Source organism: Monodelphis domestica, chromosome 3, assembly GCF_027887165.1.
Source record: "Monodelphis domestica isolate mMonDom1 chromosome 3, mMonDom1.pri, whole genome shotgun sequence".
NCBI lineage: Eukaryota > Metazoa > Chordata > Mammalia > Didelphimorphia > Didelphidae > Monodelphis > Monodelphis domestica.
Window position 1 is genome coordinate 482,016,461 of NC_077229.1, and position 576,716 is coordinate 482,593,176.

Genomic DNA, 576,716 nt, shown 5'->3' on the forward strand with positions numbered 1-576,716 from the left:
GCTAGATTAAACTGTATTCTACTCCCCTTTCTGCTGGTTTCTCCAGGTGCCAGGTGCAATGGGTTCTTTTCCTTTCTTATCTCAGGAAGATGGGTCTTTCCTGCTATTTTTCTTTGTTTTCTTGGGATAGGGATAGGATTCTGTTTTACCCTTCCTTTTGTTGGTTCTGCTATTCCAGAATTCAATTGAGCCTTTTATGTGTATGTGTATGTGTGTGAGTGTGTGTGTGTGTGTGTGTGTGTGTGTGTGTGGTTGTTCGGTAGTGGGTTTGGGTGAGCACAGTATTCCTTTCTTAGTTCTCCAACTTGGCTCTTGCTTCACACTTAGTGTTCTAAGGCATATAATTGAAATTCTATTTATAATCAATGAAGAAGAAATGAAAGAAATTATTGGGAGCTATTTGGCCAAACTATATGCCAATAAAACTGATTATTTAATGTAATAGATGATTAAGTTATTTAATTATTATATTTCTGATCCTGTTAACCTGGGCAATTAGTATTTTTGTGAATAACTTTATCTTGGAAAAAGTAATTGAACAAGTCAACAATGAATTCTCAAAGAAAAATCTTCCAGATCAGATCCATTTACAAGTAAGTTTTACCAAACAATAAAAAATAATTAATTCTAATGTTACATAAACTGAATAGGAAAAGAAGGAGTCCTAACAAAGTTGTTCTATGACCCAAATATGGTCTTGATAACCTAAACAAGGGAAAGTCAAAACAGAGAAAGAAAACTATAGATTAATCTTCCTAATGAATACTGATGCAAATTTTTAAATAAACTATTAGCAAGAAAACTATAGGAACATATATCACAAAGACTATATACCAGGGATTCCCAAACTTTTTACACAGGGGGCCAGTTCACCCTCCCTCAAACCCTTGGAGGGCCAGATTATAAAAACCTAACCATAACCTTAACTGGGAAGCAGTATACACAGTGTGGAATCCCCTCCCCTAGATCACTGCTCACCATGCTGTTGTCTTCCATTGTGCAGCCTCAAAATCCTTTTCGAGGTGCCTCCTTCTAAGGCGCCACGCAAAGGATTATATCACTGGAAATAGTACTGTACATGAGCGATGCTGTGCTTTGCAGCTCTGCCACATACAATGCTCCTCTCACTGACCAGCAATGAAAGAGGTGCCCCTTCTGGAAGTGTGGTGGGGGCCCTATACATGGCTTCAGGGGGCTGCATGTGGTCTGAGGGCTGTAGTTTGGGGACCCCTGCTATATACTATGGCCAGACTAGATTTATGCCAGGAATACAGGGCTCATTCAAATATTAGGATAACTATAAACATATACAGGAATGTATGGGTTGTGATTTATATCATTGGTGGGAGATCTCAAATCATTTGTGTATGGGTCTATTGGGAGTTGGCTATTGTGAAATTTATAGCAAAAAATGCAGTGCTTTATTTTAGGCAACTTTTCAAAGTATGAAAAAGGATGTATTTAGCAAGGTGGATTACAAGACAAGTCAGGAAAATATTTTGAATTACTGACATGATTTCACATAAATCCTGCAGAGTGTTCAGTTTCTTCATTATTTCAATTAGCATGTGTTAGTTAAGAGTTGCTGGCCAAATGATTACCCTTAAGGTGAAAGTGACAGAATGGATAAAGGGAAACCTGATTTTTCCTTTCCTAGTTCCTCTTCCCTTCCCTGATACCTTTTCATCTTTAGTAAAATTGAAATGAAGTCCTTAAAATGTAAACACTGAGATGAAGTGGTAACTCACCAAAATGTTAGACCTGAAAGATACCTTAGAGATCATGTAAACCAGTTTCCTTATTTATTTTCCAGGGAAGGTTGCTACTTGAGGTAAGCTACTTGAAAAAGGTCATAAAATTGCTTTTAGTATCAAGAGGACTATCCTTATATTTTTTATTATATTTATATTAAATCTTTATTACCTTTTTGTTAATAATTAAAAAACAACCTTAATTTCTGTAGTCCTCATTCCCTTTGTCAGCCTGCCATTCGTTATCACAAATACTTTTTAAAAGGGGGGAAAAGGCAGTTCAGCAAAAATAATCAACACCTCAATCATGTTTGACAGTATATGCAATATTCTACTTTCATGATCCTCACCTTTGCAATGAAGGGAGGTAGGTGAATTCCAACCTTTTAATTATAATTGTATAATGCTTAGAGTTTTTTTCCCCCCTCTCTCTGTATATGTTGTAGTCATTGTATATGCATTGTTTTTCTATTTAATTTAATCTGCATCAATTCGTATAAAAATCGTTCATGTTTCTATGAATTTTTCGTATCCCGCTACACGTCTCTATTTCAGCTCAGTTCCAGACAAGTGACATCATTCAGGGAGTGGGAAGGAATGCAGTGATTGAGTAATGCGCCCTTTCTTAGTTAGAAATGGGGAGTAACGATCAAGTACTTGTACTTTTCTTTGTTGTCTTCTATTTGACAGTCGCTGACCTGAAAATGGCAAAAAAAAAATTGTCCCTGTGGAAATAAATTATTCTAGAATCCAGCTGTAATAAAGCAACTGCAAACTCCTATTCCCAGGCTTCTATTTTTATCTCTGCGGTGTTTTAACAAGTCCTCTACTTCTCTTGCTTGCTCCGCCCTTTGATTCCCCGGTACAGCCCTGACGCACCGCCTACCAGTCCCGCCCCGCAATGAGTGCTCCTATTTGAGTAGTCCGGAATAAGGTTGGTAAGAGAGTCATTCTCAGCTCTCGAATAGTTCGACCAATCAAAGAGTTCTTCTCGATGGAGGCGGGGCTTCCAGATATCGCTTCCTTCTTCCTCCTCTTCTGCCCCGCCCACTCAAACCACCACAGCCCCTTTTTTCTCCCCTTTGGATTGGGTGCCTGGCTCTCTTTGGTAGAGGCTCTTTATACCCATTGGCCCAGGTTAGGGAGGGAGGGAGGGGCTTTGCAGGTTCGCAACCTCTGGCGCTGCTGGAGTTGCTGCCTCACCACAACGTTGAGTGGGGCGGAGTCTTGTAGCTACCTCCCTACGTGGGGAGGAGGAGGCGGTGGTGGCAACTGGGGCGGTGGGTAGAGGACCCTGTGCTGCTCTGGGCTCCGACCCTCTGCGGGTATTGGTGAGAGGATTTTTCTTTACTTGGATCCTCAGTTTTCGCGATCCTGCGAATTTGGGTGTGGGGGCGGTGCCTCCCCAGGTTAAGGGCCCCCCTCCCTGGCGCCAAAGGATCTAGAGGACTCGGAGAGCCTCCCTCCGGCCCGAGAGAGGATCCCGGCCAGGCTGACACCCACGGGGGCTGCGGCTTCGCTGACATAAGCCAGAGGCCAGGATCTCCTCTGGCCCCCCGGGCCCGGCTCAGGTGGGCCCTTTTTGTCACTTGTGCCCTTGCGTACCCTTCCCTCTCTCTCCCCAATCGTCATGTCGCAGTCTCAGTTCGGGATGGATTTGATCATGTTTTGGGGGCTTAAGCATCTGTGCCCCTCCCCCTACTTCCCCCTCCCTCCGCCCCATCCTGCAATCCCATCCCCACCCCCTGAATCCTTGCTCCTTTGCTGGAGGACCCTACACTCCGCCTCCCCCTCAACCCTCCCACCCCCAACATCTCACAAAGGCTTTGTATTGAATTGCAGAGAACATCCACCAGTCCCTTTCCTCCCCCTCTCTCTTGCCACTTTGGATTTCTTTTCTGGTGTTCTGTCACTACTTGTGTCTTCTTCCACAATAGCATTGATGTGTCCTTGCTAAAACCTGCGTTCACTTTTCCCATTCCCATTTCCAATGTGATACCCCTGGCAATTTTGCATGTATTCTTTGTATATTATTGTTATCCCAACTCCCTTGTTATCCCAATTTCCCTTCGCAACCTTGCATCTTTCTGTCCCTGGAGCTGCATTGTTTTTCACATTCTGTCATCATCTTGTCATCCCATTTCTTCAGTTAGTTTTTCCTTAAGTATGATATTCCTGCACACATTCTGATACCAAATTCAATTTGGTAACTTTAAAATCTGTTCATATTATGGAGTAAGAGTGGTATCAAATGTCAAGTTTTTTATATTGGAAGACAAGCATTAGTAGGTTAATACCTATCTGCTGCAATTTAGTGCAGTTTAAAAAGCTTAACCACACATATGACCTCATGAACGTAGCATTCTGAATCTGCACAAGAATTTTTTAAAAGGGTTATATTGCAAATATAGGTTGTATTTGCTACTATTGACATCTTTTTCAATTGTCTGTCATTTATCCTCTTTGAAGACCAAGTGCATATCACACTGTAGCCTCAAACATTGAGTGTTAGTACTTAGAAATGAAGGAAAGTGGTAAAAATATCATATTTCAAATAGATCTTGGTTATTTTTCAGTATGAAAATTGTCTTTGTGTGCATTGTTCTTTATCTACAAATGGAGTCACATTAACTTGTTTTGTTAACTTAGATTTTAAATTTATCTGCTAAACTCTGTAGATGAAGGATGTTTTAAGTAATTAATTCCTGTTTACATCTTAGTTTCATTGTTTAAATCTTCTTTAATTATCAATTGTCCATTTTGAAATCTGTCTGAATGTATTATGTTCAACATCATAAGACTAATGGGTTGATAGCATTGTCATAACCCCATAGTTATAGTTTCGTGTTCTATCATCCCCTCTTTGGCATTTGCCATCTAAAGAATTACTTATAGTTGATAATTTTCAACAAAATGCTACTTATTTGCTGACATAATTAAAAAGAATTCATGGGAGGAAGTTTTGTCTTTCAAATAAGTGAACAGAAGGATTTCCTTTCTCCAAAACAGGAAAAATTTTTGGCTTCGTATTTTTTTTCTAAGTTAGCTAATTTGAACAAAGAATTAGTTTTTTCAGATTCTGTGTTGTGATTTAATCTTTTAAACTTTGATCTTCTCATAAATTTGGTGCATAAAATAGTTTTATTTTAGGATTACTCAACATGTTACTACATGATTGTAAAAAATCCATTATTTCTCTTCTATGTCTGCCTTCTTGTACACAAAAGGTATAAATTTTAATAAACAATAATTTTAACAATTAATATTTGTCATGAAACGATTGGAATTAGTTTGAGGGGAGTTGTTTGTTTTGAGAATATCTGCCATTTTTCTGCGCCATTTCAAACTGGCATACTTCATTTCACTGAATACTCTGTGTAGGACATCAAATGAAGTCAGTTTAACAGTGGCTTGTGGGAAACAACTGACTAACTCAAGTGTTGTATAGCAAAGCCAGTTTTTGCTTTTATTATTCTTATTTTATATTGAGTCAATGTGGCAGTTATGAATAGAGGGCCTGGCCTCAAATAAAGGAAACCAAGTTTCAAGTATTGTTTCTGACACATACAGCTTTGTGACCTTGGGCAATTCAGTTAACCTCCCAGTGTTCCTGGTGACTCTCTAAGAATATATTTTGCAGATATATTGCAGCTATTTGTTGGTAAAGGGAGTATCTTTGAGAGTAGTTCCTTACTGGGATGATAGCATTGTCATAGGTGCAGAATTCTTCCCATCCCTACAAAAAAAGGACTTCAACATAACAAATTTCATTCACTCTGAGTTAATGTGAATTTCTTGGTTTTGCCAAGATATTTTTCTTCTTCTATGACAAATAATAGAAATTAATTCACTACCATTTATGCCTGCCTAGCCATCTTTTGTTGGAGATGGTAGACTGCAGAGATGTGGGAAAAAACCATTGTTTTGAATTTGTGCTAAATGCATTTTATGCATTTGTAACATTGTTTTGGTAATACATTCAAATAGACTGTAGAATGCTGCTTTGGGCCTTTCAAACATACATTTAACAACATAAACAGTTTGGCCTAACTTCAGAATTACTATAGAAATAATTTTATTTTGCAATTGTCTTTTAATATGACAAATAAAAATGCATCATTGACACATATATGAGTTATAATATTAAATCGAACCCACTTTATACCCATAGTTGTGTTATCCTTTTTTTAATTGTTTGCTTACCTGAGAATTTTTCTGAAGGGCACATATATTTTTTCTTCTTGAGACTACCCAGATTTCTTGGAACTTTATCCAATAACAATGCCAAGTGTCATTCTTAGGCTATCTCTTTTTTGGAAGAAACACAATTGAATTGTGTTGTATAAGATCACCCATATTATGATTTGTTTTTAGCAATTAAGATGATTGACAATACTACATCTCCTATACTGTGGTGATAGTTCTTTTGATCCTGTAGACCTGGTCATACTATTTTGGGAACAAAGAACTACTGACATTTTCTTCAGGCTGAATTAAAGAGGCAAAATGTCTTTAGTTCAAGTGTATCTTAAGCTTTTTAGACAGTTTGGCTCAAAGTTATATATCACAGAGAGAAATTCCCTGCCTTCTTGTTTGTAGGATATACTTTTTTTTAAATGAAAAGAATATCTTATGCTTTCTTTTTCCATTCTAATTCCCACTTTTGGTGGCAGATGCTTCTCCAAATGAAAGATTATGTGATAATTTAGCATTCCTAAGAGGATCTGGCCTCCCTCCCTTCCCTTGCCCCCCCAAAACAAACTCAACCATACATCTTCAAATGAAATATATTAAAGGAGATTTTTAATGAGAACTGAGGCTAGAAGGCAAATAGATGAGGAGAGTTCTGGAATTGCCTTCAAACATACTGTAGAATGCTCCTTCAGACTTTTAAGAATATACAGTAGCTTCAAATAATATCCAGTTAACTCTTAGTTTTCCCTTTTTATAGGAAAGAAGACTCATCTCTGATGAGTTCATTTTCTTGGTTCTCCAAGGTTCGAAGGCATCAATTATGGGTGAAACACGTTATCTTTTAATTCCCTTTCAAGCCTTAAATTTATATATCCTTGAGCATTATAACAGTTCATGGGGTACAGAAAAGAAAAATATGACTCACTCCCATGAAGGATTTTGGGCCTGACTGTTATGACCTTGGCTAAACTCTTAAAGAAGTTTCCTAGAGTCCAGGAGCCATTAGTTCAGAATATACCTTGTGGCAAAAATAAAGAACAAAAATATCATTAAAGTTGTTTATAACTTGAATCTCTGATTTCATTTTTAATTCTCCTGAGCCAGGCCCTAGACACATAAAACCTTACCAAAACATATATTAAAATTTTATATTACATAATTCTAACCAGGCCTTCACTGCAACAAAACAATCCTTTTTATCCTCTCTATTCCATTCACTGTCCCACTCACCATCATGGCTCTTCTAAATTTTTTCATCCTCTCTCAAGCCTTCTATGATTCTCCCATCTGAGGACCTTATCTCATGTTTAACCAAAAAAATGAGGTCATTCAACAAGATTTTCTTCCTCTGATCACATTGTGTTGCTATGTTGGGAAAAAAAGAAAAAACCTAGTTTCATCCAGTCAAACTATTTAGTAATATATTCAGCTGAAAAAAAAAAAGGCTTTGAGTAAATTAAGGACCTAGAAGCTTGGTTTCTCGCAGTCAATATACAATTTGGAGGAAGTGAAAAATAGGATTATAGAGATTGTGACACCTGGTTTAGAGATTGTGACACCTGGTTTTTCTGTGTTGGAGAAGGGAGTCAAGAAACATGCAGGTTAGAGAGAGAAGGAGTAATCTGGTGACATTCCTTAAGTTAAAACCTTTGGGAAAGGAAAGAAGTGACTTAAAATCAGGTGAATTACAAGCAACTTAAACTTAGCTTCCCAAAATGGTGGATAAAAGCAAAATGGAGTTACTCATGTTAATTTTTAATGAACCATTCTTTTGATTCTGGTTGTTTTGATAAATAAGTGAACCCACAGGTTCACTTATTTAAAGCTTTATCTACTAAGGATTTGATAGTATACCTTAAGGCAGTGGTTCTCAACCTTTCTAATGCCGTGACTCTGCAATACAGTTCCTCATGTTGCGGTGACCCCAAACCAAAAAATTATTTTGGTGGCTACTTCAAAACTGTAATTTTGCTACAGTTATGATTCGGAATGTAAATACCTGATATGCATTATGTATTCATTGCTACAAATTGAGAGGTTGAGAACCACTGCCTTAAAGGGGTATCAAAGTGGAAGAGTAAGAGTCAGAAAGAGAACAAGGAGAAATACCTTGTTAAATAGAATCTATGGGCAAACTGAGTCAGGCTAGAGATCAAACTATTTAGAGGGCTCACTAAAGACTAATCCAAGAGAGGGGATTGACACTGTTACTAAAATAACCAAGAACATTTAGTGAATATAAAACACCATGAAACAAAAGCTGAAGCAAAACTCCAAATGATCATCAGTATTAAGTAGTATCAAGCCTCTTTGTAAGTTGGTAACACATTCAAAATGTCCATTTAGATAGCCCATTTCATTTTGAGTCCCAAATGTCCCATGTAGTCTTCTGGTTCTTGGAAACATCCTCCCTTTAATGTTCTGAAATGAGTTTTATTCTCAGGGTAGCTTTGAAGAGGGCTTTTCCTAATAGATCCAATATTTGGCTCCAGTTCTCTTACGGAGATTCCTGGGTAATTCTGCTAGAATCAGCTGGTAATAAGATTCAATACAATGCAGTACAACTTAAATTTGTGGTTCCAATAATTAGTTCATGGTTCTGATCCTATTAACAACAACAGAGCTATAAGATGAACATCAAATTAGTAGCCCGTAATTCATAATTTTCTTAGTTATAGAGGATATAGAATTGACTATAAATTCATAATGAAAACAGTAAGATCTTTCATGCTTGCAGGCTATTTTAGTAACTCAGGTGTTTTATTATTAATTAAGCAGTCTATTCATTAGTATATTTAGTGTTGCAATAACATTCATTTCCTTTTATAGCAAATTTCTATAATTAAGTAATTCTATAATTAGCTGTGAAAATAATCAAGTTTCTCCTTCTAAATGGCGCAGTTCAATTTGATATAAGCCATAATGGGGAAAAAAATCTCCCTTAGCTTTGTTAGATTTCAGGCAAGTATCAAAGTTAGCAGCCAATCATACAGCAAAGTTCCATGTTGTTCATGAGGCCAACTTCAGAATTAACCAGGTGGTAAAATTTTCCGTTAGGAAAGGAAATAGCATAACATGAAACTGAATCATCATATGTCAAGGTCATTTCCTCAACTTTTCCTAAGGACAGACATCTAGTACTAAAGCAGTTGTCACACTACACTCTCTTTGGGCAGCACATGGTGTTTCTCTTAAATGGTGGATTATTGGTTTACTAATAATTCGACAATCATTAAGTCATTTTTTTCCATGTCAGACTCTTCTTTACCCCATTTGGGGTTTTCTTTGCAAAAACATTGGAGTGTCTTGTCATTTTCTTCTCCAGCTCATTTTACAGATGAGGAAACTGAGACAAACAAGGTTTAAGAAATTTGCCCAGGGTCACAAAATTTTCAAGTGTCTGAGGCCAAATTTGAACTCAGAAAGATGAATTTTCCTGATTCTAGGCCCAGTACTCAATCCTATCAAATAATCATACCTGAAATTAATTTAGAAGAATTTCAGTTAACACTCCCATGAGGTCTTATGTCAAATAGGAAATTTTCTCTAATTACATCTTAGGGCTATGTTATTTTTCTCATGTTTTAATAATAAGCAAGTATAAATACTGTTTACTTTAAGAGTAACCACATTCTGAACACATACAGTGAATAGCTAATAGTTGACTATAGTAAGCTTCCAGTCTATATTGCCTATTAACCCTTAAAGCAAGATAAAGTCTTTGAATTTAACGTTTCTTGTTACTAAGTTGACTCAAAGATGTAATGACAAGACAGACTTTCTTTTTAACAGATATGATTTCATAATTTTCTTAAGCAATAGCCAAATAATCTCAAATGAAATTCATTCTTTACAATCAGCTAACTTGTGCAAACCTGGTCCCAAGTTTGGTTTCTCACGGTTAATGCATAATTTTGAGGGAATGAAAACAGGAAATACAACTTTATACAGATTTCAACACTTATCTCTATGCATTTAATTCCCAGATTTATTTATTCAGCTCTACTCTCTCTCCTGAGCCTCCAGTCTCTTAAATTTGAAATTATAGAAATTACCAATGACCTTTTAGACATCTCAAACTCATAATGTCTAAAACAGAACTACAGCAGTGGGGAAAAACTGCCTCGTGTAGGTAAGAAACTACCTTATGCTTTTGTATCCTCAATAGTAAAAGAATAAGGCTTTGACAAAGACTAACAAAAAGCTGGAAAATAAATAATATGAAGGGAAGTAAGACTTTATTGCCATATATTCCATGCTTTTCTCCCCCTAGAGACAGGCATCAGGGATAATTGGTGAATTCAGGTGAAATCAGGAAAAGATTGAAAGGCAAGAATTGGAAGTTACTATGAAAAGATTGTTTTATGTAGAGAGAAAAGAAAAAAAACTGTTGGTGAACTATAAAATTTCATGTTCAAAAGAATTATAAAGATGAGGTTGGGGGTAGCTGGGTGACTCAGTGGATTGAGAGTCAGGCCTAGAAATGGGAGGTCCTAGGTTCAAATCTGGCCTTAGACACTTCCTAGCTGTGTGACCCTGGGCAAATCACTTAACCCCCATTGCCTAGCCCTTACACCTCTTTCTGCCTTAGAACCAATACACAGAATTTGTTCTAAGATGGAAGGTAAGGGTTTTAAAAAATAAATAAATAAAAAATAAAAGATGAGGTCAAAAGATCAGTTTGAGGAGTTAGGATAAACAGTAGGGACATTTTGTGATTAGTTGAGAAAGGAGGAAGGGGATTTTTAAAAACCTGGTAGAGTCAAATTGCTGTCTAGTCTCATTTTTATCTTTAAAATGATAGAATTGAGGGGCAGCTGGGCATCTTAGTGGATTGAGAGTCAGGTCTAGAGATGGGAGGTCCTAGGGTCAAATCTGGTCTCAGACACTTCCTAGCTGTGTGACCCTGGGCAAGTCACTTAACCCTCATTGCCTAGCCCTTACCATTCTTATAAATCTAAAGAGGAAATAGTGATGGGAGCTACTAACTAATAACTGCATTTTGATTTTCTGGAGCACCTAATTAGTAAAGAGCATAAAATTTGAGACAGATATGTATTTTCTCCTTTTTTAGGACAACTATAAGTCCTCTGGAAATCGAAGTAGAGATAGAAGAGAAAACAAAACAATTGATTCAAATAGTCTTCAAAAGGAATATAACAAAAGTATTTCTTATTTAATGATTTAATGTGCTTTGTAAATTTTTTATGAGGAGTACCCGTTTCTTTTCCACTCCAATTAAAGTAATTTCTATAATTTCAAATTTAAGTATAGTGTCAGGTCTGCACATATATCAGCTAAGTATTATAGTGATTGTTAACAGATATTTTTGTGTGATCTTTATTGAAAACTCTCAATCACAACTACTTTGAATTTACATTTCATGGCTAAGTCTGAAGCTAGATTGTTCTCATTTTACTGGCATTGTCTCTTTCCTGAACTATTATGATAAATATAATCTTAATTGGTCTTCCTATCTTTAGTCTCTCCAATTTTAATTCATTCTTCATACAGCTGCCAAGATAATCTTCTTTGTAAAAGGATCTGACAACTGAAAAACCTTCAGTGACTTCTTATTAACTTTAGGATAAAACGCAAACTCCTTAGCCTGGCATTTATGGCCTTAGTCTACCATCCTAGCATTATTTCATATTATTTTCATTCACAGGTTCCGGGTTCAAGTGCATAGGCTGGTATCTGGCAGACAGTCAGTATTTAACAAATGCTTGTTGGTGGATTGAACCAACACTGGTCTACTAGAAATTTCCCAGTCTTATCATTATTTTTTTTTGCATTCATGTATTTGTATAAGGTTTCACCCATACTTGTGATATAGAATTATCCAAGGATTTATTGACATGTACTACTATTAATCAAATTGTGAACAAGAAGAGATATACTAGGAGATAAGCTTAGTTTATCATAAGCTCAGCATGGGCTAAGAGTGTCTAAAATACCCTACTGAGCGCTCAATAGTTTTTATAACTCACATATAGTTTCTACTTACATCAAAGGAAAATAAGATTTAATTGAAATTTGTAGCTGCCAAAAGGAAAAGGGAAAGATCTACATTTCAAAATATGTCAGTAAAATTTATAGTAGGTTAATGAAGAAGGTTTATATGTCAAAAGATAGGAGAAAGGAAAAAATTATAATCAGGTCAAGTTGTGAATTGATTAACAAATAGTGAAAGGAGTTACTTTGGAATTTACAACTAGGTTATTATAAAAATGAATCAGAAATTCTTTTGCCCCTAACTAGTTAATCATCTGTATTAAAGTATTGGAGGTCTCAACTGTCTTCTACATGACAAGGAAAGCCTTATTTAGCTACATGATTTTCTTTAAAATGACTGTACTGAAGCTCCTAGAAAAGAAATTAAAGTCTTATAACACCTAAAATTAACTTTCCTTGTTTCTTTGGTTTAGATCCTTCCTTTAAGACTTGGCACAGATGCCACATACCTTTCATCAAGCATTTCTGATCCTCAGCTCCACAACTAAAAGGATTCTTTTAGTCCATCAGTTTTGCCTTTGCCCCAGTTTCAATGTGTCTTGAGTTGTGCTTATTTTTGAAGTTCCCTTATTAGATTATTATCTCTCCATAAGGGCCAGTATCATTTGAATGAATCTGTGCAACTCCAAGACTAAACACAATGTCTCTTAATATAGTTTAACAAATATCTTAACATGCTTAATAAATGTCTAAATTGAATTAAGTTTCATATATGTTTCAGTTCTTAATTTACCTTCTTTCTTTTTTTTAATTATCACTCCATTCCCTTTAGAACAGTAAAGAAAACAAAATCCTAACAATCAGTTCCCTTACTGGCAATATCCAAATACGAATGTCTCATTCCATATTTTAAGTTCATCACCAATCTGGCAGGAAATCATAGCATGATTCATCTTTAGTCCTCTAGATTCATGGCTTATTATAGCATTAATTGGAGTTCTAAAATCTTTCCAAGTTGTTTTTCTCTACAATATTGTTATCATCTTAATTGTTCTGCATCTGATTGTCAAATAGTTCTTGTCCCTAAAACTTGGATGGTTGGGGCTATCAAACACTAAATTACTGTGGCCATTTATTACTGACCATTGTGTATTTAATCTATTCTGCTAACCCATAACCTGTTTCTTAACTAGTACCAAATTATTTTGATGATTTCCACTTTGTAATATAGTTCAAAATCTGGTTCTAGTAGGCTGCCTTCTTTCACATTTTAAAAATTCATTATCTTGATATTCTTGACCTGTTGTTCTCCCATATGAATTTTGTTATTTTTTCTAGCTTTGAATAATTCTTAGTTGCTATGGCACTGAATAAGAAAGTTAACTTAGTAGAATTTTCATTTTTTATTATATTGGCTCAGCTTACTCATGAGCAATCAATATTTCTCCAATTATTTAGATTAGTCTTTGTGTGAAAAGTGTTTTGTAATTGTGTTCATGTAATTCCTGGGTTTGTCTTGGCAGGCAGATTCCCAAGTAGTTTATATTATTGTAGTTATTTAAAGTGGAATTTCTCTTTCTATGTCTTGCTGCTGGATTTTGTTGGTAACACATAAAAAGACTGATTATTTATATGGGTTAATTGTATATCTTGTAACTTTCCCAAAGTTATTAACTGTTTCAACTAGTTTTTAATTGATTCCTAAGGTTCTCTAATTATATCATCAGATCATCTCCGAAGAGTGATATTTTTGGTTCCTCATTGCCTCTTCTTCTTATTTTGATATCTTTTTTTTATTGCTATAGCTTTAGTATTTCTAATACAATATTGAATAATAGTGGTGATAATGGATATCTTTGCTTCACCCCATTCTGAATGGGAAGGCTTAGAGTTTATCCCCATCGTAGATAATACTTTCTCTTGGTTTTTAGATAGCTAATACTTGAAGTAGTATCTACTTTAGTAGTATATTATTTTAGATAGATAATAGTTATTTAAAGAAAGATTCCACTTATTCCTATATTTTCTAACATTTTAAATTGAAATGGTATTGCATTTTGTCAAAAGCTTTTTCTGCATCTACTGATATAATCAGAGCAGCTAGAAGGTGCAGTGGATAGAGTACTTGGCCTAGACACAGGAGTACTTATCTTCTTGAGTTCAATTCTGTCTTCAGACATTTATTAGCTTTGTGACCCTGGGCAAGTCGCTTAACTCAGCCTCAATTTCCTCATCTATAAAAGGAGCTAGAGAAGGAAATGGCAAATCATTTCAGTATCTGCCAAGTAAGACCTAACTAAGGTCAGGTAGAGTCAGAAATAATCAGTGTTCAGTCATGGTTATGTTTATAGTTTTCCTAATATTGAACCCGTTCTACATTCCTGGTATAAATTTCATAGCATATTATCTTTATGATATATTTTTGTGATCTCAATTGGCCTATAGTTTTTTTCTGTTTTTGTTCTTCTTGGTTTAGGTAACAAAGCCATATTTGTTTAATAAAAGGAATTTGTTGGCACTCTTTCTTTGCATATGGAATGTGATTTTATATGTATTTTATATTTTTAAATTTTTTCATATTATTTTATATGTTTGAAATTATCTAGTTTTTATTTGATGATTATTTCTCTTTTCGTTAAGAATTTTCCCCTAGCCATGACTGTGAAAAGGACTTCCTTTCTTTTCAGCACTTTCTACCAAGACTTATTCATCATTGCTCTAGTCTCAAATTATATTCACAATTGCAATCCCATTTTTCTGTAGGTTGACTCATTTTTAAGACCATGAGATACTGCATTTCCTATCTTCCACACCTCAGAATGTGTGTATTCACACATTTTCCCTTTCTTTTTTGTAGTCATGGGTGGCCATTCTAACTTATAATAACCTTTCTTCTTATGCTTTCAATCCCAGTATTTTCTTCAGGATCTTGCCACACTATTACCAAATTCTACTTCCATATTTAGACTCATTATACAGTTGGTATTCATTATTCTTAGATTCCCTGTTTGGAAATTCACCTACCCACTAAAATTTATTTGTAATGCCAAATCAATACTCATGGTGCTTTTGGGGTCATTTGCAAACATGCCACAGAGGTGGTAAAAAAAGATTTTCTTTTTTGTTATCTATTTAGTACCACATTTCTTGCATTTTAGTATTTTTTTATTGATGATTTCACTATTTAAAATGGCTTCTAAGAGCAGTGCCAAAATGTTGTCTAGTGTTCTTAAATACAAGAAGGCTGTAATATATGTTTTGAAGAAAATATGTGTGTGGGATAAGGTTTGTTTAGCTATCAGTTATAATGCAGTTGGCCTTAAATGTAATGAATCAACAGTATGGTACATCCAGTAAAAAGGAAGAGAAAATTCTTGTACAAGGTAGCATCTTTAATGCATGATAAAGCTATGGGAAAGAGAATATTATCCAGGGTCAGGAAAAGTTAAACTCTTTTTTTGTTTCTTTAATAAAACCCTTACCTTCCATCTTTGAGTCAATACTATGTATTGGCTCCAAGGCAGAAGAGTAGTAAGGGCTAGGTAATGGGGATCAAGTGACTTGCCCAGGGTCACACAGCTAGGAAATGTCTGAGGCCAGATTTGAACCTAGGACCTCCCATCTCTAGGCTTGGCTCTCAGTCCACTGAGCTACCCAGCTGCCCCCTTAAAGTTAACTCTTTTTGACTAGTCTGACTGGCTTACAAGTCTGGCTGGCTCACATTCAGTCTGAAAAATGTTAAACTTGTAAGTGAAACAGTTTCTGCAAATTAGGAGGTTGGAAGAATTTTACCTATAAAGTGTTATATCCACAAACAATTATGTAGAAGATAAACTTGTAGGTGAAACAGTTTCTGGAAATCAGGAGGTTGGAAGAATTTTACCTGTTAAGTGTCATACCCACAAACAATTATGTAGAAGAGCAGGTTTTCATGAGATTCATTTGTTATACAAGGGCATTGGCAGAGAACCAATATCATACAAATGACCTGCAAAGTCCTTAGCTTTGAAACAGTCAAAAATTATGCAATCTTTCTATTGTGTGTCAATTCCTAGGGGTTTAAGTGCAAACCCTTAATGGTGTATAAGGGCCCGAAATCTATAGGCACTTATAAAATCTGAACCATATGCTAGTCCATTGGAGGTAGAATAAAGTGGGAGTGATGCTCAAAATATTCTAGGATTGGTTCTACAATTGCTTCATCCCAGAAGTTGAATGCTCTTTCCTGGACAAAATGCTTACCTTTATGGTTTTAATTTTGGATAAAGCCCTTATCCCTTGTTATAAGGATCTTGAAAATGCCTGCCCCAACAATAGAAGTTCTTTTCATACATACCCTAAACACTATATTACTCATCTAATCCCTAGATCAGGGCATAATAAAAAATAAAGATGCACTAAAAGCAGATAGCTTTTGACAAGAAAACCACCATGATTAATGATTGAAAGTCAGTCACCATAACACAACATTATTAGGTTACCACCATTTCATATAGCATTAAGCAGACTTCTATTAGGCATGTTTGAAAAATGTTTGGCATGAAAATTTTTAAAGATTTTGAAGATGTTATAGAAAACATTAAGCAGAGTATCAAAAACTTAATAGCGAATGCACAGCAGATTCACTACTCACTAAACTGCAAATTGGGCACAGATAGAAAGTGAGAGTAGCAGAGACAGTTGGCAGTTGCATATGTTCTGAAGAGTTGTGCTGTTCTTAAGAGTTAATTTTTTTTTGGATTTACATCAAAAGATTGTCTTATGTACCAAGTTTCCTAGATAGGAGAACCTGAGGCCCTGTTACAGTGTATTTTTCTTTTTCAGTGGCAATTCTTTTTAAAATTTTAATCTATTTAATTAATTAATTTAGAATATTTTTCCATAGTTACATCATTCATGTTTTTTCCCTCTCCTTTTCTCTCCCTCCTCCCATAGCCAACAAGTAATTCCACTGAGTTTTACATTTATCATTGTTCAAAACTATTTCCATATTTTAATATTTGCAGTTGTTATCATTTAGAGTCTGCATCCCCAGTCATATCCCCCCAAGCCATGTGATCAAACAAATGTTTTCCTTCTACATTTCTACTCCCACAGTAATTTCTCTGGATGTGAATAGCATTCTTTTCTCATAAATCCCTCAGAATTGTCCTGAATCATTGCATTGCTGTTAGGAGAGAAGTCCATTATGTTTGATGTGCTACAGTGTATCAGTCTCTGCATACAATGTTCTATTTCTGGAGGTCATTCCAGTTCAGAAGGAATTTTCCCAGTTCATTATTCTGTTCAGCACCATGGTATTCCATCATCATCAGATACCATAATTTGTTCAGCCATTCCCCAATCAATGGACACTCCCTCATTTTCCAATGTTTTGCCACTTACAAGTCTTTTTCCATATCATCTCTTTGGGGTACAAAACCAGCAGTAATATGGCTGAATCAAAGGGCAGACAGTCTTTTAAAGCCCTTTGTTTATAGTTCCAAATTGTCTTCCAGAATGGTTGGATCAATTCACAACTCCACCAGCAATGCATTAGTGTTGTATAATTGAAAATCTGTTACCCTAAAAAGGAACTATATTTCCTGGGAGCCCACCGACTTCCTGTCATTATGTACTTCCTATAGACAGGGGATATTAGGAGGGGATGTGGAGGGTCCAAGCTCTTTACTTCCTGTCTCGAGCTTGGTGTTGGTAAGGTGGGCTTTACTGGCTGATCAACCATGGGCACGTGATCTTTATTTTGTATCCTCTTTATTCCTTGATTTCTAATGATCATTAATAAATCTCCCTTAAATATAACATTTTAATATTTGATATTTAATTTTAATTTTAAAATTTTTGACAACCATGAAGAGAAGAACCTCTCAATTTTTTAAGATAGCCTAGATGAATTTTTTTAAGCCACATTTCTCCTGCCAAGGCTTTTCGCCCACCCCACCCACCCACATACTCTTGCAAACTCCAAGAGAACTCCGAACTCTTTTTGGAGTTGCTGTCTTTTTCTTTCCCTACTTTTTAGCTCTCTGGGTTATTTTTAGCCAGGGGACTCTGCTTGAGCCCATGTTCCTCAGTTCCTCCCTGATGCCTCTGGCCATACTCCTAATCTCTGGCCCTGCTCCTACTCCTGCTCCTGAATTGGCCTCCCCTCACCCCCTGCCCCCGACCCTGACCACTGTTGCTCTTCCTGCTGGAATGCTAATTGCTGCCCCCAAGAAGCTAGGAGTTCTTGGAACCCCTCTCTGAACAACCGGCAAAAACTAGGGTTTATTTTCCTTAGGCAATGATTAGCTTCCAAACTCCCTCTCCACATGGCTTGGGAAACTAGCATTTTACCTCAGGAGGGAAGGGAAGAAGGAAGTTACTCTTCTAAACAGGAAGTAAATTACAAGCATGGCATACTCTTTGAAAGAGCAGTACCATGCCTGTTTCAAACAGCTTCTACCATTCATGAGTGCACTGAAATTTTCACTTATATTGCCTGAGATTCAAGGGAGAAATTCATCACCCTACAACCCTTTATCATTTAGGCCTCCTCAGTCTCTAAGATTCAACCAGTTTGAGATTCCTCAACCCCATGTTCTCCTTTGCTATGGGAAAACCCACAGTTTTGACAAAAGGAATCTTAATGGATAGGGAAAGGAACTTTAAAGAGACTAGAGGTGAAAATGTTAAACCTTTTCAGACTCTATTATTTTATGAAAGTCTATCTTATTGTATTTTTCTGATTGTCTGCTTTAAGATTTAATTTTGTTTTTTGTTTTTATTTTTTGGCAACTTATTTTATTCTAATTGCAAGAGGTTGTTGTTGAGTTGTCTCAGTTGTGTCCAACTCTTCTTGATCCCATTTAAGGTTTTCTATTTTTTTCCCCTTTTAAACATTATTTTATTTGGTCATTTTCAAACATGATTCCTTGGAAACAAAGATGATTTTCTTTTCCTCCCCCCCATCCCTCCCGTAGATGACGTGCGATTCCACTGGGTATCACATGTGTCCTTGATTCGAACCCATTTCTATGTTGTTGGTATTTGCATTAGAGTGTTCATTTAGAGTCTCTCCTCAATCATGTCCCCTCAACCTCTGTAGTCCAGCAGTTTCTTTTTCTCGGTGTTTTTACTCCCACAATTTGTCCTCTGCTTGTGGACAGTGTTTTTTCTCCTAGATACCTGTAGAATGTTCAGGGACATTGTATTGACACTAATGGAGAAGTCCATTACGTTCTATTGTACCACAGTGTTTCAGTCTCTGAGTACAATGTTTTCCTGGTTCTGCTCCTTTCGCTCTGCATCACTTCCTGGAGGTTGTTCCAGTCTCCATGGAATTCCTCCTCCTTATTACTCTTTTTAGCACAATAGTATTACATCACCAACATATACCACAATTTGTTCAGCCATTCCCCTCATTTTCCAATTTTTGGCCACCACAAAGAGCTCAGCTATGAATATTCTTGTACAAGTCTTTTTCCTTATTATCTCTTTAGGGTACAAACCCAGCAGTGCTATGGCTGGATCAAACAGCAGACAGTCTTTTATCGCCCTTTGGACATAGTTCCCAATTACCCTCCAGAATGGTTGGATCAATTCATAACTCCAGCAGCAATGCATTAATGTCCCAACTTTGCCACATCCCCTCCAACATTCATTACTTTCTTTTGCTATCATGTTAGCCAATCTGCTAGGTGTGAGGTGATACCTCAGAGATGTTTTGATTTGAATCTCTCTGATTATAAGAGATTTAGAACACTTTTTCCTGTGCTTATTAATAGTTTTGATTTCTTTGGCTGAAAACTGCCTGTTCATGTCCCTTGCCCATTTTTCAATTGGAGAATGCCTTGATTTTTTGTACAATTGATTTAGGTCTTTATTAATTTGAGTAATTAGACTTTTGTCAGAGTTTGTTGTTATGAAAATTGTTTCCCAATTTGTTGCTTCCCTTCTCATTTTTGTTACATTGGTTTTGTTTGTACAAAACCTTTTAAATTTGATGTAATCAAAATTGTTTATTTTACATTTTGTGACTCTTTCTATGTCTTGCTTGGTTTTAAAGTCTTTCCCTTCCCACAGGTCTGACATGCATACTATTCTGTGTTCACCTAATTTACTTATAGTTTCCTTCTTTATGTTCAAGTCATTCACCCATTCTAAATTAATCGTGGTGTAGGGTATGTGGTGTTGATCCAAACCTAATCTCTCCCTCACTGTCTTCCAGTTTTCCCAGCAGTTTCTGTCAAATAGTGGGGTTTTGTCCCAGAAGCTGGGGTCTTTGGGTTTGTCATATACTATCTTGCTGAGGTCACTTACCCCAAGTCTATTCCACTGATCCTCCTTTCTGTCTCTTAGCCAGTACTAAATTGTTTTGATGACCACTGCTTTGTAATAGAGTTTGAGATCTGGGACTGCAAGGCCACCTTCCTTTGTATTTTTTTTTATCTCCCTGGATATCCTTGATCCTTTGTTCTTCCAAATAAACTTTGTTATGGTTTTTTCTGAGTAGGTAAAACAAATTTTGGAAGTTCAATGGGTATAGCACTAAATAGATAAATAAGTTTGGGTAGGATGGTCATTTTTATTATATTGGCTCGATTTACCCATGAGCAGTTAATGTTTTTCCAATTGCTCAAGTCTAGTTTTAGTTGTGTGGAGAGTGTTTTGTAGTTGTGTTCATATAGTTCCTGTGTTTGTCTCAGAAGATAGATTCTTAAGTATTTTATTTTCTCTAAGGTGATTTTGAATGGCATTTCACTTTCTAATTCTTGCTGCTGACCTGTGTTGGAAATATATAGAAATGCTGATGACTTATGAGGGTTTATTTTGTATCCTGCAACTTTGCTAAAGTTGTTGATTATTTCGACTAGCTTTTTGGTTGATTCTCTAGGATTCTTCCATCATATCATCCTCCTTGCCTATTTTAATGCCTTCAATTTCTTTTTCTTCTCTAATTGCTACTGCTAGTGTTTCTAGTACAATGTTAAATAATAGAGGTGATAATGGGCATCCTTATTTCACTCCTGATCTTATTGGGAATGTATCTAGTTTATCCCCATTGCACATGATATTAGTTAATGGTTTTAGATATATACTGTTTATTATTTTTAGGAATGACCCTTATATTCCTATGCTTTTTTAGTGCTTTTAATAGGAATGGGTGTTGTATTTTGTCAAAGGCCTTTTCTGCATCTATTGAGATAATCATGTGGTTTTTGTTGGTTTGCTTGTTGATATGGTCAATTATGTGGATGGTTTTCCTAATATTGAACCAGCCCTGCATCCTTGGTATAAATCCTACTTGGTCATAGTGAATGACCCTCCTGATCACTTGCTGGAGTCTTTTTGCTAGTATCCTATTTAAGATTTTTGTATCTATATTCATTAGGGAGATTGGTCTATAGTTTTTTTCTTCCATTTTTGACCTGCCTGGCTTTGGAATCAGTACCATGTTTGTGTCATAAAAGGAGTTTGGTAGAACTCCCTCTTTGCTTATTATGTCAAATAGTTTGTATAGTATTGGGATTAGCTGTTCTTTGAATGTTTAATAGGAATTCACTTGTGAATCCATTAGGTCCTGGGGATTTTTTCTTAGGGAGTTCTTTGATGGCCTATTGGATTTCTTTTTCTGATATGGGATTATTTAATAATTCTATTTCTTCTTCTGTTAGTCTAGGTAATTTATATTTTTGTAAATATTCATCCATATCGCCTAGATTGGTTTATTTATTGCCATATAATTGGGCAAAGTAGTTTTTTAATGATTGCCTTAATTTCCTCTTCATTGGAAGTGAGGACCCCCTTTTCATCTTTGATTAGGTTAATTTGCTTTTCTTCTTTCCTTTTTTAAATTAGATTGAACAGTACTTAGTCTATTTTGTTTGTTTTTTTAAAGTACCAGCTTCTAGTCTTATGTATTAGTTCAATAGTTCTATCACTTTCGATTTTATTAATTTCTCCCTTAGTTTTTAGGATCTCTAGTTTGGTTTTCTTCTGGGGGGGGGGTTAATTTGTTTGCTTTCAAGTTTTTTTATTTGCATTTCCAATTCATTGATCTCTGCCCTCCTTAGTTTGTTAATATATGCACTCAGGGATATGAATTTTCCTCTGAGTACTGCTTTGGCTGCATCCCATAAGGTTTGAAAGGATGTCTCACCATTGTCATTTTCCTCAATGAAATTATTAATTGTTTCTATGATTTGTTCCCTAACTAACTGATTTTGGAGAATCATATTATTTAATTTCCATTTAATTTTTGATTTGGCTCTCCATGTACCCTTACTTATCATTTTATTTTATTATTTTTATTGCCTTATGATCTGAAAAGGTTGCATTTATTATTTCTGCTTTTCTGCATTTGTATGCCATGTTTCTGTGACCTAGTGAATGATCAATCTTTGTGAATGTGCCATGTGGTGTTGAGAAGAAGGTGTATTCCTTTTTGTCCCTATTTATTTTTCTCCATATGACTATTAATTCTAATTTTTCTAAGATTACATTAACATCTTTTACCTCTTTCTTATTTATTTTTTTATTCAATTTATCTAAATTTGATAGTGGTTGGTTCAGGTCTTCCACTAATATGGTTTTACTGTCTATTTCCTCTTCAATTCTCCTAGTTTCTCCATTAGAAATTTGGGTGCTATACCATTTGGTACATACATATTCATTAGTGTTACAGACAAAAGAGTGGTTACCATAAACTGTGACCATGAAAATGTGGTTTCAAGACTTTAAATAGCCAAAACTGTAAAGATAATTTTTAGTGTCTTGGTTTTATATTAAAAATAAAATGGTTGCCATGGGAAAAATTCCCAAATATGAAATACCCAAGTCAGCTGGATTTTATGGAGATTTTAAGTAATACAAATAAAGGAATTTTAGGAAAAAGGAGAGAGAATAAGAGAAAAATAGTATGAAGGGCCTAGGCCAACATGGCCTAGGCCTGAGCCTTAGGAGAGAGACTAGTCAGTCTTTTATCAACTCACCACAAGATCTTTCCTAGCAAAACTCTAGTGTTCAGAGATCCAGCTACTCCAAGTAGTCCAAGCTCCAACTCAGCTACCAAAGCTACACCCCTGCAGAGGCCTAAACCCCCCCCTTCCTTTTAAGGAAAATTTTCTCCTATGTCACCTCCCCTAAATTTCTATGTCTACCAATCTCAGTAGACATTTTCCAAAGGACTGACCATTCTTAATTCACACCTGAGTAGACTAAAACTTTTGAGTAACTCACCTGAGTTGACTAATCTTGTCCTTTGCAAGTTGCCATATTAATTTGATCTTCATAGGTACTTAGCACCCCTTTGTATTAGATCTAAAAATAGACCTAGCTTAAGGGTTCTTGCTTCACTTTAAGTATGTGTTCGGGACTTTTCATTGTTCAATCAGGAGTTTACAACTTTATCTTCCCCTAAAATATGTCTAAATATGGGTGGAGTGATGTGAGAGTTCCCACATTCCTGACCAAAGTCCCTTCATTGTTTTAAAATGGGGAATGATCCTAACCAAATGTTCTAAGGTAGAGTCTGAGAATTTTTTAAGATTCACAAGCCTGAGAAATTTTAAGATTCACAATCTCCCCTGATGATCATTGGGAGACTAGTCTCCCCATTGATCATTTAACATAATCATCTTGTAGTCCTAAATGCACTTCAAACTACACATGCATACAATATTCAATTTTCTAAGAGGAAATTAGAGTAGTTAGGGAGGAAATAGAAAAGAAAGAAAGCAAAACCAATGTTTTGCTAGGCGCATTGACAGAAAGCCAAATTAGGGGCAGTCTCTTTTGACATAAATGTTTACATTTACAATTAATGTTAAATCAAACTTCAGTTCAATAAACCACACCCAAAGTTCATTCTTGATCTTGTTGATGTAGTGCAGGTTTTCTGGCATCTTTCTATAGCAGTTCATTCTCTGGATTTAGGAGTTAGAAAGCTTCTTTCTTGAAGATCTTTCTCAAACAAAATCAAAATCTTGGATTTTATATTAAAATACAATCTCAAACAAAAAATCAAAAATCTTGGATTTTAAATTAAATACAACCCCCCCCCCCGAAGTAGGTGTTTAAAAGAAACATCCATTTCAGCTCAGGATGCAATGTTGAGTTATGGGGGTGTATGAGTCAATTATCAAAAGAAGAGAAAAATACAACCAAAAACATAAGGAAAAAAATTCAAAATAGGCCCTTGTATAGGTCCAATTTAAAGTAATTTCTGTGAGATAAATCTATCATGCCAGCATGATAGTCAAATTTTGTACTTGTATGAGTATTTCGCAAAAAAGTGTAGATACAAGGAAGTCCTACGACTTAAAGTATGTCAAGCATCGCAACCTCGAGTCCACATTAGTTTCAACTCCTTCCATATTGGCATAGAAGTTCATCAATTCCACATGGATTGGTTTCATTTTGACTTGTGTGCTCTTTTTGGCACTTTTCAGGTTAAGTCTGTGCTCCTTGTTTTTATCCCTTTTTCTAGAATCAGACACAATCATTAATAATAGTCTCATAATATTTATCAATAAATGGCAGGTTCCCATAGTTTAAAGCTTTTGGGTATGCATTGATATAGCAATATATGTATATATTAAACTTCTATTACTGCAGAAAAATAATATTAATTGTATGTACCTTTAGTACAAGAAATGAGAAAAATAAAGAAAATAATCAAATATTCTAATCAAAAGAAAAGAAAAGCAATAATAAAAATAAGGAAAAAAATCAGGAATTCAATGTATTCTCGAAAAACAGCATCCACTTGTCAATGGATTATTATCTCCAATTCATGTTATAGGATACAGTCAATCAGTCTCAACAGAAGATGCTTTCTTCACATGTGAGTAATGAATCCAAGAGTCCTTTTCTCCAACCTTAATAAATGTTGGAGTAGTTAACATTTGGAATGGTCCTTCCCACGAAGGCTGAGTTGTTCCAGTACGCTTGAAATTCTTAATATACACTATCTCCTGGGGTCAGGTCATGAAGAGAAAAGTCTAGTGGTCTGGCTTGTACTGCAGCTCCGGATTCATGAAATTCACATAGTTTGTGCTGTAATTCCTGTATATAGGAAGATAGTAGTACCTCCCCCTAATAGTGAGGTCTATGCAGGGGGAAAAGGTTTAGCCTGTATAGGCAGATGTCCAAAAAGCATCTCAAATGATGAGATGTGTAGGTCTCCTCTAGGCCTGCTTCTAAGATAAAATAGGGCCAGAGGGAGAATTTCAGGCCATTTTAAATGTATCTCAGTGCATAATTTTCCAATCATAGTTTTAAGTTCTTTGTTCATTCTTTCCATTTGGCCTGAGCTCTGGGGATGATATGGAACATGGAATTTGGGAGTTATTCCCAAGCAAGAATATATCTGATTTAGGACAGAATCAGTAAAATGACTTCCTCTATCTGAATCAATACATTTTGGCAGGCCAAAGTGAGGAATAATTTCTTTTAAAAGTATCTTAGCAACAAAATCTGCTGTGGCTTGGGTCGCAGAAAATGCTTCTGGCCATCTGGTTAGTTGATCTACAATGATTAGACAAAATTTATAACATCCAACCTTTGGCATTGTTATGAAATCTATCTGTAGATGTTCAAAAGCTGTGTAAGCCAGAGGACAGCCACCAAAGGCTTTTCCATGAAATGCATGTTGGTTATATGCTTGACATGTAGAGCAGGCTGAACACACTTAAGAGGCTATAGTAGTTATGCCAGGGGCTATCCATACTCTCTTAACAGAGGCCACGATTCCCTGAGTGCCAAAGTGACCATTCTTATGAATAGATTTGCAAATTTGGTGATAGAAACTGCTAAGGAGCAGGGGTTTTCCTTCAGATGACACCCATACTCCATTGATCTGTTTTGCTTTGAATTTTTGTTTCCATTTTTCCACTTCCTTTTCATTATAGGAAAGTGATAAATTTAAATCATGAGTGGTTGTTAATGTTAAAATTAATTCAGGTCCTTCTATGGCAGCTAGCTTTGCAGCGGCATCTGCTTGATCATTTCCTCTAGAGACAGGGTCAATGCCACCTGTATGGGCAGAGCAATGAATTACAGCTAGGGCTTAAGGAAGCTAGAGAGCAGAAAGAACTTCATTAATAATTTCTGCATTAGCTATAGATTTTCCAGCTGAGGTTAAAAATCCTCTTTGGAGCCATAGCATTCCGACTGAGTGACAAATGCCAAAAGTATATCTAGAATCTGTATAAATTGTTGCCTTTTTATCCTTGGCAATTATACAAGCGTGCTTCAGATAGTAATGAAGCTGACCACTCAGTGGCAAATTCTGAGACTACAGAAGCTCCAGTGTGGTGGACGGACTGGCTAACAACCTTTAGATAATTTAATGCTAAGAATTTAATTGTACTGTTAAGGGTTCTTCAGAAATAATTTTAATTAACTAGTGGTTTCTGAATGGATGAGTTTTCTTTTATATTTATATTTTAAAGAATGTTATGTATTAAAGGTAGAGAAACAAAAGAAATGTTCCTACCAAGGTATTTCTTTGAAGCAGGAAGTCAAAAAAGAGCTCCTGCAAAATTCTTCAGTTTAATTTACTTCCACCACAACAATCTAGATTTCTTGGTGATGTTCTAGACCCAAATAAGTTTTACTTTGTTTAAAAATATACTTGCCAAGGTTTAAAGATTTGCTACATCTGTAAAAATTGTGACAAATATCCATCAGTTCATAGGGATTTTTTTTTGTCATGCAGCCACTTATATGACATATGATACTGGGTTTGTTTGCTATTGTCATTAAATGTGCTATTATACTTTGAGGGATTTTGATACTTTTTGAATGTGCATTACATGTTGTACTATTGTTCTTTATAAAAAATTGTTACTTTGTGAAAAACATTTGCTTGTACTCAGAGTGGATCATGGTGAGGTTTGAAGAGGAAATGGATCTAATTTTTCGAGAGAAACCTTTGTATTCTACATTTCCTTAGCTGACAGTGTCAATGATTGTAAACTATATATTTTTGGTTTTTAAAACTCTTTTATTATTGTTTTTGCTAGCATGTGCAATATATTATTTCAGTTTTATTTTTTCTCTTCATTTTGTATTTGAAGCACATGTCACCAGCATTGGGAAGATTTTCTTTAACTTTTTTGATTTTGCAGTAATATAAGTTTAAAATATATTTGCTATAATGTCAATGCATGTCCCAAAAGCTTGAGACTATAAAAATGATGCCACTGATTGTTTAAAGAAGAATTATGGCACTTTGCTTAATGATTCTGTCTGATTCCAGAACAAGAGAATGATAAAAGAGCCATTGCACAGTGCCAAAGAAGCACAAAGCTAAACTGCATAGTGCCTATCAAGCACAAGGTCAAAGAGACCAACCAATCTCAATGGAATTTATAAAAATTTTGAGCCAAGACAAGAGGACTTGAACTTGTTTGATGTTCAAGGTTGTGGCTGTTTAATATGTGTTTAAAGGAAGGTCTTCCTTGTCCCGCATTCTACCAAATATCCCAAATTTGGCACCTACCTGGCTCATATAATCTAGTCCCTTTTCTGTCTTTCATGGTATGGCAAACTTTCTATAGTCCTGGATACTGATTGGGTAAGTGCATAATTGCTTAAATCATTTTAATTGGGCCCTGATTCAAGGACCTGTTGTGGATTTATTTTTCCTTTACTTAGAATTTTTAAACGTAAGACTTTGATAGTCTATATTCCATTCAGAACTTATTTTTTAATTTGGATTTTTAAAATATTTTTTTCTTTCTCTTGCCAATTGATAGATATACCTCATAACTCAGCCTTGCATTCCTAAGTGATCCCTATGTTTTTCAACATCCTGCTCAGGGGAGAATATATGATGATGATGATGATGATGATGATGATGATGATGATGATGAAGGGCAAAGTTTAAAATTTTTTTGAGAGTAATTTTAGGATAAGAAACATACTACCTCTCCGAATCCATAAAGTGAACTGTTTCAAGAAGTTACCGTTAAGATGCCTGCACAAACCACATGCTGCACCAGAAGATCCAGAGGGAACTTTTGGATGTGGTGATTTGAACTGTGTGGGGTTGAATGCATTTGTTTTTGTATGTATATATACTCTTATGCGGAAGGGGACTGTCTCCTAACTGGCTTTTTGTCAATGCGTCTAGCAATCATTGGTTTTGTTCTCTTTTCCTTTTATTCCCAAATTATTGTAATTTCAAAGTTAGTTATGTTTACAAGATCCATTGGAGAGACTAGTCTTCCACAGGTCTCAGGAGGAATGTATAATTGAAAATCTGTTACCCTAAAAAAGAACTATATTTCCTGGGAGCCCACCGACTTCCTTTCATTAAGTACTTCCTGTAGAGAAGGGATATTAGGCAGAGACTTGGAAGGTCAAAGCTCTTTACTTCCTGTCTCAAGTTTGGTGGTGGTAAGGTGGGCCTTTGAACTGGCTGATCAGCCATGGGCACATGGTCTTTATTTTGTATCCTCTTTATTCCTTGATTTCTAATGATCATTAATAAGTTTCCCTTAAATATAACATTGTAATATTTGAGATTTAATTTTAATCTTTATAGTGTCCCAACTTTGCCATATTCCCTCTAACATTTATTATTTTCCTTTGCTGTCATATTGGCCAATATGCTAGATGGGAAGGTACCTCAGAGTTGTTTTGATTTGCATTTCTCTTAATTATGAGAGATTTAGAACACTTTTTCATGTGCTTCTTGATAGTCTTGATTTCTTTATCTGAAAACTGCCTATTAATGTCCCTTGCTCATTTATCAAATGGGGAATGGCTTGAATTTTTGTACAATTGATTTAGCTCTTTATAAATTTGAGAAATTAGATCTCTATCACAGGTTTTTGACATAAAGAATTTTTCACAATTCCTTCCCTTCTAATTTTGGTTGCGTTGGTTTTGTTTGTACAAAAACTTTTTAATTCAATGTAATCAAAATTATTCATTTTACATTTTGTAATTATTTATAAGTCTTGCTTAGTTTTAAAATCTTTCCTTTCCCAAAGATCTGACATGTATACTATTCTGTGTTCACTTAATTTACTTACAGTTTCCTTCTTTATATTCAAGTCATTCATCCATTCTGAGTTTATCTTGGTGTAGGGTGTGAGATTTTGATCCAAACCTAATCTCTCCCTTACTGTCTTCTAATTTTCCCAGCAGTTTTTATCAAATAGTGGATTTTGGTCCCAAAAGCTGGCTCATTGGGCTTGTCATAGACTGTCTTGCTGAGGTCACTTGCCCCAAGTCTATTCCACTGATGCTCCTTTCTGTCTCTTAGCCAGTACCATATTGTTTTAATGACCACTCCATTATAGTATAGTTTGAGATCTGGTACTGCTAGGCCCCCTTCCTTCACAATTTTTTTTTCATGATTTCCCTGGATAGCTTTTATCTTTTATTCTTCCAAATGAACTTTATTATGGTTTGCTCTAATTCAGTAAAAAAGTTTTTTAATAGTTCAATGGGTATGACACTAAAATGAGTAAGAGTGATTTTAAATGGAATTTCTCTTTCTAATTTTTGCTGCTGAGATGTATTGGAAATATATAGAAATGCTGATATGTGGGTTTATTTTGTATCTTGCAACTTTGCTCAAGTTGCAGATTATTTCGACTAACTTTTTGGTTGATTCTCTAGGATTCTTTAAGTAGATCATCATATCATCTGCAAAGAGTGATTACTTGACCTCCTCATTGCCAATTTTAATACCTTCAATTTCTTTTTCTTCTCTAATTGCTACAGCTCATGTTTCTAGAAACAATGTTAAATAATAGAGGTAATAATGGGCATTCTTGTTTCACTTCTGATCTTATTGGGAAGGCTTCTAGTTTATCCCCATTGCACATGATGTTTGCTGATAGTTTTAGATATATACTGTTTATTATTTTTAGGAAAGGCCCTTCTATTTCTATACTTTCTGGTGTTTTCAATAGGAATGAGTGTTGTATTTTGTCAAAGGCTTTTTCTGCATCTATTGAGATAATCATGTGATTTTTGTTGGTTCACTATTTAATGTGGTCAATTATGTGGATGATTTTCCTAATATTGAACCATCCTTGAATTCCTGGTATGAATCCTATCTGGTCATAGTGGATAACTCTCATGATGACTTTCTGGAGTCTTTTTGCTAGTGCCCTATTTAAGATTTTTGCATCTATATTCATTAAGGAGATTGGTCTATAGTTTTCTTTTTTTGTTTTTGACCTGCCTGGCTTTGGAATCAGTACCATATTTGTGTTGTAAAAGGAATTTTGTAGAACTCCATCTTTGCTTATTCTTTCAAATAGTTTGTATAATATTGGGATTAGTTCTTTGAATGTTTGATAGAATTTATTTGTGAATCCATCTGGCCATGGGGATTTTTTCTTAGGGAGTTCTTTGATGGCTTGTTCAATTTCTTTTTTCTGATATGGGGTTGTTTAGGTAGTCTGTTTCTTCCTCTGTTAGTCAAGGAAATTTATATTTTTGTAAATATTCATCCATACCACCTAGATTGCCATATTTATTGCCATATAGTTGGGCATAATAGTTTTTAATGATTGCCTTAATTTCCTCTTCAATAGAGGTGAGGTCTCTCTTTTCTTCTTGGATACTGTCAATTTGGTTTTCATCTTTCTTTTTTTAATTAGATTGACCAGTACTTTGTCTAATCTATTTGTTTTTTCAAAGTACAAGCTTCTAGTCTTACTTATTAAATCAATAGCTCTTTGACTTTCAATTTTATTAATTTCTCCTTTGATTTTTAGGATCTCTAATTTAGTTTCATCTGAGGATTTTTAATTTGTTCTCTTTCTAGTTTTTTAATTTGCATGCCCAATTCATTGACCTCTGCCCTCCCTAATTTGTTAATAGATGAACTCAAGGATATAAATTTCCCCCTGAGTATTGATTTGGCTGCATCCCATAGATTTTGAAAGGATGTTTCATTATTGTCATTTTCTTCAATGAAATTACTAATTGTTTCTATGATTTATTCTTTAACCGATTCTGGAGAATCATATTGTTTAATTTCCAATTAATTTTTTGTTTGCCTCTCCATGTACCCTTACTAAATATTATTTTCATTGCATTGTGATCTGAGAAGGTTTCATTTATTTTTTCTGTTCTTTTGCACTTGTTTGCAATGTTTTTATGCCTAGTACATGGTCAATCTTTGTGAATGTGCCATGTGCTGCTGAAAAGGTGTATTTCTTTTTGTTCCTATTTATTTTTCTCCACACATCTACTAACTCTAATTTTTCCAAGATTTCATTCACTTCTCTTACATCTTTCTTATTTAATTTTTGGTTTGATAGAGGAAGTTTCCTTTCCCCCACTAGTATAGTTTTTCTATCTATTGCATCCTTGAGCTCCACTAGTTTCTGTTTTATAAATTTGGATGCTATGCCATTTGGTGCATACATGTTGAGTACTGATATTTCCTCATTGTCTATACTTCCTTTTATCAGGATGTAATTACCTTCCCTATCTCTTTTAACTAGATCTATTTTTACTTTGGCTTTGTCAGATATCATGATTGAATCTCCTGACTTCTTTTTATCAGTTGATGCTCAATAGATTTGGCTCCATCTTCTTCCTTTTACCCTATGCATGTCTCCCTTCCTCATGTGTGTTTCTTGTAGACAGCATATGGAAGGGTTTTGGTTTCTGCTATTCACTTGCATTTTATGTGTGAGTTCATTACATTTACATTCAGAGTTATGATCAGCTCTGTATTTCTCATCATTTTGATTTCCACTCCTAGTCCTGGATTTCTTTCTTTCACTATTTCCTTCTACACAATCAGTCCCCCTAATTCCCACCTTTATTTTGCTTCCCTTTCTACCTCCTCTCCCTTCTAATTCCCCTTAATTTCTTTACAGTCTTTTTATACTACCCCTACCCTCTCTCTCCCTTCCCTCCCCACCAGTCCTTTTGTTACCCTTCTACTTCCCTATAGAGTGCAAATCAATTCTCTGCTCCAATGTATTTTATTGTTCTTCCCCCCTTTGAGTCAATTTCAATGCATGTAAGATTTGAGTATTTCCTCTCTCCAACCTCTTTACCCTTTCATTGTATTGATGTTCTCCCCCCTCCTGCCATGAGCTTCTTTGTGAAATATAAACTTGACCCCTTTTATTTCTTTTTCTATTTCTTTTAGTATTAACCTCTTTTTTAGCTCTAGTTGTATATATATGCATATATACACACATATATGTATTTATGCATTCATATATCTATATACATATATATGTCAGCATTTCATCCTATACAGTTTGTCACTGTTGCTTCTAAGTGTAATTCTTCTACCTGCCCTGGTGATAATAACATTTTTAAGTGTTACCCAATGGCCTCTTTTCTTATAGGGATATATATCATTTTAACTTATTGGGTCTCTAAAAAATAGTTGGGTTTTTTTTTGTTTTGTTTCTCTTATCCCCCCCCCCCTTTATTCCTTTAGATGATTCTCTTGAGTTCTGTGCTTGGACATCAAATTTTCTTTTCAGGTCTGGTCTTTGCTTTAGAAATGCTTGGAATTCTTCTATTTTGTTAAATGTCCATACTTTCCCCTTTAAGAATATGGTCAGTTTTGCTGTGTAATTTATTCTTGGTTGTAGACCTAGTTCCCTTGCTTTCTGGAATATCATATTCCATGCCTTTCGGTCCTTCAGTGTAGATGCAGCCAGATCCTGTGTTATCCTCACTGTGGTTCCATGGTATCTAAATGATGTCTTCTTGGCAGCTTGTAATATTTTTTCCTTGGTCTGATAGTTCTTGAATTTGGCTATAACAATCCTGAGTGTTTTCAGTTAGGGATTAAGTACAAGAGGTGATCTGTGGATTCTTTCAATCTCCACTTTTCCCTCTTGTTCTAGAATATCAGGGCAGTTTTTTTGAATAATTTCTTGTAGTATGATGTCCAGGCTTTTTCTTTTGTCATGGTCTTCTGGTAGACCAACGATTCTTAAATTGTCTCTCCTTGAATGATTTTCTAAATCTTCTTTTTTGTGAATGAGATGTTTTATATTTTTCTCAATTTTTTTTCATTCTTTTGGTTTTGTTTTATAGTGCCTTGCTGCCTGGTGAGGTCACTTAATTCTAGTTGTTGTATTCTGGTTCTTAAAGACTGGATTTCATCCCTGGCTTTTTGGTCAACCTTCTCCTTCTGGTCTGATTTTCTTTGGAGGTCATCTTTCATCCTCTTTGCCTCATCTCTCATCTCCTTTGTCTCATCTTTCATCTTTTTTGCCTCATGTTTCATCTCCTTTGCCTCATTTTTAAGGTGGTTGATTTTGGCTTTCAAGACACTGTTTTCTTTTTCCAGATGAGTTATCTTACTTTTTAAGTTCTTTTCCCAGTTGTTTTCTGCCTCTCTTAATTGTGTTTTGAATTGCATTTTGAGTTCTTCCAAAGCCTGTATCCAATTTGCTAGAGTGTCTGTGTTTTTTCTTGATGTTCCTTTATCCTTCTCTGTTCAGTTTGCTCTTCATTTGTTGCTGTCGATTGTAATTTCTTTTTTCTTTTTCTGTTTTTTGCTCATATTTACCCCTTCTTTACTCCCTGCAGTTCCCTGCCCTTTTGATCATTTCATTTGTTTTTGTGGGTTTGGGCTCTTCTGTCAGCCTTCACCCTTGGAGTTCTGTCAGCAAATCTCTCAGGTCATTCTGTGGGGGAGGGGTGTTGGAGCTTGAGTTTCCCTGAGCTCTGGAGGCCTTGATGGGATTAAGTCCAGCTGAGTTGAAGAGCTGGATGTGCCCTGAGTCCAAAACCTCCAGGGGGGGCATTATGGAGTGTCTCCACTGCTACAACTAGGCTACCTGCTCTGAGTTCTGCACTTCTTCAATTAACTGTTTTCCCACCCCCTGTTTGATGCTCTGAGCCTGGCACAGCTTTGCCCATAAGGTACTCCCTCCAGACCAACACCTTTGCCTACCCAGAGGTTCCAGGCACCACTGGAGGCTTAGTGCTCTAGGTAGGGGAAGCGTCCTGGGACCTTCCTTCTTCCTTCCCCTTAGACTGGAATGTTCTTGAATTCCAGCTTTTGGGGGCATACTGTTTACATTGAGTCTAGCAGGATGGTTCCTTGGCTCTGTCTTGTTTTTAGGTTTTATTTTCAGTCCCCTAGGAGCATTTAGTTTGTAATCGGTAAGGAAGGGTTTTCAGAGGTCTGAACTTACACTGCCTCTATGCCCCCATCTTGACTCCACCTCCCTAATTGCCTTTCTAATATCTATTTTACTTTATAGTAAGTATTTTCAAGTAGACATGCTATGGGAAATACTATTCGTTATCCCTATGCACTTTATTTTCTTTATCTTTAAATTGAGAGTATTTGACCAGATGATCTCTGAAATCTTTTCCAAATCTGAATCTATGTGCATCAGCTTATAATATTACTATGTTTACAATTAAATAGTGTAAGTTCTTTTTTTTTAACTGTGAAAATAATAAACCACACTATTCTATTGTGGTAGATAGCTAAAATGACTGATATTGATTGATATTTTTAATGTCTTAGTATTATATAAATTAATTTAAATATTAAAAAATATTTACCTTTACCCCCATTCTTCCATATCAGTGGAGTCAAACACAAATAGAAATGGGGTCCATTAATCCGTACATGAGGATCTCTATAGGCTACACATTGGCTTAATAATGGTATCTGACTTACTGTGTTTTTATTTCTTTTGTTACATCTTTCCCAATTTTGTTAAATATTTCCAAATTCCTTTTTAATCTGATTTTAGCTTCACTTGAGAGCATGTGGCCTGTGGGCTTATGTGCTTGACATCTTTTTCTAGATAAAACATTCTCCTCTTCCTTGCTAAATTATTTAACTATTTCCATTTTTTCATACTTTTTCAGCAATGGGTCAGGAATCTGGCAAACCCACCTGGCCAAAACCAGCTGGAGGCTATCAGACAATAACAGGCAGGAGATATGGAAGAAGACATGCATATGTCAGTTTTAGACCATCTTTAACCAATCAAGAAAGGAGCTCAAGTGAACAGAGTGGTGAATGTGAAGGATTGGAACTAGATGATGTTCAAAAGAAAAAAGCATCATGTGAGTAGTGACATGATTACTTCATTGATTATTAATGGTTAATTTTTAAATATTCTTTGAGATTACATATAAATTACAGTTAATTGTTTTCAGTAATTCTAAATGAACTCAGCTCTAAACATTTTGTCTCAGGACATATTTTACAGTCAGATTTAATATTTTTATTCTGTGTTTAGAAAAGAAAGTAAAATAGGGCAAATGATTAAAATACAGTAAAACTGTCATAACAGTAAATATAATTTGCCCCTCTGAAAGAGTGATAAAACTGTTTCTGTAATTACGCAACCCCTTAAAGTTTTAAGATATAGTTTGGTATGCTGAAAAAGCAAATGAATAGGAGACCCCCGTTTTTTTGAGTAACTAGTCATGTGACCTTGGGAAACTTAATTCACCTCTCAATCTTAATTTACTAATTAGTTAAAATGAGATGTTGGAACAGATCTCTGAAGTTCTTACCAGTTACCAAGTGGTCAGTCTAGGTTGTCTAGTCTAGCCTCCAAACCTCACAGAAATAACTCATCATCTCTCAAGTTATTGTGACTTATGTCATTGTGACTCTTAGCAAGCTAATCACTCAGGTTTTTAGTTGGACTTGTGAGAGACTCCCCCAATAGTAGATGAATTAAGGGGAAGTACTCATTTTGGTAAAATAGTTGAAGAAGCAAGTGAACATTTTAGGTAAGTAACTTGTAGAACCTTATTCAAAGACGTAAGGGGTTACTTGATTGGTATAGTGTTCTCATTATATATTTAGTATTGAATCAAATTTTATTACCTTTATCTAAATCTGTTTTCTTACATTTTCCTATGAAGGCTGCAGTCCACTGGTTCAAGTTCGCCCTGCATTATCAGGTATACCTTTGTTAGAGAATGCTGGAGCTGAAATTCCCATTTGTAGAGCAGCACTGACTCAAGCTGAGAGAAGTTCATCACCATTTTCTGCTATACATCATAGTTTGGAAGGCAATGAGACTGCAAGGAGCAGTTTGAATCTTGATAACAGTTCTGCGCACTCTTCAAGGTATACTTCAAGAAAGTATAATGTTTCATATGTCAAAAACGGAATTGCTTTTGTAAATATTGACTCTTATGAGCCAGACAGCAGTGATGGAGAAGACAGTAGCCAAATTGGTATTTCCACAGTAAAAATGGAAACTGGCAAATTTCAGGAAACATTGGATCATATGCTATGTGACCTGGAAAAGGGGGTAGATTCTCTCAGTGGTTTACAATCTAAATTTTCCACTTATAATTTAAGAGAAGGGTTTGAAGAAATAACCCCAACATCACTAGTGAAATATTCTGGTAGTGATACTGAATTTATACATCACAATAACAGGACACTTGAGAGGTCTTCTGCTGAAGATGAAGCTGTTGCAAAGAAATACCTAAACTATTCCAGTTGTGAGAGACAGAGGAAAAATGTAATTGAAGTTCCAGTCAGAACTCCGGTGGATGTCCATTATGAATTAAATACTAGTGATGGAAAAAAGGACCAGGGAAATTCATCTGAATTGGTAGTGAGGCCCAAAGTTAGAAAACAGACAGGTACAAGCCAGTTGGACAGGAAAAATCTTTTTAATAGTGATGAGGATGAAAAAAACAGTGTTGAAAGGTGGCGAGAGACCTCAGAAGCTGAGGAAATCCATTCAGAAGGTCTTTTGAGAAGCCTTAAAGAAAAAAATAATTCAAGCATGTTCTTTGACCCAAGAGACTATGAAGGTGCACAAAAGAAAATGAAATATAATCAAATTAAACCAGAAAATGTAACCGTACAAGAAAGGCAAGCCATTGTAGATGATAACACCTTTTGGAATAGTTTTGAAGATTATTGCAGATACTACTACACAGGTGAAGATAGGTAAGCTTTTCCTCTCAACTAGAAATAGAATTCTTATTATATAATTGTATTGAATGGAATTATTTTACCAAGCATGAAGTAAAATATCCAGTTATCTCCCAACTACATCAGAGAATGAGTTATTAAAAAGACAAACAGTCCCTGCCCTCAAGGAATTTGAGTCCTAATTGGGAAGACTTAAATAAATAGTAAATCTTAGTTTACTAAAATGTTTGATTCAGTCTAACACATACAAAACAATTGCATGCAGCAGATGCTAGATAACCTTGGCTGAGAAAGCTCTAACAGTTTGGGGAAAGAGGATGGTTGTTACTACCATAAAGCCCCCTTTTAGAAGGTAACCTTTATGTTGAGATTGATAAGTAACTCTTTATCTGTAATGACCATATTCTGAATTTTTCCAGAAAGGAAACAAAACAAATTATTTTCCTTTGTGTTTACCACCCTCAAACCACAGTGGGGGAAAGGAGGTTCAGTCAACTACACATTAATGGGAATTTTCTTTGAGCCTCTGCTGAATTTCATTATTCTTACAGCCTAACTTCTTTTAGGTCAAATTTCTTTTTAGCCTTTGACAATTGGGCCATTGCGTATTTGAATAGTTTTACTGAATGCTGGAATTAACTGCTTTCCTCTTATATAAAGAATTCTCTAATCTGTCTGGAAAAGATAGTAAAAACAAAATATTCCCTTACATTAAACTTGAATCATAGGGGGCACCTGGGTGGCTCAGTGGATTGAGAACCAGGCCTAGAGATGGTTCTAGGTTCAAATGTGGCCTCAGACACTTCACAGCTGTGTGACCTTGGGCAAGTCACTTGACCCCCATTGCCTAACCCTTAACACTCTTCTTCCTTGGAGCCAATATACAGTCTTGACTCTAAGACAGAAGGTAAGGGTTTAAAAAGAAAAACAAAAAACTTGAATCATTAGGTTTGCTTTATTTCATAGTCTAAAATAGTAACCCAAATATTTATTTCTTTGAGATATAGAATGTAAAAAGTGACTTAAAAAAAGTTAAAATTTCATTGCTGTTGTTTTTGAAGGAGTTGAAGTAGACAGGTCATTGTCTAAAATACTAGATGATAGAACCTTAACATTGCAGAACTTACTTAGATGTGTGGAAACCTGCAAAATCAGGCTTTTTATATATACCACAGAATGAGGTATAAAAAATGAGTTATAATATAATTCAGAATTAATATTTACATATGTAAGCCTTTAGTTAACATATTGCATACTTTACTAAAGTTGGCTTATTGTAGAGCATTTTTGTTTTAAAAAATGGAGAACTTAGTTCATTAATCATGAAAATTAGAAATTTTTGCTTAATTTGCCTGCTTAGCTGATTTGCCTTTTCCCCCCACTAACATTTCTGGTTTCTGAGTACTTTTGATTGCATTGGACAGTAGCTAATTTTGTGCTAGAAACAATTAAATGTTCTTGGCAGAACGACAATTTCTGGTTGTGGGATTTTTCCCCCCTCCTAAACCAACAATAATTTCATATTTCCTCTGAATTTTTATCTTCATTGTTCTTTGGTAGAACATAGGATTTTGAAAAAGGGAATGATTCTTTATGTATAATTTTTTTATACTCTTTACAGTGTCATGTCACTCCTCGTTTAAAATTTGTTGATAATATATTAAACTCTTACAGGCTGAGGGATATGTGTGTGTGTGTATGTATATGTATACATACACACACACACAGATATATATATATATGCACATATATATGAGATATATAAGTATGAATAACTCTATCCCTGCTTAAGAAGAGCTTATATTCTAATAGGGAAATCAAAGTCATTGAATTTGATAGGTAATCTCAGGAAAATTGCCAACCAAGAAAAATGTAAACAAGGTACTGTTGCTCTCTTAAAATTATTTTCTAGCATAATATTTTGTTAACAGAACTTCTTTTGCCTTTTGAATATTGAATCTTTAGTGTCATAGGAATTCACAGATTTATAGATTTGTAATTGAAAGGGATCTTTGAGCTCCTGCAGTTTCTTAATAAGTTTCCTTAATATACTTCTTAAATAGTATACCATTATGTGTTGTTAAACACAAGGTTTTATTTTGGAATAGAAAGTCTTGAAGGTAGGAGAATGGTGAGTGGGGAGGCTTCTCCAGTTGAAAGAAGCTCTTATTTTTTTCAGTCTTGTTAGTAATGTATTAGCTCATATAACCTACATTTGACAAGCTGTCTCAAATTCTAAATGAGTCTAATTTTATAGCATTCTGACTTAAGCAGGCATATTGAAACATCAGAAACATTTGATATTTCTTCTAGAAATTTATTTTAAAAATGTAAAAAAAGAAAGGAGTTGTACCTGTAACTGAGTAAGCCATTAGTAAAAACAAATATGTATTTTAGTGGCTTACTTCAGTAGACTTCATAATTTTCTAAAAAGTAATACTATTTCTCTTTTTTATTCCCTTTTTACTTTAACTTCTCATAGTTTTCCTTTTCCCTGCTTTGACTTTGTTGCTGTTTCTTCTCTTAGTGCAGCCTCTTCTGTTTAAAAGTAGTATATTGGTGAAGAGGAAGCATACATTTCTCCATAAGCACTCTGAGAAAATAAATATGAATGATTCAAACTCATTTAACTTTTAAAGTTATTTATTCCTTTTTTGCTTTGTTTCATAAAAATTTTAGTGGTTTAGCTTCTATATTTTTGCAGGCATGTTTATATATAACAGTTATAAGGGAAAGAATGCTGATCTAGAGCATAGCTAAAGTTCAATCAGCTAGTTAGAGATTATAAAAATTATACATATTACCTTCTGATATATTTTATTTAAAAATGTAAAGAAAGTGGGTATTTTCTTTAGATATTTGTATATATCTTAATGAATGCATGATGCTTTTTCTTCTGGTGTAGTACCTCCTAAGCATTCACCTGAATGAAACCACAGTTAGAAATATAATACTCTCAGGGATAAAAACAACTTTATCTGAAATTGCTATGGGCTTTTTGAAGGAACTGAAGCAATTCTTATTAAATTAGAAGTGCAAAAAAGAGTTTTGATAACCTGCACACAATAACCAGGTTTGGAATTGGGCCAGAAAGCTAGAGTTAATGTCCTATTCATATAAAATGAGAACTTCAATAACCATGTGGAGCCAAGACCTTGATTTTTGTAAAGATGATTACTCTGAACTTAATAAACACCAAATAAAATGAGTATTTTTACATATGTAGTAGGACAGAAAAATAATTTTTTATGAAATTTCAAGTTTCTGTTATATATAGCTTACATTTCATTTTATATGTTCAACTTATACCTCTCAGAGCTGTCTTACGTCTGCTCATTTCTGACCTTCCTCTTTTCCAAAGACCTTGATTTAGAAGACCCTTTCAATATAATCTTAGCCTCTATGAACATATGCTCACACAATGTGATAATATGCTGTTTAAAAATAGCAAGCTGCAAAAGGATGACTGGATTTTAAATTCATTCATTGAATTTTAGAATACTAGAGTTGGGAAAGAAGTTTTCTATTCCTAATGCTACCAGAAGTACAAGTTCCCTCTAAAACATTTGTAAAAAATATTTTTGAAAATCTCTTATGAACAAGGCAGTGTTTTATAAATTCTGAGGATATAAAGGTATATAATAAATAATTCCTAACCTCACAGTTTGCTATACCAGTAACATAACATTTTACTTATTTGAAATCCAGCAATCTGACAAACTAAACTATCCAGGAAAAAGCCAGAAACCATAAAATAAGCAAGAAAGGTTCAGTCTAAAGCAGATAATTAACCATGGAAAAATGCATATTAAAATTTTTTATATTATTTTTTTACATAATGAATGTCACAGAGTCCATGTACTTAAAAACTCATGCTCTTTACTAATAATATGTATTTTGGGGGGCAGCTGGGTAGCTGAGTGGATTGAGAACCAGGCCTAGAGATGGGAGGTCCTAGGTTCAAATCTGGCCTCAGACACTTCCCAGCTGTGTGACCATGGGCAAGTCACTTGACCCCCCCATTGCCTAGCCCTTACCACTCTTCTGCCTTGGAGCCAATACACAGTATTGACTCCAAGATGGAAGGTAAGGGTTTAAAAAATAATAATAATATGTATTATTATCCTCACTGAAAATTTATTTTATGTAAAATTCTAACAAGCTTGGTTATCTGTTTCCCCAACATAATTCAGTTGTTCCTCACAATCATTCTGTGTAATAGGTGTATTTTTTATCTACATTTTACATTTAAGGAAACTGAGACATCTTCAGTGATTTTCCTCGTCATACAATTAGTATGTACCTATATGATAGAAATTGGATCTAGAGTTTCCTGGTATTAAATTTAAAATTCTATTATGCCATATTTCAAACCCATAATATAGCAATATTTGCAAATTAGAAAGGAGAAATGGTCTTTGAAAAGTAGAAACCTTGCCCATAGTTAGAATGTATAGCTGCCAGCTATGAATAGACTGGGGGTAAAAGACAGATTCATACATGTCATGGAAATCTGGAACCATGGCAGCAAACATTTACTAAGTGCTTATTACATGTTAGGCACTGTTCTAAGTGTTGAGTACAAAAAGGGAAAAAAATACCCCTTGCCTTCAAAGAGTTCACAATCTAATTTAAGCAGTCAACAATCTAACCAATATATACAAACAAGCTATATACAGAATAAACCAGAAATAATTAAGAGAATGAAGGCACTAGAATTAAGAGGGTTTGGGAAAAGCTTACTGTAGAAAATTATATTTTCATTGGGTCAGGGAAGCCAAGGAAGCTAATAGGTGGAGATGAAGAGGAAGAGCATTCCAGGCACGGAGACATGTTGAGTTTAAGATCTCTACTAGACATGCAGTTCAGAGATGTCTAAAAGGCAATTAGAGATCAAGCTTGGAGGGGGAGGTTAGTAGAGTTGGAGCAGGATAGGTAGATTTGAGAATATTTAGCTTAGAGAAGGTAATTAAATCTGTGGAAGCTTTACCATCCAAGGGAGTAGAGAAAAGGACTTAGGACAGAGCCCTGTGTGGCACTGACAGTTAAAGGGCTTGAACTAGATAAGTAACCAGCATAGGAGACTTGAGAAGAAGCAGCCCAATAGCTAGGACAAGAGTAGTGTCCTGAAAACCTAGAGGGAAAAGAGTATTAATGCTGAGAGGGGATCCAGTAGTGTTAAAACAACCTTTTGACTTCAATAATAAATGAGAACATCATATTTTATACCATAATTTGTTGTTATTCAAGCATTTCAGACTCATGACCCCTTTTGGGGTTTTCCTGGCAGAAGTACTGGAGTGGTGAGCTATTTCCTTCTCCAGCTCATTTTACAGATGACACTAATGTTAACAGGATTTAGTGACTTGCCCAGGGTCACACAGCTAGTGCAGGTCTGAGGTTGGATTTGAACTCAGGAAAATGAGTCTCCCTGATTCTGGGCCGTCCTCTATCCATCCACTATGCCACCTCACTGCCCCATCAGTGTAATTGATGATAATAATAATGACTCTCTGATGCTTTCTGGATGAATGATGTTAGGTAAGTCACTCAACTTCTCATTAGCCTCAATTTTCTTATCTATATACAGTGAGCCCAAAACCTGTGGTATCTGCCTCATAGTGTGAAGTGAAATAATGTTATGTAGAATGTTTTGCAAGCTTAAGAGCATTATGTAAATATCAGTTACTACTTTCCACTAAAGTACTGTTGCAGTGCTTTATTGTGCCATGTAAGTGACATTGGTTTTTTAAGCTTTTGCCAGCTCATTTAGGTCTTACCAAGGTAGAAAAGAGTCAAGTATACTGTCATATGGAGGAAAACTGATAAACTGTCAAAGATAGTGATATAAAGACATCATGTCTGTCAACCTAGTTTCAACTCAGATAAGTAGACTATTAGGTGATGGGTTTTTCCTTCTTGGAAACCGGGAAGCATGGAATGGTCCTAGAAGCAGTGGAAGTAGTGTCCACACCATTTGAATTCATGGCTCCTCTAAAGTTTAAGTTCTTCCCAAAGGCAAGGAATAATATAACAGATTTTAGAAAAAATTCCATCCACAATGACTGAAATGATTTTAAAAAAATTTTAAGGATGGAAACTGAAAATATAGACCAATTCATTCCACATTTTTTACTGTTAAATACCACAGACAAAATGCAAAATGCTATTGGCATTCAAAGCAAACTCCTATCCTATTTTTGCTTCAATAGTGAACATGCACTAAAATCTCCTATGCCTAAAACAACATACTTTCTCTTAGGATATTCACATAGTATCCTTAACAGAGCAGAGTTGGGTTTTTTTTTTGTTTTTTGTTTTTTAATCCTACAACCCTTATACTTAAATGTCGTTTGCCCTTATTATATCCTTTCTAAGTTATATCCCCAAGATGATTCAAGATCAGGACATGACTTTTTCAACTTTGATTCTGTTAAAAGTCCTCCCAGAGAAAATTTCTTAGAACCACAGAATTATTGTTTTTTTAAAAGTATGTGTATTTTACCTCCCTTTGCAATGTTCTTACTAAGTGCCCCTCTCTCAAATACCCTTCTAAATGATTAGTAAACTAAAATTAGCCAATTTCTATTTAGCTATTTATCATTTGTCCTGGATAAGTTTTTATTTGTAAAGCTATTTTAAACTATTTAAATAATTCAATGATTTTGAACATTTTTAGTGAGAAGAGAACCCATTTTCAGGGAAATTTTTCCTTTGAAGACAGTTTAGAAAAAAACAACCCTAAATTCATTTCTCCTTACTCAAATTGATTTGCGATTTCATCTATTCATCATACTTTCCAATAACAAAGGTTATATCCCATCTGTCATACTTATCTTTGTGAACCTTGTGTATAAATTCCCTACAGTAGGACCATCCAAACATGATGAAGGCCTTGCTTGCTTTTTCAAAATAACAGGTACCAGTAAAGCACATGAATTGGCTATCACCTTTCTTTTTTGCCTTATGAGCTTATCTTCTCTAATATTACTCTTTTGATGACATCCTTTACTCTGATTCTTCTTTGTAGCTCTTTGTTGTATGTGGCAGCCTACTCACATCCATTATGTGCTTCTCCATTGCCTTTTTAACTTGGTACTTATTTTTAATTATTCATAAAGTCTTGTGTTTTAATGCTGAATTCATGCTTTTCAAACCTGGGACAAGGAACTTTAAAAAAGGATTGTCAGGGGGCAGCTGGGTAGCTCAGTGAAGTGAGAGACAGGCCTAGAGATGGGAGGTCCTAAGTTCAAATTTAGCCTTAGAAACTTCCCTGGGCAAGTAATTTAACTCTCATTGCCTAGCCCTTAATGCTCTTCTGCCTTGGAACCAGTTGATTCTAAGACAGAAGATAAGGGTTTAAAAAAACATTTTTTAAAGAGTTGTCACTATTGCTTAGGCAGCCTTTTTTTAATGTTCTCTTTATTCTTTTGCATAGAAATAATTTTAGACTATTATTTTCAATCTCCACTCTCTTCCAGTCCTCAATTCTTTTGAATGAACTTTTTAATTAATTAGAACCCTTAAGTTTGAGCTTTCTCATATTGGCTTCAAAGTACCTTTGTATCTTCACCCATTCTCTCTTTCCTCCTTTATCAGAGAAAAGATTGTCCCTTCTTTCCAAACTTTGTTCTTCTGCTTTTGCACTCATCTTCATTTGCTCCTGATCTTTGAAGATCTCACTATTTTTCTGTCTCTGTTCTCTTAAGCCTCACCTTCTTCATGCACTTCTCCTTATATAACAGGCAGACATATTGGGTTTTGTCCACTGGAACTTTCTTTGAATTGATATTTGAGTATTTTCAGAATTTTTGGAAAATACTAGTCATGATCTCCTGTATATTATACTGCTGCTCCTGCTGCTGCTGCTCCTACTATGATGACGACTACTACTACTACTACTACTACTACTACTACTACTACTACTACTACTAACTAGGATTTACGTAGCACTTTAAAGTCTTAAAATTATTCTACATATGTTATCTAAGTTAACTCTAACAACAACCCTGCGAGGTAGGTGCTATTATGATACCCACCTTATAGATGATGAAATTACTAAGGCTTGGAGTAGTTAAGTGAGTTACTTAAGGGTCACCCAGCTAGTGTCTGAAGCAAAATTTGATCTTGGGTCTTACTGACTTCAGGTTCAAGTACTCTGTCCTCTACCATCAAAAGGAAGTACTCTTAATTATGATAAAGGAAGATAAATTTGCCCCCAAAATTGTAATTGATTATCATAAAATTGCCTTGTCTTTCTTTAGAAAAAAAGACTCAGTAACAAATTTTAAGGCTTTTATAAAATTTGGTAATGATTTAATTTTTGTGAGTGGATGGGGTTAGTAATCATAGGCACATCTGAAAGTGAATGACAGTAGTGGCTTACTTAATGATCTCAGGGTTTCTTGTTTGCTTTGGGAGAGGGGTATTGTTTGAGTCATAAGAGAATTTTACATATTATAGCCAAGTATGATCCAAATCCAGCTGGGAGGCCTTCATATATCAGCCATAGTCCTTCCGGATAGCAGTACTTGGTACTATATTCTGGATCCTTTGGGCCTCATACGTTGCAAATTATCCCTGCTATTCTTTCAAAGATCAGGGTCATATTGTTTTATTGGTATCATCCTTTAGATTCATGCTACAAAGGGTAAGAAGAAAATTTAATCTAAATATTTAAAATATTACTATGTTGAATGTGCATTTAATGTTTGAGAAATTACATTTTTAAAAATGTATTTGAAATCAGTTGAAAAATATAAACAAACTAATTGAGATATTATTAAATCATAGACATGAAGAAAAATATAAATGAAAGTCTTGTACAATTCGCTTCATGCTGTTTTCATTTTTAGCATGTTTACTTTCCTCTAAATATATTTATGTTGCTATATTTATGGAAAATACATTCAAATTTGCATGTGATTAGTTAAAATAAATCTTTCTAATTTTGGATTATAACAAACTGCACTCTGTTCTGTATACTATAGTATATGGTTAAAACTTATTAGACATTAGATATGTAATGATGACCAGTTATTTTCTGTCTGTCATAAATTTGCAGTTCAGAATGCAGTGATGGAGAATGGTCTGCTTCTTTGCCTCATTTTTCTGCTAGAGAAAAGGATCAGTCCTCAAGTGATGAAAGCTGGGAGACTCTACCAGGAAAAGAGGAACATGAACCTGAGCTACAGAGTAGTAGTAGTGGTCCTGAAGAGGATAATCTAGAATACTCTTTCCAAACAGGGTATGTTGCTTTGAGCTTCCTTCTCCCTCCCTCCCCCCATATATATGGAGAGTGTGTGTGTGTGTGTGTGTGTGTGTGTGTGTGTGTGTGTGTGTGTGAGATCCAAGGGAATAGGAATTTTATTGGTAATATATATATATATATACTTAATATCAATTATTATTAAGGTTAAAAAAATGTTGCCCCTCCTAAAAACTATCAACAATTATTCAGTTTGGAGAGAGATTAAGTTGAAAACATGGAAGATTTTTAGGCACATGTTTGAATACTTAAGTTTTCTGACCCTAGTAATAATACTAATTCTTAATTTAGAAATGTATATTTTGGTGAAATTATTGTAGTGTATTACTTTTAAAAATGAAATCTGAGTTATATAAATGATAGGGGAGTTTTAGAGATTTCATTTTTATTGAGTTGAATGTATCATTGACAGAAACTTTCCAGGACAACTGGGAAGTTCCCTAAACTGATTAAATCACCAACAAAAATAATAAAAGCCTTGAAGCATCTATTAACACTATCAGTAATATATGCCAAGCTAACACATGAGATCAGGTAGGGTGGAAGTAGACTTAGAGTTGCCTTTCTTGCTTTTGCTGCTACTCCAGCAAGAGAAAAAGGGAGGCATCTGCTAGAGGGACTATACTAACCTCTTGTTTATACTTTGGGTATCCACAATTGAGAGTTGGCATTCTAAACAGGATGGTCTGACAATATCCTTGAATGGATGTACAAGGAAATTACTCTGGGGGTGGAGTGGGGAAGAGAAATATCTGCAATTCTTTGTTATAATAACTTCTTTTTCAGTTTTCTCCCTCTACAGGTAGTAAATTGATATCTTTCTATTGTATTATTTATCTTCCTTCATCCTTATTTTCCTCAACTTATTTACAGAGGTAGCTGCCATTATTTTTTAATGAGACATCAAAGTGCTTCAATTAGGATTATATTAAAATCTATTTGCATTTCCTAAGCAGGTGGAGGAAAGCAGATCAAGCATATATTGAGTGGCATAAGGAGGCCAGCCTTGGATGAAAAGGGTACACAGATAATATAAAACCTCAATAATTCACATAATTTTAAGTAAAAAATAAGTAAAAAATTACCACTAGTGAACTATGGTTTAGATGAATTAGGATACATTTTTTCCTATTTTGCATTTGAATGGCTAGTAGATTTATTACTTAAATAGAAAATTTCAGATATAATTTGGAATAAAAACCTATCTTTTTATATTTGTGACCTTGGGCAAATCACTTAACATATCTCAGCCATGGATTCCTAGTCTTTAAAAATGGGAATAATAATAATAACATTTACCTCACGTGGTTGTTATAGGGTTCAAACAAAGTCATATGTATTCACAAAATATATAAATTAGTTTTAATATATAAAGATGTACTTTTTAAAAGTACAGCTAAATTGTTTTTAACTTTAATCACAAGTTCAGTTCATTGTGTATTAACCTATGAATATGCACAACTATTGTGTAGCTGCTAAGAACCCATCTTTAAGAAAATGCATGGTAAAGGATATCTCCAGAGTCTCAGTGAAGTTTTAAATTTTAATAGCCTTAAACTGCACCAAGACTCTTGGGACAGTCTGTATCCAGTAAGATGTACTTGAAATATAAAACTTCATTTTACTCTCAGCTCATCCTTAAACTCATGATTTTTTTCCTGCTTTAATGCCAATATATCTCTTTTCTGTCTCTGAAAACACAAGTTTCCTTACTACATAAGTACTACTTAAAATAATCTTATTAAAGGTTTGCAACTGCTAATTTTATAAAATGAAAAGAAAGGTATTGTAAAAACTATACTTTTTTGAAGAAATTTGACAAGATGGTTGAATAATATGTATATCAATTTTCTTCTCCTATTTATCATCTCAAAACTACAAGATATGTTTCACAAAGTTAAAAGAACAAAGGAAAGAGGAAAGGAAAAAAATTTAATTTTTTTCCTGTGGAAAAATCAAGTAAATAAGAAAGACTTCTTAATTTAGTGAAGATTGTGAGGTAAAAGAATACAATACTTAACAGAAAATGGAAATAATAACTGTCATGACTACAGTTACACATCCAGAAATGAAAATGAAGCTACTATATAACCTCAGGATTTACCGAATATTTTAATAATTAAAGGAACAGATACAAATTAATGCTAGAGGCTTAAAAAAGAAACTGGCAGTAGAATTGATGGTTTGCATCTGGAGGAATAAGGAAACAACAAACTGAAGCAGCTGCCAGATAATTCATAATTGTACCAAGCACTCATTTTTCCAGATTACCACCAGCAACTCTAGGAGGATTAAATATCTTTTATAATGCTTCTGACCTTTCTTTTTCAATTTTTAGAAATAAGCCATCCATACGGAAGGCTGAAAGGTTTACTACAACAGTGGGAAAAGAATGAAAGACAAATATACTGACACAGCAAAAAATGTTAGCAATCAAAAGACAGTAAAATTAGAATGTGTGAAACCTTCACAAACTGAAGCAACTGAATGACAGAAAAGCTTAGTGAAACAATCTAAGGATCCTTGGCCCGCAGAAAAACATCATGAAACAGAAAAAGACAAGTATACTTCAGTAAATAATAAAAGGAAATAGGTTAAAAAAATTGTAAGTAAAAGACAGACTATGCAGGTTCATAGAATTAATAGGCTACCCACAAAAAGAAACACTAATTTTAATTTCCCAGAAATATAAATGCCAAGCTCCATAGCTTTGTGGTCAAAGAAAAGGTCATGGAAACAACAAAAGTGTAGATGACTGGCTTACCATAGAATACAAATCTGAATAATGCAGGCCTCATAGGTGATAACAAATGAAAGTTTATCCTGTAGCAAATACTCCATGGCTATTCAATTTGTACCTGTATAATCCCAGAGAAAGAACATATGGGGAGAAGATGGATTTTTAATAGAATATCTTCCAGGCTTTCTGTGGAAAACATAGGTAAAAATTGGAATACAAATTCAGCAGACAAAAGGAACTTACAAAGTAAAGAAGTCAAAATAGTTTGAAAGTTTTAAAAAATGAATGTTATACATGCATATATACATGAGGGAAAGGCAAGAATATTTTCCCTCAGTAGTCCCACTTTGTCTGTGGGTTATCAAAAGTAATAGAGAACTATATCTATGGCCTTGGGTGATCCGACAAAAGTGTCAAAGAGGAGAGGGAAGAGGGCCATAAAAAGTGACTTTTACTATTTCCTGAAATCAAGGCACCACAGGTGAAGGCTATTCAAAAAAAGACCAGGAGAGGATAGCTCATTAACCATACACTTATCTGAGTTGAGAAATGGAGGGTGGAGGTAGGGCATGGGTTTTATAAAGCTAGCCACAACAACCTAGAGCTTATTTTTTAATGCAATAATTTGTGTCTGAGCTAGGAAGGGAATTAATGCACAACTGAGACCATGTGTGGCTCATTTCAAGGAACATAGACTTCAGGTAATGAATATAAATTTTTTTTAAAGTACATCTCTGAATTTGATGAAGGAAAAACAGACTTAGCAATTATAATAACCTTGTATATTAATAAGTTAAATTTAACATAAAAAGAAAGTTGTAAAGTGAATTCAAAACCAAAACTCCAAATTCGTTTTAGACAAGAAACTCACTTAAAAATTAAAATTCATATGAAGATAAAATGAAGGATGTGAAGAAAATTTATAGTTCAGTTGAATTAAAACAAGTAAGAGTGGTGATTATTTTGGAAAAATGATAAAAATAATCTCAAGAAGTCAGTGGGAAACTGTTGCAGTTAAAGGCACCCTAGATAGTGAATCACACACACAAATACCCCAATTGTTATATAGTATCTAAGTAATGAAAAGAAGAGCTAACTGAATTTCAAAAGAGCAGATACTAAGAAAGTAATTGTAGGTTGACATTTAATATGACTCTTTCAATCAATTCCATCAGAAACCTAAAGAAGGACCTCAGGAGATGTGCTAGCTATTTGGCAATTATCAAATTAGAATTTTAAGACTGACAAGATCCTTAGGGTCATCTAATGCCAGAAAAAGAGTCCACCCTCCCAAGTGCCTATGTTGTACAGATGAGGAAGCAAAAGTTCAAGGAGATAAGTGACTTGCCCAAAGGTCACACAGGGTAAGCAGCAGAAGCAGAATTTGAAACCAGAGCCCCTACTCCAGAATCATTGCTCTTTCAGTTTTACTACCCTTTCTCCTACTTATTTTCCAGCTTTTCATAGAACCTTTTTTAAAAATTGTATTAGCCTAAAGATAGGGCATAAAAAACCCATAGTCAAAAAAGCAAAACTCTTCAATCCTTTGTAGACCATTATAGATAAAATTTATAGACAATAAAATAAATATAAATAAAATACTAAATTGGGGACATATCAAAAAGCAAGTAGTAAAAACAATTAGTATAGTAAATAGAATGAAAACAATGAGATGGCAAAATTTTTGTATTGAAGCTAAAACAGGCCTTTAAAAAGTATCTAGGAACTTATTAATGAGAAAGATCAATTTGATTATGCATTTTTAAATACAGAAAAGAAAAGATTTCCCCAAAGAAATGCCATATTTTGAAAATCCAGTGAGCATTTATTAGGCATCTTTTCTGCATAAAACAACGGGCTAATTGTTGAAAGATAAAAAGAAAAACAATCCTTTTCCTTAAGGAGCTTTCATTCTATAGAGAGTATGCAGCATTTACACAGATATTTGAAGGAGTCAAGAATACCAGCAACTGGAGGTTATCTGGAAAAACTTTGGTAGGAAATAGTATCTAAATTAAACCATGAAGTAAAAATAAGAATTCTAAGATATGTAGTTCAAGAGGGTACTCTTGGAACATTTCTGGTATTAAGGACACCTTGTACAATTACATGAAATCAGGAAATGGGATACCATATTTGAGAATACAACTAATAGAGTAATTTGACTGGACCATTGAATGTGAAAAGGATAAAATATGCCTGGAAAGGTAGTCTGGAGTCAGAATATTAAGAGCTTAAAATAGCAAGCTTTTATTTTTATCTTGAAGACAAAAATGTCATTGAAACTTCATGAAACATATGATTTCAGAACTTTCATTTGAATAGCTCTTTAAAGATGAACAATATAAGAAAGAGAAGAGGTCATTATTAGGAAGACAGAGAAATTTACAATTAATAAAGAGGAAATAATTGAGTACAGTACTTTCTGCTAATAGTCTTTTTGTGAAAAAAAATGAAGTGAATGAATTTTTTTTCAGTGTTGGCATATTCTGTTTAAAATATATTTTTAAATTTTCATTAAATATTTCCCAATTATATGTAAAAATATTTTAATACTCCTTTAAAAAATTTTTGAGTTCCAAGTTCTTTCCCTCACTCCAATCCCTACTCCACCCTTTGAGAAGGCAAGCTATTAATATGGTATTGATCATACAAGTCAAGTCATGAAAAACAGTTCAATCTTATCCATGTTGCAAAAGAAAACATACTGAAAAAACCCCAAGGGAAATAATTAAATTTTTAAAATTCATAATTTTAATTTATTACTTTAAATTAATTTTAATTTAAATTTTTTTAATTTAAAAAATTTTGCTTCATTTAGTCTGTACTCAGAGTTGATCAGTTCTCTTTTTATGAAGTAAATAATAACTTTCATCATAGATCCTTTGGAATTGTCTTTGATTATGGTCTTGATCAGAGTAGTTGAGCATTGTTACAGTATTGCTGACACCTTATAAAATGTTCTCTTGGTTCTGCTCACTTCACTTTGCAACTATTCATGTATACCTCCCTAGTTTTTATGAAACCATATTGCTTATACCACAATTGTTTACAAGTTTATACCATAACTTGTTCAGCCATTTCCCATTGATGGGTATCTCCTCAATTTCCAATTCTTTTCCACCAGAAAAAGAGCTTTTATAAAAAAGTTTTGTTTCTTTAATTTTCTTGGGACATAAACCTAGCAGCAATATTACTGAGTCAAATAATATGCAGTTTTGTAGCCCATTGGGCATAGCTCCAAATTGTTCTCCAGAATGATAGTCCAATTTACAACACTATCAACAGTGAATTAGTGTCCTAATTTTCCCATACCCCTTCCATCATTTGTAATTTTCCTTTTGCTGTCATGTTAGTCAATCTGATAGATGTAAAGTGGATATCTCAGAGTTTTAAAAATTTATACTTCTCTTGGATGAATTTTTATTGGGAAAAAATAAAATGCTTAAAGCAACAAAAAAGAAAAATTAATAACAATTTCAGAATAAACTGAATGAGCCATAAATTAATTAAAAACATTTCTGGCTCATATTAATCAGATAAAGAACAAATAATATCAATGCTACATAAGCTGTTAGTAAAAATCAATTATCAAGCATTCACTTAGCTCCTACTACATGTCATACATTATTATATTAAGCTCTGAGAATACAAAAATAAAAGTAAAATATATCTCTTAAGGAAGAGACACTGTATACACATAAGGTTGGGTAGAATATATACAAAATGAAAACAAGACATTTTAAGAGAGAAGATACTAGCAGATGAGAGCATTACAAAAAATTTCATCTTGAACAGTGGCACTTAAGTTGAATTTTGAAGGAAACTGGGGCTTCTGGGAGGTGGTTGTGAGAAAAGAGTATTCCAGGCATAGGAAACATAAAGAAGCCTGGTAATGAAATATCATTTCTGAGGAATAGCAATAAAATCAATATGACTGTACTGGTGATGGGAGTAATATATAGGAAGATTGGAAGAGTTGGTAGGGCTCCAGTTATTAGGAATTTTCAATACCAAGAAAAGAGTTTATATTGATACTATAAGGGTACCACTAGAGTTTGAGTAGGGGATTGACATGATTAAGTCTTTGCCCCAAGAAAGTCATTTTAGGAGTTATGTATAAATAATTATTAGTACTGTGTGGATAGATTAGAGTGCAGAGTTTTGAGGTAGAGACTAATTAGTATGTTGTTGCAAGGTAAGAAATTATGTAGCCGGAGATAAAGATACAAAAACAAATAGTCATTTTACAGTCAAGGACTTTGTGTTCTATTTAAAAAGGGGGAAATGGCATACTTTAAAAAGTGCTTTTAATTATGTAAATCACTATAGATATGTAATATGTATAGTAGTATTATGTAATAGTATAGCATAGTAGTGTTAGATAATAATTAATACTAGTTATTTTAGTAATACAGGATTGACTCCATTAGAGTTATATATTTTTTTAATCTACAAAGATTTTTATAATATTTTCCTCTCTAAAGACAAAATTACCAACAAATTTATATTCTGATTCCTCAGTGAACTTCTTGGAGAAATATATTTATGTACACACAAAAAACCCCAACCCCAAATGAGAAAAACTTTATAAGAAAAAGCTAGACTTTATCAGATATGTATATATATATATATATATAATCTGTGCTAGAGATGAGAAAATTTTAAGACATTCAGTAGTGGAACCTTAAGATACTGACAATTGGAAAAATCATGAACTTAATTTTTCTCAGAAGACAGCCAAGATATCAGTGGACCAATTTGCCTGTATGCCCAGTTCTGCTAAATCTGTGAGAATAATCCATAACACGCAATGCAGGCATGTTTTATGCTTGCATTGTTTAAACAAAAAAAAGGAAAGTTTTTGCAAATGATATTTTGCTGTAGACCAGTAGTGTCAAACTGTCATAGAAATGGGGACTACTAAACCACACAGAAGAATCCTTGGCAAGTGGCATTTTGACTTAGTTTTAAAATGTAATATCTGTTTTGTTGTATTTTAAAAAATGTTTTCCAATTACATTTTAATCTGATTCACACCATTCATAGGAGTGTTATGTGTGGGTCACCTGTGATTCACAGGCTGCGTTTTTAACACCTTTGTTGTTTTAACACCTTTACAGTCACATACATACATCAAAAGGTATAGTAGATGCATGAACATACTGCATATTTTTATTATTTACTATAAAAGCATTTCATTGCTGTAGTCTAGAAGAAGGGTGAAAAATGTAGAAGAATCAAAATGGCAGAGTGGTAGGATGCAGTACAAGGAACTCTCCTCCACAAAACTACTTCCCATGGATTTAGAAAATGTACCAGATCAAATACTGGCGGAGAAACCAGAAAAACTTAACATTGAATCATTTGTCCATCCCAGCTTGACATAGGGAGGGGGAGAGAGAGAGAGAGAGAGAGAGAGAGAGAGAGAGAGAGAGAGAGAGAGAGAGAGAGAGAGAGAGAGAGAGAGAGAGAGAGAGAGAGAGAGAGATCCATAGACATTAGGAATATGGTCAGTCCAGAGACACCCCACACAAGAACTATTCTAAAGCCTAGTGAAAAGCTGTATACCAGGGTAAGAGTAGGTATTAGACCCATACTGAGGTATCCCCAGATATGTGGGGAACCATGGCAGGGACAGGTGTCATCTAGCACCTTTGTCTCATTTGCAGCATTTAAATCAGCCTGCAAAAGAATAACCAAGAATGGATGCCAGGCCAAAGGGGAGCCCACAATTTTGCTGCTTTGAATTCTCAGAATTGATAAGGGCTGAATCTCCCAGCAGTCTGTTCTTACTCAGATCCAATTTAGATCTCAAACCTAAGGAGTGGGAGAATGGAGTGAGCAATCTAACTTTTCCCTGGATCTAACCTTTTGGGGAGCATTGAATGCTTACAGTGTCCAAACCTGTCCTTGAGATCTTGTTATAACAACACTAAGCACAAGGAAGCAATAAAAGGCCCAGCTCAGACTTTCCTTCCATGAGTGTAAGATAGATCAGCCCTAACATCAAGTCTAAAGTCAGGAAGTGGCTAAATGAATTAGCAAACAAAAAAAGAATCCCTCTGTAAAGAACTCTTATGGTGGTAGGAAACACAGAAGAAGAAATGACTTCAAAACATCTACAAGCAAAGCCTTGAAGAAAAATGCAGCTGTGACAAAAAAAAAATTATCAAAAATTCCTGAGGGAAAAAAGGAATCAAGATTTTCTTGCATTTAAAAAGTTTTAAAATGTTTTTTTATATATGAAGTGAGAGTCCTTAAGGGAGAAATGGGGAAAGAGGTAATGAGAGCTACAGAAGGAAGAATTGATAACAAATTCCCTGGAAATTAGAATGAATCAATTAGAAACCATTAACTCCTAGGCAACAAATGTTAAAAGGAAATAAAGGAGCTTGTGTGTGTGTGTGTGTGTGTGTGTGTGTGTGTGTGTGTGTGTGTAGTATTAAGATGTCTCGGCAAAAATAACTGACCTAGAAAAAAAAAAGATAAAGGAGAAAAAAAAATTAAGAATGATTGAATTACTTGAATGCCATTTTCAAGAAATCTTAAAACTACCCAGATCTCTTTGAAACAGAGGGCAAAATAGAAATAGAAAGAATCTACCTATCACCACTTGAAAGAAATTCTTACCCCTTTCTATTACACCTAAGAACATAACAGCCCAAATCCAGAGTTTCTAGGTGAAAAACAAATACTGTAAATAGCCAGAAAGAAAGAATTACTCAAGTACTGTAGAGCCATAGTCAAGATTATAACATGAATTAGCAACCACTACTATAAAGGAGCTGAAAACTTAGAATACAATATCCAAGAAGGCAAAAGATATGGCTGACAGCCAAGAATTTTATCCATAAAAACAGTATCATGTTTTAGGAGAGGAAATGGACCTTTAATGATATAGAGGACTCCAAGTATTCCTGAGGAAAAGACCATAGCAATGCAGAAACATTGTAGTACAAACACAAATGAAAAGGATACGAATAAACAATGATAAATAACTAAACAAAGATCAACTGTGCACATTTGGTTTGGGGGAGATAATACATGTATCTTCTTTTGGGCTCTTTCATTATTAGAGATCTTTGATTAAGTCCAATTAGATAAGACCTAAGAGCACTTCTGTGATGTCTTGATGATCTTAAAAGTAAAAAAAGAAGGAAAGAGTAATACACTGAACTGGGGAATGGGGAGGCCAAAAGAAAGGAAAAATTATAATCATTGTTCCCAAATCTATACAACTAGAGATGGGGGAATAGGAGAGCAACTGACACTTAAACCTCATTCTCATCTGAATTGGTTGGGTACAGAAATACATTTCACCCACCAGGGAAATATGAAGAAGGGAAGAAGGGGGAATTAGGAGAATTAATAGAAGAGTAGATTAGGGGAAGGATTAAACCTGAGCAAAACAAACTCTTAAGTCCAGAGCTCTTTTTGAGATAGCAAAAAATGGGAATCTGAAGGGGTACCCATACATTAGGGAATGGAAGACCAAATTATGGTATTGTAGGAGTAAAAATGAATAAATACTCCTGGTATTTAAAATATATATAGGGTTTTTAATACTAAATCAAAAGAGAGGGAAAAGAAAAAAAAGGTTCTTTCAGTCAAGTGAGCAGAGCAAAGAGAGATAAAGACTCACAACTGCAACACTTTACCAAAAGCACAAGCTCTGAAAAAAAGAGCCCCACAGCATGGGTCTCGGCCAAATTTATCTCCTATGCATCCTTACGTAAAATGAGGACATAACTTAAAAGGATGCTGGAAGTAGAGCTCAGTAGAGCTTGCAAATTTTCCATCTGCATAGTATGTAAATGTTACTGTATACCATATGATAGAAAGAGATACCCCACTTAAAATAACCATAAACAGAATTAAATACCTGGGGGTATACCTACCAAAACAAATCCAAGAATTACATTAATATAATTATAAAATACTTTTTTGATAACAAAATCATCAGATTTAAGTAATGGAAGAAATAGTAATTGTTTATGGGTGGTCAGAGCCAATATAATTAAAATTACATTTCTACCTAAACTAATCTAATTATTCAATGCCATTCCAAATAAGTTACCAAAAATTATTTTATTGAGCTGAAAAAATAACAACAAAATTCACAGTAAAGGAAGGAGATCTAGCAGTACCAAATCTTACACTGTATTATAAAATAATAATTGTTAAAACTATTTGGTACTGGCTAAGAAATAGAAAAGTAGATCAATGGAACAGAGTAGACATGCAACAAAAGTAGTAACAGATTTTAGCAATATTGTATTTGACATAGAAAAGATCTCAAGCTTTTGAGATAACTCATTATTTAGTAAAAATTGCTGGTACAAATGGAAAATATTTTGACAGAATCTAGGTATAGATCAATATCTTAAACCATTCACTAAGATATTATCAAAATGGATACATGACATAGGCATATATATCATAAGCAAATTAGAAGAATGGAGAAGCATTTTACCTATCAGATTTATGGGTAGGAGGGGAATTTATGAATAATAAATTGAGATAAAATGAGAGAGAGTGTAAAATGAACAATTTCGATTAAGAAGGTGCAAATAAAACTAATGTAGCCAAGAGTAGCAGGAAAGCAGAAAATTGAGAGGTGGGGTTATAGACAATTTCTGAGAGGTCTCATCTCTGAAATACAGAGAACATTGTCATTTATAAGAACATGAGGTATTCCCCAATTGATAAAAAGTCAAAGTTATATATAACTATATGAAAACATGCTCTAAATCATTATTGATGAGAGAAATGCAAATCCAAACATTTCTGAGATAGCTCACACCTATGAGATTTGCTAAAATAATAAAAAGGCAAAATGACAAATTTTGGAGGGGATGTGGAAAAATGAGATTACTAATACACTATTGGTGGAGCAGTGAAATGGTCCAATTATTTTGGAAAGCAATTTGGAATTATGCTCAGATCATTAGAAAATTATACATACCCTAAAATGGTCGCAGGAAAAAAAAAACCCTATATGTTCCAAAATGTTTATAGCAGCTGTCTTTGTGGTGGAAATTGAAGGGATCTCCATTAATTGGGAAGTGGCTGAGCAAGTTGTGGCATATGATTGTGATGGAATACTACTACTGCACCATAAGAAATGATGACCAAGTTAATTATTTTTTAAAATTTGGAAAGATTAATGAAGAATGAAACAAGTAGAACAAAGAGAACATTCTACAGCTCCAAAATTAATATTTGAAGAGTAACTTGTGGATATCCACCTCCAGAGAAAGAACTAATTAATAGAATTATGCCTTCTATGGTGCAGGGGTAAGGGTTCAGATATCTGGGACTTTTAATGTAAACAACAAATAATTTAAATATAAAATAAAATAAACTTACTTTCTATCTAAAAAAACAAACAAACAAACAAATGTAATAGAAAACTATTGAGCTAAACTCTTAGTGTAATGGCAAACCTCAGTTCCAGAAGGCTAATGATTAAATATACTTCCTGTATGCTGAAGAAGATGAGGGACTCAGAATACAAAATGTGACAAATTTCTTTTTGGATATGGCCAGTAGAAATTTGTTTTGTTTTACTTTACATGTTTATAAGCAGTTTTGTTTTTCTTATGTTCTTAGTTGGATGAGGGGTATTTGGTGGGGGTGGGGGTTTAGAAGGTAGATTTTGACTAGTTAAAACAAATTAATATATATTTTTAAATATTTTAAAGCAATGAAAGCCTAAATGAAGGCTTTGTGGATAGATAGAAATAGATGAATCCAAGAGTTGGTATGGAGGTGAGAAACAATAAGAGCTGGCGTCTGCATTTTAGAGTGGGTGAGAATGAGGCATTACTTATATACCAAGTTGGTTTATGAATTGGGGGGGGGGGCTGAAAGACTAATGATTCCTTGGATGATAATAAGGTGGATCAGAAGAAGGATAGGTTGGGGATACATGAGAAATTACTTATATTTTGGAGATATTGCATATGAGATGCCTGTAATTCAAAATTTCCAATAGAAAGTTGATGATGCTGAATTGGAAATCAGGAGAGAGACTAAGGCTTCAGAGAGACAATAAGTAAAACAAAGTTTGAATTAGCTCAAATACTAACCAAAACAACAACAACACTGAGAAACCAACAAGTGGCATCTTTCCCCCCTAGAACATCATAGAAAGTCAACTCATGGGTACTAGGAAAAGGAATCCTTCAAACAAAGCCAGACTTAGCATGATTAGAATTGGCCAGGGACATAAACAGCTTGCAGTGTTGTGTCCAGAGAAAGCAAGAGCAGAGAACTCTGCTGAGAAAGCCTTCAGGAGTGTCAGTAAGGCAGCAACTAGCTGTCACAACATTCAGACCAGGACAACAACCTAAGCCAAAGACACTATGAAGTCCATAATACCCTTGTCCTGAACTGTCAGAGAGGGTCCCAAAAACTCAAGACTGAATTTCAAAAATCAGAAGGGTTTTAGAGGTCATTCAGTAACCCAGCAGACCCCTACATGAGTGAGACCAAATAAAGTCATCTTTACCACACTGGGTTTCCTGGCTCTGGCAAAAACCCTCCACTTTATGAACTAAACAATATAGACAAGTAAATAAAAGAAAAGAACAACCAGCACCAAAAGTTATTACAAATTAACTCCATAGCAACCTCGGGCAGAGACTTAAAGGAGAGAAAAATGGTTTTTCACAAAGCCTTCTGTCTTCTAGAAAAGATGAAGTAATGACCAAAAATTAAATAAAAACTCTTGTGGGAAGAATTAGAAGGGGAATGATTAGCTTAGAAGAAATTTAGCAAATACTCCCCAAGAAATAGAATCCCTGAAAACCATAATAAGTCAAGAGGATTCCATGAAACTGCCAGAAATATTAGGACAAAATTAAATTATTGGAAAAATAGAAAGATATCTAATATCAATAGGTGATATCAAAAATAAGACAGGTCAAAAGATCATGTAAGAATTATTGTGATTCCCTGAAAGCTATGCTGGGGTTTGAGGGGAAAGGGAAGACTGAATACTTTATTTCTAGGAATTTTAAATAAAAAGTGCTGAGACCAATTAGAACCAGAGGGCAAAGAGAGGATAGAAAGCATCCACTGATCATCTCCTGAAAGGAACTCGGAAAAGAAAAGTACAAGCAAGGTCCTAGCCAGAATCCAGATCTCTGATATCAAAGAAAAACTGTAAACACCCAGAAACACTTAAGGTATCAAGGAACTATATATAGTTAGGATCCCAAAAGACCTGGCAGCTTCTAGTAAAAACACAAGGAGATCATGGAACACAGTATTGCAAAGGCAAAAGAGAGAGGCTTAGATTCAAAGATAACTTCCCACAAAACCAAGTAAATCCAATTAAATAGATGACTTTCAAAAGAACTGAGCTGAGAAGGAACTTTGAAATACAAAGAATCCAGAGAAACCTAGAAAGATGAATTTAGCAATTGGAAGTAGCCATCATCACTGCTGACGTTCGAATAAGGGGAAAAGAAAAAAAAATGTCCCTTCAAAACTCATGCCTCGGGGGCAGCTGGGTAGCTCAGTGGATTGAGAGCCAGCCCTAGAGATGGGAGGTCTTAGGTTCAAATCTGGCCTCAGACACTTCCCAGCTGTGTGACCCTGGGCAAGTCACTTGACCCCCATTGCCTAGCCCTTACCACTCTTCTACCTTGGAGCCAATACACAGTATTGACTCTAAGATGGAAGGTAAGGGTTTCAAAAAAAAACTCATGCCTTGGGGGCAGCTGGGTAGCTCAGTGGATTGAGAATCAGGACCAGAGACAGGAAGTCTTAGGTTCAAACCTGACCTCAGACACTTCCCAGCTGTGTGACCCTGGACAAGTCACTTAACCCTCATTGCCTAGTCCCACTCTTCTGCCATAGAACCAATACCCAGTATTGATTCTAAAATGGAAGGTAAGAGTTAAAAAAAAAAAAAACCAAACCCTTCATGCCTTTTAAATCACATTAAGGGAGATAAATAAGAAAATCAGGTCCTAGGCATTGATGGGTGGTTCTCTGAGGTTCTTTTTAATAGTAAAAGAAGGATTGCACTGATGTAGATGGGAGAAAGAAGGGGGAGTAATATATTCCTTATAAATAGAATACCAGAGAAGGATATATGGTCATGATGAGAGAGTGGGCTTCAGATGAACTTCATTCTTTTCTGAAACAAAGGAGAGCCCGAACACACAATTTATTGTAGAAATAATAGCAGTCTGAACAGAAAACTAAGCATGGATGGTAGGAGGAATGGTAAAGAGGGAAATAGTACAGGGAGGGAATAGTCACAAGTACATAAGACAAAGAAAGTTCTTCACCCTCCCTCTTCTGCTAATGGTGTAAGCCATTGATGGGGAGGGTACGTTAAACAAGTATTTTTTTTTAAAGAGGGCCATTGAAACATTTTGCAGTTCACTTAAGGGAAAAGAAATAGTTAAAAATAAGTTGAGTATTGTGGCCTTATTAAGGCATTGTTTTTATTTTGAATTTTTTAGTTGAATAGAAGTCAATCCCTCTGTTTTATGCCATTCTTAAAATATTTTAAGGCATAATGGATAAAAAACATGAATTGATTTACAATCTTGTATTCCATTGGTGTTATAAATTACCTACACAAAATACCTAATAAGATAAAACTATTTTTCAGAGCAGCATTTCTTTTTTTAGAACTGATATTCTTTTGCTACATTCTGAAGCTGATTCTTAGCCAACTTACTGTTGAATCCATTTCTGTAAGATTTATGTGATTCTTAAGGTATATGCTATGTACAACTAATTTTCCATGGTCATAACTCTTCAAGTTGACTTTTTAATTCTATCTAGTCAGAACTGCTTACAGAGAATTAGAGCAGTGTAATAACCTACTGCAAACTCCTGAGGTCACAGAAATTCATGAAACTTGAAAGGTCTGTCCAGCCAGGTCATATACCTCTACAACTTTACAGAACATAGTCATCTAACTTCTGCTTGAAGATTTACAGTGAGAAGAAAGCAATGAGGCAATCCATTTTACTATTCTAATTATAAAGTTTCATCTTATTTCAAGCCTAGATTTGCCTCTACAAGTTCACCTATTTTTGCTAGTTCTTACTTCTGGGACAACTTGACTCAATAGAAATTCTTATGACAACCCTTAGACAGCTATGATATCTCCATTGAGTCTTCTCAAAGGTAAATATTCCCATGTCCTTCCATGAGTGTTTGGCATGAACTCAAGGCCCTTTACTATTCAGCCTGCTTTACTATGAACACTTCAGTTTTTCAGTGTCCTTAAAATGAGGATGTAATATTCCTCATGAAGTCTAGCTAGCATAAGATACAACAGAACTATCATGTATTTATTCTTAGAAGCTATCCTAGGTATACTAATGTATACTAAGATTGAATTAGCTTTTTTGTTTGCCGTGTCAGCTTCCACTAAACCCCCAGATCTTTTTCATATAAACTGATGAAGTCATGTTTCTCCCATCTTGTACTTGTGAAGTTGATTTTTTTTTTGCACCCAAGTTTATCTCTGTTAAATATCATCTTACTTGATTCAACCCAGAGTCTGTCAAGATCTTTTTGGATACTGACTGTGTCAACAGAATATGTTTGGATCCTTGCTGTCAACCAATAGCTTATTCTTCCCAGCTTTACTCCATAGGCAGATTGATAAGCCTTGATTTTTAAAATGTTTAAAAAAAAGGGACAAAAAAAACCAAGCATTGATCCCTGGATAACTCCACTGCAGACCTATTTCCAAGTTATCTTTAAGCCAACTCATGACTGGGCCTAAATGTTCAGTCTTTTTTGAGGGTTGTTTAGCTCTTATTTCCATATGGATAACATGAGAGATTTTGCCAAATTCTTTGCCAAAAATCTAAACAAACCATAGCTACAAAAATATTTCCCTGATCCAACATTCTAATGACATTGCCAAAAAAGAAATAAATTTAGTGTAGAAGAAGACCAATACTTGATGAAGTTCCAGTGATAAGCACTAGAATATTGCTAGGAATCAAAAGTCAAACTCACTAGATAGTGTATATTTTCAAGATTGTATTTTCTCTTTTTTTTTAGATCCAGGCGATATTTCCCATCTAGTCCTATAATACCTCCCCATTCCACATTGTTTTTCAAAGAACATTCCTGATTCACACATACTATTTCTTTATTCTTTGTAGTTCATCTGAGTACCCTCTATCTCCTTACTTTCTTGGTTGCCAGCTCTCTGCTAACTTTTTTTTTTCTGTCATTTCTACATTCTCCTTTGCTGGGAAAAAAAAAAGAACAAAAATCAAATTAATTGAGCAGCTCTTCTCTCATTAGTTATTCAGTTCATTTGTATAAATATTTAGTAAGCACCCTCCACACTCCAGGCTCTGTGCTGAGCGCTGGAGATATAAAGATAAAAACTTCCTTTAAAGAGCTTACATTTTATTAGGGGTGAAAATATATATACAACCTAAGTAAAGGCAAATTGAATACTAAATAATTTGGACTGAATGGAAATCAAGAAAAGTTTCATGTAGATGGCCTGAGCTGAGTTTTGAGAGACACTAGAGATTCAGGAATTAAGATAAGGAATGACTAGTGATTTAAAGCTTGAGAGAGCCTTGCCAAGGCAAGGAATAGGGAATGTAATATTGTATACAAGAATATCAATTAGATCCATAGCCTAGAGCAAGATTTTGAAGGACTCCAAATGCCAATCAGGAGATGCTCTATTTTATCTTAGAGCTAATGGGAAATCACTGGAGGTTCTTAAATAAGGGCCAGGCAGGTTACTTTAGACAGGTCATTTTGCAGCTGCATGGAAAATAGATTGTGGAGAGGAAGGAGGGACTTGAGGTAAGGAGATCAGTTAAGAGGATATGGTAGTCTTCTAGGCCAGAGGAGGTTGCTCCTTTCCCCCATCCACACATGCCTGAGTACATTTCTCTCATCTTCTACCCTTCTGCCCAGCAACTTCCAGTGGGAGTGTTTCCCCTCACCCCTCTGTAGGGTGACAGAGGGCTCACATGTGGTGTGAGGGCTGCAGTTTGGGCACTTAATTGGCTGAGACAGGGAAGACTGTGAGGGGTGATTGAAGTAGATAAAGATTCAGGAGTTTGTTTCCAAAGTTTTAAAATATAAATAACTGGAAGAGCAGTTAATAGAAATAGCACTAATATCAGAAGAGTTGAGAGCAATTAAGTGACACAGTTTTTAGAAAACCAGGCCTAGAGGACCTGGGTTTAAATCCAACTTCACATGATTCCTAGCTATGTGACTGATCAAGTCACTTAACCCTGTTTGCCTAGCCCTTGTTTCTGTCTTTGAGTTGCTGCTAAGACAGAAAGTAAGGGTCTCTCTCTCTCTATATATATATATGTATATATATATATATATATATGTATGTATGTATGTATATACATATATACATGTATATATGTATCAAAAAAGGGTTGAATTTTGAAGGAAAGATGTTGAATTCTGTTTTGGACATGTTGAGTTTGTGATTCTCTCAGGACATCCAGTTGGAAATATCTAAAAGACAGTTGTTGACTTGGAACAGAAATTTAAGGAAAGAATCAGAAATATTAACTGAAGCAAAAGCTACTTTACTGAGTGACATCTAAGTTTTCAACCATTTAATTGGTATGGGGAATTCCTGATGTAAAAAAATCCTTCTAACAGCAATGAAGAGACAATAAGTGACTTGCAATCGTCACATGGGATTCAAAGATTGACTCCACTGCCCCAGCTTCTCTAAATGATTAATTTGAAATAGTTTTTATTACTATCAAATACTTAAGGTACCTAGAAACAGAAAATGTTCCATAATAATTTAGATTATAAAATGTCTTCTAGAAGACCCTGTGAAAGCCATTTCCAATTCATATGCATTATTTCATATTCAGATAGGTGTTTCTGAAATGTTCAAAAAATTAAATTTCTTTAAACATTTTTCTAGATACCTTTTAAGTAACACAGCTCTTCAGATGTAATAAAAGAGTAAATTTCAACTTAGCCTCAATATGAATTATCATGATATTCAGACTTATAAAGTACAAATTAATCAGGTTTTACTGTACTTCCATTATTCTTTATTCAGACTATTCAGAATGTTTTTAGATATTAAATGACTATAATATAATAATACTCAATATATATATTTTTGAAAAAAAAACATTTGTTTTGTTAGTACTTTGTTCCCACATAATATTTTTGTAGAAACTTCTACCCATTTTTTACCTCATCCAAGTTGTTTTTTATACTTTCAGATTTTTATTCTTAAGCACTTCCAATGTCTTCCTTGATCTGGAATTATAGTTCATGGGATCCTAACTATCCTTCCTATGAACTTTCTGAAATCTACTCTCCTAAAATCTAAAGTATAAATCAATTCTATTCCTTTCTTTTCTATCACAGAATCCAGAATATGTAATTTACTCTGCCCTCACTACCTGTGTCCAGGGTTCTCATCATTTCTACCTCAGCAATCAGTTTTTGTCTATTAAAAATCCTATTCAGAATAGAATTTCCCTTAATTGTTTAGTTTATCTTTTGAAGGATAAAACCCTTTTTCAAATAGAATCAAGAAATTACTAGCCCTTTTGCTTTTGGCAGAGAGAAATTCCAGCCCACAATCCCTAAAATTGAAGTTCTCTAATACCAGTATATAAAATTCCACTTATATTCCAAATGTAATCTTTTCTTCAGGCATCTATTTCCCCTTTTTTAATATTACTTCATATTCTTTTTTCCTTAGGTGCTTAAATTATGTTTTACCAAATTGAAGGGTATCTAAGCACCCCAGTTCCATTTAACCACTTGATTTCAGATTACTTTTTCATAAGAATACTGCAATAAAATGGGTGAATGACTTAAACATAAAGAAGGAAACCATAAGTAAATTGGGTAAACACAGAATAGTATACATGTGAGACCTTTGTGAGGGGAAAGACTTTAAAACCAAGCAAGACATAGAAAGAGTCACAAAATGTAAAATAAATAATTTCAACTACATCAAATTAAAAAGTTTTTGTACAAACAAAACCAATGTAACTAAAATCAGAAGGGAAACAACAAATTGGGAAAAAATCTTCACAAAAACCTCTGACAAAGGTTTAATTACTCAAATTTATAAAGAGCTAAATCAATTGTACAAAAATCTAAGCCATTCTCCAATTGATAAATGGGCAAGGGACATGGATAGGCAGTTTTCAGATAAAGAAATCAAAACTATTAATAAGCACATGAAGAAGTGTTCTAAATCTCTTATAATCAGAGAGATGCATATAAAAACAACTCTGAGGTATCACCTCACACCTAGCAGATTGGCTAACATGATAGCAAAGGAAAGTAATGAATGCTGGAGGGGATGTGGCAAAGTGGGGACATTAATTCATTGCTGGTGGAGTTGTGAACTGATCTAGCCATTCTGGAGGGCAATTTGGAACTATGCCCAAAGGACGATAAAAGAATATCTACCCTTTGATCCAGCCATAGCACTGCTGGGTTTGTACCCCAAAGAGATAATGGACAAAAAGACTTGTACAAAAATATTCATAGCTGCGCTCTTTGTGGTGACCAAAAATTGGAAAACAAGGGGATGCCCTTCAATTGGGGAATGGCTGAACAAATTGTGGTATATGTTGGTGATGGAATACTATTGTGCAAAAAGGAATAATAAAGTGGAGGAATTCCATGGAGACTGGAACGACCTCCAGGAAGTGATGCAGAGTGAAAGGAGCAGAACCAGGAAAACATTGTACACAGAGACTAATACACTGTGGTATAATCGAACGTAATGGACTTCTCCATTAGTAGCGGTGTAATGTCCCTGAACAATCTGCAGGGATCCAGGAGAAAAAACACTATTCATAAGCAGAGGACAAACTGGGAGTAGAAACACTGAGGAAAAGCAACTGCCCAACTACAGCAGTTGAGGGGACATGACAGAGGAGAGACTCTAAACAAACACTCTAATGCAAATACTAACAACATGACAATGGGTGCGAATCAAGAACACATGTGATACCCAGTGGAATCACGCGTCAGCTATGGGGGGTGGGGGGCAGGAAAAGAAAATGATCTTTGTCTTTAATGAATAATGCTTGGAAATTATCAAATAAAATATTATTTAAAAAAAAGAATACTGCAATAACACCAAATCAGTCAGCAGACTGATATACATAAAAACTAACTTGAGAAATAAACATTTGAAGAAAAGATCCATCTCATTTCATTTTTAGTGGACCCGTTTGAAATGGTTTCACAATTGTCTCCAGCTCTGCTCATCAACATTCAAATAGGAAAGGACAGCAGATTGGAATAATTCAGTGTTAAAACATATCAAAGTATATCAAGCAAAAGGATTAAAGGGGTAGAGGAGTCTTGCATGTGGAGGTTAATGTACAGTTGAACAGGTTCACTAAGAGAGAAGGTACAGAAAGGGAGAGAATGTAACCAGAGTAGGAATGATGACGTGGAAAATTGAGAGATGAAGGTACATGGTCATGTTGAGAATGATAAGCAGATTTAAAGATCCTGAGGCTCAGGATCTTAATTTTTTACTAGTGAACAAAATTGTTTATTTCATGTTAAATGGGGCATGGAATGTGAAACAGTACATGTAAAACACCTTTGGAGGAGTTAGGTAGCACTAACTGCCGAAGAGGTTCAAATTCACCTCAAAAAGATTTTTTTTTACAGAGCTTCCCAAACTAATTTAATTTTTGAAAGTGACTGAGTTTCAAGAAACCTAGGTCACTAACATATTTCATGATCTAATTTCAATTTGTAAACACAAATACTTTATGAAATATAATAAGACTTTGGTCAAAAGATTCATGTTTTCAAGGGCTAGTCCTTTCTTATAGTCATTTTCATTGAGTCTTTCAATTTCTTTCCAACACTAAGGGCCCTTTCAAATGAAAAGAACCCATATGTTTACGAACTGGTTTTTATATCACAACAATTATATGCTGAAAACAATAAAATATGATCAGAAAAAGGGATTTAGGTGTTCATGAATATGGAAGTGTAGAATACTTGTTGCCAAGATCAAGGCTAGGGCCATTGCTGAGATAGAGTAGAAGAATAAGTCATGTGAAGCAATTAAAAAAAGAGGAACTAGTAAGTTAGTGTCTTCTAGAGAACACTGGGGGTTCACTCTGTATGTTGAAGTTCCCTAGCATGAGGGTAGGAGATGAGGTGGAGAGAAAGAACATGAAACAATCACTGAAGATGGAAGGAGATTACCTTAGGAGTGGTTAGATTAACAGCTCTCAGCATCTTGATTAGGTGATAAATATGGATTGAATGAATCTCAAATGATTGGACATTACTGAGTGTGGTTCAGGAAGAATCTGGAAGTGATGGGGAGCAAGGATTATTCTCACTCTGATGACAAATATTTCTGAAGAGAGTGAGTGTCTAGGGATGTCTTATTATGAAGAAAAGTCTTGGTGAGTGTCAAAAGATGGAGTGATGTAGGACAAGATGAAAGCAATTTTGTTAACTATGGAGCATGTATTCTGTCAAGCACAATGGAAGGGGGGGGATGGGAAGGCTTGGAGTAGGACATTAAGGGAGTAGGGTTCAAAGGGATGGAAATAAAAGAGCAGGCCATAGAGGATATGGGATGGGATTTATAAAATTTGGAAACCAGAGGTTCATAGTCATATGGTGAATACTTCCTATATCTCTTTTCCCTTTTGTGATTAAGCTTTTTGAGAAGGCTGTCCCTAATCATGCCTCTAACTTTCCTTCTCTCATTCTCTTCTTACCTCTCTATAGTTTGACTTCTGATTCAATGAAAACTGTTTTCTCTGAAGTTAACAATGACCTATTAATATAATGGTCTTTTCTCTATCTTTATCCTTCTTGATTTCTGTGCAGTATTTGATACTGTTAGTTACCCTCTTATTCTTGATATGCTCCCTTCTCAAACTGTCCCATTTACCTTTCTACTTTTCTGACACCTTACCCTCACATACTCTGAGTCTAATGACAATGAACTTACTGTTCCTCAAATATGACACTTCATCTCCCAATGCTGTATTTTCAGTGACTGTTCCCCACTCCTGGAATTCTCTCTCTCCTGGCTTATTTTAAGTCTTGGCTAAAAACCCACTGTATAAAAAGCTTTCCCAGTCTCCCGTATTCTATTATGTTCCCTCTGTTGATTATCTCCAATTCATCATGTATATGCCTTGTTTATACATAGTTGCTTTCATGTTATGGCCCTGTTAATGTATGAGCTCCTTGAGAAGAAGGAGTTTATAAAACCTTTTACTTTCACTAGAATGAAACTAATATTTTTTATGAGAGCAATATGATTAAATATCTTCATGTTTTTGAAATTTTTCATTTAATACTTTGTGATAGTGATTTGAAGTTCTGGGTCTAAGTCTTTTTTATTGCATTCTTGGATTGGTTTTACTTCATATATATCATAATTTCTCTAACTTCTGAATGTTATCATTTTCTCCAGAAATTCATCTTCCTAAAAGATCAGCTCTGCTCAGAAACTCAGCTCCTCCCTGTCCCTAGGGTCCCTCTCCATCTAATTTGGAGAGGGTTAGGGGAGGACATCTGGAGATCCACTCCTACATTTCCCATTTAAGGAAGGGATAGGGCTCAGGTATCCTTCTTCCCTTCTTTCCCTTCCCTCACCCCTCTTTTCAGCTTCTTTTTAGCCATTGTTTTCTCATTAGATTGTGATCTCTTTGAGGGCAGGGGCTATATTTGTAGTCTTTAAATAGTGCTTGGCACAGAGTAGGCACTTAATAAACGTTTATTTCTAGTAACTAAATGTTGGAGTGCATTTCTGGTCATGGTTATAACATCTTTGATGTTTATGTTTTTAAAAAAACCCAGCCGAAACCAAAATTGCAAATAGTCTTTATAGTTATAACAAAACAAATTTATGATATTTTCCCCATTTTAACATTTTACACAGAATAAACAGCTTTATTCAGTGCTCTCTAAAATGTTTTTCAGCTTTCTTCACAATTCATATTACTTAATCGGGGTTTCCAGAGTATTTGTAGAAGATGAGATAGATAGGTAGATGAAGATAGATAGACAGATAGATAGATTTTGACAAATTGGTTTGAATAAATTCATAGAATCACAGAAATGAAACTAAGGAATCTCAGAGGTCATCTAGACCAACCCCCCTCATTTTACAGATGAAATCATTAGCCCTTGGAGGTAAAATGAAATCACCCAAGTTTATGCAGTAGCATAAGAGGTGAAACCTGAGTTCCATCACTACATGGTCAGTGTTCTTTTTTCTGTTCCTCACTCTTAGATGTCATGTGTTTTACTCTGGCATTTTATTATGCTTTGCAAAACATCTGGTATTTTGCAGAATGGACTTCAGAGAAGAATGAAAAAATGAGATTAGGCAATTGTTCAAAAATATTTAAATCTTAGTTGTCATTCTTCATTAATATTGATATTTAAAAATGGTTTGAATTCCAATAAATTCATTAGAAAATTTTATATTTTAAATTGAATTCAAGAAGTCTTAAAGTTTAAACAATTTTAGTCATTCTAGGCTCAGGTGAATTTTAGATTACTCATGTTAACAGTTCAGATGGCTAGTTTATATTAAGGAAGTGTTGCCAAGGAGAGTTCCCCATAGACCTTCTTCAGTGCATGGGTAAAACTGATTTACATTTAGAAAATTACCAGCAAGGGAAAGGAAGAAATTCTGAATTATTGAAAACTCTAAACTTAAAATTATTATTTGTGACTTATCATTCTATGTAAGTAAAATTACATAAAGGCTTATTATTTTGAAGTATAAATAGAATTTTCAACCTAATTGCTTAAAAAGCATTGCTAACTAGAATTTCCAGTAGACACCCACAAACATATTTTAGTGCAAGGGTAAAACTCATTTATATTTGGTAGATTAATTATTCTTTTGTAAATAGATGCTACCAAAGTTTGTAAAAACTTTATTGAGAAAATTAAATATTGCCCTTTGCAGCCTTGTGCACATTATTAATTTACACAAATAAGTCTTTCATGCATAAACCTTATATATAAATATGATAAAAGCAAATGTCAGCTGAACCATCATGGGCAGAATGTGACAAATTCTAAAGTAGTGGACACTGATATTGCTGATGTTTTACTATATTTTCATAGTAGTTATTGATATATGAAGTTTGTTTTATCCAGTATGATAGGATTTTTTCTTTCTGCAGAGGGAAAGAATGTGGAATAGTATTGAAGTAAAAAAAGATTCTTAAGTAAGATCCTTAGCTTGCTATATACAGAAGAGACCTTAGAGAATATCTAGTCTACTACCATTTTGTAAAAAGTAAACTAAGATCTAGGTAGTGGTATCTAGAATCCAGGTCTCTTGAACCCTGTTCAGTCATTTTTCTACTATATCATTACAACTCTCTATAGTTTGTATATAGTCAAGAAGCAGGTAATCATAAAATATGAAAAGCATTAGTTCTTTTTAAAACTTAAAATATCCATTTGCAAACATTAGAATTTTAATAGCATCATTCTTATAATAAGTTTTAAAATTATATCCTTTTTCCCCACAAAAAAAAAATATAAAAGGGACCAGACTTCCTTGGAAGAGGGAGAAATTCCTTGGTTGCAATACCATGAAGAAATTGAAAGTAGTAGTGATGAGGAAAATGACCCTGTCAGCCATTTTGTACACCCAGGATTTTTCATGCTGGATGGGAACAATAACCTGGAGGATGACTCCAGTATGAACGAAGACTTAGATGTGGAATGGAGGTATGTATTACATAGTTATGTGGTATAATATGGTTGATTATTTATCAGGTAAGAAGTACTGATATTAAATTATCAAGGTTAACTTTTGAGACCTAGTTATATTTACTAGCTTCTGATGTATTCAAAAGTATTCAGAATCTGTGATTAATAGACACCCTTGAATTTCTATCTTGATGCCCTGAAGGTATTTTTAAAGGGGGTAGGAGGATTTCAAATTTGCTGGGTAGGGTGACTGCATAAATAGCCATACTAATAAGGGCACAGATCCATCTAAATGTTTTAACATTCCTATACAGATACAGTGATAAGAATATTTAATAGGTTATCTTTTCTAACACTGAGTGGCCACAAGTAAATCTTTGACTCCCTCTTCCTCAACTAAAAAACAGGGATAATACTACTTTCCCCTGATATTTTGTATAAATTCTATTCATTTCCAAACATGATACTGTAGAACACTAATATAAAACAATGATTATATTATTATTTATCTAGCCACAATTGCAATTGCTAAGAAAATACAATATCCTTTATAAAAATTAAAGCTTTTTGTTTCTTTTTAGAAATACAACATATTCCTCATTCCATTAGAATTTTTTTCTTCTTGAGAAAATAAGCTTTTTATTGGTCTTTGAACTAAAAAAATAAAGTATTTGAAAAAAGGGATAATGGCTTATATTTTCATATAATTTTAACTTTGAAGATTTTTTACTTTTAACCTCATTCTAATTCATTCTTTCCCTGGGGAATGGATAATGATTTAGCTACTATTTATTGGCCTTTTGGTAATGTCTTTGCAATTACTAAACCCCAAATAATAACACAAGACCTTTGATACAATTTTTAAAAGCTTCTTGACAAACCGTTAGGTTTTTTGATTCACCATTTCATACCAAGGTTTCTGTGAGGGTTTCAATTGAGAATTTTATCATTGACTCAAGCAACCACTTGAATATTATACATTGCGTCCTTGGCACCTGTTGACTTGCAGTTAGTGAATGATGTTAAACTCTGGCTATATGAGTAGTTTAAGTTTTTAAGATCTTGTCAAAGGAAAATATATATATTGGTGCAAATACTCATTGATCAGGTAAACTCTTCTACCTTTAATTATTGTGTTAAAAAAAAAACATGAAATGTTAGCATGTTGGTCATCATTATACTTTAGTCAGGAAAAAAAAAAGTAAAGAAGGCTTTCTTATCCAAAGATTCCTTCTCTTCTTTTTTCTTTTCTCACTTCAATTCAACAAAAACTTGCTTACACTTTAGAAGAGGACGCATAGATAAATTGTAATTTAGATTTCCTTTCTTGTCTAAAAATAGCAGTTTATTCCTCTCTTTTAGAAAAGACTAAATTCATTTGGAAGTGACTACTTTTAAAAATAAGTTTCGTTTATATTTTTTAGAAATCCTTTTTGAAGTTTATTTTTGTCATATTGAACTTAAACACCCACAACCATTAATACCTTCCTATGTCAAGAGTAGAATTATAAGATTGCATATGAAATCATGGATCTCTATTATCTGCAGATTTTTTTGAGTGCAGTGAGGTCTAAAGTATTTAATTAGATCTGGAAGGCCAAGAGAATCTAAGTGAGTTGCCCAGGGTCACGTAGTTAGTGAGTGGTCAAAGTATGATTCAGATTTTCCCAATCCCAAATCCAATGCCCAATCCACTCTACTGCCATATTTGTTCCAAAGTTGATCTGCTTATCTATGTTTCCTTCTAAATCTCCTGTCTGCTTCTATTTTTTTAATGCTTCATTTACACTTTTTTCTTTCTTTGCTTTTTTGGGGGAAGGGGTTAGGGATATCACTATCAATATCCACTCCCACCCCCTTTTCTATCAATATTTTCCCTATGGAATTAGAAAATCTTTTCTTATAGCAAATAAGCACAGGCAAGCAAGTCAGATTCATATATTGTCATATATGTATATCCTGTTCTTCATCTCTAGCCTATCAACTCTCTGTCAAGAGGTGGAAAGCATGCTTTATTATCATTCCTTTGGAATTATGATCAGTCATTGCTTTGATCAAAGTATTTCACATAAGTATTTACACAAATTGAGCCATTCCTAGTTCTCCTCACTTTACTCTGCATTTTTCATACACATTCTCCCAAGTCTCTCTGAATCCATCTCCTTCAACAGAGATTTATGATCTCTGTCCTTCATTTGAATTTTGCTATTCTATCCTTATAAAAGTAACCAATTGGCAGTTTGGTATGGCACAGAATAAATAAATGAATCTAGGTACTATTGGCATTTTATTGTGTTGACAGTGGTCAGACTATGAGTAGTTACTACTTTTCTAGTTACTTAGATCTGTATTTCTACAAAGAGTGTTATAATTATATTTAGAAAATTTCTGAGTGTGTCTTGGTAGATAATCTCCCAGGTGTTTAATATGTTCAACAAGTTTGCCTTGCATATTCCATAAGCTTCATTTTCTTGTCTTATTGCTATAGCTAATTTTTTAGAACTATAGCAAATAAAAATGATAATGAATATCCTATCCATTTTTTTTACCTGAATGACTTTTAGCATTTTTCCATTAGAGACTATTCTTCCTCTCAGTTTTAGATAGTTTATGTAATGTTGAATTTAATTGTTCTTTGAATGCTTGATAGAATTTACCTGTAAGTCCTTCTGGTCCTAGACATTTTTACTTTAAAAATTCTGTTATGACTCTTCTATCTTTTATATGATTTTCTTTCATTTATAATAATTTCTGCCTGGTGTCTTATGCAAGTTTAACTGTGATTCCCTGATCTACTTGTTTTTGACAGCTAGCAGTAGTTTTTCTTTGACCTAGAAATTCTGGATTTTGACTTTAACATTCTTAGGAGTTTTCATTTGGGATTTCTTTGTAGAAAATACCAGTAGCTGTTTTTGATTTTCATTTTACTCTCTTCATCTCAAAAATCTAGTCAGTTTCTGATATAATTTCTCAGAATGAGATATGTATGGTTTTTGGTTGGTTAAGGTTTTCAGAGATTCCAGTCAGTGATTCGTGTTTTCCAGGTCATTTTTTAATAGGAGATATCTTCCATTTTCTTCACTTTTTTTAATCTTTTGATTTTGTTTTGATATTATTATTCCCAATTCTTTCCACCAGAGCTCTTGCTTCATTTACAATCCCATTTTTCATTTCTTTCAGATATCATTGTAGTCTTTGTGATCAAGCCATCTTTTTTAATCTATACTACTTGTAGTTGATATGGAATTATTCTTTTCTTCTAAATTTGCCTCTTAAATGTTTCTTGACTGAAAATTTTTATGTTGGGCATCTTTTGTTTCCTCGTATCTCTAATTAGAACTTGAACAGTTTTACTGCTGCCTCTTCCAATTCCTAAAATAAATGTATTTTAGAAAATAAAACCTTCCCAGGTTTTCTAGATGTTTGTATTAAAATGCAAAAAGTTTCCACTCAGCTCTGATCTTTTTATCAGTAATGTTTGAAACTCCTTTAATTTAATGACAAAATCCCTTTTTTTTTTCTCCTTCTAAGGTAGTCAGTTTGACTGGCTAAGTTTTCTTGGCTATAAGGCTCAGTACTTTGAATTCTTTCTTACTATTTGAAGATTTTCTTTTTTAACCTGGAAACTCTGGATTTTGGTGATGATCCTGGGAGCTTTCATTTGGGAGTTTCTTCTTTCTTATCTATTACTTCTTAAAAGATGGTATCCAGATTTTTATTTTGTCATTCTTTGGGGGGGAAATCTGATGATTCCTAAATGATCTTTGCTTAACATATTTCCTAGATTAAAAAAAAAAGAATGTACCTTACTTTACTTTTTATTCTTTTTTTAAATTTTATTCTAAAATTTTTATTATCTTATAGAATCATATTTTCTGTATGGTCCATTTTATTTTTCAGGGAGTTTGCTACTTTTGTAAATTTTAGTGCTCTACTAAGCTGCTAAGTACATCCAGTTCTTTCTTCTAGAACTCTCATTTCACTTATATCATATTTAATTCTTGCTTCACTTTTTCCTACAATTATTTTTTCTTGTTTGAGGTTCACTGTTAGATGTTATAGAGTTAACATGGGTTCATAATGTCAAGAGCATCAGATCCATATTTCTTTTTATTAGTGCTCTCTTCCATTTCCTCACTTTTCCAGTCTTCCTGAATTAGAGACTTTTTGTTAGGCTTAGCCTCTTGTCTACTTCTGAATGAAATTTTGGGTACTTGTTTGGTTCTAATCTGTATCATATGGGGCCTTGCTACTGTATCTTCTAGATGCAAAGTGGCTATGTTCCTCTAGGACCACAGGAGTAACTGGTCAGTGACCTGCAAGCTTTGCTCACTTCTCTACTTTGCCAATCTGATGGTTGCAAGGCCCTTGAAAGCAGTGCAGAATTAGAATTACCCAACTTGAAGATTCCAAGTGTCCTGGCTCACCCTTGATCTGTGCTTCCTTGCATCTTTTTACCCTGAAGAGGATATATATATATATATATATATATATATATATATATATATATATATATATACACATACCCTATATTTATTTATACCCTAAGTATATAGCTTCAGTCTCAAGGTTTCTTTGGCCCAGCTACATACTGGAGTGTTGTAATGCCTTTATGTAATGCCTGTTGACTTCTAGCCTTTGAAATTCTTAATTATTGTTTCACATAATACTCTATTTTTATCCTTGCTGAAGTAGTTTTGTAAGATCTAGGTTGTTTCTTTCCCAGTAACTTCATCTTAACCTGAAGTTCTTCAGAAGATAGCTCTTTCTTCTAGTGCCAGGTAATATATTCTGGTTTTATTTCTTTTTACAAGCAATGAAGATTCCTTGCAGAAAGCATTTTTTGGGAAAATATATAGCTTGGTAAATTGAATTATATTCAAATTCTAATACTGTTTTTTTTTTCCTTAAAGAGAAAACTCTAGTAAGTTATTTTTAATCAGTATTGTTGCATTTGCTTGAAAAATCAGTTTGTCCCATCACCTATTGTAAGATGTTTCTACTTAACTGTAGCAAAAATGCTAAGGACAAGAATACTTATAGGAATGATTTTTTTTTCTGTTTGTGAGATATACTGAATTTAATTATTTTTAGATTTGGTATCAATTACTGAAGAGAAATATATAGTGGCACACAGTATATTTCAAACATCATCAATTAAACCATATATATTTTAATTTACAAATTAATGTCATCTATCTGCTCAGTAATCACAGTATAACTACAAAATAAATCTCTCTGGATACCTCATAATATTTCTTTATTAAAATCTTACCTATAGGGTAGCTCATATGATTTATAAATAAAAGTTCAAAGTCATAATTTAAAATGTATAAAACTTCTGACTTAAGAAGCCATTGTTTCTTTTCATTACATTTTCCAAAAAAGCTCAATCAGTTTAACTTACTTTAGAGAAATAATAGAGAAAAAGATTTGCTTGCACAGAGGTCAGGCAGAAAGTTGGCATTTATTCTTTTAAAAATAGAGTTTGAGTTATCTTTATAGAGTAGGAATGTCTTTCCTTCTTAAAGACAAATATAGCTTTTAAGAGGTTCTCAATGGTTATGAAAATGAAGGTATCCACTTGTTTTTTTTTTCCTTTCTTGCCTCTATGATAACTTCCTGCTGATATATAAGAGCTGTATGACTTATGGCTAAGTCACTTGCCCTCTCACTGCTTTAGGCTTTTCTAACATTATAGGTTACAGAATTATTTTCAGTCTGTGTTGGTACAAAAGATTTTGTCACCAGGAGTTTCCTAGACCAGTGAAGTTATAGGTCCAGATCCTGCTACTGCCTCTATTTTCCCTACAAAAGTTATAGAATAATAGTAGAATATTTTAGATTCATAAATAAGAGTTTCCTTCTTTGGATTACTACAAAGTATTTGAGTATATTCAAACAAGAATACTATGAATTCTGACATTTGAATGAACAGTCAAAATTTGATTTATTGTGACCAATAACCTATCAAAAATAAGGAGAGAGATATTTCTTTAGGATACTGCTAATTTGTAGCATGGTTTATATTATGTTGTTCTTTCCATATTAATTTGATAGCATTTCTATTTTATTTAAATTTCTATTTTCCAAGGTGTTTGACAATTCTTTTTAAATAGTACAAGTGTTATTCCCCAATTGATTAATGTTCAAAGTATTTAGGGTTAGTTCAGATCAAAGATATGTATAATGATAGGAAAAAATGCTCTAAATCACTATTAATTAGAGAAATGCTAATTAAAACAACTCTGAGGTATCACCTTATACATATTAGCCTGACTAATATTAAAAAAAAGAAAAATGATAATTCTTGGAGATGTGGGAAAATAAGAATACTAATGCATTCTTGGTGGAACTGTGAACTGATCTAACCATTCTGGAGAACAATTTGGAAATATGCCCAAAGGATTATAAAATTATGCATATTCCTTGACCCAGACATACTAGGCCTGTGTCCCAAAGAGATCAAAGGAAAAAGGAAAAGGATCTATATAAACAAAACTTTTATAGCAGCTTTTTTTTTGTGGCAGCAGAAAATTGGAAACTGAGGAGATGCCCATTAATTGGGGAATGGTTAAAGAAGTTATGGTATGATTATAATGGACTACTATTGTGCTATAAGAAATGACAAGCTCAATGATTTTGGAAAAACCTGGAAAGACTTACATTTCCTGATATAGAACGAAGTGAATGTAAGCAGGAGAACTTTGTACACAGTCTAACAGCAATATTGCATGATGAAAAACTGTGAATGACTCAAGATATTCTCAGCAATAAATGACTTATGATGAAAAATACCATTCACCCTCCAGAGAAAGAACTAATGGATTCTTGAATGCACACCAAAAATATACTTTTTTTAACTTTCTTTTCTTTTTTTGCTTCATTTTTTTCATAAAATGACTAATATAGGAAAATGTTTTACATAATTATACATGTAAATTCTGTATCAGATTGTTTACCAGCTGAGGAAGGAGAAAAGAAAAAAGGCAGAGAATTTGGAACTCAAAAAATGTTTTTAAAAGCAATGTTAGAAATTGTTTTTACATGTAATTAGAGAAAAAATTAGATATTACTAATAGAAAATACTGCAAGTGTTGACTTTAAACATTCACAGTATTTAAACCACAGTGTATAATTATAAATTATTCTGGTAATGTCAAACACATTTTACTTATGGTCTGTCAGAGGGATTTCTTTTAATACTCTTAATGAAATAAAAAAAAAAACCCTGCAAAGTTATCATGTCTTATATATGACAAAGGAGTATTGTTTTGATGTGACTATTTAATGACGTAAGCCAAGGGCAAAAAGTTTTAGAAGTTCATTTAGAATTAGTGTTATCAGATCAATCATTTATAATTATACTCATTGAAGTGAACATGCTTCAAAATGAAGTGGAGTATAGATTTCAAGTTACCATATCTAACTTTTTGATATTTTTTCTTCCAAGTGGTTTAGTTACTAAAGTTGGCTACACCTATTCACTTGATTGATTGAACCAGTTTTGTATTATGCAATTACAGAACAGACATTCTTTTTCATAACTTTTTACTATACTAAAGGGACTTTGTCTGATACTGTGGAATGGATTTAGGGAAAAATTTTTACCAATTTTGTTGCTTCAGAAAAGTACTTTATTAAATTTTTCTGCAGTACAAGAGAATGTCCCTGATCAAGGAGATCTTTTACACAATTCAGTCAGCATCAAGGACATGATTATTAGATTTTTCTGCTGGGAAATTGGGGTTTGGAGGAACACTGGGGAAATGAGCTTTTATCCAGAAAAGAAGGATTTTTAAAAATACAGAAATGTTGATGGTTCAAATGAGTGAGTTGATATAAATGACTTCCAGTCTAAGTGATGATGAATGAAGCAAGTACTTAAAAGACAAGAAAAAGTACTAATTTAAATTGATGAGAAGAATTTTTTTAAAGCTCTATGTAATTGAATTCTTATGAGGTGAAATTGTGGAAGGGGAGATTGAAGTTAAGCACTGGAATTAGAGGAAATACAGCTGATCTTTGTCATATTCTGACTTGAATTCCACATGGGAACAAGGAAACAGAGAGGAATTATGTATGGTAAAGACCAAGAAAAAAAAGATAAAATCATTGATTTTATGATAAAATGATAAAAACATAAAACCTGATGACTATATCTATAAATAATATGAGGAGAGTCATAACATTGATAAACAAATAGTCTGACTTGGCAAGCCTCATTCATTAACAGTCAAAAAAAGTCATTGAGAACTATGAAATTATGTAATGGAAAAAATGCCATTAAGTATTAATTGACTTTATGAGGAAGTAGAAATTTGAAAGAATGATTAATGTTTTAGTATTTGTGGTTTTATTAATCACCGAATATTAAGCATCTTTTATGTTCCAAGCAGTGTACTAGGTACAAGATGCATACAAACACAAGAGTGAAACAGACCCTCAAGGAGCTTATTTTGGTTGCACATGTAACAAATTGAGAAAAAAAATACATATGTGATTACTTTTCCTAGATTACTAATATAAAGGTCCCTATAAATGATCTATGAATAAATCCTATCATCCCATTTCATGTGATAATACAAGCGGAAGGCAATGTTGTGTAATAGAAAAAAACACTTGGCTTATGTTAAGAGGCACAGGTGAGAGTTGTCTCAACCATGGTGTAGCTTTGGTGGCCCCTATTAAGTTAATTCAGTCTTAATAGCCTCTATAAAATGGAAATAATAATACTTATGCTATATACCTCACAGGCTTGTCATGTAAACCTTAAAGTACTATATTATTATATGTTTTTAATTATTATTTATATATTAGTTGATAATCTGGGTTTTTTATGAAAATGTTTTATAACCATTAGTTCCCACAAGAGAAATTGACTTAATGCAACTATATTTTGTAATTTTTCCCATGTTGCACATTTACTTTAAATATATGAAATGTAGTTGAGGTGATATAGTTACCTGTAAAGCTTAGTCTCCTATAACAAATTTGTATATCCTTAAATAAATAAACACCCACTATTGTACACTGTCCTAAGTGTTGGGAATACAAAGATAAAGTGAAATAACTCCTGCCCTCAATGAGCATACATTCTAATGAGAGACCAGCATGTGCATATCTTAGGATCAAATAGTTAGATACGGAAAGGTTGAGTCATTGAGTCCAATTTATTATTTTACAGATGAGGAAACAAACCCAGAAAAGTTAAGTAACTTGCCCAGCTTCATACAGCTAGTAAGTGTCCAAGGCAGGATTTGCACTTCGGTCTTCCTGATTCCATGTCCAGTGTTCTATCACTATCCAAACACCTTGTTTAGTTACAGTATAGTTACAAAGTTGATAATGAGCAACCTTAGCTAATAAGACTTAAAAAGTTAAATTACAAAGTCAATAAGGTACTAGCAGTTAGGGGACAGGGAAAGCAAGAAGTAGCATGGGAATCTATTCTCAAAGGAAAGAAGGGATTCCAAGAAGTGAATATGAGGAGGGAGAACATCCCAGTCCTAGGGGCAACTAGTACAAAGAAACGGAGAGAGAAGATGGAGCAGCATGAGTGCAAATTATGAAGTAGGCTGTTTTGTCTAGACCATAGAAAGCACAGAGGGGAATGATATGAAAGGAGACTAGAAAGGAAGGAAGGGGCTAGGTCAGTGGAGAGCTTTCAGTGCCAAACAAAGGAGTTTATTATATTGTCTCTTCCCCATAATAGAAAACAACTGAAGTTTATTGAGTTAGGTGATTAACATACTCAGACTTTCATTTCAGGGAGATCTCTTTGGTAGCTGTATGGAAGATGCACTGCAGTGAGAAGAGGCATGAGATGGAGCATAATTCAGAGGCTATTGTAGGTAACAGGTGGGTGATTGTGTGAGTAGAGAGAGTGGAATGTATCTGAGATATGTCAGAAGCCACAGGATTTGGTAAAGTAGATTGAGTGAGAATGAGGTGTTTAAGATGATACCAGGTCTGTGAACCTGGGTATCTTGAGATTGTGATGTCCTCAGCGGTAATAGAGAAATTCAAAAGAGAGGCAGTTTTGAAGGTAAAGGTGAATTTTATTTTGAACATGTTGAGTTTGAGAAGCCTATGAGACATATAGTTTGAACTGCATGGTAGACAATTCACATATGGGACAGGAACTCAGAACAGAGACTAGAGATAGATATATAAAGATCTGGTAGTCATCTGTATTGAGATAATAATTGTACCCATGGAAGTTAATGAGATCATTAGTGTAGAGAGAAAAGGATAACCCACAGTTAGTAGGAATTATCTAGATGAAGATCCAGTGCAGGAGATAGATAGGAAAAATAAAGAGAGAACAATGTCAGGAAAATTCAGGGAGCAGATATTCGTGATTAATGACCAATATAAATACCAATACCTAAAATAACTTTTCTGAATATAAATGCAACGAAGCCTTAATACAAAAGAGTCTGTGGTATTTCTTGCTACAAACTTTGTATCTTAGATGTCTTCATAAATACTTGGTAACTTCAGTAACCTTGGATAGTATACAAAAAAGACCAGGCTATGAGGAGTTGCTTCCCATTTCAAAAAAAAAACCTATAGTGGTTTAAGGTTTCCTTACAAAACCAAAGAAAATTCAAGCTAGAAAATTATTTTTGTTTTGAAGTTTTCAATCCTAATCATATGAGAAGGATATTGGGTCAGTCAACAAGTATTTACTAATCATCCACTATGTGCTAAACTCTGTGCCAGAAGTCAGAGATACAAATAAAATTAATGAAATAATCCTTACTTGCAAGAAATTTAATAGGGGAGAAAACAAAGTGTATGTAAAAATGTATATGAAAGAAATATAAATAGAATACATAAAAAGAAGAAGTCATTGAATGTAAAGTTTTTGAGAGGGAAGGCACTAACAATTGAGGGGATCAGGAAAGGCTTTATGTAGAAAATGATGCTTAAGGGGGCAGCTGGCTGGCTCAGTGGATTGAGAGCCAGGCCTAGAGACAGGAGGTCCTAGGTTCAAATCTGGCCTTAGATACTTCCCAGCTGTGTGACCCTGGGCAAGTCACTTAACCCCCTTTGCCTAGCCCTTAACACTCTTCTGCCTTGGAGCCAATATACAATATTGACTCCAAGATGGAAGGTAAGGGTTAAAAAAAAGAAAATGATGCTTAAGGTGTGTCTTAAATGAAGAGAAGGATTCTGTGACTCAGAGGAGAGAAGGTAATATATTCCAAAAGTGGGGAGGGGGGAAGGTAATGGTATGTTATACATGAGAAACAGAGAAAAGACTAGTTAGACTGGATCACAAAGTATAGGAGTATATAAAGTATATAAAAGTAATGTATAAAAAAGTGGTAAAAATCCAGATAGGAGAAAAATTGTGAAGGACTTTAAAAGCTAAACAGAGGAGTTTATATTTGCTCCTAGCAAAATGGGGAGCAACTGGAATAGATTGAATTGAGGGAGTTACATGGTTAGAGCTATATTTCATTCAGACAAATCACCGGCCCTATTCTGGACTGAAGTAGAAAGAAACTTGAGGCACAGGCGAGAAGGTACCAAAGCCTGAATGAAGAGAAGGTATTGGATGTAAAGAAATAGCATATAGGTAGAAATGGCAAAGATTTCACAACTAATGGAATATGTGGGGTGAAGGGTAGTTAAGGATAACACCCAAGTTTTAAAGTTAAAAGAGGGGGGAAAGTGATGCCTTCCTAAGAAATAGGTAAGTTTGTAAAGTTTGTAGAAATGGGGTGCAGGAAAGATAAAGATAATGAGTTCTTTGTCGGACAAGTTGAATTGATTAAGGTTATATTGTCTCTGGGACATCTAGTTTAAAATGTTCAGTCAGAAATTGGAAACATGAGATTAAATCTAAAGAGGAAAACCGTAGATGAATATATAGATCTTAAAGTCACCTACAGAGAAATTATAATTAAACACATGGGAGCTTGTGAGATCATCAAAACAGAGAAAAGAGCCTAGGACAGAGCCTTGGGGAACTCCCACAGTTAGAGATTGTCATCTGAATAATGAACCAGGAGAGGATTCTTAGTTAAGACAAATAGAAAGAGAAGGAGGAGGGAGGGATTGATTAGTCCATTAAAGTTCATTGAGGAAGTAACATCCATAAGGAGATGATTAACATATATTAGATAACAGCTTTGTCATTCACTAACTACTTAACAGATCCAGGGTAGACTATGGAAGGGGACCTGTACCCAGGGCTGGCATTCCAGGGAAGTAAGTAGTTGTGATGCTATGGCATGATGTGAGTTACTTCAGGCCCTAGGTTGAGAGAATCGAGTTCAGAAGCAAATAGCAACTGTTACTCTGACCCCAGGAGCTGATCAGAGTCTCACTTCCAGCCTTTAGCCCAGACTGAAATATGCAGAAAAATAAACATGGCAGGAATCCCAGCCCAAAGTGGAACCTGTGATTCTGTACCTCAAAACCAGCATAACTTCCTAGCTGATAGTGGCTGTGTCAAGCTTCAGTCTGCTATTTCCCAAACCCTAACCCAAACCCAGATTAAAAAAAAAAAAAACTTAACAGTTGAGATAAGAGGGCAAAAATAAGACTTGGGTCTGGTTTCCCATGTGGAAAAGCACTGAAAGCTTGCAAGTCCCAGTCTGAGCTGTTCTTGAAATCCTCGAATAACATTAAACTGAATATCCCCAAGAAGTCATTAAGAGGACCACTCTAGACCTTCTCTCTCCAAATACCTAGAGATTGTCCCTAACATCATGAAGTCAGAATTTAGGAAGTAGGTTGGAAGAATGAGCAAACAAAAAGAAATTCCACCCAAAAAAACCCTAATATGATGGAGATACTCAAGACACAAAACCAAAAAAGGAATGACTCCAAAACCTGTAAAACACAGTTTGAGCACAAATTCAGCTAGAATTCCTAGATAAGATATAAAGCAAGAGTTCAAAAAGTTTAATTGTTTTCATAAATGAAATTTAGAAGAAAAAATGGAAAAGAAATTAGAGCTATAAAGCAAATTGGAACAAAAATGAGCAACTTGAAACAAAGGTACAAAACTTTCTGAAGCAACAAATTCCATGAAAATTAGAGATGGACCAAATCAAAGCTCCATGGAATAAGAAGAAAAATGAAAGTCAAAAGATTTGGAAAAAATAGAATAAAACAGAATGTTTCAAAGCAGAAACAATTGACCTGGAAAATGCTGAGAAAAAAATTTTAGAATCTTTGGACTATCTGAATGTCCAACAAAAAAAAAAAGAGGGAATGAGCTTAGGCATCCTATTTTAAGAAATCTTAAAACTGCCCCAGACCTGTTAGAAATAGAATCCACTGACCTTCTTTTGAAAGTGGGGTGAGGGTAGGGGGAAGAACTCTTAGGATGATTATAGCCAAAATCCAGATATTTTAGGTCAAAGAAAAAATATTCAAGCAACCAGAAAACGTTCAGGTACCAAGGATCCACATTCAGAATCACAAAAGATGTTAGTAGCCACCACAGAGAACAAGTGTATGCTTGGAATATATTCCAGAAGGCAAAGGAATGTTCCTGGCATGTAGTCAAAAACTGAGTATGATACTACAGGAAGAAACATGCATCTTTAGTAAGATAACTTTTGACATTTGAAGATAGGAGTAAAAAGAAACAGAAAGGTAAACATGAATGAACTATTGTTCATATTGTTCATTCATAAAATGTCTGAATAAGAAGCTACTTACATTTAAATATGAGGAGATGTCACCTCTGTATTCTTTCATCATAGAAGTCATAGAGGGAGTTCAATTAGAGAAGACATGGGAGGACTATTATGTCTTGAGAGAACACTGAAAAGAGAGGCAAAGAGGAACTGTTGGAGGGCAGGATGAAGAAGGGAATGGAAAGATAATTGTCTCGCATTATCAGGATACACAGATAAATGTCTAAAAAGGAGGGTTGGGGTGGACAGAAGTAGCTGACATTTTAATTTCACGCTCATCTGAATTGGTCAAAAGAGGGAAGAATGTACAAACAGAACTGGGTACAGAAATATAATTCATTAATCAGGGAAATAGAAGAGAGACAGGTGTGTTAGAAAGCAAGTAAATTAAGAACAAAGTAAGGTTATTCAAAAATGTTCATAGCCCTTTTTGAGACAGAAAATATTTGTAATTTTAGGAGTTGTCTATGAATTGGGTAATGGCTGCACAAGTATATGAATGTGATGGAATATTATTGTACAAAATGATGAAAATAATTGTTTCAGAGAAACCTGAAAAGATTATTTGAACTGATTCAGAATGAAGTAAGCAGAACCAGGAGAACATTTTATACAATGGCAACAACATGGAAATAGTAAACAACTTTGAAAGAATTAGGAATTCTGATTAGAGTACTGATTAATTATAATTCCCAAACTAATGAAGAAACATACTGCCATTTCCTGACAGAGAGATAAAGGACTCCAAGTGCAGAATGAGGCATATATTTTGTGGGGATCTGGCCAGTGTTAAAAATTTTTTTGTTACACATTTGTAACAGTGGTTTTGTTTTTCTATATTCTCAGCTAATGGATAGAGCTTGAGGTAAAGGGAGAGAAGGCAGTTTTTTTGCTGATTGAAAATTGATATATACATATACATGAAAAGATGGTCACAAAGTTGTTATAATGTAAAGTCCTTGAGAGTAGAGATTATTTCATTTCTTTTTTGTAAATGCCCAACACCTAACACAGTACCTACCCCATTATAGCCATTTAATAAATGTTTGTCAATTGATTAAAATGTTTTTATATATGTATCCCCAGTGCCTAGCACAGTACCTGGCATATACTAAGTGCTTGATAAATGCTTGTTGATTAATTATTCTATTCCTTGTCATTGACATATCTTTTGATAAGATAAAATTAAGTCTAGTATACATTGACAATATTTAGCCATCTAGCTGCCTGTAAAAAGCTTATATCTTGAGGGAGAAAAAAATGAAATTGTGCGGTTCTATGGGCTTCTATGATAGATCTTACTGTTTGGGCAGTATTTAAAATATTGTAATCTTATTTTAAATAAATAAAGCAAATAAGATGTTTTTGTTGGGGATTTTTTCATTTAGTTGTACATTGCATCTCCTTCAAGAACATAAGCACAAGTAGCAATCCTTACTTCCTAATTTCTCAGCCCAAGGTAAACCAAAGAGTTAAACCACAAAGATTAATTTCCCCATCTATATTCCCAGTAGTGGGGAAATAATTTAGTTAACAGAAGTTAAGTCATTGCATTGATAATTTTCCACAAATGCTTTCTATATTGTCTACTCTTCTATAAAAATGTTTACATTTTAAGTGCTATTTTAAATTTCTCAGAAACTCAGTAATGCGGTATATTTTTCAAGAACAAAATTATTTTCCAAATCACGTTGTATGTCTTTTAAGGCTCCTGGATGAATTTGGTGATGGGTTAGGAGTTGCCCAAGCAATTTCTTATGTGGATCCTCAGTTCCTTACCTATATGGCATTAGAAGAGCGACTAGCCCAGGCTATGGAGGTATGTTGCTAACTTTTTTATATATACATATGAAGGATGCAAAATGAAAAAATCTGCAAAATCATGTTGTGTCAAACCCCCTAAACTGCATAACTAAATGAGTAAATTATAAAATATCTTTAGCATGTCTTAAAAACAACATAAAACAAAAGGAACAGTGGTGATTGCCAATCTGCAACTACATACAAATTACCCTGCAAAGAAAAATTTCTCTAAAAGAGTTAGAAATAATCTTACCAAGTTTTTGGTACACATACACATATCTACATATGCATATGTATTTATAAACTATATAGACATATACACACATCCATTTGTGGGCGTGCATGAGCTCAAGAAGCAGAAGTAATAGATAAAGACCTGACCTCAGAATTAGAAGTTCCTAGTTCAAATACCATCCTTGACATGTAGTGGATGCAACAGGTCTGGAGGAAGCTATCTGAGACCAGAAGATGCTGGCTTGTACTGGGGGAGGACGTTTCCTGTACCATTGAAATTTCAGCTCTAGTACCTGTCCAACACTGGATCCCTATAAAGTCTAAGTAAATCTGAGCATCTGTGTGCCCACTACTTCTATCATTGTATCTTATTCTACCCTCCTTCCTCTGTCCTCCTTAATCTTTCCCAGCAGTTTACAATTTTTAGTTGTCAGTTTTTTAGGCCTGTCCAAGGATTTATCAGGCAGCAGCATTGCAACAATTTTGGGTTTTTAGTAATCATTTCTTAGGACATGTATTTAAGATTATAACTTATAAGTTTTGAGATTTCTCTCATTGGAATTAGGATACCCAAAACTTCTTCCCACAGGAATAGAAAAAAGAGGGGGCTCACTTTAGCCACATTTGAGAATACAAAAGCCTATATAGACAGAAATTCTTCCTTCAGTGTAGATTGTTAAACACTAAATATATATATATAAAGCTGCTTGGGGAAGGGGATTCCTCTACACTTCAGAAGGAGAGATTGATATCTCCTAGTGGGGGGCACCTAGCTTCACTATTTTTCTATGGGAAGTTGCTAGTCTATGATTACTAATACTAATCAATGTATATTGGGGAATAATGCATAATTTCATCTCACATACCATCTAATCTAATACTCTCTGCTGACTTTACCATGTAATAAAGTTCCTGAGGTGAGGGAAGATGTGTCTTGCTTCCTCATTACTCAGAGGATTGCAACTGCCCAACTGTGTTTCCAATTCCTTCTCTTCCTCAGTTTTTTATATTCCTTGCTGATATCTCCCAAGTTCTAACATAGAGGCTGGGAGGAGAGAACAGTGCCTCTTTCCCAGGGGCTACTACTCCTGGGCACAAGTTCAATTTCCAATGAAAGTCTAAAATACTTTCAGAAGGGTTGCTGATGAGACAATATTTTATAAAAATATAAATGTGCATGTGTGTATATGTATATATCTATATGTATCTATATAGCTATATTTAAATTCTTCCCTTCCATCTTAGAAGCAATACTGTGTATTGGTTCCAAGGCAGAAGAGTGGTAAGGGCTAGGCAATGGGGGTTAAGTGACTTGCCCAGGGTCACACAGCTGGGAAGTGTCTGAGGCAAGATTTGAATATAGGACCTCCCATCTCTAGGCCTGGCTCTCAATCCACTGAGCCACCTCTTATATTTTGAAGAAGAGAAGGTAAGTAAAGCTATAAGTAAAGTAAAGTAAAATTATATTGTGATAATTGCCAGGTGGCACATTATTTGTTATTTGAAGTTGCTTTTGAGTAAACTACCATGACTTTTTCTTTCTCAGACTGCCCTGGCCCATTTAGAGTCTCTTGCAGTAGATGTTGATCAGGCTCATCCACCTGCCAGCAAAGAAAGCATTGACTGTCTCCCACAGACCATCATTACCGAAGATCACACTGGTAGGAAAAGAGTGACCCAGGAAATACTAAAATGATTCATTCACTGTATGTTAAAGTACATGATTGGTCTGCGTGTAAAATGGAACCTTAAACATTAGAAACTTTTGTTGCATTTTACAAAGCCACTATATTTGATCAAATAGTGTTTGACAGTATGAAATGGCATATTGGGACAGAAATTCTTCCTTCAGTGTAGATTGTTAAACACTAAATTGAACACTTATTAAGTACAGGTTTGTTTTCAAGTCCCAGAAGAGTACTGATTGTCAAGATTTGACTAATTATGTCTAGAAGTTGACTATTATGAATTGATCAAAGTTTTGTTTTGAGTTATTCTCTTAAACAATATTTTTTGTTTTCCATTTTATTTAAGTTTAAAAATTATGAAACACATAGTTGAACTAAAAACACTGTTTTTTTCAGCTGTTGGTCAAGAACAATGCTGTGCTATCTGCTGCAGTGAATATACTAAGGATGAAATAATAACAGAGTTACCATGTAGCCATTTCTTTCATAAACCCTGTGTAACTCTTTGGCTGCAAAAGGTAAGTTTTTATTTGACTTTTACTTCCCCTTGTTAATCAAGCATTTATCTAGAAACTATTTTTTCTCTACAAACTAATATTAAGAGAATAGTGCTAAGCATTTCAAAATTTTTGCCTTTTACTTTATTTAGAAAAATATAGTCATCATAAGCCCCTTTTTCTCTCTTACTTCAGAATTCTCCATTCTCCTCTCCTTTGCTTCACCTTCTCAAAGGCCACTTATGTTTTCATCCCTATTTTGCTTCCTTTTTTTGCATCCTTTAATCATTTGTTCTTTCTCTCATTTTCAATGTTTTTTCCATGGCTAACTATGACAATGTAAAATATGCCCATGGCTCCTCCATTCTTTAAAAAAAAAAAAGACTTCACTTGACACTGCCATAACCTCAAGCTGTCATCCTTTTCTCTTCTCCCTTTCAAAATCGGCCTCCTAGGAAATATCATTGCTTCATCATTTCCCATCTCCCTCTCTTCAGGCTCTTGGAATATGGCTTTTGATATCACTACTCAACAGAAGTCTGTCCAAAGTTAGTGATTTCTTAACTACTAAATCCAATCACAGCGCTCCCTGACCTCACTGCAGACTTTGACTATATCAACCGCCCCTCCTCCCAGACACCCGCTTCCTTCTCCTTTCGTTTCTTGTGATACTGACTTCTCTTGGTTCTTTTCTTACCTATCTGGCTATTTCTTCTTCGGGTCTACTGCTGGCTTATCCTCAGCTAGCCCAATAAGTGTCACAAATGCCCTGGACCCTTATAGGGCTTCCCACATGGCAGTATTTAATAAATGTTTGTTCTCCCCTTCCCCCACCTCCTTGGTACCTTCCTCAATTCCCGTAGATTTAATGGTCATCTCTTATGCCGACTCCCTCAAGTACATATATCTGCCCTAATGGCTTTCCTGAACTAGGGAGATAGATGCCTTGTGGACATCTCCCTCTTTGATGGTTCTTTAGGGATTTCAAACTCAGCATGTCCAAAACACAACTCTTTCTCCTCAAACATCCCCCTTTCTATTTTCAGCACTCTTCTGGTTACCAGCCCTGAAGCCTTCTTTGCTTCTTCGTTTTCTGTCTCTCCTCCCCTATCCAGGCAGTTGCCAAATTTTGTCAGTTTTGCCTTTACACCATCCCTTACAATTGCCCCCTTTTCTTCACCATTCTAGCCTCTACATATCCTAATCCAGGTCCTTATCATCTCTTCCTGGGGCTAGTATAACGGCCCACTCTTTGGGCTCATTTGCATGAATCTGAACGTTCCATCCCCTCTTCAGAAATTTCCAAAAACCTCTTATTTACTTATAGGATGTTTAATTATAAGATAAAATGCAAAGTCCTTTACCTGCTTTTTCAATCTTATTTCATATTATTGCCCTTCATACACTCACTCTGTTCCATTTAGACTGACTTTCTAGCTATTCACTGCCTATCTCCATGTCTTTAAGGCACAGGTAGGACTTCCAAGTTGGGAATATTTCTTCCTCTACACCTCTTAGAATTGCATTTTCATTCATAATATAACTCATATGTCACCCTTAAAAAGGAATCCTTTTTTATGATAAGCCCTCAATTGGTAGGCCTTTCTCTTTTTCCCCTCTTGAAATATTACTTTGTATATACTTTATGTTTGCTGATTTTCTACATTTTGTGTCCTGCCCACCTTCCCACAGTGGATTGTGAGCCTTTTGATGAAATAGACTGTTCCATTTTTGTCATTTCACGCTTGGGACTTAATAAATATTATTGAATTGCTTTTTTATTCAGTTTTCATTATTAGAAATTTGTGTCCATATAGCAAGTATACAATGATCATATTAAACCATTTGCTCACAGATAGCCCTGATGACATAGAAGATAAGTATATTTAATAGTAATTCTAAAAATTCACAATTTTTAGTCATAATCTTTTAAATGATTTTAAAAAGCTTTTTGGTCTAATGTGATTGTAAATATCTCAGACAGTAAGTGCTTTAAATAGTCCATTTAAAGTATGTTAAAATAATATTGGAGTATTTCAAGATTATAGTTCAGTATTATATATGAATATAAATATGAAATATGCATATTTCAATAATATATATTCTATATATATGATGGAGAAGAATATGAGATTTGGGGAAATTTTCTTACAAAATAACATTTGCACATTTTCTGTAAATATTTGACAAAATTAATTTTAAAGTGTCTCAGATGACCCCTTTGTCTAGGTTAAATTACACACAGACCTTTTTTAAACATCAGTGTTTTACTTCTTTATATATGTATGCACTTGGGAACATTTAAATTGAAATTGAAAATTAATGATCTGCTTAATTTATCTCTTGTCCCATTTTTCTGAGGAAAAAAAATATTCACGGGCTTACCAAATTATTTTCAAAGTAAATCTAATACCATAACCAACAACTTAATCAAATTGTTATAATTACCAAAAATTACTTAAGAGCTATCTATTCAAATCTATTTTCCAGGTAGTATTCCAGAAATAGCTAAAAGTATATAATATTAATCATAATATTTATTTTCTTGACCATAATAATTTATAAATACAGATTAATGAAATTACTAATAGTAATCAGATTGATTATTTTATTTATTCCTTAGTTTGCTTATTATAAATATGTAAAATTATAATATTATATCATTTATATTGTCCCCATTTAGAACATCTGCTCTATTATAGTAATTGATTTTACCTTTTTGACCATGTAGTTTTCTTATGTAGTTTTCTATCTAAATCCTATGTGCCACACTTGTTATTTTCATTTTAGATTTTTTCAGTAATATTTTTAGCCTTTTTGTCTTTGCTATTAATACCAACCAAGACCCCTGTTTTTTGGATCAGTGGTATTGGCTTGTATCTATTGTCTTTTTTCAATAGAACCTATAAGAGCAGCCTTCTTTTTCAGATAGAGGAAAGCCATAAATTGTTATTTTAAAAGTTTTAAATAATTTTTTTCCTACATCTTGGTCCTTTGAGCAAAAAAGACTACAAGCTTTCCTTTGTCTTTCTTTTACCCCAAGAAAAGAACTCTTCATTTTCACCTTTATTATATTAGAATCTTAGATGAAATAGAACAATGAAAACAGGAAAATTTCAGGCCTCAAACATTGCCCTAATGTGTCCCAAATAAAATGGTGTATGAATATATATATATATATATGTATATATATATTCTCTTTTTATGTGACAATGTTGTAATTTGCCTTTAAATTACCACAATTTTGCCTCAAGTATTAGATATCAGGGATTTTCATTATCCTTGTTCTTCCTGACATTTTTAATATCATCACTGTGACTGTTAAGAAATTAGAATTAAGCAGGAAAGAATTTTATATGTAATATGAAACTTCATATGTAATAAAAGAATATCACAGCCACCCTATGTGCATGTATGTACATACACATGTGTCATGTGTAACCTGTGGTATTATAGCTTAGACAAGGTTGTAACATACCTTTCCTACATAGCACAGCCCTGCAAGTCTACCAGAAAGTGATTTTGCTATGAAGAGATAGATGTTTCTCTCCAGCAGCTTTTCTCATTGGGACAGCCCTGTTGGAAAGGTTGGCTTAGCAAGGGCACAGAATGCCCTGAACCCTGCAACGCCATTCTTTCTCCTTTCCTGCCCTCAGCTTTGCTTGGTCAGTTTGGCAAGGAACCATCTCTACCAGCTCTTAACGTGTGGCCTATGAAAGCTGAGTTGAACTGAATTTAGCTTTGAAAGAGGCTGTTGGTGTAATAACAAGAATAAGCGAGCTCTTTTGTCCAGGGACTTTCATGTGACAAACTTAGTCAATTCTATGGGTTTTTAATTTCCCTAGTATTTGTCATTATACTTGAAATTACTCAGAAGTTCTCCATTTAACCTGGACCTCCTATGCTGAGTTTTTTGTTGTTGTCAGGTTTGTTTTTGTTTTGTTTTTTTATTTTAAAACCTTTACCTTCCATCTTAGAATCAAGACATGTATTGGTTACCAAGCAGAAGAGTAGTAAGGGCTAGACAATGGGAGCTGTGACTTGTCCAGGGTCATTCAGCTAGGAAGTAATTGAACCCCTGGACCTCCCATCTCTGGGCCTCGCTCTCAATCAACTGAACCAACTAGCTGCCTCTAGTGGTGTTTAAAAAAAAAAAGTTATTCATCCAGTTTTTAGCAGCGTTCGATTTGGAATGTTTTTGTTTTCCAAAAAACTTTAAGATACTTTTCTATGATAGTTTTACTATGTCTTTACTGTCTGTTAACTTGGTTTTTTTCTCTTCTTCAGTCAGGAACATGCCCTGTTTGCCGTCACGTGCTTGCACCCATCCTCTCTGAAGCAACTGCTCCCACTTCCTTCCTGTCTGATCATGATTCCCTACTTTCAATCCACACTTCTAGAGGAACTCAGTAAAATTTAACATTTGAAATGAGATCATTTAGTCCATCAAACTAAGCCTATAAAATCTAATTAATTCCAACATGAAAATATATAGATATTAAATATTATATATAATATATTGTTGTTTAGAAAGGAAGTATTAAACTTTCTAAACCATATTTAGGTTTGCAATAAAAACTGTTATTTTCAACCTGAAAGTTGAATCAAATTGAACCAGTTTTCTTCAGTTGAATATATTATTGTTAATTGCAGTTAAAATAAGCAGTAGTTAAATCTATCCAAAATAATTATCATTTATGTGGCACATTATGTATTTACTTTCATGCAACTGCAGTGCAGTTAGAGCTTATTAAAGTTATGCTTATAATCTGTTTTACACAATATAATGAACTTCTTGGGTTTGTCAAAAATAGTGCCACTAAGTGACTTTGATATCTCATATTTGCATCAAATGTGAAGACTCTGTGGTCACAGCAGTAGGAAAGATTTGGTTTCACTGGAAATAAAATACATGATAAAACACTTTTGTATTTTCATCATTTCTTTTCCTTATACTAAAGGAAGTTTTGAATCAGTTTGTTGTGGGGAAAGACCAAAGTTTGTTGTAGAATCTCATCCAAAGAATTGGAGGCTCAAAACTGCATTCTGTCCAAAGGTATGAAAGTATGAAAGTCTTATTCCAAGAAAAGATTTAGTGTAATGGAATGGCCTAGGCTGATGGAATGTCCTAAGCCATGGATGAAGGTGTGCATCTTTATGGAAGGACTGGGGTCTTGTCACCTCCATTCCAGGAAATTCTCCACTTTGTCTTAGAATAGCCCATCGCAGGTGTTTCAGATCATAGCAGGAGGGAAATCCTGGAAAGTGGGTAGAGAGGGAAGAGGAGGGCATAAGTTAAAGCATATTCAGGGAACATGTCTTACATTCCCTTTTAGTGTTCTGCTTTCTATCACTTGTCAACCTAGAAGATGTGGAGGTCTTCTCTTGGAATTCCCTTATCAACTGGGTGGGGAACATTGGGAAGGACAGGCTATTTTATATCATAATATGTTGGAGTAAGGCAAAGATATGATTAATTCCTATTTGGCAGTACAAGGTTTTTAGTACACAGGGGTCCCACTTCTGTCACTGTCCTCCTCCATCGCTCCCTCCCTCTGAAAGCCTGGGACTCTAAAGATCTGGGGGGGAAAGACAAAGGCCACTTCTTCGGTAACTTCCTCAGGCTGAGGTGTGGGATGTTGCCCTGGCCCTAATTGTGTCTATGAAAGGGATTGATGGACTTGATCCAGAGAGTGGAGAGTGGTCACAGAGAGGACAGGGGATGTCACCATCTGAAATCAGTTGAGTCTAAGCAAGAAGTAATAAAATTAGAGCATTTAGGAGACCAGGACCAAAAATCCAAAGAAGGAATTAGTAAAGGAATTAGGAGGGCCCTAAAATGGAAAGCAACCAGGAACCCCATGATGATCTCCATCCTCCAGGCTTGAGGATTTTCTTGCACCTCAGTGACTATGGATTGCAACTGATGTGATCCATCAACATAAAAGGCACGTGTCCCTCCTTGTGCTGCCGTTAGAACGTCAAGAGCTCTTTGCTTCTGGAAGACCCCATGGCCAGGGAATCCCTGCACCCTGATGTCTGAGGCTTTGAATGGGCCATCATTTAGCTCTGTTATCTGGTGATAGGCGAAGCCCTGCCTTCAGGGTGCCTGTTCTATAAGGACACCTGTTCCCCTTAAAAGTGGGCTCAGCATGGCCCAAGCAGGGAAAGGGACAGGATGAGCATCTCAGAGTCCTAATAGTGAGGGAAACATACCCAGGAGCAAGTTCCCGCCCCAAAAGGGGGTAGCCAGCAATGCAGGCTCATCCACTCAGAAAAAGGCTTGAACCAGTAGGTGTCCCTCAGTAAGATTCAAAGAAGGCCAAGGGGGTGCAGACAGGGTGGGATCTGGGGTGCTACTGGATAGATTCTGCAGAATGGGAGCAGATGAGGAGAAAGGCCAAAGGAGGGTGAGGACAAGCATTTGATTTAGGAGTACCATGTTTGAGGTATCCTCTATGTCCCCAGAAGTGTGGGGCCTCCGGCATCCCCAGTCACAGCCTGCAGGCTGACCTTGACAATGTGGACTAGAATCCCCCACTCTTTCTGTTAACAGTCAGACCTCCCTACTGAGTCGCCGAGGCCTTTGCCAAGGGAGATGGCAGGGCTCCAACTTTCCAGGCAGCCTGTACATTGCTAATCTCCCTTAGGAAGATCACCTGGGAGAACATATCTCAGTGAGGATTTGCTTTAAGACGTGGCTCATTTTTTTCTACTTTTCCAGAGGATTCAGGATGCCAGGCTGACTGCAAGTGATTCCGAGCACTTTAGCTATTTGCAGTATAACTTGAGAGGGAAAGCCTGGCCCTTATCGCTCTGAAGGGAGCATGGAAGGCCAAGTCTGGGTATAATTTCCTTCCAAAGGGCTACTGCTACTTCCTGGGACTTCTCGGAACAACTGGGGAAGACTTCAACCCAGCGGGGAAATGTGCCAACACAAACCAAAAGGCAGGAGATCAATTTGCCAGTCCTCACCTGGAAGGGGACCCCTTCTCAGGATTGCTTTTAAAAGATGTAGGAGCTTTAAACCTCCTAATGGGTTTGCTTATGTGCATTTGGCACACTCTGGGAAATCCCTTTGATGGTGCTCCCAAAGTCCCCTGCCTGTAGTCCAGTCCAGTCCTGTCACTAGCTGTGTGGACTGAGCATTGGCCTGCGAGATCAGAGCCACTCATTGCCTTCTGCCTCTCCAAATCCTTCCCAGCCATCTCTCTTCTCTCCTGTGTACCCAGGGGTGATTTCTGGTACAGAGGAGGGCAAGAGTGGAAGAGGAGCCAAAGAGGATCCTCTTGTGGTCGGCCCCTCACTCCTTTCCAGGGGAGCCTGGCTCCAAACTCCAAAGAATTCCAACTGTTTCTCATTCAGGGGCCGTCTTACTCCTCTACAAAGATCTACACTGGAAAGTGGGAGGTAAAGGGCACATCCCGAAGGTTGTGTGCTGCCTGCTTAGGTTCTTTGGCACATTGACACCATTCCTCGCCATGGGGCCTACCTGGGACTTGCAGCAGGAGTTTGGGAGCCACATGAAGTAGAGGTTAGATTGCTGGACCTCAAGTCAAGAAAACCTGATTTCAAATCCTCCTTCTGCCTCATATATGAAATCACAATAGCAATACCCACAGTCTGATCTCCTGGGATTGTCACAAAGTGATTTGTAGACCTGAAAACAAACCCTAAATAAATGCTAACTCCTGTTGAGAACTGCCGGGGGAGAAGACACCAGCTAGAGGGTGGCCTTTAGAACCCTGAGCCCAGGGGGAACAAAGAAATCATCAGGGTTTGATGCAATTCACTTTCCTGGATTATCCCTGAAATTCTGGACATTTTATGTGCCATAAAGTACAAGAGCCCAAGAACAACACAGCTGCCCTTTATAGCCTCTCTGTTCTCTACCTTGGCATTATGGGGCTCATCCAACTGTTCCTATAACTTTTGATCATTTACAGCTCCATTTATAATCCACTCTTCGAAGCAATATAGGACTCATTTATGCAACACACTAAATAGACTCCCATATTCTTTCCCCTAGTCTGCTGATAAAGTATAAAAGCTCATTTTTTATGTTGCAGAAGAAAACTCACCTGAGGATTTAGGAGTGAGTTGGGGGCAGTTAGGAGACTAGGATCCTATAAAAGGAGTCACAGGTATATTACATACAATGAACTAATATCAAAGCAAATTTGATGAGAAGGATTTAGGCTGATTCATTCATTAGACTGATTTTGCAGATATAGGTGCTGAAATGAGAGAAGCTTCCCCATTTCTCTTCTTAGGCCTCTCCTTTAAGAAAAGAAGTAGAATTCGAGATTCACAGATTATTCACTGGGCCCTACCTCCCCCCTTCTGTATTACTTTCAAAAAGGAACTCTGGAAGTCAAGATCATACAATTTCTCTCCAAAGCCTGGTGCTCTAATTCTCTGGAAGAACACCAGAAAATAGTCTCCTCCTCCATGCAGCAGGATTATATAACTGGTTCTGGGAAAATACAGGAACCAATATTAGAAAAGCCCATGACATAAAAGCTTTGTAGACTTCCCATGAGGCTTGGATATAACATATTAACAAAATTATTTTGAGAAGCTATGGCTCAGGACAATGGCAAGCAGTATCTGTTTGTATGATTTGCAAGCTGCTAAAATAACATCACAAAAATTTAATATAAAGAGATCTAAAATCTTGTTTATAGTTTTAAGCTACTTTTGTATTTTTAGTCTGCGATAGCAAAAAAAAAAACAACTCAAAATGAGGAGAGTCTTATGGGATAGAATTAATTCTGTCTTAGAAATGCAAAGTTTGAGATGTCTTTGGGAAATCAGATTCCAGAAGTCCAAAAAAAATTTGTACTGAAAGTCAGGAGAGAGATTAGGGATAGATTTGGGAATCTTCTATGTAGAGATGATAATAACTAAAGAAGTCACTAAGTGAGGATGAAGGCTGAGGATGAGGAGGGCTCAGGACCACCACATGACTGAATATCCAACAAAGGAGAATTAAGAAGTGTTCTCTCCTCACCCCATCCTCTCAAAATTCACCACCTTCTGCAAAAAGCTTTTACCAGTCCCCCAAGTGCTCATGCTTGCCCCTCTGAAGTTACCTTGTCCTTTCCCACATACTTATCCCTGCTGTCTCTGAGACTGGAATTGATTTCACTTTTTCTCTATATCCCAGGGACAGAGCATATAATAAGAACTTAACAGATGCTTATACATTGATTGAGATAGAAAAGCAATTGAGATTTATTTTGATCTGACAGTCAGTCAAAAGTTGATATCATCATGACTATTTGCAATGTAGATTGATATTCACTCTCATTAATGATAAACCTTGTCCTGAATGTATATTGCTCCTTTTGATATTAAGTAATGATAACATAAAATCATCACACTTATCAGGATACTTAATAACCAATCTTTTCTTGCCAAAAATGTCTGTGACCTCTAAAAGCTCTCATATTTGCAATTGTAAATCTCAGAGACAGAATTTTCTAACCTATTTAAAAATCTTCCAGACGAGTAGTCCTTACAGATATAAAGATGTTCTTTATATTTATATTATATATTATATATATACTATATTTATATATAGATGTTCCCTTCTGACTAGTTTATAAGACCAACAGATTGGCATTAGGGAAGTTGGAAAATGACTAGCCAAATTTCAACAAAAAACCTTTGCATGATAACTTTAAAAATGGAATACTACAAGGTAGTAAATGTAGCCATTTATTCCCATTTTCCAAATATGACCTTCATGAGGTATCTTTTTTTGGCTATGATAGAACTTAGTACCAGACCTTTAAATGTCTGTATCACAAAGTATAATACCAAGATTCTAAAGATCAAGGGAGCATGTTAAATTACATTGCTTTCATGAAAAAAAAATATGTTAGGAAAGGTAAGAAGATTTATAGTATAATAGCAAATTTTTTAAATGTTTTTGTCTTTATCTTATTTTTAAAATGTTTTATTTTGCATGTTTTATAGCATATGAGTACAATAGTACGTGTGTAATGTTTAAATGTTATAAAATTATCTTATCAATTATATGTAATTTATATGTTATATAAATAATAATTTTCTACATAGGTAGCATATGCTCAAAATTTTTTTACCAATATGGGTACATGATAAAAAAAAAGTTTTGGGAACCTCTGATCCAGTCCATACACTATGAACCACATGTTTATCTTACCCAATCTCCAACGATATTCCTTGTACTGAAGTGCCAAACCTGAATACCTCTGAGTAAGGAAGGAGTCACGAGAGAACATTTTTGGTTCTTGTCTTCTTTTGAATGAGTACAAGTACTAGACAAGTTCACTTATCTTCCTCTTGGCTCCCAACAAAACCAAAATCAAGTGATCTGGGGCAAGAGTGGACAGTTTTCTTCAATACTGTTCTGATAGCAGCTATAAATGCCATTTCTGGTAAGGCCTTAGCAGAGGGGGTGCTATTTTCTCAAAGTTTTCCATCCTCCAAAGATATCTTTTGTTCAACTACATATAACTAAAATTTCATTCCTTTTGACTGTGAAGAAAAAATATCTGATTTAACAAATTTTGTTAAAATATGATTGAAACTTAAAAATCCAAATTGAATCTATAAGTGATATAATTTCAATCAGTGTAATGTTAGAATAATTTAAAGCAATATGAGGTAGGCTTTTTCTTGGATAAGCATATTATAATTTATTACATTTTTATAACAAGTCATATAACAAAGAGGAAGAAGTGATGGGGTCTGAATGCAGAATTCTTAAACCTTTATTTTTCTATTTTGAGGGTTGTTTTTGGTTTTGGTCTGTGATTTATTTCACAACATGACTAATATGTAAATGTGTTTCCTATACCCTATATCAAATTGCTTGCCATCTAGGAAGGAAAGAAAAGAATTTTAAACTCAAAAAAATTAAAGACAAGTAATTACAATTTGTTTTTGCATGAAATTGGGGAAAGTAAAATATTAAATTTTAAAAATAAAAACATTAACATCAAAGAGAATAGGGCTAAATCCAGTCAGACATTCACATGCATTCAAGTCCATCACTAATACGATGAACTCCTAGATAGGGGAGGTGATCCACCGGGTTGCCAAAGGAGTTGCAAGCTTGCCCAAGTCAAGTAGTAGGATATGGGTCTGAGTGAATGGCCACTGCACTCTTAACCAGGGAGAGTTAGGGAAACCCCGTACTGAAAACCAAACAAACAAAACTGAGCAGAACACTGTTCCAAAAGGTATAATGGGGGCAGAAATGGGGGTTTGGGGGAAGGGAGAAAGGTAAGAAGGTGATTGCTCTAGAATCACTGAATCTCCTAGGAGAAGAGACTACAGAGACTATCTAACCTGTAACTGAACTAGAATCTCCTCCTCGACATTCAGGACAAGTGGTTATCCAGTTCTGCTTGAAAACCTCCAGTCATGATGAATCTTCTCCCTTGAAGACCCAGTCCAATCTGGAGCAAATGCAATCCTGGAGACATTTTTCTGTACATCAAGCCTCTGCAGCTCCCACTCATTGCTCCTATTTCTATATTTTAGACCTAAGCAGAGTAAAGTTTATTGGAAAATGTCTCACATGTCCTGGGGAAAATCTAGATGGGATTATTAAGGAGGTTGTTAGTAAACATCTAGAAAAGAAAAGGGCAATCACAATAAATCCTCATGATTTTATCAAGATTAAGCCATACAAAACTAAGATGATTCCTTTTTTTTTTTGGACAGGATTCATAGAGTGGTAACTAACAAGAACTATAGATCTATTTTAGCTAGATTTTAGCTACGTGTAATTAAAATGTTTCCTGCTATTCTTGTGGAAATTAAAGAGAGATGTAGACTAGTGGGTGCAATTAGAAAGATCATGAACTGGGTAAGTAGTTTTGTACAAAGAGTAATTATTAATAGTTCAATATTGCCTTGGCAGGAGATCTCCAATGCAATGTTCCAGGGATATATGGGAGGCTCTGTGCTATTTTACTGTTAATAATTTGGATAGAGGAACAGGCATTAGGTTTGTCAAAACTGCACATGACAAAAAGCAACAAAACATGACAAATATACTACGTGACAGGATCCCAAAAGACCTTGAAAGAGTAGAGCATTGGGTTGAATATAATAGATGAAATTTAATAGAGATAAATGTAAATTTATATTTTGGATCAAAAAATTGTCTTTACAAAATACAAGATGGGAGGAGATATCATTAGACAACAGCTTATTGTAAAAATATTTGTTGGTTTTGGTAGCCTTCAAGTTCAATAGGAATCAACAAGGTAGGGGGAAAAAAGGGAATGCGATTTTAGCCTTCATCAAGAGTTTCTAAGAGAAATGATAGTCCTACTGGGTACTAGGGCCAGTTCATACCCTATCTGGAGTAGTGAACTTAGGACTGGGCACCAAGTTTTGGGGAAAATATTGACAAGTTTGACAGCTTCTGGAAAAGGACAAGCAGGAAGGGTTTTGAGTCCTTGCCATAAAAAGGTCAGTTGAAATAATTGGAAATGCTTAGCCTGAAAAAAGAAAAGATTTGGTGTAATAGGACCATCAAGGTACTAATAAGGCTCCCTGGTTACCCAGCATTTATAAAGAGTCATATAGACTGGATGTCCTACTGCAGTGTATATATCATTCTGACTATGTGCCTTTCCATATGGATATGAAAAAAGGTTGCAAGCTACCTGCACCAATGCTGTATATTTGCTAAGTATATTTCTTATGTTGAGGCAAACTGATTTTTTGTGTGTGTGTGTGTGGTGTCTCATTTTGTTACAATTTTTAACCTGAACCACCGACTGGCCTTGAGTCAGAGTTGGCCCTGAACATAGGGAGTGGGAGCATGAAAGCTCTTTTTAAATATTTGAAGCAATATGATGTGGAGGAAGGACTAAACTTCTATTTGGCTTCAGAGGCCAGAACTGGGAGCTACAGAGAAAGGTACAGAGAAGTAATTTTAGGCTTGGGTTTGGGGAAAACTTCTTAACAATGAAAGCAGTCCAAAAATAGAACAAATGGCCTTATTAGGTAGTAAATTCCTTAGGAATTTAATTAAGGAAGACCTTAATTTAAGGTCTTCAGAGAGATGTTAAATAATCATTTCTTGGATATGCTGGACTACAAATTCTTTGGGGAAGTATGGGATGAAAATGAGGCTGTTGGGGTAGTGTTCAAATTTAACAGTCTGTTATTCTCATTTCCATTTAACACATTATTTTCTATATTTCTAGATAATCCACATTTCCCCATAAAGGAGAGAAAAAGCCCCTCTCAAGGATCAAAGCTAAATAATATACTATCTGACTTAAATATTTACAAAGCTCTTTGCTCAAAATAGCCCTGTCTAGTTAGTAGTGTAGAAGTTGTTGTTGTTTCTCAGAGTAGAGAATACAAGAGAAGAGAAGAACCCAGAATCACAAAGCTTGTATGTTTTGAAAGTAGGACTTAAACCAAGGAATTCAGAATTCAGAGTTCTCTCCACTACACAATGCTGTTCCAATTACATGGATGAGTAATGGATCTACATCTGTGAGAAAGAATAATGAACTCATGTACCACAACCCAAACCCCCAAGTCAGGAACACAAAAGCACTCTTCTCTTTTCCTTCTCTTTAGTGGGAGACCCCCTAGCCTTCCCCTAACAAGGCCAAACCATTCTGATTTCTCCATTCTCTGAATTATAGTTTTGATATTTAGCCATGTACTGTGATTTAGTATTTCAAATATTGCAAGGTTATATGTCTTATATCTTCATCTGGCTTACAAATTCATTGCAGTGAAAGATTATATAGAATGTGTTTTGTATGCTTCATAACAACCCATATGGTATTAGAGAAACAATAGTAGCTAATAAATAATTTCTAGAAAGAATGAAGGAGCAAAGACATTTATTTTATTGTTCTCTACTGTAGAGAACAATAGGTTCAGTTCAGTTCACATATTACTTGCTCAATGTAATTGTGTAATCTACTCTTAAAACTTTTCAGAACAAAAGATATCCCTTTTCTTTTTGTGCATATTTGTCACTTTTTTCACAGATGCAAGATCCCTGGGCATATTGAGGGTCATATGTAACTCTAGCAAAGCAATCTAGAAGTCATTTGATAATTAAAGAGGATTCTTAGTAGTTTTAGAATTTGAAGAGTTTGAGTTAACTTCTGTCAAGAAAGCTTTTTAAGAGTAAAAATATAATAATAAAATGCCAGTAAATGGAAAAATCCAAAAATACCTTTTGAAGTGAATATTACTCGTGATTTTGTTCCCTGTAGGTTGCTGGGTTGTAGGTGTTGAAAATCCTTCAGTTGATTTCCTTTGTCAGCTTAGATGGTGGGTGGCAAAGGACAGTCTAGTGAATCTTTCTATTGTCTATCATTTAATCAAGAATCCTAGGAAGTTAAATGCAAGAAGCATTGGTTTAGTACTCTCAAATTCCCCTGACACCTGACAGTTTTTTTTTCCATTTTTAAAAAATTTTATTTGGTCAATTTCAAACATTATTCCTTGGTTATAAAAATCATATTCTATGCCTCCCTTCCCTCCCCCAACCCGTCCCATAGCCGATGCTCAATTCCACTGTGTATTACATGTGTCCTTGATCAGAACCTATTTCCATGTTGTTGATGTTTGCATTAGGATGTTCATTTAGAGTCTACATCCCCAGCCCTATTCCCTCAACCCATGTATTCAAGCAGTTGTTTTTCTTCGGTTTCTACTCCCAAAGTTTTTCCTCTGAATGTGGATAGTGGTTTTTCTCATATTCCTCTGAGTTGTTCAGGATCACTGCATTGCCACTAATGGAGAAGTCCATTACATTTGATTGTACCACAGTGTCGGTCTCTGTGTACAATTTTTTCCTGATTCTGCTCCTCTCACTCTGCATCAGTTCCTGGAGGTCGTTCCAGTTCACATGGAATTCCTCCACTTCATTATTCCTTTGAGGATAATAGTATTCCATCACCAACAGATACCACAATTTGTTCAGCCATTCCCCAATTGAAGGGCAGCCCCTCATTTTCCAATTTTTGTCACCACAAAAAGCACAGCTATGAATATTCTTGTACAGGTCTTTTTCCTTATTATCTCTTTGGGGGTACAAATGCAACAGTGCTATGGCTGGATCAAAGGGCAGTCTTTTAGTGCCCTTTGGGCATAGTTCCAAATTGCCCTCCAGAATGGTTGGATCAATTCACAACTCCACCAGCAATGCATTAATGTCTTGACTTTGCGATATCCCCTCCAACATTCATTATTTTCCTGTGCTGTCATGTTAGTCAGTCTGCTAGGTGTGAGGGTGTTTGAATTTGCATTTCTCTGATTATAAGAGATTTAGAACACCTTTTCATGTGCTTATTAATAGTTTTGATTTCTTTGACTGAAAATTGCTTATTCATGTCCCTTGCCCATTTATCAATTGGAGAATGGCTTGATTTTTTTTCTACAATTAATTTAGCTCTTTAGGAATTTGAGTAATTAGACCTTTGTCAGAGGTTTTTGTTATGAAGATTGTTTCCCAATTTGTTGCTTTCCTTCTAATTTTGGTTTTGTTTGTACAAAACCTTTTTAATTTGATGTAATCAAAATTATTTATTTTACATTTTGTGGTTTTTTTCTAACTCTTGCTTAGTTTTTAAAATCTTTTTTTTCCCAAATATCTGAAATGTATACAATTCTGTGTTTACCTAATTTATTTATACTTTCCTTCTTTATATTCAAGTCATTCACCCATTCTGAATTTATCTTGGTGTAGGGTGTGAGATGTTGATCCAAACCTAATCTCTCCCATACTGTCTTCTAATTTCCCCAGCAGTTTTTATCAAATAGTGGATTTTGGTCCCCAAAGCTGGGATCTTTGGGCTTATCATAGACTGTTTTGCTGAGGTCACTTACCCCAAGTCTATTCCACTGATCCTCCTTTCTGTCTCTTATCCAGTACCATATTGTTTTGATGACTACTGCTTTATAGTATAGTTTGAGATCCAGTACTGCAAGGCCACCTTCCTTTGCATTTTTTCACCTGACAGTTTTTGCAGGAGGATGGTTGTCTTCCCCTCATTATATCCCCATCCTGGCAGTCAAGTTGTCATTCTGATTGCTTGAATAAGTGCAATGGTTATCAAGACAGAGCTTTCTTGTCATTGGAAGGCTTATATATGGAAACAGTCAGCACAATCTCCTTTGTATGTAAGGAAGCATTATCTAAGGGCTAAGACCTTTTCTGTTCTGGATCTTCTACTTTAGAGGTCCTTCCTCCAATTCCCCATACTCATTAGTGAATGACTCATATGTAACTAGGCAGTCCCAGCCATGCTTCACTTTATTCCCCACAATCTTCTTGCCAGATACCCTGACTCTACACCCTGAGAACAGAGACCATGGTCACCATGAGAGCCCTCTTATCTTATTTTGATTGGTGAGGTGAGTGCCTCATACTGTATAGAGTATCACAATTATTTTCATATTACTCTCCTCCATCTTCTTCCACTCAGCTCCAACACATGTATCCTCTATCCATCTCTCCCATGCAGCACTCCAGTTCTAGAAGATAATCAAATCAATATGGTATTGCTACTGGAAAAGTTGTGTCAATCTACTTGTCAATGGCACCACTCACTATCCCTGTAACTTTCCAAATTCCCTTCTCCTGCCACCTCCCCTCTATGTTGTCTTCCCCATTAAAATACAATTTTTTGAAATTCTTAGTATTAATATCCCCTACAATTCTTGATATATAACTTAAAAATGTCTTTCATTCATTCAATCCCATTTTATTATTGGCACAGTAATGTACTATATTCATAGTATAACAGAAAAAACAGTAGCTATGGCAATAACAATATTGTGAAGAAAATTTAGCTAGGGGAGTGGGAAGGAGAGAAGCCAGTAAGAAGCTCTCTTATAAATAGCCTAGAAAATTCCTTTCTATCAGTCACTGAAACCAAGGAAACATTTAAATGTTTTAAAAAAAAACAATCAAGAGATGAATTGAAGAGTAAAATAGCCTTTAGCTTCTAGTTCCCTGATTTTACAAAATTAAATCCCCTCAAAAAACTATAAACATGGTCTTACCCCATTCTCTTCTAGATTTTTTTTTACTCTGTCTGGATTAATTTTCTTTGCCTTCACTTCCAACATCTCTGATTCCCAGTCAGCTTTATCAGTATTGAATCATAATTTATTCCACTAAAGATGGTCCAGCAAAAGACAATTGGGTCATCCACTAATGGGTCCACCCTTTCAAAAGACCAAAGAGGAGGGAGGATTTGTTATTATATCTTGAATATTAAAAGTATCCTTTAGTAGGATTGCCATGTGTTTTTGGTGTATTGATGCTGTAATGGCAAGAATACTGAACTTGGGGCAGAATACCTGGGTTTTCATGACACTGGCTCTATTTGGATCAACTCCAGTCATGTCTGACTCTTTGTGACCCCATCTGGGGTTTTCTTGGTAAACATACTAGAGTGGTTTATCATTTCCTTCTCCAACTTATTTTACAGAATATCTGCTCATGCTCAAAAGTCTATATGGATATCATATCAGTCAAGAACTTTGTACATACTCATGAGGACTGAGTTCTTTGACCTATCTCCTGCTACACATTAATGAGTATTTATGTAAAAGTAATTGACACATTTCCGGAGTACCTTGGACAGTGTCTCTGCACATGGAAAAGACTAGAGAGCCTCTTTTAAGGAGAGTTGTGATGGTAGGTAATAGAATAATTGCCTTGGGGGAAACACTGGAACATATGTAGGCATTCTGTAACTGGTTCCAGTCTGCTAACCACATGATTAGGAGAAGTTCATTTGATTGTCTCTATAACCATAACTGTTATGTGGGAGAAAGGGAAGGTGGGGTGCTTTTAAAAGGCTTTAATGGGCTTCTGGCTCTTGTTCATTCCCTTTACTGACATCATTTAAAGTGAAAATATGTTTGAAACATTTTAAAGCCTTGGATCTTTTTTCCCTCTCAGGCTAACATGTAGTTGCATAAAAATGGTCCTCAATCCTTTTACTTTCTCCTTTGTTTTGTCTGTGTTTTTCAATGTTTTACATTTCAGGGGAAGGAACTCCATTTTTGTGAGTTTTGAAAGGTCAGAAAAGCAAGCCTAAGGGATTCAGGAATCAGCGTCTTTGCTGGTTTTTCAGTCTGCCCTGAGTGTCAATGTCCTGGAGCAGACAGTGGCAATGTTTCCATTAAGAGCTGAGGTAAAACTGGACACACCAAGGAAAGGTAGCTTCAGGACCCTCCATGGAACCCAGTGATAAGCCACATTTTGCTAAGGGGGAACATCTTGAAGACATTGGCAAAGAGAGCTATGAGCTCCTTCAGCACACATGCTCTAAGCCATTAGTCTGCTTTCATCTGGATTCTATACAGTTGTGTAAGAGTGTGTCACGGATTTTTGGAGGAATGCATTATAGTATTTTTTTATTGCTCTTTAGTAAATAAATACACAATTACAAGCTAATTAAGTATGGCTGAATAATTATTAACAATTGATCATCAATGAGATTTATTACTATTTATAAACTATTACTGGAAAAAACACTCCTAATAGTTAGCTGTCTCTGGACAGCCACCAATGGGAATGATGTTTGGGATGAAAGCCCCAGAGCATGAACTCAACCATAGGAGCTCAAAAACAATGACCTTGACTCTATGTGTTGTTAGAATGTGTTCAGATGAGGTTAATCTGAAATAAAAGAAAGAACTCATGTTTCAAGAGGCTGAGAAGGGTTGATATATAATTGTGCTGGTTTAATGTTGTCCACACAGTCTTGATTTATTACTCATCCCTTCAAGTGACATGAAATGACATGGTCTATGTTTAGTTTTGCGTATTTAAAAGTCAATGTATATGTGTAATGATTTCACTCTATTCAAAAAAATGAAAGCATATAATTGTAATAAAATAACTATAATTTGTTATGTTTTTTATAAATGCAATTGAAATTAGAGCATTTGCCTGAAGTGTGTTATTAATAGTCAGGGTATATTGAACAAGGCATGGAGGTACATATAAGGACATATAAATGCCAACATTAAAGCAGAGGGAACAGATGGCATGTTTTTCTGTCAACTTTGTGATACTTTAATTTGCAAAATATATTTATTTTTAAGTTGATCATGTCTACTATGTAAAGAAGACTTTAATAGAAATAATATATATTTTATATGATACTCTTTAACATATTTTAATGCATTAAAGGCAACATGATTTGTAATCCAAATAACCATTTTAAATTGGAAGTGGAGAGTAGCTAGCTGTATGATCATTTGTAAAGTTCATTCTTTTTCCCCCCAATAATGCTCTATGCATTTTAAAGGCAGTTCCCTTGCATAGTGACATCTACAATTGTAAATATAGAGAAGAAGGTTGTCAGTATCTATATTTTTTGGAGAGAAATAGGTACTGAAATATTGGATAATGTTTTCATGACTGTGATTCACAAATGAATGTGATTATTCCATGTTGCTGCTTTTAGAAATATTATTTGCTATCTCCTTTGGCTATTTTTCATATCTTTCACTTCCTTTCAGAGACTGTATTTCTTTTTAAATCATTTTGATTAATATAAAACTAGAAAAAGAAAGGAAGGCTAGTGAGAACAATTTAAGGAAAGAAATCTATTTAGGGAACATAATTCCACCTTCAGAAATGCTATTTCTTTGGAAGCCTTATCATACTTTCCTGTGTCTATAAGATGTCTCTCTTGGCCTACTATAGGGGCAGTAAAAGTACAGAAATTGAAAGTTGCAGATTTTATTTATGCCTTGACAGCTGAGGGAGCCTCTTTAAGGGACATTGGTCTAAAATATTGCATTTCAATTTTTCAGTCACATCATCCCAGGGATAAACCAGATAAGAATATAGAAAAGAGGTAGAAGAAATAGGATGATGTTGGTGTGTTTCTGTTTGTTTATGGGGCAGCTAGGTGGTGCACTAGATAGATCACTGGGTTTGGGATCAGGAAGACTTTATGAGTTCAAATCTAGTCTCAGGCACCAGCTGTAGGACCTTAGGCAAGTAACTTAACTTCTATTTGTCTCAGTTGCTCATCTGTAAAATGAGCTTGGGAAATAAATGAGTATCTTTCCAAGAAAAAGAGGAGAAAGAGCAAGAAGCAAGGTCTACAGTGTTGTACTGTATCAATGGCAGTACAGTGGAAAGTATACATAACCTAGAGTTCCAAAATATGAGTTTGAGGCTCAAGTGATTTTGGTCCTGAGTAATTTTTTCAAGTCCCTTAAAATCTCTAGATTTCAGTTTCACCATCTATCAATTGAGGTAGGGTTGGAATAGATGATCTCTAAGATCACTTCCAGCAATAGCTTTAAGGATCTAGTCTTCACATGGTACAATTGTAACTGGACTGGTCAATGGTGAAATTTATCTGAAATAGTTTGATGCATTTTTCCTCCAGAAACTTACTTTTTCACATGTCCTATGACTTCCCCTTTCTGCCAAAGACTTCTCTAAATTCCCATATTGATAGCATCTCTATCCCTATCCCTATGTGTGTAAGGCTTCAAGACAGAAAGTATGGGAAACATTTTATTGGCTGGGGGGGGGAGTATATTATATAAGAGTATAGCCCAAAGGACTTTCTGTGGTATATGGAAATTGATCAAACCCATTTATTCTCCTTTTGCGTTAAAGAGTTCAACATAAACACCCAGAAAAGACTCAACCCCCAAAACAGACTCACAGAGAGTTGGACATGACTGAAAATGATTTAAGAACAATGTGCATTTATATCAACATTGCTGAATACTGGGAAAATAAATTAACTAAATGTGCATTTTTAAAAATAGTAGGCAAGCAAATAGATGTAAAAGAAGCACAAAAAGGGAAAAAAAGATTGAAAATTAGAGAAAAAGATAGACTGAGAAGCAGACTACAGATATTATGAATAAAACTAAAACCTAATGAAATTTATGTCTTTAGTCAACCTAATTTTTAAAAAGAAGACAGAAAATTAAAACAAAATAGCAAATAAACAAGTTGAAATAACAATAAAACCATAAGAAATAAAATAATAATCACAAACTAAAAATAAAAATCAAAAGAAATACCTACACAATATTAAATACTCAAATAACAGAATATCAAAAGAGATTTTAAATAGTCCAGTCTCAAAAAAGTAACTAATACTAGCTGTAAGGAAACTACCAAAGGGGGAAAGGTCCTGATCCACAAGAGAATTCTTCCAGTTTTTAAAAGAACAACTAGTACCAGTACTATTATAAATTATTCTCAAAAACTGAAAAAAGAAAACACTCAGATTCCTTTTGTGAGACAAATATAGTCTTTATACTTAAACCAGAAAAAGATAAATCAACAAAGAACTATAAACCAATACCATTAATGAATATTGATTTTAAAAAATCTTGTTTGTCCAACAGACTACTTCCTCTTATCCTCATTGAATTCTTTCCTTCATAGTGAGAGTAGGTAGAGCTAAGAGATCATTTTCCTTCTGAGTCCATATAGCTCTGTGAACAGGCTTCAGTCTTTCACCTCTGGGCATGTTAATTTCTGTTCTAGATGAAGTTAGTGGAACCTCCATAATCTTCTTGGTTTTGTAAGATCTAAAGGGAATTTCAGCATTCCAAAGCCAGAAGGTTTGCAGTCAACATATCATCAATACTCCAAGGAGCAAAGAATGAATGTCCCTTTAAAGTTGGCATTTGATACCCCGGTTAGTAGTATATAAGATGAGTACTCATCTGACAGAGATGATACTTTTGGAAATGAACATGATGGGACCAGTGCCCAGTAGGAACATGGGTAAATTTTGACTTTTTGGACCTCAGAGACTACTGGTCTCAGTTAAAGATAGTCTGAAACTTTGTCTCTTGTCCTTCAGCTTGTTTAAGCTCTTGTGAGTTTGGAAGGGAAAACTAATGTTATAAAATTACTTTCAATTGCTTTCATTTATTCTCATTTTTCTGTCACTGCTGAAACTGTTGCTTCATTACTAAGGGAAAGTCTCCTCTCCTCATATTTTTTAGGGTCCCCATCCAAACACCATGCAATATTTCCTTGCCTACAGGGAACAGTAAAATCTCCAAATCCCAGCATCTATGCAGGTCTATGTCATTCCTCCCTCCCCACTCCAGTTAAGGGGAGGTGTTAAACTACTACTAAGTTTTTTAAAGACTGTTCTATGGAAAAGGGATTATATTTATTCTGTCTTGTTCCAGAGAGCCAGAACCATTGAGCCAAAGTCTTAGGAAGACTAATTCCTGCCTGAATATAAGAAATTATAACTATTTACAACATACCTTAAGGTTTGCAAAGTGTTTTACATGTGATCCTCATTTGTTTCTCTCAACAATTGTGTGATAATAATGCCAAAGATAACTATAATTATTATTATTATTGCATTTCTATAACACTTTTAATTTAGGAAAGATACTTAAAGAATCTCTAAACATGTAAGTCAGTCCATGGGTTTATACTTTGGTGAAGGTTATTTCTGCCTTTTAGCTCAGTCTATCTGTGGGAACTAATGTCTAACATAATGAAAGTCACATGACTTAAAAAAAATCGATACCATGCCAAAGTTTGCTATATGACAGGCACTGTGTTAAACAACACAGTCCTTGCCTTCAAGGAGCATACTTCATTATATGGGAAGAAGACACATACAGAGGAGGGGGATGGATGACGATTATTCCCACACAGGAGAGGAAGCAGGTGACAAGTCTGAAGAGTGAATCTAGACATGAGTGAGATGAGATTTTGCTGGGTTCCCTCTTAAAATGATGATCCTAGTGAGGAAATCACCAAGCAATGGAGCAAAGCTCCAGTTTGAATTTTCTACAAGCTATCAAAGTGGCACATAAGAGGCTAAAATTCTTGCTTGAAGTTACATGGCCACTATGTATTGAAGTAAATGTTTAGTGGCCATGAAATGTGTTCTAGAATATTGACAGAAATCTTGACGTGCTTGCCATTGTACAGTTTACAAATTTCACTTCTTTTTTTTCTGAAAATAGAGATGTGTCTTTCCATCACTTCTTTCTCTATGATTTTTCAAAGATTTCTGACAGGGCTTTGCCCATCACATCTGCTAGTTCTTTGTGCATCCAATTTGTCTGCATCTGATAAATAAATCCTAGAGAGCAGTTCTTAATATCTTTCTTATCTTTTACTTATCTTCATACAATTCCCCACCAACCACATTTGTTTTGTCAATCTTAGTCCTTAATGGGACTAAGAGGAAGAATAGAATCTATAATTTTTTTCTTTTAATTTAGAACTGAGAGGCTTAAACTTCAATTCTTTTTCGTGAACCTCAAATACCAAGTTCATTAAACAAAGAAAAAACCCTTAACTGCTTTTCTTCCATGAGAATAGGAATTTGTCTTCTCAGATTCTTAGCTCCATTTGACTTTTAAATATATAGTTTTCAAAACTTTCTAGGGCTTGTCTGAGCCTGAGGCTCTAGTCTTTCAGAAGCTACTCAGATTTTTGGTCTGTCATGGCAAACAAAACAAAGGGGAAAAGGTCAGAGTATCAACCTAAAAAAAAAACAGAACTACTAAAGTAGCCAGTAAAACCAAATCTTTAATCAGGAAAGAGATAGTATTCAATATATGACTGCCACACAGAGTCAAGTGCCTAAAAACCACACAGAGTCAAGGGCTCTGGGACTCTGGGAACAGTATCTCTGAGAGGATCACAGCACCAGATGATTCCCCAAAGAACAATAGAACTTGGAGACTTATATACCTTTTGGGGATCTAATGACAGGGAAGTATGATTGATTAGCTTTACTATGGCTACAGGGAAATAAGAAGTCAAAGACAGAATTAACAGGGACAGGCTGATGCTTAAAAATGGATACTAAAAAAAGAGTCCCCATCAAGAGCTGGGCTACCTGGGAGAGGACTCTGATATAATGGAGAAACTTCTAAAACAAAAAGGGTATTTAACAGTTGATTCTATCTACTAGTCCCACCTAAACTGGGATAATTAAGTATTTTAAGGTCTATTGTTCAGTCTGAACCTGGTGAGGCTGGGACTTTCCTTAGGGTGAGTTCTCAGGGGATAGGGACAAACTTAGGATTCCCCAAAACCCAGTTGACAAGAGCAAAAACAATAAGTGAGATGAGGAAAGACTTTGCTATCCTCCTCAATCCTTTATTATGAATTTTCCAATTCTCTCCTCACTTTAGCCTCTTATTTCCACCAATGAGTTTCCCAGGATTTGTTCTGGAGCAAATTTACATGGATAGTAGAGCTTGGTTATTTCTAAATTTCTTGCTAGGACTTTAAAGCATAAATGTCCTTAAATAATGTGAAAAAATAATAATAAATAGGTTTATGAGGTGTAACCACAAAAATGAGGGTTTCAAGACTGTGAATTGCCAAAACTGTAAAAATAAATTTTAGTGTCTTGATTTAAATCAAAAATAAGTGGTCGCCATGGGAAAAATTCCCAAGTATGAAAATACCCAAGTCTGCTGTGTTTTAGGGAGATTTTAATTAATACAAATGAAGGAAGTAAGGAAAGGGAGAGAGAGAGTAGAGAGTAAATAGTATGAAGGGCCTAGGCCAAATGGCCTAGGCCTGAGCCTTAAGAGAGACTAGTCAGTCTTTAATCACTCACCACAAGATCGTCCTAAAGCAAAACTCCAGTCCTTCACTGAAATCCTCAACTCCTGAACTGAGTTCAAAGACCCAGTTCCTCCAACTAATTCCAAACTCCAACTAATTTCAGAGAGCCAGCTGTTCCAAACTAACTCAAAACTTCCTCCCTAAGTTCAGCTCCTTTTAAAGAGAAATTTCTCTTATGTTATCTCCCCTAAATTTTCATATCTACCAATCACAGTAGATGTTTTCCCCAGGACTGTCCATTCTTAGTTCACATCTTCTTTTGTTATCACCTTCTCTGATTAGATTATATGTTCTGAGTATTTCACATCTCTTTGCTAAGCTTGCCCTTAATAAGTTGCTTGACCTTTTAGTGATTAATTTAACCATTATAGGTACTTAGTACCCTTTTGTATTAGATCTAAAAATAGACCTAGCTTAAGGTTTTATCTTCACTATAAATATGAGTTGGGGACTTTTCATTGTTCAGTAAGGAGTTTACAACTTTATCTTCCCCTAAGGCACTGTCATGAGTAGGGTGGACTGATTTTAAAGTTCCCAATACATTCCTGATCAAGTACCTCCATTTGTTACAATAGGGGAATAGCTTAACCAAATCTTCTAAGGTACAGTCTGAGCAGTTTTTAAGATTCACAATCCCCCCTGATGATCATTGGGAGACTAGTCTCCCCATTGATCATTTAACATAATCATCTTGTAGTCCTAAAGCACTTCAAACTACAGATATATACCATATTTCAATTTTCAGCAAGATAGCTTTTTTTTTAATTGTCAAGGAAAATGAATAGGCAATTTACACAGGATGAAATCAAAACTATCAGTAAGCACATGAAAAAATGTTCTAAATCCCTTCTGATTAGAGAAATGCAAATTAAAACAACTCTGAGGTACAACCTTACATTTAGCAGACTGGCCAATATGGAAGCAAAGGAAAATGATAGATGTTGGAGGTAATGTGGCAAAATTGGGACACTAATACTCCTGGTGGAATTGCGAATTGGTCCAACCATTCTGGAAGGCAATTTGGAACTATGCACAAAGGGCTTTAAAAGAATACCTGTCCTTTGACTCAGCCATATCACTGCTAGTGGTACCTCAAAGAGATAATAAGGGAGAGGGGGGGTGGACTTGTACAAAAACATTTATAGTGTGAACTTTAGATTAGTCCACCCTACTTAGTCTAACAAAAACAGCAATGTCTACACCCATACTTTAGGATTAAGTATTTAGGAGGATGGCCTATGACAGACATGAGCTAGCAAATGACAAATCAGAAACAACTGACAGATCCCTGGGCTGTCTTAAGTCAAACTTAAGCTACCTTTGGTACATGTAAGATGCAGGAAAGTGATGTAAAAACTGTCTATATATTTCGTGTCACTTCCTCTCTCCGGCCTCTTTGGTGGCAATCAACATTACAACGGTGGAGAGTCTGGCAGAGCGTGCTGAGCGTTTTGGAATCTTGGGTGGCAGCTGCTATTGTCCGGGTTTAATGGTGAGTTTTCCTTGATACCATACTGGAGGAAGCTGAGTAGCCTAGTTCAGGTGAGGCATCTTTACTGAGCCCTCTTGGAGTTTAGGCTGATTCTTTACATTCCAAACACTGTCCTCTTAGAAACCACTAATCTTCTTCAGAGACCTTGTGGCAGAGGACTTTGAACTCCCCCTGGCACAGGCCAGGCAGGAGAAATCCTATACCCTTTCCCTCTCCCTTTTCCTTAATTCCTTCCCTCTCTATTAATTAAACCACCATAAATTTTGCAAACTGACTTGGGTATTTTATTTGGGATATTCCCTGGTGACCAAGAATTAATTTAGATTAGGTCACAACCCTAAAATTATCCTTACAATAGCCACACTCTTTGTAGTAGCAAAAAATTGGAAAATGGCGGGGGGGTCCATCAATTGAGGAATGGATGAACAAATTGTGGTATATTTTGGTGATGGAATACTATTGTGCTAAAGGGAATCATGAACTGGAGGAATTCCATGTGAACCGGAATGACCTCCAGGAATTGATCCAGAGTGAAAGGAGCAGAACCTGGAGAACATTTTACACAGAGACTGACACATTATGACATAATCAAATGTAATGGACTTTCCTACTAGCAGCAATGCAATGACCCAGGACAGTTAAGAGGAACTTGTGAGAAAGAATACTATATGGAAATGCATTCGAAAAATATGTGATCAATAAAGTAATGTGATAGGAATATGATTGGGGATTTTGACTTTAAATGATCATTCTATTACAAATATTAATAATATGGAAATAGGTTTTGGACAATGATACATGTTTGACCCAGTAGAACTGCTTGTTGGATTTGGGAGGGGGTGAAGAAAGAGTTGGGGGGGAGGTCATGAATTATGTAACCATGGAAAAATATTCTAAATTAAAAAAATTAAAAAAATGTGTCATAAAAAACATGATTTTGTTAAACAAGTTAACAGCTCTGTTTTAAGTACCTAGTAGATGGTGTGGAAATGGACTTAACTCTTTTAGCAGAACTCTTATTTTTCAATCATATGCCTGAGCTGAGGACCAAAGTCTTGCTCTTACCTTCTTTTTATAACTACTTAAGTCACAGCTCTTTGCTTCTGAACTTAGTTCAAAACTCAGATGGCCTACTATGCTTTAAGTTTAGAAATCCAACTCTTCTGTCAAACGATTAATATTTTTATTCCTCAAGGAATGTTTAATGGCCTTGGAAGCTGTGTGAGAATTGTATGAGAAAGAAGAGCCTGTTATCTTTAACCTTGAGCTTAGTTTCTTGACTTTGGCTTCATGAATTTAAAAGAATATACTTATTTACTTTTGAAATTCTTTCCTTTTAAAATTTTGAGTTCCAAATTCTCTCCTTCCTTCTCTTCTCTCTCCTACCTACTGAGGAGGCAAACAAAATATCAATTATACATGTGAAATCATGCAAAGTGTATTTCCATATTAGCCATATCACAAAAATAAATAAGTAAAGTGAGAAGACTCTACCTCAATTTGCACTGAGTTCATCAGTCTCTTTTTGGAGGTAGATTTTTTCATCTCGAGTCTTGGATCATTTTATTGATCAAAGTAGCTAAGATTTTTACAATTGATCATTATTGCAACATTGCTTTTGTTGTACAAAAAGATCTTCTGGTTCTTCTCACTTTACTTTGTATCAATTCGTATAGGACATTTTTTTTTCCTGAAACTACCTTCATTACCATGTTTTATAGAACAAGTATACTCCATCACGGCCGAACAGATGGAAGAAACCAATAAGAAGGTTCAACGGCTGAGAGGGCAACGCAGCAAAGCACTGTGGAGTGCTTAGGTCGTGTTGGAGCACAAAAGACAACATGGCCATCCAATGCAGCTGAGGAAGTCTCCAGGTGTAACAATTTTTCGTGCCAATGGACCCAGGCTTCCAACGCCGAGAGAGTGGGACTGTCTCTGTGCATAGACTTTTCCTCTTAAATCTCCTTCACACACAAGTGTTTTTGTGCACACTCATCTACATCATAGATGAAAGCGCACAAAGACAATCGTCATTCTTGGTTACCGAGAGACTACTACTACTACTACTACTACTCCATCACAATCCTATGCTACAACTTGTTCAGTCATTCCTTAATTTGCCTTTCTTTAATCAACAGTTAGAGCATTTTTTAAATATAGATAGCTTTGATGTCTTCTGAAAACTACCTGCCTACATTTTTTATCATTTCTAAATTGGGGAATGATTTCTTTTCCTATCATGTCAATAAAAATAAATCAATTCCATACATATTTGAAAAATGAGACTTTATCAGAGAAACTAGCTATAAAAATCTTTGTCTTCATTGCCTATGGCATCATTTAACAAAATGTAATTTCCTATCTCTTTTAATCAGGTCTTTTTTGCTTTTGTTTTGTCTGAGATCCTGATTGCTAACCTACCTTTTTTAACTTCAGATGAAGCATAATGGAATCTACTCTAGACCTTTATTGTATCTCTGTATGTGTCCTGTTTCAAATGTGGTCCTATAAACAACATATTGTTGGATTCTGATTTCTAATCCATTTTGTTATATTCTTCCATTTTATGGGTGAGTTTGTCCTATTATTCACAGTTATGGTTTTTTACTGTATTTCCCTTCATCTTATTTCTTTTTGTTTATCCTTCTCTTTTTTGTCTTGTCCCTTCTCAAATGTTTGTTTTGCTTTTGACCACTGCCTCTCATCACACACAAAAAAATCAGCCCAATCTGCAATAAAACAACTGAGGCAGACTCTGAGCCAATAGCTAAAGTAAAGGAATTTGTCCTCCTTTAATCAATAGGATCTCAAATTTTCCTCATGATCTAAGATGCTCTTTCCTTCCAGATTTTTGTAACCCATAATTCAAACCTATTTTTATAACTCATATTTCAAAGATGATACAGCTAATACAGAACAAGATACAAAATCTCATTGGTGGTGTCATGGTCACATTGGTGGTCACAAATGGGTAGATCTCCACCCAAGGCTGAGTAATGGGCAGACAGAACACCACCCCAAAATGGGAAATTGGGCAGGCAGAAAACTATGCAAAATTGGACAACAGAGAGAAAGAACCAAGAGCTGAGGGGCTCCTAAAATAACTGGGGGCATCCCTAGTCACAAGAAGGACAAGACAAGGGTCATCTTTAATGACAGAATGGGCAAGATATATGTCCATCACTGACTAAAGATGGATCATAGTGGGGCAGCTAGGTAGCTCAGTGGATTGAGAGCCAGGACTAGAGACAGGAGGTCCTAGGTTCAAATCTGGCCTCAGACACTTCCCAGCCGTGTGACCCTGGGCAAAGTCACTTGACCCCATTGCCTAGTCCTTACCACTCTTCTGCCTTGGAGCCAATATGCAGTATTGAATCCAAGATGGAAGGTAAGGGTTTAAAAAAAAAAAGATGGATCATAGGACAGGCAATAAAATGATTATTTCCCCAGGATGGATAATTGAGGGAAATGTTAGAGAGTGAAAGTCTGAAGTTCTGGTGGTACTTTCTTTATGCTGGTACTTACTCATAAAGCCACATAAGTAGAAGTCCTTTAACTAGGACATTTTTGTGGCTAAGCAAGTGCTCTCACGTGTCCTAGTCTAATCTAATCCTAGCCTAATCTAAACAGATGCTTAGAGTTCAACTGGTCTGATATATGAAAAAGCTATTTTTTTAAACCTGATGTGAGTTGGATCAATGTGATTAAATTTAGGTAAAGCAAGTAATCTCTTCCTCTATGTGTTCATTATACAAAACTGAATAATACTGATTGGAAACAAAAAATACAAAATAATTTCCCACATTACCTTAAACCTTTTTACCATTCCCTCCTGTATATCTCTTATCTCTTTCAACTTCCTATATTCCTATACCTTTCTGTGCCAAATAGGTATATATTCTTCTCTCTTTGAATCTAAGAGAATGAGGTTTGAGGATGGCCTTGGCATTTGCCCTGAATTTCCACTCCACCATGAAAGATTGTGTTCCTTTTTTATGTGGGTAGAGTTCCCCTTCCTTTTCCACTGCATTCCTCTTTTTTACCCCTTCATTTTTTGACATCATGCTCTGTTTATGTAGACTGCTTTTAATTCCTCTATTTTATTTTTCAAAGTGCATTTTCTTCAGTATTTTTGTGCCTCTTTTGCCAAACTATTAATTGTTTTCTTAATTTTCATGCATTTCTTTCATTTCCTTTCATAATTTTTCCTCTACCACTCATTAGGATAAGAATTTAATTATCATTTTTCTTTGAGACTTTGCTTTTAACTATTTTCACATTGTGTCTGCTTCTCAGTTTATATCTTGATTTTTCTTGCCACCACAGTAGCCTTTTAAGGTCAAGTTGGTGTTTTTTTTTTGTTGTTTTCTCATTTTTCCAACCTATTTCTTGACTTTGAAATTTTTGTTAAATTTGGGCTCTGCTCACCTGGGAGTAGGGATACACTGTACTGAGCATGAGAGTTTTTCATGCTGCTGTTTTCAGAGCTAGTTATGGGGATCTACAAAATTTGAGTCCTTCCTAGTTAGCAGAAAAGATGTGATCACTGCTTTCCTAGTTTGCACTCTGTTTTTGAGCCAGAAATACTCTTGTTCCCCTGCAGCTTTAAGCACTAGTGCTTCTCCTGAACCTGGAACAATGACCTTGCTCTCTTGTAACCAGAAAAGCTAACTCTTCTCTTGGCTTTGGAACTGAAACCATATCCCCTACTTCCTTTTGGCCAACCACAAGCATTTCTTTATTCCCTGGAAAAGCAGCCCAGAACTGCATATGGGCAAAGAGTTGCCAATAAGTACCAGCTATACCCAGTGCCTGCAAAAGGGCCTTTTATAATTTCTTTCTGACCAATTGTCCCACCCCCTTACTGGCTCTAGGCTGAAAACTACCAAAGCTGTTGTATGCCTTCCAGGCCAGTCCCAGGCCTAATGTCATAGACTTCTGCTGACCTCCTAAGTTGTCTTAGCCTGAAAAAAATGTCTCATTCTGATGTTGTTGGCTTTTTTTTGTTATTCCAATCAAAGTTTTATTTGAGAAGTTATTATTATTATTAATTATTAATATATATCATATATAACTATATATATGATATATAATAAATATTATTAATGTTAGAGTGTAATGTTGGGAAAGTTCAGCGGGGTTGCTGCCTGTATTCTGCCATCTTGGCTTCATCTCTCCATGAACATTAAAAAAAAAAATTACAACTGAATCTTAATATACAGTTCCTTTCCTTTAGGATCTTCTATAATTTATTTTATGTACTTAAAAACATTATTCTGAGATGGAGTCTGTAAGTTTTACCAGACTGTTAAAGGTGTTCATGACATACAAAAAATTTAGAACTCATGGACTAGATAAACCCAGGTTTAGAGCTAAAAGAAACTAAAAGAAAGATAACTTAATACAACTGTGTCATTTTATAGATCAAAGAATTGAATTCCAGACATGTGAACTGACTTATCCCAAAGTTATACAAGCATTAAGTAGCAAAACTAAGATTCAAAGTCAAATCCCCAGACTCTAAATCCTATATTCTTTCCTTCACTTCATATATATTTTTTTAGGCAAAATGAGAAGGGCAACCATGAGAAATAGCCAGAGAACTTTGGAAGAAAAGGAAAAAGAATAGTCTGTAAAAGAGGTATTAAAAAATAGGAATTAAAAAATAATGCTGTGGTTTCTTTTGGGGTTTGTGGTGCACAGGGAACCTGGAATGAGTGGCCAGAACAAGAAATGGACCCCTGTGGCTGACTTCACCCACCATGGCCATGCTAATTGTTTTGCGGTCACTGGAGGCAAAGATGAAACAATTCATATCTATGTTATGAAAAAGAAGGTAGAACATGGAGCACTGCTACATCATAACAGCACAATAAATTGCCTGAAATTCTTTGGTAATGGGCACTTAATCAGTGGAGAAGATGATGATTTGTTTTTGGGATGCAAAGAAATGGGATTGTTTGAAGTCTATTAAAGCACATAAGGGACATGTGACTTCTCTTTCTGTTCATCCATCTGGCAAATTAGCACTATCAGTGGGAACAGACAAAATATCATGGACATGGAATCTTATTGAAGGAAGATCTGTATTTATAAAAAATATAAAACAAAATGCTCACATAATAGAATGGTCCCCTGGTGGAGAGAAGTATATAGTTGTCACAATGAATAAGATAGACATCTACCAACTTGAAACTGCATCCATCACAGGTACCATCACCACTGGAAAAAGAATTTCTTCTGTTACATTTATTTCAGATTCCATACTTGCTGTGGCAGGAGACGAAGAAATTGTAAGGTTGTTTGATTATGATCCACTAATATGTCTCTGCGAATTTAAGGCTAATGAAAACAGAGTAAAAGACATTTACAGCTTTGAAGTTGCAGAGCATCATGTTATTGTTACAGCATTGAGTGATGACTTCACTAAAATTTGGAGTCATAACCCAAATAAGAAGACTCCTCCATCCTCTATGTGAAGTAAACACTAAAGCCAGACTCACATGCCTTGGAATGTGACTGGACAAAGTTGCAGACACCAAAGATCAGCTTCCTCCTACTGCAGCCCCTTCTATAAAAGAAGAACAAAAGTTCAAAACCAGCCCCCCAAAATCTGATGATTCAGAAGGAAAACAGCAATAATCCAAGAAATTTGGTTGGTTGAATAGTAAAAAACCAACAAAAGCAGAAAGCCTAATGTCAATCAAGAAAAGAAAATTGGAAGGTTTACTAGAAAAGAAGAAATAGAAAGTACAAATCAGAATAAATCTTTGAAAATTAAAAAAAAATAATGCTGTGTATAGGGTTATATAATTCTATATAGGGTCCTCAGGATTACATTTCTTAGAGTGTTTTGTTGCTGCCATCTCTCTATAGGGAGTATAGTTGGGGTTAAATAACAAGTAGAACTGATGAGTTCTCTTCACTTGTAACAATGGAATCTCATACCACTTAACTTTTCTCAAGATACCAAGTAAAGTATCATCTTCAAAATCATCTTTGCAAAAAAAAAAAAGGTAAAAACAGCTTTGGTGGAATATGTCTCACCTCTTTTCTCTTTGACTCATCAGCTATTCCATTACACTTAAGTACAGATAATTCTGATCTACTCCATCTGCAAAGGGGTCCAGCACTTATGGGAGAACTATTACAAAGGCTTTCACTGCAGTGAAAAGCAAATGAAAAATCACCCACACACTTCCACCAGAACAAAGGTACGTTTAAAAAGAAATAATTGTCAGATGCTGTACTAGTTATAGACCTGTGATATGACAAAAATGATGAGATTTATTTGTTGAGGCACTAGAGCCTTGTGATTCTAGTGTCTGTCTTCCATGTTTGTTTCTGCTTCTCTCTATTTGTGTACATATGCATACACATATCTTTTATTTATGCATAAATATATCTAACATCTGCCTAAATACACACAAACACACCTAATAAGTCTTAGTCTTTAATTTATTTGGTCTCTCTGTATTTTATGACACTCTCAAAAACATTTCTGGATGCATTTCCCAATACTTCCCTCTCTTGGTTCCCTACCTGCTTCTTTCTCAGTCTCCTTTTCTGGACTCGTGAATGAAAGTCTCTCAAAAGTCTTTCTAGGTTCCCCCTTCTATTTTTTACATTTTCTATTTTTGGCAATCTCATCAGTTCCATGGATTCAATTATCATCTCTACACAATTCTTAAATCACAAACTGATTAGTGAATATCCACCAGGATGCACAATCAGTGTTTCAAACTCAACATGCCCAAAACAGAACTAGTTATCTTACCCACTAAAGCTATGGATTTCTGATTCTGATTTTCCTATTTCTGCCAAAGGGTTCTCAGAGCCATTCTTAATTATTCTCAGTCATTCACCCAACAAATACCCAGTCATTTGCCAATTCTAGTCAATTCTATCTCCTCAGAATTTTGCATTCGTTCCTTCTCTCCACTCAATCAACTGCTAATATACTCTGAGCCATGATTGCCTCTCACATGAGGCAATAGACTCTTACTTGGACTCCTTGTTTCTAGGGGCCTCCCTCTCCAATCCATTCTTCACCCCAAATATTCAAATAGATCCTTCATGTCATTCAGAGGGAGATATCACTTTCCCCAAACAATTAGATTACGTATACCATAAGTCTGCCCCAGAGAGTATACTCAATAATCTGGGACTTTTCTTCTTTTCTCTTACCAATACTGGGACAATACTGGAACTGATTAGTTATCTTTTGCCATGGGACCTATTCATCATGGGGCCACCTCAGTTCATACATTTATATAATAATATCATTTACAGTATCTGATCTTTTTTCACAGTTTATTTTTAATGTATTAGCACAAGCTCATATCTGCCTTTCCATTGCTCTCTGAATGATACTGTTTCCATTGTCCAAATACTATAATGTTTCATGATTTGTAATCAAATAATATCACTGGTACAAAATTGGAACTAAAAAGATAGACCTTTATTTCAGGGAGAAATTTAGGATAATTAAAATGGCTATATAATTTTCTAAAGCTCTAGTCTGCTTTTCTCTTATTTAATTCTGAACCCAACTCATTGTCCACTTGTAATGTCTGTCCAAGATATGTATACTGATGGATGAGCTCTGTAGGATGTCTGTTTAACTATATTAAAAACTGAAGACATTCTTCATTCACTTGACTTTTCTTGTGTGTATGTGACTAAGCTACGCTTTTTACAGTGATTGTGAGTCCTGTCCAGTGGACCCTGCAATATTTTGTGACTTGTTGCAACTGATAAAATGTCATCCACATACAGAAGCATTTGTTGACTGTGGATAATTCCTCTTCAAGTTGACTTTGTACTTTCTTCTGCATGACAGTTATGTTCTTTTAGTAAGATTAGTAAGTCCTTTTTTAATGCCTCATTTGATATTTTTTAAACCCTTACCATCTTAGAATTAAAAATAAGTATTGGTTGCAAGGTAGAAGAGTAGTGAAGACTAGACAATTGGGAATAAGTGATTTTCCCAGGGGCACCCAGCTAGGAAGTGTCTGAACCATTGAACCATCTAGCTGTCTCTTCTCACTTGATATTAATGATCAAAAGGTTACACATTGTTATATCCTTCAAAGAATCATATCCAATTCTGACACATGCATAGGAGACATTTTGTTGGAAAAGAACCTTAAAGGTAGCCTTTTGCTTTTTTTGAATCAAAATTTTTGAGTCAATAAACAGTAAGCCTAGGGGAATTTAGCATTCTTCAATTCTTTTTCAGTTCTATAATAGGTAATATATGTTATACTGTAGGATATTTACTTGTGAAGTTTACTGATTCCTCCCAAACAATACCTTTGCCAAGGATGCTCATTGTGTATATTCTCGTGAAAAAATTATATTTGGATGAAAAAGTAGCCTTATAGAAAATTTTGATTTTCTTTTGTTCACTTTTCAGTTTCATCATTAGATGTCCTCTGGATATCTTTCTTTAGTTAGGTTTTTTGTCAAACTTTAATTTGATTTCATCTTGCTCTGCTTTTCTCTGTATTATGAAGTGATATTATTGCTCATAACTTTCCACCAACCTTTAATATAAGATTTTGTAAATAAGTTAATGTGCTAAAACTGATATTGGCCCTTGGTTGCCTTATCTCTCTATTTAGCAAGTAAGGAAAATGTGTGCTAAGACACTTTTTAGAATATTTTGATCTCATAACAATTGATTTACATCAAACTTCAATATAAGATATTACTAATCTATGTTGCAGTCCTTTAATTCATACTCTGGAGATTTTTTCCCTTTGTTAATTTATTTCTATGAGTCAATTTTTGTTTTAAAGATATTGCATATATTTTCCTCATTTTTTCTTCTAATTTTGAACTAACTTTGATATAAATATGCTAAGCACTGGGGATACAAAGAAGGAGAAAATATAGTTCCTATTATTAAGGAAATCACAGTATAATGGAGGAGGCAATGTTCAAAAGCTAGACATAAACAAAATAAACCCAGGTTAATTTGGAGATAATTCACAGAGGGAAGGAATTAGAATTTAGAGACATCAGGAAGAACCTTCAATAGAAAATGAGATTACCTGGGATCTAAAGCCAGGAGAATTCCACTGGGGAACAACCAATGAAAATGCCTGGTGACAGGAGATGGAATGTCTTGTGTGAGAAACAGTGAAGAGGCCAGTGTCACTGGCTTGCAGAGTACTTGGCCATGGAAGCAGGATATAAGGTGTAAGAAGACTGGAAAGTTTGGGGCTAGGGGCTAGGTTATGAATGATTCTAAAAGAGAATTTTATATTTAGAAGAAAGGGAATTTACTAAATGTTGAATACATTTCTGGCATTGTGAAGTAAGCACTGGGGGATCAAGGAGCTTATATTATAATGGGTGAACACCATACATAAAGGGGAGCAGAAAAGGAGGAGGAGACATAGCATGATATGGAGATATATGTATGGTATAGAGCTATGGTGACAAACCTATGGCACAAATGCCAGAGGTAGCACTCAGAGCACTCTCTGTGGGCATGCACACTGTTGCCCCAGGACAGAGTTCTTCAAAGTTCAGTGCTAGAAAGCCAGAGGAACCCAGGACTGGGCTGCTCCCCTACCCCTCACCTAAAGACATTTCTCACAATACCTGCCCTTTTAAAAGGTTCACCATCACTGGTATAAAGGCTTGGTTCTTATCCATACAAGATGGAAGCTTGCCTATGAGAGCCCAGAGTCCCAGGGAGGGAATCCAAGGTTCCAGTATTATGGAAGGAGTATGAAAAAAGGGATAAAGGCTTGAGTGGAGACACTATGGTGTGGAAATGACTGGAAAGAGGCTTTAAATGACACAAAGGGTTTATCTTTTATCCTAGACTAAGAAGGAGCTTTTTGTATCAGGAGACTGACATGTGCTTTAGGAATAATATTTGGCAGCTGTGTGGAGCAGACATTGTAAAGAGGAGTGACTTGAGGCAAGGAGGCTGATTATGAGGCCATCATCTCTCCAGGTGGTGAGGGTTTGAACTAGGGCTGTGGCAGTGTGAATAGAACAAAACTGAAAACAACCTTTATTACAAATATAATATTTGTGTCATGAAGCTCTGCTACAAAAACTACAGGTAGTGCTACCTGTAGTAGCTCTGTAAGAGCTAAATAGAATGTTGAGAAAATCAGCTTCTTTAGGCAAATTTGAATCGATGGTTGAGAAATGTCTGAAGTGTTTCTCCCTGTGGAATGAAAGAAAAGGTGCATGTTTTTTTCTGTGACTCGTAAGAAGTGAAGATAGAGAGAAAGAAAAGGTGATGGTCAAATTAGATTATAAATGTAAGAAAACTGCTTTGCAAACCTTAAAGCACTATATAGGTGTTAGCTATTATTAATTGGTGAAACCCGCATTCGAACTGTTGTTATATATCATGAAGAGAATTCCAAGAAGAGTTTGTGAGGAGCTGACAAGAACAGTGTATTTCAGGAAAAAAATATTTCCTAGAATTACTGATGAGAAGGCAAAGAAAAATGGAATAAAAAATATCTTAGCTTTTTTCCTAAGAGACTAAATTTAAATGTGTTGCCTCAACTAGAAAAACAGGGGAGAGAGTCAAATTAGTGGTCTCTAGGTTCTTTCCATGCCTAAATCAATGATGCTTTGAATTCATATTGAGGAGAAATATGAAGAAGATTCAATTTTTTGTATTTGAAGTTCTGTTACTTAGGAAATTTTTTCAACTAGGTCCCAGAGGACAAAACTAGGAAAAATGGGTCAGAAAGACACATTTAGAAAGAAAGAAAATACATACTTCTTCAAATATGATCCCCCCCATAACATTCTAGTCAGACTGTATCTGTCATCCCCTGGTCTTATCTTGACCTTGTTTTGCTTATAGGCTTGCTATCTCTCATGGCTGGTATAATCTCTCTCCATTCCTTTTCTTGTTGAAGTTCTTCTGACTTTGACTTTAAAAAGGCAGTTCAGATGCCACCTCTGCCATTAAGCCCTCATCAGGCTCCTGAGTTAAAGGGTCTCTTCCCCCTTCCTTAATGTCTCCAGTTGCTCTCTTTGTTTTTGTTTTTTAAATTTTATTTATTCAATGAACAGTATTCCTTGGTTACAAGAATCATATTATTCCCCGCCCTCCCCTGCCCCCACCCTTCTCATAGTTGACGCACAATTCCACTGCGTATTACATGTGTCCTTGATCAGAACCTATTTCCATGTTGTTAATGTTTGCACTAGGATGATCATTTAGAGTCTACATCCCCAATCATATCCCCATCGACCCATGTAATCAAACAAGTTGGTTTTCTTCTGTGTTTCTATTCCCACAGTTTTTCCTCTGAATGTGCATAGTGTTCTTTCTCTTCAATCCCTCCAGGTTGTTCAGGATTACTGCGTTGCCACTAAAGGAAAAGTCCATTACATTTGATTGTACCACAGTGTACAATGTTCTCCTGGTTCTCCTCTTTCACTCTGCATCAATTCCTGGAGGTCATTCCAGTTCACATGGAATTGCTCCAGTTTATTATTCCTTTGAGCACAATAGTATTCCATCACCAACATATACCACAATTTGTTTAGCCATTCCCCAATTGAAGGGCGTCCCCTCATTTTCCAATTTTTACCACCACAAAGAGAACAGCTATGAATATTCTGAGAATGGAACTTCCAGCTAAGAAAAGCAGGAGGAGCACTTGAGGATTTAGCTTCTTCTTCCCTTTTGAACTGAGAAGAGGAAGGATCAATTTCTATTGACCATATCTAGCTACTAATCCCTCATTTCATCAGAAAAGATTCAGACTAACCATCTGTCTCATAGTGATTGGAAAGAGATTTTTTTCCCTTTGGGGAAGGCAATAGCCTATCCTTCAAAAGACTCCTTCAAATACAATCATCTTGAACCTACAAAGATACTAAGATCATCTGAGACTTAGTCCCTAGACTTAAGCTTCAATCCCCTGAAGAAACTATAGGAGGAAAATAGTTCAGGGACTTTCTGTCCCTCTTTCCTAACCTATTATACCTCCCCCCTATCTCTCTCTGCTATTATATCTATCTCTATATTTGTATCTGTATCTATATATACACACATGTATATATGTATGTATAAAATACATATGTATATCTATAAATATCCCCCATCCTCCATTGACTACTACATAAAGTTCAGACTCCTTAATGTCATTCAAGGTCTTTCGCATTCTAGCCCCAATATATTTTTTCAACTTTATGTCTCACTACTTTCTAACACTCTAGTCAATCTGGTTACTGACTAGGTCTCTAATAAATACTACAACTTCCTCCCTCTTCCATTTTGCTACTGAAATTCTCTTCATACTGTAAGAGGGAAAAGACAGATAAGAGAGTTTGCAGAAGTTTGAAAACCAAGGTTGGCTCATGCATTGAACACAAAAGGAAAAGGTTCCAAAGAGTGCCAGGAACCTATTTAAGGATACAAACAGAGTTCTGGAGGGGAAGTGTTCCTGTCTTTTGGTAAGCTTAGAGAGAGCACTCCCTGCCAGGGGAAAAAAATGGACTTTCTGTTGGAATTCATTGATCCTGATTCTGAGATTTCTTCTATCAACTATTCTGTCTCCAATATAGAGATTTTATCCACCCAGTTTTCATCTGTTCCCACTGACCTTGTTCCTGTGTTCTAGTTGCCTACTTGACATCATATTTATTGAGAAGAAGCCAACCTGAGACAAGAGATCTGTCTGTCAGCAAGTGAAGCTGCAGCCATTTTGGCTGGACCCTTTAGGGTGATTTTGCCATTCACCTTCACCCTCCCAAACCAACCTGAACTATAACTCATCTAACAACAATATTTGGGGGGCCAATAGTTAGGATAGTCAGGAAACTAGATAGGGTTTTGGGATTCAAGGCAGTCAGAGTAGAGGTAAGCAGCAGCAAGACAAGAAGAAAAGATTCTTAAGGATCTCTTATATTGGTGGGAGGAAAACTAGAGAAATAGTGTTTAGGGAAATCTTCCTTTGCCCTCCTTCCTTTCCCTGTGGTAAAATATTGAAATAAACCCTTTTTGTAAAAAAAAAAAAAACAGTAGTCAGATTGCAGTGTACCATTGAATCAGGTCTGAGGCTGGACCTATAGCCTGATACAGACAGAGTAGAGCACTTGATCAAACTACCATCTGTCCAAGTCAAGTAATCTACTTATTTCAATACCAAAGTATTACAAAAGATGGGAATAGTCAATTGGGGGAGGGGGGGATTGTAGAAAAGATAGATATACACACTATAGTATTAAGGGTAAAATAGAATTGGGGTTTTAATTAAGAGTTTAATAAATTAGTGACAGAAGTGGGAATTCTGTCAAACTGTCAGACTGCCCAGGTTGGAAACTTGAACCAAATTCCTGATGGAATTCTGTGGTGCTATTAGGAGTTGGAGTTTTCCAACTGTCACTCTGTCTCTGGGGCTAAGTAAGGTCCTAGAGGCTGCTTTTCCTGACTCTTTGGCTATTCCCTTTGAAAACCTTGGGAATACCAGATTTATAGTATGGGAAGAGATTGACAAGAAAAAAGCAAGAAGATCCTTTGTCTTTATCTCTGTAAGACAGCAGAATGAAGACAAGGATTTGGCCTTGCAGGCTGGGAAGCCATTTCTGGTTGACCAGGTTCAACTTTGACTGGACTGACAGTATAACAGTGACTGAAGAACTTTTGGAGACAGTGTTGGTTTTTTTTAAGAAATAAATATAAGATACCCACTGAAAAGAGCCAAAGATCCATGTCACACAAGTGAGTGGTTTAACCAGGAATCAAAGTCTTGAGATTTTGAAGTACTCTTTCTACTTTACTTTTATTACATATTTTTCAAAAGCAAAGGAAAATCAAGGCTTTTCTGTTGACCAAAAGCCATTCAGCCATGAATAAATAGATTTAATTGATGGGAGGAAGATTGGTAAGTCAGAATCATGGGTTACTTCCCTCAGAGGCTAATAGCATTTTTCATTTTTATTGTTCTCACTTGGCAGGATAAAGGTGGCATTTCCTTCCCACTGAGGGGAGAGAATGTCTGAAAGGGGAAGGTAGCAAAGAGTGGTTCTGCCCAAAGGAATAGATCATCCAATTGGGAATAGCTAAAATTCTGGCTACCTGTAATCATTCAGCCACTCTAAAGAATATATTTTTTAAACTGAAAATGATCTGTGGATTCATTTAGGTTTGATACATTCTATATTCAGAATTTCTGGACAGTTTTATTGCATTATTTCCTGAATGACATGATGACATAAAGTTTATTTGTTTTTTCAATCTGTCATTATCAATCTAGGAGACCTATGATCCTTATGTCATCTATTAACTCATCATCCTGTATTCAAGATCAATGTGTTTTGAGTAGAAGTCATTGAAGAGCCAGCTCCCAAACCCCTTCTTTCCCCTCCCTGACCTCTAGCCCCAGGAGTTCCTGTTCGCCCCCCCCCACCCCAGGAATTCCTCTGCACTCCTACCACAAAAGTGTATAAAAAGCCTGCAAGCCCCAGACATTTTTAGAGCTGTGCCCAAACTGCAGTTTGTGAATAAATCCCTCTTGTGTGTTACATTGTTGGTTATTGTTTCATCTTTGGGATCATAACCGGGCACTTCATCCTGTGTTCATTTAACATTACTGTTTCTTGATTCTATTCTGGATTGTCATTCTTATCAGTATACAAATAAATTGTGATACAAGTATATTCCCAATTTGTTATTCTTTCTTTCACTTCTTTGGAGACAATTGCCACTATGAATTCAAGTTTTTCTTTTCCACTTAATTGGGGTGGGGGACAGGTCATTTTGCCATTTGTTCCTATCTCAACATGTACTTGGTCAGTCACTAAGCATTTGTTATATAGTGATATAGAGCACTTGCTATATATCATGCACTTTGCTAAGTACTCCTATAAATCATCATCCAAACTCCATTCAACACTTCCTGTCAATCTGCTTCCTCATTCCCATCCCCCTTAACTCTCCCAAACCAAAGTTTTATTCTAACTTTGACCAGCCCTTCCACTATGCCCTCTGGGATGCCTGTTCCATAGACCATCAACTTCCCTTCATCTTAAATGTATTCCTCTGTCATTCCTTCTGGCTGCTAACTCTTACTGAAAACTGGCTTTCCCCTAATGACCCAGCCTCCCTGACTTTCCCTTCCATTACCCTTCCATTTTGAGACAGCAGCATCAGGAAGGGGAAAAAGAGGTGGGACAAGAAAAGAAGCTAGTTTGTCCCATGTTTTTACCCCTGACTATAAGATGTTCTTCCTGCCCCTAAATGCTTTCTACTTGCTACCTGTGGATGATGCCCATCTGAATGCCATGGGCTGGGCACCATTTGTCAAGTTATTTACAGGTCACAAAATGGGATAAGAGAAATGTGTTTGGGACCAGGAAGGTCAAAGACAGACTTACAGACAGACACAAGGCCTCATGCTGATCAGTAACAAAGGTTAATGATTTCCGGTAGTATTTTATAGAGAAAGTGATGTAGGCTAAGTGATTAGGTAAGCCTTTTGCAGGGACAATGTTTAGTAATGATTTACAATCTCAGTACAATGACTTAGTTTACCTCACCAAAACTTAGAATTTTCTGTAGTATAATAAATCACAGGTAAATATGTAACCATCTAGCCAAGCTTCTTACAAAATTCCTGAATCAATAATTTCTTGGAATAACATTCAGTTTCTGTAGGAAGGAGTGGAAAGGAACGGTTTGGGGCCTCATATGATGCCTAGGCTATGTTGTTTGGCTTTATTTAAGTTATGTAGAGTCATCTTTTTCTGTTTCTGGAAGGGTCCAATAATGAGTGGTCAGGAAAATAGCAGGTACAATTAAAATGACCCAAGAACCTGTATCAGAATCTTTGGTTGCCAAGAGAGACCACTGACCATTAATTTATTGATCATTGCTAGCTAATTAATAATTTCATTTTCAATACCCGGAGCTTTCTGAATTCAGGAGAAATGAATAAATTAATGAAAAAGCATCTATCTATCATGGAGATCTGGTGTATGCCCAGTAATTCATCAAACAAACTTCACTGTTCTGGACAAATAGAGTAGCATCTGTTCACTGGAGATGGGATGGAGGTGGACCAATATCAAAATAGGTCAGGTAGACCACTGGATAAAATATGAAGTAAGATCTGGTCTGGGGCTGAACAAGCTGAATTTTTTTTTTTTTTAAAAACCCTTACCTTCCGTCTTGGAGTCAATACTGTATATTGGCTCCAAGGCAGAAGAGTGGTAAGGGCTAGGCAATGGGGGTCAAGTGACTTGCCCAGGGTCACACAGCTGGGAAGTGTCTGAGGCCGGATTTGAACCTAGGACCTCCCATCTCTAGGCCTGACTCTCAATCCACTGAGCTACCCAGCTGCCCCCACAAGCTGAATTTTTACTCGCTCTCATGGAGGATATTTCAGCCAAAGAGGGGTTGGGGGGAAAGTTTCAAAGCTGAGTGGATGAACTACCTCATGAATTAAGGACATGATTTCTGGAGCTCCAACCCTAGCTTTCCTGGTGGAAAGAAATAGAGCAGTGACAGGACAATTGACAAGATTGTGTAGGTGGAAATCTGAATGGGATGTGAAATGAAAGTAAGGAAGGGTATTCAGTATGCATGGAATGAAAGTCTTCAAATTATGATAATCTTAAAGGTCTAGTGTCCTTATTGGCTGAAGTATAGATTTCAAGAGCCTCAATTAGTGAACTGATAAGAGCCAGCTGTCTTCATTGAGTCAGAGAGATTAAAGAAGTGAAAATATGTTATTTTAATTGATCAAAGAATTTAGCCATATAACACTTCTACCATCTCTTACAAGAGATATAAAGTTTTACTTTTTTAAAAAAGGAAACTAAAAACAAAAACACTTAATTCCCTTGAAATCCTAAAAGCTATTGGTAGGGTATTTATCCTGGCATGAGTCTTTTACATCCCAATTCTTCACAGCTTTATTCTTTTAGCAACATTGGAGTCACATTTTGGATAACTTGCCCTGAATTTCCCCTGTTAGCTTTTACACCATCACTTTTTGCTAGCAATTTAACAGCTCAGCAAAAGCTTTCAAGACACATTAAATGTGTTGTATTATCCCTCTCTTCCTGTGGATATCACTTCATCGAGTGGTACAGTCCCTAGTAATTTCTTCTTCCAGGAGACTAAAGGGCTGACAAATAGAAGTTATTTTTCCTCACCATCTGTATATATCTGAACCATTATAGCCAGGACCTTAGGGACTTTAAAGGACAGTTAGATTAATCCCCACCTGCATTAGATATCTCCTAGTTCAAAAGTATTATATTAATAGAAAATACAAAAAAATACATTTTCCACTAAAAAGAAGCATACTTCAAGTTCAAATAATTTAAGGGAAACAGGGTATTATTTTTCTGGGCTTGTGATTAGGGATTACTTAGAGATGTACAGACAAACTCAATGTATACCTTAGTAATCTCCAAAGTCTAGTTTCCAGCTTTTTTTGTGCTTTTTCATTGTCAAGATCATGCTGGGGGAAATGCTTTTAGACACAAAAAAGAAAAACCTTTTTAAAGCTGGTTTGGCAATTTGTCACCCTATGAAGTGTCAGAATTAGAATTAAAAGGTGACCCCTGGCATTGCCTTCTAAATGGGATTTTGAATGGAGTAAAACCTAGGTACTAACAATTGAGGAAAATAACATTAGCCTTATTTATTTCAAAAAACTGTAAAACTTACCTTAGGCAGTTTTGATTTTCTGTCTAATAACTAACAGCAAATTAAAAGGATAAGGAAATGTGGTTCTTTAATACTTATCAGCACTTTAAGATAGACGAAAACAACAGCCAAATAAAACTGATACAATATTCAAACATTCCTTTTATGAAATGGTCTCCAGGTCTCTTGGCATCCGAGCTGTCTTATATTTGAAAACTCTGATGCTTATTACCTTTGTAATTTTTGGCAAATGACGTAACCTACTTGGACTTTCGTTTCCTCATTTTTGTAAAATGAGAGACTAAATGGCCTCTGGAGTCCTGTATAGCTCTAAATCTATGATTTTATGATTCTAAGATATAGGCTGAGTACGAATATGTCACAAAGCAGCAAGCCAGAGGGGAATGAGTATCTATGGCTGAATAAAAAACCCAACTGATAAGCAGATAAACTAATGAAAGCACCATAAAGACAGAAGGAAAAAAGAATAAATACTTCAAAGAGGAATTGAAATTCAAATAAGAGGACAGACAATGAAGTGAAACTATTACATGAAAATGAGGATTCTTCATAGATTATGGAGTAATGATAAGAAGATGCAACATAATTAAACAAAGTGGTAAAACCTTTAAAAGAAAAAACAATCAGGTATTAGCTTAGGTTCAAAGTTCTTAATGTAGAAAGTCAAAACACAAAGACTGGGAAACCTGTTGGAGAATCTTATAGGACCAGAACTGGCCAGAAGGTCAAAGGCAATGATAAATAAAAGGGGAAGAAGGAGCAGGAGAAGAAAAGGCCAATTCAATTCACTGAGCACTTATTAAATTCCTGCTGCATTCAGGGAATACAGAGAAAAACATGAAAAAAATCCTTTTCTCAAACAAATGCATTCTCCAAAGGGCATGAGAAGGGGAATTACAGGTACATACAGAAGGAAATATAAGATATCTGAAAAATAAATATAAAGGAATTTTGAGGGTGGACTCTAGAAACTGGGGTTATGAAGTGAGATCCACTTGTAGGAAGAAGCACTCAATTTGAGCCTTGAAAGGAGTTTCTGAGAGATGGAGGTGATGAGGTTGGGGGTGGGAGAACATTCTATTCATTTTCCTGTACAATAGAATGTCATATGTGAAGAATAAAAAATATTCGAGTTTGGCTGAAATATAGAGAGTGTAAGGGGGAGTAATGATTTGTAATTAGCCTGGACAAATAGATTGCTGTGAGATTTTGATGGGCTTCTAATGTAAAGCAGAGAAATTTGAATTTTATCCTAGATGCCTACCTATCTATACCTACTGCAGCTCCTTGGGCAAGGAAATAATGCATCTCTCATCTGTCCATTCAGTTTGGCAGCAATGGAGAGAATGAACTGGAAATGGGAGAGGCTTGAGGAAAAGAGACTGCTTAGGAAATTATTTCTATAGCTCAGGTGAGAGGTGATAAAGGCCTGAATTAGGATGGCTGCAATATTTGTGAATGCAAGAGATGTTGTGGTAATAGAATCAATGAGACGTGGTAGCCAAGAGTGCATGTGGGATGAGAGAAAGTCCAGGATAATTTCGAGTTCAGGAGCCTAGGTGTCAGAAAGAATCATTATTACCCTTGACAGAAATAGGGAAGTGAAGAGGTGAGTATTTAGGGAGAAAACAATCGTTTCTGATTTTCAAAATCTTACCTTCTGCCAGAAGCCTTTGCCAATTTCCCTTAATACAGTAAGAAAGGTAGGAGACAAATTAGGAAAATAAATAAGCATGATAGAAGAAAATCATGAAAAAAAGTCATCAGTGGAAGATGGCAGTGTAAAAATGTGCTTGCTCTCTAAATTCCCCACAAACAAGCAAAAATAATACCTGAGAGTCAACTCTAAAAGTGGCAGAAACAGAAAAGAATTGGACATGAACCAGAGCAACTAAGGACAACTTGGTTAACATTTAAGTCAATTAGTATTTTTTTTAAAGCAAATAGAAACTATTATAAATAAAATGTAACTGCAAATTGGTCTGAAAGCAGATATCTTCTCCAAAAAAAATCTGTTAAAATAAATGAAAAGAAAGCATTAGAACCTATCTAATTAGCATAGAAGTGACTCCTAGTTTCTCAGAGCTTGTCAAAATGACTGATGTCATAATATATAAAATAGTATTTTGATCCAATTATGTTCTGCTCATTTGTAGTTTTTTCCCTTTAACATTATACACTCAACAAATATCCATTTGTATTTTATTCATTTCTGTATTTGTTTATTGGCTATAAAACTAATAACTTATGAATAGCATGAAAGGGAATAATTTATCCAGCTTTATGTAGTATATTTTTGTAATAACTTCTGACTGCTAACTTATTCCACTGAATGTGGGGGGAATGCCTTGTATTTTTCTATTTATTTCCTTAATTTTTACATATATAGATGAAATGGGGCTACTACTATGAAAATCTCTATAAAGAGAGATACCCAAAAAAGGACAAAGTTAAGCAAGATTCAAACTCAGATTGTAAACATTTTGCTTGAAGATAATTCATAGGAAAAATACATACATACCACAATTAACTTAGAATGAAACTATAGGGATGAAACATTACTGTTTGGATGTCTGAGCAATAAAAAAAAGCCCAAAACTTAAAAAAAAAAAAGCAACCAAGGACAAGGAAGGTCTTTGGCCATAGTCTTGCCTGATTGAAACTTAAAGTACAAATACGCCTAAAGAAAAACCACAAAATCAATAGGTGGCAAGTTTGGTGGCAGATACTAACAGTCAACAATCAATCAATAAGCTATGAGTGCAGATGGGTGTCCTGCAGCCTCAGTTCTGGAGATTCTCACCCAACCACAGCTAGGTGTTAGGTTCTGCCTAGTCAGGATTGCCCTTCTGTAATGATTGAAAGCTTTATTGACTATTCTAATTCATTCCATTTCTTTTTCTGCTTTTATTGCTGTAGCTAGCATTGTTAGTACAATATTAAATAATAGTGGTGATAACGGGCATCCTTGCTTTACGGCAATCTTATTGGGAAAGTTTTTAATCTTCACCATTACAGATAATACATGATAAGGGTTTTAGATAGATTCCATTTATCACTTTAAGAAAGTTTCCATTTATTCCAATGTTTTATAATGTTTTTATAAGGAATGTATGATGTATTTTTCAAGGTTTTTTCTACATTTTTTTTTAAATAATCATATGGTTTCTCTTAGGTTTGTTCTTGATATGTTCAAATATGCTAATGGATTTCCTAATATTGAACCATCTATGCATTCCTGGTATAAAACATATCTGATCATGGTGTATGATTCTGGTGCTATAATGCTATAATCACCTTACTAGTATTTTATTTAAAAATTTTAAAAAATTTTGCATTAATTTTTATCAGGGATATTGGTCTATAGTTTTCTTTCTGTGTTTTATCTCTTCTTGGTTTATGTACTGATACCTAACAAATGATATATTTGTGTCATAAAATGAGTTTGGAAGGATTCCCTCTTCCCCTATTTTCCCAAATAGTTTATGTAGTATTGGAGTTAGTTGTTTGAATGTTTGGTAGAATTCCCTTATGAATACATCTGGCCCTAAGGCCTTTTTCTTACAGAGTTCATGGATGATTTGTTCAATTTCTTTCTCTCTGATGGGATTAATTATTCTATTTCCCCTTTTGTTAATATGGGTAATTTGTAGTTTTATTTATCATATATTTATTCTTAACCATTTAAATATTAACTATTTATATATATTATTTATATTCATCTATTTCTCTTAGATTGTCAGATGTTGGCATATGTTTGGGCAAAGTAAATTTCAATAATCCTTTAATTTCTTTCTTCTTCTTGGTTGTGATTTTGCTTTTTTCATTTTTGATACTGGTAATTTGATATTCTTACTTTTCTTTAATCAAGTTAACCAAGGGTTTATCAATTTTACTTGCTTTTTCATAAAGCCAACATCTTCTCTTTTTATTATTTCAATTGTTTTCTTACTTTCAATTTTATTAATCTCTCCCTTTATTTTCAGGATTTCCAATTTGGACTTAATTGTGTATTTTTAATTTGTTCTTTTAGTTTTTTTTAGTTGCATACCCAATTAATTGATCTGCTCTTTCTCTGTTTTATTAATGTAAGCATTTAGAAATATCAGTCCCCCCCAAGTACAGCTTTGATCATAACCCATAAATTTTGATATATCTATTCATTGTCATTTTCTTCTATAATATTGAAAAATTAATATTATATCAAATATAATATTCTAAATTTAATATTAAGAATTTGTTTGGAAATATAATATTAGTTAAAAAAAGATTATTGTGGTCACCGTTTATAAAAATAAATAACCCTTAAGTCACAAGGATGATAATAGCGTTAAACAATTGAATTTTAATATATAAAAAAGAAATATGGAGGGAATGAAATAGAAAAAGTATTTCTTAGGCTACCACCCTAATCGTACCAGCCCAACAGAGTGTCTTCTGCCCCAACCACTAACGCCGAATTGCAGACAAGCTCCCAGGCAAAAATCTCCATAGAAAAGGCCCCAGCCTCTTCTACAGTCTCATTTTATAGCCTGCCTTCTCCACATCATGTCCTTTCCCTCTATGTTAGTCTACCTCATCTCAGGAACCAATCAAAATCTTTCTGACCCAGACTTGTAACCCTATGTTCTGGTCATGTTCCTAGGGCTGTCTCGGATGAGCAGAAAGTTTACAATACTGGGAGGAAGGGGTTCCCTTTACACACTTCATTGAGATTGTTTTTGTTTCTATGATTTGTCCTTTGATCCATTCAATCTTTAGGCTAAGATTCGTTTCCAATTAAGTTTGTCTTTCTTTTTTTTTCAGACTTTATTTTTTTTAATTTGAAATAATTTATTTAGTCAATTAAGAACATTATTCCTTGGTTACAATAATCACATTATTTCCCTCCCTCCCCTCCACCCACTCTTCCAGTAGCCGACCCGCAATTTCATTGGGTATTATATATGTCCTTGATCAGAACCTATTTCCATGTTGTTGGTGTTTGCATTAGGATATTCATTTAGAGTCTACATCCCCAGCCATATCTCCTTGACCCATGTATTCAAGCAGTTGTTTTTCTCTTCCCAAGTTTTTCCTCTGAATGTGGATAGTGGTTTTTCTCGTAGATTCCTCCAAGTTGTTCAGGATCACTGCATTGCCACTAATGGAGGAGTCTATTACATTCAATTGTACCACAGTATATCAGTCTCTGTGTACAATGTTCTCTTGGTTCTGCTCCTCTCAGTCTGCATCAATTCCTGGAGGTTGTTCCAGGCCCCATGGAATTCCTCCACTTTATTATTCCTTTGAGCACAATAATATTCCATCACTAACATATACCACAATTTGTTCAGCCATTCCCGAATTGAAGGGCATCCCCTCACTTTCCAATTTTTTTACCAACAAAAAGAGTGCAACTATGAATATTCTTCTACAATTCTTTTTCCTTATTATCTCTTTGGGGTACAAACCCAGCAGTGTTATGGATGTATCAAAGGGCAGACAGTCTTTTAGCACCCTTTGGGCATAGTTCCAAATTGCCATTCAGAATGGCTGGATCAATTCACAACTCCACCAGCAATGCATTAATGTCCCAACTTTGCCACATCCTCTCCAGCATTCATTAATTTCCTTTACTTTCATGTTAGCCAATCTGCTAGGTGTGAGGTGGTACCTCAGAGTTGTTTGGATTTGCATTTCTCTGATTATAAGAGATTTAGAGCACTTTTTCATGTGGTTATTAATAGTTTTGATTTCTTTGACTGAAAATTGCCTATTCATGTCCCTGGCCCATTTATCAATTGGAGAATAACTTGATTATTTTGTACAATTGGTTTGGTTCTTTATAAATTTGAGTAATTAGACCTTTATCAGAGGTTTTTGTTATGAAGATTGTTTCCCAATTTGTTGCTTCCCTTCTAATTTTGGATGCATTAGTTTGTTGGTACAAAAACTTTTTTATTTGATATAATCAAAATGATTGATTTTACATTTTGTGATTTTCTCTAGCACTTGCTTGGTTTTAAAGTCTTTCCTTTCTGTGAATCTTGAAATTTCTCAGACTTGTGAATGTTAAAAAAATTCCCCATTGGGGAATTCTCCATTGGGACAATTCCCTATTGGGAACATTTCCCATTTGGACAGTGAGAACTCTACTTAAATCAAAAATATGAAGACCTCTACTCCACCCGTACTTAAGCCTACTTTAGGGGAGAAAACTCCTTTTGAACAATGAAAAATACTTACACCCATACTTAAGCCATGCCTATTTTTAGAATTAATACAAAGGGGTGCTAAGTACCTATAAAGGTCAGGCAACTTGTGAACTTACAAGGAGCAAAGAGGAAAAAACTTACTCAGAGATTCTAGCCTACTCAGGTGTGGATTACTAAATTAGTCTACTAAATTAGTGGATTAGTCTACTCATGTGTGAATTCAGAATGGGCTGTCCTTTGGAAAACATCTACTGTGATTGGTAGATGGAAGAACTTAGGGGAGGTGACATAAGAGAAAACCCCCTATATAAGAAAAGGACAGGCTGTTGAAAAGAGATATAGAGACTCTAAAACAGTCCCTAAGGAGGCTGTTAGAAGGAGAGTGCTCTAAGGAGGAGGCTCTGAAGAAACAGGCCCTAAGGAGTCTCTTGGGAGAGGCTCTTGAGGACAGTCAGAAGAATCCCTCTCTGGAGAAGGATGGCTGGCTGAACTGGTGTCTATATCCTTGCTTAGACAGATCTTGTGGTGAGTGATAAGACTGACTGATCTCTCTCTCTCTTAAGACTCAGGTCTAGGCCATGTTGGCTTAAGGCCCTTCATACTTATTCCTTTCTTACTCTTTCTCTCTTTCTTTAATTCCTCATTGTATTATTAATTAAAATTCTCTATAAAACCCAGTTGACTTGGTTATATTCATTATTGGGAATATTTCCCTGGCGACCACCTTATATTTGGTTTTAAAACAAGACACTGTAGTGAAAACATATTTTCTGCAGTCACAATTTACTCACCCACTCTTATATCTACTACAATTTTTATCTTCCACTATTTTACTCTCTACAGTTTACAACCTCAACCATTTTAACTCTTACAGTTTATGGCATTCACTCTTTTAAACGCCACATTTCCCAAAGATCTGACATGTATACTATTCTATGTTCACCTAATTTGCTTATAGTTTCCTTCTTTATATTCAAGTCATTCACCCATTCTGAGTTTATCTTGGTGTGTAGGGTGTGAGATGTTGATCCAAACCTAATCTCTCCCATACTGTCTTCCAATTTTCCCAGAAGTTTTTATCAAATAGTGAGTTTTGGTCCCAAAAATTGGGATCTTTGGGCTTATCATAGACTATCTTGCTGAAGTCATTTACCCCAAGTCTATTCCACTGATCCTCCTTTCTGTCTCTTAGCCAGTACCAAATTATTTTGATGATCACCGCTTTATAGTATAGTTTGAGATCTGGGACTCCAAGGCCCCCTTCCTTTGTATTTTTTTTTCATGAGTTCCCTGGATATCCTTGATCCTTTGTCCTTCCAAATGAACTTTGTTATATTTTTTTTTCTAATTCAGTAAAAATTTTTTTGGAAGTTCAATGGGTATGGCACTAAATAGATCAGTTTGGGTATGATTGTCATTTTTATTAGTATTATTAGCTTGTCCTACCTATGAGCAATCAATGTTTTTCCAATTGTTTAGATCTAGTTTTAATTGTGTTGGGGAGTGTTTTGTAGTTGTATTCATATAGTTCCTGTGTTTTTCTCGGCAGATAGATTCCCAAGTGTTTTATATTGTCTAGGGTGATTTTAAATGGAATTTCACTTTCTAATTCTTGCTGCTGAGATGTCTTGGAGATATATAGAAATGCTGATGACTTATTTGGGTTCATTTTGTATCCTGCAACTTTGCTAAAGTTGTTGATTATTTTGACTGGCTTTTTGGTTGATTCTCTAGGACTCTTTAAGTAGACCATCATATCATCTTCAAAAAGTGATAGCTTGGTCTCCTCATTGCCTATTTTAATACCTTCAATTTCTTTTTCTTCTCTAATTGCTACTGCTAGTGTTTCTAGTACAATGTTAAATAATAGAGGTGATAATGAGCATCCTTGTTTCACTCTTTATCTTATTGGGAAGGCTTCTAGTTTATCCCCATTGCAGATGATGTTTGCTGATGGTTTTAGATTAATACTGTTTATTATTTTAACTAAAGACCCTTCTATTCCTATACTTGCTAGTGTTTTCAGTAGGAATGGGTGTTGCATTTTGTCAAAGACTTTTTCTGTATCTAGTGAGATAAACATGTGATTTTTGTCAGTTTGCTTGTTAATATGGTCAATTATGTGGATGGTTTTCCTAATATTAAACCATCCTTGCATTCCTGGTATGAATCCTACCTGGTCATAGTGAATAACCCTTGTGATGACTTGCTGGAGTCTTTTTGCTAGTATCCTATTTAAGATTTTTGCATCTATATTCAGTAGGGAGATTGGTCTATAGTTTTCTTTCTCTATTTTTGACCTGCCTGACTTTGGAATCAGTACCATATTTGTGTCATAAAATGAATTTGGTAGAACTCCTTCTTTGCTTATTCTGTGAGATAGTTTGTATAGTATTGGGATTAGCTGTTCTTTGAATGTTTGATAGAATTCATTTGTGAATCCATCAGGCCCTGGGGATTTTTTTCTTAGGGAGTTCTTTGATGGCTTGTTCAATTTCTTTTTCTGATATGGGGTTGTTTAGGTAGTCTATTTCTTCCTCTGTTAGTCTAGACAATTTATATTTTTGTAAATATTCATCCATATCACCTAGATTGCCATATTTATTGCCATATAATTGGGCGCAGAATAATATTTAATGATTGCCTTAATTTCCTCTTCATTAGAGGTGAGGTCTCCCTTTTCATCTTGGACACTATCAATTTGTTTTTCTTCTTTCCTTTTTTTAGATTAAATGGACCAGTACTTTGTCTATTTTATTTGTTTTTTCAAAGTACCAGCTTCTAGTCTTATTTATTAAATCAATAGTTCTTTGACTTTCAATTTTATTAATTTCTCCTTTGATTTTTAGGATATCTAATTTAGTCTTCATCTGAGGATTTTTAATTTGTTTACTTTCTAGTTTTTTATTTTGTATTCCCAATTCAGTGACCTCTGCCCTCCCTAATTTATTAATATATAAACTCAAGGATATAAATTTCCCCCTGAGTACTGCTTTGGCTGCATCCCATAGGTTTTAAAAGGATGCCTCATTATTGTCATTTTCTTCAATGAAGTTATTAATTGTTTCTATGAATTGTTCTTTAACTAACCAGTTTTAAAGGATCATATTGTTTAAATTCCAATTAATTTTTTATTTACCTCTCCATGTACCCTTACTAATTATTATTAAATGTGTTTCTTTAGATAGCATATTGTGAGATTTAGGTTTCTAATGCACTGTGCTATTCTTTTCCATTTTATGAATGAATTTATCCCATTCACATTCATAGTTATGATTACTCATTTGTGTTTCCCCATATCTTATTCCCCTGCCCCTGTTTATTCTTCTCTCTCTCTCCTTTTAGCCTTTTTTGTTCACAGATATCTTGTATATGATGGCTGCCTCCCTCAATTTATCCTATTTTTTGTCTATCCTTTCCCCTTTTTTTCCTCTATTCTCCTACTTCTCTGTAGGATAGGGTAGATTTGTTTCTATAGCTGACTGAATGTGGTTGTTATTCTCACTTTGACCTAAGTCTGATGTGATGAGAGCAAGGTTAAAGCAGTTTGTCACCCCATCCCCATCTTCTTCTCCATTGTGTTTACCTCTTATGCACCTCTTACTGAGAGATAGTTTAATCCATTCTGTCTCTCTTTTTCGCCTCCCCAGATGTTCCACTTTCTCATCCCTTGGTGGTTGTTTTTTTTGGGGGGGGGGGTGATATCAACCCATATTATTTAGCTTCCCTCCTTCTTTCTATGTATACTCCTTTTCATTGCTCTAATACTGATAAAATTCTTAAATATTTTAGGTATCTTGAATAATTTAAATACTTTAAATATCTTAAGTATCATAGATATCTTAATTATTTTAATTAATACCTTCCCAGGTATGAATGTACTCATTTTTCCCATTGCCTCCATTTATTTTATTTTTATTAATATTTCTTTTTATTTGGTCAATTTCAAACATTATTCCTTGGTTAAAAGCATCATATTCTTTCCCTCCCCTCCCACCAGTAGCCAGTGTGCAATTCCACTGGATTTTACATGTGTCCTTGATCAGAATCTATTTCCATGCTGTTGATGTTTGCACTAGGATGTTTATTTAGAGTCTACATCCCCAGCCAGTAATCAAGCAGTTGTTTTTCTTCTGTGTTTCTACTCCCAGTTTTTCCTCTGAATGTGGATAGTGTTCTTTCTCATAGATCCCTCTGGGTTGTTCTGGAACACTGCATTGCCACTAATGGCAATTACATTTTATTGTACCACAGTGTATCAGTCTCTGTATAATGTTCTCCTGGTTCTGCTCCTTTCCTTCTGCATCACTTCCTGGAGGTCATTCCAGTCCCCATGGCATTCTTCCACTTTATTATTCTTTTGAGCACAATAGTATTCCATCACCAACATTGAATGTACTAAATTTAACTTTATTACAACCCTTAAGTTTTCAGTTTACCTTTTAATTCCTTTCTTGAGTGTTGAATTTGTTCATCAAATTTTCTTTTCAGTGCCTTTTTTTTTTGTCCAGGAAAGTTTGAAATACCTTTATTTCGGCCTTTGCTCCTGGCTAGGTGCAGTGACTTCAGGCAAAATGATAAATGAGACACAACTTTCATATTCAAGCCACAGCACAGGTTTCACAGGAAAAACTGCTCCGCCATGGCTGAGGCTTGGCTTTATTTCATACCTTCATGGTCACATATCTACTTGCCACACAGTTTCATTTTCAACATACATCTTTCCATAGATCCTAATAACAGATGCAAAGCCTAAGGACATAGTCAACAAAAACACTGTTGCTAAGTGTGGGGTCAGAGAGTAGAATCAACATGACTCAGATTTAGGTTGGGGAAATCTGAGCACAGATTTGCCAGAAAAATTTTGTTTGCCTAGAAAAGAGGGTCCTATCTAAGTGGATACATGAGAATCCTTAGGTTTAATTTTGTGAGTGGAATCTCCTGGTGATATTTGGGGGGCAGGAGGGCAGAGTGGGACATCTGTATTAACCCTGCAACCATGTTGCTCTCATCTATTTTTCCTGGGGTAAAGTAAGAGCAATTCCAATAATAAAAGGATTTTAGTGAGAGAAGTCACACAGAGAGGGGTTGAGTGGGTGTCTCCATCCTTCTTAGGAGCCACTTTGTGAACTCCTGGTTTCCATGAGTGATCATGTCAAAACATCGTGGCTTGATGGCCTCTGGCCATCATTAAACATCAATTTTTACCCATGGGGGATTATGTTCAGCTTTGCTAGGTATTTAACTTTTGGTCATGGTCCTAAACCTTTGCCTATAGGAATATCATATTCCATGTATTCTGGTCCTTTAATATAGAATTTGATAGGTCTTGTGTGATCCTGACTGTAGTTCCATGATATTTGATTTGTTTCCTTCTGGATGCTTATAGTACTTTTTGCTTGGCCTGGAAGTTCTGGAATTTGACTAAAATAGTCCTGGAGTATTTTATTTTGGGGTCTCTTTCAGGAAGTGATCAATGGATTCTCCCAATTTTTATTTGCCCCTATTGTTTGAGCATATCATAAACATATTCCATGTTTATCCAATAGCAAGATCCCAGAAATCCAAATCTCCTTCTCAAACACATTTTCTTAACTAGCTCTTTACTTCCTACTTGGGAGCAACAAGATATTTGCCTTCTTCCTAGATTTTGTAATAGTAATGTCTTTTAGCTTCTTTTTGGCAGCATCATTTATGCCCACAAGTTTTGCAGAGTTTCCTCAATGTGCTCTACTCAGTTTCCCTTGGTCATACTTGTGCTTTCATGACTGATGGTGTGAATCTGTCATAACTCTCAAATATAAATTTGCTACAACTCTTCCTGTTGCCACCCACATTGCTTTCTACAGAACAGTTGTCTCTAAAAAAGCATAGATTGAGATCTAGGGAAATAGAAGATTCTCCCAGCGAATGTATTTGGGTGGACATGATTCAAGCTGGCATCTTGTTAGTTCAGGTTTGATTTTGAATTAAAATTAGGCACTTATAGATCTATGAACAAAAGGAATAGATTTAGCCCTACCATAAAAATTACAATCAACAAGGATAACAGAAGCACTTAGCTCCTGTAGGTATAGCTTCCCTTATCTCAATAGAGAAATATAACTGGTTGGTAGGGTAGTGTGTGGTGACTCTTGCATGTTCTTAGAATAATATCACCATATCTGAAGGGCCTTGACTTCATCTGGATGAACTTCTTTATGCTTTTATGTGATCAGGAAGTCATATCAATATGAACAGAGATTATCAGGAAGCTATGTTAGGGGATACCCATTATTGACCTTGTTCTCCAACTCCCCAACCTACAGGCAATAAAAGCCCTAGAGTTGTAGACTTTTGAGGGAAAAAATGGGACTAATTCAGGCTTTTGGGGGTGATGATAGAGAACTCCTTACAGAAATTGATTCTATCATGCAGCAAGGTCCTAAGAATCTTCTAGAGGACTTCCTACCATGTTAATATCTATAGTTTTTATTGGACAACCCTCTTGACATAGGCAGTATGCCTATGAAGGAAAAGAAAGCCCCATACTCCCTCTCCAAAAAATCACCATAAAGAAAAAGGAAAAAAAAAAGAGAACAAAAGCCTTTTTTCCCCTGCCCCCTTCAAGAGGACCACATCTCACCAATATGGTTCATGTGAAATGATAACAAATATTTGCTGTTCACAGTGAGTGTGAACAAATTGGAGACCATGAGCTGCCATAGACATAGAACAGATGAAGACACTTCCAGCACAGTTAACAATTCATCATGCATCAGAGTCATTTGTAATAAAGTGGCAAAGAGACTGTAAGCCTCTTGTTTGCAACCTGTCTTAGGATCTATGTTGATACTAAAGCTTTCATTACTTCCAGCTCATCCACCAAAACATCCCTGTTCTTGAAAGTTACATAAAGATAAAAGATATCAAATATTTGTTTCCTTAAAGCCCCCTGTAGAGGCTGCCCCCTTCTTTCACAAGGGCTAAATAAGGACTCTATTCCTCTTTCCAGGACTCAGAATAACTACAAATCAGGTAATGGGGTCCCACTTCTTTCATTTATCCTATTTTTAGTGACAGTTTCTCTTTGCCTGTTTTGTTAGAAAGCAAGATACACCCAAACAGTGTATCTCTTGGTCCCCTCAGTCCTTTCTGGGAAGAAGTTGTTCTAACCATCTCAGAAAAAAAGACACCTAAGCATTGAAGATGACCTGAGTTACTCCTTCACAGTGTTTGGAGACCTCTTCTAGAGCAAGGACCTCTGGCTGGATTCAGGGAGTTCTTTTACTTTAGTTATTATTAATAAAACTTTTAAAATATAATACTTAGTGATTGAATATTAATTTTAATCTTTACCTTTTAGATAGCCCCAGGGAAGGATAGTGAAAATATCCTGGACTCCTGACCCATCTCAGCCACAGGAATAGAGAAAAAAGCATTGGGGAATTTAATAACCTGGCTCTGACCTGCTTGATCTCTGACATAGATGAGGTCAGGAATAACTGTGGGCCGCGTGATGACTTGGCCCACTGTTAAGTTGTCAGGTACCACCTGCCTTCCTCATAAGCAACACAGAGTTGTTTTAAAGGAGCTTTATACTTTAAGCAATAACCAAAAATACAATCTTTCTTTCTCCCTAAATGAGAAAATGTTTAATACCTAAAAATCTATATCTATAAAATGAAGAAGAAAAAATATGACATCACTTTGTGACTTTTTTATCATTTTGGTTGTAAAAGATTACTCTTTTACAAAAATGAATAACATGGAAATAGCTATTGTGATAATACATGTATAACCCAGTGGAATTGCTTGTCAAATGGAAGAGGGGAGGGAAAAACATGAATCATATAATATCAGAAAACTTATGTTTAGATTTGTTACTGGAATAAAATAAAATTTTAAAAAATTTAAATATCTAGGGGGCAGCTCAGTGGATTGAGAGTCAGGCCTAGAGGCAGGAGGTCCTAGATTCAAATCTGGCCTCAAATAGTTCCTAGTTGTGTGACCCTGGACAAGTCACTTAACCCCCATTGCCTGGCCTTTACCATTCTTCTGCCTTGGCAGAAAGGGTTTTTAAAAAAAACCAACCAACCTATATCTACAAGTTAGCCATGATGGACTACTATATTGCCATTAGAACCTTATTGATGACTTTGGGTTCATGCCTTCTACCTATGGATCAGCAAAATCTCCAGAGCATGGGATGAGGGACATTCTACTGTCAGAGAATCTCATTCATAAAGGATTTATGCTAGTCTCTTAGAGTGGCCTTTCCCTGCTTTTAGGGGGTCCTTTTTGTCTTTTGAACAAAGTGATTACATTCCTTTACTGCTTCTTCTGCCTATTTCCTGGCCTGATTTGAACTGTGTGAAATTAGAATCTGTTACCCTCAAAACTATGACAGCCAGCAAAAACAATGATTCCCAGGAGCCCACTCACTTCCTCTCATTATGTGCTGACATAGACAGGAGATACATTGGGGATTTCCATGTTTGGTCCTCTTTCCTTCCTGTTGGTGGTTTTGGTGGAGCGGGGATTTTTGAGCAGGGAGAAAACTTAATTATGTGGTTCTGTTTTGTCAGATAATAAATTTTATAAATATAATACTTGAAGTGTTGGATATTAATTTATCTCTTACAGATGCCAAAGGGACTCAATATTAGTGCCCCACACCTAGTGATATTGATAACCTACCTGACTTAACTCAACACTGATTAATAAACTCCCACCAAGTTATATCCTCCCTATTCCACTGATCCTGCTGGCACAATTTCCCAGGCAACCCTTTCTAACACGTTTACTTATTCCCCACAATCTTAGGTAGAGGTAGGCAAATTTGAATATTCTTTGCTCCTCATTACTCACTTCAAAGCTGACCCTCTACCACCATCACTTTTCCCCTTTGAGATTTACTCAAATCATATTTACCACTATATCAGAAATTGTGTGGCTGCTGTTTACCAACCTCAGGACAATTCTCTTTCTTTAACGAGTTCAGTGCTCCTATAACTAATCTTGCCCAGCCAAATTTCCACTTCTATGTCCTTCTCCTACCTCCATCACTCAACCTCTTTTCCTTAAAGTTTCATGCTATTCATTTCTGCCACCCAGTCAGAATCTTTGTAGTTGCTGTCTATAGATCCCAGCTTATTCTTTTTCCTTCTTCAATGATTTTAGTCCATGGCTCACAATTTTCTCTCATTTTCCAACTCCTGACTTCCTACTAGGGGATTATAACATGCATATTGATTCTCCCTCAAATCCCTTAATCTCTCTGTTCCTCAGTCAACTCACTTTACATAATTTATTCTCCCCCTCATCTCAGAAACAAAGAAAAAAGTCAAATCTTCACCTTGCCATAATGCACAGATGTACTACCTCCATATTCAAAAATTCTTAAATCTCTTTATCTAACCATAATTTATTGATTTTTCACTTCTCCCTCTACCTTCCCATATATAACTCTAGTCTTCATCCACAGTGTGACCTCCAATCCTTTGACCTCCTCAATTATCTCCTAGGCCATCTCCCCTGCATGGGCTACTCTCTTTTCCCTATCTTGATCCATTGGTGAACTGCCCTCCAGCCCTCTTAACTAGCCCTTTTAAAATCTAGCCAATTATGCCCTAAAAAGTCTCAGTCTTGGATCACTCTCACCATTCCTAGACTTCCTTCCTAAGTATGTATTGATGAACAAAGGTACAGAAAATCATATCACCCCTCTGCTTGGGTCCACTACAAATCTATGTTACACAACCTCAACTGAGATCTCACTACTCTAGGCAATCCTCATATGCCTTATTTATTTATTCTATCCTACTCTTAACTGAGGTACTTTCAAACCTTTTCACCTCTCTTCATTCTTTCCATGGTATATTTCCTATATTTCCCTATAGGTACCTTTCCCCATAACCATCCTCTCAGCTGAGAACCTTGTGTCATATTTTACAGAAAAAAAAATGAGGACATTAGTTATGAATTTCCTCTTCTCCCCCATTCATTATCTCCTATCCTTGAGATTCCTTCTGCCATTATGTTCTTTAACCTTACCTCACATGAAGAGATAGCCTTATTCCTTACTCAAGTGATCTCATTCTATCTCACCTCTTTCAACAAACTGTCCCTTCTGTCATCTCCCATTTTATTGTTTATTTTCAATCTTTCCCCATCTACTTGCTCATTTCCTATATACAGGTCCATTTATTCCCCATGCTGAAAAAGCCCTCACTTTGTAACAGTAAAAATTAAAGTAGGAAGAGGCACAAAGTTTTAAGCACAATCAATGTATTAGTAAAGTTCAAATTTATCAATAAGTACATCTTCCCCAGCAAAGTCCCACCTGGAAATCAGTGGGGCAACTCTCTTTTTTTCCTTCAAAAAACTATTTTTGAAGAGTACAGAAAATAAGGAAGGCTACCATCATAGATGAAAGAAAGTATTATTGGATGGAAATTGGGAATAAAGGCTAGCAACAACCTTCTCCTTCCCTCTCCTGACTAAGAAATATCAATTGCTTGAGTTCAGCTGCATGTATAAGGGCAGAGATAGCAAACTCATCCTTGATATATAGACATCTGAAACTAACCATGTTCAAAATAGAACTTGTCTTTTCCCCTAAGGCAATTAATAAATCTTTATTGATTGATTGCTCCATATATCTCCTCCCTTTTATGACTGGACTTCTTGAGAAGTCTATCAACAATGAGTTTCTCTACTTCCTTTTCTTTTCAGTCTCTTCACTCTCTACTCTCTGGCTCCTAATCACATCATTTAGCCTATACTTCTTTCTTCTAAGTTACTAACAACTTTCTAATTGCCTAAACTAATGACTTTTTCTTAACTATCATTATTGGCCTCTCTTGACACTTTTGATCATTCTCTTTTCCTTGTTATTTTTTTCTTTTTAGGTTTTAATGATACTACTCAATCTTGGTTCTCCTCTTACATGTCAGATCATTCCTACTTAGTGTCTTTTTTCTGGATCTTCATCCAGGTCATGACTGCTAATTGCTGGCATCCCCTAGGACTTTGTCCTCAGCCCTTTTCTCTATTCTCTTTCATTTCACTTTCTGACCTTGTCAGCTCCTGTGCATTCAATTCTCATCTCTATGATGATGATTCTCAAATCTGCCTATCCAGCCTTACATTTCCAACTGTCTATTTGACAACTGGAACTGTATAGGTTCCATAGACATCTTAATTTTAGTGCATCTAAAACAGAATTAATTATATTTTCCCTAAAATTCTCCCTTTTCCCTAAATTCCCTATTTTTTAGAGAGAATTATCACTCACCAAGTCATCCAAGTTCCCAACCTAGGTATCATCCTTGACTCCTCTTATTTACTCCAATATCCAGTCTGTTGCTAAGACCTGTTGTTTATCCCTTCATAACATCTCCAATATATACCCCTCTCTTTCCTCCAACACTGTCACCATCTTGGTGCATGGCTTCATTCACTTCATGCCTTAGTTATTACAACAACCTACTATTTAGTCTTCCTTCCTCAAGTCTCTCCCATCTCCAATCCATCCAGTGCTCAGCTGTCAAAGTGATCTTTCTGACCATGTTATCCTTACTCAACAATCTCCAATGATTCACTATCATTTCGAGTCCTTCGCAACATGGACCCCCAGCTTTCTGATCTTACACTCTATGCCATCATTGTATTCTGTGAGTCAGTGACACTGGCCCCCTTGATGTTCCTTGAACAAGATTCTACATCTCCAGATTTTGAGTATTTTCCCTATGCCTGGTATTTTTTCCCTTCTCAGCTTTACCTGCTGCTTTTTCTGGATTTGTTCAAGTCCCAGATAAAATCCCATCTTTTACAAATCTTTCCTAATCCCTTTGAATTCTAGTGCCCTCTCTCTGTTGATTATTTCTAATTTGCCCTGTATTTATCTTATTTGTAACTAATTGTCTGCATTTTATCTCACCCATTAGACCATGAGGTCCTTGAAAGTAATCTTTCTTTCTATCCCATTTCATGGTACATTGCTTTGCACATAGTAGGTGCTTAATAATATCTATTTACTAACTGAATCACCTCAGAGGTAATCTAATCCAATTTCTTCTACAAAAGGTCAAGAACACTGAAATAACCTAATTACTAATAGTCCTTGAAATTGGGTCACTTATATGTAGAAAGGGGATGAAAGGATCAAGGAAGCAACTTTGCAGTTACTTCAGTGCCTGAATGCATGTATCAGACCTTGCTGTTGTAATGAAAAACTTAATTGGGTGTTTAAAATGGCTTCCTGGTCAGCTTCTGTGATTTTTTTCTCTCTATTCCTTTAACTCATTTCTATCCTTTCTGCTCCTTTTGCCCCCAAATCATCAAGTATTCCTTCATGATTCTCGCAGAAAGAGGATCTAAATTCATCAGTATAAGGATATTTATTCATTTTTAATTCCCTATTTTTACCAGGAAATTTGTTTCTAAACTGAGTCCTCTTACACCCCCCCCTCCCTATTTCTATTGTCCCTTTTGCTTCCACTGAGATTCTTGGTTTCCGGAGTGATGCACTGCTGATAGAATCAGACAGCCCATCCACCAGTGTAGTCATTAATAGCTTCATTAATAGCTTCTTTGATGTTTCTTCCTAAGAGGCACCATAATAACTTGTGCTGTTTCTAGCTCTTAATTTTGAACTGCAGGATCATCTTCTTTGCCCTTCTTACTACCTTTTCCCCAGAGTAATCAGCTATTACAGTTTTATCTATTCACAGAAAAATATCACCTCTCTCATCTCTCAGAAGATCATAAAATCTCATTAATTCCATAAACCTACTGTTCAGTGATATTCTTCAGGCAACTGGCAGGAGACCAATGAACCTCGAGCCCCAAATTGCCTGCACTGGAACACTGTACCCTTGTAGTATTTAACCATTCTTCTGAGACTTCATGCTGGCTGCTGCCAAATATTATACTCTTCCTCCAGCTTTGGGGGATGAAAAATGTGTTTTCATGGTATTAAGCAAGCACAAGCTATTTACTGTAGATTACTAAGCTATTAGGAAAACTTGTCCAAGCTGCTGATGACTTCCTTTCCTCAACATTATGTTATCACTTGGGCTTAGTCGCATTTCTAAGCAGAACATTTAATAGCAGCACTTCTCCAGGAATATACGTGCCCAGAAATAAGGTGGTTTAGGAAGAGGAATTTACATGAATAAATGCAAACTAGTTTCCATCATGTTTGCTTCTGACTGAAAGGAACTTAGCTTTAAGGAAAGGGACCTGGAGATAGAAGATAGAGATAGATGGAGATAGAAGCAAGGAAGGAGTCAATCTGAAAAGATACTGGGCATCTCAGTATGTGTGTGTGTAAACATGTATGCCTGGATATCACTTGGAGACCCATTTTAAATTAATGAAGTAGGAAAGATTAGAAATGATTTTAATTTTTATCATTTTAAGGGTTAGAAATTTTTATATTGAAGCAGAAATATTGATTTGAATATATCCCTATTTTTGTCTTTTCTTTACTTTTTGGAAAACCTTATAATGAATGGACTTGTATGTCAACTGAAAAACAAATGAATGGTGCCAGTAAGTTTTCTATCAGAGCTCTAATACTCCAAAGTAGAAGCATTATGACCTGTACTAGGATAGCGTATCAGAGCAGGTAAACCAATAAAACACAGACATGCTCATGGAAAATCACAGAGGTCTTTTGGCTAAAGTATTCCTTCCCTGCACTCAGGTGGGCCATTATTTTCTTTGTATATCCCTGAAAGCTGTAAGGAGCCACACTCCCACACTGTAGCACTCCAATTTCCAAGAGGATATGACATCATAACTCAGGAGAAGGAAGGGTCAAAAGTTAATATGGAAATACTGACAGGTTTGCAAGGGATACTAAGCCTGGCAATAGGAGAAGATTTTGTGGCAGGAGTTGGGTAGGAAAGCCTAAGATTAAATACTTTTCCATGAGCCAATCTGTGAAATGAGGAGGATGTGCTCTGTGCACAGAAAATCTAGCTATTGTTATTTTAACAAGATTTTATTTCTCTTGAGCCAGATAGGCGAGTACTTTCCTGTCCTGTGTCAGAGGTTGAAGGGAACTAAAGAATTGTTTTTGGATATTATTTTACCTATTGATTCGCTAAAGAGTAGGAAAGCATTGATTTGAAACTACTCTCAATGTTTTACCTTTCAATATAGAAGAAAGCTGAGAGGCTTCCAAGGATTAATTAAATTTTCTTATCTTAACCTTTTACTTGTTACCAAATGCTATATAGCATGCTTCTTGTGTACCTTTTGTCTTGTTAATGACATACTAATTAACTGTCAAAACCCTAGAAAATATACTGTTGAACATCTAAAGGTTGTCTTTGCCGTAGGCCAGGCCTGGGGAGACGCGCCATAATAAAAGTTTGGATCTCCAGCTCAGAATTATGGCCCAGAGATTTCTTAATTTCAAACGGTAATAGTAGTAGCAAGTCATCTCAGTATTTCTATCATCTTAATTTTACAGATAAGGAAACTGAGGCTCGTGACTTGCCTAAGTCACCAATTTGTAGCCTCACCAAGTTTTCTTCCTCTGGACATAATGAAATACTCAAAAGAGAAGCAAGTCACTCTCTGCAATGACCCCTTTACACAGAAAAACTAAATGAACAAATATGTATATTCTTATTTTATAAGGAACTGTGAGATATAGTTCTGATTAAATTCAGTGCCCAAAAGGCCTTATTTCTCTAAATGAATTTCTGTATTCTTTCAGAATTAGATAATAAGAACTGGGCAATTGGAAATCTTGTGCCTTTGAAATACATTTCCCAAGAGCCCACTGACTTCCTTTCATTATGTGCTGACATAGACAGCGGGATAAATTTGGTGAGGTACCTGGTCTTGCTCTCTTTGCTTCCTGCTCTGACTGTGATGGAGTGGGCTTTTTGAACAGGTAAATTAGCCATGGGCCCGTGGTTTTATTTTGTTACTTCAAGTGCTTATTAATTAATCTTATAAAATATAATATTTAAAATGATTGTAGATTAATTTTAATTTTTACTGAACCATATAAACAGTCATCACTGCTTCTCATTTAAAATGCTATGAACCGATATCTTAACCAGGTGAGGAAATCCTTGGATTGATCAATCCATTATAGGCATTAACTCTTTAATCAACTTATGCACAGCTATGAGGCAGACAGTTGTCTGTCTCTTCTCCTCTCCCTCAACTTGAGGTGGACCTTGTGAACTTTGGGGATTCAAAGGACTTTTCCTCTTCCTCTTTGCCATCCTTGCAATGTCCCTGGATCAGCTGGCAGTGATGTCTGAACCAGAAGCCAAAGATAGATGGGAAGCTGATTAAGGATCCTATAAAAAACCCAACAGAAATGCTATGCTATATCTGAGGAGAATATCTTGAAGAATATGACACAAGGACTCCAGGGGGGGTTGGTTACCCCTTTGCCATATATGAAGTCCAAGTTTGAGTCCATTTTTCCTTGGACTCTGAATGTACTTGGGTAAGAGTTCATAGACTTTTAGGGAAATATTTTGTACTAACTCTTTTTATTTTATAACCTTAGTAAAGATTCCTTCCTAAAAGTCTGAAACTCTTGGTGTAAAGCACATCGGTAGAGGCTTATGAGAGGTAATACTAGAAAAACTCCAGCTCCTTAGAGAAGTTCCTAAACCTTGAAGGTGCAGTTGGCTCAGCTCTGGTGACCAAGAGACTGGCAATATGAGTGAGGGTTGAGATAGTATATATTATATTTATGTTATCAATTTATCCTTAGTTGCTAGGAATTTCAGAACTAAATTCAGTGTCCTATTGCAGTAACTACTTCATCTCCAATGCCTGGCATCTATTCTTTAGTTCCCAAGATCTCACAGAATCCAAGAACCAGAAGGGATATTAGTTATTTTTTTTTCATTTCATCCTTTTCTTTTCCAAATGAAAGATTTCACCCAGTCCCAGAGAGATGAAGAATATCCAAGTCCAGGTTGTTCATCTTCCTCTGATCTGCCACTGTTCTCTTTGTCTATTCTCTGGCCCCATGTGTCCCACTTTAACATTCTTTTTTTAGATTTTTATTTAATTTTTATTAAAAAAATATAATATATAATATAAAAATATAAATATAAAATATAATATTAAAAATATAATGTCCAGCTTTACATATTTACTACTTGATGACCTCCAGTTGTTTTTGGGAGTGGGGGAATTTAAGTTCTAGAAACAAAACAGTTCCTTTCCCTATTCCTCTCTTAGTACCAGCAGCATAGACAAACTGAATGCCTGCCTATTTTGTATACACACAGATAGCCCTGGGGTAAGTGCTACTTCCATGGCACTTCTTTGTAAACTGAGGCACATTTCTTTTTCAACTGATGAGAAGGGGGTGAAACATGAAGATGGAGAAAAGGGGGATTTGTGGCCATGTGGAAAACATCTTCCCTCATTTTCTTTTGGTTTTTATTTTCTGCAAGGTACCTCTTGGGTTTCTATATGTAGCAGAAACCTGGTAATGAACTGAGTTTAATTTGAGAAAAAAGAAAATTGGTGCTTTCCAGGCTGGCTAGCTCCATTTGACTGATTAAAATAAAAAAGAATAGTGAAAGGTCTTCTATTCTCTCCATCTGTACACTTCTCCTACCATCTCCAGCTCTATTCTTTGTCCTCTTAGCTCAACAAGAAATCTAACAGAGTTGCACTGGTGGGATGAGGTGTGATAGGGGCATGGAACTACTTTCTGATGGGTTGGATCCCAAGAAACCATCTGTCTTGAGTCCATCGGACTATATGCCTGTATTGAACTGAACAAAATCCTCCCTTTCATCCCGGCGAATTCATCCAAGTTTGCTTATCAGAGCCCCAACTGTTCTGCATTACATAATCTTCACCATGCAGCATTTCAAGGGCCCGTGCTAATTCTGAGGAAGAGCATATTGAGGGTAGGTGTCCGAGACAAGAGAGGGCAGGGAACACTCTCCAGCAAATTAGAACAAAAGGCTTGTGGGAGATCTTGGAAGGGAAAAGCAACCCAACTAAAATGAATCATAGATCTTGAGAGATTTCCTTGGCTTTTACTCCAAGTAAGCTGGAAACATGGAACCTTTCAGAGAGAAGGAAAGAAACGTCACATCGAAAAACATGCATATTTGGTAGAATCAACTTCCGCTTTGGTCTGGGAAGAGAATGTTACCTTTGGAAATGTCTTGACTTCCCAGTGACATTTTTTTTTTCTATTATTCCATTGGCATTTGTATTGCTGTAGTCAATCATTGGCCTCTCACAGTGCCATATTTCATTGACAATGGCACATCCCATTTTACTTAAATATCCTATGATGTCATGTGTCAAAACAGCAAGACTGCAGAAGTAAATTTTGTGTTTTTCCATCTTCTTTCCTTCCTGAGATGGGAAAACTTCAAAAGCTTTGGATAATTGGCTTAGTGTGTACAAACTGTATTTAGAATCAGAGGCCACAGAGCTCAAATAAAGGGACAATTTTGAATAACTCATGAGGCCATGCGTTGGTCATAACCTTTCTGAGACTTGTTTTCCTCCTTTATAAAATCAGGAAGGCACTGTCTTCCCTATAGTTGTTTGGAGGCTCTACTGAGAAAGTGTAAACAGAGCATCATACAATGATGGGTTATATATCTTTACAGCTTTCCTTCCCATCATACTCTTGTTCCACCTGTTCCCTTTATAAAAGTAAAAACTGATCTTATGATGCAGAGTTCTGGCATCCAGGGCCCTTGTTTGAAAGCCGGAATACTTTATTATTTAATCAAATTCTGGTAGCCAGCACCCTGGCTTGGTGGCCTGTTGTGAGGCTTTGGATTTAAGTAAGTCATTTAAAAAATATAAATATAAACCAGCTTATCTCTCTAAAGATCGTTTTACTTTGTCCTCTGTACATAACTGTTCTTTCCGATGGGATCATCTGTGTTTTATGAAGTCAGCTACTGGAAGGGAGCCAATATTGGGATGCTGATAATGAGTATTTAAATAATGCCGTTGATCTGCTGGAGATTTATTTCTGTTAGAAAGCAGCCCTTTCCTCTTTGCCATGGGTGCCTGCAGCCTCAAGTAAATGAAAATCTGTGCCAGCGCTCAAACTGGATGATTCTGAAGCAGCAGTCCCAGAGAGGCGAGAAGGAACAACAGAGAACTGAGGCATTCACGCTCAGGAAAAAGTAAGGTGCAGTCAGAAAGGCTGAGCAGATGACTTATAGATTGTGTTGGATGCACAAGAGCGGCCACATGGTTAGCTTCACAAAAAACATATGTGCCGTTGAAAGCTCACGTAGGGAGGCAAGTTTAATGTGGGGGAGAGCGAGAGGGTGGAATGATCTCTCTTACTGGAATGCCATCTGAAAGGCAAGAATGAACTGCATACCAGAAATCTGGTGAAATAACAGAAGGCACTTTTAGAAAGGTTGTTGAAAGAGCTCCCCCCCCCCCACTTGTTTGGCTCTGTGAAAGAGACAAGCAAGAGGAAGTGGCTTTAGTTGCTTTAAGTTGGCAGATTTCAATGATCTTCCAACACGTCATCAGGCTTTTCTACTGTTTTGTTAATCCTGTGCTCATCCTGAATCTGAAATCCAAAGTGACAAAATTTTGGCAAAATGGCTTTTTTTTATATAGATGAAAAAATGAATAGCTCTACAAGCAGAAAACACATTCTTGTCAGAATTCAAACTTTTTTATAGTAAATTCAAAACGAATAATTTTTCAATGCATTGTTGCATCCCTGAGACAAATTATCACAGGAATCTCCCTTTCCCTTTCGTTTCTTCTTAGCGTGTATGTTTCCAGATACACTGAGAGAAATGAAATCAAAGTGTAAAGATTAAATGGGACAGACTCAGTTTGCTACAAATAGTTTACATTTATTATAAGAATACAGTAAAAGGATCTATAGACCCATTAGTGGTGATTGGTCCATTTGAAGCAAAAAAAGACTACTAAGAAATGACAGTTTATAAAAACAATGAATTTCCATTTTAAAGAGAGAAAATCAGGAAAATAAAATACTGTTTTAGCAGAAATTCAAAGAGTATTTCTTATGAATGTAAAAACTGACAAATAAATAAGTGATAAATACAGATCTGTGTTACAATGATAAAGGACAACTAATGACTGCTTTACATCCTTAAGTATCATTCATTTTTATATTGCTTAAAGAGCCAAATGAACCTAATAAGACATTGTCTTTTCACACTTGCTGGAAGAAGCACCTAATTCCAGTGTTCTATATTATCTGTTTCACAAATATATTATTTTTAAACAACAACAAAAAGCATTAAAGGTGCTTTCCCTGATCTTAAGTTCATGGAAACACACTTTTGTCACAAAGTGGAGAAAAATACATGGAACTTTTAGCTACATTTAAAAGTCATAAGCCATGGTGGCACGTGCTATCCTCAAGGCTGAGGGTGGACAAAGGCAGATGGCATATGTGCTGACAACCACATCCCTTAGGCCTTCTATGTTCCATAGAGAAATAAGTAAATAAAACAGAATAGAAAAACCTTTCTGGCACACTCAGTATTAATGAGCCCATCCTGGAATTATCCCACCTCTTTTCTGAGGGGAGTGGAATAGCCTGGCTGCATTCTGTACTTTTACACTTCAATGACTGAATCTGAAATGGCACCCTCTCTTTCTGATTGCACAACTTCATGCCTCAGCTCTGATTTAGTCTTCTGATGCATTTAATGTATATTACCAAGTAAATCGAACAGAATCGATCATTTTAATAGCTCAAGTGTAAGGATTTTGTCAAATTTCATTGCATAATTTGAATATACAAAAATGTCTAGTTTTGGCCAACTAAGGATGTGAGCCAGTGAGCATCCTGGGTGTGATTATGGAAAACAAAACCAGTTCTGCTGGAAATAGTCTTTTGGCTGCCCTTGCTGTAAGGTAATCAAAAATATGGTGGGGCCAGAATGTTATTATGTGAGGATAGAAAATGGCATTATGAGGAAAATAATAATGGTTAAGTTCAGTGGCTTAGGCCACCTTTGCTACTGCTACTTCATACAGCAGTCTGAGATTTCTTGACACCAGATAGGTAGGTTTACATTGAATCCAGTAACATTATTTAAAATTTACTTCCCAATCAGTGTTCTTCAACCCACCCACACCCACTCCCTCCTGCATCCAGGGATTCGTTTGTAGTGTTTATTACAAAGACTTGTGGAAAATACAGGCTCTAAATTAAATCTCTGGTTCTCCTGCCCCTGGATAGCTAGGATCACTTATAGAAGTGTTTGAGTACACATTAATGCCTTATTTGCCTGCTTAGAGAATTAGGTTTTTTCTTTAAAAAAAGATTTTTCAAAAGACTCAAAAATGGAATCCCTGAGGGTATTTAATAAAAAAAATACTACTAATTAATGTTTGGGGGGCCTTGAATAGTTTTCTCTTAGAAAAATAGACAATGCTAATATAACATAATATTATTCTGTCTAGCCATTTGAATTGTGAATTCTTTGTATAGTTTTTCCCATTTAAGTGCTGTTCAACTACTATTTCCTTCTAACAATTCTTTTATGTATGTCTTGAAAACAAGGTTTGTATGGCATGACTGGACAAATAGCCCAGTTTTTGCCATAATGCTTCCACTTGGAAGTATGAAGATATTTTGGTTATCTGTCAAACTCCTTGAAGCTGCCCTCCAGTCTCCATCCCATCACCCCGGCTCTCCCCTCTACCTTCCTTTACTATTAGAGAATAGAAGTGCTGGTTTGCCAGTTTTTTCCTACCGAGAAGCTACTTTGGATGAAATGATGCATTTTGCCCCTTTTAACTTAGTTGTTGCTTATGACATTTTGCTTCCTTGAGGAGCAGGAATATTTGGTTTGGAGAACTCAGTCACAATATTTTAACTGAGTAATATTTCAACATAGCACTTCTTCATTTGCCGTTCTAAGTAAGCTTGCTTACTTTGAGGGTAAAGCCTTATATGTTTTATCACTCATGATGTCACAGACAAGTCTTCAGAGTTCTGGTAAATGACTGCAGAGATGCCATTGGACATTTACTAACCAGAAAAAGGATGCAAGGAAAAAAGATGAAGACATCATTGAAAAGACTGAATGAGAGAGGGATGTGGCACTGGGAATAAATGTTGTATAATGATCTAAGGCAACCGTCTTTTATTTTTAGGGATTTTGAATGTTAGTCTGTTTACAACCTATTCCTGACTAGCTTTCTGGCCAAGAGGTTCCCAGACCACCCCTCCTCCCTCACCCCCCAATCTAAGGTGATCTCTGTTTCCCCATTTGTTTTTTACTTATCGTATGCTCCCTTGTATGTTTGTACCTCTTTGTGTTCAGTTCATGCCCTCTTTCCCCAATGAGATTATAAACTCCATAAGTCTTGGGCCTGAGTCTTGTATTCCTCAGTGCCCTCAATTGCAATTCCCACTGAACCTTGCACCTAATGGATGCTGTATGCATAATAATTCAATCTGATTCTACACACATTTAAATGCCTATTATATGCAAGGTAGTATATTGAGTACTGGGAATACAGGGACTGATAAATTGATGGACTGCAGCTGCTATTCGGAGAGGGACCTTCAGAGGACCAGAGAAAAACTTCACAATAGGCACTGTATAAGATTAGCCCTTCTTGCTCATTAAGGCAGGAGATGTTAAAAATGATCATTATCTAAAGGTCAAGATAAAAACCAGAAAGACAAACCAGAGAAACCAGGACCGAGCGTAGGGCCTCTCATATAGTAGATTTTCTTTAGAGCATATAGTATAGTATATAGTTTCATAGAGTATCCTTTATTATATCAATGTCATTATTGTTAACTTAAAATGTTTCATTTCATTACCTAATACTTGTAGAACAAATTTGTTTAGGGGAATTTAGAACTCAAGACTCAAATTCTTCAAATGGCCCTCAGAATTTTGTTTGAGTTCTTTTTTGTGTGCAAAGAAGACTCTTGAAGGAAAATCTGGTTTCAGATATGCATCTCAAAGCTTTGGCTTCTACAAGTTTTTTTTTTGTTTGTTTGTTTAAAGAAGAAAATTCAGAGTTGATTCCTTATCAGGGACAAGTAAAGATAGTTGAAAGTCTTCTTAACTTCAGTATGAACCAAAGATAGAAAAACCTTAGCCTCATGGACAGAGGGCTGGACTTGGAATCCAGGAATCTTTAAAATTCCACCTTTGACCCTTATTGGTAACTGGACAAATCTCTTAACTTCTTTGTGCTTCAGAAAACTGCCTAAGATTTATAAGTCATATGTATTGTGATCCTCACGATTATAGATCCTTCATAATACATGTATGACTAAAAATAATCTACCTCTCCTGTTGAACAAGTCAGCAATTCCAGTTTTTTTCTCAAAAGTTTCCTCTTCCAGGATAATTTTTTAAATAGCTTACCTTTATTTTATCTATGAGGCGAATGGATCTAAACTACAAATTAATATGGGGAGCCTTAATGGGAAAAAAGACAAGGAGATAATTTCAATCCAATAGATTGAATAGTTTATCTCAATGCCTTATGGAAAGTAGAAAGGAAATCAGATCTGAATTACTCTGATGTCTCTTATTAAAAATCATTAACATTTTAAAATGGAAATTTTAAAGAAATAAGTGAAGGATAGACCTACCAAGGTTCTGGGTGTTCATATAGCTATGAAGACAAAAGATAAGAGAGAATAATCCAGAACGGGAGACCCCTCCAAACAACTCTTTTGAATTCTTTTTTTCCTTTTCATCACTGCATTTATTGACTCAATATTAAACCTTTTGTCATTCCCTAGGTTCTTGTCCTTACCCTCAATTTCTACACAAACTTCCTTTTTCATTAGTCTTTCTCTTCCTTGCTACATCATGACAGTCTAAGATGATTCTAAACGTCTGCTGCAAATTATTAGCATAAAGCAGAGAACTACATAATGCTGTCACATTGTTTGCTGGCGGCTGGGCAGCTCATATGGTTGACATTGCATTTTTGAGAGCAGGGTATGACAGAATAAGATATAAGTCTGGAACACAAATTGGTTAACAATAGCCAAATGGTGTTAATGGATGGTTTAATGCGGATATGATGGAAGACTCAGAAGAATTCCTTAGATCTGGGAGTGACAGGATTGAACCGATATGGGGAAAACCCATGATGCCATTCCATGAAAGTGATCTCATGAGTTTCTGCATAAACAGTACTTCTGCAATTTGGACACCATATTATTCTAGTCACAGATGAAAATCCTCCAGTTGATCACAACATGGTGGCAACTGACCTATTTTGCTTCCTTTGGTCCCAGTGGTCAATGATGTTGCTTTCCTGTGGGTTTCTACTGATATTTTCTCTATTTTTGTTCTCCTTAAACTTTTCATGATACCTGTACAACTATATCATCTTAGAATGAAATAACTGGTTTTTTTCTGCCTTTAAAGATGGTTTCCACTCTCACCCCTCTTTCTATTCTATACTGCCAACTAAGCCTATTTACTTCTCTGTGATTTCAAATGACTACAAATATATTACAGAATGCTTACTCTTCACATTAGGATGAAAGCAAAAGTTTGGTTTACAAGGGAATACAATATTTCCTTTAGCTGATTTAGACCTGTGGTATATTATTTTGAGGTTTTTTTTTTATCTCTAATTACAATTTTTTAATGAAAAATTTGTGGGTTGTCAATATTTCCTTCACGAAGACACTGCATTGGGAAGTTTTTAAATATTTCTTTTGCAGAAATTATTTTAGTATCCCAAAGAATCTAATATTCAGATAATAGGCTAAACTAATTAAAACTGAGAGAAAGAAAGAAAGTTAAGACTGTTAAATAAAACAACTCTGGTGTGTTTTAGCAACATGTAATTGATAATAAAAGAAGTGACAACTTTATTTTAATAGCAAACTTTCATGTTGAGTCAAAAGTATAATAGAAATCCATTTTTATATTGAAAATATCTTACTTTACTTAATAAGATATCAATCTTTGTTCCTTTGTTGTCCTATTTCACAACATATTATGCTCTGCAAGAGGGTTGTGAATTCTTAAAGATTAAAGTCTATACTTTCATGATCCAGACACTACTTACTGCTGCCACCAATTTATTTGTAAGAAATATTTAAATTAGTGCAGTGGTGAGGTGTAGATGTGGAATGGAACAAACAATACTCTTCCTGAAATATTTTCAATCAATCTTATTGTGATGGGAATGTGGTCATAAATAGTTCACACAAAGTCTTAGTAATTTACTTAGAACATCTAAAAATTCACAAGAACTAATCTTAAATAGGTGAGCTACACTTCAAAATAACAATGATATATGATCTGGAAATGGATTGTTTCCTTATCATTTTTTTGTGTGCTCATCCAGCTATCAGATCCTTGGGGTGAGGCATGAATCATAAATGCTTTTCTTCTTTCTTGCTAGGCAGTCTAACAATAGTGTTCTTAAGTAATATTTACTTAATAAATAATAAAGTAATAAAGTGACACCATAATATAGTGGAGTTAGCCAAAACTACATATAAAACTATTTTGGAAGACTGAAACAGTTTATGTATGGTTCATAGGGTAAAAAAAACCCTTATAGTTTAAAGGAAACTCAAAACAATTTCAATTTCTAAACACTGCTTTAGCTCTTCCAAGTGAATAAAAATGACTGTTAAATTACAAAATTCAGAGTACAGAAAATGCAACATTTCTCTTTCAGCTCAAGGTCTGTAAACCTGGCATTTTAATATTATTCTATCTGTTGTGAAATTGTAATAAACTTGGGAAATGTCTTACCCAGGCTATGGATTTTTACCAAATAATTATATTTGGTGAATTTACAAAAAGGCAAACAAATGAGATCTTCATTAGAGGACTTTGGGGAAAGCTGATAAAAGTCTTTATTTTTGAAAGTTCAACTAAAACCTGGTATTTCCTGCCTGACCTCCCCTGAATGGAAAGGTTTATGTTGGTTTGGGGATATAACCATGGACTCCACAGAATCCCTAATCCATTTTATTTTTTGCATGCTACTAGTATTTGTAACTCCAGGAATTCTTTGGTTGATAAATTATCAGTTACTTAAAAATTTTCAATAAAAAGCTCTTCCAAGATGTCTAAATGAAAGAATGCAAGTCAGAGAATACTTGATTGTGTTGTACATCCAGTAATTAGGAGTAAATCCAAGGAGTTATATAAAGAAAGATCTGTACAAAAAATGTTTATATCCAACCCTTAGTTAATCCATTAAATATACAAAGATTTTGTATTACAATGAACAAATAATACCCAAAGGAAATGGAAAAGCAGATCATAATGACATCTGAAAGGTTCTTTAATGCTATAACTGCTTTTCTCATCGAGCAAATAAATCAGTGTTTTTTGCTCTTTTGCAGACTCCCTTTTCCATAAACTTGCAAACTATGAACAGAATTTATATTCATGCTTTTGATGTGGATTAGCCTCTTAAAGCACATAATTCCAAAAATTAGCAGTGAAAGAGAGACTAACTTATGTCTCAAATACAATGAAATTTATGGCACAAAAATGTTTTAAAGTTTTTTTTTTTTAATGCACATACCTATATTAAATTTTGCATTCTTAACAACTGATTTAATCCTGAAAGTCTCCTGAACAGTTACTGATCTTGAATGGAAAAGCTGTCTGCTTTAGAATGAAGAGCAAATGTAATCTAAATGTCAAAAACTTTCTCATGTTTTGAAAAGACTGTTAAATTTAAATAGAGTTGGGTTGTGAATTGCAAATTTTAACAGCTTGGATGAGAGAACTTTCATGTTTTCTACCAGTATCTAAGGATTATACTCCCAATGGTGATCATAAAATTAAAACCAAAATAAAATATCCCCTACATAAGAGAATATAATTAAGATTTGCAAAATAATGGGAGTGTCTCTTTCACAGAAAAAGAATAAAAGAAGAGATTCCTTTGTGGAATTATGACCAGAAAAAGAAATGCTACCAGTCGATGAGAAAATTGCCACATTCTTTACTACTTCCACATCAAGAACTGAGGTAGGAACCTCTGATTGGTTTAAATGAGGAAAGAGGTGGAGGCCTTGGACATGAGGCAGAGTCCTTCCACCTGTGGGACCCATGACAAGTCACTACACAGAGCCTCTTTTTTCAGCTATAAAATGAGGGGGGGGCGGATTGGGCTTGATTTACAAGATGCCTCCTGACTAAAATCTGGGATCCTAAGAAGCACTGTTGGTGCTTTTCTTCATTTGTGTATTAACTAGCACAGGTATATGTGATGGCAATAGAATGCTCAATTTATTTACATCATTTGATTGAACTGAAAAGAAAAACTGATTAAAAGGACACTTCCTTCATATACCACATACAAATCATTTAGGGAAAATTGTTTTCATTTTAGCTGAGTGTAGCAATCAATATGTATGAAACATATTTTCATAAGAAATCTGATAAATACGGGGCATCTTCTCTTCAGCGTCATTTCTTTCACTCTTTAAAATTCTGTGCTTGGTTCTCGTGCAATAAAAGTCACCAAGAAGTTACAAAGGGCAGAGGAAAGTAGATCCAAAATACCTAGAATTTTAGCTTGTTTATCTAAAACAAAGCAACATTGCAAGGAATAGATATGGGCATTTTCAAAGGCTTACCTTTGCCACCATTTAGTCCTGATCACAATTACTGCCATTTCCCATTTCTCCTCAAACACAAGCTGGAGCGACACACACACACACTCACACACACACACAGCCCGAGGAGTAGCTGCAGTCATACAGCTATGTTGTATGACTGTATGTATAACTGGATGAAGCTAGTGGCAAAGGAGCAACTGAAACCCACACGTGTGTACACTTGTGTATATATCCCGAGCATCTCAGAAACATGCTTTGCTACCTGCCGGCTAAGTTTAGCTGTGAGTATGAGCAGCAACATGGGATGGGGCAGAGAAGAATGTGCCCAGAAATGCTTTTCTCTTCGGAATGCGATTCTGCTTTTTGTGCCCTCAGACTCTACTGTGCACCTCAGCCAATCTCTGTGTACGGTGAGGACTAAAATGATGACATCCCAACAGCTGGAGCAGCAGGCTGAATGGAACCAAGCTCTGGGGTGCTTCTATCAAGGCTGAAGAGACTAAGAAGAAAAGAATCTCTAATGTTTGTGGACGTGTGTTTTGTGGTTTCTTTAGAAATTAACTTCTTGCTCACTCTTTATGGAATCCAGGAGGTATTGACACATTTTTGTGGCCCCTTAATTGTAACACTGAGAAGGGTCGGGTAGGAAAAAATTAGAAAGATCCTACTAAGAAACCAATTTTGTATTTCCTTTCATTTGCACCTTCATCACTACTCCTAGGATGCTTTGAATCTCTTTTACTCCTCCTGCTGGTAGCACCTTTTCCGGGATTCATTCAAAGCAGCAGCTAAACCTCTGGCTTAAGCTCTCAAAGGAAACTCTGTTTCTGATGATCTGACCAAAGAGAAATAGGGTGAGAGGGAATAAGGAAAACGTTAACCCTACTGATGAGATGAGCATGAGGTGACCCAGTATACTATTTTTAAAAAGTCCAAATATTCTCAAATGCAAAATGTAGTATTGTTTTTTAAAGAGGAAAATTGAGTATGTTTCAAACCTTGTCAACGGATGTGATGCAAGCTATTAAGAAAATAAAAGTTTGGGAAAATATTCTAAAAATAGAATCTTGCCTCAGTCATGAAATGAGCAAGGTTAGGCTGGAATGTGTATCTGCCAACTCGGCATCACCAAGGAGGATTATAGCACCAATGTATTAGGTCTCTATGACTTAAGGCAACAAACCACAAATGGAGCAAACTATGAATGAGCAATATCGATTGTAGTTAATCCATGTCAAACAGAGAGGATCCAGGGCCCTTTACGTGTGTAGGCTGGGCTTTCTATGGAGGAAGGCTCGGTACAGCAGAAGAGCTGTGGTCGGCTAAGCAGCACTTGGCAGAACAGTCTATTTCTTGAATGCATATGCCTTGGACATTTTCAAATTGGCACATTAAAAACCCCAATTAATTTAAAAAAGTAACCCTAGACTATTGCAGGTAATGTAGTATAAACTCATCGTTTATGAGGGAAAAATATTACTTTGCTGGAAAACAGAGTCCTGTAGGTGGTATCTGGCATGACTTCATCCCTATGACACTTTCTTCTTGATGGCAGCTAGCTCTTTCTGAAGTTCAATGAAGCTGGGGCGGTTTTCAGGTTTGTAGTCCCAACACTTCAGCATTATTTTATAAATTTCTTCAGGACACCTCTGAGGAGCTGCCATCCGGTATCCTGGAGTCCCAAAAGAAGAAGGAAAGGTCATTAGAGTATTAGTAGAAAGGCAGCGCTATTGTTCTTGGCCCTTCCTTAACACTCTGGTGCAACTTTTTAACTTTAATTGTTTAGGTAGTCAGTTTAACAGAAAGTTTTACAAATGGCATGTAAAGCCATACGGAATTCTCTTTTCACATGAACTCCAATTCTGCTGCTCAGCAAGTACTTTAATATCTCATTACAGGAGCCATATTTTGCTTACCTTAGGAGCTGAAATACTTTGTGAGAATATTGTAATGTAGTTGTCCTAAACTAAAACACAATTTTCATTAAAAGACATTTGCAGACTGTTTCAACCATACTCTAACATCAAAAGCTAGCAAAATTTATAAGCTTCTCCTAAACTCGTTTGGGGAATAGGTTGTGAGATTGTATCTCGTCTTGCATTTGATGGATACTGTAAGAACCAAAAAAACTCAGAAAAGGAATCGTTGCCCTAAATCACTTAGTTCTACCAATTCATCTGTATACTATCTACTACTTTTGAATTTTTGTCCCTCAGTCCCTCTTTCTATCAGTGTTCAGACTCTAAAAACCAACGTTGGATTGAGAGCCAGGCCTAGAGACGGGAGGTCCTAGGTTCAAATCTGGCCTCAGACACTTCCCAGTTGTGTGACCCTGGGGAAGTCATGTGACCCCCATTGCCTAGCCCTTACCACTCTTCTGCCTTGGAGCCAATACACAGTATTAACCCCAAGATGGAAGGTAAGGGTTTTAAAAAATTAAAAAATTTTAAAAAATTAAAAAAAAAAAGTTGGACTATTCCAACCATCTGCCTCATGCACTTATACTGAGAATTCTGCTGACAGGAACTAAAACTAAACTGATTGGGCCTACTACAAATTTATTTCATCTACTTGCTCTCACTTTAACAAGACAATCCTTTTGCTATCCCTAACAGATTATTTATCCCACTCCCCCATCCCTACCCAGTTATTCTACACACCACACTTATCAAATTATCAAAGATGACAAAAATGGGAAATGATAACTGCTAGGTCTGTGGGAGGGCAGGCACAGGAACATATTGTTGGTGGAACTGTAAAATGGTCCAATCATTGTAGAAAGCAATTTGGAATTTTTCCCTAATATACATACAAATTTTGGGGATTCAGCAAGACTAGTCTAACATGCTAAAATATCATAGAAAAAGGAAAGGAGCCAGCCCATATGAAAAGAAATGTTTACAGCACCTTATTTTGAAATGGCAAAGAACTAAAAGCTAAGGGAATGTCCATAAATTGCAGACTGGCTGAACAAATTATGATTTAAGAATGTCATGGAATATTATAATGCTGTAAATGATAAAAGGGACAGTTTCATAGAATCATGGGAAGACTTGTATGACTCATGTAAAATGTTGAGCAGAACCAGGAGAGCATTGTCATTTGCAAAAAGCATTTGTTTCCTATTTATGCTTATTATATCCTTGACTTCATTGTCTTGTTATAATAGTGAGGTGAAAGGAAGTGGAGGCATTGACTCTAGATGGCTTTTTCTAGGAGTTTGAGAATTGCACGGGGTGAGAGTTTAAGGAGACGTTGGCAAGAGGAGGGCAGAATTAGGCTTGCAATCTTCTGGAGGAGATGGGAAGGGATAAAATCAAGGGCATATGTGGAGGATGTGGCTTTGGCTAATGTATTATCAGGGCCTGGGAGAAAAGAAGGAAGGAGGAAATAAGCATTTAGTATATGTGTCAAGCACTGTGCTAAGTGCAGGGGGCGGTGAAGGAGAAGTTGCAAATACTGGCAAAAAGCCCTCAAGCAATCAGTCAACACAGACATCTGTTGAGCACCTAGGTGCTAGCACCATGTGCTCAGGATACAAAGAGAGGCAAAAGATGGTCTTCCCTCAAGGAGTTCATAATCTTCTTCTAAGGGGGGTCGGGGGGAAAATGAAACTTAAACATGAAATAAAAACCTGAGGGGTGGTGTAAGGAAGGAAATAGACTGGCTGATGATTTTAAGGGCTTCTCAGCTGAAGAGAAGAGGGAGGACATAAAGAATGAGATTAGTTTTCTGAGTAAAATAAGAGGAAAGGTCTGAGACAGGGAAAAGTAGAATAGGCTTGAGCAGAGAAAACAATTGGAAAAGTTCTTGTGGAGAATGAAATAAAGAATTAAAAATGAGAGGTTATATAACATGAATTTATAAATTATTTCTCCTTGACTTATTCTTAAGTCATTGTTCTTGGTACCTCACATTTGTTTTAATATTTCCTGTGTCTTAGAGCCACTGCATTTTTGGTTTGATTCTCATTTTCAGGATATCTGCTACTTTGCCAGGATTTTCTTCCTGTTCTGAACTATTTGTCTTCTAGCTCGTACCTCTAGAGCCCTTATTTTGCTTATAATTTAGTTTTTTATCTTTTGCTTCACTTCTTTCAGTCCATTTTGGAGTCTTGTGGCCAATCCATTCTTGCTTTTTTTGGTCTGAGGGAGGCTCTGATCTAAATTTCACTCTCTTTCTCTGACTTTACCTCTAGATCCATAAACTGTGTTTAGCATCTTCTTTTGTTTACTGACATTTCTTAGCTGTACTTTCTGTTTTGAGAATTATAATGGGCTCTTCCTCCTGCTGCTGCACTCCTGGATGGGATAGTTGGATCTTCTTTGGCTTTTAGCTCCATTTTTTGGACTCTTGTCTTGGACTCTTTTGGACTCTTGGCTTCCAAACCTTGTTCCTCCTTGGCCCTTCTGCCAACCCCACAGTATGTTTATGCTCAGAATCAGGATATAGTAAAGTGTTATAGATTTCTGATCCCACTGAACCAACCAGGCAGAGGGCTGTAGGTTTCTGGTCAGTTTACTTGTGCCTGTGCTGGCTTCCCTGATGAGGCCTATCTCCCCAAATATGCATATATATTGTTGTGTGCAAGTCCCAAAATGTTTGTACACTCTCTTGTCAAATAGTATAGCAAAATGCGTTTGTTCATAATAACTTTTCTACATTTCTGTTTTGTTATAGTTTATTAGTTGGATTTGTGCTATCAAACACCCCAGAATGGGCTTCTTAGAGCTAAAAAGGGCCTCAGAGATCATCTAATTTAAACTTCTAAAGAAAGCACCCAAAGTCATTGAGGTAATAAAAGCCAGAGCCAAGCCTGGAACCTACCTAAGTCTCTCTGCTCTAAACCCACTGCTTCTTCTGAATTACACCATGGTATTACCTCACTCATTTATTTTGTCTGATACTTATACACAATGAAAAATCATGATGTTCTACCTGACAGAAACAGCTCAAAGATAGTCAGTCACTTGTACATTTACTTTACAAATTGTTTCCGAAGATTATAACTCAAGTTTGATATTAACCTTGTTCCACTTGTTCCCGGGCATGTTGGTTGGTCATTCCAGGATATGGACAGACTCCTAAACTGAAGGTCTCCCAGAGAAGGATACCAAAGCTCCAGGCATCACTTTCAGAACTGTACCTTCCTGGTAGGAAAAAAAGAAGAAAGACAAAAACAAAGGTGAACAGTCAGGTGGTTTAAAGGCAGAGGACACTTTTTTAATGTACAAATTTGTACTACTGCATTTAAAAATTACCCAAAGCACAAAATTATCAACATCTCTGCTTCCATTCCAAAGGTTCATTTTAGTCTTTAGATAGCTGGCATACACAAGTCTTTTCCCTTCAGGAAAAATCTCAACATGTGAACTTGTTCTTTAAGTGATATTTAAACAGGATGAATATTTCCTATAGAAATATGTAAATTTAGAAACCAGTGCTTGTGAGGAGATTTACAAACTGGATTTCAAATATTTTGGGTTTTTTTTGTAGGGTTAGATTCAATTTTCGTTTCCCAACAAAATTATGAACAATAAACTTAAAGCAATTCTTCTTCTTATCATTTTTTATTCTGTGCTATTTGCATTTTCTTTTAAGCATCTTTTTTCTCTCGCTGATTCATTCATTTGCCATAATGCAATTTCTTCTCTGTTTTGAATAGAGTGGAAATAATCAGAAGTGATTGATACAAACACCTTCTTTAAACTTTTCTTGTTTTGCAAAAATAGTTTGATGCAACTGCTTCAATTCAAATTCAAACAGAAGTAACTGAATTTGGAGACAGATATGTAATCCAAAAGTGAAAAAAATTATTGGCAACAATTTAACAAATTCATATCTTAATCTCTAAAGTACTAAGAATCTCAAAGATTTTGCTAAATTACTCAGGTTTTTATTTTAATTTGTAATTGAGGGCTAAAAACAGTGGTAGCTTGGCTCCACTAAGTAGAAGTTCCTTAAATTGTTTTATTTTCTATTTCATGCTTTTCTGACCTGTTTACTGTCATTCTAATATATATATTTTTAAACCCTTACCTTTAGTCCTGGAATCAATACTATGTATTGGTTCCAAGGCAGAAGAGTGGTAAGGGATAGGCAATGGGGGTTAAGTGACTTGCCCAGGGTCACACAGCTTGGAAGTGTCTGAGGTCAGATTTGAACTTAGGACCTCCCATGGCTCTCAATCCATTGAGCTATCCATTCTAATATTTATAAATTTAATCCTTATTTTTGCCTGTAATAACACTTAGCCATTCTTTCTTTTCCCTAAAGGCAGTAAAATAATACTAGAAGTATGTATGATTGGTGTTAAGAGTTCTAACATTTAGTAAGATTTGTGCACACTTACTGAATATTATTTCCAGCTGTGTTAAATTAGCTTTCCTTCTTAGTAGATAGTAATTACAGACAATCATGATACTGCTGGTTGTAAGAATAGTTTTCTTATCTGTACATCAACTCTCTTCAGAGTTTGGCATCCTTTTCATTAAAGTCATTCAAAGAATGTAAGTTAAAAGTAATTAGCTTCCGAAGTACATATTATTCTGTTAATGATCTCCTTTATCCTGACCCCTCAACCTTCCCAACTACACAAGAATAATATCTTGAGTTATGATCAAAAGGCATGTAGTCAGGTAAAAAACAGGTATACATGAGAAACAGAGTATTCAATATCACTATGTTCATACTCCAGTTGCCATTTCAAAAAGAAACTATTCTCTGGCAAATTTTGACATCGATCTGTATCATTTCCATGGCTTCAATACAGACACTGACCTAGCTTAAGAACATTTATAGATTTGTGATTCCCAAACAGACAGCACAGATCATGGCAGTGGATACAAACCTAGAGACTCTTGTTAAGAACCTGTTTGAAGAATTTATGAAGGCAAAAGGGCTAGTTCGGATAAAGGATAAGGGAAATGGTTGGGCAGATACTGCATCCAAGGAGGAAGAATTTTGTAAAAAGAAAAGTCAGAAACAGTCACATAAACTCAAGCAGGAGTTAGTGAGAGATACAGAGAAACACAATTTCAATTCCCTGCAGCAAAATGACTGGAACAGAAAATCAAAGCACAAATTTACTGTTACCAATGAGGTTACTCTTAATGGAGATATACTTTGGAAACATTCACAGACTTGCATAAGATCCCATGAAACACAGTTAATTCTTCAAATAGTTATATGGCACAAATCTCCTTAGAGAAAACATCTAATCTGAATCCTGAAGCTGAAACTTTCCATCCTTCAGTGACTGATTTAGACAATACAAAATTTAATGGAAATGAAGCTTATATTACATTTGAAAATAATAATCATATTCAAAGTAATGGAAGTGAAATAACAGTTAAATTTGAAAAGAGGAATGGAATATCAGACTTAGTAACTGAAAGAACACCCAAGGATTCAAATGACAGACTTGAAACCAACATTTTGAGTGGCGGGGGGGGGGGGTGGGGAGGGAGGGGGCCCTGACCAAGTAACATTATATGTTATATATATAACCTTAATCATAGATTTGATTTAAATTCATTGTTAATGAAGTAGAGGATATAGTACAATCAACCTCAAATGAAAATCTCATAAGAAATGTTTTAAATAAAGAAGATTTACCTGATTCAACCATACAGCTGGCAGAGGGTAGCAAAGAAACGAGCAGTGACTCAGTAGCAATACACACCTTAGCTACACAGCCAGAAACATATGTATGGAGTAATGTGGGGAAGAATGAAGGCACACATCCTAGTGAACCAGGGGAAAATGCAGATGTACTAAACTCATTCCCAGAACAAAACATCATAGAGGGAAAGATTTTTATCTCTATACAGTCAAAAGAGTGTGGAGATGAACAAAAACTTCAGGCTGATGATAGAGTAGAACCTATGAATTTTAGCAACAGCATTGCATATCTGCCAGAAGAAACTAACCCCATACCATCGAATATACCACCTCAAAACAAAAATTTAAAGCTTATCAATGAGAAACAACCAGAAACTGATTTGGGAAACATAAAACCTGGTGACATAGGCTTAGATCAACACATAATGCCACAGTTAACAACATCTGACATAGGTTGTACAGATACAGATTTTGAATGGGAGGATATCAAGGAATATATTAAAGAACTGGAGGAGGAAAGATAAGGATATACAATTTCACATCTATTCTCTAACTTCAAACACATGACAAATAACATTCAAGCAGTAAGAGCGAAACCAAGATTAGTGTGAATTCCCTAGGGTAACATACAATCCAAAAACCTTGTGAGAAGGAAGACTAGTCTTAGGTAGAAAAAGAAATATTCTGACAAAAGAACAACTAAGTAATTCAATAACAATAAGAAAAAACTCCTAAGCTTTTAGTAGCAAACTCCAACTTCATAACTATGACAGATACAAACACCAAGAATACTATTGAAGCATCTATTCACATTGGATGAATTTGTTATCAAAGTAAGTTATAGATGAGGACTGAAACAGGTTATTTATATCTCTCAACCTTCATCCTACAACAATCTCTACCAGGGGAAGGAAGAGAGGGAGGGTATACCATGAAGATATTACATCATACTTTCAGATATCTCACAAGAAACAACAATGTGATCATGTCATCAATGAAGATAGATGCAAATAACACCTGATAAAAAAAGAAGCCCTGGTCATAAGAAGCAGCATGAATAGTCCTAGAAAAATCAATAACAGTACCTATGAAAGGAAAGCACACATGAGAGTATGAATCAACAGAAAGTACAGACAAGAGAGCATTACACATGTTAAAATGATAGATTATGAATGGAAACTATGAATATGAAAGGACAGCACTGCAAAAGCAAATAAAACAGTTCCAGAAAGAAATGTAGTCAATAACACAAAGAAAAACATGAATTTAAAAGATTAACTCTAAAGAAAAGTCTCTATATAATCTATACAAAGCCTCTGCCAACCATAGTAACAGCAAAGAAAGTAACAAAGTTATTTCAAATGAAAACATAACTCCATGACCAAACGAATTACATTATATCCAAATAATATCTCCAATACATAACTAAAGACATCAAATAATGAATCTCCTTGTGAAAAATTCTAACATCAGAAAGATAAGAAAACTTCAAATTCATATTAACAAAAATGCTAAGAACTTATACATTATGCATACACCCACTCATGAAGATGAACACATATAATGCTTACTTCTACACATGAAGAATAACTAATGAATGCTGACAAGCACTCATGAAGAATTCATAGCTTACTTCAATGCACAATGAAAAATTTCAATCTTACATACATGCACATGTAAAAACTTTACATGCATGCATGTTCCTGATTGTTCCAGTATGTTCCTGATGGGTAAGTATACAACATATGCATAGTTGCAAAACACAAAATTTACACTGATATATACATTTCTGTGGAAAATTCAAACAAATAAATTTCTTATCTGCATGAGTTTGCACAGAAATCAAGAACAATATATTTGTACATATGTAAATCTGTATAGATATACCTTATGTACATATGTGAATACTAATGTACTAACTAATTAATTTATTAATGTTCTAATAACTAAACTATAGGGACAGTTTAGAAAATTGTTCAAAGTCTTAGGGAACTAGGGACAGACATAAAAACTACTTAAGTATAGAAGTTAGATTACATAATGATTTGAGGTTAGCAATTGTTAGTAATAGAAAATTTACTTAGTTGAATTTATAGACACTAGGAGATAAGACAGTTACATATTCAAAATACTGTTGAAATTGTTGGAATTGTTTAAAACTATTACATGAGTTGTTATTATGTTCAAAAAACCCATGTTCATGTAAAATCTCTATTACCTAAACCATTTTCCTATATCCAAACTTAGCACAGAATTAGATAGAGAGAATAGCTAAAACAGATTAGGATTTGTTATTTTGGGAGGGTAAAGGAATATTTAATATAATACAGGGTTAAGAATTAGATAGTTATAAATACAACAAAATATATATCTAAAAGGTAAGTATCATGAAAAATGCTGGTTGCATTTTTTCCAAGACAAAAAGGGAGGATTTGTGGAAGAGAGAAATTGGGAAGCATGAAAAAGGCAAAAGCAGAGGCTGATGACCTGTCAGTCAAAAGAAGGTTCTATTTGGAATGTTACCGGGAAGAGCAGTTGGAAGGAAAGGAACAGATCAACTGAAGGATTATGTCTTTTAACCTGGAAGACAGACAGGAGGTGGTCCTGGTGACTCTGAAGGCAGAAGAAAGGACAATATCTCTCTGGTTTACTCTGTTGATGATAATGACTGAACCTCCAGATCTATCAGACATTTCTCTCAATTTGAACTCTATCCCAATATCCTCCAACCTAAGGCTCATTGTAGTGTTAGGGAAATCCCCAACCCTCTTACCTCCATTCTCTATCTTTTCCTGTCTTCCCCAAATAAACCCTTACTTAAGATAAAATGTCTTTTGATTTCTCTTTCCTATTTATCTTTTTATGATTCTCTGGAGTTTTGTATTTGAGAGTCAAATTTTTCATTCAGTTCTGGTCTTTTCATCAGGAATGTTTGAAAGTCTTCTATTTCATTGAATGATCATTTTTCCTCCCTGAAGGGTTATACTCAATTTTGCTGAGGAATTGTATTCCAGACCCTCTAATTCTTAAATGTAGAAGTTGCTAAAACTTGTGTTACCTTAACTGTGGCTCCAGGATATCTTCATTGTTTCTTCTTGGCTGCTTACAATATTTTCTCCTTGACCTGGGAGTTTTGAGATTTGGCTATAATATAACTGGGAACTATCCTTGTGGGATCTCTTTAAGGAGGTAATTGGTGAATTCCTTCCATTTCTATTTTATTGTCTGGTTCTAGAATATCAGGGCAGTTTTCTTTGACAATTTCTTGAAAAATGATGTCTAAACAAACTCCTTTTTTGATCATGGCTTTCAGGTAGTCCAATAATTCTTTCTCCCCTGATTTTATTTTTCAGGTAGGGTGTTTTTCCTATGATATATTTCACATTTCCTTCTATTTGTTCATTCTTTTGACTTTGATTGTTTCTTGCTCTCTCATGGAGTCAGTAACTTCCACTTGCCCAATTATAATTTTTAAGACAAAATTTTCTTCGGTGACCTTTTATACCTCCTTTTCCATTTTGGCCAATTTTACTTTGAAAAGAGTTCTTTTCCTCAATGAATTATTGTACCACGTTTTCCAAAGGGTCAATTCTGTTTTTCCAAGAAGCATTTTTCTTCCATGCATTTTTGTATACCTTTTTCCATTTGGCCGATTCTACTTTTTAAAAGGGTTCCTCCTATCTATGAGAAAAACCACTATCTACATTCAGAGGAAACATTATGGGAGTAAAAACACTGAAGAAAAACAATTGCTTAAATACATGGATTGAAGGGATATGGTTGGGAATGTAGACTAAATGAACATCCTAGTGCAAACATCAACAATATGGAAAGAGGTTCTGATCAAGGACACAAGCAATACCCAATGAAATTGCGCATGGCTGGGGGAATGGTAGGTGGAGGGTAGGGAGGGAAATAATGTGATTATTATAACCAAGGAATAATGTTTAAACTAACTAAATAAACTAATTCAAATGGGAAAAAAGGGGGTTCCTCCTTTCTTTGGATTTTTGTGCTTCTTTACCACTTGGTCTCTTCTGTTTTTTTAAGATATTCACTTCTTCAGCATTTTTTTGTGCCTTTTTGTTTTACCAAACTGTTGATTACTTTTTTCATGAGTTTCCTGACCCTTTCTTATTTCTTTTCCCAATTTTTCTTCTACCTCTCTTATTTGATTAAAAAAAATTTTTTTGAGCTCCTCATTATTTTGGTGGGGGGGGGGGGAAGGGTTTGAGAACAACTGATATTAAGTATTGACTTTGCTATCTTCTTCTGTGTTTGAGTCTAACCTAACACCAAAATAACCTTCTATGCCAAGTTTCTTTTTTTGTTGTTGTTTTCTTGACTTTTTCTTTTCATTTAGTTTAAAAAACTGTTAAAATTGAACTCTATAACTGGGGTTAAGGGAGTACTGTTCCAAAATCCAGGTTCTTTGTGCTTCCTTCAGAGCTAGCACTGGGGATCTATCTGCTTTCAGTTCTTCCAAGGTGATATGATGTAAAGAGAGATGTGTCTGTGAGTGCTTATGGTCATGAGTGCTAGACTGGTCATGTTGGCCTTTTAAGTAGGTTTGAGCTGAAAAATTATTTCACTGTGTCTTTTTGTGAGTTATGCTGCTCCAGAATTCATTTTGATGTGCTTTTTTGGAAGGTAACTTTGTAGAAACCAGATGAGCCTCTGTACCTTCTCCATCTTGGGTCTATCCTCCATTGGGTTCATTCTTGAGTAAGAGAAAAGCATCACAGGTCAGAGTGAAGTTTCTGGGGCAGATTTGGGGAAGGTAGTTTACATCCTAGTTGCTAGCATTGTTTCTAAAAGGACCTGAGATTTTGGTACATAGTTTTCATAAGGAACAAATTCACTTCAAATAAAATAAACTGGAACTAACTAAATAAATAAAACTGCATCCATTTTCTTATTTATTCATTTTCAGGACCCAGAAATTGCTAGGACTTCACTGTAACAAAACACTAAAAATAACACACTTGAATTTCCAAGTATATTTTATCAAGTATAAAGTTCTCTGTCACTGTTTCTTACCTAAGTCAACTGAAGTATTCTCTTAAGAAAAAGAAAGGAAAGCAATGGTAGTCATTTAAAAAAACTATAAATCAAGGAAAAGATTTGAGAATTCAAATAATATAAAATAGACAATCCTGCAATATTAACACAGGTAGTATTCAGAATAGATTCTAGAATATTTTTTAATCTTCTTCATCTGTGAGTACCAGTGGGCAGGTATTGGGCCAACTTAACTTTAAATCCATTTCATGTTCATAGCTTTTCCTAATTTAATTGTAGGAATAATATATTCTTTTCAAACTGAAGTCAATTTCAAAAAATAGTTTTTGTTATTCTATACTTGAAAATTTCAATTAACATGAACATTTCTATATGTAAATAGGAAAGAAAAATGAGGTTTGTACATGAAGCCACGAATCTCCATAAGAACAGCTTGCTTATCTAAAAAAGTGCATAATAAATTCAATGTTAGTTTTAAAGTTGACCATTTTGTTTGTGTCCCTCTAAACTGCCTGCTGTTTTCTGTGTTGTTTGTTTAAAAAGCTTCTATGGCCCACTTTTCTTTGTAACGATGGGGCTAACTGAATAATCAAATCAATCACCCCAACCTAATTAATGTAACTAACATAATATTATACCTCCTAATACCTTACCTTAAAAACACTTCTACTGAATCAATCGATCAATCAATCAAAGGGAAAAAATCTAGTTTACCAATTTGGGAAAGGATAGAGTATTGTCAAACCATGGGAAAAAATGAAATGATAGTAGCCAAGAAGATAATTGAAGGATCTTGTGAATTTCAGAAAGTTGCAAGATCAGACTTACTGGTCACCAAGGGGGTGCAGCAGGGTCTTGATCTACTTTTGGGGCCGTGTTTCTAGAGTAGCGATGGCTTAAGGCAACATTTCTATAAAGAGCTAAGGGAAAATTAGGACACTAAGGAAAGGCAGCTAACTTTAGGACTCCAAGGAACTCTAACCATGGGGGCTTAGATCAAAGGGCCAGATCATCCAGATTTCAGCCTATACTTGGCAGACCAGCTCAGTAGTGGAAGCAATTCCAGTTAAGACCTTAAGAGGGAGTTACTTGGGGAGGAAAAAAGTCTTGTCTCCTCTCCTACTCCTTGACTAGAGGATGACCCTGTAAATTATGAAAGATCAGAAGATGCTAGACTTCTCATGGGAGTCTCAGCAGTATCCCTGGAGCAGCAGTGGCTTGGTGGCAATGTCTATATTAGCAACTTGAGTATGAACTACACACGCTAAAGAAAGACAGTTTCAGGAGAAAGAATGAGCCCAGTATAAAGCTCTGTCATGTCTACAGAGAACTCCATGAATACTCCACAAAGTGAGAAAAGGAGTTATGGTTTTTCCTTTGGCTACATGAACTCTCCAAATATGAGTCCACTGTTTACCACCCTCAGTATGTATTTGGGGATATATCCTAGGCTTCTGAGACAAAGGAACAAAGAACAATTATTCTTACTAGACCATATTATTAAATACCCGTAACTAAAAGTTAATGAATTTTGGGTGGTAATTACAATTTATGGTAATGATATAAAATTGTATTCAATGAGTGAAGCACACCTGTGAACTAACTTCTAACTTCTCAGGATTATTCCTAGAATCCTTAACAGAGGGGAAAAAAAAACTTCCTAATGTAAATGGGAATTTGGGATAATATTCCCAGAGCATATGTGCTATATTTTCTTTTATTCTTTTTTTCTGACATCATTATTATGTCCTCAAATTTAAGATATTTGTTTATGAAATTTAAGAAATTAATTAATGAAATTTAAAAAAAGGAATGTTAATGTTATATATTATAATATATAAAATTATGGTATGATTGCTATACTGTACTTTAATGTTATAATAATTACCATGTAAAATAAAACATGCTATGTTAAAATAATAATTATTGGAGATATGGATAGAAAAGAGTCCCCACTTCTAAGAAACTGAAACTCTACAGGTTTTAGCTGTAAGTCAGATGGAACAGTTCCATCACACACTGGAGTTCAGTGGCAAAGCAGAGAGTAATGTTTCTTCTTTAATGTTATTTCTACTGAGGAGTCATATTGATTTCTACAGTCAAACTATTTGACAAAGGATTTTGGTGGCAAGAACTTTCTTTTCTGGGTCTTCAATCACTGTGTCCACAGGAGTAGTAGGTTTTATCTCTACTGTTGGTTTTCAGGGACTTTAGCAAAGAGGGATGAACAGAAATAATCTGTGGAATTCTGCCTCTATTGAATGCCATTTTGTGGCAGTTGGTATTGTAGCAGTGAGGAAGGTAAATCCCTTTTTCAAGATGATGCGCTGCTAAATCAAGCAAAACAAATCCACACATTGGCCATGTCTAAACATAATGTGCATAATGGTGCTATGAGTATTATGCTTCACCATCAATTCCTCTTGAGTCATGGGTTGGTCACTGTAGTGATCAGAATTCATAAACTATTCAAGGTATGCTATACTCATTCACCAACCTTAGGTTTGCATGCTGCTTCTTAATTGCTTTCCCATATTTAAATACAATTTTGAATTTCTCTTTAGAGCACAGTCTGGTCTTTTCTTCTTTTTATCCCTGATCTTGTTATGACATATTACTCCCAACCCACAGAAAGTGTGGGTTGTATTTCCTTTTGAAATGATGCATAAAATTTTAAGTAAAAAAAATCCCTCATATCTGAAAAAGTAATTTTTATCTTCCTTTTTCTATTATATCTATCTATCTAGACATATATATATATATATATACACACATCTACATATATCATATATAAATATATATCCTAAGATTGAATGACACACAGACTGTGGGTACACCAGACAATCCAGTAAGGCTGTATATTATGGAATAGCTGTTGCTAATTTATATTTGCAAGGGGAATTTCCTCAATGGAAAATCAGAGATCCAATAGTGTAGAAAATCACATTCTTTGCCCCCTCCCACCAAAAGATGTTAAGAAACTTATCTAAAATTTTCATGATAAAGGACTAAAGATTTATGAAGATTAATTTTAGGAAGCTAATTTTAGAAGTAGTTATTGAGTCAAATATAGTAAAATCTAAACTATTCTTTTGCAGGGGCCTAGTACCAGAGTTGCTGTATTATAATTACTGCATATATTTCAACTATTTGAGTTAGCACAGATATACCTCTTTTTGAGAAGGGGGAAAATATTCTCTGTGCTTTTAAAATAGAAAGCAAAGTCATAGTTTATTGAAAGGCAATCATAAATGAATCAATATCAGTGAACTGAGAAAAAATATTTTTTGTGAAGAAATCTGATAATGCCTGTATGCTTAGTTTACATATGTGTATATATACATACACACACACACACACACATAGAAATAAAAGTATTAAGGCATGAAAGTTTAAACATCATTGGGATGAAACATATGCTGAAGTAATTAAAAATTGGGCTAAACTTCAGGTTTGATCTATGTTGTGAATAATTTCATGCTGTATGTGGCTCATTTTATAATACTAAAAGATAAGAGAGAACATATTCTTACCATAATTGAGAGCCTCTGGAGCAGTCCATTTGATGGGAATTTGCTTTAAGCCAGAAGATGAATACACTCCACCATCTTCTTGACGAGACATTCCAAAATCACTGATCTTCAAAACATTATTTTCCCCTACGAGGCAGTTTCTTGCAGCAAGGTCCCTAAGTTAAAAGGAGACAGAAAAAACATCTATTAATACAAATTGAAAGCATTTTCATGCTTATCAGGGCCATAATTTATATTTTTAGAGTTTCTTCTACAAATCTACAAAATAGATATAGCACAGGTCCTTCCATTGTTCAAGAGGCTTTGGTGGCTGCCTATAACAAATCGTAAACTTGGAATAAACTCTTGGTATTTAAAGCCCTTCACAATTCAGATCCATCTTTCAAAACTGATCATATTTTAGTCTTCTTCACACATTACTACCATCCAGCTAAACTGGTAAACTTATTGTTGGGGTAGGTCATTCCATCTTGTATCTGTGTACACTGGTGCCATGATTCTTTTCACCTTCTACTTTTGGAATCCCTAGCTTCCTTTAAGATTCTGCTTAAGTGTCTATCCTTCAAGAATCATCTTGTTAGCACCCATTATCATCAGAAATTACTGTGCATTTACTTTCTGTTTTGCATATAACATTGTGGTTAGAGGGACAGTCTTGGAGTCAAAATGAATTCCAGTCCCACCTTTGACAGGCAAGCCATTTAATTTCCCAATGTCCCACCCAGGAAAATCTCTAAGATTATAAATTGCAGAAGAAGTTTACATTGGTAGAGTTTGTTTTTTTTTTTCCTTTCTGAGGAGCTCTATACATGGATAAATCACTAGTTTGAATGGAAGTTTCGTTTTTGTCTTTGTTTCCCCAATGTCAGGCATAGTGACAATGTCACTACTTAACTTAATAAAATGTCACTACTTACTTAATAAAAAATACTTGTGGAATTGAATGGCATTAAAAAAAAAATCCTTACCTTCTGTCTTAGAATCTGTGTATTGGTTCCAAGGCAGAAGAGCAGTAAAGGGCTAGGCAATGGGGGTTAAGTAACTTGCCCAAGGTCACACAGCTGGGAAGTGTCTGAGGCTATTTTTTGGACCTAGGACTTCCCATGTGTCAACCTGACTTTCAATTCACTGAGCCACCTCACTGCCTTCATTAAATGGAATTTATAAAGTCTGTTACTTAATAGTCTGGAATGACTATCCTTTCTGTTATAGACAAAAATCACCCATCAGTATTGTAATCTCCATGTTCCCACAAACATGTATATTTCAATTTAAATGACAAAAACAAACACTTAAGGATATAAAACTAGATAAGAAGCATATATATGGCAAAACTGGTTTAGACTCCACCATTGGATTTATTTTTCCTAATAGACTAATAAGCAGCTCCAGTAAGGAAAGAAATGGTTAGAATTTAAAGAGTAATAACGGATTAGAGAAAACTATAAATTCTTTTCATGTTTCTATGATACTGGTTACAGTAGAACGCTAGAGTTATCTTCTGGAATGAGGTCATTACTTTCTTTTTCCTCTGGCACTTTTTTTTTTCTGTTAAGAGCTATCACGTCACCTCTAATTAACTGGGTAACTTTCATTACTTATATTCTATAATCTAAAAATTAAAATGTCTCAGGACCACTAGGAAATAATTTCTCATTTAGAGAACTCCCACTTGGTTATTGTCACTATTTTTTGAGATAACTATTGCATGATTAGTCAAAGCTGACATTTTTCCTTAGGTACTGAATATGCTTTAGTCTTATATTGAGAAATTCACAACACAAACCTAGCATGATTAAGTCTAATTTTTATAGACCTCCTCTTTGTTGTTGTGATCCAAAGACCAGCTCCTTTATCAGTGAGAATAGAGCTGAACTTTAGAAACTTTATCTAGGAAAAAATTAATTTATATATTATCTAAGTCTATATCTATATCTAAGTCTATATATTATCGACTACTTTCTTTACTATAGACAGGAAGCAGTGAACATGGCTTGTACCAAATAATATCACAAAATTTAAGTGGATTAAATTTTAACAGATGTTAGAGTCCTTTCCAAATGATCTGAGTACAATAAGAAAAATGATTAATTATTTTGAACTTGACAAAATCATCATATCTATTAATAGGTAAAAAAAAAACAGAAAAAGATTATATATAAAAACAATCTGCTAAATTAATACATGATAGGAGAAATAAAAACATATACATATAAATAAATATATATGATTATATATGTGAATCTTTATCAATTATCATCTCTTTGCAGATGATATTTATACTTATTTGTCCAGCCCTAACATCTTGCTTCTGACCTCCAGACACTTGCATTTCCAAATGTCTATTAGGTATCTCAAACTAGATGTCCCCAAAAATAGTTTAAGTCCTTTTGTACAAAATGAACTCATTATACCTTCCCCACAAATCTTCTCCTTTTGTCAAATTCCCTATTACTATTAAGGGTAATCCTAACCTCCCAATCACCTAAACTGGCAATCTAGGTGTCAACCTCAATTCACTCTCTATCCCCGATATCTAGTCAGTTGCCAAATCTTTTCATTTGTACCTTTTATAATATCTCTCATACGTGACTCCTTTTCCTCTTTAACCTTCCTATAAATCTGGTGCTGGCCCTCATCACATGGCCAATGGTGATGTTATCCCTCAAGTTTATCCTCACTCCAGTCCATTCTCCACTCAGCAGACAAATTGATCTTAAAGCACAAGTCTAACCATGCTACCTCTTATTAAATAAATTTCAGGGATTCCCTATTACTTCCAAAAATAAATACAATCTTGTTTAGTTTTTAAATTCCTACATAATCTGTCCCCTTCTTACTTTCTAGTCTTCTTAAACCTTACTCCTTTCTAAGTATGCTGCAATGCAAAGATGTTGGAGAAAAAACAATACTTATAAGGAAACATAATAGCTAACTTAAATTATCTGAAGGTTATTCTTGTGGAAGAGTAACTTGTGGAAGATTTGTTCTTTTTGTTTCCAAAGGACAGAATCAGGAGAATGGATGAAAAGTCAAAGTGGCAAATCAAGGCTTGGTGTCAGGAAAAGTTGCCTAACAATTAGAGCAGTCCCAGAATGCAATGTGTGGCTGCCTCAGGAGGTGGTGGTTTCCTCCTCATTAGAGATCTTCTAGCAGAGGCTGGGTGACCACTTCATGGGTATGCTTCAGTTCAGATTTTCTTTTCAGATACACATTGGGTCAAAATACCACTGAAGTTTCTTCTAATGCCAAAAGTCTGATTCAGGGATATGTAGAATGAGGTCTCACATATTCTTTTAATTCCTAAGAATATCAACTCAGCTTTTAAAAGTAGTTAACATCAACATTTAGATAGCCAAATTTTATAGCATATAGAAAGACTTAGAGTCATGATCTTATAATCATAGATCTAAGAGAGGGAAAGAACTATAGAAGTTATCTAATTCAACTTCTCAGCTTATAGATGAGGAAACCAAGACGTAAAGAAATTAAGTGATTTGACTCTGGTAGTAAGTCAAAGAATCAGAATCTGAATGTAGATCTTGTTTCTCCAAATGTAGGCCCTTCTACTATACCACACAGAGATTTTACATATGCCGAGGCATTCTTTAAAATAATAACAATAACCTAAAAATATAAAAAACATATCAACCACAAAGCTAAAGTAAAGACCAAAGTAAATGGCTCATACCTCAGTTCTAAATTCCATTAGAAAATATTTGTTGATATTTTTCAGGTGTTTAACTATTGTGCTTAATTTGTATTCTACATCTGTTTTTTCAGATACATATGCCTCTCAGTAGATGTTCTATTGTTCTCAGTAGGATAACAATATGTAGGGCATGTAGAAAATGCATGTAGGACACATTACTAAATGAGATTCTAAATCTCAGTGGGTCTATCCCTGCATTCAAATTTTAAATAAATATTGATCAAGTAATAAATAAAAACCATATCCCAAAAGCATACGGGGAAGCAAATGAAAAAATAGTCACAATAAATACTCATAGCTCTCCCTAAGATATAGCAAAGTCTCAACTGTTATTTTTCAACAACAAAATATTATTTCCTTCTCAAGGACCATACACTAAATAAAGGTGAAGAATTTTCTGAAGATACAAATAAAAACATAATAAAGATCTGACTCTAAAGCTATTTTCATTTTAAATTAAATTTTATTTTTTTGTTAGCAAAAATATACTTTCTAATCTTCTCTTTGCCCAACTGAAAAAAAGGAAACAAAACTCTTATTATAAAACATGTATAATCAAGCAAGACAAATTTTACTTTGGTCATGTCCAAAAAAAAGTATGTGTCCCATTTTGCACTCTGTGTCTTTCATTATTATATCAGGGAGCAGATGGCATGTTTCATCATTTTTTAGAATAGTTGGTCAGATACTAAGCACTAAGTCTTTCAAAATTGTTAGACCTTATAATATTATATATTATGTTCATTATAAATTGTTGTCCTTATTCCTCTCACCACTTCTCTTAATCTCTTTCCTGTCTACTTCCCTTTTGAGTGGAATGAATTTTTGCACCTGTGTATATACTTATATTCTTCTCTCCTTGAACCAATAAAAATTAGGATAAGATTCAAGTGTCGTTCACTCCCTGCCATTGCCTCTTCCATTGTATGAATACGTCCTTGTCCATTTTATAGACAATCTTTTGCCCTTCCTTGCTATATCATTGCCCCTATTCTTCCTCTCCATTCTTCGCTCTCCCAGTGCATTCCCTCTACCATTTTTTTTTTGAGATTATCTAAACAAAATAGAATCATGCCCAATACTCTAATTAGAGTCCTTAAAACCTCTGGTGATGACACACTTTGGGAGGGTTACATGTATATATCATTATATAAAAGTGTAAACAGTTTGACCTTGTTTGCTGTCTTATGAGTTCTCATTCATGTTTACCTTTTTTATGCTTTTCCTGAATCCTGTTTGAATGTTAGATTTTTTATTTAGCTCTACTCCTTTCATCAGGAATGCTTGAAAGTTCTTTATTTCATTAAATATCTATTTTTATGCTACTCAGTTTTTTAGGATATGTTATTCTTGGTTGTAATCCTAGATACAGTAGCTTCTGGAATAATACTTCAAATCTTCTGTCCTTTCATTCTTATGGCTACTCAATTTTGTCTGATACTGACTGTGGCTCTTTAGCACTTGGATATTTTCTTTCTGGCTACTTGTATATAAAATTTTCTGCTTGACCTAGGACCTCTAGATTCTTGCCATAATATTTGGAGGATGTTTATTTTGTAGTTTCTTTCTGAGGGTGACAGGTGGCATCATTTAATTTCTATTTTGCTCACTAGTTCTAAGATAATTGAGCTATCTTCCTTTTTTGAAATTTGATATCTAGGCTCCATTTTTCATGACTTTCAGGTACTTCAATCATTCTCAAATTACTTCTTCTTGATCTATTTTCCAGATTAGTTGTGTTTTTAAAAAATAAAATAGTTCACATTTTCTTATTTTTTCCTGTTTTTCAGTCTTGGTTTTAAAAAATATATTTCCTGATATCTCACAAAGTCATTAGTTTCTAATTGGCCAATTCAAATTTTTAAAAGAGTTATTTTATTCAGTAAGATTTTGTATCTTGTTAAATCTCTTTTCATATTTTTTTTTGCATAGCTTCCATTCTTTCCTGATCTTTCCTTTACTGCTCTTATTTTGAATTAATTGATTGATTTTTATTGCTTCATGGTCAAGTTCTTTATGCCTTCCTCATTCTTATAGCCTACTTCTTGATTTTGGACTTTATGTCAGTGTTGGGCTCTGCTCACTCCTGTGCTCTGAGAGAGGAATGCCTGGCCTGAGCTTTTGTCTGTTTATATTTTTCTATTGTTTTCATAGCTCATTCTGGGGCATGTAAGTTTTTAGTACTCCCCCAATGGTGTGATTCAGGGGGAGGTATGTTCACTGACCTCCTGATCTGAGCTTCACAAGTTCCTGATACAGATTTGTGCCTGTTGGTTGAATTTTAGTAGTCTGCTTCTGGTCTCAGTCTGTTAACCTTCTATGAGGTACTGCAGATTCTGGTGAACTCTTCTGCACTAGCTACTCCACTACAAGCTAGAAAGTGCATAAGGCTAGAAATGAATTGTTGCTGTGCTGCTAGGATCACATGCTATATTTCTATAACTTGTCTTGCTTAGTACTTGGCTAGGCCCAGTTCTTGGTAGGGATAGCTCCTCTCTGTCCTGGGTCCATGACCCAGAGCTGGGTAAAGAGTGATAGAGCTCCTTAAATGGTACCTGTTCCTAATCTCAATGCTAGTTCAATGGTCTCCTATGATCTCCTTTTGCCCCAGTCATTTCCTGCCCTAGTGCTCTATGTTGGGTCCCTTTTTCTATCCCTGGGTGGGGAAATAATGACTGCCCCTTCTGCTATGGCTGCCAAGCTATACCCCTGGTCAACTCGCACCCCAGTATTCTCTGTGGCTGAGTTTCTAAGCTTCCCTGGGCCAGAAAAATGAACTCTGTGACTTTTTCTTGGTTTTCCTCATAGGAATTTAATATGGTGCATTTTTCTAGATTGGTATGGAGGAGTTATATTGGGTGAGCCAAGCAAAAATGCTTCCTCTCACTCCTTAGTGTTGACTCTTCTCTTCCCCTTCATAATTTGTTATAGTATGAGTATTCTGTAATGTTTATAAAGTATAATGAACAATACTTAAATGATGAACATCCCCTTAGTATCCAATTCTTTGCCATTAGAAATAGGACATAATTTTTTTTGTACATCTTTAGATTTTTTTTTTTTGCTTAAGACTAATTCTTCCCTTATTCTACCCTCTTAATCTCCCCTTCTCTCTCTTCTCCAAAGCTATTTTTGGTATTGGATCTCTGTTCCCAAAGGACTTCTGTTGAAAATTAAAAACATTATAGAGAAAAAATAACTTTAAATACTTTATAACTATGATCAATGACCCCCAAAACAAAGATGACATGACACTCACCTCTTGACAAAGATATGAGTGCACAAGATGCAGAAAGACACACAGATATTCAGACATGTGCGAACTTGTTTTGACATACTATGTAGATAAGTATTGGGGGGGTGTTATTTTTAAAAATTTGCACAGGTGGGGGGAGGGTGAGTATGAGTGATAGAATAATTTTAAAAACTTGTTACCTGGAAAATAGAAATAATAAAATAAAACAAGATAAACAACCTTTCCCATTAATCTGGGAGAATGCAAAGTACATTTATTTTTTATTATTTAAATAATTTGTTCATTATTTAAATAGCTATACTACAAAGTACAACTATTTAAGGACAACTGGAATAATTCCAAAGTCTGTTCTTAAATAAAAATTGCTCTTAGAGACAGAAAAAGTGAAGATATACTGCTTATTAAACTAAGTTTTACTATAATGAATAAGCACATTGTAATTACAGCTGTTGTACTTATTTTTAGAACACAAAATGCCCTAGAGATGACATAGTTAGGAAATCCTTTTAAGGTGCTTTTCTCCTATAGGGCATTACTAGATTAATATTTTCTCAGAAGCATAGGGGAGAAAACCAAATTTTTTATGTGATCCTCACTGCTGCAAAGATCAATCATTACAATCATAACCACTAGATGCACATTTACATGATCCTTTAAAGTTTTTAGGGCATTTTTAGGGCATTTTCCTCAGAGCAAGGGAATTTTTTTATCTTAACTTAATCAAGTACTTGGAATGCTCCACCCTTTTAACTTAATCAGTCAGGAACTTGTGAATCCTTTTGAAAAGAGTTCACGCCCTCAGAGGATGGAAGGTGGATCCCACAGACAATGCCCCATGGGCAGTGCTGGGCAAATTGAGAAACTTTGATTGGTTCCTGAGATGTGATAGACCAGCACACACCAGAGACAGGAAGTAACATGGAGAAAACTGCTTATAAAAGCCAGCAGGGAGCATTCTGAGTCACTTCTGCTTCTGCTTCGCTGGTGACTCTTGCTAAGGAAGGACTTCTGCATTGGTGTCTCTGTGTTGGAATCTTCTGCATGGTACTTCTGCATTGGAGGATTTCTGTGTTGGAGGACTTCTGCTTTGGAGGCTAAGGCTCTCCTGCTTCTATGGCCAGAGATTGGAACTTTATCGGGTACCATGCTAGATTTCTTTGGAACAGACTTAGAGTGGTAGGCTAGACAAGTCCCCTATCACCTTCCTACATTTCCCTCTTTACTATCTCTAACTTGCTGTAATAAAGCTTCTAAAGCTGATAATAGCCTCATGATTTGAGTTAATTTTATAAACTGTGACCACAATAATTTTTTTTAATTCTTATATTTGTCAAACCCATTTTTAATCATGATACCTGTGAAGTAAGTCAGTTAACAAACATTATTATGTACCCACAACGTATTAAGAACTGAGGATACAAAGAAAAAAAAAAGTAGTCCTTGGTCTGAAGACCTCATAGTCTAATGGGGAAGACAACATGCTAACAACTATGTGTGAACAAGTCAGGAGGCAGAGATGAAGAGGGAAAGAGTTCCAGGTATAGAGGTCAGCCAGTAAAAATGCTGGAAGTTGGGATATAGTCTCTTATGCAACAGCAAGGAGGCCAGTCAGAGTAGAAAGGAGAGGTAGGGCACATCATAAGGATCTTTTTATAGAAGAGTTAGGCTTAGTAAGGTTTGATTTGCCAACTATCAAACAACTAAAAGAGGATGAATCAGAATTTGAAACCAGCCTTCCAGGCTTCAACTTCCATACTATCTCCACTATAACCAATCAACATTTATTGTTATTAAGCACCTTCAAATTGCTCCAAGCACCATGCTCCTTTAGGGGCCAATTTCTCCATTTTATAGGTACTGTAAAAAGTGTATTCAAACTAAAACACTGTTCTCTCCCCCATATAATTAGAATTAAAGTACATTATATTATGCAGATGCTCTGTTGCATGAATAACTTGTAAGTTTATTTAGACTATGATGCTTTCAAATCTTCTGTGGCCTGAATGTGAGTTGGAAATCTTTTCTATTTGCTTGATTCCTTATATATAGCCTAAGAATGACTTATTTTGTCCTGTAACTGTAACTTCATTAAGAGAATTTAAAAATACTTTTCAGTATTTGCATGGAGGTAAGAGTCAGTGTCTGCTTTATACATACGACTATTTCTAGGCTTCTCATATTTAATGAAATTTTATTATTCTCATTTCAACCTCTAATATAGTTTTCTTCTTTATGTATATGTGGAGTGATATCCCAGGCGGCTTCATAATAAATTTTCTTTGTTCCAATGATTGTGCTCAGTGTACTTAATCCACATAGAAGAAGAGATAAGTTCCATATATAGGCTTATTTTATTATAATCCATTTTTCTCTTAAAACAAATATCTTGAATTCAATTTCTTTTCTGTCTCCCTTTATTTCATTGCTACAGTTGGAAAGTTTACTCTATCATTGTCCACTTTTAATAATTCAGGATTATGTTTGATAAGACTTCATTTCTTTGGTATTATATTAAGAATAATTTCATATGTACAGCTGTTTTTCTCTCTTTGCAGTTCAGTATGATAAAGATTAGTGGTTAGATGTGTGAATATGCTGTGCTTTAAATGTTTACCTAACATATTACAAGTCAGCTTTGCTAAACAGGTCATTATACATTCTGTTGTAAATCCTGTAATTTTTTAATGTAATCTACACAAGTTTTACATTTATGGAAGAGTCTTTTGTTCGGCAAATATTAAATTTGCATACATACATAAGAACATCTAATTCACAATTCCACACAAACAAGAATAGTACAAAGATTTGGTATAAAAATAATGATGATTTTGCTTTTATGGTTTTTAAACCCAACGTATCCTAAAAAGTATAATGAAAGCTGAAGACAATGTGACAGCTTAGCAGCATCAAATAACCGAGGCAACAGACATAAAAACTAATGGATGTCATTATATTTCTGTGAAATTACACAGAGAAGTGAGAGAGGGAGGGTATGATTAACCACGTGGGAACTAGATTTAAAATATCTTTGATGAAATCTAGGTTAGACAGGCATTTTGATGATGATGATGATGATGATGATAATGATGATGATGATAAAAATATGATTTGATTTCATTTGATTATTAAACTTTTGAAGGAACTGTGCTATTTAACATATTTTTATTCCTCACACCTAACCTCCTACATGGCAGTTTTTCATTTAAAGTTATATAATTGAATCAGATGGAACATTATACTTGGTCATTATAATTGGTTTAGGTCATTTTATGTAAAAGCAAAGTAAATAGAAGTCATACACCTAAATGAGCTCCTACAAGGCCTTTCCTTTCGTTTTGTTTGCTATACAAATGAACATTTTTCTTTATAATTGTTTAAGGCAGACTTTTTCAGGAATGATATTGATAATGAGTTGAGAGCTAAACAGGAACCTTAAATATCATATAGCACAACACCTTTTATTTTAAAGATAAGGAAACTGAAAACCGAAGAGAAGTTAGGTGTAATGTAATGTGCCCAAGGAGACAAAGGTAGAAACAGAATTAAATTCAAACTTAAGTTTTCTGACTCAATATTTCGTGGTTTCTTGGGTTTTTTTTAAACTATATCATATGGGTAATAAGCTTATAAAGATGGTGTAGTAAATTTAAAAAATCTTGATTGGTTCTTTTAAGGTTTTAGATATTAGGTCTATTGTATAAAAATATGATATCTTTATATAAGTAGATAATAAGGAATGGAAAATAGCCTAAGAAATACTAAATATCATTTTAAGTACTCTGTTATATTCTTAACAAGTACTTAATAAAAATGGATAGTTTAATTCAATTACATTTAACTTAACAAGTAACTACCTAACTATATCTGTAATTAGCACTGTGGGAGATAAAAAAGAAATACAATTAATACCTTATTCATCCAAAAGTCCCCTAGCTGGTATGATGACTATGAAAGAAGCAAAAAGAGCCTCCAAGCAGCCAAAACAGATGCCACAACGTCAGTCAAAGCTCAAGAACTTTAGTCAAAAGACTGTCTGAGACACTTACTCAGAGCCTTTTATTTTAGACATAAATCAAATGACTGAAGATTAGAAGCAGCAAATTAGAAAGCAGAAAGCAGCAGCTACTAGAAGCAAGGAAAGAAATAACCCTGAGTAGAGATAGACAGATAGGTAAAAGCATAATAATAGAAAATATAGGAAAACTAAAACTGAAAAGCATACAGAAGAACTCAAATGTACAGTAGCCATGAGTTATTTAAGGTATGGGAAAACAGACTAACATACTTCAACAGGCCCAGAAGACAATATTTCACTCAGTATAGTAATAATGATAACAATAATTATAAGTAAACCATTCTGTGATAAACAATGTTATCATATAGACAAATATAATAAGGTATATAAAATGTACTCAAATAGCCTTCCTTGAAGAGAAGCAGGTAAGTACGTGATTTGTTTTAGGAAGACTTCCATCTAAAATGAATAAAGTTTTAGTACTTATGGTTAAGCTTGACTTGCAAAATGAGACTGGTGTGTGTGTGTGTGTATGTGTGTGTGTGTGTGTGTGTGTGTGTGTGTGTGTGTGTGTGTGTACCTAGTTCTTGAGCTGAAAGAACTTCTAATATTTTTAAGAGTTCAAGTACATGAAACAATTAGAGAACAATCAAAATTATTGAAAAGTTGAATATAATCAAATGTCAGAAGGTCTGGTACAGTGAATAATTGCTAAAAGCTGTCAGGAAGAGAAAAAAAATACTATCAGCTAAACTTATTAGGGAAAGCTTTACTGAAGAGATGGGCCCTGAAGAAATGATATGATTTACCAAAAAGAAGGGAACATTATGTGTATTCTGTTTTAAGTTTTGTAATTCTTTGATGTAATTCATGCAAGATTAGGGAAAAGAAGGGGTATACAGACCTCTATTCCAACTCTAGATATGAGGAAGAGAATTAAAATCATAAAAAAGGAATATGTTTGTGAAGGTGTTATGCCTGGGAGCAGAGGAAGGTAAGATTAGGAAGGAAGGGTGAGTACCGAACACCTCATCTATCTGTCAGTAGAATTGGAGGAAGAACATTCTCAAGGCAGGGGAGTCAAGTCTGAGGCTATTTCAGTAGTCTAGAATGAAGGATTCATTAGGCCCTATACTGAAGTAGTAGCAAAAGATAAAAAGAAGAAAGGACAGAGATATGATTGCTTGCCAGAAGTCAAGGATAGCTGCTCTTTGATACATCTGAGACTTAAAAAGAATCCATTGATGACTATAATAAAGGACTTATGTTCAAAGATGTCATAAAAAAGTTCTTAAATACAATGTTTTTCTATTAACTGTGATTCTGAGTCAATGAATATTTATTCAACATCTACTATGTTCTAGGCACATGGAAAGAGGATGGATAAATGTAAGAGATGTTATTGAGATGGAATTAATAAGACTTGACAACTGTTTACTCAACTCATAAATTGTGTAAGAATGATTTAAGGATGACTCAGTCGGCTATGCTGGATAAATGGAAGGAGAGTGATGTCATTTATATGCAAGATAAAATGCTTACCATAGTCAATGAAGGGATACTGTGAGAGGTCAAAGTTAAAGAAATGAGTGGTATCATTAGTGGTATCAAAATCAAAAGGAAACATTCCTCTGGAACATACTTACTTATAAAACCACAAATTAGCATTATCTGTGTTTTAATCTATTTTTGTTTCTTTTGTTAAACATTTCCCAATTACATTTTAATCTGGTTTGGGCCACTATAGGAAATTATTTGGGCAGCTTATGGAGCAAATTTGGTACTTTTGCAAGTCCAGATCAGGGGTTTTTAACCTTTTTGGGTGTCAAATACTTTGGCAGTTTGATGACTTCTATGGACTCTCAAAGTGTTTTTAAACACATACAATAAAATACAAAGGGCTTTTTTTTTTTACAAAGATTACAAAGGAAACCAATTATACTGAAATAACATTTATCAAATTATTTTGTGACCCGCTGGAATTTATCCACAGACCAGGTCTATTAGATGCTCTTGTTTATAAGAAATACTGTATAACTTCATAAATTTAACATGCGATCACTCAAAAGATAAACTGACTATTCAAATAAGAAAAAAAAAGGATAAAAATACATAATGTCCATATGTAGCTGAATGGAAAAGTTGTAAAACTAATTTGTTTGTATATATGTTCACATATGTGTGCTTATGTATCTTTCATAGATACTAAAAATAGATAATGATTTCTTTCCAATAACAACAAAATGCCCAGTTCTATCAGTTATTAACAATTTAAGGAAATAACTCAGAAATAAGAAAAAAAATATTCTATTTCAATGGTATGTGAAATAAAGTTAAGCACAAAGGATCACAACATTCAATTGCAGGTATAGCATATTTTCAATGTTCAGTAAACTTGCAATATAGACGGCTAAATAATCAATGGGTTACCAATCAATATCAATTGAAGATGATGATGAAGTAAAGCAAAAGAGATTCAGATAGCGGATTAGACATTAGGAAATTATGCAACTATATAAAATGAATACAGGATAAATTGGAGATAATCAACTGTAAACTAGAGCATTGGGATAGCATTAATATGGATAAAAAAAGACTTTTTATAGACTGTGGGACTTCAGCGGAGACTTAAGACTTGAAAGAAGGCACCAAGTTCATAGTTGTGAACTTCAGTGACTGAAAATAGTGTAATGCTGTATGGAAATAGGGAAATTCAGAAAAAAAGATGTGTTTGAAGGAAAAACAGTTTTCAGAGAGCAAGTTAATTATTTTTGGAAGTGCTTTAACTCTTTTAAACTAAGAGGAATTCAAGGCTCTACTGATTTCAAAATGAACATTAATGAAATAAGTAAAATTACAAATCAAGACTTTCAGAAATCAGCCCTCTCTACCTTTATATTCCAGAGAGACTATCTGGTCAATGAAGCTTTTGCTTTTAATTTATCCCTTCCAAAAGCATTGTTGTAATGCTTTTTAACAGATAATCAAATGAATCAAATGGGAAGAATAGAACAAGTGCCTGGGAGGTGAATTAATTGAACTTCAACTCCCAATAAAATATTCTTTCTATAAGTAAATGGATTTACTTCAAAATGCTAATTTAATTTTTAATCTTAAAGATATGTTTTGTTCCTGGCCTTTTTGTTCCTTCTTTATTTCATTCATTCTTCATTTATGGCAAAATTTCCAGTCTTTTAACAAGCTTTGAAAAAGGTCATTATGACTATAGAATGGCAAGGACTAGAAGAATATATCAGGTGGGATTCCTTTCCCCTAAGCTCCTATTCAGCTTGATCTATCAATCTAGTCAAGTTCCAACCCAAACACAGGAAACAGAGGTTTTTGTTTGGCTGTCTGGCATGAAGAATTTAGAGAGAGTGAAACTTTTGATGATTTTTCAAAACTAATAGAAAGAATATCTGCTCTCAAAAAATCTTTGATGATTTTTTAACACCAACACAATTTGCCTACTTTTTCTCATTTCTGACTGGTAACAATTTATTCACCAAGTGGTCATTATGACTCTGATCCACTACAAATGGTTCTTTAGCTGCTGATCTGTTACTCTTTTGACCACCGTCTCTAGAAAGTGTCTATTCTAGAGGTCCTAAGATCAGTGAGTGGAACATCTAAAGAATAGTAACAATCAAATGAATAAGAGAGGATTTTCAATTTGTATGATAACGTTGAATAATGTGCTTGAGAGGTGTTAATGGTCAAAGAGAGAAGAAACTTTATAATACGGTCTAGCATCAATTTTAGAAAGATAAGCTTGCTAGGTACTATTTTAATTTTAATTTTCCACTAGCATATGTAATTACATACTGCAATAATTTACCAAAGGAGGTTATTAAGGCACAAACATAGGAGGCATTTAAGTACTAAACTGTTCTGAATTTAGCAAGAAACAAAGAGGACTGACAGATGAGAACCCTAATAAGTTCCTAAACTCTGTCATTTGTAATTCTTCACTGTTTTTCTCTTGGCAATTTGGAAAGCAAATAATTAGCATGAAGTTTTGAGCTTAAAGTCAAACTGAATCCCACTGGCAACTGTAAAGTTCTACCTGACAATTTAAATTTTAGGTATTAGGAACTAGAACATAATGCCTTTTTTTTTCCAATGTATCAACTGAAAATAAAAGAAATAAATGACAGTCTAATTCGCTAAGAACTATTTCAGCAGTGTGTATGAGAAAGAGACAGACAGAGAGATAGAGATAGAGATAGAGATAGAGATAGAGATAGAGATAGAGATAGAGATAGAGATAGAGATAGAGATAGAGACAGAGAGGAGTAGGGCGAGAGAGAGGGAGAGAATGGGAAGACTTTTTTTTCCCCCTTTCCTCCAGCTACCTACCAAGCAGGTTTTAAAGGTTGCATTTGTATTTCAGTTCAGTAGTCCATACTACATAATACTGTAAACTCAATAGTTGTAATGAAAATCCACTTTTATAAAGGGCCCTGAGGTGTGTGGAATGTATTCTGGAACCAAGTACATTCTTCTTCTTCTTCTTTTTGATTCTGCATTTGCAGTTTGGACCCACAAATGTCAGAAGTCTTACTCCTGGGACAGGTTTCTTATTCATATTTTTTTCTTTTTTATCACCATTACCTCTGCTATAATACCTGAAAAGGTTTTTGAGATAGATGGTCCTACTTCATTGCATGCTAAGTTTGTGTGATATCTCCTGTATGCCTAGCATATAGTAGATGTTAAACATTGGTTGAATTGAATGGAATTTTTTAAAAATTGCTTAATTCTCATACTCTATTAAATATTTTTACTTGAATTAATTAATAACAATGTATACTCAAGAGAAGGCCCTATATTTAAACAACAGGCTCTAGTAATTTGCAGTTTTCCTCTGCAGTATTCCCCTGAATAGCAAATGATGCTATTCCTCTTTTTGGGGGAAGAAATCTGGTGCAGTAGAAAAAAGAACTCATCAGAGAAGCAGGAGACTTGAATTCTACTCCTAGCTCTGGCACTATCTTGATGATCATGAATAAGTCATCTTACTCTCTGAATCTTAATTTCTTCATCCATTAAATGAGAAGCTAAGACTAAATGACCTTAAAGTTGCTTTCCAGTTCAGTTACTTTGCAGGTCTGGATTTAATTACAGCTAGATTTCTCAAAAACATTCTATGTGCTTAGATAAGCTAAATATTTTTCTTATAATTGTATTTATACTATTAATTTGCTTTGTTGCTATTCTGTGACTCTTTGTGACCCCATAATCCTGTCAATGGCGTTTTCTTGGCAAAGGTTCTTGAGTGGTTTACCGTTTCCTTGTCTGGCAAATTGAGGCAAACAGAACTTAAATGACTTGCCCAGAGTCACACAACTAGTAAGCATCTCTGGCTGGATTTGAACTCAGTTCTTTGTGACTAGGCCTAGTACTCTATCTACCGAGTCACCTAAGCTGCCTCTATTAATTTGTCTTTCTCCATAGAAGGCACAAAAGAAAACTTCAGATCAGTATGATTTTGGATTGTTGTACAGGCAGTACTTAATAAAGACTTGCAAAATGAATTCTGAATTCAAGAAATCATAAAACGTTAGTGCCTCGGAGATCAAATCAAACTCTTAACACAAACATCAAGTCTAGTGCCTGGTAGGTACTTAATTTTTTGAATTAAGCTCCCTTATTTATAGGAAATTAAAGATATAAACAACATCCCAAAATTACATAGGTTTTGTAAAACCCATGTTTTCTGACTTTTAAGTTCAGCATTATTTCTAATATACCAAGAATGACAGAAAGAAAATGGTTTCAATATTTTTATAAAATGAAGGCAAAAGAATACAGAAACCACTAAATAATATAATTTAATTTTACACATTTCCTTAAGATGTCTTGAATAATTGGGAATCTAAATTTCCACAACCCCCAAAATGAAAACACAACTGAAATTATCCAGTTTAAACTATTTATTAGCAGAGTTGTGGTGGCTGGAATAAAATAAAATATAAACTAGAATTAAGAAATTATACAAGTAAGACAAGTCACAAAATAAACTCTTTCTAGGTACTTATTCTCACAAGAAATCTACCAAAGTTAATAGTACTGTAGCTCACAGGCAGTCATTAGGGAAATGCTTGACATGATTGACATCAGAAAAAGAATTAGAAACTCATTTCCAGTGATCAAATAAAACCAAAATCAAATAAAATGTACATGATAACCGAAAAAACACAAACAAGATGGATGATTCATGAAAGTTATAGAGAAAGCAACGTAGATCAAAGAAAATGGAATATAGAACACCAAAAATCCAAGTCTTTGTCTATTGCTAATCACAGCTAATCTGCATTTCAAAGCATTTTCAAAAAAATATCACTCATAAAACATTAAACTGTCAACAAACTTTAAGATGTAACAAATGTCTCTTGGAAGTTAATGAAACCTAGATTCAATGTATAAAGCTTCCAGTAAATTAAAAAATGGGAAATTCAAGGATCCTGAATGGCTTTGGAAGCTTATAAAATGATATCCCCTGCTACATCACAACAGGTTCAATGTGAACTCAGGTAGCTTAGCACTAATCATAATATATTTTGTTATTCCTAGCTGCTGGAAGGCCCATGTGAATGAATGTGATGAGTATGCTTCTAGCCAAAATGAATTAATTATTTAGGAGCTGATGATCACATTTATTCTATTTAGATTTTTTGGTTCTTCCCCCAACTCTTCTCTTTTTATCATTTTCCTTATGGTCAATCACTGGGGTGCTTTTAGCAAAACATAAGCATTCCCACAGAAAAGGTCTAGCACTGACAAGTGATTCAATTCAATTCAATCTGATTCAAATGAAGAACACATAAGCAACATATAGGTGTAAAGTACTGTGGGTAAGAAGATAAACAGAATATGAATGCTACAAGAAGGTTACAGTTTTCTAGGGAGATATGACATGTCCAAGTTGACTTACTGTGAATAATATTTATTTGGACAAATTTAATTCAATTCAACAAGCATTTATTAAACTAAATTTATTTTATAAATTTATATATTTATATATATTATATATGTTATAAATTTATTTATAAATTATAAATAAAAAATTAAAAAATTAAAAATTATCAGGCACTGTCCCAGTACCCATCCTGAAGAAGCTTTCATTCTATTGGGAGAAAACAATTCTATAAATCAGTAAATGCAAAATGTATACCAAGACATTCTGTCTATGTCAACAAACCAATATACATAACTTATTGTTACAGTTCATATTCCAGAGGATGAACTAGTAACATAATTATAGAATTAATGTAAACACAAATTTTTTCTATTGTATCCTATAATCAAGAAATAGTTGTTCAGATGCTGCTTTAATACTTATAGAAATGGATGACTTACTACTTCTTCCAGTAAATGAATCTATTTCTGACAGTGGGAAGTTCTTCCTGAGATTAAACTTGCTTCTGAAAATTTTACCCACATAGACTGACTTCTGGCCTTTTACACCATGAAATTTATAAAATGAGTTTTTAAGAATTCAGATTTCAGTTTTCCTTGCTCTATCAATAAACTAACAAGTATTTATTCCATTATTCTCATGCATAAGGCTCAAAAAAAGAATTCTTTGAAAATTGTTAAAGAAACGAGTAGATAATTATCTAGCTGAAATAAGGAGAACAAAGAGTATAATCCGAGTTTGTTTTTTTTTTAATAGCTTGCATTTAATATTACTTAATTGAAGAATCCATCATCTGCCCCGGAAAATAACCCTGTAAGATGGGTATTGTTATATTTAAAAATGAGGAAATGAAGGCTCAGAGATATTAAGTGATTTGCCTAAGGTCCCACAGCTAGTAGGTGACTGTGTCACATCCAAACACATTCAAATTCTTTTGATTCCAAGTTTAGAGCTCTTTTCTCTAGATGATGTCACTTATTGATTTTAACTGAATCACAACCACTAAAAAAAAAAGAAACAATGGAAGATGCATAATTACTTTGCAGATAAGGAAACTGAGACAGTTGTGATCAGAGGTGTGCCTGAACATCTGGCTCTACAAATATTCCAGTTGATTAACTGTTTTCCAAGTCTTCTAATCTGGGCATTGGATTTGACTTGGGTTCTGTCCTTTTACTATCTGTTCGACCTGTGAAGAATTGATTACTATTACTGAAAAACTTGCAGGCAAATGCAAAAGAATGGAAGTTTGAAGACCTGTCAATCAAGAAGATTCCAAAGAAGAATGTGGCCAGGAAGAAGGCAGTTTGAATAAGCTGGTACAAAAACTAATTTTCTCACTTCTTCCTTGAGAGTCTGAGGAAGAAGCTAGCAGAGAAGATTTACTCTGAATTTTTGGTTTCTCCTTGAAAGATTTGGGGCACAGCTCTTAGGGTCTTTTCAAGTCATTAACAATATCCCCCTAAAGACAATTCAACCTTTACTTTCTTTATATTGAATTTCTTATAGATTAGGGAAACCATAAATCCCCTCTACCCTATCTCAACTCCCTACCTTTTCTTCCTTCAAAATAAATCCTTTTTTTCCAATTTTTTATTTAAAGTGAAATTAGTCTGTTGAAAGTTGCTGTCAACTTACCAATGCTGAATAGCTGTTAAGACCAACAGAACAACAGGAAGTGGGGGGTGGGGGGAAAAGGAGTGAGAATTCAGTCTCTCCTTTAGCCTTATTTCTTGGTGTTACCATTCCAGCCTTTTCCTTCACCTTAAATATCTTAGTAAAAGAGCCTCCAATACAGACCTTGGATACATCATTTAACCTGAACTTCGTTTTTCTTCTTTGTTAAATGAAAGGGCTTGAGTAGAATGTTCTCTTAAGAAATTTCCTTTAATTTATGGTCCTGACCTCTGCCCTGATGCAGCCTGTTCAGTGTTCTTAATTCCAATTTCCCAAAATGGAAGTTGTCTAGAACCTGGGTAATCTATGGTAAAAATAAGTAATACAACAAACGGAAGTTTGTTTCTTTTACAATCCAAATTACATGAAAATGAAAACAAAGGTATATAATTAATGTTGATAGCTAAATTTTTTCTTTGGGTCTCAGTTGGTCTGATTCTTCAAAACTGTAATCAACACTAAAATGGGAAACTTTGTTCACAAGTATAACATGCAAAACCATATCTATTAAAGAATGAATTAGCTAACAGGAAATAAGACATGGATATTAGATACTATACTTGATCTTAGCCAAAAGGCCGAGAAGAGATGGATATTAGAAATTCAGAGCATATGTCAAAAAAATTCTTTTGCTTTATTTGTAAAACATGTAAAAGATTTGAAGGACTCTAAGATTAATTAAAATTAGGCTCTTAGAAGAGAATTTGCTCTAGTGTTTTCTAGGACCCTAATGTTCATTTATTTAATATTTTATTTAGTCTGTTTGTAAAAGGTTGTGGCAGATTGCCATGTGAAATATATAGGTATAAAATAGGGCAGAGACGACCAGAAGCAAACCACATCTGTGTACTAACACTATCTTTAAGTTTCCTGATAGCTAAGGCAAAAGGGGTTATGAAGTTTTTGCTTCAAGTAGGAGATATTAAAACAAACAAAACTACCACAGAATACTACTCAAATGGATAACTCATATGAAGGGCAGAAAGCATCACATATTTTAACTCACAGAAGGATTTCTTTAGAAAGGAATGTAAATATGAAATTTTCTTTTTTTGATAACATAATAAGGCAAGAATGGGACATAGAAAATCTTAAGGCTAGTTAACATGCCCTGTATCAGATTGCTTTTCAAATTTCAGGTATGCTAAATGAGGCGAGGTATTGAATTACAGTCAAGTCATGAAGAGATATCAACTCTTGCAATTAATGGCATTATAAGTGACTATAGTTATCAGTGTGAAAGTACAAATATTTCTGAAAAACTTTCTCACTGTAACAATCTCCTCTAGGTCTATTCTATAGTGAAATAGAAAGTAATTCAGAAGAGGCAATTAATTATAGCATGAGTAAAAGGCTAATTCAGTTTTATGTCTGAAAAATCTCTTATTTTATTTTTATTAGAGCCAATTAAATTGTTTTTTAATCCAGTTTCTGAATTTTCTGACTTCTAATGTTTTATTTCTTATGATATGTCTCCTCTATTTCCACCTCTAGAATAAAGATGACTCAATATACCAAATTGACTGGTATAAAGGAAGAGAGCCTTGCTGTAGTTCTGAATTTTGAATGTGAGTGAAAACTCCCATCAACTTTCTAGTTCCTATTTCTGTTTCTCAATATACATGTGAAAAAGCATGTAAGAAATAAAATGCTCTTCTTAAAAATATCTGGAACTTCCATGAAAAATATTTCACAGAAAGAAAACATCTTTGACAAATGACCACATATTTCTGTTCAGTGAAGCTATTTTAAAACTATACTCTTTTGCTAAGAGACAGAAAGGAGGATCAGTAGAATAGACTGGGGGCAAGTGACCTCAGCAAGACAGTATATGACAAACCCAAAGATCCCAGCTTTTGGGACAAAAATCCACTATTTCATAAAAACTGCTGGGAAAATTGGAGGACAGTGTGGAAAAGATTAGATTTAGATCAACACCTCACACCCTACACCAAGATAAATTCAAAATGGGTGAATGACTTGAACATAAAGAAGGAAACTATAAGAAAATTAGGCGAACACAGAATAGCATACATGTCAGACCTTTGGGAAGGGAAAAACTTCAAAACCAAGCAAGAATTAGAAAGAGTTACAAAATGCAAAATAAATAATCTGGAATACATCAAATTAAAAAGGTTTTGTACAAACAAAACCAATGTAACCAAAATCAGAAGGGTAGCAACAAATTGGGAAACAATCTTCATAAAAACCTCTGACAAAGGTTTAATTACTCAAATTTACAAAGAACTAAATCAATTGTACAAAAAATCAAGCCATCCTCCAATTGATAAATGGGCAAGGGACATGAACAGGCAGTTCTCAGCCAAAGGAATAAAAACTATTAATAAGCACATGAAAAAGTGCTCTACATCCCTTATAATCAGAGAGATGCAAATCAAAACAACTCTGAGGTATCACCTCACACCTAGCAGATTGGCTAACATGACAGCTATGGAAAGTAATGAATGCTGGAGGGGATGTGGCAAAGTGGGGATACTAATTCATTGCTGGTGGAGTTGTGAATTGATCCAGCCATTCTGGAGGGCAATTTGGAACTATGCCCAAAGGGCGATAAAAGACTGTCTGCCCTTTGATCCAGCCATAGCACTGCTGGGTTTGTACCCCAAAGAGATAATAAGGAAAAAGACTTGTACAAGAATATTCATAGCTGAGCTCTTTGTGGTGGCCAAAAATTGGAAAATTGTAAATTCCCTTCAATTGGGGAATGGCTGAACAAATTGTGGTATATGTCGGTGATGGAATACTATTATGCTAAAAGGAATAATGAACTGGAGGAACTCCATGGAGACTGGAACAACCTCCAGGAAGTGATGCAGAGCGAAAGGAGCAGAACCAGGAAAACATTGTACACAGAGACTGACACACTGTGGTACAATCGAAGGTGATGGACTTCTCCATTAGTGGCAATGCAATGTCCCTGAACAATCTGCAGGGATCTAAAAAATACTATCCACAAGCAGAGGATAAACTGTGGGGGTAAAAACACTGATGAAAAGCAACTGCTTGACTACAGGGGTTGAGGGGATATGACTGAGGAGAGACTCTAAATGAACACTATAATGCAAATTCCAACAACAGGGAAATAGGTTCGAGTCAAGAACACATGTGATAACCAGTGGAATCGTGCGTCGGCTATGGGAGAGGGAAAGGTGGTGGGAGTGGGGGTGGGGAGGAAAAAGAAAATGATCTTTGTTTCCAGTGAATAATGTTTGGAAATGACCAAATAAAATAATGTTTAAAATTAAAAAAAAAAAAACTATACTCTTTCAAAGAAGATCTAAAAAAAGTGAACTGCTATTTCTTGTACAAAAAGGAGTTTTGCAAAATGCAAAATGACATTCTGATTATATTATGAATTACTTAAGTATAATCAAATAGCATTGGCTTCTGTTGTAATGAGTTTCAAAGAAAAGCTTTTCATTCTCAAAGGCAAGCAATATAAAGTCTGCCACGTGTTCTTCATCAAAGTAAAATATTTAAAATGTCAGAAATAGGTGGTAGATTATATTATAAAATAAATAATACAATAAAATCTGTACAAAGGCCTCATTTCTAAAGTTCTCAATAAATTCACTTATCTAGTGGATATAGATAGAGGATACTAATATTGACAACAAAACAAAACGTTATAATTTAAAAATAAATAAAAGCTTCCTGGCATATGAACAGAGAGATTTAACTTTCTCTTATATTTCCTACCTTGAGAACTATATATGGGACATATAAACAAGAACATATGTAAGTTATCATTTTCTATGGAATTTTATGGATTTTGAAAATGATATTTACAGATCTTGGTAAATTTCAGTAGGGGGTGATTGGTAGTTCTATTTTCTATTATCTTTTTTATTTGTAGCACTTTATTGTATTAAAACACTATGGCCCTAAGGGAAAAGGCGATAAGAAGAGAGTTACTGTGATGGGTTGGCTAATTTGACTTTGCCAAGAAGATTTTGTCATGGTACTCTATAATTGGGACTAGGATGTGAGGATTCTAAAGTATTTTCTGAAATTAAACTCTAGTCTGTGGCACTTGTGCCCCACACTAGAATGAGAATCTTAAGTAAAGCCTCTATATTTCTAATGGATTATAGTATGTCATCTTGGATGATATGGCACTGATTATGGAAACCCTAGAAAGAGAATTCTTTTTAAATCATTATGGCTGAAAAATAGACATTTTTGGCTTTGACACGTATTGTATGAAAGACCTTTTATTCTCTTTGAAACCATTTTCTCATCAGTAAAGTACAGGTAAAATCACCTGCAACACCTACCTCAAAGGTTTCTTGTAAGTATCAAGACACAAAACATGCCCAATATTATTATAGTAGAAATTTGTGAAGTAGATCAAATATTAGTTTAGAAATATGGTCCCTCCCAGTCAATCCATCCCCACAACCACCTTTTTTTATGCCACTTGTACTGGTTTCTCAGTCACTGCAGTTGTGTGGCTTTTTAAAATTGTAAATGAAGTTCTGATATATAAAAAAAATTTTTTTTACTCTCAGTCCCCTACTTCAATGAATTAAATGTTTAGGTTGCTGGTATTAATAATAATAATTGTTATTTATATAACACTTTAAGTTTGCATAAAGCTTAATAAATATCACTTAATTTTATTCTCACAACTCTGAGAGGTAGGTGTGATTATGATTCCATTTTACAGTTGAGGAAACTGAAGTAGACAGATAATTGACTTGTTCAGGGTCACACAGCTGGTAAGTGAGCCTAGAATTGAATTTAACTCTTTCTGAGTTTCTATTCTCTCTCCACTGTGCCAATCAGCTGTAATTCACATTTATGTTAGACTTCCAAGATTTGCAAAGCATTTTTCTCATAATAAGTCTATGAGATGGGCATCAATGTCTCCATTTTGCAGATGAGATTGACAATTGGAGAGGTTAGGAGCAAGTATACCAAGAAAGTGTGACAAATCAAGGTTTCAAACCCATGTTTTCTACTGCATCGTGGAAGACAGCCAACTCTGACTAGCCTTCATGATAATTAGCCTCCATAAATGTGGGTAAAAACTTTGTTCTACCTTCTTTTCTCCTTCAGTTTCCACAAACCTTGAATTTATATTTTATATTCTCAATTTTAATTTCTATGGACTTTGAATTTATATTTCCTTTAATTATACAATATTGAGTTTTATTTTTATGTTGTTACCTGGGACTCCAATACTGGCTTACTTTGCAGTGAGTGACCATGACAATTATATAACATTGGACTGCTTACTGGTAGGTACCCCGGGCCCTTTATTTAGTGTTTTTTACTGACCTTACTGTTATGGCTGCCAGGGGGTTATTTGTATTTTGACAAAGCATTTAATAAAGTCTCATGTTATCCTTGGGAAAATGATAGAAAGAAATGGGTTAAGTAATAGTTCAATTATATGGATTTAGAATTTGTTGAATGACTAGACACAAGAAATAATGGCTTTAATGGCTTCGTGTCCATTTGGGAGAGTCTGTATTACTTAACATTTTTGTTAATGGTGTGTAAAAATTAAGGTAGGCTCCAAAATAAACAAGTGGAAGAAACTCGGTTTTATTGTTCTGGGGAAATGGTTTAGGGCTTTTTTTAGACATCAAACCTCTCACCAAAACAAAATCCCTATCTTTTAAAACAATAATATTCTTAATGTAATACCATACATCTGGGAGTAATAGTATACCACAATCTACAACAAATTAAAATTGAATATAACCCAAAGGTCAGGGTCAAAGGAACCAATAGTATTTTTATCATGATTCTGTGGTAAGAATCAAAGTCTAAAAAAAGCTTTTTTAAAAAGTCTTTGTAATTTATATAAGCCTAACTCTCATTTCATCTGATCTTTTTGGCCCAGTTGATCTTTTTAAGTTTTAATGTTCAAAAGATATAATTGGATTGTATTATTTATTACACAGTAAGGTGCTCATTCATCCTCTTTAGTTACAAAGAATTAAAATAATAAGGTAATAAATTCACATTTTGTATGTGGAAAAATGGTTCAGTGTATGAATAACTTAATTATGGTTAGACAACCTATGAGTAATACTGATGGTTAGTGTATTCTTCATAAAACCTATTAACTCAATGTCACTTCTGAAATGCTATTTTAGTAACTGAATATATGATGATTGATTACATAGTAGAAAAGCAAATAACAAAATGATAGATATTTGAAAATGTGAAGGGCAAATACATCCTAACTATTTTCTGTCATGATCAAATAAGAATTATGAGAAAAGTGTTTATCAAAAACATTAACCAAGGCACTTATTTTCAGGTTAATGCAAATATCAACTAAACATCATCCTTATTCATTATATTGATACTTAAGGAGGCATTCTTATTTAACTGCCTAGAAAAAGAAAACTCAAGAGAAACTAAGTGGCTCAGTGGATTGAGAGTTAGGCCTAGAGATGGAAGGTTCAGGGTTCAAATGTGATCTCAGACACCTCCTAGCTGTGTGACCTTGGGCAAGTCATTTAACTTCCACTCTCTAGCCCTTATTGTACTTCTGCTTTGGAACAAAAAAGATAGTATTGATCCTAATATGGAAGGTAAGTATTTTGAGAGAAAAAAAGAAAAAGAAAACTCTTAGATGTTTTTCCCAAGTTGATGTATGAAAGTGGACTAAGTAGGTAAGTACAAAACTAAATTAGTCCCCAAAGTTAAAAAAAAAATCAGAGCTAGATTATTATTATATCTTAACACACTCTCTCTGTCTCTGTCTCTCCAAACCCACTGGATTTTAAGTAACAATTAAAAAATAGATAGTATGAGAATGCAAGCAGTTATCTTTGTTTAATAATGAAAAAACAAGTGTATTTTCCTTATCAATGCCTGGATAACTTGGCTCAATTGTTTTAAGATTTGTGGTAACAATTATAGTAGAGATGAGAAAATATTTATTATGGTATGAGTCTAATTAAATCTTGGCTCTATTGTGAACTATCTATGTGAATTTGAGCAAGTGATTTAATCACTCTTCATTTTTCATCTGTAAATAAGGAAAATAGAACATGATCAATAAAGGCCTTCTAAGCTATTGTTTTATAAATATCCTTGCTCTATCATTCATGCTCTCTTCAATCAGGAAATGGAAGTTGGAACCAGAGCTAACTTCATATTACTTCCTTTCTCATACTTTATAATCCATTCAAATTGGGCTCCTTGCTGCCTCCTAAATTTAACATAATACTTTTCAACTCTATGCCTTCATAGGCTGTTCTACTTGTATGTAGTGCACTCCCTCTTTACTTCTGCCTTTGAGTCCTTACCTTCCTCCAAAGATCATTTTAGGTATCATTTCCTCTTTGAAATCTTTCCTGATTCTCCTTACCTTACCTCTACTATTGTAATTGACCAAACCTCCTCAAATAACCTTGTATTATATAATCTTGTATGTATATGTTATACATTCTAGATTTGAATATAAGCTTCTTGAGGTCAAGAACTATGTCACTTTGGTCCTTATATTTCCAATACTGTATTTTGTATATTAATAAATATTTGTTGAACTAAAGAGTGCCATTTCAGAGAGGATGTGAATAAAATGATCAAACATGCAAAGGTTTAGAGAAATAAGGCCTACTAAAGAAATCAGAATACTAAGGTAAGGAGAAAGGAGTTAAGGAAGAAAAAATGACAAAGCAAGATAGAACACAACCTAGAATGGCTAAATAAACTCTATTAATTCTTAGGGTTCTCTCTGATCAGTAGGCCACACACATGGCTACAAAAAGAATAATTTCAAATGTAGTAGGGTAGACAACAGGGCAAAACAGAAAGATGTAATTCTTTTCCATCTATCAAAAAAGAAATAGCTCCTTCAAGAAACTTCTCATTTCCTTTGGGGAATACATCAGATATAATGCTGTATAAATATAAGGTAATTTGAGGACCAAGAGAGCACTAGAGCTAAAGCCAAACTTTAGTCTAGATTTATGCATAGTAGCAATGAGATAAGCAAAAACTGACAAGGAGTCCAAAGCATGCACTACAGAAGAATGAATCTTCACAAGGATTCTCTTTGTTCATTCTTAACAGGACATCTAGAAAGAATTAATTTATTGATTAATACTTTAAACCTGATCTAAGTTAGCTGAGTGACCTTATTTATACCTGTAATGCCCCTTAAATTTATATAATTTGTAACCTCAGAATTTCCAATCAGTTATACATAGTGTACTGTACTTCAGTTAACTTGATGAGTGAGATATATTTAAATAAAGTTAGAAGAAAATTCTTTAGGGAAGAAATCTTTCTTTTTAGGAACCCTACAATATGAAGTAGAAAGTTAATTAAAGTAAACAACAATGAGGAGTACTTCAGAAGCTACTTTTAACACTTACTTTGTCATCAAAATTCTGGGATGAAAACAATGATGACAGATTGAAGGCCTGACACAATAGAAGCTAGAAAGTTACTAAGCTTTCCCATCCTGTATGTCTCCCTGGGCTGGTAATGAATGGTCATCTCTCTAGGTGATCAATAATTCTAATTTCAACTGAACTGAAATTCATTAGACATCTCTTATGAATTAGAATCTCTTAATTATGAATCTCTTATGAATTAGAATCTCTTAATGAAGTGAAATTCATTAGACATCTCTTATGCGCTAGGCACTGGGGATACAAAGCTTATAATCTAGGGAAGATATATAAATGTGCACAAATGACCATAACTGTGATATAGATAGAAAAGAGATCCAGACAAAATCATCCAGGGAAATGTGATGAGGTAGTGTTCAGTTTCAGCAGGGAAGATCAGGGAAGAGTTCATGTAGGAGTAATCAATGAGTTGGGTCTTAAAGGAAGAAAAAGTTTGTATAAGACAGCAATGAAGACAGGTTGGCTGTAGGATGAAATGAGGGAATGACTACTAGTCAAATTTTGAGGGATTTTACAAGTACAGGAATTTACAAGTGAAGTAGTATGAAATAAAATTTGTAAAGATAGGAAGGAATTCAACCCAAATGAAGGAGTCTATAGTGCCTTGTATGAAGCAAACTAGGGAAGTCACTATAGGGCAAATGTGTGAAGACGAACCACAGACAGGAAGACCACTGAGAAAGTTATTATGAGACCAGATGAGGCTATGAAATAAGGAAGGTAGTAATTGGAGAGGAACTGAAGAGACAGATGCAACAAACACTATAGAGAAAGAATAAGGTTTAAAAACTGATTGTACATGAGAAGGAAGAGAAGAGTAAAAGGCAGTATAAAATTTTTAAGTTTAGGTAGATGGTGGTACCACTGGGAAAAATGGAGAAATTGGGAAGCTTAGAAGGAAGGACAAAAACTTCACTTTTGTTGTAAAGATGAGGAAGAAGAAAAGGTCAAGGAGGAGTGAAAGAACTAGAGAGGTGGAATGGATAAGATATTATATGATCAGAGGAGAATTTAAAAGTTCTATCTTTCTTAAGTGGTAGAATAGTATTTTGACATATAATAATGTGACCACAGCTGTGGGTGGCATGGTTCAATTCCTTCTAGCTGACACGTGTGCTAGCATTGTGCCGGGTACAAAGACAAATCTATTATGATTGGAGCCATAGGACCTGCAGTTAAAGTACTGGTTCTACCAATTTCTACAAATAGGCAAGTCACATAACTTCTCTGGTCTGTTTCATCATTCTTAAGATGAAGTGAGTTGAAATAGGTGAACTAAGATGTCTCTTCTAGATCTAAATCTATCAAAAAAGAAATAGCTCCTTCAAGAAACTTCCCATTTCCTTTGGGGAATACATCAGATATAATGCTGTTTAAATATAAGGTAATTTGAGGACCAAGAGAGCACCAATGAGTAGGAAAAAAAAAACGGAAAATTTCTTGGGGTTGAAAGAGGCAAAGGTGAGAAGGAATCGTATTTCTGGCATGGAAAGGGCATAGGATGCCTTACTTAGGGAATAACTATTAGTTCTGTTTAGCTGGAATATAAAATGAATGAAAGACAATACTATGAAATATGCCTTAAAAGTTAGTTGAAGTTAGAACATGATGAACTTTAAATGCTATACTGAATTTTCCTTTTATCCTAGAGACTATTAATAGAAAAGATTTTTTGAGCAGGGAAAATACAGCTGAGTCTACATTTTAGGAAGATTGTTTTAGTAGTTTTAGAGAGGACAGACTGGAAAGAGGAGTTAAGTAGGAAGTTCAACTAATAGGCTATTGCAATTGTTCAGACTTAAAGGAGTTGAGTAATGAGGACCTGATAAATTTAGAGAGAAGAGTAGAGAAATGAGAGATGTGAAGGTTGAATAACTGCATGTGAAGGAGATAGTGAAGAGGCAAGAATGATTTCAAGATGGTGTATAGAAGTGAATGGAAGGTAGTAGGGAAATTTGGAAGAGTGGATATATATATATATATATACATATATATATTCTTTTTCTGGCACAGAACTATAGATTTAGACATTTCTTTAGAGAGGAAAAATACATTTAAAATGTTATTATGGCTATAATAAATTTATACACTAGAACAGATAAAGAATTAGTAGCGTCTACAAAAGTCTTTTAAAAAGAAATAAAATTGGAGTTTAAACTTGGTTTGCTTCTAGAAGCTCTGACATAATGACACAAAACAAATCTTTTGTAACAAATATAGAAAATTCATTCATCTTCTCTTCTCTGACCTTTTAAAAGGCAAGATCATATATTATTTCTAATTCATTTCACTTTAGTCTCTCCTGTAAACTGTGAATTATTTTTATTCACACTAGAAGAGATAGAAAATAACATCATGCTCAGACTCATTTTTCTTTACTCAAACAATGTTTTTCTCTTTACTTACAAAAAAGTAATATCCCCAAAGACAAAATGTATAGCTAATGTTTTCATGTGTAATAACTGATACTACATCAGTAACAATTATCTTGAAATATTATGGCAGCCTATAATAAAAAAAAAGGTATATCAGAATGCAAAGCCTCATTTACTTTCTTGGCATCTATTGAGTGTCAACATTTTAAGGAACTCATTTGATATTTATTCAGGCTTTAATACATCATATACTTCTTTTTAGCAAACTCAAATATAATAATATCTCAATATTCAAAATGACAAAATTACCAAATTCTGTTAAAGAAACATAAATAATATTTGATGGGACATTCTATATTTGATAAATTATAGTAAGGGAAAGTAAATTTTATGGATTAGCTTTAAGGGGAGGAGAATTTGGATACAAGTCCTGAGGGGAAAGATTCTGGAAGGAAGAAGAGGATCTTGTGGTTTCACTTTTTAACTCTCACTCCTGTTTCAACTGAGCTGGAAGGAGGATCTTTGCTCTGACAATTTTCCCTTGGAAATCCTAATCTTGTGGAAAGACTAGTGATTTCTGGGTTTTAGAATTTGCCTTGGATTATAGTGCTTTTACCTGAGGTACAGAGACCATCTGCCTGAGATCCATCTGTCAGAAATCCACTTGGTGATGGTAAATCCCAGGGTTTGGTCATCTGGGACTCTGGGTATACCTAGGAACAACCCCAGGCTTTAGGTAAGGGCTCAATACATCTGTGAGCCCTTCCTTTTCATCCTTTTTTGATAATCCATACTAATTAGGTTAGCTTATAGTCAGATGGCTGGGTTTTCTGGGTCTTAGAGATAAGGAGTTTAGAGTAGCTTGAGTGAACTCTTAAGAAGAAATAATTCACTGTGAGGTAAAAGAGGTTGGGTGGAGATTAGATCTATAGTTTTAGGAATCTACTTATCATTTCCCCTTTACTCCTATTATGAAAAATAAACTTTGTTTCTAAAGCCCAAGGGGTTTTGTGCTTTTATGGCCCTGAAGAGGTCCCTAGGAGGGTGGTTATCATCTCCTATCCATCTGGGAAGGATTTTTATTTCAGAACTAACATAAGCATATTCACCTTGAGAAGGAAGAAATTCATGAAGAAACAGGGTCATTCAAAACTATTAATCAATGACATGAATCAAATGATTCAGTTAAAAGAAATATCTAAAGTCATTAGTAATGCAATGCTTTTCTCTGTTCATTCTGCTTAGGTAAAAGAAAACAATTTGTACAATAACCTTAGAAAAATTTCTGCCTCTCTAGAATATAGTAAGGCTTGGAATAAATACACTAGATATTTTAGTGCAATACTGTCATTAACAAGTAATTTGGAAGGGCATGGGATCATGAGATCATGTAAGACTACTGCACCCTCCAAACTGCCCCATAAATATTCAGAAATAATTCTACTGAATCAGTGCTAAAAGTGACAAAAAAAAAAAAAGAAGAAGAGTCATGAGTGAGGCAGAACAGCAAGGGATAATTTAAAAGGTCTCTGACATCTCAGGTCTTGGCATCCCTGGGAGGTGGAGGGGAGGAAGGGGAGGGATAAATACCTGGAATAAACTCCCTGGAATCATCAAGTTTCAATCCCTGGGGGCAGGGTAGGTAGCCTCATCTTGTCTGCTTAACCTGGGAGTCTGCATCCCAGTGGAGTACCCACAGGAAACTGGAATCCTTGACTGTCATGCCAGGGAGATATGAGCTATATGCTTGTAGTTGGGGGGGAGGGGAAGCTGGAGCACAGATTGGGATTAGAGCCAGAGGAAGCGGAGACTACAACTGACCCCAGAATATGGAAACTCGAAGAACTAAATAGGACCCAGGAAATAAAACCCCAAATCCTGAAATCCAAGGCATCACCCCCCCACCTTACCCCTAAGCCCTAAATATACCCTGGAAATGGCTCAACTAAAATATAAAACTAAGAGTTAAACGTATTGATTTAGTTACTAAATTAGGAGGAGGGGCTGGAGGAGGGGAGATGAGTAAACCAAAGAGAAAGAATGCAACTATAAAAAGCTATTACAGGGATAGAAAAGATCCAAGTTCAAAGTCATAGAATAGTGAAGTTAAAATATCTTCTTCCAAATCAGCAAAGAAAACCACCATATGGTCACAAGCCTAAAAAAGAGTTTTTGGAAGAGCTTAAAAAAGATTTCAAAAACTAAATGAGAGACATTGAGGAAAAACTAGAAAAAAAATAAGACCAATGCAAGAAAAATCAAGAAGATTATGAAAGATCACCCAACTGGCAAGTGTGAAAGAGAGAAATTGGGAAGCATGCAAGAGGAAGAAGCAGTGGCTGAGTGGTGACCTGTCAGTCAAACGAGAGGTTCCATTTTGGAATGTTACTAGGAAAACAGTTAGAGGCAAAGCCAATAGCTGACTGAACTCTGGGGGACTCCTGGTTGCCTTGCAAGGAAGAAGCTGATTTCTCTCTTGGACTTTGGAGAATCAAGCTGGAGGTGGCCTGGTGACTTTGAAGGCAGAAGAAAGGACAATAGTCCAGATATCTCTCTGACTTTCTCTGTTCATGATAGTGACTGAAATCCAGACCTATCAGACATTTCTCTCAACATCCCCCAACCTAAAACTCACAGTAGTATTAGGGAAATCCTCATCCCTCTTACCTGCATTCTCTATCTTTTCCTGTCTTCTCCAAATAAACCCCTTACTTAAGATAAAGAAGAGAGACTATTTCATTTGAAACATCATAGCTCAGAGCCCTGAGTGATTTAGAAAGAAGAAGAAGGGGGTGGGGAGAGCTGAATAGGCTGAAGAAGAGGGAGGCTGGAAGAGGGAAGAAATGGGAGGAAGGGAGGGTAGGCAAAAGAAGATAATTGCCTGATTTGTTAGTGATCAATTAACAACCAAATATAGTCCCTTATTATTATCTATTACACAAGAGACCCAAAAATCTCATGGAAGAAAATAATTCATTCTTAATCAGAAATGGACAAGGAGAAACTAATAACTTCCTAAGAAAACAAGAAATAACAAAACAAAATCAAAAGAATGAAATAATAGAAGAAAATATGAAATCATTACAAAAACGCTTTGACTTGGAAAATAGATTTAAGGAGAGATAATAAAAAGAATTATAGAACTATCAGGAAGTTATGATTTTTAAAAGTGTTTAGACACCATATTCCAAGTATTTCAAATAATTCAACAATTTCAGCAATTCAGGGGGAGGGGGACAGAACTCAGTAGAAAATTCAATCTAAAAGAATTATTAGAAAGTAAGCATGAAAAACCAATTATAAGGGATCCAACAAGATCAAAGTGCTTCTTTTAAAGATTTTATTTATAACCCTTATGGATAATATCACTTCTTGGGTAGTTTTAAAGAGCATATATAGATTTAAAAAACTTGAAGAAAGTTGAATATAATGGAATAAGCCAAAAATAACAATAAAATATGGCAGGAAGAGGTAAAATAGAATAATTATCTTATATAAAAGAGGCATGAATGAAAGAACTTTCACAGAGAAGAGGAGGAAGGGGTGGAAGGCTGGTAGTACTGGAACGCTATTGTCATCAGATCTGGGTTAAAAAGAAAATATCACATGCAACTGGAAAGGTAAAAGTCTTTAACATTTGGAAAAACAGGATGGTGAGGGGATAGGATAAGGGAGAGGGCGGGAGTATCCTTAAAGGATTAAGGGACTAAGAGAAGGGAGTGTAGATTAATAGAAAAGAGGGCAAGGGATAAGAAAAGGGAAAGATTCCTAGAAGGAAGTACATTATCAAAAAATAAGATGGTCAGGTGAGGGGATAGGACAGGTTAAGGGAGGTAATTTTAGAAGGAAATTTATATCAAGAAATGATAGGGCAGGATAGGGAAATAAGGGAAGGACTTTTGGAAGAGGAGACAGAATAAGAACTAAGAAATAAGGGGGAAAGGACAAGGGAAGAACCCTTCTAATGGTGTTTTTAGATTTGTTTTAGAACTAGGAAGGCAAGGGGGGAGGATAAGAGAGGGATTCTAGGAAGGGGTACAAATTGGAGACGTAGACAGAAGAAATGGTATGTCTGAGGAGGAAAAGTAGAGGAAGAAAAGAAAATAGTGAGGAAAAATAGAATGGAGGTAAATATACAACTAGTAATTATAACTTTGAATGTTAATGGAATGAATTCCCCTATAAAACAGAAATGGATTACAGGAAAGATAAAAAACAAAACCCCAACAATATGCTGTTTACAATAGACACATTTAAAAATTAAAGATACACAGAGTAAAAGTAAAGGACTGGAACACATACACTATGCCTTAACTGTGAAAGAATAAAATAAAGAAAACCTGCAAACAGAGGCAATGGATAGAGGTTTGCAGAGCTGTCCATCAAGAAGCATTCCAAAGAAGAATGTGACCAGGAGGAGGCAGTTAAAAGAAACATCCAAACTGCTGGAAAATCTCCCTCTTTCTCCTGGCACCTGAAGGAGGAAGGACTGAAGATCCTTTCCTTGTTGGTTACTGATTTTCTCTCTACCTTATCAAGAAGTGACTGAAAGATCCTCAAATTTGTTAGCCACATCCCTCATTCAGGACTATAATTTTATTTCTCAATTTAGAATTATTTAAGATTAGGGAAACCCTAAACCCTCTCTCCTCTCCAATTTCCTTTCCTTTCCCTTCCTTAAAATAAACCCTTGTTCCATCAACTTACAGAGTGAGTTATCTATCAGATACATCAGGCAACTTACTCAGAACTAAATCCCAGGTTGTCACCAACTGAGGAGATTAACTAAAGTGGGAGGGAGACAAAAGGGAGAAAGGAGGTAGATCTTGATCATCATTATCTCATTGGTCTGTAGGTTTGCCCAGCAATCTTACATTACCATAGCCCATCTAAATAAACAACTACCTAATACAAACTAATAAAAAAATTCAGAGGAGCAATTGTGATCTCATAAAGTTAAAACTAAAATAGATATAATCAAAAATGATAAAAAGAGAAACTATATTACATGAAAAAGTACCACAGATAATGGAGCATTGTCAATATTAAACCTATATGTATCAAAATTTATAACATCCCAATTTTTAGAGGAAAAGCTAGATGAATTACAGATGGAAATAGACAATAAAACAGTAATTGTGTGGGATGCCAACTTTCTCCTCTCAGAATTAGATAAATTGAACCAAAAAAAGTCAAGGAGATGAGTAGAATCTTAGAAAAGCTAAATATGATAATTCTCTGGAGAGAACTGAATGGGAATAGAACAAAGCATATTTTCTTCTCAGTTGGCACATGGTATCTTTACAAATATTGATTGTATTAGGGCACAAAAATATTACAATTAAATGTAGAAAAGCAGAAATATTAAATGTATCAATTTCTGACAATAATGTAATAAAAATTATATATAATAAAGGCCCATGGATAAACAAAGTAAAAATTGATTGGAAACTAAATAACTTAATCTTAAAGAATAAGTGGATTAACAAACAAATCACAGCAATAATAAATAATTTCATGAAAATGAATGATAATAATGAGAAAACATACCCAAACTTGTGAGATACAGCAATAGCAGTAATTAATAGAAAATTTATATCTCAAAATGCTTATATTAATAAAATATTAAAGGATCAGATCAATGAATTGGGAATATAATTTTTAAAACTGGAAAAAGAACAAATTAAAAATTCCCAACCAAATATGAAACAAGAAATGTTAAAAATTAATGGTGAGCTCAATAAAACTAAATTTAAGAAAACCATTAAACTAATTAAAAATCTAGAACCTGGTTTTATGAAAAAAATCAACAAAATGAATACACCGTGGGTTAATATAATTTTTAAAAAGAGAAAAGAATCATAGGGCTAATGAAGATGAGATCAAAAAATTATTAAGAGTTATTTTGCTTAATTATGTTAAGCAAATTTAATAATTATATTAACAAATTTAACAATTAAGTGAAATGGAAGAATACTTATAAAAATACAAATTGCCTAGATTCTCAGAGGAGGAAACAGAACATCTAAATAAGACTATTTTAGAAAAAGAAATGCCATAAACTAATTTCTTTTTATTTTTTTAAAAAAAGTATCAGGACCAGATGGATTTGCAAGTGAATTCGGTCAAACATTTAAAGAGGTAAGAAGAAGCTTTATTCTTGATCATTCTTCTAACAAATTGTAGAGCTCACAAACTGAATTAGAACTTATGAAGTCATGTGGTTCAATGTAATTATCTTACAGCTGAACAAACCAGCTCCCAGCCTAAAGCCAAATTATTAGTAAATACCAGAATTGGGTTACAGCCCACCTTTCCTGTTCCCCCAAGTTCAGATCAGTGAGGTGCCACCCTGATGCCTGTCTAATCTTCCTTCTGGTCTAATTGAAAGATCTGGAATCATAGGACTTGAGATTAATTCATGGTACTATGATTTCTGCTAAGGTGCTTCATTCCTTGACTATTTCTTCAATTGTATGATGAAGATGATGTTCTAAATTCTAAGAGCTCTCTGTTTGCACTGGGACTATGAAAAGATGTAATTGCTTTACTTCCTAATCACCAAGTTACAAGTTCTGTAGTGAACTTTCATCAATATTTACATAAAATGCATATTTTTATTCTTCAACTCAGGATCAAGATAATAGACATAAAATAAGAGCATTTTTAAAAAGTTTTGATAACCGGAGCTTCCCTTCATTCTGAAAGTCAATGAGAGATCTGGCAAAAAGATTGCAGAATCTGCCTAGCCGAGTTCAAACATGAAAGTGACTCAGAGAAGCCTAAAAATAAAAGTGACACTTTAGGGCCAAATATCTTGAGAAACAAGGATAAGAATTTCATTATTGTACTTTAATTCCCTCACATGCCACTGTTGCAAATTCTTGACTAGATTTGATGATACGATACATGACAGTCAACCAATTCACATAGTAGTACAAAGTTTTCAGAAAACAAAAGATTCATTTCTCTTACTTGGAAGCTGGTTCTTTTTTATTCTCTGAGAGTAAGTAAGCAGCAAGCTGAGGATAGGGATAGTGAGTAGTCTAAGAGAAGGGTACCTATAGGTTTCTTCTGATCTCAGGTGAACCCCAGACTTACTATACTACCTTTAAAATTCACCTGAATTATAATTTCTAACCAGAGCTCAGTTCAGGAGAGTACAGATTATATTAGATTTGGAATTTGGAAGAACTGGGATTGGATTTCACCTAAGATATATACTATTATGTGAGTTTGACTAAATCACTTTAACTTTACTTATGAGATGGGCATGTTACTTTATGCACCTCTTACTTCACAGAACTTTTGTTGAGGATCAAATGAAAATACATAAATACAGTTTTAAAGTTAGAAGCTCTTTAGGAACTCAGTTTCCAAAATGAATGTACTGACTTCTGGACTAAAATGGGGGCACAGTAGAAGCAAGGGAATTCCTCTCCTCACAAATTACTGATATGAAGCACATCAAAAGGACAAAAACCAAAATCAGTCAAGTGAAGGGACTCATCCGTAGGGCGCAGCCTTGAAGGTAGGCAGGTTTGGGGCATTTTCACACTACAAGGAGATAAAATTACTCCTACCAAAATGTGAGCTGTTCACCTTTCCCCCCTCCCCCTATGGCCCCAGAACCAGAATCGGAGTGAGCTCAGGGCAATCATTAGTTTCTTGGGGGCTAGCTGAGGATACCACAGACTTACCCCAGAGAGCAGTGAGACTTGGGACCCCAGAAGGCTGAGGAACATGGAGATTGGGTGCAGAGATAGGGCAGAGAGGGGCTACACACACAAGATGCAGCAGAGACTGAAAAATAGCCTCAGGGCAAAAACCACTTTGTAGCTCCATACACAGAGAGCCTGCCCTCCTCACTCAGACTTCTGACTGGGAAAGGAAGAAAAAAACTAACAAGGCAATGGCAACTAACACCCAAGAACTATAATCCACAAACTACCAAAAAACCAAAACAAAACAAAAACAAAAACAAAAACAAAACAAGAAAAAACCTCTGACTCTGGATAATTTTGATGGAGGGCAACTCCAGATTACAGAGGAGAAAGGAGAGGATGACAAACAAGCAAACACATCCAAAACTTCCCCCCCAAATGGAAATTGGTCACAAACTCTCGAGGATCTCAGATTTGAGATGATGAACCAAGTGAGAAAGATAGAAGAAACTTGGCAAGAAAAGTGAGAAATACTTCAAAAAGAAAATAACAGTTTAAAAGACAGAATCTTCCACTTGGAAAAAGAAGTCCAGAAATCAAATGAAATGATAAGCAAGTTGAAGATCAGAATTCTGGCTGGAAGATATGAAAAGCAGGATAGATCAAACCAAAAATGAAAATCAAAAAAAATCATAGCTGAAAATCAGTCTTTAAAAACTAGAATTGGGCAAGTAGAAACTAATCATCTCAGAAGACAATAAGAATGAATAAAGCAAAGTCAAAAGAATGACAAATTAGAAAGAAACATGAAATATCTAATTGAGAAGGTGGTTGACTTGGAAAACAGGTTCAGGAGAGACAATTGGAGAATCATGGGCCTACCTAAAAACCTGGAAATAAACAGAAACCTTGACATCATACTACAAGAAATTATCCAAGAAAACTGCCCTTATATTCTTGAACAAGAGGACAAAATAGACATTGAAAGAATGCATAGATCATTCTCTACATTAAGTACTCAAAAGACAACACCCTGGAACATAATTGCCAAATTCAAGAGCTTCCAAGCAAAAATATTGCAAGAAGCCAGAAAGAGACAATTCAGATATCAAGGAACGCCAATCAGGATTGCACAGGATCTGGCAGCCTCCACACTAAAGAACCTCAAGGCTTGGAATATGATATTCAGAAAGGCAAGAGAATTGGGCCTCCATCAAAACTGATTATATACTTCCAGGGGGAAGTATGGGCATTTAACAAAAAAGATTTCCAAGTATTTGTAAAGAAAAGACCAGAACTAAATAGAAAATTTGATGTCCAAATACAAAACTCTACGATGGATGAACTAGTAGGTATTGCTATTGCTTCTATGAGGTCAGGTCAGTTCCAAGGCAACTAAACAAGATATTTAGTTCAGTCTTCTAAAATAGTACAATTATGTCTAGTTAGCCAGTATCCACTCACATCTTGAACCTAAATAACTTTATTCCTCTGCTTCAGGATCAGGATATAGAAGTAGGTTTCTATACAAATAAGGAGTAAAGGGAAACAGTGACCCTTAAATTTCATTCTTATCTGAACTGGTCAAAGGAGCGGGGAAGATACACATGCATATTAAAAGTTGAGTAAAGAAATTCATTTCACTCAACAGGGAAATAGTAAGGAAAGGAAAAAGGATATAGGTGTTAGAGGGAAGAGAGACTAAAGGAATAATTAGTTATAAGCAAAACAAACAATGGATGTATGTAATATAGCAATCTTTTTGATCCACAAATTGGAGAATAGCCAAACAAGTTATGATATGTGATGAAATAAAATTGTATGTAAGAAATGAGGTTTTCTCCAAATAAAAAGGCCTCAATCTCCTTGTATCTTTATCAGAATAATCAATGTTTCTAGTAGCATATCTGGTGCTTTGAAAAGACACTGGCCTCTAGCTTTTGAAGTTGTTAAATATGCTATTTTTCTTACTTTCAATCAATGAGTCAGTCAATAAGCATTTCATAAAGGATCTACTATGTGTTGAACATCATGGTAAGAATATAGAATATAAATACAAAAGCAAGATAGTCTCTGTTCTCAAGAAGCTTACTAGTAGAACACAATATGTTTACAGATAAATAAATACAGGCTACCCACAAAAATAATAATGATGGAAGGTACTAACAATTAAGGCACAGAATGAATACTTCCTAGGAAGTGGACACAAACTGGGTATTGGAGAGACCTAGAGGTATCAAGAGGGAAATCTGAAGAAGATTCATCCAGCATGAAGAACAACTTGTGAAAAGGCATAAAGATGGAAAATGGCCTATCACGTATCATGAATCGCAAAAAAGCTGGTTAGGCTAGAGAAGACAGTATGGGACAGTGGAAAAAAAGCATAATCAGATTAAAGTCATTGTAAAGGGATTTAAATGTCAAAAATGAATTTTTATTTTAGCCAAAAAGAGAATGAAATGTGAGGCTCTTAAACTTCTTGAGCAAGGAAAGAATTTGGGAAGACTTGGACTTGTAATGAAGGTTCTTATCTAAGCTACCTGATCTGAGTCTTTGTTGATCAAGTCTCTACTTAAATCTTAGATCTGCTTTTTATTGATGTGATTTATGTGGCCCCTTCACCTATAGTAATGATAGTGAACCTTTCAGAGACAGAATGATGGACTCTGCCCTAACCTGCCCCCCAGAGCAAGTGCCATGCCCACCCCCTACCAGAAATTTTGTGCCATGCCCCTCCCCCCCACCAAGTGCCAGGGATGTGCCCCGCCCCTCCCTTTTCCCCACACAGGGGAGGGAGAAAGTGCTCCCATTGGGCTGCTGAGTGAGGCGCAGGTGAAGTGAGGAATGTATTCAGCAAGTATAGAGAGCTCTCTGCTCACCTCCAACTCTGCAGCCTCTGAGCCACCCACTTTACCCACTATGCACTCCCACTGAGCTACTACTGGTCAGTGGGTGGGAGGATATGAAAAAAATGTCAGGCCTGGTAGAGAGGGGGAGGAGCATATCTCCACTCGAGGCCCTCTGCCTTTCTGGTAACAAACTAGAGGGAAGTGGCGGTGAGGGGCACATGCCATCTTTGGCACCCATGCCATAGGTTGTCATCACTGACCTATAGTATGCTCTTTATTCAACACTGCGGCTCCTGGCCTGGACCCCACACTACCTTAGTCCAATTATTCTGCCATAAAAAGAGAAATGCTAACTTGAAAATGTATTAATCACTGATAACTACTGGGGATCTTAAAGGGAGATAAAATTTATATTATATATATATATATATGTGTGTATATATATATATACACATATATATTATTGAAATATTCAGTAAATTGTGAACAATTAGTTTAAGAAGTGCATATTCCAGAAAGTTCTCAAGGAGAGTCTTTGAATCTCAGAGAAGAGAGACATTAATGTAGTGGAATGGGGAACCATGTATTCATCACTATCTATAGACAATCTGCCTCGTGGAAAAACAGTGTACTTCAATTTCTAGAAACATCACCTTAGTATTCTTCTCCTCTATTAAGTTCACTTTAAAATGCTTAAAAACAATCCAAAATCCATAAAGAGGTTCTTCTTTGTCCTTACTGTGTTTCAGTGAACCTTAGATGAATTTCTCTTCCCTGGTGGTTCAAAATTTATATATTAAATTGCTGAAAAAGATAATATCATAAGTACTTTTTTCTTTTTTTAAAAAAAGAAAACTTTATTTCTATTATAAGTCAAGCTAAGGTCAATAAGGAATTTTTAAAAGTATGACCATACGTTAAATATACTTTGTGCTTTTTCTGCTGCTAATATTAAGTTCTTTGAATTAACTCACTTTTAAAAAAAACTCATATTTCATTAAGAATAGAATTTAGTAGCTCAGAAGGATACTGAATGTAAAATATGAATGAAATTTAAATTACATTTGCCCAAGGAAGAGATAGCAGGATTGGTTTAAATTGATATTTGAATGCTGTGGTTCTGTCTTTTTTATCCCATTGTTCCCAGAGATTATCATACTCATTCTTCATATTAGTTTTTCATCTGTTCCTGCCACCACCAACATCACATACAATAACTGGGAGTGTTATTCTGCAGCTTCTGGATATACAAGTATGTATTCTGGTCTTACCTGCAAACCTGAAAGTGACTGATAATCTCCCTGAGTTAATTTCACAGCATAGGCAGGAAGAGAGTCTAAGGCTAACAATACAAGCTAGAAGAAGAAATTGAATAGCAGTTCTAAGCACACCAGAATGGAGATCAGTATGGTATGGTATGTATATCTGTGTGTGGAGCCTTTGTAATGCACAGTGTATATCATACTTTTATGTGTTTTTTATATCTGGTGAACTTTAGAACATGCATATTATTTATTTGCATTGGAGCAGACCTTGAACAAGTCAGTTAACACTGCCGGACATCAGCAATACATTTGGAGTGGTTAAAAAGTGAAGAACTGCAAAATTTCTCATTTTTATGTCATACAGAAAAGATGGAAAATTTTCACTTTTAAAAATATTTAGAATCTGCTTTAAAACTAAAGGTGAAAAAATTGTGGATATCAATTTTTTTTTTAAAAGAAGCTTTAGGAAAGGAGGCACATCAATAAAGCTATGGATTGTAATAAGTTAAATTCAGGAAGGGGAGGCAAGAAAACAAAACTAATTTAAAATGCAATGGTTACTGTTAATACAACATTGCCAAGGTTCAAATACATACACCTTCTTTCTGTTACCAATTTATCATCAAACTTCTTTCTTAAAGAATATACAGGGGGCAGCTGGGTAGCTCAGTGGATTGAGAACCAGGCCTAGAGACGGGAGGTCCTAGGTTCAAATCTGGCCTCAGCCACTTCCTAGCTGTGTGACCCTGGGCAAGTCACTTGACCCCCATTGCCTAGCCCTTACCACTCTTCTGCCTTGGAGCCAATACACAGTATTGACTCCAAGACAGAGAAGGTAAGGGTTTAAAAAAAAAAAAAAGAATATACCAATCAAAGAGTGATATGGCAAACTATGAAGGTGTAGGGTTCCGTGTATCAACAATTACATTTACTCTCTTGTGGTTTGGGGGTTGGAGGCTGTTATTTCATAGGATGCCTGGCGCCGAGTATGCTGTTTCAAAACCAAATTTACTAATTAAATATAATAATATCTAAAATAAAGACTATTCTTTGAGCAAAACTCATCTGTTAAAATTTTCTTAAGTCCTTTGAACTTAAGGGTATTTCCTTTCAGATGGAATTTTATAAAATTTCATGGCAAATAATTTTAAACTTTATATAAATTTTAAAAATATAAAATTTTTATTATTAGAAGTTTTTTCTAGTTCAGGATCTGGTCATGTTTTCACCATCGGAGTTCCTACTTCTCTCCAATCTAGAGCATTCCATAAGATTCCAAATTCATTTGTGGTTGTCAATGTGTTTTATCTATAGTTACTGACAACTAATCACTCCTGCTTGGAATTCACTGTTTGTTAACTGCTGGTATAACTTTACAGTTATAATCACTGTAAAATAGTCTATATTGTTTGTTTTCATTGGCATTATTGCTTTTCTGAGTAAACTATTTAAGTATTTAAATCACAAGATAAACAAAATGGAGATAAAGACATTTGGAGAAGTGGTGTATATTACTATATAAAGAAACATGTAAAAGACTTTTAATTCTAGAAATAGATCCTGAATAAAGGTATTTTAAGTAATTTTAAAGATAAATGTTTGCAGAAAAATAAGAGTCTAGCTGGAGAAAAGCCAGAGAAGGTACCTTAAGTAGGAAGCCCTGGATATGTCTAAAAATATGAAATGAAAAAGTATGCTTCACTTAAAAAGCATATTGTTCAAAAGATTCCTTAAGAGGGGGATATCTGAAGAGAGTGGCAAAGCTGTAAAATACCAGAGGTCATGAGCTCTGGGTGTTCTGAGCTGGAGTTCCCAGGGGGTAGGAGACAGACAGATGGCAGTGCATTTTTTTTTAATTTGAGCGACCTCACGATGGCTCTGACTGAAGCTCCTGGGAACACAGGCCAATGCACTAGATCTGAGAATTTTTGTCCATTACAGGTGACTGATGGAGACAGCTTTCTTTAAAAGGTTTTATAACTTAAAACTTAGACGTGATAAAAGTTCTATGTGGGGGAAAGTGAAATTTCCGACTTTAATACCAAGAAGCATTGCCTCTTGGGAATTTTAAAACTGATACCTTTCTTTTTTGTTTCTTTGTAGCAAAGTAAGAGTAGAGGTTGAGATGCCTGATTTTGTTCAATAGTGTCCCCACCCCTCCAGGCTTAAAATTAAATTCTATTTTATAATCATAAAATATACTCTACATAATAGTGAGCAATACTTACAGGTCACACAAAATAAAGCAAGAGATCAACATCTCAGTGGGTCAGGGTTTGAGCACTGAGTGACTTGTTCATATCTGAAAACTCGGGCATAGGCCTGAAAGGAAAGACTTCGAGAGCAAGGGGACTCAGGCATGTTCACTCTGCATTTGTACTGAGGGATTCTGGAATTAGAGCAGCAAAAGTCCTGCTTGTAGCTGCCCATATAAACAAGTTGGCAGCTCAGGGCTTGGAGCGCCACCTAGAGGTTTACCCTGATGTCACCCCAAAATAGCTATTTTCACCAAACCTGCCAAAAAAACCCAAGTATTCTTGCAAGTGAGACAACTATAACAAAAATGATTTTAAATATCTTCATAAAGTATGAAAGGATCAGGATGAAAACCTGAAATATTTGCTTCATTGTTTTAATAAAAAGGACATAATACTGTTAGGACATTATTAGGAAATAAATATTTTAGGAAAATCCTTTGGTTGCTGATAGGAGGATGGACTTGAAGGGGTAGAAACTTGAAGTAGGGAGATCAATTTTTAAACAACTTAAAAATTTTATTAGTTGTTTTTTTTAAGCACTAGTTTATATTTGACCAAGACACAATCTCAGTTTGCTTATAATTCCTAAAAAACAGGGATCTTGTGATTTTTAATTATGGTATTTTTTTCCTACCAGGTCTAGCATAACACATTGTATGAGTTGGCACTTATAAATGGGTCTTGAATGAATCAATTATTTAAATTAAAAATTCCTATATAGATGTGAAAATTATGAATATCAACAGTTTTTTTCCATTTATATATTTCAAAGAAATCAATTAACAGACAATAAATAGATGTATATTCAATGAAAAATCAAGTTCAGCCTAGAACACTTTTTCAATGTATTAAAAACAGATTTTCTCTCTAAGGAATACAAAGTGTAATCACTGAGAGAAACTGAAATAACTAAGATTATAACAGAGTTCTATTCTAAAATATTAAAACTAGCATGGGAGAAGTAAAATATAAGTAACATTTTATAATTTCACAAATATTAATGCACGATTCTAAATCTGATTATGATCCTAAAACATTCTTTTCAAAGAACAGTATAAAATAAAATGGTAAATCATATGTAGATTTAGTCTTAATGAATTCCTTAAAGAATTTTTGTACAATGGCAATATTGGTCTGGCATACAAGGTTGCCACTATTTTATAATGGAGGATGAGAAAAGGATGTCAGTGGAGAAATCTTTCCTTTAATTCCAGTTTGTTCATTTTTAATTCCATGTGATTTTAAATTTTTTTTTGTAAACCTCAAACTCTGGTAATTGTTGTAAACAGAACTTGAGTTTTGGTGAAAGAATTAAGAGTGTTCTTTTTATGGCCAAAAATATAAATTTAGATTAAATTATCTAATTCTATGATGCCTTCTATGGCTATCTGACTGAATTTAGTTGCAAGTGTTTTATATCATTATTTACAGCACAGAGAATTATGAATAGGCCATCATAAAATAAAGTTTTCTTTAATTCCATTAAAAATGAATATTTTATTGTCTTTTTAATTCTTAAGTGAATTCATAAATAAACACTGAATTTGTACTTTTATAGTAAATTTATAATCTTCTTTAAAGTCTTCGGAAATTAGGAAAAAACAGGATGATAAAATATCAATTTGGTGATAACACAAAGACTTGTAGCTGACTACTTTGGGTATATTTCAAGGTCTCTAAATCATCTGTAATTTTACCAAAACAAATCCTCATTTATTAATTCCTTACCTTAATGGAGGTAAGTTTAAAAAACATACCAGAGTTTGGGGTTTATAAAAAAATTAAAAATCACACGGGATTAAAAATGAACAAAGATGACAATACTAATTTAATTCCAGAAAGCCTGGAAACTTTAAATCAAAGAGCTAATCTTCTGAAATAATTTAGTTGTCCCCTTAAGGAAATAATTATCCTAATTTTGTAACATTATTCTCCTTTATTCTATAGTTATTAAGAGGGGAAAATATAACTTATAAAATAATTGTTTTCCTTACCTGTGTATACAGTTTTTACTTTCAAGATATGCCATACCAGAAGCAGCATCTAATGCAAATTTCACTAACTGTTTGAGTTTTAGTTCATCTTTCTTCTTTCTCAAATAAGAGAGAAAATCACCTCCTAAAGAAATTGACAGACAATTAGACATGACAGTGAGATACTCTTTTATTGCCCATTAAGGATACCTGACAGAGCAAAATGGATTATACTACCAGCCATGATTTTCCACCCATTTGCTTGAGACTAGGATTTTTTTAAAGGCATCACATATAATCTGAAAGCACCCTCCCCTTATACATTGTCCTAAATGTGGCTTTAAGCATTTCATACTGAAAGGTGCAAGAAGTGTAGAAACACTTAATGAAATGTCTTTTTCTCAGTTGTATATGTTTATCCCAACTTGCCCAACAGAATTTCTAAAAATTCAATGCTCTCAAACATTAACATTGTTAAGAACATTGCAGGCCAATTAAACAAAAATTAAGGGCAGTGGTGTTAAATGCAAAAAGAAATGAGGGCCATTAAACTGTATATAAGTATACCTGCTGGCTGCAAACTGACTTAGAAAACCACATCATTAACACTGTTATACTGTATTTTTATTTATTTTGTTAAATATTTTCCAATTACATTTTATTCTGCTTCCATGGCACCCAGGAGTAGACCATTTGATACCTCTATTTTAAATATTAGTCTGTGATTAATGAAAACAAAAAACCAAAAAAATCAACTGCCTTATAATTCATCTTCTCAAATACATGACTTTCAAATGTTAACTATGAGGAATGAAGTACAGTTTGGTTGCCTAAAGACACATCAATGACCAAGAGTATAGCAGGATATGAACTCATCTTCTGACTCAAAATTCTAGGCTCTTCTTAGCGAACTAGATCCAGTTGTCCTTCATGTTAACTGAAACATCTTCTTGCAATGAGGGCTTTAGACACTGCCCTTTTAGAGATCAGGCTCTGAAAGACCAGAAATTCCTCATCTTGCCCCAAACCAGACTTTCCCACCATGCCATTGCATGGGCATCCCTTTTAGGTTTGGTTATCCCCCATTAGATAAACGCCTTTTATATCCCTAACACTCAGCACAGTGGTTGGCACATTGTGTCTATCTAATAAGTGTTCTATGTGAAAGCTGAGAACCAATCCAGTCTTGGAGAATGTCATTTTGGGATTTGAGGATAGCAGTTCAAGAGTTGGAAACACGTAATTGGGAGGGAACTTCTCTCTCTTGCCTCTTGACTATGCCATTGGAGAGACAGAACCAGTGAGAGGTTTTTGGCTTCCTTCAGAAGTGACAAAACACACCAAAAACAAATGGAGATGGTGAGATAGTCAAAAGGGAACTATGTTGAGTAGTCTATAAAGCAAAAAAAGTTCTCATAGTTGTGATGAAAAGCAGCTTTAAACAGTGGACTCTAGAAAGGTGTAGGGATCTACATCAAAGGAAACTCTACAAATGAAAGATTATAGTACCAGGAATTATGAATTAACCTTTTATCCAAATGTAGAAAACATGAGTTTATATATATATATATATATATATATATATATATATATATATATATATATATATATACCTCACTACCACTATACTTTTTATTTCAGCATTTTCCTAAGTTATATTGGAACTATATACTTTACTTCACTCTGGTCTCTGGCCATCTTCTCCACAACTTTGCCAGTCATAACACCTTAGTTATTGTCATTGTCTTGAGTGGTGACTACTTTGCATGAACCACTATTTCAGGAAATCCCAGCTACCATGCTTTATTTCATTTCCTTTTCTCTAGAACATCTCCAAAGCCTTGCCAATTACCTTACTGCCACACATATACCTTCTTTCCCTTTCCAGTTCTATAGCTAGGAATCAAACCAAATCTAATATTATTTATGAAATGTGGTTAAATTATTCTCTTGTGCCCTTTTTCACCACCTAAGCAACTTTCAGGGCCAAAGGAAGTTTACTTACCTGGCTATTACCCCCCTAAGTGTGTTGTCTCTCCTATTAGAATGTAAGCAACAACTGTTTTCATTTTTGTATTTGTATTCTCAGTTGTTGGCACATGGAGTACTGCCCCCAAACCCAGAAATTAAAGGGTTTGTTTTAAACCAAATGTTCTCATTATACCGCCTTAATAAATGCCTTTTCTGACTGCCTGCCCTTTGACCCAGCCATATCACTGCTGGGTTTATATCCCCAAAAAATAATAAGGAAAAAAGCTTGTACAAAAATATTTATAGCCACACTTTTTGTGGTGGCAAAAAATTGGAAAATGAGGGGATGCCCTTCAATTGAGGAATGGCTGAACAAACTGTGGTATCTGTTGGTGATGGAATACTATTGTGCTGAAAGGAATAATGAACTGGACAAATTCCATATGAACAGGAACGACTTCCAGAAATTGATGCAGAGTGAAAGGAGCAGAACCAGAGCATTACACACAGAGACGAATACAATGTGGCAAATCAAATATAATAGACTGCTTTACAAGCAATCTAAACTCAGAGAAAGAATTGTAGGAGTAGAGATACAGAAGAAAAACAACTGCTTGATCACATGATTTGATGGGGATGATTGGGGATGTAGGCTAAACAATCAGCCCAGTGCAAATACAAATAATATGGAAATGGGTCTTGATCAATGACACATGTAAAACCCAGTGGAATTGCTGGTTGGCTACAGAGGGGGGAGGGGTGGAAGAAGAAGGAAAGAACATGATTCATGTAACTGTGAAAAAATATTCTAAATTAATTAATTAAATATACACTTAAAATAAAATAATAATAAATAAATACCTTTTCTGAAATGTAATGTAAACAACTGACCAACCGTTAGTAGGAAGCACACAGGGTGGTGATGGGGACAATTTGTGAGCTACAGAATTAGAAACATAGTTCTTCAGGGTTAGTGTTAGAATACTGGGAATAAAAATAAGCCATTTTCCAAGCCCCTAATCTGCCAGTAGGAGTGCAAATTGGAGGAATATCCCAGTATGGATAGTTATTTGACAACAATTTTTTATCCTTTTTTTTATGGATCATATAAACCCTCTCATCCACTTAAGTCCTTAGGAAGATAAGATTAATCTAAGTATACTGGAGTGGGGGGAAACCATTACATTCATAAAAGCAACCTCCCCAAACCAAATCCTTCTATAAGGAAGAGACAGGCTTAGTTGCCACCTCCCATTTCTGAAGGCAAATGTGTCTGACCAAGCTCCCAGGATAGAGATTAAATAAAATCCATTTAGGAAAGCAAATAGATCCAATAAACCTTTCCATGGGCCAAATGGGCCAAATTCAGCCTATTTTTATGGTGTGGACAAGGATATCACAGTCTATTTCTAACTAGAAGGAGATGGGACAATGCAGTCCAGATTCCAATATTAGGTCCAGGAATCATACTCTGATGGCATGGAAGACAATGAAGCTGCAAAAACTATGCTGATGAGGATACTCAGATGTTGTGGATGCCTTCTCTCCTTTGTATATAATCAGTAACTGCTAGGGAAGCTAAGCCAAGAGGAGAGTGTTCTCAACCTCTGTGTTGTCCTACCTCTAGGGACCACTCTTTTGCCAGATCCCACTGTGTGAGCTAGTAATTTTCCCCTGCTTTGCAAAGCTGACATCTTCTGAAGAATGCCACTCCATGGAGGTCACAGAAGCTACATGGAGAGCTCATCTTAAATTGTCTGAGATTTCAAACCCAAAGGGCACCACCATCACCTCTCCTCAGTAGGAAGAATGTCTTACAATAGCTCCAGCTGATGATGTTGCTATCCATCTCATGAGAAGATAGGGCCATGACAGACCCAATTTGGCACTGCCCAGATGTCTCAAATTCAGATGGAAGCATGGAATGAGCATGATCCAATACCACATCTTCATTGAAGACCACTGCAGATCCTCCAAGGAGTAGGACCACATGGCCCAAGCCCCTATCTGTAGCTGAATATTTTTTTGATCATCACCAGTCAGCAGAAGACCAGGCAAGGAGAGGAGGGAGGGGTACAGAAGTTCAGGCCAAAGGCTCCAGGTATGTGACCAGGAGAGGCAAAAGGGGGCCTGCTCATTCTATAAAAATGCTGCCAAGACCTGGAAATCATTCAGTGCCTACAAGGTCAAACAGGGAAAATACCTCTTCCTGGCCTTTCTCCTTGACAGCTGTCCTAAAATAATGACACCTAGTTACAGTTAATGGTTCCACATTGGAGTCATTCTCCTCTTACTGCCTTAGTTATTATTAGATTATCCAAGAAACTCTTCCTAAGTGAGCTTTATCCAAACCTGATATTGATATGAGACCCTGAGAATTTTCTCACATCTGGATATAATTAGGAATGCCCTCTCTGACATCTGGGACCCATTACCTGTTCTCAACTGAGTCTGAACCTCAACTTAGAAGGTGAAATTCTTCCCCAATACATCTTCATGATCCTGCAACTGGGGTCAGTTTCTTGCATGTGGGGAAAAACTTCTGACTTTATTTGGTGGAGTATATGTTTATAATATGTTTTCCTATCTGCTATATCATATAACAATAAAGCTCATGATTGTATCATTTCCCCAAGTACCAATTTTCTAGAAATCCAAAACACAGGTATTGCTTTAACCAGAGCCAGGAAGGCTAAATAAAGCAGATTCAAACTCATATATGCTTCAAAATAATGCTATCAGGTGTACCTGAACAGAACAGGAAATGGACTAAAAATATGATCTTATAAATGAAGAATTTGTGTGGAATGTTTGGGATTGACAAGTAAACTACATTAGGAGGTAAATTGTAGGTTGATTCATTTTGAGAAGAGAGTCAAATTAACTTCAAGTCTAAATAATATAAACTATAAAAGACCATACAAATTGTGGCTACATGGATAAACCAAAAGAAAAGAGATTTTTTTCATTTATATATATTTTAATATATGTATGAAGAGCTCTACCTCTTATCCATTAGTTGGATTTAAAGTGATGAAAATTATAACTCTTAAGAACATTAGACAACATTATATTCAGCATGGCCAATGCAGAAAAAATAAATAAATGAATGAATGAATATATATATATATATATATATATATATATATAGAGAGAGAGAGAGAGAGAGAGAGAGAGAGAGAGAGAGAGGCAGCAAACTATCTTTAAAAAACTCAAAATATTTTTAAAATCAAAAGTAGGGCATAGCAAAACATGGCATGAAATTGAATAATTTAATTGTTTTAAACCAAGGCAAAAGAGCAGGAAGGAATAGAAAATTGGAGTTAAGTGACAAGCCCAGGGTCACACAGCTCAGATGGTGCTCTAGTGAAGCACACCTTTGAGTTAAGTGCCAACCAGAGAGAGATAATCGACAAAAGCAATACTAAATCAGAATGTAAATAAGGCAAGGATAGACGAGTTGCAATCTATATCAAAGGAGGGAACTATTGAGTAAAAGAGGTAACAGATCCATAAGTATCAAGAAAAAATGTGATTCAAGATAAACAAATGTCCTACAAACTAATGTTTCTCATTATGTCTAGATAGATGATAAAAACAAAATAATCCCTTTATTTATCCTTCCACAAGGAAAACCTAAGAAACATACCCCATTTGGTTGAAATTTTCTTTTGTCATCTAGTTTTATCAGAGAGTGGAAAGGTCTGTGAACTTTAAAAAACATTGATAAAGATTTCAATATGGCTGTTTACCTTTGTAATCCTATGTAATTTATTTTATGCAATTATAAGTATTTTTCTAAGATGGCACCCATTGACTTCGACAGAATGCCAAAAGATTCTGGCACTCAAAAAAGGTTAAGAAAAACCAATTTATTGTGAGAATATCAAGAATACTACAATTTAATTCATTTATATTTATTGGTCAAGAATTCCACACTAAGGGTCAACAGCCAATGATTTATAGATGTTATAAAAACAGTGTGATTTGTAGCATCCTCTGCCCTTTTCCCAAAATTCTGCCATAGTAAAGAAAAAGAAAGTTAATGCAAAGGATCATTTTACAGTTAGTTCGTCAATGTGAATTTATTTATTGCTTCATTATATGCCAGGGAATACAAAGAAAGGTTAAGAACAGGGTTCCTTTCCCTGAGGAGTTCACATTCCAACTAGGAGACACAACAGGCAAACAACTATACAAAAACAAAATATATGCAGTACATAAAGGATTCTATCTTTGGAGGAAGATACTAGTAGGGATGGATTGAGGGGTTGAATGGATTAAGAAGTTAAATTATGCCAGGAAAAACTTCTTGAGAAAAGTGAGTGTTACAGAGTCTTGAAGAAAGCTGAGGAAACCAGAAGGTTGAAGTATCAGACAGAGAGAGAGCATTTCAGACATGGGGCCAGCATTAAAAAGGCACAGATTTAGGAGATGGAGGAAAAGCAATAAAGTAGGTATTAGTAGATCATAAAATGTATGACAGGGAGCAAAACATAAGAAAACTATAAAGATAGGAATGTGAAAATTTCTGAGGGCTTTAAATTCCAAAGAAATAATTTTATATTTTATCCTCAATATGATAAGAGAGCTGATGGAATTTACTGAGTGGGAAATGGAAGTGATGTTGGACTTGGTCTTTAGAAAAATCATTTTGGTAGCTGGGAGGAGGACAGATGGGAACTAGGAGAGCCAAGGAAAGAAGACCAATCAGTGAGCCAGGATGGTGGCTGTATGAGAAAAAAAAAAGGGAGCAAATCTGAGAGAGGCTATAAAGATAGAAAAGTCAAAACTTGGTAAAAAAAAAAAATTAGGTACCAAAAAAAGAGTTGAAGATGACAGCAAGGTTGTGAGCTTAGTTGACTGAGAGGATGGTGATGGCCTTTATATTCATATGTAAGTCTGGAAGAGGGGAAAGTCTGAGTGAAAAGATTTATTTCTATTTTGACATGCTGGGTTTGGTATCCTGTATACATGTGGTATACCACATGGTATCCAGTTTAAGATATCCAAAAGGAAGTTACTGAGTTGAGACTGGAGCTCAGGAGAGATGTTAGAGCTAGAGACAAATATAGATCTAGGAATCATCTGAGGAGAAATAATTATTGAATCCACTAGAACTCATGAGATCAAGGAGTAGAATGGTATAGAGGGAAGAGGAACCAGAACAGTAGTGAGTGTGATCTAAATGAAGATATAGCAAAGCAGACTAAGAAAGGAAGGGTCAGATAGGTAGGAAGGAAACCAAGGGAAAATATGATCACAAAAACCTAGATATGATAGTATTCAGGAGAAGAGGATGATCAATAGTGTCAGTGTTTACAGAGAGGTTAAAAAGATGCCAATTAAGAAAAGCTCATTAGATTTGGCAATTAAAGAGATCATTGGTGACATTAAAGGGAACAGTTTTTGTTGAATGATAAAACCAGGAGAAGATTGTAGAGAGTTTAAAAAAAAGTTTAAGAAGAAATGGAAACAACAATTGTGGTCGGCTTGCTCAAGGAATTTAGCTAGCGAGGAAATGAGAAATAGGGGATGATAACTGTCAGGAATGGTAGGATTAAATTAGGGTTTGAAGGTAGAAGAGACACAAGCATGTTTTTAGGCATCAAGAAAAAAACCAACAGATGAAGAGTAGGGATTAAACGGGGAAATCTGCAAAAGACAGAAAAGGATCATGGATATATGTAGACGAGTTTACCTTGGCAAGGAAAAGGGACTTCATAAGAGAGGAGTGAAGGAGATTGTGAGTAAGACATCTGAGTCATAAAAGAGATATGGGGTGAATAACAGAGAGTTCTTGGTGAATGGTCTTAATTTTTTCAGTAAAATATGAAGTTGGGGCAGCTGGGTGGCTCAGTGGATTGATTTTGAGAGTCAGGCCTAGAGATGGGAGGTCTTAGGTTCAAATCTGACCTCAGACACTTCCTAGCTATGTGACCCTGGGCAAGTCACTTAACCCCTATGGCCAAGCCCTTACCACTCTTCTGCCTTAGAACCAAGACACAGTATTGACTCCAAGATGGAAGGTAAGGGTTAATAAACAAATAAATAAATAAAAATAAGAAGTTTTGGCTTCAGCTGAATGAGTTGCAAGATAAGACACATAGGAGGCTTGAGGAAGGGATAAAAAGGTTTGAAATATCTGTTGTGGCAAAACAAATTAACTGCAGAGGTATAAAGGACTGCCTTGCTGTAGTAGTAAGGGTCCAGTTGGAATTATGTAATCTAAATTGTGCTTTTCTTTAGCTCCGTTTAGTAGCTCATGAATGGGAATGAAGATGTCAGATGGGGGGAGTTTAGCAAGCCATGCTTACTGATGGGACAAGGAAGCAAGGGATTTGAAACAGAGGGTTATGCTGATTTTGCTCATGTCAACCCTTTGGTTTGTTGAGACAAAAAAGGCTGGAGTACAGCTAATGCAGGGGGGATGGCCTAAGAAAGAACTGTGGTTTGGAGATATGAGATGTATTGGTGAATAAAAAGAACAGGGGTAGGGCCTGGTAAACATAAAGAAAGATGGAAAGACTTAAGTAATTTTCAAGTTCATAGAAAGATTAATGTAGAATTTGTGGTTGATGGCAAGAACAAGAGAAGACAATCTCTATGTCTAACTGGTAAAGTCAATGAGAATTCAAAACTGTGTAGTTTGAAGAACTAGGAAGTTAGGATATTCAAAGGAACATTATAATATATGCTTAAATCTTTTAATATGAGGGTTGTAGTTGAGGAGGAGAGAAAAATTGTGAATCAAATACAAAATCACTGAGAAAGGAAGGAAATGGGAGTTGATAGATAATGGCTCCCAGGGTCTGAATTGGTATTACATTTTGAATAGTGTGAACCTCAAAAAAGAAATTGCCTACTAATGATGGTAGAGGAAAAGTGTGTAACTCATAATGGGAAGCAAATGAGATGTGAAATTAAAGCCTTTATTCAAATTCATTTTATTAAAAGGTCAAGTTAAGACTTCCGGTTAAGATGGCAGCTTAGAGAAAGCTGAAGTTCAGATCTCCGGAAAACCCTTCCCGACCGATCTCAAACTAGAAGCTCCTAAGGCGCCGAAATTCAAAACGATCAACAGCACAGACCCTGGGAACCCTCCTCCTGGACCTGGACCCGGTTCAAAAGGTACGGCTCCCCTTAAAAGCCAGAACCCGAGATCCCTCGGACCTCAGGGGTAGGAGCGCAGAGTCCAAGGCTCCCGGAAGCGGCAGCCGCGCCGGGCTCAGAGAGCAGGGTCTGAGGAACAACAACCCTCAGGGTCTTCTACCCAAGTCCCAGTCCGGGTGAAAGTTACTGCCTGGGGCTTCCGCTGCAGAGAGCCTGTCGGTCCGGGTGAAAGTTACTGCCTGGGGCCTCCGCTGCAGAGAGCTGGTCAAAACAACAGCAACCCTCAGGGCGGGCAAGACAGCCTCACGGGCTGGATCCTGCTATCCAAGTCTCAGTGAAAGTCTGTGCTCTCGGAGCTTGGGGAAGTGGCAGCCCATCCCCCCGCAGGCCGACGAAACAGCCTCACGGCCAGCGATTCTGAAGGCAACTTCCGGAAATCGAGCCAGGGGGAGAGTGTGGCCTCGTGGTCCGACCCTTCCATTCCAGTTCCAGTGAGGCATATTCAGTTTAACCCAGGGAACGCTCATAGAACCAACATCTGCCCAGGACTAAAGCCTCTGATCACCAGACAAAGACAAGAAAAGCCAATCCTCCACATTCAGAGATGACAAATTCCACAGAAGCACAGAAGCCCCAAAATACCAAGAAAAATAAGAAGAAAGGGGCGACTCTGGACACATTCTATGGAGCCAAAATACAAAATACAGAGCAGATAGAAGAAGATATACAAGAAAATTCTCCAAAATCTTCCAAAGGAAATAGAAACTCTCCACAAACCCATGAAGAATTTGAATCAGAAAGGACCAAAAAGATGGAAGCCCTCTGGGAGGAAAAGTGGGAAATGATGCAAAAGAAATTCACGCATCTACAAAACCAGTTTGACCAAACTGTAAAAGAAAACCAGGCTTTAAAGCAAGAACTAATAAAGCAAAGCCAAAACACCAAGAAATTAGAAGAGAACATAAAATATCTCACCGACAAGGTGATAGATCTGGAAAACAGGGGGAGAAGAGAAAATTTAAGAATAATTGGACTCCCAGAAAAGCCAGAAATAAACACCAAACTGGACATGGTGATACAAGATATAATCAAAGAAAATTGCCCAGAGATTCTAGAACAAGGGGGCAATACATCCACTGACAGAGCTCACAGAACACCTTCTACACTAAACCCCCAAAAGACAACTCCCAGGAATGTAATTGCCAAATTCCAAAGCTATCAAACAAAAGAAAAAATCCTACAGGAAGCCAGAAAAAGACAATTTAGATATAAAGGAATGCCAATCAGGGTCACACAAGACCTTGCAAGTTCTACGCTGAATGATCGTAAGGCATGGAACATGATCTTCAGAAAGGCAAGAGAGCTGGGTCTCCAACCAAGAATCAGCTACCCAGCAAAACTGACTATATACTTCCAAGGGAAAGTATGGGCATTCAACAAAATAGAAGACTTCCAACTTTTTGCAAAGAAAAGACCAGAGCTCTGTGGAAAGTTTGATACCGAAAATCAAAGAGCAAGGAATACCTGAAAAGGTAAATATTAAGGAAAGGGGAAAAATGTTATCTTCTTTTACTCAAACTCTCTTCTATAAGGACTACATTTATACCAACCTATGTATACTAATATGTGGGGAAAATGTAATGTATAAATAGGGGGTAAAGAAAGACCAAATAGAATAATGGTTCTCACACAAAGATTCACAGGGGAAGGGGAGGGGAAGAAAACTCCTATAAGAAGGAGAGGAAGAGAGGGGGGGGGGGTCTACTTAAACCTCAATCTCAGGGAAATCAACTCTGAGAGGGAAAAACATCCAGATCCATTGGGATCTTGAATTCTATCTTACCCAACAAGGGTAAGGAGAAGGGAAAACCAAGGGGGGGAGGGGGAGAGGGAGAACAAAAAGGGAGGGAAAGAGAGGGGGGAGGGGGAGGGAACAAAAAGGGAGGGACTAAAAAGGGAAACATCAAGGGAGGGGACAAGGGGGACTGATTCAAAGTAAATCACTGGACTAAAAGGTAGAGCCGAAGAAGAAAAGGTTAGAATTAGGGAAGGCAATCAAAATGCCAGGGAGTCCACAAATGACAATCATAACTTTGAACGTGAATGGGATGAACTCACCCATAAAACGTAGACGAATAGCAGAATGGATTAGAATCCAAAACCCTACCATATGTTGTCTTCAAGAAACACACATGAGGCGGGTTGACACCCACAAGGTCAGAATTAAAGGATGGAGTAAGACCTTCTGGGCCTCAACTGATAGAAAGAAGGCAGGAGTGGTAATCATGATATCTGATAAAGCCAATGCAAAAATAGACCTGATCAAAAGGGATAGGGAAGGTAATTATATTTTGTTAAAAGGGACTCTAGACAATGAGGAAATATCATTAATCAACATGTATGCACCAAATAATATAGCACCCAAATTTCTAATGGAGAAACTAGGAGAATTGAAGGAAGAAATAGACAATAAAACCATACTAGTGGGAGACTTAAACCAACCATTATCAAATTTAGATAAATCAAATCAAAAAATAAATAAGAAAGAGGTAAAAGAAGTGAATGAAATCTTAGAAAAATTAGAATTAATAGACATATGGAGAAAAATAAATAGGGATAAAAAGGAATACACCTTCTTCTCAGCACCACATGGCACATTCACAAAAATTGACCATACATTAGGTCACAGAAACATAGCACACAAATGCAAAAAAGCAGAAATAATGAATGCAGCCTTCTCAGATCACAAGGCAATAAAAATAATGATTAGTAATGGTACATGGAAAACCAAATCTAAAACCAATTGGAAATTAAACAATATGATACTCCAAAACCGTTTAGCTAAAGAAGAAATCATAGAAACAATTAATAATTTCATCAAGGAAAATGACAATGGCGAAACATCCTTTCAAACCTTTTGGGATGCAGCCAAAGCGGTAATCAGAGGCAAATTCATATCCCTGAAAGCTCATATTAACAAACAAGGGAGAGCAGAGATCAATCAATTGGAAATGCAATTGAAAAAACTCGAAAGCGATCAAATTAAAAACCCCCAGCAGAAAACCAAATTAGAAATCCTAAAAATTAAGGGAGAAATTAATAAAATCGAAAGTGATAGAACTATTGATTTAATAAATAAGACAAGAAGCTGGTACTTTGAAAAAACAAACAAAATAGACAAAGTACTGGTCAATCTAATTAAAAAAAGGAAGGAAGAAAAGCAAATTCACAGCATTAAAGATGAAAAGGGGGACAGCACCTCCAATGAGGAGGAAATTAAGGCAATCATTAGAAATTACTTTGCCCAATTATATGGCAATAAATACACCAATTTAGGAGAAATGGATGAATATATACAAAAATACAAACTGCCTAGACTAACAGAAGAGGAAATAGAATTCTTAAATAATCCCATATCAGAAATTGAAATCCATCAAGCCATCAAAGAACTTCCTAAGAAAAAATCCCCAGGGCCTGATGGATTCACCTGTGAATTCTATCAAACATTCAGAGAACAGTTAACCCCAATACTATACAAACTATTTGACATAATAAGCAAAGAGGGAGTTCTACCAAACTCCTTTTACGACACAAACATGGTACTGATTCCAAAACCAGGCAGGTCAAAAACAGAGAAAGAAAACTATAGACCAATCTCCCTAATGAATATAGATGCAAAAATTTTAAATAGGATACTAGCAAAAAGACTCCAGCAAGTGATCAGAAGGATCATTCACCATGATCAAGTAGGATTCATACCAGGGATGCAGGGCTGGTTCAACATTAGGAAAACCATCCACATAATTGACCACATCAACAAGCAAACTAGCAAGAACCACATGATTATCTCAATAGATGCAGAAAAAGCCTTTGATAAAATACAACACCCATTCCTATTAAAAACACTAGAAAGCATAGGAATAGAAGGGTCATTCCTAAAAATAATAAACAGTATATATCTAAAACCAACAGCTAATATCATCTGCAATGGGGATAAACTAGATGCATTCCCAATAAGATCAGGAGTGAAACAAGGATGCCCATTATCACCTCTACTATTTGACATTGTACTAGAAACACTAGCAGTAGCAATTAGAGAAGATAAAGAAATTGAAGGCATCAGAATAGGCAAGGAGGAGACCAAGTTATCACTCTTTGCGGATGACATGATGGTCTACTTAAAGAATCCTAGAGATTCAACCAAAAAGCTAATTGAAATAATCAACAACTTTAGCAAAGTTGCAGGATACAAAATAAACCCACATAAATCATCAGCTTTTCTATATATCTCCAACACAGCTCAGCAGCAAGAACTAGAAAGAGAAATCCCATTCAAAATCACCTTAGACAAAATAAAATACCTAGGAATCTATCTCCCAAGACAAACACAGGAACTATATGAACACAACTACAAAACACTCGCCACACAACTAAAACTAGACTTGAACAATTGGAAAAACATTAACTGCTCATGGATAGGACGAGCCAATATAATAAAAATGACCATCCTACCCAAACTTATTTATCTATTTAGTGCCATACCCATTGAACTACCAAAATACTTCTTCACTGATTTAGAAAAAACCATAACAAAGTTCATTTGGAAGAACAAAAGATCAAGGATATCCAGGGAAATAATGAAAAAAAACACATATGATGGGGGCCTTGCAGTCCCAGACCTCAAACTATATTACAAAGCAGCAGTCATCAAAACAATTTGGTACTGGCTAAGAAACAGAAAGGAAGATCAGTGGAATAGACTGGGGGAAAACGACCTCAGCAAGACAGTATACGATAAACCCAAAGATCCCAGCTTCTGGGACAAAAATCCACTATTCGATAAAAACTGCTGGGAAAATTGGAAGACAGTGTGGGAGAGACTAGGAATAGATCAACACCTCACACCCTACACCAAGATAAATTCAAAATGGGTGAGTGACTTAAACATAAAGAAGGAAACCATAAGTAAATTGGGTAAACACAGAATAGTATACATGTCAGACCTTTGGGAGGGGAAAGGCTTTAAAACCAAGCAAGATATAGAAAGAATCACAAAATGTAAAATAAATAATTTTGACTACATCAAACTAAAAAGCTTTTGTACAAACAAAACCAATATAACTAAAATCAGAAGGGAAACAACAAATTGGGAAAAAATCTTCATAGAAACCTCTGACAAAGGTTTAATTACTCATATTTATAATGAGCTAAATCAATTGTACAAAAAATCAAGCCATTCTCCAATTGATAAATGGGCAAGGGAAATGGATAGGCAGTTCTCAGATAAAGAAATCAAAACTATTAACAAGCACATGAAGAAGTGTTCTACATCTCTTATAATCAGAGAGATGCAAATCAAAACAACTCTGAGGTATCACCTCACACCTAGCAGATTGGCTAACATAACAGCAAAGAAAAGTAATGAATGCTGGAGGGGATGTGGCAAAGTAGGGACATTAATTCATTGCTGGTGGAGTTGTGAACTGATCCAACCATTCTGGAGGGCAATTTGGAACTATGCCCAAAGGGCGACAAAAGAATATCTACCCTTTGACCCAGCCATAGCACTGCTGGGTCTGTACCCCAAAGAGATAATGGACAAAAAGACTTGTACAAAACTATTCATAGCTGCGCTCTTTGTGGTGGCCCAAAACTGGAAAACGAGGGGATGCCCATCAATTGGGGAATGGCTGAACAAACTGTGGTATATGTTGGTGATGGAATACTATTGTGCTCAAAGGAATAATAAAGTGGAGAAGTTCCATGGAGACTGGAACAACCTCCAGGAAGTGATGCAGAGCGAGAGGAGCAGAACCAGGAGAACATTGTACACAGAGACTAATACACTGTGGTATCATCGAACGTAATGGACTTCTCCATTAGTGGCGGTGTAATGTCCCTGAACAACTTTCAGGGATCCAGGAGAAAAAAAACACCATTCATAAGCAAAGGATAAACTATGGGAGTGGAAACACCGAGAAAAAGCAACTGCCTGAATACAGAGGTTGAGGGGACATGACAGAGGATAGACTTTAAATGAACACTCTAATGCAAATACTATCAACAAAGCAATGGGTTCAAATCAAGAAAACATCTAATGCCCAGTGGACTTACGCGTCGGCTATGGGGGGTGGGGGGGAGGAAAAGAAAATGATCTATGTCTTTAACGAATAATGCTTGGAAATGATCAAATAAAATATATTTAAAAAAAAAAAAAGGTCAAGTTAAAATGTATTTGTTTGAATGGTAACCAAACTTTTAAAAAATTCTCAGTTTACAGAGGGTTAGGGCATTCTATTCTTTCATCAAGTCGGCTTTACCTCTTGCAATAATCATCTAGATTTGAGATGACTGATTATCCTTACACTAAACATACATTCAATCATCAGAACTACCAGAGTCATCATCATCATCACCACCACCACCACTATCACCAAACTAAGGACCAAACCCCAGAAACTGTGAATATATGTGTCAAGACTAACAGACCTACTTGGTTATTATATGTTTGATCATTTTAATATTGCTATTATGAAAGCTAAATTATTCAATCCTTTCATACTTCATATTCTCCTTGACTAAAAGAAAAGGAGGTTTATTTGATATTGCTTCGTGATTTTATTTTTAATAAAAAGTAGATTTGTCAACAAGGTGGTAGTTGTCTCTCCCATAAATCTTGGTGTTCTAGTGAAAGTTGTACAGTTTAAATCATGAATTATCGTCTATATGCTTCCTGCCTCATACCTCTACTTTTCCTCTTACCTTCTCAGTATCCCCAATGGCAAAAAAGAGTAAGAGTAGGTAAAGGTTATAGTTGTGGTCATTTAGCTCTGAAAATTTTAAAAATATCAGGGATAGCAACAGTGTCAGATTCCTGCACAGTTTTGTTTCATTTTTTTGTGTGTGGTTTGGTTTTTTGCCATTCATTCTGAAACCCTGCAGCAAAAGAAAAACCTACAGATGACACAGTTGGAGGCCAGTAGTCTAGCTGTAATTACTATAGAGAACTAAACTCTAAAAGAATTTGTCATCAGAAAAAATGGGATCTGCTTTTTCTAAAATAGTAAACAGAGAGAGACACACAAAAAGCACTGTGGTAAGAAATTAGAAGTTATTTGGGTGCCTAGCAACAGCTGTCTGTTTTATCTTTACTTTCAGGTTATTGAAATTTCTACCCTATTGTTATTACAATTTAGACTTGTACCAATATGTCTTAGTAATCTGTGTGTTGAACTGGCACCACCACTCATGAATTCTGAAATGAGGTAATTACTTAGATGGAAAAGCTGAATGGGATTTTTTCCAATTTTGAATATTTTTCATTTATATGTTTCATATACATATATATATAAACAATTTCCTGAACATGTGGCGGATATGGCACTTTCATCTTTTAGTCTTATGTAAGTTCTTTCATGTACTTTTCACTGAGACATCATAAGGATATGAATTTCCTTAAAATATACAAAGTAAATATTTAGTTGATTACTTATGTAATGCTAATTTATATATAATATATATGTATAATATATAAAATATATAATGCTAATTCAATGCTAATTTATCAGTTATCTATATCTTCAACATCTATACATACAGATTTTCTCTGTATTTTACAGAGCCAGAGAAGAAAAGAATTGTTCTCAGAGTTTGACTGGATGAGTAGGCATGTGAATTTTTACGTGTAATGATGACACTATGAGCAGCTAGATAGTGCAGGGAATTCAGTGATGGATCTGAAGTCAGGAAGACGAGTTCAGTCTAGCCTCAGGTGCTCACTGTGTGACTCTGGGCAAGTCACTTAATTCGTTTACCTTAGGTGGACATAAAATGGACAAAACAACTGCACCTTCCTATCAGGGTTGCTGTGATCATCAAATCGGATAATAATTGTTAAGTCTTGTCACATTTGTCACTGTTTTGTCACATAGTAAACACTATTAAAATGTTAATGATTTTTATTATCTACACATAAGCTTCAAAGCAATTTCTATTAAGCAGACATTTTATTCATGAGTCTTCTCATATAGACTTCTTACTTTCATTTTATGACATGGATAAAAAACAAATTATAAAAATATAATTATCAAAGAAATAGTCTTTATTTTCACATTTCACTTTTGAGTATACTAAGAATTTACTTTTAGCATAATCATTTCAGTTATGGTAGATCACCTAAAAAGTTTCATGAAGGAAAAAAGAAAAACCTTTTAATTAAAAAGATCTTGGCAACATTCTCCAAAACATATGACATGGATAGATATGGGATGGGTAATGCTAGTAGACTATTCTACTGTTAATTCTCTACTTCTGCCTTAATTTACTCTCTACTTTTACAGCTACCACCCCAGCTCAAGGCATCATTACTTTCTGACTAAACCAATAGTATAATTAATCTAACTTCCTTTTTTCCCTTTAAATCCTTACCTTCTGTCTAAGAATCAGTACTGTATATTGCTTCCAAGGCAGAAGAGTGGTAAGGACTAGGCAAATGAGGCTAAGTGTCTTGCCCAAGGTCACATAGCTAAGAATTCTCTGAGGCCATCCTGTTTCTAGGGATTGGCTCTCCGTGATCATATTATATCCTTCTATCCTACTCCAAATCTGCCAATACTCTGTTTACACTTGTCTCTTTAAACACGAAGTGGACAATCTGTCATTTCCCAAGCAGACCCTGTGTTTTCTTGGCTCCATGTTTTTGATAATACTGCTCTCTTTAGACCACATTTAGAGATTTTTAGTCACGGACACACATGGACAATCATAATGTTGTTACTTTCTATATGTATATGGCCCATTTCCAAAAGAAATTTTCAATTCCTCCACACAGATCTACTCTAATGATTTATTGAGTCATGGAGATAGTCCCTGTAAACTTTGGGATTTTGAGAGCTTTGCCAATGATGTGTTAGCTCTAGAATTATTATATCATATCAATTATATCAATACAAAGGTTTCAATATGAATAGCAATTTACTAAACCTGTTTTCTGTAAATCCAATTAGTAAAACAAGTAAGGAGATTGGACATTTGCTGATGAATTTTTTGATCGTAGCCATTTATAATACAAATACAAATAGCTGTCAATTCTTTTCTGGGCGTTTTCCACTTCTGGTTTATTTATTTTTTATTTTTATTTATTTTATTTTATAGATGATTTGAAATATTTTTTCATGGTTATAAGATCCATGCTTTTTCCCTTCCCTCCCCCCATTTCCCTCCTGTATCTGACACGCGATTCCACTGGGTTTAACATGTGTCATTGATCAAGACCTATTTCCATATTATTAATATTTGCACTAGGGTGCATGGGTCTGAAGTCTACTTTTAGAGTCTACTTCCCCAGTCATATCCCCATCAACCCATGTAATCAAGCAGTTGTTTTTCTTCTGTGTTTCTGCTTTCCACTTCTGAAGTGATAGTGGCATGGTAATAGAAAAAGGACCATTATGCTTTAAGAGTTCCATAGCTTTTAGATTTGGATATTGGTACTCTAAATGTTAAATTTTTGTTTCATGATCAAAAACTGACATAATGCTAGAATTGAATATTAATCTTGAAATTTTTTTAGGCTTTTAAAATATTTGTTATTTACTTATTTTTAATATTCCTTTTTCCCCCCCAATTTTGATTTCCATATTCTCTCCTATTCCTCCCCACTGTTCAACCACTCACTGAGAAGGCAAAACCTGTATGATATTGATCATATTTATTGATATTTCTTCTGAAAACAGCCTGTTCATATCATTTGAACATTTATCAGTTGGAGAATGGCTCCTTCATTCTCTAAAATTAAGAAATGAGGCTTTTATCAGAGAAACTTGATGTAAAAAATTTTATATTATTTTATTGTCTATTATAGCTTTTTGTAAAATGACACTCTTTTAATTAGGTCTTACTTTGCTTTTGTTTTTTCTAAGATCATGATTGTCACCTCTGCCCTCTTCACTTCGGCTAAAGCACTTTGCTCTAGGCTTCATTTCAACTCTATGTTTGTCTTTGTGTCCCAAGAGTGCTTCATGTGTATAATACATTATTGGATTCTGCTTTCCAATCCATTAGTTACAATCATTCATTATGTATTTCCTCCATTTAATTTTTCTCTATGTATTTTTTCCTCTCCTTTTTTTAATCCTGTCCCTACGCAAAAATCTGTTTTGCTTCTAAACTCTGTCTACTTTGATCCATCCAAAACTGTCTCTCCTGTCTCTCATCCCTTTATCCTTCTATCTCCCTATTGGGTAAGATCGATTTCTATACTCAGATGAGTTTAACAATATAGGAATATATTTTTACCACTTTAAACCAATTCCATTGAAAGTGAGGTTCAAGAATTGCCCACCATTCCCTTCTATTTTTCCCACCATTATAAAAGTCCTTTGTATGTCTCCTTTATGTGAGAAAATTTACCCCATTCTACCAATCCCTTCCTCTTTCTCCTAGTGTATCCCTCTTTCTCACTCCTATATTGGGGGAGGGGAGTTGAAGAGGAATCATTCAAATCATTGACCTACATTGGTGCCTCAATTTATGCAGACTACTAACTGTGTTAACAATTATAAATTTCTTAGGTGTTGCCATCTACCTATATAGGAATATAAGCAATTTAAGTCCACTGAGTTCCTTATGATTTTGCTCTTTCATGTATACCTTTTTATATTTGAATTGAGTTTGAAAGTAAAATTTCTATTCAGCTTTCATCTTTTCACCAACAATTCTTGGAAGTCTTCTATTTCATTAAATATCCATTTTTCTCCACAAAGGATTATTCTCAGTTATGTTAGGCAAACGATTCTTGGTTGTAATCCTAGCTACTTTGCCTTCTACAATATTGTATTCCAAGTCCTTGGATCCTTTAACATAGAAGCTTCTAAACTTATGTGATTTTGACTGTGGTTCCATGACATCTGAATTGTTTATTTTGGATTACTTAAACAATATTTTCTTCTTGATCTGGGAGCTCTGAAATTCGGTATAAAATTTTTGGAAATTTTCATCTTGGGATCTCTTTTAGAAGGTAATGGATATGGTAAGTTCCCTCCCCTCTCTCTTTTCCTCACTTTTTTGTATTCCCCACACCACTCCCCATCTTGGTTTTCCCTTCTCACTTTCCCTGTAGGGTAAAACAGAATTCAATACCCTAATGGATCTAGATGCTCTTCCCTCTCAGAACTGATTTCACTGAGAGTAAGGTTTAAGTATTACCTATTAGCACTCTCTTCCTCTCGTTCTTATAATAGTATTCTTCCCTTTCCCTTCCCATGTGCCTCTTTGTGTGATATAGATTATTCTATTTATCCTATTCCATCAAGTTTCTCTTGGTGCCATCTTCTATTACCTCCTCTCTTTTCCTTTTTTTTTGCATATCATCTTATATCACTTATTACCCCAATCTCTACCTGTGAATGATTCTTCTAATTACTATAATAGTGAATATAATTTTTGAGTTACAAATAACATTTTTTCAGATATTAATATGAACAATTTGATCTTATTGAAACCCTTAAAGAAGATAATTTTCATAAAAACCATTTTTCCCCTTATCCCTCTTTTTCTTATTTACCTTTTCATGTTTCTCTTGAATTTTGTGTTTGGATATCTAGCTTTCCACTTAGTGGTGGTCTTTTCTTTACAAATACTTGGAAATTTTCTATTTTGCTGAATGCCCATACTTTCCCCTGGAAGTATATAGTCAGTTTTGATGGGTAGGTGATCCTTGATTGAAGACCCAATTCTCTTGCCTTGGCTTCCAATTGCCTAATTCTGGTCTTTAAGGACTGGTTTCCTGCTATAATCTTTTGATTTTCCTTTTTCGTTTGGTCTACCCTGCTTTTTGTGGCTTCCAACTGTGTCTCCAATTGGGAGTCCCTGTCCTTTAAACTATTATTTTCTTTTTGAACTATTTCCCACTTTTCTTGTCAAAATCCTTCCATCTTTTTGATGACCTCCGATTTAAATTCTTCAAGAGCTTGTGGCTAATTTCCAAATTGGGGGTGGGAGGGTTTGGATGCATTTATTTGTATGTCCTCTTCTGCTATTTCCTCTGTAGTCTGGATTTTTCCTCCATACAAATTATCCAGGGTCAATGACTTTTTGTTTTTTTTTTTTGGTGTTGGGAAGTTGTTTTTCCTGGGTGTTGCTTGCCATCACTAAGATGGTTTTTCCTTCCCTTTCCAGACAGAAGTCTGAGTGAGGAGGGCAGGCTCTCTATGCATGGAGCTAAGGAGCATGGTTTTTGCCTGAGGCCACCTCTCCAGTCTCTGCAGCTTCTACTGTTTACTGAGCTATCTCCATGTGGGAGCCCAAGGTCTGTGCTCTTCAGCCTGCTGGGGTCTCAGGTCTAGCTGCTCTCTGGAGTATGTCTTTGGTAGTCTTAGTCAGCTGCCAAAGACCTAGAGGTGCTCCTCACTTGTTCTAGAAGTGTCCCTCGCTCACTCACTGATTCTAGCACCCTGGCTCTTGTAAAAATGGAGATTTTGAACCCCAGACTTCAATCTCCAGAAGTCCTTGGTATTTCCCAGAATTCCCTATAATCTCACCCGAGTCCCCAGGTTGGCAAGATCACAATTGGTATTTAACTGGCAGTAATGCCTCCCTCTTTCTCTTCAATTGATGTAGCAAATATCAGTGTTAAGCTAAGCGCGGGGATTATGAGTGAACAAATCAGCCATGGGCACGGTTTTTATTTTGTATCCTTGATTTCTATTAATCCTTAATAAACCGCAAAAAATATAATATTTTTATTATTAGAAATATAATTTAATTTTTACACTCTAACTCTGGTTCTGTAGGTGGGATGGGGGAGAGCTGATCAGCTTGCATTTTGGTAGAAGCTATTTCACCCCCTTATAGTGTGGAAATGCCCAAATCCCACCTCCCTTCAATGCTCTACCCTACTGTAGAGTCCCTTCATTCATATGAATTTGGTTTTTTTGGCCTTTTGAGGTAGTCTATATTGGTAGGTGGTGAGGAGAGGAAGAGTCCTAGGTCTACACTGCTGCCATGTTTCTCTTTTAGGAGGTAATGGGTGGATTCTTTCAATTTCTACTTTACCCTTTAGATCTAAGATATTGGGGCAATATAATTTCTTGAAACATGATATCTGTCTTTAATCATGACTTTCAGTTAGTCCAATAATTCTCAGATGATCTCTATTAGATGTTTGCCAACAGGATATTTCATATTTTCTTCTAATTTTTCATTATTAATTCTTTTGACTTTTTGACTTAGAATCTACTTGTCTAATTCAAATTTTTAGGGAATTATTTGTTTTCTTTAGTGAGTTTTTGAGTCTCTTTTCCATTTAGCCGATTCTGCTTTTAAAAGAAATCATTTCCTAAGTGAATTTTTGTACCTCTTTTATCATTAGGCCAATTCAGCTTTTTAATAGATAATTTCTTTAGCTTTTCATTTCTTTTCTTAATTTCCCCCCTAAAACTTATCACTTTCTTTGGCTCTTAGAGGAATTCTTGTTAGCCTTAGGTTGAGTCTTTGCTGTTTTCACCTTCTTTTCTTCTTTTAAATCTACGTATCGGTCTTCCCTGCCACAAAAGTGTATTTTTGTGGATAAGTTCTTTTTGATTGTTTTTGTCTTGGTCTATTTCTTCACTTTGAACTTTATGTTAAAGTTGGACTCTCTTCACTTTGGTAGGATCACTGAGTCAAGCTTCAGGATTTTTCTTGCTTCTGTTTGCAGAGCAAGTTCTGGGGGCCTGCAAGTTTTCAGTACTTCCAAGGTAGTTATTACCTTGGGAGAGCTACAGTCACTGTTTTTCTGGTCTTTTCTCTGGTCTTTACCCAGGAATGGTTCCTGCTTCCCTGTAGCCATTAGTACTGCTCCTCTTAGCTCTGGAATTGTGATCAGATCTCCTGTTCTCATGACTAATCATCAGTTCTCTTCTCTAACTCAGAACTGATCCAGGGCTGCTTATGAGCAATAGAGTTACCAGTCAGTGCTAACTGTCTCCAGTGCCAGCAGAGGGTTCACTGTAATCTCTTTTTTGACTAGTTGTCTAACCCCTTATTGTCTCTGGGTTGGGAGCTGTTGTTAACAGAGTCATCACTAAGACCCACTATTGGTGTTTCTGCCTCATTCTGGGCCTATGCCAACCGCAATGTCACAGACCTCTTCTATGAACCTCCTAAGTTGTCTCAGATTGGGAAAAATGTATTATTTTTACCTTTCATTGGGTCTATAACTACAAAATTTGGTGAGGTTTCTTTTAAAATTGTTTGTAGGGAAATATTGCAAATTAAAACTCTGAGGTACTACCTCATGCCTAGCAGACTGGATAATATGACAGAAAAAGAAAATGATAAAATGTTGAGGGGATGTGGGAAAATTGGGATGGTAATACAATGTTGGTAGTCTTGAACGACCATTCTAGAGCACAATTTGGAACTATGCTCAAAGGGTTATGAAACTGTGCATACCCTTGACCCAGCAATGCCACTATAAGATCTGTATCCTAAATAGATCAATGGAAAAGGGAATATTATTCAGAAAAATTATACAGAAATATTTATAACAGCTCTTTTTGTGATGGGCAAAGAATTAAAAATTGTAGTAATGGCTGAAAAAATTATGGAATATTATTGTAATGGAATATAGTAGGACCTCATTTTATTCTCAGCAATATAAAGATCCAAGGCAATTCCAAAGGACTTGGAGAAAAAAATGCTGTCTCCTATGAGGGAATCTGAATGATGCCTGACTATTTTTCACTTTATAGAATTCATGATTTCTTTTGATTTTTTTATATGTACCATCTTCTATGACAATGGAGAAATATGTTCAACATACATGAATAATACATGAATAACCTATATCAAATTGCATACCATCTCAGAGAGTTGTTAGGGATGGAGGGAGGGAGAGAATTTGCAACTCAAGAAATTATTTAAATTAATATTAAAAATGTTTTTATATGTAATTGGGGAAAGAATAAAATATTTTAAAAAGAAAGGCAATTAATTGGCACAATAGGTCCAAAATCTTGCTCAAGTTATAAACTCTCTGACAATTAGAAGAAACTAAATAGAAATCAATATCTCTATGAAGGGATATGAAACGTGAAAACGAAGTCAAGAATGAAAAAAAGTACTGTATTTTATAGCAAAAACTGACCTAAGAAACAAATTAAGGGGGAGGACCTTAAGAATTATTAGGCTATGGTGTAGGACGTGACTACAAAAAGAGCCTAGACATATTTTATGAAATCTTAAAACTATCCATATCTTTTAGAGCCAATAACAAGCTAAAAAAGAACCCATAAGCAGTAATAAAGTAAGGACTCAAGTACCAAGGAATCATATAAAGGGTTCTATACAATTTAGCAACCACCACTATAAAGAAATCAAGAACCCAAATACAATATACCACAAGACAGAGGATATGGGCACATAGCCAAGAATAACATGCTGAAAAACTCATTAGAATGGGGGCAAAAAGTGACATTAAATGAAACAAAGAATTTCCAAGCATTCTTGATTAGACCAGAGCTCCACTGAAACTTAGAAGTTTAAACATTGGTATGAAGAGAAACATAAAAAGGTAAACATAGATAAAGGACTAAAAATGGGATAAACAGCTGCATTCAAATATAGGGAGTTGATAATGTGTGTTCCTTCTGAATCATTTCATCACTAGGATTCATAGAGGGAGCCTAATTACACAAGGCCTGGGAGTGGTCTGTTGAATCCTGATCTTAAGAAAAGAATGGAAAGAGGGAAAAGAATGGTTAGGGAAATTTCTCTTATATAATCAGACTTTACAAGGGGACATTTATAAAACAAGGATGAATACACACACACACATACACACACACACAAATTTTGTAATAGAAATGTATTTAACTTGATAAGGGGGAATTAGAGAGAGGATAAAGTAATGGAGGGATTAGTTACAAGGAAAGAAAACTCTAAAGATGTAAAAAAATATATTCTTTTTGAAGGTGTAAAGGATGAGGATCTGAGGAATCCCCTGAAATGAGAGGAATAGTTAAATAAGTTATTACACATAAATGTGATGGAATGCAATTGTATTGAATTCTTATCAGTATAATAACCAATTAGAATTCTAGAGGACTAATGATGAAATAAGCTACTCTGTTAGTAAGAGAGGTGATGAACTCAAAATATAAAATGAGACAAATATATTTTGAAAGTGGTCAGTGTGGAATACTATTACCTCTGGTTTTAAGGCTTCAAGAGCCTTTTTCAATGCTATTTTCCTCCTATGGTATCCACTTATCACCCAGCTCTCACCTGTGGCTCTAAGAAGATGTACCATGCACAGTGAATACAATGTGGTGGCCATCTCAGAAAGCTGGCTAAACAGACGGAGAGTAACCAATTGGCCTCAAACATGTCAGTGAGTTAGAGGGTTGTCTATCCCAGTCATATGACAACTTCCTGGTGAAAATGGCAGATAGGAACAATTTGTTTCAAAGGACATGAAGGAAGTAGAAGGAGTTACACTTAAAACTTAGTTAGACATCAAAGAAACCAACATCATGAACTGCATCCTGAGCAATCACCAGCCAACTTGCCACTGAACTTCTATGACAATGGAAGAGAGAGTGAGGCCAAACTTGTGCCAATCACTTACAATCAATATTGCTTTTCCGGTATTCTCAATGGTAGGGGTTGGGGGTGGAGAACGGAGTAGTAGTAGAAGGCAGATCTTAGCTGACTATAACAGAGTATTTTTTTTTAAACAAAAATAAAAGAAGTAGTCACTGGAGTGCATTGAATAAGTGAGTGGCATAGTTGGTCCTGTGCTCAAAGAAAATCACTTTGGTAGTTCCATGGAGACAATTATTACAGTGGAAAATGAATAAGAGAGAAAAACCATTTAGGAAACTTCTACAATACTCCAAACACAAGGTACTCAGAGCTTGAAATAAGGTTATTTCTACATGAATGATGTGGTTACAATTGGTAGAAGTGTTAAAGGTGTAAAAATGACCGAATCTAACAACATAAGATATATTGGAGTGAGGATATGTGAAAAAATGAGAATGAGTGAGGTTATGAACTTAAAGACTAGAAAGATGGTGGTAACCAGTTGGAAATAAAGAAATTCAGAAGAGTTTTTGTGGAAAAAGTAAAGTGTTTTGTTTTTGATATGTGAAAGTCTGAAATGTTAATGGGACATCCAGATTTAAGTATCCAATAAGCAACTGGTAATATTGTATTGGAATTCATATTGAGTTTCTCTCTAAAAACTGCAGCTAGATATAATCAGATTTGTAAATCAGATGGATAAAGATAATATTTAAAACTATGGGGACTAATGATGGTCACTAAGTGAAAACACAGAGAGAGAAAAGTCCAGAACAATAACTCCTAGATTGAGAGAGTGCTACAAGGAAGATCAATCAACATTGAAGACTTAGAAAGGATGGTCTGAAAGGCAGGAAAGGAACCAAATGAAAGGTCTGCCACAAAAAACTAAAAAGGAACATTATTTAAGTAAGGAGGATGAGATCAAGGGCATACACAGAAAGGTGGTAAGGAGGAGGACTACTCATTATCAGATATTTGAATAAAAAGTAAAGAGTTGAGGACTTCACAGGATTTCAAAAGATAAAGAAAAATTTTAGATGAATGACCTCTATTTTCTCAGTAAAGGATGAAGTGAGGTTGTTAGATGAAAAGGTATAGGGAGGGGGACTTGTGAGAGTTTTGTGAAGAGAAGAGATTTTATTATCAGTGCATCATCAAGCAACATCTCAGTTATAACATCTTAAAACGACACATGATTTCAATATATGGGAGATGGCTTGAAGAAGGACAGGCTTTAAGGCAGCATTTTGTTCTATTGAATTATATGCTTTTTTCAATAGTCAACAAAGGAAAAACGTTTTGTTCTTCTTCAGTCAATTGTATAAAGATGTGATTTACTGTAAAGCAGAATTTGCTAAAATCTGTCTGCTTTTTTCTGAGACTTCTGATGCCCTCAATATAATACACACATACATACACACATGCACATAGGCACATGCACACAGTATGTTCTTTATTTGTATAAGGGAAAAGTATGTGATGGATGATTACTAATGTTTTTAAATATCTTTTTTGCTAGATTACCATGGAAAAATACGTGGACATATTAATTGGATACCACACACCAAAATAATGTGGTACCACACATGGGATAGGGAGTCACAAAAATACTACATTTGGAATTAGAGGACCTAGTTTTGAATCCTGGCTTTGCTACATTTACTTGTGTGACTCTTGACCCTAGTTCTTCTCTAAAATGAGAGGGCTTTTTAGATTCCTTAATATATGATCTTATAGCCTATATCTTTAGAAAGAGAATAAGAATAAAGAATGTCATCAAAGAAGTGTTTAGCAGCAGGGAAGACTGACAGTTTACATGGGAAGAAAGAGGTAAAATCAATATGCTCTATTGCTATTCTTGTGAAGTGAAAAGAAATTAAGACTATTCATTGATATATTGGGTAGATTTCCTATTGTGAACTTATGGGAGATGAGAGTCAAGACTCACCTGGCATGGGCAGGCCTGAATGAGCTTTGATAGTCATCTCTGAAAGGAATATGTTAATGAAACCATAGATGCATTTGAATATATGTGTCAAAGCAAGGTTTCTACAAATATACATTATACAAACTGCAAGTTCTCCCTCTTTATGCCTATATTAAAATCTCCTTAGTCCTTAACTAGAATAATGCTTATTCTGCAGAGTGTTTGTCATTTCCAACTTCTTTCCATTTCAATTTGATCTACTTGACATGCCTCTCCAAATGACCTGAATACAAAGTCCTGTTCCTTATCCTTTATGTCATTTTGCTTTTTTGTCCCACAAGACACAACCATTTTTGTCCTACAATGTAAATTAAACTCTTGTCCTGCTATCCACTACATTCTATTTTAAAAGGCCTAAAATATTACTTTCTCTTGTAAAATTCATTCTTCTCTTCTTAATCCTTTATTCAACTCATCTCAACATGAGACAACATTTTACTTTTCCAAATACCTCAGTAAAATCTACTTTCTCCACAAAGCCTTTGGTAATTAATTCAAATTTATTACCATTATTCCATGACATCTATCTTAACTTTTGCATGTATAATATACAATATGTATGTGAATGATAATTTGTGCTTTTTCATATATACTGTATTAATTATATTGTTATATTGTGCTCCATTTACTTAGGTTTATGTATTTTAGTCCACAATTTTTCTCAACTAGATTGCAAAATGAGTTAGGCCATGGGCCATATGTTACTTAAAACTATACAAATGTGCATTTTAGCTAGCAAAGGAACAAGTTAATTGAAAACAATGATAATAATGACATAGAAGTCCTAGAGTTACAAATTATACAATAATAACAAAGGACATATTAAGAGGTTCCATTAAAATGGAAATTAACATAAAAGTATGAAGAATTTATACAACAATTCTCAGATAACATGAGAAAATATATAGGGTATCAATTATGGTATACTGTATACTAGTATACTCTCCTAATGGCTCAGCAGAAACATTATTAGGCCTAGAATCAGGAAGACTTAAGTTTAAATTCATTTTCAGAAAATTACTAGCTGTGTCTCTGGGAAAGTCCTTAGTTTCCTCATCTGTCAAATGAGCTGGATAAGGATATAGAAAAAAATGAAGGGGGAAAAAACATTAGATCATACACGCCTTGCAGGCCAAGACTGAGTTCCTCTTTTTTTTTTCCATAGAGCTATAGAATGTTTGGCATACAATACACATTTAATAAATGTTTACTGACAATTATAATCCAATTTGTTATTTTAATACCACCACTAGATATAGATATGAATGTGTGTATATACAAATATTAAGAGCTTCCATGATGAATATTAATAAAAATATTATTGCAGAGGTACAGTGAAATTCAAGTGCATTTATTAGCCTAAATAACCTAGACCATTAATAAGCATGATCCACAGCAGAAATAACCAAAAATACAAAATTTTTAGTCAATATATTTTTAAGAGGACTTGAGAGGTAGAAATATATAAATGGAAATGAGGTCATTAATAGATGGAATTCTTAGCTACAATTGTGAAAACCTAAATGTAACTAATGTAAATTTAGCATGAATATTTTAATATATTCTTTGATCATAAGAGTATAATTAATAAAGCTAATAAATGGAATCATTTCATTCAATGTGAAACCACACATGATTAACATGCATCCCTGTATATGTCCCTGAAATAAATACTTGTTGACACTCTAACACTCTAATCATTGTAAAGTATAAGGATGTTTTGAGCAAGAATATTAAAGCTTACTATATCATACAACTATAAACTATGGATATTTAACAAGGAAAACACAAGAGAAAAATTTATCATATGGCCTGAAAATAAATAAAAATATGAGCTGAGACATGTCTCATAAAGAAGGAAATAGAAAAAAAAATACCTGAAATAAGCTCCATGATGATGTAAATGGGTTGCCTTTGTGTGCAAACTCCTATAAGCTTGACAATATTAGGATGGTCATATTGTTTGAGTATTCTGTATAAAAGAGGAAGTTACATGGGCATTTATAAGTTACATTAAAATATGCATTCAAAACTAATTATTTGCTATAAACAAGGTACTATCCAATAGCAAAAACAGCAATGGTCTTAAGATTAGATAATCTGAATTTGAACCCCTGTTCTGCCATTTAATAGCTATGTGACTTTGAACAAATTAATTAACCTTACTAGACCTCGAGTTCCTCATTTGTTAAAGGATAGGACTAGATGACCATAGAGGTCCCTTCCAACTTTATTTTAATAATTTTTTGTAGATGGATGAGTTAAAATTCAAATCCAAATTTCTCTTGGCACTATGATACATTCATGCATTCTCAACATTTACCCAGTTAGTAAACACTTTAAAATTATTACCAAGATGACTGTCACATTAAATATGATTAGTTGCGTTGTGCAAAAAATTGTTTTCCAAAAGAGAAAAGACAATGATATGAACACAACCATCTTTCTTTAAGTTCAAAAAAATTTTACAGAACATGTGCTTTCACGAAATTTGACTCTGGAACAGATAATTATATATGAGTAAAACTCAAAATTGTGCATTTATCTTGGGTTACAAGATAACAATGAACTTAAAATGTAATACTTTTTAAAATTACAATTTGATACCACAAATTATGAAATTAAAACTACATGGATTAGTGGTTAGAGCCAGCTTCAAAGCCAGAAAATACTGGGTTCAAGTCCAAATTCTGACACATCCTGCCTATGAGACTCTGAGCAAGTCATTTTATTTCTTAGTGCTCTAGACAATTCTCTTAGAACAGAAGTGCAAGAAAAGGGGCAAGCTTCTATTGGTAGAGTGAGCGCCTCTCTAGGCAATTCATCCTCCTTCTGTCAGACACAATGGGAACACTCCAGTAAGCAATGGGGCCTGATTTTAATAGATCAAAAAGTCAGCAGAGAATGGCGACAATGGTAATAATAATACCATCACTGAAAAAGAATTTCAACATAGGAAACTGAGATCATTTGATGTGAAAGAAAAGTATATGTTCTACTTGCTACTCACATGAAAAATTAAGAGTTGTGATTAGTAAAATGTGAAGCCAATAAATAGTCTGTCTCACTTTGGAATGAGGAAACATGCTCAAACTGAAGATAAAATTATCTTAGATATAAAAAGGTATTTTTTGACAAGGATTATTACAAACAATGGTGTTTTCAATGGAAGAAAGATATCCATGTGAACAGGATTACTTAAGTAGGAGTGAGGATAGATTACATTAATTCTATAAGTTCTTTTTATTTTTATTATTCCATTTTTATTCTACTATCATTGCCAATAAGTTCTACCATTTTCCAAAAGAGAAAAGACAATGGTATGAACACAACCATCTTTCTTTAAGGCCAAAAAAATTTTAAATAAATATATATTTGTGTGTGTGTATGTATATCTTTACTAACATAAGAATAGAGCTAAGACATACTTTAAGACTGATAATATTATGACTCTAGGTGGAAAGAGATTTGAATAATTGAAGAGATAGTTATGGGAAATACTCTGTGAATAATTTGTAACTAGTCATTCATTCTATAACAGGAGTTATTAATCATTTTTTTGTATCACAGACCCCTTCCAAAATGTGTTTAAGAGAATAAATTAAAATAGATAATATTATAAAAGGAAACTAATTATATTGAAATATAGTTATCAAAATATTTTAGAAAAAAAGGTTCACAGTTAAAAACTGCTCTTTAAGATTTTTTTTAAAACTTTACATTGCTTAATTTTAATATAAATCTCAGCTGGTAAGTAGCAAACTTTCTTAGTAAGTAAAGAAATTCCATTAATTGGCCAGCTTAAATGTACATGAAATAATCTCTCAGAATATGTAAAATACTTGGATACATTAAAGGCTAAAACATTTTATTAAATTATTTATGCTAAAATAACACACTTATCAATTGTAAGGCAGAAAATAAGTTAAATATTTTTGTAATTAAGTCTGCAGCTAACACTATGCCAAGGAATAACAATAAATGTCAGTTAATGAGATAACAGGCTGTCAAATTTTCTAATCCATGATGATGTTTATTAATTTTTACTCTCCACTGGAAAATATAAATTTCTAACATGGTATGTCATTAGACAAAATTTCACAACCTTCTTCTACAGACCACATTTACTATTCACATTTATTACTTTTTATATCCTATAGATGACCTCATTCATTTAAAATTTTTTTCTTTTATTACTACAAACTTAATTCATTCAGTATTTCATTTAAATTTATTGTTACATTAAAATATCCAGGTATCTTCCTCTCCTCCTTCCCCTCTCCCCATTAAAGAAGGTACCATTTGACAAAAAGATATTTGCATATATAAAACTATGTCTTGTTTATTTCTATTTATTGGTTCTTTCCTTGGAAGTGAATGTACACATCATTTTTCATAATTTCATAAGGTACAACAGTATTCCATCACAATCATATACCACAATTTGTTTAGCTATTTCCCACTTGATGGGCATCCTTCAATTTCCAGTTCTTTGCTAAATATTTAAGGACATATAGGTTCTTTTCCTCTATCCCAGATAACCTTAGGAAATAAACCTGATATTGGTATTACTGGATCAAAAGGTCTTCAGTTTTAAAATTCTTTGGGTATAATTCCAGATTGCTCTCCAAAATGGATGGATCAGTTTACAGTTGCACTAACTAACCACATCCCCTCCAATATTTGTCATTTGACCCTTTTATCATGTCAGATGAACTGACAGATGTGAGATGGTATCTCAGAGTTGTTTTGATTTGCATTTCTCTAATCAACAATGAGTTAGAGCATTTTTTTCCATATAGTTATGTAGAATTTTGATTTCTTCATCCAAAATCTGTCCATATCTTTTGACCATTTATCAGTGTTGGGAATGGTTCATATTCTTATAAATTTGACAAAATTTTCTATATATTTTAGATATGAGACCTCTGAGAAACTGTCTACAAAATTTCCCCCCTAACACTGTTTTCCTTCTAATATTGTCTAAATTCGTTTTATTTATAAAAATATTTTTTATTTAATATATTTAAAATTATCCATTTTATGTCCCACATTGCTTTCTGTCTCTTGATTATTCATAAATTTTTCTCCTTTCCATGAATCCAGTAAGTACTAATGTTCCCTAGTCTTCTAATTTGCTTTGATAACTCCCTTTATACCAATATCATGTTTCTGTTCTGAACTTATTTTGGAAAATGGTATAAGATATTTATCTATATCAGATTTAGCAATCCTGCTTTACATTTTCCCCAACAATTTTTACTACATATTAGATTTTAGCCCCCAAAACTTGGGTCTTTATATTTTTGTCAAACACAAAGTTATGATCTTTTTAACTGTTTCCTGTATATCTGTTCTGTTCTACTGATCTACTTCTCTATTTCTTAGTAATTATCAGAAAATTTAAATAATTACTGCTTTATAATACAGTTTAAAATCTTTTTCATTAAAAAACTAAAAAAATTAATATTTTATTAATTACTTTGATATTCTTGAACATTTGTTTTTCCAAATAAATTTGGTAATTTTTTTTCTAGTTCATTTTTTGATAATGGATTGTGAAAAGTTGCTCTTGGCCACATATGGGTCAAAGAATGGAAATGAAACAAATTATCACAAGAAAAACATGTCTATTAGTATGTTTAAGGAAATGTAAACATGCAAAGAAAATTTAAAGTAACATCAATAAATTAATTTAAAAAGCATTTATTAAGCACTTGGTATACCCCGGGTACTCTGCTATACTAGGGATGAAAAAAAAAAAGTTTCTGGTAGAAGTTTATATCCTAATGAAAGAAAAAAACATGTAAAATAACTAGATGCATACAAGAAAAATACAGAAGAGAGGGGACATAATCTCAGAGGAGAAGGCACTCTCAACTGGAGACCAAGAAAGGCTTCCTCTATAAGCTGATTTTTGAGCCAGATCCAGAAAGAAATTAAGGAAAGTAAATGTGAGATGAGAGTGAAGATCATTTCAGGCATGTAGAAATGCACAGGTAGTGCGAGGGAAGGAAGAAGAAGATTAAATTTTATATTTAAGAACAAAAGATAGCTCAGTGTACCTGGATCACAGAATACAGGAAGGAATAAATTATAAGAACACTAGAAAAACAGAAAGGGATCATGTGATGAAACCCTTTAAATACCAAGTAAAGTATTAACATTTAAGTATGATGATATCATAAATCATAAATGTATAGACACCTAGGAAGCACGCACATTTAGTGTGATATGTCTGAACATGTATATACTTTAAGGAGTATCTTTAAAAGTCTGGCAGGATTGTTAGAAAAATTGTTTGACAGGTACTTATTCAAAAGATTCCATTTGAGGGATCTTAAGGCTTGGTTGTTTTTTATAAATCTTCTCAGGAAATCTTTCAGGGGACCAAAATAAAATCTCAAACTCTCCACTATGCAATAAATGAATTGCTTACATAAGTGGAATTCATATACCTAGCATAAATCTACCAAGTTTTGCATTAAAGACAGGCAACTCAGATTAACATCTAAAGTAAGAGATGTTATATATGGATCATTAAAATTAATTTAAAGTGGAATAGATAATAATAATAGCTAATACTTATATAACACTCTAAGGTTTGCAAAGCATGTTATAAATACTGTTTCATTTTATCCTCACAATAATCCTGGGAGTTGGTGCTAATATTAACCTCATTTTGCAGATGAGGAAACTGAAGTACACAGGTTAAGTGACTTGCTCAGGGTCACAAGTAAGTGTTTGAGGGAGGATTTGAACTCAGGTCTGTCCTGACTCCAGGTCCACTGTGCCACCTAGCTGCCCTGTAACAGAAAGAATCAAATATCATAAAGTCCTGCAGACATGTTTTTGAGAGGGAGAAAATATGTTACTATGACATAACTGGTTTTTAATTGTACTTAATGTTGACTGTGCTACCAACTGGGCAGTTTCAACATTTTACATGCTAAAAGATTACAAGATGGGATATGCAATTTTACTTAAGAATAGAAATAACTGAAAATCATTAGTAAGGGGAACTGGGAAGGATGGAATTGAAATGTTTTAAAAATAAGGAGAACTATGAGGTAGAAAAAGAGAATATGGCTTCTTAGAAATGGGAGATACAAAGATATGAAAAGAGAAGGGCCCAAATTCTAATGAGGAAGATATAAACATAATAAGCATAGTGATTTAGATATGTGTGCACATGTATAGTTCTACATAGTGACATATAAATGAGACTGTTACTGTTTTATTCACTTAACATGAACTTGGAAAGTCCGTACTGGATACTACATAATAATAGTTGATTTGTTTGACTATAATTGTCTGATTGTTCTATAGTTCACATCAAACATTTTTGTATAAGAAATAACAGATTCTAAAACTGTAACTTACTAGATTTCACAAACCATTGGCACGTTAGCAAATCACAATTCAAAGTGTCTTAAACTTTACATCATAATGAATTAATCAACATACCATCAATACAAATTTTGGTTTACTTTAGAGAACTCACTTGGCCTCTTGTAAAAATTTAATTTTCAGTTCCTGAGGAAGATCTTCTTTACAAGTTTTTACAGCAACAGGAGTTTTATCCTTTAATGTTCCCTTATATACCTCACCAAAATTACCCTGAAAATGAAAATATAATCACTATTAAGAGTAAACTAATGTGATATCTTTGAAAAATATAAGAAAATAATGTAATGTTTATTATTATCATGAAAAAAGGTTTAAAGTTAGATTTAATCATATATATAGGTGGGAAAAACATTGTAATTGGAAGTGAAAAGTATTAGGTAGGAAAAGTAAAATAAGCTAGAGGAAAAGGAGGAGATAAAAGGGCTTTTCACAAGAAGTGTAATTCTTGAAAAAGAGACTTAAGTTTCACTCCATCTTAAACTTCAAGCTCTGATCTTATTTGGAAAAAAAGGACTCTTTAAATACAAACTACATATTAGTTTCACCTAAATTTTCTATTGGTTTCAAATTGATGACGTAGCAGAATGATAATGAAAACAATTAGTTATTTCAATATTTCCAATTGTCTCAAGGGTCTATTTTTGAAAGGTTAGAACTTTGCATAACATAAGGCCATGGCACCTATTTAATAAATATTTGTTATTGTAAAGATTTAAGATAAAATTCTTATTGTCCATGTCAAAACTTTAACTTCTTCCCCCAAACTTATCATAACCCTATATTATTATATAAATATTGGGAAACATCATATATATGTAAATATTAAATATATTAATGACCTGAATCAAGAGTTCTAAAATGTGTGAAAAGACTCTCACTTGGAAGTTTCTATTTTATCACTAGATTTCACATGTATACATATACATATGTAACACACACATATATATAAACATAAACACATATACAATTAATAAAAGAAAAATATGAAGACAATTTCAGAATGCAGGGATAAATTTTGAGGAGGTGTTCTTTCCCCCCCCTCTCTCTACTTAACCTAAAGGCCATGAAATTAATTTTTACAAATCCATGACTCTTTTTCAATATAATTATATTCCTTTATAAATCAAACACCTCCCCAAAATTTATCTCTTGCCCAGGCTTCCCCTGTTCCAAACTTTCCTATTTCTATTACCATCCTCCTAGTTACTGAGGCTCACCACTTGGGTGTCATTCTCAACTTCCTACTTTCCTATCTCTCATATCCAATCTGTTGCAGTGTCAATTCTACCTTCCTAGCAGCTCTTGTTGCCACCATTTGGATGCAGGCCCTCATCACATGTCAGGACTGTTGCAATAGCCTACTTGGACCTAAAGTCTCTTTCTAAGGTAGTCCATCCTCCATATTTTCCTGAAGTTAAGATCCAATCATATTATACCACTCCTATTGGACTATTTAATAAACTATTAATGGCTTCTTCTTAATCCATGATCAATTATAAAATCTGTTTGAATTTTAAATATCTTCATAACCTAACCTCTTCCTATCTTTCAAGTCCTCTTATCCATTTCCTGCTCTCCATATGTTTTGATGCTGTAACACTGGAATATTTCCCATTTCTCATACAAGATATTACATTTCTAGACTCGGCATTTTCATTGATTTTCTGTCATGCCTGGAAATCTCTCTCTACTTATCTTATGGTTTCATTCTAGTCTTAGATAAAATCTCATCTTCTACAAGAAACCCTTGCAAAACCCTCTTATTTTTAGTGCCCTCTTTATCTTAGTTATCTTCAATTTCATTTCTATTTTTACCTCAAAAATAGCATTTAAAAACTTTAACAAGAGTAAATATAAGAATTAATACAAGATTTTTCTTTAATTGAATAAAAAACTTCACTAACTACTGAATATCTTTGTTTTTAAAACCTATATTATGTTGATTATTTTTCTTTTTTATCTTATTTTCTTTATTACTTTATATCTTGATCTCTTTTTGATTTAGCAACAAAATATACTTTTTTTCCATTTTGAAGATAATGAATGTTTACTTCCAAACAGAATGATTAAGACAGAAAAAGCAAGCATTATTACTACTATTCTTTAGTTTAGTGTTCTTCAGATTTTTCCATACTTAAAGATTAAATCAATAGCATGACATCAATAACAGATGAGGTTATTTGTATGTACAGTAGAAATTTTATGTTTTAATTTTACAAACTTTTCAAATAGCTTATAGTTTGTGAAAATATTTTGACTATAATTGTATCAGTAAATTTTGACAAGCATTTAATTAGCACCCACTTTAAGCCAGGCATGATTTGTAACTTCATAAAATTTATACCTGAAAAATTAGCTAATTTACTACATGGTATTCATCTCTTTACCTTACATATTATAGTATAAATACAAGAAATTAAGCATTTATTGAAGACATTTTTTGCCTTTCATAAATGTTCAGATTTCAAATTGTCATGAACTTCACATCATGGAACCAAGATTAATCAAATCATTGTTAGGAAACATTGCTAATATAGATATAAATCAATATTTTAAACTAATATTTAAACATTGTAATAGAAGTATAAACAAAAGAATATTTAATTTGCATTCTTTTTTGTCCATTCTCACTGGTTTATCTTACATTACTTTTTCTTATACACCTTACTGAGTCATACATAATGCATTGGTGTTGGGGAACAAAAATAGGTTGTCTTTTATTTTATACAATTTCTATGCTCTGACTATGAGATTATCTAAATAATTTTAATAACAAGACGCAGTAAAACAATGCATTCTGGTTTTCTGGTTTGTGGATTTTTTTTAAGAATGCAAACTTTTTTTTTTTAAGTAATAAAATCTTTTCTCCAGTATTTCCTCTCCCTAAACCAGAGAAAGCATCATCAGGGAAACAAATATGTATGAATAGATAGTCTTTTGATTCCATTTCTCCATTCATTTTCTGGAGGTGAACATTCACAAATTATTCCTCAAATATTAAATCTGTAGCTGTGTTCTTGGTTCTATTTATTTCACTTTTCATTATTTTATGTAGTTCTTTGCAAGTTTAAAAAAAATTAATCTGTTCATCATTTCTTATGGTGAAGTTAGTATTTCATCACAATCATACATAACAAGTTGTTTAGCCATTCCCCAGTTGATGGATATCCTCTTAGTTTCAAATTCTTTGCTACCACACAGATAACTGCTCTAAGTATTTTGGAACATATAGGTTCTTTTCCTTTTTCCCTGATCGTCTAGGTAAATAGATTCAGCAATGGCATAGCTAAGTCTAAGGATATACACAGTTTTATAGTTCGTAGAGTAAAATCCAAATTGCTCTTGAAAATGGTTGGATCATTTCACAGCTCCATAACAGTGAATTCATGTCCCTACTTTTCCACGTTCCTTCCAACACTTGTCATTTTAGGGAATCTAATGGGTATGAGATGACACCTAAGAATTGATTTGGTTTATGTTTTCCTAATTGGTAGTGAATTAGAGCATTTTTTCCTATTCCCATATATGGTTTTAATTTCTTCATCCAAAAACTTTCTGTTCATATCTTTTGAAATTTATCAATTTGAATTGGACAGCTCTCTTATTCCATAAAATTAACAAAGTTTTCTATATATTTTAGATGAGTCCTCTCCTCCTGAGAGACTGTCTATGAACATTTTCCCCAAATTTCAGCTTTCCTTCCATGCTTAGCAAAATCTTTTCAATTTAATGCATTCAAAATTATCCATAAAACAATGTAATGATTCATATACTTACACATTCATACACTTTTTGTTAAAGTGTTCAGATTGTGAATTAATTAATGGAAAATCCCACTAAGAAAATTCCCTCTATGAGAAGAACAACCATTATTCTGGAACTTAGAGTCTTAAGAGTTACCGGGAACACCAAAAACTTTCACTGGGGTCACAAAGGCTATGTATCGGATATAAAGCTTAAAACTATGTCTGTGTGACTTTGAAGACTGACCCTTTATTTGGGGGGGTGGGGAGGATTTATTTATATATTTTTTGGAATTAATTTATTTTGTCAATTCAGAACATTATTCCTTGGTTACAAGAATTATATTATTTCCCTCTCTCCCCTTCCCCCATCCTTCCCACAGCCAACACAATTTCATTGGGCATTACATGTGTCCTGATCAGAACCTATTTCTATGTTGTTGGTGTTTGCATTAGGATGTTCATTTAGAAGGACTGATCCTTTAGATACTCATTGCACCATGCCACTTTTTTTCTTATTCATATAGTAGACATGTACATTGTACACAAAAACTGCCTCTTATCTTGAGATGATTTACCTTTATCCAATTTGGTGACATAATGATCCAATATAGAATTTTTAAAAATAAAAGTATAAAAATTCCTTTTTTCCTGTTTCTGGCATATAAACTAGAAAGAGAACATAAAAACTACCATTTGTTTAAAGATACCATACTTCTACATAAAATCTTTCATTATTTCCTTGCTTTTATAAGTCAAATAATTCGAAGATTTTATATATATGTATACATACATATATATAGATATACATATATTTCTTATTTTTTAATAAGATGTTTTAGTTACTTATGTTTCTTCAAAAAATTATGTGGGGTGGACGGGGGGGGGGGGGGGAAGGGAGGGGTAGCTGGGTAGCTCAGTGGATTGAGAACCAGGCTTAGAGATGGCAGGGCCTAGGTTCAAATCTGGCCTCAGCCACTTCCTAGCTGTGTGACCCTGGGCAACTCACTTGACCCCCATTGCCTAGCCTTTACCACACTTCTGCCTTGGCTCCAAGACGGAAGGTAAGGGTTAAAAAAAAAATTATGTGGGGAGAGGGGGGTCAGCTGGGTGGCTCAGTGGACTGAGAGTCAGGCCTAGAGACAGGAAGTCCTGGATTCAAATCTGGCCTCAGACACTTTCCAGTTGTGTGACTGTGTGGCAAGTCACTTAATGCCTTGGAGCCAATACACAATATTGACTCCAAGCCGGAAAGTAAGGGTTTAAAAAAAAAATATGTAGGGTATTTTTTAAACAATTGAGAAACTTTAAATTCTTCCTCAGACTCAATAGTTGATTCAATAGGCAAATAGTAAAAGTGTACTACACACACACACACACACACACACACACACACACACACAGATCATTAGGTGTGGCATTGTGCTTGTATAGATCAGTTTAAAAGAGACTATGCTATATATTAGGACATAAGAAAAAGAGTTTTGAAGGAAATGGGAGAATCTTAAGACTTAAAAATCAATATATAACCCAAAATTGAACTGAATTTTTCAAAGTGAACTCAATTACTTACCTTGCCTATTAATTCTCCCAATGTGACATCTTCATGACTGAGAATCCACTTCTTATCCTATATCAAAAACAAAACAAAAGTTACTTAACTGATTTTGGAGTATATTTCCTAGAATATCAACCCTAATAGGGTATACCTTTGGAGGATATAAATTAGATTTAAGAAATAATGTTGCACAACAGGATATTAAAAATCTATACTATTTCAATTTTTGATCAACTGGTTAAAGCACATGCCAAATTGCTTTAGCATGCAGAATTTGTTTTCTCTAACTTAGCAAACGTTATGATAAATAATGCTTATAATTTAAAAAACAATTTTTTTCTAAAAGCAGATGAGAGAATACAAAAATTCCAATTCTTATTTGATGTCTTATATTTATTCTTCTACTAAAACCACTAAACTAAGAATCATTTTTATTACAGATGTAGTAGACAAGTATTGTTAAGTTTCATGTCTTAACATAAAGTAGTATGATAAAAAACAATTTGTATCAATCTGTTAAAACTGATGATGCAAACAGGTCACTATAAAATAGCATTCCCAATAAATTATTTCAAAAGAAATAATTAGGATTTTTGCTTCTGGGAGCTGAGATGGGTAGAAAAAAAGGAATTTCCCAAATTCTTCCAAACCTACCTCTAAACAACTACAAAAAAAAGAAAAAAACACCACAAAATGAATCCTGGAATAGCAGAACCAACAACAGGAAAGAGTGAAAGTGTTCCATGAAAGGACAGAAGAAAATATCTATCTCACTGAGGTAACAGGTTTAAAATCAAGAACCTTCAGTTGATGAAATGATCTAGTACAAATATAAGTGAAGGAATCCCTCAATGAAAAAAGTGTTCCAGTGGAAGTGGCCTGGTACAAGCAAGTTAAGTGGAGGCTAGGGAACAGAATCCAATTAAATCCAATGTGGCACCTAGAAGAAGCTGAGGACAGTTTTTGCTCCACCCTAGGAACAGAGATGACCTACAAAACAGAAAGCCACAGGAAAAAAAAGCAAAAGACAAAGAAAACAGCAAACCTTAGAAAGTTACTTTAGTGCCAGAGAAGATCAAAATATAAACTCAGAAGAAGAAACAATGCCCAAACAGAAATATGTGAAGCCTCAAAGGTAAGTTTAAAAGGTTGTCAAGCTCAAAAACAACTCATTGAAGAGCATAAAAAAAAAAGAATCAAATAAAAAAGGTATATGAGAAATTGTGAAAAGAAATGAAGAAAGAGTCAGTGCTTGGTCAAATATATTTAAAAATTCAATGAAGAAAGCAAATCTTCCAAAACAAAAATTGGCCAAATGGAAAAGGAAATAAAAAAGCTCTATGAATAGAATTCCCTAAAAATTACAAGTGGGCTAATGACTCCACAAAATGTCAAGAAACAATAAAACAAATTTTAAAAGTTTTTAAAATAGCAGAAAACATTCTCTCACTGGAAAAACAAATCACCTAGAAAATAGTTACAGGGAAGCCAATCTAAAAAAAACTAGACTATCTGTATGCCATGATCAACAAAAGTCTAGACACCATATTACAAGAAATTATAAGGGGAAATTGCCCTGATATTCTTGAATGAGAGCAGAAAGAAGACATTGAAAGAATCCATCAATTACCTTCTGAAAGAGATGCCAAATTAAAAACTCAAAGGATTATTATAGCTAAATTACAGGACTACCAGGCCAAGGACAAAAATGCTACAAGGATCACACAAAAAAATTCAAATAGCATGAAGCTATATATAACAAGGATTACATAGATCTAGTAGCATCTACATTAAAGGAGTAAAAGGCCTAGAACAGGATATTCCATAATAGAAAGGATTTAGCATCACAACCAAAAATCATCTAACTAATGAAACTGAGCATAATATTCCAAGGAAAGAAATGAACATTTAATGTAATATAGGACCTTCAGGCATTTCTGATGAAGAGGACAGAACTGAGAAGAAAATTCAGTGATCAAATTCAACCCTTAAGAGAAGCAGGCAAGCATAATAGAGAAAACTAAGGGCACTTGAAGGGGTTAAATTACTTACACTCCAGATTGGGAAGATGATTACTAGGAATCTTAAGATAGCTATACTTAAGATACTTAAGAACTTTATCACTAATTGGGCAGAGAGGAGTGTGTATATATATATGGCTCTTCATGCTCTCAAGGACCACAGCATACCAATACTGTTCCTACAATTTGTTTGTAGGCAAATGGAAATTAAGTGATTTGCTCAGGGTCACATAGCTAATAATTGTCTGAAACCAGATTTGAATTTAAGTCTTTCTGACTCAAGGCCCAAAGAGTTACCCACTGATTCAGAACAGGGAACATCATGAATGAGCAATACTGATGACCAGAATGTGAAGAGTGTGAGGGAGAACAATATGAAATCAGTCTAAAAATTCAGGCAGAGCTAGATTGTAAAATCTTTTTTTTTATTTTTAAATTTAGAATATTTGTCTATAGTTACATGATTGTTCTCCCCCCCTTCCTGCCCCCCTCCCAGAGATGACAAGTAGTTGCACTGTGTTATAAATGTATCACTGTTCAAAACCTATTTCCATGTTATTCATATTTGCAGTAGAGCAATCTTTTGTTTGCTGAAAGGAAAAGGAAAAAAACAAATACAGAGAAAAGTCACTTGAAGAAAAATACAGGCAAAAGTGTTGTCTGGTGGCTGTAGCACATTGTTTCCCAACAGCTAGTGTACAAGATACTTTTTTTTTTTTAAGATCTGAAAGTTTATTACTGGAAAATTCTAAAGAATTGTTTTAGAACTGCTGCTTAATGTCATATGTCTTACAAAAATATGGACTTCTTAGGATTTCTTGATTTATTTTAGAAGTAAAGGTGATCTTGATATGAAGCAGTAATCAGAAGCCTGAGGAGTGAACTAGAGAAGCCAAGAGGACAGTATACAGAAGAAAGTAGAGCTGAGATGTTAGAAGAGAAGCTATGAGAAAGCAATAGAAGACAATAGAACTGAAAAGGTAAGCCCAAAGGAGAAGCTGGCTCGATGAAGGATGCAAGGGCTAATCTAATTAGAGAAACACTAGTATACTGGAATCAAAGTGGCAAGATCAGCATCCAATGCGGGGCTGGAAAAAGGCTAATACTGCTCTTGTTTGCAATCTTCAGCTGAAAGAGGAAAACATGTCAAAGGCTTACTTTTCATTGACCTTAAGAGCATCGCAGATATCAACAAAAACAAGAGGCTACCATTTATTTAAAAAGTGTCATGCACTAATGCACTGCTGTAAGAGCTATGAACTGCTCTAACTGTTCTGGAGAGCCCAAAGGGCTATAAAACTGTGCATACTCTTTGATCCAGCAATACCATTACTAGGTCTGTATCCCAAAGAGATAGAAAAAAAGAGAGAAAAGTATCTATTATCCAAAAATGTTTATAAGCAGCTCTTTTTATGGAGGCATAGAAATAGAAACTGAGGAGATGCACACCAATTGGAGAATGGCTGGACAAGTTGTGGTGTATGACTGTGATAGAATACTATTGGACTTTAAAGAAATGATAAACAGAGAAGTTTTAGAAAAACTTGAAAGGCTTACATGAACTAATGTAAAGTGGAGTAAACAAAACCAAGGGAAAATTGTAAACAGTAATAGTTGTATCATACAATGATCAACTATGTATGACTCAGCTATTCTTAGCAATACAATGATCCAAGATAATTCCAAAGAACTCATGTCAAAAAATGCTATTTACCATCAGAGAAAGAACTGAATCATAATCAGAAAGATGGAATCATAATATTTTTCACTTTATTTTTTCCATGGTTTGGGGGGTGGGGGTGTTCTTCCATAACATATCCAAAATGGAAAGATGTTTTACATGATGACACATGTAAGTATATAGATTAAATTGCATATTGTCTCAGGGATGGGGTATGTGAGAAAATGAGAGAATTTGGAACTCAAAACTTTAGAAAACAAATTTTAAAAATTGTTTTCATATGTAATTGGGAAAAATGTATATTTTTAAAAAATAGTTTCATGATAACTTTTTTTTTTTAACCCATACCTTCCATCTTGGAAGGCAGAAGAGTGGTAAGGGCTAGACAATGGGGGTCAAGTGAGTTGCCCAGGGTCACACAGCTAGGAAGTGGCTGAGGCTAGATTTGAACCTAGGACCTCCCATCTCTAGGCCTAGTTCTCAATCCACTGAGCTACCCAGCTGCCCCCAGTTTCATGATAACTTAAGACCTAAAAGAGGAGTAGACACAAGGTTAGCTAAATGCATATAACACTTCCTAAGAAAAGCAGAGAAACAGCTTTGTAGAACTGGTGGGGCTAAAAAGAGGAACAAATAGTCCCGAGTGCAGAATCATCAGGTGCCATAGACAAAAGTCTCACTCACTCACAGTTTCTATAATTTTGTGGGCATTTCCAACCTCATTGTATTGACACTGTGTGCACTAGTTGGAAAGAGTGATTCCAGGTGAATTGTTGTTTTAATTATGCCCACTTTTGTCTTCTATTTAATAAATATTGTACTATCACTATTCCTGCTTTTCCCTTCTCAGTAAATATGATTCAGAATTAAAGGCATCAAAAAAATTCCAAACTATTAACAACTATATCAAAGAATGTTCCAAATCAATAATTTTAAGAGAAATGCAAATCAAAATAAACAAGAAATTGCACCTACACACTTCAGATTGGCAAAGAAGATGAAAAATAAGAATATTCAATGTAAAAAACTTTATGGGAAGGAATAAATACTAAGAGTACACTGTTGATACTATGAATTTGTTCAACCATTTTGGAAAGAAAGTTTGAAATATTCAAATAAAATTACTAAAATGTAAATATTCTCTGAATCACAAATTCCCTTGAACAGTTTAAACCTGTAAATATTAACTAGTTAATTAGCTTCATTAAGGAATAAGACCTAAGTAGAACTGAGGATTTTAGGCTACAAAAAGTTTTGAATTTCACCCCAGCTCCTTTAACCAGCAAGAGAATTTTCAGGGGGTCTGGGGTAAAGAATTCCCAGCCCCCCTTAGAAGAGGCAGGTAGGAATATTAGTCACTCTCTAAATTTCCCTTGTTGGAGAAAGGTGTCTAGCCAGTTGGCTCTTTGAATCTTGGAAGATTTTGGAGACAGCTGCTCTGGAAAAACATCTTGATAGCTGAGAAGATCAGAGAGTGGTTTCCATAGACAGTGAAAGAAGCTCGTACTCTTTCCTGAATCATTACAGAGGGAAGTAGAGAGCAAGAGAGTTAGCAGCATCTGTGGACCTGTCACAGTGAATCCTCTGAGACTGGAAGGAGTCAGAGCTACATTGAATCTTACAAGCTAAGATAGATATCTATATACAGACAGATAGAATAGTTGTTAGCCCTGAATTTTCAGGGAAGAAGACACCCCTTATGGGAAAACTTGGGTTCTGGGTTTTAGATAGATATCTTAGATTTAGGGTAATCAATAATCAATATTCATATTTCCTTTCACTATCCCTGCTCCTTTTGATAACTTAAATAAATAGGTGTTTTTTAATAGTTTGTCTCCTGATATTCTTATCAACTGCCATCAACTAAAGCTCTCTGTCAGCAATAACTATAACATCAAATCAATAACAACTGAAATTCAACTGCCTCAAACGATATCAAGATCAGCAGTAGTCTGTCAATATCTATTGACATCTACCAATCCAAGATCAATATTCCCCATAACATACCCCACGGAGGTCAAAGCAGCAAATCCCTATATACACAAAAATATGTATTGGAGTCCTTTTCATGATAAGATAGAATTGAAAACAAAAGTAAGTGTTGTAATATTTATAGGGAAAATGGGTGTACTGATGAACAGGGGATACAGAAGGTTTTGTGACAGGGAATGGAGGAATTGAAGGGAGAGAGGGAATATGGCTGCCGATGAGGTAAAAGGAGAGAGATGCTGCCTGCCAAGAGACTATTTTGAAAAATGGGGTTCCCAAGAAATGGGCCACTTATGATAGCATGAGGGGATGTCTTCTCTATAGATTGATATTGCAGATACCCCAGAGCAGGTAAGCATGGACTCTCCTGAGGGACAAGCTTCCCCCCAGACTTAGTCGCCCAGCAGGGGTCCAATAAGGACAGTTTATAGTTGAATGGCTGTCCTGAGGTTCAGCTCCCTATATGTCCCCTGAAATGTTAGTCCTCTTATCGCACTGCAATATTCAAATAAGGATAAATTTTAATAACAAGTTTAGATTGGGGACTTATCAGGGAAGAGGGAAGAGGGATTTCCCTAGATGAGGTTTGAGTCTCTCTCAGCTTTTGAGCTGAGGCCAGGCCTCAGAGGCTGGTGAAGGGTTTCTGTTATTCCTGTCTATGCTAATCTGTGCTAGTTTTCTTAAGTGCAAAGTCTTAGCAGTAGACAGTGAGAGGAAGAAAAGTTCTGACCTTCAGAGCTGGTTGGGCCTGTCTCTTCAGACTGATGCCCCTAAAGACCAGCCTAACAGTTCAAACTGCGTCCCTTAAGTCCTTTTGTCGATGACACAATCGCAGGAATCCAGGGAGAGCAAACAGTTGGGAAAATCAGGAAAATAGAGGCACTTCTATCCAGAGACCAAGAGAGCCTCCTCCCAGTTCCAGGGTCAGGAAGGAAGTGCTAGACACAAGACCAACTGCCACTCCCAGTTGCCCTTTTCCCCACCAAATGTCAGTCTTGTCAATATCTTCTCTCTAACACTCCAACTGCTGTTTGTTCTAACTCAGTAGCAGAAAGTCCAGAACTTGCTTCAGTTTTCCTTTCCACAGTGTCCATTAATTGGGGAATAGCTAAACAACTTGTGGTGCTTGATTGTAATGGAATATACTTTACTTTAAGAAATGATGCATGTAATGAATACAGAGAAGCCTGGAATGATATATGTGAACTGAAACAAAGTGAATTAAGCAGAGATATGTGAACCAAAGCAAAGTGAATTAAGCAGAGCTAACAAAACAGTATAAATAACTAAGACAATGTAAAGCAAAAGAAACCACACACACATACCAAAAAGCCAGAAGTGAATATTGCAAAATATGAGAAAAACAAACAAAAATCCAAGAATATAACTGGACAGATGTGAGAAAATAACCAAACCCCATGCCTTTACAGAGGTGGGAAGTTTCACAAGTGTTATACATTGCATATATTTTTTGACATTTTCAAAGTATTAATCACAAATTCTGATTTTTATACTTTTAGTCTTGTCTTTAAAAATATTACTTGTATATCTGTCATATGACATAGCTAACTTCACTGTATCATTAGAAAAGGACAAATCTAATCAGACCTTACTAATGACAGAGTGAAGACTGAACAATTTGGAATCTATGTTGAATTACAGAATTTCAATCCAAATTAATTTTTCTTTAAGTATTTAGAAATTATTGCAAAATAATGCTAAAATGTTGACTTTTAGGCAAAACTGGTACACCCAAGAACATTATAGGAAAAGTATATGCTATGCTGAAGCTAAAATAAATTACTCTCAGCAATGGCCTTTTGATATGTAATCCAAAGTCTCAATCTTAGGAGAAATTAAAAGGTCAGTCCATTCAACTGCCACTTAAAGTGTAGCTCCCTGGAACAAGATGCCAATAAATGATCCTACTGTCCCTACTTAAAAAACTCCAGTGATAGAAAATTCATGACTTTCAAAATTAATCCATTAGGTATTTTAGGACAGCTCTAATCATACTCATATTGAACTAAAATCTGCCTCCCTAAAACTTTCTTGTTTTTTTAAACACATTCTATCTTCCTATCAATTTTAAGACAGAAAATTAAGTGATTTGTACAGGGTCACATGGCTAGGAAGTGTCTGAGGTCTGATTTGAACAAGGTCTTCCCTGATTTTATGTCTGGTGTTCTATCCACTGAAGTACCTAGCTACCTCCCCCACAAGTTTCAAGTTTTATTTTTTTGAGAGAATTATCTTGAATATCCTTTTCCATAAATCAAGTATAAAAATATTAAACACAATGATAGCCATATTATTCAACATTAAAAATGCATTCTGGACTTCCAGGTAAACATGATGGCAGTCTAGACGCAGGACTCTTCCTCACCTCAGCAACCACTGATATAGACTACCTCAAAAGAACAAAAAAAAAAATTCATGAGAACGAAGGGACTCGACAATAGGGCTCAGAATTGAACGTACATGGGATTTGGGCATTTCCACACTATAAAGGGGTAAAAAGCTCCCATCAAAACATGAGCTGATTTACCCTCCCCTACCCCACCTACAGAGTCAGAGTCTGGGCCAGCACTTGCCAGAATCAGTGAGTGAGTGAGAGGCACCTCTAGAGCGAGTAAGGGGCACCTCTAGGTCCTAGGCAGCTGACTAAGACCACCAAAGCCCTACCCCTGAAAGCAGCTAGACCTGAGACCCCAGCAGGCTGAAGAGCACAGACCTTGGGTGTTCATGGGAAGATAGCACAGAGAAGGGCAGAGAACAGCAGAACCTGCGGAAATTCGAGAGCTTGCCTCAGGCAAAATCCTAGCTCCTTAACTCCACACACAGAGGCTGCCCATCTCACTCAGATTTCTAAGTAAAAAGGAAAAAAAAACCTCCACAGTGAAGGCAAATAATGCCCAAGAACAACAACCTCCCTCCAAGAGAAAAAAAAAGGGGTTGACCCTGGAAAATTTTTACAGAGGAAAAACCTAGGCTACAGAGGAAATAGAAGAGGAAATTCAAATAAATGCACCAACCCCCCCCCCAAACATGAAAATTGTCCACAAGCTCTTGAAGAATTTAAATTGGACCTTATCAAAAAGATGGAAGCCTTCTGGAAAGAAAAATGGGAAATAGTTCAAAGAGAAAATAACAGTTTGAAGGACAAGAACTCCCAATTGGAAAAACAGCTGAAAGCCACAAAAAGCAGGATAGAACAAACTGAAAAGGAAAACTAGTCTTTAAAATCCAGGATTAAGTAACTGGAAGATAATGATCTTGCAAAACAACAAGAATTAATAAAGGAAAGTGAAAAGACTGACAAATTAGAAGAAAACATAAAATATCTCACTGAGAAAATGACATGTCAGGAAAACAGAGTAAGGAGAGACAATTTGAGAATCATTGGTCTACCTGAAAATCCAGAAATAAACAGAAATCTTTCCATCATACTGCAAGAAATCATCCAAGAAAATTGCCCTGATATTCTTGAACAAGGGGGGGAAATAGACATTAAAAGAGTTCATAGAACACCCTCTTCCCTAAATCTTCAAAAGACAACTCCTAGGAATTTAATTACCAAATTCAAGAACTTTCAAGCTAAGGAGAAAATTCTACAAGAAGCCAAAAAGAGACAACTCAGATACCAAGGAGCACCTATCAGGATCACACAAGACCTGGCAGCTTCCACAATAAAGGACCGTAAGTCTTAGAATAGAATATTCAGAAAGGCAAGAGAACTGGATCTTCAAGCAAGGATCACCTATCCATCAAAACTGACAATATACTTCCAGGGGAAAGTATGGGCATTCAACAAAATAGGAGATTTCTAAGTATTTGTAAAGAAAAGACCAGAACTAAGTGGAAAGTTTAATATCCAAACACAAAGATCAAGAGAAACATGAAAAAGTAAATAAGAGAGGGAAAGGGGAAAAAGTTTTTTTATTCAAACTTTCTTCTTTAACGGCTACAGTAAGATGAAATTATATACATATTAATATATGGGAAAAATGTTATTTGTAACTCTCAAAACTTATATTCACTATTATAGTAACTAGAAGAATCATTCACAGGAAGAGATTGTAGTAATAAGTGCTATAAGATGATATGCAAAAAAAGAAAAAGGGGGGTTAATTGAAGATAGCACCAAGAAATACTTGAAGAAATAAAATAAATAGGATAATCTTTATCATACAAAGAAATGCATGGGAAGGGGAGGGGAAGAATACTCTTATCAGAAGGAGAGGAAGAGAGTGCTAAAAGGTAATACTTAAACCTTATGCTCAGTGAAATCAATTCTGAGAGGGAAGAACATCTAGATATAGTGTGGAATAGAGGGAAAGTGAGAAGGGGAAACTAAGAGGGGTAGAGTGGGAGGGAGTACAAAAAGGGAGGGAAAGAGAGGTGGGAGGGAACTTAACAGACCCTAAAAAAATAAGAAGGAAAAAAAGGGAGGGGCTAGCAGGGAAAGCATATCAAGGGAGGGGATTAGGGGGATGGATAAAAAGTAAACCACTGGTATGAAAGGATATAGCAAAAGAAGAAAGGTCAGAACTAGGAGAGGATATCAAAATGCTGGGGAATATACAAGTGGCAATCATAACTTTACCTGAGGCAGGTAGATACTCAAAAGGTTAGAATTAAAGGTTGGAGCAAAACCTATAGGGCCTCAACTGATAAAAAAGAAGGCAGGAGTTGCAATCATGATATCTGACAAAGCCAAAGTAAAAATATATCTGATTAAAAGGGATAGGGAAAATAAATAAATCCTGATATAAGGGAATATAGAAAATGAGAAAATATCAGTAATCAACATGTATGCACCAAATGGTATAGCATCTAAATGTCTAAAAGAGAAACTAGTGAAATTGAAGGAGGAAATAGATAGTAAAACTATACTAGTGGGAGACCTAAACCTACCACAATTAAATTTAGACAAATTAAATAAATTAATAAATTAAAAAGAGGAAAAAGATTTGAATGAAATTTTAGAAAAATTAGAGTTAATAGATATATGAAGAAAAATGAATAGGGACAAAAAAGAATACACCTTTTTAGCAGCACATGGTACATTCACAAAGACTGACCATGTACTAGATCATAAAACATGGCAAACAAATGCAGAAAAGCACAAATAAAAAATGCAATAAAAATAATGATCAGTAAGGGTACATGGAAAGCCAATTGGAAATTAAATAATATGATTCTCCAAAATCTCTTAGAGAACAAATCATAGAAACAATTAATAATTTCATTGAAGAAAAGGACAATGATGAGACATCCTTTCAAAATCTATGGGATGCAGCCAAAGCAGGATTCAAGGGAAAATTTATATCCTTGAGTTCATATATTAACAAATTAGGGAAGGCAGAGGTCAATGAATTGGACATGCAAATCAAAAAACATGAAAGTGAACAAATTAAAAATCCCCAGAAGAAAACTAAATTAGAGATCCTAAAAATTAAGGGAGAAATTAATAAAATAAAAAGTGAAAGAACTATTGAACTAATTAATAAGACTAGAACCTGGTATTTTGAAAAAACAAACAAAATAGACAAAGTACTGGTCAGTCTAATTAAAAAAAGCAAAGAAGAAAACCTAATTAACAGCATTAAAAATAAAAAGGGAGACCTCACCTCCAATGAAGAGGAAATTAAGGCAATCATTAAAAACTATTTTGCCCAATTATATGGCAACAAATATGCCAATCTAAGTGATATGGATGAATATTTACGAAACTACAAATTGCCTAGATTAACAGAAGAAATAGAATTCGTAAATAATCCCATATCAGAAAAAGAAATTGAAAAAGCCATCAAAGAACTCCCTAAGAAAAAATCCACAGGGCCTGATGGATTCACAAATGAATTCTATCAAACATTCAAAGAATAGCTAATCCCAATACTATACAAACTATCTGACATAATAAGCAAAGAGGGAGTTCTGTCAAATTCCTTTTATGACACAAATATGGTACTGATTCGAAAGCTAGGCAGGTAAAAAACAGAGAAAGAAAACTATAGACCAATCTCCTGAATGAACATAGATAGAAAATTTTGAATAGAATACTAGCAAAAAGACTCCAGCAAGTGATCACAAGGGTTAATCACTATGATCAGGTGGGATTTATACCAGGAATACAAGGATGGTTCAATATTAGGAAAACCATCCACATAATTGACTATATCAATAACCAAATCAACAAAAATCATATGATTATCTCAATAGATGCAGAAAAAGCCTTTGATAAAATACAACACTCATTCCTATTGAAATCACTAGAAAGTATAGGAATGGAAGGGTCTTTCCTAAAAACAATAAACAGTATCTATTTAAAACCATCAGCCAACATCATCTACAATGGGGATAAACTAGATGCATTCCCAATAAGATCAGGAGTGAAACAAGGATGCCTACTATCACCTCTACTATTCATCATTGTACTAGAAACACTAGCAGTAGCAATTAGAGAAGAAAAAGAAATTGAAGGTATTAAAATAGGCAATGAGGAGACCAAGCTATCACTCTTTGCGGATGATATGATGATCTACTTAAAGAATCCTAGAGAATCAACTAAAAAGCTAGTGGAAATAATCAACAACTTTAGCAAAGTTGCAGGATACAAAATACACCCACATAAGTCATTGATTATGAAGATTAAAATTATTACCCCTGCCTAATTTTTAGATTTAATCACAAAAAGTATAAATATCCTACTTAAAAGTTGAGTATGGAGATCTGCTCATTTTTAGATCCAATCACCAAAAGTGTAAACATCTCACTTAATCATTAAGTGGGAGGTCTGTGACCCACATGTACAATAGTGGGTGATCAGAATTAAACTAACTGCACCTGGGCAGTCTTAAAACAAAGCTTCAACTGTGATTGGTAGACATAAAATTAGGGGAAGACACAGGAAGTGATGCAAAAGAAGTGTCTTTAAAAGGAGCTTTCATTTCTTGTGAGATACAATTCTTCATTCTTTGGAAGTGGAGCCTGGAGACAATTCTTCATTCTTTGGAGTTGAAGCTGGACCTGAGACTCTATTCCTGGTGAGTCTGTTTTAAAATCTCTTCTTTTGAACTGACACGTGGTGACTGAAAAGCTGACTCTTACTGTTGGATTTTCTGAAAAAACTAATCGCAGGAGAGACTTAACTTATCCTCTCTCTGATTTTCTTATTTCACTTTTTCTACATTTTGTAAATAAATCTCTTTGGAATAAATGAAATTCCAGGCAACCACACTCTTAAATAATCCAGTCCAACCCTTTTAAAATTAACCCCTTTTCTCCCTTACACTGGATCATCACTTACATTCTATCTCTTATGTGGGCTCTGTTCCAGGTCTCCTTTCCACATTTCTGGTGACTTCTTGAAGCTGCAATTATTACCTCTAAATGAGATGAATCCTAGCTCCATCAAGCCCTAGTTTCCCGCCAAAATTTTTATGAGATTGAAATGAAAGTCAAAAATCACAGGTCTGAATGCATCACTTCTCTTAAGGAGCTAAAATGGCTCTTTCTTTCCATGAGTTCAAAGTAAAAATCCCTTTCTATGGAGTTTAATGGACTTCATGATTTGGTTTCAAATTACTTTTCCAAGTTTTACTACATACTACTCTCCCTCATGTACCAGCCACAAATTTATCTATTTACTATCCCTGCATCTGAAATTCCATCTCCCATTTCTAAGCCTTTACATAGGCTGATTCCCTAACAAATTCCTTCACTTCTTCCTTGTAAAATCCTTACCTTCTTTGAAAGTGCAGTTCAAGTGCTATCTCCTACAGCAATGACGGTAAACCTTTTAGAGGCTAGAGTGCCCAAACTGCAACCCTCATGTCTCATGTGAGCCACATGTCCCCCTGCCTTACCCCAGATAGGGAAGGGAGGAAGCACTTCCATTGGCTGAAGTGAGGAATGTCCTCAGACAAGGGTGTAAAGGGGAGGGGAGCAGCCCCCTCCAGCATGCATGCCATAGATTTGCAACAGGAAGCATTTTATGTGATTTTTCGCTCCCAAGTTGTTGACTTTCTTCTAGAAATTACTTTCTTTGTCTTTATTGATCTACATCAGTCAAACAATCAATAAATGTTTACTAAGTGCAATATAGAGTGCAAGTTCCTTGGAGCCAGGAACTATATCTATTTTTATCAATGTCAATCATTATAACTGGAATATTAGGCAATTAATAAACATCTAGTGAATGAATATCAACAAGTTGCTGTTATATGAGGAATATAAATATTAGTATAGTTATTTTCAGTATAAATTGATAAATTATATATCTATCAGAGAAAATAATCAGGTCATTGGCATTCAGGCAATAATCAATAGAAATATCATCTTAACGACTCTTAAAAACAGGTGTCCTAACTGAAGTAATAATAGTATTGATTACTAAAATTTTAAATTTGTTCTGAAGTTGACATTTATATCTGTGATGTGAAGTTACTATATAAAAGAGAAACATCAAGCATTCTTATTTTTTTAAAAATAGAACATACCTTAACAACAGGATTCAGCAGGACTACACCTGATTTCTTAGTAATGACTTGTTTTGTTGTATAATGATGTTCTATAAGTTGAGGAATAGCTGGAAACCCAGTTCCTTCAAATCGATATAGATTCTGAGAGGAAGAAGAGAAATTATATTTCAGAAAACTAAATGGAAAAGAAATAAGAGAATCATAGAATTTAAGATTGACTAGGAACTTAAGAAATTGACTGTTACAACTTTCAGTATATAAAGAAAATTAAATCTACAATGATTAAGTAAATTGTTTAAGGTATCATAGATAGTAGGTAATAAAGCTGATATTGTAAGTCTTTGAATACTTGGCAGTTTAGATATAATAAAGTAACAATGGTGATGTATGTTAATTTTATAAGCTAGAAATATTTAATGCATTAGTTATTTGTCTTTCACTGAATGCATCACAGACTTCTGGCATATCAATGCAGAAGATGTAAATATTATGTCCACCTGTTAGCTGTTTCCAAATTCCAAATTGTTATTTAAGCAATTAATCAACAAGCAACTGTCCCAAATCAAGGGGAAGATTAAAAAATCCAGCCTCTATAAGTGGAACTAGCATTAAACAGAGAAGTCAAAAGTTGAATGACAGGTGACTTAATTTTTAAAAAGCTGAAATGCCATATATCAAGAGGAAGAAAACTGAATAAAAATCCTGAGCACAAGCAGCTAAGCCAACAAATTTTAAAACTAAAAGGAAATCCTCAAAGAAAATATAAATCTCTCTTAACAAAGATTATTAGACAAAGGTGAGCAAACCAATGCATAATGGATTATGGAATTCCATAGACTTCCTTGAGAGCACGAAACAAGAAATTCTAGAGTGATTAAAAAGAGAAATGAAATTCACAACAGAAATTAGTAATTAATGTATAAAGATTTAGAGCTTTCAATGCAGAAAAAAATCTTTAAAAAGTGAATTCACAGTGGAGTTTTTCTAAGGAAGCAAAATGTAAAATAACATAAAATATAAAAATAATGAAATGATGGAAAACCTGGAAGAAGAGAAAACTATAATGTTAAAAGAAGACAATCTCTATGAGTCAAAGACATTATCCTTGAAAGCAGGATTCACAAAGACAACTTAATACATTTCCAAAAAGAATATGACAAATAAAAAACATAAGGCCCAGAAATTTGAGAGAAAATAAAAAAACAACACAAAGTACTAATCAAAAGAATCCAAAGATCTTCCTTCAAGAAAAAAAAAGCTAGTTCAAACTTCAATGAATTTGAAGCGATTAAATTAAAAAATTCCAATTATACCAAATTCTGTGAAAATCAAACAAAAACTTTCCAATAAAAGGAAAAGAAATTTCAAATACATTAATTTTCCTTGACCACTAGAAAAAACAAAAGGACATGAAATAATATATTCTATATAGTTATGGATCTCTACTTACAAATCAAAATGACCTATCCAGCAACAACATCACAAACAACTGAAACACAAGAAAGGTAAGTATAATTACCAAAGAAAGATTAAGTTATAAATAAATTAACTCATGTTTAGAGATCATTTTTAAAAGAAAAAATTGACTAATATGTGGGTCAAAAACCTGAGTTAAAAATCTTCAATAAAAAAACATTTTCAAAAGCTAAATCCCACCAAAAGGGAAATATGCAGCTGAGACCGTTAAGCCAGTTAATCATTTTTCTTTCATTTTTAGCTTCATTGATTTTGCATATACAAAAACTTTTAAGTTAATGTAACCACAATTGTTCAACTTACTTTTTCTATTTGTCCCTATCCCTTGTTTGTCAATAATTCTGCTACCCACAGATAATAGCTGGCATTTATGTAGTACTTTAAAGTTTGAAAAATTGTATACAAATATGATCTCATTTTGTCCTCATAATAATTCTAGAAGATAGATGCTATTATCTTCATTTTATAGTTGAGAATGACAGAAGTTAAATTACTTGTTCAGGGCCTCTTAGATGATAAATATCGGAGTCTATTTAAATTAGTGTCTTTGTAACTCCAGGTCTAACATGCACAGAGGCATCTCTACCTCCCTGGTATCTTTTCCATACTGTTTTACTTGAAACTACAATTCCCATGTTTCTCTAAATGCATTGTATTATCATTTATCATGCACTAATATTCTACTAATTTGGTTGTCATAATTTGTACATTTACTGAACATATATTTTTGCCTGTTTTTATCATGACAAATAATTTTCTTGTTGGTGTCTAAATCTGTTTTAACAGTACCAAGAACTGACTTCATAGATGCATAGATCCTTTACACTTTGCATGTGTGTCATGATAAACAGACTTATATTCTTTAGCTATTTTAAATGAAAATTCTTCCATCTTTTGTTTCTTGATTTTTCAATGATTTATGTGGACTTATTTTATATCCTGTAAATTTGCTGAGTATGACTTTCTATGGTTTTCTAAGTATAGCATCAGTCTATCATCAAGGGGAAAAAAGCCTATAATTTTGTTTTTCCTTCATTTATGCTCATTCCCACAATTTCTTTTTCTAATCTAATCGCAAAAGGTAGCATTTACAGAACTATATAAAATAAAAATTGTAGCAATACATATCCTTGGTTTTCTCTGATCTTATTGTAAAGTCCTTTAGGTCTTCCTCATTACATATAATGTTGTTTCATCTCACACAACTTATATTAAGGAAAACTCCATTTATTCCCATTATAACTAGGTTGTTACCTAAAAGTAGAATAAGCATCCTCAAAAGAGTCTAAGATTTTCAAGTAAAGTCTAGATTAAACTTGCTAAGGTATGGGTTGGAATAGATGGTCTGGGAGATCACTTCTAATTCTGTGATTATATGTGATCCAAATGATCAATCTAATAGTATACTATAGGAAAAATATACTAGGATTCAAAATTCAAGATCTTATGTAACTTATGAATAAAACTCTGGAAAATATTTGAAAATTTAATGGATAACATCTCCATTTCTTGTTCAATATATAAATCAAATGAACATTTGAGTGGGAAGGGTTATTAAATTTTAAACGATTTGTACCTGGTTCTTCCAGGTTCCCTGTGTAACAAAATAGGAGGAATAAACATTTTCTCTGATGTCTATGACCTCTCAAACATTTCCAAAATAGAAATTATACATCAAAGATAATGTAAAGTCAGTTGTTTCCATGGCTTAGGGGACACCTAGAATTCAAAAGAAGGTTTAAAAAATCCTACTGTTCTTGAGTTCACTCCTCACCCTTGTTAGCAGATCCATGGACTTGCAATATCCACTTCTTCCCCTCCTTTCCCCTGGATCCTTTTTCCAGTTCCCTAGAGACTCTAGCTTCATAATACAGAGGTTTATTCTGGCTGTGACAGACCCCCAACAAGGCCACAGCCTTTTAGAAACAAAATCCTGTAGGGGGTTACAAATTTATAACACCAGAGACAAAACTCTGGCCTGCCTATACTGGGGACACAACACTGTGGCACCCTTAGGGCCTAGACCTTAAGTCTCTTCCCATATGGAGCAATATAAGCCTCTGCCCCAAGTCACTCTTTTGGATGGTCAGAACTGGAACCAACTGGACACCCTGTGTTTCTGCTTAGGCTTAGTTGAGTGTTAGATAGCCTTTGCCACTAATCTTGCCCTCCCCTGGTGACTTGTTCCGTCTTCTCTAATTCTCAGTTCTCTGGGCCTCTACCACCAGTTCTACCATGGTAGCACTCTGGGATTGTTAACTACCACACCGACAATTCAAAACTTATACCAATAATGTAAAGGTGGTTCAACATTAGGAAAATAACAAATCATATTAAAAACCAAAACGCCCAAACCACATGATCTTATCAATAGATGCAGAAAAAGCTACTGACATTCATTTTTTTTACTAAAAACTCCTAAAAGGTATATACAAAGATAATTTCATATCATAAAAGCATCTAAAAATGAAGCATCCCATGCAGTGGAGACATACTGTATCTTTTTCCAATAAATACAGGAGTGAAGCAAGGACACATATTCGCTACACTGTTATTTGATAGAGTTCTGGAAATAACAGCAATAGCAATAAGATGAGAATGACATTAAAGACATAAAGATGGATAAAAAAGAAATAAAACTATCCCTTTTGCTAAAGATAAGACAACTTACTAGGAAAATCCTAAGAAATCAGCAAAAATACTTATTGAGACAATTTCAGCAAAGTGACATGTAATAATCAATGTTAAAAGGATTGTGGAAGGATAGGCACACTAATAAATTGTTCATGGAACTATAAAATGGTATGATCAATTTGGAAAGCAATTTATAATTATGTAAATAAAAGTACCTATAATGTCCATACTCTTTCAGCTAGAGACTACATCACTAGACTTATATACTCCAAGGAAGCCTTCCTCCAAAATGTTTATAGCAACCTTTCTCATGTCTGTGAATTGAACACAAAGTAGATTCCCAGCAATTGGGGAATAGAACTGTGGTATGTGAATGAAATGAAAAATTTTAATGTGCTTTAAGAAATAATGTGTGTGGCAAATACAGAGAATCATGGAAAGCTCTAGAGCCAAGGAAATAACATACACTATAAGTACCACAATGTGTTTGGAAAGAGCAAACCAAAAAATGAAAAGTAAATTAACAAAAATATAAGGACCAAGTGGGACTAAAATGAAGAAGATAGGAGAGACCACTGCCAAGCCATCTAGTTATGGATGCAGGAGGACTACAGATTGCACATATTTTGGGACTTTTCAATGTAGTGATGAGTTGTATTGACTTTTTTCCTGTAAAAAGTACTATTTTTCATATGGCATGGTTCTCTGTAAAAGTGAGGGACCTGAGTTTGATGTTAGACATGGCTATTTAATATTAAAGTAACTGAAGAAAGTCAAATTCCTCAACTATAAGATAACAGACTTGAAAGTAAATAAAAAAGGTAAATGATGTAAGAAATACACAAATAAGAATTTAAAATATACTTGAGTTAACTCTCCAAATAACCCTTTTCCCATAGTAATCTATCACATGTATATCATTTTTATGTTAAAGAAATCTTCAGCATCTGTCACCTACCTACCAAAAAGAAGAGAAAGTTTAGTTAGGTATTTAAGACCGTCTATAATTTGATTACAATCCACATTTCCAATTGTGTTCCAAATTATTCTCCTTGACATATTATGCATTCTAACCAAACTGAACTATTCACAAACTGCCTTCTCCTCCCTTTCTGTATAATTCACAAGCCATAACTCATGTTCAAACATACATAATCTACATGAAAGAGGAACTCCTTAATTATTACTGATTAAATAAAGTCTTCAAAAGAGCCAGTTTCAAATGTTGATGCTTCCCAAAGCCTTCTCTCATTCCCTTTACCAGACATTTTCTCTTCTCATTTTGAGATTTCCTATCCTCTCAGTCATGTTGATCAGCATTTGTGTTGAGGCACTATATCAGTAAAAGCTTTGACCTGAGTTCAAATCCATGCTTTGAAATTTAAGTAACAGCCTCTGTTTCTTCAGCTGTATAATGAGGATCATCTTCAAACTAGCAATTTCGTACACTTACTTTGAGAAAAGTGCTTAATAAATATCAATTTTAACTACCAGAAGCCAAATATTAAACTGCTATTGTATTACCAGGGTGTACTATAAAACTTCACATATAGAGTTCATTTGAAAACTGCTTAATAGAATTTTGCTAATTATTTGAATAGCCTAACTTGCTAAGAAACATATTTGTTTAATGGAATTTAGCTGTCTAACAAGATCAACTATACAAGCTAATAATGTTGATAATTAGCTAGATGAAAACCAGAGAATTTCATAAAAATGCAAGGCTACATCTTCAGTAGAAATCTTAACAAAATTGCAATGACAAAGGGCATAAAGATTAAAAATCAAATTTTTCAAACATAGATTTCCAAGATGCTTCATTTTCATCAAACTAAGTGAATATTATAAGGTCTCTTGATAACAAAACTGGGTTATTAGAAGGCAATATCCTATAGTGAAAAGAAAGATTGGTTTGTATTCTGAGGACCTGAGTTTGATGTTAGACATGGCTATTTAATATTAAAGTAACTGAAGAAAGTAAAATTCCTCAACTATAAGATAACAAATTTCAAAGTAAATTAAAAAAGGTAAATGATGTAAGAAATACACGAATAAGAATTTAAAATATGGTATAATGATAATTAAATGGAAAGAAAACTGAACAGCCTTCTCAGGGGTGACAGAATAAAAAGATGTAGAAAATATCTCAATACCAAAACCCCTAAAAACTTAAGAAAAATACCACATAAAAACACCTATATTGTTGTTGTTCAGTCATGTCTGATTCTATGTGATTCCATCTGGGGTTTTCCTGACAAAGATAATAGAGAGGTGTGACATTTCTTTCTCCAATCATTTTACAAATGAAGAAACTGAATCAAACAGGGTTAAGTGGCTTGCTAATAATACAAAGCTAATATGGCCATATTTGAATACCTGCAAACCTGCACACTGTGTCACCTAGGTGCCCTGATAAGTAAATTAAAAGAAGAAAATTCAAGGAAAGGAAATTCAGAGAAGGAAAAAAAAACAGTAATAGAAAGAAGTAGGTCATTAAGTAGCTGTAGTATTTCCTCTTATCAGAAAGTATAAAGCTAAGGACTGAAAGCAGAGGGCTGAAATCCATGCTACCATTTCCTGGCTGGTGGTCCCAACCTATACCTGACAATTGAATAAGATTTGACAGCATTGTGACTCAAGAAGTTAGAGAATCAAAATAAATTTGGAAATAACAGGTGATAGAGCCTTTGAAACCATCAGTAGCAAAATCATCCCCTAAGTATTGGTATAATCAAGGATCTTCAACTCCCAGTAAGGGAAATTGAAAAGTTAAAATTTCAATCAACCATTGTTATTGCTAACTGAATAATAGTTTGTTCAATTAATTGACCTAATTTAAATCTTTACTGTCTAAAACTTTAGTAGTTTCATCAGTGGCAATGGTTATTACTGAATATTAAAATATTCACAATTAGGTATGATGGAAAATTAGGTAATAAAGGAAATGAAATTACAGGCAAAAAAAAAGAAAAGTTAAAATTTCATGGGGATAAGAAATAGTAAAGAGTTTGAGGAAAATATATTGCATAATAAAACTCCTAACACAATTAAAAATGCTGTAGATATGGCATGGATATAAAATATTAATGAAATCTTAGAACATCATTTTAATTACTCTGAAAAAGAATTAAAATTGACTCAAAATGATTATTCTATGTGTGTCTGATATTTGCTAAAATTAATTTATGAATTCAATATTGTTTCCTGATGTTAATATAGGAATTCATCAGAAACTTTCACTATAATATTTCTTGATATTAAAATAAATAAACTATAACACCAACATACATCAGCAAACTGTATAATAAAGTGTCTTCGTTGTCCATCTGAAAAGACAGACAGGACATATTCACCAGGTTTCCCGTGACTCTCTCGAACCAAGAAGTCTCCTTGATGTTTTAAGAGTTCCTGTGCTTCTATTCTGGGAATTGCACCATGGTACCAGTCCTGCTCTACCAGTGGCTTCTCACTTGATGATATGACATCAGTTAACTTGAATAAACATTAAAGAGAAAAATAAATTAGATGAAATAATGTTATAAGCTTTTTTCATTATATTAAGTAGCAAACCTTATTTGTATTTTCATTGATGGCCTAAAATTTCCATGATAAATATATTATAATTTTCAGAATGAGAACAATTGATTTGCATATTATTTTTATATAAACAAAATACCTGAGTTGTAAAGAATCTCAGAGGTCATTTATTTCAAACCCCTCATTTTTACAGATGAGGAAACTGAGACCAAAAAAGATTTTAAGTGGTTGGTCCAGTCACAAAGTCCTATAAAAAGTAGTAGAGCTGAGATCTAAACTCAGATACAGACTCTAAAACCTGTATTCTTTCTACTGTACGATGTTGCCTCCATTTGTTAACAAACATTTTCAAAAATGGTCATATTCATGTTTTTAGAAAGATAATTAAAAGAAATCTGATATTTTAAAATATTCAGCTCATTAAGAAAAACAGTACATGGAAGAGTAATACCCTTACAACTGATTTTATTCAGCTGTTTCTATAAAAGAATTACAAAATTAGATTTCTAACTTGTAAATACAAAAATGTAGATCAAAGATATTCATCATAAAAATCATCTTAATTCTACTTCAAAATAAAATTCTATTAGTTGTTTTCATATATTCAATTTGTTGCATTGTATATTATCTACATATTCCAAGCTTAAGTCTTTCTAGAAACTACAAATCCCAGGTTTTATCTACAATTGCTTTTAGAGATGTCATTCCTATGTCTTGTCATGCATGGCTTCACCACTATTTTCATTTCTATCAAGATTTCTTCTGTGGTCAATTTTACAATTTGTTTCCATTCTTACAAAGCCGTTCCATATAAAAAGTCCTGTTTAAGCCCAAAGGCTTTATCAATGAAAAATCTCAAAGGTAACTATTAGACAAAACTTCAGAAATCAGTATCAATGGTAAGAAAGTTCTGGAGCCCAAAACCCCCGATAAAAAAGTAAAACATCTATGCGCTTATAGAGATACATACTAACATCCTACTGAGATAGCCAAAGGTTGACACCACTTTCTTGACATATCTCTAAATGCTGATAAATAGAACCTTACATTTTCTTACACAAAGTGAAAGGATTTTAAATTTTCATATATATAATGGAAGGCATGTTGCATAGTAGATACAGAACTAGCCTTGAAGTCAAGAAATCTAGGGTTTAAATGCCACCTCTAACAAATACTATGTAATTCCACCTGGAATTGACTTACCTAAGTCATTTAATCATTGTTCCAGGTAACTATAAGACTATAACTTGCAGAGAAAGTGTCTACCTAAGTTCGTAGATGGAATTTCCTCATCTAAGAGTTCCCTGTGTCACTGAAATCATGGATCAATATCTATGCCCTATCCCTATTTACATATATTCATATAGATATATAGGTATATTTATGGAGGTGAAAAAGTTCCACATTAACTATTAAGTGACAACACAAATCACATCCCCTCAGTATTCCAAAACAAATCTCAAAAACTAGGCTAGAGAAGATTTGGAGGTTCGCATGAATAGATGGAACCTTGACATTTGGAAGTTATTGATAGATATGAAATAGTTTTGATCATACCTTTCATTTCCATTCCCACTGTACTGAGCCATTTTCCCCCTAAGTGTTAAGAAATATTCCCAATATAGATGAGACAGTTTAGAAAAATACTTTCAGGTACTTATGTCTAATACACAGAGAATAAATATATGTAATAAATAATTATTATAATTATAATTAAATTCTACAATGTATCTAATGAGTGAAAGTTAAAACTACTTTAAATCATTTTTGTTCATTTAAAATTGAGAAGCATCATGGAAAATTTGAATCATGGAACTGATAAGACAAAATGTGCCTAGAAGACAGCACAGTACAGTGGAAAGAACATTTGATTAGAAAACTTGAATTCAATTCCTAGTTGACTTTAGGCAAGTTAACTTGCCTCTGAGCCTCAGTTTCCTCACCTTTAAAATGAGGGTAATACTTATTTCCTCATGTAATCATTTCTTCACAAAATTCTTATTAAAATAAAAAGATATAATAGAGTAAAAATCCTTTTAAAACTACAGTGTGGCTGAATAAAAGAATTTTCTTCATAATACAGAAAGTTAGTTAAACCTGCTTCTGTTTTATTCACCACTTCTTTTTTAAATTATTATTTTATTGTTTTCTCAATTACATGTAAAAACGATTTTTAACATTTGTTGTTTTTTTTTTAATTTTGAGTTCCAAATTTCCTCCTTTTCTCCCTCAACTCCCCATAATCTTTAAAAGGCAAGCAATTTGATATAGGTTATACATGGCACCACTTCGGATACCCAAAATCAATTAGGATGATTCCCCAAGGGATCAACATTTTCCATCTGAAATGAAAAGTGAAACAAAAACTTATATTCATTAGTTACAGCAATATTCTATACAGTGTATTATGGAGAACATACTGGAAACTGTACTAAGTAGTTTATGAAATCTTTGATTCTCTTAGCTCTGTGGAAGATCTTTTAAGGATAGGAAATAGAGTTCATGTTTTCCACAAAGTTCTTCTAAAATAACATTTATCTATTTGGCTTTTAATGAGGTTTTCAAAAAAAGATATTAAGCTAAGCTTAGGTACATTTAATTAATGGTTTTGGCCATTTCTTACTGTATAGGAAAGGTACATGATTTTAAAAATCCTAAAAACTTCCCTCAATAAAGATTCCACAGAAGATGAAAGTTTGGTGCTCTCTACTCTAAATAATATTTACTGAGTATGCATATGGCTAGATATTGAGGAACCTGGGGCATTTTAAGAATAAAAAAGTTCTAGAACATTTTTATACATTTGTAATTAATTTTAACTAGATTTACATCTCTGAACATGAAAGGATTCAACTGAGATTTTAATATCTTTCTCTAACTTGATTTTATGGTTCATGATATTTAAGATTTTTTCATGTAAAAAAATTATCCATCTAAACTTCATTAATTTTCCCTTTAAAATGATGAAGAATTAAAAATCATTTTCTACAAATGAACAAAAAGGAACTGATAATCACTTTATTTTAGGATGAATGGTGTTATTTTTTTTTTCAATTAAACTAAATTACTTAATTTTAAAAAATAATAACAAACAATATTAAACACAATCTAACTTTTTTTTGCAAACACATATTAAAGTAATTTTAATGACTAAAATGTCATAACAGCTCAATAATTCCTTCTATCTATATCATGCTAAGTTGTTTGTCCATTTATTCTCTTTTCCTTTTCTATTGTTATAGTTAGTATTTGCTTTATTCTCTTGGCTGTCCTTTTAATCCATCAATTTGTTAACATATTCACCAAGTACATTTTAAAATACAAAATTGGGCAAAAAAGTATTCCTTCTCTAATACAATTTTGATAAACATACTATATGTACTTAAGGAACAACCAATTGCCTAGAAAAGGATGGAACATTGAGGTTTTTACAGATATTACCTGAGAAACCTGTGATATAAAGTATGCTACTTTTCCCAAGTTTCACTTAAATCCAATCCTATTCCAAAAATGATTTTTTTTAAAAAACCATAAAAGATTCAATGCTCAGACAATGATTCATTATCATTATTCATTATCAAGAACACAGTCAACAAAAATTATTAAAACAAGTAATTCTTTTTTCTCCCTCTTTGGTAAAGGAATACAATGTGGTGCAGTGGAAAGAGCATTGGACTTGGAGCCAGAGAATATGGGTTTGCCTATTTTTCTGCATACTACCTATGACATCCTGGGCAAGACACTTAACCTCTCTAGGCTTCAATTTCCTTACCTGTAAAATGAGGGAGCTGGTCTACATGACCTCTAAGGTCCCTTCCAGCTCTAAATCTATGTTCCTATGAAAAATGTCATAAAAAAGGAAATCAACATAAGCAGTAACGTCCTAGGCTCAGACATGTAGTTGCCTTTGCCATTCTGATCATACTCTAGGAAGGGTAGGAAGAAGTGGTATGGCAGAATGGAAAATGCACAGGTTTTTCTCTCAGAGGGCTCATTCAAATTCTGATTCTGCTACTTACTATCTCTAATATTGGGCATGTTACTTCAATTATTTCCTCATCTTTAAAAATAGGAGGGAGATGGTGGTGGTAAATCTAGATGATCTCTTCCTACTCTACAAATAATGATCCTAAGCCTGCGTAGATGATAAGAAAGGATATTCTAAACAGAGCGAGATATTGAATAAGAAACTTGACTATGACATCTGGTAGCAATTGGACACCTATTAGTAATTTCAGAGTTTGCTTAGATGCATGCGTACATCTTTAATCACGGTTGCTACAAAATTTTCTTGTAGGACAAGGATCTTGTTATCATATTTTAAGAGGGCCAATAACAAACTGTAAAATATTCAAAATGGATGACCAGGATGTTAAAAGGGTCCAATCCAAAACAATGATTAATGGATAAGGGAAATATGGTTGTTGAATCAAGAGAAGAAAAGATTTAGAGGAAATTATAATGTCATATATTTCAAGAGCTTCGAAATAAAAAAAAGAATGAAATTTATTCTATCTTTCTAAAGGGCAAAAGGGGGACAATTAGGTCAAAGGATCATAGATTCAGAGTAGGAAGGTATCGAAAGACATCTAGTCCAATACCCTTATTTTACAGATGAGGAAACTGAGGTCTAGAGAGGCCAAACAAACTTGTCTAGGGTCACACAGATAGTAAGCCAGAGCCCAGAGTCTAGCCCAAGTCTTCTGAATCCACATTCAGGGTACTTTCCATTGAATAAAATGGGAAAGTAACAGATTTAAATTTAAGATAAAGAAGAATTTTCTATTAGAAAATTTCTGCTCAAAAACAAAATTCATGAATTTTCCACCATAGGGAATATTCCTAAACCAAGAAGGAAGCTTGATTAGATGGTTTCTAAACTTTACTTTCAACTCCATTCTTGCATATAGCAAATAAATTATATTTGTCACTTTGGGAACACATAACCACTTGTTTTGTTAATTAGTTTCTCTTAGAAAGAAGACTAAATGTCTATTATCTCAATAAATTAGCCTCTTTTCTAGCTACAGCTAAAGGTACAAAGGTGTTGTGCATCCTGGGCTGAAGGTTATATGGATTGATATAAAGGAGAGGGTTCTACCTTTATTCTTGCAAATTCAGATTTGCTTCTCTATGACCATTATAGAAATATATTTTTTGCAATATTCATCTCAATAGAATTCTATATATTTTGATGCTATAATAGACACGTATAAGAAATATTATTCAGGATGCTCAGTCCAGAGTGCTCTTAGGATGTCCACAAGTACCCAAATGTTTATTATCACATATAAAAGAAAACTAAGTTGGAAGAAAACTTTTCTTTTGGACAAAATAGCTGATATTTTGCTAATGACAGAAAAATATCCTACATTGACATTTAAATAAAAGAAGTTTCTCTCTTCTAAAAACTCTTCTAGTCTTCTGACTAGTTATTTTTTAACTAAGGCTCACTGTCACAAGACAAGGCTGGACAAAGTAGGCAACTAAAGATCCTGGTGAACACCAGGGAACAAATGAGAAGCAATAGTGGACAGCACCCAAATTTCTATTTAGGGGATAGGCCAGTGCAGGGAGCAAGAGAGGTGGAATGAGGAAGTATACCATCATTTTATTAGAATTTATGGTGGATCACCAAAAATGTAATAATGAAAAAAATACATTTAATCTTCGTCACAGTTTAATTTAAAAAATGTAAGTTTTCTTTTAAAGGACAACAAATTGCAAAAAAGTTAAAATCTTTAAAATAAAGATCTAAATTTTATAGAACAGTATGGAAAAGAATTCAAGTAAAATTCCCTATGTAATTTAACCAAAGAATCAAATTTCAGTGCTTACACTTAAATAATCATTACTTTTCACTGAATCAATTATTTCTTGGCAGATCATGAAATTCTAAAATAAGGGGGGAAATCACTTTACTTTTAAAAGTTAACTCCATGTAGAATTATTAGGAAGAAGTTGGAAGGATCTAATTATCAAGCATAAAATGGTATTGCAACTCTAGGAATATAAAGGAACTCCAAGTTTAAGAAGAGACTTGCAAATCCAGACATATGTAAGAATAAAGAAACCAGTTTGGGAAGGGTATAATATTGCAAAACCAAACTATTTGGTTTAATAATTATGTGTATTAAAATGTAAAATAGTTAATAAAATTCAATTATTCTAATGTGTGAAAAATTAAAATATGGACCTAAAATTTTTTAATGATCCAATTTCAGAAACAGTAAAAATCAGAAGAGGAGGCAAATTGTAGGGCTATGAGGATCTTTCTAAACAAAGTGTCCTTGACAAGAATAATAACTAAAAAAAATAATTAAAAGCCTCATTATATTCCTATTGTCAACTAGTTCTGTTTTTTAATTGGTGACTATCAAGTAGTTAATTAGTATAAGACATTAATTTTTCCTATATAAGTATAATAAATGAAAATGAAAGCTCCTAAGTTAAAAAATTATGTCTAACAGAAATATTAACTAAACTTCTATCATCTTTGTTGCCAAATGTTCTTCCCTGTTGCAGATATTACCCCCTCTTTTAGTCTTTATATGATAATATAATGATTATTTAGTGTATGCCAAGAAGCAAAATTCAAATGCAAGAAATGCTCTAATCTAGGTAATCTTCTTATAAACTTAAAAAAAAAAAAACCAACAAGATAGATCACTTCTAAGTCAAGAACAAAAATTACCTTAGATTAGGCAAACTTCACCTTTCTTTGGTTGCCTGTCCTGCAGTATTCTTGTGGGATGAGACACTCTCTAGTGAAATGTGCTTTCTTTACCTTTCATTGCTTGTCTAATAATTCTGCTGTCAGCAGCATCTTCTGTTTTCCTCTGTCTTCTCTCTTTTTTTTTACTTCTTTTCTTCCCTTATTTATATATCTTTGTTCTATAATTCTTAGCATTTCCCCTCCACTTGCTTTTCTCATTTCCCTACTGTTATTTCAATTACCACTTGCCACACTTTTAATTTCTTACTCTTCAGCACTCTCCTACCATTTTGACTATTCTACATCTACCATCTCCTTTCTTCTGATATATATTTCTCTCTTCTTTTTGTTATCCTATAACAATGTCTAAAAGGTGGCAAAATTAATTACCAAAATTCACCACTTTGGGGAAAGAAAGCACTTTTACAATTCCATAATTACATACAAGTCTATTTCTTAGAATATTATTTTAACTCCATTAAGTCAGTACAACATTGACTCTCAGTAGAAGAAAAAATAAGGACCAATTTGGGATTTCCTAATCAAAGGATATTATCAAACTGATGTGATCTCTGTCATTTACTTTTAAGATCCAGTCATCATAATAAAAAGATAGCTTTGCTCCTTCAAAGTGAGATAATATTCTGTTAGCCATCCTTTGTTTAATCTAATAAACTTGAATATGTGTTATATTGCTAATAAAATAAAACTTACTTCTGATGGTATAAAAACTAGACCAATTTTTTCTAAGGATGGCTATACAAGAAAATATTGGATATAGCAGTGATTCATATGATACAAGAAACTTAACTTTTTATCCTCCCTTGTTTCTCATTCTTTGGATCTTAGAGCCTAGGCAAAAAATGTAAATAAAGACCTTGAGAATAATAAAAGACAGCTAACATTTTAAAAAATACATAATAATTAACCTGAACTTAATAACATGCCTTTTTAGAGGAAGTACAAGGTTTCTCTGCTACTTTCGATGGAGAGCACTAAAAAATACAAGAGGTTTCTTATGTTATACAAAATAATAACTCCATTTCCCTATACTAGAGTGGAAACTAAATATTATAATACTGCAAATATTATATGCAACATATCAATACATAACCTAAGCAAATATTGAAACTGCATTTATAAAAGTAAACAAAAATATCTTAATTAAGGGATTACTGTTTCATATCAGAAAAACATACCTTTTCTTTTCCTCTACATTATTACATTAAATTGTAAGGCAACAAAAACATAAGGTAAATAACATTCATGTCAATAATGTATAAAATGAAAGTGCTAATTATAAGGTATTATCTCACTGGTGTTATCTAATTATTTTTCTAGTATCTACAGGGCATATGATGGGTTTGTCAAAAAATGTAGGCTCACTAAAGCATTTTTCAAAGGGCACTCCCAACTCAGCATTTAAAATATGTCTCCTAAACCAAGAACCAATTGGCATTATAAGGCAAATAATTTCACCCTTCTGGGTTTCAATTTCTTCATCCATAACGACATAGGGTAGAAGTTGTACCATATAATATAACAAGCAGGCCAATAAAAAATTCTCTACAAAAAACAACAACAACAACCCTGTAAAACAAACAACAAAATGTCTGTCTACTTAAATAACGCAAGAAAGCATTATGTCATATGATGATCTGAAACAGATTTTATTAAATATAATATGTTTAATTTGAAATAAACTCTCAATGTTGTCTGCAAGGGATGCTTATTAAATTGTTTCTGCTTCAAACTCTGAGTGCTCTTTGAAAAATTAGGTTTGTGGGGACTTTTCTAGGTTTCTTGTGGTCTGTTAGCTGAATCAGGGAAATAAATATTTCCCTAAATTCTCAAAGGCATAAGAACTATTTTCTTTTTACAAAATGTTTTATGCCTAATAGAGATTTTGTAGACATAAAATAAAAATAATAATGGGAAACTTACTAAAGGAAATGGATATTTTAATAGTTATATATGATCTTTGAGAAATGTAATTTAATCAGATTGAGGAAAGGCAATGCCTAAAACTGATTTTACTGAAATAATTGTCAGTGTATATACTAAAGATTATTTTAAGAAACATGGTTGGGGTAAAAGTGCTAGAAGAGTAAAGTTATGTTTTCATAACATTAACTCACTAACATTGCAAATAAATAGCAGGATATATACTGTGACTGTGAAAGCATGTTAACTCAGTATATAATTAACATAATAAATGTTCTGAATTTCCAATTTATCTTCATTTCCCACTCAGCTGACCTCTTTTGGACATGCCCACAAGAACCTCAATTACCTGCAAGACCAAATTAGACATGGTGCTCACACCAACCTAGGATCCTCTGCCCTGAAAAAAGTGACCCTTAAGTATATTATTTATTTTATATTTACAAACTCTAGACCTAGCTTTCTGTACTCTTGGCTTTGGAAAATCAAATTATTGTACAACTAAGTCACAAATGGGTACTTCCTTTAATTGACTAAATATAGTTGCTAAGTTTAAAAAGGTCTATAGGGAATTATTCTTCTGAAAAGCAAGGAAAAAAATATGGATTTTGACAGACATTTCTTAAAGAATAATTTTTTGCAAGAAAGCTTCTGTGATATAGAAAATGGAATGGTGGCTTCAGAGTAAGGATGGCCTAGGTTCAAATTTCTAACTCTTGTGTGACTTCATTTACCTGTCAATGCCCCAAGACACACTCCCTAGAACTATAGTTACAATAGTTAATTGTCATTTGCAGAATTTTTACACTTCTCTGAAAAAGAAAATCAATGGTCAAGAACCACTGTTCCATCCCCAGTGATCTTGCTTTTTTGAAAGTATTGGTTTCATTTTTGTCTTTCAATCCCATACTAGATAGTCACCATTTATGTCACTTCTACTTCTACAATTCCCATAAAAATGATTCCTTTTATTGGAACTGACACCACTGCCAATGAAAGATAAATATGTTGAAGATTTTTTTTCCTCTTAACTAGCAGCCATCTGAACCAATTGTTTTACTAAATATTTTTTAATTTCATGTATATTTTCTATTTTTAAATAGTTCTCAAATAATTTGAAATAGTTCTTTTAAAAATTATTTCACAAATTTAAAAAATCTTCAAATAAACAAAACAACAGTAGATAATCCAGGATTTAGTAATCTTTTCAGTGGGGTTTTGTAATCCTTTGCTATGACGGGATTTACCTAATATGCTCAAGCAAAAAACTGTGCTCTATTGCTTCTCTGGGACAAGCATCAATAAATAAAAGAAGTGAATTCAAAAGGTTGGTGAGCTATTAAGTTAATTAGCCAACAAAGATATGAACATTTTAATTTCTACTTTCTATAAAATTATTCTATTTCCCTTAAATGAAAAAGTTTAATGTATATGTGTATGACACATAACATATGTGCATACTGACATACTTATAATGATGTTTACTTGGTAGAAAAATACAGAAATACCACTAAAAGTATTCAAAAGATTAGCAATTTTTAATGTATATAGTATATTTGTTCTGCAATACAAAAGAAACTATATTAAAGCTTTATTGTGGATAGTTGAAATGAGTAATTAACTTCACAGAATTAGAAAACAGATAAAAAAATTAAAAAACATATAAAGAGGGATAAGAATATTAATTCCCTAAGTCAATGAGCTGCTACAAATAAAAAGAGTAAACTAATGTTGTGGATACTTTTTTACTAGCTATATTTGTATGATATATGTACATATCAATAAGGTTCCATGTATTTTTGTAACAGAAATAATATTAAAAATTACTAATACTTAGATAGATAAATACTTGGTCAAGTAATAATTGCTACTCTAAAATGATTTAGCACAAAATAAAACTGATCTTACTACTGGACAAATTAGGGCCTCGTGTACATTTCAATGCAAAGGTAAGCTAATCTCCTTAAGTATAATTTACAAATGAAACATATTTACTGAGATCTTCCCTTGATGCTTCATTGAGGCATCCAAAATCTAAAAATTATCTTATTTCTAGGATAACAAAAATATTTACAAAAACATCAATAGTTAATCCTACTTACTGATGGAGAGCCCAGCACAGATTTGGGAGACCGAATCATCCCAGCAATGGAATGTCGAATTGAATCAAATTTAGATAATTTCTCCTTTTTCTCCTAGATTGAGGGGAAAAAACTTGTCAGAACATACAAATTTTGACAAAAATATTGTTATAATATCCTTAAATTCTAAGTTAGGAAGGAAAATCCATGACAATGAATGATAAAGTTACCAAAATATTCAAAACCAACATTTCTCCAAACTAGTTTTCACTTTGGGGATTGAAATTTATTAATTGAAGTATAATCAATTTCAGGGCTAGGGGTTGGAGGTGAAGAGAACTTGAGAATTCTCAGGATAGAAGGGCATTACAAAAGGGCAGTTTTAGGCTTGGTGTCTAAATGAAAAGAAAAGTAATATTAGTAATAAAACATAGAAGTAACAGGTCTTTTCTTAGATTTAAATATCCCTAATCCAGTATTGCAAGGATGACAAACCAAAGTTAACTAATGATGTCACAAAAAGCCAAACAACTTCAGAGATGCAGGGCTTTCTTCTTCAATTCTTTATTCTGACAACATTTTAAGAGAAATGAGGAAATTATCAAAAGAAATGCAAATTTAAGAAGTCTCAAAAGGAAGCGGGTAATGTGCTTTTGTTCTCACTTCTCAAGAATGACTTATGTAATATTAGTACTAATTGTCCTTTAAAAGTGTAATAAAGTACTTCTTGTAAATCCACCAAGCCTTCTTTTTCTGAAATTGGATTATTAAAGATCTCTGTGTTATGTTATTTTATTTATTTATGTTAATTTAAAAGCCATTGAAGCTTTCTAGGAGAATTTTGGCAACATGGAAAAAAAATAATTTTAAAAGAATGAAATAGTGTAGTTTTTCTTCTGCATAATCCCATAAATATTATTGTCCATTATTATGCTCTCCTGAAATCAAATGACCTGCTGAGGAATTAGTGATACTCTAAGATTTGATTTTTCTGCTGTGAGTGAATTTCAAAGTTTGCTATATATCTAAATGCTAAGAATATTTCATTAAGTGAGGAAAGAAACAAATCATACTGAAAATGATAAACAAAATATTTTGAAAAACAAGTTCAAGATAAAGAAAGAACCTCCAATTTGGTAAAAGTATGATGTAAATATTGGCTGATGTGAGAACATGTTTCAAATCTCACTGCTTCCTAGCTCTATGGAAGATTTTTATAATGAGAATAGGATGAATCTATTTGTAAAATAGATAACAGAATGGATTAGAAGACTCAAACAATATGTTTTCTTTTTTTTTCTTTTTAAACTCTTACCTTCTGTTTTAAAATCATTACTAAATACCAGTTCTAAAGCAGAATATCAGTATGGGCAATTGGGGTTAAATGATTTGCCCAGGGTCACAAAGCCATAAAGTATGTTAGGGCTATATTTGAACCCAGGTCCTCCCAACTCCAGGGCTGGCTGCTCCTCAAACAAAAAACAATAAGGTAGAGCTGGAGCAAAATCCATATATCCCTTACTTCTCTTGAGTCTTATAGAATTCCTCACTTCCTTCAAGATTCAACTCAGCTACTATATAATTAGAAACTCTCATATTCCCCTATCTAGCCATAGGCTCATAATTCTTTCTTCCTATACTTCTTCCCTAATAAACCACTCCTTTGACCTCATTGATACATCCATTCTCTCTATGTCCCAATATTTTCTCAGCCATTTAACCAACTCTGACTTCACTTTCTTCAACTCTCCATTCCAAATGAATGGTTAGTCATTTCAATTTGTTGGTATCTATACCAGTGTTGGTATCTACAGCTGCCAGACTTGCCTGTGGGCATCAGCGAGAGGCTCATGAAGATCCATTTGCCTCTCAGCAAAGACCGGTATGCCACAATCATCAGTGCATATGCCCCAACACTGACCAGCACAGAGGAGACCATTAAGCAGTTCTACTCTGACCTGAGTGCCTTCCTGCACTCAGTGCCCACAAATGACAAGCTGATACTGCTGGGAGACTTCAACACCCGCGTTGGCCAGGATCATGAAAGATGGAAAGGAGTGCTCGGCAAACACGGTGTGGGCAAAATAAACAACGGCCTACTGCTACTCAGCAAATGCTCAGAGTTTGAACTCACCATCATGAACACTGTGTTTAGAATGGTGAACAAATATAAAACAACGTGGATGCACCCAAGATCAAAACAGTGGCATCTCATTGACTACATCATTGTACGCTGGCGAGACATCCAGGATGTAAAGATCACCAGAGCCATGAGAGGAGCTGAATGCTGGACAGACCACCGATTGGTTGGAGCGACTCTTCAAATGTGCATTGCGCCTCGCCATCCAAAATGCACCCAGACAGTTCGCACATTTTACAACGTGAGTCGTCTTAGAGATCCATCTTATTTGCAAACATTCCAGTCCTGCCTAGACAACAAGGTGTCTGCCAAGGGACCACTCACTGGAAGCTCAACCGAGAAATGGAACCAGTTCAGAGACTCAGTGAAGGAAACATCAAAGGCAGTCCTAGGCCCAAAACAATGCAACCACCAGGACTGGTTTGACGAGAACAACACTGCTATTGAAGACCTACTGAGCAAGAAGAACAAAGCCTTTATGGAGTGGCAAAATAACCCAAACTCTGCTCCTAAAAAGGACAGATTCAAGTCTCTCCAAGCCATGGCGCAGCGTGAGATCAGGAAGATGCAAGACTGATGGTGGGAAAAAAAGGCAGAAGCAATCCAGTGGTTTGCTGATATGAAAAACTACAAACAATTTTTCAGTGCCCTCAAGACTGTCTATGGGCCATTAAAACCCACCACCACTCCCTTGCTATCCTCTGAAGGTGACACTCTCATAAAAGATAAAAAAGGCATCAGCAACAGGTAGAAAGAACACTTCAGTCAGCTTCTCAACCGACCCTCTTCAGTCGACCAAAGCGTCCTTGACCAGATCACCCAAAACCGCATCTTTGAACAACTTGACATCCCTCCTTCAATAGAGGAAGTCCAAAAAGCCATTCAACAAATGAGTGCAGGCAAGGCACCCGGTAAAGACGGGATCCCAACCGAGGTACATAGTGCTGACCAGCATATGGGAAGAGGAAGACATGCCCCCAGAACTCAGAGATGCCTCCATCGTAGCCCTATACAAGAACAAAGGCTCACGAGCAGCCTGTGACAACTACAGAGGCATCTCACTACTCTCCACTGCCGGAAAGATCCTCGCCCGTGTTATACTCAACAGACTCCTGTCATCTGTTTCAGAGCAGAACCTGCCTGAATCACAATGTGGCTTCCGACAAGATTGCAGCACCATTGACATGGTCTTCACGGTGAGGCAAATGCAGGAAAAATGCCTTGGGCAGAACCTGAGTCTCTACATTGTCTTCATAGACCTGACAAAGGCGTTCGACACAGTGAACAGGGACGCATTGTGGGTGATCCTCAGCAAGCTCGGTTGCCCAGCAAAATTCATCAAACTGATCCAGCTCTTTCATGTCGACATGACAGGGATCCTATCTGGTGGAGAGACTTCTGATCGCTTTAACATCTCCAATGGCGTGAAACAAGGCTGTGTCCTCGCTCCAGTACTATTCAACTTATTTTTCACCCAAGTATTACGACATGCTGTGATGGATCTAGACCTGGGCATCTACATCAAATACCGACTGGATGGCTCACTATTCGACCTTCACCGCCTGACTGCAAAAACAAAGACAACAGAGACTCATCCTGGAAGCTCTCTTTGCAGATGACTGTGCTCTCATGGCCCACCAAGAAAATCATCTCCAAACCATTGTGGACAGGTTCTCCACCGCAACAAAACTGTTTGGCCTCACTATCAGCCTCATCAAAACAGAGGTGTTGTTTCAACCTGCACCAGGGAGGCCAACGAACCAGCCGTGCATTACAATCAACTGCACGCAGCTTTCTAACATCAACACTTTCAAGTATCTGGGCAGCACCATCGCCAATGACGGGTCCCTAGACCACGAGATGAATGCCAGAATCCAAAAGGCCAGCCAGGCACTTGGGCAGCTGTGCTGCAAAGTCCTCCAACACAGCGGTGTAAGCACTGCAACGAAGCTCAAAGTGTATAACGCAGTGGTCCTCAGCTTGCTCCTGTACGGTTGCGAGACATGGACACTGTACCGGAAGCACATGAAACAGCTGGAGCAATTCCACCAACGCTCTCTCCGGTCAATCATGAGGATCCAATGGCAGGACCGAATCACCAATCAGGAAGTCCTCGACAGAGCCAACTCCACCAGCATCGAAGTCATGGTCCTCAAAACCCAGCTACAATGGTCTGGACACGTCATCCGCATGGACCCACAGCGAATACCAAGACAGGTATTCTATGGTGAACTGTCAGCTGGACTCAGGAAACAAGGCCGACCAAAGAAAAGATTCAAAGATCAGCTAAAGTCCAACTTGAAGTGGGCTGGCATCACACCAAAGCAACTAGAACTCGCTGCCTCTCACAGAAGCAGCTGGCGAACCCACATTAACTGTGCCGCCGCCACCTTTGAAAATGAGCGACATCAACGTCTTGCCGCTGCGCGTGAAAGCTGACACCAGGCCACAACTGCACCTCCCATAACAACTGGCGTCCCATGCCCCATGTGCCACAAACTGTGCGCCTCAGCCTTTGGACTCCAAAGCCATATGAGGGTACACCATAGATGAAACTGCACAAAGACAATAGTCATTCTCGATCACCGAGAGACTACCACTATGAATCCCTTGCTGCCTTGTCCTACTGCAGTTCTTCTCCTGCCAAAAATAAGCATCAGATTGATCTCACTACCTGTTCTAGAGGAAGTTCCAGTCCTGCTGCCTGGATTCATTACAAATTCATGTCAACCAAACTCCAATGGATCCTCAGTGCAGCAAGGCATTCCTTTTATTTCTCTCTTATTGATTCCTTATCTCTCACTCCACCCAGAAACCAACCCAAACTTTCAGTTCCCTCCTTACATCTCTCACATCATCTTTTCCCTCCCTCTCAGATGAGTACCAGGTCTCTTACTTTACAGAGAAAACTGAGGGAATTCAATTTGAGTTCTTTTTTTCTCCCATTTTCATTTCTGAATTCCTTAACATCATCTCCCACTGTCTCCACCTTTCCTTAGTCCCTGACAGAGGCAGTCCTTCTCCTGAACAAAGCCAAACATTTGTCATATATATTTGATCCCATCTCGTACCATCTCATCTCATGTATCTTCAATCATCATGTTTCTCTTTCAAATAATCAGTTTCTACCTATAAACTTGTTGTTTCCTTTTGTTTTGTAATATAGTCAGTATAAAGTTATTGATGAGATCATAAACACAATGGGGGAAAAGAGCTTTAGCACAAGTGTGCATTTCAAATTTTATCAGAGAACTGAAAAGAATAAACCAAAGGTGACCTTGCACCAACATATTAGGTGTAGTTCTATATATCTCACTTCTGACTTTCATAAGAGTTAAATATTAAAAGGCTAACATTTCTAAAAAGAATAAACAAAGCATAAACCTAACAAGCCCTATAAAACATAACTGTCAATCCAATGATGCACATGTAAAATACAGTGCCAAAATGTTTATTATAAAAATGATTACACATTAATATATTAGGAATTAATTTATATTTTCAGTACCAAATACATTATAATTTCCTTCAGAAACAGAAAAATAGTAGTGACAACAATAGTGGAACCCACTGTGAGATTGTAAAAAACCTGTAATAAAAGGCTATGATTGTTATCTCAGACATGGAGTCTGAAAAGTAAAGACATGATGGTGGTTTGCTGAGATTCTTGATGACATTTATTAGAAGAGTGTAAAGCTATCGATCTTTCCTATTAAATGAAAATCTTAGCCATAATACCTTAGCAGTCTGAACATGAGATGGCCTAAGTGACTTTGGAGACATAAGCAAAGTAGATAGTAACAAAGACCACCCAACCAAGTATCACTGAGAGCGGCTGAGCAACCTCATTCTAGAGACAAGACAAGACTGAAAGATGGCGAGTAAAAATTCCTCATCTAGTGAGAAGCAAGTCTAATGAGAACAACAGGAAACAGAAAATATCAGGTGTCCGATAGAACTAAGGTATGAGTCACTCATATGGTAGGAGCAATATTCTATTCTCTTTCTCCATGTTGGTTAGACTAGCTTTTTCCTTTAAAAAGTACTGAAACCATCCTTGACATTTGATTGGCTCAAGAGACTAAAAGTTTAAACTTTTTATATTACTTCCTGGTCATCTAAGGAAAAAACAACTATATCTGCCAGACTACAATGGACAACTCAGGCCCAACAGCTTTGCTCAACAGAATAATTCTCTATCAAAATGATGAACATGTTTTGCAAGCATTTGTCTCCATGTTTTCTATTTCATTTGATTTCTTCAATTGAATTTTTGTAGAAGACTTTGTTTTTTATTTCTCAAAGAATTTTGAATGAGTAGAACCTTGAAAAATAACTTCTAAAAGAGCATTTTGCTCTCCCCAAATTATGCTTATTCATAAACAAAAAATAATAAAGGTCAATGACATTACATATATTGCCGAAATCTCTCCATTCCATGGGAAATATGTGACCCACTGGGAACCAACATTATATGGGAGAGCCTGCCCATTTCTTAATATAACACTATGCCCTCAATTTATCTGGCAATGACACTCATAGTGATTTCCTATAGAATAGAGAATAAGAATAAATAGAAGTTTTTTATTTCTTGAGAACCATTTTTTGTTGTTACAAAATCTGAAGGGTTCAACCCATACCATTTATATTATCCCCCTTCAAATATCTTATCCTTCAATGACTTCACAAGTGTGTCACTTCCAACATGAACCAATCCAGGTATTTTTTCTGTCTTTGTTCTCTTTAGCGTCATGTCTACTTTCTCAACAAACATATTTATCAAATGCTATGGTAGCTAAAGTCCAAGTATGGCAGCTCCACCATTTCTGATGGATAAAAGTGTGTGTTACACAGATTTTTTACAAACCCTTTTTTTTGTTTTTTGCCCACTTTCAATTTTCACCATTAAAGGTCTAAATTAGAATTCTTGATGGATATCTATCTGAGACTGCTAGACAAGCTTTCTTTTATCCAGTCTTACTCTCCACTGTTTAGATAAGATTTATCAGTAACATTGTTCTTAATTATCACATGTAACTGAATTATAAAGCCATGTAACTGAACATTCCTAGTTCAGACCCTGTATTTATACCCTACTACATAAACTACTCTGTAAAACTGTAAGGAATTCTACAACTATTAATTATTCCCTATGGCCCATAATATTATCTTATAAAATGTATTTCAAGTTTTAAATCTCTACATTTTTATACTAACTTTATTATTATTTTCAAATTTTGCCTACATAAGCTATACAGCAATAATATCATGTTAGATACTTCTTAAAATAGAAGGGAAATTATATACTAATTCTTTTTTAGATTAAAACTAAAAACAGTCATGATACAAAATTAAATGTAAAACTTTCTTATAAACATTGGCAAAATTTGATATTAATGAGGAAAGTAAAATTCTCAACAACTTCAGCAGTCTGCATTGTGACTAATAAAAATAACAAGTCCAAAAACGTGGAACAATAAATTGCCTCTAATTGCTTTTCCTAACAGAAATCTCTCCTACTCTAGAACATGTTAAATATTGTTGCCAAAGTGAAAGCCAAGACCTTATCATATCATTAACCAACACTTTTTGATCCCTATTACCTCCAAGATTAAAAATAAAAATCTGTTTAGTTTTTAAAGTCCTTCATAATCTAGTGCCAACCTACTTTCCTAATCCCCTATAATCCAATAAAATTTACCACCTCTCCAGTCCTCAAACATGACACTCCACCTCTCATATCTGTGATTTTCCAAAGACTGTACTTCATGAATGGAATACATTCCTCATTGACATACCTGCATCATCATATGGAGTCGTTCTTGATCCCCCCCCCCCGCCAATTTCTAGTGCTCTCTCACTTTTAAATTATATAGGACTTTATTATTTAGTATTTATTTCTATTTATTCTCTTTATATTGCTTTTTTATGTATTGATTGTCCCATCACCTTCATTATTTTGGAAGCTCTTTGCCAGTAGGGATAATTTTGTTCAATATTAGAATCTTGAAAACAAAAAATCTTTTCACTCAAGATATTTATATAATTATTTTATCGCATTTTTAAAAAATGAGGATTCTGGCATTTAGTATCACAGAGCAGTAACTTTTTTTCAGTAATTACAAATTATAATTATATAATATAGAACACTTTTTTTTTTTAACCCTTACCTTCCGCAGAAGGTCAGTAAGGGCTAGGCAATGGGGATTAAGTGACTTAACCAGGGCCACACAGGTAGGAAGTGTCTGAGTTCAGATTTGAACCCAGGACCTCCCATCTCTAGGCCTGGCTCTCAATCCACTGAGATACCCAGTTGCCCTGCCCCCTATGCATAAACATTTAAAAAATTTTGAAGTCCTTTATAGTTTGTTAAAAAGGATTTACTTTGAAAAAACACCTTTCCCTCAAAAACACAACAATAATAATATTTATGCAAAATACAGATTTTACTTATCCTTTAAACATTTTAAATCAATGATACAATTTATAAATTACATGCATAATATCAACAGAGAAATTATGGTTCCCTCAAAAAGAGCAGGGTTAGAAAAACAAAACATAAAAAATATCTCTTACAATTCACCCACAATACCAATAAAGCTGACAGTCTAAATGAAATGAATATTTACAGAAAGATAAAATGCCTATGTTAATAGAATAGAATTTAAATAACCCAATCATAGAAAAAAGATTGAACATGTCATAAGTGAACTCACCAAGAAAAAATAGGCCAGGACAATATGTATGTATAAGTAAGTTCTACCAAGCATTAGTAGTTCAATATCAAAGTTTTGGGTTTTTTTTAAAAATAGAAATAGAAAGGCATCTACCAAATTCCTTCTATGATGTAAAAAAGGTATTTACACTTAACCTGATTGTAAAAATACAAAGAAAACTGTAGATGAAGATCCCTAATAAAAATTTATGCAAAAATTAAAAAAACAACTTATGGTCATACTGCTTTTATACAAGGAATGCACAGCTCGTTCAATATTAAGAAAACTATGAACACAGTTGACCATATTCATAGAAAGAACAAATAATATTATGTCAATAGATACAGAAAGTGCTTTTGACAAACTATAACAATCATTCCTGTTGAGAAAGAGAGAGGGAAGGAGGGGGAAATGGGGACAGAAAAAAAGAGAAAGCAGAAGAGAAAATGAATCTTTCCTTAACAAAAGTACAATCTAAAATACAAAAGCCAGAATATGAGAGCCCTTCTCAATGTTAATGAGTAAAGATATGACAAGAAAGGAGGCTCTAAGATGGCAGAGTAGTAAAAAAGCATTATAGCAAGGTATTCTCTCCAACACTCCTCAAACAGATCATGGAAATGTCCCACATTGAATGCCATTAGAGAATACTAAGAAAAAGTCACGGTGATTTTTCCATCCAGGACTGGCACAGGACATAATATAGATGGGCCAGAATGCAGAGCAACCTAGTATCAAGAGAAAGGCTGTGATACTGAGAAAGAGCAAGAATACATGTGAACTTTGCTTTGCTCCTTACTACCCAGTCTGAGAGAGTCACAGTTCCATAAAGGAATGATAAGAGGACATGTAGCAGTCTCAGACCTTACCAATAAATCCTGGGACCAGAACCCTTTTTCCCCTTTCCTACTGATACCAAATCCGCCTCCCCTTCCCCCTTCCCCTAGCACATGCCCAAGTCTGGGTAAAGAACTGCCACAACAATAAAACCTGGCAGAACATCAATATCAGGATTTCTCTGTCAGACCCAGATAAATGACCTCCCACATCACTGACCAGCACGCCCGGGAATTTCCCACCTCCAGAGACCGAGGTTCCCAACCCCCTTAGGGTTATCCAATCATCTGGACACAAGTTGCCCACTTTGACCAATAGGGCCAATCCAGGTTACTTTATCTCACCACCCTATAAAAGACTGTCCCTTTCTCTGCCCAAGGGAGACCCCTGGCCATCTGCAGGTTTGCAGGCTCCCCCCTTGCTCTCCCTTCCTCCCCCCCCCCACTTTTTCCCACAATAAAGCTTCGTTGCATTACTCACTCTCTCTGTCTCATTAGCCTAGGATCAGACCCTCTGTCAGTCAGATCTGACATATGGTGCTAAAACCCACAAACCAGTAAGGTTTGACTCGACCACCACCCTCGGGCCAGGCCAAGTCACCCCTAGTTGCCAGCCAAACCCAGTTCAAACTTAAGGCTCTCTGAGTCACTCTCTCTCTCCTTCCCACTCTCTCCTCTCTCTTTCTCCTGTCAGGATCTCTAAAGCTCCCTGTCTCTCTGTCTCTCTGTCTCTCTGTCTCTCTGTCTCTCTGTCTCTCTGTCTCTCTCTCTCTCTCTCTCTCTCTCTCTCTCTCTCTCTCTCGCCCCAGCAGAACATGAAGAACATGAAACTCTCCCTCTCCCCCCCCCGCCCCCAACCTGTGTCAGTCGGACTGACAAACGGTGTTCTCTCAGTGATTCTACCACCCCAACCCAAGGTGGGCTGAGTCACTCTTCCCCCAACCCCCCTTTCTCTCGCTCTCTCTTGCTCTCTCTCTCTCGCTCTCTAACCTGTGTCAGTTGGACTGACAAACGGTGTACTCTCAGTGATTCTGACCCCTGCTCCACAGCTCTTCTCTCCCCTCTATGCCACTAGGCCTAGCCTCTACACTGCTAGGCCCACTCTCTATTCTTTTAGGCCCACTTCTCACCAAACTACACCTTCCAAACAAATGACTCCTGCCATCTTCCTTTAAGACAGCAGGCCATCTTTCTCTGTCTCTCTCTCTCGTTCTCTCTCTCTCTCTCTCTGTCTCTCTCTCTCTCTCTCTGTCTCTCTCTCTGTCTCTCTCTCTGTCTCTCTCTCTCTCTCACCTGTCTCTCATCTGTCTCTCATCTGTCAGGCTCTTTGAAACTTTCTCATCCTCTATCTCCCACTCCTGGCTAGCCCAGTGGAGCATGGAGATTTCTCTCACATTTTTCCCTCCCTCTCCCCTATTACCAGATCTCCAGTCTCCAGCAAGCATCACAACACAAGGTGAGTTTGACTACCATATCCTCTCTCACACTCACTGATCCTGTCACCTGATTTTTCAAAAGTTCAACAGCTTAGGCCTCCAGAAATCTGAGCATTCAGTCAGTCACACCTCTCGGCTTTTTCAGAAAAAGCTCGGGCAGTCCACCTCCTCCCCTGCCTCCTCCCAGCTCAGTAAGCCCTTCAGCCCCACCTTCTGTCTCTATAACTCTGCTAATGCCATTTCTCATTCTCCCCTTCCCCTATCTCAGGGGCACTTGCTTTGCACATGTCTCACTTATCTCCTCTGACTTTGCCTCTATTCTGAAAAAAAAAAAAACTTTCTTAATCCTTAACTGTTAAAACTGAATTTCATGAGACATCAAGAAACAATAAAACAAAATCAAATAATCAAAAGAAAAAAAAACAAAAGAAAATATTAAATATCTCATTGGGAAAACAACAGATCTAAGAAAACAGACCTAGAAGGGAGAATAAAAGAATTATTGACCTACCCGAAAGTTATAATAAAAAAAAAACCCTAGAAATTCAATTAACAGAAATTATCAAAAGGAAAACTGCTCTGATATTCTGGAACAAGAGGGGGTAATAGAAATTGAAAGAGTTTGTCGATCATCTCTTAAAAGAGATCTCCAAATGAACCAGGACTACCAGGACAAGGAGAAAATACTGCAAGCAGTCAGAAAGATTAAATTAAGCTATTGTGGAGTTACAATCAGGATTACACAAGACTTAGCAGATATGCTTGGACCAGATATGCTTGGAATATGATATTCCAAAAGGCAATGGAGACAGACTACAACCAAAAATGATCAACTCAGAGAAAAATAGTGTAATATTTCAGGGGGAAGAATAAATATTTAATGAAATAGAAGACTTTAAAGTAAAGAAAGATGAAAAGATTATTAGTTGAAAAGGAAAAAATCAGAGCTGAATAGAAAATCTAATGTTCAAATAAAAGAAGCATAAAAAGATAAAGAAGAAGGAAAACTTAAGAGATTCAATGTGATAAACTTGTTTACATTCCTACATGGGACGATGATATTGATAATTCTTAAGAAATTTATTACTGTTGGGTCAATAAGGAGTATAGACAGAACACTGGAGTAAAATGAATACAATAGGATGAGTCTGAATACATATCAAAATAAAAGTTAGCTGTCAGTCACAATTATTCTACAGTATTGCTGTTACTATGTCTGTCTTAGCTATTTTCAGCAATACAATGATCCAAGATAATCCCATCAGACTGGTGATAAAAATGCCATCCACCTCCAGAGAAAGTACTAATGGAATCTGAATGTATAGTGAAATAATACAGTTTTTCACTTTATTTTCTTCATTTTTTAAATAGGTGTCATTAACACCTTTTTTAATGGAAATGTTTTGCATTATAACCTATATCAAATTGTTTACTATCTCAGGGAGAGGGGATGAGAGAAAATTTGGAACTCAAAATATTAGGAAAGGTATGCTAAAAATTGTTTTTATATGTAATTGGGGGAAAAGCATTACTGAAGAAAAATAAAATAAAATTAGAAAAGAAGTAAAGAAGTGGAAAAAATCTGTGTAGCACATTTGTAAGGTAAAGGTTCATTTCTAAGATAAATAGGAAACTGAGACAAATTTTAATAAAATACTCCATTCTCCAGTTTGTACATGGTAAAAGACTATAAACAGGATGTTTATCAAGCTATCATTAACCATATAAAAATTATCTAGTCACTTATCACTAAAACCATCATTAGAGAAAGGTAATTTAAAATAACTTTGAGAGTCCACTTCATACTTGTCATATTGACAAAGCTGACCAAAAAGCACAATGATACATGCTGGAGAGGCTATGATAAAATAGGTATATTAATAAATACACTGTTGTTGAAACTAAACTGGTCTGGAATTTCCTTATACCAATCAAATCATGGTATCTAATTTTATATTAAGTTTTATTTTGCAAAATGTCTAAAGTCTAGTAATAGTTACTTTAATGAACACTAATTGACATATTGACCCCTCTTAGACCTTCTTTAGTTGTTATAAGAGCAGATCCCTCCCTACTCACTTACCATTGATGTCACTGATCTAGCATCTTCTTCATAATTAAACACGGGAGGTGGCTCTTTTCCATCATTCTCTTGTACTTTTTGTTCAAGGAGTTCTTTCTGGGCGGCAAACTTGGCCTCAGTGCATCTTAATTGCTGAATTGACTGTTTTAGCTCTTCTAGTGCCTGTTTTTGGCTCAGCAGAAGCACAATACTAAGAGAGAGCAAATGAAACATAAATGATTTCAAAACAATTTTGCTGAAAGGTATAGCCATGCCATAGAAGACACTGGAGTCACAGTCTGATATTTTGTATATTTTTAAATTTTAACTGTTTGTTTCTTTGTCAGAAGACTTACACAGAATACATAATATGAAGTTAAATATAAATCAGGTAATCAGGAGAAATTAATATTAAATTTACCAAAATATGAGAAAATAATTATAAATTATAGATATTTAAATCAGTAGAGAAGTATTAAGAGCTTATTATGCATTAGGCTCTGGCTATGCACACACAAAGATATAAAGCAATCTACTTACAGGGAGCACACATCGTAAGGGAAGAGACTAAGAAGAGATATATATGAGGGTATACAAAATAAATATAAAGAGAATTAATGAAAATACAAACTACTTAAATACTATTCAAGGTAGTTTTAGAGGGCACTAACAAGAATGAAAAGCTTCAGATACAAGACTGATGTCCTGAAGGCAGTCATGTGGAAGATAGTGGGCATTCTTTCTAGCAAGGGGAATAAGGCGATACAAAGACACAGAGATAGGAGACAAACTGTCTTCTCTGAGAAAGATAGGTCAGTCTGACTGAATCATAGAGTAAGGAAGGAGGAAGAATGTACCCTGAAAATGGAAAGATAGACTAAGGTCAGGTAGCAAAGGACATTAAAATCTAAATAGAGGGGGTTTATATTAAATCCCAGAAGTAACAGGAAGTCGCTGATATTTGAAGAGTAGGAAAATAACATGTTTATATCTGTGCTTAAGAAAAATCATTGTGACGGAGATAGACCAATTAGGAAGTTATTGAAATAATCTAGGCAACAGGGATTAGGCAAGGTGGTACTTGTGTGAAAGAGTTGCATTCAAATTATTTTAAGAAAGCAGAAATCTAAAAATTGATGAGATAAGTGAGATGAAGGAAAGAGGAATCCAGAATTCATATAATAAACACAGAAAAGAGGAAAATGCTGGGAAACTAGGAAAAGAGGTGAGACTGAAGGGAAAGATGATAAATTTTCTTTTGGACATGTTGAGGTTCAGTCTCTTGGATATTCAGTGTGAAATGTCCAATAGGTAATTGGTGTGGCAAGACTGAAGTATAGTGGAGAACCCTGGGCTGGATGTAGAGATCTGAAAGTCATTTGCATTAACATAATAATTAAACCCATGAAAGCACTGATTAAATAAAAAATAAGATTATCTGGGAGGCAAATGAAGTCCCCTTAAATATCTAAACTAATCTGAAGCTCCTGTACATACATTCAGTCCATAAATTCTTCCCACCATCATCATGTATCTTTACCTGAACTATCCATCCCTGAAATCTATGATCCCATACCTCTTCTCCTTGGAAATGTCATCGACAATTAGTACTTCTACTTCCTTTCTTATACCTGTCTTAAATCCATGAATTATGAATTCTGACATCATCATTCAAATGAAATTTCTTTCTCCAAAATTACTTATGACATCTTAATTGCCAAAATTTTTTTAACCCTTACCTTCTGTCTCATTGATGCTAAGTATCAATTCTAAGGCAAAAGAGCAGTAATGTTATTGAGGAAATTGAGCAATTGAGGTTAAGTGAACTGCCCAAGATCACACAGCTAGGAATATTATGAGGTCGTATTTGAACCCAGGACACTCTGATCTCTAGGCCTAATTCTCTATCTAATGAATTGCCAAATATAACAGTCTTTTCTCAATCTTCATACTTCTCGACTCATTTGGAGGCTTTGATATTATAAATTCTTTTCTCAGATATTCTTTCCCCTCAAAGTTTTTGTGACACTGCTCTCTCCCGGTTCTCCTCCTACCTGTCTCAATACTCTTTCATCTCACTTGTAGGATCTTTCTTTAGTACACTTCTAATGCTGGAGCCTCCCAAATCTCTGTCCTTGACCCTTTTCTCTTTTCCCTCTATATTATATTGCTTGATCTCAGCAGCTCCCAAGAATTCAATTATTATATCTTCATCAATGACCACAGACCTACTGATCCAGCAATAACTTCTCTCCTCACCTCCATTCTCAAATCATCAACTGCCTAATTAGACATCTCAAACTGGTTGTCTTTCCCCTAAAGCTTCCTTTCTTCCCAACTTCCCTATTACTGTTATCTTTAATGGCCTCACCATCACTTACCCCATATATGTCTTGCCATTTCTAGCTTCACAATATATCTATTGTATATGTACCCCTATTTCCAATCACACATCCAACTGTGTGTAGGCCCTCCTCACCTCACATCTAGATTACTGCATTAGTCTTCTGGTTGGTTTCCCTGCTATAAATCTCTCTAACCCAGTACATCCTTCATTCAATTGACAAAGTGTCTTCCAAAAGCATAGGCCCAAATAAGATAACCCTCCCCATCCTAAATAAACATTAATGACTCCCTGTTACCTATAGAAGTAAATATAAAATCCTCTCCTATCTTCCCAGTCCTCTTACACTTTATTTCCCTCTACATATTCTATACAGACTGTTACACTACTCTTCCAAAAGATATTCTTCTCAACATGTGTCTTTTCACTGACTGTTCCCCACCTCCAAAATGGGAGAACCCTTTTCACTTCTACCCTCAAATATTCCCTTAAGATTCAGTTCAAATTCTACCTTCTGCAAAAAGCCTTCCTTTTCACCTTCCCCTCACTAACCTCCCAATTCACTCTTCATTACTTGTATGTATATAACTTGTTTGCATGTTATCTAATCCCCAAAGCTTACCTATATTACAAATCTTTCTATTTTTCTTAGGATAAGATAACCACAATCCCAGTGACACAGATTTGTAACCTTTGTATTATTCTCTTCAAGCCCTCAAATTCACTTACCCTATGAACCCAAACAATTACCAAATCCTATTATCTGTATCATAATGTCTCACATTTTCACTTTTCACAACCAAATTATTCAAAATAGCTCCTAATTGTTCTTCTGCCTAATTTTTCTCCCTTACATCATTCTCATCCAAAGGGGTTTTCCTAAAAGTCCCCTCTCCCCACCCCCTTTCCCATAGCTGACAAAGAAGAACAAGAAGGAAAGAAGTCATCCCTCAATTGATAAATAGGCAAAAGATATGGATAGAATGTTTACATGAAGAAATCAAAACCTTTTATAGGTATATGAAAAATGCTCCAAATCACTACTGATTAGAGAGTAATTCAAAAGAAAATAATTCTGAGATATCACCTCACTTGCTAAAATGACAAATGTTGGAGGGGATGTGGGAAAATGGGAACACTAATATGCTATTGGTGGAGATATAAACTGATCCCACCATTTTGGAGAACAACTTGGAATTATACCCAGAGAGCTGTAAACAAGGGAAGGCGTGAATCCCTGAGGACATTTTCCTTAGAAAGATAATTGAAGGAAAATGTGAGAAGTATGCTGACATGTGAAAGTGATAATTCAGAGATAGAAAGCACATGGACAAGAGTGGTCTTAGGAAAGAGAAAGAGAAAGACAGTAGTGAGAACTTCAAGGTTGCAGGAAACAAGAGGAGGGACCATGTGCTCACCCCAGGCTTTATTATGGATCATGAGGATGAATGAATACATAACAAAGCATAGTTGATTCTCATTGGTAGCAAGATAATGACAAGATCTGAGTAGGTGGGGATACACCTGACATGCATTTTTCAGAGGAATGAGGTTTGACAAGGTAAGGGCAAAGCTTTTGTGGCTTAGGCCCAGGAATTCTCTTGCCCTTAGAACTGCCTATACATTGATCATTACCTGCTCTGATCAAGTATTTAATACATCAACCATACTTCCATGCCTGGTATGCTACATTTAAAATCATTCAGCAAACACCCCTCCCCTCCAAATACCTAAAAGAGCTTTTGTTTATGTGGATTTTATTTATTCATCTATATATATTAGAAATTAAAATAGCTTAGTATTATTGTGGGGAGCACAAAAAGTAGGATACAAATAAAACAATTGAACAAATATTATGAAACATTTTGACATCATGGACCTCCTGAAAGGGTTATGGGAATCTCCAGGGGTCCTTGGACTGTATTTTGAAATTCCCTAATCTAGCAAATTCACCTTTATAAAAGCCCTTATTTACAAATTGATGGTATTTTAATGCTAAGATAATTACACTTCTTTCTTTTAAATTATTTTTTTACTTACTCAGACTTCTTTTCACAGGTCTTAGAAGATTCTTCAATACTCTTTTCTAGTTCCAGGACAACTTCCTCTTTGTTTAAAAGCATCTGCTGTGTCTGGATCAAGTCTTCTTCAACAGTTTTCAACCTGGAATGAATATTTGCTACCTAATCAATTAATGCATGAATTATAAACACAGTATACAGTGATTAAAAAATATATAGATAGATATATTTTTGAATATCTGGAATATCTGAATGTGTACTGGGAAATTTCTATTTCTACCTATTCACTGAATATAGCTTTTCTACATAGGTTTATAGATACTTTGATATAAGATAAACATCATAAGAATAGTTTATGGTAGCAAAAAATAATTAATATTTGAAAAATTTTATATTACCAAATTGGAAAACACTACCATTTGCAAAGTTGAAATTTTTGTTATTAACCTTCTAACACAGTATTAAAGAATGCTAGTTTCTATATACTTTGTAGGCCTAGTGAAGTCTGAGAAAATGAAATGGGATATATAGTAATGGCCAGAGAAAGTAAAAGATTACCAAAATAGTCCCTGCTGGAAAATGTCTTCATGTATTCCACCAATTGGATATTAATTCTGATTAACTAACTCCTCCAGTTTGACTATTACCCTTGCTAAAGTTATATCTACCAAAAGGGCAACATGGAGAAGGGGTAAAAAAGGATGAAGAAAAAATGGGTTAGCTGCCTAGCATAGGGAGAAAAAAATGGAATGGAATCTATTTTCATTGTCTCCATCTTCATTTTCATCCTTAGAATTCAGATTTATTTACTCTAGAAAACCTCTAAAACTTTTATCGAAAATATGATAGGCCTTCACTATAATTACTGAACACAGTACTCCACATTCAGTAGATATTCAATAAATGTTGACATTAACAGCTAAGGAAAAATGCTGAGTTGAAATGGAATGTCTCCTCATTCTCATAGTCATTGACTACAGGGTCAGAAGGGACTTTAGAGTGCACTTTTTCCACCCATTTTATTTTACAAAGAAGGAAAAAGCATCCAGATTCCAGATAGATTTAAGATAGAGTCCAGGCCTCTTCATCACACACATACTGCTCAGCCTTCTTTCATCCGTGTTAACAGTTTTCCCTGCCTGCCCTTTCCAGAATCAGATAAAGGGTTCAAAGCTCTAATGCTGGTGGCACTTACCACCAAGTGATCAGTGACAGCTACTTGACCTCCCTCCCACCACCAAAACAGAGCTCAAAATCTTGACAGCTACAACCTTCATCCTTCTCTTCTATCTTCAGGGAAAGCAAAAAAATTAGATCTAGAGTCTCAGCTACACAATTCCCCTTGTCAGGCTACAACTCTCCCAGTTCTTCACAAGCCTGGATGTTACTACAACTACTACTACAAGTGATTAATAAATGCTTTTTGATTAAGTGATTGATTGCTGTTAATATCCTTTAAAATTAGCCAAACTGTATTAAAGTCCTGCTCCCATGTCCAAATCACAATTCTTATTACATTAGGGTTTTTTTATGAAATTTAGAGGAAAGGATTAAAAATTACATATGCACCAAGGTACAAGAGAATGGTTATATTTCAAAATAAATCAAGTTTACTTTTGTAGAATCATTTACATTCTGCTATAAAGAAATACAGTGAATAATGTGTATGTCCCTCATTAACTAGATAACCTGCATATAGTTAAATTTTTCTTCTTTTCTGTACAAGGATATTATTTTCAGGAAGCCAAATAAATTACAAAGTATAAAATTATACTGTCCCAGAGATGATGATGTATACAGCACACAGGCTAAAGCTAGGCTAACACACAATTAATATAGAACAGCAATGGTTACTGACAGAGTCAAGATGTATCAAGGTCAAAACAGACACTGCTTTGGGCCTCTACCAGGCCACTTTGGGCCACTCTTTGGGCCACTAGTCTTCAGAACCTGGCAAAAAACTACATCAAAAGGGAATTTCATGAGAACCCGGTAAAGGAAGAAAAGGATTTCCAGAAACAAAGAGATTTCTACTTGATCTTAAGGAGAATTAATTTTAATATTACATTAATATCAGTTTATAATTTTCCTTTTTTCTTTTAAAAAAGACATTTTGATTGTACAAACCTCTCTCTCCCACTTCCTAGGCAATCAAAGGAATGTCTTCTATTCCTGATCTCAAGACAATTTGAGATCTCCTGGCCCTAAAAATAGCACCAGCTTGGGCTATTTGGGGTTACCAACAGTGACTAGCTAGAGATGCCCTTGTCTCTTAATTAAGGCTGAAGAATCTTGAATCATAAAAGTGAAAGTGACTGGAATGAAGCTTGCTTAGATATCCAGAGGCAGTTGAAACCTCATGACCACCTCCAACATGAGGTGTGTCCTGATCCTCCCAAATACTCTCCTCTACCAAATTATCTTTCATTTACTTTTTACATATTTTGTATATGTTTATGCAAACACATTGTCTCCTCTGAAAGACTGTAATCTCTCTTAAGATTAGGATTTAGCAAATAATGAGTGCTTGTTCATTGATTGGTTGAAGGCATTGGAGATGATTAGCCTGGGGAAGAGATTTGTGTGGAATATAGCAGATGTTTGGATTTATTCCCTAGGGCCCCAAAGTTCAGGATTAGAAGCAGTGGGTGTAAATCACAAAAAAGGACAGATAGTTAGGTTTGATATAAGCTAGTCAAGGAACCAAGTATGTACTAATCACCTACTATGTTCCAAGAACTGTATTAAGTGCTATAAATACAAGTACAAAGAATTGTCAGGGTGATACTGTTTCTGATGACTTTGTGTTATTCAGAATTGCCTCAATTTCTAGATCTTGACCATGAACATCAGGATTAACCTGATAAAACAGAGATGGCAAACCGATGGCCTGGTACCAAAGATGGCATGTGGCCACCCTCTATGCCCCCCAGAGTTCAGCAGAGGGACTTGGGCTCTCCCCTGACCTTCTCCACCATGCCTGATGACAATTTTTTAACATGCCTTGCTCTTCTGCCCAGCAGCCCAATGGGAGCTCACAGTGGGTAAGGTAGGCAGCTCATAGGTGACAGAACTGGAGGAGAGAAGAGTGCTTGGGTTACTCCCCTCCTCCTCTCCACACTCACTAAGGATATTTCTCACTTCCACCACCCCAGTGAGAGCACTTTCTCCCTCCCTTGTATAGGGTAAAGGGTGGGGGGAGGCAGGGCATGTCTGGCACTCATGGGAGGAGGGGCATGGCATTTGGTCTCTGGGGGGTGGGGACCAGCACTCCATCTCTAAGAGGTTCACCATCACTATGATAAAACAATATATATGCCCTGGAGGTAAACTTGCAAATGTTCCTACACATGAACTATTCAGGCCAGGCCTGGGTAGTCCCCAAGTCTGGCAAGATAACTCCAAGGTTGTTTCCTGTTATCAATATCCAGAGTAGAAAGTCCTATCTCCTACATTCCAACATCTCTCCCTTGTTGTCCCAACTGAGAGACTCCCTCACCTCTTTCTTAGAATGCTATAAAACCTGTAACCTCCTCCTCCCAAGGCTTGATCTTCTTCCAACACTACCAAATGTCTTTTCTTCTCTTATAAAGAAAATAAACAATTTTGCTAAACATTGTTACTCTGGTTTTAGGGCAATCAATTATAACACTGTGGCTCTCTGATTTTAAAGGCTTACATAATATAACAAATTATAGAAGAGTAAATGCAACATGAATATAAGGTGAAATCAGAAAAAAATATCCACAAAGACTGGTCCTCAATTTTGCATGAATCTCTATTTGGCCAGGTTGACCAAAATTATACCCATTTCTCTTAGGAAGGCCACCCATAAGTTTTTTGTTTGTTTGTTTGTTTGTTTTTTAAAAATCCTTACCTTCCATCTTGGAATCAATACTGTGTATTGGCTCCAAGGCAGAAGAGTGGTAAGGGCTAGGCAATGGGGGTCAAGTGACTTGCCCAGGGTCACACAGCTGAGAAGTGTCTGAAGGGCAGATTTGAACCTAGGACCTCCTGTCTCTAAGCCTGGATCTCAATCCACTGAGCTACCTAGCTACCCAGCTTCCCCCCACCCATAAGTTTTTATAACCACTGCACCTAGAACAATCAATCGACAAGTGCAACAAGAACTGTCCTAGGCACTAGAGATGCAAAGAGGGAAAAAAATTAGTTTACATTCTTCTGGGGGAGATAAAATGTATTTATGTAAATTTATGCAAATATGTATAAAATAAGCACAAGGTAATACAATAGTGGGGAGGAATTAGCAGATGGGGGGGATCAACAATGGTCTCAATTACAATCTCATTATATCTTCTCTTAGCATCCTTAGTTTTCTTGTCACTTAGCTAGTTTACAAGAAAACTAAGGATGCTGAGAGGAGATGAAGGAGCATATTCTAAGCATAGAAATAGCCGTTACAGAGGCACAGTTAAGAGACAAAGTCTCAAGTGTGAGGGCAACAAAAACAAAGGGAACTCTTTAATTGTCAAGCACTACCATATGAAGTAAATCTACAGATTATGATCTTGACCTCAAGCGCTTGCTAGCTGTGTGACTGAGCAAGTCACTTAAACCCAACTGTCTAGCCTTTATCCAGCTTCTGCCTTGGAACTGATACTTAATATTGATTCTAGGATAAAAGAGTTTCACAAAAAAATCTAGAGATGAGCCCAATAAAAAATTCAAGCTTAATGAAATAAATAAAAAGATGAGAACATGTCCATTAGCAGTAATGGTGCAATAAAATGATATCTAGATCCATATATTCATCCATGAATTAAGTTTTCTTTGTAATATTTCTTTATAGTCAATAAAGAGACAGATTAACTTTTTAAAAGATATAGTACTCTGAATTTCAAATATATAAATTTATTATTAACTACTTAATGAAAATACTGACAGAATATTAAGAAAGATCTGTTCCCCACTGTCTACATTACCTCATTGAACACAACTGAAATGTCTGAAATTTATTTCTCATCCTACCTTCACCTTAGAGAATCCCTTGCTTCTTCTAAATCACAATTTAATAATTTAGTTGCCACCTCTTTCATGGGGGTCTTCCTGATCCTTTAAGCCTTTGGCATACTCACTCCCTTGAAATTACTTTAGATTTATTTGTATATTAATTTATACTTACTACTTTATATTTACTTGCATCTTCACCAAAAAAAAAAAAAGAGAGAGAGATAAGTTCCTTGAGAGTATAGCAGCATCTTTGCCTTTTTTTTTTGTTTCATTGCCCCAAAAATTTAACATGATTCCTTTGCACATATTGGGCACAAAATCAATGTTTGTTAAATTAAATTGACTATACTAGAACTTTTTAAGTATATTTTTTTAAACTTAATTTATAAAACTTAGTAGTGAATCTGACTTAACAGAAAATAAGAGACAGAATTTTGTAAAAGAATGAACATTTGACCAAGAGTTTGAAGGTTTAAGTTTTAGTCAGCTTTAGTTGCTGATAAAAAGCACATTATCACTCAGAGGTCCTTTTCTTCATCTATAAAATGAAAGTGTTAAACTGGTAATCTTAGAATCCCCTAACAGCTCAAACAATATATCTTTCTGGAAAACAATAATACTAATCCCTTACCATAGAAAACTGTTGTTGAAGACAATTATAATGTAGGTAAAAAATTTGAGAATATCATGCTCTTTTTCTTCATTTAAAAATTAAAAAAGTAAAACAATATATCATTCCTCACAAAAGGGTACATATTGACATTAAGAATATTAAAGTTAGAGGAAAACTGAAAAATGACTATTAAAAAATATCTTATTTAAGTGAAATAAATGATTAATAGGAGAATGGATAACCAAATGTTTATCCTCAAGCTGAACTTTGATATACAGCATCACCAAAATTAATGATGATGATAGTGATAGAAGTTGTTTAAAATAAAAAATTGATCATGAATATTTTATTTCATAACATCTTATATAAAAATAAGCATTTAAAAATTTAATAAACCAATTAATTCTAACATAAAAGTTAAGACTACCTTCTTAATCTATGAATATTTTGTATTTTCTACTTACATTATTTGCAAACTCTCCGCTGTTAAATTATTCCACATGATCTCATTGGCCTTAAGATTTTCATTTTCTTCAAGTAAAGAAGCATCAAATTCAATTTCTTGCTCCTCAATACCTGGTGATCTGATAAAAACATGCAAATTAGTTGTGATTCATATGCATAAACTATTCATCATATACCAAGGAAAAATATACATCATAGCAAATCATTAGCATTCTCCCTCTTCCTGCTTATATATGCACATGTTACATATACTCCTATCCAGTAGAATCCAAGATCCATAAAAGATGATCAATTTTTATCTTTTAGTCTTAAAACCCAGCACAGTGGCTTAAATATACTATACATATTAGTTGAACTGAATTGCTTTGAGATGAAAAAGTGATTTCTAAAATAACCAAAAGTCAACAAATTAAAATGAAATTTTTGTCTTAGTATGTTTTTATATTTTTTCAACTGTTATATTTCATCATCCTTTTAGTATAAATGCTGAAAAAAGAACAAAAGTCTCATACCTGTAAACATCTATGAAATTATTATATTCCGTGCTAGGATCAATCTGTTCAACTGATGTCTCAATCTCTTTATGGACATTGACTATCTCCTCTGTAACAAGACTGGTAATCTGGCTGTATTCATCAAATATACTTTTTCTAAAAACAAAAATATAAATTATTAATATTTTTCAATTTTTAAAAACACCAAAATTAAAGAAAATATTAGATTGACTATATTAGTTATATCTCAAAGGCTATTTATGAAACTACCTATGTCAAAGACCCAAAGAATCAAGTAAAAGAACTTTACAAGTGAAAAGTATGAAATAGAATTTGAAATCTTCAGTCAAGGACATCAAAATGATTAAAAATCACTACCGATTATAAATGCAAGTTAATAGAAGGAAAAAATAGCATTGACTATAAAATAGTCAGAGGAGGCCTTGAAGAATGGACAGAGAAAAGAGAGGAAGGGTTTACTAGGCAACAGAAAGAGCAAACACTTAAGAATAATATGCAGCATTACTGGGAAGACAGGGAAGACACTGACCAAGACTTGAGTAGGGTATGCCTTTTAGAAAATAGTAAGAAAGGAAATGTATTAGAAGATCAAATCTAGATTTCCCTTACCACTATATCCCATGTTTCTCTTCTTCCCATGAATTTGAGTGAAACTTAATGTCTATAGTATATCTTATAATCAATGAGGAAATTTTGGTGACCTGGTACTAAGTTTGGAGATAGAGAAACAGTGACTGAAGAAGTGAAAGTGGGGGAGGAGGAAGGGCAGAGACAGGCAGTCCTAGGTTCAAATATGACCTCAGATATTTCCTAGCTGTGGGACCCTGGGCAAGTCACTTGATTCCCATTGCCTAGCCCTTACCACTCTTCTGCCTTAGAACAGGTAAGGGTTGTTTGTTTTTGTTTTTTTAAGAGAGAAGTATTAGATGGGGAAACTTGTTTACTTATTTAATTTTAAGTGACACTAGGACTCCTCAAAGAGGAGCTATATTATTAAAATAAATAAGAAATTTGAAACTATAAGGAAGCTGAAAGACCAAGCTTAGTGCATTGAAGAAAGGAATGGTCTAACAGAAGGCATACTAGCTTATAACTCAGGACTCAGTCCTAAAGCAGTTCTGCCACCAAGTGCTTCTGTGGTTTTAGGCAAATCATTTCACCTCTCTAGGTTTCAGTTTCTTTATCTATAAAATTAGGGGCTTAGAAACTGGAAAATGAGGGGAATGCCCATCAATTGGGGAATGGCTGAGCAAATTGTGGTATATGTTGGTGATGGAATATTATTGTGCTAAAAGGAATAATAAAGTGGAGGAATTCCATGGAGACTGGAACAACCTCCAGGAAGTGATGCAGAGCGAAAGGAGCAGAACCAGGAAAACATTGTGGTATAATCGAACGTAATGGCCTTCTCCATTAGTGGCGGTGTAATGTCCCTGAACAATTTGCAGGGATCTAGGAGAAAAAAACACTATTCATAAGCAAAGGATAAACTATGGGAGTGGAAACACCGAGGAAAAGCAACTGCCTGAATACAGCGGTTGAGGGGACATGACAGAGGAGAGACTCTAAATGAACACTCTAATGCAAATATTATCAACAAAGCAATGGGTTCAAATCAAGAAAACATGTAATGCCCAGTGGATTTACGCGTCGGCTATGGGGGGTGGGGGGGAGAAAAGAAAATGATCTATGTCCTTAATGAATAATGCTTGGAAATGATCAAATAAAATATATTTTAAAAAAAATTAGGGGCTTAGATCATACTCTTTGCTCTTTTTTGGGTCACTCACTCTTTGGGCCTATGTACCTCAATTTTTTTAAGTCAATGGGCCCCAAGTTAAGAACACAAATCCCTTTTAGTTTTATCTTATACCATTCTATTATTGCCTGGTGTTATTATGTAAACAAATCAACTAAAGTAGGATAGGACAATGGAAAGTGCCCTGGGATCTGGAGCCAGAGGACATGGGTTCAAACCCTGGCTCTGCTCCTAATGACAATGTGACCTTGGGAAAACTATTTCACCTCTGAGACTCTGGCTCCTCACCTTTAAAAAAAAAAGTAGATTGGACTAGATGGCCTTCTAAGTTCTTTCTAGATCTCAATCCATGAGCAAACTTTGCTATGACTGCTAAGCCACCAGGTAGTAACTCTTTAGGAAATATCTATACACCATTCATACCATAAAACAGGCCATTAATGTAAGTAAGAAAAGAGAAATAAAAGCAAAATTTAGGCAGGAAATATATGGGATAAAAAAAAATGATACTTCTCCTTAAATATCCAAAAGGAGAATTGGTAATAATCGACATTTGTAAAGTAGTAGGCAACAGAGCACAAGGGATAAACTGTGGAAAACATGGGCTTAAATCACCGACTCTGATACCTACTAGCTGTGTAACTACAAAAAAGTCACTTAATCCTTTAGTACATTTGTCACTGTCTTTGACTATGATGTACAGTTGAACTGCCAGTCTATATTAGCAGAAAATATTTCTATAGTGGAAGGTCTCCATACAGATGAAATACTACGTTTGGTTCCCTGATGCCCTCTACTCCACAATACACACTCAGATGGAGGGGGCAGTTATGTGGCTCAGTGGATAGAGTCATTCCTGAAGACAATTAGTCCTGTATTCAAATCTGACCTAGTATGCTACCCTGGACAAGTCACTTAACTCCAACTCCCTAACCCTTACTGCTCTTCTGCCTTGAAACCAATACTTAATATAGATTCTAAGACAGAAGGCAAGGATTTTTTTTTAAATACATATGTAGACATACAAAATATATATAGATATATAAAAACACACACAAGTATGTGAATTCATATGTAAAACTTTAAATTTTAAAGAGTTTTGCATACATAATTTCATTTAGGAATCACAATGATCCTAGGAGAGATGCACTATAGTATCATTCCTACTTTACATATTAGAAAAATAGAGGCACAGGGAACTTGCTTATTGTCACATAACTATCAGATGCTGAATTGAAACACAGGTCTTCCAGACTCCAGGTACACATTCATCATGCTACACTGCTTCATTCAGGGTGCTTATTAACTTTTTTAAAAAGCTAATTAAAGTGTTTTTTAAATTTATTTTTCCACTAGTTTTAAAACTGTAATACATAATGTTATCCAACAACCTCTTAATGGGAAATTACCAGAAAGTAGAATTTCTGATATCCTACTATTCAAATTATCAACCTAATTATTTACTCTGATGCCAAAGTTAACTAGAACTGGCAGTAGAGTAAGTGTCTTAAGAACAGAGGTGCCATATTCACTACTAACTGGGGAATTTTTAATAAAAGAAAAAGAAAAATTCCATTAAACACAAATAATTTTATTTTTGGTTTTATAAGTCAACATAAGACTGCAGGGATCCATTTCTATCTGAATTTAACCCCACTGGTGTTGTTTTATGGGTGAAAAGTTTCTGAGAGGAATGAAAAGAAACAAAAAATTTTCAAAAAGAAGAGTAACGAGCATGTGCAAATCCTTTCAATTACTTAAAAAGCTAAAAGTAGGAAATTAAGGTAATTTTCAGATTTTTAGGAACCCTACTACCTTTGACTGAACCCATACCAACCTTTGACTAGTGGGTGAAGAGAGGTAATAGACTATTGATTAGTAGATATTTAGGTAAAAATATGAAATGAAGTGGAATCTCACTATTTTATTCCCTTCCACACTATTTATTTGTGTTAAGGCAAAGCATAATAACATAAAGAATGGGACACATAAATATATATCTTCTGCAACTGTTAGTACCTCATCTCAGATGAAGGCAGATTTCCCATGGGGTTCGGTGACCCCTGAGCAATTCTGTGTCTGTGATTCTTCAGCTTACTCTGCCCTTCATCAAAAATGGTATGGAACTTATGGTTTGGCACAGAGATTTTTCTGGGCTGCTATGCCCATTTTTGGAATGATGGAAGCAATAGATTCTATTAGAAACAGTTCTGTTGAAGTTGAGAAATTGGCTGAAGATATGGTTCAAGCTATCTCCTGACTTCTAAAGCTATCCTTCAAGAGGAGATTGATTCCTTAGCAAAGATCATCATACAAAACTGGCTATCTCTTGATATGCTTACACTTTGGGGGGTTCTTGTGCCATGATTAATCAATCTTGTTGTTCTTACATAAATAGATCAAGTAGAATTGTTACAAATGTCCATGAGCTTCAAAGGATTTTGAATGACACCAGCAAATTGCTTTCAAGGACCATGGGACATCTGATGGTGTGTGGTGGAACCTCTCATGACTATAGGGACCAGGTTTGTTGGCAACTAAGGCCAAATGGTCCTTTTTCATGCTGGTAATTTTTGTCCTTTTCAGAATTTGCCTTAGTCATTATATTAAAGTTTATGCCTACATTCTATTAGGAGAAAAAAATTATGTACACTAGTATTAAGGATCATGGCCATGCTAACAAGACAATAGCTTGCATTTTTAAATGATCGATCTGGTTTGGGTTTTTTTTTATGCCCATGTTTGACTGCCATATTGTTTAACGGAGTTTGAAATAAGATTTTTTTTATTTTTTTCTTTCTTTCTCATTTGAATTTTTTTTAAACTTCAAAGGATCAGCTCACAATGTCTAACAGCTCTGACAACATTACATCTCCCAGGCTTAAGATTGTCACTGGTTATTTGATGTTTGGGTCTGATTTCAGAAAAAAGGACTGCTAGTAAGCCACTGATCAGTGCTGATGAGCATAGGATCATGAATGTCAATAACCCCTACGGGGGTGGTAAATGTCAATGCCAAAGTAGGGGAGTTATCTCAGGGGACTTGGAGAAGCAGCTATTCAGTAAATTCAGGTTGGATTTCTCTGTTTCAGTCTGTAAGATATGTAAACTAAAATATATCCCTATTTGGCTCTAACTCTGGCTTGCTATTCCTATTAATAGAGTAGAAATCAGACTAGGGGATTACATCCCCCTTTTGTCAGACTTCTGTCCCTTTTTTCTTTGGGCATGACAACTGTCTTTAGTCATGTAAAATAGTGGGTAGCTGCAATATTGCTGTACGGGTCCTATATGCTGATAGTATATAAACTACCTCCATGAGAGGTATGAATATGTATCAGAGACTTGTTATGATTTTAATTTATACATATATATATACACTTCTATTTATACATTTTGTATATTTAATTAAATTTCCTCTTGTTTTTCAGAGAAGTGATCCATATGTTATTTAAGGCCTTCTTAGATCAATAACCTGATCTTAGATCAACAACCCTGAGGAGGGATTGTGAAATTATCCTTAAAGTTCATAGTCTAAACTTTTAGGAAAAGATATCACCAATAATCTGGACCAGGATAGTAGATCTATCTCCTGGAGAAGATGCTATAAGGACCATCATGACTCCAAATAGACTAAAAAGATGATAGCAGTAGAGGATATTCCCAGAAATCAAACACTACATTATGATATAATGAACTGAACTGGGGGGGGGGGGGGGGGGGGAAGCCTTGAGCCCTCCATTCACTTTTATTCCTCCCATGATTTGTTATTTTATCCTGATTATAAAACTCATGTCATAAAAAGGAATTCCCACTAATGACTCCTCGTCAATGTCAATATCAATCATTTCTTTAATTATGGTAAAAAATATGTAAATTGTAATTACACTCTCCATGATATGGACAATATCTTTTATGCTCTTATGCACCTGGTAAGACAATCCTAAAATGTATAGACTCCATATATGGGATGATTCATTGGGGAGTCAATGGAATCAAAAGTGGAGAGACAACATGCTGGCCTCCCAAAGAATCAGAGAGGGGAACTGTGTGAAGTTAACATAAAAAATATAGCCTCATGCACATGTGCATTAAGGGAAGACACCATTAAGTCATGTGATCAGGACACTACATGGCCACCTGGCGGTCAGACTCATGAGCCAGACTGTCCAATCAGCGTAACCCCAGGAGAAATGACAGCATTAGCCTTATAAGAGTTGAGCTGAGCATTTTTTCTTCCTGGTGGGATCAGAGTTTTCCTGGCTCTCTCTGATCAGTCTCTGGTTTTATCTGGCCCACTGCACTTGTAGCTGGCACTGTGCTGGCCCTTGCTGTCACCTGAACTGGAAACCAAGAACTGAAGAAATGCAATGTGGTTTGGTGACTTTTGATAGTGAGACTGACCAGGTGATATTTCATTTTCTCTTTCTGGTTCTCTATCTTGCTTTTCTTCCTAGACCAGAGCTGCTCCCTCTCTCCTTGGCCAGCACTTCTGGTCTTATTTTTATCTGGCAGAGTGATCTCTAGAAGCAGGTGCTTGCCCTGGCTCTGGGTCTGGACTGCTGAAGCAGCAGCTCCACTGAGAATCTGGAGGCAAAAAGGCACGGTGCAGCTTGAAAATTTTTAATTAGACTACTCTTGTTTTCTCTTTCTCATTTTTACTACTAAATGGCTATAATTCAATATATGATCTCCAATAATAATTTTAAACATTACAGGAGGCTGCTAATTCTAAAGTTATCTTCAGGTTCATAACAACCCTGACATTAGGAAAAAGCACAGGAGAAAGTTGGGGAAAGGCAGGGAACAGAACAAATAAGAATTATACAACTAGATAGGAATTCCGATGGGAAGTTCCTCAAAAATGATTTAGGCTACTGAGGGTTCTTAGAAGCAGCTTAGAATAGTGAGTACAAAGAGCTGGCCTTGGAGTCAGGAACACCTGCTACATACACTACATACACTACTAGCTGCAGGGCCATGGGAAGCTGACATGAGATCTCAGTGTCCCAAGCAATTCTGTAATTAATTGACATAAATAGAGAAAGTGGAAGATAACAGATTTAATGAGGTATCATGTGAATGAAGTACAAAGACTTATCTAAACCTGTTGATGCCTTAACAAAGTGTGCACAATGAACCAGAAGGAGAATTTGGCACTGCCTCTCTGACAACTGACCAAACTCCAGCTGGCTCTTAAAAGAAAAGCCTTTTAACCTAGAAAGAGTTTGAGGTACATTTAAGATGTATCCAGGAAGAGGCAAAGAGACTTACTTTTTATGGAGGCACAGGCACAGAGAAACAGAATGTCAGTAAGGAAGCAGTTTCCAGGCACAAGAACTCTGGCAACAGAAAAGAAAACCAACCACGGATTCTAAAAGATAATTAGTCTTGCTAATCGAAGCACAACTGCAGTAAAGCAGATCCACGTAACCTGGATGAAGGTATTGCGAAGAAATATGAGATTCCACAAGGAGAGCAAGGACATTAGGTAACTGAGACAATGAAGGAAGGAGCTGTGTCGACCACATGTATTCCCCATTTATTCCTTTCTATGAGAATAATCCGTTCTCAGTCATCACACAAATGTTGTGTATATTTGTGAGAGAGTATGTCCTAGGTTCATGGTGGGGAGTTTATCATCCTGACTCTGCCATAAATGCCTTTGTTTGAAGGTAATTATGTCTACCAGTTGACTATTAAAAGTAATCCCCCTGATGGGGGGATAATGAAGTATAGTTTCAGGGACCTTGGAATCTATTAGAATAGTCACTCTATTCAAGGACCCAACCTGAAAATCTGTGATAGCTGAGTTGAATAGATTGCCCAGGGAAGTTAATACATAAGAAAAGTATGGGTGGTTCTTGGATTTTTATAATGGCAAACATCATCTTCTCTCTGGGGAATACAAATAAATAAATACTGCTTGCTATAGAATGCATGTACACATGCATAAATATAGTTAAATATTTTTCCAGTTTGTTATTATTTTTTATAATTAAAATTAATTCTAGTGCCTTCTCTCTCATTTCCTATTTATTCTGTACACAGATTACTTTGTATATATTTGTTTGCATGTTATCTCTTCCATTAGACTGCAAACTCCTTGAGGGCAGAGACAGACCTTTTTGTATCCCCAAAGCTTAGCACCAGGTCTGGCATAATTATAGAGGTGCTTTATAAATGTTTGGTTAATTGATTAATAGAACATCTCAAGACTATCTTTCTGATACTTCTCCTGAATTCATTGGGAAGATTCATGCCCATATCATTTGACTATGATCTTGCAAGTTTTTATTGTTTCTTGTTTTCACCATGAACCAACTCTGAATTTCTTTTGGAGACAATAATGTGCATGAATTCCCTCTTTTCTTCCTTTACCTGTTTGCTATAACACTGCATATTTGAAGAAGTTTTGGCTGCCAAATATAAGAATTTAAATGGGCAGAAGAAACTGATAAAACCCCTTCATGTTAAAACTCCTTTGGAAGTCTCTCTTTTTTCTTATGCTACTTCTAATGGTCCTAATTTGCCTCCACAATTAGCATTTCTATAAGACAAGTCTACTCATACCACTATTCCAACTCAGAAAGTTTCATTAGCTCCCAATTGTTTCAAAGATAGAATACAAGTTCTTCTGTGTGGTATTTGAAGACATTCATAATCTAGAACTTTCCAGGGTGAGTATATAATACAAAATACTTTCTCTCATGCTTTTCAATCCAGTCAAACTGGTTGGCTTGCTATTATCTGAACATGATTTTCCTTTATCTCTCTCCATGACTTTCCCCAGGGTGCCCCCAAGTCTATAAATGTTTCCCTCAACCTGACCCCATGGAACCCTGTCAAAGTTCAATTCAGCTGCCACTCCTTCAAATGACCTTCTTGTCTCCCTCAGTTGCTGTTCACACTACCACCACCTTATCATAGTACTTTTCTTGTATAAAGCTTTACTTATCTACAAACATGTTGTATCCTCCCAGTCTAGAACATAAGTACCTTGAGAACAAGGGCTATCTTATATGCTCAGGGCCAAGTAGAGATAGTATAATATAGCAGTAAACTAGCTAGGGCAAAAAGTGATTTATTGCTTTGATTATAGGTTGGCAAAATTATTCAAAGAAGGGGGAGGCTGACAGGCAGCATTTTTTATGAAAAAAATAATATTACTTAACTAGAAATGAAGTTAGTTATCTGGGTTTAGTCCATTAATTGTCTGACCTTTAGAAAGTCATTTCAACTCTCTGGAGCTCAATTTCTTCAATTGTAAAATAAGAAATGTGGTTGGGATTATATCTAAGTTGCCTTCCAGTTCTGACATTCTGATTATAAATCACTTCCCTTAGAAGGATAAGGGACCTAAGAGAGGACAACAAAGGAGCAAAGGGGCTCTGGTTTCTGATTATGAAATCTTTTATCTCTACTGAGTCTCTCCTTACACATAAACACTTCAACAGAATTTAAGCTTCTAGAGGTTTTGTTTTTGTTTTTGTCTGGTATCAGTGTCTACCACATAATAGATGCTTAATAAATGATTGTTGAATTAATGCACGAATATCCAACAGCTTCCAAAATACCCCTTAGTCAAGATCAATATATCAGAAAACCACCTATTTGGAAATGTCCCAAACAAAATCCTTTCAGCAGGCAAGCCAAGCCAACAGCTTCCTTTTGTTCAAAAGATAACAAAGGATGGAAGTGACCTATTACTAGAATACTGACTGGTTGATGAGGTAGGGCTCAAGTGCTATAGTGTGGAGGTAGAAGAGCTAGATTCAGGAAATAAGTAATCCATGGAACAGAGTTTCTCTCTCCCTATTTTCTTGTATTTTTTTCATTCAAATAAGTACTATATACAATATGTGTAAGGCACAATGCTACAAACCAAAAGAAATGCAAAGCAAAATATGGTTATCCTCCACAAGGAATTCATAAACTACCAAGTTATCTTCATGTGTCCCTTCCCTTTGCAGTATTTTCTCTCATGTTCTTAACTTCTTCCCTGTCAGAGTATAATTATACTTTGTGCTAGCAGGAATTATTTGAGTTATTTTATTTGAATCCAGCGTCTAATACATAATAAGTGCTTGTTGACTGATTTCTACAAGCCTTGAATAATTATTCTAGTCCAAAAATGGCTCATTACTTTGCAGCCTGACACTGAAGTTTGTAAAAATGGAGACTTGAATCCAGGGCTTCAATCCCCAGAAGTCCTTGCTCCACTTCCCCAGAATGCTTTGTAATATCACTGAATTCTCACCTGGGACAAGATCAAGATGGGGTATTTAACCTGATTGGAAAGGCTTCTGGGTGCTCTTTTTTTTTTCTTTCCTGTTTCCGTTTGCAAGCAGATGCGGCTCTTTTCATAATATAGGTGAGGTTGTGTCTAGGCCTCTCTGGACCTAGACACGTGCTTTCTTATTCTATAATTTTCTTTAATCCTTAACCTTTAATAAGCCTCTAAAAATATAATACTCCTTGCAGAGAGAAACTAATTTCTACCTCTATCAGTTTCCCCCTAAATTTGAATCTTTTCAGTTTGGTGACCACAAAGAGATAACGAAATATCTCAATCTTCGGATTCTTTTCTCTACTTTAGTTCAGCTTTAATAGCTATTGCCTAGAATTTTTTTTAAGCATGTTTCTCTGGTCAAGGTTTTTTTTACCCTCTCAAAGCTGCTGCTCATTCCAGCCATTAGATAGCTCACCCCACCCGGCTCGAATGCTTCTCCCTGCCTGCCTGCAACCATCCACTCCAGACAGGTTTGCTGTTTGACCCAGATTGCAGCTCACCTGCCCACCCCGGCTGCCCACTCTGGCTCCCAGCCCTGCTGCTTATCTGCATTCCTGTCCTGGCCCTGCCCACCCCGGTGTTCTCTCTCGCTCACCTGGCCCACCTGATTCAACCTAGATTGCAATCACCTGGTGACCTGCCTGCCCAACAAAGTCTAGCCTTGGAGCAGATCCACTCATCACTCAAGACTCATTTCTATTAGCTGGTAAAAAATGGGGGTATTGACCACGCGGGTGGATGGTAGGAGGGGAGAGAGACAAGAGGGAAAGAAGAAAGGTTTTTTGAAGCAGGAACTTAAAAGCATGGCTATTTTACAAGGATATCTTTTAATTGCATTGATCCTTTTATTGACTTCACCTGTGTGTCAGGGAGGAGATTCAGATCCCTACAACCATTTAGCTAACTATGGAGAAAAAACTCTGAGGCTCAGTGAACTGAGAGCCAGGCCTAGAGATGGGAGGTCCTCAGTTAAAGTCTGGCCTGAGACACTTCATGGCCATGTGGCCCTAAGCAGATTGCTTGAACCTCATTGCTTACCCCTTATCAATTTGCCTTCAGACAATAGACATTTAAATGGATATGTAACAATTAAAAAAGTGGTTGGTATAAACTGTTACAGATAAAAGAGTGTTTGCCTTAAACTGTGACCACGGAAATATGGTTTCAAGACATTGTCTTGAGTTAAATCAAATATAAAGTGGTCACTAGGGAAAAATTCTCAATTATGAAATATACCCAAGTCAGCTGGGTTTTATGGAGATTTTAATTAATACAAATAAGGAATTAATGAAAGAGAGAGAGTAAGAGGAAACAATGAGAAAAGGGCTAGGCCACCCCAGGCCAGCCTAGGCCCAAGTCCTAAGAGAGAGATAAGTCAGTCTTTTATCCACTCACCACAAGCTTTGTCCCAAGCATAATTCTAGTGTTCAGAGAGACCCACCAGTTCAGCTTTGGCAAGTTGAACTAAGTTCGGCCACAAAGCCCTTCAAGGCAGTTCTGGCAAGCTGTCTCTCTCCAATTCAGCTTTGGCAAGCTGATAATCTCCTAGAGACCTCTTTTGAGCTCCTTTTAAAGAGAATTTTCTCCTATGTCACCTCTCCTAAGTTCTCACATCTACCAATCATAGTAGACGTTTTTTCCAAAGGACTGACCATTCTTAATTCACACCTTCTTTAGTTCTCAACTTCTCTGGGTAGACTAAAACTTCTGAGTGAGTTCACACCTCCTTGCCCCTTGCAAGTTTGCAAGTTGTTTGACCTTCATAGGTACTTAGCACCTTTTTGTATTAGATCTAAAAATAGACTTAGCTTAAGGGATTTTTGCCTCACTATAAGTATGACTTAAGTACTTTTCATTGTTCAGTAAGGAGTTTACAACTTTATCTTCCCCTAAAGTATGCTTAAGTATGGGTGAAGTAGAGTTCCCACATTCCTGATCAAGTACCTTCATTGTTTAAATGGGGAATGGTCTTAACCAAATCTTCTGAAGTAGGGTCTGAGAATTTTTAAGATTCACATATAATAACCCAAAGAACTTTAAAGACTGGAGGTTACATATTTTAAGGCATTTCAGACTCTAATGGTTTATTTAAAAAAAAATCTCTATATTCCATTGCATTTTACTGTTTGCTTTGTTTAAGGTTTAACTTTGTGATTTTAAATTCCTATATTGCTGCATTCAATATTATTCTGTTACACTGAATCATTTTAATGTACTGGGTTAACTACTGTTAAATTCTGTTGCTTTTTCCCTATAACCATATTGAGATCATTGTAATTAAGCCCATATATAAAAAACAGCCTTTCTATTTTTGCTTTTGTAAATTGTCACATAGGGGATAGATGGACTTCATCAGAACTGGTTACAATTGCTATAACAACCTTTGGAAAATTTAATATGCTAAACATCTCAAATGATTTTAAGGGTTTTTTAAACATGATTCTTGGAATTTTTTTTTTAACAATCTCCCCTACCACAAGGTGTAAGGCCCATTCTAGTAGCTGAAGTAAAATAGAATTATAACCCCAACCTTCCCACATTTCTAAATATGTGAATGGAAGTTGGGCAGTTAATCTCAGGGCATTTGTACCCCTAAAAAGCCTCCAAAAAAGGAGCACCTCTCATTTATAACTCTTCAGCTCACTACTTTACTTCCACCAGAATGATATTTCTTGATTATGTTCTTAACCCAAGATGAGCTTTACTTTGTTTAAAAATATGTTTATTACCAAGGTTGAAAGATTGCTACATTTGTAAAAATTGTGACAAATATCCATCAATTCATAGGGTTTTTTAAAATGCCATACAGCAACTTATATGAAATATGATTGTGTGTTTGTTTGCTATTGTAATTAATTGGGCTATTGAGAATTTTGGGGATATTGATAACTACAAATTTATACTGCTGTTCTTTAACAATGAAAAATGTTACCTTGTTCAATTCATTTGTTTGTACTCACAATGGATCATGGCCAGATATGAAGAGGAAATGGATATCATTTTTGGTGAGAAAGCCTTGTATTCTATATTTCCTTAGCTGACACAGAGTGTCAATGATTATAAGCTATATTTTTGAATGTTTAAAGCTTTTTTATTATTATATTTTTCTTGCATGTGCAATATACTACTTCAGTTTTTTTTTTTATTTTTCTCTCCTTTTTATATTTGAAGCACATGTCACCAGCATTACGATTTTCTTTAACTTTTTGATTTTGCAATACTATAAGTTTAAGATACATTGCTAATGCATGCCCCAAAAGCTCATGACTATAAAAATGATGCCACTAATTGTTTAAAGAAATTATGGGACTTTGCTTAATGATTCTGTCTGATTCCAGGACAAGATATACACAAAAGAGACATTGCACAGTGCCAAAGAAGCACAAAGCTAAACAGCATAGTGCCAATCGAGCATAAGGTCAAAGAGACCAACCAATCCTGGTGGGATTGATGAAATTTTGAGCCTAGACAAAGAAGACTTGAAGAACGTGTTTGGGGTTCGAGATTCGCTGTTTAACATGTGTTAAAGGCAGCTCTTCCTTGTTCCATATTTTACCAACTATCTCAATCTTGGCTCCTATAATCTGGTCCCTTTTCTCTCTTTCATAGTGTGGTAACTTTCTATAGTCCTGGCTACTGACTGGGTAAATGCATCATTGCTTAGATCATTTTAATTGAACCCTGATTCAAGGAACTGTTATAGATTTATTTTTCCTTTACTTAGAAATTTTACACATAAGACTTTGATTGTCTATATTTTCATCCAGTATTTTCTTTCTTTATTTGGATTTTTCTGATATCTTTTTAATTTCTCTTACCAATTGATTCATATACCTCATACCTCAGCTATGCATCCCTAAGTGATCCTATATTTTTCAATCACCCTCTTAACGGGGGAATATAAAAAAATATCATTATTTAAATTGCAAAGTTTAAATTCCTTTTGAGAAAAATTTTAGGTAAAGAAAGATGCTACCTCTCTGAATCCAGAAACTGAACTGTTGGAGAAGACACCATGAAGAAACCTCCAGACCACAAGCTGTACAAGAATGAACTTTGGGTGTAGTTGATTGAACATTTATTTGTATCTATACTTTCATGCCAAAGGGGACTGCCCCCTAACTGATTTTTTGTCAATGCGTCCAGCAATTATTGGTTTTGTTTTGTTATTCTCTTATCCTCAAATTATTGTAATCTTTAAATTGATTATGTTTTTTATGATCCTTTGGGGAAGTCCTTCTTCCCAGAGGATCAAACGGGGGATATAAAAATGGAGACTTGAATCCAGGACTTCAATCCCCAGAAGACCTTGCTCCACTTTCCCAGAATGCTTTGTAATATCACTGAATTCTCACCTGGGCTGAGATCGAGATGGGGTATTTAATCTGATTGGAAAGGCTTCTGAGAGCTCTTATTTTTCTTTCCTGTTTCTGTTTGCAAGCAGACGCAGCTCTTTTCATAATGTAGGTGAGGTTGTGTCTAGGCCTCTCTGGACCTAGACACGTGCTTTCTTATTCTGTAATTTTCTTTAATCCTCAACCTTTAATAAACCTCTAAAAATATAATACTCCTTGCAGAGAGAAACTAATTTCTACCTCTATCAGTTTCCCCCCTAAATTTTAATCTTTACAAGTTAAGAACGCTAACAAATCATTTTTACAGTTCTCTTTAGCAGAGAAGCTGCTTTAACTGTTAGTTTTGTTCACTCTGTTATGTCTCCTATCATCTTAGATGATATATTATATGAATGAGTGGGATCCAAGATTCCTGATCTTATTCATTTAACTCCAGAGCTGGTTCTGTCATGTCCAGCTGAACCCAGGGAATTCACTGTAGAAAGCCAGTTAACTTCTTTTACAGACTTTGAGAGCAGGACAGATAATCTTACAAATTATCAAGCCTTTATTATACAAAACAGTAAACTCAGGCCCACAAAGGTAAAGTGATTTGCCCAAGTTACTCAAGTAGTGGAAGAGCCAAGACTAGAGTTTCATATTACCTGACTCTATAGCCTGTGTTCTTTCCATTATACCACACCATAATTCTGGACCTTCCTTCTACACTCCTGTTCCATTCCCACAAGATATCTAGTAGCTGAAATAAATGTTTTTAATCAACTCTATTCAATGGGACTGAGGTTATTCTTTCTGCAAATACTAAATTTCATACAAGGGAAAAAATAAAGTCCCTTAAGAAGACTTTCTGGCACAAGATTCAGAAATTAAGCAAAGTCAAACTAGTGAACCTTCAAGGAACTTCTTCTGAAGATTTCTGTAGTTTTACTTTTTAAGAGCTTCCTAATCTTTTCAGGATTGGCAGCTAATCAAATGTATTTAATTGCTAATTGACTAGAAATGGAATTTTTATTGTTGCTTCCATTGTTTTGGGCTACCTATAGCAAATAAGAGATATAGAAAATGGCACACTGATTCTGTGCATTGTTGGCCTGGGCAAACTGGGAGGAAGAAGTATTAGATTTAGGAAATAATCATAGTTTATAAAGATGATTACAAAAATAATAATAGTAATGAGCATATGAAACTATACAGTTTACAAAGCACTTTATAAAATTTACCTCATTTTATCCTCACAACGAACCTGAGAGAGAATTGCTATTATTATTTCCATTTTCCAGATGAAGAAACTAAGGTAGGCAGAGGTTAAATGGTTTGACCAAGTTCACCAGGTTATTAAGTATCTATGGTTGTATTTAAATTCAGACCTTCCTCATTCAAGATCCACTGCTCTAGACACTGTTCCATTAAACTGCCTCTAGAAAAGGAATACATTTAGAAAAATGAAGGTAAAGAGAAGGAAATATATAAAATCAACATGGGTAATGTCTTACTTTGATATGGAGAATCCAAATCAATCCAATTAAGCATTAATTAATCTCCTACTATATGCCAAGCAGGGGGACAAAGAAAAAAATATATATATATATGATTCCTTTCTTCCAAGAGTTCAAACTCTACTAGATGCATATGAGATGTACACAAATGCATAACGCAGCGGTTCTCAACCTCTCAATTTGTAGCAATGAGAATACATAATGCATATCAGGTATTTACATTCCAAATCATAACTGTAGCAAAATTACAGTTTTGAAGTAGCCACCAAAATAATTTTTTGGATTGGGGTCACTGCAACATGAGGAACTGTATTGCGGGGTCATGGCATTAGAAAGGTTGAGAACCACTGGAATAATATGATTAAAATAAATTCAAAATAATTGTAGGGAGGAGGTAGCGCTAATAACTGAAAGAAATCAAGAAAGGTCTTCTGAAGAAGGTGGTACTTAGGCTGAGTTTCAAGGAAGTCATGTGTTCCAAAAGGCAGAAATGAGAAAGAAGAAGTCTCTAGAAGAGCTGTTCAACCACAGGCAAAGAGGTAGGAGATCATGAAGAGGGAATACCAAGAAGGTCAATATGGCAAGAGAACCTAATGCATCAGAGGGAGGATGTGAGGTCCATCTGCATTTCCCCAAATCAGGCTACAAAGAGATTTAAAACACAAACAAAACAGTTTATGTTTAATCCTAGAAATATTTATTTATAAGGATTAGGTTTTCATTGCTGTTTATTCATAGAGAACCAAAAGATTTCTGAGTAGGCGAATGGCCAGGTCAGACTTGTGCTTCAGAAGAATCAGTTTGGATACTGTGTAGAAGATGCATCCCAGAGAGGAAAAAGATTCTATGAGAATACAAATTAAGAGGTGTTATAACACAGGCTAAAGGGTAAGCATGCGAGGGCTCTGGCCATGTGAACTGAGAGAATTAGATTGATGCAAGATATTATCCAGGTGTTTGTGTGTGTGTATATATATATATATATATATATATATATATATATATATATATATATATATATATATATATATATATATATATATATATATATATTTATGTATAAATATAAATAAATAAATATACATACAAAATCAAAAGTCTCTCCAAATAACTGGACATCAGCAGTGAATAAGAGAGAAGAGTGAGGGTAAATAACAGATTACAACAAGTTAAGTAAAAGAACAGTAGTAATCTGCATGGAAATAAAAAAGTTAAGAGAAAAGATGTATGAATGTATACATATATGTAAGTGTGTGAGTATATGTAGATAGATAGAGACATAGAAAAACACACATAAGTTTTTGTGGAGTTTTAAGATTTTACACCTTTAAACTACACTGAGACTTTGGAGATATTCTCTGATATGTATGAGTAAGAATGAAAGTTATCAGATTAGAAATGACATAATTAAATCCTTAAGAACTGATAAGATCACTAAGAGAGTAGTTATAGATATAAAAAGAAAACTACAGTGATATGCACATTATGTGGGGAAAAACAAAATAGTAAAAATTTACTGACTCATATTCACAACTTTTTACACATCGAACAGCTTTTAAAATGCAACATTTTGCTGCAATTCCTTCTTTTAGATGCTCTGGCATTAACTTCTCAAGATTTTAAAACATTTTCTTTAAAGTTGTCTTAATGAAACCACATATTACATTAGGCTATTAAATGTATCACTGACAAACAGTCCATTTTTCCAAGACAATTCCATACATTTTCTATGAGGTTTAAATCAGATTAGTTGCCATGTAACGGAAATAAGTTTATCTTCACCTTTTGGATAACTTCTTAACTTTTCCAGATATAACAACAGTATATGGAGATAGTCCATCTCCATTTAGGTATTTCTATAACTCCATAACAATTCTACCTCTCTGTATAATAATATAAAAATCAGAGTTTATCATTCCTTCAATGGGGGCATGGAAATTTTAAAATACCAGAAGCTTCAAAATTCCCAAAATACTTCTGGGATGGATATTTTACAGTCTTGGTAAAGGGGCCCAAAGCATAAAGATTTACCTGGAGTTGTTCTGATAGCAATTTTGATTCTAGTTTTAATTAAAAAGTAAGTAAAAGTTGACTTTCCAAGTTTCATTATTTTAGTTTTTGTATTGCCTTGCCCACGGAAAAGATTTTTTTCTTCATAATAATGAGTAGAAAGGTATTTAAAACTGGAATATTCACTGTTCTTCTGAATTCAAAAAGACTATATTTCTCTGCTGAAAAATCGATAACAAACTCTGTATCTGGCCAGGTCCCTCTGAAAGTCTTTGCTTATTACTGACCAGGATTTTTGCAGTATTAGTTTGCTGGTTCATATGAGCTTTTGCTTTTCTTTGTTTTCATCTAAATTCTTCTTTTCCTTTTGGTGAGACTAATCTCTTTCTCTAGTTGACATGAATTATACTTGAAATGCTTTACCCACATCAGAAAGATTCTGTTGTATCTCTAAAATCATTGATATGTTATTTAGGAGCTACAATTGCAGGTTTCTTTAGAATAATTTACATTTTTTAAAATGAGAGAATTAAAAGCATAACAAAAGAACAGAAAGAAACATGTGCATGGCACAAAATCAATCCCTAAAAAAAGTGAGAAAACTGTTCAGGTTGCTCAACATCAGTTTTTTTGAGTAAACTTATCAGAAAAAGAAAATGAGTGACTAGTGTTTTCACAAATTAAAACTATATCAAAATTACTGATTTCTTTCAATTGATACAAACACTACTATGGCACAGAGGTTTAGGAAGCACCCAAACACAAGGGACAGGATGTGAATGATAAATTTGCGAAGGATTCTGAGAAAAAAAGTGACAGATGGAAAGAGAACCACATCCAGAAAGGAATCCAGAAAAAAGGTATTGGTGCCAAAAGTATCAAATGCATGCAGAGGAGTCAAGAAGGATGTAGTCTGAGAAAAAACTATTTGTTCTAGAAATAAAAAGGTCACATGTAACTTCTGAGAGGAGTTTCTACTAAGAGGCAGGAAAGAAACCAAATTGCAAGGGGTTAAAGTAGAAGAGGTGAGAAAGTTGAGGTCACTAATATATAAACAGCTTTTTCTAGGTGTTTGGCTATGAAAGGAGAAAAGATATAAGACAATATCTTAAGAAGATAGGGTAGAGAAAATATATATATATATATATTTTTTTTTTTTTTAATGGATGGTGTGTTTGTGTACTGGGAGGGAAAGAACCAGTAGATAAGGAAAGGCTGAAAATTGGTGAAGGGGACAGTGAATAACTGAAGAGATAAACTCTAAGAAAGAGACACTGAGAAGTTAAGAGCACAGGTAGGTGGCTTTGGCAAAGAGAAAAATCAGTTATATTCTCTAATAATACAGAAAAGGAGAGAATGGGAAAACATTAAGATGATTTGACATACTGAAATGAGAAGAGCACTTGATGGATGATTTGGATTGTTTCAGTGAAATAGGAAGTAAGATCTGCTAAGAGGGAGGGAAAATGGGACAAAGTAAATGATTTAAGAAGAGAAGAGGTTGGTACAGATATCAAGGAAATTAAAATAAAAAGTGAATTAGGGTAGAGTAAAAGCAGTATTAAAGGCCCAGTTGAGATTATAGAGCATAAATCTGTAGTGGTCTCAATCAGCAAAACTATATGACTTCTACCATTAGCATTCAGCAGTATGCAAACAGGAACAGAAAAGGTTTTATGATTTACTAAAGATAATAGAGGGAAAAGAGACTATAAAAGAGAATAATTAAGTGAGCAATATAAAAGTAAAAAATTTTAGATGACATATATTAAAATATTAATAGGGATAGAAAACAGAAAAATTACTTTAAAAGATCAATTCTAATTAAGAAGCTTATCTTACAATGCGTTTATCATTTCTTCTTGCATTTTTTGTAATGAGTCCAGGAGCTGAGGAAGTGTAGTATCATAGTACTGATGCTGATGAAGCTGTGCCCCTTTCAAAGCCAATACATATTGATTATGTAACATATGAAGTTTCATTGTAGCTTTGTCATAACGATCTTTTGCTTTCTCTGTTTCCTTTCCTGAAGAGAGTAGAGAAAGGTTAGCAAAATTAATTATCATATCATAAAAATATTTATCATTACTTCATAGTAATAGGGTCTAGATCAAGTTATATTCGGTGTTATTTGATATATTTCACAAATCAACCAACAACTGTTAATTAATCAGTAAGCCCATGCTCTCAGGTCTGTCCTAGACAATTTAAGAAATAAGAAAAAAAAATAAATGAATTAAGATACCATACTGATGAGTATTTATTTGTCATGTTGAATAGGTCACAACCTCCCTGGACCTCAGTTTCCTTATCTGTAAAAAATGAAAAGATTGTGCTATATAGCTGCCTAATACCCTTTTGGCACTAGATCCATTATCCTTTCATCACCAGCAGCAGCAAATTCGAATAACATGACAAGGAGATGATATTTATAGGAATAAATGAGAACAAGATAACAAAGATAATTAATATTTTTAAAAGCACTATAAGGCTTGCAAACTATTTCCTCACAAAAATCCTCTAAAATAAGTAATGCAAGTACTGATAAATTAGGAACTTAAACTAAGAAATGTTAAGTGCTCCCATAGCTAGTCATTCAGTCAGTATCAGAACTGGGATTTGAACATAGGAATCGTGATATTCCTCTTTCTATAGTCTGCCTCATTACCTTAATATATGCTACCTGTCATCAAGGAAATTATAGTTTAATTGAAAAAAAAAGGTCATATGAAAGTAAAGCAAGCAGTACAAAACAATATTTAATTAAATGCTGAATTATATAAAATAGGCTGTAAGTAATGAAGAAAGAGTCAGAACAAGAGCAAAAACCATACAATTTTAGTGCTGGGAGAGATCCTAGAAATTACCTACCTAACTCTTTCATCTTAAAGATAAAGAAACTAATGTATATATGAAATTAACTAACTTGTCAAAGGCCCCAATGGGATTTTAGTGGAAAAGCTAAAATACAAAGTATCTTAACTCTTACTTTATTATTCTTTCCATTACACCATGAATGGTTGGAGAAGCTATCATGAAGGATGTAGGATTTGAGTTGGGCCTTGAAGAATGAGTAGAAAAAACTAGGATAGGTATTAGAGATATGTAGGAAAAAAAGTATGTAGATGAGAAGAACAATGACTATAAAAACCAGAATAATTAGAGTTAAGTCTACAAGCTAGTATAGAAAGTAGCTTGCTGAAAATGGGAGCTTCTTGGCAGGGAATTGTGAGAATATCTGAAGGGCTAGATACAGACAGATCAGAGTGAGCCTTGAAAGAACAGTTTAGAACTGATATATAGAAATAGACTAGAAATATATAGAAATAGAAATAGAGATAGAATAGAAAACAGACAAGGAATGGCATAGTAAAAGTAATAAATATCTAAATAAATAAACCAACAAATAAATAAACAAATGAATAAATAAATGAATGAATGAATGAATAAATAAATAAAATATTTTGAAATTCTTGGTAGTTTATTCACAAGAAGTTGCCAAATCTGTTGACTAACCAATTAAAAAAATCATTAAAAAAAGCCTAACAAAATGGACTTTTTGTTGTCTTATTTTTGTTTTTTCAATGAACAAACTTTTGAAAATTAATCTATCCCTATAATGATCATCTCTTCAATAAATTTTTGAAAATTAAAATTAAAGCCTTGATACATCGATGCATAGTTCATTTAAAAAAAAATCCTTACATTTTCAGGTCCAAAAATATGTAAGTCTTTCTTCACTTCATCACCTCTCAGTAGCCTGTTCTCTTTTCATTCTTTTGGACTCTAGGTTTATCATTAAGTTAATTAAAGTTTCAATCCTTTAAATTGGCTTTTCTCAATAATGCTGTTTCCTTTGTATAAATCATTCTCTGATTTCTTCTTAATTTGATCATCATCAATACATAGAAGTCTTACATTTCCTTTGAAATCATCTATTTCACCATTTCTTATGGCATATTATTCCATTCCATTCACATTCAAAATCTGCTTAGCCATTCCCCAACAGAAAGATACTCCCTTGGTTTCCAATTTTTGCTACTATGAAAAGAGCTAATTTTTTTTTCTATATATAGAACCTTTCCTATTTCTCTGATTTAATTTGAGGTACAAGTCTAGTAGTGGTATATCTGGGGTCAGAGTATGCAGAGTTTGGTAACTTTCTGGGCCTTCCAAATAGGCTTGCTTCAATTCACAAGTCCACACACTGTGCTCTAGTTTGTTTGTGTTTTTTTTTTCCCATAGACCCTCCAATATTTGTTTTCTTCTTTGTCATCTGTGTCAGCCTGATAGGTATAAAGTATTTATTTTATTATTTTTATTATTTTATATTATATTAATTTATATTTCTCTAATTATTAGTGATTTAGAGCATTTTTCATAGGAATGTTAATAGCAAGGATAATTGTCCTTTCAAAACTGATTTTTCATATCTCTCACTTATCTGCTGATCCTTAGTTTAGTCATCTAAATTAGTTCCTTATGTAATTTGGATTTAAAAACTTTATCAAAGAAACTTGGTGAAAAGATTATTCCAAGCAACCTGTTTCCCTTTTAATTTTAATTAACTTAGCTTTATGGTTCAAAACTTTAAAAATTTTATATAATCAAAATTATCCATTTTGTCTTCTGTGGTCCATTCTATTACTTGTTTGGTCATGAACTCCTCTCCTACCTATAGATCAAAAAAGTAATTTTTTTCCTTGCTCCTCTTATTTATAATAAGAACCTTCATACTTTGGTCATGTATCTATTTGGAGCTAAATTAGTTAAAAGTCATCTACTCTTAATTACTTCACAACTTCTATCCAAATTTCACAGCAGTTTTTGTCAAATAGTGAGTGCTCAATCCAGGAAGTTGGATTTGGAAATTAATCAAACATCATGCTACTATTTTTTGTTTGCTTCTCCATGTTTTATACCTAACTTACTGTACTGAACCACTTTTTTTTTTTTAATGGTACCAAAAAAGTTTCAAAAACTGCGACTTTGTAGTGTAGGTAGAGGTCTGATATTGATCATTATTACTTTTTGAGATTCCTGACCATTTTCCCCATATGAATTTAATTATTTTCATTTAATTCTATGAAATGTTCTTTTAGGATTACATTAATAGACAGATGATTAAGTAAATTCATTTTAGGATTGTCATTTTAAGTATATTAGCTGAACTTACCCATGAGCAACTACTGTTTCCTTATTTGACTCTTTATTTTGGGAAAGATTATGTTATACTTAGATTCACATGGTCTCTAAATGGATCTCAGCAAACTCCCAAATATTTTAGAGTTTTAATACTTATAGTAAATGGAATTTTATAATGAAGATTAAAAAAACACAGAAAAGGACTGATCAGAACTTCTGAACATAGAAAATAAAATGCCAACATAAATAAATTCAAATTGCCTCTAGAAAAAAAAATCCAAGACTAGAAACTCAAAAATGCATGGTTGTTTAAACTGATAATTCATTTCAGAAACAAGTTCTGCAAGCCATCAGGAGAAAGACCTTCAAATACAAGGAGAGGAGAAGACATTCAAATAATGCAAACATATTCTGAAAACATAGGAGGGAAATGGATAATGTGTTCTAAAGAACAAAGAAACTCAAAATGCAGCAAATCTGTACTTAATCAGACAGAAAAAAAGATGGACAGACAGAAATGTAGAAGTAAATAAATGCAGCCTGCAATGACAACAACAGCAAGAGGGTGACAACAAAGAAACCAATAAGATACATTTCTACAATGTACACCAGAAGGTGGGGGTGAAGGCAGAAATTTGATGAAGAAGCAGAATGAAGAAGAATGAAGAAGCAGACAGGTGGCATTATGGGCAGAACCTGGGGATACACAACTTATAGGTGAATTAATGTTTTTTTTTATGGAACAACACTACAACATGGGAGGAAGGGAGAGAAGAAAGGGCATAGAGAGTATTGTGTGATGTGTTGGGACCAAATCAGAGGCTAACAGTGAGAACATGAATATTATGATAGCCTGTACAGACTACTAAGTGAGAAAGAAGAGGGGAAGCCTGAAAAGGGGAGGAAAGGAAGGAGCCCTAATTTTTGACATAAGAAGACATGTCTCTAATGAGCACGGATGGAAAGAGATAGTTGATAAAAGGACATCAAGAACTTATACTGGATGAAGCCTGGGGGATTTAGTGCTTGAAGTCTACTTAGTCTGCACCAGGCGGGGAGGAGCTAGATTCCCTGGGGACAACTGGCACCTGGAGAAAAAGGAGGGCATGAACACAAGGAGGAGATTTTGAGGCAAATGTGAGGAAAATAGTAACCACAGGATGGAATGGATTAGCTACATAATTAGAAATGTGGCAGAGGGAGGGGACCTCGCATGGGGTAGTACCTTCCCTAACATCTGCAATAACTGGCTTTGTTCTGGGAATGAGGTATAATGAAAGAAGAGGATGCATGGGGAAAGCTTTACAAAGCAGTGGCAGAAAACAAGAAAGGGGAGAACTTAGAATAGATACAGTAGAAGTTTTGGATACATGAAGAATACAGAGGAAAGAGAAAGATCAGATAATTACAGGGGTCATGAATCAGAGAATTACGGATTCCACTAGATAGAAAGAGAGGATGGATAATGAAGAGACTAAAAGAAATCCTTTTTTTAAAAAAGACACAAAAAAAGAAATTTTAAAGTTAAAATTTTTTTAATTAAAAAAATTAATTAAAATATTTTGAGTACATGGCCAGATAAAAGCAAGAGAAAAAGGAGCTTAAACAAAACTAGAAAAAGTAAATTGATAATAGGTAGGGGAAGAAAGCAAGTGGTAAAGGACCACCTTAAAAAAAAAAGATCATGGTTAATTAACTGAAGGAATATATACTACATTTACAACAGAAAAGGAAAAGAATATACTTTTTTAAAAAACAATTTTAGAAAGAAATGGAGGAAAATATAAACCTAACTCATAACTTTAAATGTAAATTTATTAAACAATCCAATAAAATGAAAAAGTGACAGACTGGATAAAAAACCAAATACTCTATGATCTGATGCTTACAAGAAATATATTTAAAAAACAAAAGCATACACAAAATAAAATTGAGGTGATGAAAAAAATGTACGATGCATCAAGGGAGTCAAAAAACAAAAAACAAAAACTAGGAATTTCCACATGCTAAATGACAACATAAAAATAAATATCCCAAAATAAAAAATAGATAAAATTATTCTATAAGGAACCAAAGGCAACAAACCAATATCAATAATAAATTTATTCATTCCAAATGCTTTAATACACAAATTCATAAAGAATAATGATCTGAAATTCAGGAAAACATAGATAGTAACAAAATGAAGGCTCCAATCAGTTTTGGATAAGTCTTAATGGGAAAATGAAAACCTGAATACATTTCTGGAGAAAACAGAGTTAAAAGACTTAAGGGGTCTTCTAAATTGGACAAGGTGAAATCGTAACAAAACTGGAAGAAATTTTTTAAAATCAGAACAAATTACTTTATGATTGTGTTTTGAAAAACTCGGATAAAAAGAACAAAATACAGTTTTCCAAACAAATGCATAATGCTCCATTTTGCACTTATAAACTAGGAAGAATGGCTTAAATCTTTTAACATTAGGTAAGAATATTTGCATAATACTGCACCACCAAGAATTATGTATGGTTTTGAAAAGGTTAAGATATTTAATAAGTTGTAAAAATGACTATATTTTACCTATTGCCCCATTCTATTTCAGTTTGTGCTCTGCTCTCAAGTGAATTGTGAAAAGTAAAAATAAGATTGCTTAAGAAGATCATTTTCAAATAGCAAGAATAAGAAACATTAAAATCAACATTTTAATTCATTTACTCCTACGTACCTTTAGACAAAGCTTCTTTATATTTCTCTTTGGCATAATTCATTTCTTTTATTAATTGCCTATAGCTTGCTTTTAATTTATCCAATTCTGTCTTTGTGACCTATAAGAGAAGCAAATGTAAAAAAAGGTATTGGGACAAATAACAACACAAAACTAATTCTTTTGTTTTTAATACAATTTTCAAATTTTGTAATTCAAAAATACTAATTTAATTACTGTAAGGCACTCTTGATTATGAAATTCCCTCTACCAATGCATACCAATAAATGCTTTGCAATTCATAATATTAAAAGAATTTCCTGTGGTACTGTTAATTTATCCACGGTCATGGAACCAATATAGAAGAAGCAAGACTTGAGCCCAAGTCTGACTTGATTTGGAAGTAAGCTTTCTTTACACCTCATTGACTCTCAACTAATTTTTTAGCCCTAAAAATTGGACATCAAATTTTAATTACAATTTATTCATTAGGAGCTCTTTTTAATATTCAATTATAAACTATCCTGGTAGTCAACCAATTTAAATAATTTCAAGCTTCAATAACTTGAGATTTTCACTGATAAATTCAATAAAAGTATAAAAAAAATCACAAATTCCTTTCTACAATATGAAATTTAATGACTACTTTTCAGTTTCCAGTTGTAGATAGTATTTTTACAATTAAAGCAAATTAATTCAATAAATAATTCACTTTGATTATAGAAAACAAATCTTCATCTCACACTAAAATCAAATAGCCTGATTCTTCTAAGAAAAACAAATAATTGAAAAAATTACAAAAAAAAGACAAAAAAATCCAGCAAGGAAAAAAGGTAATTCAAGAAGATATACCTTGAACATGTCTGTCTCAATTTGCTGGTGAACACCTATATAACTCTTCTTTACTTGCTGTTTGTCTTTGATCATCATAGTAAGCCTATGTAGTGGTCCAGAGTTAAGGTCTTCTGCATGTGTCTTCATTATTCTGCTAAGCTGTTCTGTTTGCTGAATCATTAGTAGCCAAGTCTAAACAAAAATCATAAAGGAAAAAGAAATATATCAGAGGTTTCATCTAATTTAACAGGATAAGCAAGACTTTTTAATATAGACAAGATTTGCAGTATAAAAATTTCAGCTTTCTAATATTCTGCTAGTAATATTAATGGTCTATATTGAACACCTCTGGCTTCAAAGGCAAATTATTTAAACACTATGAATTCAAAAAGGAACTATAAGAGAGGAATAATTAAAAAACAACCAAAACAAAAATATATACACGTGTGTGTGTGTGTGTATATGTATACACACACACACACACACACGTATACATGTTGTGGGTGTGTTTTTTCTAGTTGTTTATGAATATACACACATATTAATATATACATATATGTACATGTGTGTATCTATAGTTCAAAATTCATAGGTGCTGCTAGCTCCCTATTATATACCACAAATTTCTTCAATAATTATAAATAAAAGAAATAAAAGAAAGAGAGTCAACTGGAAATCTAAAGAATCCTTCTACCCTTGGTTAAAAGGATATGTACTGGGTCTGGACCTGTGATCTATTTCTATAATAAAATGAGAACAGAATAGATGAGGAAATGTCTCCTATTCAATACATGTTAGCACCCTGTCTGCAACTCATTTCTTAGCTGGCTAGAGGAATGAGGAGTTAAGTGGCATGTCCAGTGTCTCTCAGTCAGTATATGTCAGAGATAAGATTTGAAACAGATCTTCCTGGCTCCAAGGCCAACTTTATTAGCTGCTCTTATAGTATAGATTGTAAATAGACATAAAAAGAAAAGGGAAAATGCCAATCAACGTAACTAAACAATAAAACAAAAATTATGAGGATTTTCTTCTTTCAGAAAACTAGTTTTAAAACCTAATAATAATTATTTGTGTTGCCCAAGTACTTTCCTTATAATCCCATTGGGGTTAGAAAGGTATGGTTAGTGATGGTGATGCAAATGTTATTATCCCCATTTTAAGAGTTGAGGAAAAAGAAGCACTGAGATATCAAAAGCCTTGCCCATAACAAAGTCCCCTATGAACTCATCTTCTGTATCCAAGTCAAGAATTGCCCAATATAATATACTAATTTATAATATCTCTAAATGAATTAAATACAAGTAGCATTAATGGTAACTAGGTTAAAATTCAATCTTTTCCATATTTGACATTTATTTAGGTCAAACCAGACCATCTCTAAGATACTTCCTACTTTAAATTTATGATTTTTGATCCCATGAAACATCTAATATGTGCCCTGCATAAAGAATATAGTGAATATATTAGAAAGTAGCTCTAGGATGCATACATTTATTAAATGTGATACTGTAAGTTTTTAAAGCTAAAAAAATGGAGTTAAGAGTACTTGGTTCCAACTTACACTTGTGTCATTTTACTATAACTTAGATCAAACCAGAAGGAATTTGATATTTGATTTTGAAATTAATATCCTGGACAGAAATCTGGCCAGATATCCAGAGAAAAATAATTCATTACCAAGCCATTGAATTCCTGGCCTTTACCACATTTAATCAGAATCACTGGTGTGATAAGCCAAGTTCTCAAAAGTAGACCATTAAGGAGGAATAACTTGCCTGAAAAGATGACCTGGGTTTTCTTAATTTTTTTTTTATTTTGAACCTAATAAAATAAATAAAATAGACATTTCTATATGCAAAGTAGAACTGAAAAAAAGACTACATGAAATTGTGTATCTCTATTATATATAGTTTGCTTATACTTCTACATATATGATAAATTAAAATATGATTTTCAAGGCTGTCCTGTTTGTCCGAGCTTCTTTCTGTTCTCTTCTATGCATCTTTAAATTGCTTCAATGATTTCCTCATCTGTCCTTTCTCTTTCTGTATTTGGCAACTTTCTTACTAGCTTCCCTTAATTCTTTCTTCCACACATGCATTTACAACATCTAAAAAAGAAAAAGGAAAAAGGAAACACTAGTAAAAAATATATACACCATCAAAATTTCCACATTGATTAGGTCCAAAAACATAGGTTTCAAAATATACATTAGCCCTCTGTCAAGAAATGCTTTAGTATGCAATATCTCTGGGTCCTCTATCCTTGCCCTGAACATGATCCTTAAAGATTTTTTTCCTTTTCTTTTATAATGTGGTTTTATTATTGAGTAAGTTGTTATCTGGTTTCTACTCACTTCACTAAACATGGATTCATAAAAAGCCATCCTGGTTACCTTGAAACTATCCATTTCATGATTTCTTACAACACAATAATATTCCTGTACATTCATATTCTACAACTTCTTTAACCATTGCTTAAGATAGCCCTTTAGTTTCCAGTACATCTTTACACTGAAAGGAGCTACCAAAAAAATTTATTTACATGAGTCATTTCTATTTGGTTTAAATAAACTATTATCTTTATTTAATCTTATATAGATTTCCCCACACTTCCCTCCCAAGGAGTTATTTTGATAACATTTTTAAGTGGAAGAGGAAGAAGAGAAAAATGTTGAGCAAAGTCAATAAACATAATTGAAAAAATTCTGACATTATATATAGCATTCCACACCTTTGGACTCTTACTTTTGCAAAGGAACAAGAGGTTGTGTTCTAGTATTTCTCTTTGGGATCAGCCTATTCTTCATAATTTCACAATATGAGTTTCCATTGTTTTATTGTTGTTCTTTCCATTTACGTTGTTGTCCTGTTAAGTTTGTACTCCTGGATCTATTTTATCCACTTTGCATCTGCGTTTTTAATTCTTTCATTTTTCAATGCTTCCTCTATATTCCTTAGGCTTGTTGCTTTATACAACATAATATTTCATTGTCTTCCACATAATCCAAATAGGTTAACTATTCCCCAATCAATAGATATAACATCTCCTTGGTTTTTAAGTCTTTGGAATTATGAAACAGCTGCTATTAATATTTTCAAGTATGCATAACCTTTTCTTTTTTAGTAAGTTCTTGAGGTATATGTCTAGCAAAGGAATATCTAGGTCAAAGGATATGGGCATTTTCTTCCTTTCATTTGCTTAATTCCAAAATGCTTCAAAAATGATTCTGCCAATTCAAAACTCCAAAACAATGCACTGAATGTATCTATCAACAACCTCTCTGACATTGACTATTCCCATCTTTTGCCATTCTTTGAAAGCTGCTGAGTGTGAAATAAAAACATCAAGGTTATTTTAATTTGCTTTCTCTTCTTATAAGTGATTTAGAACATTTCTTAATATGGTTGTTAATAGTTCCAAGTCTTTTGAGAACTATTTGTTTATTTGCTTTGATCACATTTAATGGAAAACTGTTTTTGGTCTTTATGTGTGGGTAGGTGTGGGTAGGTGTTTGTGTAGGAAGGGAGAGAGAAAAAGAGAGGAGGGAGGGAAAGAGGGAGGGAGGGAGGGAAGAAGAGAGAAACATAGTCATAGAGTTAACAAGTTCTCTATATTACCTTAGATATCAAACTCTTACCTGAAAAATTCAACACAAGGAACTGCTTTTTCAATTAACCACTTCCCTCTTTATTTTAGGTTGGGTAGGGTAAAACTTTTCAATTTCATATACTCAAAATTATCTATTTTATCTGTGGTAATTATCTCTATTTCTTGTTTGGTTAAGAATCCATTCCTTCACAGAACTATGAAAGGCACACGATAAGCTTCTTTTTAAATTATTATCTGGTATAATCTTCTATATGGGGATCATGTATCAGTTTTGTATTTATTGTACAATATTGTATATGATGTTGATTTCACCTAATTTCAGCCAGATTGCTTTCCAGTTTTCTAAGCATTTTTTAGAAAATATGGATTTTTTTCTTAGGTAATTTATAATTTCCAGTGGGGTATAAGGAGTGTTCAGAGGAAACTAGCACCTCTGCTGTGAGGGTTTGCAGAGGTCTTTTCAGGCTGTTTTCCTCTTTTGTTATCTACCTGTCACCTAGCTGTCACCTGTGGCTCCAAGAAGCTATACTATATCTAGTGGCCATAACCCAGAAAATCATCTTACGTGCTAGCTAATTCAGGAGGAGAGAAACCAACAGGTCTTAAACCTATTGGTATGTCTACCCTGGGGAGGTGAAAACTTCCCCTGTAGAAAGCAATGAATAAGAACAATCTTTTGCAACAGTCATGACGGCAGAAGAAGCATGTGCTGGGGAATATTCTGTACTTATGTATAGAAATACAAAATTACTCTTCTTCCTGACATACCAAGAGAAGCAATTTGTAGTTCTGCCTGGGACAATACCTTATTTAAGGTCCTCTGATCTAAAAATAAAATTCAATAAGTCACAGATTGATCATATAGAAGATGTAGGATCCTAGCATTTAAAATGGAAAGTTAGAGATTTCCGGGTAAACATGGCGGCAGTCTAGACACAAGACTCGTCCTCTCCTCAGCACCCACCAATATGAACTACCTCAAAAGACTAAAAAAACCAAATTCATGAGAACAAAGGGACTCTAAAGTAGGACACAGCATTGAAGGTACATGGGATTTGGGCAGTGCCACACTATAAGGGGGGTGAAAAAGCTCCCACCAAAGCACAAGCTGATCTACCCTTCCCAACACCACCTACGGAGCCAAAGTCAGAGCCAGCTCATGCCAGAACCAGTGAGTGAGCGATGGGCACCTCTAGAGTAAGGGGAAACCTCTAGGTCCTTGGGGATGACTAAGACCACTAAAAACCTACCCCTGAGAGTAGCTAGATGTGAAACCCCAGCAGGCTGAAGAGCACAGAACATGGGCTGTCACAGGAAGAGAGCACAGAGAAGGGCAGAGAACAGCAGAACCTGCAGAAATTCGAGAGCTTGCATCAGGCCTAGCTCCCTAGCTCCTTAACTCCATACACAGAGAGCCTGCCCATCTCACTCAGATTTCTGACTAAAAAGGGAAGGAAAAACCTCCACAGAGATGGCAAATAATGCTCAGGAACAGCAATCTCCCTCCAAGAAAAACAAGAAGGGATTGACCCTGGAAAATTTTTATGGAGGAAAAACCCAGGCTTCAGAGGAAATAGAAGAGGAAATTCAAATAAATGCACCAAAACCTACCCCCCCCAAATGGAAATTGTCCACAAGCTCTTGAAGAATTTAAATTGGACCTTATCAAAAAGATGGAAGCCTTCTGGAATGAAAAGTGGGAAATAGTTCAAAGAGAAAAAATAACAGTTTAAAGGACAAGAACTCCCAATTGGAAAAATAGCTGAAAGCCACAAAAAGCAAAATACAACAAACTGAAAAGGAAAACTAGTCTTTAAAATCCAGAATTAGGCAATTGGAAGACAATGAGGTTGCAAAACAGCAAGAATTAATGAAGCAAAGTCAAAAAACTGACAAAATAGAAGAAAAAATAAAATATTTCACTGACAAGGTGACAGATCAGGAAAACAGATCACAGAGAGACAATTTGAGAATCACTCACTGGTCAACCTGAAAAACCAGAAATAAACCGAAATCTTGACATCATACTACAAGAAATCATTCAATTAAACTGCCTTGATATTCTTGAACAAGGGGGAAAAATACACATTGAAAGAGTTCATAGAACACCCTCTAAACTAAATCCTCAAAACACAACTCCTAGGAATGTAATTGCCAAATTCAAGAGCTTTCAAACTAAGGAGAAAATTCTATAAGAAACCAAAAAGTGACAATTCAGATAACAAGGAGCACCAATCAGGATCACACAAGGCCTGGCAGCTTCTACACTAAAGGACCTCAAGGCTTGGAACATGATATTCAGAAAGGCAAGAGAATTGGGTCTTCAACCAAGGATCACCTATCCATCAAAACTGACTATATACTTCCATGGGAAAGTATGGGCACTTAACAAAGTAGAAGATTTCCAAGTATTTGTAAAGAAAAGACCAGAACCAAGTGGAAAATGTGTTATCCAAACACAAAGATCAAGAGAAACATGAAATGGTAAATGAGAAAGAGAGAGAAAAGGGGAAAAATGTTTTTTTTTTATTTGAACTTTCTTCTTTAAGGGCTACTATTAAATCAAATTATACATATATATACATATATTAATATATGGGTAAATGTTATTTGTAACTCTCAAAAATTATATTCACTATTATAGTAATTTGAAGAATCATTCACAGGAAGAGAGTGGGGCAATAAGTGCTATAAGATGATATGCAAAAAAAAAGAAGAAAAAGGGAGGGGAGAAATCGAGGATGCAACAAGAGATACTTGAAGAAATAAAATAAATAGGAAAATCTTTATCACACAGAGATACGCATGGGAAGAGAAGGGGAAGAATACTCTTATAAGAAGGAGAGGAAGAAAGTGCTAATAGGTAATGCTTAAACCTTACTCTCAGTGAAATCAATTCTGAGAAGGAAGGACATCTAGATTTATTGGGGTCTTGAATTCTATCTTATCCTACAGGGAAAGTGAGAAGGGAAAACTAAGGGGGAAGGGAGAGGGAGTACAAAAAGGGAGGGAAAAAGAGGGCAGAGGGAACTTAACAGACCCTAAAACAATAAGAAAGGAATAAAAAGGGAGGGGCTAGTAAGGGAAGCATATCAATGGAGGGGATTACAGGGATGGATTAAGAGTAAACCACTGGTTTAAAAGGATATAGCAAAAGAAGAAAGGACAGAACTAGCAGAGAATATCAAAATGCTGGGGAATACACAAGTGACAATCATAACTTTGAATGTAAATGGGATGAACTCACCAATATAACAAATGCAAATAGGAGAGTGGATTAGAATCCAAAATCCTAGCATATGCTGTCTACAAGAAACAAACCTGAGGTGGGGAGAAACTCACAAGATTAGAATTAAAGGATAAAGCAAAACCTGTTGGGCCTCAACTGATAGAAAGAAAGCAGGAGTTGCAATCATGATATCTGACAAAGCCAAAGTAAAAATATATCTGATTAAAAGGGATAGGGAGGTAAATACAACCTGAAAAAAGGGAGGATAGACAATGAGGAAATATTAGTAATCAACATGTATGCACCAAATGGTATAGCATCCAAATTTCTAAAGAAGAAACAAGTGGAATTTGTAAACCTTAAAATTTCTTAGACTTATAAATGTTGGAAATTTCACCATTGGGAAATTTCATACTTGGAAAATTTCTTACTGATAGTCTATTGGAATGTGAACCCCATTGGCATGGGAGGTTCCTTCTCCTCCCTACTTAAGATTATTTTAGGACAGAAACCTTTTGCTGAACAATGGAAAGGGCTTTGACCTATGCTTAAGCATAGAACAGGAAGTTCTTTGAGTCATGATTGATTTTAGAATTGATACAATAGAGATACTTGGAATGACCAAACCAGGTCTTGGAACTTCCAATCTCCACCCAGCTCAGGGTAACAGGATTAAGGAAGGGCTGCAGCAAGGGATCAAGATTTAATTATTTGAGAATATGACCTTCAACAGACATGGGCAAAGCCACAGACCTCTGGGAGGTCCTGGGTTAAGGTAGAGCCACCATTGGCACAGGGAAGACATGGACAGTGATTGGTAGATGTGAGAACTGAGGGGAGGGAACTTGGATGGTTTCCTTAAAGATAGCAGGGGCTGAGGACTGGGAGGGGGTTGGAGAGGTTTTGCTCTGAGAGGTTGTGCTCTGAGAAGCTTGCTCTGAAGAAAGCTGGAGGTGGAGGCTCCTGAGACTGTTTCTCCATTTTGGTCACGTGAGTGATAGGGACTGATCTCTTTTCTTTGCCTCAGCTATCTAAGGGCTTGGGCCTTTTGGCCCAGCCTAAACAAAAGGGGTATTTAAGCCCTATTCCCTTCTCTCCCCTTTCTCTCTCTCTCTCTCTCTCTCTCTCTCTCTCTCTCTCTCTCTCTCTCTCTCTCTCTCTCTCTCTCTCTCTCTCTCCCTCTCTCTCTCTCTCTCTCTCACCTTTCTTCCTCCTGTTTGTAATTAAACTCCATAAAAGGTTGACTGCTGACTTGAGTTTTCATTAAGCAATTACATAGCTGAATTCCTTGGTGACCTTAAATTAATTTATATCAGTCTTTAAGTGATTTCCTTGTCACAAATTGAAGGAGGAAATAGATAGTAAAATTATACTAGTGGGAGACCTGAACCTACCACTATAAAATTTAGACAAATCAAATAAAAAAATAAATAAGAGGAAAAAAATTGTGAATGAAATTTTAGAAAAAATAAAGTTAATAGATATATGAAAAAAATAAATAAGGACAAAACAGAATATACCTTCTTTTCAGCAACACATGGTACATTCACAAAGATTGACTAGGACATAAAAACATGGCAAACAAATGCAGGAAAGAAGAAATAAAAAAGCAATCTTTTCAGATCATAACACAATAAAAATAATGATGCATAAAGGTACATGGAGAGCCAAATCAAAAATTAATTGGAAATTAAATAATATGATTCTCCAAAATCTGTTAGTAAACAAATAATAGAAACAATTAATAATTTCATTGAAGAAAAGGACAACACTGAGATATCTTTTCAGAATCTATAGGATCCAGCCAAAGCAGTACTCAGGGGAAAATTTATATACTTGAATTCATATATTAATAAATTAGGGAGGGCAGAGGACAATGAATTGGACATGCAAATCAAAAAACTTGAAAGAGAACAAATTAAAAATCCCCAGAAGAAAACTAAATTATAGATCCTAAAAATTAAGGGAAAACATAATAAAATCAAAAGTAAAAGAACTATTGAACTAATTAATAAGATTAGAACCTGGTATTTTGAAAAAACAAACAAAATAGACAAAGTACTGGTCAATCTAATTTTAAAAAGGAAAGAAGAAAACCAAATTAACAGTATCATAGATAAAAAGAGAGACCTCACCTCCAATGAAGAGGAAATTAAGGCAATCATTAAAAACTATTTTGCCCAATTATATGGCAATAAATATGCCAATCTAAGTGATACGGATGAATATTTATAAAACTACAAATTGCCTAGATTAACAGAAGAAATACAATTCGTAAATAATCCCATAACAGAAAAAGAAATTGAACAAGCCATCAAAGAACTCCCTAAGAAAAAAATCCCCAGGGCCTGATGGATTCACAAGCTAATTCAAACATTCAAAGAACAGTTAATCCCAATATTATACAAACTATCTGACATAATAAGCAAAGAGGGAGTTCTATCAAATTCCTTTTATGACACAAATATGGTACTGATCCCAAAGCCAGGCAGGTCAAAAACAGAGAAAGAAAACTATAGACCAATCTCCTGAATGAACATAGATGCAAAAATCATAAATAGGATACTAGCAAAAAGACTCCAGCAAGTCATCAGAAGGGTTAATCACTATGATCAGGTGGGATTTATACCAGGAATGCAAGGATGGTTCAATATCAGGAAAACCATCCACATAATTGACCATATCAACAAGTAAACCGACAAAAATCATATGATTATCTCAATAAAGGCAGAAAAAGCCTTTGATAAAATACAACACTCATTCCTATTGAAAACACCAGAAAGTATAGGAATAGAAGGGTCTTTCCTAAAAATAATAAACAGTATATGTCTAAAACCATCAACAAACATCATCTGCAATGGGGATAAGTTAGATGCATTCCCAAGATCAGGAGTGAAACAAGGATGCCCATTATCACCTCTATTATTTAACATTGTACTAGAAACACTAGTAGTAGCAATTAGAGAAGAAAAAGAAATTGAAGGTATTAAAATAGGCAATGAGGAGACCAAGCTATCACTCTTTGCGGATGATATGATGATCTACTTAAAGAATCCTAGAGAATCAACTAAAAAGCTAGTGGAAATAACCAAAAACTTTAGCAAAATTGCAGGATACAAAATAAACCAACATAAGTCATCAGTATTTCTATATATATCCAACCCATCTCAGCAGCTGGAATTAGAAAGACAAATTCCATTCAAAATCACCCTAGGCAACATAAAATACTTAGGAATCTATCTGTCGAGACAAATACAGGAACTATATGAACACAACTACAAAACATTTTCCACACAATTAAAACTAGATCTAAACAATTGTTAAAACATTAACTGAAAATGACCTATGTCTTTAACGAATAATGCTTGGAAATGATCAAATAAAATATATTAAAAAAAAAAAAGTACTCAATAAATATGTTGAATTGAAATGAAAAAAAAAACATTAACTGCTCATGGGTAGTACTAGCTAACATAATAAAAGTGACCATCCTACCCAAACTTATTTACTTATTTAGTGCCATACCCATTGAACTACGAAAAAACTTCTATAATGAATTAGAAAAAAACCATAACAAAGTTCATTTGGAAGAACAAAAGATCAAGGATATCCAGCAAAATAATTTTTTTAAAATGCGAAGGAAAGTGGCCTTGCAGTCCCAGATCTCAAACTATACTATAAAGCAGTGGTCATCAAAACAATATGGTACTGGCTAAGAGACAGAAAGGAGGTTCAGTGGAATAGACTTGGGGTAAGTGACCTCAGCAAGACAGTCTATAACAAGCCCAAAGATCCCAGCTTTGGGGACAAAAATCCACTATTTGATAAAAATTGCTGGGAAAATTGGAAGACAGTATGGGAGAGATTAGGTTTGGATCAACACCTCACATCCTACACCAAGATTAACTCAGAATGGGTGAATGACTTGAACATAAAGAGGGAAACTATAAGTAAATTATTTGAACACAGAATACATACAATACACAGACATACATGTCAGACCTTGATATTAAAACCAAGCAAGACTTAGAAAAAGTCACCACATGTAAAATCAATCATTTTGATCACATCAAATTAAAAAGGTTTCGTATAAGCAAAACCAATGTAACCAAAATTAGAAGGGAAGTAACAAATTGGGAAACAATGTTCATAACAAAAACCTCTGACAAAGGTCTAATTACTCAAATTTACAAAGAACTAAACCAATTATACAAAAAATCAAGTCATTCTCCAATTGATAATGGGCAAGGAACATGAATAGGCAATTTTCAGTCAAGGAAATCAAAACTATTAATAAGCACATGAAAAAGTGTTCTAAATCTCTTATAATCAGAGAAATGCACCTCATACCTAGCAGATTGGCTAACATGACAGCAATAGAAAGTAAAGGATGCTGGAGGGGATATGGCAAAATTGGGACATTAATTCATTTTTGGTGGAATTGTGAATTCATCCAACCATTCTGGAGGGCAATTTGAAACTATGCCCAAAGGGCGCTAAAAGACTGTCTGTCCTTTGACCCAGCCATAGCACTGCTGGGTTTGTACCCCAAAGAAATAATAAGGAAAAAGACTTGTACAAGAATATTCATAGCTGTGCTCTTTGTGGTGGCAAAAAATTGGAAAATGAGGGGATGACCTTCAATTGGGGAATGGCTGAACAAATTGTGGTATATGTTGCTGATGGAATACTATTGTGCTCAAAGGAATAATAAACTAGAGGAATTCCATGGGGTCTGGAAAGACCTCCAGGAAATGATGCAGAGTGAGAGGAGCAGAGCCAGGAGAACATTGTATACAGAGACTGATACACTGTGGCACAATCAAATGTAATAGATTTCTCCATTAGTGGCAATGCAGTGATCATGAACAACCAGGAGGGATCTATGAGAAAGAACACTATCCACATTCAGAGGAAAAACTGTGGGAGTAAAAACACTGAAGAAAAACAACTGCTTGATTACATGGGTCGAGGGGGATATGATTGGGGATGTAGACCCTAAATGAACATCCCAGTGCAAACATCAACAGCATGGAAATAGGTTCTGATCAAGGACACATGTAATACCCAGTGGAATTGTGTGTCGGCTACAGGAAGGGCGGGGGCAGGGGAGGGAAGAATAGAATATGATTTTTGTTACCAACGAATAATGTTTGAAACTGACCCAAAAAAAAAAGGCAAAAAATAAATAAATAAAATAAAATGAAAAGTTACTTTTAAACTGCTTGGTCATACATTAAGAAGTCAATATCATCCACTACATCCTGAATCACCACCAGTCATCTTAATTTTTGTCTTGCCACTGAACTTTGATGACTCTGGAAGAGTGAGCAGGGCCAACAACTTTGTGCAAATGCTTCATTTAAATCCAACTGATGCTGGAGTGAAAAGTGAAGTCATTTTGGTCCTCTTCTAGTAGAAAGAATAACCACCATAATTTCCAGTTAATTGAACACTGGGTTACTGTAAATATTTGGTTCTTCTTTGTCTAGTCTGTTCCACTGATATACTTGTATTTTTTAACTAGTACCCAATAGTGCTAATAATTTTTGCTTAAGACTAATTATTATATATCTGGAATTCTTCTTGGCCCTTCAATTCCTATATTTTTTGTCATTTCCCTACATATCACACATATTTTGTGCCTCCAAATAAAAATAATAAGAATAGTTAATATTTGTATAATGTTCTGATGTTTATAAAGCAATTTATATATCTTGTCTCAGTTGATTTTCACAAAAATTTGGTATAGTAGGTATTATTATTACTTATTTTATAAATACAGAAAATTAGGCTGCAAGGTTGACTTGCCTACGGTCACACAGGCAGGAAGTAAGTACCTGATTCAGAATCCAAACTCTGGTCTTCCTGACTCCAAGTCTGTGTCACTTAGGTACAAATGAACTTTGCTATTTATATTCTCTAGCTCTAGTCACATTCCCTGGTTGGGTGGTTGGGGCAGAAATAAACATTAAGTAGTGCCTATGATATGCCAGGCCCTGGGTTAAGCACTTTTTATAGATATTATTGCATTTGAGCTTCACAACCCGTCTGCAAGGTAGGTGCTATTATTATGCCATTTTTATAGTTAAAGAAGTGCTGTTTAAAAAAAAAAAAAAGAGGTTCAATTACTTGCTCAGAGGCATGGAACTGGTATGTGTCTAAAGCCAGATTTGAACTCTGGTTTTCCTGAATATATTGCTGTGCCACAGTTGTTGTTGGCAGTTTAACTGGCATAGCATTAAATGTATAAGTTAACATTTAATACATTGTTATTTTTATAATATTGATCCAACCTACCCATGAGCACTGAATATTCCTCCAGCTATTTTAAGTTGTCTTTTATTTCTTTAAAAAATTCACAAACATTGAGTGGCTTTGGTAAACTGATATTCTAATATATCGTGCATTTTGCACTTATATTTAATGAGATGACTATATGATTGGTTCTTAGATTTTGTTATTATTAAATTAAAATGCTATTGATCTTTGTGGCTTTCTTTTGTAGTCTTCAATTTCAATTTCTTTGCTAATTCAATAGCAACAGTAAATTTTCATGTCATGAGCAAATAGAGATAGTTTTGCACAATTTTTGTGCACCTTTTAGCATTTCTTTCTCTAGTCATTATTTCAGCTAACATTTCTATAAAAATATAAAAATAACAGCAAGGAAAGGCTTATTCTCAGATATTACTGGGAAATTTTCATTTGAGGACAGTACTCCAAAAATTTTGGAAAATTATCTTCATTATTGCCTTTCACATATTTTTTTATGATTATCTCTGACATACTCATTATTTGGGAATTTAAAAAAATTAAATCTCCATTTAGACCTATGAATTTTTTGCTATATGAACAAATTATTATGTTATCATCTCTAAATGTGTAACTTCTGCTTATTACACTAATTTACAATCTCCTTATGCCCTGAAAAATAATCAGGTTTTTTATTTTCTTGTAAAAATGCCATTTGGTACTAAAAAACACACATATATTTTAGTGGTTCCATTCAGAAGTTGTCATGAGATTTTTTACTCCAAATTCTCTAAGTTTGTTCACTTCTACATTGTCTCATTTGTTTACTATTCAATTTGATTTTTCCAAACATAGCAGAGGACTATTAATAACTTTACTATTGTTGTGTAATTTTCTAATGTCTTGTCACAATTTTGAGAATTTTTCTTTTTGGAATTTAAATGTTATGCAAGTTGGAGTATATACATTTATTAACTATGTTAGTTAGCTATCCCTGGTTCAGAGTAATTTCCATACTTACCTCTGTTTAAACTGTGAAGTTTTAAAATTTTTGCTGTCTATTAACATGATTATGACTCCTTTTTTTCAGTTCCTCTGATATATACAAATTTTGTTCAAGCTTCTCAGTTTGATTATTATATCTTTGTTTTAAGATGTGTTTCTCGAAATGAACATCGTGGAATTTTCTTTTCTTAGTGAGTAGATTTGTCATTTTGTTTTTATCAGATTTTTAATCCATTCATATTTAAAGCTATTAGAGTTTAGTTATGCTTTCCTCCACTGCATCTCTAAATTCTTTTAAAAATGGGATTCTTTGGTTGTTCCCCTTCCTCTTTTAAATAAGTTCTTTGTCTTAGAATTAGCACTTGGATCTAGTGTCTTGATTTACTTTGATGCAATATAATTCCAAGAGGCTCTCTTCAAATACCTCCAGAGAAATCTCCCCTCTGATTTGTCAACACTTTCCCTAACATATGATATTAATCTCTTTCTGTTCCTTATGGAATTATGGAAGTACTAATAATTTCTACTTTTAATATATTCTGTTATTCTCATTGTAGATTTTCCCCTTTATTCCCTTTTACCTTGTTTTGCCTTACTCTTAGAAGTATCAAATCATAAGGAACCTAATGAAGATCAAAACAATTATATAAATGGAGGCCAATTCAATCTCCTCCTATCCTTTGTAATTATTTTCTTACAGTATACCATGTAATCTATTCTCTAGGCCTATGTCACTTTGTCTTCTAGGTGTCAGTTAACCCCCAAGAATTATGCTTTCTTTTCTTAAGCCAGAATGTTGTCCATGGAAGAATAACATTCTTCCAAATGAAGTGGTCTCTCTGTTCATTAATTATCAACAGATTAGACCAATTATGAGCTCCTCCATCCACCTTTAGACACACATATCTTCTACAATGGGAGTTTTGTACCATTTGCCTCTTTCATTAATGCTATTTCAATTTCTTTTTTCTAACTTTTCCCTTTCTCCTATAACCCTGCTTTTTGATAAGAGACTAAAGGAGTTTGTTTTTTCCCTTTGTTGTTCAACCACAGATTTGAAAAGCATATAATATACATTCCCCTTAGCCTTTCAAATGCCTTCCCATTTAGCTAATCTTCCATTCTGTAATTTAGTCACTCAAAATAAAATGATTTGCCTATATGAGGCTTTAATCCATGGGGTTTCAAGCCTGCTTCTCCATTATGATTATTCCACTATTTTAAAAATTCTTTAATGTAATTAAAGAAAAAATTCTTAATAGTTCCTCTATTTTTTAACATGATAGGAGTGTCTTTCTTTTTACCTTTTTAAAAAATACATATCTAGGAAAATGACAATGGCGAAACATCCTTTCAAACCTTTTGGGATGCAGCCAAAGCGGTAATCAGAGGCAAATTCATATCCCTGAAAGCTCATATTAACAAACAAGGGAGAGCAGAGATCAATCAATTGGAAATGCAATTGAAAAAACTCGAAAGCGATCAAATTAAAAACCCCCAGCAGAAAACCAAATTTGAAATCCTAAAAATTAAGGGAGAAATTAATAAAATCGAAAGTGATAGAACTATTGATTTAATAAATAAGACAAGAAGCTGGTACTTTGAAAAAACAAACAAAATAGACAAAGTACTGGTCAATTTAATTAAAAAAAGGAAGGAAGAAAAGCAAATTCACAGCATTAAAGATGAAAAGGGGGACAGCACCTCCAATGAGGAGGAAATTAAGGCAATCATTAGAAATTACTTTGCCCAATTATATGGCAATAAATACACCAATTTAGGAGAAATGGATGAATATATACAAAAATACAAACTGCCTAGACTAACAGAAGAGGAAATAGAATTCTTAAATAATCCCATATCAGAAATTGAAATCCATCAAGCCATCAAAGAACTTCCTAAGAAAAAATCCCCAGGGCCTGATGGATTCACCTGTGAATTCTATCAAACACTCAGAGAACAGTTAACCCCAATACTATACAAACTATTTGACATAATAAGCAAAGAGGGAGTTCTACCAAACTCCTTTTACGACACAAACATGGTACTGATTCCAAAACCAGGCAGGTCAAAAACAGAGAAAGAAAACTATAGACCAATCTCCCTAATGAATATAGATGCAAAAATTTTAAATAGGATACTAGCAAAAAGACTCCAGCAAGTGATCAGAAGGATCATTCACCATGATCAAGTAGGATTCATACCAGGGATGCAGGGCTGGTTCAACATTAGGAAAACCATCCACATAATTAACCACATCAACAAGCAAACTAGCAAGAACCACATGATTATCTCAATAGATGCAGAAAAAGCCTTTGATAAAATACAACATCCATTCCTATTAAAAACACTAGAAAGCATAGGAATAGAAGGGTCATTCCTAAAAATAATAAACAGTATATATCTAAAACCAACAGCTAATATCATCTGCAATGGGGATAAACTAGATGCATTCCCAATAAGATCAGGAGTGAAACAAGGATGCCCATTATCACCTCTACTATTTGACATTGTACTAGAAACACTAGCAGTAGCAATTAGAGAAGATAAAGAAATTGAAGGCATCAGAATAGGCAAGGAGGAGACCAAGTTATCACTCTTTGCGGATGACATGATGGTCTACTTAAAGAATCCTAGAGATTCAACCAAAAAGCTAATTGAAATAATCAACAACTTTAGCAAAGTTGCAGGATACAAAATAAACCCACATAAATCATCAGCTTTTCTATATATCTCCAACACAGCTCAGCAGCAAGAACTAGAAAGAGAAATCCCATTCAAAATCACCTTAGACGAAATAAAATACCTAGGAATCTATCTCCCAAGACAAACACAGGAACTATATGAACACAACTACAAAACACTCGCCACACAACTAAAACTAGACTTGAACAATTGGAAAAACATTAACTGCTCATGGATAGGACGAGCCAATATAATAAAAATGACCATCCTACCCAAACTTATTTATCTATTTAGTGCCATACCCATTGAACTACCAAAATACTTCTTCACTGATTTAGAAAAAACCATAACAAAGTTCATTTGGAAGAACAAAAGATCAAGGATATCCAGGGAAATAATGAAAAAAAACACATATGATGGGGGCCTTGCAGTCCCAGACCTCAAGCTATATTACAAAGCAGCAGTCATCAAAACAATTTGGTACTGGCTAAGAAACAGAAAGGAAGATCAGTGGAATAGACTGGGGGAAAACGACCTCAGCAAGACAGTATACGATAAACCCAAAGATCCCAGCTTTTGGGACAAAAATCCACTATTCGATAAAAACTGCTGGGAAAATTGGAAGACAGTGTGGGAGAGACTAGGAATAGATCAACACCTCACACCCTACACCAAGATAAATTCAAAATGGGTGAGTGACTTAAACATAAAGAAGGAAACCATAAGTAAATTGGGTAAACACAGAATAGTATACATGTCAGACCTTTGGGAGGGGAAAGGCTTTAAAACCAAGCAAGATATAGAAAGAATCACAAAATGTAAAATAAATAATTTTGACTACATCAAACTAAAAAGCTTTTGTACAAACAAAACCAATATAACTAAAATCAGAAGGGAAACAACAAATTGGGAAAAAATCTTCATAGAAACCTCTGACAAAGGTTTAATTACTCATATTTATAATGAGCTAAATCAATTGTACAAAAAATCAAGCCATTCTCCAATTGATAAATGGGCAAGGGAAATGGATAGGCAGTTCTCAGATAAAGAAATCAAAACTATTAACAAGCACATGAAGAAGTGTTCTACATCTCTTATAATCAGAGAGATGCAAATCAAAACAACTCTGAGGTATCACCTCACACCTAGCAGATTGGCTAACATAACAGCAAAGGAAAGTAATGAATGCTGGAGGGGATGTGGCAAAGTAGGGACATTAATTCATTGCTGGTGGAGTTGTGAACTGATCCAGCCATTCTGGAGGGCAATTTGGAACTATGCCCAAAGGGCGACAAAAGAATATCTACCCTTTGACCCAGCCATAGCACTGCTGGGTCTGTACCCCAAAGAGATAATGGACACAAAGACTTGTACAAAAATATTCATAGCTGCGCTCTTTGTGGTGGCCCAAAACTGGAAAACGAGGGGATGCCCATCAATTGGGGAATGGCTGAACAAACTGTGGTATATGTTGGTGATGGAATACTATTGTGCTCAAAGGAATAATAAAGTGGAGAAGTTCCATGGAGACTGGAACAACCTCCAGGAAGTGATGCAGAGCGAGAGGAGCAGAACCAGGAGAACATTGTACACAGAGACTAATACACTGTGGTATAATCGAACGTAATGGACTTCTCCATTAGGGGAGGTGTAATGTCCCTGAACAACTTTCAGGGATCCAGGAGAAAAAAAACACCATTCATAAGCAAAGGATAAACTATGGGAGTGGAAACACCGAGAAAAAGCAACTGCCTGAATACAGAGGTTGAGGGGACATGACAGAGGATAGACTTTAAATGAACACTCTAATGCAAATACTATCAACAAAGCAATGGGTTCAAATCAAGAAAACATCTAATGCCCAGTGGACTTACGCGTCGGCTATGGGGGGTGGGGGGGAGGAAAAGAAAATGATCTATGTCTTTAACGAATAATGCTTGGAAATGATCAAATAAAATATATTAAAAAAAAAAATACATATCTAGAAAATGGGTAGTATGTTTCATTATTTGTTCTTTATTTGGTTATTTTATATATTTAAATTTTTTGTGCATTTTCTGTCCTTTGCAGTATTTGAAGTCAAATAATGTGTTCATATAGTTTTCTTTCCTTTTTTTTGTAGGCATGCTTCAAATGCATTTCTTTCATTGAAAATCCATTTTTTTCCTGGTGATTAGGCTCAGCTCTTCCAAATATGTCATTTGGACTTACATCTTGAGTTTCTCTATATTTTAGAGGGTATTATTTGATTCAATTCTACAATTTCTAATGAGTGTAGAAAATCTTGTGTTATTTCCATTTATTTTCCTTTACAACTGAAAATATTTCTTTAGAAAGAATCAGAAATAGAATCTATTGCTTATCACTGAAATTGTTAAATTTAACCTTTAAGTTTTGAATCTTTAAGCAAATAGTTTTTGAGATGATCTGCAGACTCTTTTGAAAAAATGAATATCTTATTCCCAATTACATCTAAAACAGTTTTTAATTTTTTTTCTAATTTTGAGTCCTTCTCTCCCTACTTCCTCCCCTCGTACCTCCCTGAGATAATATGCAATCTAACATAGGTTATACTTACACAATCATGTAAAATATATATCTATAGTAGTGATTTCTTGGAAGAAAACTAAAAAACATGAAAATGAAAGATGGTGTGATTCTGTCTGCATTCAGACTCCATCACTTCTTTCTCTGTAGGCAGATGGCATTTTTCCTTCATGAGTTCCTTGAAGTTGACTTGGATCATTGTAATGCTAAGAATGGCTAAATCATTCACAGCTGATCATAATACAGTATTGCAGTTACTGTATATAATACTCTTCTGGTTTTGCTCACTTTACTCTGCTTCAATTCATGTAAGTCTTTCCAGATTTTTTCTGAAATTATTCTACTTGCCATTTCTTATAGCCCAATAATATTCTATTACAACCATATACCAAAACTTATTCAGCCATTTTCCAATTGATGAGCATTCCCTCAATGTCCAATTCTTTGCATCCTTTTCCCATTTTTTTTTAAATCTCTGGGATACAGACTTAGTAGTATTGACGGATCAAGATAAGTCCTTTAGGAATAGTTCCAAATTGTTCTCCATAATGGAAGAATCAGTTCATAACTCCACCAACAGTGCAGTAGTGTTCCAACTTTCCCATATCCCCTCCAACATTTATCATTTTCCTTTTTCCTAATATTACCCAATCTGATGTGTGAGGTGGTATCTCAGAATTGTTTTAATTTCCATTTCTCTAATCAATAATAATTTAGTGCTTTTTTTTATATGACTATAGACAACTTTGGTCTCTTCATCTGAAAACTGCCTGTTCATATCCTTTGACTATTTGCCAATTGAGAAATGGCCTGAATGGAGCCTTAAAAATTTGATTCACTTATCTATATGTGAAAATGAGAACTTTTATCACCGAGATAATTATAGTAAAAATATTTCCCAGCTTTCTGCTTCCTTTCTAATCTTGGTTTTTTGTGTGTGTGCAAAGGATACCCTTTTATCACCTCTGTTATTTAATATTGTACTAGAAATGCTAGCAATAGCAATTAGAGAAGAAAATGAAATTGAAGGGATTAAAGTAGACAATGAGGAAACTAAACTATCACTATTTGCAGATGATATGATAAAAGATAAAAGAATCCTAGAAAATCAACTAAAAAAGCCAGTGAAAATAATTAACAACTTTAGCAAAGTTGCACAGTAAAAAAATAAAGCCATACAAAGCATCAGTATTTCTACATATTTCCAACAAAACTCAACAACAAGAGCTAGAAAGAGAAACTCCATTTAAAATCACTATAGACAATATAAAATATTTAGGAATCTATCTGCCAAGAATATGAACACACCTACAAAACACTTTTTACACAATTAAAACTAGATCTAAATAATTGGAAAAAATATTAATTGCTCCTGGTTAGGATGAGATAATATCATAAAAATGACAATCCTACCCAAATTAATCATCTACTTATTCAGTGCCATACTTAATCAACTACCAAAAAACTTTTTTATAGAATTAGAAAAAATTATAACAAAATTCATCTGGAAGAATAAAAAATCAAAAATATCAAAGGAAATAATGAAAAAAATGTGAAGGATTGGGGGCTAGTAGTAACAGTTCTTAAACTGCACTATAAAACAGTGGCAATCAAAATAATATCGTACTGGCTAAGAGACAGAAGGGTGGATCAATGGAATGGACATGGGGTAAATGACCTCAGCAAGTTAGTGTTCAATAAACACAAAGACCCCAGCCTTTGGGACAAGAACTCACTATTTGACAGAAACTGCTGAGAAAATTGGAAAACAGTATGGGAAAAATTAGATTTAGATCAACATCTCACACTCTATTCCAAGATAAATTCAAATTGGGTAACTGACTTAAATATAAAGAGGGAAGTCATAAATAAACTAGGTGAACATAGAATAATACATCTGTTGGATCTATGGGAAGAGAAGGAATTTAAGACCAAGCAAAAGATAGAGAACATTACAAAATGTAAAATGAGTGACTTTGATTATATTAAAATACAAAGGTTTTGTACAAACAAAACCAATACAACCAAAATTAGAAGGAAAGCAACAAACTGGGAAAACATATTTATAACAAAACTCTCTGACAAAGGTTTAATTTCCCAAATATATAAGGAACTAAGTCAAATTTACAAAAAAAGTAAGCCATTCTTCAAATAACAAATGGTCAAGGGATATGAACAGGCAGTTTTCAATTAAAGAAATCAAATAAGCACATGAAAAAGTGTACTAATTGCTTCCTGATTAGAGAAATGCAAATTTAAACAGCCCTAAGGTACCACCTCACACCTAGCAGATTGACCAATATGACAGCAAAGGTGGGCACTAATGCACTGCTTGGTAGAGTTGTATACTGATCCAACAATTCTGAAAGGCAAATTGTAATCATGCCCAAAGGGCTTTAAAAGACTGCCTGCCCTTTGATCCAGCCATACACCACTGCTGGGTTTGTACCCCAAATAGATAATAAGAAAAATACTTGTACAAAAGTATTTATTGCCATGCTCTTTGTGGTGGCAAAAAATTGGAAAATGAGGGGGTGTCCATTGATTGGGGAATGGCTGTAAAAAGTGTGGTATCTGATGATGATGGAATACTATTGTGTTGAAAGGAATAATGAAGTGGAGGATTTCTATGTGAACTGGAAAGATCTCTGTATGTTTTGGAGTGGCTCTAAACCCAGGGAGGCTACATTTCCTAGGGCTCTCTAACTTCAGCTTCCTCAGACACATCCCACTTCCTTTGTGAAGAAGAGAGAAGTAAGGGTTTTAGCGCCTTTTCAGGAGAAGAGCCTTTTGCACCAGAGACCCTTTTTGCCCCCCGGAGCTTTGGTCCCTGCATTACCACTGGTGACTTGGCTACCTTCCTCCCCTTCCTTTGCATACCTTTTCCCTCCTTTTTCCCAATACACACCTTCAAAAATTGATGCAGAGCAAAATGAACAGAACCAGGAGAACACTGTATGTAGAAAGTGAAATATTATGACACAATCTAATGTAATGGAGTTCTTTACTAGTAGAAATACAATAACCCAAGACAATCCAGAGGAATTCATGAGAAAAAACACTATCCACATCCAGAGAAAGAACTGTGGGAGTAGAAATGCAGAAGAAAAACATATTGATCACGAGTTTTGATAGAAAAATGACTGGTGCTTTGGCTTTAGAAGAGCACTATTATAAATATGAATAATATGGAAATAGGTTTTGGACAAAGAAACATGTATAACTCAGTGGAGTTGTTTGTCAGCTCCAGGAGGGGGGATGGGAAAAAACATGAATCTTGTAATCATGGAAAAATATTCTAAATTTAAAATAAATAAATAAATAAAATTTAAAAATGAAAAAGAGAGAGACTGGCAAGAATCCTGCCAACAATGAGTAAAAGAGAGAGCCCCTGTGATTAAAAAAGAACAATCTATTTCCTTTTCCTTAATGTAAAAAATGGATCCATCCTTGATCTCCTGAAGAATAACCTCTTCTGGCCACACATTCCAAAATATTCCGTCAGCTTTTCTATGAGCAGTAGACCCCCTACCTTGTAAATCTCTACTAGAATGGAAGAAGCATGAGGTGTTTTGCCACACAAGAGTAACCAAACCCACCTCTTCAATTCAAAGTTTGGCTAGAGAGGGATTGACTTCAAACTGAGGTATACTGTTAAAGGTCAGTTCATCTTTCCAGATCATGTCCTGATCACTGATCAGTGGGGCTCCATCAGTGCTGAGTAGTTCTGAGACTGCATGTAACACCAGAACTCGGTGTTTGGGAGACTCGGAAGGTAAGTATGGGAAAGAAGAGGTATTCCTAAGAAACTGAAGATTCTACAGTCATTATAATGACTTTATTGTTGTAGGCTTGTAAATCCTGGACCAGCACTATGCCAGGAAACTTAATCTTGAATTGTCTTAGGAAGATTCTGAAGACAACCTGACAAGGTAAGGTAGTGGACAACTGAGGTCTCTTCTCAAGCTAAACTGCCAGGCCCTCAGACTGTACTGTAGAAAGTGCAACTTATGGGCTGACCACATTGTTCAAATGCTAAATGTATGTTTGCCTACAAGATTATTTTACAGAGAACTTAGGGCAAGCGCTCACGCAGAGATCAGAGGAAGCAATACAAGGACATTCTCAAGGGCTCTTTTACTTTAGTACCAATTGTGAGCTATGGAAGACAATGGCATAGGACTGTTCTGTACAGCATACCCTCATCAAAAATGGAACCATGTTCTATTAGCAAAGTAGGATTCTAATAGCTCAAAACAAACATGAGATGAACAATGAGACACCTCCATTCAAAATGTTAATTTGGCTATTTGAGCCCAACCTCCCAAGCTCATATTCATCTTCTCAGCCACAATCAGACACACTGTGCAATGAGCTTGCTATCATATCATTTTGACCTCTATGAGTATAAAGTACAACTACCAACCAACCATTTAGTTGAAATACTTTCATGATCAAGGAGAAAGGATTAGGTCACTTCAGGGTTATGGCTATCTGAACCCTTGTGCAGAAATCCATACTTCCCAAATCATGAGAAGAATGGCTAGGAATAATTGGTACTGTTTCCATGCAAAAATAATAAAATCTCTCACATCTATGAAAACGTAAAATAGTACTATCAGTAGGTTTATACAAGTTCTATCTCTATCCTATGACACTGAACTACTGATTTTTAACTTTGCAAACATATTAAAATCAATTTTTTTAAAAACTTAAAACATTTAAAAACTATTACTAAACTTAGGAACATCATAATTAATGGGAAAATGTAAAACTAAAGAAATCTGACATCAGACATAGATTTCACTTCTAATTTATTTTTTAATTGTAAAGCACATTTTAATAGTTCAGGTGCAAACAAGTATCGATTTGGTGCTGGCTGTACCTGATGATATGATCTCAAATTTAAAAACTATTTTCTTTCCTTATTTAGCAACTTTGGAAAGTTCATCAACATACTATTATTGTACAGTCACAGTACAGTTAATCTAGAAGCAAAAGAAATCTCTTTCCTGACTAATGTACTATACTAAAATTATAATCATTCCCTACATCTTTCAAAAAGTCTAGGTATAATGTATAAACATGACAGCACCTGGTAGCATTTGGGCTCAATGAAACAAAGAATTGGATAAAAGACCCATTCATTAAAATGGGATCTTTTTGCCTTTAGAATTATTATTACATTTAAGACATTTCAAATTTTCTGTACTCCCAAATAATAAAACTGTTTTCTTACCTGGGATACATTGCTAACATAATTCAAGTGAGCAGTACTTTCTTTATCAATTTGATTACAGAGATTCTGTAAAGTAGATGCATATTCTTTATCACTTTTTATTCTCAGTGCCATAAACTTCTTGACTGTTTCCAAGAGTCGTAACTCCCAATCTTGCAATTTTAAAAGTGCATCATGTGAATTCTTCAGGTCACTTCCAAACCCCATCTTCATAAAGCACTAATTGCTCCACGGGTTGTAAGAAATACTTTAAATCAGCACATGTCCATATCTGTAAAAGGAGAGAATCTTAAGCTCAAAAGGAACTTGGTTCTTTTGTAGCCATTAACCTGGTTCCAGACAAGAAGCATGCGACTACATTATGGAAAGAGCACTAAACTATGGGCTTGACACTGACTAGAATGGTGAACTTTAGCCCAAGATCTCTATACTTATATTGGTTCATTATTGAAAATCACAAGAAACATAGCAGAGCAATGTTTTTTGGTTACAGTATAACAGTAGCATCTGTATTTGAATCCTGCTTCTGACAGATCCTGGTATTGGAAACAAGAAAAATTATCCAATCCCTCAGAGACCCAGAATTCTTTCCAAGACTATAAATTTCAGAGCTTATAAAATCAAATTTCTAAGATTATGAATATCAAGCTATATGGATTAGAGGAACCTCCTCACATGGAATCATCTACCATAATTAAATCATGGATCCACTGAAAAAAATAAATAAATACCAGCCATGACTATCTCACATGATAGTCATGCCCTGTATAAACTCTAAAGTCTTTTATACATATATAAGATAATATTTTAAAGCAAAGTATAACTGTAATTTCTGATTAATCAAACTTCATGTAAACATTCTCAACAATATCCTCTTTAAGCTAATAAGGGAAAAGATTTGTACCAAAATATTCATAGCAGCACTCTTTATGGTGGGAAAAAAATTGGAGACTGAGGGGATGTCCTTCGATTGGGGAATGGCTGAACAAATTGTGGTATATCTTGGTGATGGAATACTATTGTACTCAAAGGAATAATAAAGTGGAGGAATTCCATGTGAACTGGAACGACCTCAGGAACTGATGCTGAGTGAGAGGAGCAGAACCAGGAAAACATTGTACACAGAGACTGATGATACACTGTGGTATAATCGAACGTAAGAACACCATCCACAATCAGAGGAAGAATTGTGGGAAAAGAAACACAAAAGAAAAATAACTCCTTGATCACATGAGTGGACGGGGATATGATTGGGAATATAGAGTCTGAATGACCACACTAGTGCAAATATCAATAATAGAAATAGTTCTTGATCAATGACACATGTAAAACCCAGTGGAATTGTGCGTCAGCTATGGGAGGGAGGTGGGGATGGGGAAGGGAAAGAATAAGAATCTTGTAACAATGGAAAAATATTCTAAATTAATTAATTAAATAAATAAAATTTTTAGAAAAACAATATCCTCTGTATCCAAGGTTACTCATATTTACTGAAGACCTTCCCAAAAATTTTACTTTGTTTTCTAGTTTTCTAGTGGCTTTTTCAAAACAAGCAAGAAATGGGGGCGGAGTCAAGAAGGCAGAGAGAAAGTTCAAACCTCTGAAAACCCTTCCTTACCAATTACAAATTAAATGCTCCCAGGGGACTGAAAATCAAACCTAACAACAAGACAGAGCCAAGGAATCCTCCTGCTGGACTCAATTCAAAAGGTATGCCCCCCCAAAAGCCAGAATTCAAGAACAATCGGGTTTAAGGGGAAGGAAGAAGGAAGGTCCCAGGACCCTGCACCCACCTAGAGCTCTAAGCCTCCAGCATCAGTGGGAACCTCTGGACGGGCAAAGGCACTGGTCAGGAGGGAATACCTTGCGGCCAGGACCGTGCCAAGCTCAGAGTATCAAACACAGGTGGTGGGGAAGGAGCTAGAGAGGGAGCGCAGAGCTGGCAGCCATGTCACAGCGGCTGAGTACCTTCCTATTGCTCAACCCTTCAAGGAGGTTCTGGCCTCAGGACATATCCAGCCCAAACCAGCTGGACTTAATCCCATCAAAAGTCTTCGGAGGTCAGGGAATCTCAAGCTCTAAGACCCCTCCCCTACAGACTGCTGGACTTTAATCCAATCAAAGCCTCCAGAGGACTGGGAAGCTCAAGCTCCAACACACCTCACCCATAGGCTAGAATGAGAGATCTCCTAACAAAGGTCCAAGACGGGAGATTGACAGAAAACCCCAAAACCAAATAAATAAATAAATAAATAAATAAATAAATAAATAAATAAATAAATAAATAAATAAATAAATAAATAAATAAATAAATAAATAAATAAATAAATAAATAAATGAATAAATAAATAAATAAATAAATAAATAAATGAATGAATGAATAAATAAATAAATAAATAAATAAGTAAATAAGAGAGGAGCAAGAGCACAGACAACTGCAGGGAGTTACGAAGGGGTAAATATAAGCAAACAACAGAAAAAGAAAAAATAAATTACAATCAACAGCTTCTATACAGGCAATGAACAAAAAGCAAATGGAACAGAGAAGGGGGAGGGAACTTCAAGCAATAAAACAAAAAACCAGTGAATTGGATACTGGCTTTGGAAAAACTCCAAATACAATTCAAAACACAATTAAGAGAGGCTGAAAACAACTGGGAAAAGAATTTTAAAACTAAGATAAGTTATCTTGAAAAAGAAAATAGTGTCTTGAAAGCCAAAATCAACCAGCTTGAAAATGAGGCAAAGGAGATGAAAGATGAGGCAAAGAAGACGAAAGATAAGGCAAAGGAGAAGAAAGATGAGGTAAAGAGAAAAGATGGGGGAAAGGAGATGAGAGATGAAGTAAAGAGAATGAAAGATGACATCCAAAGAAAATCAGACCAGAAGGAGAAGGATGACCAAAAAGCCAGAGTTGAAATCCAGTGTTTAAGAATCAGAATACAACAGGAATTAAGTGACTTCAAAAGGCAGGACACTATAAAAAAAAATTAAAAAGAATGAAAAAATTGAAGAAAATATGAAGCACCTCATTCATAAAACAGAAGATTTAGAAAATCGTGCCAGAAGAAACAACTTAAGAATCATTGACATACCAGAAGACCATGACAAAGCCTGGACATCATACTATAGGAAATTATCCAAGAAAACTGCCCCAATATTCTAGAAGAAGAGGGAAGAGTGGAGATTGAAAGAATACACAGATCACCTCCTGTACTTAATCCCCAACTGACAACACCCAGGAATGTAATAGGCAAATTCAAAAACTATCAGACCAAGGAAAAAATATTACAAGCTGCCAAGAAGACGTCATTCAGATACTATGAAACCACAATGAGGATAACACAGGATCTGGCTACATCTACACTGAAGGACCGAAAGGCATGGAATATGATATTCCAGAAAGCAAGGGAACTAGGTCTACAATTTTCTACCATGGACTATCATATTCCATACCTTTCGATCCTTAAGTGTAGATGTAGCCATTTAATAAAATAGAAGAATTCCAAGCATTTATAAAGAAAAGACCAGACCTGAACAGAAAATTTGATGCCCCAAGCACGGAACCCAAGAGGGAACTCATCAAAAGGTAATTAAGAAAGGGGGGGAAACAAAATGAAACAAACAAATTTTTCTTAAGGGACCCAATAAGTTAAATTGATATGTATCCCTATAAGAAAAGAGGATATTTGTAACCCTTAAAAATTGTTATTAAAACTTAGGTAGCTAGAAGAATTATACTAAGAGGGAACAATAAAAAACTCTATAGGATAAAATGCCAAGACATAAATATGTATACAAATGTATGTATGCATAAATATATAAATGTGTATATATGTATATATATACACACAACTAGAGTTTTGAAAAGAGGTTAATATTAAGAGAAATGGGAAAGAAACAAAATGCTGTAAATATATGTCACAAAGAAGCACATGGCAAAAGGAGGAGAACATGAATACACTGGAAGAGTAAAGAGGTTGGAGATATAAAGTACTCAATTCTTACGTGCATTAAAATTGACTCGAAGAGGGAAGAACAATCCAATCCACTAGGGCACAGAATTGATTTGCGCCCTATAGAGAAGTAGAAGGGAAACAAATGGACTGGTGGAGAGGGAAGCAGTACAAGGGAGGGAGAAGGGTGGTGTTAGTTCAAAAAGACTGCAAAGAAAATAAGAGGGGAATAAGAAGAAGAAGAAAAAGAAGGGTTTAAGGCTTAAGGTAGAAAGGGTAGAAAACTAGGGTGGGAATTAGGGGAACTGAATAAAAACAAAACACTGGTGTAGAAGAAAATAGTGAAAGAAGAAAGGGCAGGACTAGGAGTGGAAATCAAAATGCTGGGAAATACACAGCTGTGTTAATCATAACTCTGAATGTGAATGTAATGAATTCACCCATAAAACGCAAGCAAATAACAGAGTGGATTAGAAACCAAAACTTTACCATATGCTGTCAACAAGAAACACACATGAGGGAGGTAGACACGCATAGGGTAAAAATAAGAGGATGGAGCCAAATCTATTGGGCATCAACTGATAAAAACAAGGCAGGAATCTCAATCATGATATCTGACAAAGCCAAAGTAAAAATAGATCTGGTCAAAAGAGACAGGGAAGGTAATTACATCCTGATAAAAGGAAGTATAAACAATGAGAAAATATCAGAACAACATGAATTCACCAAATGACATAGCATCCAAATTTCTAAGAAGAAACTAGTTGAGCTCAAGGATGAAATAGATGAAAAAACTATACTAAGCTGGAGACCTGAACCTTCCTCTCTCAGAACTAGATAAATTAAACCAAAAAATAAATGAGAAAGAGGTAAGAGAAGTGAATGAAATCTTAGAAAAATACATAGGAACAAAAAAGGAATACATTTCCTTTTCAGCAGCATATGGTACATTCATAAAGAAGTACTAGGGCATAAAAACGTTGCAAACAAGTGCAAAAGAGCAGAAATAATAAATTCAACCTTCTGAGACCACAATGAAATGAAAATAATAATAATTAGTAAGGGTACATGGAGAGTTAAATAAAAAATTAATTGGAAATTAAGCAATAAGATTCTCCAAAATTGGTAAAAAACAAATCATAGAAAGAATTAATAATTTCACTGAAGAAAATGACAATGATGAGACATCCTTGTGCAAACACAGAATAGCATACATGTCAGACCTTTGGGAAGGGAAAGACTTCAAAACCAAGCAAGAATTAGAAAGAGTTACAAAATGCAAAATAAATAATCTGGAATACATCAAATTAAAAAGTTTTTGTACAAACAAAACCAATGTAACCGAAATCAGAAGGGTAGCAACAAATTGGGAAACAATCTTCATAAAAACCTCTGACAAACGTTTAATTACTCAAATTTACAAAGAACTAAATCAACTGTACAAAAAATCAAGCCATTCTCCAATTGATAAATTGGCAAGGGACATGAACAGGCAGTTCTCAGACAAAGAAATCAAAACTATTAATAAGCACATGAAAAAGTGCTCTACATCTCTTCTAATCAGAAAGATGCAAATCAAAACAACTCTGAGGTATCACCTCACACCTAGCAGATTGGCTAACATGACAGCTATGGAAAGTAATGAATGCTGGAGGGGATGTGGCAAAGTGGGGACACTAATTCATTGCTGGTGGAGTTGTGAATTGATCCAGCCATTCTGGAGGGCAATTTGGAACTATGCCCAAAGGGTGCTAAAAGACTGTCTGCCCTTTGATCCAGGTATAGCACTGCTGGGTTTGTACCCCAAAGAGATAATAAGGAAAAAGACATGTACAAGAATATTCATAGCTGCACTCTTTGTGGTGGCCAAAAATTGGAAAACGAGGGGATGGCCATCAATTGAGGAATGACTGAACAAATTGTGGCACATGTTGGTGATGGAATACTATTGTGCTAAAAGGAATAATAAAGTGGAGGAATTCCATGGAGACTGGAACAACCTCCAGGAATTGATGCAGAGTGAAAGGAGCAGAACCAGGAAAACATTGTACACAGAGACTGATACATTGTGGTACAATCGAAGGTGATGGACTTCTCCATTAGTGGCAATGCAATGTCCCTGAACAATCTGCAGGGATCTAAAAAATACTATCCACAAACAAAGGATAAACTGTGGGAGTAAAAACACCAATGAAAGCAACTGTTTGACTACAGGGGTTGAGAGACTCTAAATGAACACTCTAATGCAAATACCAACAACAGGGAAATGGGTTCGAGTGAAGAATACATGTGATAACCAGTGGAATCGTGCGTCGGCTATGGGAGAGGGAAAGGTGGTGGGAGAGGGGGAGGGGAGGAAAAGAAAATTATCTTTGTTTCCAGTGAATAATGTTTGGAGATAACCAAATAAAATAATGTTTAAAATTAAAAAAAAAAAACTCTGGGGAGGGAAGGTTGAAGGGGATGAGAATAAGGAATTGGGTGGTGGGAGAGGGGTGGGGTTAGAGCCTGGATGGTGACCTATGAGTTCATCAGCATTGGTATGTGAAGAGTATGACTAGGAGAAGAGTGTCCAGGACAGAGCCTTGGGGGGATCCTCTATAGTTAGTGGGCTCACCTGGATGCAGACCAGTAAAGAAGACTAAGAAAGAATAGTAAAAAAGGTAAGAGGAGAACCAGAAGAAAAAAGTGTTACAAAAAGTAATACATATTTTTTTAATCTAGTTTAAAAAGAACCCTATATAAAAGAAAGTGCTTTGCAGGCTATAGAAAGGTAAAGAATGAAGATTGAGAAAACATAATGATTTGGCAATGAAGGGGCAACTATGTGGCCCAGTGGGTAGAGCCAGACCTAAAGACAGGAGGTCCTGGGTTCAAATGTGACCTAAGTCACTTCTTAGCTGTGTGAATGTGGTAAGTCACTTACCCCCAATTGCCTAGCCCTTTATTCTGCTTTGGAACCAAAATGTAATATTGATTCTAAGATGGAAGGCAAGAATTTTTTTTAATTGACAAGAGATCATTCATAACTTTGGAGAAGTTTCCACTGAATTATGAGATTGGAAGTCAGACTGCAGTTAAGAAAATAGTGAGGAAAAGTAGTGGAAGCACCAATTGTAGATTGCCTTTTCTAGGAATTTGGCCACAAAAGGGTAGAGAGATACAGGATGAGAGTCTTTGGGGATGGACAAATGGAGCTGTTTTGATGATGAGGGAGAGACAGGTGTATCTGTAGGCAACAAAGAAAGCAATCATTAGATGGGGAAAGATTAAAGATTAATTAGTGAGTAGATCTGCTAAAGAGGACAGGATAGAAATGAATCACTTGTGCATGAAGAAAGGTTTACCCTGGCAAGGAGAATGAGTAATAGACAGGTACAAAACCCCATAGTCAGCCTCCTCAGATGAGAAGAGCAGCCAAATATTCCTTTAACTATGTTTCTTGTCTTCTTCTCATGCTGGGTTCAATGTACCCCCATAGTATAAGTGGGAAAAGGACACTTTCTGTGTCTTCCATCTGCCCCAAAGCAAAGATTTCATCATTCCAATGAAATTGCATTCTCTGGTTACCAATACTTCAGTGCCAAATCTAATGGCTTTTGCTCAGTCCCCATTCTTGACCTCTCTGAAGTAGCAATAGCAAACAAGGAGTATTCCAATACCCCCAACTCAACCAATGAGAATTAGTTAAAGTACAACCAACACTGTAGACACTAGCATGATGGATAACTCTTCTCTTTATATTATTGATTTTTTTAAATTTATTGGGTTTGTTTTGTTTGTATGTTTGGGGTTGTTTTGGGGGGGGGGGGCAGAAATGATGACTGGTTTTCCCCCTACTATCTCACTGCTCCTTATGAGCCTCCTTTACTTGATCTGCATCTAGGACAGCCCACTAATCAAGGGTCTCCCCCAAAGCTCTGTCCTGGGCCCTCTTCTCTTCTCCTTCTATACAATTTCACTTGGTGATCTCATTAATTAATGAATATATTTATCATCTCTATGCTGATGATTCTCAGATTTTTTTTTCAGTTTTAACCTCTCTGGTAACCTCCAATCTCTCATCTTCAACTGCCTATATTCAATATGTCTCATAGACATCTTAAACTCAACAAATCCAAAACTAATTTTATTATCTTTTCCCCTAAATACTTCTCTTTTCTCAACTTCCCTATTACTTTAGAGACACCATTCTGTCACTCATTCAAAATCAAAACAGATGTCATCCTCCACTTCTCACTCTCTTTCACCCTCCTGTAATCAACTGGTTAAGTCCTGTTGATTTTACCTTTGTAACATCTCTCAAATATCTCCCTTCTCTCATCCGACATCCTAGGGACTATGCATTCATCTATGACAGTGATGGCAAACCTATAGTATGTGTGCCAAAAAGGACACGATTGCAGTCTCCACAAGAGTTCATTACTAGAAAGCCAGAAGGAGTTGGCTGAGCTGTTCCCCTCCCCCTCCCCATGTGCCTGAAGGCAGTCCTCACTGCCCCCATCCCACTGCCCATCAGTCAATGGGAGTGCTTCCTACCTCCCCTGTATGGAATAAGAGATGCAAGGGGTAGGGGGTGGGGGTGAGGGGGATGGGGCATGGCACTCAATCTAGGAAGGAGCAGGGGCCAGCACTCCATCTCTAAAAAGTTTGCCATCTATGTATGCTGATCTATGTACATCAAGTCTTTTCCCTCTCCTCTCAGTCATCTTTGACAAACTATAGTGACCCCCACCACCTCCAGGAGTAAATATATTTTACACATTCCTACAAACTCTTCAATCTAGTAACATTGGTCTTCTTGCCCCTATTCCTGGAATGCTCTCCCTTGGTGAATAAATTTCCACCTATTAAATGAGGTCCCACAGGTTTCCTTGTATTTATCAACTAATATAACTTTTTAAGTATCTACTATATGATAGGTGCTGAGGATATGAGAACAACGAATGAAATAATCTCTCCTCACTAGCTTACTAATGAGAGGCAAGGACATATCAAAATATTTATAGCATGAATACAAAGTAAGTACAAATATATACAAAGTAGTTAAATATAAGGTAGTTTGGAAGGGAGGACACTAGGAACTGTTTCAGGCAGAAAATGCTTCCTGAATTATATCTTTCAGGAAGGAAGGAGTCTGAGTAGGAGGAGATAATGAATAGCAAAGGCCCAGAAATGAGAGCTAGTATATACCTTCCTTATTTTTCTGGTACTATCCTTTAGAAACATGAACTCTGAGGCAAGTTTGGTTATGTAAACAATTCAGATATACTGTAAAATACTCAAATATTAAAGCTGTCATCACTTGCTAAGTACTAAAATATGCTCTGTCTAAAGGAGGGTATGAGTATGGGAAAGAGGATCTGGCTCAGGAAAGCAGGGTTTGAACAGTCTGCAAACAACAAAAGCCTAACTAAAAAAAGCAGCAAATACATTCATTCCTGTATTTCAATGACCATATAGGTGAGAGAGATCTAAGGCAAGCAAGAGCTGGGACTTCAGTAGCCATCTAATCTAATCCATTCACCAAAGGAATTACCAATATAACATATATCAGATGGCTATCCAGCTTCTGCTTTAGACCTCCAAAGAGGGAGAAACCTTTACCTCTCTAGGCAGTCCATTGCACTTTTGGACTTCCAATCATTATGAAGTTTTTCTGACAAGTTAAAATTTGCCCTTTTCAACTTCTACTAGTTTCTGGCTCTGCCTTCTAGAGCTAAATTTAACAAGTCTAGTGCCTCTTTCAAATGACAGCCCTTCAAATGCTTGAAGACAGCTATCAATCACAATTCCCCTGACTTTTCTTCTACAGGCTAATAAAGTCTAGTTTCTTTAACTAATTCTCATATGAAATGGCCCCAGGGCCCATTGCCACTGAAGGAAACTGCCCTCCTTTGGACAGTCTCCAGCTTGTCCTTTTTTAAACCATGGTCGCTAAAATCCCATTCCAGTGTTTTATCATGATATAAAAGTTGCACTATATTCTTAAAGGTTATGCTAAATTGGATTTTTACCAAACTGGGGAGCTTTGACTATTGGAGTCAAAGTAGACTACAATCTTTCATGTGAAGCCCAGGCCAGCTAAAATCAGGGAAAGTTAACCACAAGACGATTAATTATTTTGACCAAAGCAATTTGTAGAAGGTAAGGAATACAATGGAAAGAGCACTCGCTCTGAAATCAAAGCCCTGAGTTCATATACTATTTCTAAGGCTTATTTCCTGTGTGACCTTGGCCATGTTACTTACTATGCCAGGTTCTTCAACTGTAAAATGGGCCTAGATAATTTTGAGATTTCTTCCAGCTCTAATGTTACTGTCTAGTAAGGCATGAAATTGCAATCTGTACAAACAAAGGAGAAACCACACTGATAAAATAAAAAATCTTTTAAGTATACTTAGAATTATTTTGTAATCCAGTTTCTTTATTTTCTCCTACTTCCAAATTATACTTTAATCTTTATCCTGTTATATATTATTCCTAAATGCAATTAAGTCCCCTGGGGGAAAGTAAAGATTGTCACCTAAAGGAAGAAAATGTATCACATTTGTTTTACTATGACTTTGATAAATAACACAAAAAGTGATGGTAACAAATTTTATAACACCCCTGACCTCTATTGCAATCACATGGCCCTAATATTGACTTATTTCACTACTGTTGTTAATTCAGATCTTCCCTCCCCCTCCCCCACTACATAGATCACTGGCTGTAATACAACTTACCATATATTATTAATAAAACTTTTAACCACTTGATCATGGTTCTGTGCTTATTTTAATATTTAAGTTCAGATACAGATTAAGATAGAAAATAACAAAACCTCTGCTCCAGGGCTTAAGTTTTCAGGTTTGGGTGCATTTTCTTTGTTTATATTTCCTTTTAATTATAAGATATGCTCCCTTTTGCAGAAAGAGGCAGGGGAAGGGAGATGAGAGGATCCAGGTAAAAGGATGCGGTGATAGTAGAAACACACAAACTGGGCCTATAAATCAGATCTGAGGCAACAAAGTCTCAGCTAGCACATCTCTGAGCCGTCCTTTTGGTGTCAGTAAATAGAGTTGAAAAAGGTTAAAGCCATAAATTTATTTTAAGAAAGGGATTTTCGAATGACTTCTTGGCATGGATTTGTCTGAAATGCTAACATTGTTTTCAAGCAAATGGGGCACAAGGTAAAGAGAGGATTTAGTGTGGAACTTTCACAGCCAATATAAACCCAGGGTGTGTCCAAACTGAAATTATTGTGAAGAATTTTTTGAGCCTTTTGGCCTCTCATCCTAGAAAGTCCCTTAATACTCTGTCTTCCTTAAGGTTCAGAGTGGGAATGAATGGAAAGTCACCTATTTTTTAACAATAATACCTAATGAGAAGTGTTCACACAACATTAAAGAAATCCTATAAAGAAGATCAGTATATCTCCATTTTTCAAATGAGATGGTAATAGCTCAGAGAGGAGAAAGGTCTTGGCTGGTGATCTTCTGATGTCAATCTGGGCTCTTTCTACTCTACTACCTCAAGTAATCAACACTCCCAAGACTGGAAGTCAAGAGACCTGGATTTTAGCCCTGAATATGCCACAATTTGCTGTGTGGATAAGTATAATTCCATGGGAAAAGGGATAGATCTGGAATCAGAGGACAATGATTTAAACCCAGATCTGTTATCTTACTACCTTTGGGCAAAGTCTTTCCCTTCATGAACTCACTCATAAAAAAACAAAATAAGATATGGATTAGAAACCAGAATCCAACAATATTCTTTACAAGAGACTTACTAGAAACAGAGATAAACAGCATTAAAAATAAGGAGCTGGAAGAAGAACTATCATGTAAAAATGATTATGAACTCAGTCAAAACAAAAGCAAAAACAAAGCTATTTAAAAGAGAAAATCAGGGAAACCACACATTTTGAAAAGATACCATAGGCAATGAAGTAATATCAATAATAAACATATAAACACCAAATGACAGAGCATTCAAATCCTTAAAGGCACAAACAAAACCAATGTAGCCAAACTTAGAAGAAAATCAGGAAACTGAGGAGAAAACCTAAAGCAAGTTTCTTTAATAAAAACCACATTTTTCAAAACTGAGTCAAGTTTATAAAAATAAGAGTGATTCCTCATTTGGCAAATGGTTAAAGCATTTCAAGCAGTTTCAGAAGAGGAAATCAAATCAAAGCTATTAATACTAATTGAATTAATACCGATTAAAAATGCTTTAAATCACTATTGATTTGAGATAATTCAAAATTAAAACCACTCTGAGGTTCTACCACACTTCTGTCACATTGGCTAACATAGGAAAAAAAGCACTACTAGAGAGAATATGGAAAAATAATGCACTGCTGACAGAGCTATAAACTGATCTAACTATTCTAGAGAATAAGGAACTAGGCCCAAAGGGCTATCACACTGTGTGCCATATCCTTTGATATAGCAAAACACTACTAGGTCCAAAATTCCAAAAAGATCAAAAGGATCTATGTGTACAAAGAATATAGCAGCTCTTTTGATGATGGCAAATAATTGGAAATTGAGGAGATACCCAATGAATTGGAGAATGGCTGAACAAGCTGTAGTATATGATTGTCATAGAATACTATTGTGCTATAGGAAATAATGAGTAGGATACTTTCAGAAAAACCTGAAAGATTTATATGAACTAGTACAGACTGAACTGAGCAGAACCAGGAGAACATCATATATAGTAACAGCAATATTGATTATAATGATATTCAGCTGTGAAAGATATAACTACTCTGATCAAAACAATGATACAAAGTCAATTCCAAAGGACTCATGCTGAAAAATGCTATCCACCTCCTGAGAGATAACTGATAATCTAACTACAAATTGTATAATTTTTTCTACTTTATTTTTCTTGCTATTCTTTTCTTTTGTAACATTGTTGATATGGAGATTTGTTTTGCGTGATTTCTTAGGCATAATTAATATATTGCTTAATTTCTCAAAGGGTGAAGAAGAGGCTGGAAGAGGTTGGAGGAAAAAAAGAATTTGGAAAACAAAAAAAATTATTTTAATGAATATTAAAAATAATAAATTGAAAACAAAAAAATAATTTCCTTTCCCTGAACCTGTTTCCTCATATATAGTCAGAGGGTTGGAACAAAGGATCTCTGTGACACCTCCCAGTTCTAAATCCATTAGCATTCCTTCATAATTTTTTTATTATAGAGCTTAACCACTGGTTTAATGTACATCATTACATATATATATATATATATATATATATACATATACACATATATATGCATATGACCATCAAATTTAAGTCTCTATGATCTTTTCAGTCTCTTCCAATTTGGCATTTTTTGCTTTGCCTTTAATATTTCTATTTCCAAGATCATCTCAACCTATTAACGTGTTAAAAGAATCTGTTATCTAATTACCTACCAAACCTTACTTACTTTTATTTTTTCTACTACTTTCAATAGCACTAAAAAACTTAATTACCATCACATCCTCTCTTTATCCAATCATGTCCATTTCATTTCCAAATATCTTCTATTTTTTACCAAGAACACTCCCCTCAATTCTGAAACCACAGTTCAGGAAAATACAATAGGTTTCTTGATGCCTCACACCTTTCCCCTGAAGCCAATCTGCCTTTATAATTAAATTTCTGGTAATAGACATTAAGGACCTTAACCAATTTTTACTCTGGGATTCTATCAATTACCATTACCTACTATCTTATGCTTTACTTAAGAAAAAAGTTTATCATCTCAGATCGCAACTGACATGCTATCACCTTCAAACCAGTACTTACTATACAAACAATCCCTCCAAAAATTTTCTGTGCAACTTCCCAGGGAACAAGACTAAGATTATTAATAACTCACTTTTACATCAATGAGTACAGAACAATGAGCAATTAAGTGTTTAGTAAATAGATTTCTATTATGCTGATGAAACTGGATATTTAGATGGCTGTGTTCTTGGACATTATTCATGTTTATATATATACATATACATATACATAAATAAGTTCTATTTATTTAAAATTAAGTTGATAAATTTTTCAAGTGCAGTGACAGTTTCCTGCTACTTTTGTTAACATCTCACACCTAGCAATGAAGAACTTGCATTTATTTCATTGTATTTCTTCTTTATATCATTTATTATAAATTCAACTCATATACATTTTTAGGTAGTGTCTGTAAGGAGGATGCTATTTCCAGTTGTTAAGCAAATGGGATAAGATAAGGAGTAAGTATGCATAAAATTCCCATTATCAAATCTAGAATGTAAAGTTTGACTGAATCCTGAATAAAGATAGAGTCAGAAGTTGCTTTAAACTCAATAACAGGATGCTGACATTTTATCTTGAAGTCTGTTTCCAGAGTCACTGATAATAAGATCAAAAAGTCTCTTCCTAGCCTTCCTCTGAAAGTAGTAGGTGCAGGATAAACATGGACTTTGTATTAGAATTGAGAAACTATTAGCTAACCTGCTCTGAACATCTGGTTTTGTAGATTAAATTATCTGTATTAACTGTCAAAATCCTCAAATAATGTTTGTTAACTGTCAAAATCCTATAAAAACAACTGTGAACATCCAAAAGATGTCTTTTCATCACAGACTGGATGTGATGAGATCACCGATTATATACATTCACAAATAAAGTCAGTTCCAGCTCAAATTTTGGCCCAAATTTTTTGTATTATTTTTTACAGCAGAATCTTCTCTACACATGGTAAAAATTTAATAAATATTAATAATAATGACTCCATATAGAAACAAATGTAACCAACAGATTAAAGGGAAAATCATCTCATCAAATTTGTAGCTCTCCTTCTAAATTCTTGTTTGTAAGTTTGACTGTAATCAGTGAAACAAAGATAACATGAATTTGTAGTCTTTAATGTAATACAACAGACTGAAATAAAACCACCAGTCAATATTTTTAAGAACTAAAGTGGTAAAACTAGAGAATACATAGTCTCTAGCATCCTTGGAGAATTATTAGGAAAGAATTCACTGAAAATAAGTTTATTATGAACAGTAGTCTGCTAAAATGGACACTTTCTAAGAGATGATAAGTTTCCAGTCAACCTGACCTATTAGCTGTTCCCTTAACATATATATTTTTATACCCTAGCCCTCATACCTCTCACTTTTATTTCTTAATATACTTTGCATCCTTCAAAACTAAAATCAAAAACCCTTTATTGCAGTGAAGCCTCTAGCAATCCACTAAATTTTAACATTCTTTCTCCTCACAGTATCTTGTATTTACATATTTAAAAATATGCTATATTCCACACAAATTGAATGCAAATCAACTGCAATCAGGAACTGTTCTCTTATTTTCTTTGTATACCTAGCATCCAGAACAATAACTTATCCATGATAAGCATTTGAAAAATGTTTGCTGATTTGAACTAAATTAAGTACATAAAACCAAAAGATGCTGATCATAAATAAAACATATAAAGATATAAAGGAACTTAATTTAGCTGATGAGGCAGGTATGGAAGAAAGAAAAATTGAAGTCAAATAACTAGATCCTAGTCATCCCTCTGCCACTAATGGGATGGTAAAAATACTGGCACATGTTTGCATAACATGCCAAAATTATGGATATTCATTTGATGCACACAGTAAACATGTGTACTTGGAAGTACATAGAACATGTGTTATTATATCAACTTGGAAGATGTCACATTGCTTTAATATTCACTGATTTCTTTTCAAAGCTAAAATTTTTAAATTCCTAAGTGAGAAAAATATGAATTACCAAAAATAGTGTAAAATAATATCTAGTAAGTATTTATGTAGCATTTTAACATTTACAATATGCTTTACAAACATCTAATTTTAGCTTCACAAGAATCCTGGGAGAAAAGATACTATTATCCTCATTTTACATATAAGAAAACTTGCGTCAAACAGCTAGTAAGTGTCTGAGGCTGAATTTGAAACCAGGTCTTCCTAACTCTGGGATTAGTAGTCTTTTCCACTGACCTACTGCATTTATATGGCAGGGCTGATGTTAATAAGAAATACTTTTAAGAAGAGTAATTACATCCTAAAGGGCACTTTTTATAGGAAGCAAGAATGGTGAATGAAATTATTAAATAATTAATAGCAATCTAACCTATATTACATTTCAAACTACACTTAAAATATCAATCATAAGACCTGTTAAAATTCTCCAATGAAGAGAAATAAATGTTAAAATGGCAAATTGACAGAACAGCATTTAAATAAAATTGGATGATTAAGAGTCAGATGACCTAATTAAACTGAAAGTTGGAGATTAATGAAATTTAAGAGATATTAAAATTATATTCAAGAGCTCTATAATAAAAATTATTACTTCAGACTTCTAGGAAAAATCAAAGTATGATTCATTTTAATTTTTTAAATAAGTAGAGGTGATAGTGGCAGAGAATAGAAAGGACATTATATATTAATTAACCTCAATCCTAATAAAATTCTAAAATAAATTACACAAGAAATGAGTGTATATAACAAAGACTTAAATAGTAAATAGCATTCTATTTCTTCTATTAATCTGCACAGTTTATATTTCTGTAAATATTCATCAAATTCACTTCAATTATCAAATTGTTTGGCATATAATTGGGTAAAATAATTCCTATACTTTCTTTAATTTCCTCTTTACTGGTGGTAAATTCATCTTTTCCATTTTTGAAACTGGTAATCTGATTTTCTTCATCCTTTTTCTAAATCAAATTAATCAGTGATTTATCTGTTTTATTGTTATTTTTCCATAAAACTCAGCAGTTTTCTTAAGTTTCAATTTTATTAATCTCACCTTTGATTTTCAAGATTTCCAATTTGGTGATGGAGATTTTTACTTTGTTTTTTCTAACTTTTTAGTTGCATGACCAATTCATTGAACTGTTCTTTCTCTAGTTTATTGATGTAAATATTTAGAGATATAAATTTTCACCTAAATACTTCTTTGGATGTATCCCCTAAATTTTGGTATGTTTATCTCATTGTTGTCATTCTCTTTAATTAAATTACTGATTGTTCTTTATTAATTTAATTAAATTGCTGATTTGTTCTTTGACACAATTCTTTAGAATTAGATAAATTTTAATCTGTCTTTCCATGGCCCTTTATTCATCTACTCCTTCTCAATTCAACGAATATATATGCATATTTCTTGGCATCTGAGTTTTCCTTTCAAAACATATACTAAAATAGTAGCATAGAATACTACTTTATACAACATAATAACAACAAAAAAAAAACCTAGAAAGACTTCTATAAAGTAATGCAAAATAGAGTGATCAGAACCAGGAGAAAATTGTACCCAGTAACAAAAGTAATTTACAATGATCAACAAAAAGTGACTTAAGCAATATAAGGATCTGAAACAACTCCAAGGGACTTTTGATGAAAAAGTCCACAGAAAGAATGGAAGGAGTCTGAATGCAGATTAAAGCATAATAGTCTTTTATTTCCTTTATGATTTTTTTCTCTAGTATAAGCAATATGTGTCTTCTTTCACATTATAACAAATATGGAAATATATATTGCATGACAGCACACGTACAACCTACATATCATCAACTTGCCATCTCAGGGAAAAGGAAGGAGGAGGGAAGGAAAGAACAAAAATGTCAAAATATCAGAAAATTATTATTAAAATTGTATACAAATGTAATTTGTTAAAAATATTTTAAAAGAATATTTCAAAAAAGAAGGTTTGGTTGTCCTCAATTCCATTAAACATTTTTCCCCCAACTATGAAATTACACTTAGTTTTACCACTTAAATTATACTGGGTTGTCAACTCTATTGCTTAACTTTTTGGATTATCATACTGCAAGTTCTCCTCATTTACAATGAATGCGAAGTATTTATCCTCATTGTGGTTCCTTTCTTAGAACCTGAACTTCATTTTCATTGCTCAGAATATTTCTTCTTTGACCCAGAAATTTTGAATTTTAGCTAAGACATTCCAGAAAGTTTTTGTACTGGAATTTCTTTCTGGAGAAAAATCAGTGGATTCTTTCTATTTTCCATTGATATCTAGTTATAAGTAATCTGGGTAGCTTTCATTTATAATTAATTTCTTGAAATATGGTATCTGACAATTCTTTTCAATTCAATTCAATTCAATTACCTCATCTTGAATCGTTTTCCAGGGCAGTTGTTTTTCATACGACTCTTAGATTTTCCTTTTTGTTGTTGTTTTCACTCTTTTGATTTTGTATTAATATTTCTTGCTGTCTCACTGAGTCAGTTTCTATTTGATTCATTCTAATTTTCTCAGCAACCAGTTCTTAAATGTAAGGATAATATTAGAAAATAAGTATTGTTTTATTATTTTAGTGATAAGAAGTAGAGTGGCTGCTTGAGAAAAGACTGGAGTTTGAAACAGAGCTGAGAGAGCATGTTAATTTCAACTGCTGACAGTTATAACCATTTTTCTATGTCAATTACTCTCTCTGGCAGCTGGGAGTTGGTCTCTGGCAGTTGGCAAAGACATACACACTCTGAGACTCTCTCAGAGCTGCCTCTCTCTCTGGCTGAGGGAAATATCTGAAGGAGCTCAGTGTTTTCCTTTCCCAACTTGGGAAACATTATTGAATATCTATTGTGGTTTTTATAGATTGTTTAACTCTGAGAAGATGAAAGAAAAACCTGGTCTTTGGTTTGGACTCTGAGTCTGTTAAGAATTAACAGACTGTCCTAACTTGATTCTTGACTCAATCAGCTAACCTTTGCTATTTTATAATTTGAAGACAAAGTTAAGATTTATAAGGATAATAGCAGTAGTTTTTATTTAGACAGTATAAATTTGCGTTAGATTAGGGAGGATTAGTGTAGCCTGTGAAAAACAGGAGAAGAGGTTCCTTTGGGAGTTTATTTGTGTGGATTCAGAATCCCTTAGAATTAAAAATCCTTTATTTCTCCTTATATATTTCAATAAACATCTTATGTTTATAATAAGAGTCTCTTTAGCATCCTTGCACCTGGCCCTGAAGGGAAGTTCATATTTGAGCTTCACTTCATCACTGAGGATACTTTCAATTACATCTTATCAAAAGTATCCAAACAGTTTGAACCTGATGGGCGAGTTAAACAGTTTTGAAACAGTTTTGGAAGATTTTCCATCTAAATATTTTATTTTATAACTCACCAATTTTATTTTTACATAAGTCAACATTTTCCACTATCTTTACAAAGGTCCATTTTCATGCTATTTTTTTCTTCCTAGCTTTTCCACTTTGTATTTCTTTCAGGTATTCCTAAAGCCCTTATATTTGGTCCATTTTTTTTTCTTCCAAGTTTTTAATTAGAGAAACTTGTGAGGTTGCTATGCTCTTCAGAGTTGAGAACATTTCAAATTATGATTACCTCCTCATGATATTCAGTTTTCCTTGGTTTTCTCATTTCATTCACTTTTAGTATCTATATCAGAAGGCCTGTGGTTGGGTCAATTTCTACAATTTAATGTCCTGAGGAAGGCTGACTGGTCCTTTATATGGTGACTCAGACTAGATTCTTTTTTCAAGAGACCCTATGGCTGTTCTAGTATTGGGATCTTCCTGGAAGATACGTCTTCTGACAGAGCTCCCATACCATGCCTGCTGTGGATGCTGTATAAGGTCCTTCACTATTGCTTCTGGGCACATGGGCTAATCCTTTGCTGGACTCTCATTAGGGACTTCGAAGACTACTTAGGCTAGATTTTGTCTAGGGCCTTTCTCCTGCAGCTGTACTTAGGTCTATCGGACTCCACTTCTATAGCAACAGGCTTCTGGAATTATTCAGGCTTTCAGTTTTGGCCACTGCCAGGCTCAGATGGCTAGGGCCAAGCAGACCCACTCAAAGTCTCCAAGATTGTCCTATATTTCACTCTGCATCTAGCCCAGCTTATCTCCAAAGGATTCTTTCTAAGGATCCCTGGTTGAAAGTCCTCTGCCTCATTAAATATTAATTTTTTTCTCTATAGAATTATATTTCATTTTGTTAGGTAGATTATTCTTTGTTGTAATCCTAGATCTTTTACCTTTAGGAATATCACTATCTAAATCCTTTACTCCTTTATACTATACCTGATAAATCTTGTTTAATCCTGACTGTAGCTTCACTGTATTCAAATTATTTCTTTCTGCTGGTAGCATATCCTCCTTGACCTGGGAGCTCTAAATTTTGGCAAAAATATAATTGAGAGGGGGAAGCTGGGTGGCTCAGTAGATTGAGAGCCAGGCCTAGAGATGGGAGGTCCTGGGTTCAAATATGGCCTCAGACACTTCCCAGCTGTGTGACCCTAGCCAATCACTTAACCCCTATAGCCTATCCCTTACCACTCTTCAGCCTTGGAACCAATACATAGTATTGATTCTAAGACAGAAGGTAAGGGAGTAAAAAATAAAAATTTAAAAAAAATATATTATTGGGAGCTTTCATTTTGTGATTTCTTTGAGGAACTGACCAATAGCTTCATTATTTTCCCTCTTATTCGAATATAACTGGAAAATTATTTTCTTCAGTATTTTGGTGCCTATTTTACCAAGTTGTTCCAAATCACTCTTAATTAGAAAAATGCAAATTTAAAAAACTCTGAGATGCCACCTCATACCTACCAGTTTAACTAATATGACTAAAAAGGAAAATGATAAACGTTGGAGGAGATGTGGGAAAATTGGGACACTAATGAACTGTTGGTGGAACTATGAACTGATACTGCCATTTTGGAGAGTAATTTGGAACTATGGTAAAAGGGCCATAAAACCATGAATATCCTTTGATCCAGGAATACCACACTACTGGGTTTGTATCCCAAGGAGGTCAAAGATAAAGGAAAGAGGGAGCAGCTGGGTGGGTCAGTGGATTGAGAGTCAGGCCTAGAGATGGGAGGTCCTAGGTTCAAATCTGGTCTCAGACATTTCCTAGCTGTGTGACCCTGGGCAAGTCACTTAAACCTCCACTGCCTAGCCCTTACCCCTCTTCTGTCTTGGAACCAATACTAAGCATTGATTCTAAGATGGAAGGAAAGGGTTTAAAAAAAAAGATAAGGGAAAAGAACTTACCTGTACCAAAATATTTTTAGCAGCAATTTTTGTAGGGGCAAAGAATTAAAAACTGAGAGGTTATATATCACTTGGGAAATGGCTGAACAAGTTGTGGTATATGGTTGTTGTAATGGAATACTATTGTGCCATAAGAATAATGAACAAGATAAGTTCAGAAAAACCTGGAAAGATTGATGAACTGATGAGAAGAGAAGTGTGCAGAACAATAACAATGTATACAGTAATAGGAATATTATACAATGATCAACTGCAAAAGACTAAACCATTATCAGCAAAGCAAGTTTCCAAGATAATCCCAAGGAACTCATGAAAAAAAAATGCTATCCACAGTCAAAGAAGGAACTGTTGGAGTCTTATCAGTGTATGCCCTCTTCTACTTTATTTCCTTTATGAGTTTTTTGATAGCATGAAAGCACTGCTATAATCTATATCAGACTATTTACCATCTTTGGGAAGATGCATAAGAGAGGGAGGGAAAAAATATGAATGTCAGAAATGTCAGAAAATGTCAGAAAATTTATTTAAAAATTTCTACATTTAACTGAAAAATTATTTTTTAAAAGAAGGGCTTCTAGAATATTAAGCAGACCCACTGTGATAAATTTTCAGCAGAACAAGGACAAAAGTTACATAGCATAGACAAAAAATTGATGGGTTTCTATTTGCATCTCTGAAGGGGAACTCCAAATAGATGACAACTCTTTTTGGGGTATTTGAGGATATAGGGAAAAGACATGGAATCCTAGACAGAAGTCAAAAATTGGATTTTATTTTTTGACCTAATTCCACCATTTGACCTTGGTCAAGAACTCTGACCTATCTGAGTCTGATTTCTTATGTGTTAAATGACCTGCACTGCCTAATATTTACAAGATTAATAATAATAATAGCTGATATTGATGCAGCCCCTTTTAAGGTTTGCTTACTGTTTAACATATTATTTCATTTAAGCTTCCCATGGTCCCAGAAATAAGTTATACAGGTATTACCATTCTTTTTCTGTAGATGAGAGAGTTTAGTCAGAATTTAAATTACTTGTCACATAGGTAATGTGGGAGGTGGACTTTGAACCAAAGTTTCTCTTGACTCTAAGTTCAGGGCCTCTGCTGCCACTACTAAAGGGTAAAAATACACTGTGCTATTGTTCCTTTTAAGGGTAACTGAGAGTCACACAGTAAGAATGAGCATAATAAGGAACTTTAAAGAACATGAACAAAAAAGTAATAAGAAATGCATGAGTGAAAAAGATGTATTAGCGGTTGTCTCATTTCTAAGCAATAAAAATTTATTTTCCCTAAAAGGAAACAAAGCTGTCCTTCCAACTTGATTAGCCCCTGCATTCACTGAAACAGCTTTCTGGTCACTTAAGGGGATAAAGTCTTACCAAATAGAATCAGGGATCCCCTAATTTGATAGATTTCTGTAAAAAATAAGAATCATCATACTCTTTGCCCAACTGACCAGATGTACTTCCATATGGCAGGAGATGGGGGGAGAAGAGGGGCAAGTCAAGAGAAACTAAACTGTATCCTTGCTTCACATCCTTACTACATTAAAGCAAAGTAAATCCTTTTCTTAATTATTTAATGATTTACAAGTGCCTAATTTTGAATCCACACCAAACCTGAACTAACAAGGTACTGGTGGTCTACCCCAAAGGGCTAGTCACAGTGCAAGAACAATGAACAACAGGTGAACATCCTAAGTCCTGGTATTAATAGTATTATTAATACTAGAGGAAAACTTGGGCTGTCCAACTATTATTAGACATGACTCTTGAACTGTAATCAGCTGTCTGGTAGATTAGCACTTTGGGTGGTCCCCCGTGATGAATTTATAATAGGACATGGAGAAAAACTTCACAAAATGGACAAGTAGGGATGAGTAAAAATATGCATCTTTGGAGAGAATATCCAAATCAATGACAGTATTTGAGTAGTATTAATAAAATGCTGGATAATGTGATGGTGGTATTTAAAACTGAAATAAAATTAACAGGATAGAAGTATATGACCTAAATGAAATAAAAATCATTTGGCTGAATGGTAGTCATAGGAATAATATACAATTTTTAAAATCATAGAATCTAAACATTAAGTAGATAACAAAGGAGAAAATCTGCTACATGGAATATAAAAAATAAAAATTAAAAAAAACATGGATTAAAAAATAAATCAATAAAAAATGTTTTACTATTTCAAACTGAAGCTATAACTTTAGGGATATACTAAGACCAATATAAGTGAGAAAAGGAAAAAAAGCAATCTTACCTGATTACTCTTATTCAGTCAGATCTCAATTAAAATGGTAGATCCATTTAGGGACATCACACTTTAAGATATTTTGGAGAAGTTGCAGAAGAGAATGATCATAGGTCTATCTCAAATGCTGCAAAAAAAAAATTTTTTTTTATGTTAGATTTGGTCAACCTGAAGAAGGAGGCTAATGGCACACATAGAGGTAACAGCTTACTCACTTCAATATGTCAATAGTTCTGTGCCTTAGTAGCTGGCATTCATGACTTGCTGTGGCCAAAACAAATTCATCCCCTGATGGTCAACCTTCTGGTAATGAGCATCTCCAAACATTGCTACAATGGTCCTTGGACAACAGGAAAACAGGACACCATGTTCATACTTTAAAAGTTTTCTAACTTAGTAGGACATTTAAGGGTGAATAATATACTAATATAAATTTTTAATCATGTGAGTAACAAGATAGAAGACTAGACATTTTTCTCCAGTCCTCACAACCTCTCAAACCTCTTCAAAACAGAAATCATGTGCCAAAGAAAAATCAATTTCAGCTGTCTCCACAGACAAGGGCATCCCATATCCAAAAAAGATTAAAACCAAAAATAAAACAGACCAAAAAAAAAAATCAACATCCTTCCCCCACCTCTTAGACTACCAGCAATAAAACTGTACTAGAAAAAGACACAGACTTAAAATAAAGGTCAGTGTTTTGGAGACTTAAAGATTGCAGAAAGTTTGCTGTGGCACAACAGATAGCCAAGCCAGTGCTATAAGTCTTAAAGAACAAAAACCTGGCTAAGGTCACAATCCTAGCACAGAGTGCAAAGATCTGAACCATTAGTATCAGGTAAGGCAGCAAGCCCAAGCCCCACAGCAATCCAGGGCACACCAACCCCATAGCACCAGAGTAGCAGTTGTCTGAACTACTGATGCCAGGGAAGAAAGCTAAGGAACAAAAGGCTTAGAAAGGTCTCCAGGGCTGTAGGGGAGAAGGGTAGCATTCCTCTAGACCTAAGGAAAAGAACCCATGATCTACATGGGGCTAGTGCTGATCACCCCAAAGTCACTTGGAGTGGAGATCTTGTGAACCACATGTGACTTGCCAATGGTGGAAAAAGGCTGAAAAGCTATCAGATTTGACCCCCAAGGAAACCACCATCAGAGGGGTCAATCAGAAAGTATCAACTGCCAAAGATCTCATAAAGAACAAAACTCAAAGACATTGAACATAAACAGATAAACCAACAAAGAAAGCATTAACAATTGAAGAAAATATGGCCTCCATATCAAGTAAATGGATCAACCATCTATGAATAATTACTGCAAATTGAAAGAAAATTATTCAATTCCTGATGAAGAATAGGGCCTTATGGATGGAACTAGAATACACTATTCCTGAGTGGTTCAAAAGAGAAATGAGAATAACAAGAGGTGAATTCATATCTACACAGCAAAAATAATGGGCAGAATAGAAAAACTGGAATCTGCAATGACAAGTCTTACCAAAGAAACAAAAGATAGAACAACAGTTTGGGAATTCAAATACAGCAAAGTCAAGGGCAATCTAGAAGAAGGGAAGCAAAAAATAACACTAAAAGCAAGCTCACTATGCAAACAAAACATACTGATCTCAAAGACAAGATGTGTAGAGAGAGCCTAAGATTATAGGTACCCAGAAGACTTCAGAGTACAAAAAAATTTTAAACCATAACACAGGAAAAAACCGAAAAGAATTATCCAAAATATCTGAACATAAAAATGAAAATAAAAGAGAACTCACAAATCATCTCTAGGTAAAAAAAAAAAAAGTCTTCAAACTGCAAGAACCAGAGTGGTTCAATTCAACAATTCAATTAAAAAATAAATATTTGAAACAGGAGAAAAAGCTTAAGATGCAAAATAAAATTAAAATAATGAAGACTATTATATATAAATGTATATATATAATATACATATATATGCTACTTAAAAGCAGTTTCCATAATTGCAACAAGTTTTTTTTTTTCTGGTTTTCATTTTTTAAAAATATTTTTCCATGTCTACATGACACATTTTCTTTCTCTCCCCTTTCCCCTCCACACCTCCCAGAGTAGTCAAGCAATTCCATTGGGTTATACAAATGTTATAACTTGGTACCTATTTCCATATAATTCATTTTTGCAATAGAACATTTTTGAAATGAAAACCTCAAATCATGTACCTATATAAACAAATAATAAATCATATGTTTTTCTTCTGTGTTTCTATTCCCACAGTTCTTTCTCTCAATGTATATAGCATTCTTTCTCATAAATCCCTCAGGATTATCCTGGATCATTGCATTGCTACTAGTAGGGAAGCCAATTACATTAGATCATTCCATGATGTTTCACTTTCTGTGTACAATGTTCTGCTCATTTAACTCTGCATCAGTTCATGGAGGTCCTTCCAGTTCATATAGAAATCCTCCAGTTCATTATTTCTTTCAGCACAACATTATTCCATCACCATTAGATACCACAATTTGTTTAGTCATTCCCCAATTGAGGGACACTCCCTCGTTTTCCAATTTTTGGCCACCACAAAGAGTGTGCTATGAATATTTTTGTACAGCTCTTTTTTTATTATCTCTTTGTGGTACAAACCTAATAGTGATAAGGCTGGATCAAAGGTCATGATTCTTTTAAAGCCCTTTGCACATAATTCCAAATTGCCTTCCAGAATGGTTGGATCAATTCACAACTTCACCAACAGTGTATTAGTGTCTCAATTTTGACACATCCCCTCCAACATTTAATATTTTCCTTTACTGATATATTAGCCAATTTGCTGGGTGTGAAGTGATACCTCAGAGTTGTTTTGATTTGCATTTCTCTAATCAAGAGGCAATTAGTACACTTTTTCATGTGATTATTGATAGTTTTGATTTCTTCATCTGAAAACTGCCTATTTATATCATTTGACCACTTGTCAAATGGGAAATGGCTAGGTTTCTTGTACATTTGACTATTTCCTTATATATTTGGGAAATTAGACATTTGTCAGAGATTTTTGTTATAAAAATGTTTTCCCGGTTTGTTGCTTCCCTTCTAATTTTGATTGCATTGGTTTTGTTTGTACAAAAAGGCTTTAATATAATCATAATTATTCATTTTACATTTTCTAATGGTCTCTATCTCTTGCTTGGTCTTAAATACCTTCCTTTTCCACTGATCAGATAGGTATACTATTCTATGTTCACCTAATTTATTCATGATTTCATTTTTTATATTTAAGTCATTTACCCATTTTGAATTTATCTTGGTACAGGGCATAAGACGTTGATCTAAACCTAATTTTTCCCATACTGAAACAAGTTTTAAGTAGACTTAAAATAGGCCTATACATATATATATGTATGAATATACATAAACAGTCGTACCTTAAGACATGAGCACCTTAAGTCACAAGCAATTTGAGATATGAGCAGTCATGATCGGGATTTTTTGCTTTAAGTCACAAGCGGATATTTGAATCAAGAGCTTCCACCACCCTCCACTAGACACCTCCAATAGACTAGCCTAGTTCAGTTTCACAAGTTACATGAGGCTGTCTTATTTAGTTCAGTGTTTATCTGGCCATGCAAGCATCTGTATTGAATTGCTTTTGCTTTCTTCTTTATTTTTGTCTTTATTATCAGTTTTGGGGGCAAATTTCTTAACTTTTAACCATGGGTCTTGACAATAGAGGAATTAAAGGAGTTACAGCAGGAACATACAAGGGTTTTATAGGAAATTAGTGGAGAGAAGGCCAAGGTGGATGAGGTAATCAGTACAAGCAAGATTAAGGAAATGTTGAGGATTTGGGGGAAAATTAAATAGTTTATTGAAAAGACACATCCAGAAAAAGTTGCAACAGAACTGTGAAATGACACTTGTTTCATACCTTATTGAAACATTCTGAAAAGGAGGAAGAAACACACTTCCATGGAAAGGTTTTTGTTGAAATGACCTCTCAGTGAAATCGAGGAAAGTGTGGCAAAACAGTCAAAATTCAGTGAAGAAAATAATTAAGTAAAGTTTTAAAAAATAGCAATTAAGTTTACCAATAAAGTTGTTATAAATAAGTAATGTGTAAGATCAATTTTGCATTTAAATGTAGTGTTACAGGTGTAGAGAGTAAGTTATGTTGAGCAATAGCGCATAAAATGAAAACCTTCATCAGTCTTTGCCTAACCTTGAAGGTAAATAACATCTCATAAGCAAGTTTATTTCTTTACATTCTTTCTTATTATCTATAAATATACTTATTTGTTATTTATAAAGTACAATTTCATATTTAAAAGCATATAAAACAAAAAATTCTCATGGTTTTTGGGGGTCGGAACAGATTAATTGCATTTCTATTCATTTAAATGGGGAAATTCAATTTGACGCATGAGCAAATTGAGTTACGAGCTTGGCCATGGAACTGTTAAAAGAGATTTTATTAATTTCTACTTTTATATTTAAGAGGAAAAGAAGTAATAAGTTGTTGGGTTGTTTTTTTTTTTAGTAAGAGACCCCCTGCTGTGCAGGCCAGCAGTTAGAGACTCCTTGCTGTGCCACTTGTCAGTTAATGACAGAAGGGTGTGGTGGAGGGGACTGTAGTTGGTCTGTTGGAGACAGTTGCAAATGGCTTTTTGCCTCTAGATCACCTGGGGAGAGGAGTGTGTGACTTGCTTTCTCTAGGACTGTGAGGAGACTGAGAAATGGATTTAAGGTCTTAATAGCCTTATTTATAATTCATAATTTGGGTAGGTAGGTAAATAGAGAGTGGCTATATTATCAGATAGAGAGAACAGGAGAGTAAGCAAGGGCTTTGGCCTAACAGAAGATTGTGCCCTCTGAGGCAGACAGATGTAGAGTTTTCTAGAAAAATTTAGTTAGGTATAGGATCTTGGGTATAGTTATAATCTATTATAAGACTACATTCACTTTCCTCCTTCCTATTTGCTATCTGTATTTCCTAATAATAAACTAAGTGTTTTGCATTTAATAAGCTGTGCACTGGCTTTTGATCAAACTCCTGCCCCCAAACGTTTAACCCTTCACAGAACAAATTAAACTCGTGTGTCAAGGTACCACTGTATATGGAATTTTTGCCTTTAGAATACTTTTATTCTAATTGGTATATACACTTTGCTATCATATTTACAGTTTAAATTCTCTAAAACTTCAATAATATACCTATATTCTCAACCTACGTAAAATCAAATACAGTACAACACTGATTTCATTTTTATTATCTTCATTTGAAACAGCTACTTATTTAAAAGTGGGAATGGTATTTATTGAATATATTTTTATTTACAACTCATAAAGCTCATAATATAAGCATCAATAAATAGTATTTATTCTAGAACATGATTAACAGTTATAAGACTAGGCAGTACATTAAAATTACATCATTTTAGAACTAAAAAAGATCCTATATGAGGTCTAATGACATTAATTGACTTGCCCATGGACATGACTACTGACAGATTCACAACTAGAACCTGCCTTCAGTGCTCTTTCTTCTATATACTATAATGCTGACTGCCTCAAAACAATCTATTAAAATGCTTTGATACTTAAATGTGTAATAATTAAAATTATGAGGCTATGGGGCCCACTGGGTAGCTCAGTAGATTGAGAGCCAGGCCTAGAGATGGGAGGTCCTAGGTTCAAATCTGGCCTCAGCCACTTCCCAGCTGTGTGACCCTGGGCAAGTCACTTGACCCCCATTGCCTAGCCCTTACCACTCTTCTGCCTTGGAGCCAATACTGAGTATTGATTCCAAGATGGAGCGTAATTATGAGGCTGACAGTAGCTTAACTTTATTAAATCAAAGGAGTAGTAGTAGTAAAGAAAGGGAAAGGTAGGAAAGAGGTAGAGAGATACTTAGCTTTCTGAACTATTGGCCACCATGATGAGCCTGTAGCTAAACTCCAACAAGGGTTCCTTCCACTCCCCACGCAACAGCTCCCACAGACCACCTGGTCACCATTTATAAGCTCTTTTCTCCGCCCACTAGCTCTTACACTTCATATCTCAGGAACTAACCATAGTTTCTTAATTTGCCTGGGCTACCCAGGAGGCCAGTGACTGTGGAATCAGATTCCCATCTCATTGGTTCCTTAGTTCTTCAACTTCCTTTCTCTGAGGGTTTATCTATACCTGAATTTACTCAGTGGTATTTGACCTTCAGGTCACTGAGAGATGACATTAAAAAGGCAACTCTGGAGAGAAATTTGCTTCCAACAAATGGTACAGTCCCTTATTTTAAGAATTAAATAAATGATATATATTCACAAACTACCTCCCACACATATGTCAAAATCAAGCAAGATTCTTTAAAGGATATATCAAGTTAAATAATTTTGTTCACTGACACTCTAATAACAATCTGGATATAAAATAGTAAGATATATGCCTGTCAAAGGAATTTGCCACTGTTTTAGAGATCCAGAAAAGGGTCCAAATGAAATTGGAATTCCATATAAATGGTGAAATTTACCAGATGCTCCTGTTTTGTAGATGACATTGTGCAGACTGTATTCACACAGAATACTAGAAAAAAAAAACCCTAACCACCATAATCAATCCAAAGAATTCAGTCTAACTATACAAACTGGAAAAACCAAGTAGATGAATCACAGATTTAAGGATTTAATATGAGAAGAGATCTGATATCATTACAGGCCAATCTTCTTATTTTAAAGATCAAGAAAATGAGGTCCAAAAGAAATGAAGACTTGGCCAAAAATCACCCAAGAAGAGCTGAGATTGGATCATATACCTTTTTGACTCCAGACTAGTGATCTTTTCATTGTACCTTGAAGAATGCCTATTCTTCTGACTATGCTACATACGTGAATAGACAATAGTATATATACAGGAGAATATATAGAGTATCCCAAAAATAATATAAGCTTTTATAATTTAAAGCTTTTTAAGTCTTGATAGCTTAAAACAGTATTAAAATGTTTGGCATACACACACACAAACACACACACACACACACACACACAAAAGTGTGCCATTATTTTTAATAGTTCCAATCCTTTCCCTAAAATAAAGCTCCATCTGCTTACAAATGCTATAAACTTTAAGTCTTAAAATACTACAGTCACTGAAGAATTGAATCTGAAAATCACAAAAAGGGTAACAAAGAGGCCCATTGGCAAATGTGAATAGGCTGCAATATATTACCAACCAAGACCTGATGTAAAAAGGAATTCTTTATTCCTTTTTTTAGTTAACAGGTGACCTGGAGGTCCTCTTACCATAGAGCTTTGTAGAGATTAATCAGCCCACAGTGACAGGAAATAGAAACCATAGAGACAGGAAGTAAGGTAGGAAAAGGGGCCAAAGTCAGTTAGGGGGAGGGGGAATCCAGTTGCTGACAGTTAGGTGCTGACAATTCCCAGGAAGTTGGCTGCTGGGAGTGTATTGGGTTAGTGGTTGGGAAGTTAGCTGCTGGGAGTGTGTTGGGTTGGTGGTTGGCATTTAGTTGCTGGAATATAAAAGGCAAACATGAGCTTACTGATAGTGCTTTTGGCTTTAGCCTTTAGAGGATTTCTGGGTTTTTGGCTTTTGGTTTGGACTGTTAAGTTTTTTCTTTCTTGAACTTTTTTGGGAGGTGGTTGGTCTTTGTTGACAGACCTAATTGGGGTTGGATTAAACACTGTGTTGGTTTTGATTGGGCTGGATTGGGTTGGAACTTTGTGAGGGTGGTTGTCATTAGTGGTAGTTATAAACAGTTATAAGCAGTTATAGGTAGACATAGGCAAGTTTAGGTAGTAATTATAGGTAGTTATTGGTAATTATAAGATACCTAGTATAAATATTAGGACATTTTCTTTCTCTACCTCTTTTCTATATTTCCCTCCTTTACTATATTCTTTTCTATCTCTATTTTAATAAAACTAAATTGTTAATTATTAAAAGCTGCTAGACATTTTCTTTTCTCTGGTTTAAAGTGATAATATTAATTTACAACTCTACTATATTCTCATTAAAACTTAAATTATTAAAAGCTTCTCTCTTATTTTTATCAAACCCCTATTTTAACCCTTATTGGCAAATATGAATATTTGATATGATATTTGATTTATAATTTGATTTGATAATATGAATATATTACCAACCAAGACCTGGGCAAGAGAAACAGTGTAGAAAACTATCAGAAGGGTGGATGACTAGAGAGAATTGGTTAGACACATGGTAAAAATAAAAGACAAATGGTGGACAGCCTGTATACTAGTGTCCACACAACGTCAAGACAACTAGAGGAACGTTTCTAACATGCTGGGTGGCCCTGTAAAGGCAGACCTTGGGGGGGGGCCATGATAAGTTAGAAGGTAAGGATGGGCTGTGATCTGCATTCTTGGGGGAAGTGCCCACATTGAAGAGATTTAGGTCCACCTACATTAAAAAAATTATGTGAGGATAACAGAACAGATATTAATGATTTCTCAGATGTTACTCCTTAAAATCAACACTAGGATAACACGGAAAGTTAAAAACTGATGTTATATTAAAAAAAGTGATACTATGATTCAAAGAGTCAAAGAAAAAGTTTAAGAGGTAAGAAAGGGTGATAGTAGTATGCTATTTCCATACCACTTTTAAGTGCTTGTGGTCAGATATCAGCATTCTACAGTCTGTGAAATTTACCTAGAAGGGCAGCTAAGTGGCTCAGTAAATAAAGAGCCAAACCTGGAGATGGACAGTCCTGTGTTCAAAACTAGTCTCAGAAACTTCCTGGCTGTGTGACCCAAACAAGTCATTTAACCCCAAGTGCTGCTCTTCTACCTTGGAAGTGAAACTTAATATTGATTTAAGGTGAAAGGTAAGGCCTAAAAAAATTTACCTACAGTTTAGTTCAAGCACCTCTGAAAAGCTGAAGTGAAAGAAAAAAATGTTTGTAATCAGATAAAAAAAATTCTGGTCATACTTTAAGAATTAAAATATATTTAAAGCTACAGTCAACCTCTTACTGTTAATGATAATTATTATTTTCCATTGGCCAAAAACACAAGAAGCATGGAAAATCCTAAATGTCAAATTATTTGAAAGTAATTTTAACCAACTGAATGAGTCTGTGTAACAAATTTACCTAATAATTATTTAGTCAAATAAAGGGATTCTCCAAATTAAGTAAATTTGTGCTACAGAATCTGAAATTGCTTTAGTGATTAAGAAAAAAATTATATATGCTAAAATATCAAAGTTATGAAATTTTCAGATTAGAACTTAACAAGTTAGACATTATTAGGTATACTGGGGAAATAAGATAAGATATATACATATATGTATATTTTTTTATTCAGCTAATTTTTTCCCCAGATAATTTGTTTAAAGTAAGAGACAAGTAGTCACATATTATGGTTTTTTGGTGATAATTGATCAAATACCTGGTAATATTTAAAGTGCAATATAAAAATCTAAAGAAGTAAACATTACATATATAAAATTCTATAATAAAATAGATCACACAAAGGAACAAAATAGTATCCTGCATGTAAACTAGTAGACAATTGTTTCTTACTATATTCATCTCAAGACCTCATTCTGAATACTATTTCAAGTTATATGTTCAACTAAAATGTTCCTCCTTCCATCTAATGAAGTCCTGGGTCATCAACAACTTCATCAATTTTGTATAACTCAGACTAATTTTTAACTAGATAATACAATAACCTGGATTCCATACTATGAGTGTCCCCACTCAGCAGCATGCTGTAGTATACTCAGTTGTCTTCCTAAATCAGATGTTGACTATCTGATCTGATATTGCAGAATATCTATTTTCCAAGGGTAACCTAACATCAACGATAGTGGCAATGTAGTTCTTAACATCCAAGATCACCAAGTATGGTCTTAAGGCCTCTCCTAGTCTTGGAACTGTTGAATTTACCTAAGTCTCAGCTTTTTCTGGCACTCTGCTGGTTTTAACATGTCTATTTAAAATAACAATTAGGGGGCAGCTAGGTAGGTCAGTGTATTGAGAGCCAGGCCTAGAGATGGGAGATCCTGGGTTCAAATTTGACTTCAGACACTTCCCAGCTATGTGACCCTAGGCAAGTCACTTAACCCCCATTGCCTAGCCCATACCACTCTTCTGCCTTGGAACCAATACAAAGTATTGGTTCCAAGGCAGAAGGTAAGGGTTTTTAAAAAATAAATAAATAAAATAACAGTTAGTAGGGGGCTATTGTGGCAGAAAACATGTGCAAGAATCTCATTTGATACTCCTAATTGATGGTAGTGCTTAGTTCCAGTCAAATCTCCTGCCCCTAATCAATGGAACACAGTCCAATCTGACTGTAGTTATAAATCAGGTAAATGTTCATTCTTTTTTTATTTTTTGAGGCTATTACCATTGAGGTGATGGGATAAAATTGAGGTGATGGGATAAAATTTACCCTGCAGGTTTGCTGACTAACAGCTGATTAAGATAATATTTTAGTGCACATTTCAAATTCCTCTACACTTCTTCTACAGTCAATAGACTATCACTCAGGCATGGAGCCAAAACATCATTGTTTATTCTCCACTCAATAGAGATTTTAGCAGACAACTGTCAGGAGTCTACTCATAACTGGAACCAGATGTTAAAAGCTACTGCACCTTTGTATCCAAATTCTCCTTCCATAAAGTCATTTAAATAAATGGCTAGGTCTTTGTGGTGGCCCAAAACTGGAAAACGAGGGGATGCCCATCAATTGGGGAATGGCTGAACAAACTGTGGTATATGTTGGTGATGGAATACTATTGTGCTCAAAGGAATAATAAAGTGGAGAAGTTCCATGGAGACTGGAACAACCTCCAGGAAGTGATGCAGAGCGAGAGGAGCAGAACCAGGAGAACATTGTACACAGAGACTAATACACTGTGGTATAATCGAACGTAATGGACTTCTCCATTAGGGGAGGTGTAATGTCCCTGAACAACTTTCAGGGATCCAGGAGAAAAAAAACACCATTCATAAGCAAAGGATAAACTATGGGAGTGGAAACACTGAGAAAAAGCAACTGCCTGAATACAGAGGTTGAGGGGACATGACAGAGGATAGACTTTAAATGAACACTCTAATGCAAATACTATCAACAAAGCAATGGGTTCAAATCAAGAAAACATCTAATGCCCAGTGGACTTACGCGTCGGCTATGGGGGGTGGGGGGGAGGAAAAGAAAATGATCTATGTCTTTAACGAATAATGCTTGGAAATGATCAAATAAAATATATTTAAAAAAAAAAATAAATGGCTAGGTCTTCTGGTCAAGGGTTACACTTAATTCTGTTTGTCATAACATCACTAAGAGGACAGTGAGGTAGTTGGTCCAGATCAAGTTATGCAAAAAACTTCACTCTATGAACCACCTGACTGATGTTGGCTGGTACAACTAGTGGTAGTAGGTTCAACCCAACTCCATTTTAAAAGGGAGATACAGGGACTCAATCCTGGTTCTTTGAGGAAGGTATAACCATTTCCTGACATCTTTTTTAAATTGTTCTGTCCAATTTGGCCAATATTGCAGTAAAAAGTGGTAAATATTGGATGTGGCAAAACTGGAACACCAATGCATTGTTGGTGGAGTTGTGAACTGATCCAACCATTCTGGAGGGCAATTTGGAACCATATCCAAAAGATTATAAAACTCTGCATACCATTTGATTCATTAATGCCACTACTGGGTCTGTGTCCCAAAGAGATAATAAAAAGGGGGAAGGGACCTACTTGTACAAAAATATTTATAGCTGCTCTTTTTGTAGTGGTGAAGAATTGGAAGTTGACGGGATGTCCATTAATTGAGGAATGCATAAATTGTAGTACATGTTAGTAATGAAATACTACTGTGCTATAAGAAATTATAAGCAAAATGATTTCAGAAAAAGCTGGAAAGCTCCACATGAACTGACGTAGAGTGAAATAAACAGAACTGGGAGAACATTGTACACAATAAAAGCAATATTGAACAATGATTATCTATGAAAATTTGGTTACTCTCAGCAATGCACTGATCTGGGACAATTCTGAAAAAATTATGACGGGGAATGCTATCCACCTCTGGAGAAAGAACTGTTGGTGTCGTCTTTCACATCAGTGTATTTGGTTTTATTTGGGGTTTTGGTTATGTATGAGTGGGCTCTTACAACAATATCAATAGAGAAGAAGTATGTTTTGTGTGACAATTATTTTTTTAATGGAAAAAATATAAATTGTTCTAAGAGTTTGAAAGCACTCTCAGAGATTCCACCATTCTTAAGATGGAATGAGAGCAGGGTAAGAAAAAAAGTATTTACTGGTGTCTATTTTCTGCCAAGGAGTCAAATTAAGTGTCAATTAAGTCTATAGTCATATTAATTATTAAACACTTCACAGAATTTGCAGTTTAGAACCTCATGGGTGTTCCAAGGTAAGACAGGTATTTTCCTTAGCCATTAGTGAGGTCCCCTTACTTTGAATTGGGATTTGTATAGGAAATATCCTCTTCGTCTGGCCATTGGTCAATAAGGTTGCACATTTGGCCTTATTAAAACATAGTGAGCAATTTCATATTGTTCAGCATTTTAGTCAAAGAGCCCGGGATATCAATGATTATGGTAAAATCATATACATAAGCTAGAACATTAATTTTCCTATTATACAAAGCATATTCTAGTCCTGTATATATGTTCCTGTAAATATCAGGGCATGTTATCATTTATAGTATTAAAAATTATGGGACTTTCCTTCCCAGGATCACACATTTAGGTCTGACCTACTTCCCTGCTCTCCAGCATGGGTCACAGAGACAGTGAACTAGGCACATGACCTGGAAAGGATCAGATTAAGGATTCAGGGTTAAGGGAAGGAATAAAAGAGGGGGTTCCAGGAAGTGATCTCTATTTCCTTGTACTCTGCAGCAAAAAGGAGATGGAGGAGAGAACCATGTGGAGAGAGCCAATGTGGCTAGTACAGAAATAGGCTTTTCCCTATATCTGTCTGCCTTCTTTTACTCAAGTAAACAGTAATAAGCTCTATGGAAATTAAGGACCAGAGTTTTAATTTAGCTTTAATACACCTACTGTTGTTGGTCAGTTGTTTCAGACATGTCCAACTCTTTGCAACCCCATTTGGAGTTTTCTAGGCAAAGATAGTGGATTGCTATTTCCTTCTCTAGATCATTTTACAGATGAGGAAACTGAGAAGAAAAGGTTAAGTGACTTGCCCAGGGTCCACTGCTAGTAAGTATCTGAAGCCAGATTTGAATTCAGAAGATGAGTCTTCCTGACTCCAAGCCTTTCACTCTATCCATTGTACCATCTAGCTACCTATTATATTGTATTGTATTCTGTTATTTTTGCATATGAGTATACAGAGATGTATATACATATAAAATATACTGGCTTATTAAAATATATTAAAATGAGAAACCATGTTTGGTATAAAAAATGACTCAGGAATATCTAACATTAGGGAAAAAAAAGTTTCTGTTAAAGAAGGCCTAGTGGAGTATCCAAAATAATGAATTAGAAAACTTATGGCAAGGTACTGAATGACTGACTTCCTGGCTAAAAATAGTTGATCTTTTAAGTAATATTTTCAGAATTAGCAGGTTTATTATAAAATCAAAAAGAAAAGGTAGGTTCCACATACACCAAAATAATCATAGCAGCACTTTTTTGGTAGATAAGAGCTAATAAAAATAAGATTTCCATAAATAAGTAAATGACCAAATCAATTATTATCTTAAGTTGCAGATCTTCCTAGATCTGAATTATTCCTGCTACAATTGTTGAATCTAATAGTCATAGTGGTATTATAAGAGTTGTACCAACTGAACTTGAAATAACTTGAAATACTGCATTTAAGGTTAACCACCATTAGGAGTAATAAAATAAAACCTGCTTGGAATAAAGATTTGGTAAGAAAGTTCAAGAAGGGCAATTTCCAAATGTTATTATGAACTGTCTAAAATTTTTACATTAACTGATTTGTTATCCTCTCAATGTTTATTGAAGCTGGTAAGTCTGAGATCAAGAATCTTCCATCCATTCATCATGATTATTAAGATTTCTTGAAAGAAAAACAGAAATAAGCCTTCTGACAATATGCATCGAGCAGGAAATTAAAACAAAGATATATGCTGGCCAAAAGTCAATTGTGATAGAGGAGATTCAGCACAGGGACCAAGTTGAAGAATGGTTTCTTGTAGATAAGAAGGAATTTCAGATGCTCCTGTTTATAGATGATATTATATTGTTTGCATCAGATCCCAAAACACTGAGATGCTCCTAGAAAAGATCTGTAATCACTCAAGGAAATATAACCAAGCTATCTACATTAGAAAGAGCAAGTAGATGAAGAGTATCTATTGCCCTGATTTCAATATGCATATAGATGGCACTCTATAGAGCTTGTCCAATGGTATGGTTGTCTGGAACAGCAGAGCACAAACTTGAACAAGAAAAAGAGAACAGGTTAGATTGCTTTTTTAGAAATTGCAAAATTCCTTTACCAAGCTTCCCATAAAAGCAAAGGCCTATCTTTTTAAAGCTTAACATTTTACCAGTTGGTTATTTGGCAGCAAGACAGGGTACACTACTGGCTCTAAAGAATTAAAATGAATATTACATAGAGGTCAGTGAAGATCACATGATTAGTGCGAGCATGCTGCAACAACTAACAGAATTTCAAAGAAGAACAAAAATAAAGTATATCATCAAGGAATTATATGAAAGGAAGGCAGGCTGGACACATAACAAATGTAAGGTCAGAAGTGAACATAAATGAAGCTCCACTGATCCTCTGTGGCAAATCTGATAAGTTGCTATCAAGCTGATGTTTACATAACATGTTAAAGTTTGCAAAGTTTGCCTAAAACAAAAAGAACATAAGTCTACCACTTGAGTATTTATCTCAGAGTAACTAAATTCCAATAAATCTGGGTATTTCTCAAGACCCCTACGTTGTAAACTGTAGTTCAGCTCTTCACAAATTGGGTCTTTAAAGAGCAAATCCCTGGACGCACTGACATAACAGAATCCATCTTGGCAATTTTAAAGGGTGCTACTACATGTATCAGGCCCCAGAACCCTACAAGATCTCAGCTGAAGGAAAATTACATGTTATCCAGATTATAATAAGCTCTGGATAGTTAGGTTGTCAAATTAGTCCAACAATGAACTTTTCTTAAATAGATTACATAAACTGGACAATACACCAGTCTCAGAATTGAAGAGAAGAGAGGGTTGAATAACATGTGGAAAACTTCATGTTTCAAGTATCTTAAACTGTTCACTGACACATAAGTCTTTCATACCATTGTTATCAAAATGATACAACATGAATCAAAAGAATCACAAAACAAATTCTTTTTGTGGCTAAAGAGCACTGGAAAGACTGATAACCTAGTTAAGCTGTACTGTATTACAGGTATAATCAACAACACTACAAGTGGCAAAAAGACATCATGAAGGACATGTTGAACAGAAAAAGCAGTGGGATAGTCATGTAAAAAAAAAAGGATAACAAAATCCCAAGTGCTGTATCTCTGAAAATAACTATAGTATGGCTTTCAGCACATCTTCTTATGGAAAAAAAAACATCTTTACGGAAAAAACATGGCTAAGAATTACAGGGAATAATATCAAGATGAAATTTACACAAATAGGAGTATTCACAGCAAAGATATTAGGCAACATCAAAGTACTCTTTAATGTGCCAAAATACTCACTCATTCTGGGGACCCAAAAAGGTCTTCACAACAATGCTTACCTCTTTATTAAAGAATGACTCATTCCAAATAACACAGCTGTCCAAAATAGCTATCTGTGGAAAAGTTAATTGGAATTTATCTTTCTCAACCTCCTTCCCTGTCAGTCCAGTGTTTCTATCTGGTATAATAATAATAACCTGACATTTACGTGGTTATTTAAAGTTTGCAGAACTGGTCAGCTACCAGTGTCTAAAGTGGATTTGAATAAAGTTTTTACATTAGAGCAGCTGCTGGATCTAGATATCTCTCTTGCTGTGAAACTGACCTATATTTCTTTAACTAGTCTTTGGCCACGCCCACGACGCAAGAGACTGGCCAAAAACAGGTTACATTTTTTAAAGCCCTTTAAAGAACAAACTTTAATTGTAGTAGTGACAGTTCAAAATGTATGTCAACTATTGAATTTGTTCTTCTCTGAACATTACAAGGGAAGAGCAATTTTTCACGATACTGAATGAAAAATGAAAAAAAAAATCTGCCAATTTAGGATGCCAAACAAATCAGGATTTCTGAATGGTAGTACATACTTCAAGATCCACTTTTTGTACCCCAAGGAACAAATAAAACTGCAGTATTCATGGAGTCCTACCGGTTTTAAGTAAAGTCTCTCACCTTCACTAACACCTCTCAGACCAAAATCACTTCAATCCCAGGGGAAACAGGCTTAAATCCAGGAGAAAGTACCGAACAGTCAGGAGTTGACCCTTTGGGAGATCTTTAACAGGTCCCAGACCTTTTCATACTCTAAGGGAACTAAGCAATAGGGGGAAGGGCAGCCATTCCAATCCCCCAGGCCTCGGGGTGGCCTCCTCCCATAGTCCCCACACTCGAAGAGCGCTGCCGGGGCCCGGGGGGGGGAGGGGTATCCACGAAAGGGAGGATAGGAAGTATGGGGACTACTGATCAGGTGTAGACCACATACCCCAAGGTTCCAGACACTTAGTGACCCCTTGACCCCGCAGCCAGGGCAGGGCGGGGCGGAGGCGGGGCCATTCTCAGCCACCTCCCCTCCCTTTTTATCTCCTATACATCAGAGAGGGAGTCGCAGGCCCCGAGGCACAAGGGCGTCTAAACGCGTACCCCAACCCCCATCCAAGAAGCCCCTCCGGGAGCCCGAGGTAGGAAGGGCAAACGGCCCCAAGGCTGGGGGGTGGGAGCAGTCGCAGAGCAGGAGGAAGAGGAGGAGCCCCCGCCAAGGCTACCGCCTTAGCTACCGAGCCCTGGGCGCCCCCAAGAGGGCGCGGGGTGTTGCCCCAGCTATGGGTTCGCCCTCCCCTCTCCCCCAGCGTTGCCCGGGGCGACGGCGGGCGCGCGGAAATGCACCTACCTAGAACCTGACAAGCAGGAGCTCCTTAGACCCGGGAGCCGTCAGTCACCCCCCGCGTCACGGGGACCGCTGCAGCCAATGGAAATCGCCGCCCCGACTCGCTTTGACCAATCCTGTGGTACTCCGGTTTCTGGGCTCCCTAAAGCCCAGAGCCAATGGGTGCTGGCGAAGGCGGGAAGCCTCTCCTCTCTCCAGCCCCGGCCTCCGCCTCCGCTTCCCTGGAGGCGGGTGCGGCCCATTGGCGGAGGCCCGGGAAGGGGCGGGTACTGGGTCTCGGTGGGCACTTCCAGAAGGAGGGCTGGAGGGCGTAGGTGGGGCGACCCTCCTGGAAGGTGAGGAGGCAGGCGGGCACTCCCTTTGGCTCAGGGAAATGAGAACCTGACCTTGGCCTCGGTGCTTGCTTCTCTCCAGCCCTCTCAGGGGGCGCTCCTGGGGGCCAAGTTGAGTTTGGAAGGAACCCTGGCGGCCAGCGAGGCCACCCGTTATTTCATCTTATGTTTGAGAAGTCTAAGGCCCAGAGAGGGGAAATGATTTATTCTGAGTCACACAGGTTTAGAGACAAGATTGGAACCCAGATCTCCAAATCCAAGCCCCTTTCCAAGAGGCCACAGGAAACTGCAGGATTCCCAAAGTAGCCTTGGGTTTAGGCTTAGGATGAATGCAAGAGAGGTCGGGCAGGTAGACTGTTCACATCTCATCTTTTCCATCAGTCCCTACCTCCTACCATTCCATAACTGAATCATAGGATTTACACCTGAAAGTAATTTAAAAGGACTTGTAACTGCCCTCTGGTTTTACCTATATGGCCCAGAAAAAAAAAAAGTTACTTACATTTAACTCTTATAGAAAGTAAGTGGCAGAGCAGGGATTCAAACCAAGTTCTTCTGCCTCCAAAGTCTCTCTTTCTGATATACCTTGTCTCTGATGCTGTTGAAGAGAGAATACTAAATTTGAGAACAAGTTGTTTCTGATCCCAAAAGGACTCTCACAGGTGAAAGGATCTAAGCTAGGTCACCTAAACTGTATAGGCAGCAGCATTTGACCTGAGGGAGAAGTAAGGTGGATGGCAGAAATCAGTTAAAACAATTCAACAAAGCAAAATATAAGGTATTATGTGAGACAAAGTCATAATAACATGATCTATCCTAAGACAATTCTAGGCTCCTAGAAGAGTCCTAATTTTAAAAATATTTATGTAGTAAGTTGATCAACATTAAGTTATTAGTTCTAGCAAATCTTTCAAAAAGAGTCTCCTTTCACTTCATTCAGTGCCACTGACTGAAGGTGGGGAAAAAATAACAATTATGAATGGTTATATAATTTTATATAAAATTTAATTTTATATAATTTCAATTGAACTCTCACTATTGCTAGGCCACAGTTGTAACTGCCAAATCAACTTATTCCCTACCTACTCTCAATAGTAGCCCTTCCAAATCTTTTTATCCCCCCTCAAACTTCCTATGACTCCCACTTCCCTTTTCCCAGCTCTCCCCTGAGAATCTTGCTTCTTATTTAAAAAAAAAAAATTATGGCAATTTGCTGAGAGCAATTTGCTCTTTCCTCTCCTTCTTATCTCTTCATTCAAATGCCTTTTACCACTATCTTGTCTTTCAGTCCTTTGCATATTGTAAAGATAGCTCTTGCAAAGGCAAATCCTTCTACTTGCACAAGCAGTCATTTTCCGGCCCACTTATTCTAACAGATTATCTCCCTTTCATTCCATTCTCACTTACCTATAGTCTTCCTTCCTATACTACCTCCTTCCTTACTGCCTACAAACATGCTCCTGTCTCTCCCATCCTCAAAAAAAAATTTTCAGTTAATCCTTCCATCCTGCCAACTACCATCCCCTTTAGCCTTTTGTGGCTTAACTCCTTGAAAAAGTCATCTACCATAGGTGCATTTAGATTTTCCCTCTTTTTCCTTTCTTTTGACTCTCTACAGTCTTTTTTTCTGACCTTACCACTCTACCAAATCTTCTCTTTCCAAAATTACGAATGGTTTCCTAATTGGCAAATCCAGTGGCTTTTCCTCAAATCTCATTCTTTTTGATCTCTCTGCAGCCTTTGATACAATCACCTGATAGTCTTTTCTCTCTAGGTTTTTGTAACACCACTCTTCCCTAGTTCTCCTACACATTTATTTTCTTCTTGTTTTCCCCATTGGACTGCAAGCTCTTGGAGGGCAAGGATTATCGTATCCAGAGCTCTTAGCATAGTACCTAGCCCACAGAAAGTGCCTAATAAATGTGTATTGACTGACTTTATTTTTAAAATCCCTTAACTTTTGTCTTAGAGTTGATATTTATGTATTGGTTCCAAGGCAGAAGAATAGGAAGGGCTAGGCATTAGGGGTTAAGTGATTTACCCAGTCACACAGCTAGGCTCACTTTCAATTAGCCACTCTTTCCTGGACAGCTTATTACTGAATTATAATTATTTTTGTAATGAACTAAAATAGGATATAAATTTTCTACTTTTCTACTTTTTCTAATTGATTTTTTTGTAGCAATTTTGGCCATTTTATATGTTGTGTTTTGTGTTAATAAAGCCTTTGATTGAAAGAGGGCTGGAAATGGAAAGGATTACTATAATTTTCCTATTTATCTCTTTTTATCATTTCTATATTTACTGTAACCTTATCTGAAATCATGATTGGTACCATGATATTTCTTTAGTTCAGCTGAAGCATAATAGATTGTTCCAGCCCCTAAATTTGAACTTTATGTATTTCAAGTGTGTTACTTATTAAAAAAAAAAAATCCAGCCAGGTGGTCAGATTCTGATTGCTAGTTTATTCTGTGATCCTTTTCTGTTTTATGAATGAGTTAATCTCAGTCACATTTATTAATTGTGCATTTCCCTGTATTTTGGTCTCTTGATCTTTCCTCTTTTTACTCCCACCTTCCTGTTTAGAAATTAAAAGTAGGTAATTTTCCCAACATTTTATCTTATAAGTGAAGCAGTCTTTCTTCTCCATTGTAGTTATTTTTATAATGATGATGATTATTAGAACTAATATTTATATACAGCTTACTATTTCCTTACATTATTCTAACTGCCTTATAATTACTATCTCATTTGATCTTACAACCACCCATGGAGATAGTTGCTATTATTATTCCCATTTTATGAATGAAAAAACTGAGTCAAATAGAGGTTGCTACTTGCCTAGGGTCATACAGTTAGGAAGTATTTTAGGCTGAATTTGAATTCAGATCTTCTCAACTCAAGGTTCAGTGTTCTATCCACTGCACCACCTACCCGCCTTTTTTTCCTTCTCCCATGATCCCAGGTTTTTAATCTTTCCTCCTTTCCTTTTAATCCTCCCTTCATGTTCCACCTCCACTACTCCAAATTCCCTTATCTTAGACTCATTTCTAAGCTTTCCTTTTCCCTATTTACTCCAATTTCCCTTTTGAATTCAATATATTTTTATACTGATCACTCTGTTTTTCTGTGAGTAATTGTATTCATTCTTCTTTATCCATTTAGCAGTGAGATTCCTGTTGTGCCCTTTCCTCCCTGCCCCTTCCTCTGGGGTTAGATACCTTTTACCTTATAAATCTCTTATTTTGGCACTAGAGCTTTTGATCCTTCTGGGTTTAGTGTATCTCTCTCAGGATGGATAGTGTAAGTTTTCTGTATTTTTCATCAATTTCCTTTGTGCTTATGTCACAACCCCAGTAGCCTAGCCCTTACCTTGGAACCTATACTTAGCAATAATACTCCCCTAGGAGGTAGGTTTACTATTAATAAAATCATATGAGAAACTCAAGTAGTAAGTAAGATTTGGGGTATAAAAAATTTTAATTGTATTACAGGGAATTGTAAGGACTAAAACTTGCTATAATCACTTTCTGAGCTTCAAAAATGTGAATTAAATTAGGAGGAGATTATGAAAGAAAATAGGAGAGGTTCAGGTTATTTTTAGTATTTGATATATTTCAATATGTCCAATTAGCATCATTCTATATTACCTAGTAAAAGTTCTATTTTTATTATTGTATTGGAAAAAGGAATCCTTTCTTTTTTTTTTTTAATTTAACAGGGAGGTCCTCTTACTATTAGCCAGCTCACACTGACAGGAAGTAGGAACTGGGGAGCCCCCTGCTGAGCGAGCATCAGTTGCAGGCTGGCAGTTGCTGACCAGAAAGTAGGCTGTGGACAGTTAGGGCGGGGAGTTGTGAGGAAGTTGGCTGCTGAGAGTGTGTTGGGTTATATGGTTGGCATTTAGTGGCTGGAATGTAAAAGGTGGGCCTGAGCTTACTGGGAGGGCTTTGGGCTTTAGCCTTTAATGGGGTTTTTGCCTCTGGTGCCTCCAGAAAGCAAGAGGTATGTCTCTGAAGCAAGGATCTTTCAGTTGACTACCGACAGTTTGGGCTGCTATAGAAAACTGATTGAAAGAGTGAGTGAGTGGTAGCTATCTATTATTTTAGGGAGTTAAGGAGTTAGTGAATAATTTATGAATAGAGTAGAGAAGAGTAGGCCTGGTGTGCCAGGCAGAAGAACCTGTCCTGAGAAGACAGTAAGAGATAATTTTAAGAATTTTAGGTAGAATTAGGAATTTGAGGTTATATTAATAGGATTTAAGATTAGTAATCTCTCTTTCCTCTTTTCTATCCTTCCCCTCCTTTACTAAATTCTTTTACTATCTCTAATTTAATTAAACTAAATTGTTAATTTTTAAAAGCTGCTAGAAGTTTTCTTTTCTCTGGCTTAAAGGGATAATATTAATTTATAATTCTACTATATTCTCATAAAACTTAAATTATTAAAAGCTGCTCTCTTATTTTGTCAAAACCCCTATTTTAACCTTTATACTTAATTGGCAACCACAGGAAGACCTCAAACCCACAACCTTCTGATCATTTTCCTTACTTTTTACTGAAACTATCCCTAAGTCAAGTTAATGGCACTTAATTCTGTTACAGCTATTGATCCTTTATATTAAAAAGTGCCACGTACTGGCCTTACAGTACCAGATCTCACACTATAATATAAAGCAGTGGTCATCAAAACAATATGGTACTGGCTAAGAGACAGAAAGGAGGATCAGTGGAACAGACTTGGGCTAAGTGACCTCAGCAAGACAGTCTATAATAAGCTCAAAGATCCCAACTTTGGGGACCAAAATTCAGTATTTGATAAAAACTGCTGGGAAAAATTGGAAGATAGTTAGGGAGAGATTAGGTTTGGATCAACATCTCATACCCTACACTAAGATAAACTCAGAATGGGTGAACGACTTGAACATAAAGAAGGAAACTATAAGTAAATTAGGTGAACAAAGAATAGTATACATGTCAGATCTTTGGAAAAGGAAAGACTTTAAAACCAAGCAAGAGTTATAAAAAATCATAAAATATAAAATAAATAATTTTGATTACATCAAATTAGAAAGGTTTTATACAAAGAAAACCAATGCAACCAAAATTATAAGGGAAGCAACAACTTGGGAAACTATTTTCATAACAAAAATCTCTGTCTAATTACTCAAATTTACAAAAAAATAAACCAATTGTACAAAAAATCAAGCCATTCTCCAATTGATAAATGGGCAAGGAACATGAATAGGCAATTTTCAGTCAAGGAAAGCAAAACTATTAATAAGCACATGAAAAAGTGTTCTAAATGTCTTATAATCAGAGAAATGCAAATCAAAACAACTCTGAAGTATCACCTCACATCTAGCAGGCTGGTTAACATGATAGAAATGGAAAGTAATGAATGCTGGAGGGGATGTGGCAAAGTAGGGACATTAATGCATTGCTGTTGGAGTTGTAAATTGATCCAACCATTCTGGAGGGCAATTTGGAACTATGCCCAAAGGGCACTAAAAGACTGTCTGCCCTTTGATCCAGCCATAGCACTGCTGGGTTTGTACCCCCAAAGAGATAATAAGGAAAAAGACATGTCCAAAAATATTCATAGCTGCGCTCTTTGTGGTGGCAAAAAAATGCAAAATGAGGGGATGCCCTCCAATCGGGGAATGGCTGAACAAATTGTGGTATATGTTGGTGATGGAATACTTTTATGCTCAAAGGAATAATAAACTGGAGGAATTCCATGGGAACTGAAACAACCTCCAGGAAGTGATGCAGAGTGAAAGGAGCAGAACTAGGAGAACATTGTACACAGAGACTGATACATTGTGGTACAATCGAATGTAATAGACTTCTCCATTACTGGCAATGCAATGTTCCTGAAAAACTTGGAGAGATCGAGGAGAAAAAGCACTATCCATATTCAGAGGAAAAACTGTGGGATTAGAAACACCAACGAAAAACAACTGCTTGATTACAAGGGTTGATGGGGATATGATTGGGGATGTAGACTCTGAGTAAACATCCTAGTACAAACATCAACAACATGGAAATAGGTTCTGATCAAGGACATATTTAATACCCAGTGAAATTGAGCATCAGATACAGGAAGGGTGGGGGAGGAGAGGGAGGGAAAGAATATGATTGTTGTAACCAAGGAATAATGTTCTAAATTGACTAAATAATAAAAAAAAAATTTTAATTTTTTTAAAAGTGCCACCTACTGACAGAAAGTAGAACTGCAAACAAAATTAACAATTAGATTAACTATGATTCTGAGTAGTCTAGATCAAGTAGTGATGCTGTTTCTTGTCTATCCAAAATGACTTATTATACACCAGAATATTACACAGTGGCTTTATATAGCACTATTCCTAGCCACACTTATACTGATAGGAGGCCTGGCATTCTACCTATTCCTCCTCAGGAAAAAACCAAAACGATAATTTGTTATATGAACTAAAAGCTGATGTTGGAAAACTAGAAAATAACTCAAGTGACCTTGAGAAGAAACTGAAGGAGAGTTTGGGGGATCTCAAGGCTTATATAAAAAGCATTGAGAAAAATTCAAGGAATCCCCGGAGTAAGAAGAGACATTTATCTCTTAACACTCCCTCATCATTAGATCCTATTCCATGCAATTCTGCTCATACTAAAATCACCTCAACTTTAGTCAATGTTCACCTTTTGCATGCATAAAAGGCAAGTGATTTGAGGAGCAAGATTCAAAGAACATTGTATTTACTCTCTGTCAGAGGAATAGATGAGAGTCACACAAGAAGAGAAGGCATGAATGAGTTGTAATATGCATCTTGGAGCAAGTACCCATATAGTGAAATTGCAGATCCATCAAAATATGAAAATAAGGTGTTAAAACTGACCCAGTGATGAATTATACTTCTATTAAGACCCTAAAAAATAATTAATAGGTTAGATGCAGAACACCGGTCAGCTCTTTCTAAATTGAAACAAACTATCCTGTCTTCCCGTAATCTAGGCATCCCAGATTACAAAAAGCCATTTACTTTATATGTACACGAGTGGAGAGGAGTAGCTTCAGGGATTTTTAACTCAAACTTTAAGACCTGTTCAAATCCAGCTACTTATTAATTAGCCTAGCTAGACCCAGTAGCTTCAGAAGCACCATCATGTCTTAGAGACATAGCTACAACAGTTTTATTATTAACTAAATTTCCTGATTTAGTATTGGGATGCCCACTAACAATAATGTGCCCAAATGAAATTGAAGTATTGTTTCTAAGGCATAGAACACAGGCATTTTCCAACCAAAGACTTGCAAGATATGAAATAACCTTGTTAGGCAATGAAAATATAACCTTAAAACACTGCACAACACTTAACCCTGCCACCTTGCTTCCAGATTTACCAGTTACAGGAGAACCATTACATAATTGTGAGTCGTTAGTGTCCATGGCTGAAGAACCTTGAGATAATCTCCTGGACATTCCTTTAGACAATCCAAATCTAGTCTTATTCATGGATGGTTCTTCTTTTATTAGGGATGGCATACGTTATCCTGGAGCTGCTGTAGTCACAGAATTTGCCACTGTGTTGTCAGCTTCACTGCTCTCAAATATAAGTGCTCATGGTGCAGAACACATAGATTTAAAAAATGCCTGTATAATAGCAAAAGATAAGAAAGCAACAATTTACATGGATTCCAGATACACATTTGGAATATGTCATTCAGTGGGCTGGGAAAAGTATCACAAATGCAGAAATCATTAATGAAGTTCTTTCTGCTTTACAACCACCTGAAGCCCTAACTATTGTATATTGCTCTGCTCATACAGGTGGAACTGACCCTGTTTCTAGAACTTTCTGTCTTACAAGGGCCTCAACTAATTCTAACTTTGACAACTAGTAATGAATCAAATTTATCCCTTTCTTATAATAAAAAGGAAGTGAAAAAATGGAAACAAAAAATTAAAGCAAAACAAATTAATGGAATATGAATGTCATCTGAAGGAAAGGCCCTATTTCCTAGAAGTTTTTTATCACTAAATATGTCAAAATTCATTTAAAAAAAAAAAACAGTCATTTTGGAACCCAAGACATTGTAGACTCTGTTAAAAGAGTACAGATAGCCCCTGGTATAACTACCATAGCCTCTAAAGTGTGTGCAGCCTGCTCTACCTGTCAAGCATATAACCAACATGCCTTTTGTGGAAAAGCTTTTGGCTGATGTTCTTTGACTTATACACCTTTTGAATATCTACAAATCAATTTTATTACAATGCCAAAGGTTAGACATTATAAATTTTGTCTAATCAGAGTAGACCAGCTGACAAGATGACCAGAAGTGTTTCTTACCTCTCAAGCCACAACAGTTTTTGTTGCCAAAGTGCTCTTAAAAGAAATTATAGATCATTTTGGCTTACCAGCACGTATTGATTCAGATAGGGGAACTCATATTATTGATTTGGTTTTATCTCACATTTATTTCTGTTTGGGGATAACTCCTAAATTCCATGTACTATATCATCCCCAGAGCTCATGCCAAGTTGAAAGAATGAATAAAGAACTTAAGACCATGACTGGAAAACTGTGCACTGAGACTCATTTAAAATGTTCTGAGGCTCTTCCTCTAGCCGTATTTTATCTTCAAAGCAGGCCCAGGGAAAATCTACACATCTTACCATTACCCCAAGAAGACAACTAGTCAATAGGACTTCAGTTGGAAGCTGTTCACATCTTACCATTTGAGATGCTTTTTGGAAATCCTCCTATATGTAAAGATCAAAATTTAGGGGAGACTGAGGCAGGGAGGAATTAGTTTCTCTCTGCAAGGAGTATTATATTTTTTGAGGTTTATTAAAGGTTGAGAATTTAAGAATATACAAGTAAGAAAAAACACTTGCCTAGGCCAGAGGCCTAGACAAGACCTCACCTACATTATGGGAAGAGCCATGTCTGCTCCAAAACGGAAGTCCAAGAGAGAACCGCAAAAGCTTTTGCAATCAGGTTAAATACCTTCTCAATCTCTGCCCAGGTAAGATTACAAGGCATTCTGGGGAAGTGGAGGAAGGACTTCTGGGGATTGAAGTCCTGGATTCCAATCCATTTTTACATTCTCCATTTGATCATTGTTGGGGGGCAAAGTTTCCCCAAAAAGGATCATGAGAACATAATCAACTTAAACATTAAAGTAATTTGAGGATAAGAGAAAAAACAAAACAAAACCAATAACTGCTGGACAAATTGACAAAAATCCAGTTAGGGGGTAGCCCCCTTTGGCATGAAAGTATACATACAAATAAATGTTCAATCAACCACACCCAAAGTTCAATTTTTGTGCAGCTTGTGGTCTAGAGGCTTCTTCATAGTGGCTTCTCCAACAGTTCAGTTATAGATTCAGAGAGGTAGCATCTTTACCTGAAATTCTTCTCAAAAAGAATTTAAACTTAGTAATTTAAAATAATAATATTACATTCCCCCCGTTAAGAGAGTGATTAAAAAAACAGAATCACTTAGAGATGCATGGCTGGGGTATATGAATCAACTGGCAAGAGATATTAAAAAGATATCAGAAAAATCCAAATTAAAAAAAAAAAGAAAAAACTCTGGATGAAAATATAGACTATCAAAGTCTTATGTGTAAAAATTCCAAGTAAAAAGAAAAATAAATCTATAACAGGTCCTTCAATCAGGGCCCAATCAAAATGATCGAAGCAATGATACATTTACCCAGTCAGTAGCAAGGACTACAGAAAGTTGCCACACTATGAGAGGCAGAAAAGAAAGGGACAAGATTATAGAAGCCAAGTAGGAGCCAAGTTTGGGGATACTTGTCTGTGAGTATCTTCAGAGTGAGTGTGGACACAAGGAAGGCCTACATCTTAACATAAGTCAAGTGTCGCAACCCCAAGTCTCACACTAGGTTCAAAACCTTTGTATTAGCCAGAAGTGCATCAATCCATCCTGGATTGGCTTTTCTTTGGCTCTGTGCAATGGCTCTTTTGTGTATATCTTGTCCTAGAATCAGACAGAATCAATAAGCAAAGTCTCATAATTTTTTAAATAATTAGTGGCATCGTTTTTATAGTCACAAGCTTTTAGGGCATGCATTAGCAAATGTATCTTAAACTTGTAGTACTGAAAAATCAAAAGGTTAAAGAAAATCTTAATAATGGTGACATGTGCTTCAAATATAAAAAGGAGAGAAAAAAATAAAAAAACCTGAAAAAAGTATATTGCACATGCAAGAAAAATATAATAATAAAAGAGCTTTTAAAAAAATTCAAAAATGTAGCTTATAATCATTGACACACTGTGTCAGCTAAGAAAATATAAAATACAAGGCTTTCTCACCAAAAATGAGATCCATTTCCTCTTAATATCTGGCCATGATCACTGTGAGTAGAAGGCAAATGAATTGAACAAGGTCTTTTGACTTTGCTTTATTAATTCTTGCTGTTTTGCAAGATCATTATCTTCCATTTGCCTAATTCTGGTCTTTAAAGTCTTATTTTCCTTTTTGGTTTGATCTATCCTGCTTTTTGTGGCTTCCAGCTGTTTTTCCAGTTGGGAGTTTGTGTCCTTTAAACTGTTATTTTCTTTTTGAACTATTTCCCTCTTTTCTTGATAGAAGGCTTCCATCTTTTTGATAAGGTCCAATTTAAATTCTTTAAGAGCTTGTGGCCAATTTCCATGTTTTTGAAGGATTTGCTGCATTTATTTGTATTTCCTCTTCTGCTATTTCCTCTGTAATCTGAATTTTTCCTCTGTAAAAATTATCCAGGGTCAACCCCTTCTTCTTGTTTTTCTTGATGTTGAGAAGTTGTTCCTGAGCATTGTTTGCCATCACTATGGTGGTTTTTCCTTCTCTTTCCAGTCAGAAATTTGAGCAAGCAGGACAGGCTTTCTATGTATGGAGCTAAGGAGCTAGGATTTTGCCTGAGGCCACCTCTCCAATTTCTGTAACTTCTACTGTTTGCTGCCCTTCTCTGTGCTATCTCTCTGTGGGCACCCAAGGTCTGCACTCTTCAGCCTGCTGGGGTTTCAGGTCTAGCTGCTCTGATGGGTAGGTCTTTGGTAGTCTTAGTTAGCTGCCAAGGACCTAGAGGTGCCCCTCACTTGCTTAAAAAGTGCCCCTTGAACACAGAATAGTATACATGTCAGACCTTTGGGAGGGGAAAGGCTTTAAAACCAAGCAAGACATAGAAAGAATCACAAAATGTAAAATAAATAATTTTGACTACATCAAACTAAAAAGCTTTTGTACAAACAAAACCAATGTAACTAAAATCAGAAGGGAAACAACAAATTGGGAAAAAATTTTCATGGAAACCTCTGACAAAGGTTTAATTACTCATATTTATAAAGAGCTAAATCAATTGTACAAAAAATCAAGCCATTCTCCAATTGATAAATGGGCAAGGGACATGGATAGGCAGTTCTCAGATAAAGAAATCAAAACTATTAATAAGCACATGAAGAAGTGTTCTAAATCTCTTATAATCAGAGAGATGCAAATTAAAACAACTCTGAGGTATCACCTCACACCTAGCAGACTGGCTAACATGACAGCAAAGGAAAGTAACGAATGCTGGAGGGGATGTGGCAAAGTAGGGACATTAATTCATTGCTGGTGGAGTTGTGAACTGATCCAACCATTCTGGAGGGCAATTTGGAGCTATGCCCAAAGGGCGACAAAAGAATATCTACCCTTTGATCCAGCCATAGCACTGCTGGGTCTGTACCCCAAAGAGATAATGGACAAAAAGACTTGTACAAAAATATTCATAGCTGCGCTCTTTGTGGTGGCCAAAAACTGGAAAACGAGGGGATGCCCATCAATTGGGGAATGGCTGAGCAAATTGTGGTATATGTTGGTGATGGAATACTATTGTGCTAAAAGGAATAATAAAGTGGAGGAGTTCCATGGAGACTGGAATAACCTCCAGGAAGTGATGCAGAGCGAGAGGAGCAGAACCAGGAGAACATTGTACACAGAGACTAATACATTATGGTATAATCGAACGTGATGGACTTCTCCATTAGTGGCTGTGATGTCCCTGAACAATTTGCAGAGATCTAGGAGAAAAAAAACACTATTCATAAGCAAAGGATAAACTATGGGAGTGGAAACACCGAGGAAAAGCAACTGCCTGACTACAGTGGTTGAGGGGACATGACAGAGGAGAGACTCTAAACGAACACTCTAATGCAAATATTATCAACATAGCAATGGGTTCAAATGAAGAAAACATGTAATGCCCAGTGGATTTACGCGTCGGCTATGGGGGGTGGGGGGAGGAAAAGAAAATGATCTTTGTCTTTAATGAATAATGCTTGGAAATGATCAAATAAAATATAATTTTAAAAAAAGTGCCCCTTGCTCACTCAGTGATTCTAGCATGCACTGGCTCTGACTCTGGCACCATAGGTGGAGGGGGTGGGGGTGGGGTTAGATCAGCTTGTGTTTTGGTGGAAGCTTTTTCACCCCCTCATCTGTGGAAATGCCCAAGTCCTACATACCTTCAATGCTGCACCCTACTAGAGTCCCTTCATTCATATGAATTTGGATTTTTTTGGCCTTTTGAAGTAGTCTATATTGTTATGTGGTGAGGAGAGGAAGAGTCCTGCATCTAGATTGCCACCTTTTTACCCAGAAGCTCCCATGGCTCTTAAATTGGGAATAGATAAGAGAATTAATATTTACTGTGACTCACAGTATACATTTTCCGTGGTTCATGAAACAGCAGACATGGAAGAAAGGGGTTTGTTACAACAGCTGGGATGAAAAATTGCATATGGAAACCTTATATCCCAACCCTTAGAAGCAGTATTATTGCCAAGAGAAGCAGCAGTCATACATTGTAGAGCTCATTCTTATGGAAAAGATAGGATATCCCAGGGTAACAACAGAGACAATGTTACAGCAAAATATGCCACTAGATTTGGTCCCATACATGGGCTGAACTTATCTCTACTTGAAAAGCACGATATCACACAAGCTTACAATGAAGAGGAAGTTCAATCATGGAAACAACAACTAGAAGCCAAATTTGTAAATGGAATATGGATAGCGGAAGGAGGGAAGCCCATTCTGCCCAAGATATTGTACCAACATCTCTGCAGTGTCATACACTCCAGAGGACATTATGGGGTGAAGGCATTGTTAGACAAAATCAGAAGATTTGGGGCAGCCCCAGGGATATCCACACATGCAACAAGAGTGTGTCAGGCATATGACCTTTGCAGACGATTCAACCAAGGTCATTTCAAGAGCAAGGCATTAGGGGGGAGACCACTAGCTTACACACCCTTCAAATGCTTACAGATAGATTACATCAACATGCCTAGTGACAGAGGATATAAATATGCATTAGTGGTAGTAGACAGATTAACACAGTAGACAGAGGCATATTTGGCTAAAAAGAATAATACAGCCTTTGTAGTGAAGACACTCCTGAAAGAAATAATTCCCATACATGGCATTCCAAATAGAATCAACTCAGATAGAGGAACTCACTTTACATCCAATATCCTGCAAGAAATCTATCAAAACCTGGGTATAAAAGGGAATCTGCACAACATCTATCGACCAGAAAGTTCAGGGCAGGTCAAGAGGATGAACAGATAATTAAAAACTTTTAAAAATTAAAAAATAATTTAAAAGTGGGAAAATTATGTGCACAAACACACCTAAAGTGGACAGAAGTTCTCCCACTTGCACTGTTCCATCTCAGAACAAAACCCAGAGGAGATTTACATATATCTCTGTATGAGATACTTTTTGGATAACCTCTTTGACATGGACAGATTGCAAAACAATCTTACTACTTACCATGCTAGGAGGAGAATGTCAATTATACACCTATCTGCCAGAGATGCAAGATAGGCTAAAAGAACAGAGAATCTTAGGATTGTTAGTGCAAAGGGTATCACTGGATTTTTCACTACATAACATCAACCTAGGAGATAAGTTGTATGTGAAAAACTTCACCAGAAGCATACCAACAGAACCAAAGTGGAATGGACCATTCCAAGTCACTTTCACCACTCCCACTTCAATCAGACTTAAAGGGAAAGAACCATGGTTCCACACTTCTAATGTAAAACACCACTTTGACCAAACTGCCCCAGATGAAACTGAAACAGAGATTGCCCCAGATCCCGTGCAAGAAACTCAAACTCAAAGAGAAAGTGACCACGAAGAAGATAGCTCTATATGAAGTGATGATGAAATTAAATAGTGCATAAGGACAGACAAACCATAACACAAATGGAATGACATCCTTCTAACTCTCCTTCTCAACCCTCTCTCAACCTAAATCACAGCACAAGAAGAACATAACGTATATTCATATGCATAAAACAAACCAAATAAACTTCAAAAACTTTGACTTACACTCACCCAATCTGAATCACTCACACACACACTCAAACAACGACAGTCATTCTTACACACATGCATGATCCTGTAAGATCCAGTAAAAAGACAGAAAAATCTATAATCAAGGTGAGACAACAATCAAGACCTGAAAATCTTCCATGAAATGTCAAAGACTACAAATATACATAAAGGACACAGCAAAAGAACTGTTAACCAAGAACTGTATAGGAAAAAGAACTTCTATAAAGTGTGTCACGGAAGATGAATCATCGTACACATTAACATCACACCAAGGAAATACGCACACAATTTCTGGAGAAGAAGAAAGGAAAACAGACTCAACAGACAATATGTGAAGAGGAGACATTGGCAACGGTGTGAATATATGCATCCAACAGCACATAGCTAGTACACAAACACAAATAACAAACTGATTTAGGGACCATTGTTATAAATAAGCACAGTCCATGAGAAAATGTATATATTTGTAAATAAGGTCCATGCAGGACTCAAACAGGCAGGAAGACAATACCTTTCTGTCTGCTTGACTCCAAAGCAGAACTTATGTATATATGTAATATGTATATCATGTGTTACAATTGTACAACAAATATACTTGTGCATAATATAAATTTTACTAACAGACTAATAGACTAACTTAGAGTAGGAAGAAACTAACATATCTAACCCTTAACAAATAGGGACAGAGATAGGGTGAGAAAAGGGAAGTTATATGAACTAGATAGTTAAGAATGAATCAAACTTGAAGCATGGAAAATTGTATATAGTTATACATTGTGATAGATAAACCTTTAAATAAGCCTTAGATATATGAGTTGAGAAGAATTTCATGTTAGTCAAAAAAATTCTGTCATTATTATTAGATAGTTACAAAAATTGTTGCATATTGTTAAAGATATTGTTAATCCCCAAACCCAAAATTGTTTCATTGTATCAAACCTTTATACCAACACAATTAACCTAAAATACCTTCCTAAACCCAAATCTTAGCGAAGGAAGATAAGATAAATTTAAGAATAAGGGCATAGGTAAGGTTAAGATTTTTTATTTGGGGAGGGAGTATAAAAGGGATAGCATGTAGATAGACAGAATAGTACATAGGTCAACATAAGGTAAGTAAGATTTAACTCACCACGAAGTGTCAAGATGACAACTTTGCGAAAGCCAAAAGAGGGATTTGTAAGAGAACTGGACTTAATCTGCCAGCAGAACAGTGAGAAGCATCTCTGGCAAGCTGGAGAATTCTGCAGGGATGGGAGAAGGGCAGGAAGGAGAGAGAATTCTGGGGGGAAAGGAGAGGAAGTGAGCTGGTCTGGACAGTTGGAGAGATCCTTCTCCTCACAGAGAAGCTACCAGGAAGGTGGATTGGAAGGATCTCTGAACCAGCACTTATCTCCTCCTGTGAAAGCTTGGCCCAATACCCCAAGAAGACAACTAGGCAATAGGACTTCAATTGGAAGCTATTCGCTAAAAGAAAGATTTCCTCCAGATCCCCTAAAGTCCTGGATTGGTTACAGCTGCCAAGGCATTTGAGAGCCAGGGCTTCTTCACTGACCCCAGGGGGTCAGATCAACAAAGCCTGATCTGTCAAACTTTTGGGAGAAGGAGTTTCAGTTATTCTAGGGACCACCTGCTTCCTCTTCCCTTCTGCCCCATTCCTAAACTCAGCTGCCCTATCCCTTACCTTGTTCCCTTAGAATAAACAATTTAATAAGAACAAGTGACTGACTCCATCACATCTAGAGAGAGGCTTGAAGTTGGGAGGAGGGAAGTGGCATCTCTCTCCCCAGGGAGAGGGAAGCTAACTGTATCAAGCTTGTTTAGCCAAGGTCTCTGAGGGAACAGAAGTTAAGGTTTTGAAAGGCAACCAGAGAGAGCTGAGAGAGAAGGGGTTCATCCATCCCCCCCCCCTCTCTCTCTACTTGTCTCAATTCCATCTTTATCTCACTCTGGTCCTGACCCAGCAGGGAGGGAAGACTCCATTCTCTCCCTGCCCTCATATTACAGTTATATTACACTGGGCAAGTTATTTTTATGTATCAAAGAGAAAAAGAAGGCGATTACCAGATTCCCAAATGAAGACTCTGAGCCGGAACAGCCAAATGAGTCAGATTTGGAGAATATTTTAATGCACTTCTCATTCTTAGTCACTGCAATTTATGTCCTAGCTTTAAAAAAAATATTTGTACATATCATGATACTTTTAATTCCCTCTGTATATTCATGTTTTTATGTCACATTTTATATTTATAATTCATTAAAGAAGGATTTATAAAAAATGACTCATTTTGTGAATGGAAAAGTTTGGAAAACTAGCCTTTTTTGTGTGTATGAATTTCTTCTAGATGACTGTATATGAAGGTATGAAGTTAAGGTGAAGAATTAAGATGAATACCACCTCTTATTTGGCCTTGTCACATGGGGGGGGGGGTGCGGAGCTCTATCTAGGTTGGAAAGGAAAAAGATTTTTTTAAAAATAGTTCTAAATAGTCATGAATCTGTGATCTCATTGGTTTGGAAGTACTTTGCACCAGTGCAGATCACAAGCTATCCAGGCCTCCTCATTCTGTGCTATTCTTGACCATCCTCCCATAAGTTTTCCGAGAGTAATCTATCCAAAATACTAGAGTAACAATTTTTACATTTTCCATGTGTAAGATTAAAATTAATATCCAATAACTCCAAGTATTATATTTTATAAAATTTATTAATAATCACTTGAAGTAGAAGAAATAAAAAAGAACAAAAGTAAAACCTGAGTAAAAAACACCCGAATAAAATTCTCCTGCCTCTCACCTCACCTCATCTCCACAGCTGAGTTTCTGGGAGAAGAGAGAGAGAGAGAGGGCAGAGCTACACAAAAATATATCCTCCCTATGTTAGCACTTAACATAGATAAGTAACTGGGATGCTGGGAAAGAGAGTCCCTGGGGAAAGAATTCTATCTTGGAAATCAAGAAACACTACAAATCTTAGTTTGATTTGCTGTTTTGTTAATTAACTAGAATTAAGAAAGAAATGAAAAAAAAACATCATGACTAAACTTAAAAGTATGCATATATTTCTCCTCCAAAAACTGGTTGTTATGCATTTACCAGCAAATTCCTCTCTCCCTCATATCTAATCTGTTACCAAGCCCTATTGAATCTACTTTTGTAATATTTCTTGTATATATGCTCTTTTCTGACATCGACAACCATACTGGTGCATTCCCTCTTTATCTCACTCTTTGATTACTGCTATAGCTCTCTAATCAGTCTCTCTACTTCAAATCACTCCCTATTACACTCAAATATCAAATTAGCTTTTCTATAGTCTGACCATATCATCCTCCATTCAATAAACACCAAATACCTCCCTATTACCTATAGGTCAAATATAAAATCCCCTGTTTGACTTTTAAAGGCCTTCAGAACTAAGACTCTTCCTATCTTTCCAATCTTCTTATACATTACTCTCCTGAACTTTTTTCCCTGGCCCTATGGTTCCTGAAATGACATACTCCACCTCCTGACTATATTTTTCCTGACTGTCTCCCATGTCTAGAATGTTCTCTCTCCTCATCTCTAAGCTTCCCTTGTCTTATCTAAAAGTTTCACTGTTGTGGAAGAGCTTTGAGGTAAAAACCCTGGCTCTGGACAGGTTGTCTTTTTCAAGAATGGCAGACTCCAATAGCTAGCTTAAAAATAAAAGGGATTTATTTATTCGAATGTAATCAAATTGGATGGCTGAGGGAGGCAGAGTGGGTAGAATGCTGCCTCTTAGAGGAGATATATTCTGGGCTTTATATATCCCTTTTATGCTCCAGGAAAAAATGGAAATTTGGTTTAAATTTCATTTAAACGGTAATGCTTTTTGAATGGTTGAACAAGTTATGGTATATGATTGTATTGGAATATCATTGTGCTATAAGAAATAACAAACAAGATGATCACAAAAACACCTGAAAAGACTTAAATGAAGTGACACAAAGTGAAGTGAGCAGAATCAGGAGAAATTTGCTTACAGTAAAAATAATAATATGTAATGATCACCTGTGAATGACAACTATTTTCAACAAAGCAAGGATCTAGGACAGCTATAAGAGATTCATGATGAAAGAGTATATTCACTTCATAGAAGGAACATACAGAATCTGAATGCAGATGCTAACATATAATTTTTGTTTTATTTCCTCCATTAATTTTTATGTAATGTAAGCAATATTTCTCATTTTACAACATTATGAACAGGGAAATATGTATTATATGTATAATCTATATCATTACCTACCTTCTTGGGAAGTGTGGATGGATGGGAAAGAGGGAAGATAAAAGAACAAGACATAGATTTTGGGGCATAGGTAATGTGAGAATCTGTTTCTCTTGGATAAGCATATTTATTATAACTTTTTACATATTTATAACAAAAAAAGAATTGTTTTCCTAAGGAACATATTAATAGAATAGTAGAAAAAAGTTTCAAGAGTGAAGTATCTACTGGAAAGAATTATTTTATTTTACCTTTTTGTCTAGATAATGAACACAGATGGGGGTGGAGCCAAGATTGCAGAAAAGGTATATAGCTATACTTAATCTCTACCAAATTATCCTCTAAAAAACTATGATAAAATACCTCAAAGTGGATTCTGGAGTAGAATAACCCACAAAAAGACAGGGAGGAATAATTTTTCAACCCCAAACAACTTAGAAAGCTAGAATGAAAAATTTATCACACCAGGGTGAAAGTGTATCCCAAAGCAGCATGGCCTTAGGGGCATCTGAATTAACAGCAAAGGCTTCTGGAGCTTCAAGCCACAAATTCTTAGGTGGACCAGACAACTGCTCAGAAAGAGATGATAAGGGTCCTTTTGCTGACTCTGGTTGCAAGATGCTTGTCACATTGTTTAAACATAGATACAGGTCCCAGACCTGAGTTAGGTTCTCAGAAAGAGGAGGAGCACTCACTAGCACATACCAGCTCTTGGGGCCACAGGGGAATAGGGGTCCCTGGTCACAGTTCCAAGGAAGAAAAGAATACTTGTAGTTACACACAAACTAAAGCACAGGCCAAGAGAATATTAAGTATGTCTCCTTATATCATAGTACCTTGGAAAAACTGAAAGTTTATAGATCACCAGATTTGGTTCTGAAATCAAAAAAAGTCTGGAACAGTGCTCCTTTCACCCAATTGCAGAGAACAATTTTAATAGCTTTTTTTTTAAAATGAAAAGTCTGGAAATGAGCAAACAGAAAAAAAAGGAACTCAACATAGAAAGGTTGTTTTTGGTGACAGAGATCAAAACACAAACTCAAAAGACAATAAAAGTCAACATAGTTATATTCAAAGTCTCTAAGAAAAATATTAATTTCTCTCAATCCCCAAAAGAATTATTAGAGGAACTCAAAAAGGATTTAAAAAATCAAATAAGAGAGGCAGAAGAAAAATTGGGGAAAGAAATGAGAGAGATACAGGAAAATAGATACAGGAGAGATACAAAAAAAATACTGAAGAAATTAATATCTTTTAAAAAAGAGTAAGCCATTTGATAAACGAGGAAGAAGAATCCACTGAAGAAAGGAACTCCTTAAAAAGGAGAATTGGCCAAATGGAAAAGAAGTATAAAAATTCAATGAGAAAAAGAACTCTTTACAGAGTAGAATTAGCTCACTGGAAAAGGAGATATAAAAGCTCATTGAAAAAAAGCATGCCTTAAATTAGAATTGGGCAAGTAAAAGCTAATGACTCCGTGAAACATCAAGAAACAATCAAAGTTAAAAGAATAAAAAATAGAAGAAACTGGGAAATATCTTATTGGACAAACAATTGACCTGGAAATAAATCTAGGAAAGATAACCTAAGAATTATTGGACTATCTGAAAGTCACAATCAAAAAAGGAACTTGGACATCATCTTTCAAGAAATTATCAAGGAAGATTGCCCTGATATTCTAGGAATAGAAATTAAAAGAGTTCACCAATCACCTCCTAGAAGAGATTACAGAAGGATAACTCCCAGGAATATTACCAGAACTCCCAAGTCAAGGAGAAAATATTGCAAGCAGCCAAAATGAAATTATCTCAATTCAAATATCACAAAACCATAGTCAGAATAAGACAAGATTTAGCAGCTTTGACATTAAAGAATTAGAGGGTCAGGTATACAATATTCCAGAGCAAAAAGGTTCTAGGACTTCAACTAAGAATCACTTGCCCTGCAAAACTGAGCATAATCCCTCAGGGGGGAAATGGATCTTCAATGAAATAGAAGACATTCAAAATATGAAAAGACCAGGGCATAATAGAAAATTTGACTCTCAAAAAGCAAGACTTGAGAGAAGGATTAAAAGGTATATAGGAAAGAGAAATGAAAAGACGTTAAATAAAGTTAAAACTATATACCTATCTGAGAAGATGATTCTTGTAACTCCTAAGAACTTTATCATTATTAGTGGTAGTTAGAAAGAGTATACATAGAAAGAGGGAGAAGGGGGGAGGGAAAAATAGAATGGGATAAGTTATCACAAAAAAGAAGCATTAAAGATCTTTTACAGTAGAGGGGAAGATGGGGGTCATAGGGGAGGATAATATGTGAACTTACTCTCATCAGAATTGGCTCAGTGAGGGAAGAACAAACACAATCCATAGGGTATAGAAATTTATCTTACCCTTTAGGAAAACAGAAGGGAAAGGGGATAAAAGAAAGGGAGTGGGGCAGATAGAAAAGAGGGCAAATTCGAGGAAATGGTGGTCAGAAAATAAGCAGGGAGGGTAAAGAATAGAGTAATATATAGTAATCATAATGGGTACAAAAATTTTTACAGGTCTTTCTAATAAAAGCCTCATTTCTCAAATACATAAAGAAATGAATTGAATGTATAAAAATACAAGTCATTCCCCAATTGATAAATGATCAAAGCATATGAATAGGCATTTCTCAGGCAAAGTAATTAAAACTATATTCATACAAAAATGCTTTAAATCATTATTAATTAGATAATTGTAAATTAAAAACAACTCTGAGTGCCACCCCACATCTATCAGATTGACTATTATGACAGAATAGGAAAAAGACAAAAATTGGAGGGGATGTAGGAAAATCAAGACACTAATGCGTCCTTGGAGGAGTCAGGAACTGATTCTGAAGAGCAATTTGAATCTATGCTCAAAAGGCTATAAAACAATATATGCCCTTTGACCCAGCAAAACCATTACTAGGTTTGTATCTCAAAGAGATAAAAAAAAATAAAGATGAAGGGCCAATACGAACAAAAATATTTAAAGCAGCTTTTTTGTAGGAGTAAAGAATTGGAAAGTGGGGAGACACCCATCAACTGGGGAATGGTTGAGTAAGTTGTAGTATATGTTTTTAATAGAATCTTCTTATGCTGTAAGAAATGACAAGCAGAAAGAACTCAGAAAAACCTGGAAAGACTTACACAAACTGAACCAAACTGCAGAAACAGAAGAAAATTGTATGCAGTGATAGTGATACGTTCAATGAACAACTGTAAATAACTTGACTATAGCAATACAATGAAACAGAATAATCCCATGATAAAAAAAATGCCACCTGCTTCCAAAGAAACTGATAGTCTGAATCCAAACTAAACCAAACTTTTTTCACTTTCTTTCTAATTTTGTTTTGTTCAAGTCCTTCCATAAAAAGATTAATATAGAAAAATGTTTTACATGATTGCACATGTAAAATCTACATGAGATTGCTTACCATTTGGCAGGGGAAGAAGGGAAAGAGAGAAAGAGAAGGAGGGAGAGAATTCAAGACTAAAAATTATTTTTTAAATGTTGAAAACTTTTTATATGTAACTGGGAGAAAATAAAATTAAAGAAAAAGATAAAAGATATAGATTCATATGATATATTCATTTGCAAATATGTTATAACACATTAAAAGTTATATATTCCCAATAAACAAACTGCATTAAAAAAGTGTATTGATTTACAAAATTTTTAAAAGGTAATGCTTTGAGAAGTGATCTCATGACAAAGCTTTTTATATATGACAGGGCTGTTAGCCATAATGCCACAAGCTAGACTTAGAATCAATGCAGTAAAACCTAGTTCACTGAGTAGTTAATTAGTTTGACATGTTGTTTGGCCACCAGATGGTGCTCCAACTGCCGCTACCTCTCATTGCTTCTACTTTATCCCTGGGGTGACTAGGCTAGTCAAGGGTTCACTATAGGCATAACTATAATTTAAAATATAGTTCAAATTGAGAGAAAAAGTAAGAAAAGAAATCAAACTTTTCCCTTACCTCAACAGTACCTCAACCCATGACTCCGTTTCCATAAAACATGACACACAAATTTATAGTAGTCAACAATGCACCATTTATAAAGAAAAAAGTCTAGGAGCAAGGCTTCTGAGCAAATTGATTTTAATGATGACTGTTGGCATATCACACAAAGCTAATGGTACATTGGCAGCATCAACAGGTCTGCAGGACACACCCAGTACAGTAGAAGACCCTGAACATCAGATGTGGCAGGGCTTTATAGACAAAAGGAGGAACTTACTAACTTGTTTACTGTCATCTCCAAGAACGGGGTCCCTACTTTCCGAGAACTAGGATCCCATGCACCCTTCTCTTTGAGACAACTCAGAGGAATGGCTCAGGCTGATGCTAGCAAAAGGTCCACATCCTCAGTGGAAGATCTGACAATGATCTGTGGTCACCTTAGAATCCATGGTCATTTTGCATGGTGTGGAAGAGAGAAATTGGGGAGCATGCAAAGAGGCAGAAGCAGTGGTTGAGTGGTGATCTGTCAGTCAAAAGAGAGGTTCTATTTGAAATGTTACCAGGAGGAGCAGTTGGAAGGAAAGGAAGAGACCAACTGAAGGGTTATGTCTTTTAACCTTGGAGACAGAAAGGAGTGGTGGTCTCTGGTGACTTTTGAAGGCAGAAGAAAGAAGGGCAATAATCCAGATATCTCTCTGACTTGCTCTGTTGATGATAGTGACTGAACTTACAGACCTATCAACCATTTCTCTCATTTTGAACTATATTCAAACTACCTCCAATCTAAGACTCACTATAGTATTATGGAAATCCTCAACCCTTTTACCTTCATTCTTTATCCCTTCCTATCTTCCCCAAATAAACCCCTTACTTAAGATAAAGAAGAGAAAGAGTATTTCATGTGAAACATCATAGACTTACCCTGAGTGATTTAGAAGAAGAAGAAGGAAGGGGGAGGGAGGCTGAAGGAAAGAGGGAGGAAGGGATGAAGAAGGGAGGAGGGAAAGACAAAAGAAATAGGATAATTGCCTGAGCTGTTACTTATCAATTACCAATCAATATAGTCCCTTATTATTATTTATTACAATGGTCCTCTCAAAAATGAGTTTCTATATCCATAAGTCGATTACAAGAGCAGGGAGAAAACTTGTTTGCACACAAGAGGAAAGGTTCATTTCACTTCTGTAGGTCTATATGATGGTAGGAGTCTGTATGATTAGAAATGATTACCTTACTACTACTACCACTACTACTACTACTACTACCACCACTACTACTACTACTACCACCACCACCACCACCACCACTACTACTACTACTACTACTACTACTCTGCTACTACCGCTATTACTACTACTACTACTTTACTATTACTATTATTATTACTACGACTGCTACTACTAGTACTAGTACTACTACTTAACTATTGCTATTATTACTATTACTACTACTATGACTTTATTATTGCTACTATTATTACTATTACTACTACTACAAACTATATATTATTGATGTCATAATCAGTTATTCAATCTTTTAATAGTTGAAACTATCTCTTACTATTAAATCAATAATTATAATTTAGCAATTTTCTTCATTTACCAATAATGGTTCCTAATTAATTATAATAGTTCCAAATTAAGAACCAAATTTATCATGTTAATAGCTATGCTACAATCAGGTTGTAAATTCAGAGTAAATTCAAACAATGAAACAAAGTTTCAAAAAGCAGACTGTAATATCATTGCAGTTTAATTTATTTTCCTCCCCTACAACCCTACACACAACTTTTCTCCCAGATGACCTAAGGCAATAGAAAGGAAAAAGATGATGCAGGTAGAAAAAGGAAAAGAAAAAAAATTAAAGCTGTCCTAGACAAATTTCCCAGCTAACCCCACACTACATTTTCATTATTATTACTACACTATTTCTCTATGTCCTCTAGTCAACTCTATCATTGTTTCTTATATTCTGAACCTTATCTATGAAGGAAATCACAATTTCTTACTTTCTGTTCCCCTATTCTTAGCCCCAGGACAACCACAATCTTCACAATCTGTTCTTGTTCCATAATAAGTATAGGAATTTTAATAATAAATTAACAGAGAGAGAGAGAGTAAAGAAAAAAAGGTTCTTCAGTCAAGTAAGCAAAGAAAAAGAGCCAGAGACTCACACCTGCAGCACTTAACCAAAAGCACAAGCTCCAAAAAAAAAAACGAGAGAGAGAGAGAGAGAGAGCCCTGCAGTGTGGGTCTCAGCCAAATTTATCTCTCAGGCATCCTTACATAAAATGAGGATGTAATTTAAAAGGATGCTGGGAATGTAGCTCAGGTGTGGCAAATTTTCCACCTGCACATAAGAAAAGCATAGACTCCTAAAAGAACTTCTCTTTGTTCCTCTCTGAACCTGCAAAAACTGTTCTACATCAATTGGGGAATGACTAAACAAATTCTGAAACATAAATATGATGGAATATTACTCTAAGAATATAATAACATGAACATGAATGTAATATCACTTCATCATAAGAAATGATTAATATGATGAATGCTAGAAGCATGAATTTACATGAGCTGATAGAAAGTGAAGTAAGCAGAGCCAGAAAAAAAAAATACATAACTACAATAATGAAAATGAAAAGAACAAAACAATTGAAAGTAAATGTTATAAAGTTCCAAAGTACAAACTTCTCCACAGGAGAGATATGAAAAGATACCGCTCCCATTCATTTGTAGAAGTGGATTGAACTAAGCAATAAGGAATGCTGTTTATGTAATGGGGCTTTGCTGTTCATGCCCAGATTCCTTTAGGCAGTGATGGTAAACCTATGACACAGGTGCCAAAGATGGCATGCAGAGCACTCTCTGTGGGAAACAAGGCTACAGTCCCCCTCGCCCCCAGAGTTGGTTACTAGAAAGGCAGAGGGACTCGGGCAGAGCTGCTTCCCTCCCGCCTCACCACCACACTTGATGACATTTTTTCAAATTCCCCACTCCCCTTCCCAGCAGTCCAGTGGGAGCACTTCCTCCCTTCTGTAAAAATTTAATTTAGTTTCTCTACTAAAAGTATTATGTTTTTTAGAAATTTATTAAAGATTATTAGAATTAAGAATTAAAGAAAAGCACGTGCAACCTACATCTTGCCTGCCTGGTAGAGAGACGCGTGTACTTAGAAGCGGAAGCAGAAAGAGCAAGTAGGATATACAGTCAGTTTAAATACCCATTTTGTTCTCAGCCCAGGTGGGTATCTCCAGTGAGATTTTAGGGAATTCTAGGAACTACCAAGGACTTCTGGGAATTGAAATCCAGGATTCAAATCTCCATTTTTACACTTCCTATGTGGGATAAGGAGGGAGCAGGGTAAGCCAGGCATGACACTTGGTCTGAGGGGTGGGGGGTGGGGGGGTCTGGCACTCTGTCTCTAAAATGTTCTCCATCACTGCCCTAAGGCATCCACATGGAAAATAATGAAGATCTACTTCTGGGAGAAAATATTCTGCATTCTCCTAACACAGGGGTAGAGGCAGCCTTCTTCCATTGGCTGCTTATCTGAAACCAGCTTTTCTTTTAAAACTATCAAACTGGGACAATTTCCTTCCATTTCCAGATGCATCCAGGGATGAAGTTCCTATTTATGCACAAGGCTGATTCCCACTCCTAACCTTTTATGCTCTGTGGCCTCCAAAATGAGCATGTCATGTTGGTCTTGGCATAGGCATTGTACCCCCAAAACTATAGCTGTGTTTCAGGCAAACTATAAGCAGGGAAATTCCTTTGCTCTCTTCTATCCTTGTGACTCCTAACCCAAAAATATCTGATAATTCCTATAAGACTCTGAGAGAATTATCCTCCTTAGATTGTCCTTTAGATTTGAGATGAACAGAGAGATACCTCCTTGATACCATCAAATAGTATCTCAGACATCCATTTGTCCTCTAAACTATGAGGTTCACCTCCTATGTCTTCAGGCAAACCTACCCAGCCCCATATCTCAGCACATACCACTCTCGGGTCACAGCTTCACAGTGGTACAGAGTCGTCTTCACTGTGAGGGAGGCCAAAATGACCAGCCTTGAACATACAGGAAGGCCTAACAAGCTGGCTAGCCTTGAGAAGTTTGTCAGAACCATAAATATGCCAAAACCCCAGCTGCAGTAGGTACCAGATAAAGGCCAGGAAGACCCCAATAAATATGTCAAACTTCAGGCCAGGAATACCCCAATAATATAGAATTGTCAAAGTTCCAAGAATAGTACATGCAGGCAAAATTCCAAGGATGGTATGTAGAAGATAAGGGGCTGAGAGACCGTACATGCTGAAAAGTATTTAAAGCCCAGCCTGTCAGAAGCAACTTGGAACTCTGATGGTAGAGGTTCCCACTGATGCGCGTATCAGTTTTCCCAATAAAGGCTTTCTCCTTGCTTGATTACATTGTCCGTGGACTTCCTTGGTGGTGGGTGAAAACCCGGACCTTAACAACTGTTGCAAAGAGTATAAAGACCCCAGAATTGATGTCATCTGGGAACAGTTTTCCATGTATGCTGTTCCACCAACGAGGCTATCTTCCACTTATTCTCTCCTCCTGGCCAGATTCAACAGTACCTTCTAAAGTAATAAATTTCTCTTTTTATTTTTAAGCTAAGTTTTGGAGTTTTGCATCCTTGCAAAAGGTACCCTTCCGGAACCCCACTGGTCCACTTTAAGCCCCCCACAACAGGTCTGTTTATTTCTTTTTTTCAGTCTAAGTACAGGTGGTAGAGTCCTTGAACTCAGGATCTTGTCCTTGGAGGCAGGATTTCAGACTAGATATTGTTATCAGCCCAGCAAGAAAGCCCCATGAAGCTAGAGTTCCAGGATGCAAAACTAGGGAGAGCTTTGGACTTGGAACTTGTTGGTATTATGCAATATAGTAAACAAATTTAACTATGAACTGAATCCTCCTCTCCTCCCCAGAAACTGAAGTGCTATAAAGGGGAATTATGCCCTTTGGGTGTTAAGGAGACAGGATTTAAATAATTGTTATCACTTTACTTTTTGAAGTAAATATTACTTAATAAAAAAATTAATCTGACTGTTATGTGGTTAAATAGAACAGGCATGCTAAGGGGCTTTAAAACTGGGGAACATAATTGGTGGGGGGTTTGAAACAATGAAAGTCATCAACCTTCAATCACTGGCCTCCACTCACTGGCCCAGTGGCCCTGCTTTGGGTGTACTACAGTTTGTGATTTTTCCATCCCCAAATGTAATACACAGAACTGAACACAGCATTCCAGATTTGCTCTGGTCAAGGGAAAAGTCTGTAGCCTGAAGTTCATATTATCTTTTGGGGATGTTGTGTCACTTAGCTGACTTAAACTGGCTTAACTTCTAATTTCTGAGATTCATAATTCTGCATGGGATTTGTATTCATCTTTCTGACAATGGCTAGCAAGAAACCATGTTGAGAGGCATTTATCCTCTCTTCTCAGGAACTTTGGCCCTGGGACCATGCTATCCAGATTAGGGACTGCCTCACCTGGTCCACTATTTCAGACAGCCTCCAAGGAAGCTTTCATCCAAACCCCACAATCAAATAGTTTCTAGGTGCTATTTCTCTTATTAGAATATAATTTCCTTGAGGGTTGGGACTCTACCTGGGACTTTTAGTTTTAAATACCCTAGATTTCAAGATGCTAGGGAAATTGACCAAAAAAAAAAACAACCAAATGAGCAATTATTTTAGGCTGCAATCAATTTTTTTCCTGTGTGTATTCCTCCACAAGTCTGTTCCATTGATATGAGTTGCAAACTTGTCACTTCTTCATCACTTGACTATTTGCATACCAGTACTTTATAATTGAATCCTACATATATTGATTTTACATTTAATTTGGGAAAGCTAAAGTTTATATCACTAGAATTCTGCTAACTAGTAGAAATGTTTATATTTCTCTTTCTTGTATTTAAAGAGACCTAGACTAACTAGCCTTTTTTTGTGAAAGTAAAATGCTCATCAATTCCTGGACTTTCAGCCTATGCTTAAATACCAACAAATAATTAACATTCTTTCCTCCCTTTCTAATGAGTTTATTTGTTTTCTTGTCTTTGTTGGGTTAATTTATAATTCCATATGGATTACTCTTGCTTTGGCAAGAATCTAAAGGAAGAATTTTGGACCTTTGAAATGACTGCCTCTGATAGAGGGATATTTTGAGAATGTTTATATGTCCTGTATAAACAAAGACTTTTTGATCAGACCCCATTTGGAGGGATTTATGTACTCAGGGAATAATAGAAATGTTTCCACCCAGGACATCTTAAGGAGGAGTGATGCTTAGTTTGCCCCAAATCCCTGTGACAAGAACTCTATGTAGATAGGAAAGTTCAGTGTAGACCCTTTCCATAAAAAATGGAAGCCAATTTTCTTTGCCTTAGCTCTTTCTTATGCATTGAGAAAAACTCTGTAATGCATCTATTAAGGTTAAGCAAATAAAAATATTCTGTAAGTTTTGTGAAGTGTTCCTTGTTTTTTGAATCTGCAAAACTTGGATTGGGAATAAATATATATATTTTTAGTCTGTGTACATGGTATTTATATGCTCATGCAACTTTGCATTTAAATTATTAAGCAAGATACCTATTCCTTTCAGTCAGTTCCCTAAAAAGCCTTAGCAGGAGAAAGGTGGCTTAAATAATTTTTTATCTTGGCTATCTTTAAAAAAATAAAGAGTTTTTTCTCATCCCTTTTGGTTGCCATCAATGTAAAAATTAAAATTAAATGTCAATAATAAATATATCATTTTTAGGAGATTTATTAATGATCATTAGAAATCAAGGAATTAAGAAGATAGAAAATAAAGACCATATGCCCATGGCTGATCAGCCAGTTCAAATGCCCACCTTACCACCACCAAGGTTGGGACAGGAAGTAAAGAGATGGGACTCTCCATGTCCTCACCTAATATCCCCCCAGGAATATGTAGTTCTTTTTTAGGGCAATAGATTTTCAATTATACACTACCCAGGAGCAATTAATGTTTTTCCAATCGTTTAGATCTAGTTTTAATTGTGTGAAATGTTCTATAGTTGTGTTCATATAATTCCTGTGTTTGTCTTGGCAGATATATTCCTAAAAATTTTATATTGTCTAGAGTGATTTTAAATGGAGTTTCTCTTTCTAACACCTGCTGCTGAGTTGTATTGGAAATATATAGAAATGTGTAACCATCTAGCAGCTACAAGGTATTCTAGAATGAGTTGAGCACCTGAATCGGAAGCTGGGGACTGAGGGAGTATGAGTAGAAGGGTTTAAAGATTTAGGTAGGGAAGACATAAAGAGAGAAAAGAGACACAAAGACACAGGATTCTTCAACATAATGTCCAGCCTGTTGGGTCCTGCTCTTATGGTGAGAGAGCAGGGAGTCAGTCACCTGGAGTCAGTCACCTAGAGTCAAACAGGTGAACTGGATTTTATTGAGTTTCCAAGGAATGGGGGATGAGAGACTGTTAATTAAATGGTTGACATGGCAGAAAAATTAGCATCAGATTGGTAGCTGGGGACTGAGGGAGTATGAGTGGAAGGGTTTAAAATTTTAAGTAGGGAAGACATAAAGAGAGAAAAGAGACACAAAGACACAGGATTCTTCAACATAATGTCCAGCCTGTTGGGTCCTGCTCTTATGGTGAGAGAGCAGGGAGTCAGTCACCTGGAGTCAGTCACCTGGAGTCAAACAGGTGAACTGGATTTTATTGAGTTTCCAAGGAATGGGGGATGAGAGATTGTTAATTAAATAGTTGACATGGCAGAAAAATTAGCATCAGATTGGTAAACAACAACAGATTGGTAATCAAGATAAAAGAGATAAACCTAAGACAATGGAATAGCCAAGGCCTTGCTCAGAAGTTCACTTAAAAGTTCTTCCTTCAGCACACTGGGCCCATCACATTCAAATGCTAAGTGAGTGCCTTTGCTATAACAAAGAAGCTATAGAAATTGCTAGCCAGCCTTCCAGCCTGCAGACTGGGGAAGGGTTTGAATTCCACAAGATTTGAGCCCCAATTCAATTCAAGGATCCAGAAATCAAGCATGTGAAATATTAGAAATATATACATAAGTCAGGTACATGAGCACTTTGCTCATTAGAGTCAGCTTTTGAATACACCTTTAATACTTTCATGACTCATTCATGCCTGGAACCCTTCATATCCCCCCTTTTCATTTAAAAGATGATGATGATGATGATGAGAGTGTAATTGTAAAAAAAAAATCAGAAACTTAAAAAACAGGAAAAAAAATTCCAAATAAAAGAGCAAAATTAATTTTTGTATATAAAATAAAAATAATAAAAAAAGAAATCTTACATGTTTAAGATTCTGAGTAAAAAAAATAAATCTGTAACATGTCCTTGAATCACCAGCAAGCCCAAATTAAAGTGATTTATGTCCCACAAGCCTGTAGGACAATTGCAGCAATCTAGCTCTTTACCCATTGGCAGCCAGGACTACAGAATATTACAAAATTCTAAAAGTGAAGGGACCATGGTTTGAAGTAAAAGAGAAGTATGATTCCCTGGTCTGATTTTACCTTCACTGTCAGGGATAGTGGAGCCAAAATAAAAACCACACTAAGGTACCTGCCAGAAATTTGGCATGAGGGAGTCCTGCTTTTGAAATTATCAAAATGCCACTTCCTCAAACCTCCAAACAAGTCCTTTGTCTTATAGCAGATACTCATCAATCCCACAGGGATTATTGGTCTCCTTGACCTTGTGCTTCCTGGCCATGTGCAGTGGCTCTTTTGTGATACCTTCTTCTGAAATCAGACAGAATTATTAATAAAAGTCCCATAGTACTTAACAATCAATGGCAGGTTTCCATAGCCTCAAGCTTTTAGGTATGCATAGATATTAGGGATAATAGATATTATAATGCATCCTTCAAGATCAAAAACATTAATACTGATTCCATGTATTTCAAGTACTAAAATAGATAGGAAAAAAGGAAAGAAAAGAAAAGAAAACAAATATCTTATTGCAAATATTAAAGAAAAATCAATAATAAAAATAAAAAATTGTAATTTCATAGTTCACTTTCTATATCACAATGTGTTAGTCAAGCAGATGCATAACACAAAGGTTTCTCACTCAAAAATGAGATCTATTTCCCTTTTAACTTGGCCATGATCCACAGTGTGAGTGTACATGATTTTTTCCCCACCAGGTAACCACTTTTTAAAAACAGTAGTACAACAACTAATACAGATTTTAAGAAGTACCCAAATCCCCAAAATCATAAAAGCCTATTTGGTTGTTGAACTACTTCATTCCCTTTTCATTTAAAAGATAGATTTTTAAAAATGCTTAAATGCAATTTCAAGCTGAATGAGTTTTTATAGAAGCCAACAGAAATGTCTACACCCCTACTTAAGTATTAAGTGTTGAGAAGGATGGCCTATGACAGACATATGCTAAAAAATGAAAAATCAGAAACAACTGACAGATGCCCTGGGCTGGCCTAAGTCAAGCTTAAGCTATCATTGGTACATGTGAGATGCAGGAAGTGATGTAAGAAAACGGTCTATATATTTCACATCACTTCCTCTCTCTGGTCTCTTTTCGTGGAGTGGTAACTCTGACTCTTGTGGCGGAGAGGTGCTGAGTGTCTTGGCATCTTGGTGTGGCTGCAGCTATTGTCCGGATTTGGCAATGAGCATCCTTGATACAGTAACTGGGAGAAGCTTAATATCGTAGGTCAAGTGAGGTGTCTTCTCTGAGCTCTCTCAGAATTTAGGCTGATTCCTTTTTCCTTTACCTTCCAAAACACTATCCTCTTAGGAAGCCCCAAATCCTTTGAGGAGGCCTCATGGCAAAGGTCTTTGAACTCCCCCTGGCACAGGCTAGGCCAGAGAAATCCTATACCCTTTTCCTTCTCTTTTCTTCTGCCTTCCTTCCCTCTATATTAATTAAACCACCATAAAATTTCCAAACTGACTTGAGTATTTTATTTGGGATTTGAATTAATCCCTGGTGACCAATTAAATTCATATTCAGTCACAACCCTACAATTTACTTTTACAATCTACAATCTGGTCACTGTGGTGTTGTCCTGTAGGTGGTGGTGGACAGACATCTGCTTCCTCTGCTCTCTGGACTAGCCTTCTCTGGAAGGGCTTGATGATTCTGGTTTTCTTCCATGAATTTCTATTATCTGTAAAAATAGAAGCAGAACCTCGACCCCAAGTGATAGTCTCACTGGGTCTTTTAAAATCTTTATTTGTTGGAAATAGCTTGTTAGAAATTGTCTGATAATATCCTTTTTGTTTTTGAATGTTGACCTTTAAATTTCTTTTACCCTTTTTTCCAATTACTTGTAGAATTTCCTGGGATGCCAGTCTTATGAGAGATGTTCCATAATTTGCCCAATTTTGCCCATCTCTTGCTGGTATAAGCACTGCCTTTAAAATTTTTTAACTGTTTTTAATCCCCAAATGTGTAAAAGTTTTTAAAAGATGTGCAATAATGTGGCATTTTTTTCTCCATTTTGAGCTGTAGCCCATAAAGCATGAGAATAAGTATCTATAATTACATGTATATGTTTCAGTTTTCCAAAAGGAGCATATTGTAATACATCCATTTGCCACAATTGAGCAGGTCTTTAGAAACTCTGCAGTTACTTCCTTGATGTGAAGGAGTGACAGAGGATAGACTATAAAATTTGCACTTCCAAATAATTTCTCTGGCTTGTCTTATAGGAAATTTATATTTAAGAGATTTTGCACTTTGGTGTAAACAAGAGTGAAAACTAGGGGCTACCAGGCCATTCACCTTTGTATTTCCCTCAGACAGAGGTCCAGGAAGATTCATGTGAGAGCAAATGTGTGTTATAACATTTTTATTCTGTCTTTGTAAGATTGCATTCTGTGTGGTACGAAACAACAGAACTAATTCTGCATCTTACACTGGTTTAATTTTTGCAGATTTTAAATAATTAAACAGATTAATAACATACAGTGAGTCATATATGATAATGCAAGTCTGTGCTATGACCTTCAGCATGTGTCTAACTGCAATCAATCCTGCTTTCTGAGGAAAACTATACTGTGTGTGCATTAACATGACATGATTGTCTAATATAGCTTTGGTTTTTCCCTTATTTGATGCAATAGTGAAAGTATTCACAGCATTAGCAATAAGATGTGAAGATATTATTTTTGGAAAAATAATCAGAGTTAAATTTACAATTTGCAGTATTTTATTACCTGGAATATGACTATCAATTTTTCCAGTAAAATTTGAAAAATTTAATTGCGATGGTAGGGATTGTGCAAGTAAAATTTGAATTTTTTCTTGTGTAAGTGGGACATGAATAGTATGAGGATCAGAACCAATCAGCTATTGAGATCTCTTGCTAGTTTAAATAACTACTAACTATCAATTTTAAATAACTAGTAAGTGATTTTGTATATTGATTAGATAAATGCAACAATTCAATAATGTGCTCACTTTGATGCAAAACACCAGTGGGAATGTACCTCATGCTTACAACTGAGGTCACTAAAGGCCGAGAAGGGTCAATTCTAAAAAATCTGGCTTTGGAAAAAGCTGAAATTCTGAAATTTCTGAAATTCCTTCTCAGCCTCAGGTAAAAGCTCCCTAGGTGAGTGCCAGGAGCCATTAAAGCTGTTTGACACGGTCACATGTGGAAACCAGGGGTTGCAAAGTAGTCCCCAGGAAGGATGGAGACATCCACTATGCCCACCCTCTGTCTGACTTCTCTCACTAACATCCCTTATTATTGGAATTGTTCCCCAGGAGAAAATAGATGAGGGCAAAATGCCTACAGGGTTAATACAGATGTTCCACTTTATTCCCCCAGACTATCACCAAAAGATCATATTTATAGAATTAAACCTAAAGATTTCCATGTACCCCCTTAGATGGGACCCCCCTTTTTTCCTATGTTAAACTTCTAATAAAACTGCACTCACATTTTCCATCACCACCACCACCCACTACAAGCCAAGGATGACAGGTATATTAATTACCTCTTACACAGAGATTGGTATGTTATACTTCACTGATTTGTTTTGCTAACTAAAGCCTAGGCAATCTGTCTTGGAAACCTTAGTGAAACATTAGAAAAATGAAAGCCTGATATTAAAAAATACCTAAAACTGGGTTATATTTTTCCTACCCTTTGACCCTGAACTTAGCAGCAGTGTTTTTGTTGATTTTCCCCTAAAAAATCCTGATTGATTATGTAAGTTGATTAAAGTAACAATAATTATTCTTAGCTTATCAGCAATTCTGAGCACCTCACAGGTTAATGAAGAACTGATCTCTAGTTATGTTGCCTATAATGAGAAAACATTTATCTTCTGTAAAAGGATTGTATTTGTTGTCAGAATCTATAGCAACATAGTATGTAGGATAATAATAGAATATTAATTAAATGATTTGTTAAAAGTTAATGTATGACATCTAATTATCTGTAAGAAAACATGTATGTTGAAAAATGAATCTTGGTGCCAAGTACCTGTGTAACCAGAGGGCATAAAAATAAAAACCCAGTCAGCAAAGGTGGAGCAGTTCCTTGTGATGCCTGGCTGCAGGCTGAAACTTCTAACTATCTACCCATCATTCACACCAGTGCCACTCTACCCAGTCAAGAATCCCTGAAGCTGTGGTAAGGGCAGGTCTCATACCCACGGCAGGTGGGGAGAGGGAAGTATCTCCTCTTAAGGTAGTGAATGTTTTCCAGTTCTCCTGTAGATATCTTTAAGAAAGGTCTAAGCCAATTTATATCATCCATTAATTTTTGAAAATCATTCAGAGGTTTTAAGCAATCCCTATGAATCTCTAATTTGGGGGGGCCTAATCTCCTATTCATATACAATTATGCCTAGATATTTATAAGGACGATTAGTTTGAATCTTCTCAGGAGAAATTACTAGTTTTGCTTGTACTAGAGCTACTTGTGTGTCCATGAGCTAGCATAAACTATGCTGGCAGATGGAGCTGCTAGGAGGATATCATCTAAATATTGAGAGATATATTGCTTTTTATATTTTTCCCTTACTGCTTCTAGGACTTGCACAACAAATTTTTGATACAATGTGGAACTATTTTGCATACCATAGGGTAACATACACCATTCATTCTTTTTAAAAGGTGTATTAAAATTTACGGAGGATACAGTAAAGGCAAGTCTCTGACAGTTCTCAGGAAAGAGAGGAATGTGGAAAAAACAATCTTTTATATATATAACAATAAGTTCCCAATCACTTGGAATTGGACTAGGAGAAGGAATGCCTGGTTGTTGTGTTCCCATTGGCCTTCCTCAAATCATGAACCAACCTTCATTTCACTGACTTTCTCAGAACAATAAAAATTGTATTCCAGGGACAGTTTGATTCCTTGATATGTTTTAATTCTAGCTGTTCTCATACTAATTTGTTCATATGATGGAGCTTCTGTCCAGATATTGGCCACACAGGTTTAGAAGTAATCAATGTGATTAGATCAGCAAATTTGGTGGGGGAGCCCATCACAGGCCCTAAAAACTTTCTCTATGCCAAATTGCATGTGGTTAATGTCAAATTAACTTTAAAGCCCTAAAACATGAACCAAAATTAACAAAATAGACAAATAAAGGTATAATTATTGATACAACTAAAAGTTTCTTTGCTTTATGAAAGAAATTACATTAGAAAATAGGATCTTGAGCTATGACATTTTGGCCATCTTCAAAACCAAACCAAACTAGTAGCAACCAAAAAACCCAAACAAATTAAAAAAACAAAAACAAAAACAAAAAACTTAAATGGCTTACCTAAATTTTAAGTTCCCCATGCAATTTAATTTTAAAATTTAAATACACAATCTAATTTTAAAATTTAAATACATAATTTAACTTTAAAATTTTAATAATTTAAATTTAGGGATATAATTATTATATAAAGTACCTATTGTACTTTTTAAAGTTAAAGAACACCAGCATATGTAACAAAATGCATAATTCACTAACAAAAATAATTGTTCTATAATTATTTTGTAGATAAAAATTATCAATAAATTTCTATATTCTCTATTTCACTGTGATTATCTTTTAATTATATGGCCAATAAAAGACATAATGAAACTTATTTGTAACAAAATTAAAACTAGTACAGTAATTTTTTTAAAGGAGATTCAGTAAGTTGGGCTTGATTCAAGCTAGTCTGTTGCTTCAGGTTTGTATCTATAACAAAATGAGAAATTCATAGACTATCTAACAACTAACAAATGGAGATTTACTTAGCCAAAACAGGGAAGGGATATACAACAAGGATATACTATTCATTTAATTCATTAATTTTTTTAAAGAGATCTAATTTCTTCTTTATTAAAAAAAAATCATTTTAAACTAAGATGTTCAACAAACAAGCAGGAAATTTAGTAAAAAAGCTAACTGTATTAACTGACACAAATAAATGCTCCATATGTATTACTGTACATTATTAACATAACTATTTACATGCATATTTACAGTCTTTTTATACATGTTTTATTTTTTATCTATTTTTAGGGAGCTGGAAATAAGTACAGATTCAAGTTTGGTGGGAATTTTACTTACATTACTCATCAATACAGAACCATAGCAAAATGAAAGAAGTATTTGGAAAAAATGACCCTCTTTCAAAATTATAAAGCAGAAGAAAAATGAAACTAGAACTAGTAGGTAAATAAACCGGTTAAAATTTGCAAGTACAAAATTTTCAATAGTACAAAATAAAACTGAAGAAATTATATAAATTAAATCAAAAGACAATATTCCAGTTCTTTTCTGAAGGATAATCAAGTTAGTAATGTGAAAAAATTAAGTCTGTAGATCTAAAAAAAAGAAAAAGCAACAAAAGCAGCAGAAAATATATGCTTGACTGTTTTGGAAATAATTTTTATAACAGAAGCACTATTGTTTGAGCTTTCTCCTATAAAATGCTTTACCTGTAATTTTCTTCCACAAACTAATAATTTTTAAAGACCTTGGTATTCTAAGTAATATTTAGTTTGTGTATGTAACATCAGTTGTTAAGAATGATTCATTTAATTGTGTATAGCTTGTTGGTCCTGCTAGCCTATTGTTCAGAAGCCTAAGGAAGGAGCTATTGACTCCTCATTTTACTTTTGTACTTAGTGCACCCAGAAGTTCAGTCAATAGTCCTGGCCTTAATCCTTTAAACTAAACTAAATCTCAATAATGGTTTAAATACCTCTTAAAGAAATGCCAGTTTAGCCTGTGTCCAGTGGGGGTATTTGGATATTGATTCTACTGTGAAGATGGGATTAACTCTCCCCTAGCTATTTTTAGATTTTAGTCACCAGGAATGTATACACCCCCACTTAATCTTTAAGTGGGAGAGTGGGGGGGAGGAAAAGTCTATGACCCACATGTCCTAGTGAGTGACAGATCAAAAATGACTGACTGCCCCCTGGGCAGTCAAAGCTAAAGCTGTAATTAGTCCACATAAAGTGGAAGGAAGGCACAGGAAGTGACACAAAAAACTGTCTTTAAAAATGGTGGTAACTTCCTGTGACCAGTTTTTTTTCTCCTTTGAACTTGGCCTTGGAGGAACTCCAGCTTGGGATCTCAGACTGCTTCTAGTAAGACTTTTCTTGGATCTTCCCTTAAGACTGCCACTTGGGTGAGTGAAAAGGCTGACTCCTTTTCCTGGCTTTTCTGGATGTGCTAGCCTCCAGAGGCCCCTTGTCTTAGAAGAGGCCTTGTGGCTAGAACCCTTGTTTAATTTACCTCTGGGAACCCTTTTGATGGAGCCTCTGGAGCCCTGCTTGGTTTGGACTAGGCCAGAGTAATTATCTACTCTCTCTCAGTTCCCTTACTTTTACTCTTTCTCCTTTTGTAAATAAAACTACCATAAAAAGTCATTCTGACTTGAGTAATATATTTTCAGCGACCATCTTTTTATATATTTAATCCAACCATTTAATTTTAACCCTTACACCACCAAACCAAGGCAGCTGAGTATCTTGGCAACTATAATTTCAGCCTACATATCATATATTACTTTTAATAAAATATTATCATACTTTGGCTTAGATTTTGATAAGCATCTGAGAAACAATGGCTTTTCTGTAAAACTACTTGCTAAATTAAACTGCTACATTGATTTTTCTGGCCCATTTTTCAGTTCTTGTTTAACTTTAGTTTATTTAAAGTCTTAAAGATTTTTGTTTATTTTATATGTTTCCTAAGGTCCTGAGAAGACCAATGTTAAAGAAGAGTGAATGTCCACATCCAGAGAAAAAAAACAATAAATAGAAACACAAAAGACATAATTTATATATACTTTTTTTTTTGTCAAATGATGCCTACTCTGGTGAGATATTTGAGAATCTTAATGTTTCTAATAACCAAATACATTAATAAGAATAATAAAAAATTTAATTTTATTGACATATTTTATTTTTTACATAACCTAAATTTTCCCCTCATATCTGTTCCCCTTCCCTTTTTCAGAGTCATCCCTTATATATATATATATATATATACATATATATATATATATATATGTAAAACAAAGGATTTTTTTTTTAAGAAAAAGAGAAAATAAAATAACCGATCAATTCATCAAAAAAACCTGACAATCTATGTGTAATGGTGCTTTGCTGTGAGCATGCTCAAATCATCTAAGATGGAAGTAAGTATTTATGTGGAAGATGTGGAAAATTGCTTCTGGAGGAAGACATCCCACATTTCCTTACCACATGGATAGGAACAGATTTTTGACTGCTTAACCAGAGAAGGCTTCATCTTTTAAAACTACCAGTCTAGGACAGTCTTTTTCTCTTTTTGGCAGCATCCAAGGGGTAAAAGTCCTAATAACCCAAAGCAGGAGCACCATGCCAGGTGTCCCTGAGTGGGACTACCTCTCCACACATACCTTTAAGCCTTTGAGAGCCTAAGAAATTGGTTTGGAATTATTTTATCAGTTATATTTGTTCTTTTCAGATCTAGGCACCTGGTATTGTAGCCCAAGATACTTAAGCCAGGGTGACTTTGTTACAGTGAATGGGACCTTTATCCACTGGACCCTGAAGGAAAAAATACAGCACTTTATTAGTTTGAAAGTTTTTAAAGGCAGCTTGTTACAGCTAAGTATCTCATAAAAGAAAGAGGCTGCTCCCTCTCATGTGGTAGACAGGGATGTAGGATGAGAATATGCCCCAGTTCAAAATAGTCCTGGGAATCTTTGGGAGGCATAGCAATGTCCCTTGCTTTGCTTTTTCAGTGCCGTACAGGAAAGAATCTCAAAAAAATCAGTTTTATAACATCTTCTCAGTCACCCAGGCTCACAACCTAGAAGTAATACTCATTTCTCATTCTCCATATGTATTGCATTGTCAAGTCTTTTTCATTCCAGCTTTACATATTTTCTATGCATGTTCTTTTCTCTCACACCTCCACTACCCTGCTCTATACTCTCATCATTTCACACCCAAACTATTATAAAAGGTGGCCTCCTTATCTTGTCTCTCTCTATTCTCCTCAGCAGTCAAAATGATTTTTCCTAAAGCAAAAATCTGACCATGTCATCTCCCAGCTCAATAAATTCCAATGATTCTTGATCATTTTCAAAATATTTCACTCTATTTCTCCACTACTTGGTCTTTTCCTATTACCTTTTATGTTCTAGGTGAAGGGAACAGTATGTCCAACATTAAGAATTTCAAAGGATGGGATATCAAACCACAAAAATCCAGGAGTTCGAATCCAATCTGGGTTCCCTCCTAAAACATTAATGTCCTGAAGAGAAAGGAACAATCTCCAAGAGTGATCTTCCTTAAGGGCTGTGGACCCCTTCACCCTGGATGGACCTCAAACCTCTGGGACTCACTCACCAGGGAATATTCCTCCACAAAGGTCACCCCCCTTCTCCTGTTGTTGAGTTCTTCCTGGAGCCTCCATTATGAAGAGTGATTTTAGGCTGGTCTATCTTTATTCCTGTTCCTGATCATTCCCTCCTATCCCCTCCCCCAGATTGTCAGTTCCTTTTTATTTGTTTTCTTTTTGCCTCATAATGTAAGTTCTGTGAGGGCAAAAGTTGTCTTTCATTTTGCTTTTATTTCTATTTCCATGTTCCTGGTTCATACTGTCAACCTGTACCCTCCCACTGACTTGCAGTCAAACTGAACTGAGTGAGAGAGAGACACACAGAGAATAAGAGGATAAGGCACAGGCTGCTTATTCTTCTCAGCAGAAAGGCATGCATGTGGAACTTCCTTCTTAAGAAAGAAGCCCATGATCTGCATGGGCTTGCTAGTTTTTATTGGTCAAAACCACATAGCTCAGGGGAAGGGGTGTAACAGTCAGTTTCTGGACTTGGGCCTGGGGCCTCTCCAGAAACAGGTCAGGCTGGTTGTTTTGTGATAAAGGCTGCTTTACCTGGAATGTCCCTGGGGCTGCTCAGTCTGGGTTCATTTGGTGGTTGCTGTTTCTCAAGCTTAGCTACAGCTGCGAAATGTTATTATTACAAGGTTTCGAAGAATCAGGGACCCTCAGAAAAAAATGTAAGCTTGAGCAAGTCCAAAAGATTAGTGTAGTCATTATTCATTTCAATTTTACAATATCTAAAGTACTTGTGTCCTTCTTTCCTTCCTTCCTTCGTTCCTTCCTTCCTTCCTTCCTTCCTTCCTTCCTTCCTTCCTTCCTTCCTTCCTTCCTTCCTTCCTTCCTTCCTTCCTTCCTTCTTTCCTTCCTTCCTTCCTTCCTTCCTTCCTTCCTTCCTTCCTTCCTTCCTTCTACATGTATAGTTCTTTCCAGATACAAGAAAGATCAGCAATCCAAGAGCTGGAGTTTGTGGTTCCTCTTCATCTAAAGGTTTTCCCGTTCTGATTGATTTTAGGAGAATGATGAGCCCCCTCCCCCCCATTCCTATCATGACCCTACTGAGGAGAGAAATGACTCTGATCTAGATGACAATGAGGAATGGTGGAGATTGGAGTCAAAAACAACATACTGCTATCAGCTGCAGTCTTAGTGGTCTTCAACTAACTCCCCATAATTCAAAAGCATGGAAAAAGACAAGAGCCAAGGATAGACACCCAGAGAAAAAACAATCCAAAACTTGCTGGTACCCATAAGACTTGCAGGAATGGTGTTTGCTTGAAGATTACCCTCTGTGCTCTTCCAGAAGCAGGGACCCATTCCTGTCCTCAACTGCTCTCTATATTCATTCATTGTGAAATGGAAGAAACAAAAAGGAAACAAAATATGTCATTTCTGCTTCTCTGTCAGTTGCTATCAGAACAATAGTTCTCATTAGAACTCATTTCTTAACATGGTAATTTCTTGAGTTTTGTCCTATACTTTGAAACTGTATTTATTGAAAAAAATAGAAAAATATCCAATCTATACTGAATGAATGTGTAGAGATGAGGAATAAAGGAGGGAAATGCCAGCAGAGAAGAAAACTAAATTATTAAAGGTTTGAAAATCCATTTTGGCTATGCCACACATTTAATAGAATAGAAAGTTTATTAACTTGTCCAGGAAAATACTCCAAATACACATTGAGTAGATATAACCTACTAGAATAAGTAAATAAGACAGAAACAATCATTTTGATACTCAAGATTTGAAAGGAAAACTAAGCCACAGAACTAAGTGAATTCTTGAGAAGCTCCATCCGTGAAAAGTGCCTCTAAAAACTTGGATGTTATTGTCAGCTTGGTTTGAAATGCTTTTCAGGACAACCTAGTAGGTTTTATATATTTAACAATTTGCACATATGTGTGATAAGAGAGAGAACCAACAGGTAGTAGCTTTTGCAAAAGTCTGGTATAAGACTTTGCAGAAGGGCTGATGCATGTAAGGAACTAAAAGAGAGATTCCAAAGTGTGAGGAATGTATAAAAGGAGACTCACAGACACTTGCCAGGGAGAACAGTTCCTCTCTCTTCAGGGATTTGAAGAGATCACTTCCTGCTGTCGGTCTGACCAAGAAGAAGGCTATCTGACTTTCTTTGGAGGCCATTGGTTCCTGTTTTCTGTGATTCAGCCACCCAGCCATCGAGTCACCAAGTGAGATATCCTTTCCACCTTGTCTTCACTGTGGTCAGTCGATTGTTCCTGCTATCCAGTGATATAAGGGATTTTTGTACCACTTAAGAAGAACCCTACCAGAGCCCAGAGAGACCTGTCTGTGAGAGTGAGACCTCAGCCATTTTGGCTCATACCCAAGAGGGTAAATTCCTCAGTTACCTCACCCTATTTGCTACTGATGAACTATAACTCTTCAAATATCTAATTTGAGGACCAGTTAGACCAGGAAGCTAGATAGGGATTTCTAACCACAGAGAGCATAAGTGAGGCAGCATCAAGAACAAGAAGATGGCTCCGTGAGAAGTCCTTAGATTTTGGGAAGAAAGAGGGAAAAGATTAGGGTCACCTATTCCTTAATTAGGGTCACCTGGTCCTCCATCCCTTCCTGAGTTAAAGAAAGTAAGATAAATCAATTTACTGTTTTATATAATCAAGAAGCAGTCAGATTCATCTCAAACCATCATACTTTGGGTTAGGTCTACCATCTGGGCCTACAGCCTAACATCTAAAACCAGGTTCAGCACTGGTCCAAACCTTTTGTCTCAAACAATTAGTATTTCAGTTCACTTTTGAATTATGGTGCTGGAAAAGACTTTTTAGCATCCCTTAGACAGCAAGGAGATCAAATCAGTCAATACTTAAAGGAATTAATTCAGATTCTTCACAGAAAGGTCAATTATTGAAGATGAAGCTTAACTTTTTTGGCACACAATTAGAAGATAAGACAAGAAAAGGAAGGAATTGAATCCTCCCAGGCTTTGCCTGTCTCCTCCCATGAAACTCATTCAAAGTGTAACATTCTTTTCAATCTTTATCCTCTCCTCTAGGTTCCTTCAGACTAGAGATTTAATCAACCATACCCTGAGGGTCCTTTAGACCATATGTTAATTTCCTCTATAGTTTTGTGGTATTTTATCCAATAAAAAAGTGATAATCAGACCAAAAAAATCACAATCCTTCAGAGCCCGCCCCCCACCCCCAGTTGGGAAAATTTCTAATATTCAGGCAGAAGTTGAATTCTTTGCCCCTAATTTAATTTTTTTTTCTGTTTCCAACTGATCTCTCTCCATTCCCCTTTTCTTTGGCATCTAGGTGGCCAAATAGATTAAATACTAGACCTGAAGTTAGGAAATCCTGACTTCAATTCCCGATTCAGACACTTATAGGTCAGTTAAACTCTCCCTCTCTCACTTTCTCCATCAGCAAAATGGGTTTAATTAAAGCATGTGGTTCCTAGGGCTATTGTGAGGATAATGAAGTAATATTTGTAAAGCACTTTGAAAAATCTTTTAGAATGCTAATTATTATTGCTATTATCATCACAGGCTAAATTCTATAAACAGGTATATAAGCCTTCATGTCTAAGAATGGCTTGTTTGTTTGTTTGCTTTTAATGTGGAGTAAAAAATCAGGATACAAGAAATAGCTTTGATAAAAATAAACAAGAAAAGAAGTATCTGCTATTAGACTGGTATGGGCACAGGGAGCTGGGGAAATAATATGTCTTTTGGAGCTGTCCTCAATCCTTTCAGATATAAATAATGATAGTTAAGTCTGTACCATGAAATGATAGATTTATAGTCTGAGTGCTATATTAATATCCACAGGGATATAAAAAACAAACAAACAGGAAGGCTTCCACATATTTGGGTGTATTCATTCTTTATGTAGGGTTTATTGAAAGACATGGACAAGCATCATACTGTTGTTGGGGGCTGGAGATTAGCCCTTGGTCCAGGGAGGGTACCTTTTCAATAATGACAGATCCTGGTGGAAACCCCTTAAAGACAGAGAGATTTATTTAGGTTGAATGGTCTGGAGGCAGCATGCAGGACCAACTGCCTCCCTGAACAGAGAAAAGTTCAGGATTTTTATATCTAAAGGGATGGGGTCTAAGTGACTTGGAAAGGAAGGATAGGGAGAGGGATGAATAATGGGAGCAAACAAGAGGCAATCAAGAGAGAATGGGTAACAGAAGAGGTACCTTTGGGTTTGGGGGCTTAAACATAAGCATACATCCTTTATGACATCTTGATCAGGTTACCTATCTTAAGAAACCTAGGGATGTTTGAGATGTAAACAAGAGGTATCTCCTCATGCTCAGATCCTTATCTTAAGACTAATGTAAATGTATCCAAAGCTTAGAGGCAGAGAATCCTATATTTATTTAACTTCCAGCCCTGCAAAGTGAATTCCTCATGTAATCTTTGACCTTTAGTCTCTAGGAATTTGGGGTGTACTGGGAAGCCCTGATGCCCACCACAATACAAGATGTGAAAACTCATATATAAAATATATATAGAAATATTTATATATATATATATAATATATAGATCTATATATAGAAAAATCTGTACTGGTGTGAAGAATATCTTTATAAAGAGGGTTAAAAATTCTGGAGCTTGAATTGTTGGGTAGGAATATTTATTTTCATGGGAAATGTTTTAGGAACGAGAGTATGGAAATCTACATTCTTTTGAAATTTAAAGTCATTTTATTATTAAAAAATATTTATCATTCTTTAAAACTTCTGTTGCTTGATACTTCCCAAGTTCTCACCCCCAAACTGTTATCATTGTCTTCTAGATATGCGGCCTAAACTCTTGCTGTATCATGTATTCCATTTTGTTCATTTAGACTCCAGGCGCTTAGATTTTAACAGCAGCAACAACCATAGCACTTATATAGCACTTTAAGGCTTAGCATAATGCTTTACAAATATCTCATTTCAACCTCTTAGCCCAGAGTTAGTTTTTTTAGACACAAAGCTATCAAGTACCTTAAGCTGACACTACTAAAGTTTTTTCTGGCTTGACTTGACTTTGTTCTTTCATCTTTTTCTACTACTCACTGGATGTCCGTTTCTGTACGTTAGCCCATTTTATTCCTTTATCTTAGAACTTTCTTCTTTCAAGTGTGTTGGCTTTCAGTTCCCAAATGTCAGCTTCAGAGTTTTTTGCAAAGTCCTTATCGTGTCTTAGAAATCTAAAAGCTGTATGTGGGGAAACAATCATTGCTTTGTATTTCATTGTTGGATGGAAAAATTTAGAAGAAGAATATCAACTTTTAAATAAAGTTAGATGCCTGCAAGGGAGTTATAAATGTAAAAATGAGAGAAATGTAAAATAACTCCTCCAAGTTGCTAAAGCAAAGCTTGTCATTACAAATTCCAATATCAAAAGCTCTCTTGGTTACACTAAAGAATGTCATTATGCATATAGCAATAAAATGAGGAAGTTAGAGGAGAGAACCAATTAGAATAAAATATTGCCAAGGCAGATTCCTATGAGGCATAAAGTAATGCATTATTAATAAACATTCTAAAATAGTCAGCTCTAAGATTTTCCAACTGAAATTTTATTTCTGGAAGCTTTTACCTAGTCAAGGGGCATCAATTCATTCTCAGTTTAGATAGATAATCTCCAGCTCTTTGCTGAGCCATGTATAAACAGCTCTGCCTATATCTAGGCACACAGAAAGATTTGCTTTTGGGACTGATATTTATCAGCAAGAGTCTGCCTCCTTTCTTCCACTTCCTTCATAATGGAAATTGAACTTTTTCTGAGGAAAATATGTCTTCTGATAGACAAGTATGTAAGAATTAATCAAGCTTCCAAATCATGTTATAAAACTGGAAATGCTTTCAGTGCCTCCAGAATATTGAAACTCTCCCTTTTGGGAAGTGTTCAAGAATTATCATTTGTTCAGTAAACCTCCAGTCACTGCAGGCTTTCTGGTGGTAGAGATTGTTATAGAAAGCACATGCTCCTAGACAATTTAATTTTATTTAACTCCATCTTAGTCCAAAAAAAGATCCATATAGATGCTCTCATTTGGGCTTCACACTTTTTATTTTCCAGAGTTGTCAACATGCATCATACTTCCCCTTCTTAACAATATAGAACTAATGATTTTTTTCTCCCTCAATAGTCTTTGCAGAATTATAAATCCTTGAGTTAGCTCAATTACTTGTAGAATTTGGTGCTACTAGGACTACAGGCTTGTTTATGTTGAGAGCCAGTTAGCATTCCATAGAGAAAAATGTGCAGGGTCACAGATGTATGATAGCAATATAAATTCAACATGAGGTAACAGAATAGCATGCCAACTTAAGGTGACTAAGTGAGACAATGACCCTGGTTTCTTAAAGCTTATGCCAATCGAAGGAAAGTGCTATAAAGTTCTACTATACAAGAAGATCTTTGAATATGACCCTGGCCTTAGACCAAGGCAGCTTCCCAAGTCATTGGCCACCTGATGATGAATTTTTGAATCCATAAACAATGAAAAATTTTTAAAAGCTCTTAGTACTGTATTGATCCCCTTCTTTAGCAATGACTAACAAAAAGGCAAGAAAGGAGGCAAAGGTTCTAAGAATCCCACAATTTTTAGATTGTTGGTATGCTTCAATTTGTTTATTGGTACTATAAATATGAGATCCTTTTCCAGTGACCAGGGAGAGGATAAACAAACTGAAATGTTCATCTTCACATTACAGTATTTGCTATAAACCAGAGCAAAGAGGGATGCTGATACTAAATAAAAGGATGGGATATAATTATTCTTTAGAAAGGCAAAGAATTGAGGTAGCAGAATGGGTTTTATCCAATGTTCAATGGAAACAAGAACTATTTCACAGGATAGTTGATCATTTATTATAGTACCAATGAAAGATAATTCTTAAAGGATAATAATTACAGCTTATACACCACCATAGATTAAAAGGGAATTTGGGAGAACACCTGGAATGATGGTTTAAGTATAGTTTGATTGTGCTGGTGAACTAAATCCCCCAAGGTTTCACTCCCTGTCCAGGCAGAGAACTGATATCTGCCTTCTGCTCACTTTCAACTATGTAGATGACAAAGGTAAGCTGAGGACTTTACCAGAGTTGGGCACACCACAGAAATGTAGAATATCAGGTGATTAGGAAATTTTGCAAAACCTAATCTCCTGGGAGTACCACTCTGGTTAAAACCCCAGGTGGAGGGAGATCAATATCTTTCAGGACTTTGTATAACCTGACAACTTTTATTTGGGATAGAAAATTTTGATGGGGTTAGGTAAGTGGTTAAACAGGAGTCCCTATGCTAAATGTCCAGACTGGAAGTGAGTCCCTTGGCTTTGGCCAACAGCCAGGACCAGTCTGAAAACCTTATCTATTCTTCCTTCTCTCTTATGCTGGCTATCCTGAACTAACGTTATCTTTAAAATAAGCTGACACAGAGGAAGATGTTCTTGTCTTCAGAACTGACACACAGTCCACCCTCCAGGGAAAATCCCTCTTGGGCCAACCTGAAATACCCAGAAGTCCATTTAGATCTTGATATGATAAGGATCAGGAACTATTCACAGACAAATTGGGAGTTCAGTACAAATGGGAAATCCTTAGGAAGAACAGCTCCTGAGAGCTGTTTTCAGTCCAAAGCTCAAAACTGAAACCCCTCATCCATTGGTAAATCTCCCAGAAGTCCCCTCTCTTCCATATTCTAACTGCTCTGTCTGTCACTCATTGCTCCTTGCAGTGTTTCATTTCCACTCTGTGTTCAAATCTCCACTCACAACATCAACATAGTTTGCTGGAAATGAAGCTTATTGTTGGTTTGGTGTAAGAGTCATCCCTGAGTCAGCAGTGTATAACCAGACCATTGACCCAACAAAGCAAAGATCACAATTTTTTAAAAGAAGAAATAATAATGAGAAAATTATATAGTGCACATTTGAAACAACTTAATTGAAAAAGCACAACTGGGAAATTGACATTGATATTGACTATAATAATTTTATCCACAAGTTCAACCACTGTAAGTTTAATTGCCTAAAACTTCTCAGCTAATGTTTGAGTCAGCAATATGATTAGACTATATAATGATTATAACTGCTACTGGGCCCAAAAGACTAGGGTACTGAGCTTCCGGGTAAGCATGGCGGCCAGCTAAATGTGGCTTACTCACTCTCCCCGACACACACCGACATACACTGATAAGGATCACCCCAAAAGACCTTAAGAATCTATATCAGAGGAGCAGAGGAGCTGTAGAGCGGGGACCAGCAGTGAAGGTCTGTGGGATAGAGGCTTTACCAGCCTATCAGAGGGGGAAAAGGCTTCCACCCAAACGCAAAAGCGAGCGGATCCAGCCTGCCCCACCCCCACCTATTGGGCCAGAGCCAGGGCCAGCGCAGGCCAAGATGAACGAGCAAGGGGCGCTTCTGAACCAAGGAGAGGGCACTTCTGCGCCCTTGTGAGCTGACTAGGACAGCAGGGGGACTCCCCCCCCCCCCTTCCCCGGAAGGCAGCTAGGCAGAAAAACTCAAGATGTGAGAGAGAGCAGACTTCAGGTGCCCAGAGCCAGCGCGCCCGCCAGAGTCAGGGAGTGAGACAGGAATCCCTCTAGAACGAACAGGGAGCATTTTTAGGATCCTTGGGAATTAACCAGGTCTGCTGGGGACCCACCCCCCAAAAGTAACTAAACCGGAAAACCAGGCGGACAAGAAAGAGCAGACACTGAGCGCCCCCTGGAGGAAGGCACCGAGAAAAGCTACAAAGGACTGAGGAAAACCAAGACCCTGATCATTAACTCCACTAAAAAAACAAACAAAAAAACCCTGCTCAGCAGACTCTGATTTCTGACTAAAGAGGGAACTGAAAACATCCAGAAAAAATGGCTAACTGTGCACAAGAGCCTCAAAATCCCAGCAAGAAATTAAAAAAAAAAGACTGTCACCCTCGAAACTTTCTATGGAGGAAAAACCCAAGCTACAGAGGAAATACTGGATGAAAGTCAAACAAAGGCAAAACTGAAAAAAAAAATGAAAATTGTCCACAAGCCCTGGAAGAGTCTCAAATGGAGCTTATCATCAGAAAGATGGAAGTGGGAAATGTTCCAAAAGACTAAGGTACTATGTCCTCTATGAGGGTACTAAGAGGACCCTCAATTTTGAATTGGCTGAAACCGCAAATATAAGCAAACACCATTATATCTGTATATGCTTTTTCTCTCTCTCTCCCTCCCTATCTCCTTGCCCATTTACTGATTGCTTTGTGAAGATGGGATTAACTCTCCCCTTCCCATTTTTAGATTTAATCATCAGAAGTGTATACATCCCACTTACACTTGAGTGGGGGAGGTCTGTGGCCCATGTGGGTGAGGAATCAGAAACCACTGACTGCCCGCTGGGCAGTCCTAAGTAAAACTATGTACTATATAATTTGTCCACGTAAAAGTAGAGGAAGGCACAGGAAGTGATGCAACGAAGCATCTTTAAAAAAAGTTACAACTTCCTGTGAGGCCATTCTTCATTCTTCGGAGTTCTGAGTTCAAATTGGAGGCTGATGAAGAATCTGCTTACTGGACCTGAGACCTTAGATTTGGTGAGACTGTTCTTAAATCTCTCCCTTTGAATTACTACGTAGGTGAGTGAAAAAGGCTGACTCCTTTTCTGGATTTTCCAAAGGGACTAGCTTCAGGAGAGGCCTCCCCTCTTGAAAGAGGCTTCGTAACTGAAGCTTGCTTTATTCATCCCCAGACCCTTGGCTCAAGGCTGAGACCCTTCTGACTAAGGACTAATTAGCCCTGCCTGAGTTGAGCCAGGGGATGGAGCAAAATACTTAGTATGCTGGGTTAGATATCTTACCCTATCCTCTGTCTGATTTTCTTACTTTCACTCTTTCTCTTTCTGTAAATAAATTACCCTAAAAATCATCTGGAATTAAGTAATTAATTCCTGGTGACCGTACTCTTAAATAATTTAGTTTAACCCCTTATAATTTTTCTTCCTAATAGCTTTGTGGACTCTCAATCTCCCCCTATCATCCCCACCAAAAAAAAAAAACCTTTTAAAAAGTGAAAGTGGAAGCAGAAGAAACCACTGCCTTGGAACATACTTCCACAGTAATCAAATTTCCTACACTTCACAATTTGACCTCTAGCCAGAGCTTCGGGTTGGCTATGGATAACTGAAACCACAGAAAGTGATTCCATGGATAAGGAGACATTGCTGTACTCTCCTGCGTGGTTGATATTTAAAAGGAGGAAGAAAATATATTGCAGTTGTAGGACTGATGAATCATTCTTTTACATTTCACTTTAGCTCTGCACTGTGCACACAAATCTCTCCAGGTCCATGGCTTTTGGCAAACTCTGCCAGAGATTGACTTTTTCCCCATTGGCACTTCAGCTCTAATCAAGGAACGCTAGGTCTCTTGAATTCACAGATACTCATGCAAAGCTTGAAATGTCCATCTCAGAGTCATTATTGGGTCACCTATGATTAGGAAAGAAATATAGAGCTGAAAATACAATGAATCCCAAGGCCCAGGCTCTTCTTGCCTTGATGTACACCCTATTTTGTTGCATTTACCAGCAGCTGCCACAGTGCTAGGGTTGGAGAAAGGAAATCATCTTCCCCTTTACCAAAAATCTGTTGAAAGAGAACTATTTACCATATAGGAGAAATGAAGGAAGGAAGAACCAGAAACTGACTCTTTTACCCTAAGTTCATTTTGGAGCTAAGGGACAGTTAAATAGATAGCGTCATCATTCCAAGGCATCCGAGCCCTTCAGTACTGAGCCAGCATACATAGCTCAGTTACATATAAATTAAAATCATTGAGGATTCTTTGGAAGGTATAACAACTCAGTTAGCCCTATTCAATAACTGCCTGATAATACACATTGGGAGAATCATAAAACAAGAAGATATATGCTTGACGAAGTCATTTACCACTCTAATAGAAGAGATCCCACACAAAATCCAGGTCAAAGAGAGATTCTCTATGCTTGACAACTCTCCACTTTTCATCAACAGTTCTTCTAGGTTTGGACTCTAAGGAATGTGATGTTCCACCCAGAATAAGCTGATTACCAGATATCTCATCATTCCATACAATGCAGCTTTTCAACCTCTCAATTCTCTCAACCTCCAATGTCCTCTGATTAGAGGGCAGACCACTAAACTATTCTCAGACCTTTCCTTTATGAACTGGGCTCTAGACTATGAACATGTAAATTGGGATCTAGACTTTCCAGCTCACTCCCTGCTTTTCATTAGTAATCATGCTTGGTTTGGACTCCACAGAACATGATACTCCTTGTTACACTACCCTCTTTCTAGCTTCAATTTATGTGTTGTCTTCCTCCATTAGATTCTAAGCTCCTTGAAGGTAAGAACTATCTTTCTTTTTCTTATTTGTATACCCAGAGCTTAGCATAATGCCAAGAACATAGTAGGCACTTAATGTTTTGGATCAAATTAATGTGATCCTTCAGTTGCTTTTGTTTTTATGTGGCATTATAGTGATTACATCAAATCCCACAATGCTACAAAACCACCTGGAAGAGATCTACAATCACTCAAGTGAATTTCAATTGTCCATACACACAGTAAAGACCACATAAGTAAAAACTGTCTATTGCTCAGATCAACCCATAATAGGCTAGACATGGTTCAAGGCAAGTTGTTGGCTCAGGTCTGAGATTGGAATGAAATAAAACCCTCATAGACCTTTCAATTAATCATTGAACAAAAGATTTCCTTCATCATATCAGAAGAAAGATATTAAGAACAAGGAAAAGATATTTTTCAAAAATGTAGCATTGATTCAATTTGATAGGAGGAAATAAGTATCTATTAAGTGCTTATTATGTACCAGGCACCGTTATTATTGCAATAAACCTGTAATAAAGATAAACTGAGGCACAAAAAGGCCTGAGCATAATCTATATATTAGTAAGGTAAAATAGAGGTCAATGCTTCCTCACTGATCAGATATATCTCCAACAGTCAGAGTAACTTTTTATAAAGTTGAAAAGGCAGCAGCTTATATAGGGTATCAAAACAGTCCAGAGGTAAAAAAAAATTAACTACGACTGTAATTAGGCTATAATTATTTAGTCTTGCTGGGAGGAGTCTTGCTGAGCCCATGGTGGTAGGGGAAGCACAGAGCTAGTCATTATCCTTTGGAACATTCTTTGGAAAATCTCCAACTTGCCTCTCCCTGTACCAATGGAACCTGGTGCTAATGAAAAACATCATATGAGCAGGTTGAATCATCCTTCATCTATTTTCTTTATCTCCTTCAAGTAGCATAGTGAAATAGAAAACTATCTCCAAAAGGAGATAGTGTAATGGAAAGGACCTAGAGGGATTGGAAATGGGAAAAAAAAAACAGCTAGGAACTTCCCAGGGCCAGTGAAGCACAACCCTTGCAATTATATATATAAACAAGTTTATTGAGGGTAGGGAAATGATATATAAAGTCCTAAATCTATACAACTATAACTCCTCCCACCAATCTATGCTCCCCCTTGTGGGGTTTGCTCTTCTAGTCTTCTCAAATGCTTCCTATTCACTCCCTGAACTTATCTAGACCCCAAAAAGCTATCTGACTACCTATATACTAGATTGTCTTTAAAAGGCTGAGGATGCAGGACTCACAGATGTACTGAGTCCTTACCCAAAACCTGAGGTTGGCTTCCCAGGTAAACTCAAAGTCCCAGGTAACAAAACCCTTGGGTTTACCTTAACCAAGTTTATGATAGGTTTATCTCTGACAGGTTGATCTCTGTTACTTCAGGGAAAGGCAGGTCTCCTCCAAGGCAGCTCTCCAACCCAGGCATTTCCTTAATCTTTCCACAAGATTAGTCTTTCCCCAGGGGATGCCAGAGCAAAGATCCTTCTTACCAGCTGAGAGGAAAGCCAGATCAGGAGAGACTGTTAAACCCAGTAAGTTCCCAAGATCCCCTTCTCCTTCCAAAATCTTCTCCTAGGGTTTGTGTCTAAATTCCCCTCCTTTCCTCTTAAAGACAATTCATGCATTTTTCACTGTCCCTTATCATTTATCCTTACAATAGTTGCCATTGAATTGCATTCATGGTCACTTAACAAATATCATAAGGCCTACATAAAATATCTCTGAATCTAAGCCTTGAAAATTTTTTCATCAAAATGGGGAATGTTCCCAGTCCAATGGGGAAATTTTTAACATTCACAAGTCTGAGAAATTTCAAGGTTTACACTGGGGAGCAGCAGAGTGGAGGGGAGAGCTTGCTGGAGAGGAGACCTTTTTCATTCAGAAATAATTTTTTCCATTCATAAATGATTTCATTCAGACCCTTTCTTTTGATGCTTTTTTATTGCCTTTCTTTATTTTCATTCTCACAATTGGTGACCTACAAAGAGACAGAGGATCTTCAGGTAAGTAGGAACCCCTGCCTTCCCCAATTTCCCAGGCTCCCTACCCTCCTGGCCCACAAAAGGTGAGAAACCACTTTCTAGTGGCTCCTTTCCCAATCTGGCTTCCACCCATCTCCTACTCTTCATCCCTCATCCCCTTCATCTTTCCTCCTTCCCATTCCTCTTCTCTCTCAGCCACCTTTTTCTTTATACTTCCACCTCCTTTATACCCCCTGAAGAGCCAATCTCTTTTCCCTGCCAGCTCCTCCAGTGGACCCCCCCCCCCCAACTGAGACAAGCTCTTTTCCCCACCATCCTCCTTCCCCTCTTCCTCCACTTCCTCCTCCTCCCTGCATTGGTAGTTGCTACTTCAGCCAGTTGTTTTCCTTCCATCTTGTTCCCCCTTTCCCCCAGCTGCTGGCTCTTCTTGAAGCCTCATTTCTGCTGTGTTCCTCTCTTCTCCTTTCTCCGTCAACTTTCCTCCTCCTGTTGCTACTGACACCCTTCCCACTCACCCCAGATCTCCCCCGTGGAGCCCAGATCCGGATCTCCTCTGTACTCCCCATATTTTTTCCCACCTCCTGCCCCTGCCTCTCTCTCTCTCTCTCTCTCTCTCTCTCTCTCTCTCTCTCTCTCTCTCTCTCTCTCTCTCTCTCTCTCTCTCTCTCTCTCTCTCTCTCTCTCTTAATTTCTTCCTCCTTTTGTAATTAAATCACCATAAAATTCCATTCTGACTTGAGTGTTTCATTTAGGATTTAAGAAATTAAATCCTTGGCGACCAATAATTATTACATTCAGTCTCAACCCTAAATTTACCCCTTACAGTCCTCGATGAGCTCAGTCTCTTAGGCTGATGCCAAGATGGTAACAGGCCTCTTATTCAAAGGCAGGTTTATCTGGGTTCTGGCTCTCATACACATAATCAGTCAGGAAACCTCTCAGGAACCAGAAGCTTACAAGTCTCTGGGAGATGACAACTGGAGACAGGGATGAACAGGATCTTAATAGCTGGAACACAGGACCTCTTGGTATCAGGATAGGCAAATTGCCACCCTCAGGCATAGACAACAGCCAACAGGAAGTGAACTCTCAGCTCTCCTCGATGAACAGGAAAAATGGATCCCCAACAGTCTTTTGGTCCTGAGTTTTATCCCTTCCCCAGATTCTGGAATTGCTTCTCCAGTTCCGTGTGTGGGACCAGACCCTCCTGCAAACCTTGCTTTTTTATTTCCTACTTGCAAAATCCTTCCTTCATTATTTCTTTCTCTCACTTCCTATCATTGTCTCTTGCCAGTCTCAGAAGCAAAACTCGCCAGCAAAGACACAGTTTACTCTGCTTTTACTTCTAGGAGAAATGGATTTAGATTATTAATGAAAAACAAACTTCTTGTGTTACATCCTAAAACCTCCAGGTCTGTATGGGAGATAAGGACATTTTGATTTGTTTAATCAAGTAAAACAATTGTGTCCTCTGTTCAGTGAAGAAGTATAGAAGTAATCATTGAGGCAATATTAGCTTTGGCTTTTCTCTCTCTTTCTGCAAAGTATAAAGGCAAAAGTCAGCATAATTGTGTTACCAGTTTTTGAAAGGCTTTCTCTGGCATCTAAGAAATAACCAATCAGATTTCACTACGTAACTATTTTTGCATTAGCTTCAACTGGCCTTTTATGGACTCTTAAGAAAACTGACCTATTTTCATACTGCCCTGTTTCCTTAAGTTTTCTAGCATTTTTTTTTTTAGCTTATATCTTGAATTAGGGAAGGGAGTCATCTAAAGAATGTTGCCCAAATTGAATGAGAGGCATCATTTAAAAAAGAACATATTACCTTATGTATTATTATAAAAAAATAGAACTTGCCTGCCTGAACTTCATTAAGCGTCTGGCATTTAGGACTTTTATTTACATGGTTATTTGTAGCTTCCAAAAATGCTTTCTGATTCAATGTAGTTTTTTTTCTTTTTCAGGTTCATTAAGTTGGACAATCAAAGAGCACCTTCACGGTAAGGTTGTGTTTTGGGTTGCTTTTCTTTTTATCCCTTTGGGTCTTGAACACATAGTCACCCAATGTCTAACCTTGACAAAGATTGAGGGGCAGGCAGAACTAGTCAAAGAAAGCCCCAATATGCCTGAGGCCACCTTTGATGAAAATTTAACAGGAGTTTTGTTAAAAGAAGATAGCTTTTTGAACAAATTTAGACCGAGGCCATCTCTCTGTGACTGACAATTTCTATTTAGGCTATTTATCTGATTATGTCTGCAGTATACAATTGCATTACAATTATGCACAGTTACTCTAGGCAACTACAATCAATCGACAGCTTGATTGTGTTGTGTTTTGCTTTTTCAGAACCTTTTGTTGGTTCAGTGGCTAGAGTGCTAGACCGGGAGAGGGGAAGACCTCTCTTCAAATCTAGCCTTGGACACTGTGTGACTGGACAAATCAGTTTTCTCCTCCGAAAATGGGGAGAATAATAGTACCTACCTCTCAGTGTTGCTGTGAGAATTAATTGAGATAATAGTTGTCAAATATATTATAAATGCTAGCTAGTCCCAACTTTGACTCAATGAAATAGAGGGTGAAATGAGTAATTAGTTATTTTGCTTGGGCACAAACCCAAACAGTAATTTTCAGAAACTTTGTAGAGCTGGTTCTTGTTTAGCTATAGGTTGAACTAAATGAGCTTTCCAGATGTCCCTTCCTGCTTTCTTACTCTACAATAGCTGAGGCAGCTGGTAGCACAATGGATAGAGCCCTGAGCCTAGAATCAGGAAGTTCAAATCCCTCCTCAGACACTTTTATTAGCTGTGTGATCCTGGACAAGTCACTTAATGTCTATCTTACTTTCCTTAATTGCAAAATAGAGGCAATAGCAACTACTTTGTTGGGCTGTTGTGAGAAGCAAATGAGATAATATTTGTAAAAGCCCCTGGCACATTGTAGGTGCCATATTTATTGTTCCCAATGGCTTTTAAAAAGCTAAATATCTAGTATGGATTGTTGTTGTGCTATAAAAATTAATAAATGATAATTTAGAGAAACCTGGAAAGGCTTATGTGAACTAATGTGGAATAAAGTAAGCAGAATTAGGAAAACAATATACATAGTAACTACAACATTTAGATAGAAAAGACGGGAAAACAAGACCAAACCATTATATAATTATAATAACTAAGCTTGACTTGGAAAAGAAAATGCAACTCCATTCATTCTTAGAGATGTGGGAGGGAAGAAAGGTCTATGGGTATGGAATGTTTTAGATTCTATTATACCTTGTTGATTTGTGGGTTAGTTTTGCTACTTTTTTTCTTTTTTATCTTTGTTGTGTGCAGGAGGTGGATAAAAACTTGTGTCCTGCCAGTCAGTGTGAAATAACTTCTCCCCAGAAAAAAAAATAGTCTTAGAGGTTAAAGAAAGAGAGCTATGGGGATCCTGACGTTAAGGACAGGACGACATAGACAAATCCTATCTAAAAGGAGATTTCCATTCTCTTAGAGATTTCCTGCCCCACCAGGATAGTCTAATAAGATTAATTACTTGGAAGACCCCATACTGGAACAAATATGTTCTTTGGCAAACCTGGGATACCAGAGTCAAACACATCATTCCCCAAACCACCTGATATCTTGTTCCTATTACTCAACCTCCCAGATAAGGAAAACAGCTAAGCACACTTCCCTTATAAGTCCCTTTGCCTCTCTAATGTCCCCAGGAACTGTGAAAAATCTTATATAGTACATGCATGTATATTCTTTTGTTGGGATAGAGGGGTTGTGCCCACCTGACAACTGCCCATCAACTGATGCTAATTAAATTTTTGTTTTCAAGCCTTGCCTCTTCATTTCTTGATCTCCAATCAAATGGATCAAAGTGGGTGAAATTACTTTCTGGGAGAATTTTAGATACTCTGAATTGAGGAATTCTCTAACAATTACCAGAGAAGAGTTATTGGGTAAAGGGAAGAGTATATATGGAAATAAATAGAATTTAAAAGCAAAGGACATCCCTTAAAATTTTTAAATAAAACCTTTGACTCAGGTCCCATTAAACCTCATAAGGATTAGGTTCACAAGTTGGAGTTAAATCCAATTTTATCTATCATTATAATTCCAAGTATTTATTAAGCACCTACAGATATAAAGACCAAAAAACCCAGACCCTGCTCTCAGATATTTTACATTCTAATGGAGGAGATATGTAGACATAAGAATTCTTATAAGAATGCTCAAAATATATACATAAACAAAAGAATTTTTGTCATTGACATTTTATTTTATTTTTCAATATGTCATTTTCCCCAATTACATGTAAAAACAATTTTTAGCTTCAGTTTTCTCAAATTTTGGGTTCCAAATTCTCTCCCTTCCTCTTCTCCCCATAAACAATTTGATATAGGTTATACATGTAAAATCATGAAAAATATATTTCCACATAGTCATGAAGTGGAAGTAGACATATGTTTAAAAAAAGAAAAGAAAAGAAAAATAGTATGTTTCAATCTGCATTCAGACTTCATTATTTCTCTGGAGGTCAATTAGCATTTTTCATCCTAAGACCTTTGGAGTTATCTTGGATCATCATTTTATTGGGAATAGTGAAGTTATTCACAGTTGCTCATCATGCAGTATTGCTGTTATTGTATATAATGTTCTTCTGGTTTGCATCAGTTCATGTAAGTCTAATAAAAGATAATTTTTGAGGGGGAATGTGGGAGGAAGGTCAGAAAAGGATTCATGAAGAAGAATCTAGAGCTAAGGTGGAAAGTGCATAGGTTCTTGAGACAAAAGACCTGAGTTCAATTCCTACCTCTTATTCTTGCTACCTATGTAACTGTGGGAAATCTCCTTGGGCTTTGCTTTCCTCATTTGTAAAATGAAAGTCAGACTAAATTAAATCTGAAAGCCCCTCTAGCTCTATATCTATGATGCTAGGACATAGTGTTGAAAGTTAGAGATTCCAAATAGCTCAGATAAGAAAGGAATGCATTTTGATTCATTGCCCCTACTTGAAGTTACTCTAGTAAAATTTCCTAATTTAATCTCAACATAATTTGTATCTAAAGTTCTTTCAAATTATGTAAAAAGAATCTTAAGCTCATGTGCCAAAACTCAAGATATTATAGGTATATTAAGTGTGGAGTAATATTTATTTCCCCCTACTAAAAATGCAAAAGTTTCAGAGGATTTAGAGGAGACAGAGAACAGATACAGAGAGCCAAAATATTCACATAACCCCTTAGGTCCCTCTAGAAGGGAATTGAACTTGAGTTTTTTGGCAGTCGAACCCCAGAATTCCTCTTATATGAGAAACAAGGTCCCTCTTAGTCTTGAGTCCCACCCTAGTTTGGATTGTCTTTAGAAGGTAATGTACTTAGAGAGATGAAAAAGAAGCAATCATTTCCCATTAAATCTGTCCTCTTCAAGTATAATGCTGTGTAGGAACCATGTAAATTATATCCTCTTATTTCTCCAAAAGCATATTATTATATGGCTTTGCTGTTTAAATAAGACATTATACAGGAACTATTTGGATTACCATTTCCTTTTCTTAAGAAGCACACTGCATCATGAATTCACCATCTCTCTAGAAGGTCCAACTCCTGCATTTTTGAGCTTGGGAATGCTTGAACATGCTTTAAAGCACTATCCAGGAAACCTTTTTTCTGACTAGAATCCTAGATTTTAGGCTCATGCTGTATAAGGCATTATAATCATCCTTCTTTCACAACATGGAAGTTGGAGTTCATAAATGCCATCCATGAACTATGCTCTGGGAACAAGTGGTCTATAAAAATCTTCTTCTACCATGGGACATTTATCAGTGTCTCAATAACAACTACCAGTTGCTCTGAGAAAATCTGGGCTCAGATTTCTTTTCTTTGGCATGTAAGCAATCACATATGCTTCTTCTGGAAATTGCTATTAAATGATCTTAATGGGAGAAAGTATAGGTTCTCCATTTATTCTTCTCCCCTTTCCTCCCAACAACAACAACAAAAAATGGTCTCTTCTGGTCTTAAAGCAAGAGAGAAAGAACTAATTGACTTCCTAGTTTTCATTTACAAATCATGGAGAGTTACATCTCTTCTGACAAGACTCTGTCCTCCTACACTTCATTTAATTTTTCAGTAGGAAAAAATCCTAGTCTCTGATACTCCATCAGCAAAGGGACATTTGACATGGTCCTACTCATTGAGAAGTGACCTTTAGATGTCCTTGAAGGGTCTTATCCTATAAACTCATTATGTTGTTTACATAATTTTATCCACAAACATTTTGTCCAGGGATTTCCCAATCCATTCCCTTTAACAAATGTGACCCTTGTCTCTCATTATTTGTAGAGATGAAAGTCTGACATTGATGAGGAGTAGATGGAGTTGTCAAGAGGTAGGGGCTCCTTAAGTTGCAAGTCAAGCTTTGAATTGCTTCAGGTGCTTCTGGCTTGCAGCTTTGAGAGGGAAGATGGAAGAAGCAAACCCCCCTCAGATTGCTGAAGGAAAAGACTGGGAATACATGGGAAGAGCTGGCAGAGTCTATCATGTCCCCCTCAGCTGCTTGCTATACCAGAGACTATAGCGAGCTGCCCCTTGGGAGAGATCAAGGATTCTTGTTTGAGCTGAGTTACCTCGCTCCAAATGAGAGAGTGCCTTCACTCTATTGCCTGGCATATAACCTTCTCTGATTTCTGTTTTGTTATCAGTTTGGATAAATGGGTTTCTTTGCTCTTCATTATGTGCTTACATTGTGGAATTGGTGTTTGGTGGAAAAGGGGTCAAGCCTTGTATATAGAAATTAGGGTCTTCTTTCCCTTCAAATAATGACAAAATGATCTCAAACTATACTATAAAGCAGTGGTCATCAAAACAATATGGTACTGGCTGAGACAGAAAGGAGGATCAGTGGAATAGACTTGGAGTAAATGACCTCAGCAAGACAGTCTATGACAAACCCAAAGAGCCCAGCTTTTGGGACAAAAATCCACTATTCAACAAAAACTGCTAGGAAAACTAGAAGACATTATGGGAGAGATTAGGTTTGGATCAACATCTCACACCCTATGCAAAGATAAACTCAGAATGGGTGAATGACCTGAATATAAAGAAGGAAACTATAAGCAAATTGGTGAACACAGAAGAGTATACATGTCAGATCTTTGGGAAAGGAAAGATTTTAAGACCAAGCAAGAGCTAGAAAAATCACAAAATGCAAAATCAATAATTTTGATTACATCAAATTAAAAAGGTTTTGTACAAAGAAAACCAATGCATCCAAAATTAGGAGGGAAGCAACAAATTGGGAAATAATCTTCATAACAAAAACCTCTGACAAAGGTCTAATTACTCAAATTTATAAAGAACTAAACCAATTGTACAAAAAATCAAGCCATTCTCCAACTGATAAATGGGCAAGGGACATGAACAGGCAGTTCTCAGACAAAGAAATCAAAACTATTAATAAGCACATGAAAAAGTGTTCTAAATCTCTTATAATCAGAGAAATGCAAATCCAAACAACTCTGAGGTATCACCTCACACCTAGCAGATTGGCTAACATGACAGCAAAGGAAAGTAATGAATGCTGGAGGGGATGTGGCAAAGCTGGGACATTAATGCACTGCTGGTGGAGTTGTGAATTGATCCAACCATTCTGGATGGCAATTTGGAACTATTCCCAAAGGGCACTAAAAGACTGTCTGCCCATTGACCCAGCCATAGCACTTCTGGGTTTGTATCCCAAAGAGATAATAAGGAAAAAGACATATACAAGAATATATACATAGCTACTCTTTGTGGTGGCAAAAAATTGGAAAAATGAGGGGATGCCCTTCAATTGGGGAATGGCTGAACAAATTGTGGTATATGTTGGTGATGGAATACTATTGTGCTGAAGGGAATAATAAATTGGAGGAATTTCATGGGGACTGGAACAACCTCCAGGAAGTGATGCAGAGTGAAAGGATCAGAACCAGGAGAACATTGTACACAGAGACTGATACACTGTAGTACAATAAAATCTAATGGACTTCTCCGTTGGTGGCAATGCAGTGATCCTGAACAACTCTGAGGGATCTATGAGAAAGAACACTATCCACACTCAGAGGAAAAATTGTGGGAGTAGAAACACAGAAGAAAAACAATTGCTTGATTACATGGGTTGAGGGGATATGGTTGGGGATGTAGACTAAATGATCATCCTAGTGCAAACATCAACAACATGGAAATAGGTTCTGATCAAGGACACAAGTAATACCCAGTGGAATTACACATCGGCTACAGGAAGGGTGGAGGGAGGGGAGGGAGGGAAAGAATATGATTCTTGTAACCAAAGAATAATATTCTAAATTAACTAAATAAAATTTAAAATTTTTTTAAATTAAAAAAAAATCCAAAAAATGACAAAATGATCAGAAGTTAGACTAAATCTGATCATATCCCTTAGACTAATTAAGGAAGCATATTGATATAATCCTAACCCAGTCCCCCCTCTCTATCTGAAGACAGCTAAAGGATGTCTGAGCCCAATTTCCTGCTTCCTTTCCTGGAAGAAATTAAAGTTTCCCTTGAAGAAGGATGAGAGAGTGGTGAGGAAGAAATTAGAGAGATCTATTCTGCCTCTCTTCAAGCCATATAAGATAGCCCTTACAATATGTGGACCCCTCTCTATATGCAGGTCTCTCTTCCTTCACTAAATGAATTCAATACGGGTGGAAGAAATGGATATCTTCTAGAAGATTAACTGGAAAATTGATTTTTATTCATGTATTATTATGAATTAGTTCAGTGTCTGACTTTCTTCCAAAATTCTAAGCTCATAAAAGGTCTTTATTACCTTAGTAATACTGAAGGAGTTGGAATTTTGATGTAAATTATGGAATAGAAATAGGTAATTTTATATCTCTATGACTGTTGTAGTTACCACCAAGGTCCACAACCTAGGTATTGTCAATGACTCTCTCACCCCACCTCTCAATCTAATTTGTTGCCAAGGCCCGTCAATTTTAGCTTTATAATCTCTCTCTCTCTCTCTCTCTCTCTCTCTCTCTTTCTCTTTCTCTGTCTCTCTCTCTTTCCTGTGATACCACCAGTACCCAGGGGCAGATCTTGAGGAAGCGTCTGTTCAAGAAACATTTATAAAGTGCCTACTACATGCCAAGCACTGTGCTAAATGCTGGGGAAACAAGAAAAAAAAAGAAAGACAATCCTTGCCCTCAAGGAATTTATAATCTAATGGGGGAACAATGTGCCAAAGGAAGATGAAAAGAGGAAAGGAGTCATTAGCTGGAAATGAAAAATGAAGAATTACCTGGAAAGTTCTATACCCCCCCAAAAGGAAGGCTTTGGGAAGAATTTATTGCTCTGCCCCCCAGCAGAGAGGAGAGGCAGTGAAGGGAATTGAGAAGATGTTGAGTATCAAAAACTGAGTCAATTAGCATGGTAATGAGGACTGTCTTTTGCTGTTTATCACTTTCACAGTGCCTGGCACATATTAGGTGCTTTATAACTATTTATAGATTAATAGAACAATTTGAGGAAAAAGGCAAGGCTGGAGGAAATGCCAAAGTGAAGGCATCTGGTGATAGGGGAAGACTTCACAGAGGAAGTAAGAAATGCCAAAAATCTCTACAACCAAGAAAAGACATTTTTCTTCTTCCTCTTCCTCTTCCTCCTGCCCTTTTATGTTCCACATGTTCCCTTCTTCCCTACTATGGTTAAATAGAACTCTCTGGACCATTGTTATAAAGAGTTGGATAGGATTTGATGGTGCAGGCCTGGAAACCATTCTGGATCAATTTATAAATCAGCAGAAATCTGTGTATTACCTCTTTGAAAATTGGTATTTATTTGGACTATAGTTTCAAGAACAGATACCATTTAAGGCACTTCTATGAGCTGCCTCTTCACATTAAATATCTGTGCTGGAGCTGATCAAGTTTTGAATTTTTAAATGATTCTTTTTCAAATAGTTTTCTTCTAAAAGACCATAGGATAAGCAGATAGACAGGACTGAAACAGCTCTTGTGTTGATTGGTTAAAAAGTGCTTGAAAATTTAAGATAATTGGCTTTAATGTTTTCATTTTGGACTTTGGCTTGGTTGACATATTCATGAGATAACAGAAGAGGAAAAGAATTTTTGGTGACCAAATTCCGAAGGGCAATCTAATTGACAAAACCCTTTAAAATTCATACTAATATCCTTCTTAGAGAGAGGTAGGACATTTTCCCTAGTTTCTTCCAAAACACTTCTCAAAGTAGCAAATCAGTAACTATGTCTACATATCTATGACTGAGATGTTATAGTTAACATGTAATAAGAAAATCTGATTATCAATAATCCAACTCATAAAAGTGTTAAGTAATTGTAGACTAAGAAATGTGAAGAGAGTTCAGATTTAATTGCCAAATAAGTCATAAAGATGTAAAGTGATTCACTCACTAAATTATCACTTCTGAGCTTTACTGGTAGTCCTTTTATTTCATTCATAAAGCATTCCTGCAATTTTACAAGAGAGAAAAGTGAACTTTAACTTAGAATTGGTCCCTGTGTCCCACTCCTATATTCCTCATTAGCCCCTGAGATGTCAGTGCAATTATTTATTATCTCATTATTGTTATCTAAAATTAAGCCTACCTAAATCATGAGCTCTCTTCTTCAATGTTCTTAAGAATAAGAATAAAATTACTTATATCCTTTTCAAATATTTTATCCCCAAAGATTCCAGAGTCATAAAGGAATGTCTTCTGGGAAGGGTATAATAGTGAGAGAATAGAGAATAGTAAAATGTGTAAGATAGTTTCCCTTCCAAATCAAAAGACTATTAGATTTTTGGTATGACCGAGTCTGGTCAGGGTTGGGATAGTAACTAATCTATTTTAGGGTTACCACACTTACTAGCCTTTCATAAAATTGTGAAGAAGGTATTTGTCTTTGTAGTCTCCCCTTCTTCCTTCTCTGCATACCACACCTTCTTCACAAACACCTTGTGGTCTCCTCTTCCCAGAGCTCTCTACCTTGGTGCCACACTGATACTCCTTGTAGGCATTCAAGGTCCAGATAAGACCTTTTCTAACTATCTACCCATTGTGTCAGATATTTCTTGGTGAATAGTTATATCAGTGATTCCCAATCTCTTTAGTCTCAAGACCCTTTTATACTCTGAAAAATGTTAGGACCCTCCAAAACAGTTTTTGTGGGATATATCTATCAATACTTACCTTATTAGCTATTAAAGCATCTTGGTATTATTGTGATATACTATTTTTGATCATGCAAGAGTCCCTGAAAAGACCTTGAGGACTCCCTAAGGTCCCTGGACCATACCTTGAGCACATCTGGGCAAGATAATCTGATAAAGCATAATACTTAATGCTAAAGTGTACCTGCATTGCTAGGATGATGGAAATCAAAGCAATGACCCTGGGCAGTCATAATAATAAATATAAAATTTTATTTCATTTTATCCTCACAACAATCTTGAAAGAAAGGTGTATTACCCATATTTTACAAATGAGGAAAATCAGGCATGTAGAGATTAATTAATTTGGCCTGCATCACACCTGCTAGTAAGCATCTACTTAGTTCATCTTGAATCCAGGTTGAGTTCTCTATTCCATGTGCCATCTAGCTCCTCCACAGGATTCATATACACTATAGGTCCAATGAATGAGGTGATTGTGTCATGGAAGTAAAAATGAATAGAAACTCACATGTATACATACATGCATTCAATAATCATAAAAGCTAGGAAGAAGAGCCTGGTGCATTGAAATGAACCTTGGAATTGGATTTAGGGAATCTGCATTCAAATCAACTATTTTATCTCCTGGAGTTTAGTCAATAGCCCAATTGAACAAAGACTTCTTTGTGTTTTAGTTGACTATCTGTAAAATGAGCAGTTTGATGTAGATTGTTAGGCAACTCAAGAATGATTCACACCTGGTGCTCTTCTCATTCTTTTCCATTTTTTTAATAACAGTGCTGAGCAAAAAGCTTAAAGATAAGCATCTGCAGTATGAAATCACCACATCTTTTACTCTGCTAACCAACGAAAGAAGAGCATAAATTCTGTGTTAAAAAACAAAGCAAACTCTTGATTGAAATTCAGACCATGCAGCTTGCCTGTCATTCCAGAAAGGCCTATTTGTAAAATAAGAGGAGAATATAATAATTTTAAGCACTTCAAGTTCCTATGGCCTGTATGTTTGGGAAATTTGTGTGCTCAGATGAATTGCTAAATAAATCTTTTGAGGGCTAGGAGAAGGAAGACTCTCTGGGTATAAAAGTAGAAACACTACAGCTAGATCATTGTAATGGACTTTTTTTCAAGCAAAAGGAGACTACAGGAAGATTAAAAATAATTGAGCAACATTTTATTTTCTTTATGTCAATACAGACTGCTGGAAGTGAGATGCCCTTCATTTGCAAAGAGTATATGCTGGTATTTACAGCTCACAGAAACTTGGTACTTTCACCCAATTTATTTTTATTGACAAGAGCTTTTGATTTACATATTTTAAATGTGATTTTAAAAGATTTTTGGTGATATTTAAATTTTGTGCAGTCACTCAAAGCTTATAAGTTTTCTTCAACCAAATTGTTTGCATGAAAATTCCCAAGACAAAATATTTTAAACCTACTAAAAAGGACTTTGGCTTTTTGCTTTAGTAGGGATCCAAGTGTGAAATATGAAAATTACTGAAAGCATTTAGAATTTTTTGCTGTTGTTTTGAGGGAGGTAAAATTGACCAGCCTTACAGGAAAACCTTAACAAGCTGGCTGGCCTTGGGAGTTTGTCAGAACCATAAACATGCCAAACCCCAGCTGTAGTGGGTACCAGATAAAGGCCAGGAAGACCCCAATAAATATGCCAAACTCCAGCTGCAGGAAGACCCCAATAATATAGAATTGTCAAAGTTCCAAGAATAGTAGGAAGCAGATAAGAGCCATACATGCAGGCAAAATTCCAAGGATGGTATATAGTATATAAGGGGCTGGAAAACTGTGCTTACAGAAAAGTATTTAAAGCCCATCCTGTCAGAAGCAAGTTGGAACTCTGATGATAGAGGTTCCCACTGATGCGCGTATCAGTTCAATAAATGGCCTTTCTCTGCCTGTTTGCATTGTTCGTGGACTTCCATGGTGGTGGGTGAAATCCTGGACCTTAACAGTTTCACTTTGGATGAATATTCTATCAGCTAATAAAAGTTCAGATGTCATCATGAAATCTCTGTGAGGGTGGCTGGGTCTATTCATATATAACGTGGGATTGAAAATGACATGAGATTCAGTGTTTCTCAATATCTGTAGCCTATATACAAGAATCAGCTCAAATGCCAAATCCTCCAGATAGGTTTGTTTGATTTCTCCAAGTGAAAATATCCTTTCCTGTCTCAAATTTTATTAGAAAACTTTAACTAGAGTTCCCTTCGCCCCTGCAACACTTGTGTTAATGCTTATTTGTTTAGCTTCTCAGCTTCTACTAGTAAATTGTAAATTCCTTATGTGTGCTGTTGTTTATTTTATCTCCTTAGCATTTAGCACATTGTCTTGTACATGGGAGTCAAATTAATGTTGACTGATACTCTCCCACTTGATGTAATCTTCCCATCCTTTCTAGCTTTTAAAATCTTCAGCATCCTTTTCAAATACACCTTTTCCATTAAGCTTTCTCTTATCAGCCTACCTGAAGTGATCTCCCCTCTGAACTCTGACAATCTAGGCTGCTTATATGGCATTTATCATTTTCTGTCTTATATTTTTAGTTGTCTAATATCACTTGCTACCCAGCTCTCACCTACAGCCATCTCAGCAGGCTGAGTAAATCAAGTTATGGATAATGAAAAGGACTCAACCCATGGGTGAGTTAGGGAAGGTGTCTGCTCCAGGCATGGGAAGACTTGTGGAAGGGGTAAATGAGAACAATTTGTTCAATGACCTTGAATGCAACAGAAGCAGATGCTGTGGAAAGCTTAGAATTCAAGTTAGACATGACTAAGCTAAGGTCATGCTCTGCATGGAGAGCCATCACCAGTAGTCTTGACTTTTATCTTGTGTCACTTGAGGCATGAACTCTATGGAACTTGAATATTTACCCCCCCCCCAACAGAGAGCAAACTTTTCCCCAAAAGGGAGCTAAAACCCCCTAGAGACCTCCATCCTACTTTTCCAGACCTGAGAGGGGGAGATACAAGGCTTAAAATCAAAATAACCTTTATTAAGAAAGGACATACATATACATGGGAGCAAATTGATCTGATATCAACAAGAACTCTGAGTATAATTGACTAACAGCTACTTTTAGAATTCTTAGTGAAGGGAGGCAGGAAAGGGACTGGGTGGGCAGATCCAGGGAGGGATCTGGGTTGTCATGGGCAGAGAATTCCCAGGAATAGGGTGACAGGTTCTTAGGTACAAGGGGGAACAAAGGCATCTCTTGTACTTATTTTTAGCATGAGATTGCAAAATAAGAGCATGAAGTGACTCCATTTCAAGGTTTCAGCTATACAATGACCCACTGAGTCTTAGGGCCAGATGTCCCATAGTTGAGGCCAACTGATAAACTCAATCAGAGATAAAGAGTTTTAGGATCAGACATGCTTAAACAAAAGCCCAGGACTTTTGGCTATCTCTTCCCAGAGAGACTGTGAGAACGGGTATGGAATGAACCAGTGGCAGGTGGTCTTTGTGGGGTGTCACTTATGGACTTCCTGACCAGCAGGGTCCCACAAGGGAAGGGGCTCACCTTTGTGATGGGACCCGAGGAGAGACAGGAATCAAGAACCAGGGTGGAAATGAAAGACACGGACAAGTCAGTGGTTGGATAGGGCAGGCAACCCCTATGATTTTCCTAAAGGCGGAAAATGAGGATTAATGGAGACTATCCCAAGAGCCTGTTTCCAGAGCTCTCTCCCAACAGCCTCCTTAGAGAGTGTTTTCTTTTCTCAGATTTCTCTTCTCCTTATATAGGGAATTTTCTCCTATGTCACCACCCCTAAGTTCTTCCATCTACCAATCACAGTAGATGTTTTCCAAAGGACAGCCCATTCAGAATTCACACCTGAGTAGACTAATCCTTTTAGTAATCCACACCTGAGTAGGCTAGAATCTCTGAGTAAGTTTTTTCCTCTTTGCTCCTTGTAAGTTCACAAGTTGCTTGACCTTTATAGGTACTTATCTTAAGAACTTTTTGCCTTATTATAAGTATGGGTTTCAGTACTTTTCATTGTTCAGAAAAGAGTTTACAACTTTATCTTCCCCTAGGGCAGACTTAAGTAGGTGAAGTAGAGTTCTCACATTCCTGATCTAAGTAGAGTTCACTGCCCAAATGGGGAATGGTCTTAATCCAATCTTATGAAGTAGGGTCTGGGAATTTTTAAGGTTCACACATATTGTGTACTCTGTTCTTTTGGTTTTATTCTGGGCGCTATATTATGATGCCTAACTCCATCACCCATTCCCAAAGTTTTCTTTGCATTCTTCATACCCTTTGATCTTTATATTATGATATTCTATTTTATTATGTACTACCATTCCTACTTAGATATATAGGGTGCTTCCAGGTTTTTTGCAATTAAAAATAATGCATCAACAACAATATTATTTAAAGACCGAGGATGTTTTTAGGGGAATTGAAAATAAGGTTTTTTAATTCTCCAAACCACCCTAACAAATCTTTTTTGCCTTATCATTCTGTGTGAATGAATGATGTCTTGATGACTACAGACATTATTTTTGAGTGATGCTGCTCTCTTTTCCTATCATGCGCTGTACATTCTGGACAGGCCAAAGTGTTTGTAATAACTATTCTAACACAGATATTTGTATTTACAGGCTCAACATCCTTCAGTTGTAGTCACATAAATTGTTGGCTTTGGTAAAACATTCAGTTGTAAGAAACTAATGCGAACAATCAATCACTGCCAACTACATTGATAATTTGGCTCATTATAAAAATGGATATCAATATCCAATTTATCTAGCTTTGACATGTAACTCTCCTAAGGTGTCAGCTGACTAACTTAGAAATTATATGGATATATTTGCAACTTTAAGCCTTAAAAATGAAATTAACAGTAAAGCAAGCAGAGGGAAATGAAAAGCTTCTAGTTAAATGAGGTATCTTTGTCTATACCAAGACACATTTGCTATTTTTTAAATGAAATTAACAGATTAGTTTCACAAATTCAGGACCAATACAATTTAATTTAGGCCCATGAAGGCACATGTTATATTGGGACATAACTGAAAAACTTGTCTGAGTCTCCTTCCATTGGTTAACTGAAAGGGAAAATGTATTCAGTCACACAGACTCATTATTCTGGAGGAGTCATTCTCAACTCTTCACCCTCTCTCAGCTTCCCATATCCAATTTTATTGCCAAGGTCTGTTTATTTTATATTTGTAGCATCTATAACATGTTCTCTTCTCTGACAATGCTACTACCCTGGTGTAGACCCCTATCACCTCACATCTGGACTATGGTAGTATAGTGCTGATGGGCCTATCTCAAATCTCTTCTCCAATTCAGTCTATCATCCAGAGTTATTTTCCTAAAGGACGAGTGTAACTATGTCACTTCCCTACTCAATAAACTCAAGTCAATAAACTTCAATCTGAGGAGGAAGAGATTAAATTCATAATTTAACTCATCTCCTATATAGCATTAGTCCCACCAAGTTCAACACCAAAACCAAAGTTCTATCCTCTGCTGAACTGACACATGGGCCTTTGTTCCTCACATCTTCTCTACCAAGGCAGCAGGAGCATCTGCCCTGGGTTCCTGGCCTCCAGGATTCTGATGACTCTAGCTCCCTGGTCAGATTGCAGACTGTACTCCCAGTACCTAGAACAGAGAAGAATGAATGAAAGGTCAAAGACCTATGTCGGTTCCTCAGGGCTATAGAGCTTAAAGTGGGGGAGGGAAAAAAGGTTCCCTTCCTTCTTTTTAGTATAGTGTGAGTGAATTGGTCCTCAGACATGAATGCAACAAAAACCCCTGAAGGTGCTGAGTCAGATCTTTTTAAAGAGGCCACAGTTCTGGCTATGTAGCCAAAGGAGAAAGGCTGCTCTTATTAACCATGTGATAGTGCAATTACACCTCTACATGCTGGGGAAAATGTTTGCTTTTACAATATATGGAAGTTAAGGTGGCCTTATGGATAGAAGTCTGGACCTGGATACAGAGCTCAAAATTGACCTCAGATACGAACTAGCTGTTTGACTTTGAGCAAGTCACTTAACCTCTGTTGCCTTAGTTTCCTCATATATACAAGGGGGATAATAATACCACTTACTTCCCAGAGTTGTTGTGAGGATAAAATGGATATTTGTAAAGTACTTTGTAAATTTCAAATGCTATGTAAATGATAGCTATTATTATTGTTGTGAAGTGGTGCACTTCACAAGTGAGTTCAAACACCCAGAATTTCAATTATTGGAACCATGATTTATTAATAAAAGAACAAATAAAAGAATCTACCAGCTGGGACACCTTTCCTTAGTGGAAGGGTGCATCAGACTGGTATTATAGGATAGCTTATGTAAGTTACAAGATACAAAGTTATTTCTTTTTACACATAAGTTCTTAATCAAACAAACCCTATCACTCACACAGGAATGTGGGGTTCCAGATGAAGAGACAATCCTCATTAGGAGCTGTTTATTTTAGTCACTTAGCCCTAGTCAGCCATATGTTATCTTGCTTTCATCCTGACCTCTTTGATAGTCCTGAAATTCCTTTGTCTCCTGCCCCTTTCTAATTCACATCCCCCAAGCTAAGTAGAGACTGGTCTGCTGTCTGCATAAACAGCTTCCTGGGACTTTCTGGGGGAGGGAAGCCAGGTCTGTTCCCTAAAAAATGCTGTAAGGATTGTTTTAAAATCTGTTTTATCTATTTCAATTTTTCTATCTTTGCCCTTTTTGGTGCTACTTCAGTTGCTATCATTTTTTAAAAAATATGCTGTATTTTATTTTAAATATATATTACTTATTTCATTAAGTATTTCCCAATTACATGCAAAAATTTAGTATCTTAAAAAATGTTTTGAGTTCTGAAATCTCTCCATCCCTCCCACTCCTCCTCTTTCCTTGAGAAGGTAAGCATTTTTCTGTTTATTATACATGTGAAATCATGCAAAACATTTCCATAATAGCTATGTAGCAAAAAGAAGAAAGAAATAAGAGAAATAAAGAAAGCAAAAAAAAAGTATGTTGCTATCATTTTTAGAGTAAAAATTCCTCTGTAAAAGCTAATCCAATGATGAGTGATTAAATGAAATTAAGGTGCTAGTCACTTGGCCCTTAAAAATGAAGGAACTGCAGCCAATCGGAATTTGAGTCAATAGCAGACAAAAGAGGCTCCCTAACTCTTTTAGGATAGCAGAGAACCTAGTGTGGGGTAAAATGTAAAGGGCCTGGCCCTCAAAGTTTGGAGTCTGAGCAACTATGATGTTCTGGTAACCAGGTATATAGTAAATTAAAACAACAGAAATCTGAGCAAGAGTATGAAAAAGAAGCCCTTTAATTTCTCCCCTCTTCCTAATCCTTTAGCATTCCATTTAAGAGAGTGTGAATAGCACTTCTGATTTCTTTTATCTACCACCTTCCTTCATCTTTTTCTCTCTGTATTGTCAGGGATGAATATTGTAGCCAGGATCAGCCTTAAACAGAATGGTCAAAGACAATCATTTCCCATTCAAATGGCCCCTCTCCCTAGTGCTGTTTGAATTGCCCCTTTGAACCTTAGGCTCAGCATAGCAAAGTCTAAGCCATGCTTCTCTTTTTACATTTACCAAAATGTACCTATCCTGTTTCCCTAGGATCTTGCTAAATGAAATGACTGGCTATTGTTCTAATCATCTACTATGGAGATATGACATTCTCAGGAAAATTTACATTTTAAAAGCATATTCTCAGAGATAAAATACTGTAAGCTAAAGGAACTGTATCTCCATTGGCAGAATTCCATGCCATGTGACAGGCTTTGACCAAAAAAAATTTTTTTTAAGGGGTTTGGGATGGAAAGGACACTTTTAAATCATACTCTTCAAATCATTCCAAATGGGCATTTTCTCCTTTCCTATGAATGTAGTCACCTCTGACCTAACAAAGATGGCTCCAAAGAGAACTTAATTGTAAAAGAGTAAGGAAAATATCAAGTATAAGAAATAAAAATATCTGGACTAGAATCCTGAGTTGAAAAATCCAACTGGAGGTCATCACCACACCCAGAATGTGGTAAAAGACTTCATTTAGATGTTCAACAGTTTGTTTTATAGGCTTTTGACAGTTAATTAACATAAGAGATTAATAAGACCAAATGTTCAGAATATGTTACTTAAGTTTGGGAAATATTTGCTAAGAGAGTTAATAAATTCCAATAAAAGGCTTAAGACAGCCCCCATTTGCCCTAGACCTTCTGGTGATTTAGCACCAATGAAAACTTCTCATTTGGACTTCAGAAGAATTTGGAAGATTGAGGACTCTTTTAAGTGGCCCAGCCTCTAGAGTGTATGGCTCAAGGTATGTCAGAAGCACTATTCATCATTATAGTATGGAAGCAACAATAACGATAAATATGGAAACAAATCTATCAAGATACATTTTTCAGTCGTTTCTAATTGATAGCCTGGGATAATCAAACTTAATTTATTATATTAACTTTGGAAATGAGATTTAAAGATAGCCAGAAGTGGTTATAAAACTCTGAAAAGCCTATATTGAGTATAAATCCTCATAAGAGTAAATATCATCCTGGACATATCAAGGTTGTCTTCTTGTTATCTCATTAAGATAAATAACTTAAGTTGCACACTCAACATTCCAAATGAATACAACTCTTCTCTTGTTTCGTGAGTTACAGTTTCCCTAGATTACTATAAAGATTTGAAGTTTTATTCCTCTGAAAGAAGCCTTTAATATTGTTAGTTGCTATTAAATTCTAACACAGAGATGATTAATATTCTCCTTAGCTATCATCATAATTAATATGTTATAAGCAATTAATTTAACAACTGGTTCTAATTATTTCTAAAACCATAGTTATAGTTGCCTAACTAAAGGATTATATGTGAAATTATTTGACTTCGAGCCAATAAGAAATGGTCATGCTTGTTGTAAGGTGGCATTTTATTTATTTTGTAGTGTTTGTATTTTTTTGTTAAAGTTTTAAAAAAATATGCCATTAAATTTTTTATTTCACTAGCAATTTATCATTTTCTAAAATGACTATATTGCCCATTAATTTGGGTTTTTTTAAACTATGGGATTTTTTTTGCATTGAAATGGAATTTTAGGGTGTGTGTGTGTGTGTGTGTGTGTGTGTGTGTGTGTTGGTTGAAAGATTTCTTCTACCAAAATTTATAGTTTTAAAGAGTTCCCTGGGACACTAAGAGGAGAAGTAACTTGTGAATGTGAATGTGAACACAATGCATTTTGTTTAAAGTAATTAATTTAATTCATAATTCTATATATATTAAGTTAAATGCCCCAGTTTTATATTTCCCCCTAGTAACTTAGTCTCATTCTTCAGTTATTTATCCTTCCTAGTCAAGGTAAAATCACTTTCAATTCCCCAATCCATTTCCCCTTGGCTACTTTGTAGGTAATCTTCATTATGAGGGAATTCTCTTTTAGAATTTAGAGGAGATTTAAATCACCAGGATGGAAGGCTGGTAGGTCTAAAAGACAGTTTACCTTAATTATTTTCAAGGTATAGTTATAAAGAATACAGAATATATTCATATCGGGTTCTCTCTGCTAAATTGCTGTAGGTAATTAGACTTCTCATAGCAAGGAACCACCATTTCTAGAGGCACTAGCAAAAGCAGCAGAAAAGTGAAGAGCAATCTTCAGGAGGCCAGTTTTCTGGCAGTTTATAGTTCACATTGAAATAAAGTGAGATACTTTATAGCTCATTCAATGGTTAACAAAAGAAAATTTACTTAGCTATAACAGAAGGATATTCAAATGTTTGCTGGAATTGCCTACTGTTTTACCAGTCAATGACCAGAGAGCACCTGGAACTCCTTGTAGCTATTTTGTCTTCCAGTGAACAGGAAATGATGTCAAAATCTGAGTCTTTAGACCCCTGAACCAAGCAAGTCTTGAGGATAGTTTCAATATCCATTAAGGAAAAGCCATGGGAGCAAGGGTTGGAATATTGCTCCTATAACACCTTTTTAATATCCAGTGTTATTCTAACCTGCCTTTGCTATTTTTAAAAAATTAAAAAAAAATTTTAAATCCTTACCTTGTGTCTCAAGAATCACCACTGAATTGGTTCTAAGGACAAAGAACAGTAAGGGCTAGTGTGAATTTTAAAACTATTCCACCCTAATCAGATCATTCTTTAGAAGATTTGATTTAACTATTTCCTGATCAATAACAATAGAGATACTTGGAATAACAGAATCAGGTCTTAGAAACTCTACATTTCTCCTCCCTTCTTAACTTAACAAGATTTGGTCTGCATCAAACTCAAGATTTAATTATCTAAGGAATGGCCTTCAACAGACATGTGCAGAAAAAAGGACAGACCTGGGGCTGTCCTAAGTCAAGCTAAGTCCTCATTGGTACAGATGAGACACAGGAAAGTGATGTAAAACTGTCTATATAAGGCACGTCACTTCATGTCTCTTCCTCTTTCCCTGGAGAGGTGACTCTGGCTAAGAGTGTGTGAGGCATTTCGACATCTTGGAGTGTTGGGTGGTGAGTTTTGCCCTTGAGCTGATTCAGGTTCGGGCATTTTAGCTGAGCTCCTTTGGAGGTCAGGCTGATTCTTTCCTCCTTCACACTCAAAACCTTACTTTCTAGATCTTCTAATCTTCCTGCCAGGTACTAGCCCCTTCCTTCTTCTTTCTTCTTAAATCTTTTCCACTATATCAATTAAATCACCATAAAATTTCCAGCTGAGTTTGGGTGTTTCATTAGGATTTTGTAAATAAAATCCTTGGTGACCAAATATAATTATTAAATTCAGTCTCAAACATAATTTTAACCCTTACACTAGGCAATGGGGGTCAAGTGACTTGCCCAGGGTCACACAGCTAGGAAGTGTCTGCAGCAAGATTTGGAGACAGGACCTCCCATCTATAGACCTGGCTCTTAATACATTGAGACATCCAGCTGCCCCCTATCTTTTTTTTAAAGCTCTCATCAAAGTTACCTTATTATAATAAATAAGGAAATAATAATAGAGCTAGCTGCCTCTAATGAAATTAAGTCACCAAGTCCAGATGAATTATATCTTTAGTTCCTCAAAGAACCTCAAAGAAGATGTGATTGTTGGGTCAATGATACTTGAAATATCATGGGTCATTAGGCATACCTTTGAAAATTTACTATATTGAAGCATAAAAATGTCACAAATTAATTCAGAAAAGAACAAAAGCCACTCTCCAATAGGCAAATGGTCAAAAGGTATAAGCAGGATGTTTGCAAAGGAAGAAATCCAAGCTATCAACAATTATATTTTAAATGCTTCAAATCACTATTAATTAAAGACCTAAATTAAAATGACTTTTTAGTTTCATTTCACATACAGCATATTGACAAAGATGACAAAAAATGAAAGTTGCAATTATTGGGGAGGTTGTTGTAAAATGGGCACACTGTTGATGAAACTGTGGATTGGTATAATAATTTTAGAAAACAATTTGGATCTATGTCCTGTGAATTTTAAAACTATTCCACCCTAATTAGACCACTCTTTAGAAGATCTGATTTAGCTATTCCTTATATCAATGACTTGGATAAAGGATGGTATGCTCATCACATTTGCAAATGAAACAAAGCTCAGAAGCATAGATAACAGTAGCTAATAGTAGATAACAGAGGCAGGATCCAAAAAAGATTTCAATAATCTAAAGCTTTGGGATGAATATGAGGAAGAGGAATTTCAATAGGGATAAATATAATGCTTTACACTTGAGCATAAAAATTGGCTTCATGAGTATAAGATGGAGGAGAAGGATAAACAAGTTTATCCAAAAAGGAAGAGTGAGTTTTAGTGAACTACAAGTTCAGTATGATAAGTCAATAGTGCTATGATGTGGTAGTTCTGCCCCCCTCCCCCCCAAGGCTAAATGCAATTTTTGGTTGCATTAAGAGGGTATAGCTTCCAGGATCATATTCTGCTCTAGTCACACCTAATCTGGAGTACCCCATTTAGTTTTAGGTTCTATGCTTTCAGAAAAACAAGGATAAGAACAAGGACATTCTCTAGAATATCCAGAGAAAGGCCTTGAACACATGTCATGAGGATTAGTTGAAGAAAAGGAGTATGTTTAGCAGGAAAAGGAAAGGTTTAGGAGGGACATGATTGCTATCTTTAAGTATTTGGGAAAGAAATTGTCATATTTTTTAAATCTAGAGAGCAGGATGGTAATAAAGGGTAGAAGCTGAAAAAAGGCATTTTAGACTTGAAGTCAAGAAAAATTTTCTATGAATAAATTGTTCAATTGTATTGAGGTATCATGCTTTGTTCAGCCATTTCCCAATTAATGGGCATTTCCTTAGTTTCCAGGTCTTTGCCACCACAAAAAGACTAGGCAGCCTAGAGAGGAGGTGAATCCTCTTCAGTCTTCAAACAAAGACTAGACAAGCACTTGGATCAAATTCTGTCACTATGATGGAAAAGAAAAATTCTGGCATCAAAATTTGTGGTAGAGGGAGTCTGTTTCCACAGTTCGTGTTTGAAGATGATGAGGACTTAACCATTGTAGAGGCAGTAGAAATGAGGAGGTAAGGATGGTCTGAAATGCTGTCTTTTAGCTGCCAAATCCAATGGTCTTTTTTCAGTCCTCATTCCAATCCTCATTCTCCTTGTCACTTCACCTCCCCCTCTATAAACTGCCTCTAGTGTCAAATACAAAATGCTCTGTTTGTCATTCAAAGCCCTTTATAATTTAGTCCCTTATGCCCTCACCATTATTCTTCAATCTAGTGATACTAGCCAATTGACAGTTCCATGCATAAGACATCCCTAAGCTCCATTAATTTTCTTTGGCTGTCCCTGTAAGCTTGGAATGATCTCCTTTCTTGGTTCCAACTACTGATTTTCTTGCCTTTCTTTAAGAACCAATTAAAGTCTCTACAGAAAGTCTTCTTCAACTCCTCTTAATTTCCTTCTGATAATTACCTATTTATCTTGTATATAGCTTGTTTTGTTTATATTTTTTGAATTTTGCCTCCCCTTTAGATTGTAAACTCTTTGAGGGCAGAGACTGTATTTTGCTTCTTTTTGTACCCCTTAGAGCTTAGCACAGTGCCTGGTATGTGGAAAGTACCTAATAAATGCTTATTGATTTATTTTGATTGATTGAAGGAAGAAAGGAAGAGTATGCTGGACAAGGTGACTGATTATATTTAGGTTTGTGTGGGCTCCTAGCATACACAGTTCTCTTCCATTAATCCCATTAATTTAAAAAATAGCCTTTAGATTATCCCAATAAGAAAGGAAATAGAAGAAAAAGGAATTTGAATATTTAATCGTCTCTAAAACCATATGCTTCAAAATGAGGCACTGTGCTTGGCAAGTTTTTGAGTAATGAATAATCCATAGTATGAATTATTTCAGAAATCTAATTTGCAAAGGCCATTGGCATTGCTTGGGTGCATTTGTAAATCGGGTAGCTGCCCAAGTCATCTTGCTTGACTGAAGCTGTAGTTGTAAAAAGTCTCAAAATGCTAAAATATTAATTGAAAGAAAGCACTTTAAAAATCCTATATGCGGGGTTCATTCAGCTAGACAGGATAAGGTCAGGACACTTTGTCATTTGTAAGAGTGCCTGAGCCTTTTTGCATGATTTCCCCAGAAAACAAATCTGTTGTATTGTAAACGAATGACTCCTTAGTTTGTTTCCTTTAATAAAGCCGATCAGTACATTTTTATTTATTATCCTCTCAGTTTCCATTAACTTTTATGATGTGAAACTGATCTAAAGTTATTTAATCTGCTCACCATGGTTTATTGTCCAGTCTTCTTAAAGCCCAAGCCAGCAGGACTACTTTCACCACTTTTTCTATAAAATGCCCACAGCATCTGTCGGAAAGACCTGTGTGTGGCAGGTCAGCAATCTGTTCTTTGCTGAACAGTTACAGTTTGGGACAACAGGAGGTGGGGTGAATTCCATGCCCTGCTCCATTTTACCTTGCCCCCTGTCCCACAGCTCCTCTCCTGGACCATCTTCCCAGAACAGAGGGTCAGGCTTACTTCTGTGACAGCTGACAAAGATGCTCAAGCAGGGGCATGTAGGTCTTATCAGCTACTACTCAAAGTTTTTGTGGCTCAGAAGGTCAAAGAGGTTCTGTACTTAGTATCTTCATTAAAAATGAGGCTGGAGGAGCTGTAATTCTAATTAAAGTCTCTCATTAACTGTGTGCCCTTTAACCTTTTCTACTTTCACTGGATTTTCTAACTAGTAGCAAGCAGGTTCCTTTCTGAAGTCTGTCCCCAAGGTACAACTCAAGTTTACTTCTACTTTACTATCCATGGAAAATTACTATTTATTTGGGATTTCATTACCAGGAAGCCAACGAGGGACATTTTCCATTCTTGTTTCATTTTCTCTCTACATGTTTTTCTTTTGGTCATGGGATTAATTTGGTCAATTAAATGATCTTTCTTTCCATAAAGCTTACTGCTTAACTGAGGCATCAGAATTTTTTAAACCTAATATTTTATGAATTAGGTTATGTATCATACTTCTTTTATCCTTTTTATTGATTATATTATGACCATCTTGACATTTTGGAATAGCAGTCAAAACAAGTACAGAATACTGAAAAGATTCATACAGCCAAGCACATTACAGACATTAAAACAATACCTTATTCTCCTGGAAAAATTCATATCAAATAGAAGACTTAATAGCACAATCGATGGACTCACTAGACTTTTACCTCTGAGGATGAGTTTCAGTATGAATTCATTTTATTTTAATTTCATTAAAAATAATTTTGGGCCCTTTAAAAATTGACAGCCTTTCTTGAGGAAAGCAAGCACGGGACAGGTTCTGCTATATTTGTTCAATTAAAACTGATGCAACCCTAATGCTCAGGTTGAAATTAATTTTGAGTTTTGCAGTTTATTGATTATCCTATCTCTTTAGGCAAATCTCTATTTTTAATTGAGATTTCACTCATGTCAATCTAAGCATCAAGCATCTGCCATATATAAAGTAATATGCTCAAGGTTATAGGACACAAAGGAAGAAGAGGCAATAATGACTTAGTTGAAAGTATCTGGATCAGGAGACAGAAAACTGGGGATACAAAGAAAGACAAAAAACAGTTCCTAGGGGGGCAGCTAGGTGATTTGGTGGATTGAGAATCAGGCATAGAGATAAGAGGTCCTGGGTTCAAATTTGAACTCATACACTTCCTAGCTGGTGACCTTGAACAAGTTAAGCTAACACTTAACTAAGGGTTAACACTTAACACTTGCCTTGCCCTTACTGCTCTTCTGCCTTGGAAACCAATACACAGTATTGATTCTAAGACAGAAGGTAAAGGTTTAAAAAAAGTTCCTATTTTCAAGGTGCTCACAAGCTACTGGGTTAACACCATGCAAAATACTTTGTAAAAACAAAATATATACAAGATAAGTGGGACATCTTTTTTCATTTGTCCTTTATTTTTTTTGAAGAGGGCCAATGACATTACAGGGTGATATCTTGACTGATGCCTTGAATTGTATTTAAGTAAGGCAGAGTTACACAAAGTCATCAGCCTTATACTCTCTTCCAGGGTCATCGAAATCCAGTGGCAAGACAAAAGTCAGGATGATTGGCAATGGCTCAGGATGCAGTGGATGACCTTGGCATCATCAATATCTAACCAAGGTCTAAGTGCTCCCCTCTTGCCTTCTCCTCCCTTCATGGCCCTGGAACAAATTGTTCTCATTGGCTCCTTCCACCAGAGGAACTCTTCACATCTTAGGATAGATATCCTTCTAAATCACCAATGGATCTGACACCTATTAGTTTCTCTCACCCTGACTTAGCCTAACTGCTGAAATGGTTTAATGGCAAGTGGCAGCTGTGCATGCTACAGCTTCTCGGAACTACAAGTGAGAGATATGTGGCAGATGGACACCAAAGGTGGACAAATAGCCCTGAAATAGTCTTGATAAGCCCTCACACCTGGGGTGCTAGTCCTCCCTGAACATTCCATACAGTCCTATAACTGGGAGAGAATCTCAGAAAGAAGACACTAAGATTAAGAATTGAGAAAATGTTCTTGTAGGTGGTAGAACTTCATCTGAGACTTGAAGAAAGCGAAGGAAGGCTTGAAGTAGAGATAAGGAAGGAAAGTATTCTATAGCCAGTAAAAAAGTAGCAGCAAGGAAATGGAATATTTTACCAGGCTCAGCAAGGTGGCTTTCTATGTTTCTCCATTGATTCAGCTGAGAACCTTGCCTAGCATTTCACTGAAAGAATTTAAGCCATTCAACAACAATTTTATCTTCCCTTCTCCTCTGCCTTCTGCTACTATCCATTTCACCCTTATTTCACACTAAGAGGTGGCCTATCATTTTGAAAAGTTAAACCCTTCTATATGCACAAGTGATAGTATTCCATCATAGCTTCTCCAGAAGGTCGTTCTTATTCTATCAATTATCTTCAGTCTCTTTCTTTCTTTTGGCAGCTGACCTACTGCCTACAAACATGTTCATGTCTTCTTCATCCTTAAAAAAAAACTGACAATCCTTCTATCCCAACTATCTCCCTACATCTTTCTTCCTTTTCATGGGTAAATATACATAGAATGTTATTTATATTCAGTCCTTCCACTTCCTTTCCTTTCCTTTCATTCTACAGACTCCCTACAATCTTGTTTAAGATTGATTTTAGGTCCTTTTTTCTTCTATACAATTTCTCTTAGTGATCTCATCAGCTTCCATGAATTTAATTTTCTTTGCACAAACAGTTCTCAGTTCTATAAATCCAGCCCTAATCTCTCTTCTGATTTCTGATGGTAAACTAACTTCCCCACATACCTTTTACACATCTCTCTTTGGATAGCAGGTAGGTGGTACAGGGGTTATATCATTGGGTTTAAAGTTAGGAAAACTAGAGCTCAAATTTGACCTCAGACACTTAATAGCTATGTGCCCTTGGGCACATCTATTTCTGTTTGCCTTACTTTCTTCAACTCTAAAATAGGGATGATCAATAATTCCTATGTCCCAACATTGATGTGAAAAGCAAAAGCGATATTTGTAAAGCTCTTAGCACAGTGCCTGGCACATTGTGGGCATGTAATTGTTAATTCTTTTCCAGTAGCTCTCTTAAACTCAAGATATCCAAAGATTAACTCATTACCTTTCATTTTACACTTTTCCCTTTTCCTAACTTCTTTCTTCCTTTTGCATATACTACTATCTTTCCAGTCACACAGGCTCACAATCCAGGTATTGCCCTTGACTTTCCACTCTCTCCTCCCCATATCCAATCTTTTGCCAAATTCCATTGATTCTATCTTTGTAACATCTCTTATAGGCCCCCTTCAACTCCTCTGACACTGCTTTGACTCTAGTATAGGACTTTATTTCCTCATGACTGGACTAATACATTAGCCTCTTGGTTGATTGCTGTGCCTCCAGTTTCTCTCCACTCCAGGTTCCTCACTAAACTGCCAAATTGATCTTCCTAAATTTCAGGTCAGACCACAAGACTTCCCTAGTCAATAAATGTTAGTGTCTCCCTATTACCAGAAGGATCTGATTTAAATCCTCTGTTTGGCAGTAGACAGAGCCAAGATGGCAGAGTAGAAGAAGGCATTGTGGCCAAATTCCCTTCCACAAAAATTTCTGTAACCAAATCTAGAAAATGCATCAAACTGAATCTTGATGGGAAAAGATGGAAAAAGTTGCAGTGAATACCTTGTACAGTCTGTGAATATGAGGAGACAGACAGACAGAGAGATCTGTGGATCCTGGGGACTGTGTTTGGACAGGTGCACACCACTAACAAAGTCCTATAGCTCCCAGGCAGAGAAGGTATACCAAGACCAGAGGAGATTCATTCTAGGGCATCCTCAGACCAGTACAAAGGCACTGGGATGTAGATGCATACTGATACCAAGAGACAGCTTTATTGCTCACTGGACCACAGATCCAGGGTGGAGACTTGTACACAGCATACCAAGAAATGAGGAAACTCAGAAAATAGCAGTAGCAGTAGATTGGTTCAGACCAAAGGAGCAGACCGGGATCTCAGTTCCAATATCTAATCCAAGCTGCAAGGGCAACCTGTAGAGTGTAACAGTTCTATCACTGAACCAGGAGAAGTTCCTAGCTGACTTCTAGGAGTTAAGTCCAGTAGGAATCCATTGTTACTTTGACTGAAATCCATAGCTTGCAGAACTCAGACCAGGGAGACAATAAATAGATATCACCTTGGATCAGACTAAATCACTGAAAACTTGCATGTCCCTAAGATCATGAGAAAATGCTCAATGAATTATGAAAGCAGCAACAGGACAAGCATCGAGCTTCCCTTCAGAAGTGCCACAGGATCTAGCCTTGATACAAGTCTGAAGTCAGGAAGTATGCTGGAAAAATGGGTAAACAAAAAAAGAACCATGTCACATTGATAGGGATAAATATAAATACAGAAAAGAGAATGACTCCAAAACATCTACATGGAAACTGTCAGAGAAAAACAAACTCAACTAGAATTCCTAAAAGAGATGGAGCAAGAATTTTTTTGATTTAAAAATGTTTTTATAAATTAGAGTATTTTATGAAAGTTGGAAAAAGTGAGTTATAGCATAAGAATTGGAGAAGGAATTAATAGCTTTGCACAAAACTTTGCCTAAACAACAAAATCCCTGAAAATTAGAATTGATAAAATAGAAATCAATGATTCCATATAACAACAGAAAATACTAAAGAAGACTGAAAAAAATATATAAATATAAGATACCTCAGTGAAAACAACTGACCTGGAAAACAGAGGAGAAAAAAGTTATAATCATTGTACTATCTGAATGCCCATAACCCAAATATGAGGCTAGACATCATATTTTAATCAATTTTAAAACTTCCTAGATCTTTTAGGACAAGAGGGCAAAGTGGAAATATAAAAAATTCACTGGTCATCTCCTGAAAGGAACCCCCAAATCAAAACTCCCAAGAACATTATAGTCAAAATCCAGAGCTTCCAAAATTCAAAGAAAAAATATTATAAGTAGCCATAAAGAAAGAATTCAAGTACCAAGAGGCATAGGTAGGATCACCTATGATTCAGCAGCCACTACTACAAAGGAACAGGGAACTTGTTATATGATATTCCAGAAGGCAAAGAATATAGGTTTACAATCAAGAATGATCTAACCAGAAAAACAGAATAAAATACTATGGGGCAGGGACATGGAAGCTACAGTGAGGGGAATGAACACTATAGGAGGGAAAACGAATGCTTCATGAAATAGAAGACTTGGGAGCATTTCTAATAAAAAGATCAGAGTTACACAGAAACTTTGAAGTTCAAACCTAGGAGTTAAAAGAAATATAAAAAAGCAAACATAAATGAACTAAAAAAGGATAAACTGCTTAAACTTTAGTATGAGGAAATGATATATCTCAGGTATCACCTATGAGCCCTGTCATGAGAGTTAAAAGACAGAATTGAATTAGACAATACCTCGTAGTGATTCTGTTATGTTTTAATGGTCTTAAGAATGTAAGTAGAGGGGCAGATGACTATACTCAGGGAGGGGAGGAGAAAGGAAAGGAAGTTAAATTATCTAATCATAATTATGGTTTGCAAATAGACATATAAGGAAAAGGAAGTGAGAGTAGCAGTTGATACTTCAACCTCACTTTCATCTGAATGACTAAAGTAAAGAAGAATAAAAATACATGTACACAAACAAAGGCATCTATATGTACATATACATACATATATATACACAAACACACACAAATATAGATGTACAGTTGGGTTCAGAAATTCATTTCATTCCACAGGGAAATAAGAGAGAAAGGGGAACAAGAGAATGGGGAATTAAAGTAGGGATTAGTCCTAAGCAAAACAAACTCTAAGAGCTGTGTGATCCTGGGCAAGTCACTTAAACCCCATTGCCTTACCACTCTTCTGCCTTGGAGCCAATACACAGTAAGGGTTAAAAAAAAACTCTAAGGGTGTAGAAAAATTTTGAGGTGACTAAGAATGGGAAACTGAGGGAGTGCCCATAAATTGGGGAAATTGATAAACAATGGATATGAATAGATAAATAAGTATATAAACAAGTTATTGCACAAAAATGTAATACTTGAAACAACAAAATAGAAATACTATATTTCTCATACCAATATAGACGCCTAGCAAAGAAGTGTGTATGTGAAAAAACAGTTCTTTAGTAATAACCTAGTTTTGAGATGAAAAGCTTTCCTTATTGACTCAATTGGATAAACAGTGCAAGGGCAGGGGTGGGTAGGACAGTTATACTGACCTATGGAAGAATTTTTTAAAAGTAGAGTCCTTTTAAACTTGTAATAGTTATGAAAAGTAAGGTAAAGAATGTCAAGCTGTTTCAGTATTCATTTTATTCTGAATCTGAATTTTATCCTACATCTTGGGTAAATGTTTCAATGAACAAAATTAAATTGTACCCAAATATTGCATTTTAAGGTTTAAGTTTAACCAGTCAACATTTAAATGGATTGGAGCTATTAGTACAAAAAGTGATGTGGTTTTTTTTTATTCTAACTCTTCTTCACTACCCACTTCTCCCCAATATTTTTTTGGTTGTACCATGTGGTTCCTCAATTAATACAAATCTAATAACTCTTAATTTTTCTTATGTTTTTATAAACCCTTACCTTCTGTCTTAGAATCAATACTGTATATTGGTTTCAAGGCAGAAGAGCAGTGAGGACTAGACAATGGGAATTAAGTGACTTGCCCGGGGTCACATGACTAGGAAGTGTCTGAGACCAGATTTTCTTATTTTTTTAAACTGTTTCAGTCTATCTGGGTAAGGGCAAAAATTCATTTGTTTTCAGAAATATTTGTTTATATTTAAAACTCAATTCCCTCTCTGCAGTTTGTATGTTCAAAAATGATTAATTGTAGCTAAGTTTAATAACTCCAGGTTAAGAAAATACTATAAGCAACTAAAAAGCAACAGTTTAAATACTGCAGAGATACAATAAAGATAACACAAGATTCTACATTAAAACTGAAGAGCAAGGAATATAGTATTTTGAAGAGCAAAGGAGCTGGTTTGACAATATAATCTAAGCAGCAAATCTGAGTATCCTCATGTGAGAAAAGAAAGTTATTTAAAGAAAAAAAAAGACTTTCAAAAAGAGAACTAAAATATGGTAAATCCTATCACATATAGTTTGTTTATTTACTAGTGGAATTTATTCACGAGTGTCCCAGACTCTCTCCACTCTCCTCACACCACTGAAGGCATCATTCAGGGGACAGACATATTCATACTATAAAAAGGAATTCTTTAATTTACCGGGGGTCCTGGAGGTCCTCTTACCATGGAGTTGTGTAGGTATTAACCACCCCACAGTGACAGGAAGTAGGAACCAGGGAGCCCCCTATTGACAGTGGCTGTGAGTTGCTGACAGTTAGGGGGTCAGTTGCTGACAGTTAGGGCTGGCAGTTGCAGGGAAGTTGGTTGCTGGTGGTGTGGATTGGTGATTAGTTGGTGACTGGTGTTTAGTTTTTGGAATATAAAGGAGAGCCTGAGCTTATTGAGAGAACTTTTGGTTTTAGCCTTTAGAAGGTTTTTTGCCTTTTGGGTTTGGGGCATTTGGTTTGGGCTGTTAGGATTTTTTCCCTTTCTTGAACTTTTTGGAAGGTGGCTGGTTTTCGTTGACAGACCTAATTGAGGTTGGATTAAACAACTGATTGGGTTGGTTTTGATTGGGCTGAATTGGGTTGGAACTTTGTGGGGTGTTTGTTATTAGAGGTAGTTACAGGCAAGTATAGGTAAATCTAGGCATTTTTAGGTATCTAAGTGGTTAATTGTTAAAAGCTACTAGACGTTTTCTTTTCTCTGGCTTAAAGGGATAATATTAATTTACAACTCTACTATATTCTCATTAAAACTTAAAGGATGCCTTTCATGTTCCCAATTTTCAGTTCATTCTCTGGAGGTAACATTCACAATTTATTCTTCAAGTATTAAATCTGTAGCTGCGTATGATGTTCTCCTGGTTTTACTCATTTCACTGTTTATTATCCTGTGTAATTTGTTCCAAGTTTTAAAAAAAAAAATTAGCCTGTTCATCATTTCTTATGACACAGCAATATTCCATCACAATCATATATTATAATTAGTTTAGCCTTTCCCCAGTTTATGAGCATCCCCTCCTTTCCAGTTCTTTGCCACCACAAAGAGAACTGCTACAAATATTTTGGAACATTTAGATTCTTTTCCTCGTTCCCTAATCTCCTTGGAAAAGAGACCTAGTCATGGTATTGCTGAGTTTAAGGGTATACATAGTTTTAAAGCTCTCTGGGCAGAATTACAAATTGTTCTCCAGAATGGTTAGATCATTTAGTTCACAGCTCCCCCAACAGTGTTTTTCCATATTCCCTCCCTAAATTTTGTCATTTAGCCAATTGGATGAGTGTGAGTTGATATCTCAGAATTGTTTCAGTTTGCATTTCTCTAATCATTCATTATTTAGAGCACTCTTTCATATAACTACATATGGCTTTGATTTTTTCATCCAAAAATTGTCATTTCATATCTTTTACTCATTTATTAATTGGGATGGCTCTTATTCTTATACATTTTACAAAGTTCTCTATATTTTAGACATGAAACTTTTGTCTGAGAGACTGTCTATAATTTTTTCCCCTCTAATCTTCTGCTTTTCTTCTTATCTTGGAAATATTTGTTTTATTTCAACTTAATGTGCTCAAAATTGTCTATTTTGTTTTCAAGATGCTCCCCATATCTTCTTGATTCATCACTTCCTCTCCTATCCATAAGTCTGATAGGTAACATGTTCCTTCTTCTAATTTACTTATGACATCTCCTTTAATGTTTAGAATATGTATCCTTTTGGATCTTATCATAGTGAATGTATGTAAAATATTGATTTATACCTTGGTTTCTGCCAAATTATTTTACAGTTGTTCCAAAAATTTTTTAGCAAATAGTGATTTCTTATACCTTAAACCTGAATCTATAATTTTATCAAATACATATTTATTATAATAGATAATATAATTATTTTATTACCATTTGCTATATGTCTGTCTTTTTCTACCATTCCACCTTTCTTTTTCTTAATTAATACCAGATATTTTTGGCAATTACTGTTTTATAATACAGTTTAAAACCTGGTACTGCTAGACCTCTTTCTTCTACATTTCTTCACTAATTCTTTTGATATTCTTGATCTTTTGTTTTTCCAAATTAATTTTATTTTTTTAGCTCAATAAAATAATTTATTGGTAACTTAATTGAGATGGCATTGAATAAGTAGATTAGTTTAGTTATGGTTTTCACTTTAATTATATTTGCACTATCCATACATAAACAATATTTTTTCAATTATTTGTCTGACTTTATTTGTATAAAAAGTGTTTTATTATTATGTTCACATAGTTCTGGGGTTTGTTTTGACAGGTAATTTATTCTATCTCTGGTTATTTTAAATATAGTATCTCTTTCTATATCTTCCTTTAGTAGTCCTGATAATATATAAAAATGTTGATTATATGGATTTATTTTATTTACTGCTACTTTGTTAAAATTATTGACAGCTTCAATTAACTTTTTAGTTGAATCTCTAAGGTTTTCCACATATACCATCATGTTATCTACAAACCGAGAGTTTTATTACCTCTTTCCCCATTCTGATCCATTCAATTTCCTTTTCTTCTCCTATTGCTATTGCTAACCTTTTAAATAGTATATTAAATTATAATGTTGATAATGGGCATCCTTTGTTTCACTCCTGCTCTTACTGGGAAGGCTACTAGCTTATCCCCATTACAATTAATACTTGCTGATAGTTTTAGGTAGTTGCTTCATATCATTTTAGGAAAATATCCATTTATATCTATGCTTTCCAGTGTTTTAATAGGAATGAATGCTATATTTTGCCAAAGGCTTTTTAAAAATCCATTAATGTTGCAATGGCCAACCAGCGACTGTTGCATAAAGGATCTCCTTACTTGAAGAGGAGAAAGAAGTCAGGAGAAAGGGATAACAAATCGAGAGACACAGACAAATTAATTATAATATGGAGCGGCCCATGCCCCTGTAATATCTTCCTTTTTAGGGTATTCTATGAAGGAAGATATGAACAACAAAGAATGCATGGAATAGAGGATTCCTAGATAGGAATAGAGTACAAGCATGAGAATAGGAATCAGAGTTACAGAGAAGAGGCTTCCAAGTGGGAAGAAAGAAGGGGTAAGGGGCGCATTTATTTAGGTGTGTACTGGGAGGTACCTAATGAATACGTAACAACACATAGTGGATTCACATTGGTTTGAATGCTAATTACAGCAGTTCCAGATGTGGATAACTTTAGCCCAGGAAAGACAAAGAAGCCAGGATGTTAAGAATGCCAAGAACAAAGACAGCATGGCCAAGTCAGACCTTAACTGCTCATGTACAGGTTTGACCATGTGTTTGTTAATACAATCCCCATACATCAAACATATTTCTTAGACGTAAACATGTGTGGACTGTTACAAATATAATCATATAGTTTTTATTACTTTTGTTATTAATATAATCATTAATGTTTGATAATTCTCTTTATAGTAAACCATCTCTGCATTCCTAGCATAAATCTTGTTTGGTCACGATATATAATCTTTGTGGTATATTGTTGTAGTCTGCTAGTCAGTATTTTAAGATTTTTGCATCCATATTCATTAATGAAATTGATCTATGATTTTTTTCTTTGTTTTTGCTTTTCCTGGTTTAGGAATCAGAACCATATTTGTTTTGTAAAAGGAGATTGGTAAAACTTCTTCTCTATCTGTTATTTCAAATAATTTTATATTGGAATTAGTTGATTTTTAAATGTTTGCTATAATTCTCTGGTAAATCCAACTGGCCCTGATAGGCTTTAAAATAAATTTGAAATAAAGACCAGAAACTGAAGAAAATTTGATATATAAGAATGAGAAGAGACATAAAAAAGATAACATTATAAAGCATTTAACAAGGTCAACTTGTTTACTTCTCATAATGGGAAAATATGTTTAAATCTTAAGAAAAATATCATTAATTGGGGAGTTTGAAGGAACATTTATAGATAAGAACTTCAAAGTCAAATTGAATATAATAGAATGAGTTAAAAAGAAAATAAAGTTGGGTGGAGGTGGATAAATTGGAATAATTATCTCATAGAAAAGAGGCATGAATGAAATAAATGTTAGAATGAAAAGGAGGAGATTGAGAGATGGTAATGTTAGCAACTAATTCTCATTGGATCTGGGTAAATGAGGGAATTACACACATATACACATATAGATGGATAACATTTTCCTAAACTTGAAGGAGATTAGAGAGCAAGGAATAAAAATTAAAAGAGGGATCTTAGAAAGGCATATTGGTTAAGAAAAAAGAAACCAAGGGGGAATAATAAAGGTCATTTATAGTTAAAAAAAAATAAGAAAGTAAAAGAGGGACAAAGGAGGGACTGATAGGAGGGAAAATAGATTAACAACTAGGAGGGAAACTTAGAAGGGCAGGGAGGAAAAGGGCAGGATGACACAGCTAGGAAGTGTCTGAGGCAAGATTGGAACCTAGGACCTTCTATCTCCAGGCCTGGCTCTCAATGCATTGTGTGCGTTTTGAAATGGCCAAAAATTGCTAAAATATTAATTTGTTTTGTTTAAATGCAATTGTTATAAATACATACATATATATATATATGTGTGTGTGTATATATATATATATATATATATATATATATATATATATATATATATATATATATAGTTGTGCCAAAGGGGACTGCCCCTTGATTTTTTTTTAAAGCACCAAGTATTTGGTTTTCTTTTGTTGTAAAATTTGTTGCCATTTCCCCTTGCATTGATGTATATACCCTTATTTTATTGTGATTATAAATTTATTTATGTTTGTTATGAATCATCCAAAGGGTCACAGGGGAGAATGTGCATTTTGGAATGGCTCTAAACCCTCCCAGGGCTCTCTGCTTCAACTTCCTCAGACACAACCCATTTCCTTTGTAGGTGATGTCTGAGAAAGTATAAAAGAAGAGAGAAGCACAAGTTTTGAGGCCCTTTCCAGAGAAGCACCCTTTTCCCAAGCAGAGTGCCTTTTCCCAAGAGTACCCTTTCCCCAGAACGAGCCTTTTTCCCAGAGCGCCTTTTCTGGAGGAGAGCCTTTTACCCAGAGACCCTTTTTGCCCCTGGGAGCTTTGGTTCCTGCATTGTCACTGGAGATCTAATTTTCTCTAGCTTTCCCAAACCTTTCTTTTCCTAGCCCAAATAAGCCTATCTATCCATCCCTAGAGTCTGCCTTGATTTAAATTAATGCCCTAACCTAGTTATAACAAAGAAGAAAACTTGGTCAATTTCTATACTGGGGCTGGGGTGACCCTGTTTTCTTCCCTCCCTTTCCCTACCTTGCCTTCCAAATTTTCCTTCCACATTTTGATAATTCTATGGAGATAGAAAGGAATTTGTATTTTTCTCAGCATCATATGTACTTTCCCAAAAATTAACCACATATTAAAACACAAAAATTTAATTATTAAATGCAGAAAAACATATATTAAATGTAGCCTTTTCATGAATGGAATCACAGAATAAAAGTTAATTAGAGACTAAATAGCTTATGAGTGGGTTAAAGAACAAGTCATAGAAATATAATTTTATTAAATAAAATTATAATAAGGAGACAAACATAAAATTTATGGGATATAGCAAAAGCAATAATTAGATGAAAATGTATATCTCTAAACACTTATATCAATAAAAGGGTGAATTTACCATTAATAAAGATGAAATCAAATCAATTATTAGGCATTATTTTGCCCAATTATATGCCAACAAATTTGATAATTTATATGAAGTACATGAACATTTAAAAAAATAAATTGCTTAGATTAACAGAGGAGGAAATAGAATATTTAAGTAAACTTACTGTGGAAAAAAAATTAACAGGCTACAAAAGGACTTCTTAAGAAAAAAGCATAAAGACCAGATGGATTTATAAGGGAATTTTACTAAACATTTAAAATTCATCTAATTCCAATATTAAATACATTATTTACAACAATTAGTAAAGAAGTCCTGACAAACTCCTTTATGAAACAACTATGGTACTGAAACCTAAACCAAGAAGGGCAAATTTAGAGAAAGGCCAGTTTCATTCATGAATAGAGATTTTTTAAACCTTTATCTTCTATCTTAGAATCACTATTGTGTATAGGCTTCAAAGCAGAAGAAAGTAAGGGCTAGGTAGTGGGGGATTAAGTGACTTGTCCCGGGTCACACAGTTAGGTCAGATTCAAACCCAGGACTTTTTTTCTCTAGACCTGGCTCAATCCACTGAATAAGCTAATTGCCCCCCAAGACATAGATTTTTGAACATGGCTACTCTAAGAATTTGTTTCTCTTGGATAAGCACATTGATTACATATTTATAACAATTCACATATATTATGTAATTGTCATGTTGTATATTATATTGTGTTACATATAAAAATAAAAAGAAATGGTAACTAAAAAAACACAGGAAACCCTCTAAATCTATAGATAAGGAATGAATGGCAATCTGTCAATGAGTTTCCACAACAAAAATTTGGATATACGAATTCAAATTTAACTAAGCTGTCAACAGACAAAGTCTTTAGCTAGGGCCATCCTCAAAGTCATTCTTGCTAGTAAGGTCTTGCCAGAATCCACTGCCATAACTTTTGAGAACTCTGAGGTAATAAAGGTCACAGTATAACTTCGATGGAAATAAAAAATGAAAACATTTTGCAAATTTGAGAAATTGGAGGGGAGAAGCTACAAAAAAAAGCTGCTGATTAGTCTTATAAGAGCTTTTACTACCCCTACCCCTCATATAATTCCCACACATGATGAATATCAGTCTGTCTATTGGCAAGATACCTTTTACCCTGTAAAAATTCTTAGCTGCTTACATAATTTCATCTCTTAAAAGCCTAATTTGGTAAATCCCTTTCACTTGAAATCATGCTGTTTCCATCTATGGCCTCCTGAACATATACATGATTTAAATATTGAAAACTGTTTTTACATCTAATTGAGAAAAATAAAATATTATTTTAAAAATTTAAAACAAATAGCTAAATGACTTTTTTAGTGTGTCAACTTGAATTAAATGACTGTTATGGACTTGGAGTCAGGAACACCTTATATTAAATCCTGCCTTTGACACTGCTTCTATGACTATATCATATGAAAGTAACATCTACTTTTTTCTCAGCTAGATTATTATTTCTACTTTCTAACTAGTCTTCATTTTTTAAAGTTTTTTCTTTTTCTAATCTATCTTCCATTCTCCTAACCAAGGAATCTTCCTAAAGCACTGTTAGAAACATTGCTGCTCTTCTGCTCAAAAAACTTAATTGTCTCCTCATTCCTTATGCAAGAACAAACTTTTTTTCATTTAATAGAATCCTTTAATTTTTCTCTCAACAATTAATTTAAAAAACATAAATTTCATAACCACCACCAAAAATGAATCTGCAAAGAAATGTATATTCAAAGACTTCCACAATTCCATTTTACCTTTTCATCCTTATCCTATATTTCTTTCCTTAATGTAGTTTATGTTCTAGAAAAACTGTATTGCTCTCATTCACACACTGTGTCCCATAACTAAAATGAAATTCCTGTAGCTACATCTGTTTTTGTAAATTTGATTTATAGCTTTTCTTTTTACATGGCAGTCATTTCTTGTGTCCCTTCCTCCACTCCTCCTCCATAACAAGGAAAAAAAAGTGTTACATAAACTCAAACAACATCTGACAGTATGTAATGTTCTATAGTCATAGTTCCTAATATCTTTTCTGTGGACATGGTTAGTCATTAGGATAGCATATTTTTACTATTATAATAGTTAAAGTAATTGTTGAGGATTGAAATGGTACAGGGGATAAGGAAAGATTTATAACAGAGAATGGAGGAGTTGAAGGGACAGAGGGAATATGAATGCTGGTGAGGTAAAAGGAGAGAGATACCCTCTGTTGAGAGACTATCTTTGAAAAATGGAGTTCCTGAGAAATGGGTCAAGTATTATAGCCTGAGAGGATATATTCCCTATTTATTGATGTTGGAGGTACCCCAGGGCAAGTAAGCATGGACCGCCTGAGGGATAAGCCTCCCCCTCCCCACCTGCATTGCCTGGCAGGGGTCCTAATAGGGACAGCTTATGGTTGAATGACTGTCCTGAGGTTCTGCTCCCTCTATGTTCCCATAAAATGATAATCCTCCTCTTATCTGACTGCAGGTTATTTAACACAAGATGAATTTAATAACAAGTTTGGATTGGGAAGGTTTCAGGGTAGAGGGAAGGGGGATTTGCCCTATACTTTGCCACTGATTGGGTTTATGTCTCTCTCAGCTTTTGAGCTGAAGCCAGGCCTCACAGGCTGGTGGGGGGTTTCTTTGTATTTCTGTCTATGCTAATCTATGCTAGCTTTCCTAAATTCAAAGGGGGTTGAGGGGGCTTAAATCAAACACACTTATGAAAAATCTTAGCCTATTCATCAGTTGCTCACATAGGGTGAATAATAATAATTATTATTATAATTTATCCTTCACTTACTATACTCAATTTATTAATTTATTTTACTACAACTATTACTATATTTATCACACGTAATTACTCATCAGCAACCAAAATTAATTCATTATCAACTCTATGAAATAAATCCACTCCTATAATTATTATTATTATATTAACTCTTTTATCTTTAAGAGGATTACCACCATTAACAGGCTTTATACCTAAATGATTAATTTTACAAGAATTAATTTCATATAATAATATCTTTTTAGCAACCCCCTTTAGCAGTAGACAGCAAGAAGAAGAAAAGGTTCTGATCTTAAGAGCTGGTTGGGCCTGTCTCTTTGGGCTAGGGCCCTAAAGATCAGCCTTACAGTTCAAACTGCTCCCCTTCAATCCTTTTGTTTGATGACATGATCACAGGAATCCAGGTAGAGCACACAGTTGGGAAAAGTCCAGGAATAGAGGTACTTCTCTCCAGAGACGGGGAGAGAGCACACCTTCTAGTCCAAGGGCCAGGAAAGAGTGTGAATACTCTCCAAGTTGCCCCTCCACCAACTGTCATCAATGTCCATCAATCTTCACTCTAATATTCCAACTGCTGTCTGTCTCCTCCACCTCAGTGGCAGAAAATCCAGAGCTTGATTCAGTTTTCCTTTCCACACTATGCTGCATTTTTTGTTTTGTTATACTACATTTTTTTTACATTATTATAGTCATTGTGTCAATTGATGGCACTCATTTTGATTCTAGAGTATTTTTTTTTGGTTCAGATTTTATTGGTTAAGGAAATGGACAGGGAGACCAGAGTTTAAATTCTGCCTCAGAAACAGTTAATGCATGGCCCAGTTAAGGCAAGTCACCTAATCTCTCTGTTCCTTAGTTTTCTAGATTGTAAAATCAGAGGGACTTGGACTGTAGCCTCTAAATTTCCTTCTAGTTTTAAATCTATGATTCAATGTTAGGTTAAGAGATTTGCCCAGAATCAGACAACTAGTTCATGTTAGAGGGGATATTTCAATATAAGTCTTTCCTGATTCTAAATCTATTAACTCTTTTTTACTACAGCTCCCTGATTCCCCCAGGTGAAAGTGATCTCTCTCCCTCAACATTTCCCAAGAGTTGTCCTAATTTCTCTGTACTTTGAATGTTCTTTAAGAGCAGTGTGTTGGAAGCAGCTTTAGAGCCAGGTGTAGAAATAGGAGGTCCAATTCCTAAACAATGAATAAGTGACTGACCCCTGATCATTTTAGGAGTAAGTGTCAAAGACTCCAGTCCTCTCACTTCTGAGTGTACTTCTCTATATCCTTAAGACCTCAGGAGGAGGCAGAGAAGGAAGGAAACTGCTGATTAGTTGCTCTACTGACTGATACATTAGGGAGTAAGGTATATTATTTATGGTAAAAACACAGGTACCTTCCTTGTTTTTCCAAAAGGATTGGCCACGCCACACATAAAGGACCTGACTGGAGAATTGAAGTAAGGCTATTACACAAATGTGTAGACTCACTTTTTTTAATGTTAATCTCTGAACAAAAGCCAAGACAAAAATCTATACTCAAGGAGTTCAAAGCTAGCCTTCTATTCAGATGGAATAAGGATTTATCTTTACTTCCTGAGAGAACTGACAAAAAGGATCAAGTACTTTGGAAAAGAATGTTCCATTGTACTTGACTCTCCTGACAGAGGAACCAGCAAGGCTGGATTTTTTTAGAGGCCACTATTTATTCATTTCTCTCAACTACTTGTGAGTTTACCTATCCTTTAATAGAGAGTCAGGTCTTATTTGGGTATGATTGCCAACTGGCTGGAAGATAAAAGCAGTCATGGCATGGCCTGTCAAGATAACTGGGTTGCTCTTGATCAAATTGAATCTCTATGCCTCTGTTTCTCTATCTGTAAATCCAGTATAATAGCTGTATTGTCCATCTCACAGAATTGTAGTGAGAAAAAAATGAGATCATATTTGTGAAAATGCTTTCATTTTGATTCAATTCAATAAATATTTATTGAGTACTTATTAATGTTGAAGGTCAAATGCCAGACCCTAAAGATTCAAAGGTAGCTATACCAGTCCTACTTTTAAGGATTACAGTACAAGAAGAAGATGTAAAAATGGAACAAAGACAATTATAAATGCAGAAGTACAAGGAAAATGTTATAAGACGAGTTGGAGGAAAAAAGATAGTACTTTCGAGGTAGGGGAGAGAAAAAAGTCAGAGAAAGCTTCACGATGCCTGATTTGGGTTATTAGGGAAAGGAGGAAGTTCAACATATACTGGAAGTAAATTCCAAGTGAAATTTATGGATGAGACTTGGGGTAAAGGACCTCAGCAAGACAGTCTATGATAAGCCCAAAGATTCTAGCTTTTGGGACCAAAAACCACTATTTGGTAAAAACTGCTGGGAAAATTGGTAGACAGTATGGGAGAGATTAGGTTTGGATCAACATCTCACACACTACACCAAGATAAACTCAGAATGGATGAATGACCTGAATATAATGAAGGAAACTATAAGTAAATTAGGTGAACACAGAATAGTATACATGTCAGATCTTAGGGAAAGGAAAGACTTTAAAACCAAGCAAGAGCTAGAAAAAAAAATCACAAAATGCAAAAATCAATAATTTTGATTACATCAAATTAAAAAGGTTTTGTACAAACAAAACAAATGCATCCAAAATTAGAAGGGAAACAACAACTTGGGAAACGATTTTCATAACAAAAACCTCTGACAAAGGTCTAATTACTCAAATTTATAAAGAAGTAAGCCAATTGTACAAAAAATCAAGCCATTCTCCAATTGATAAATGGGCAAGGGACACAAATAGGCAATTTTCAGTTAAAGAAATCAAAACTATTAATAAGCATATGAAAAAGTGTTCTAAATGTCTTATAATCAGAGAAATGCAAATCCAAACAACTCTGAGGTATCACCTCACACCTAGCAGATTGGCTAACATGACAGCAAAGGGAAGTAATGAATGCTGGAGGGGATGTGGCAAAGTTGGGAAATTAATGCATTGTTGGTGGAGTTGTGAATTGATTCAACCATTCTGGAGGGAAATTTGGAACTATGCCAAAGGGCACTAAAAGACCATCTGCCCTCTTGATCCAGTCATAGCACTGCTGGGTTTGTACCCCAAAGAAATAATAAGGAAAAAGACTTGTACAAAAATATTCATAGCTGAGCTCTTTGTGGTAGCAAAAAATTGGAAAATGAGGGGATGTCCTTCAATTGGAGAATGGCTGGACAAATTGTGGTATATGATGGTGATGGAATACTATTGTGCTCAAAGAAATAATAAAGTGGAGGAATTCCATGGGAACTGGAACAAACTCCAGGAATTGATGCAGAGTGAGAGGAGCAGAACCAGGAGAACATTGTACACAGAGACTGACACACTGTGGTACCATCGAATGTAATGAACTTCTCCATTAGTGGTAATGCAGTGATCCTGAACAACTTGGAGGAATCTACGAGAAAAACCACTATCTACTTTCAGAGGAAAAACTGTGGAAGTAGAAACACAGAAGAAAAACAATTGCTTGATACCTGGGTTGAGGGGATATGGTTGGGGATGTAGATTCTAAATGAACATTCTAATGCAAACATCAACAACATAGAAATAGTTTCTGATCAAGGACACAAGTGATACCCAATGAAATTGCATGTTGGCTGCAGGAAGGGTGGGTGGAGGGGAGGGAGGGAAATAATGTGATTATTTTAACCAAGGAATAATGTTCTAAATTGACTAAATAAATTAATCTTTTAAAAAAGAAAAAAATTATGGATGTCTAAGGTTTGATGTACATTTCTCATTAAGTGCTGGACATTGAAGAGTAACCTGATTGAACTTTCCAGGACTGTGTTCTTGGGATAAAGACTGATTTCACCACCAGGTTAACAGAAAGTATGAGAAGCAGAGTCAAGGGGCTGAGTAGAGGAGTAGGGTGAGTAATGGTGCAGTCTTTGTACCAGCAGATGAGAAGACAGAAACAGAGAAAGAAACAGAGGAACAGAGAGAGACAGAGAAATTGTACTGATTTAGATCACTGAACACTCTGAGTGGAAGTTGTTATATTTAAAATAGTTGTCTGCCATAAACTGTGGCAGTTAAAAGAGTTGGGGTTGTAAACTGTAGTGAGTAAAATAGTGGAAGATATAAATTATAGTAGATAAAAGAGTGGGTGAGTAAATTTGTGACGGCAGAAAATATGTTTCACTACAGTGTCTTGGTTTTAAATCAAATATAAGGTGGTCACCAGGGAAATATTCCCAATTATGAATATACCCAAGTCAACTGGGTTTTATAGAGAATTTAATTAATAATACAATGAGGAATTAAAGAAAAGAGAGAAAGAGAGAAAAAGGAAATAAGTATGAAGGGCCTTAAGCCAACATGGCCTAGACCTGAGTCTTAAGAGAGAGAGATCAGTCAGTCAGTCTTTTATCACTCACCACAAGGTCTGTTTAAGCAAGGATTCTAGTGACAGAGTCTCCTCAGAGAGAGTTCCAGCCAGAGTCCTCCTCAAAGAGCCTTCCAGCCAGAGATTGTTTCAAAGGGCCTCTCTCAAGAGCCTCCAGAGGGACAGAGTCCCCTCAGAGGAGCTCCAGCGAGACCTCCTTAGAGACTGTCCTCTAAGAGACTTCCTTCTCAAGAACCTCTCTCAAGAGAGATTCTCCAAAAGGATTGACTTTCTGACAGCCTATTCTGAAAGAGGCTCTAGCAAAGGAGGCAGAGTAGGAATGGTCAGATTAGTAAGAGAACCAAGAAAGAGTGGTATCCCAAAAACTTAGACATGAGAATATCAAGGGGAAAGGGTGATCAACAGTGTCAAAGACTGCAGGGAGATCAAAGAGAAAGAAGATTGAGAAAAAAAAATTAGAGGCTATAAGAAATCACTGATAACTTTGGAGAGAACAGTTTCAGTGGAATGATAAGGTCAGAAGCTTTGTTATAAAGGAACAAAAAGAGAGTTGAAAGAGAAAGTGGAGGCCTCTTTTGTAGATAATGGCCTTTTTGAAGAGTTTAGAGATAAAGGGGTTGTAATGATCAAATGAGTTTATTAAGAATAGGGAAGACAAAGATATGTTTAAAAATGGTAACCTGGAATCAGAAAGATACTGAAAATAAGTGACAGAGTGAGGATGACATAAGACAATATACTAGAAGAAATAGAATAGAATAGGATCAGTGGAGCAGGTAGATGGGCTATCCCAAGGAGAAAGAACTTCATGTGGGATAGGGGTGTAGAAGGAAATTGAGCCAGAAGACATCTGAATGATAGGAAATGAGGAAGAGTAGAGAAGAGAGAAATCTTGGTGAATGCCCTGAAATTTTTATATGAATAGTGAAAAGATGGTCATGTCTCAGTAATTTCTAGATTAAAAGAATGGTAAAGGAAAATATGTAAAATAAAGGAAAGTTTGTTGCCTATGGCACAGGCATTCCAGAAGTCACAATAGAATGTGTGGGTAGGGTCTGGTTGGGATTTTGGTATGGGAAGGTTGAAAGGGATTGGAATAAGGATACAGTATGAGGGATAGGGGTTTGGATGATGACCTACAGAGATCTAGCATCATTGGGATATTTAAGCTATGACCAACTGTGAATACATAAACCATTAAGTCAAAAGCACCTCTCTTCTTCTAAGAGGAGGCTATAGAGCAGGTAGAAGAGAGGACAGAAATAAATGGAAGTCAGGTCCATGCAGCAGGAGACAAGGCAAATAAGACAAATCTCATAGGATGAGATCAAAGTTGAGCTGGTACAGAGAGAAGTCTGACCCTGACCCTGTGTCACCTTTCCTCTGCTGTGGTGAAAAATCACCTTTAAAGATTGTTATAATATTAATTTATGGTCACCAAGGAATTTACTTATGAAATTCCTAAAAAGAAACACTAAAGTCAGAATGGAGTTTATGGTGGTTTAATCACACTGGGAGTAAGGAAACAGGATAGGGAATAAAAGATAGAAGAGGAAAGGGAAAAGCGTTAACCCAACCTTCTGGCCGAGCCAGAGGGAGATTAGGCCCTAAGGCCAAGGTAGAAAGGAAAATCAGTCCTTGACTCACGTGACCGATCTGAAGGAAAGCTGTCTGTGGGCCTCCTCTCTGCTCCAGTTCCTAGCACGAACTTGAACTCATGTCTAACTCTGTCCACAGGAAGTGAGTGAATTCCAGAGGCTGTTCCCTACCTCACTTCCTGTGCCTCACAAGTGCCAATGGTGGCGTAAGCTTGGCTTAGGACAGCCCAGGTGGGCAGTTAGTTATTTCTGATTTGTCATTGACTAGCACATGCCTGTGTAGTGTGGGTGTGCACCATTTTGGGTGCTAGACCAAGCAAGATGGAGATTTTAAAATTCACACCTCTTTCTTATCACCTTGAGTTATCTGGCCTACAACATTAATGAAGACAAGATATTGGTGCATAAATTATAATGACCAATGAATCAACATTCAATCAACAAGCATTTATTAAATTTCTATGCCTGTGTTCCTGAAGTAGGAGTTGGGATATAAGTTCATGGAATGATTATATTTGCTTGTCTTCATTATCTTATATATTATATTATATATTATATATATATTGGCTTTATTTGGTAGATGAGTATTTTTTTTCAAATAATTTTATTTAAACAGCAAAATGCTTGGTTTGAAGACAACTCTAATGAAAAGTGATTTCTTAATAGTAATCTCTGCTGAAAGAGAGGTCATTCTTTAAGTAACAGCTAATTTATATATATATATATAATACATATATATATATATATTTATATATACATATGTGTATTCCCTGGTTTTACAACAAATGAAAAATATTGATTATCTAATCAAACAAGATCTGTGAAAATTTTGGTGTGTTTTGATGATTGTGGTAGAGGCATGGAGAGAGAGAAAGAGGATTTGTAAGCCAAGATGTAAGAACCAAGACTGGGGACCTGCCTGTCAATGAAGAAGAAGGTTCAAAATGGAATGTTCCCAGAATGTTCTCTATTTCATGGTATTGATAACAATGAGAGAAAAGTAATCAAAATACCAGAATATAATAATAAAAGCTGATTGAGCAAGCCACTTCATGGAGAAAAACGATATTTTCACAGAGGTAATTTCATTTTTTTTCTGTTCTCCATATCCATTTGAGGCTGGTCAAAATATGCCACCAGCATTTGGTTTAAAAGAACCATGTCAGGGAGGAGTCAAAATTGTGATGTAGAGGCAGCGAAAGTTCAAACCTCTGAGAACCCTTCCTCGCCAATTAAAAACCAAATGCTCCTAGGGGACTGAAAAACAACCCTAACAACAGGACAGAGCCAAGGAACCCTCCTGCTGGACTCAACTTAAAAAGGACACCTCCCAAAAGCCTCAATTCGAGAACACTTTGGTTTAAGGGGAAGGAAGAAGGAAGGTCCCAGGACCCCTCTCCCACCTACAGTACTGAGCCTCCAGTAGTGGCTATAATCTCTGTGTGGGCAAGGGCACTAGGCTGGAGGGAGCACCTTATGGGCAAAGCTATGCCAGGCTCAGGGCTTTGAACACAGGCATTGGGGGAAGCAGCTGGAGAAGAAGTACAGAGCTGGCAATCTAGTTGCAGCCAAGACACTGTATATTGCGCACCCCCCCCCCCCCCCCAGGTTTTGGCCTCAGGGCACAGTCAGCTCTGCAAGTTAAACTCAGCTGGGCTTAATCTTATCAAGGCTTCAGAGGGAAGGCTCACACTCCAACACTCCTCCCCAACAGATTTCTCTGAGAGCTTTGCTGACTAAGCTTCAAGGGTGAAGGTTAACAGAAAAACCCAAACCCACAGATCCAGCACATAATGAGAGGAGCAAGACTACAGGCAACTACACAGGGAAAAGAAGGGGAAAATATGAACAAACAACAGAAAAAGAAAAAAGAAATTACATTCAACAGCTTCTATACAGGCAATAAACAAAGAGCAAATGTACCAGAGGAATATAAAGGAACACCAAGCAAAAACACAGAAACTCCAGTGAATTGGACACAGGCTTTGGAAGAACTCAAAATACAATTCAAAACATAATTAAGAAAAGTTGAAGACGACTGGGAAAAGAACTCAAAAAACAAGATAAGTCATCTGGAAACAGAAAATAGTGTCTTGAACCCAAAATTAATCAGATTGAAAATGAGGCAAAGGGCTTGAAAGATGAGAAGGAGAAGGATGACTAAAAATCCAGGGATGAAATTCAGTCTTTAAAAACCAAAATACAACAATTAGAAGCAAGTGACTTCACAAGGCAGCAGGAAACTATAAAACAAAATCAAAAGAATAAAAAAAATGAGGAAAATATGAAACACCTCATTCACAGAACAGAAGATTTAGAAAATTGTTCCAGAAGAGACAACTGAAGAATCATTGATCTACCAGAAGACCATGACTAAAGAAAAAGCCTGGACAACATCCTACAGGAAATTATCCAAGAAAACTGCCCCAACATTCTAGAACAAGAGGGAAAAGTGGAGATTGAAAGAATCCACAGATCGCCTCCTGTGCTTAATTCCCAACTGACAACACTGAGGAATGTTGTAGCCAAATTTAAGAACTACAAGACCAAGGAAAAAATATTATAAGCTGCTAAGAAGAAGTCACTCAGATACCATGGAAGCACAGTGAGGATATCACAGGATCTGGCTTCATCTACACTGAAGGACCGAAAGGCATGGAATATGATATTCTGGAAAGCCAGGGAACTAAGTCTACAACCAAGAATCAACTCCCCTGCAAAATTGACTATATTCTTGCAGGAGACAGTATGGTCATTTAATAAAATAGAAGAATTCCAAGCATTTGTAAAGAAAAGACCATATCTGAAGATAAAATTTGATGCCCAAACACAGAACCAAAGAAAATCATCAAAAGGTAATTAAGAAAGGGTGAAAAAACAAAAACTAAAAAACAAAACAAAAAAAGAAAAACAGCTTTTTTTAAGGGACTCAATAAGTTAAAATGATATGTATCCTTATAAGAAAAGAGGATATTGGTAACTCTTAAAAATCATTGTTATTACCTGGGTAGCTAGAAGAATTATACTTAGAGGCAACAGTGACAAACTCTATAGGATGAAATGCCAAGACATAAATATGTATACAGATGTATGTATGCATAAATATATATGTATACATATATATATATATATAACACAACTAGAGTTTTTTTAAAAAAAGAGGTTAACACTAAGAAATGAGAAAAGAAACAAAATGGGGTAAATTCATATGTCACAAAGAAGCACATGGTGGGAGGTGGTGAGAACATCAATACACTGGAAGGGTGAAGGGGTTGGAAATAGGAAATACTGAACTTTCACATGCATTGAAATTGACTCAAAGTAGGAAGAACAATTAAATACATTGGGGCAAAGAATTAATTTGTGCCCTATAGGGAAATAGAAGGGAAACAAATGAACTGGTGAGGAGGGAAACAATACAAAGGAGGGAGACAGAGGGTGGGGGGGTAGTTTTAAAAAGACTAAAGAAAATAAGAGGGAAATAAGAAGGGAGGGGAGTAGAAAGGGAAGCAAAATAAGGGTGAGAATTAGGGGGACTAATTAAAAACAAAACACTGGTATAGAAGGAAATAGTGAAAGAAGAAAGGGCAGGACTAGGAGTGGAAATCAAAATGCTGGAAAATACAAAGTTGCTAATCATAACTATGAATGTGAATGGAATGAACTCACCCATAAAATGCAAATGAATAGCAGAGTGGATTAGAAACCAAAACCCTACCAGATGCTATCTACAAGAAACACACATGAGGAAAGTAAACACACATAGGGTGAAAGTAAGAGGATGGAGACAAATCTATTGGGCATCAACTGAGAAAAAGGAGGCCGGAATTGCAATCATGATATCTGACAAAGCCAAAGTAAAAATAAATCTAGTCAAAAGAGATAGGGAAGGTAATTACATCCTGATAAAAGGCAGTATACACAATGAGGAAATATCAGCACTCAACATATATGCACCAAATGTCATAGCATCCAAATTTCTAAAGGAGAAACTAGTGGAGCTCAAGGATGAAATACATGGAAAAACTATACTAGCTGGAGACTTGAACCTTCCTCTCTCAGAACTAGATAAATCAAAACAAAAAATAAATAAGAAAGAAGTAAGGGAAGTGAATGAAATCTTATAAAAATTAGAATTAGTAGATATGTGGAGAAAAATACATAGGGACAAAAAGCAATACACCTTCTTTTCAGCAGCACATAGTACATTCACAAAGATTGACCATGAAATAGGGTATGAAAACATTGCAAACAAGTGCAAAAGAGCAGAAATAATAAATGCAGCCTTCTCAGATCACAATGCAATAAAAAGAATAATTAGTAAGGGTACATGGAGAGGCAAATCAAAAATTAATTGGAAATTAAGCAATATGATTCTCCAAAATTGGTTAAAGAACAAATCATAGAAAGACTTAATTTCATTGAAGAAAATTACGATGATGAGTCATCCTTTGAAAATCTATGGGTTGCAGCCAAAGCAGTACTCAGGGGGAAATTTATATCTTTGAGTTCATATATTAACAAACTAGGGAGAGCAGAGGTCAATGAATTGGGCATTCAAATTAAAAAACTAGAAAGTGATCAAATTAAAAATCCTCAGAGGAAGACTAAATTAGAGATCTTAAAAATCAAATGAAAAATTAATAAAATTGAAAGTCAAAGAACTATTGATTTAATAAATAAGACTAGAAGCTAGTACTTTGAAAAAACAAATAAAATAGACAAAGTACTGGTCAATCTCATTTAAAAAAAGGAAGGAAGAAAACCAAATTGACAGTATCCAAGATGAAAAGGGAGACCTCACCTCTTATGAAGAGGAAATTAAGTTAATCATTAAAATTATTATGCCAAATTATATGGCAACAAACATGACAATCTAGGTGATATGGATGAATATTTACAAAAATATAAATTGCCTAGACTAACAGAGGAAGAAATAGAATATCTAAACAACCCCATATCAGAAAAAGAAATTGAACAAACCATCAAAGAACTCCCTAAGAAAAAATACCCAGGTCCAGGTGAATTCACAAATAAATTCTATCAAACATTCAAAGAACAACTAATCCCAATATTATACAAACTATTTGATAAAATAAGCAAAGAAGGAGTTCAACCAAATTAATTTTATGACACAAATATGATACAGATCCCAAAGCCAGGCAGGTAAAAAACAGAGAAAGAAAACTATAGACTAATCTCCTGAATGAACATTGCAGCTCCCGGCCTGCGAGAGGCTGCAAGGGTGAGAAAGAGAGGATAGAGATAGAGTAGAAGTTTTGATCCCGCGAAGGGCGTGAACGAGCCGACTTTAGAGATGTGAATAACCGAGTCAGTAGACAAATATTATTTGTATGAGCCACAGCTAAGCTCCGACCACTGAGTGTAATTATTCAGGCTAAAACCACCTAATGATCTCAACTTAACACCATACTGGTCAGAGGATAATGCTAGCTCAGATGGAAAGGAGATCAGAAACTAAAGGAGGTAGATAATGCTAGGTAGCATTAGGAGAAAGAGAGGAAGTAAGGCAGGCCTGGCCTAAAGACCAGGCCTTAGTGAGAAAGATAGAGAAGAGAGAGAGAGACAGGGGAGAAGATGTTCCTTATCAAACCTGGGGATGCTCTTCAAGTGGGCGGAGCTTACTGGGGCTCGTTTATTTATAGTCTTGACAGCTCAATACATATTGAACAGTTATATGATACCTCAATACATATGGATGAGTTACCTGGGGTATTCCCATTGGATAATGCAACTTATGACAAGGTGAAGGTGGGGTTATTATCCCCGGGAGAGTGAGTCAAAGGAAAGCCAGGTTTCGCGCCTAAACTTCAGCCACGCTGGCAATAAAATTTATTGCCATGCACAGGATGGCCATGTGCTCACTCACATTCCTTGTCTCCCCATAATGTCTATGGGCTGGATTGCTACAAACATTGATGCAAAAATCTTAAATAGGATACTAGCAAAAAGACTCCAGCAAGTCATCATGATGGTTATTCACTATGACCAGGTAGGATTCATACCAGGAATCAAGTATGGTTCAATATTAGGAAAACTATCCACATAATTGACCATATTAATAAACAAGCTGACAAAAATCACGTGATTATCTCAATAGATGCAGAAAAAGCCTTTGACAAAATACAATACTCATTCCTATTGAAAACACTAGAAAGAATAGGAATAGAAGAACCTTTCATAAAAATAATAAACAGTATCTATCTGAAACCATCAGCAAACATCATCTGCAATGGGGATAAACTAGAAGCCTCCCCAATAAGATCAGGAGTGAAACAAGGATGCCCATTATCACCTCTATTATTTAACATTGTACTAGAAACACTCGCTGTAGCAATTAGAGAAGAAAAAGAAATTGAAAGTATTAAAATAGGCAATGAGGAGACCAAGTTATCGATCACTCTTTGCAGATGATGTGATGGTCTACTTAAGGAGTCCTAGAGAATCAAACAAAAAGTTTGTCGAAATTATCAACAACTTTAGCAAAGTTGCAGGATACAAAATAAACCCACATAACTCATCAGCATTTCTATATATCTCCAACACATCTCAGCAGCAAAAATTAGAAAGAGAAATTCCATTTAAAATCAACCCGAGACAATATAAAATACTTAGGAATCTATCTGCCAAGAAAAACCCAGGAACTTTATGATCACAAATACAAAACACTCTCCCCACAATACAACTAGATCTAAACAATTGGGAAAACATTGATTGCTCATAGGTAGGATGAGCTAACATAATAAAAATTATAATCCTACCCAAATTAATTTACTTATTTAGTGCCATACCCATTGAACTACCAAAAAACTTTTTTACTTAATTAGAACAAAATATAAGAAAGTTCATTTGGAAGAACAAAAGATCAAGGATATCCAGGGAAATCATGAAAAAAAAAATGTAAAGGAAGGTGGTCTTGCAGTACCAGATCTCAAAATATACTATTACACAGTGGTCATCAAAACAATATAGTACCGACTAAGAGACAGAAAGGAGGATCAGTGGAATAGACTTGGGGTAAGTGACCTCAACAAGACAGTCTATGATAAGCCCAAAGATCTCAGCTTTGGGGACCAAAATTCACTATTTGATAAAAACTTCTTGGAAAATTGGAAGACAGTATGGGAGAGATTAGTTTTGGAGCAACATCTCACACCCTACATCAAGATAAACTCAGAATGGGTGAATGACTTGAATATAAAGAAGGAAACTCTAAGTAAATTAGGGGAACACAGAATAGTATGCATGGCTGATCTCTGGGAAAGGAAAGACTTTAAAACCAAGCAAGAGTTAGAAAAATTCACCAAATGTAAAATAAATAATTTTGATTACATCAAACTAAAAAGTTTTCATTTAAAGAAAACCAATGCAACTAAAATTAGAAGAGAAGCAACAAATTGGGAAATAATCTTCATAACAAAAACCTCTGACAAAGGTCTAATTACTCAAATTTATAAAAAGCTAAATCAACTGTAGAAAAAAATCAAGCCATTCTCCAATTGATAAATGGACAAGGAACATGAATAGGCAATTTTCAGTTAAAGAAATCAAAACTGTTAATAAGCACATGGAAAAGTGTTCTAAATCTCTTATAATCAGAGAGATGCAAATCAAAACAACTCTGAGGTATCACCTCACACCTAGCAGATTGGCTAACATGACAGTAAAGGAAAGTAATGAATGCTGGAGGGGATGTGGCAAAGTTGGGACATTAATGCATTGCTGGTGGAATTGCGAATTGATTCAACTATTCTGGAGGGCAATTTGGAACTATACCCAAAGGGTGCTAAAAGACTGTCTGCCTTTTGAACCAGTCATAGCACTTCTGGGTTTGTACCCCAAAGAGATAATAAGGAGAAAGACATGTACAAAAATATTCATAGTTGCACTCTTTGTTGTGGCAAAAAGTTGGAAAATGAGGGGATGCCCTTCAATTGGGGAATGACTGAACAAATTGTGGTATATGTTGGTGATGGAATACTATTGTGCTCAAAGGTATAATAAAATGGAGGAATTCCATGGAAACAACCATGGAACAACCTCCAGGAATTGATTCAGAGTGAGAGGAGCAAAACCAGGAAAACATTGTTCACAGAGACTGATACACTATGGTACAATCGAATGTAATGGACTTCTCCATTAGTGGCAATGCAGTGATCCCGAACAACTCAGAGGCATCTATGAGAAAGAACACTGTCCACATGCAGAGGAAAAACTGTGGGAGTGGAAACACAGAAGAAAAACAAATCCTTGATTACATGGGTTGAGGAGGATATGACTGGGGATGGAGACTAAATTATCATTCTAGTGCAAATATCAACAATATGGAAATAGGTTCTGATCAAGGACACGTGTAATACTTGGTGAAATTGTGTGTCAGCTATGGGAAGTGTGGAGGGAGGGGAGGAAGGGAAAGAATATTATTCTTGTAACCAAGGAATAATATTCTAAATTGACTAAATAAAAATTTTAAAAGTAAATTAATTAAAATTAAAAAGATAAAATATCCATGACAACAACCATGAATTTTGCCTATGTAAACATACAAGTTACTCTGTCTATAATAAAGCAATATGAGTACAGGAAAGGAGCCAGGGTCACCATTTTTCACTTGTGAATATATTGTTTTCCTTGAGAGCACAGATCTTGGGCAAAAAAAAATCTGGTTCCGCTTCTCTCCTGTTGGAACACATCAATTATATTTTCAGCCTCCACTTCTGGCCGTTTTTACACAATAGATTTTTATTAGTTTACTAAGAGGTGCATACCTCTTAATCTTTTTAAATTACATACCTATAACCATTATCACCAACAAAAAGCATTTGAATTTACTAATGCATAAAAAAAATATGTGCTAAACCACAAACCACATTTTTTTACAATTGTTTAAATTTTTTTGTTTACAATTTTCTTTAAAATATCTAAATTACATATGTGTGCTAATATAAATGTCCTCTGCTCTTGAATTCCTTTCAACTTTGTTTTACTTTGATATTTTTTTCTCTGGATATTGTGGCTTTTATTTTTTAAAAAAGGATTCATAGTATGTATTATTCTTATTCTCTTTTCTTCTTTTTTATCTCTTCCTATATTTACCTTTTAAAAATATTTCTAATATTAGTCATTTCTAATAACAGTATAATCCATTACATTCAAATACCACAATTTATCCAGCCATCTCTCCCAATCATTGCAATGTGTTATTTCCAATTTTTATCATTATGACTAAATTTTACATTAATATTTTCATAATTATCTATCTTGAGGGCCCAATTCTAGTAATGGGATCCCTTGATTAATGAGCATGAACAACTTAACAGCCCATAATGAATATTTCCATCTTGTTTTCAAAAAAAAAATTCAAAGATACTCTAGCAATATAATATTTAGCCTCTTTCTCCATGTTCCTATCAGAATTTAAGGAGTACTCATCAAGAGGTGGGGGAGGGGGTGTCAGGTGAGAAGAAAAGGGAATCAAGAACTAGGAGGACACAGTTATGGGGATAAGAAAGGGATTTTGGAAAGATGGATAGAATAAAAATGAAAAGGTAGGGGGAAGAGAAAAAGGAGGGGCCTTTGGAAAATTGAGCCAATTTGTAGCTAAGAGGACAAGGGGAGAGGATAAAGAAGGATTTAAGGGACAGAATGTCAATTAGAGAGGTATTGGTCAAAGGAAATTGGACTTCTGAGGAAGGGTGTCAGAATGAAAAGTAGAGGGAGGGGGAATAGTGAGGAGGAATAGAATAGATGGCAATGCACAGCTAGTAGCTATGGGGCTCTTTAAGAGCAGAAGTCTTCTCAATAGCCCTCCATCACATTAAGAGGCCTATCATAAAAGAGAGAATTCAGTTGGTTCTGGGCTCCGGTCTTTCTGACTTCCTTGGGAGTCATTGCTGGATAATTCTCACAGACAGCGAAGATCTGTTGGTTATTTTGAGACAGTTACTTTGAGAGTTTGGAATACATCCAAATCTGATTCTGGAGAGGGAGGAAGAGCTGTCTGAAGGGCTCTTTCCATTCTCTCTGACTTGGGAATAGGCCTATGTCAGTGTCTCTCTGCCAAGAGATTCTGACAGTTTGATTACATAGATTATGGAGGCTAAAAAAAAGATTTTATTAATTAGAACAGTTTAGTTAGATAGAAATTATTATCTTTAGTTAATGAGAGGAAATAAGTTTAGGTCTGCCTTAGCAGACAAGAAGAAACTGCAAAGAAAGCAGTTAGATCTTGGGGTGGTGGTGGTGGTGGTATTTAGATAGTTTAGCATAGCTTTAGAATTGGAGACATAATATAAGATTAATAGATAGATAACATTCCTCATTCCTCTTCTCCTTCTGCCATAGCCTGGGACATGGCCAGTCTACTTTTCTTGGGCCTCCAGAGTCCCTTGTTTATTAGCAGTGAGCTCTTGCCCTCAGGGCCTGGTGCCCTCAGACTCAGAGATATCAAATCCTTTCATCCCAGCCAATGGGGATTTCCAGGTCCATGGAGATAACTCATGGAGCTTCTCCCAGGACCCTCGGCCTGAGGATTTTAGGAGAATCCTCTAGAATGCAATTAGACAAGGTCAGGTTGACTATCCTGCCCCAAGGGGTTACTTTGTTGATGCCACTCAGTTTGCTATTGTAGTGTTCCCAGGACTTGCAGCCATGGGACAGGTCATGGAAGTCAGAAAATGTCATCCCTAGTTTTCCCCTATTGTTCAGCTTCACTCTCTAATCCTGTCTGCTTTTGCTGTTTTTCTCTTTAATTTGGAGGAGTTATTGGAGGGAGGGACCTATTAAGAGGGAGACAAAGCTTCATGCCCTACTCCATATTTTCCCACAATGCATCTCTGTGTTTCTTAATCTTAAACTGAATCATAAAACCATCTTTCCCAGCCACATTCAAATGAATGTGGTTGTTGCTTTTGGTTTTTCTAACTCCTTTAGATTTTTTATCTGCAATGGTAAGTCCTGGGCCACAGCTTTACAAAAGAGGCATCAGAATTGTCTGAACCATGGAAATCTGCAGGTAGGTTATATTATATTCCACTCAGCCATGACATTCAGTCATAAGATACTTTCAGTTCTCTTTGATTTGTGAGGGAAATATGAAAGGAAAATGAAACCAAGGGATAAATACAAGATTTGGAAACTGAGGAGAGATAAAAAGAGAATTCAATAATAACCAGTATACATGGCCTTCATTCTGTGACATACTTTGTCCTAGGGTATATACAAGAAGGAGTAAAGTTCATCTTTCCCAGAAATTATCTGTAAAATACTTTTTGTTCAATGTAATTACATTTTAGACAAATACTTTCTTTTTTTAAATTCTTTCCCTTTAGAATATGATAAAATTATTATCATTTTCTCAGGTAAAATTTGAATTACTTCCATAAAAATCAATCAAAATATTGTATTGCCTGATGTAAACCTTAGTATAGCCTTTGAAGCTTCCTCGAACCCGCGAGAAGCCTCAAGATAGGAAGATAGAGGAAGGATAGAAGTTCTGGATGCCGCGAGGGGGATGGCGGAGTCAAGTTAGAGATATGAGGTGGCAGGAATGAGTCAGAAATCCAGGCCTTATTAATTATCAAGGAGCCACAGCAAAAACTCGGATCAGTGGACTACTCAGAAGGCTTATACCCGTCCAAAGATCCAAATTTAATACCACACAGGTAGGAAACATGATAGAGAAAAGAAAGTGCCTGGCCGAAGGCCAGGTCCCAGGTGGGAGAAGTAGATCAGGAAAGGAATCAAAGATGGAGCTCGGCCAGAGGCCAAGCTCCAGCAAGGACAGGCATCAGTGAGAGCTGAGATCCAAGTGAAAGAGAGAGAGAAGAGAAGGCAGAGCTTGCTGTGCCCTGTATTTAATCTCTTTGATATGCAAATATACACAATACATAGGGATGATTATCATTGGTTAATGACAAGGTATAGATGTGGTTTCTCTTAGCCAGGTGAGCACAAAGAAACCTGTTTTCCCGCCTAACCTGTGGGAAGCTGGGGTCAAGGGTCAGAGGCTTTCCCAGCCATGCGCAAGACTGAGCATGCTCTCTTCTAAGCCACTCTGTACATACTGTTTCCCTTGCCCATAGCTAGGGGTGGACTGCTACAGCTTTTTAAATTTGGGGGAAATTACTTGGTACAAGTTAAGATAAACCCTAGTTTACCTGTCAGAATCAAATGAAAACTATAAATATTAAGAGATGATTTATAATCTATATCCCTGCTAAAAACTTTGTAGCACAACTAAAAGCTAACATAAGCTATATCAAAACAATCCTACACTCCCTCTTTTCATCCCTCTTATTTTTTCACTTTCATCCACTTATTTGTTCTATATTGTTCTAATATATATATATATTCTATATATATAATGTTCTATATTCTGTTGGTGATTTAAACTCCTCCCCAAAATAAGAACACAAAATTGCTTTTAAATGCAAAATGTCAGCAGCCTTCCACAGAATAGGAAATTAAATCCTATAAATGACCATACAAATGATGATGAAGCTGGATCTCCATTTCCAACTTGTCATCATTCAAAATGAGATTATTCTTTAGCAGCTGTTTTACATTATTATGGAGTTCTGAAACTCATCCCTCCAATTAAAGCATAGAACATATCAATGATTGAAATATCTTTCACCCCTAAACAAATTACTTTACATTGTCCAGTCAAAATTGTCAAACATGAATGATGAGAAGCTGATTGTATTTGGCATATTGCACATGCTTGGAATGAAGTATGATCTGGGACAGGGGAAAATGAGCATTAGTGTTTCCAAATAGAACAAACTTTCTGTGTGGTGACTGGGTAAGTATAGAACTCCTTCAAGGTTTGTTCTCTCTCAGCAAATGGTGGTTCTTTAAACCATGAACAAAGACGAGTTGAGATTGTTTTATAGCATGTATACTTCCATAAATCTCTCCTTTCAATCCAGAACTGACATTACTGTCTAGCTCTAAACAGAGTTGATTTTAGGTGACTTTAAATGACATTACAAATCACCCATTAAGAAGCGTTAGTTGAAAATTTACTTTGTTCTCCAAAGTGTCTAATTGTGTCTGGAATTTCTTATGTATATGAGGTAGGGAGAGTCCTAATAATGCAGATGTGCTAGAATGAAAGAAATGTCAGGGTCTCCAGATTATATATACATACGTATATGTGTATAAACATATTAATATACATATATATGTGTTATACATATAAAATGTATAAATAATATGTATATAATGGGTATGTGTATATACATATGTATATAAATTTTGCTTTCATTTTCCCACCAATGGCTTTAGTATCTGTGGGGTAAAGTGGGCACACTCCTAAAGAAACCTGTCAGGAAAGCGTACAAGTGAAATAAATCTATTTGTTCAAGTCACTACACAAACTATAAAGTTTAGTGCCCTCTTTCTAATTAAAAAATTATCTATAACATTTTTTTGATAATCATACTTTTTGTATTGAAAAAATGTTCCCACTTCTAAGCCGAATTGATCCATATTAGGTTTGATTAATAATCTTACTCTATACATTACGAGTATCTCTGACAAACTAGATGATTTCAATAGATGATTTTTTTGATTTTCTGTTTCCAAGCTGTTCTTCTGCTCATTTGGACCTATTTTTCAATAGCAATTTTAGTATCCATCATTTCTAGTTTCAGGTTTATTGATGCCTTCAGCTAAATTTGATAAAAGTCTCTCCTATTCAGTTACTTTGGAGGATTATTTTTCTCTTCCATTTCTTAGAAACAAAATGTGACAGTGGAGAGAAATTTCTTCTGTCTTCTGATCCTCTTCCTCTCCTGCCCTGCTCATTTCCTTCTCTCCTTCTCTTCTTCTAGCTTCCCCTTGTACAATAGTCACCATAATTTTCTCATTGTTAACCCAAACCTCCAATTATTCCCAAGAAAAACCTGAAGCAAATTCCTTATTCCTTTTTAAGCAATTTATAAAATACCCCAATTTATCGCTATGATCAATAATAAGGAAGTTTCCCATTGGTATCATACAGGCTTTTAGTATCAAATTATATATAATTTTGAGCCCTGAGAGATAATGACTGGGTCAGGGAAATCCCTCCTATCACCCTTTGTACTTCTCACTGCAGAAATGGAGGGTATGTTTTGAGACTATCCCTACTAATAATAACTCTTCTCCTCCGTTTGTAAGGAGCAATAACATTTGTTAAAGCTATCTCTGTGTAAGCTGCCACTTTTCATCTGAATTTCTTTCCATTACAATCTGGTGGCAAAAGTAAGGATGAAAGTGTATTTCAACAGATAGCTTTTTGAAGAAAGATAATAAGAGGAGAGGAAAGGAAAGGTCCTTGAGGATGGGAATATTTCCCATGGAGTTTAGAAGCCAGATACCTGTGAGATTTTTGGTTATAAAGGTATTCAGTGGCCAAGGACTCACACCTTCCAGGTTCTTGAGCAATGGGTCACTTAAGAAAAAGATATTAACCCCAAGGGAGTGAAAGATTTTATTCCTTAAATGCTTTTACAATAGAAACTCACATCTAGGAAAGATAAGAAATGGCAAGGATAGACCAACAAATAGCATAAAAATGGTCATGATTTAATCCTTTTTCATCAGACTAGAGATTACCATATACAGTGATCCCATAGCTATTGTGGGAGTTATGTTCCAGAGACCCCCGCGATATGTGAAAATTCATGTAGTAGTGGAGTTCACTGCCAGAAGCCTTAGAAGGCACACAATGTTTGGGTGGCATAGGGTTTGAAATAAAGTCAAACTTCATAAAAACACAACACTGCAGAGCAACACTGTGTTCAGCAATCAGACATAGATGAGACAAGGACAGATGCTGAACATATAGGCATAGTGCAGGAGAGCAAACAAACTGATACTACAGTTACTGAACCAATCAGCACCCAGGATACAGAACACAGTGCTGTGGTTGGTTGCCTTTCATCCCATCAGCTAATAGTGTACCATGTACAATATCACACTAGCAAACTTGCGCAAGCAGTGGTGGCATATGGTATTGGGCTGCAAAATCCTGTCATATAGGGAAAACTCCACAATTCAGAATTAGATTTATTTTTAAAATGAAGCTGCAATAAGTGAACCATGATATAGCAAGGAATGACTGTGTATCTTGACAGCAGGAGATACCTATATGAAGTATAGGAGTAGCCACACCTATTGCTTATCCTGATATAAGGCTACCATCTCAGGCCTTGCAAATATCTGCCTTTACCTAGGTTGTCCTAACAATATTGCCAGTGACTGCAGAACTCCCTTTCCTCTATCCCAGACTCAATAATGAGCCCCAAATCGAGACATAAGATAGATTTTCCATGCCCCATACCACTTTAAGAAGCAAGCATTTTGGAAGGGATAATTGAAACAAGTCCCATGCTCCAATAATAATAGGCAACCTCTTTCTGATTGGATAAATTGTTTTACTTGAGCAGTCTTTCTTGGTCCAAACCCCAAAAGGGTAAACCTCCATTTTTTCAGATATTAGCAGAACATTTTCAGAGGGTGGAGGGAAGAGAGCCACCAATTACATGTAGTGGTATATAACCCAGTGATTATATCCCCACACTCACTTTTTTCCCAATCAAGTCACATATTTTGGGAGGGTGGATGATCTACTTCACAGGCGCTAGCAGTCAAGATAGAACTAATACCAATTTGAATGCATTGATGCCTGCTAGCTATTTCCTGATCATCTAGCTAGTAGAGGAATTATCCTTTACATTCATCCTCCCCAAGGTCCCTAGCTTCTCTAGGACAGCCAATTTATGACTCAGGAAACCTATTGGGACCATACAAATAATCCAAAAAGTGATTACAGAAGGAGGTGAGGCCCAGGTGAGACAGAGGAAGCAATATGGTAGAAATAAGAGGGTGATAATAAATGAGTCCCAGATGAAATAGTGGGCCAGGGGATTGGGAGAGTAGGGGGATATTGTGTATAGTCCACCTACAGGTTAGAAGGAGGGACATGAGCTGGTGAAGAGGAGAATCCTAGATTCTGGCCTGTACCCTTGTTTGTTAATTCTATGAGTAATACAGATACTGAATGCAAATCGTTTAAGATATTCTAACTATTCACCTTGTTCATATTAACCTGTTTGATATTCTTAGCCTTTGACCCGGGCCATCCTCTACAATATGGAAGCAGCAAAACCCAGGAAGTACAAGGAAAATGCTTTTCTCAGGCCTTTCTTTTATATGATTCCCCCCCCCCCCCTTGTACAATTACTCCTTACTGTGCCTGACTCAAGTAATAGCCATAATAGATAACTTTAGCAAAGAGAGATCTGATATTTGGTTCCAATGATTCAAGGCTTCCAATAGCAACCAAATCTTTAGTCTCTTGAGGAAATGGTGCAGTGTTGGTTCTCTCAGAGGTGAGGGAAGCCACAAGGTAGGAAGATAGAGACAGGATAGAAGTTTTGATACCACGAGGGAAGTGACGGAGTCCTAATAGAGATATGAGGTGGTCAGGATGAGTCTTTATTAATTATCAATGAGCCACAGCTAAGCTCTGATCAAAGGACCAATTCTGTAGGCTTTTCCAGTCCTGAGATCCATTCCACGCAGGTCAGAGAGGTGAATAGAGAAAGATTAAAGATGGAGCTTGGCCAGAGGCCAAGCTCCTGCAAGGACAGCCATCAGCTAGCCTGAAAGAGAAGGAGAGCAGAGAGCAGAGAGAGCGAAGGCGGAGCTTGCTGGGCTAGATATAGTTTTTGATATGCAAATATACACAGTACATAGGGATGATTCTCATTGGTTAATGACAAGGCATAGGTGTGGTTTCTCTTAACCAGGTGAGAACAAAGAAACCTGTTTTCCCGCCTAACCTGGGAGAAGCTGGGGTCAAGGGTCAGAGGCCTTCCCAGCCATGAGCACTACTGAGCATGCCCAAGACTGAGCAATCTGCACATACTGTGTTCCCCTTGCCCATAGCCAGGGAGTGGACTGCTACATCTCCCCCTTTTTGTTTTACACACAAATGAATAGTGTAATATCAAAATGTAGCAACATTACAGCATTAACAAATACAAACACTCTGGTGCATAATCATATTCTGATACAGAGATGAAAAACCCATCCTGATTGTATAACTTAGATATCCCAATCAAGAATGAACATCAGCATAAACTGATTCAGTGATCAATCTTAAAAATTCCCAAACTGATCTTTCTATCTGTCTGTCTGCATTTCAAGATCAATGCAACAGTCTTAGTAGATAAAAAAAATGTTAAGAAAATAATTTCCACGCTACTGATCCTGATCTAATGAGGTAGAATTCTAGGGTTCACATGACAGGTGCAATAACCAAACATGCCACCATTCACAGTCTGGACTATCAGAAGTTGTCAGCCTTTTCAACAGTTAGCAAAATACTATCCCTGGAGATGAAGGATAAGTCCTTCCTTTCTCTCGTCCTGATACTGCATCTTGGGGATCTTTCCGTGCTCACTGCCAGATGCCTGCCACATAGGAAACTGGTTGGTAGCTCGATGCCAGGACATCCAGCGACTGAGGGTGTCAGTACGCCATGTCTCTGCATTTCCCAACCTCAAACATCCATTTCACATGGAAAATGTAATCGTGGCTGAGGCTGTCTGGTCCATAATGAAAGATTCATTATGATTCCCCTTACATGCAATCAGACATCACTCTCCAGTATGGTCATCTGAAAATTAACAATTGCTGTCATGTTCTCATGTTCACCGACTGTTAAGTGACTGTAATTCTAGAAATCTTTGCACCTTCATAATTCTGGATCAGAGCATTAACAGTACTTTCCTTGTACTTAAAAATTCTGGCCTTAATTGTGCTACAGAAAAATCAAAGTTGAATAATTGAAAATGAATCAAAAGTGTTCTCTCAAATGAACATACTGATCTCTATGAGATTCAGTGTATAAGTCAATGGCTGAGGAATGGGAAGGAGAGGTCAGCCCAACCTATTCCTGGTAGCATAAACAGCCCAATTAGCCTAAGTACTGACTGTAAGGGCCAGAATATAAGGGGTTAAAAATAAATGTTTGGGTTGAATTTATCACAGTGTGGTCACCAGGAATTTAATTAATTCCAAATGATTTTTTAGAAATTCATTTATAAAATATAGAAAGAGTGAAAGTAAGAAAATCAGAGAGGATAGGGTAAGATATCTAACCTAACACACTAAGTATTTTGCTCTGACCCCAGGCTCAAATCAGGCAGGGCTTAGCCTTAGGGGCCTCAGCCTTAAGCCAAAGATTCAGGGATGAATAAAGCAAGAAGGGAGACCTCTCCTGAGGCTTCAGAAAGTCAGGAAAAAAAGTCAGTCTTTTTCATTTACCTACATGGTAGTTCAAAGGGAGAGATTTAAGAACAGTCTCACCAAGTCCAAGGTCTCATGTCCAGTAAGCAGATTCTTCATCAGCCTCCAACTTGAACTCAGAATGCTGAAGAATGAAGAACTGCCCCCAGGAAGTTGTAACTCCTTTTTAAAGACACTTCCTGTGCATCACTTCCTGTGTCTTCCTCCACTTTTATTTGTGCCAATTACAGCTAGAGCTTTGCTTAGGACTGCCCAGGAGGCAGTCAGTGGGTTCTGATTCATCACCCACATTTGCACATGTTGGTCACAGACCTCCCCCACTTAAGGATTAAGGGGTATGTGTACACATTTGGTGAGTAAATCTAAAAATGGGCATGGAAGAGTTAATTCCATCTTCACAGGCCAAGAGAGTAGAATTTTAGATACTATTATTAGGTACTTAAATGGTAAATAAAGAATTTTACAAATTCTACTGTACAAATGGCATGTCTAAAATTTTAGACAAAACCACATGCAAATGTTGATCCTTTCTTTACATCTTACTTCCCCCTCAGATGAATAGAAATCCAATGTCAAGACTTAAATGCTCTCTTGTGACCATGCTATGTGGTATTTCAATTTTTTTTTGTTTGTCCTTCCTTTTTGAAAAGGACCATTGGGTAATGTCTTGAGATGTGTATGAATTGAATTTAAGTGAGCCTTATTATCTCTTCCAGAGTCATCAAAGTTCAGTGTCTAGACCAAAGTCAGTATGATTGGAAATCACCTGGGATGTAATAGATGACCTTGGTGTCTTCAATGTCTGACTAAGCTTTAAGCACTCCATATTGCCCGCTTCATTAATTTTATGTTCATTGGAACAAATTGTTCTTATCTGTCCACTCCACTGGGGGAAGTCTTCACATGCTTAGGGAAGACATGTCTCTAATTCATTAATGAGTGTGAGGCCCATTTATTATGCTCAAACTGTTTTTGACTATCTGCCAAGATGGTTTATTGGGGTGTAGCCACTAAGCATGCCATAGCTTCTTGGAACCACAGGTGAAAGTTGAATGCCAGGTAGATACCAAAAGTAGATAAGCAATACTAAAAATGGATCAGCAAGCCTAATCCCAGAAGGAGCAAATTCTCCTTGGATACCCATAGACCCCAATTCCATTATACTGTATTTCTAAATTCAATCATTTTATAGACTTTGATTGTGTGAATCAGAAAAGAACTTCCTTGAAATAGTGGGTATGCCTCTCCCCAAACACCACCTTCAATGCAGACTCTCTAAACTAGCAAACACCCCCAAGGGACCTTTAATTTCTATGATGGCTTTGGCTCCTCAAATTGTCCCTGGTAAATAATGTACCATGAGGGCGTTTCACTATTCCTTGAGGATCTCCCAACTTTTATGGTGGGGTTGGCTGCCTGGGGAAAAGGGAAAGGTCAGTTTTCCCATCTATAAGGGGTTCTCTACTGTGGTTATGGGTGTCAGAAACAAATAATCAGGAACTACTCCTTAACACTAGCCCAGGGAGCCTTAGAGTTAGGAGTTCCCTAACCTGAATGATAATAGATAACATCCTTGACTATCTACTCCCTAGTCAGTCTGGCAAATAGCTATTATTTACTGCTATTATGGAGTTAATATCAGTGGGAATTTGAAGAAGCCATTAGGAAAATCAAGGAGTGAGGCACTGATCTCCCTGGGATGTTGCCAGATAATTGGGGGGGGGGGGATTTATTCTTATGGCTAAGATTTAGTTCCTATAGAGCCTGGATCCTAAGAATCCCTGGATAATTGCAACCTCTGACTTTCTACATGACAAATATAGTCATAATCCTAATTACAAGCTTCTGTGTGCTACAAAACATCCAGGATCCAGGATCAGTTTCTTATGTCCATCATTAACAATATACTTGCCATGAAGAGAGGCGCTTTTGCTATGGATGACAGAAGGCTTCTCAGCCTTCAAAGGGATGGATTGTGAACTGATGAAAACCAGTTTGACTGTCCCTCCCCCAACCCCTTCTTCAGTATCTTGCTGGCATGGTAGCATTCATGAATTAAATTCTCTACTTCTCTGCCTCTTATTCCTTACTCCTTTTTAGGCAATTTAGGATAAAAAAATACTTCACATTATTAGTCCTAAAAATAACAGTGGTCTCCCATTGGTATCATTTTGACTCTTTTCTTAAAATATATATGTTTGAGCCCTGAGGGACTTTAGTCTTCAATTAAAGCATGGAGACTCCACCCTGTGAGGAGCATGAAGACTTCACTAGAGGCATGAAGGCCCCACACACAGACTTCCCTCTTAGCAGTTATTCTTCTTTTCTTCTCCTGAGTAATAAAGTTTTTTTAAAACTGTTTAACTGTGTGGGATGCCACTTTTCAACTGAATTCTCCTTCATTACATATAAGAGTTGTAGCTTAAAAACACTATTACCCTTAGAACACATTTTGACACTCATTCTGACAAATATATATTGTGTCCATAGAAAGAATTTGTACTTAGAGCACTTTGGGGAAATACATGGGACCAAAATGACTCACAACACTGAAACTATAGGTTCTCGATGTCCTTACCCTCTTTTTTTTTTAACCCTTACCTTCCATCTTAGAATCAATACTGTGTATTGGTTCCAAAGCAGAAGAGTGGTAAGGCCTAGGCAGTGGGGAGTAAGTGACTTGCCCAGGGTCACACATATGGGAAGTGTCTGGACCCCAACCCCACCTAGAGTGCTAAGCCTCCAGCAACAGCGGGGAACCTCTGGAAAAGCAAAGGCTCTGGTTGGGAGGGAGTACCTTGCGGGCAGGGCTGTGCCAGGCTCAGAACTTTGCACACAGGTGGTGGGGAAGGAGCTGGAGAGGGAACTCAGAGCAGGTAGTCTGGTCACAGTGAGGGGAGATCCTATATATTGCTCCAGTCTTCCAGGAGGTTTTGGCCTCAGGGCATATCCAGTCAAACCCAGCTGGACTTAATCCCATCAAAAGTCTTCAGAGGTCAGGGAAGCTCAAGCTCCAACATTCCTCCACCATAGACTGATGGACTTTAATCCAATCAAAGCCTCCAGAGGACAGGGAAGCTCAAACTCCAACAACCTTTCCCCCCACAGACTGCACTGAGAGATCTCCTGTTCTCTATATATAATGCATGGATTTATTTACCCCTAGCATACCTCATATACATTATACTCATATTACTAAATACATAATGCTCATAATTATACTAACTACATTAATATCTATTAGTACTATAATTTATCTAATATATGGGTATTCTTAACCTAATATATATCATAATTTTACATAAGACATATTATGTAGATGGACATATACATTAATTCCATGGTCACAGAATTGACAAACCTTAATCTTATTAGCATATCATCACCATCAGGAATACCTCAATCCTCCCCTCATAAGAGATCATCATCCCTCCATCTAAAGGCTTTCAATCCTTCAGAGGAAACAATGAATTGTGATGTACCTAATTCCTTCCACTGGCTACTGGTTGTTGCTTCAGGATCATAAATCAAACTGCCATTAAATAAGTCATCACAATGTTACAATTACCAATCAGCCCATAACCAGCATAACTGATTCTAACTGGCATGGGGGTAGTTTTTTTTTTTTGGGGGGGGGGAAGCTAATAGATCCAACAGGCCTCAGACACCAATATAATCTCAGACCTAACATAAAGTGCTGTTCTTGGAGTTCACACATTGAATGAGAATATTATATGAATGATTATGACATGTTATATTATGAGAATTACTACATATTTGTATATGTAGCATTAATAAGTTATTCTTGTAAAGATTAAAATTTAGGGGAGATGGGGAGACTGAGGCATCTGAGGCACGTAGAAATTAGTTTCTCTCTGCAAGGAGTATTATATTTTTTAGAGGTTTATTAAAGGTTAAAGATTAAGAATATACAAGTAAGAAACATGTGTCTAGGCCAGAGGCCTAGACAAAATAACCTCACATCATGGAAGAGACGCCTCTGCTCCAAAACGCAAGTCCAAAAGACCCCCGAGCCTTCAAAAGCCTTTGCTTAAATATCTTCTCGATCTTGGCCCAGGTGAGATTACAAGGCATTCTGGGGTAGTGGAGCAAAGGCTCGTGGGGATTGTAGTCCTGTATTCGAGTCTATTTTTTACATTCCCCCCCTTTGATCATTTGCAAAAAAATTAATTTTTTTCCAAAGGATCATGAAAACATAATCAATTTAAAGATTACAATAATTGAGGATAAGAGAAAGAAAAGAATAAAACCAATAATTACTGGACGCATTGACAGAAAGCCAGTTAGGGGGCAGTCCCCTTTGGCATGAAAGTATGCATGCAAATAAATGTTCATTAACTACACCCAAAGTTCATTTTGTGCAGTTCGCGGTCTGGAGGCTTCTTCATGGTGTCTTCTCCAACAGTTCAGTTTCTGAATTCAGGGAAGTAGCATCTTCTTTACCTAAAATTCTTCTCAAAAGGAATTTAAACTTTGCAATTTAAATAATGATTTTTTTTTTACATTCCCCCGTGTTGTGGGTGATTGAAAGATTCAGAATCAGTTAGGGATGCATGGCTGAGGTATGAGGTATATGAATCAATTGGCAAGAGATATTAAAAAGACATCAGAAAATCCAAAAGAAAAGAAAAATTTCTGGATGAAAATATAGACTATGTATGTCTTATGTGTAAAAATTCTAAGTAAAGGAAAAATAAACCTATAACAGGTCCTTCAATCAGGGCCCAATCAAAATGATCTAAGTAATGATGCATTTACCCAATCAGTACCAGGACTACAGAAAGGTACCACACTATGAGAGGCAGAAAAGGAAGGGACCAGATTATAGAAGCCAAGTAGGAGCCAAGGTTTTGGGGATACTCGTCTTTGAGTATCTTCAGAGTGAGTGTAGATACAAGGAAAGCCTATGTCTTAACACATGTTAAACATAGTAACCTTGAGTCTTCACACTAGGTTCAAGACCTTTGTATTGGCTTAGAAGTGCATCAATCCATCCTAGATTGGCCTTTCTTTGGCCTTTGTCAATGCGCCCAGCAAAACATTGGTTTGCTGTCTTTCTCTATCCTCTATTTCCCCATATTTACAACTATTATAATTTTCCTCTTAGTGGGTAAAAAAATTTTTGTATACAGTTATAGTTAGAAATTTTTGAGGTGCAGTATGCTTATGTTTAGTGATCAATTGGGGAGACTAGTCTCCCAATCATCATCAGGGGGGATTGTGAATTTTAAAAGTCTCCATCTTGGTCTAGCACCCAAAAAATTGTGCACACCCACACTACACGGGCATGTGCTAGTCAATGACAAATCAGAAATAACTAACTGCCCACCTGGGCTGTCCTAAGCCAAGCTAGAGCCAACCATTGGATTTGTGAGACACAGGAAGTGAGGTAGGGAACAGCCTCTGGAATTCGCTCACTTCCTGTGGAGAGAGCGAAACGGGAGTTGGTGTTAGGAGCTTGGACAGAGAGGATGCCCACAGACAGCTTTCCTTCAGATCGGTCATGTGAGTTAAGGACTGATTCTTTCCACCTGGGCCTTTGGGCCTAAACTCCCTCTGCCTTGGTCAGAGGTTGAGTAGCCCCTTTCCCTTTTCCCTTCTCTCCTTCTCTCCCTATCCTTTTCCCTATTCCCAGTGTGATTAAACCTCCATAAACTCCATTCTGACTTGAGTGTTTCATTTTAGGAATTTCATAAGTAAATTCCTTGGCGGCCATTGTTTAATATTACATAAATCCAGTAGCCACACTTTAACCATTACAATATTATAACCTCTCCCAGAAAACCCACAATTTCTACCATTACATTCTTTAATTAATGATCTAAAGACATATTTTATATATTCCACCCAGTTGGAAAGAGAACACACATGAATTTATAATAATTTATAGTAAGTTGTAATTTTTATAATAATTTATTAGTAAATATAAATTTAACGTATATATTCACTAACCCCCTACTCCTTTAACAAAAAATTATAACTTTGTTTCTGTCAAACCCCAAAACCAAAAGACATAATTTTAAGCACAAACATAGGGGCAAGGGTAAAAAAATGATGTAAATAGTATAAATAGTATATAGTGACATAAAAATAAAATAGTTATGTAAATAGTGCACAAAATTTATAAAAACTATAATGTCTATAGATTTAGTTATTTATTTTTAGTTTTTTAAATAATAAATTTACTTAATACTGACACAGTACATAATTTGACATTACAATTTATGCACGGCAATGAATTTTATTATTTTGACCAGTTAATATAGCTTATTTAAAGCAAAGCACTGAAAATGCTTAGATGGTCCATAATGTAGTCCAATAAACAAAAGGTTTGGTCCTAGCCTTACAGTTAATTTTAATTAGACCTACACAAGCAAGTTTCTTCTATCCAGTGAGAATGCCCTTAAAACTGTAAATACAAGATAAGAGGAGTCAGTATCAGGCATACTAGTAGTAGCCCACTATATCTTGCTCAACCACACCCCTACAGGATACAGCTATGACTAACATTAAGCTATAAACAGAAAATTTGATTAAATAATAGATTAATAGCAAAGAAATAAAAAATTAGTATTATTTTTTCATTATTTTAGTATGGACTCTAACCATAACTTACGGCACAAAAAAACCATTGTATTTCAACTACAAAAATCTAATGACTAACCTACAAAAAACCCATCCATTGTCATTCACAGCTGATCACCATTACAATATTGGTGTCACTGTATATAATGTTCTCCTGGTTTTGTTTATTTCACTTTGCATCAGTTCATGTAAGTCTTTCCAGATTTTTCTGAAAGCATCCTGTTTGTCATTTCTTATAATAGTATGGGGTGCTCAGGGAGGAGTAGTATCTCTGGTATGGAGGGCTTGTTGTGCCCTCCTAGGGCAGCTCTCCAGCCTCTGACCCTCACTTGACACCCAGCTCTCACTTGTGGCTCCTAGTAGCTGCTAGCATGTGGCAGTGGCCACACCCCGGACAACGGCTTCGACAGGCCGGCTAAACCTTGTGAGGGTAGCTATCAGGTCGTAGACCCCTGGTGAACTAAGGCTTTGTTCACCCAGCATGTGAAGACTGCTTTGGCTGAACAGATGGAAGAAACCAATATGAAGGTTCAACGGCTGAGAGGGCGATGCAGCAAAGCACTGTGGAGTGCTTAGGGCATGTTGGAGCGCAAAAGACAACACAGTCATCCAATGCAGCTGAGGAAGTCTCCAGGTGTAACAATTTTTCATGCCAATGGACCCAGGCTTCCAATGCCAAGAGAATGGGACTGTCTCTGTGCATCGACTTTTCCACTTAAATCTCCTTCACACACAAGTGTTTTTGTGCACACCCATCTATATCACAGATGAAAGCCCACAAAGACAATCGTCATCCTCGGTTACCGAGAGACTACTACTACTACTACTACTACTACTACTACTACTACTACTACTACTACTACTACTACTACTACTACTACTACTATTACATCACAGGCATATACTACAATTTGTTCAGTCATTCCCCAAGGGTATCCCCTTGATTTCCTATTCATTGTCACCAAGAAAAGAACTTCAATGAATATTTTTGTACATATAGGTCCTTTTCCTTTCAGTTTTTAAAAAATTCTCTTTGGAATACAAATCTAGTAGTGGTATTGCTGGGTGAAAGGGTATACATGTTTTCAGGCATAGTTCTAAGTTGCTCTCCAGATGGATTAAAGCAGTCCACTACTCCGCCAACAGTACATCATTTCAATTCCCCCATATCCCTTGCAATATTTGTCATTTTCCTTTTCTGTCATATTAAACACTCTAAAAGATGTGAGGTGGTACCTCAGAGTTGTTTTAATTTGTAGTGCTTTAATCCATAGTGATTTAGAGCATTTTTATATGACTATATATAACTTTGACCATTTTATCTGAAAATTTCCTATTGATATTCTTTGACCATTTATCAAGTGGAGAATGACTTGCATTCTAATAAATTTGATTCAATTCTCTATATATTTGAGAAATGAGGCCTTTATCAGAGAATCTGAAAAAAATTACTAGCTGTCTATTTCCTTCTATCCTATTTTTCTTATTTATCCTCCTCTTTCTCTGGCTCTCTGTCTCTCTCTCTCTCTCTCTCTCTCTCCCTCTCTCTCTCTCTTTTTGTCTCTCTCTGTCTCTGTCTATCTCTCTGTCTCTCTGTCTCTGTCTCTCTCTGTCTCTGACTCTCTGTCTCTGTCTCTCTCTTTATCTCTCTCTCTCTCTCTCTCTCTCTCTCTCTCTCTCTCTCTCTCTCTCTCTCTCTCTCTCTCTCTCTCTCTCTCTCCATCTTATTCCTACCTACAGGTATTTTATTTTTGCTCATGAACACCACCTTCCCCAGTCTGATCCTTTCCATCAGCCCTCCCAGCCTTATCCTCTTCTTCTCCTACATTCCTAAAGGGTAAGATAGATTTCTATATCCAACTAAGTGTTTATTCTTTCTTTGAGCCAGTTCTAATGAGAGTAAGGTTCAGGTGTGCCTCCCACCCACCCCCACTTCCTCATTTTACCTCCCATTGTAAAAGTTCTTTCATATCTCTTTTATTTGAAACAATTTATTCCATTCTACTTGTTCCTTCCCACTTCTCCGAATACATATATATTATATATACATTTACACATACACTTCTATATGCACTTATATGAATTTTTACATTTTTAAATAAAATAAAATGTCACCTTAAAATGTCAAAATCATTCTTAGCTCATGGACTGTTCAAAAACAGGTGGTGAGCCAGATTTGTCTTGTAGGCTGTAGTTTGCAGATTCCTATTCTAGATCTTTATTTTTTCTAAATGAATTTTGTTATTTTATCAAGTTCTATAAAATATCCCTTTTATACTTTAAGCGGTATAGTTCTTAATACACTTTAAAGAAAACTGGCCTAACTTGAATGGGAGCAAGAGTTTGAATTTGATTAATTACCACAGCAGGTAATAATACCTAAACCAGATTATTTGCTTATTGTCAGCAGCCTTGGTCAAAAATTCATAGGGAGAAAGTAAGTAGATAATATTGTGTTGCAAATATCATTATGAACTGAGAGACAAGTTTCAAAATTGATGGACCAAGTCTTTCCAGACTTTTTCATAATATAAAGGTAGGGCAAGAGGAAGTGGTTTTTCTAGACATGGGAGGCAAGAGACCAGCCTTGTGATTGCTCATCATCAATCATAGATTGAGAATATGATAGACCACCTCCTTCCTCATTAGATATCTGCCAAGTAGAGATATTCTGGGATGTCTAGAAGAGGGCTGAATAATTAACTTTCAAAATTATTCTTCATGATCCATACATCAAAATTGATTTTCTTACCTGGAAGCCAGTCTCTTGGAATTTTTAATTGTGACATCTGTATTTTTTAGAAACTTATTTAGGGGCACCAAGAGATTCATTTGACTATGCAAACCTAGTAAATATCAGAGGTGGGTCAAACATTTAGCTTTTGTGATGTGTCTCTCTAAAGGATGTTGATATTAACCTTATGGTCACTTTGTGAACTCAATGGAGATTGTTGAGGATAGAAATGATAAGCTGGAAGGAAATCTGTCAACCCTGAAGGCTGAAGGCAACAAAGAGGTGGGGAGGGAAACAAATAAGCATTTATATAATGCTTACTTTGTGCCAGGCACTATGCTAAGTGCCTTACTAATATTATCTCATTTGATCCTCACAACAACCTTGGGGGGTGGGGTAGATGTATAGATGTATAGGGGGTAGATTAATATCTTCATTTCAGAGTTGAGGAAACTGAGAAAAACAAAGATTAAGTGACTTGTTCAGGGTCACACAACTTTTGTTGTCTGAGACTGGAATTATACTTGGGCCTTTCTTATTTCAGGGCCAGCACTCTATCCTCTGCACCACTTTAATTGGCCAAGATTCTTCTTTACTCAAAAGCAAACCCACTATACACTAAATCACAACGGCTCTCAATACTTCAATACTATGTTTATTTAAATATGTATAGGCAACTATCTAGATTATTTATATTAGTATAATCTAAAAACATGCATTTGGATAAGGATACTTTGTTGCATATTATACCTGAAGTTACAAAAACTTTAATAATTTGTATTTATATAGTGATTTAAGGTCTGCAAAGTACTCTACTATAAATGGGATATCTTATTTGATCCTCACAACATTCTTGTGATAGGCACTGTTACTATCTCCATTTTACCAATGAGAATTGGGATGGAGAGCCATGAAGTGACTGGCCCAAGGTCACACAGGCATAAGTATTTCATATAGGATTAAAACTCAAGTCTTCCTGACTCCAAGTCTGATGCTTTTTCCACTGTAACTTCCAGCTGCCCTAAAATGGATCCAGATATCTTGAGTAGCTTTGCTCATGAAAAACTTAGAATATGCTTGCAAATGTCAATATATGGATGGTTCTAAATTGCTCATATCAGGCAGCAAATTCATTTGAGCATCTAAAGGTATATATAATATTGATAAATATTTGTTGAATTGTATTTTCTTGCCTCACTTATTGATCATTGATTTTTGAAAATTAAATAAAAATGTTTAAGTTTGACTTAATGAATCACTCACCAAGATACAGGTCATCTTGTATCCTTATTCCTGCCACCCACTCCCTCATGCCCTCTATTCCAACTGTAAGGACTCTCTTCTGCTGTAGGGACTATTGGAACTCAAAATGATTTCATTAAAATATAGAAATAGCAAAGGATTAGATTTCTTTTATTGCTGAATTAGCCTTATGCCCTCTTCCACCCATAAATCTTCTAAACATCATTGTTTCTACTCAATACTGGAGGAAATTCTTAGGTAGAGTTGATATGGCTGAAAATTATTGGACTAGTACCTCAAAAGGGAGTCACAACTTAGTCAGAAAGATCTGAGTTTTCAATTGACTTCTGCCTTGACCATTAGACAAATCAAGGATCTGGCATTCTACTTGCCACTGTTGTACTCTAGTCACCAGTTCAGAAACAGAGACTCTTCTAAGTTCTTCCTCCCAGATGATCTACTAAATATTGAACTGAGCTCTGGCATAGAGCTCAGTTGAAATCTGTAGGAATGTGGCAGGAATAGATACGTTCTCATGACTAGCCAGGTTCAGAAATCCTGAATTCTGTCTATCTTTCCATTTTTTGCTTAGGATTTATGATAAAATTAGAACTAATATTGCTACTATGATTAATGTGAGAATTTATTGCTCTAACAATCCCTCATACGAATCCCTGTCAGCTTCATTCTTTATATGTTCCCATCCTATACTATCCTACCCTTTCCATTATGCCCTCTAAAATCCTTGGTCTTTTATTAACAAATTGATCTTTAAATGACCTTAGGAAGCTAGTGTTCAATAAATCCAAAGACCCACAAGAACTCACTATTTGACAAAAACTGCTAGGAAAATTGGGAAATAGTATGGGGAAAATTAGGTTTAGAGCAACATCTTACATCCTATACTAAGATAAATTCAAAATGGGTACATGATTTAAATATAAAGAGTGAAATCATAAATAAATTAGGTGACATAGAATAGCATACCTATCATATCAGTGGGAAAGGAAGGAATTTAAGGCCAAGCTAGACATAGAGAATATTGCAAAATGTAAAATGAATGACTTTGATTATATCAAGTTAAAAAGGTTTTATACAAACAAAACCAATTCAACCAAAATTAGAAGGAAAGCAACAAACTGGGAGAACATTTTTATAACAAAACTCTCTGACAAAGGTTTAATTTCTCAAATACATAAGGACCTATATCAAATTTACAAAAATCAAGCCATTCCCCAATTGATAAATAATTAAGGGACATGAATAGGAAGTTTTCATATACTAAAATCAAAACTATCAATAAGCACATGAAAAAATGTTCCAAATCCCTCCTGATTAGAGAAATGCAAATTAAAACAACTCTAAGGTACCACATAGCAGACTGGTCAATATGGCAGCAAAATAAAGTAATAAATGTTGGAGGGGATGTGACAAAATTGGGACACTAATACACTGCTGGTGGACTTGTGAATTGATCTAACCATTCTGGAGAGCAATTTTGAGCTCTGTGCAAAGGGCTTTAAACAAATGCCTAACCTTTGACCCAGTCATACCACTGCTGGGTTTGTAACCCATAGAGATAATAAGGAAAAAAAATATACAAAAATATTTATAGCCACACTCTTTGTGGTAGCAAAAAACTGGAAAATTCATCAATTGGAGAATGGGTAAACAAGTTGTGGTATCTGTTGGTGATGGAATACTATGGTGCTAAAAGGAATGATAAAGTGGAGGAATTCCATGTGAACTGGAAAGACCTCCAGGAATTGATACAGAGTGAAAGGAGCAGAACCAGCAGAACATTGTCACAGAGACTGATACATTATGACACAATCTGTAGCATACCAGGCATGTTAGCATCTGGGAAGTATGGTTGATGTATTGATATTGTATCAGTTAATGATCATTGATTAGAAGTTAATAGAAGTTACAGTCCAAAGGGCAAGAGAATTCCTGAGTGGCCACAGGGGCCTAGCTCACACTTTGTCAGACAACATTCCTTTGAAAGGTGCATGTCAGGTTAATCTCCACCTCTTTGATCTCATCATTGTCAATTCAACCAATGTTAAAACCTATGCCATGTTATGTATTCTTTGATCACTTCCCAATCCACATTCCTAAAACCTCCAATAAATACTGGGGAACAAGCGCAAATCTCTGGATCTTAGGAGTGCTCTGTCCTATCTTTTCCTCCTGATCTCTCTTTCCTCGCGATGCTGTCACCCCCATGCTTCCTATTAATGCTTGGACTCTCTTGTCCATAGGAGGCATTAGGGAGTTGTATAAAAGGCCTGCCTTTATATTCCAGCAACTACATGCCAACCACCAACCCAATACACTCCCAGCAGCCAACTTCCCCACAACTGCTAGCCCTAACTGTCAGAAACTGACCCCCCAACAACTGACCCTGGCCCCTTTTATACCCTTTTCCTACTTCACTCCCTATCTTGATGGTTCCTCCTTCCTGTCTTTATGGTTTCTCCTTTCTCTCACTGTGGGCTAGTTAATCTCTACACATCTCTATGGTAAGAGGACCTCCAGTTCCCCCGTTAAATTTAAAAAGGAATAAAGAATTCCCTTTTACAATAGGTATTTCATAAATGCTCGTTTATGATTTAGCTGCATTCTGAATCAAAGCTTGATAATGGAATTTTGTGTGCCAATGGAACAAATGTGCTAACAGGAAAGAAATAATGCAAGAGCCAATTAGCACATAAACTTGGGGGGTAAGCAAAAAAAAAAGATAAAATGGCATTAACAGGAAGAAAGTTTGTTTCTGGGCTTGCATCTGTTTTTCTATGTTAAAACTATGAAAGTCACTCTGTGTCACTGGTGAAGAATGGCTTACCAGATGAGGCAGGAGAAATTGGAGGCATGAACAACCACCAAATAACCAGATGGTTCTATCCAGGGGAGAAATCAGCATATAATTCCAGATAACTGGAATTTGTCCTCAAAAAGGAAAAAGAGATTAGTTGAATGCCCTGGGTTCCAGGTACCTGAGCTGACTTAGATGTATACTATCAGCCTCTGAGGCAATGAGGTCAAGTGCAGATGGGAAAAGGATATGGGAAGCTTCCTGTTCTTCCCAGTGGAAACCACTACGTCTATGGACTTGAAATGTGACTAAAAAGTATTAGGCTGGAGTCAAACTGGTTTTTATTTCCCAAGATATGCACTCTCTGTGAAAATTCATAGAAAAAAAAAGAAAAAAATTCATAGGATCATCTATGTCCATAAAGGACATCAGGTCTAAGCTCTTCATTTTAAAATTGAAGAAATCATGTTTAGAGAAGTATAATAATATATTTTATTTTATACCTTTTATTTTTACTTTAACAAATAAAGCATTATATGTAGTCAAGTCAGGTTCATAACTTCATTATGTTCACTTGATTCAGGGCCTTTAAAATCATATAAAATTTCCTATTGGGTGAAGGCTGAGCCAAAATTTTGATAGACCAAGCTTGAAGACTAACAAAATGATCCCCACCACTCACAAAGGAATAGATCTAGAGAAGAAAATTTACCTAATCTCTAGTAACTGTTTTTTCTTCAAGAACACACTGACTTTGTTTGAAGCATAAAAACAATCAGGTTAGGCTTCCAGAAAGACTTTCATCTTTGAAAAGGGTTGGATACTTGACCAGAAGCACTTTCAAGTGGTTGATAGTACCTATATTAGGATTCTCCTCATTGCTTTTCAAATACTGTAATTGCTCCAGGGAGAGGGCACAGGGATCCAGGACACAATCTTGCCAGCTGTCTGTATAGGCTGTGGGTGCTTGCCTTGGCACATAGCCATAATCCTCACTATCTTCATATTCCCTAAATCAAGGTTTATCCTTGAGCAAACTCAGCCTCCAGGGGTTCCATGTGAACTTAATGACAAACTGCTCAGAATTCTCAATTGACAATGTCCTTGCTTTTTCACTGTCACAATCACACTATGCTTTTTTTACCCTTTGACTCATTCCACTGCACCATATAAACTTATTCAGTCAACTAGTATTCAAGTGCCTACTACAAGGAACTCTCTTAACCTCTAGGACAGTGATGGTGAACCTATGAAATGGGTGCCAAAGAGGGGGCACACAGAGCACTCTCTGTGAGCATGCACACTGTCTTTCCCCACCAGAGTTCATTACTAGAAAGGCAGAGGAACTTGGGAAGATCTGCTCCCTTCCCCCTCAACATTGTGCCTGATGACATTTTTTTCATAACACCTGACCCTTTGCCCAGCAACCTAATGGGAGCACTTTCTCTCTCCCCTGTGTGGGGAGATATATGTAGCATTTGGTCTGGGGTGGGGTACATGGCATGGCACAGCATGTGGTCTCTAAAAGATTCACCATCACTGTTTTAGGGATACAAAAAAGAGGCAGAAACATCAATTCCAGATCTCAAAAAGCACATAGTGTAATGAGGAAGACAACATGCAAATAACTACGTACAAACAAGAATCAGACAGGATAAAATGAGGATGGTCAGATAGTATGGAGAAGGCATTAAAATTAAAGACATCTCAGAAAGCCTTCTTGCAAACAATGAGATTTTAGCTGAGACTTGAAGGAAGGCAGCGAAACTTGGAGGCAGAGTTAAGTAGGCAAAGAGTTCCAAGCAAATGTTATAGTAGGATTTGGGGTGAGGAAAAAACAAGAGGAAAACATATAAATTAATATTGGTTTATTGTTTGGGAAGGGTAGGAAAGGAATAAGGGTTTAGGAATATACTATTCTTATACTTAATTTAAAAGATTATAACTAACTAAACTATATTACTAAACTAAAACATTAACTTCCGAAATATCCCAATCTCACACCAGGAGTCCAAATCAAATAGGACCAGAATTTTAAGTTGTTAGATGTCTAAGTAAGTCCAGACATGCTGCCAACAGCCAGATCCAGAAAACTTCATTTCTCTATTGATCACAGGCAATACTCTTTTCAAGGTCCTTCCAGGAGAGCAGGCAAGGTCATTCCAGGAGAGCAGACTCTGAGAAGAAAACCGTTGGGCATAGAATCAGATCCCAAGGCTCAGGCTCCCATGTGACCCTTGGTCACATGCTACTGTCAATCATTCCCTAAGGTTTGCATTTTTCAGTTTTGCAACAGTTTTTGCAAATTGCAAATCTTTTCATCCTTTATCACATTCCCCCCTTTTGCATGAACCAAAAATCGTGTTGGAAACACTACTTTTAAATTTGTGCACATTTACCATTTAGCTAAACTAAGAAATCTACGCAAAATAACAAACATCCTACACTCAACTATCTTACTCTAACTAACACTAACCTATTCTAAGGAATTTTAACAAGGAAAAAGGAAAAGGAAAACAAAGTAAATAATGAACAAGTACAAAAGTCAAACAGAAGCTAAATCAAAACAGCAAATAACATCAGACAAAAGATGAACATAACTTCCATGCAAATATCAAACTTAAAATACTCTTATCAGCTAAAACAGAACATTGTACTACTATTGCAATACATTAACATTAAACTTAGAGAAAATTTTTTGAAAATTACAATAAACACAACATTGCATAAGTTTCACACTGAAAATCAAGCCAAACATTAAACTCACTTATGAAAATACATGTAATTATAGATATTAGTGAGTTATGTACATAATTTACATATATACTTATAGTACATGCATACAATAACATATGTACATATATACACTTATGTACACTTCATATTTACACATCGTTTACATATAAACATACACTATAATACAATTAATTTACAATCCTATTATATACCCTATTTACATATTTACATATTTATTTACAATTTTGTTTGACATGTGATGTCATATGTTATTTGTGTTGTGTAATGTATGATGCAATATAAGTCAGTATCTAATTTTCTTATCTTATATTACTTAATATTACTTAACTAATCTCTATCTTCAAAATACTTCTAACAAAATTTCTATACCTAAACTAAATCTAAGTATGTAACTACATCTTTGTTAGTAAATAACATATTTATAGCTAATCATAACATTGTTAGTACCCTAACTTTACATTGTTTCACTCATTTAAGTAGTGATTCAATGTAACCTAACCATGTTTATGTTGTTACTTTTGCAGTCATGTTGTTTTGCTATTTAAATGTCAGTGTTACTGTAATATAAGAGTAATGTTACTGTTGTATGCAACATACTTACTCCTACTTCAAATCTTTCTCTTCTCACCTCTTCTTGAATATTTTTTCTGCAATTCCATAGTAGTAAATATATTTGTTTGTATGTGAATAAATGCTATGTTATTATGTACTATAATACATTACCCAAAGTATAAATTTATTAGTCCATTTATTCTGTAATCCTCTTCATTGAAAATTTCACAGTCTTTGAAATTTATAAGTTTTCAGTCTTTCATCAATGTCCATTAATTCCTGAATTCTCCTCCTCATCTACATTGTCCTCTTCTATCCTCTTCTACAGGAATGGTCCTCTCCTTACTGATCCTTTTGACTGCAGACTCAATTTGACTGATGATTCTCTCTTTCTACAATCCCTTCTTCATTTTTTTCTTCTTTAATGACTTTTACATTTTCATTATTTATACCATGTGATAATTTTATATGTAAACAATGATACCAGGAACTTCTACCCAAAACTTTTACTGAAGATGGAGAAACCAACACAATAGTGTAAGGACCTAACCAACTTTCCTGTGTTGCTAATGTTTTTAGCAAATTTTTGACATATACCATATCTCCTGGTTCATAATTATGAAGAGAATAATCCAAAGGACCAGTTTGAATTAATATTCCAATATCATGTAATTCTTTTAATCTTTGTTGTAAAGCACTTAAGTAAGAAGCAAGTTGACAATCTCCTCTTAAGAGAGATGTATAAACTGTCTTACAAGTTTTTGCTTGTACAGAGTATGTCCAAAGAGCACTTCATAGGATGATATATGTAAATCTGATCTTGGCCTCATATATAAGTTAAACAAAGCTATGGGAAGAATCTCTGGCCATTTGAGATGAGTTTCAGCACAGAACTTCCCCACCATAGTCTTTATTCCCTTATTTATGCACTCCACTTGCCCTGAACTTTGTGGATGATAAGACACATGATATTTTGGTGTTATTCCTAGATTTTCATAGACTCTTTTCAGGATGTCTTGAGTGAAATGAGATCCTTTATTGGAGTCTATTGTAAATGGTACTCCAAATCTAGGTATAATTTCCATAAACAACAGTTTCACCAAAAGCTAGCTGTATTTGTATTTGATGGAAAAGCTTCAAGCCATTTGGTTAATCTATCAACAATTACCAAGCAATACTTATATCTTCCAGCTTTTGGCATGCTGATGTAATCAATCTGCAGACTCTCAAATGGACAATATGCTAAAGGTCTACCACCTAAACCTGTCTGCCTGAATGCTCCTTGATTGAATTTTTGGCAAACAGAACAGCTTGAACAGATTTTATTTGCTACAGTACTTATTCCAGGAGCAACCCATTGTCTCTTTACGGTATCAATTACAACTTGAGTACCAAAATGACCTTTTGTGTGAATGGCTTGACACAAATAGGTATACAGGTCTTTTGGTAACAGCAGCTTTCCTGTATCTGTTAACCATATACCATGTTCTTTTCTTGCTCCAAACTTCTCTTTCCATTTTATATTTATGAGTCTACATAAAGCTTTTTCTAGATCATCAGTTTCTATAGTTGATAAGTTCATAATGTACACTGAGACATTTATGACAATAAATTTTGCAGTTATGTCAGCTCTATGATTTCCTTTAGCAACTGAATCTCTTCTATTAGTATGACTTCTACAATGGATCACCACTAGCTATTTAGGCTTCTGGATAGCATCCAACAACTCAGTTATTATTTCTGCATAAGCAATTGGTTTTCCCAATGCAGTAATAAAACCTTGTTGTTTCCAGATCTTTCCTGTAGCATGACAAACAGAAAAAGCATACTGAGAGTCTGTGTAAATGTTTGCACTTTTACCAGCAGTCAGAAGGAATGCTTGCTTTAAAGCGATCAGCTCTTCACTTTGAGCACTAATGTTACTAGGTAATGATCCATACCACAGTGTCTCAAATTCTGTGACAACTGCAGCACCTGTACATCTAATTCCATTACATAACTATGAAGGCCATCTGGGAATAAAACCAAATCTGGATTTTTGTTTGGAGTGTCCTTTAAATCCATCCTTGGCATATCCACTAGATCTACTACTTCTAAACATTCATGTAATGGTTCACCATTCTTTGGCAAATCAGGCAGAAGTGTAGCCGGGTTTAATATACTATACCTTTTCAACGTGATGTTTTCACTACCTAGAAGTATAATTTCATACTTAGATATTTGTTGGTCTGAATATGCTTGAGTAAGAAATTTCCTCATTAGTGTTTCTATTTGATGTGAACAAAATACTGTCAATGGACATCCCAAAACTAAGTCTGATGATTTCTGAACTAACACAGCTTGCAGCAGCTATACCCTTTATACAAGGAACTCTACCTGCAGCAATTGGATCTAGCTCAAATTGGATGATAACTTTGTCCTAAAGTCTATGTCAGTATACCAGATGCAATACCTTTGGTCTCATTCACAAATAATTGAAAAGGTTTAGTATAGTCTGGGATTCCAAGAGCTGGTACAGATAAAATCACTTCCTTAAGATTACTTAAGGCTTGCAGATGTTCAGGTTTGAGTTTCAGAGGTTTTGGTTCTGTATTCCTGGTTAGATCTGTTAAACATTTAGTAATTTCATTATATCCAGGTATCCATTGTCTACAAAAACCAGTTGTCCCAAGAACATTTCTGAGCTACTTCTTGGTCTTAGGTGCACGCAGTTTCTGAATATCAGCTATCTTTTCTTAGTAATACTTTTTTTTTTAAACCCTTACCTTCCGTCTTGGAGTCAATACTGTGTATTGGCTCCAAGGCATAAGAGTGGTAAGGGTAGGCAATGGGGGTCAAGTGACTTGCCCAGGGTCACACAGCTGGGAAGTGTCTGAGGCCAGATTTGAACCTAGGACCTCCCGTCTCTAGGGCTAGCTCTCAATTCACTGAGCTACCCAGCTGCTCCCTTTTCTTAGTAATACTTCTGGAACCCTCTGACAACACAAAACCAAGATATTCAATGCAAGGCAAAACTCACTGCTTTGGAGATTTTATGTCCATGTTTATATAATTCAATCAAAAGAATCGTGCTATCTCTTAAACACACTTTAGCAGATGGAGATGCTAGAAGGATATCATCTACAAAATGTACTATTTTACTTTCATTGAATGATATTGTTTTAAAGTCTCTGTTCAAAATTTGAGAGAATTGGCTTGGACTATCACAGTAACCCTGTGGAAGACAAGTGAAAGTCCACCGGGTATTGTCCCATGTGAAAGCAAAGATCTTTTGAGAATCCTCATAAATTGGTATCGAGAAAAATGCTGAACATAAATCTACCATGGTGAAATATCTTGCTGGACTTGGAATGGATGATATTATAGCTGCTGGACTTGGTACTACAGGATGATTTTTAATTACATGATCATTTACAGCTCTCAAATCCAGTATGAATCTATAGACAACTTTGCCATCTTGATCAAGCTTTTGTTTCTTTATTGGCAGTATAGTAGTAGTCTCTCGGTAACCGAGGATGACGATTGTCTTTGTGCGTTTTCATCTATGATAGATGAATGTGCACAAAGACACTTGTGAGTGAAGGAGATTTAAGTGAAAGAGTCGATGCACAGAGACAGTCCCACTCTCTCGGCGTTGGAAGCCTGGGTCCAGTGGCACGAAAAATTGTTACACCTGGAGACTTCCTCAGCTGCATTGGATGGCTGTGTTGTCTTTTGTGCTCCAACACGCCCTAAGCACTCCACAGTGCTTTGCTGCGTCACCCTCTCAGCCGTTGAACCTTCTTATTGGTTTCTTCAGTCTGTTCAGCCGAAGCAGTCTTCACATGCTGGGTGAGCAAGGTCCTGGTTCACGAGGGGTCTATGACCCAATGGCTACCCTCACAAGGTTTAGCCGGCCTGTCGAAGCCGTTGCCTGGGGTGTGGCCGCTGCCGCATGCTAGCAGCTACTGGGAGCCACAAGTGAGAGCTGGGTGTCAGGTGGGGGTCAAAGGCTGGAGAGCTGCCCTAGAAGGGCACGACAAGCATTCCATACCAGAGATACTACCCCTCCCTGAACACCCCATATATGGAAGTACTGTAATTTGAAAAACATGGTATTATGATACCTTGTTGAATTAGGGACTCAATAATCAGTCTTATTCCATCTATAGCTTCTTTACTCAAAGGATATTGAGGAACACAAGGAACTGGTCCTTCCTTGGTTCTCACTATCACTAGATCAGCTGATTTCAATAGGTCTACATCTGTGGAAGACTTTGCCCATAAATCTTCTGGTATATCCTCAGGAATAGGAAAATAGAATTCAACCCATTCTCTGCACTAACTGAATCTAAGAACAGCAGTGGAAAGGCTTTCAGAGATTCTTCTGGGAGTGGTAATGATATATCCCCAGTGTCAGTACATTGAATTGTTGCTCATAATTTACAAATTAAGTCCCTCCCGAGAAGGTTCATTGGACATCCTGGCATACATAGAAATGTGTGCTCCATGGATAATGGACCAAGGGTAATCATTTTAGGTTGTAATTTTGCTACTCTCTCTGGTTTTCCAGTAGCTCCAATCAATTCCATAGTACCAACAGCTCTACAATCTTTAGGAAGACTTTGCAAAACTGATTTACTGGTTCCAGGATCCACCAAAAGATCATATATCTGATCTATAGTTACAGAAACATAAGGTTCAGTACTATTTGGGGGTTGGAAAGTTTCAATAATTGGTGCAAGCACAGTAACATCAGTCATGTCCTGTCTATCCACGTCTACATCTGCTTGAATTACATGACTTTCCCAGAATTTTGCATCATCAGCTTTTATATTATTCTCATTGGTCCTTAAATTCTCCATTTTAGTATCATTGTTTCCATTTACAATTTCATTATTGTTATTTAATTTATATTCTTCATTAATTTTTCTTATTCTACATTGATTAGGATTTTCTATTAAATTTATATTACAATGTTCTTTCTCTGTACAATTATTTACACCAATTATATTCTCCTTTGGTTCAATTAATTCATTTGTATCACCATGTATTTTATTTTCATTACTCCCAATTTCATTTATCCTCAACTCATTTTCAATTATATCACACTCATTTCTTGATTCGTTTTCATGTGTTACTAGGCAAAACCTTCATAAGGCACTAGCATTCTTACTCTGGTCACCCTTTACGACTTGGCTATATTTAGGTCTAGCTCCAACATTTACCCAAGACTGCATAGTATTTAAATCTGGCGCTTGTTGTCCCTGGCAACAGGCATTCTGACATTGATTTGTATGCCTATTTTTATTATTGCTATTATTAGTATTCCATCTATTATTACTATTATTATTACTATTCCAGTTATTGTATCTATTAAATCCATTACTTAATTGTCTTCTAGCTTGATTCCTAAATCTGTAGTCCCTATAAAGGTGTCCAATCTGATTACAAAGGAAACAGTGCCTATGGCCTGATCTCCTGTCATTAGGCTTATAATTTTTATTATTATACCTTGGCTGTACAGATCTCAATGCAGTCACAGTCTTTATTTCTTTAGTTTCACTGTCTCTGGCCTTCATTTCAGCTTCCTTAAGTTTCCTTTTTAAGTCCTCAACAATGGTATCTCTCTCATCATTTTTATCCTCCAAGTTATTAGTCATATATGTGGCTTTTCTCCATAAGTCGTCAAGATCTAACTCTTTCCAGTGGGGGTAATTTGTTTCTTAAAAAATGTCTGATCTTTAGGACTGCATTCTTTACAAAGACCCTCTTAATGTGTGCAATTGAGTTTTCTTCCAGCAGATCCATCCCTAATAAAGTTTCAGCTGCCTCTGTTATCCTTTCCAAGAAAATCACAGGAGCTTCAGAGATCTTCTGTTTTATAGCCTCAAATTTTGACCAAGAATCGGGCCTTTTGGTATACCTCCCCATTACCTCCAGGATTGCATCTCTTGCTCATCAACTTTAAGTCCTCTGGCCAAGATTGCAATAAAGGATCAATTCTTGTCTCCTATATAAAATTTGTTTCTCTCTCTGTTTGTCAAGACCTCTTTCATCAGTAGGGCAAAATCATTGAAATCAGGATCCTATAAATCAATTGCCCTACACATCTCTTTAATTACTTTATTAGGTTCGTCATTGAAATGTGGGGTCCTCCTTTTAATGGATTCAAGGTCTTCTGGGGAAAATCTCTTATGCATATTTACTTTATGTACTTCCTTTTGTTTAACTACTGGCATATCTCTAAGTGGGCACAAATTACCTATTCCTGCTGCTTCTTCTCTTTCTAGCCTATTTAAGTTTTTCCCATTAGTGTTAAATCTGTTGTTATCACATGCAAAGTCTTGATTCATATTCATGTTTACAAATTCCTCCAAAGTATACAGTTGAGTTTTCATTTGTATAACCATCTTATTTATGTCAGAATCCCTCTGAACCAGGTTCCAGGAGAGCAGACTGAGAAGGAAACTGTTGGGCATAGAATCTTGCCAGATTCCCAGGCTCAGGTTCCCATGTGACCCTTGGTCACATGCTATTGTCAATCATTCTATAAGGTTTGCATTTCTCAGTTTTGCAACAGTTTTTGCAAATTGCAAACCTTTTCATCCTTTATCCAAGAAAGGAACTCTCTTTTTCCACATCCCCTCCATATTAGTCACTTTACCCTTTTGTTATTTTAGCCAGTCTGGTGGGTATGAGGTGATTATTTAAGAATTGTTTTGGCTTATTTTTCTCTAAATAGTTGTGCTTTGGAGCATTTTTTAAATATACATACATGTGATTTTGATTTTTCATTCAAGAATTTTCTGTTCATATCTTCTGTGCATTTATCAATTGGGGAAATGGCTCTTCTTATAAATTTGAAAACAGTTCACTATATATTTTAATATGAAACCTCCTCTCTTAAAAAATCACACCCTTCCCTCCAATTTTCTGCTTTCCTTCTAAAATTGGCAGTGTTTATTTTATTTATACAAAAACTTTTCAATTTGATGTATTAAAAATTATCCATTTTACAGTTTACAATGCTTTATATCACTTGGTGATTCATAAATTCCTCTCCTATCCATAAATCTGATAGGTAGTGTGTTCACTGTTCTTCTAATTTACTTATGTCTTTACTCTTTTTATGTATAAATCACGTGTCCATTTTTATCTTATCTTAGGGAGTGGTATATATTTGTTTCATAAAAGGAGTTTGGTATAACTCCTTCTCTACCTGTTCTTTCAAATAATTTGTTTAATATTGGAATTAGTTAGTCCTTAAATGTTTGGTAGAAGTCGCTTTTAAATATATTTGGTCCTGATGCCTTTTTTCATTTTTGTCTTGTTAGGTTTCTTTTTTTCTGAAGTAGCTTTATGCTGGAGTTCTATTTCTTGCTCCAATAATCTAGGAAGTTTTTTAAAAAGTAGAAGTAGTCTTCAATTTCTATTTCACTGTTGAATTTGTTTTCATATAGTTGAGCAAAATAACTCCTAATAGTTGCTTTAATTTCATCTTCATGGTGGTATAGTCACCCTGTTCATCTTTAATGGAAGTAATTTGATTTTCTTCTCTTATTTTTAAAAAAATGAAATTATTTATTTACTTTTATTTTATTATTTATTTAAATTTTATTAAATAAAGCAATGGTTTATCAGTTTTGTTGATTTTTTTATAAAACCAACTCATAGATTTGTTTATTTATTTATTCAATTTAATTAGTTAAATTGATTTAATTAATTCAATTTCTTATATTCAATTTTATTTATCTCATCTTTAATTTTAGTATGTCTAATTTGGTGATTAGTTGGCAATTTTAAATTTATTATTTTTCTAGTTTTTTAATTGCATATAATTGAATTCCCAAGTAATTCATCTTTTCTTTCTCTATTTCTATGCTCTATTTAATTAATATAGGCATTTAGAGATATAAATGTTCCTCTAATTATTGCTTTTGTTGTTTCCCATTAGTTTTAATATATCATCTCATTATTTTCATTCTCTTTAGTGAAATGATTTATTGTTTCAATAATTTGTTCTTAAACAACTCATTCTTTTAGATTAAATTATTTAGTGTCCAATTTGTTTTTACTTTTTGTTTCTAGGATCTTACAATTCTTATTGTGTTGTGTCCTGAGAAGGTTGCATTTAAAATATCTACTTTTCTGCATTTAAATGATAATATTTTTGTGGCCTAATGTTAATTTATGTGAAGGTACCAGGAACCACTGAACTCTTCCTTTTCCAATTCAATTCCCTTCAGATATCAATAAGATTTAACTTTTCTCCTTCACTTCTTTCTTACTTATTTTTTTGGTTATACTTATCTGGTTCTGAGAGGAAGAGATTAAAGTCCTCCATTATTATTGTTTTGTAATCTATTTCCATCTGTAACCCATTTAATTTTTCCTTTTAAAATTTGGATTCTATAATATTAGGTGCATAATAGATTTAAAATTAATAATGCTTTGTTGCCTATGGTACCTTTTAACATAATATAGTTTCCCTGTTTATCTCTTTTGATCATATCTATTTTAGCTTTAACTTTGTCAGAGATCATGACTCCTACACCTGCTTTCTTTGCATCAGCTGAGAAATAGTATATTCTGCTCCAACCCTTTATTTTTTACATTATGTGTCTCTCATTTTTAAATGTGTTTCTTGTAAACAATATATTGTCAAGTTTCAATTTTTGAACCATTCTGCTATCTCTTTTTGTTTTGTGGGTGAATTCATTCCATTCACATTCAATGTTGTAATTACTAGTTATATATTTCCCTTCATTTTGTTTTCTCTCAGTGTTTATCCTTCTATTTCTTTCTTTTTGCTGTATCCCTTCTCATACTTATCTTATCCTGAGTCCTTCCCTTATCCCCTCACCTTACCTCTCAATTTCTTGATATGTCTATTTGGTCTATTTTCTTTATTAATGAAAATAACCCAAACCTAATAAATCCTATTATATGATTAGCTGTAGGAAGTATCTTCTCAGGATTTCTCTTAACAACTAATAAATATCCTACCAATATCATCAATCACCAAAACTATGCCTACTATAACCAAATTATCAGCCTTAATTATTACCCTACTAGGTCTTCTAATCAGAATAGAACTCAACTCTTTTACTAATAAATTTATAAACTCAATAAACCATACTACTAACTTCTCAAACATATTAGGGTATTTTACTCACCACATACATCAAACTTAATTCCTAATAAATCTATTTGCAGGCCAACGAATTGCTACCATACTAATTGATCTAAACTGATATGAAAAAATAGGACCTAAAGGCCAAACTAATATTCATTCTACAGCATCATCATTAATTTCTTCTACTCAAAAAGGTCTTATTAAAGTATATTTGATATCCTTTATGATCTCTATTATCTTTATTCTAATATTTATTTAATCTATATCCGTGAACAACTTCTAACACAACATAAATTGTAATAAACAAGATTCACCCTAATAATAGTAAAGCTCATCCACTACAACAATACAGCAATGAGACACCACTAAAATCCTGACCAATGCAACTCATTACAGCAAAATCAATCAATTCAACATATGTACCAATATGAAATATCATCTTGATATAAAATATCACATCAGTTCCATAAACAAACCAAACAACAATATACTAAAATTCACAACACTACCAACTCAAGTTTCAGGGCACTCCTCTGTAGCTATGGCAGCAATATAACCAAAAACTACTGATATTCCCCCTAAATAAATTTTAAAAACTACTAACCCTAAAAATACATCTTCTAAACTTACTACTATAGCGTTTGGTTATATTATCTTATGTTTCAGGGGTTAGTTTTGTGTTTTGTGTTTGTTTTGTGTTTCAATTTTTATGGCCATATATCCCCAGAATCCCCTGTTCCCCCAGTCTATGACTGATCTCAGGTGCTCCAACCAGAGCCAGAGGGCAGTTCTGGCCCTGCAACTCCAACCAGACAGGTCACTCATTGTGAAGACAACCAGGGACCCTACTCTCCTGGGAATGATCACAACTGACAAGGTTCCAGTTTCTCAGCAACCACACTCACCTGACATATGCTTCCTTCTCACTCCTTCTCTCTTGCCACTGCAGCCCAGGACAAAGCAGGCTTCCAGTCCCCGTTCCTTGGTCCTCTAACATCCCTTGCCTATCTGCAGCAAGGCTTGATGCCCTACCTTTAGGATCTAGCACCCAAGGGACTCCATGGTATCTGCTCCCCCTGTCCATAGCTGTGAGCCACTGGGGGTCTCTATGTGAAGGCTACCACAGTATTTGCTGTTCCTTGTGATCTTTTCCTGTGGATATGGATTCCAGTGATATCATCATAGCTAATCCTACCCTAAGGGATTGTATTGTAAGCTAGTTGCTCTGTTCCTCTTGAAGGCCCTTATGGAAGTAAAAAACCTTCATCTCTAATTGTCCCTTGTAATTTAGCTTTGTTGTCAACTTCTGTTTACTTTTGCCACTTTTAGAATTAATTTTGTGAATTAATTTTTGGTTGTTTCTGGGGGGTGTTAGGCGGGCAAAAAAAGTTTTACCCCTACTATGCCATCTTCCCACAATGCATCTCTCTCCTTATGCCTATTTGTCCTTATTGATCTTCAGAGAATCCATAAGATTTCCATTCCACATCTAGAGTATACTTTTTCTATTTAATTTACAATCCAGATATGAGCAAACAATTTAAGCAGTAAACCCTACAGAGAAGGAAATCACAATGATTTGGAATGAGCAAAATGGAGTTAAATTAAATTGAATGAGCCCCAATTTTTTAATTTGAGATTTGCTAGGCACCTAGCATGACTTAGTTACTATAGTTCAGTCCTAAATTTTGTGCTGAGTTTCCTGGAATCTGATACAAAAAAAAAAAAGGAAACATTTTGCCACATAGTTCTCATTGTCTGAAAAATGATACAATTCTCAAAGGAAAAAGAAAAGATTTGGTAGGAAGCTTCAGAGAAAGAGACGGGTTTAGTAAGGAGTAGGGGAAACAGATAGTGGGTTGCCAAGTCAGCAAGCCTTGAGTGCTTTCATCTCTTCACTGGGTTGATTCTCCCTGAAGTCCAATGTCATAAATCACTCAAACTCTTAGAGACCTGACAGCCTGCAATATTGTCTGAGGGAAACAAACACAAACATTCCCTGGGGCTAGGAAAAGACAATTCTCATTCAAAAGATTTCCATGATTGCTTTGTGTAGGAGGTTTGCCCCAAATCTCTCTTGCAGTCACACTGTACTTAACCTTGCCTCAGAAGTGCAATGTTGATTAATTTATATAACACCTACAGTTTACTGCTGCCAAAGAACTTCTTTAAATAGTCCATGATTAATTACTGCCCCAGCAGGCACAAGATTAGTAAGTGACAATGCTCCCCTTGATAGGTCTGCCTCTGCTGCCTTTCTTCTTTATTATTGAAGCTTTGTTTATGCCATTAAATTTTAGGAGGAATTTATGTTGTGGATTTTAATATGAGTTGGTTTTTCTTTTTTTCTTTTCTTTGCTAAAAATACAGACATTTTCTTCAAATGAATATTTTCTATAAGTAGCAAAGAAACCCATTTCCCCAATAGATAGCAGAAGAGAAATCAGAAAAGGTATGCATAGAGTATATATACATTTATACCAGATTATAGCGTAAAGGAGCTTTCCCATTTGGGGAGTGAGATAACTGCCTAACCAAAAGTGTTAGTCCTAGATTTTACCCATAGGGAAGATCCCCCAAATCTCTAGTATAGTCAAATGATTCAAGGACATAAAAGAGATTACTGGTTCCTCTTATGCCTACTTATTTTCAGGTCTCCTCTCTCAGCATCAACCCAAATTGGGGTTGCCTTTATATCCTTGTTAGGACTGTTAAAGCTTGCAATTATTTGAGACTGATGAGAAAAATTAAGGATAAAAATGGATATTTAAATTTATGTTGAAGGGAATGGGAGGGTTAAGGAAAGAAGGGTTGGTATTGCTGCATTTTGTTTGTTTGGACTAGATGAGACAACACCATTGGATTTCAAAGTGAAGTCATACATACTTGGGTTTGTTGTTGTTGGGTTTTTATTATGCCAGAGAATTAATTCTGGTCTGGAAAGGGTGGAACAAAACAATAAGGAACTGCTAGTCTATGTAAGTGTGGAGCTCATTAACCTTAATGAAGCCAAGTCAGGTCACATCTGAGATGTTGCTCATTCCTGAGCAACCCATTTTAGGAAAGACATTCATAGATTGTAGAGTGCTCCAAGGAGGGTGACTATGATGATGAAAAGCCTCAAGTTCATGCCATAGGAATATAAGTTGGTGGAATTGAAGAAAAGGCATGAAAGTGTCTTCAAATGGATGAAGGAAGAAATAGGTATTGTTTTGTTTGGCTCAAGAAAGAAACACAACGTCCTTCTTAAATTCCCTGATTCAGCTTCCTCCTTCCATAGAATCTAATTGTCCATAGTTTCCTTTGATGCAACTTTCTATTTGAGAGGCATAAAAAAAGTCTCAACTGCATGTATGAATGTGCTCATATTTTTCAAATATTCCCATACGAGTACTGAGTAGGTTTTTTCCCCCTACATTGAGTGATTATATTGATTTTGTTATTTCTCTTAGTATGCACCAAATTTTGGCAATTAATTCCATCTTAGAAGTCATGATCCTCTACATTTGTTATTAGTCCTTTATTCCACTCTACTATATCTTTTTCATTCTTTTGGTTCCCCTTCCTTCCTTCTTTTCTTCCTTCCTTCCTTCCTTCCTTCCTTCCTTCCTTCCTTCCTTCCTTCCTTCCTTCCTTCCTTCCTTCCTTCCTTCCTTCCTTCCTTCCTTCTTTCTCCCTCCCTTCTTTCTCCCTCCCTCCCTCCCTCCCTCCCTTCCTTCCTTCCTTCCTTCCTTCCTTCCTTCCTTCCTTCCTTCCTTCCTTCCTTCCTTCCTTCTCCCTCCCTCCCTCCCTCCCTCCCTCCCTCCCTCCCTCCCTCCCTCCCTTCCTTCCTTCCTTCCTTCCTTCCTTCCTTCCTTCCTTCCTTCCTTCCTTCATTCTCCCTCCCTCCCTCCCTCCCTCCCTCCCTCCCTCTCTTCCTTCCTTCCTTCCTTCCTTCCTTCCTTCCTTCCTTCCTTCCTTCCTTCCTTCCTTCCTTCCTTCCTTCCTTCCTTCCTTCCTTCCTTCCTTCCTTCCTTCCTTCCTTCTTCCTTTCCTATCTGTCTGACTGCAAATTCAATATTCTAGCAACTATTCCATGCACTAATCTACTTAAATGTAAAGTTCCTGGAATTCAGGCACCTTTCTCACTGTGAGAGTCACTTCTGGGCCTGGAAAATGGAGAAATATATACTGGGTGATAGTAGAAGCTGCCACTGTTTCTATAGGAACTGTGGAAAAGAAAACTAGAGCAAGTTCTAGACTTTCTGCCACTGAGTTGAAACAAATATCAGTGGGAATATTAGGGAGAGAAGATATTGACAAGACTGACAGTTGGTGGGGGAAGGGGCAACTGGGAGTGAAAGTTGGTCTTGTGACTAGAACTTCCTTCCTGGCCCTGAAACTTGAAGGAGCCTTTCTCCCTGTCTCTGGATAGAAATGCCTCTATTCTTGACTTTCCCAACTGTGTACTCTACCTGGATCCCTGTAATCATGTCTGTCAGACAAAAGGACTTAAGGGAAGCAGTTTGGACTATAAGGCTGGTCTTTAGGGGCATCAGCCCAAAGAGACAGGTCCACCAGCTCTGAAGGTCAGAACTTTCTTCCTCTTGCTGTCTACTACTAAGATTTTGAACTTAAGAAAACTAACAAAAAAAAAAAGAAAACTAACACAGATTAGCATAGACAGGAATAACAGAAACCATCCACCAGTCTGTGAGGCCTGGCCTCAGCTCAAAAACTGAGAGAAACTCAAACCTCATCTAAGGAAATCCTTCTTCCTTCTTTCCTGATACCTCCCCAATCCAAACTTGTTAATAAAATTTATCTTTATTTGAATATCGCAGTCAGATAAGAGGACTAACATTTCAGGGGACATAGAGGGAACTAAACCACAGGACAGCCAGACAGCCATTCAACTATAAATGATCCTTATTGGACCCCTACTGGTGACCTTGTCTGGGGGCAGGGGAGGGGGGAAGGCTTGTCCCTCAGGAGGGCCAATGCTTACCTGCTCTGGGGTATCTGCAACATCAATCTATAGAGAAGACGTCCTCTCAGGCTATCATAAGTGGCCCATTTCTCAGGAACCCCACTTTTCAAAAATAGCCTTTTGTCAGGGGGCATCTCCCTCCTTTTACCTCACTGGCAGCCATATTCCCTCTCTCCTTTCAACTCCTCCATTCCCTGCTTCAAATCCTTCAGTCTCCTATGTTTTTCAATCCTGCCCATTTTCCCTATAAATATTACAGAACTAAATAGGGGAGAAGATGACACCACTTGTTGGTGCTGCTTAAAATGTCATGGGGCTGGTTGCCTAGCAACAATAATGTGTGCCCTTTTTGCATATTGTTCAGGTTGCATGCTATACTTGTGTAATATATAATCATAGATTCAGAATCAAGAGAGACCTTAGCAATCATCTAGACAGATCTCTTTTACAGATGAAGAAACTCACTAGGAATGTTGTTGAATTCCACTTCTCTGGCTCCAAACCTCATGCTCCTTCTTTAAATGCTATTTTCTTTGATTTCTTTCAAGATTACCCTAGACAGATCTCTGAAGATCTCCAAAGAATGAGTAGCAGAGCAGATAGTAGGAATTGACTCCCAAAAGGGACTCAGGAGGAGAAAGGAAATCACTTAGTATGACTTTACTTAGTTTCCTCTCTTGACAATCTTCCTTCTTGAGGTTGAAAGGACAGGATTTCAATAGGTAAATATGGGAGTATTGTGAATCTTAAAATTTCTCAGACTCTATCTTGGAACATTATCTTAAGGTTATGGTTAAGGCTATTCCCCATTTAAACAATAGAGGTACTTGATCAGGAATGTATTGAGAACTTAACCTTACTCCACCCACATTTAGGCATACCTTAAGGGGAAGATAAAGTTGTAAAACTCCTTACTGAACAATGAAAAAAGTCCCCAACCCATACTTATAGTGAGGCCAAGCCCTTAAGCTAGGTCTATTTTTTGATCTAATACAAAAGGGTTCTAAGTACTTATGAAGGTCAAATTAATCACTAAAATGGCAAGCTTAGCAAAGAGATGTGAAATACTCAGAAGTTTTAGTCTACCCAGAGAAGGTGATAACAAGATGTGAATTAAGAAGGTGATAATAAGATGTGAATTAAGAATGGTCAGTTCTTTGGAAAATGTCTACTGTGATTGGTAGATGTGAAAATTTAGGGGAGGTGACATTAGAGAAAATTCTCTTGAAAAGGAGGTCAGAGGCCTCTGGACTTAGTTCAGCTTAGGAAGCTGAATTGGAGTCTCTCAGTGGCTGAACTTAGTTGAGCTCAGGAACTGAACTGGAGGGTCTCTCTGAACAGTAGAGTTTTGCCTGGGACAAAATCTTGTGGTGAGAGATTAAGGATTGACTAGTCTCTCTTAAAGCTCAGGCCTAGGCCAATGGCCTAGTCCCTTTCCTACTGTTTCATCTGCCTCTCTCTCTCTCTCTCTCTCTCTCTCTCTCTCTCTCTCTCTCTCTCTCTCTCTCTCTCTCTCTCTCTCTCTCCCTTTCTTTAATTCCTTCATACATATTAATTAAAAGCTCCATAAAACCCAGCTGACTTAGGTATTTCATATTTGGGAATTTTTCCCATGGCGACCACTTATTTTTTATTTAAATCAAGACACTAAAAATTATCTTTATGCTTTTGGCAATTTAAAGTCTTGAACCCATATTTTCGTGGTCACAGTTTATGGCAACCACTCTTTTGTCTGTAACAGTATGAAGGGGAAAGAGTGTGCTATGGGTATAGGGAATGACATTAAGAAAGATATAGAGGTAGAGGGTCGTGAATGTTAGGCCAGAGTATTTGGATTTATTCTATAGGTGTTTGGAAGTCAATGAAGATCTTGAGAAGGGAAATCATGTGATCAGAATTATTCATTTATAGAGTTAACCTACCAATGTATACTATTAGATCAGTGTAGATTATAAAATCAGGGAAAGGTTGGAGCCAGGAAAATAGGAAAAGAAATACTTTTCACTTCCCTAGAATAAGACCACTTCATCATCTTTGCTTAACTAGAGGACTCTATGTTAGCTAGTACAGACTACATTTTTCCTCCATGCTGATGATTAGAAATCCTACTGCATGATACTGAATAAAAAAAAAACCTTGAGGAGGTAGTAGTTGGGCATGGAAGGAATTAGCTATATAGAGTTAACAGAACACTTTAAAGATGCATCTTAACTTTTTTGCTCTTCTCTACTATAAAGGTAAAAATTAAAGATTGGACAATAATTTTATGAAATTATGTGGTCACCAATATTTATCATATCTCAAGTCAGAAATTACAAGTATTTATTAAAAAGAGAGGAAACAATAAAGAAGAGAAATGTGAGAGGGATAGGGAAGTTATCTATCCTATCTCAACCAGAAAGGCTAGTGGTGAGTAATCACATGGTCTCCTCCAAGATGGAAGTTAGTCTCTTAGGAAACTAGGAAAGTAGTCAGTCTTTCACTCACCCAACAAAGTAGTTCAGGAGTCAAAGTTGAAGTCAAGCTTCAAGGTCACAATCCAAGCCACAGTATCCAACAGAGCTCTCTCAAGGACTCTCCCCAGTTAGAAGACTATCTCCAGAAGACAATCTCTTCAGACTATCTTCTCAAAGACCATCTGCTCTAAGGGAGGACAGGCTTACTTTTATGGTGACTTTTTGTTCCTGCCTCTCTTCACAGGGGCTAATCATAGTTTCCAAATTGTCTAGCACTGCCCATGGGGCAGTGTCTGAGGGACTGATTTCTCACCTTCTGAAGATCAATTTCACATCAAAAAGGTTTCATAGTTTCCTGACTGAACAGTTTATGAGGGTGAGAACTCATGTGTGAACTCTTAAAAGAATTCACAAGTGTCTGATTGATTGAGTTAAAAAAGGGTGGAACTCTCCAAGTATCTTGCTGGCTTCTAACCTAGCACTAAGTAGGGTGTTCAATCTTTTGTTGATTCAATTTAAAAGGTAGACAAAGGAGAGTTAATCCTCTCTTCACTATCTAGTGAGGTACTTAAGTTAGTGTTAACTCAGGATAGATAATAGAGTAAACAATTCTCTTTCACACTAATTGTCTCTCCTCACCCACAAGTACTAGAAACTGTCATTTCTAATTCTATTACTGATATTTCTGCTGCTAGCTTCATTAATCAATCAACAAATGTTTGTTAAGTTTATACTATGTGCTAGGCACTGTACGCTTTAAAAAAATAAAAATTAAAAAGCTTATTTCTCCAAGGAGCTTATATTCTATCAGGAAAGACAACATATAGTTGAGAAACTATAAATTAAATAAATCCAAAATAATATTGGGGGAGGCACAATGAACTGTGGATATTAGTAAAATCCTCATAGAGGACTTTGAAAGAAACTATGCAATCTATCAGAAAGAGATGAAGGGAAAGTGCATTATAGGTATAACTTACCCCCCTGAACCCTGATTTTGAGTTCTTTCCACAAAGATCTAATTTGAAAAATCAGGGTAAAGAAGGAGGGGTGGAGCCAAGATGGCAGAGTAGAAGCAAACCATTATGAGATTTCTCTCCTACTAACCTTAAAATAATTCTTCAAAATGAATACTGGAGTGAAAGAACCAACAAGGAGATGGGATGAAGCAACTTTTATGCAAAGAACAACTTGAAAGATGGGCAGAGAGCATCTGGTTCACTGAGGTGAGAGGGAAGCACAGAAAGCAGGAGGCTACACCAAAGAGTACTGGTGTAAATGAATAGCACATTGCCTACCCCACATATACTATTTTAAGTCCTGAACCTGGGCCCAAGCCAACATCTAGATGCTAAGACCCTGCCTAAGCCAACAGCCGTGCAAGAAATAAAACTTCCAAAACCTCAGAAATAAAGCTAAGGGTAACATAAAAAACCTCCTGAAATCTAAGAGAGTGCCCTCTCTACCCTGAGAATAGCCCACTATAATAAATAAAAGTGAAAGTCAAAAAGATTGAGTATGCCATTCCCCACTTGACAAATTATCAAGGGATATGAATAGGCAGTTTTCAGATGAAAAAAAACAAAACTATCAATAATTACATGAAAAAGTGTTCTATAACTCAGTGAAATCAACTCTGAGAGGGAAGAGCATCTAGATCCATTGGGATCCTGAATTCTATCTTATCCTACAGGGTAAGGGAGAAGGGTAAACTAATGGGGGTAGAGGGAAGGGAGTACAAAAAGGGAGAGTAAAAGAGAGGGGAGGGAAATTAACAGACCCTAAAAAAAGGGAACAAAAAGGGAGGGGATTAAGGGGATCGATTAAAAGTAAACCACTGGCTTAAAAGGTTATAGCAAAAGAAGAAAGGACAGAACTAGGAGAGGATATCAAAATGCTAGGGAATTCACAAGTGACAATCATAACTTTGAACGTAAATGGGATGAAATCACCCATAAAATGGAGACAAATAGGAGAGTGGATTAGAATCCAAAATCCTACTGTATGTAGTCTGCAAGAAACACACCTGAGGTGGGTAGATACTCAAGCTCAGAATTAAGGGTTGGAGCAAGACCTATTAGGCCTCAACTGATAGATAGAAGGAAGGAGTTGCGATTATGATATCTGACAAAGCCAAAGCAAAAATAGACCTGATTAAAAGGGATAGGGAAGGTAAACACATCCTGATAAAAGAGAGCATAAACAATGAGGAAATATCACCAATCAATATGTATTCACCAAATGGTATAGCACCCAAATTTCTAATAGAGAAACTAGAAGAATTGAAGGAGGAAATAGATAGTAAAACTATACTAGTGGGAGATGTGAACCTACCACTATCAAATTTAGATAAATCAAATAAATAAGTAAGTAAGTAAGAAAGAGGTAAAAGAGGTGATTGAAATCGTAGAAGTTAATATGGAGAAAAATAAATTGGGACAAAAAGGAATACACCTTCTTTTCAGCAGCACATGGCACATTCACAAAGATTGACTATGTACTAGGTCATAAAAACATGGCAAACAAATGCAAAAAAGCAGAAATAATAAATGCAACCTTTTCAGATCATAAGGCAATAAAAATAATGATCACTAAGGATACATGGAGAGCCAAATTAAAAATCAATTGGAAATTAAATAATATGATACTCCAAAATTGGTTAGTTAGAGAACAAATCATAGAAACAATTAATAATTACATTGAAGAAAATGACAATGGAGAGACATCCTTTCAAACCTTATGGGATGCAGCCAAAGCAGTACTCAGAGGAAAATTCATATCCCTGAGTGCATATATTAACAAATTAAGGAGGGCAGTGATCAATGAATTGGACATGCAAATCAAAAAACTTGAAAGGGAACAAATTAAAACCCCCCAGAAGAAAACCAAATTAGAGATCCTATAAATTAAGGGAGAAATTAATAAAATCAAAAGTGATAGAACTATTGAACTCATAAATAAGACTAGAAGCTGGTACTTTGAAAAAACAAACAAAATAGATGAAGTACTGGTCAATCTAATTTAAAAAAGGAAAGAATAAAACCAAATGAACAGTATCACAGACAAAAAGGGGAACCTCACCTCCAAGAAAGAGGAAATTAAGGCAATCATTAAAAACTATTTTGCCCAACTATATGGCAATTAATACGCCAATCTAGGTGATATGGATGAATAATTACAAAAATATAAATTGTCTAGATTAACAGAAGAAGAAATAGAATTCTTAAACAATCCCATATCAGAAAAAGAAATTGAACAGGCCACCAAAGAACTCCCTAAGAAAAAATCCCCAAGGCCTGATGGATTTACAAGTGAATTCTATCAAACACTCAAAGAACAGCTAATCCCCATACTATACAAACTATTTGACATAATAAGCAAAGAGGGAGTTCTACCAAATTCCTTTTATGACACAAAGATGGTACTGATTCCAAAGCCAGGCAGGTCAAAAACAGAGAAAGAAAACTACTACAGACCAATCTCCTTAATGAACATAGATGCAAAAATCTTAAATAGGAAAACAGAAAAAAGACTCCAGTAAGTCGTCACGAGGGTTATTCATTATGATCAGGTAGGATTTATACCGGGAATGCAAGGATGGTTCAATACTAGGAAAACCATCCACATAATTGACCATATCAACAAGCAAACCAACAAAAATCACATGATTATCTCAATAGATTCAGAAAAATCCTTTGACAAAATACAACACCCATTCTTATTGAAAACACTAGAAAGTATAGGAATAGAAAGGTCTTTCCTAAAAATAATAAACAGTATCTATTTAAAATCATCAGCCAACATCATATGCAATGGGGATAAACTAGATGCACTCCCAATAAGATCAGGAGTGAAACAAGGATGCTCATTATTACCTCTATTATTTAACATTGTACTAGAAACACTAGCAGTAGCAATTAGAGAAGAAAAAGAAATTGAAGGTATTAAAATTGGCAATGAGGAAACCAAGCTATCACTCTTTGCAGATGACATGATTGTCTACTTAAAGAATCTTAGAGAATCAACTAAAAAGCTAGTCAAAATAATCAACAACTTTAGCAAATTTGCAGGATACAAAATAAACCCATGCAAGTCATCAGCATTTCTATATAAATCAAACACATCACAGCAGCAGGAATTAGAAAGAGAAATTCTGTTCAAAATCACCCTAGACAATATAAAATACTTCTGAATCTATCTCCTGAGACAAACACAGGAACTATATGAACACAACTACAAAACACTTTCCACACAATTAAAACTAGATCTGAGCAATTGGAAAAACATTAACTGCTGAAGGGTAGGATGAGCTAACATAATAAAAATGACCATCCTACCTAAACTTATCTATTTTTTTAGTGCCATACCCATCGAACTTCCAAAAAATTTCTTTACTGAATTAGAAAACAAAACATAACAATGTTCATTTGGAAGAACAAAAGATCGAGGATACCCAGGGAAATGGTGAAAAAAAGTACATAGGAAGGTGGCCTTGCAGCCCCAGATCTCAAACTATACTATAAAGCAGTAGTCATAAAAACAACTTGGTACTGGCTAAGAGACAGAAAGGAGGATCAATGGAATAGACTTGGGTAAGGGACCTCAGCAAGACAGTCTATGGCAAAGTCAAAGAGCCCAGCTTTTCGGACAAAAATCCACCATTCGACAAAAACTGTTGGGAAAATTGGAAGACAGTGTGGGAGAGATTAGGTTTGGATCACCACCTCACACCCTACACCAAGATAAACTCAGAATGGGCGAGTGACTTGAACATAAAGAAGGAAACTGTAATTAAACTAGTTGAACACAGAATAGTATACATGTCAGATCTTTGGGAAGGGAAAGATTTTAAAACCAAGCAAGACTTAGAAAGAGGCACAAAATATAAAATCAATAATTTCAACTACATCAAATTAAAAAGGTTTTGTACAAACAAAACCAATGTAACCAAAATCAGAAGGGAAATAACAAATTGGGAAACAATCTTCATAACGAAAACCTCTGACAAAGGTTTAATTACTCAAATTTACAAAGAACTAAACCAATTGTCCAAAAAAAAAAAATCAAACCATTCTCCAATTGATAAATGGGCAACGGACAGGAACAGGCAATTCTCAGTCAAAGAAATCAAAACCATTAATAAGCACATGAAAAAGTGCTCTAAATCTCTTATAATCAGAGAGATGCAAATCAAAACAACTCTGAGATATCACCTCACACCTAGCAGATTGGCTAACATGACAGCTATGGAAAGTAATGAATGCTTTAGGGGTGGGGTGAAATTGGGACATTGCTTCATTGTTGCTAGAGTTATGAATTGATCCAACCATTCTGGACGGCAATTTGGAACTATGCCAAAAGGGCGCTAAAAGACTGTCTGCCCTTTGATCCAGCCATAGCACTGCTGGGATTATACCCCAAATAGATAATAAGGAAAAAGATATGTACAAAAATATTCATTACTTCACTCTTTGTGGTGGTAAAAATTTTGAAAATGAGGGAATGCCCTTCAATTGGAGAATGGCTGAACAAATTGTGGTATATGTTGGCGATGGATTACTATTATGCTCAAAGGAATAATAAAGTGGAGCAATTCCATGGACTCTGGAACAACCTCTAGGAAGTGATGTAGAGCAAAAGGAGCAGAACCAGGAGAAGAGTGTACACTGAGACTAATACACTGTGGTACAATCGAATGTAATAGACTCCTCCATTAGTGGTAATGCATTGATCCTGAACAACCCAGTGGGATACAGGAGAAAAAACACTGTCCACATTCAGAGGAAAAACTGTGAGAGTGAAAACACCAAAGAAAAACAACTGCTCAATGACATGGGTCGAAGGGGATACTATTGGGGATATAGACTCTAAATTAACATCCCAGTGCAAATGCCAACATCATGGAAATGAGTTCTGATCAAGGACACATTCAATTCCCAGTGGAATTGTGTGTCGGCTATGGGAGGGGAAGGAGAAGGGGAAGGGGGAATAGAAAATGATTTTTGTAACCAAGGAATAATGTTTGAAATTGACCAAATTTAAAAAAAAGAAAGAAAGAAAGAAAAAGTGTTCTAAATCCATCCTGTTAAGAGAAATGCAAATCAAAACAACTCTGAGGTACCACCACACAT

The 576,716-nt window shown here is 35.5% G+C and overlaps 2 protein-coding genes, 1 long non-coding RNA gene and 2 pseudogenes across 29 annotated transcripts; 3 read left to right on the plus strand and 2 right to left on the minus strand.

Moving 5' to 3' along the window:
* The first annotated feature begins 2,919 nt into the window (after positions 1-2,919).
* Positions 2,920-94,319, plus strand: PJA2 (praja ring finger ubiquitin ligase 2). 14 transcript variants are annotated; one of them, XM_007486488.3, is made up of 10 exons: positions 2,920-3,322; positions 34,731-34,931; positions 35,745-36,792; positions 45,842-46,024; positions 71,340-71,525; positions 81,279-81,368; positions 86,882-86,993; positions 88,758-88,872; positions 89,296-89,417; positions 93,684-94,319. In XM_007486488.3, exons 2-10 carry the CDS (start codon positions 34,733-34,735, stop codon positions 93,807-93,809), a joined length of 2,181 nt encoding a protein of 726 aa, XP_007486550.1. In that variant the 5' UTR covers positions 2,920-3,322; positions 34,731-34,732; the 3' UTR covers positions 93,810-94,319. The 14 variants fall into 14 exon arrangements, with proteins under 14 accessions (XP_007486550.1, XP_056680685.1, XP_056680688.1 ...); XM_056824707.1 differs by having other exon boundaries at positions 2,932-3,082; XM_056824708.1 differs by having other exon boundaries at positions 2,947-3,322; positions 45,896-46,024.
* Positions 94,320-121,181: 26,862 nt separating this feature from the next.
* Positions 121,182-122,457, plus strand: LOC100618781 (p21-activated protein kinase-interacting protein 1-like; annotated as a pseudogene).
* Positions 122,458-159,213: 36,756 nt separating this feature from the next.
* FER (FER tyrosine kinase) lies at positions 159,214-418,132 on the minus strand. 13 transcript variants are annotated; one of them, XM_056824722.1, is made up of 22 exons: positions 418,034-418,131; positions 401,177-401,301; positions 400,971-401,088; positions 377,692-377,962; positions 353,135-353,308; positions 352,304-352,403; positions 346,294-346,477; positions 326,536-326,673; positions 326,023-326,142; positions 319,994-320,116; positions 315,631-315,820; positions 302,441-302,533; positions 299,342-299,389; positions 291,431-291,634; positions 284,051-284,173; positions 269,871-269,927; positions 264,649-264,764; positions 259,022-259,116; positions 229,526-229,649; positions 183,131-183,285; positions 171,980-172,102; positions 159,214-168,624 (listed from the first exon to the last, which is right to left on the minus strand). In XM_056824722.1, the coding sequence occupies exons 4-22, from the start codon at positions 377,902-377,904 to the stop codon at positions 168,482-168,484; spliced, it is 2,523 nt and encodes an 840-aa protein (XP_056680700.1). In that variant the 5' UTR covers positions 377,905-377,962; positions 400,971-401,088; positions 401,177-401,301; positions 418,034-418,131; the 3' UTR covers positions 159,214-168,481. The 13 variants fall into 13 exon arrangements, 12 of the variants coding, with proteins under 12 accessions (XP_056680700.1, XP_056680698.1, XP_056680699.1 ...); XM_056824720.1 differs by lacking the exon at positions 418,034-418,131 and adding an exon at positions 417,319-417,636; XM_056824721.1 differs by lacking the exon at positions 418,034-418,131 and adding an exon at positions 416,706-417,304.
* Positions 203,128-203,302, minus strand: LOC130458670 (U2 spliceosomal RNA; annotated as a pseudogene).
* On the plus strand, positions 365,901-379,703 carry LOC103095577 (uncharacterized). Of its 2 annotated transcripts, XR_008917908.1 has the most exons (5): positions 365,939-366,018; positions 367,370-367,411; positions 376,131-376,227; positions 376,303-376,384; positions 378,723-379,703. It is a non-coding gene; the product is annotated as an uncharacterized LOC103095577 (long non-coding RNA). The 2 variants fall into 2 exon arrangements; XR_008917909.1 differs by lacking the exon at positions 367,370-367,411 and having other exon boundaries at positions 365,901-366,018.
* Positions 418,133-576,716: the final 158,584 nt, after the last annotated feature.

Coding starts and splice junctions, on each gene's coding strand:
- PJA2 (XM_007486488.3), top strand. CDS start 34,733: ATGGGTCAGGAATCTGGCAAACCCACCTGGCCAAAACCAGCTGGAGGC. Junction 36,793..45,841: donor TACTACACAGGTGAAGATAG/GTAAGCTTTTCC, acceptor ATAAATTTGCAG/TTCAGAATGCAGTGATGGAG. Junction 81,369..86,881: donor GAGGCTATTGTAGGTAACAG/GTGGGTGATTGT, acceptor ATGTCTTTTAAG/GCTCCTGGATGAATTTGGTG.
- FER (XM_056824719.1), bottom strand. CDS start 377,904: ATGAAGATGGGGTTTGGAAGTGACCTGAAGAATTCACATGATGCACTT. Junction 291,635..299,341: donor CTTGTACTTCCTCTAAAAAG/GCATGTTATTAA, acceptor TGTTTATTCAAG/TTAACTGATGTCATATCATC. Junction 264,765..269,870: donor TGGGAGAATTAATAGGCAAG/GTAAGTAATTGA, acceptor TTTCATTTTCAG/GGTAATTTTGGTGAGGTATA.